We start from the raw sequence: 471804 nt of genomic DNA, 5'->3' as shown, positions 1-471804 counted from the left end.
AAAAATGTTTACAGAAGACAACAGAAACGTTTATTGGCTAACAATTCTTCTTTTTTTACATAATTTTTACGCAGTCTTATTTATTTACTGTAATCGTATCGGACAGAATATTTTACGTTTTTTTTCTTCTCTACACAAAAATTGCATTACGGAATGTAACTCTACAATAATAATTACAAAATTAAAATCGAAATCATTTTTTTTTTTCAATTTTAAAATTATATATTTCTATTACAATTTACAATAAAGTAAAATTATAAACATTATTATTTAATCCTACCTAACTTATCTATATATTAACAAATATTGTAGGTGTTTAACAGAAAAATACAGTTATTTAGTAAATAATTTTAGTGGTGAAGAAAAGTGTAATTATAATGAAAGGCTTCGCATCACGTGTTTAGAAATTGACACGAGGAATTTCATTGAAATAACACGTGCTGGAGTAATCCAATTTCGTTTAGCACATGCGTCATATGCTAATAGACAAGAACACCTATCATTATATTACACTCGAACAATTATAGACAAGGCATAAAGTAACAGTTAAAGTAAAAACTACAACAAACATTTAAAAATTAACAGACAGTGAAAATAAAAATGCATAAATGAAATGCTGGATTTAACAAAAATAATATAATCAATGACACGTATATTACTATTTAACGGACATCCACTGTGATTATTTTTCTGTTATTTATTACTAAAATAACAGAATAGTATAATATAGCATTCCACTCCTATCACAGTCCGATATAACTGCCTATTTACAATTAGCGCAAACATAAAACGATATATTATTAAAATTAAAACTAACTCTCTAGTGTAAAAAAGCTATTTATATCGTAATAAAATTTACAAAGCTCATGTTTTCATGTTTTGAATACGTTTTATCGATGGCTTGAATATAAAGTCAGAAATTATATTTCAAAATAATCTTGGATGACGTAACAGGTTATATACAACTTAAACCCTTGTAAATTAACATTTAAACTCTAGAATAATTACCATTTCATTTTCTGAATAATCATATGTGCTTTTCCCTGGAGCCTTCATCAGTTCGCGGACATAGGATCAACCTATCGTGCCAAATATCTGGATGGGCGATTTAAGCCGGCAATGTCGGATAAAATGGAACACATAGGATCAGGAGGGACAAAGAGGACATAGCAGGATAAATCCCCTCAGGTGGAGGAAGCTCGAACACAGAGGCATTCTCAAGAGGATTATGAAATACCGTCATGTAACAATGTTACTGAAATATTCCACATTCCCGATATTTTGGGAAGCAAAATCTTTGTAGACATACTTTTGGAAGCTACAGCGTAGGTACACAAAAAGTTGTATTTATATGTGTACCTACCTATGTATATGGACATAGATTTAATTGGTATATAAACTGGAATAATAAAAAAAAACATTAACTACGTCAATAAGTCCGCACCCATGATTTTTTTATTCGCGGAAACGCCCTCTGCTGTAATGTATTAGGTCTTTTCAATTGAGCCTAATATCAACGTTAGTAAATGGCTTTATATAGCTTTATTATAACGACTGAACATAGAATAAAGCAATTTTATTACAGTTTTTTAGGTAATGTAGGTATTTGTTCGTATCTATATAGGGGTTTTTGTGACATCTTGAAATTATTGTTATTAAAAGCGTTAAGCTCTGCCTATTAAGGTTATGTACCATATACAGAAGAAAAAATTGCCCACACGTTTTGTTAAAAAAAATGTAAACTGTTTTTCTTCTATAAGTTTTTCAGGCCGGAAAACGTCTTGTCATAGTAGTAAGTTTATAAATGATGGAAGACAATAATAAGTTGTTCGTACAAAACTTTTGAAAAAGGTTGAAATAGAGACCTTTTGTTGCCTTTAGGAAGTTTATATAGCGCTTTCAATACATGTTTCGAAAAGGTAAATAATTTAACTCGGGATAACATCTACACATTTTATTTCCGGGCAATAAAAGAAAAATACAATGCTACTGTAGTCTTTTCCATGAAAAACAAAAACAAAACAGCACTGTTTAGTTTGAAAGTTCAAATATTTACAAAAGAAACTGATTAAAAATAAATATAAGATAAAAAAATGTGTATTGGAGTGTGATTTAAAGTAGCACCTGAGGTTATCTAAAGAAAGGATCTAGGTTATTAGGTTAGCCGCTCTTTAATGAACTAAATGTTTAAACTTTCTCACCACCGATAAACACGTATTCTTTAATAAATTCCCTACTTTCACAACAACAAGTTGTACAAAATTTCGGATGTACAAATATATAAAAAAGTGCATAAAATGTTCCAAAAATGTGTCTCAACAATCGTTTGTCTCGCCACTATTTTTTCTACATAATATATATTTTATATATTATTATTAATATCACTAACAACCATTGCAAAATAAATACAAATCTAATAACCTACTTATATAAATACATATTTATATAAGTATGGAATTTTCTACTAAGCTCTCTATTCGATTTTGAAGCAACACTTATTTTAAAGAAATATTTCAGATCAATTCCAAATTATACCAAAAAAAAACCGATGCAGGTAGGCCTAACAGTAAATTAAAGTTCAATTTTCATAGAACAAGAATTAAATAGATTTCATAGTACTCAAAAACTTAAAAATGTTAAGAATACAATACTAAAATTATTATTCAAATCAAAAATAGATGAATACCATTGGGACCTACATAATTAGCCCAGACATTTCACACGTTGACAAGGCAATCATACAGCTACGAACTGAGGCCATATCTGTCCTGACAATCAAAATGGACTAGTAATTAAACTTCCATTAGCACGATGATTAAGCCTATTTTTCACACTTTTTTATCTTCAGTTCTTGAATTGATAATAACGTTAAATATACTTTAATTTTTTAATGTGTTTTTAAAGAAAATAAACTTAAAATCAAGCTTCGAAAACTTATATGTGGTATCAAAAAATATTTCTTTAAAATAAGTATAGAACACTTATTTTATAACATGTTGGCCGTGAAATGACATTGGTATTGAAAATTATTGATACAACTGTTATAATAAAAAGATCGCCAAACATATTTTTTATTGTTCCGTATGTGAATCGTAAAATTAATGTGTTTTTAACGCTCTGTCTTGACTCTGTATTTGATTATAGATATTTATAAAAATTATAATAAATACTCTGCATTGTTGACGTAAAAAAATAAAGAAAACATTAGAACGTTAATAGGTATTTAAAAAAAAAAAAACTTTCAGTTGGAAATGATAATTTTTCATCCACATTTTCACAAATTCGAGTTTAGCTTACTTTTGTGTTTTCACGAACTTAATGGTGTCATAAAAGCCATTACTGCCTATTCAGGGCAAGTTTTACACGAAAAATGATTTTGTTGTTATTTATGCGTCTGAAAAAAGTCAAGGTGATCCAATGGAGAGTGCCCTTGATCAGAAACACGCGATGCCATAGCTTGTCAACTATTTATTATTATTACTTTTTCTTCTTTTTTATGAAACTGCCGAATTTGGTTGTTTATGTAAATCTTTGCAGTTCGAAATAATCGTTTCTACATTTGCTTTTATCAGATTGACTTGCAATGTTGTTTCGAAATTTTAACATTGTTAAAAGGTTAAAGTCATCAGCTTAAGTACCACAGGCGATAATAATCTAAACTGTTTGATGTAAAATCGATATCAACATGAAACGTGCAATTAACACCATACATAGCATTTATATTTACACTCCGGCTAATTTGTATAACAGGTGAATAAAGAGCAACAGTTTGAAATGTGGACGATATATAAAATCAATATAATCGCGTCGACAATGAGGATAGATTCAAATAATAACCTGTATGTGTTTTATAATGAGACCAATGTCATTCCGTCGGTCAACCGCGCTCGATCACGCTATAACAACCATGTAACGTATACTACTGCTTCTCAAAGCGGGGTCAACAAAAACTCAGTCACAACTAATTAGGAACATTTTAATACAAACAAATTGTCCTTACACACTAATAACATATTTTCTCTCCTTACAAAGCACAATCAGTCTGTGGCACCATTTTTTACTAAAAATACACTTAGACGATCTACGGGTGCTATATCTCGTCGGAGTCCGACCTTATAGAATCATAGTTGGACGTTTTGCTCCTCAGCATCCTGAGGAAGGAGCCTACCGCGAAGATCGTCCTCCTGTGCCTGTGAAAGATACCCTGGTACAATGCTTCCCTCAGCGCCTTCCTGTCGTCCGACATCGACGGCTGAGTGCTTAACGTTATGTCGGAGTGCGCCTGCACCACAACCGCCTTCTGATGCCGCAGGCCTCCGTGCTTCTTCTCCAATGACTTCTGGTTGGGCAGGCTCATCGTCGATTCTATTGATGAGTTTTTAGTTTTTCTCAAATTTAACATCTTCTTCCCGGAAGATTGCGTCTCTGAGGAAGATCTAGTTGGAGCTAGTTTGGATCTATGGAGAGGATTGTTTGACCCTTCCGGATGAACCATTATTTCAACGGATTTTTGGCTAACAGCGCTCGACCGTGTTAGTGTTCTTTGTGGGTGTGATGTCGTAGGCTCCGGTTTTGGCATCCGCTCCTCGCTCGGGAGGGATTGTTCAGTTTCCAAAGCAATCATGTTGGCTGATAACTTCTTTGTGTGATTATTGAATGTACAAAACCTAATCACATCATCGGCGGGCGTGCCTCATCAATGCTGTCTATAGCGGGCACGGCCAGATGAATGTCGACGTCCTTATTGTTTGGAAGGTCGCTCCTCGCGTACCCGTCACAACAGTTGCTGAATGTTATCGTTGGTACTTTTGCATCACTGTCTATTTTCACAGAATCCAAGTTTTGTGCCAGGCAGTCCACGTTAGTGTCGTTCTGAGGGTCGCGGTCATCGGAGTTTGCGCTCATGCTCGGTGCGAGCCATTCCTCCTCGTTTTGTGCTTCTGTCTTTTCTACGTCGGGCGACGGCCCGTGGTCCTCACGACTGGGAGACAATCGTTCCCCGTTTATATTCAAACTAATCAAATCTGCCAAATTAACGTTGAAGTTCTTGTTTCTTTTGTTTTTCTGATGATGTTCTTCTACAACTCTAACTTCTTCAGCAACAATGCGGTCAGTGATATTTTCAACTTCTTCTTGTAATTCCTGGTCGTCCTCGTAGTATTCGGACAAGTCCTGAAGGTTCTCAAACCAGTTCCTCTCTAATATGCTGGTTGTAGGTTTTTTATCTTCTGTGACCGATTGTCGATACTGTTCGATAAGAGGTTCCAGGGACTCCTCGTGCTGACGGAACAGATAGTGGTAGGTCTGACTCACGGTGTAGAGGGAGTAGGCAGACTTTGGCCTCGGCAACACAGACGCTGATCGCTTCTGCGGTGCGACACATCCATGCCACACGTGGCCGCGCACTCGCTCACACAGTATTGCATTAGAATTAAGAATCCTTTCAAAGTCTGTCACTTGTTCGGCTTCACTGATCTGCACCAACAGCTTGTTCTCCGTCCCTTTCCCGCAGCCGGCAGTGTCACACAGCCTCTTGTTGTCGCCGACCTGTTTAGGAGGATTACAACGCTTAGTCTTGTTAACATCGATCCCTCGATTGTATACGTTCTGAGGAGGTTTGGAGGTTGAATGCCTAGCTTTCGGTTCGTCTGCGTATTTCATAGGTATAGATAAATTTTGTACAGAAACCGCGAAGGGAACTTTTTCAACAACTTTTCTATTTTGTTGTTTGACAACAACATTGTTTTGTCTACGTTTGACATTAGTAGTGGACGCTGGTCGCTGGACCAACTGTTTATCGGCGAGGCGTGCGCGGTTGAGGTCCGCGCTGCGTACGGCGCGAGCATATTTGGAGCGCGGCCTCTCCGCCAGACATACGCTCTTGGCCCGCAGAGGGATATCGCGAGCCTCCCTGGGGACACCTGCCAGTTTTACGAGCGCGATGTCGTATCAGTAATTCGATTGAGTAGGTATCGGAGGGGCGCGAGACGAGCGGCGGCCGCGTGCCCACACGAGTGACTGCTTGCAAACCATGCACCGCTTTCTTCGAAAACTCGAGCGAAAAGTAATTTATCGCGGTGGCGTGCCCGACCAATCGATCCAATTGTTCCGAATCCGGTTAAATAAAGATGCGCATAAAATTTGGCGAATGTACGATGCACGATTACCTCTGAGCGACGTTTTTATAATACTTTCGTGAGTCTTACGTGATTCGTATTTATTACGACTGTTTCATGTCCCGACCGAGTTGACGTGACTTTCCGACTGCGAATCCGCCCGGCTCCGCTCGCGTGAGCACGTACTTGCATGCGTGCTAGTTCGTATCGCGTGCTATGATGTGCATGCATGCAAAATTTATGTATTGAGAGATGTTGAATGCAAATTGTTGTAGGAATGCGATTTAACTGTTGAATTGAATTTTAAATATTAGTAAACAATTGTTCGTAATATAAAGGGTTGTCGACGATTTGTTTTGCGTATTAGAAGTTGTAGTGTTCTAGGGTGGCGTAAATCTAACCAATTTGTAGGTAATGCTATAATGTCATGTAATTTCAGTTTTACTAATTTTCTTTAAAGAGATTGACATGAATTAATTATCAACTTACAATAGGTAAATAGGTACATACTATATGATGTTGAAGGAAGTTTTTCGAAACATAAAACTTTTCCTTTCATGCCGCTTAAACCGTTACAAGATAACATCAAAAAGTTAAATCTCAGTCTCTTTAAATTGCTAAAATAAAGGACTCATGTTTTATTTTAATACTTATCGTATCGAATACGATTTGGGGTTTTTCCTAATACAAAAAATATGTTTTCATTTACATAGTATACCTATCTGTCTTAACATTAACACTGCAGACTAAACAGTCGGTCGATATTTGGTTAAGTTTTTTTTTAAGAAATGCAAGAAAACAATCAAGGTTTTTGGTATGTCTAATGCCGGCTAAATATCTGATCGTTGTAATTTCTCCTTTCATCTCAGCAACTATTTTCAATAATACCAAATATTATATTACCAGGGCCCCACACTGGGTGGGTATACCCAAAACGTAACCTAAACTAGTAGTAACCTAAAATACATAGAAATGGGCTATCTAACACAGAAAACTCAAAACGGTCCATTAATGTAGTAGGAACTCTTCAGTGTTATAATATCTTGTACAAATATAACAATCAAAAGATTTGTTTCACGTCAGTATAGGGGTGTGTTCGATTCAAAAGACTTGGCAAGCAACCTCTTCAAGTTTATTTGATGTAAGCTAGACACGTTTGCTGTTCCAGTTTCGCTATCGACTGCCTCTAACAAGTTCGCGGAGTCAAAGACACTATAGAAGTGAACAAGAAAGATGAATTGATGTACAGAAGTTAGCAGGTCAACCGATATCTGTCAATTTTTACCAATAGAATATTTACCTTCCACTATTGTGATAAGGTTGAAAATCTGTTGAAATTGACAGATTAACATTGACAGTAGGTTGATGTGCTGACGTGTGTAAAAGTCCGAAAAATCAGAGAAATTATTTGTTTAAAGTTGAAACGTTCTGAGCCTTTTTACGCTTAGAATTGTACTCTGAACAATCCCTGAAATGCTCTTTCATATCTCTGAGATAATAAAAATAAAAAAATAGGAAAGAATTTTTCCTAGTAAATAACATTTTTCTAAGACGTTATTATTGCATTTCCTGCTTCAAGACAAACTACGCAAGAATGTTTCAGCGCCGTAACTGTAGCTAACAAAGAAATGAAAACATATCAAAGTTTATCCAGGAATTATGAATCATTTTACTACGCAGGTCGGATATAAAAAGCTGATGTTTACTATCGGCACTGTATATGTTTTAACATCGTAATATCTTGAACGGCTGCAGACACTGAATCGGTTGACCTCTGCATATCGAGGTATTTTTATTTATTATTGTTTTCAAGGCCGGGCGCGCTGGAGCCGAGAGTTTTTGCGCATCAAAATATCCTCTGAATCTGCTGCTGAAAATAAGTCTTTATGCGAAAGACCTGGTTGTTTTAGCTCAAAATGTGAGCGCGTGTAATGAAAACCACGTTATTTAAAGAAAATAGTTTAAATATGCTTGATACAATACAGAACCGGTAAATGACTTTGTAGCTTCTTGCCCAAAATGTTCGCTTGTGTGAAGTGTTAAAAAGAATCGAACCTAATTAGATTATTTGTGTTCGTAACAATTGCCACAAATACCACGCTAATACTACACTTATCTTTAACATAAAAGTCCTAAGATATTGCCCGACAACCATGTTAGAAGTTACAAGAGCTATATTACTAACAATAGTGTTTGCGACTTTCCCGACGAAGTCCAAAAACATATTAGTTTTTAATAAAACATTAGTAGTGACAGATAGCTGGCTTATCGCCCAGCATCCATTACCCTACTTCGCTTAATTGGCTCTTTTTGTTCCGATTGATAAGTCGACATTGTTTCGGAAAACTTCCGAGATCACAAAGGATTGATGGAAAACCTGATTTGTTAGATGACGCGACAGTTTTCGAAGTAGGCACATTCGAGAATTAACATATACTGGAATTTTCCGTTCTAGAAGGTTTAGGAAGGGAACTACATACTTAGGTATACTTATAGCCTACGTACGGATCGACATTGATATTTTACCTGACATAATCAGTCGCTCTCATAAATAATTAACATGATAATTGAACCGTACGAGTTATTTCCAGAAAGGTTGATACTCCACCTTTCATAAATTTCCTTTACAAGGCCCCATTAATTATGATGTACAGCCGAATCGTAAATTAAATATCATGATATTCTTAATTGAAATCCGTGCGGATACAGACATCTTTTGTAAACATAATATATAGCGGGCTTCAATAAACAGACAAACATGGCGGATAAATTAAGATCGCTACAGGAAACCGCAAATATGTTGTTTATATTTTATATACGACTGAACACGGAATTAAAAGAAACACAGAATTTACGGGAAAATTTTGCCAAAGGAATGAAGGAAATGAAATGAACGAACGAATGAATGAAAGTAACCATACGCGGCTGAAATGAGGTGATCAGTCTCGGATGTCGCCATTTATTTTTCTTTGCGTGTGTGGAGGAAAAGTTCTCGTAAAGTCTGTAACGTTTACATTTATTACATTACGATAATATAGGGGATATATCATCGTAATGACAGCATTTTGGACTCATTTGCTTACCTACCTACGTTCAAATTAAGGTAAGTCTTGCCTAAGGGTATTGGGTTGCCCGGGTAACAGGGTTGAGAAGGTCAGACAGGCAGCTGCATCCAGTTAGATTGGAAATCGACCCCAACATAGTCGGGGAAAAGGCTAGGCAGATGTTTAAATTAAGCAATTTAACTTAAGTAATCCTACACCACAGCTGTACAAACATACAGAATAGACCTTTGCTGCCAATATCTATAACCTTTGTGTTGCCAAGCCAAGAAAATCGTCTTCAATTTTTACATCCAGCCAAGCATAGTTTTATAACCAATATACATTTACAATAAAACTTTTTTAGACTGCATATTTAGGTCAAATACTCTTGCATTGAAAACAAGGAACCGTTCGTTCGTTACATATTATTTCAATGTCATTGCTACGAGTGTCTTTGATTATACTTGATATCTTAACCGCGGTCAAATAGAGCAATTTAATATTTGCTCAGTTTATGTCTGTTTGTTCAAATGTCACTCAACTGTTACTGTGACAAATATTTGTCGGGTGAGTAAGTAATCATATGACCGGGTGAATAGAACTATGTAGTTGCGTTAAAACAATGTACTTACATTAATTCATCTAGTACTTAATATAAACTGGCTCTATTATCGTTATATCGCCAAAAGCTCTATTATAGGTACAGCATCGTCCTAAGCACAAATAAACGAATCTATCGAAATATTCCAATTAGTAGCAAGGTACCTCTCTACTTAAAAATTAACCCTAATTTTTGGTTTTGACCGCAAGATCCCTGGATCTCGTCAAATAACATAGGTATATATCTAACCTGGTAAAACAGTTTTTTTTCCGCTTATACATATTTATTGCACTCTGAGCCTCAAGATAAAAGCTACGCTCATTTTGTGACTAACATCAATATAAGCATAATGTGAAGGTTATATTCAGTTAATAAACATTTTTTTATTCAATATATTTTCAAAGGGAGATAAACAGTTTCCTATAGCTGCTATATAGCTGAGTACCCGGTTCTTACATAACTTTATACCTGATCTAGTTATACCTATACCTGTACAATATTTCCCAGGTGCAGCCTTCCGTTACAAGGCTTCAGTAAAGGTCAACAGTCATCGCTTAGTTGCTAGCAAGCGGGAACGTTGGCAATATCCTGGATCATATTAAAGTATTTACTTGACGTTATTCTGTTATGTTATTGAAATATTTTATAATAAATTCTGGTAGAAAAGTCGTCTCTTGTTGTGTATGTAAAGGCGTTATTCCACCGGTGTGTAACACGCTGTAACAAACGGTAATATTGTGCGCGAACATTTGTGATGTTACACCAGTCAAAAACGATACAGACGAATATTATCAAAGCTTTTTAGTACATTTTTTTACAGCCTCTACAAAAACACAGACATTTTACTATTCTTATTTTTAAACGCAACACCTCAATGAAATTCCTAATAGTTTGAACGTTTTTATGCGTTCACAAGGAATTACGTCAGCCAAACTATAGAGGTACACTGCAATACATAATTTATGAGGTTACTCCAAAAATAGTCAAGTACGTGAGGCCGACACCATCCAATTAACAATTTCGGAGAAACTTACTATTTTCGTCCTAATGTATGCTAAATTAGCCTTTCTCTAGTGAGCCATAGTAGCGATTTTTGCGTACGGTCTAACTAGTGTACCTATGCCTAGGTATGCAAGAATGTTGACGGCAACTATATAATGGCATTTTTTTCGTTAATTTGATTAAGCACTTACATGTATTGTTAGCGAAAGAAAGTACATACCTACACTTTTTAATTGAATAGTTACTTTTATGGAGCGATAACGTGCGTGTTATGGGAATAGAATTATTGTTATACATATAACATCTAAGACTCATAATATTGTAAGAGATTTGATTGAAAATCATGATTTCATATCTCTGCATGAGCAGAAGAATGGACTAGTCAGAAGCCAGAAAGTCTGACACCAGTCTAACCAAGGGGTATTAGGTTGTCCGGGTAACTGGGTTAAGGGGGTCAGATAGGGCAGTCGCTCCTTGTAAAGCACTGGTACTCAGCTACAGCCGGTTAGACTGGAAGCCGTCTCCAACATAGTTGGGAAAAAGGCTTGGAGGATGATGATCTCTGAATGGGCAAAGCCCTATAACATGGCAGTCATATAATATTACTAAAAATATAGGAATAAGTAAATCAGTCAATGCTGTAAGAAAATCAAGATCAAAAGTCAACGATAGGCGAACAAAGTCAAAAACTAATACCAGTAGTAAATATTTGTGTTCCTAGTCACAGTTGCAAAATTAGAAATTAACGCTTATGTACTAAGTATATACGGGCAGTTAAAAACCAATGAAAATCAAATAGGATTGTTTAAACACGGCGGTTCGGCAACTTTGGCACGGCCGCGGAATACAATGGAAACATTCTCAAAGTATGCAAAATAACTAAATTATGAAGTTCTGTTTTTGTTACGTATAAACACTGAAATCATTACAGAACTTGAATGAAAAGTTTTACGATATTGTGTTTTGAATATACAATAATGACATGCTGACCTTGATTTTAGATGTGAAATATAATATTGGCGTGCCTTGACAATATAAGAAATATACAAGTTAAATTAGATGATCAGTAACCTTTTTACTATCGCACTAGGCCTCTAAGCCTATAAGTTTGTAGGCCTCTTTTCGTACAGAAGCGAAATGAGCATTACACTCACTCGAGACGAATTCTTCACACTTTAAATTCAGATTTCCTCAAAATGTTTTCCTTCACCTATTAAGTCATTGGTGTCTGATATGGAATGAACCCACACACTGATACTTGATGCTACCCCTTAGCATGACTTCATTTAATATATTGTTTTTAATCCTCCTTAATCTAATGTAATGTTTGTACAACGTTGAGCAATAGAATGGAATCTCCAACAATAACCCAAACGATCAAATAAATAAAATCTATTAACCGTAGTTAAGATTATGATGATGTAATGTGTTCAGTAATTAGAGACAATTGCGGGACATGGGAGCTGACTTTGTAAGGACGATTAACTGGAAATGTATGTACTTTAAGATATACTAAGGAATTTTCCAGTAGACGCCTAAAGTCTGGATTTATATTAGTAGTAGTTGTGGCTAGTGCACTGGTTAAAGCACACGCATTTCAGTCCGAGCTTGAGTAAACTTGAAACAATTACATGCTCTGTAATGAGACAACAAAAAGGGCTGTAAAAGGCAACAGGGCAGAAGTAGTAGTAAACGTACGGACATAATTTAATATTATTTAGTATAGAAGGAAGAAATAGCTTCAATCCAATGGTAAGATTCCACCAAAATTTTTCGCGCACATTTGTTTGCAATCAATTTGTGTTCGGCTAAGCGGTGGTATCGCGCCTTTAGACTCGTAAAAGATATGTACAAAAACTAGTATTATTAAGATGCGAAAAACGTTATTATGATATAAGGTAAAACTTTATTATGATATATGAAGGTGAAAGTTCCGGAACTATCTTCTAACAAAATACAACTAAACAAACGAAGCTGCATAGGAATCATATAAACTTGAGAGAAGAATGAAATACGAACAAGAAAACTCATCTTATTAATATTTTACCTTTACTCTTTTACATGTCATCTACTTACTATGTATAATATTACAAAGATTTAGATCGTATGAGGTTTTAGGTGGTAATTTCAAGATTTATTGATGATTCCAAAATTATTTTACCAATAGAAAGCCAAGTTATTTTTGAGTGTCTTTGACAATATTTTATTCCTCAGAGGACGGGTGAAACCGCACAAAACAGCTAATAACAAAATACACGGCACAGAGAAAAAAAAAATATCAATCAAATGACATTATGTGTTACAGAGATTAATGAATTTCAAAGGCTTTTAAGATATTAAGTAGAGATACTATGTGAGCGAAAATAACCATGATAAACTAGTCTGCAAAATTATTGTTAGTCCAGTAATGAATAGTACTAATCAACTTTGTGAGTAATTATTGTAATTTGCTCGGGAGTGCCTTTCATTAATAGTAATTGAGTGATGAATCAGTTGTTGTTTAGTGTACCTATGTTATTATTATTTTAGAGGCAATTCTAATATTTTATATAACTATGTTTTTCTTCAACCCTGTCTTGTTGCTACGAGTGCTTTCAAAATGAGGTAACCCTAATTTTGGGACATAACAGAAACATGTTTTTGAATATGGTTGGTGTATTAAGATGAGGAGTAGGTTTTCATCAAACACAATTTTAATTTTTTCCATATCTTTCTCATAAATAACATGTTAAAATTGAATTTTACTAATACATTATCCAAGATCCAAAAATAAAAATACCCAGCAAGACCGAAATCTTTCAAAGCCAAGCTTCGACAGACCGACAACTATGACCTATTATGGTCAGACAGAAATAAATGGCTTCCCAGCCTCGAATCACTTACACTGGTTGGGACTAAAAATGGGAACAGCATGTCGAAAGTATATATTTGGGAACAAAAACCGGCCAAGCGCGAGTCGGACTCTTGCAAGAAGGGTTCCGTACCATTATTTATAACACCTGTTGCCATTATCGATATCGAACAAAATTGAGCAAAAAAATCACGTTTATTGTATGGGAACCCCCAATATTTGTTGTTATAGCTGCAACAGAAATACTTCATCTGTGAAAATTTCAACTCTCTAACAATCACGGTTCATGAGATACAGCCTGGTGACAGTCGGACTGACGGACGGATGGACAGAGGAGCGAAAACAATAGGGTCCCGTTTTACCCTTCGGGTACGGAACCCTAAAAATAACTGGAACATTTTGAAAGTATATATATGGGAACAAAAAATTAATAATTCATTCACAAGAACGATGGACCGATTTCCCTGGCGAATCACGTTTAGCTGGGACCCGGAAAATGTATGGAACAATGTTTATTTTGGTAAACATTATAGGTATATGTATTGTTATGTGCTTAAATAAAAATAGGTGCACATCAACACTTGGAGCCCCCGCACTTTCGGGCTCATAAATCAGTGTGAAGGTGAATAGAAAATATAACAAAGTTTTGATTTTCAAAAATATTAAACCAACTGTCGGGTACTCTTGCTCACGTCAAAAATATTTTTTATAATTTAGTCAAGACCGGTATTTCTCTGTAACTATGTGAGAAGAAACACCGAAACAAACTTGAGGGTCAAAAATAATCATTGTTCAAGTTACAAGAGTAGGTTAGTTAGGGCTTCGTGCTAATGTTAAAGATTTTTTCAGGTCAGTGGGTCAGTTCTGGTATACGAAATGGTTCCGATTTGATCCAGATTTGAGTAGAAATTGTAAACTAAGTAAAAGTTTTGGATAATAGCTCAAAATACCTATATTTGAGATTTTTTTTTTCTATACGTAATACTCGGACCGCGTAGGCTTCCGTAGCAAGCGTAGCCTTCGTAGCACTTCGTAGGCCTCGCTACACGCTTAGTATTGAAATTAGTATTTTACGTTGTTCTAAGTAAAATCACTTAAAACCTATTACTGGTGTTGTAGGTATATTATTAGTTACATTAAAATGAATATTTACACCGAAAGTAAATTTTAGTCCTATCTTAATATTACTTACAATAACTTAGTTTCCAAGAAAGTATCAACAAAGAAAAACAAACCTTGTACATATTACTCAATACAAATTATAACTCTAACTAGCCTGTCTCAAAGTTTTAATAAAAATAATTCGTTATTCATGAGAAAAATGCACAAGATGCAGTTTTTAATTAACTCCGCGGCGTGATAGTAATATTCTATGAAAGGGAAGCTGCGAGAGACTTAGAAACGTTAATTGGAACTTTTATAAGAGATGAAAAGGATGCTGTAGTTACATTTCCTTCAAGACGATTAAAATTAATTGAAGAGGTCAGTAAATATTTCTTACTTAGGTACTTGTTAGGTCTCTCAGCATTTTTTTTTTAATTTTTTCTACAAAACTGCTAAACATCGTGTGTTCGATAACTAACCAATTAAAAATAGACTTTTTTGAAAGTTTAGGATGTTAAGTAGAGGCATTTGTGTGGTAAAGAGATTAAAACCCTTTAAGTTGCTAATAACGCATGATTTTCAAAAACGTAATTAAAATGTCCTCAATTATTCCATTTACGTAATATTTAGGCAGATATAATATCTTACAAATCTAAACAAGGCGACATGAGACCTCGCGACTCTCATTTGTACAAATCGAAAATTTTTCGCCCCAGCTTAATTGAATTTTTCTATCACTTTATTAGCAGCTGTGACCCGGAATCTATAAGTTTGTAAGTTGACGACAAAAGTCTTACTCTCCATTAAAATTGAACAACTGAACAAAAATGAAATTCTCAAATCGGAACCTATAAGTACCTTAACTCACACAATTCATAAACCACGTTTAGACTGATCATTATATCATTAAATATGTATTATAATATACGTCAAACTGAGTCAAAATTCTATCGTCTATAATAGGTATTTTTATGATAAAACCTTGCCTGCTAGATAGATACTGACGGTAACAATACCGATATTGTTTTGTTTCCCTTAATTATACCTTCAAGGGTATAATTTTAATTGTCTGAAGTTTCTCTATATTTTTTCTAAAATACACATTGAATTCAGCAATTCGACTAATATTATAGACGCGAAAGTTTGCATGTATATGTATGTATGTTTATTCGTCTTTCACATAAAAACGACTCAATGGTTTTTGATGAAACTTGGTAGTAATATAGCTTGTATATCATAATAACATATAGGCTACATTTTTCTCCGGGTGTAGGAATCAGTTCCCTCGGAAATAAATGAATCCGGACGGAAGCTAGTACCAACATAAATACGTATGTCTATCTACGTACCAATCTAGGTTATGCAATATTGATTTCAGAATTGAAGCGTAACTCTATTTCCAGGAATCCTGTGTCCATAAAACAAAGGAATTGGGTCATCCCAGGCTAACAGGCTTCTAGTCTACCTGTCCGAGCTTGTACATAGATCCAATTCTAGCAATTACTTATTCCATAGAAATTGTTATGCTCCCAGGCTTTGAACTAAATTCTTGCGTACCTGGGAATACGGGGAAAACAGGAACTTTTGATATGTTATGTCTATATGTATCCTATTTCTCAATTCTTAGAACATAGGTACATATGTAGTATGTAGGTATCTAACTATGGCGCAAAATTACCTATCTAAAAAAACTAGGACTCGCGATAAAAATACAAAAAAGACGTAATATCAAGATTTGATAGTTATGCTTGCTACAAAAAAGTGCCTCGATGTAGGCAGTTACGGATGCTTAATTAAAATGTGCATTAAGAATATTTCCAGATGAGCGAACTCAATATTACTCATATAGTGTTAATGACTACAACAATCAAACAGGTTTGATAACGACAGTTTCTATTACGGGTTTTCTGCTCCGTCGATCTTATTACGTACCTAAAAAACAATATTATCCATGAAATTAATGATAAATCAAAAAGTACAAGACAAATTATAGAATTAAGAATTGAATAGAGAAACTTTTACACCAATTGTTACATTAGACATGAAGAAATACATAGTTTTCAGTTAGTATCTATCAGGCATTATCAGAACGAGCACATCGCAACGTCACAGAAGTTGCAATGCAAAACTATGATGAGCCAATAAAATCATCAAAGTCGGACCCCTGAACGATATTTCTTTCACAATGGCATACAAAATGGCATTTTGCTACCTAAAATAAGAGCTGTAGGTATAACATTCAGTGACTGTCTTTGTTGAACTGTGCTGAAATGTAGGTAATGTCTGTAATTTCGGCCTCAAACCGGAATACAATTTTCCTTGTGAGACAGAGACCTAAGCTCTCTACAACAAAGTCTTTGAATGTCATAAACGTTTTAGATAGCTCTTCTTTTTTATAAGTCTTTAGCTATATTTCTAGGTATAAATGTCTGTTGTGTAACCTACGTGTATTTATGTATTGTATTTTAAAAGCTTTTTTTACTTTCGTTGCTTGTTAAATTATTAAGTCAAATCTTGCAGCTGATTACTGAATTTCTATTACATATATTACGAAATATTTCGAACCCATGGATGTCAGGACCTACAGTTTCCTTCTAATTTTCAGACCTTCTTTAAGGTCTTTTCAATTAAAGACACAAGGTTATATAAAGTTCCTTCGCAAATGAAATATAATAATATGCGAAATACCTTTGTATGTAGCAATTATACAGAGCTGTCAATAGTTAATCAGTCTGCGCAAGTCAGAAAGTCGATGGAGGGTATTGCACCCTGCAGCACCGTGATAGATCGACAGTGTACACTCACGTGAATCTTTGTGTAAACTACCATTTATTTCTCAGTTTACAGAAGAAAGAATTTAATTTTATATTTTTATATTCTTTCTATAGTACCTACTGTTCCTAAACCTTCGAGTAAGACAGCGTGATTTTAAAGTAATAAATTATTTTAAATCATAATTAATTGTAGCGACTTAATTAAGTTAGGATACCAGAAAAAATATTCACTTAAATGTATTTTGCTCTAGTTCTTCAGTTTTTATGTTTACCTATATTACTGCTGGCTACATTCATTTAAATTTAGTACAAAACTATGACGTAAATGAAACCTTACTTATCAATGTAAAACAATATTTTGATAAATATGAAGCAGTCAGTATACAAGTAATTTGTTAAGAAAATGAGCCCTAAGATTTTTATCAGAAATGTATTTTTTTATCATAGAATCATGAAGTAAAAGGAAAGAGATATTTCCTAAAAATGCTTATCAGTTTAATTTAAATTACAAAACAGGAAAAATACTAAATATAATTACAGGATAGCAAAACAACTTATTAAGTTATCCTTTTTAAGTAGGTACATTTAAAATGACCTCGAGTTAATTCAAGGTTCAAATAGTATTTTCCCTGTTTAGAATAATCTTCGCTTAGCATTGCTCATAAATAATAAGTGATTAATTACTTAATTAATAAAAACGTGAACAGTAAGAACAAAAACCTAATAAAAAACCAATTAAGATTATTTTTGTTTCAACAAATGGCTATCAGTTACAAAACAATATACCTATTTGGTGCTTATTTTTGTTTTACGTAGATAAAGGCAATACAAATTATCTTTGTTTTTCTCAAAATATTTATATAGGTATTCAAGTTATCGTGCATCGTATTAACATAAATTAAAATTCAACGCATTTGCGAATTACGTCGTAGCAAACATTTTATTTGTTACCGAAACACGAATATTAAAAACGTTTAAAAATCTAATTAAGTATCTCTACTTTATCGTCGGTAAAGAAAGTTAATAAATCACAGCGATCGACTGCCTCAATGAACTCTGCTTTACAAACCGAAAATGATTGACGATGTTCACGTATGAGTCGCCAAAAAATCGCGAAAATCCGTAAACCTAGGTACCAGGCACCATACAATCAATACTGACACTCTTCCGTAAACAATAACAGACCTCCAAAACCTCTTCGGAACCAACAATTAACCCACCAAATTGAAAACAACAAAAAAAATACGACGAAAACACACAAAATGTACACAATATAAATTCGTCGAGTAATCAATATTATTGTGACCTACTTTACTCACCTAAGTTATGCGTTATACAACACTCCCAGAAGGCACTGTGTTTTCATAATAAAATACTTTAAATCACTGCCACATGTTTATTTTATTTAAATTGTACACTTAAGCGTGGATCGATAAGTCTAGCATTGTGGTACACCGGTCGTCTGTGATCAAAGCGCGTCCATTCAATACTGGGAGAGGCATGCGTACACCGACGCTCGCCGACACGCCGAGCGCGGGAAAAATGACGTTTAGATTTTTTTATGAGATGAGAGCAAAGACGTTCACGTTTCAGCCAAGATAAACGTGACACTAAATAAATAATTTGTGTTGTTATTTTAATGTAGGTAAATATTTAGTGATAGTCACAGTTTTTAATTCTGAAATTATCTCAAGGAACACTTTAGCTTACACAGGGACTTAAGATACAAGTCAGATATGTTTCAATTGCATTTTAAAATACCGTATTGTAATTTGCAGCATCCTATTTTCACATTTAATAGAAAGCTCTTTGGTTAAAATTTGATAATAACTTTTCATTGCACAAAGTAAGAAAATTATATTCTCATAATTTTACTATATAAAAACAAAACGAATTTAAAAAACATACCTATAATTTAAAAAAAAAGTAATAAAACCCACCAAAAATAACCACTCATCAAAATATTCTATTTTAAAACCTTCAAACGCAACATTGGCCATATTTTCCTTCCGTCATATCCGTAACCTAACAATAGACATCCTAGACCATTATCTTCTTATTATAAATAGCTGAATACAACCTTTTTAGCTATTCTTATACCTCCTTTAGAAACGCAAGTCTTTGACATCACTTTCAAAAATAGAACTGCTTCTATTCTTGACGTTTTTGAAATTTTTGTGAGGAAGCAGGAAAACTTGGGAAAACTCCTCGTTTCGTGACAGATTTGTGAAACTCAGTTTTGTTGGTTGACTATAAAATTAATATAAGAGTTATAGTAAGGAAAGGTAAGTACCTAATGTACTGACTATTGCGTTAAAATTGTAAAAAAAAACTATTACTATACGATTTTTATAACTACATTACTTATAACCTGCGCTAACTACATTATTTATAACTACTAAATGTGAGCGATTTTTCGTTTTTATGCGTAAAAGCCAAAGCCTGTTTCAAAAACCAGAACTATCTTTTTCATAACAGTGAAGTTAATTCGTAACCCATATTTAAGTAGGTATGTAATGGTGCAATAATTGCAAGGCAAATGAAATCTTTTTGCACATTGCAAGTTACAATAGAGGTATCTTAGTAGTAAACAACAAAGGAAAATTACAGGCGCAGATAATATAAGCATTCTGTATTAATGTGAAACATATTAAGGAAGTGGAAACTCTTGGCAGCCCAGGTCGGGACGTCTGGCGGCGTCGCCACAACTACTGAAAATAAACACTATTAGGCTGGCTGCAGTATTCACAGATAGCTACATAATTTATAGGAAGATTGGTCCCAGGAAAAGGTCGTGGCTAAGTCAAAGCCTCGTGGCACGATCGGGCGGAAAGTTAAGCGACGCTTAGAGCGGTTGGTCCGTGGATGGATGACCATCTTGTCATGACTAGTTCTAATGTATTTCGGAAGAGACGATAAATTGTTGGGTCCTGGCTGTCTTAGGAATATCTTTGGCAGTGTTTAGAGGGTGTCAGGCTAAGTCTGACAACCAGTCTTTCCAATGTGGTATCGAGTTGTCCGAGTAATTGGGTTGAGGAGGTCAGACAGGCAGTCGCTCCATGAGGAGCTGCTATGCAGCTGCTATGCAGTTGAATCTGAAAAGATCTAGCCAATACCAATATAGTTGGGAAAAGGCTAGGCAGATGACGTATGTACCTTCCGAAACAACTTCCCATGACAATATGGACACCCATCCACGGACCGACAAATTGCTTAATCTTAGGATCGATCCATCCTTAGCTACTTTTACTTACTCACAAAAGAGTAATTATTAAACTAACTACAATTCTTTAAATAAAGAAATTAAAATTTAATTTAAAATTCGCACTTTTATAACATGCCAGTCATTTCGCAATTCCCATACCAGTCATATATCATTAGCAAACAGCCTTATTCGCTATGGGATGTACAGGGTGTTATTATACGAGCGAGCTGACCCGGGGGTCGTCAACCCTGTGAACGAGGTCACTGGGGGTGATCTCTTCTTTAAATATTCAGACTATAATGCCCTTTTGTGATGCAGAATTGTACAAGTGATGTGTCTGTATGTTTCTAAATGATTATTTCATATGCAGGTGAGGGGTTGAAAGATTTTGCGTTGTGGCTGTCGCAATGGTTATGTAATGGTTAGGTCATGATTCTTTTTGGTGGTTTGTTGTTTTTTTGTGTTGAAAGTTGCTTTTGTGGGCTTATTTCAATTTTGCCGGGGTTAAAATGTGGTAGAGTAATTTAACGTCTGTTTCCTACAGTTGTACAACGCACACTTTTCCTGTTATAGAGTCAAGATAGAAACTGACCTACATTTTTCCCTAGATATTTAAAGATTAGTTTCACCCGGAACTTCTCGTAAAAAATAGTCCGTCCGTTTAGCTCCGTCTTCGGGGTAGGTGCCACCCTAACTTCATGCGATTTTTCATCACTCTTAGTTCAGCAGTTCTAACAATCTTTGTTATTGAAATGAATACTTAATTGACTTCCATTCCTTCCTTACTTTTTAAATATGCATTCCACATAGCCTTATCTTTCATAGGTATATGTTCAACTATAGAATCGAATCCCAACGAACCACTCGAATAGCTACAACCCCATAGGTGTCGGAAGTTTGTTGGCCCACTTGTTCCCCTAAACATGAGCAAGGGGTGAAGGGTAGCTTTGTACCCACTGACGTATGAATCTTCAGCCTAGTTTCATGAAACATATTGATTTGGTTCGCTAAGGACTGTCCTAATTTACTGTTGGCATATGCTGCTTCTAGTATAAATGGTAGACTAAATAATTTTATGATATTAACAAATAAATAAAAATAAAGTAAAGTATCCATTGATAAAATTAAGCAGAAAGTGCCTCGTTTCGGTATGTGCATATTTTAAAGAAAAAGTTTTAAAGAAAAAGTAAAAAGAAAAAGTTAAAGTTTAGAGATATTGCATCTTTATATAGTGACAATAAACAGATGTAAACTGGTACCTAAGTTATTACGGAAGATACCCTTTTGGGTTTCATTCTGTTAAACCTAAACTTAGAGCAAGCTATGTTGCTATAGTTTTCAGGCCAGGTAAATACATACTGCTCAACAATTTGCAACATTGTATATGTGCAATTTATTACATGGTATCTCCAAAGTTTACAGTTACATACTGAAAGTAAATTAACAACAATTAATATTCTAGTTACAGTTCACAAGCTTGGTTATTCAGTAAATACGAGATACTGTTAATTACTTCTCAAATATAGAACTAAAATCAACAATGCCTTTGTGCATCATATTATATTCAAGACTTGAAGAGATAAGGTTCAGTAAATATTAGAAATTCCTGGAAAATACTTCAGTTACTGCTGAAGAAACTAGGAATGTTGTTGGAGAAAATAATTATATAGCTTTCAGCTGAATAATTACTTCTCTAAAAAAGTTTCGTGATGAACACAAACAGCCTTACTGCAAAAACTTAAACATTTGTTGAACACTTGTCTAAAAAACGTGTGGCTTCAAAACGGACCATATTTCAACGTCATAATCTGTTTTTTTTTAGACAAGTGTCCAACAAATGTTCAAAAGTTTTTGTGGCACGATGGATCTAAAATCGATTAGAGTGAAAACTTCTTCTTTCTATTAAATTTCTAAATAGGTAATCTATACCAATACCTAGCATGAATGCCAAAAGTAGCTCTGTCTTTCTGTCTGTCCGACCATAGTCCGGATAGTCTAGCTAGACTAAACCAAAGCTTCAGAAAAGAGGCCGATATTGATGAAGTATCTATAACTTACAATAATTGGTCTCATAGACTATATCATAGACCTAATTTGCAAAGTAACTTTGACAGATCAATTAGTTTTATGCAGGTATTATGGGTTTGATACTGGAACGAGGCCTCCAAAATTTAGGGCAAGCTTAGAAACACGCGAAGCTAACTTGTAGACGTAACAGTTTGATTATGAAATCAAAACAAGTTAAAAAGTATTTCTTACCGTTTGATAACTCATAGTGATCCCTTACAATGTGTGTATGGGAGTCCTTAAGTAAGTCCTACCTACAATTAAATCCAGAAGTCATAAATTTCGAGGTCCAAATGTTTATAAATCTATTCTCAAAAGGTTCATAGTGTAACAACGCATACATAAAGTTATTTTGATTTCAATTATGTAACGTAAGTATCATGCTTGATTCTCATTAATGCAATCAACTTCCCAAAAAGGAAGTTGCTATCAATTCGAAACTTTTTTTTTTAATGTTTGTCCGACCACAACTCTACCATTCATGATACAATGGGCCCAATTATTCAGTTACGTAGCATTCCCCTAAAATAATGACACCCAAAATTATTTATTGACATCGCACGCGACTCCAGGGCAAAACCCTTTCTATTTTTATCACCCCCTCACCATGCATGTTAATGTTAAAGCCGGGTACATCTTATCATTAATAACACAATCGCTGAGGTTATGACCCGGTGGCCGCCCACGTAACATGTATATTGATTTCTTTGCCAACCATGGAATTGGGTGATGGCAGGATATCGATTTATTTGTGACTACAGTATAGTCTATAATGAGGTACAGTACTTGCATATTTAATACTAGCTGTTCCCGTCAGTTTGAACGTTCTGTCGGAACTACTTTCCACATATGGATAAAGAATAGCCTATATACTATTCGTATATATAGGTATAGAAGCTGGGTTGAGGAGGTTAGATAAGCAGTTGCTCCTTGTAAAACTCTGGTACTCAGATGCATCCGTTTAGACTGGCAGCCGACAGCAATATAGTTGGAAAAAAGCTAGGCAGATGATGACATAGAAGATATAAGTATTACGGCCACGTTACATCGAAATCCATCCAGTACGTTTTGCTCCAAAGAGGAACAAACCATCTAGATATGTAAACTTTTTGGACGTAGTTCTGACCTGTACCGGGGATGTATGATGGTCTGATCTGGCACAGTACAAACCTTTCTTTATCTCCGTTCCTATTTACGATATTCATATTATTATTATTTATTTATTAGATATGATCTTTATTCCCCAGTTACGCTCTCGCTTATCGTTTTGCGTAAGTAGTAGGGAAACAAACAACATTGTTTTTGTTGCTTCTTGTATCTGTCTGTTTGTCGAACATAAACATGAGAAACTAAGAATGTTATACTTAATGTGATGTTAAATAACTAGCGGCAGGTTAACTTAGTTCATTTGCGGTTTGTTTAGGAATATTAAAGTGGTTTGTAAAAGGTATTTTTTTTACTAAAAGCATCTAATAATTGACTCTCATTAGGTACCTATACTTACTATTTTTCATTTGCATCTATCATTTGAACTGAAATAACCACCTACAGATTCATCATCGCGGAGGGAAAGAGTTTTCACTTGTTTTTTTTTATTATATGTATAATACCGTATGTATGATTCAAATGTAATGATATTTAATTCGCAGATAGATATGCCTTTTAAACTCCAACTAAAGGAACACTTACCTAACGGTTATAGGTAGTAAGAATCTGATAACCTTCAACTTTGCTTCTCATTAGATAGTAATTTTATGATCCTTGAAAAAGGGCAAATCGGATACTATTACCTTTTAATGTATCTTAAATGACCCCACAGTGCTCAAACACATTAACCGACAAATATTCCTATCCTCAGCCTAACCCAAAAATAAAGTCGTCTACACACAAAAGCACACAAGATACGTACGTCACATACAGTCCCTAGTTCCGTAGCGTCGGAGTATAATGAATTATTTGCTCAGTTGATTGGACGCGGCCGTGTTCCCGCAAATACAGTCAACTACATAATTACTGTGTATTCTGAGCCGTCAACATGAACGTATTTATAGAATGGAGAAAGGTTTTCATCACTTAACTTAATAGGTAAGTTTTCTTTGAGTTTTCTAGTTGGTTTGTTGACTTCTCTTGTATGTATTTGCGATTCTCCTTTGATGCACTGAAAACACATGTGCTTTGACATCAATTAAGTACCTCTACCTGGGCAGACTGATACCTCTTGGTAAGACTGGTTGTCAGATTTTGTCGTTTTTGACTACGTAACGACTGGCAAAGATTTCCAATTGACAGCTAGTACCCAGATAAAGGTGCTATTTAACAACCATGATATCTACGTGTGACATTAGGCGTCGCCAGCGTAAATCCTGTCTTTTAGAAACGAAATACCTTTTTGAAAATGAGTCTTATTGATAAAAATAATAACAATTGTGTTCTTCATTCTTTGTCGATATTAGTAGCAAGCATAGCAAGCAACATAAGTAGCATTTCAGTCAGCATCGACTGGCAGGTCTTAGTGAGAAAGGATGCAATATTTGGTCCGTCGTAGCGTGTGCATTGCGCTTCAGTAGTCAGCGCTGCAATATTGCCTATCTGCTGCTCACGAGACGATGCAACGTGTTGATATGCTGGCTGGGATTTCAAATATTACTAACGTAGTTACTTATATGTATAGTCAGAGTGGCTAAATAACAACCCCATACTAGAAGAAGCTACGTTTTTATCAATGTCATTAAGAATTCCTCCGTGTTATATAAAAGACATGTTAAATTATGGAGGCCTAGTGGGTAAAGAACCAACATCAAGTACGAGTGCGTGGATTCGATGTTAAAGGTGTTAATTATATAGCGGACTTCAAATAGGCAGCAAGACAATCGCTCAATGCTTCTTCCTCTTTCAGTTTAAGCCGACCTCAGTATAATTGGGGTCAAAAAATAACTGGCTTAACAAAATAATAAACCGGCCAAGTGCGAGACGGACTCGCGCACTGAGGGTTCCGTACAAATCCTGTATAGATAAAAAGCGAGTCTCGCACCAACCGCAACTTTCCACATAGATAGGTTTTGACTGCCATTGTGGGATCGATACCAAAAATCAGATATAGTTATGGGAACTCCTTTACAATTTATAACGTAACCTTGTGTTGGAGCTTATTTTATTTTAGGTGATGAGAATTCAGTACTAATGGGATCTTTTATTTTTGAGGGATTAATCACCTAACGAGCCCCAGTTTCAGGTTTTTTTCGAAACTGCCTGACGACTTGTAACTGTCGAATTGTAACAACGACTGCTAGAGAGTAGGATTCGGGGCTGCTGGCTTTATGTTTCTAGAGCCTTGACAAAAGTGTAATTCTGTCCCTTTCTTTGTTTTATAAAGTCGGCTTTATTTTATTTTGTAGCATTTTACAAACAAATCCAACTTCAAACATATAAAAAAGCAACAAGAAAACAAAAGCAAGAAAGAAATTAAAAAGATGTTAGGTGCATCAGTCTAGAAGTCGGTGTCTAGAGGATGCATCTATATTTATTTTGCCACCGAGATCTAGACCGATGCATATAAACAGTTTTCTTGTTGTTTTTAGAAGTTGTTTTTTTTTTGTAAAAAGTTTTTATTTTTAACTTTTGTGAAAATTTCTCGGCAATACGAATAATATAAGCCCAAACACGACGTTACTAAATCATACCGTTGAGGAGTTCTCTCGACTTTCTCACGTCTCCATCATCAAGAAAGCTCTAAACCTTCACTGTTTGATAGTATCACCAGACATACATCTGAGAATCAAGTTTTAATCCTATGCATGCCTACAATTTCTGATAGTTGCCCTCGATTTCTCAGGATTTCCATCATCAGATTCTGACCTGATGACAATGGAAATAAACGGCGAGTATACTCTTTTACTACAAAGAAATGATTTCTCAAATCCGTCAAACTTGGTTGTTTAAATTCCCCATTGAAATGAGGAAAATATTTGATTTGATAATATTTTAATATTTTATGTAACTTCAAATTTATCATTTTCGCAATTTTTCCTTTATCTGTACTATATAACGTTGCTTCTTGCCGAATTTCAAGATTCTGAGTTCACGGGAAGTACCTTGTAGGTTTTGATTCCCTAGCGTGTGACGGAAATTCGTCTAAGGTGTCGGTATAACTGCTGTATCCTTTGATCGCGTTAACTTAGATGTTTGATTTTTTCACTGCCTAAAGTGACAATAGACCTAGGTATTTGGTATAAATTTCAATTTGATACCTTTATTCGTTCGTGAGAAATAAGGTAGTAAGTTTAATTTTATTAAAATGTTTTTTTTTACATTATATAACTAAAAAAATGAGATTTTCGTAATTTTTCCTATATTTGCATTATATGACAATGCTTCATGCCAAATTTCAAGACTCTGAGTTTACGGGAAGTATCCTGTAGGTTTTGATTCCTTTGCGAGTGTCGAAAATTTGTTGAAAATATCGACATAATCGGCTGTATCTTTTGATTGGCTTGGCTTAGAAGTTTGATATTTTCACAGCTTAAAGGGACAATAGACCTGAGTACTTCATGTGAATTTCAGCTTGATACGTTCACGCGTTCTTGAGATAAAGGGTCTTGACAGACAGACAGACAGACAGACAGACAGACAGACAGACAGACAGACGGACAACAAAGTGATCCTATAAGGGTTCCGTTTTTTCCTTTTGAGGTACGGAACCCTAAAAACAAGTCACTAGAAGTTATAAGCAACGACCAGAATTCTACATACCGAAATTAAATGACTATGACACAGGTCATTTTCATCAGCTCAAGTGTTTGCCAACCAATTGTGAACTGCCAATGGTTTCTATTGAAGGCATCGGTTTTTTATTAATGTGGCTTTAGGATTGGTCCGTTGCTATTCAAATTAGAATGTTACAATTGCATTCGATAAAGAATATTAGACAGTGATGTAATATTGAAAGAAAACAACATAGGTTTGTCATCTGCTCAAAACTTTTCTTGGGGTCGGCTTAACTAAACACAAGAAAGAATGGTAGTAAGATTTAGAGTTGCAGATTTACTAGATAGTTATGATAACCTATTAAAAATTGAAGCAACTTGTCAAACATCTGTTCATGTGAACACATTCAACGAACCCAATCTATTCGCTACCTAGGCCTCCTCATTGATGAAAATCTCTCCTTTAAAATACACATCCAATCTCTGTCAGGTCGAGTCAGAAAACTAATATACATTATGAAAAAACTCAGAGACCGAACACCAAAAGACATACCTACTCCTCATGGTATATTACGCCTTGTGCCAGTCAATCATTCAATACGGTATATCTGTATGGGGAGGAGCGGGCAAAACCACACTCATAGACCTTGAAAGAGCACAAAGGGCAGTGATCAAAGTGCTTCTTAAAAAGCCATGGCTCTTTCCAACAGACACCCTATATAAAGAATTTGGTCCTGCGTGTCCGCCAACTATTCATCCTTAACCCTAGAACCCTACCTGGGGTGCTGGAGAACCCCACGGAACTTAATTTTGGATTTTTCACTTATTAATTATATTCACACAATTTTGCGTTTCAGTGTATTTTATCCTAGTGGTACCCGCTCTAGATCTATAAGTCGCGCGGAGTTCGCTGATGCGTGTAGACGTGTGTATTTGTGCTGTGGGGTGCCTGGTCACCCCAGTGTAGGGAAATCGCTATTTTTATTTGAACATTTATTTAATTTAATAATAGTATTTTTGGAGTCATTTATGCAATCTATGTAACCAGCCCCCTAGCCAAATGCCATTTTAGGGTTTAGCGACAAGTTCACAAATTCCGACGAACTTTTCTCAAAGAATTGGGACTTGGGCTAATATAGGAGCACTTGGAAAAAATCGTTTACAAACCCCGAGTTTGAGGAGGGATGTAAAGGAGGTCATTGCAGGTATCCTTAAAAAAGATGTGCCAGCAGCAAGGGCCATGCCTGACCATCAAAAACAAGGACGATGTGGAATGTGCCCCAGGAAAAAAGACCGGAAATGCAAGACCAGGGTGCAATAAGTGCCAAATCCCTATTTGCTTGGAGCACCCAATAAAAGTCTGCCAAAAATGTTCTTGTTAATAAATGTTATAAATTTTATATGTTGATTTGTGATCTCAATTGCCTAAGAAATAAATATGATTATAAAACATTTCAACCGTATGTTATTTTCCAAAAATAATCACACTTTTACTTTGGGGTACTCAAGCACCCCCTGTAGGAAAATAGGATGGTAAAATAGGTGTAGGGCTTAAGGGTTAATGCATACCTACACACACACAAATCCTTGAAAAGAAGACCAGACTATAACACACTCACCTCAAAACGTATTTTCAAAATCCCAATACCACGCACGACTTCCCTCTTAACCAGACGTTGCCCTACCTATCTCCACGCAACTGTCTTTAACAACGTACACAGCAGGTTACCCCACGACACAAATGAGCTGAAACCTTCCACATGTAAAAAGATAGTAAAAAAATAGTTAATAGGACTACCATATGAAGAGACAGAAAACATTCTCACAACACAATCAACACTCGAAAGGACGCACTAGCACATTTCGCACACACACACACACACACACACACACACACACACACACAGCCTCACACACACACACACACTCTCACACACACACACACACTCACACACACACAACTACACACACACACGCACGCGCGCGCGCATCACTCACACAATTAATACTATAAAGAAACCATATTGAGACTGATAAGCTAAGTTCGATTAAAATTAAGCATTTTTATTATAATTTTTATTTTTTACTTAATACATATTCTACTTTTAACGTCTAGAAAGAGACAATTTTTTAGTTTTTTAAGAAGAAGCTCCAATTTGTTTAACTTTCTTAATTTTTTTTTACGTTTTGTTTAAATTTTTTATATTCTATCTTTGTCCACATATATACCGCACACGACAAAAATACTCATGTAACCGCAACTCAGGCTCCCAAGATACAGGCCTAGCCTAGTTTGGGGACCGCCGATCCAAGAAAGCAATGTCTGCTACTACAATATAGTTACACCTAACAAATGTACCTTACTTAATTTTAAGGCAAACAAACTGTATGTAACTGTGGATAAATAAAATTTTTATTATTTATTATTATCTTGAGCGCCCTATCAAAGTAAAAAGATTTAAAAATGACAGCCGTTCACCTACTTTCCCTATCATCTCTAGATTACCATCCACTTACCAACATTACGTATTAGGCACGTAGGTATGTACCTACATAGCTGTCCATTATCAGAATGTACAGTTCATAGGTATACATAAGACGCCTAATGCATTAAGCTGAGTAACTGACAGGCAACATGCTAATTATGCCGACGAGATCCAATCAATGACCTGATTGGCCTAGTACATTACTGCCTAGAAGATACAATATCACACTCAATACCTTTTCAAATCTAGTTCCGTTCGTCCGGATATGTAATACTTTTTAAATCTAAACAGTTTGTTGGTTTGCTTGAACGCGCTAATCTGTAGTGAAACCGCAGGCGAAAGATAGTTATTAGATAGAATTGTTCAAGCAGGCAGAAAACTTCAATACCTAGCAGTAGAGAGCAATGAAATTATAACATGTCCTCATACATAAGAGGCTAACGGAACGGAATCTCTATCTCATAAACCAAACGCATTTTACACGAGTTCTTATCAGTTTTCAGACCATGACCAAACTGACCATTCATGGCATTCATACCTACTAACGTACACGGAAATGCAATAGATCGAAAAGAAATGCCTTTCTATGGATACAAGTAATTGATTTACAATAGTTTTGGTTCGTCGTGGTGGCATAGTGTTCAAAACATCAGCCCTCTAAAAACGAGCGTGCGGGTTTGAGTCCAGGTCAGGCAAGTAGCAAGGTAAAGTTTCTAAGAAGGTAAGTAAGTATATCTTCGACACCAATGACTGAGTAAAAGTGATGTTGTTGAAACCTGGACTTGATGATTAACGCTCATTCCTTCTCTACAGTGGCACAATAAAAAGGTTGCTGCTGATATGACTGATAACTGAAACCACATTTCAGTATCTGGTGTCCTCAAAAAAGACGCCCACGACCAACCTCAAAATCAGGACGATATATGGACGGTGACATTATTCCTTTGCGTCATTTACCGTCTAATTAGGTAATGAAGTAAACAGATTTACGCAAGCTTCATTCATTAGGGCCTTATATAATAAAATAATTACCTGCATACCGCGAATGCGTCGAGAGCTCCGATGACGCAAATTAAGGGTGCAAAATACGTTCGAGGCCAAAATCTTGTCTTCCCGTCACCGTTAACCGAGTTTTGATAATTCTGACGTAAGGGGAGCCTAGGAGAATGTTTGTATATAGGTAATGAAGTATAGGAGTGGGCGGTTGTTTGTGTATCCAAATGGCTTGGCAAAGACACAGGTGCTACGGATAGATAGGCCTATACCTTTTCTAATAAATCTACCTGTTGGAGCAGAATTGGACGAGATGTCTAGGTCTCTCTAATAAAAAAATTGCCGGTGATTGCAAATATCAATATTTATCATTATAAGTGTGAATGAGATGAGGTGATCAGTGGGGATGACGGATGGATGGGGTCTTCCCTTAGCCTTCCTGCCTCACACATTTAATGTGGTCTAAACAAGCAACAGCGAGACCATGTGACTTAAGAAAAACTATAAAAAGTCCTACTGACAACATTTGATATTCTTAACGCAATAACACTCGGAAACCCGATAACCTACTTTATGGTCAGATGTCATTCTGGCGACATAAAAACAGTTTAGTTAGACCCCCATTATTCCATTACAGGTACGAATATAGACCCACGTGCAGGTTATTATTCAATAAAAGTGCACACTCATGCACGTTGCAATGCTGGCCACTCAATTGTCGCAGCAGACCCTCCTTGAGAGGAATTAACTTGATAAAATGTTTGTGACCTCGTTGCGATTGCTAGTGTAACTAAATAGGCAGGCTTTGTTCACTGGGGAGCCTGAGAGAATAGTTCCAGCTATCTGACTAATGACCTGCCTATTTCTGCCGCTAGGTGGCGTTGTTACAATGCGATAAAAAGGACTTTGTTGAATACTGTACCTACAGATGTTACAGGTACATTGATAAGATCTTTAAACTGATTAACTAAATTGCCATTTTTACGATAGATAGTTACCTGTCCGTAGACGTATACCATCACTACCTTTTGTGGAATACAACATTTAAAAACTTTAGTTAGGTAATTGGATGACGACAGGTGGTTAATTTTTTTCTAGGACGAAGGTAATCATATGGCAAGCAAAAAAAGATAGCATGTGCGTGATACTATGAGTATTTTTGTAACAGATGTTATGTTTACCAACCACAGGGAAGGATCTTTAATCGCAACTTCGTCTCGCACTTGGAGGTGCCACCTAACTCCAAGGCAACCAAACTCACTTTCTTATTTTAAAGGATGAACGAGGTAATAACTAGGTAAAAAAACAACAGATAATGAAAATAAAACCTTTTTTGTCAAAATCATAGTTTACTTTCAGACCATAAAAGGCAAGAATAAATTAAAACTTACATTAATATATAATAAATACACCTATAATAAATACACCTAAATAAGTTAAGAACATAGAGAGCCTCTAATTTTACATTTACGGGTTTCATTATTTTAGTAAAGGCAAGAATGATTAATTTAAAAAAAAAGAAAATAACACAAAATCATCAATCTTAAAACTATCACTTTGGAAAATATTATGCTTTGGACTCCATAGGAAAATACTTAAATTATAATAGTATAAATTACTACTAAAATGCTTATAAATATAATCGACGCATGTAAAAATCACAATTCAAATAAGTACATTGAAATTAAAATCTATAAAACATAATCTAACTTAGAATAAAATTATAATGACTGAAAATCTTATCAAATAAATACATAGGTACTTAGTAAAGAGGTACGAGGCGTAGGACGTCCACCAACGAGGTGGACAGACGACCTTATAAAGGTCGCCGGAAGACGCTGGATGCAGGTCGCTTCCAACAGGTACCTGTGGAGATCAAAGGGGGAGGCCTATGTTCAGCAGTGGACGTCCTATGGCTGAGATGATGATGATGATGATGAAAGAGGTACTGTTTGTACATTACAAATTTTCCCGTAATTTAAGTCCAACATTACATGCTTTGGTTAAAAATCATGTCAGTTCATGAAATCTATTGTACAAGGTACATATTGTAAGTCATGTATAATAATAATAAGTCTTACCCCGCACTCAGAGACATTTAATGATTACTTAAGCCACTCCTTAGTGACAGATTCTCATAGAAATTTTACTTAGTGACAGATTCTCATAGAGTGTGTCTATTAGTGATGAAATACATATTATGTTCTTACATATTCTGCTGTAAAAATTTCCTTTCATTTATACAGTTTTCTAGCTCATCATGGTACTTATCTATTTTAGCGTCGAACCCCGGACTTTGTATGTCATAGTCAAAACTATTTCCTGTTATCACTTTCTCTTGATTCAGAGTAGAATCAAACCGGACTTTCTTTCCGGGAGTGTTGGTTTTATTGTGAGAAATATCAGCATTATCACTCCTTTCCTTCAAAGGAGTTATATTCATATTAAGATGTGTATTCCTTATCGTTTTAACAGTCTCATATTCATGTTCATCAATTTCTTCAATCTCAATTTCATCAGAATTGTCTAAGTTCAGTGCTGGGTTTTCAATTCCAGATTCTTTGGTCTCAGTCTTCTGTTTTGGCAATTTTCTCGGTACTTCATATGGATTTATAGTCACATTATTTTCTGTCTTCTCCCCCTTGAATGTCTTTCTTAAAGTCTTGAACACTCTTTTGGATAATCTGTTGCCGACTTTTAAGAATGGGTTCTTCACCTTTTTGCTGTCATTGGAATCATTTGAGGAGTCTTGATGAGCGTTTTTATTCAAATTGATAATGTCTACAGCACTAAACTGTGACACATCATGCCCTAAAATCCTGCTTTGTTTATTAAATTCATTGACTTCATCAATATTTTCGTAAACTGGGCTTTCTGGTCTATAGTTATCTATGTTCTCATATTCAGGTTGACCGTCAAGAGATTCATTTACTGTGGATATTGTACTGTTTGTGTCTCCAAATAATCTGCGAGGTTCAAGTACTTTTTCACTCTGGTTTGGAAGTATGGCAGGCCTGGTGAGAACTTCCTCACTATATTCCAACTCAGGCTTTGTTGAATCCAGATTCAAAAATGGATTTTCACTTGGAATATCTCTTGGCAAAGCATTCACTATATTTGGATCTAGGAAAGGATTTGTATTCTTAGTATTAATTCTCTTCTTCTTGGTAATAATTGTGATAGTTTTGATTTCCATAATATTGCTTTCGTTCAAATCGTCATCATAGAATAATGATTGGTTTGATAAATTCGGTGAGTCCAAACCAAGTCTGTCTATGAAACTCAGATTCAAATTATTTGAATTGTTGATAAATACTTGGTTTGTCACATTTGTTTGTATATTAGTTATTGGTGAAAATACTTTTGTGTCATCATTTGTCATGGTGCTTAAAGATTTCTGTTCGAGCACTGATATTCCAGAATCAATATCATCATGAGTGACAGACATGTTCATGACTTCATTGTTTAGCTGCATACTTTGTGACTGACAGCTGTCTTGGGTGATATCTCGGAAAGTTATAGAGTTATCATTACGTGGCGGCAACTGTGGGGCTCCTGTTAAGTTTGCATAGATTGGTTCACTTGAATCCATACTCGTATCTTCAGTTGCATCAAGTCTGACGTTTTTGCGTACATTTTCTATCTCTCTAGCTAGTAATTTGTTAACTGCTGTATTTTTTACTCCTAGATCTAATGCAGAGTTATCAAATGTAGCGATGTCACCACAGCTGCGAGTTCGTTTCCTCTTCTTGATGGGTTGTGTGATCTCCATAGCGGTGTTGCACATACGGTCCTCGTTGGCAAGGATGTCTAATGCTGGGTTGAGGTAGGCGTTCGGGCAAGGAGTTGCTATCTTCCGTTTACTCTTTGCTGGGACTATTTCAAATTGATTGTTGTTTACTGGGTCCATTGCACTCTGAAAAGTATACAAAATTGTATTTTAATTTGATTTCTTTGGAAATACATAGTGTTAAACGCTCTAAGATGCGTAATTTATTAAGTGATAAAGTACTTATGTCTAAAAGTGTCCATAAAATCATTAGCACACGTATATTACTCTATCTATATATCTATTACAAACTTAGTTTCTTCTGTGATCAATTAATTAAATAATGAACAACAAAGCGTGAAAGTGAAAACGTAACATCCATACCTTGAAAATTACAATATACTGCAGCAAACATCAAGGAAATCAGTATCAGCACGCACAATACACAATAACTTTCAACTTATATCTGTAATTTTATCATAAATCGCTCACTTTCATTGATAACTTTCCGTTTAAATAGTGTAAACAAAAAAAATCGGCAGGTGTTCAGCAACCGTTATTATTTGACAGTCGAATGAATCCAGTTGCCATATGCCAGAAATTGTTTTCTACCACTTTATAATTATCAATTTTTGCCACTAGATGGCGCTAGTTGTTTCTATAGGAACGTAAATGACATCGAAATTTTTATTTTTAACCTTTTTCTTATTTTTTAAAAAATATTGTGTATCTATGTTTAGCTAGAGATAAATTTGAATTAAATAAAAAATACATTATACTGCATAAAAATATATTTCTAGTTCAAATCACAATTTCCGATTCTTGGAATCAACATAAAACATTTTTTCAATAACACAAGCATATCACAAACGTTGATAAGGAATTAAGTGGAATTTTCAACTAAAACTAGACTACTGTGCACATAAATACAAAACCTTAAGTACCTACGCTACCGCCACCTTACTTGCCTATTGTGACGCTAATTTTATAAGACATAGTTAAAATTTAGGTACAGAAGTCATCATGGAGAACACGTTTTAGTCAGGTCCCAATTATTTTGTCATGCTAAAGAGTATTTAGACAGCGTTTGATTTTTGAGCACACCAATTTGCCGTACATAATAATCAATTCTACAAGTTATGAGTTAAATTACAATTTATATAATCTTCAATCATGAAAAACAACAAAAATGCGAGTAATGTTAATGATTAACCTTTCAGTTAATGTGACCCTAGCGCATTTGAATATTTATACATAATTGAGCGTCATTTGTTTATGTATGGACGTTGACAATGACTGGTAGTCTAATATTCACAGAACTACATTTAAAAGATAGGTATCAGATAGAAGTAGGTAAATATCAGAGTTAATATAATTATACATAAAATTTTTCTAGATTACGATGGATTATGCTGAACATAAACAAATCAATCATTCATTATTAGATCTCCTTTTATATAATAACAGTAATCTGTTACTTGAATATCTTATCGATGGTTTTAAAACTTGTTTTCTTTTAATAGCACATTCAAATCTCACATACCAACGATTTATTTATAGTTTTTAATTAGCATAAATTCCTATTCATTTTCACATAATTCAAATTTTCTTTGATAAGGATTTATTTTCGCACGTATTTTCTGCAACAGCTTTTTCTTATAGACCTTGGATTCAATGGGATTGTTACAGTAAAATATTAAATAAACTTCCAAAGGGTGGTAATACCGCTAAGTCGCGCATTGTTGTTTTTTTTTTTTATTAAAATCCATTTTTACTTCAAACATTACACACAATCAAAAAATGTACACTAGGTAAGTCATTTAAAGCAGTTGGTTACAATGTAATAATAGCTTATAAGATTAATTAATTCATATCATGTGAGATAACTTGTCATTTTTATTTTATATCAAAGATTGTTGGAAAGCCTAATTAATCCATTATGTCTATCACTTATCGTTCTCAATATTTTACATATTAATCCAACACGATTGTCGCAAAATATTTCCGTACCCGCAGGTAATATTATTTAAGTGCTATGACCAGAAAACAAGTTATTTGACCTTTTTGGTAAATTATTCTGAAGAATTTACTTTATTTTTACAGATCATAATAATCATAAACAGCGTATAACGTAATGTGCCGATTTATATTTGGATTATATATAGAGTTCAACTTTAGGTACATACATAAAGCGGATTATACATAAATATGTAGACGTACATTTTACAACAATTATTTACGTTAAAATATCATGCCATGTTTTGGCTTATATTAAGCTTAAGCTTAAAAAACTTCTGTCACCTCCAAACCTTCACTTTCTAACAACAAAATCATTTTTCTAATAAAACAACATTGTATTTCTTTTAACAATTATCAAACTTTTTTTATGTACAACAACAATTATAACCACTTTTTTATATTCTCACATACTCTCTAAATGTTTCGTGTGCAATTTATTTGATAGGTCCAATCAGCACTATCTATACTTCTTATCTATTGTAATTATAGATTTATAATTGACAATATTTTGTAGTACACGTTGCTGAAATCGTATGGAACTTTTTTCTGATATAAATAAAGAGGATTACTCCAATCATTCGACACCGCTATCATATTTTATTAATTCCCAATTTAAGTAACACTTAAATGCATATTGTACTAAATTAACATACCATTTGAGAACTAAAACCGGCTATTATAATGAAAAAGGTAACTATTTTTGAACATTCCACATTTGTAGAAAAAATATTCTAGAAACGTGTAATTTATATGCAGGTTATAAGTACTCATGCGGCCTGTCCATCGCCAAAAAGTCTACATTATTAAAAGATACAGCATTTACCTTCACTTTTCATTATAATACCAGTACCACTTCTCTCTGACGCCTTAATCAATGTCCAAGTTTTTGAAGGCTTTTTCCATGGCTTTCTCTCGTTTCTTGTCAGGTAAAGCTGCGATTCTCTGCTCCTCCTCAGCTTTGAAGTAAGGTTCCAGGAGTTGGAGCTGCTGCATGCACTTCTTGTGTAGGGTCTGGGTGTCAGGGAGGGTACCGCCGTAGTCGGGAGGAAGTGCTGACCGCGGCACAACTGTTTCGTAAAACTTCTCAAGATCCTCGTTCTTGTTGTGGAATTTGAGCTGGAAATAAATAGATAGGAGTTTTTATTAATATGACTAAATAACAAGAAGTATTTTATAATATTCTAAAATTAAATTAACTTTATCTTAATGGCTTGATACGAGTTACAAAATTAGATTGAACGGCGTTAATTTTTAATAGTGTCATTAATCAAGTTAATATTCTTACAACATTTTCTAATTGACATCCGTTAAAACCATAGCGCTTTTTTTATTGAGCCTTTTAATAATCCTGATATAGCAACCATATATCCATAATATGCAAATGATGCAACTTGTATTTCCTTGACCCAGACCCAAGTTGTACAGAACTATCGATTAATTCTTAAAACTGGTTTGATTAAATCCAGTATTGTATAGTATATATCCAGTATATTATGGCGAGGCTGTGAAAATGTCAAAGGCAAGTCACCTTGTTGAAAAAAGTTTTTAAAACCAGACTGATATAATTTTATATCAGCGAACCGGTAGCCGGCACATTTTACTTTTATTTTTTCAAGCACAAGTTCAATGTCAACTTTGTTAATCAGTCAAACATGAATAATTAAAAGAGTATAGTTGTTTAGTTTAGGTATGCGTATTGAATACTTAAAATTATTTGAATGTGCAATAAAAGTTGAAACTGTGGAAATTCGAAAAGCACCTAACTTACAAAATGTAGGGCATTCTAAAATAGTCTTTATTTCTAATAGAGCAGGTTTATAACCAGCTTGTTATATATTGAGTAGGCAATAAGAGGAAAATTGAATTAAAATTGATTTTATGCACTTGTATGGTGAGATGTGAGACTATATTACATGCTGGGTAAACGTGAAAGATTTTTCCACAAGTTGGAATGGCTGCCTTGTTCGTTATGTTTTTTTAGTGATATAAAACTTTTTAAACGCTATAGCTGGGAAAAGACTAAACAGGTGATGATGTTAAAATAAAACTTAATAATATGTTAGGTGTCTTGCATTGAATTGTTTCTTATTAGAGATTTAATTACTGCCTGTGCGTTTTTCCTGAGAACGATTTTTTTTAACATCATTGTTAGTCTTTTTATAAATTAATGCGTACGTCAACTCGAAGTATAAAACTCAGAGTATTGTAGGCCAACTTATTTCAATCCAGAAAGTTAAACAGACATGTTCTAAAAATAAAAATCAAGTTGTAGGTATATGACATGTCAAGGCTATATGCCCGATGGCCAAGTTCAAAGCAAACACTGATGTAGTGTTAGATCAAACATTAGTAAGATTATGTACTAAGGCTGTACCTACTCATATACACAATTATGCGCAATTCCATATTGCGATTTATTACGAGGTAAAACCGTGACTTGTTTTCTATAGCCCACTTAGAAAATGTGAACTTGTCAGTCAACTTTGCACGTTGATCAGTTGACCAGTTTCTGTCACCCACGCAAAATATATAATCGTGGAGAAGATTTTTACCCAGATATAAGACGAATGCATGAAATAACATCATCTCCCGAGCTGAGAGCATGAAAAAGCCAGCACTTTATCTTTCTTTCCTTCTATCTTTGGAATCCCAAAGATTTCTATCTTTGGAATCCCAAAGATAGACCAATCGGTTGTCGTGTCCAATTACCGTGACTGAGTTTTACAGATGATCAAATTAACTTGGTGCATGCAGAAAATAACGATAAATTAATCTTCAACCTCGAATTAAGTTAATGCGAATATGGTTATTAAATCCATATTTTTATTGTTTTCTTTCTACATTATGTCCTCAAATATTAACTTGCCTTGAAAAATTTACCTGGTCCTATAACTTGGCCTCAAAATGTTATGTTCAAAAAAACAAAAAAAAGAACTTACCATATCAAAGAACTTCTTGTCCATAAAAGGCCTAATGAGCACCATTAATTTGTCTAACACTGGTTCAGTGTTCAGTACGTGTATCGCACGCATGCGAACTGGCATCGCTTCTTGTACATACTGGAAGAATTTCCGAAGAGTCCTGAAAATGTTCCAATTTTTTATGTGATTTTTTTGAATGTTTAGAATTTTTGGCTTGTGTACCTACTTCTGAATATAGTATATTGGTTGAAGTATGTTTCTGGCAATTAACATTACACAGAACTAGTAATGATGGATGGGCTTTAAAATCCTGCTTTATAATAGGCAAGACGATTTGAATTCCTTTTCGAGAGATTTGAATTCTTTTTATTTGTTTTTATTTTTTTAATATCTATCGAGATAGATATTCAAAGTTGTAGACACACCAATAGATTTCTACTTACGACAGTTAACTTACATACATATATGGTTTATGCTACTGGTAACCTAGCATGTATCTCAAAAAATTTTTTTGAAACATATGAAAAATAATGCCATTAATTTGTGTTATAGGTACATTCAAGCGAAAATGAGACATTTATTATGCACGTCTATTACCTTTGTCTATCCTTTTGAAAGCTATGAAAATATAAATATATATACTATCATAACATTTATATTATAGAGTTCATACTATCATTGTTTTTGCAGCTGTGAATCCATTACTTTAAGATGCCAGAGAGAACTATCAACATAATGTATTAAACAATAGTAACTGGGAACCAGAGTTTCAGAGCAAATATTAGATTCTCCTGAAGCTACAATTAATAACGAAAGAACAGGAAAAACTGCATATTAAAGTAAATGCCTAAATATTCATAATGGATCCACGTTACAAAATGAAATAAAATATTGATACTTACGATAAGCTAACTTTTGTGAGATGTCCAAACTTAACTCCGCGCATGTCGAAAAGGAACATATAACCTGGCTGAGGTCCTCTTTTGGTGAGACATAAGTCTGAAAAACAAATAAAAAGATATTATTAATTGGTGGTTTACAAAGTTCGTTATCAAAATAAAAATATACCAAAATGGTAGTTTTTTTATAACTGGGATCATTGATTTTCGCGGTTTCCTTTCGTCTCAAGGCCATCAGACAAGATTCTAATAACAGCCTATTCAGGATTTTTATAATGTTTACATATCTAATAAGAATACCAATGTTCATAGGAGTGTCTTGATTTAAATATAAGCTGAATCCGCTTTGCAAACTTGATCTTAGATTTGCGTCATTAGATAATAAATATTTGTTACCGTACGGTTGTTTAACTTGTTTGCACTTTGAATAGCCGTTTTTCTTTTAAACCACATGTGTGTATGTAAGTATGAAAATAATAAAGTTATTGTATGTTTTATTAATTGTTTAGGTGTCAATCAATATTGTAGGTAGGTATATTAACTGGTATCGATAAAAAAAGTCGGGGATTGTGAGCGAGCGAGTGCCCAATGGCTGAAATAGCAGCCATCCTGGTGGCAGTGTTACATACCTACTCAGTATTCCATGTCCTGTTGTGGCAGTGCTTGGGTATACTGACTTTATTAAGTAGACTTTATTATTAAAGTAAAACATTCCTGTCTCTACATTGCCTATGTTAAGGTCACATCAGCCCTGTGATTGCAAGCTTAACTAGCTTGAATGCGGTTCATCGCACACAAATATGACGTCATTCGTGGATTCCAATGCAACTGCTACCTACGTCATAATGGGCGGGAAAACTCCGCTATTTTTAGAGGGAAAACATCTGGCCGTAGCGGGTGAACCTTTGTTCTAATCTATAGGTACATTATTAATATTATAAAGCTGAAGAAAACTCTTCAGCTTTATTTACTTGACCGGGCTAATCTCAGGTCGAGTTTTAAAAATACTTTCTGTTTTAGATAGCCCTTTGGATCGAGGAATATTATCCTATCTACAAGTAGGTAATACGACAGTTCTGTCAGTCTGTCACAGCCTTTTTATCGTCCCACTGCTGGGCACAGGCCTCCTCTCACACGGAGAAGGATTGAGCGTTAATCACCACGCTTGCTCAATGCGGGTTGGTGATTTCAGACTACGGCTAAGAACTCACGGAGCGATTTTGAACCGTGCCCGCCGCGGTGGCGGAACTGCGTTTTTAATTTCAAACTCACGAGACCGGTTATTTGCGCGGTTACACAGCCGTCGCGGTTGAGATTATCGCCCGCAAATGTGGCGGCCAATGATCGCAAGACGCAAGACGGGCAGCCTCTGCGCTACTGCGATCGCCGGCCAATCGACCGCGGAGCGCGCGGGCGCAACCCGCCGAGGCTGCGGGTGACCGCGGCCCGCGCGATTCTACTAGTTGCCCGCCGGTGCAGCGGGACCCGCAAACAAACGCGCAGACTGCGGGCGTAAAACGCGTCGTGAAATGTGCTTTAATTTTTTACATGTATATCTGCATTCTACAGAAGCTACGGGCCCGCAGCCGCGGCGGTCGCGGCTGAAAATCGCTTCGTGAGTTCTTAGCCTATATAGTCAAGGTTTCCTCAAGATGTTTTCCTTCACCTTTTTATCAGCCATTGGTGTCCAAGATATACTTAGAAAATACATACAAACTTAGAAAAGTTGCATTGGTACATGCCTGACCTGGGATCGAACCCGCGCCCTCATACTTGAGAGGTTGGCCCTTTACCCACTAGTTTGGATTATTAGTCTTTCAGGTAAAGGAACTTTTATCTATTATTTATTAAATTTTCATGCCAGCCTCATTATTTTATAGAATTACTTTTTATTCCGGCACCTAATCCCAAATAAAGACCGCGACTAACTAGGTACAGTACAGTTACATACGCATAAAAACTGCGCAGCAAAATCTAATAAAAGCACATACATACATAATGAAAAAAAAAAACCGGCAGACAGAAAACGTAGGAAAACACTCAGGCATCCTAAAAAAATAATCGTAAAAGTTAGGTTCATCTCCGACAAGACTTTGTACCTACGTAGTTCTGACGTCATGTTTTTATTTCATACAATCAATACGAAGCGACCCGGGTAGTCTGCAGTCTGACTACCCGGTTATAGCTTGGTTTTATGTACTCTTTAAGTACCTACTAGGATGTTCTTTACGATGATACCTCTACGTAGGTATCTACTGAGCTCATTAGTAGGACTTGAAAGATGAGAATAATTTAAGGTTTGTAATTTAAATGTAGTAACATTTTCTGAAGGGATGACTTTCAGGCTCTATCCACCATATTATACTTACAAAAAAATAATTTTGGTTAACGTCATACACATGATAATTGGTAAGCTGATATTTTACAGACTGCAAGTATGAATGTTAATTTTAGACAAATTGGGGGCTGGAAAAGTCATAATAGGTAAACTTATAGTTTCAGATTCATTATCGCGTTTATATATTTCAAAATTTTGCCACATCTATACTAATATTATAAAGCTGAAGAGTTTGTTTGTTTGAACGCGCTAATCTCAGGAACTACTGGTCCGATTTGAACAATTATTTCGGTGTTAGATAGCCCATTTATCGAGGAAGGCTATAGGCTACTTTTTATCCGGGTACATGCAGAGGTTCCCACGGTATGCGGGTGAAACCGCTGACAGAAGCTAGTATTACATATCGACGAGAAAAGACATCAACGAATTTAAGGATGTAAAACACTTCCTCCATGATATCAGACTAGTTGCCGGTTTGTGAGAAATTCTTAATCATATTAGCAAATCTAAACGACCACTTATCAATTAGCTTTCCCTTACAAATGAAAAGATACACCACCAATAAGGATGCTCAGAAACCGGAGTAAAGACCGAATTCTCTCAAGTGTTTTCCTCCAGTAGGTACACTGGGGAATTAGCGAAAAACAAAACTGCATTTATGTTTACAATAAACATACAAACTACATAACAACTTAACCTCTATCTCACCTGTACTATTTCAAACAATAAAATTACTTGATCTAACTAATAATTATACCACGTTAACATTCACAGGTTATAAGATGGTCAACCTAGTCAATTACACTTGATTATGTAAACGTTTACGCTTAACCTAGGGGTATTTTTAACGTATACATACATAAGTGGCCATTTACGTTGTTATTTTCTTAAAGAATGTTGTTCGATCATTTATCGTAGGTCCGTAAATAGTACCTTTGTAAATATACTAGTAAATATACTTCTGAGCATAGAAACATATTTAAACGTACACAAGAGATAAAAAAAATCCAGATATACAGTATTTCTTCATTTACAACTCCTTAATTAGCATAATTCCCATAAAAAGAAACCTAAAGATTAAAGATTTTCTGTCGCCTTAGGCATGCCGTGAACCCTTGTTCGTGTTTTTCGTAGATGCATACAAAATTGATCGTCCGTGCCAACATAAGTACGGTGAATTTTCCGTAGATTTTCACGGCAAAAACGAGCTCGTACAAGAGCTCTAAGCTCTTATTTCCAATCATCCCTTTTCGTCAATATTGTCCCGCTAATATACCTCTATACTTCGGCCTCAATATACCCATATTTGAAACCCTCTAACTAGACCAGAGCTAATAGTTATTTAATCGATAAGTACAAAATAGTAGGCTATTGAGTATCGAGCATTAATCCGTCTGCAATGCGTGGCTATTACGCCAATTTCCCCCGGCGGCCATTCTCGGTAGTAGCACAGATTATACGCTAGATACCACAGACTAAATAATTGGAAGTTACATACTACGTTACAGACTAAACTGTCGATAGATACTACCACGGATTACTTAATTGTTGCTGGTACTACGCTTTATAATTAGACGTGCCTACAGGTACTATTTAATCAGTCAACATCAATGCTAGGTATTCCGAAGGCGGCTAGAGGCTGATTTCAATAACACCCTTGATCTGCTTACTATAGATAGGAATTTCTCTTACCCCTATGAAACTCAAATTCAAACTCAAAATTCTACCTCTATTTGTACTAAGCAGGCTTCAGATAGACCGATATTGTTAGCAGAATGATAGCATGATAGATGAATTTCGCTGGTTGGGAAAATATCCTAAATCAATGCCATTATCTCCTATATAAATTATGCCTTTCCCTTGAACTTGCAGGCCAGGAACATTGAACAACTGCGAATAGTCGTTAGACTGTGGCATACTGGCCTATGATAAGGCCAGCACTAAATACCTACCTACTGCATTGTAAACTTATGTTTGTGGAAAGCCTGTGTTTATAGACCTTTGTACTGGCTTTACTGTAATTACGAGCTGGTATTGCAATATGTAATAAGTACTACATTTCCATTCAAAGGAAATATTAATAAATATGTAGATACTAGCCGTTTTACCGCGGTTTCACCCACTTCCCGTAAGAACTACTGCCGGTACCGGGATAAAATATAGCCTATGTTACTTGCAGATAATGTAGCTTTCTAACCATGAAAGAATGTTTAAAATCGGTCCAGTAATTTTTGAGTTTATCCATTACAAACAACCAAAAAAAAAATTCCTCTTTATATAAGTAAGTATAGGTTTCCATTGAGTTATTAATATGTAAGTATTTATTTTTCCATGTACCATACATATTTACAAGTACACGATTATGTTAGCAGATTGCCACGAGCTGTTTGAGCGTTGTGGGCTTTCATAGCAATTGGATAAGTCACGTAATCCCATCACGCAGGGATGCAGAACCTTTATTGACTTACGTACCAAATTCTTTTAAAAATGCAATCAAATTATGGAGTGCCTTCAAACAAATCATCAAAAAGCGAATTGACCATTTTAAGTAAATATTTCGCCATTGAAACTCTTTATAGGCACTCTTTTATCGGATATAGACCCGATAAGGAAGAAAAAGTAGGAAGCTAGGAAGTAATTCTCTCTTGATCGCGAAACAACTAGCTGTACATAAGTTCAACTGCAATCACTTAGATATTTAAAAAATTGCGTGCCCAAATTATTGGCCTGCGTGCCACTGGTTCACCAACCAAAAATCATCAAATGACCCCTGGGTGGGTTTAGCAGCGGTGAGGGAGTGTCAGACTTTTACTGACTAAAAATCCATCGTGTTCTTTCGTAGGCCTTTTATGTACCAGAGCCGCGGTAACTCTTTCGAACAATCCCGCAGCCCCGGATTGGTTCACCAACCCTGCGATAAGGCTTGTAGATCTCTAAAACGTATAGATAGGGAACTCCCCACATATCTGTCTGTAGGTATCATCTCTTTCAGTTGCTTTCGAGCGTGAAATTTGGGGCTCAATTTACGCTTCAGTAAGCAAACGCTATGTGTTTCTCTGTTTCATATGGAACGTTTGTTTAGGCCCCAGACTGGTGCCTAGGTAGTGTTGTTTTTTTAATTCAAGATTGCCTCTGAAAAGGTTCGATGGAATTTTTTTATTAAAAACTTATTGGATAAACCAGCCAATTGGTTGATGTGGTTGCTTACTACTTCGGCAACCATTCTGGCATCAATTAATATAAAATGTTTTTTTTTTCGCTTCAACTTACTTGAAATTTTCTTGTGTATTTAACTTAAAAGCTTATATATGCTCGATAACCTTAGTTGTCACTGCTTGATTATGTACTAAATACATAAAAACAATAATACAGTAATCGAGTACTAGGTTAAAAGTATCAAAACTGGTCTACCTTGACGGTTCTCATACAATTTGCGAGAAGGGATCGTTTCGCAAGACGCGAAGGATTATGTAGGTCGTGTTACTCACAAAACTTTACTTTTTACCAAGTAGGTAAACAATGCCTGTTCTAGACTTTATCGATTTCTATGATAATGAGACTGAACTGAGAAGATTCTAGCTGATTCTGGCGGTATCGGATAAAATATCGTCATGTCACCCGAGGTTAGTAGCTTTCTACTTCCCGCAGGATACAATACAAAGCCCTCATGTTATCCTGATATATGTATGTATAAGCTATATTACTGGTAAGTATCATCAGAAATCTATCGGGGAATTTTGCGTGAAAGTGGAACAAACATCCATGCATACAAAACTGTCGCGACTATAATATTAATCGGAAGGATTTTATTTGCATTGAGTTATATGAATACTATCTTCGATAATGAAAATGCAAGAAGTAATTATCAAACACACGTGTCTACCTAATTAATTAATGAATTCTTTCATATGTCACGCCGAAATCAAGACAAAACATCGTGAGCTATATTTATCTATACATTGTTTTCATACCACAACCGATTAATGTTTTAATCCGTGTCATATCTTAAATAATTAGATACAAAGTTATCAGAGTTTAACAATTGAATACTTGCTGCAAAATTGGGTTTCAAAAAAAGCTGACAGTATTTCCTTCTTTCGGTATTTTTTCTGACCTATTGCGAATTGATAGAAGTCATTTAAATTGTAACACTCCCATTAGGTTAGGTAGATAGATATTATAAATGCGAAAGAAACTCTGTCTGTCTGTCTTCCGCGATTTGCAGCTAAAACTTGTGGGTTTTCGGAGCATAGGTGTTCTGTCAAAGGTTACTTTTTACCCAATTATGAGAAGTAGCACCTCCAGTAAGCAAGTGGAACCTTGGAGAACATCTAAGTAGTCAGATATAAAGGCGGTTTCTTTAAAAAGTTTGCTTTCAACGTTTTTCAGCTTAATATTGATGAAGCGTGAAATATGATATGACGTGAAAAGGATTTACTGTGAATTTCATTATCTCTGTGATTTATGATGAGGCTACAGGATTTAGAGAGTCTCAAAAAAAGTAATTCTTTTTCTGTGTTAAAAGAGATGAGTCTGTTCAAAATTGATTAAAATTCAGCCAAGTATTTATGCTAAGTATAGTTATCGGCACGAATCTTGAGCCTGACCTACATCTGCGCAGAAGTGATTTATTAGCAAAGAACCAATCCTGAGTGACGGCTATGACGCGATGCACTGCGGGCCAATCACCGCTTTAGCCCGCCCTCGCGCCTCACTTCATACCACAAAAGGGACCCAATAAATTACTTCTGCGTAGGTGAAGGTCAGAGCTCAAGATTCGTGCCGATAACTATACTTGTAGTACTACCTATAAGCTTAGTAGTAGGGTGAATTTCCAAAGAAAATAAATGCCATTATTTGTTTAGCATTTCTCCATACTTATTTAGAACCTATCAACACCAGTGTTGCCAGATGATGATCTAGCATTCTCCCCAAATCTCACCCAAAATCCCCCCAAAATGTTAGTGTTTTGAGAGAAAACCCCCCCAGTAATTAGAAAAATATTTATTTAAATACAATAATTTATAATAATTTTGCAATCGCTTCCATTACTGGATCAGCATCCTCACTTGCGTCGTCGGCTGCAGTTCCATACATTTTCTGCGAGTTAAATCTCTTGAGCATCTTTGAAGTTACTTTAAAATTAACACATCCTCAATCAATCGCAACTTGCGAGAAAGTTCTTTCCACAACAGCGTTAGAAAAAGGCAACGACAAAATTCCTAATGTCAATTTGCTTATATGTCCGTAAGTTTTATCACCAACTGCATTTTTGTGTGTGGTTCTATGGTGGAATCAAATGAAGTAGTAAGTAATTTGGTCGCGTTCAGTCATAAAAATTTTCCGAAAAATCCTCCAACTCCCTCCAAGCCAATTTTTAATCCCCCCGCTGATCCCCCCAAAGGATTGTTCCCCCCAAAAAATCCCCCGTGGGCAGAAAATACCCCCAAATTTGGGGGGAATCCCCCCAATCTGGCATCACTGAATCAACACTTATTCGCGTCACCGCAAGATTTCCCACCAACGATTTTAATAAAAAACGTGACAAGTTTTTTTTTTATTATTGTTGAAATTTAGCTACACAACTTAACCTTCAGAATTTTGAATAAAATAATAGGAAGTCTGAATTACTAAATTCGAGTTTTTGCTATATCTAGATCAAAACGGTTGGTATTTAAATTGAATTATTTCGCAATTTGCAAAACTAAGCTGATATGGCAGGACTCTAAAGTTTTTAATAATTAAATTAAAATATATATGTATACATATTATTATTATTGAAACACATTTTTTTTCTATTCTACTTCAATATAATATTTATTTTGCATATTTGCAGTAATGACCCTAATATTTACATAAATGCATACTTTTTTTTATTTAAGCTACTTAATTATAATGTTTCCAAAGAACGCTTTTGATCCTAATTACACAGTCAAACCAATTCAATATTTACTATGTGTTTATTCTTCGTAATTATAAAGAAACATATATATGTAATAAACATAATACACATAAAAAAATATATATATATATATACATACAAATATAAATGTCATTCATGATGATAAATAGTAATCCCTTACTCGTCTCTTGAATGCACCCAACGATGGGCTTTCGCGTATTGAGTGTGGAAGGGAATTCCACAGTCTCACAGCACGAACAGTGAACGATCCATCATAGCGGCTCGTAGTGTGGGAAGGGATACGAAGAAGGAGAGATGAGGAAGTGCGACAAGGTTTGCCTCTGGGAACAAGAAACTCAAAACGTTCCCGAAGATATCTTGGTGAGAGGGGATTATAGAGAACAGAGAAGAGAAAAGAAAGAATGTGAGCATCTCGACGCCGCCGAATAGGCAACCACTTCAACTGACTTCGAAATTCCGACACGTGGTCGTACTTCCTGAGCCCAAAAATGAAGCGGATGCACAGATTCTGCAGACGTTCGAGCTTGTCTAGAAGTTCCTCAGTCGCATCAAGGAAACAGACATCAGCGTAATCTAGTAGTGGGAGAAGAAGCGACTGAGCGAGAGTAATTTTGGTTGAAAAAGGCAGGAACTTTTGGAGCCGTTTAAGAGACTGAAACGTGCAAAATACCCTCCTGCTTACTTCCAAGTTCAAAGTATGTTTCTAAACCTACAGAATCGCAGTTACTTTTTTCATCCGGTTCACAGTAAAGATATAATACAAAATTGAATATATCAGAAAAGTAAACCCAAGGCTAATACTTAAAAAATACTATCATTACACAAAAATAAAAAAATCTCTTTCCAAACGTAATTTCTTTCCCCTGGGCTCCAAAGATCGATTGCAAATATTCGAAAACCAATCATGGACACTGCGATTTCGCTTTCCAAAACTGGTCACAGGGCCATTCGAGGTTGCAACGTACTACATCGTAGTAAGTAAGCTGTGGTAGACCATTTTCAAACTTCTCACGTATTCAAATCATAAGAAAGAAGTTCAAAAGATTACAAAATCTTCAGTATAAGTTTTCCTCTTCCACAACAATGTTTGAATCTTTAAATAAGACCTCCTATAGGCTCTATAGGCTTTTATAATCTACTATGGGTTGAAGATCAATGACACAAAAGAGATCACTATACAATTACGCAAAGGACATTGCAAAACAAATCGAAATTGTCTTATGTCGTAACTGCCACAAGGCTAATGTTATCTGTACAAGATGATTAAAATATGTGTCATATATTGATGAACAGTATATGTTTTTGTATTAACTGGCAATGACACCACGACCTTTTGACAATGCACTATTTTATTTGGTCAAAGAAAGATCTGTTTCTAAAATAGCTTCAATAAACTGATTGTATGATTTGATACTTGCTCTGGAAATAATCTATCAATAAACATTTAACATTTATAGATAGAATGTTAAAAACTTTTTTACTTTCTTATAAAATTAATATCCTATAAATGCCCTTACAAAAATTTGAACAAGCGGCGCTTATCTGCTAACGAAACGACTGCGAAAATCTTCAAGAGGTCAATAGCTGTTGAAAGATTAGGACCCGACCGAGGAGAGATTACGAGAGCACTCGCAATTAACTTTAAGAGGCTTTGAAAAATAAATCCCTTCAGTTTGTAGAAAGGGGATAGCAAAAAAAATGTAGTTTAAAAAACAAAAAATCACGCTTTTCAAATTCAAATATTTTATTTCGGCTTTCTCCATATGTATGATTTTAGCACGCACATTTTTTTTTATTAATTGGATTTGTAATGACGTTTCTTAGCTAGTCATGTCTTGTCATCAGAACTCAGAGCGTGTGCAAAATTTCATCCTAATCGAAGACCGGGAAGTGGGACAGATTAAGGTTCCAAGATTTTTTTACATACATACATACTTCTGTAGTTACAAGTGAAGCTAATATAAGCGTGTTAATTAGCCACTTACCAACAGTCATAAAGAGCAGTTTGCAGCCAGCTTCCAGGTTGTACCTTGAGGGTTCAGTCTCGTGGAGCCGGTGGTAGATGATGTCGTAACCCTGACATGACTTGCCCGGGAGAACGGAGAATTCCCTGGGGAAAGGAAAATGAAATTAAGAACATTATAAAATAGTTATTATGCCAACTTATGCAGTTGTAGTTTGGATCATCTATATTACAGAACTAGCCGTGTTCCGCGGTTTCAGCTGCGTCTCGTGGTGGGATGAAGTATAGCCTATTTTACTCGGGAAGAGTGCAGCTTTCCTACAGTAATAGATTTTTTTAAATCGGTCCAGTAGTTTTTGAGTTTATCCATTACAAATAAAAATACAAATTTTTCCGCTTCTTAATATTAGTATAGACTATCTAGCACTGTTTTCGTCATACAACACCAACTTAAAAAATTAACACACAAATATTAAGTTTGCTAACTCTGGCCTTGACTGGCGTACTTTAGGCACTATAAACGCTGGAAGTAAATTCCATTCCGAGGGTCTTCATAATAAATAAGCAAAGTGCCGCGACTGGCAGTGGAATGCCAGCCATGATGATATGAATACCATGAGAAAGCCTGTGTGACGCTAAATATACTTCTTACTGAAAGTTATGCCGTAAACCGAATAAATAAATGGAAATAGAAGTCTAAATACTTATAAATTTATGCTAAATGATACCGAAAGCATGTCGGAACTCATCATCATCTGCCTAGGCTTTTCCCAACTATGAATTTTGGGGTCAGCTACCAGTCAAACCGGATAGCTGAATACCAGTATTTTCCAAGGAGCGAATGCCTATCTGACCTCCTGAAACTAAGAACTTACATTTACTTTGTACAAGTGTCTTAGCAATTACATATTCTTTTTACTATTCGTCTACAAAAGACCCGAGAGGCATAGCTACCGCTCTCAAATAACCTTCAGAATAAGAGCGCTTTAAGTGGTCCGAAAAGGTACTTAAATCGAGGCCTACACTGGTGCCAAAAGCAGGTGCCTACGAAAAATATTGGACACAAGCCTTGGCAAATGAAAAATGGGGAAAATGCTTGCTTGTAGGTACAAATGAACAGGGATTTTAGGCTTATATTCGCGAGGCCAGCCAAATGTTTTTATGTAAAATTTAAATTCAATTTTCAGTTTTCTGTGCCGTTAACTTCGCGGCTATTGAACAGGTTTTCTTTTCAGTGTGCAAACTTTATTATATTTATAATAGAAAATTGGATGAAAAAATATTGCTGTTTCACAATTGCCATTTAGAATAACTCATGGATTTACTATTGAATACATTTTCAATTTGCATATTTCTTTAAGCGTGTAAGCCGTTTTACAGTGAAATCATAGCATTCAAACAAATGTTTATTTACAATATTAAGTAAGAGTTAAGCTTGTCATGGTGAATCTAGATATGTGTTCAATATAAATGTATGATTGTGATTAGCGATAGGTTTTTCCGTCCTTCTATCAATAACGTATAAATAATTATTTATAATTTCCATCATACGTTGAATTGACATTTCCATTTTATAGGGTGCTTTTATAGCAAGAATCGTAGGCACGTGTAGTAAACTAGTTTATGACAACAGTTCTGGGCGATTATATTATAAAAAGGTCCATAAAATGCAAGTAGTTCTTATTACTTTGTATAAAATAATCAGTTTCTTATGTGAAATGGGTATCATCAAATGACCTCTCCCGCCATCTAAATCCCTTAATGTACCAGGGCCGCGGTAACAGTCGAACAATCCCGAAGCCCCAGCAGGCGTAATCACTACGGTTATATTATTTTCTTATATTCTTTATAATACTATGCTTCTAATTTGTGGGGACTCTAATAATCCTACTGCATTCAAGCTCGTTCTTACTAACTTTGTATCAAAACAAAACGAGTGTGTTTGCCAACTAGACATGAAAACATGCGTCATACATCTAACCTCTAAGGAGAAAAATTAACGCTCATTACGCATTTCAATCAATTTCAATATCAAGGCTATGTGTACTCACAATATTATTGTAATAACGATAATTATTAACGCTGGTTTGAATCTGCAAATTAAACGGTTTCTTAACTTGTTTAGAATATGCATTTTAATTGCGACCGAAATGTGTGCATCCTGCATCAATATTTCCGCTTGGGTACTGCCCGTTTATTTCAAAATGACTTAATTATAACAAATAAGTGTGTTTTTTTTTATATTTTGTTTATTTTCATGCTTACTGTACCCGTACATTTTGGCAGTAATAAATAATTCATCGAAATCGAAGTAAATATATTTACCGCTATTCCCGATTTGCTTACTATAGATATAGTTTTGATATTAGCTCCATACAAGTAATGTTAAGTTAGCATAACAAAAGATAGATATAAAATATAATATGTATAGGAACGGCAGTAAGAGACTAAATCAGGTAGACGAGTGAAAACTAATTTTAGCCAGTCACTTTGTCTCAGTTACATAGCATAACCGACTAACCTATTTAGGTACAGACGGCGTCTTACAAAGTTAATATTTCACGCGCTACCCAACAGAAAGGGCAGACAACTTCCATTAAAACTTTAGGTATTACTTTGAGAAGAAAATAAACGGAACTATAAAGAATAATGTAACGATACGTATTTTCGCAAGTCTCGAGCAATAACCAGGAGAAATATTAAGGTGTACAATGTGTACATGGGCAGTATAGGTAAATCGCTATCTGTCTAGCCTTTTGCCAATTATGTGCAGCTAAGAACCAGAGATTTACATGGAGCGACTGCCTTTCTGACCCACAATCCATATCCCTTGGTTCCCAATGATATCCATTGTCAAGACTACCCTGATCAACTCGTGCCACTGTTACTAAGCTCTTCTTTCTCCACTGGCTCCACAACCTGAACTTAAATAGTACAATAGGAAAGTAGGTATATGTCACACATTTTCCCAGAAACTGCTGGGGCCTTATGTACATAATGGACTTAAATAGAACAGCAGGAAATTATATGCCACATTTTACCAGGAACTCCTACCTGCTTGAAGACTTTCCTAAGAACTCCATGATAAATCAATAAATGAAAGGAGTCATGTACCTAAAATAATTACCTCCGTTTTTCTATATGCTACTATATCATATGTACTTTCAGATCTGAACCAGCGATGAGCAACAAAGCATGTTTTTGTAAATTAATTTAAAGGTAAAGTTAATATATCAACTTCTGACATGAAAACATTCAGGAAATTAATGTGTCCAATGGGACACTCCAGTACGTGGACTATGACCGAATTTAATAAATCTTGTTCAAGTTTATTTGGGACGAGCTAAAATATTATACCTTTCTGCTTTATGATAGGTTCAAAAACTGTAATTTAATACTGAACTAGGGTTTTCTAGTAGTTTTGGAGTTATAAGACACATAATATCTTGACTGATTAGAACCACGCGATTAAAAACTTATTACCATCACCAATGGGACCTTTTTTGATAACTCGTCACCATTGCTCTGAGATGGTCAACGAAATCACATGAAACCAACCAAAATAATCGACTACCCGCCATCTGGCTTTCTGAATCTGACATTTACAAACGTAGACTACAAACGATTCTTAATAGGACCAGTAACGGTACATTAACCACCTACAAACCTCCAAGTATCCGAGATTACCGAACAGCCGTTTAGTCAAAGGGCCTTTGACTGTAATCCCTAGGGGATTCAGAAGGTTAGTTTCGACATGTACAACGACAATGCGCCAGTGACCTGATTAGGTGTCATTACATTGCTTCTAACTAGGTCCTACAACGCGCAGTTTTAATGGATCAATAGATTTCATGGGGGTATTGGCGACAACGAAGTCTGGCTCGTGGAGGTCAAAGGGCAAAGGACTGCGATTCTGCAAAAAATTTACAAGATTACAGTAAAAGCGAATTAACTATTATAGTAATCTGTTGTAGAAGAGCAAAATTCAGAAGAAAGCAAATTCAAGCTAGTAAAAGCAAATGAAAGCATATGCAATTATGAAGAACAAAACGAACCCTCGACGGAGGGCGTGCAGATAGGCCAATTAAAGGAATTGGATTCATATCTAATTGGAGTCACGTGGCGGTAGGCAGTGTAAAGCACTGTATAACAAGTTAACCTTTTGTTGCGAACGCAGAAATCTTTGAACCTAATGTAGTAAGGCCCAGTAAAGGATAAATGCATATTTTGAAAGAAAACAGTAAACGTAATTGCCTTTTTGGACCACATGGTGAGTTATCCACTCTCTAGTCTCTCTTACGCAAAAGTTACCCGACTTCGAGTAATATACCTCTAGATTAGGAATATTTTAACCTGAACGTTAAGGCCCATCACGGATAAGCCCATGAATAAACAAACAGCTTATCTCTGTTTAGTTTTTTCCGACTGTCACTCAAGACCCTTTTTATCAGGGCCTACAGTCGTAGCGGTACCTATAAAGTTAAAAATGTCAAATAATTCAGGTCTTCCGTTTCGTACACGCTGAAAAAGTTACCTCGAGGCGACGCAATAAAAAGTTCAGATTTACTCGCATTTGGAAAGTGTTTTAACACGTGATGTCAATGTTAAAGTCTGTATCAGCATATTTATATTATACAGTAGCTGACGGGTTAAATCGATTTACAATCTATTGTAAACTTTTGTACGAGTGTGCGAATTCATTGTGAACCAAGATGTCGTTTCAATCGCTTGCTTGTACTTTTTGTCACAAAGATTGTAATCCAGAAGAAATGCTAACGACGGTTTTTTGTAACCATTGTGATGAAAGGAGGTTAATGCTTTTCCGCGTGTGTACATTTGATTCGATTGATGTGGAAATACAAATTGATTTTGTATTGACATCGATATGTATGTATCCTCATTGCGACAGAAAGGAAACAACTATTGAAGCTTGGAAGTTCTCAGTCTGTCTCCTGTAAACAAGAAAACGAACCAACTATTTTGGGGGTTCAGAATTGTGCAAAGTTTTGCGAATTTAGACAAGAATTTACCTCGAACTACAGGACGGTCAGTCCTAAGCAAATATAGTTAAAATAATAAAAGGTATTGCGACCTTTGATCCGCTAAAACATGTCTTCTATATTTAGAATTAATTAGGTGGACCCTTCGTAAGCCGGCCGTGACATATCTGATATACAACGACTTACTAAACATACCCCTCATTAAATCCTGACAAATATAGGCAAGTATTAAGACCTCAGATTTTTGCGTTGTGCTAAAAGCTTTTGACATACTCATTCTGGTAATATCTTCTTGTTTGTCTACCTATTTACGTCCATGACATCTATTGTAAAAGAAATAATGTCTTACATGTCTGTTTAGAGTCTTTAAAACATCCAGGGGCCCGATTCTCCTAATTTTACTTAAGCGACCTTCGATTGACGTTCGACTCGATTCGACTGAGATCCAATCCCGACTCGATTACGATTGAAGCGTATGTGGCATTCCGCTATTTTTTCTCTGAAATAAACGTTTTTATCCTTTTCTGTCATTCAATAATGATTTAATTTTTTAATGATTTACGATTGCAAAATGATTGTACAGCAAACTACCGTATAGACCAAAATCATCAAAATAGCAGACCAATCGCACACCAATCAAATGTCAATCGAATACGATTGGTCTTTTATTAGTAGCAGAATGCCCGATATGGTTAAAACTGCTATTACGATCATATTGCGATTCGATTTCTATTCGATTTTGACATTATTAACTTAGGAGAATCAGGGCCCAGATACTATTTACACCTAACTAAACATCCATTCTTCAATCTTTGTATGGTCTCACAACAACTAAGTTTATGTTATTAATATCTCTTCGTATGGTTTCGAAACACACAGGTATCTCACAGATCAAACAATTTTGAATGCAGTGACAACAAATATCAGAAAATGGCCGCGAACTTTGCCCTTTAGGCGCCCGTGGACCGTTTGATATGAAAGTTAGATTTTACGGTCCGCTCTGAGTTTCTGCATAAATGTTTTATGGCTAAGGTATTTTTAACAGCACGTTTCCTTCAGAGAAGGATGGATGAATATGGGAGAGGGCTTTGCCAAGCAGTGTAATGTAAGTGCCCATGGCTGGCAGATCAGGTCCAAATATCGCCTGAATCTTAACCCTTAACTTAATTTTCTGCATTTATCAACTGTGTTCTTCTCACATGAGACAAAATGTCAATTGTTTTCCTCCAACAAGTTATAGGAAATGAAAGTTTTTAATTACTTCCTACTTTTTTAATGGCAACATCTACATGGCCTTTTACTGAGCAATTAAGTAATATTCTCGCTACAAATGTTACGAAATGTGTCACTTATGACTTGGAAATGATGTCGTTTATAATTGTGGAGTTTTTAACACGTTAATTAGGAGAAAGTGCAAAATACTTCAATGTTACTGCTTAAAAGTCTTGCAGCCCAAAATGGCTCTATCATTTGCTGACGCCAATAACAAAGTCTGCAATTTTTAGACAGTTAGACAGTTTTATAATTTTAACCATGAAGAAAACACTTAGCCAATTAAAACATCTGAATTGAAAACTTCCTCTTTTTCTTAGAAGTTGGTAGAAAAATCTCAGCTCTACTTAAATAAAACTATAGAAACTGAAAACATCTTTAACCAAAACTGCAAAGAAAGCCACACTAATTAGACATTACTTAACCTACATCCAGACTTTCGCATAATTAAGACATTAATGAAGAAACGTGAGCATTCGTCGTGTCGCCCGCCACAGGATCGATAAGTGTTACAAAATAGACACGGGCTGCCCGTTGCCTAGAGACCAATCTTATTTCCACTCTGCTCTTTAGTGGCCTTCAAAAGGGATTTTCTCCTCAATAAATGCTAATTAACTATTTGAATAATTCTCAGAAATTAACAGTTTGGTAAATTACAGGGTGTAGGTGTGTGGTATGTACTTGTGAGAGAGGTCGTCTCAACATTTTGGGGTTGCGAAAGAGTCTAATCTATGCTGTTTTAGATTCGATACTACGAATAGGGGTTTGTGAGTTATCTTGTAGTCAAGTTTTTTTTGGAATAACCGTTCTAAAAATCCTTCTCCGGTTTCAGATGCGGAGAATAATAAAACGGCTAAGGTACCTATACTACATGCAAAATGGGATTTAAACCATTTCGGTTTCCAACTACCTACGTTTTAAATAAGTAATTTGGATTTACATGACAATAGAATATGAAGGTATGGTAAATGGTAACATTTACTTATTTTGTAAAAAAAAGCAAAATAAGCATAAAATAAAATTCTCTTTCTGTACCTAAGTCCCTATTAGCCATTGAAAGGAAAAAAGGCGGCATGGAAACCCCGATTTCCCAGTAATCCTTCAAACGGCATTGAAAACCGCTAATATGCCATTTGCCTGACAATATTACCATCAACGTGGAATCCGATCAAAAGGTCTAAGAGCCAAACAAAATATACAAATAAATTCAAGAGCCTTTTACAGACCTATTTCGTTTCAGAGCAAATAATGTCAGCTTACGAATTTACCAGGAATTTGATTAAACGTTTGATGTTCTTCAAAGAATGTTATTGGGAGCGTGACTTTCAACCATCTTTGAGATCCAACGAATTGACGAAACGACGGAAAGGGAGCTTTCGTGTCCAGTTCTTGTAACCGCTAGTTTTATTTTACCCCTAAAAGCTTTTGAAGGACGGGTGTAAAAATCCTGCCCATTACCATCCAACGTTATTGTGCCAATAAAAGGTAAAAATCGTACCTTTGCCGTCCAGCTTTAAATCTATCCCATTACCTTTTTAATGGTCGATTTCTGAGCAGCCTTATCTATACATATAACCACCGATAAAGGTGGTCAGTTCGACTATAAAAACTTATTACGCTCGCTGATACTACTGAACTGTAATCCTTCCACCTAGTTCTTTAAAATTACGGCATTTTAAAGTCTGTGGTGGCGCATTAAACGATACATTTCTATTGTCAATTCTTACATGATGATGATGATGTCCTCCTAGCCGATTATCAGCCACGGCGGCTGTTCTCATATAAGGATATTGGCCAACTGCGCAGGAATGCATGTACACTATCATTCTTACATACATACGTCATAACATAGCGGAAAGTCGCATTTCTATAGTCGCTTTGTTTCTCCTATCGACTATTGATAACACCTGCAGTTAGGAGCAGGGTCCAATAAAAATAATTGGCTGTACAAAAAAGGATGGCTTTATGGCTCATTGTTTTCTTCATCACGCATTATGAAGAAAGTTTCTGCTAAGGACTTGGGTAATTGTAACACCATGATTATTTAAATGGGAGGAAGTAATCATGGTGGATTAACTATTGTTTTTGCTCAACCTTATATGGAGACAATTCATATGAAAGGCTTATAGTTCAAGATATGGAAGTGATACACGGCATCTTACATGACATCTTTGGCAAACGAAAAATGTTGGTTGTCATGTTTCTAGACACAATCTTCTTAACATTAAAAAAATACAGGCTTAACTTGAACTGTGAAGATCTTTTAAGCACGCTTAGTTAGTAGCATACCCATGGTTGGACAGGTAACTGGTTAATTACCACTAAAATTATTATAATATGTAGTGTAGTGCCAGAAAAAAACCAGGATCTATTTAACCAGTCATAATATGAATTTAAAATGTTCTTTAACATAATTTATGGTACCCAAATGTGGTTTTGAAGGCTAATCAAAATATGAATAATGTATTAAAATTACCAGTTGAGATGTTACCAAGATATTATTAATGCTTATCTTATAATGTTACAATTCATAATAAATTTGTATTTTTATTCCTGGTAAAACAGCTCTTTGAAACAAGATTTTATTAAATTATTGGAACATATGTACATATCTGTTAAATCTGTAGCTACCCAGGATATACTTTAGTTTCCTGAACTGACTATCCCATACCTTCACAATTCACTCAGTCTATGAATAGGACATATTGAGTAGCCATATTTGGTGATTCAGAGATACTCTTAACTAGAAGTGTCCTGCAATTTTACGCTTTGATACCAGGCAAAAAGGAACCATCTTTTATCTGTGTCTACTGGAGTATCTGCGAATCACATGACATTAAAAGCATCAGATAGGGCAATCGCTCCTTGTAAAGCACTGATACTCAGCTACATCCGGTTAGACTGGAAGCAGACCCCAACATAGTTGGGAAAAGGGCAAGGAGGTTGAGGATGACATGACATTAAAATTAGTCCAGCAGTTTTGTAACTAGAACCGATTATAATATTGGTAAGGATGATTTGCAACTGATATAGGCAATTTGGATAATAGGTAGACTGTCTTAAATATGATAAGGTTGTGTATATTGATATATTTTTTTTAATATTTGTGTCATGCTCACATATTGTAATGTTAGTACACATAATAGTACTGAATTGGAACCCTGCATGTATTTATTGAATCAACATTTTCATAATAAACAGATAAGTTCAAATTTTATAATGCTTTTCACATTTGAATGGTGTAATAAATCATGGCCAGAGGTCATACACAATTTTATTCTTTATCACTCTAAAAAAATTATAAATTGCTCTGACTATTTTCAGTCATGCTTGCAGCTAAGTACATATTTCACAAAGAATTCATTACTTTGTGAATGAAAACAAAGAAAATTAAATTTTCTTTACACAAACAGATAAATTCTAACATTTATTAGGCAAGTTTCATGTTTTAAAAAGTCGAATGAGACAAAATATAGACACTGCATTATTAAATTAATAGAAAATGGTACTCACAGCACTTCTGCGCTTTGCTTTAACTCGTCAGTCTTCAAGATTCGGTTGTCAAACAGTTCCGGCCCATTTTTCCTGCATGAGTAATATTTCTCTATGCACGCCTTCGTCTTATCCATGTCCCCATAACAAGCATTATAGAACAACACTAATTGTTTATCCGACAGATCCTTAGGCACATATTTTGATTTATCCAGTTTCTGTGTCCAGCTACGTAACTCATTGATATCATCCTGTGAGAATTTATCCATAGCTGCTGTGGCCTCATTGTAGTCGAACTCTAAATCCACAGACATCTTTACGTTTTTATTTATCTATTTTTATCGTAAATTGTATACGGATTTGTTTATATTCAACATACACCCAACCTCGAACGCGATAAATTGACAACTAATGAAAAAAAACAATTAATCCAACTGATAGATGTCGCTGGTATTGCCAGTTTTCAAAACATATTTCTACCAAGAACCAAGTGTATTGTGTTCAAAAGGCGTAGATATATTTTCCATAAAACTTGTTATGTATTTGAGCTAATAATTCTTTTATTACGTTCAATATAAATAAAATGAAATATACCTGTAACCTGCCACTAATTTACATTTATTTTTTGTGAGGCTGTGGGAACAAGAAATTGGAAACCATCGAGATTGAAACGTATTTATTCAGTCCTACGTTTTATAAACTTGAATCTAAACTAGCTTATATATAAATTGCGACTAAGTTGTTACGTAAATTACTAACCTAAGGCTAATTAGCGTAATATAAATTATACTTCCAGGAATTACTAATTATATACGTGCAACAATGAATTCCGATTCCTCGTCGTAAGTCATGACTTCTAATAATTTTAATATGATTATACCTAATTAACAAGTACCTAGGTACCTATTTATTATTAAATTGCCTAAATATAGACCTGCAATTTATAGAGAGACAAACCTCGTGATAATTACTACCAAGGATCGATTTAAATTATTCTGCAAAACCTATTGGAGGATGTTAGTGGTGCTGATTGCTCCAATTTTACTATCACCCGTGTTTTTCATTGGTGCAAACAACGTTAGTAACAAATATTACCTTAAAAATGTGCCAGAAAATAAAAATCATAAATTATTTATTGACTGCAGTGGACGACACATGATTCTCATTCTTTTTTTTATCTGATTATTTTATAGGCATACAAGGGTTTCTTCGTTTTTCTGCTGATGGTTGTGTACTGGACTTTGGACGTGCTACATCCCAGTGTGCTGGCAATACTGCCCATCGGACTCTCTTGCATCATGAACGGCATAGGGAATAGTTTTATTACCGAGGTAAAGGAACACAAATTAGATCATACGGCAAATCATGAAAAAGACCTCTTCTCTAAACACAAAATGGGTCACGAGGCACAGCCTGGTGACAAATGGACAGACGGATTGCGAAGTCTTACGGCCAGGGGCCCGATTCTCCTAATTTTACTTAAGCGCCATTCGATTGACGTTCGACTCGATTCGACTGAGATCCAATCACGACTCGATTACGATTGAAGCATATGTGGCATTCCGCTATTTTTTCTTTGAAATAATAGTTATTTGTTATACAAGAGTGCAAAGTTGCTTTTTAACCGCGTGCTCAATTTTGATGACCGAGCAAGCGAAGGATTCTAAAATTGAAACACGAGCGTAGCGAGTGTTTCAATAATTAGAATCCTGAGCGATAGCGAGGGAATCAAGGAGCACAAGGTGAAAAATCTTTGCACTCGAGTGCAACACGTAACTTTTCATCCCACCTCATCGAGGAAATTACTAAATGCAAAAAACAAAATGGCGCGCACATATGCGTATCAAATTAAAAAGAAGTGCCTATTAAAGTTCATTTATTTGATAACTCAGTTTAAAAATGAAACGAGGTTAAAAATCTATGTAAAAACAATAATAAAAATTACTTAATTAATTGAATAATTATTTTAAGCAGTATTTTATTTGTTTAATTATGTATTTGTTTGAAAAGTCTTATCAAGATTGTCACAAATGGAGTATTGCACACGATGTTCTTAATTCAAATCACTTTGCCGCTCTAGAGGATAAAAACGGATTTTGCGCTCAGATATCAAAGGGTAAAACTACTCTTTTCGAGATGGTGGGATGAAAACGTTTTTAACCTTTTCTGTCATTCAATAATGAATCATTTTGTCTGCAAATGATTTACGATTGCAAAATGATTGTACAGCAAACTACCGTATAGACCAAAATCATCAAAATAGCAGACCAATCGCACACCAATCAAATGTCAATTGAATACGATTGGTCTTTTATTAGTAACAGAATGCCCGATATGGTTAAAACTGCTATTACGATCATGTTGCGATTCGATTTCTATTAGATTTTGACATTATTAACTTAGGAGAATCGGGGCCCAGTTTCTTCATCAAAAGTTAAAGTAATGTCTAAAGTAAAAGTAACGGTCAAATTCGTTTTTTCAAGGCTAAAGTGACAGCAAAACTAATAGAAAAATTGAATTTGACCGTTACTTTAACTTTAGACATTACTTTGACTTTTACTTTGGCTTTAACTTTTGATGAAGAAACTGGCTGTTAGTAAGAGGGTCCTGTTTAACTCTTTGCGTTCGGAAACCTTCACTGTTACGGTACCTAAATACTCAGTACGAAGATGGATTGTCACCATTTTTCTGAGAGGCAGACATGTTTCGCACCAGACGTGTGGGCGAAGCGACCTTATCTACACATTTTACCTGTTCCCAGATGTACATTCGTAATGATCTGCTGGACTGTATCGGAATAATGATGATCACGATAGCCATAGAGAATAGTAACGTGCACCGAAGGGTCGCTCTCAAAGTGCTGCTGGTGTTCGGGTGCTCACATTATCGGTAATATTGTACCTAATCTGAATCCTAACTACACAGATACCTAGGTATATCTGGATACCCATTTTTTTATCAACACAAACATGTGTATCATGGGAATGAATCTTCTTCTTCTTCTTGAGTCGATATCATACAGACTTATAAAAATCTTAGTGACCCTGTGTTTCGTCACTAAGATGAATTTACGGGAGGCTCCACCCTTTATGGCAAAACTTTTTGTCATAATCTTATTGCAACAGTTGGCATATGCCAACTGTTGCAATAAGTGTACATAGTGTACCTTAACGTTATGTGTCGTGTAAGAGTGTACATAGTGGAGTTCATAGAGCGTACATATGTACGCTCTATGAACTCCACTACGTACACTCTATTAACTCCCCTATGTATTTCCTTATATACACTATGAACTCGTCTATATATTTCCTTATATACACTCTATGTAGATACTCCCCTATTTATTTCTTTATGTACTCTATGAACTCCCCTATATACACTTATTCGTTAAAGAAACTTAAATGTAAAGGTAAAGATCATTACTTCCACTCCACAATAAAGAGGCGAGGTGGCAATCTGCAAAAGACTAACGACAGAAGGTTAAATGCTTGGTGCATTACAGTAGGATTAGGAAGATAAAATAAAATCATAACCATAAAACGTTTTCAGATTAAGCTTCCTCATCATGTTCATGAGCATGTTCGTCTCCATGTGGATATCCAGCATATTAGCCTGTGGGCTGATGATGCCGCTGGTCAAAGCTATCCTTATGGAGCTTGAGAAGGTAACCTAGTTCTTATGATCCGTTTAGGAAAAACTTAGTAACCGCTTATGTACGAGATGCATGACTCAAGTACCTATTTGACTGTCGTCCTGTGTTTCCCTTGATGAACATGTTTCTATGTGATCGCAAGTAGCTCTATGAGGTTCAAACTGCCAATTGCTGCCGTTGGCAGAAACTTCTAGGAAGACGTCATCATCATCATCTTTACCCTCATGCGTGGCACCGGCGAAATAAAACTTTTCAACTTCTGTTTCAATTTTAGATGGGTATCATTGAAATCTACCAAACAATCGGAAAGGCTCAGCAGAAGTCTAATCGCCATGAAATCATGTAAGTATGAAATTCTTTGTAAAAGCAGTAAGTAATGGTGCCTTACAAAGTCAGACAATAACAACAATAGACCATGCAAATTGTTACAGTGCTCCTAGGCCTTCAGACTTTACGGTGTTTTATTTTCTTGGCATGGCATATTCGTCATCTATTGGTAAGTTAACTATTCAGACTTTGCTTTTCAAGGCGTTTTTCTTGGCAACTTAATAACTATCAAAACTCTTCAATTCGTAGATTCTCTCTGGGCTTTGGTTACAGGTGGCATGGCGACAATGTTGGGCAGTCAGACCAATCAGATATTCAAAGTTTACTGTGAGACGTAAGTGTTTACGACTGCTGTTACTGTTACAGCCTTTTTATCATCCCACTGCTGGGCACAGGCCTCCTCTCACACGGAGAAGGATTGAGCATTAATCACCACGCTTGCTCAATGCAGGTTGGTGATTTCAGACTAGTCTGAAACGATACGACTGCTAGTATTTTGTTATTATTTGGCATTGTTAGGCCATCATATTAATGGCAAACTACCTGCCAACATCTTAATAAAAATATGGGTTAGGAGGTACCTCATTTACCTACATTACTTTATTTTGTCAGTTTTGATATTGAATGTCGTTAAAGTTCAAATAATCAAAGATGTTCAATTTGCAAGGATATTCCCGATTGGTCCGAAGATTGAGTTCCCGCATTTCATGCTGCTGAACCTTCCAGCAGTGCTGGTCATGGAAACACTTCTGTATTTGTGGATGAACTTCAATTTCTTAGGAATGTTCAGGTAATTAATTTATAGGTACATGTAGATAAATAATCTCCTCATATAATAATTTAAAAAAAATCCTTTAAAAAAACATGCAAATAATTACCTATTAATGTAGAAAAAAAAACATTTTAAAGATAAGTTCTAAATCCAAAAAGGTTTCAAGTAAAACGTAATACTTTTTCGCAATGACTGGCTGATTTAGCAGAAAAAAATATTGGAAAGCCATAAAATAATAAAGAAAAATAAATTAAAAGTAAAACTTTAATGGCATTTCCATATTTTCTTAGGAAGAGTAGCCAGTGACACTTTTTATATCTACGTATGTATATGCATGAAAAAAGTTTGCTTTGGTTTCAACTCTTTTATCAAAGAAAAAACCAGAAACCATAATTGCGTAGATATAATTATGTGGAGTCTACAAATTAATTTATTAAATCAATTATAGAGCCCGCAGCGACGTAGAAATTGGTATGACAGAAGAAGAAGCGCAATACATCGACACGCTTTTAGCCACACAGTATCAACAGCTCGGGAAAATCAAGTTTCAAGAGTATGTTAGTAACTTGTATTATATACCTAACTCACATTTAAGCCTACCTCCTAACTGAAATTTAAGGTCTGCTTTGATGACCTTATGGGGCTGACAGGAATCTGAAGTGTTATGTGGAACTAAAGAATAGGTGCTTTTTATGCTTTACCACTGTGTACAACTGTTTGCTCATCGACACGAGTTAGTGTTTAGGCTACATGCATATGTAGGTACATGTATATAATATAATGCATGGATTAATCCTAATATGTGCGTTTCTTAAAAAAAGGACCCAAAAGGACAAAGGTTTAAACGTTAATGTTCCTTATTTTGTACTCTACGATATGTTTTATGTTTGCAGGTTGTTTCTGCTATAGTAGTGCTGACATGTTTTCTACATGCCACGACCAGCAGCGCACACATCGACCATTCCCTACTGGGTACCACCAACCAGTTTCACCAGTAACCTATTTAAATATTATCTTACACCACTTAAGTTGGTCAAATATCTAGAAAAGTGTTCCTACTTTTAAAAATCTTCAATATTTCAGTCACTTGAGAGTCTCAACACCATGCATGATGTGTGTGGTTCTGCTTTTTATGATGCCTATCAATTTGGATTTCCTCAAGTATTTCAAGAGGCGAACAGGTAATTTCTTCACAGCGGCGGTCGTATATAGAGCTGTCTTGTAAGACATGATTATAGGTAGGAGGAAAAGGGTAGGTCCCTTTTTTGAGGAGGGAAATGAGGTGATGTCGCGGTTGCAGGAGGGATTGTCAGACTTTACACTACCTCACCCATGTTCCTTATCGAGTTTGTGTACCTGCAGGACCACGGTAGCTCTTTCAGCAGGATGGGGTACCCTACATACAACGTTACACACTTTTGTTTCCCATGGCATGCTTTTGTTTGTATCTTGAAAAATATATATATGTTACCGGCCGAACCCGATTTTAGGACAAACCAGTTTTACCTAGGCTCAACTAGTTCTTCCTATACGCGTTAGGATTAACTAGTATAGCCTAGTCCAAACTAATTTGTCCTAAGCCCGATAGGACGGACCAGTTTAGGCTAGGCAAAACTAGTTGATCCTGATATAAGTACGCACACTCTAGGATAAACTGGTATAGCCTAGTCAAAACATATACATATCTAAAAGTCTAAATAGATAGATGAACTAAATAAACTACTCCGTGTTTAGAAAAATAATCATCTTTATTAAACTATAATGATTCGTCGTTATGGATAAATTGATAATACGAACAATCATACTACATACATGTAGCAAACTAACAAATAATAGGTAAGTATTTTTTTAATAGAAGCAATAATCAAATCTCAAATTAAAATTGTTGTCGTTAAAAGTTATGGATAATAATTGGTAATACAAACAATCACACTATAACAAATAATACTGTTTTTTTTTAAGAAGCAATAATCATACGAGTATTATGTTAATTATTAAAATTGTTATTTATTTTTACACGGTTTGCTTTGGTGGCACTTAGAATTGCAGAGTAGCATTGCCTTCTTGCACTGGCATCTGTTTGTGGAACAGTTCTTGTTGCAGCTGCATCTCACAAAACCTTGGCCTGATCCAACAGAATGTTTCGCAGCTGCAGTTCTCAACGATATTTCAATTTGTTTATTGTTTAGACTAGGCCATACCAGTTTATCCTAGAGTGTGCGTATTGATATTAGGATCAACTAGTTTTGCCTAGCCTAAACTGGTCCGTCCTATCGGGCTTAGGACAAATTAGTTTGGACTAGGCTATACTAGTTAATCCTAACGCATATAGGAAGAACTAGTTGAGCCTAGGCAAAACTGGTTTGTCCTAAAATCGGGTTCGGCCGGTAACATATATATATAATTCTTCCTCTCAAAATGTGATTGATATCAAACGAGCTCGTAGTATAAAAACATTCCTCTACATATTCTAGTTGGATAGCTCCCGGTGACAACAAATAATCAATATTTATATTTAGATGGGAACATGGAGCCTTTGCCGACAACCCAAACCAAATCGTGTCTCAATTGGTCCATGTTACGACGAGATATTCATTGGAGCGTACCTTTAATTATAGGTAATTTGACATAAATACCTAGATAGTTATTTGATTTATGGTAGGTAAATGTAAGGTATGTTAAAGAAATTCAAATTCAAATTCAAATCTTTATTTGCGTTCCATATGTAATACAGGTGGTATTTTTATAAAGTTTAAACAATATATTTGAAACAATATGGACCAGGTAGGGCACAGCATAAAGAGGTAGGAAAGGTTTGCAGTACTTATAATTATTACCTAGTTTAGTTTTATTAAATCTATACTTATTACTAAACTAGCTTCTGCCCGCTAACTGCCTTTTTGGGGGGACGCCAGCGAGACTGGCGGAATTCTTCTTGAGGAATCGTCATAGATCCTTTGTAAGATTTTTCGAAGGTTGGATTGATTTGTCGCCTGCCGGTATGTGGGAAAGGAGAGAGAATAGATCGGTAATAAAGTCAGGGGTATCCAAGGCGTTTTACACCAACCCATATGGTAGGTATCTTGCTAGGTGGATACTAACCACTAACTGAACAACAGATAATACCTACATGCGAGCTTTACACCCGCTTGAAGAAGCGTTCTTATTTTATATCTTTTTTTGTGTTAAGTTAGGGTAAACCCTGTAATGACAGCTTGATCTTGGTGTTTTTAATAACTAATCTTCTTTGCAGCCGGCAGCTGTACTCTATTCGAGTCTCTCAGAGACTCAGAAATGAACGCAGAATTCGAGAAGTTCCTGCTAATGTTCCAAGGCTGGTCGCGATCGGCGGTGGTGTTCGTTATAGTTGTGTTTTGCAAGGCGCTCACGGAATTCGCCACCAACTTCTGTGTGGTTTATGCTATTTTGCCCAGCATTGCTAAAGTGGTGAGCCGGAGGTTTTGTCTAGCTTTCTTTTAAAGATATTTCCAAACCATGGTTATGGTTCCAAGCTATGTTGCAGGTTGCGAGCTCAATTTGTGATCAAGATTCACAACGACTTTTTAAAAACCTAGAGAGGTGCTTTTTAAAGACCACCTTTTCCAATAATACGGATAAACCCATTAGTATTTTTTATTATTGTTAGTACCTGCTGCATGCTTATTTAATTTGCACGTTATCTAGGCCGTAGTCTCCGACGTGAACCCTCATTGCCTGATGATGGCGGCCACGCTCGCCAGCTCACTGCCATTCCACCTCATGACAGGATCCCCAGTGAATGCCATGGTCTGTGCTTATGTGCACATCCCGCCTTGGAAGATGGTAAGCCCAGTAGGACTTAGCATTTTTCGAAACATCAGCTTTAAGGTACGGCTACACACTCTTAGCTGCTTGCTCAAACAGCATGACTCCATTCGATCTTTGAAGAGCACCTACTGCTGGTAAGTAAATGTCGGTCCTGCGCCTGATCTTTCTCCGGTCGAGTCGGATTGCCGTCCCATAGAACTATGAGAGTGAAGAAATGTGAGTGCACCTGTGTCTGCGCAAATGCTTATGCACTATCATATGCCCAGCGCAGTTGGTTAACCGCCTTACATGAGAACAGCCGCCGTAGCCAATTATCGGCCAAGAGGACATCATCATCATCACAGCTCATAGCCAGCCGTATCAAGCTCCCATCTAGTCTAGATTCTACACTTTTTACACTCTTGTTATATCCTTCTATGTATCTATTTCCAAATAACATAATTATTATTACCTCCAGATGTACGCGGGCATCGGGCCGTCAATAATAGCGATAATAGTGGTCTGGTTTACTGTGGCGGTATGGTCTACAGCCATATGGACCGACATCACGCTCGACCCGGAGTGGGCCGATGTCAACGTCTTCAAGATATTTAAGACGAGAGTTTAAGGCCTGGTTTCCCTGGTTACCGATAAAGTGTCAATTAGTTATGTGGTAGTTAGTGTTATCTGCTAGATATTGCTATCAGAAACCTGTAAACCAAGTTATAGTTCATCTGTCAGATAAGTTCCTAACAGAGACCTTATCAGTAACCAGCGAAGTTGGCCACAGCAGTTATAGTTTACCTGTCAGATAAGTTTCTAGTAGGCTATCTGAAACTTTATCAGTAACCGTTGAAGCTGGCCATAAAGGTTCTTTAAGTAAACTTATAAGGGATGAAGTAAAATGTATTAATTATAATAAAAAAGGTCGACTTTTCATTGCAACATATTTAATCAACAACACACTCCTTCGATCCATATTTACAAAATGAGCACATTACGTACATTTCATATATACTATTTCAGTTTTGCAAAACAAATGTTTCTAAGTACCACGAGAAATTCAAGAACAAAACATGATTTGGCGTTCAAAGTGATAATAATAACCTAAAATAAGCATTTGTGACAAAAATTATTATCACAACCGACTTAAAATTTTGGAAAACTAACTGGTACTACAAAATCTTATACGATTAACTCTGTATACGATCACTATGGGATATCATCATTTTGCCATCCATGGAGTTTCCTTAGCTATTTTCATGTCATTTGATCACCGCTATACATATATACGTATGCATTATAAAATACGTACTATTTCTTCTATGTAAAATCACTGAGTGGGTTTATTTAATTCGGAATACTTTCAAAGATTAATATATAAAAATGATTATTTCCTTGCTAAGAACGCTTGGGTCAGTAAAATGCGGTTTATATTTTTTATAATATCAAAAGCTACATTTTGGATTATTCAAATATATTTTAAACTAGGTTCTTGTTCAAAAGAACAACCTATTTATACAAATTTGGTATAATATCAATATAATTTATACAGATCGCAATTACAAAACTTTAGATTTTTATCTTCAATGTATTCTGACTATTATTATAAATAGAACATGATCGGTATCAAAATTTTCAATTCAAATAATTGTCCAAACGACATTGAAATGGAAATATCAACTACATTACGTAGCATTATTCAAAAATTATCAAAATTCATTTCAAAACTCTTATATTTATGTACGCAATAAACATTCACACGCCTAAAATAATTATCAATATAATAATTACGACTAATTTGCACTTTTCCACTCACTTACATAAAGGCATCACAATATTTGTTTGACAACAAAAGCACATTTTGTTCTTATATGGACTTATGTTAAGGCACCTACAAGCTGTATTTACTAACGGCCGTTTCCAATATCCTATCCATAGTTTTTCTACCTAGCGATAGAATTTTGACATAAGACCCATCTCTAGTATCCAAAATCATAGACAGATAGAATATTAGGAACGGTCGTAAAGGAGCCTATCTGGAATATGTTACAAAGGAAAAGGTCCAAAAATAAATATTTTTATATAAACTCTTCACATTTATAAGATTCATTCAACACATACGAATTCACACACCACACGCATTCAATATATTACATGCTATTAAAACTAGGAACATCCCGTTAGACCGGGATTAAAATTAAAACATATTTGAATTACACCTTCACATAAACATTTTCTATACAAAATATATTTTTATGTTACTTCACATTTGCAAACGTAAAATGGTAGATATTTTATCAGAACTTGCAACACTATTGTAATTCGCGCGTTTTTTGTTTGAATTTGGAACATTGAGATTCTTTTTTCATGCACATATGGCGCCGCATTTTCATAACCTCTTTTCAAGTATCTACTGCATCATGCAAAAATAGTCTTAATGACATAAGACATTTTTTTTATTTCGTTCCGACAAAATTCGTTGCAAATGTAAAAGCACATTGTTTTACAAATCCTCACCCGCTTTACTCCGTTACAATACATATTACGTACTATAATATTACATTTAAGCATTATTATTGTCCCAGTAGGCTGGATCGTTAGGCACTACTTTTTGGCCATATTTCCACTATATACAGTTGGACATTGTTATAAAAATGCATATTTGGTTATAACTTTGAAGATGAATATAATGTCTACAAATTCAATATAGGTAGTTTTCGTTATTTCGTTGGTGTCCAACTGTATGAAAAATATATATTTATCAAGTAAATTATATATTTCGGCAATGTACTGAGTCGGTGGGGCGACTGTCATACTCCACATATGTATAAATAAATGCTGCTTTAATATTATTTATCATATAAAATGCTTTTATACTGAATAAAATACGCATACATGATTTCAGTTTATGAAAGACCTGTGACGAATTTGCTTAATAAAGTCCTATGCTTCTTATATAAGCATAATTTTACAATAAGCACTCATTGCCCAATTTTAATAACTTTGGATATACAATTTAAATGTTACATTACAGGCCAAAAATCCAAATAAATTAAGTACGCAAAAATAAGTCAATATTGGCTATTCTTGGTAAAATGTAGACGTTATTGAACAATTCCATCACATGTACTACTGTATTATCATTACGTTGGCAACATTGAATAAATACAGATAATATAGGCCAACCAACACAAAACTTTAAACTGGGTACTCCTGTCTCACACTAAGAAAATAATTCAAAAGAGAAATATTTTCACACTGAGATTGCTTTAAAAACTAAAGAGAGAAATATCTTTAGTTTGAAAACAGTACAAAATGGCACATACCTGTACATCTTCATAAATATTGTTCATTTACCTAAATCGATAAATACTTTAACAAAAATGCTTTAAAAATCCCTTCACTATAATGTTTTTTTTTTAACTAGTTAAAGGAAGATAATTGCAGGTGAAGAGGCTAGTTTTATTTGTGGGTATTGTGCAGTTAAAGTTGGGGAGGCTGGCAAAACTGGCGAGCGTGGTATTGCAAGCTAACGTGAGGTTGTTGACGGGGGTGGTGGCGTTGTGTGAGGGAGCCACGGTGGGGGCGATGGTGGGGAAGATCACTGAGCCCCACGTGGGGTACGCGCCCCATACGATGAGGGTGGTGATTATTTTGGGGCCTATGCCGCCGACAGCCTGGAAAAAATAATTATTCCAGTTAATACCAGTCATTTTGTCAAAATTATGCCGGTACTATAATTTTCCAGGAATTTTGGAGACTTCTCTAAAAGTAACATAAGTGCAAAGTAACGTAAAATGAAGAATTTTTTAAGACTTCTTTGATTTTTATACATGGTGTTTACAGCTGTACTTTTGGACCTAATACGCGTCATAAAAGTTTGCTTTGCAACACTCTGGTTCTCCACATAGTTGGAAAAAGGCTAGGCAAAGAAAGGCTTTTTTCGCAGACTCATTAAAATACAATAAAACACCTTTTCATTCAGCCCCATATTTTAAAGTACCCTCTACAAAATACATATCTCCATAAATCAGTACTCACCATCTTAGAAGTAGGTATATGCGCGACTCCCGCGACGATAGCATTGGGCGGAGTTCCCACGGGCATGTGGAACGCCATGGAGCAGGCCAGCGTCGCCGGGATCATCAGGTAACGAGGGTCGATGTGGAGGACACGGGCCTGAGGGAATTAAGAGATAAATATTACTTTCTAACCACGGTCAAAGATCTATACTGCATTTCAGTAAGTACTTATTCAAAGGGAAAAACATTCCATTTTACACAAATACATACTATAACATATAACAATGAGCTACTGCTAAAAGTTGAGATGAAATCGATTTGCAATATCGATGATGTGAATCGATGATGCAAATGAATATGAATATGATTAAATCATTCATGAGCCTTTTTTATCGTCCCACTGGGCACAGGTCTCGTCAATGTGGGTTCAATGGGTTGGTAATTTCACAGTATAGCCTTGGTTTGCTCGAGATGTTTTCCTTCAAAAATCAACCATTGGTTTTTTCTCAATTCAATTTTCTCTGTAAAATCTTCAAAAAACTCACCATATTAGCCAGAACAGGCAGTATAAGGTTCGCTATCGCCACATTGGAAGTGAACTCTGTGATGAATTGTGTCACCAGCACCACTACCAGTAAGACCACTGCATGGTTCAGGCCTTGCAGACCTTCTAGGGAGGACCCGATCATGGAGGATAGACCGGTGGCTTTGCTGCCTTCGGCGAGGGCGAAGCCTCCACCTGGGGGTAGAAATAAATATTTTATTATCACATATTATAAACGGTAAAAATGTCTTCGTTTTAAGAGTTAAAAATAAAATAAAAGAAGTTTGTGATGTTTCAATCTCGGTGCATTTAATAAATATGAGTTAAATAAATAAATATTAAAAAAAAAAAATAGAAATTTTTCAGTTGTCGAAATCTCATAGCCTGCAAACAGCCATTTAAAAAATTAAATGTATCCCCAATGGTGGTTAGATGGGTTGTAGAAGGATGGTTCTACAGTAATAGGTAACTAAAGTAAAATAATAACATTGATATGATACTCACCAAGCAAGAACAACAGACCCCATGGGATCTTTTCCTTCAGGATACCCCAGGTCACGATGCTGGGTGATGGCTTAGTCGCCGCCAATTCTTCATCTGTTGAAAAACATATACATTAATTATGTATAACGAAGCATTACATTTCTTAAACAATTCACTTGGTAGTGGGAATTAACAAAAATGACCTACATATTATACGAAATTTTTTGACATATATTTTTCGATAACCGGATTTTGGACATGCTTTTGAAATTTTTAAAAAATAATAAATTGTACTGACATGATGATGAGCTGGAGAAGAACTTGAGGAAGTCGCAGCACATCGGTAGGATGAACATCAGGGTCACGATGAACATCGACGTCACGCCGTCCTTCACTTTCCTGTAAAACACAAAAAAAATATTAGCACTATTCTTTATGGAACCAAAAAATCCTACTATTATCCTACAAAGAAACTCTTTTGAAAACTTGGTATTAAAGACTTTATGCATGTTTCAAGAAAAGGTTGGGGTTTGTAACCGCTGGCAGAAGCTAGTTAAAATATAAAGAAGAACATTGACAAAATTCAATCAATCAAACAATATTCATCCTTAAATACTGAGCTTTTAAGTTGGAAATTAGTCATCAATGCAATTTCATGTGATCTTGATACTTATACCATTAAATATCTATAGTATAACTTACATGGTAGTAAGCACATCAGCCCAGCCGGGCATGAAGCCGGGGCGGCGGAAGATGTACAGGAACACAGCCAGGATAAACAGGAGACCAGAGGCCTGCCAACAAATAACACATTAGCTACTATTCGTTCTATATCTTCGTATGTAAAACGTCAGCACGTCAAGCTACTACAAGCTGTTAAATATCTTTAAAAGGATTTCAACTTTATGTCTAAATTTTAAGATTCAATATTAATTGGGAAAATGTTTTCGTTAAAGATTGAAATAGCAGCTTAATGCACCTGTATTTTAAACAGCATTAAGCCACGCTAGAACACTTTGGTAATTTATCAAAGTCAAACTTATATTTTTTCCAAAATTTCAACTTATTTTGTACTCCAAACTCACCTTTTCATGGAAAGTGATAGGTCCAAGGTTTCTGTACTGCTCTTTAATGACTTTCATGGTGGTCAATGATCCTGATGACGCCATGTTCACCTTCTTAGCTGCTTCACTGTTTGGCCTGTAAATAATGAATATATAAGTAAACACCTTTACGAAACAAATAAATCATAAGGGATAATGAAAGGCCCAGCGCAAACGGAGATACGATTTTTAGTAATACAATAGAAAATAAACTTTAACAATATTTGAGGGCGAGCATGTTTTTGTTAGGATCTGCGCTCGGGCGGAATGCTGTGAGCGGCTTTATTTTAATTTTATCAAAATTGATTTTCGAGTAACCTATACGAATTCACGCCACTGCGCAGTTTTTATTTCATTACGCCTAAAGTCAGAACGTATATTATGCCTAACCGAAACCGATATAATTTGGCAATATACTTAATAAAACCTTTTTCCTACACCATTAGAATGTGAATAAAGACATATATACCTGAACATGCCCATGAAGGTGACCTGCAGGGCCACCCAGACGAGCAACTGCATGATCAGCATCGGCGGAGTGCTGTACGCCATGAACCAGAAGAAGTTCACCGAGCTCGAGTACTCGGGGAACTCGCTGTAAAGTTAACATGTTACTGTTACTGTTACAGCCTTTTTATCGTCCCACTGCTGGGCACAGGCCTCCTCTCACATGGAGAAGGATTGAGCATTAATCTAACTATAAAGTCTGAAATCACCAACCCGCATTGAGCAAGCGTGGTGATTAATGCTCAATCCTTCTCCATGTGTGGACTATAAAGTCTGAAATCACCAACCCGCATTGAGCAAGCGTGGTGATTAATGCTCAATCCTTCTCCATGTGTGGACTATAAAGTCTGAAATCACCAACCCGCATTGAGCAAGCGTGGTGATTAATGCTCAATCCTTCTCCATGTGAATGTCGTGGTGGCCTAGTGGGTAAAGAACCAACCTTTCGAGTATGAGGGTGTGGGTTCGATTCCAGGGTCCAGGCAAGTACCAATGCAACTTTTCTAAGTTTGTATGTACTTTCTAAGTATACTTAGACATCAATGGCTGATAAAAAGGTGATGGAAAACATCTTGAGGAAACCTGGACTATAAAAGTTAACATACACATTTAATAATGTGACGACGATTAATGAAATAAAAAAAACAATTCGCCAGTTACATTATAAGTCTTATATGTAATTTGAACTGTTTTGATGATGATTATGAATTTGAGAACTCAGTTTATCACAATTTCGTCAAGGTATAAAATCATTTTTGTATGTCTTGAAATATAGAACTCTCGAAAAACATTAACGGGGTTCTCGTGACAACGTCTTATTTCTTATTTAAACAAATTTTATGAAGCTGAAGACTTTTTGGTGGTATGTTTGATTGAACATTCTTATCTCGAGAAACTGATCCAATTTGAATAAAATCTGTGTTGAGATGTCCATTTATCGACGGAGGACATATAGGCTACTTTTATCCGGGTAAAGGTAAACCTCAGGCAGAAGCTAGTTATTTATAAAACCACTTACGAATCAAAGATTCCTTTGAAGGCGGAGTTGGTGGCAGTTCCGACGAGGGTTCCGCAGCCTCCGAGTGTAGAAGCATACGCTATGCTCAGGTAGTAGCAGATTGTTATGTCGCTCGGCATTGGCGCTCTGAAACAAGTTCATATACAACATTATATTCTTAATTTGTTTATATGTGTAAGGTTTTAAGTGATTTCGGTCGATTATCCGCGCGAGTTACCGCAGCCCTAGTACATAAAGGGCTTCAGAAGAAACATAGTTGGTTTTAGCCTCACTTTGCACCCACAGTTTACAGAGGTCATTTCATGATATTCCACCAAGAAAAGAAATTACGTATAAATAGAGCCTTAAAATAATTAATAATGCGATACTCACTCTTCTTCTCCAGTTTTCGCTACGGGTTTGGAATCTTTTCCATTTTCCGCCGGTGGGTTCTTCTTCCTGTTTAAGAAGACATCACCAAGTCCTTGCTGTAAAATAAATATACAAAATTACTTGAAGTACCAGAAGAAACAGCAGCTTCAGAGAATAACTGTCGTACCACAAAAACTTAAACATAAATTACCTGTTCTAATACTTCTAAAATGGCCTCAACGATGGGGACCATCATTGTGGTGGCGGCGGCGTTAGATACCCACATTGATATGAACATAGTCACGAAAGTTAATCCAAAGTTCAGTCTGAAACAAATAAGCATGGTTTTATATTAGAAATATATAACTCGCCTTTTGTTCTAGGCTATTTAATGAGGGTGTTTGTAAGTGCTTTTGCATTTTTCGATATCAAGTGGGAATTACTTTAGGCATTAAGCTGCAATTGAGTAACTCCACCTAAAACGTCTCTGACCAAATGGAACGCAGGATCAGAATTATAAATATTATGCATCCAATTAAGAGGAAAAATATGTGGGCGATTATTGAACACATGTATCACATGTATAACCAGAATATATTTTATTTATGTCTCTAATGATTCAGGTTGTAAACTCACCTTCTATGAGAACAGCCAACAACCTGCACAGTCCACAGGGCAACTCTTTTGGGTAACTTAGAATGCTGTACCCCAGCAGCGATCATCAGACCTCCCATGAACATCATGTTAGTCTCCTTCATGTATGCTGCACAGGTCTTGTCTGAGTCCAGTATACCCATGGTGGGGAATAAGACTATTGGCAGCATGGATGTGACTGGTAACGGTAGCAGTTCCAACACCCAGTAGATTGCCATTATTAGGACTACGTACATGCATCTGTATGCCTGAAAAGGGTAAAAGTTTTTAATTAATTTTTTTTGGCTTGGTTTTTAATTAAAATTTGAGGCGGTATTTTATCTGGGACAACAATAGTTAGGTATTCCATGTAGTAACAGATTAAGCTTGGACTAGTAATTCTTTTCTGTTCCCTCTATTACTTGAACAGGAAAAAGGTAAACTTCAAGTATCAAGAATTATTAACAAGTATCAATTATCATAATTTAAGTAGTGATGAGGCAACCAGTCTACCTGGTGAAGTGGTCTTGGGTATAGACATGGGCGCCGCCCCAGAATTTTGCGGCGGCGGCGCGCTGATGAATTTGACACAGCGGCGGCGTGACGCCGGCGGCGTGGATGAGATATATGTGTGATAAAAAAATCTTCAAAAATTAACAGATTTGCAATTCCTTTCGATTCTTGCTGTCATCCTTATAGTCATTGCCATTTCCCTCCAACACTCATTTACACTCCTTTCATTCATATCTCCCATTTCAATCATCTTATCTTCCACCGCATTTCTAAATTCCTCCGCCAAATCGGCCCTTTCCAACCTGTGCCATTTTATGTTTGGAGGTAACTTTTCCTTGCCCTTTATTGACTTTATTGTAAACGCCACTTCCATAACAAGGGGTCTGTGTTGCGAGACTACACCTTCACCTGGTATAACCTTACAACCTTTTATGTTCTTCAAATTACTGCGTCTAACCAAAAAGTAATCAATTTGTGTGGCACGTGGACCGCTTTTATAGGTGACCCTGTGCTCCGAGTTCTTCTGGAACCACGTGTTGACCACTGCCAGATCAAACGCAGTAGCCGATAGCAACAGGGCTTGACCCTGTTTTCATATGGCTTACATATGGTGTTCGTTGACCTTGAAAAGGCATATGACTGAGTATCTCGTGAGGTTTTGTGGTGGGCCCTTAAGGAGAAAGGTATGCCAGGGAAGTATGTGCAGTTGATTCGAGCGATGTATGGCAGATGCAGTACACAAGTCCGGTCTACAGCCGGCACTACCGCCAGTTTCAGTGTAGGCGTTGGCTTACATCAGGGGTCGGCGCTCAGTCCTTACCTCTTCCTGTTGTTAATGGACGCCCTTACAGCGAACATACAGGAGGAGGTTCCCTGGTGTATGCTTTTCGCCGATGACATTGTTCTGGTGGGGGAGAGTGGACCAGAGGTCCAGAGCAGATTGGAGGCATGGCGGCTAAGACTGGAGATGGTAGGTTTAAAGGTCAGCAAGAGCAAAACCGAGTACCTACATTGCGATTTTGGCGGTATATCAAGACCCATAACCATAACCCTAGCCGGCATGCCCCTATCAGTCTGCTCCCACTTCCGGTACCTTGGTTCACTCGTCCAAAGTGACGGTGAGGTAGACAGGGACGTGACGCATCGGATCAATTCTGGATGGATGCAGTGGCAACAGGTAACTAGCACTATTTGTGACCCACGGATGCCCCTCAAACTGAAGGGCAAAATTTACAAATCCGTAATAAGACCTGTCGTCCTGTATGGATCAGAGTGTTGGGCATTGAAAAAGAAGGATGAGAATAGAGTGCATGTAGCAAAGATGAGAATGTTGAGATGGATGTGTGGGGTTAACAGAATGGACAAAGTCAGGAATGAGTATATCAGAGAAAGCCAGAAAGTAGCGTCAGTGACAGAAAAAATGAGAGGTCAGCGTTTGTCGTGGTATGGGCATGTGATGAGACGGTGTGAAACGCATGCCACAAAGAGTGTGCTAAGTAGACCGAGGAAAAGATGGATTGATTGCCTGAAAGAGGACATGAAGCAGAAGGGAGTGGATGTAAGTATGTCTGACAGAGAGGAATGGAAGAAAAAGACATGTTGCGCCGACTCCAAATGACTTGGGAATAGGGCAGGAAGATGATGATGGCTCGGAGTACTTGTAGCGGGTATACACAGCAGAGCCCTTGCAAATGTAGACAGCCATGGAAATGTTGTTTTTATCTCATTCCAAAATGATGGAAGGTCCGCATTTTGGAAATGGGTCGATCCCCAATAGCAGAAGCAATGCCAACATTCTTGATCTAATGGATCATCTTCGATTCCAAGACCAACAGCACTATGTTTTTTGGATAATTTACTCAAAATTGATGAAGAACTACTGATATTTAAAGAAACTGAAGTGGGAAAAAGGCTCGGAGGAAGAAGAGTATTGCCTAAATAATTGCGAACAAAATGGCACGTCTTAACCTAACTCACGCCGCGCAGCTAATGTCGGCGGCGGCGGCGGCGCGCGGGGGTGTCGCGGCGTGGCGACGCCGGCGCGGCGCCCATGTCTACTTGGGTATACTTTAAGTGCCATTCAAGATTATCATGGAAAAGATTATTTGTGATTCATAATTTCCTTATAAGTGGCTTGCTCAGTTATTTACTATTTATAAAAACAGGCAGGTATACTGCTAAATAAATATACAAGATAGTTACAAATGCACACTCCCAGCCTTGAATATACTGACTATGGAAAAGTCCCTCCTGAGAGAATCTAGATGTTAATTCATTCATACCAATCCTGGATATATTATTTTTTAAGACTGAAAAATAATTGTTTCATCCATACTTACAGCTTCATGATTTAATAAAGGTATAGGCAGTAGGATCAGTGGTGTGAGTACTACAATAAGTGCCTTCCAATATATAGACACGAACAGCCTCATCCTCTGCCATAGCGTGGCACTTGAACCAGTCTTTGGAAAGTAGTATGTTGTGGCCCTGGAAAATTATATAGAGAATTTTAATACACTGTAGTATATTTGTTATTTATTAATCTATTTATTTTTTTAACTTTGTGCAATCTCCAGTCAACCTTAGGGTGATGCAGAGATAACATGGTAACTCTTCTTCTTCTTTAGCAAAAAGTACTTAAAGTATGTGGATGGAATTTGGCATAGATAGCTTTAAATCTATGCCAGAGAAAGTCACTAGCAAAATCTTGTTGAGAAAAGTATAAGCTAAAGATGTATCCAATGATTAGCACACATGGTGTTTTATAGTTACCATTATGTTTTGCATGAAATATTAATTCATGGTACCTATAATTCAATTTTTTTCCAGAGTAATCAATTTGGTTAAAAAAAAATGAGTTGCTGATTGAATTTCATGAAATGATTTCCATGTGTTATTTTTAAATAATAACCATGCTTTCAATCTATTTTTAAACCACCAGTAATGTGATGCAACTACTGAGAAAGACAAAAATATTCGCGGAAGACCATGCTCCCTGTAGATTAAGAGACTGATTTTCATGGGGTTTTCCGCAATTTTCAGCACCTATCAATTGTTGATCATAACATAAACAAGAACCTCTAATGCTCATGGACACCCAAAAAAATATATATTAGCTTACCGTTCGTCGGGCACACCGTTTTCTATAGCCGCGTTCGACATGGTGATTTTTTTATGAAGTAAATCTCGCCAAAAATATTAAGGTTTTATTAGTATCACAGTTTCCACATTCTTGGCACCATCTGAAAAAAAGGCCGGAGGTCAGAAAGAAAAACGGAATATAAAAATAATAAAATTATAACGACTTTATAAGGAAGATAACTAAAGGCGACATTAAAATTACCCGCTAAAAGTTAGCGCGATTTCAAACAAATCGTGAGGTCATCGCTTTTATCAACACAATATTCTTCAATCAAAATCAAATGACAACTAAAATTATTGTTGTTTGTCTGCTGCTGTCGGAAAATCATTTGGTACGCTTGCTGCTTGCAATTTTTTGTAAAAACAAAACGTTTTTAGCATTTATTCCGTAAAAGTATTGGCTTAAACTAATTTAATACTATAAAAATGAAGATGAATTTAATTTAATTGATAATATATGGTATTTCAAAATATATAATTCAATTATCATTGTTAAAGAAAGTATTTTCTTCGCATGCATTACACAAAACTAAACGAAAAATTATATGTTCGGGCTAGGCAACCTCAAGAAAATTAACGTCAAACTTAACTGTCACAAATGATAAAACCAAAACACGACTGATAGCAAAATAAAAATATAATTTAAAGGAATTTAAATATTAAAAGTATCAAAAAAACTGAGTGTAGGATCATCAAATGTGCCGATAGTGTAATAGGACCCAAAATGACTAAGCACGAGACTAAAGCTGAGGCGGCAGGTATGTATTTCCAATAAGTTACAATTCGCAGTTGCATTGATTTTATTTTCGTTTATATGCTTTAAATTACTCCTTAGCTCAATTAAAACTAAAGCATAACGGTCCTCAGACAGCTGTACAAGTAATAATATTTGATGGAGAGCTGTAGCTTCAAAAGTTTCTAAATGATCAATTTTAGGTTATGTTTAGCGATTGGTTCTGATATTTATCTGTAAAATCAGTTTGGACTTCCTTTACATATATAGGATTCCACAAAAATTGCTTTTGCAAAGTATAAAATCGTTGTAGATATTATTCTTACGTTTTGTGGATATATTGATGGATACATTTGTCTACATGCAATACAGCATAATAGACCTGAACAACACAATACAGTGACTAGCAATAACGTCACAAGGTAGAGAACTTGTGACAAAGTCATAACTGTGGAAACAATTAATTGTTTCTACCAACATGGAATAGTGATATTTATGTAAGTACATGTACTTGGTTGAATACTCTATTTCAGCAGGATAACCATTAAAAATAAATATGTATAAATCAAATAGTAGACTGCCAAGAAATATCTCCAATACCAATCTCTGGACACTAGTAACTTTTTTAAGTATCTTTAAACCCTCATCACACCTTAGTTTGTTTATCTTATCAACAGTAATTCTAATCTGATGACCTAATAACTTGTAACAAACTGTTTGATGATGATATGATAAAGAAATACCTCAATTCACTTAACCCTTTCTTAACAACTATTAATTGGTATACTAGTTTTCATAAAAACATACCTCTGTCTACTTCACAAATACCTGAGGTTGTGGTGGCACTTACAAGCTCTTTGAATTATCACACCGTCTTTACCATTAATTCAAAAAACCTTACCCGCTATTCATGCATGCCTTTGAACATTGAAACTGCATTTAAATGATAAACAGGTTTGACTTGAAATTAACAATAATATTTACATAATGGCTGTTGACTCAAATGTGAATTGTTATGGTGTGGGCACATGGCACTTGCAGTATTTAATAACAGATTTTCAAAATGGTTCATTGTTATATTAAGTATATAGGCACATCCGGACTTGATTTGAATAGACAAAGAAGAAAAATAGCTAATTGGCAAGGTGAATGACAGATTGTATTATAAATACCTTACGTATTATTGAACTGAAATGCAACTGATCCACGTTCAAAGTTTTTTTGTAGCTTTACAGTGATAACATCAAATATTTACTTTGAATACAGGCATTTGATAAACGTAGCTTTGCTTTCCATACAGATCTATCCTGATTCTGACAAAGCTCGAAAATTAGTCACTTTAAAGATGACATTTGTTTTAGTTTTACTGCCAAAAGCTTTATGTATTTTTAAATTGGCCAATCACTGAGGCAACCCTGTTCCAAATTATGATATTATTGCTCAACAGTAGGTACAAAGTTCAGAAGTATAATAATAAAAACTTGTAGTAAATATAGAATTTTCTTATGTAAGCGGAAATTATTCAAATAAAATAATCAAGCAGACACATTGTCTGGCTCCATATCTCTCTACATTGTTAAGAAAAAGTATTTAAAAATATTTTCTGTGTTATCAAATGTATGTAACTATTTATTTAGGTAGGTAGGTACCTATTCATGGTTTACTCCTTTGAAATGGCTGGAATATTGCTAAGAATTCCAATCAATACCAAAGATATGCACACTGCATTCATTCTTTGGCACTGTGGTTGCAATACTGGACTAGGAATATTTTCTTACCATTGCACTTGACTTCTTGACTTTTATTGCAACCAATCTTGCTTGCAATTTCATTGTTCTTGATTGTCTAACATTAAATACTTAATTTTAAATGTAGAATGAATTCATTCATAGTGACAACAACGTGTGATAAAATAGTAGTGTTTCTAGGTCGAAAAGTAAGTAAATAAACACTACTATTGGTTCCTAATTATCAGTTTACTTGCTAGCAAACAAATTCAAATATTAAAGTAGGTGAATGTAAGTAACAACACAGTTGCTAGAACAATTAACATACGTTTTAGCAACATATGAACATATAAGAATTACATACAAAGTGGACTGGCATATATTTTAGTGGTGGTCTGTCTTCCTGTCATGGAAACCACAACGTTTATCTGATTATGTAGGTCTTACACCTACTTATCTGTCATTGTAAAGACTTCCTCTTCGCCATGTAAAACATAGTTATTATTGCATTTAGAAAAGTTGCACAAATATCCACTTAAATGTATTGAATATTCTGCACATAGTCTTATAAATTACCCAGATTTTTGTTAAAATGAAGGTTTTTGGTATATTTACTTAAATAATATAATAATGCCATTACCTACTGAATTTACTACACAGTGGGACAAAATATACTTTTATTTTTTCAAAAAATACATTAAATTTATTTGTTTACGACTAGAAAAACTTCCGCCTTTTCGCAATTTGCATGAAATATTAATTTAAAATCGTACATACATGTTTACAAACGCGTAATCGCGTATGACGCTAATTCACATAACATGTTTTTATGACATCGATATAGAATAGCACAATGAATACGATTTAATGGTAACTCGTGTAACTTCATAATTTATGTAATCTGGGCAAGGCCTGAGAAATCTAAGATGAATGGATTTTTTTATGGTTTGGTAAACAGTAAGCGTGTACTGTAAAAGTTTATAAGGTATAAGTATAACAGTTGCTACGTGATGATAATTACAAGAGGAAATGCTATATAGAGCTAATATAATAAGATCCTTTCAGTAAATGATCTGCAATGCGCATGTGCAGAGGCCAACTGCTTTAAAGACCCCCTTATCCGATTTAATATTATAAATAAAATAATCATAAATAACATCATATAAATTAACATTAACATTTCGCTGCCAAGTGCCTATTGTCTTGCAGTAGCTTTCGTGTGGACCGAATATTAAAATACCAGCGTTCTTCTTAATCTTATGGAATAATCTGAACTACAGCTGATTCAAAGTCCAAGGTTGATCGTAAACGCCTACACGTTAAGAATCCACGATTCTCAGTGACGCAAATCCTTTGGGATTTTATTTATAAAACGGGAGGCGTGCCTTTTACGTCAAACTGGCTGTTTTCCATAGAACGGGTGTTGTAACAACCTGATAGGTTTTCAAACAAGATAATTTTGCAAGTGACACGCTGCTAAGACCGTGTTGCAGCAACTTGAGAATCAAAACATTATAATGTCAACACAATCATGTTTCAAGTTAGAGCTTATGAACTCTGCACTCTTACAGGTATTTTTCATGATGTACCTACCTACCAATAGTGACATTTAGTTCTCTATACTGAATACGGCTTGTTAATGGTCAGTATTTTAAAGTCAAATGAACACTACGTAACTTCTACTTATTTATTTTGGTAATTATACTTTCAAAGTTGTGATCAGCAATTACGATTGAATTTTTTTTGACATTTGAACCTACCTAGTCGTTTAAAGAAACGGTTATTTCTGAATTCTAGTCGAGTCATCTAATTATATTCGTCATAAAATTAACTTGGTTGTCTTCCTTGTTGGAAAGCTTGTCTACATTCTTGTCTATTCATATAAAAGAAACTGTAGTTATGTTTAGTACAATATGCCTTAACTGCTTTGTTTTCCATACTGTCATTACCGCTACTATCATAGTTAATGATCTAATTCATGTCGCGTCTCGCATCGTTTGAAACTCTTGCGCAATGCCTTCCCAACGGCAAACACTGTTTATCGATCAATTGCACTCTCTCAATTGTACATAATTACTTAAACGGTACAGATCTTGATACGTAAACAACTAGTAATTGTAGGAAGTATTGAAGGACGCGTTTTCATTCTGTTTTCTAGAAAATGAGGTCGAGAAAATTCATAAGACGTCAAGTTATTACTGAAAGATGACGTAAAACTTGCTCCTTCTTACGTCTTCCAATTAATCCATATAGCCTTAATAAACCAAGGTATCTTTATATTTGTATTCATGAACAAAGTCATTATAAACCAGTGGTAAAAACAATACATTGTGTCGTTAATTGAATTTCTGACAAACTACAGTCCTTTTACACATAATCCCTTTATGCAACAGTTATCTAAGCCTTATGACAGATTTGTTGAATAGCTACGTAGTGGCAAGGTCAAGACCGGAGACAAGGTTGAGGCCGGCTTGTGGCTGTCTATGGTCGATATCTGTTACCGGTTATCTATGTTGTATGTTTGTTTTATATAGTAATCTTCTATTTACATTTGCAGTTTCCCTTGATGCAGTTTTACGAAAACTGACAGAGATGTGACTAAAAGCTTTGCATTGTTATAATGCCTGGTGATTAATTGTGCTATCTAGAAATTCAGTCTTAATAGAGGGCCATTTGTTTTATAATATAATTTATGATGCAAATGAAAAGTGCATCAAACCAGTCCACTAAGAGGATATTAGGCTTGGCAGTCTTTCAAAATATTTCATAGGTAATTTTCCTTATTCAATGCCCATTTGCTACTTATACTGATAGGTTAAACACACATAAAGCAAAGTGTCGTTTGTATAAATAATCAAATATTCACAAGAATGACGTAAGTTCACGAGCAATCATTGAATATATTCGGTTTTGGGCGGCCATGTGAAGGCGTTAATTAAAATGGCCTTTTCCCTCGTAAAACTGAATACGTAACTATGGACAAGCTTTTCGTGATTTTGAAAAATTCTGACATAGTGTTTGAGACACAGTTTAATGTGCATTTACGTTGCAAGTGTAAATAAATTCAGAAAAAAAGTTCATGTAGGTACTTAATATTTGTCAAAGAAATACTTTACGTCAGTGTCAAATTCGTTGTTCTTATAATATTTAGTTTACAGATCATGTAACGTAAGCTATCAAGAAATTAGATGCGTTGCTAACTGCAAAAGCTGACAAATGAAAATCTACACCAGACACATAATTTTTTGACCATTTTGCAATTAAATACTTAAACTTGAGAACTTCGTAATTTGCAGTCAAGAATTAACAATTCAATAGTAAAATTGACGTAAAACGTGCGAGTCATGTTTGGTAAAAAAATGTAAACGACAGCTCGTAGATTGAAACATCACGCTTCCGTAAACGTCTAACGTTTAGTTATAGTAAACTTGTTTAACAGTAAAAAAAATGTTTTGTTTTGTAAGTGGCGCCACAATCATAGTTTTTGTTTAAGTTTTTATCCGCGTTCTCAGCGCGTGCGACCCACTGTGCGAAGTTATGCATCGTGTTATATGTTTCACTATAATTGTGTCAAGTTTTGGAATGTAAAAGATAACTCGTTATTGTATTATATGATTTTGTTAACAATGACTGATAAAATATCAAATGTATGAATCACCATAATATTTATTTATCTTTCGTATCGCGTTCAAATTGTTCATCAAATTAATTGGGTAATTGTTTTTGTTTATTCGACGGGCGATGATATCCACATGTCAATCAGTGTTGATTTAATCAATGATTAGAAGTGTTCAAATCATCATACGAAGGACAAAAAACTCAAACATTTGACTTTGGTTTTCTTTCCAATAACGACAGTCACAATAATGGTACCGCATATCAACATGTTCTCAGTATCTACAATACAATAAAGCATACAGAACTTATCTCACTAAATGGTCATTAACAACGATATATTTATTTAACTAAGCCAATCCTTGTACCTAAAACCTATGCACTTATTGACTGAGTTCCTTTACCTTTACGAACATAAATTATTTGAAGTAGATAGCTATGTTAGCACTAATTACTCGTGCATAGCTGTAGTTGGTTATTGAATGTGACCCACATATCTGTAGCGGAAGGAACTCGGTACTAAGGACGAGATAAGGCTTGAAACGTCCTTTAAAACAACCAATTGACGGTTAGGTTAAATGGGAACAGAAAATGTACTTGAGAGAGATTTGCAATGATATTCTGCGCCATGTGGAAGCACTCACGGCAGTGTATGATCATCTTGCTAACGATCGTCATACTAAAACTCAGGGAGTGGATGTTAGTATGACGGCTGGCGGAGAAACATATTGTGCCGCAAATGAGTTAGTAACAGGACAGGAAGGAGAAGATATGTGGAAACTCCCCAACATTTTTACTTAGGTTCTCACCACTAATAACATCATTATTCTCGTATAGAATGCGACAAGCGCCACCAATATTCTGTATAAATACCACTGGCAGAGTATACTAGTAAATCAGTAGCGTTTGGACGGGAGAGGCCCGAAATAGCCCGGCAATATCAAGGTGCTCACGTGAGATAGTCGTGGAAAGTTGGATGCATCGAGATATAATCTTCCAGGTGTCTAGTGTACTGTGTTATAATTTTTCTTTAGCGTGGCAATAAACACACATTGATTCATGTGATTGGTTTCTTACTATTTTATTATGCATAGTACGTTATTATTCAACTATATTGTAACCTACTGCAGGTTTGTTTTGTCAAACGTGCGACATTCCGAAGCAGCTGCCACATTTACATCGTTTCAGCAAATTAAACATGATTCTAGTTACCAGTTTTAACCGGTTCATTATTACTTTATCATAATTAACTATTTTTAACATTGGACTTTTTACAGTCAACAAATAAACTTCATATCAATAGACTTATAACCTATTAATTGGTATAATAATCAGCAATTTTGTTTTCAAGGGCGTCTCTTTGCGATAAACTCTAAAATGTCTGGTTTAATATCAGCAGTATTTGTTCAAATCCTGCTTTGGGGGTTAATAAAAGAAAAGGTTAATGTAAAACACAAGAATAATCGTATCTTACAATTAACACTGAAGCAAAAACGTTGGTTACAGTGTTAATTACAGCATTTTCATGCAATAATACGCGTGAACATGCTGTAATCGAAATTACGGATGTTTTTATAGCGTGCACAGATTCTTTCAAGATTCGAATTTATCACGCACTTGAACGTGAAAAAAATATCACAAGGAAATCTCGACCGTCTAAAATACACACAACAGATGGTAGGAAAGTAGGAATAGAGGTACATGACCTTGAAATGATTGACGTAACAGGCCACCAAGAAGTAACTCCAGGGAAAGCTTTTTATATTGATGATGGTAATAACCTTAATGATTCAACGGGTACGTCACTAGATCCCAAGGTGACAAAGGTATATTGCACTTCTGTTGGCGAAGTTCCAACTAGAGCTTCAACTGAGAAATTCGTAACAGACATATTTGATCACGCTGCATGACTTTTGGAAAGAGTATCTAAGCGAGAAGAAATTTCATAATTTATTTTGATTCTTGATGCAGGGAGTTGAATCATAATTGTGTTTGTTGGTTCAGGCCCAGTTTCAGATATAAATAATGAAACAGAGTTGAATCGAGGAGTTTCCATTACGCAATCTAATTAGTAATTAAACATACCTAATTCAGTTTGTACATTGTAGTGTAGCCGATATTTGTGCCAAGCAAATACTGGATTAAAGTGAAGAAACAGTTTAAGGAATATATTCCTCGTTTTTGTCGAGTTGTGGACTATTGTTAGTTATCCTATGCGTTTGCAGTTTCACTTGTTGTTATTTTTTATTGGTGTTAGTCATATTCCCAAAAAAACTTATCTATCCCAAGAATCGACAAAAATAACGAGTCATTCAACTGAATGGTACTATCTTATCGATCATCAGTTCTTACTTTATCATGAACGTGACGTGTTAAGAGAGTCTGCAACGCAATTCAGACATTATGTGTCAAGGGCGGTTCACTTCCTTGATTTCTATGGCAAAATGACTTGCATATTTGTTTGAAATCTTAGCTTAGATATGATATTTAATACAGCCTTCGTCTTTTGCTATCAACAGTCATCATTCATCTATTCTTCTATCTTTATCAGCCTTTCTATTGCTCTTCTCAATAAAGAGAATAAATTATTCTACTACTTGCACAAATGGAAAGATTATCGTTCCTGTGTTTCAATTGGGAATTCCACGCTTTCGATTTCCATGAGGATAGTGTATCTAAAACAGATGACGTCAGTGTAACATAATCACAGCATTGAGTCGGTGTACTGTTGCGCCTCTAACGTCACGTAGGCAGGTCTTGTACAGTTGCAAATGGCAGCCGCTGATTGGTCGAGTAACATGTGTGGCGATATGGTGAGCCATCGTCTGATTACGTTTGCAATAGCGGTTTACGAAGCGTGGATTCGTACAGTAACTATTGGGAGGTTATGCCGTTGCACCGTTCAGAGTTCACGGACTTTGATTGAATTGAACTGTATCTGTACGTTATTGGATACGGCAGACTATGGGTAATGATTCTGATACTATTGCTACGGTATTTTCTGTAGTAGTAGGTTACAATCATCATAAACATAGGTATGTGTCGGTGGTACCTACATACCTACAAAATACTTTGCTATGACTAAACACTAAATCCTAATTATGAAACAAGGAAACTCAAACTCACAAACAACACAACTTAATTTAGGCATTATGACTATTCATGAGGGAAGGAAAATTTTGTTTGGTATTGAATTATTCAAGCCATAGAGTCATAGTTATTTCAGCTGTACCTAAATGTGTAAAATGCATTCAATACAAAATAATAAAATCCTAATTGTGCGCTCCTTACTTTTACACTTAAAAACGATTGTTTCAGTTCAGGTGTAAAATATCAAGATCGTGTCGAATCGATGACTTTCAATGTAGATTAGGTATATGCTACACACGTGGAAATTTCAAACACTAATAACAATGTCATACATTGTTCGATTATAGTTCAATAGCGAATTAATGATAAACAAGACTTTATACTTAATGCGACTGCCAAATCTCAAAAATTATTCAACAAACTTAGCGTAGGAACTCACTGAATACAAAACTGGGGCCCAGTTGGCAGGGAAATAACTAACCTAAACTTTCTTTTGATTGCATTAAAATGACCAGAAAAGCCACGTATTAAAATTCCAATAAGATTAGAAGGTTTGAAGCCAAGCCTCCAACCACAATTAACACCGCTGAGATCAATCACCAAATTATGCAACTAATATAAGCTTTCGATACCAGTCACACGACTTTTTGTGGTTCTCATGCGTGGGTCAGTCAACTTATTTTCTAATAGTTAACTGGCATAGCATAATTGCATGTTGATTTAACTTCTGGGTCACCTCCAATAATGATAGCTCGTTTTTTCTCAAAACGGGTGTCATTTAGCAACAATTTGGTACTTGATGGATCATTATTATTATTTATTGTCTCTTTTGTCTTTAAGCTGTTAATTTTATTGTGCTATAGTCGCTTAACGATCTCAGTGTCTCTTCTTGTCTTGAGTTCATTGAACTTTAACATTAGTAAATGCAGTCATGCGTATTTGACGCATGCATCGTCCTTGAGACTGCTCTTCAAGAACAAATTGTCTGTGAAGTTGTACAGACTTGAAAAGTCCAACAGATAAGTGTGATCCAATTTTTTCCAGTCTTTTACGTTTATATGTCAAGATTAATTTCGAAACGTTCAAAGGTAGTGACGATATCCGAAACATTGTTACATCAGCTGTGTCTCGATCTGAATTTGTTCAGTTTATAAATACACGGGGTAATAAAACGTATTTTATCATTTCATTGCACCTTCATCCCGATTAAAATGAGACCTTGACTATTGAAAATGTCGTCGGCATATCAAATTGCTAGTAATCAAATAACAGAATAGCATAAACGATTTTTTCATTTTTTAAAGTATTTTTAAACGGTTTTATTTAGCTCACCCCGTTTGTTTTATTTATTCTTGGGTCAAATTTAGTAATTCAAATTTCACCCTCTTCCTGTCAACCGATTAATCTGAAATTTTGTATACACCTTTGATTCCGATGACAATACAATATAGTAATATCAATAACATTGTAAATCCAATATGGCCGCCGGCACAAAATGGCGGATAACGTAGATTTTATCAATCCCATCAATATGGGTATCAAATGAAAGGGCTCAACAAGCAGAATACAATATACTATAAAAAATTGAAATCCAAGATGGCGGCCGCTACAAAATGACGGACAACGTAGGTTTTATCAATCCCATCAATATGGGTATCAAATGAAAGTTCTCAACCAGTAGAATACAATGTACTATATAAAATTAAAATCCAAGATGGCGGCCTCTACAAAATGGCGGATAACTTAGGTATTATAAATCCCATCAACATGGGTATCAAATGAAAGGTCTCAACAAGTAGAATACAATTTACTATGCAAAATTGAAATCTAAGATGGCCGCCGCTACCAAATGCCTGATAACAATTTTTTATCAATCCCACCAATATGGGTATCAAATGAAAGGGCTTCACAAGTAGAAAACCGTCAGTAACTCCAGCGGGGCCCAACAGGGCCAAGGCCTGCCTGGGCTGCGAGATTGTTCGAAAGAGTTACCGCGGCCCTGGTACATAAAAGGCCTACGACGGAACAAAACGATTTTTAGTCAAGAGTCTGGCACTCCCTCACAGCTGCTGACCCACAGCAGGAGAGGTCATGTGATGATTTTTGGGGTCGTTACAAAAAAAAGTATCTGGAAGGGCTATGTATTGAGGAATTGGATTGTAATAAATTTTCAGGTAAGAGACCGTGTAATAATGATGCACTAAATGAATTAGATAGAATGAGGAATATTCGGTAGGCATTTTCATTAAATACTAAAAACTAGAAAATAAAAAATCGGTAAAAAAAACTTTTAAGTTAAACGGTTTTATCTTATGTGTACTGAAAACTAGAAAATAAAAAAATAGTTACTTACCTGTCAACCTACGTAGGTGGTCCCGGTCATATTAAACTAAAATAAAAACGTGGGGCCCCTGTGAAATCCTACCTATGGCAAAGCATATCGTTATACTTTGGTAGATCATGAGCTCGGCGTTCGCTGGTGAAGCCGCTACGGCTGATTATTGATTGTCAAAATCTCCAGTTACGATTATAGTAAGTCGATGCAATCCACACCTATTATACCTCTAGAAGAAAGTACTACAGCAATAGTTAATGGGCCCCACGTTTTTTTTTTAGTTTAATATGACCGGGACCACCTACGTAGGTTGACAGGTAAGTAACTATTTTTTTATTTTCTAGTTTTCAGTACACATAAGATAAAACCGTTTAACTTAAAAGTTTTTTTTTTCTTATTTGATACTGTTCTAAGAAGACGTAATTTAGCTAAGCCTTAGGACGTCCTGTAGAGCATAATGAACTTCCATTCCTCAAGCTTAGTCTCAAAACTTCCTCATGACTGCGAGAGTTGAGTTTAGCAACATTTAAACAGGTGGGTGTCCTTGTTTCTGTTTTGCTACCTCTCTTTTCCTGGTCTCAGGCATTACTATCACCTAGTCGAACAGGGTCATTTCAGACTTTAGTGCCTATTCCATCTTATTTCAATTTGATTTTGTTGTTGTCTTTAACTTCCTGTCTCGTTTTGATTTGACTTTCATGCTTCCGAACATTTCCTGTATCGATATTCTAACGTGGTTCACTGATAAAAATCTTATATCCTTTGTTCTTTTAAGGATCGTCAAGGTAAATAAAGTCTTATCGAAAGCAGCGTTACTTAAAAATTCTTATCTCTGTTTACCAAAGTGCAATGTAACCTGTTTGAAGGTAGTTTGGAAACCTGACCGGCAGGAAAGCATGTGTGTAAGTAAGCGTGATGTTATTTTCATTTGAACGACAAAAGTCTTCAGCTGTTTGGGACACAAAACCTAACGCGCCAACATCTATAAATAGATCAATGTATTCAGCCGTGACCAGTGGACACGTTACTAAACTAAGCATAATTTCTTATCAGTCCCATTTACCCTATTTAATTAAGTTAATTTTTATCTGACAAATTTTATTGGGGTCATCATTTCGCGTGCGACTCGACCTTTGATCCCCAATCATGAAAACATCACGTTTTTTTAACACGAGATCCATCTTTTTATCTGTTATGCATCCATATTAATTAGTTATCACCTGGTCGGAAAAGGTGATTTTCAAGAGACAGTTTTTACCCATTAAAGTAACCCTTTGCCAAGCTGTCAGCTGGTTATGGTCTTACATCATACATAGGTCATTGTATCATTATAATTGGTAGCATTTTTCCACTAAATCTTTTTATTCATCCTTCCGATTAAGCAAGTTACTACTCACTGAGCTAAGTACTAACGTTTAGTAATTACCAGCAAAGATATAGATCACAGTTACCGATATAATTACTAGGTTGTTTAGCAACGTTCCACTTTAATTATAGACTCGTTTTGGCTAGTTTGGCCTAGTGCATGCAGGATGAACAAGCTCTACAACATAAAAACCCTCAAAGTATCAAGATTCTGCTATTATGAATCGAAATACTAGTTTGGATGTCTTCAGAATTTCATATCACCCCTTTTCCTGAACCTAAAAGCTAAGTAAATAAAGAGTGACGTCACTTCTTTATAGTTCTGTGTCATCGCAAACCTATGGCGTCAACATTGGGCGTGCGTACAAATTGATTACTATATCAATGCCTATTGTCTTCAATCATAGCTTCTGCTCCACCAAGGTCGTCTCTGTGTCTACTATTTATTATGAAATTAAAACTAGATTATTCTACGTCTTTATATTGTTTATTTGCATTAGCTTCATATTAATCATACATGTTTCAACGTTCCATTCTTCTTCTATTGTCAGCAATTTTCCCATAAGAAAATTATCATTGTCATCTACACTTCCTGTTTTATTTTGTTAAGTTTAAAACTGTGTGTGTTATATTCCTGAGTGTTTGTTGCCAAAAGATAACAAGCGATCTTCCAAAAATAACTTTTTTATTGTCTCGATTACGCAACCGGTTTGTATCGATACTTTTAATAAATTCCATTCGGACTGGGGTCGTCTTCAAATATTGTGGGCTTTATTTCAATGAACTGGATCTCAGTGGACTTAAATAAACCAAAAACATTACAAATGGATATTATTAGAAATCTTCGCGTTTGTCTAAAGTCTAAACAAGTAAAGAAAAGGTTATAATTATCATAGACGTGGTTTTCCTAAAAAATAAGATAACCTATTAATAATGAACACGCTACAGATCATTGGTAACATGATATTCACACATCTAGAGGTCGTGGCCTGACTTATCGAGACTACAAATCATGAAAAAATTCACGATAATAGTCAAAATATCGAACGATTGTCACATGATATTCAGGTAAGACAAGTCAATGGGTCAAGAGTTGTCGGAAATTAACAATTTGATTAAAAAGTTTACATGTAGATAATGACTGCACGGAATAATGACGAAAATAATTATAAAGAAGGCTAAAGTGCTTAATTAAAGTTTCTTAAGTTTGAGACTACTAGCTGATAACACTGATGACATGCTACGCTCTCACCTATTATGACTTAAACCTTTGATACTTAAAGAACCGGAAAACAAACAATTTCTAACGGCCATGCTCAGAATTACAAAGTAGTACGGTAAACGAGTCACGTGTAAGACCCTAACAGCCCTTTCACACGGCAGTCCAGTTTTGCAGGACCGGCATTTTACTGTATCCCGTAAAACTGAACTACGTGTGAACACAGCGTCCGTTTTTGCAGGATTCCCGCTTTTTACTGGACGAACTATCCAGTTTCAAGTGACAAAACCGAATCGCACAAATCGACAGGAACAGCATTTTGCAGGATCCTGCATGCGGTTTGCTCGTGTGAACACTAGCATATAATATCTATTGCGATCAAACGGGATCCCGCAAAAAACGGTATCCTGCAAAAAACTTGACTGTCGTGTGAAAGGGCCGTAATGGAAAGCAATCATGAGTATGTTCGTGCATTGCAACTTCAGTTGCGTGAATGAGATCATTTTTTGTAAAATCCTAGAAATCGAAAGGATGCAGATGCTATTAATCTTTTACCGTTTACGAAATTCGCAATAATGTAGTGTCTAGTACTTTTGCAACATAATCTATATTTAATTGTATTCCAAGATTGTTTTACAAATTAGCGGCTGATACCAGTATTGGCATCTTCCATATCTTCATAAGGTCATTCATGTTTAAATCATGTGACTCGTCGATTATGTAAGTACGAATCTCGCGATTTACATTCTTATCTCAATTAATATTGTAAGTACGCATCCATGCATCGGGTCGTCTTTGGCAGTGACATTTTGCTTTCACTTTCTCGATTTATGTATCTGTAATCTCCGCAGCTTTACTGGGTCATTCGAGATTAGCGGCAAGGTGTTTATTGTTTGAATTCTATTAATGGTTATGAATTATGCAATTGTAGCTTATCTTCACGCGATAGTCTGTCCACGGTCTTTTCAATTAACCGTTATTATTCTGTCTTTGATGTGATTAATGAGAGCAAAACTCATAGTAGGTTAACTTATAAAAATCACACACAGCGTCTTGATTAAACGATGTCATTTTTGCTTCTGCCTCATGCTTCAAGGTTAAGCAAAATGACATTCACGCATTTAGTGCTCATTTGCACTTGATCTTAGGCAATGACACATTAATTATTAACACCACCTATTTAAAATAAGGTTATCTATCACGTTTTCGTGGGTTTTATTACTCTGATCCTACTAAAGTTATTCTTGATGCTGGGTCAGAGATAACGGGTAAGAGCAAGAACATATCCGCAGACTTGACCTGGGGCCAATACGTGGTGCACGTACTAAGATTATTTTATAGATCAAGTTCCAGATTCCCGGGAATCTCCGCATAGCTGTACCTACTATCCAAGGTTCACTGTGCCAATCCAAGCTGATTGACATGCATGCATACTTTCGCGTTAATATATATTAGAAATGTACTTTGTTAGGTTTATGCCGCAATTATTTCGCCTTCTCTTTATGCCCTCTGTGGCCTGGATTTAATTCTTTGTTGCATTCGTGAATCACAACTTTATATTTAACATTTCAATAAACTCCTGAGCCGCTTTATGCATTTTGTGCGTTGTTTTTACTTGTTCTGTATGCATATTTAATCTTGATCTATCCTTTGTGCACACTACACAGATTTGTGCCATCATCAAAATCAGGCCAAATAGATTGCTCAGTATTCCTTAGAAGTTAACTTCTTTCTTTCTTTAGAAAATTCTATGACAAAAAATATTTTTATTTTATCCGAAAATTAGTAGTCTGAAATTCGTCTACAAAATGTAATCAAAGATCACATAGTGTCCTATTTATTTGAAAATCTTGAATGTCTGCGATATACATACAAATGTTCACAACCACTGGTTGAAATGCGTCAAATCATAATTCAGATTTATGCGGTCAATGTTCAAACAGCAAAATTTCACCTTCACAAACATAAAAGTCAAAAAGATCCCTGCATTTAATATTTACTGGAGTTCAATACCTTCATAAATTGTTCAGTTCTTCATCAATCAATGCAAAAGGTAATTTATACCTGACTTCTTAAAATTTCCACAGTCTGTGAGTCAGCTTCGGAAGATTTTGCCAAAACGGATAATATGACCATAATGCAATTCACGTAAGACGTATAACGACTGCATTTGTAATCTGTCACATCTCTGGAACTACTAACATAAACCAAACGTGCAGTCTCACTACTGAGCTCATGATTACTTACCTATAACCTAAATAAACGTCTGTTATTCTTAATGAAAATTCCAGGCCAAATAAAGAAAATGCTGCAAACAGTCTATCATAGACTGAGCTGCATAACTTCGGGCCACAGTTTCATGCTCATGCATTAAATCAGTGCATACCCGCAGACGTCTTGTAAAATGGGAGCAATGTATCGCATTGACCTTTTCCGGAGTACCTTTGCTCACTGTATTTCATTCACCATAGCAAAGCTTGCTTTGTTTTGTAAATACCTACTGTGTTCCTCACTACTAAGGACTGGTTCCAATATTGACGTCAGGTAATCGTTTACCTGGTATTATGTGGAGTTAGATTGCAATAGATCTACCATCTACCTGTCCTTATCGAACTGGTTTTATCATGCTGTTTGGCCTACTTTTTAAGTTATCTCTCGGTTTAATTTTTCCCTGTTGGCTCTTTTGCTTTAGACATAGCGTCCTAATTTTCAATTTTAAAAATAACGTCAATAATTTACACAGCAGTACCTATTTATGGCAAATAATTTGATAATACTGCACCATCATCTACCGTTATAGCGTTCTCCTCTTAAGGCAGAGCAAATATTTATCTTAAGAGATAATTCTTTCTGCTTTACAATCCTCACGCTTTTCTGCTTAGATATAGATACAATCCTTGTGTATGAAGATAAACTTAGTATATATGGCGATAAGACTATGTTTCATGATAATCTTTGAATTAATATTCCAATGTCATTTTGACACACCTCCTTTCGTCACCTATCGAACTTCCGCTTGCGTCACAAATAGCAATTTTACAAATTACACTCGTAACACCGTCCGTAAAATATTATTTTTAAAAGCATTTTCTTGCAGAAATCTGATTCTAAATTCTATATTTCGCACTCAGTCGATGTTTTCAATAAATGCGTATTATTTGTTCAGATGATATCGAGTTGGAAGGTAAAATAGGGCATCCAGTCATTGTCTGCTTATTGGGTCAACGTATGTCATCAGTCTAAACACCTCTATTATTCTTCTTTGTTAAATCTTGGCAAATAAAACTAACAATTGTAACGCAGTTATCAGGCAACCTTGGTTCTGGTGGTGTAAAAAAGTCGTAAACTTACTACAATTTAGATTACAATTTAACTCTATTTGGTTACTAAATAACTTACTTTTTGCGAAATCTGGATCATTTACATAGAATTTGAGAGTATGTGCATTGTGCGTGTTTCGGTAGATAAGGAAGTACATAAGTAATTGTAAATTGAAGAAGCAGGTGTCATCTGCAACTTCGTCGTTACAAACGAGTTTCTCTAATAACGTGTTAATATCCACTGCACACATTCGATATGATCTCCGAACACGAAATGACGAAACATAAAGTAAAAACGTTCTGAATTGCAATTCTACGTCAACATTAAATTTATATTACGGCTCAAAAATAGAGCTCCTTCGGAAATTTCATACTTCTATTTCTAAAAATCTGTGATATACTAGGTGTAGTTGATTTTGAAAATATTACGTTCAGGTTTATTTATTTGCTGAAGATTTTGCAGCTTCCTGCCCATGTTTACTTGCTTTGCTTGAGAAATCCTGACCTAGTTCCGCTTTATTTGTGTATCCGAGTGTTGTGTACACAAGTGCCGAAAATCTTCGGGCTTCTTCCAAACTTAGATCGTTATTTTGGGATACTTGCATTCCCAAAAGGATTGGAAAGATTTGAGTTCCTTGTTATTATAGACAATAAAGGAAAAACTGAGATCGGTGATAGTAGAGAGATAATCATCAGTTTCATAGAAATAAATACTACTTGTAACTTGTGGATTTGATCAGATAAGATTTTTTAGGTTATCGATTTGAAAAAGTGCAATACCAGATAACGGAATGACATTGAATGAGTTGGTGAAAAAATTGAACTCGAAAATGATGAATAGGTTCGAAGCTACGAAAGATTTGTGATTAAAGCACTCTCTGACACCCACGCTGTGTCAAAGAGCAATAAAGTTCTCTATTAAAATATGCTGCAGATATAATAAACGAATGATAATATTGTCAGTTATAAAGTTTTCTAGCTAGATTAATTGCGATTACTTGATAAACAGACTATTGACGTGTAAATACACAGCTTCAGTCGCAATAAGGATAATATTATGAGGTACAATGTCAGGGCCTTCGTTATAATACACATGTAACATTAAATTACTACATTTACTGGAATAAATAATGCTAGAAATTTAATGAAATTTAAGTTTCTAGTATGCAAGTGTTATGATTGATGAAAATGTTTCAGGAATTCTTTTCTAGTCACATAGAGAAAATTTTGGAGATCTCGGGATTGGGTCCTCTAGCTCCCCTAAAAATTGCCTCCTCTTGTTTACAATTAGTAAAATATAATAATTTTATTCCAATGCCATAAAGTATTATGTATTAAAATATTCCACCCATTTAAATAAAGTTTAGAATTATTTATCTAGTTTTTACGTGTTTGCCTGTTGAATATTAAACAGTTGATGACGTGAATTTTAACAAAAAAAATGTCGAAGTCACGATTGATTGTATGTAAAGTGATTTTAACAATAAACACTGTTTTGTTTTCCTCTGAAAAGCAATTAGCTTTCGTTAGCCAGTAGCAGTTATTGGCAGATTTTTCTTGTCGTCATTTAATTCATTGTATCGTCTAGCCATAATGAAATCATCTTAATTGAAGAATATTGTGGTTTTATTGCTATTTTGCTGTTTATAGCTCGTTTTATTATTTCCATCAAAATCCTCCACTGTGTTGCAATTCCTGTTGTTTCTTCATATTATAATTATGTATGATATGTATAATATTAGGGTTATTATCAGTGGGTATTTGAATTGAGTGTAGTCTTTGCAGTAAAAATGTTGATGGAAATAAGTTTTCATTAACATATAATGCATATGTTTCCAAAACTCAAACAGCATTTTAAAAATATTAAAGAAATTCAGTCTCACCGATATGAAATGGAAATCCTCTGTATCCTCACGGATTGGGCACCAGACGATGCAGACGGAAATAACACCACACGTATATTTGATTATTATTAAAAGTTTTCACAGTACGATATATTGAGTCGCGTTATTACGACGCAGAGCCGTGCATCCCCTTCGGACGGCGGGCACACACTGGCCCGAGGCTTGGATCGACTGAACGTCGGACTCTACCGCGCTTTTTTGCTTCCACAGTGGTCCGCGTCTGGCAAAGCGAACGCGTCGCATTCAGCCTATATATTTTTAATTTCAATCAGGAGTTTGTGAACCTTCCACGTGACAATGGCAGGTCAGTATAAACAATTTTGCTAGTACGTTATCATTTCACTGTCTTCAGGTCAAAGTTTCGAGTAGTAGGTACATAAGCTTGGCGATACCTGTCTGGCTTTGCGTCAAGCTAATGACAGTTGCCTGATGATTTGTTACTATCGTAAATGCACCTGTCTTCGTTCGTGTAAGGTGTACTATGTAATTATGGAACAAGTCTTGTATGAAATGTCTGTATTTGAGTTGAGGACTCATCTTTTCTTGGCAACAAATTACTAACATTAATGGTTTTCGAAACGTGCGGCAAGTCATGATTAGACCTTATATTAAATCGTCAACATTAAACATGAATTCCTTTTTCTGATAACATTTCCTGTAGGTTATCCTGTTCAAACAAAATTAAATAACTGAACAAACCCAAACGCGTAATCAGAATTCAGGAAAATATTTCCAGTATACAGCTAAAAAGCTATTGTATTTACTCAAGGCTAAATAAATAGCAAAAGCTACCGTAATATTAGCTAAAGTAAACGATTGTTACTGGATTGATTGAAAGAGTTACAGCCTTCTTAGAATAGAAGGACCAAGTAGAAAATGCGGTTGGGATATAGAGTGTTAAGTCCTACCCACGGAACAAATTTTCATTTCCTTCCTACCACTCACTCCTAGTACATAGGTAGCACGAAAAAGTCATAAGATAAGAGTATTAATGTAGTCCACTAAATCCATGGGTTTTGGGGATAATAGTGTCCCTAAAAAACCATAAGACTGCACATAAATGATCTATCGTTTTAAATACAGAAGCCTGTGCAGACACTAAAAAAATAGCAATGGTGACATAATCAAGAACATAATTGCGTCCTAACATGTTTTCTTGTGTTTGTTTCACAACTGGTTTTCTATAAACAGGTCCTATATAAACACAATAATACGAAGAGCTTTATATAGAGTATATTAAATGTTGTTTTTTTATATATTGTTCAAAAACAGTAGCTATTAAATACCATCGCCAAACGCTCACAGATTACCAAACTACTTTATCAGTGCCTAGTATGAACTGGACAAAACTTGCTTGGCTTCCATGGGCTGTTGTGCGAAATTATCACATAATGTTACAGGGTCAAGGAGAGGTTTGTGGTGATATTCAAATTAGATAATACGGTTAGCTATCAATTAATGGAAATTTTGTGCTCTTTATTTGTCCTCAAATGGCGCAGTTTATCAATGGGACCTGTATTTATAAACGCTAAACTCTGTAACTGAAATTCGTGACCTCAAAAAGAAATTCTAGTAGATTCCATTTTAATTTCTTTATTTTTTTACTATAAAGCGTTTTTGCACATCTATTAAGAAGTGAAAAAGGTTGAGGGCGTTAAGCAGTTTAGATATAAAAGTGGCGTAGAAATTATACTGCTTAGCATCTAATCGAAGGAATTAGAGTGCGACGCCCCACAAAGAGAGTTAAAATGTACGGCTTTCGTAACCCCCACTTGAAATTATACATAGTCAGAATGCTTGGATGCAAATCTATTTCATGGGTTCTTCTTGACTGTTAATGTGATCAAGAAGGTAGTTGATGAGTTTAGACAAATATATATACTTACCTAGTGATATTCGGATGCTTTGGTACGGGAAGCAGATATGTCTGTCATATTTGCAACTGAACATACATATTTCGTCGATAAGGATTTGGGCAATTAGTGTTTCAAATGCGAAAAAAGTTGTTCAAAACAACAGCACAAAAAAAGAAAATCACGCGAATTTATCAATGCTATTGACACGAAAATAGTCTACTAGCCTAACCTTCGAGCTCTTCCCGGTTTTCTATGAAAAACATTGGTTAAATATATCTCTTGCGCACCGTTATACAATCGTTTGATACACATGACGCGAAAAAAATACGTCGCAACTTGCGTGAAACGGAATTTCCTTATGATTGTGAAGATGTGGCCTTGTCATTGTGTGTGGCCTTGCCTACAAATATGTTATGTCTGAATTTTTCAAGGATAGATGTTATTTTTCATTAGGCAGACAAGTACTTGTGTTGTGGTGAGACAAATGGCCCATGTGTTTTTTGGAATCGTATCCAGGTGGCTGAGTTGTGGCGCATTAGCAATAGTTGTTTTGTATGTCTAGATTCTAGATGTAGCTCTAGTGCAGTCTTAATGTTTTTTCCAAGTTCTAAGTCTTTATAAAAAACGTCATGAGTAACACGAGCTGCGGTGTGGTGCGCCACGTGGACAGAATTTCTATCCTAAGAACCCGCTGTGTTTCTGGGACGTGAAATTTCCTAATGCAAAAATAAACTTAACATAAGTTTTGGGAAGGTTCATCTCTTGATTAGGCTGGGTCTCTTCAAATTGAATAACATCATATTTCTCATTGCATGGTTTGCACCTGACCTGCACTGCACCTATTATCAGAGATTTATTTCAGTTTTTCAGGCTCAAGAGGTAGTCTGTTTTCATTCAATGCCAGATCGGAATAGAAAAGTATACAGAGATATTTTTATATCTTTGCTTATACAAATACGTCATGCTACAAACATCTGTTTGTGCAGGTGTTAAACGGCAACTAATCCTTGCCGTTTTGTTGCAATTCCATTTATATAAGACAGTGGTTAAGATAAATTACAAATATACATATATAAAAAATTACGGGTCTTTTTATGACTGGAGTTTAAAAAATTGCATTAAAAACCAACTAAAATGACCAGTTAGTTGCTTATCTGCATACGACTTTCCTTTGACAGAAATTGAAAGCGCACGCGCGGTTTGTGACTGCAAGAAAAACTTCCCTTATTCTATATGCAAGAAAAACATTTCCTACCACCAAAAAATCCTATTCCGAACTCAACCAAGGAGGTTTTCACCAGGAAATTCCATAATGTATGGCCATAAACCACAACCCTTTTACTCATTCCTAAAAATACTATCAGCAAACACATTACGCTGAATACAGGCAGAGGCAAAGGTCGCTTGCGCTTGTTTTGCTGACGTAATAGCAACCACACCCACTATAGCGAGGCGACCGCGAATCGAGTGGTTGGCCAACCGGGGGCTTGGCCGTACTATCACTTGCATTTGCTGATTTTGCACGTAGGTTGGTGACGGTGGGGGCGAGTGAACGTGGTTTTTGAGTTCGCCGTTTGCTGGTAGTTTAGTGACGCATTGGATTAATTGTTTCAAAGAATCTGTTTTTTAAAAGGTCTCAATACACAGGCTAGCTTCGTATGTTGCCTATATAATCCAAACCAAAGCTATAATACCTACTTTTCGTCTTCACTTTTGTCAGATAGATTCGTCTTGCACAAGATTCAGACGAGAGATCGTTCAAGTCTAGAGATATGGGTCTTACTACAGATTACTTAATGGTCTTACGGTCATAGATATAACGTCGATTACAAAATACATATTTTGTCCAGCAACGCATTTTTTTTTTAAATTATTATTATATTTAAAAATCATCAAATGACCCCTCTTGCTGTGGGTTAGCAGCGGTGAGGGAGTGTCAGACTCTTACTGACTAAAAACCGTCTTGTTCCGTCGTAGGCATGCACATACACATTGTGTGGCTAGTAGTAAAAATTCTAGAACTGAAAAGAATATTGCGTGTGTGTGCGTATGTAGATATTACGTCACGTTTTACAGCTCGTGTTTCGGAATTTGAAATTCAAATTAGGAATTGTTTTTCGGTTTCAGGGTTGTTGGTCCAATCTATCAGCTTTTACAGTTATTTATTACTTATGTTCTTCAGTTTCTATCTTGTATGGGGTGTAGGTCGAATACACTTCCAACTATTCAGGATTATCATACTGGCCCGTTTTTTTCTTTGCATTTGGAAATGTTCATGTTTCAATCTCGTCTTACTCTGGGTTCTCTGTGGGACAACTAGCCTTACGAATAAGCAACGTCGTATATGATGCTCTTGAAGTGCAATTTGTGGTGCAGACAGGCATAAAACATTACATCAATCAAACATTAAATCAAACTGTTATAGTGCAATACAAAGAATAGTATGTCAATAAATAGTAAGCTGAATAGATAATATTACTTACTTCATATACAAATAAACCGTCCAAATTAAAGTTCGTCCTATATAATACATGGCATTAATTTCGTAGCAATGTTTATTAATTATGCAATTAACACCAAACGGCTTATATACTTGAAGGCAACTATATACATATTATATTCGTTATTTGACGTCATCTCAATACGCATATCAAGGAAAATAAGTTTTTCAAAAACAACTACTAAGTGGCTTAGTAAATACATAGTTAGGAACAGAATAAACATCAACTAAGACTTAGTCAATAGATAGAAACAAAGTAAACATGATTGTCATAACAGATTAAGTAATAGAAATATTAGTTACAAAACAGGAGGAAATTAAGAGAAAATAGAAAGATTAAGACTGGACATATTTCATTCAAAATACCAACTCAATATAGGAACTGGAGTCTTAGAAGAGTAACTGAATGACTGACTTGAAGACAAAGAAATAAAATGTTGACCTAAAGACCTGATATGGCACGTAAGCGAAGTAGGAATTCTGGAAATTCCCACGAGAGTTTTCATTAAGGAAAATAAAATCTTAATCAGCAAATGAATGCAGAAATGCAAAGCTCTTAAGCGAGCTTTAACTTACAATATATTTGAACTATTCTCCCCTAACAAGGCTTCAGGTTAGAGATGAAGCATTTACACCAATCGTCATGTACCTACTTCAACTATTTTTAAACTGTCCAATAAAACATGTCAGACATATTAATATAACAATGATACTTCGTTAGTACAAACTGCAATAAATTGACCAGTAAAAGTGTAGACTTATAAAATCTTAATAATGTCAATTGGGAACGTTCACCGAGTCATTTGACATTGAAACGCGCGCCCTCTCGCGGAATACTCAATAGAATAGTCTCAGAGACTTCCTGAATTTTAATTCGTATGGTCTCATATCAATATATCAACGATTCAACCTTGACCGGTGCTAATAAAACTGCGATCGTCGCATGCGCACTTTAACGTGCAGATATTTTTTATCGAAGCTTCATTTTGGAGATCATGGTCACTTATGTCATATGTCGTAATGATGTTATCTGCGATGGGAATTAATTTCAAACAAGTGTATCAATTTGCTCGTTTGATGTGGTTGTGAGATAAACATGTGTTTAATTAAGCTTCCTATTCAATCAACAGCTCTTAAGATACACCCCTGTTTAGAGGTGAACATGACAATATATAGTACAGTTTACCTACTAGTAATCCTGCTTACCTCAAATGGTAAAACTTGCATTGATTACTTCGATCAATGATCTGAAAATGTTTATCCAGCGACAGCATTTTCCTTTTAGCATACATACTTAGGAACATTAACCTCCAGTTTTTACATTTTACAAGTAAAATTAGTTACAATACAGTCAGATCCATTAAGGATAGTCCACTCTCAAGTGTAACATAGGATACCTCGTCTACTATTTGCGAAATCACTGTCAACAACTATGTTGAAGGCAGGTGAGTTTATGCATTAGTTAATAGTATTCTTTATGTTCCCACATCATTACTCGTATCTTTATGGCTTAGCAAGCATTTATTTACTTAGATCACACATGCACATGATATGCACAGTCTGCATACATAACGTTATTTAATCCTTTTCTCATGCTGAGTGTCGAGTTGTGGTCGAGTGATCTTCATCTTTCTTCACGAACATGACGGAACATGATGGCTGATTCATGATCTTAAGATATTAAATCAGCATATTTTGTATAGTTTTAAAAGCGAGGAAACGAAGAGCATAATATTCTTAGTATGTTTTGTCAAACATTTCATAACTCGTGGCTGAGTAACAGTTGCACGAGTACCTACATATTATCGTGATCGGTCCCTGGATGGTAGATCGTGATGAGTTTGTCCGTGTGGCTCCTGATGGTCAGAAGCCAAAACGTCTGGCAGGCAATAAATTAAACCAAAGAGTATCGGATACCCTGAGCAATTTATGTGTAACACTGGTACTCAGCTGCATCCAGTTACTCTGGCTGGAAGCTAATCCCTACTTATTTGGTAAAAGGCTAGGATTTCGTAAATTCATACAGCAAATATCGGGCTGTGAATTCTGACTTCACAGGCTAATTCATAAAACAAAATATTTCTATGATCTGCATACAAATATTAAATGTTTATTATAGCCAAAATTTATATGCACATTTGATTTATGTTTGCAAATAGTGTGGCAGCTTTTATTTGTAGAAGAAAAAAAAATATGACGATGGAAGAAAATCAAGACGCCATTGACGCAAGTATTTTCCTGAGCTGCTTATGCAATAGGCACGAGATCTCTCGGACTTTGAACATCAACATTGTAAGGACGCACAAGGTTAGGCTAACTTTTGCCATAGTATTTTTAGTTGGAAAGGCAGTCACAAATTGGTTTTATTTTCGGAATCATTGAAAAGAGTCCTACTTTCAACTCCTAACTACGCAAATGTTTATATGGATGCGTGTTTGTTACGCTTTAACGCATGCATTTATGGGCTGGCCATGGGCTGGAAGTAGTTTCCTCCAGACCCGGGCGGAAGTCTTATAAAACCTCGTCAAAAGGTGTCTGTAGATTTATATCTTAATTGCAACTCCATGTATCTAGTGCAATTGAATATGAGTGATTTGACTTTGCAGGACCCGTCATAACATGGTTCAATGAACTAAACACCTTTCATAAATTTATATCTTATTGCAAACTACGTCCGGACATTATGGTACAGGACCATTGTTATTATTATTAGTCATTATTTCTGTATTAGGCGTTGCATTGTGCTCTATAAGGCCTTGGATCTTCGTCCTAATGAGAGGAGCTTCTATCAAATTATCTTCTGATCCCATTAAACGTTCAAACCTACAATCAACGATGCAATTTGAAGTAATATCATTAAAATACATATGCACATAAAGCCAGTAATTTCCTTCGTGCAGTAGGTCAAGCTTGCCAATAATTCTAGGCTATTACGCTAGGTCGGAGACATAGCAATCATTCATAGTGTTCTTGTGACAAGTTTAGAGATAATTGACGCATAGGTTCTAACCGCAAGACCTCGTTTGTCAGGATCTAGTATCTGAACAAAGAACGGTTAGTTAAAACCTACACATCAGGTGCGTAATGAATGATTATAATTTTCTTGCAAGAGTTTATCATTAGGATGTTTCTTGTCGATAGCAGAAGCTACATTAGTGGTCCTGACAATAACTGCAGTATACCAAATTATCCTTGGTTATGACACGTAAGTGTAATGAAAGGCCTGATATTCCTGAAATTTTTCATTCTTGAAACACAAGAATGAAATCCGAGGATATGTTTATAGAAACTGTTATTATAGCACAAACAGTGATACACATGTTTAACTTTAGTCTGTAACATAAGATTGATGGGCTTGAGTCATATTGTCATGCCTTTGTCGCAAAGTCATCCTGACCATATAAACAAGACTCACAAAGGTGAAAATATTCGCTCCCAATATTTACAAACTTGCGTAAAGTAAACTTAAGCTAGAGGACAATCCCCCAGAGGGACCCACCAGGGCCAAGGAGAGGGCGAAAGAGTTACCGCGGCCCTGGTAGGTACATCAAGGGCTTAAGAAGGCACATGATGGGTTTTAGTCAGTAAGAGTCTGACACTGCCTCACGCTGCTTACCCATAGTGGGAGGGGACATTTGATGATTTCCCATCAAAAAAAGCTAGAGACAAAGCTATGGAAAAACCTCTTTTCTTCTTAGAGTTAAAAGCAATAAAACCAACACAGACAGACAAAGCTTAAAACGAAATAGTCAGTCCAATAAAGTTTATCGTAATGACGTCAGCAAAATGCTTTATGTGCATCGCAGGCAGAAATAAAGCTGACGAGTTCCATGCTTAGAATATATCTTCAAATATTTTTATGAAGGTGAAAAGTGTTGTTTGCGTCAGTGGCTGTTGCGTTCCTTGTGGTTTCCATTACCTATCACTATTTAGGTTTAGTCATCTGACCACAGATTACTAAATAGTTTCTAATCTGACTGACATCTGTTGGTCTACATGCCTAAATTTCTGCAACGATTTTGGTTGAACATTTGGTTCATTTTAAGTCCCATAATCTCAGTCATATTGTCTCTTAATCATGATAGTAAAAGCTGAATTACACGCACGTCTTGTTCTGTTTAAGTATCTCCAGTCAAGACTATTATGACGCATCCAGGCTCCACGAAACCTCGGCTCAAGGGCATTCCACTCGGCTCTTCAATTGCTATATGGGATTCAGTACGAATCTCATCTACAATAAAGATGTCTGTCTCGTTTCTAAACAGTTATGGTGCAGTGGTTTTACGATATTGCCGTGCAGTTTCAGCTGCAATAAAATATATTGTGCTTGATTTGTATCAGCCACTTTAAGTATATTGTTTTATACCTACTACCTACCATTAAAGACACTCCGCTGATTGCCATTCATAGAATAAGGAATAGATTTTTTTACAAAACGTATACCGCAGTGCCAGTATCTGGCTGTATCCATAACCAGATATAACTAGTTTACTTTAACTTTTTTCATACTAACCAGCCATGCATTGCTTGTTACATAGCACTAAAAAGTAGTGTCAACATCTGACATCACCCCAGTCTGCGAAAATAGTTCAGGATTTTGTTACTACGAAAAACCTAATGAAACCATGTAATGTGGAATCACTTTACGTTTTGGAACTAAACAAACATTGCGTCCATTACATTGCGTACATTAGAGGTACATTATTATGAGCAGAAATACAGATAGACAATATATGTAGAATATTGGTATGAAATATCCTCATTTTCTTATTATCTTCTGAGGATACGTTTAACAATTAGATTACTTGGTTCAATGTTATATCTATTATAGATCATAGTAAAACAACTTATCATACTTACATAATTTAGACTGATTGGTCAATAACTGACCAAAAAACTGCATCTTTTGTCATGCAGAGGAAGTGGTGTTTACTTTCATTTAAACACAATGAAACAGCCAAGTCAACAAAGCTACATGAAACATAAATTACTAAAATAATTTGGGCTCTCCCAATACACGCGGTGACAAAGCCTAAACAAATGTTTTCTCTGCATTACAATTTAAGACAGTTTGACATGTGATATGATTAAAATTACCTACAACCGTGTATGTGGATGACACTGCACTGTTATCAGATAAAACTATATAATAAAATATTATATGCCATCCACGGACCAAGAGTGATGGCCCAATTCTTGTTTATTTGTTTTCTCATTATTTCGTATATCTATCCGAAAACGTGTTGGTTTAGCTCGGTAAACACAATGACATGTAGGTAAACTGAATGTCTTGATAGTCTTAATGCTTCATTAAATATTTTGTTATTTGCATTTGTAAGTATAAATTGGATTATAGTTTCTTAGTTTCACATGAAATGGCTTCAGGTATTCTGTGATTTTGGATATCCTTAATACCAACTTTTTCTGGTTCAAATCAGACGAATAAGTTAGCATTTGAATGCTAAATTATTTTATTTTTGCGCTGAACTCTCATGAGAACAATAATAAGGAAATATATTAGATATGGTCATGTTAATAAGTATCTGACGGATATTTGGTCATGAAATTAGCTCTTGTAAAATATATTCGCAGATCCTCATGAAAATCTTCCCCTTTGTCCTAACTTGATTAGTGCGGTTCGGTTACTATTGCTTAAGTTCTTATTTAATGTATCCCAAAACATACATGACATAATATCTATGGAATAGACAGGTGTAAATTAACAATCTTAATTAAGAGCCAAATATTGCGTAAAATTCAGAGGTCATCGTACTTTTAGCAACCACGTGATTTTCATGTGTGAACTTTTCACGTTCAGCTAATCTTGCGTCTGGGTCGGGATTTAAAAACACAGAGGCGTCATAAACACTTAATTCTTTTTTCCTTATCGATGTTAGCAAATATTTTACAATGGCTTAGCCGTTATGACAAAACCATTAGCAAAAACAGTACCTAAATCATTTTGCAAAATACTTTACATACTTTTATAGAGATCTCATTTCGTGCAAACTTTTTTGACAGGTAAGGGCCGTTACCAATGACAGACCTTTTTTCAACATAAATAATTTGGGATATTGTCTTGTACGTGACTAAAATAATGCGTCAACTACCAAAACATAAAACTTGATTGATCACACACAATGTGTATTTAGGATGTTGTGCATTTACCCGTTTCAGGTAAAAGATTCATATTAATGTCGTGCTACCAGACACGTAGACTTCCTTTCAATGCTTATTATGACCTTGCATCCTAAAATTACCCAAGTCACTGATATAGCGGATGACAAATCATACACAACACTAGCCGTTTTCCTGCGGTTTCACCCGCGTCCCATCGGGACTTCTGCCTGTATCTGAATAAAATATAGCCTATGTTACTGAGGGAGGAAGAGTGTAGTTTTCTAACAGTGAAATATTTTTTTTTACCGGTCTGTAGTGTCGGAACTTTTAGGGTACAAACAAAAATTTCCTCTTTATATATTAGTAGATTTCGTATAATATTGTCCTTATGTGTTGCCATATGTCTTAATGCTAATTAGTATTGCTATGTAATAGATAGAGCTAACCCTACTTATATTTAGGTCACACTAGTGATCTAGAATACTAGATCGCAATGACCTGTTTGTAGCGTGTCTACTTGTGCTGTTTTATTTATGTAGCATTAATGTCGTATGTTGCATTGTTTCGATTTATTATGCAATTTTAGTGCAACTTATCTGTCTTGGCGATTGACGACTCGTTGTAATGAATTGTTGCTTACTTATATCATTTTAGACATTTACTATCTATTTACTTTTATCTTAAGAGCAAAAAAAATGTAATAGCTCAGGAATTCGTGTGTCGTGAATTTTTCACTTTTTAGTCAGAAGTCGTTTATGCAATAATAAACGACTTGCTACCGCTAGAATAAATATGTACTTGTTAAAAACTTAGGAAAAGTACTACTTTTATATAGGTACCTAACTCAAAATGAGCAATGTCAGTTGACTTGTGTTATTCCTGTAAATGCAATTAAATGTTTATATTAATTAATGATCTAATTGTCGTGGAATTTTGAGTCAAACTCTGGTTCTCGTGTATAATTGCACGTAGTCTTTTTGCGTGTCCTGAAATGTTGGATTTCCAGCAAATTACATCATCTCTTTTGTTAAATGTACTAAGTGTAGTGTACCTCTCTTATAAAATTCTAATATTTATGAGCATGCATAGGAACTCATTTTTTTTCTTGTACATCAAACGTGTGTTTCGTTCCAAAAATCAATATCGCCATATCGTGACATTAAGATTTAGAGAGATCTACAATATGTATTGCTTATTCTATCAGTGAATATCGCACAATTTGCAAAAAAAAATCGCAGCGTGATGATGATGTAATTTATCTCGGAATATCAATAGTAACTCTTAACTAAAGCAAGAAAGCAACCCATGTAGCAAAAGTTTTTACAAACATCTAAATTCAGCGCTCAAAGATATTTTATTTCATTTCAATTTGTGGGCGTGGCACATCAATAGGTCCAATATAACCTGGTCTATCATCCCGTATGCTGTACATCATTCCAGGGTCAGTTCCCCTGGTCTTTGACGTCAGAACAATGGTGACGGTATCAATAACCGAGGTCAGGTGTTAAACAGGAGAATGAGTGCTAATTGAGGGCAATTTAACACCAACTTTTAATAGATGCGCACGCGTCACTATTTGCGTCGTAGTATTTTGATTTTTATTGTGAGTGCGTTTCACCTTGATGATGAAATATAGCTGTCATAGGAGAGTTCAAGATTACTCTCTGCTACTGGATAGTTCTATAGCCTATCTAAATGGAACAAATTCTTTCTTTAGAGAAAACACATGTTTTCCTTGCCACAGATAATTTGAGAAATCTAACAACTTCCTAAAACATTTATTTTTTAAATTATATGTATACAGGCTCGCGTTTGACGACTATTTCACTTGATATTAGTCATATAATCATCACCAAAATCAGGTAACCAATAAATTAGGTATTTTTTAATAACTAACTCGCTTGCATATCCATCGCTTGAAGTAATAAGAAATTTAAAATATTATTCTAAATCATGAGAACTAGTTAGCAAGCTATTCTCCGGTAGTAGGTAACCACAAGGCTTGAAGAAAAATACTGCCATTTTTCATACCCCTGTGACAAGCGAGACTAAAGACCTAGCTACTTACCAAGGCTGTTCGGACATTATCGTCTTATTAGGTGTAAAACATCAATTTCTAAATATAGTCTGAACTAAGAGATCGCTAAAATAATTTTATGGAATATTTTTATTGTTACACGTGTGTCTGTGTCTAGGATCTTGAGACCAAAGTACAATTCGTGCCAATTAACTTTGTATATCTAAAATCTTTTGAACTGTATCCTTGCCATGGAGACAAAATGACCAGATCCACATTTGTTTGATAATCAGATGACAGATCTTGTAAAAAGTCTAACCTCCCCACTCAGAGACATTTAATGATTACTTAAGTCACTCCTTAGTGGCGGAATGTCGTACAAATCCTTCACTAAGGAATGGCTTAAGTAACCATTAAATGTCTCTGAGTGGGGAGGTAATATCCTGATGTGGGTAAACTGTGCACAGCAGGTTTCGTTCTGTATATGCTAAATGGTTCTTGGTTGCATATTACCTTACTCATCTCGTCTTACATCACGTTCAAACATTAAATAAACAAACAAATGTACACAATTACATATAGAGCAAAATGTGAATTTATATATTTGTTCGTCGTGATGAATAAGAAGAGGGTGAGTGTCAGTATGACGAGTGACAGAGAGGAATGTAAGCGAAAGACAAACGCCGACCCGAAATGAAATTGTGAAAAGGACAGGAATAAGAGGTTCGTGGTGAAATTGCTAAGCAGATTGACATGAAGGTTCCGAGCCTGGGTCACATCCTTTTGTGTACATGCTAAATGGTGCCTTCAATCTTAGATCCTAAAGGCTCTTTGGTATTTTGCGAAGCATTTGCCAAAGATTAAAGCCGGAATATTCTAGTTCCCTAGTAGGCATGTGCGTTCGTGTTGTATTTCATAAGTCATTGTTAGGCGTATGCCATTGTCTTCACATCGCAACAATGCAAGCGCCTACCAAATGTTTAGGAACCCTTAAAATAACACGCTTCCTCATCTCCAAAGGTACAGTTCGAAGATTTGTCTTAAAATTTGTAAACATTAATTAAAATTTGTTATCAAATCAAATGAAAATACCTTTATTATCAGGCTACATTGGGCCATGCATAGCATATACCTTTAAGACTAACATACATAAACATAATTTGTTATATGTAGGTACATGCATATATGTATAAACTTAAATGTTAGTATCACTTCACTATTGCACTATGTCACTGTGCGTTCCAATGGGACTTGCCCGCGAAAGCGAGGGACCACCGCGTCCTGTGGCCAGAAGTTTTCATCCGACATGATATATTTTTGCTTTTCTAATTTAATGAAGAGTAAAATGGTACATGCGTAGTGCATAATATTTTCTACATGTCTGATAGTGGACTTATTCCCACGCTGTGCTAGCAAATAGAGCAAAATAAACAAAGTCTTATCTCCTATGACAGTAATTATGATGTTTGTTTACAGAGTCGAACAGGATGTGGGCGAGCGCCTCCTTCGTGGGTGTCCTCATCATCATCGGCCTGCCGCTCTGGTGGAAGACCACGGAAGTCTACAGGTGGGTCTTAAAACCTGAGAAAACGCTGGTATTATGACTCGATTGACCACTGAACGTGTAAGTATCTCTTAGTAAATTAAACAAAGTGAAGGCAAAACATACCTACGAACTAATAACAATTTAGAAACGAAATAATCTATCAAGATGTTCATATATTTTAGGAATTCCTCCTTATAACAAGTATATATTTGGATTACCTAGGAATCAATTTGACGTTAACGTTTGTCAGTAAGAGGTGTAGTACTACAGACGAAGGAATGCTATAAAGTCTTTTAATATTAAACGCAAAGCGTTCCTTCCTCGATCTCTGCGATCACAATGATTCTACAGTAGGTACCAAAGGTTTTCTAGGTTTAGTCCTTTGTTTGTTTTGTATAAAAGCTCTCATAGAATAAATAGACTTCAGATCATTTTATTACGACATTTATCTTAAGGTTCAATAGGTTGATGCATAAATGTATCCCGTGTAAACCAATAAATACGCTGACTTCTCAATCGCGCCTTCATATAACGCCCCACGTGTAAGCTATATTAATGCACATTCCTACAACTTGGTTATCTCAATTAGATAACTGAGGCTATATTAATAAACTAAGTCTAATGACCAGATTAAAAAGATTAGCAGAATATGACATTTAATTGCCCCTGCCAGGGCTTCACCTAGGACAGATACTGAGTTATTGATACAACCGAAATTTTACGACTTAGTGATTCCTTACGTTATCGCACCAATTGCTCTATGACCCCCGATAACCTCTCGATACCATTGAATATTTGTACATATTTATTTACATTTTGATAAGTTTTTATGCACTTATTTTATGGCATCGACCTTCGATGTCTTTCGTTTTACGGCTTTTTTTCTGTAAACTTTGTCAAAAGTACTGAAAAAAAGAGATAACATGGTTGATTTAAGTGATTTTCTTGAAAGCACGGATTCAATTTCAAACCTATGTCAAGACTCAATCAAATACAATTAGCTATGTTTATTTACTAAATAGATAGTGTGAAGGATAGAGTAAGGTGGCGTCATCTTGTCTGAGAATTAACTTCGATTGAAATAAAATGTATTTAATGCGAAAGTACATATCAATCTGTCATTTTCACGCCAAAACCACAACCTTTTGGAGCCTGACAGAGGCTACTTTTTACCCGGTTTCCAGAAGCGGTTCTACCAGGATGCGGGTGAGACTGCTGAAACTGCTTAATATATGTAACTCCATTTTCGTTCCAGGGTATCACTGCCATATGACAAGATCAGCTCTTTCGACACTCTCTCGCACTCCATAACGACTGAACTGACGGTGTTGGCCAACGATGAAGCCACGGCGGCCGAGATCGTCGGTCTTATTGAGAACGAGTTCAAAGATTCAGGTAAGATTTGCGGGAATTAAGATAAAAAAAGCTCATCATTTGTTCAAAGTAGGCTGAAAATCAGCACTTTTCAAAACGCTGGGAAGAAGAAGTGGTGGAACGAACTCCCCAACAACACAATTCTGTCTATATGGTTTGAAGAACCGTGAAGAAAATGGTTAGAAGTATGATGATATTTTTACCAGTTTCCGTCAGTTCTTTCACCCTCGCCCCTTTCCTTGCAATTTACTCCGCACATTCCGATAGTTAAATCTAGAATTTTTCAAATTGGTTCAGAAGTTCTTGGAATTTGCACTTACAAAGAAACATACTGTCCATATATCAGTCAATATTTATACTAGTGCATTTGTTGAATAAGATAACCTTTGCCCAAAAGTATTTTGGACTGATTGAATATCTGATCGTCGAAAAAATATAGGCTACTCAAGGAAGCCAAATTCATGACAATCACTCTTTGGTATGGTGAACCTATAGAACACATAAAAAAATTACCTTAATCAATAACCAATCATGGTCTTACATTTTCTTCTTTCTTCTCTTCAGATGTCATCAAACTGAAGATATCAAAGCAAGTGATATCACAGCAACTGCATTCAACCCTGAACTCCGTGGCTGATGAGCACGAAGCCGTGGAAGAGGTGGCAGCAGTCTTCGACCTGGACCAGCATAACAGCTTCTATGTGGTGCAGAGGAAGCCGCTGTACCAGGACACCTGGCTCGCTGGAGAGAGGATCATGTTCTTTAGAGATGCTAAAGGTATGTACATAGCTGAAGACGGGTATGATGAAATACGTCATTTACTTAAGCAGTTGTCGTAATCAGTTTGCGAAGTCTTCATAACTTCAAAGTATTAAGTTTTTGCAACTGACATGAAAAGGCAAATTCATATGTTTTTGTTTTCATATAGGCCTTTGCAAACTCCGAATTCAAAGCTTCTCTTAGGTCGCACTAGAACTAGATGCACAGTTCCAAAAAGTTTAGTCTCGTGGAGAATAAACGGAAACTCTATTAACGTTAGTCTGAATGTTTTTATGTTTTTTGATCCCTTTGCCACAAATATAAATGGCGCAATGGCAACGCCGCGCTGCATAATTATGTCTATGTGGCGCATATGCAGATGTTACGGCACAACGAAACACATTGGAGGCCGCTAGCGCTTTTTTGATTGACATATTGCGTTCTAGAACATTTGGTAGATTTTAATGACTCCGTTTCTCACCAAATTAATATTATTGTATGTGTCCAGACGTTTTTATTGCGTTCTAAATGTTTTTTGTCAAAACCAGATGCAGCTGTAGACTGAATATCTATGTTTTCAAAAATTATCATCATCTGCTGAGCCTTTTCCCAATTAGTTATATTAGGATCGGCTTTCAATTTCACCAACCTGTCTATTTTTCAGCAACTACATTGGCAACATTCTGCTTCTTACCAAATAACAGCAGCAAAAAATGATAACTTATGCTAAAGTTCACCATTACAGCCTCCCGAACCGTAGTACAAGCCCTGAAACGCGTAGTCTACCAGACTTCAGTGCTAGAGGGTGCTAAGTCAGAGACAGCTGACGTGGCCCGTCAGACGAGGTTCCCGCCCGGTGGGGGGTATCATATTGTGCTGTCCGTGGTGCATCCGCGACCTGATGCCTTGAAGGTCGAGCTTGATGCTGGAGAGGCGGTGGAAGGTAGGTTCTTTTGGTTCTTGAAATTTTTGGAACATGTAAAAATGTGGTTATATACACTAGTTGGTCAATAATAGTAATAATTAAATATCTATGTTCTGAGTACCTGCCCACATAAATACTTAAAACTTTACATAAATAATGAGCCGTGTTTAGTTATCGGCACGAATCTTGAGCTCTGACCTACATCTGCGCAGAAGTGATTTATGAGCAAAGAACCAATCCCGAGTGACGGCTATGACTCGATGCACTGCGGGCCAATCACCGCTTTAGCCCGCCCCCGCGCCTCAATTCATACCACAAAAGGGACCCAATAAATTACTTCTGCGCAGGTGAAGGTCAGAGCTCAAGATTCGTGCCGATAGCTATAGTTAGTATTCCTATGATGTCAGTAATTTTAACCCGATTTTTAATATCCCAGATTACATCGGATCATTTGTGGATGAATTGAGCGTGCTGCACAACTTTACTCTCAAGTCGCAGTGGCTGCATCTCCTAGACTTCGACTTCCAAGCCAAACAGGTATCATATCTTTCAATTCTCTTAGATATAATGGAAGTTGTTTTGTGAAAATGTTATCTCCTTGTCTCTCGACACAGTCTGAAAACTTTCACTGCTATACAAAGGCCTCCCGTAAGCAGGGGGGATCTGCCCATACCTACCGCATTGTGTCATATTTTATTTAGACTTCAGATGTGCTATTTTCCATCTCTAATAATCCAACAAATAATAAGGCCATAATTATCCCACTTGGTACTGTGTGGTGGTTATACCGCCACCAGTTTGCTGCCAGAGCCTCGCCCATTTCAAACCATAACTGGCACTGACTATTTCCAGGTAAAAGATACAAGCGAATGGGGCCGCCACTTCGCCGTTCGCCAGGATCGGCTGCACCTACTCCTCACCAAGCTGGAGGAACGAACTGCCACGCACGTGTCCGAGCTAGCGACCGTCAACCTGGCGCTATATGCCGTGCCCTGCCACACCGCGCCGCTCGTCATATACGATAGTGCCGGTCAGTTGTCACATGTTACTGTCTTACTCTCTTACAGCCTTTTTTTATCGTCTCAATGCTGGAGACAAGCCTCCTCTCACACGGAGAAGGATTGAGCATTAATCACCACGCTTGCTCAATGCGAGTTGCTGATTTCAGACTTAATAGTCTAGGTTTCCTCAAGATGTTTTCCTTTACAAAGATATACTTAGAATGTGTATGTTACTGTCTTATTGTACATAGAAGAAAAGAAGCTCGTATACTTCTTCATGGCAAGCCAACTTTAACAAACTGTACTTTAGCTGAATTCAAATAATGACAGACAGTCTATAAGACAGTCAGTCTTTAAGACAGTCCTAAATAAATATTGTCTCCCAGTCCTGGTTCTGTAAATATTTCATCACAGAACCTGAAAAGACATTCGTTCCTCACCCAATTTGCCTTTACCCCAAAAAGTGACCTTACCTACCAATTTACCATTTCCAATTATGTCCTCAACAGATCAGAAAGTCCAGTCTCACGTGCAAGCATTCATGTCTCCGAAGTGGGGCGGCGTGGTGCTGGGCGGGCCGGGCGCCGCCGACTGCCGCGACGCCAGTCCCGCGTGGAGGCCCAACGTGAGGGTCGTCATGGGCACCTTCATATCACAGCTCCGGAAACTGCTTGGGATTACTGATGCGGTGAGTTTTGTCGATCGAGTGTACCTCTAAAAGAAGTGAGGTGGCACGGTGCTCAGTCGTACCCTCGTACTTAACATATGGGTCCTTATGTTTTTTGAGGACACTGCTTGTACGATGCTTAATGCGGTACGTAGCTTTGGAGTAACATGAAAACTAATGAAAAGTCATTCATACTTATTAAAGTACCAGTGGTGGTACTGGTTCAAACTGCTTTTCAGGCATAACAATTGTGACACCCGAACCCTGTGCTTTCATGCGATCAGGCATTTTTGCAAAGTCTGAAGTGCATATTCTTTCGGTTTATACTTATTTATTCTGATTACTTCGTTACAGGAGCACATAGAGGGCGGTCACTTGGAGCCGCTGCGGTCGGTGACTCCTCGCCGCTGGGAGATCGACAACCTGCTCCGCATCAGAACCCTGGAGCAGCTCACCTCTGCCGAGAGGACTCTGCAGTCATTAGCGCAACTACTAGGTAAACTTTACCTACTGTATTTAATTTTTCAATAACTTTTGCATAGGTGTTTCAAAACTAAACTACTCTTATGGCGCTAGGTCCGTAGGTGGACCACCCATTGCATGTGATATATTATCCCTTAAAAACAAGTTATTATATCATCCTTTAATCGGTTCCAAGAGATTTCGCAAACTTGAGCGTTTTTTTCTTTTAAGTTAAGGAAAAGAACTTATATAGCTTTCAGGGAAGAAATACATAATAATGCTCAAAATGTGATCAAATTCTTTGGTTGACAATCCATACAAACTTACCACCTCCTTTGTCTATTCCCAGGTGAAATATCAAACATCGTCATCAACGACGAAGTAGGAGCTTCCATCAATTCTGCAGTGGAGAGCATTGAGTTTGCCAGCGAGCTGATGCAGAAGGGACTGCTGGTAGACGCCTACAAGGAGTCGCAGAGTGCCTTCCTAGCTGCAGAAACTGCGTTCATGGAGCCTAGTCTGTTAGCTTTACTGTACTTCCCGGATGATCAGAAGTGAGTACACAGACACTATATTAATGTCATCAAATCTTTAGGCCTTAGCAGGATGCAGCTGAATACCAGTGTTTTACACGGAGCGATTGTCCGTCAGACCTCCCCAACTCAGTTACCCCACCAATACGTCTCGATAATGCTACTGCTCCACCTGCGTCTTAACGCGTTAAATTTTGGCATTACGCAGATGTGGCCAACGTTTTAATGGCATTTTATACTAATGGCATTATTAATAGCATTAAACGTTAAGCGATAACTCGGGTGTCGGTTTTTTGGACACATCAAAGGGTTTTAGTGCGTAGCTTAGAGCGCTAAGTGATGTTGGCTACATTAATGCCATCTCATTGCACGCATGCAAGGACGAGTGTAGATACTTTGTTTAAGTTGTAACTGCATTTTACGAGCACGATAATGGAATGGTCAAATGAGAAAGCTTTAGTTTTTAGAATTATTTTGTGTGTCTGAGTTTAATCTCTTTAATGTATGTTAACGCGTTACTTCATGAGGGATTAACTCTTTGCGTAAGTGTAGCCAACACGCATTTTTAATGCAATAAGTAACGTGTAGTTGGCCATTGACATTAACGTTAACGCTAACGCAGGTGGAGCAGGAGCATAAGACTAAACTTGTTGTCACATTTTCTGATTTCTGACAACAGGTAACGACTGCCAAAGATATCCAAATGACAGTTAGGATCCACCAATGAGGAAACGAGGAGAGAATCGTTATGACAAGATGGTCACCTATCTAGGACCGACCGCTGTTGCTGGCCTGCGGTCCATAAATTTTGTGTGATAAGTCTGGCTCTTATCGTTATAATAATTAATTTCTTTTATTTTCTTTACAGGTACGCTATCTACATTCCATTGTTCCTGCCGATCATGTTCCCAGTGGTGCTGTCTCTGAAGAATTTGTTGCTTTGGTTCCGAGGCAAGCCTATCCACAAGACGAAGCAGGACTGAACAATCAGTATTAATTAGTTTATTATGATAATTATTTAATACTCTGAATAAATAATTTAACTGAAAATCTGTTTTTTTTTTCTGATATTTGCTAACTGTTAGTCGGAAGGAAGTTTGGATTAGTTGTTATTGATCAATATTTCTGAATTTCTGAGAAGAAACTCTTTATGGTGCCAATAAAAAAGTCTGAAGACTTGGATTGAAACGATTCACCTGGCTTGTCTCTCTTTATAAAGCAAAACATATATTTTGTGTCAATTCAGAAAGTCGACGAATATATATTTTTTTACAAAAATAAATAAAACAACAGTTTTGCTTCAATTATAATAATGTATTAGTATTAATACTTGAGGTACTTAATCAGAGTCTGAATCCGATCAAAACATTACTTACTAACTATATTACGATATCATCATTGTGCAGAAAATACATTGTGTGTTGCTCAATTATAATTTAAATCTAATTTTACGTCTATGTACTGAAAACCGACTTTTGCAACAGCATTTGTAGCGAAATAAGTAGGTACATCATGGAACACAAAGTGAATGGAAAACAGGACTAAAATAAATTATGTTGTTTGGCTGGTAGTAAACAGTAGCAAGATTAGTATGATAACTTTTCTATGAACCTCTGGGTGCTTTGCCGATAGCAATTAGTCCGTCTCAGTACATTTAAGTTAAACTTAATGACTATTGAAGTGAACTTGAAATGTAAACGATTGTTGATATGTGGTCACTTCCCTTTTTAACAGCCATTTTACAGATCCGTCTCATCGCATACAAATTAAACTCAATAATAGTAAAAAGTAGAAAATAAAACCATTTTAGAGCTGAATTCGCTCGTAGAAAGCTTCGTTTTTATACGCAATTCTTCGTTACTTGGTATGGCCAGAAAACCGTACCGAAAAACTCTGTTGCAATGAGTGACATTCCAAAATATAACACAAAATGTTATCTGAATTAAGTATTGTGATCCCTGTGAAAAAATTCAGCTTCAATATATCTATAACTTCTGTAAACTTTCTATTTTCTGGTTTTGTAGAGATAGTCATTATTATATGTAAATTATTGAACACCCTATATATTAAATACAATTACGCACTTTGATTATGTACCGACCTCATCGATTGAACATTGCAGATGAGTAAATAATTGTCTGCAATAATGAAGAAAGCGGTCGATTCTAATCGGTACACATCCCACATTCATTTATCTACTAACGAAGGACAATTCACACGATTATCTAAAGACATTAGGATTCATTCCAATCGGTTTCAGTGATCATGGCAACGTTTTCACCCTTGCCAGGTAAATATTCGAACTCCCACAGGGAATTGGCCAACACTAGAGTTTCGCCTTCTGAAAGCTCAAAATTCAAGGTGTAGCAGTCATCCTCGCAGGGAGCACGCGGTCTCAACTGTATAAATGTCTTGCCTTTTAGCTGAGACATAATGATCAACCCAACGTCTAGCTCCAGATACTTATATCTATGTGTATCGTAGTTCTTAGAAAGTAATAACCAGTTAAAATGGGAAGGAGGGATATGAGGAGACAGAAAATAGGGTCTAGGAGCGAGGATCCTAAAGGATTTGACCGCCCGAATGTCACAATTTTGGAAGTGGACAAACCAACTGGGTATGTCAGTATTTGTGATTCTAGAAACGATCTCTTCTAAGTCCATAGGCTGACGACCTATTCTAATGTTTGTAAGGATCCTACAAGGGACCGAGTCGCGGAGTCGGTCATCGTCGCTGATCAGGCCAGTTAGGTTGAGTTCATCGCGTGAGGACCAGTCGTAGTGAGCATCCTCGACGATAACCGGCGCCCCGCGAAGGAGGTGGTGGTTGAATACTTCGTTGTACGAGGTGTCAGACAAGCGCGCAATGTTTTCTGGAAAAATCACAACATCATTCTTAGGAGGGAATACCTAAATGAGATTTTGGGGAATAGGCTTACCTAAAACCTACACATAATGGGGAATACGCTTACCTAAAACCTACACATATTGGAACCTACATGTCATCCATTACATCACACGATTGAATGAAATCGAATAAATTGGATTTAAGGAAATTTTTTAAATATAATTTTGGACACACCTGCACCCCAAAAAATTCTAATTTATATGGAAATTGGTTACGTTCGACGTTGGTGACAAAAATGTAGTCGCATCTGTTACAATTTACAATCCTAAATTAATCAAGATATTTGGAGATTTCATACTAATATTAGTTATCGTTTTGAGAAGATATCAGCCGATTTTGGCAGAAGAAGTTATGGATAATATTCTTCGTATGATTGTATTTTATGGGTGTGGTATTACTTTAATAAATAACTTTGTCAACAAAAATATAATAAACCAAAACAAATGTAGTAAAAAACGGTGTTTTGGCTAAATTCTAATATTTATTTTAGAAGGATATCCATATTTTGACGAGCTACAACTACCCTACTATGAAATTAATTTGCTTTTGTGCACAATAGCCGTTTTAGATTCATAGACAAGTTATTAGTTAAAGCTGTAAGTACAGTATTTGTGCACAAGAACATTACAAAAAGTGTCCTTTTACGTGAAATCCTCAGCACCACGATTATATCCTTTTCAATACATTCCGAACTTAATATTAATTAAAGCATTAAAAATATCACTCACTACATGTGCGTTAGTAATTAAAAACTAAAATAAGAGTCGCTAGATACTGCTAGTGCCGCTACGAATGCACATCCAAGACTTTTTCAAGAATCTTTTTGCCATCATCCTAGCCATCTGAGGAAAAGAAAAATATCTTTAAACACAAGCGAACGCTCATTATTAATTTCTGAAGGCATTTACGCTTGTTACAGTATTTAGCTAGCTTTTGGACAACTTGCCTATTTACCAAACTGCATACGTGTACACTGTGTCCCTAAAATGGAAACGCAAGAATCACGTTGTTGATGCAAGCGTAATTACCATGGTTATTGAATAAATAATTGTTCTAAAACTACAAAATACTTACTGACTGCCTCACAGGCTATGCAATCCGTCGCTGATGCTCCTCCGTCTACATTAGGAGGTTCCGCGGGTCTCGCAATCATACACTTGTTGTGGTACAGTGGTGTCCAGTCCCAAACAGGCAGCAGTTTGATAAGGACAATCCTGGCCACTGCAGATGCATGCCATTTGAAAGTATCCGTCTGGCTGACAGTGTATCCAATCGCCATCCCCATAATCAAAACCAGGACCACCCTTGTCCATCTCTTGATTGTAGCTTTTCTGACGGCATTAGTCAAAGGACGACAAATTATATCCATTTCTTCATCGCTCATGCCAGCTTCTTTACAATATTCGTAAAAAGAACGCACTTCAGAGTTAATTAACTCAAATTTTTCGCGTTGAGACATTTTTACCCCGTTTTTGAGACTCATCTTGATGACCTAGTCCCGCGGCGATCAATAATAAACTCGACGGTTTTATTGATAGGAATGAAAATTCGCGCGCGCGCGGAATGCTCCATTAGTTTTTAAATGTTGCAGTACTGTTCCTCAAGAAGTCAATGACACAGCAACATTTAACTCGACTACATAGCAAATACTAAACATTGAAAAATTATTCGATTTATTTAATTATTTATGTAGCATCATACATTTATCTTTACAACAATATCAATTATGATTATTTGCTTGTTATTAAATGGTTTTGGAAACTCTCCATGCATAAGTTACTAAAATGAAAAACCCATTCAAAATTAGTCAATCGATACAATTTTTACTTAAAAAATATATAATTACCTTGTGGTTTTTTCTACGCCTCAGAATGAATGATTTTGATAACTGATAAAATATTGTTATTTAGTTTTATAAATGCCGACTGCATGTAAATAAAATTTTGTTTTCCAATTTATCATTCTTGGCAATACTAAAAGTCAAATACCTGTTCGCCATATTGAAAGTTCTAAAGTGGGAAGTCGGTCAAACGCTGACCCTATTAGTTATTTCTATTTATTGTGTGGTGGTATTTATTAAAAAAGTTATCCTAAAATTTTCTTACACATTTAGTGATCTATTTGTTGTGATTTCGATATATGCAAGTGTGTATAAACAATTTTGCAATTCGCCTAATGAATACGTCACAGCGCCATGTTGTATTCCTGCGCTGATTGCAGGCACGAGAAATCTGCCAACCCGTTTATTTTCCGGGATTAGTTCCCGAGAATAAATCGAACTGCGATTTTGTACTCAAATATATTTTAATTTATATTTGTTGGCAAATGTCAAACAACTTTAGTGGAATAGATGCATCCCTGTCGTCGCATTTTGAGTGCTAATTCCTAATATCTACTGCATTTTTGTGCATCCGCGAAAGTTGAAAGGACTGTGTTGTAAAAGAAAGAAGTGATAATTAGCCAAAATTCCGGTCCCTACGCGCAGACGAGAAGGTGCCTACCCGCCGGGGCAGTCGGGCGAAGGAGACATGAATAATAAGCGTAAAAACCGCCAAGGGCCGCCGAGGTAACTACCATTTACCATTATCTTTGAGCATCGAGCTGACATGTCTTTGTTGTTGGGGCTAGTGTTCGCTTAGTAGCGAACATTTTGTTGTCACGTTGACAGATTTTGGGAGGTTGTTAAGCGTGGATACGCTGACAGTGTAAACAAAATTGAGATTGTGTGGTGTGAGATCGGCGCGTGCGATGCGGCGCGTCGCGGCGCTCTAGTCTAGATGTTTGGCCTACTTTTGCTCCGTACTCGATACGATTAATATAGCCGTCTGATCAGCTGTTGGCGATCCCAGTACGCTAGTAGCAAACCGTACTAATTATGAACTGCATTTTACTATGTAAGCTCAACATTGCAAACTATCACTTTCATAGTAAATTTTGTTAAAACAACCAACAACTGAGACAGCAGTTTGTGTAAGAAGTGCCATTCTATAATATGCTGTAATAGGAAGTAAGGTAAATGCTTTTATTTTCAATCACTTTCACTAGTTTGTACGATGGTGGATATAATTACTGGCAAAAGTCCAAAGTTCTTAATTAGAATTCTCTTATTGCTGTTAATTTGTGTTTCATGATAGTAATAGTGTATGGATTGTGACGGATTGACTGTAAAACGTTCATGCGGCTGCTACATCTTTAGCGACCAGATTGGTGAAAACATTGCGGTAACATTTCACACATGTTCAAATTCTCATGTCGCATTTCAAGGGACTGTAGCCAATTTTTAGTGTTTGCCATTACAAGTTTGTTCGATTATGATTGTGAACTTTCTAATTTGTACTGAGCACTACTCTATCACTCGCTCTGAGCTTCAACAAGAGTTGATGTGTCAATGCAATTGTCATGAAAATATTGTTTTCAGATAGTAGTATTAACTAGATATTGCAAACATACATCACAATAACAGATCCCTTTCAATTGTCTTCTGTGGGAAGTTAAACTGATGATTCACAATATTTTTCTTTTGTCAATGAACTTAAATTGCATGGTCAGTATGACTTAATGAGATAATAGTTGTATTTTCTAGTGATTTTCAACTTCAAATAACATTGATAGTTGTAATGTCACTTTGTAAGTAGTAAAGGCTTGTTTTATAATATGAGTTTTATCATAATGAGTTAGCTAAACTGTTGTAATTTTTTTGCTATTTACATGTAACGTATTACATACATACTGCACAAACTCAACTTAAATAATTAGGTAAAAAAGCATTCTTAAATAAAATTATAAGTCTCATATGACTCGCAGTTATGAATGATGAGATCTTATCAGTCAATAGCAATGGCATTAATTTTTCTGTAAATAATTCCATAATCATAATGGCATATCATTAAATACCTGGTACTAATTATATGCTACTCATTACAATATCAAATAAATCTTAAATATCATAATATTATTTTACTTAACTAGGTATATTTATTGATCTTTATTGTTAAATAGCTATTGCCATGTATTGTAGCTATTTTTATATCTTGCATAGCAATGCTGACTTTCTAAGAAAACATGATAATTTGCAACACAAATGAGATGGGGTTTTCATGCATGGTGTTCTTTTTATCCTATGAATAGTAGTATATCCTACTTTTCACATTGACTTTTATTGATAACAAGTGTAGTTTCTGAATGTATAGTTGTGTTTGGCAAGAAAGAGGTCCTGATTTTGTGATCAAACCAAACCTTATTTTAAAGAATTTCCATTAAATATTAGTGACATCAACTTAGCCTTGGACTACATTTTCACTATGAAAATTCCATTGCAAATGTGCTGAGTCACTGTTTCCATACATATAATCTATCACAACTTCACAAGATGACAGCAAGTAAAAATATCAACTCAATATGTACATTAAAAATTCAGTATTAAACCATAGTCCAATACCGTTTTGAGGAATGCTTGTCCTGTGCAAACTAACTAAATATTTGTTAGTTTGCACAGAACAAACAGGTTGTCTAACACTAAAATATTTTTTCAAATTGGTACTGTAGTTCCTGAGATTAGCTAGACAAGTAAATAGTCTTCAGCTCTATAATATTAGTATAGATAAAAAAATCTAAGAAAGTTTCTAGAATACGGGACTAAAGTACTTGAGGTACAAGTAAGAGGCACACAAAATAAAAAGGTGCTTATCTCTGGAGACATGCCGGAGAACTAGGTTACATGATGCAGTGGTCATGTATGATTGATAAGATAACACACTCTGATTTTATGTACAAACATCTCTAAAAATTGTTTACTTTATTGGTTTTCAATAACTATGTAGAATTTCTTGAATTTACTTCATTCATATTTCCTATATTTTTACGCATTAAATTAAAAGTAAATCTCAATTGCTCACTGAAATGTCTCTCGCACACTAAGTATGTTTAAGTGACATGTTGTGTTCAGAAAAAATGAATTAAAAATTTATATAGAATCATCACTATTACAACTGAATAAGCAGTTATACTTTCATAATTCCAACATTGGTAACTAAATAAATTAACACAAACATTATCAGTTATTATTTTTTGATGCATCTAAAATTGGTAAATCCCATGTTTATTTATGTGTAACTGAAATTAAAACATTATCTTCGGGGAAAACTGAGTTATTGGTGGCATTTTAAACTTGTTAAACTATTTGTTAATAATTTTATTATTACCACTTGTTTCTCATTTAGTCAGCTATTCCAAAGAAAACAGTGTTACTGATAATATTAGATGTAGTTTTCATGTAGTACAAAATCTTTTATGCTGCGTCTAACAAAAATGTTTGGAAAGTAACAATAGTCAGCTTATCAGGTTAATAAAGTAGATAATAATTAATGACCTGTCATTCACAAGTGTTACTCAGCCATTGAAAGTGTATCAGCCTCTTGAGTTTCTGTCAACATTTCTTTATTTTTTTGTGGCTAATACTGTTAGCTGTAAGGCACATTTCAACATTATGTTGTGGTAGGCAAGTAATTCCATTGTACTTGACTTCATAATCAATACCATTATAACCAAACAGATTAACACAATCCCAATCACATGTAAATATTATTAATTGTTTATTGAACTTGTTAATTATGAATGAAGGTTTTAATTGCCATGTTCACCAAATTAGTTCCACTAGTGTTCACTCTATGATTATGGTGGTATTTCCTCTATCTTCGGAACACTTCATAATTATTACTGTTGTTCATAAACCTGTAGTCTAGGCAGAACTCAGGTTGATTATAGGTTGCTAGCCTAAGCATAAGTTTCTAAGGTCAGTGAAGCAACTGTAACTCATAGATGTAAATTTTATGGTGGTAGGATTACGTAAGATAATTGCATCTTTAAACATAGTGTGCCCTTCAATTATGTGGGTTTGATTTAACCATAATAAAGCTTTATCCTTGGTTAAAGTATTCCGTATTTATCAGTAAAGGGCCATGTTGCCTAAAATACATAAAAAACTAGTTTGAGGATATCTACCTAACTAGAAGATATTGACTGATTTTAATTCAAGTAAATAATGGGTGTTCTGTTTGGGTATGGTCAACCTTATTTTGATTTCTCTCTACTGCAGATTTGTCTGCTTGATAATGCTGATTATGGACATCTGGTTTTCTTGCTGTTTCCACCAACACTGCAGTATTGTGCATTTCCTGAAAACGTTTCCTACAATATTAGTCGTATCTTCAGCATGACTACAACCTATTTAGCTACTATGTTAAAACAATGGCAGATCACGAATAGACATCGTACTTGGAATAGGTCAAGGGTAAGCGGTGGCACACTGTTTGATGACAATGTCATAATTCATTATTATTCCTTACGTGGTTACATCATAGTAGACTACTTTAATTTATTACCGCATTTATGGATTTTTTTGTTGCTGAAAATTGGGCATTTTGTTTAGATTGTAGAACATTGCTTAGGTATGAAACCTCTATGGGTATAATATTCAAAAATGCGATTCGCTAAGCAGTCCGATATTTCTAGACATGCTAACTTTCGCTGCACTATGTTAATAAGGACCCAGTATCTCTAGATGTGGCTGAATATTTAAATGTTCATTCTTTGCTTGATATTCTTAATTCCAATATTATTAACTAACGAACTGCTTCCTTTATGGTAATGAAATCTGTCAAGGATTTTTCTTCGGAACAGTAAAAATCCACATTATAACAGTAACACTAATTCCTTGAACAAAAACCTTTTCAACATAAAAGAATGTAAAATGTCGCGAACTTGAGTTTAGAACAAACTACCATCCTTGACCTTCAGACAACAGAACCTTATTTATGTGACCAGGCGACGCTAAATCGGATTTTAGTTATTCTCATTCATCATATCAGATTTCTAGTCTCACTGGTCTTAAGTCTTACCAAACTGCGCTTAGGGTTTATATGTAAAAGTTGTAAATATGTCAAGTCAAAGTATTTTTTTAAAATTTCAAATAGGGCTATAACAACTCTTTCGAAACTTCAAGCTAGTAGCACGGTTCCAAAGAGTGGGTCTTTGGAGAACTGTAAGAGACTCCATAGACACTCTTTTCAGTTCTATGCAGTTCAAGTCTGATTCCGCTACATAAGTTTCAAGCACTTTGCCAGTCTTGTACCTGTCTCGGATCGGCACCCAATACTTGATATCATAATCAATATTGTGTTTATATCTATCAATCATGCTTGAGACATAAACATTGTGTATTGTCTGAACACACATCCCTCCCCTCCAGTCGCTAAAGTTTTACTAAATGGCTTTAATCGCACTTTGACAGTTCATTTTAGAGTATAAAGTTTCATGAAGACAACCACTTTACTAGAGAAAATTGTGTTGTACTAGCAGGGGTTCTGTAGGGGGATTAATCTTGAATCTATGTCTAAGAAAGTTCTGTAATTTGAAAGTGTCATGCACTATATTTTCGGGAAGTAGTTCCAAACGGACGCGGGTGAAACTGCGAGATACAGCTTGTATAATATAGTCGGTACATATGCCAAGGACCTCTCTTTTCCCATCCGTTAAATAATACATTAATTGTTACCGACAAAGCAACAAATTGTACATAGTATTCACATCATAGAATGTTTCTTGAGAAAGTTTATAAACACTATCAGACACAGCTGAGTAGTGAAAGTCATCGCAAAAGCGATAAATTGTTCCATGTTATTTGTTGCTTAGTTTACAAAACAGAAATACTGATATAACAGTACTCGTATTAAATTAATCTACAGGTATTTCTAGAAATATTTCAGACAATTCTCAATATTTATATGTTTGCAATAAAGCTTTTCCTTATTATGATTCAGCTTTCGTTACTCATAACCGCAAAACCACCGAATTATGCTAAGTTTTATTGATTGCTAATGCTTATGAGCGTAACAATTAATAAACTATTTTCCGAAACTTAGTCGTTATCCGGTTGGTGTCTCATCCTTGCAATAATTACAAAATCAAAACGAGACTATCCATATTTGAGAGATTACCACACGTACACAATTAATTCAGTCTGCAACCGTGGTGAAAGCACTCTGCATGGCTTGATAAAGAAAATCAGCAGGTTTTAGGCAAAATCTTAATAAAGTGAGACGGCGCCAGAGCAAGGTATTATTCTTCCAGTTAATATAAAACTCAAGTGGGATGATGTAACAGTTTTTTCGACATATAACACGTCTGAAACGAAAACTGCGTACTGAAAAAACTCAAGGGCGCCGCTTTCTGTGTAGGTCAATGACCGGTGAACGTAAATACTCAAATCACATGATTAGCGCGGCACGTTAGATAGCGGTTCAAAAGCATTTTGGGATATCAAATTCACAAATCCATTGTACGGATTCTCTAGTAAGGTTCAAATGGATATCTCTGTTCCGTAAGGCCGCATGATCGTCCATCATTTAACGACTTCCCTTTCAACGTTTGTATAATATTACGTCAGCGACGAATCGTACGGAAACGTATTGCTAGTCACCAAAGTCGGTCTACCTAGTTTAGCTTTTAGATTAGAAATTGACAGTTCTGCTATTATGGCGGAAATACGTCATTACAAAAAATATTACATGAATAGTCGAAATAGTGTCCATTTGGCTGGGTTTGTCTGCAAAACTTCAGCTTAATGTGTGGCAGGATTTGGAGATGTGTATAGGGGAAGCCCCTGTATACTTTGTATACCCACGGTAATTCGTTCTAACAATCTCGCAGGGCATTTATTGAGGTGTATTGCTTGTCCCAGATCACCACGCGGGCGAGTGGTGCCGGAAGGCGTGTACAATAACGCGCACTTCATGCACGCAGCGACGTCGCACGTCGGCGACATCGTGCAGGTGCTCACGCAGTCAGGCAGCCTCTGGGAAGGCGTCTTCAAGACTTTCAGCGCTCAATTTGAGGTGAGTTACTGTCTAACTTGTTGTATGATGTTCTCTAGACCAGTATTTGGACATAGTGGCTGGTGAAGGTCAACCATCTCTGCAAGATATATAGAGCACAAGCGTTTGTGCAGATGTCGGTGCACTGTTTTCCCTGACTCTCATAGGCTTATTCTACTGAAGTTATGAACATTAGGGCTAACCCTCTATAGGTGGAAGGTGCCCCTTTTCCGCCTCAGAAGAACAGGGTCAAACAATCGGGCTGTGCTTTTGTTAATGATGCACTTTTCAAACCAAAACCAGGATATAATTTATCTAGCTGTTTTTAATACCCATATATAGTATAGTCTACCTGCCCATCAATTTCTTTATTTTTGGTTGATATTAACCAAAATGTTTTACGGACACCCTCCTGTTTTACATCATGGCATTAATGATAACATAACCGGAAAACTTGACCCAATCCTTGTGGGAGTTGTTTACATCGTAAAAGTTGAGAAAGAAGCCTTAACAAGTTACAAACGAAATTCCGCCAGCTGTTATTAAGGACAATGTAGACATTAATAGAATTCTAAAATAGGAACATCGTAATATTTGCACGGAAATAACTTAGCATTGAAATAGAGGATCGTTTGTTATCAAATTGGCTAGTATTCCCGCCTTAGTTTAACAGGAGCGCCACGTGTTACCTAAAGTTGCTCCATCATCACACATTACACATATGGTTTGGGCATTCTCTTGTCTGATGTGCTCAAAATCGGTGAGGAAGAAGGATCTTTATATTGCCACTGATCACTAACCGTTGATTGTCATGTTTGTTTGGCGAACATGCATTATGGTGAATTTTTGGCTGACAATTATTAAAATTGCATTACAATCATGTCTGTTATTCATCAGATCAGGTTTGAGATGTTGTTTGAAAGGGGTGATCGTTCCCGAATATTGAGAGTCGCGACCCCTCGTCCTTCATAAAGTACGTTAAGCCGGTTGTTTGTGTAGCTATCTGAACAATTTGGGTTCCTACTGTATCCGTAATATCTTTCTAATAGTTTTTATATTGTTCTTAAAAGTTATCATGGTTAAATCGGCTATTTTGCACACAGTTACTCCCCAAAGAATTTGCTGTGGCAGATTTCTTTCATATTGGCTTTTTAATTAGTTTAACGTTATTTACGAACTCAATGATTTCAGCGTTAAATTCAATTATGTGAAGTAGATGTACAGTTGGTTTCGTATCCGTAACTTAAGATTCACCGTTTGTCATGATAAGGTTGATGATCTTGAAATGACTGATACCGATAAGACTCAGTTTTCGCTCGTTCGATAGAATTTTTCTCTGCAAATGACAAACTGCGTTGTCGGTTCACCAAATGGTTGAGAGAATTAATAGTCAAACATTGTGTTTAGCCTTTATAATCTGTAATAATACAGCGCAGGATGTTCTACACGTTTTCTAAGCGTTGAAAGATTGCCAAAGGAAGAAATCACACATGTCGTTACAAAGAAAGCACGAGTGAACCAAATGAGCTAGCAACATAATAAAAACAAAAGTGTATCCGTTTATATCCCCGTTATGGTATAGACAAGATTATCAGCTATGTTTTTGTAGTTTTTAGGCTTAACAACAACTTTTATTTCTCATAAAGAATACATAATGCTCTGACTGAGAACAATTTTCAAAACTACAATTTTAATTGTTAAGGCGAGGAAGTGGTCAACAATAATTCCATAACCGGCACGCGCATCTAAGGCGCCAAAAGGGGTCGGAGCGTCTGAGCGGGGCGAGGATAACAATACGCGCGCTAGCTTATAACTAAAAGTCGTAAGCGGCAAAATGGTTTTGTAATTTTATTATTTAGAAATGATAATTTGATAAAAATTCCTTCTACAATTTTAAAGAGTATGTATATACTCAACTACTAAAAAAGTTAAGAGGCTTAAATCGGTCCCGTATGCCCATAATATGTGAATCTCTTTTTAAAAAGAGGTATGTTTGATATATTTTTCTCTGTTATAAAAGTTACCTAATCATGTTTCTACAACTAACAAAATAAGGTTTATATCATGAACTTTCAGGTAACCAAGTTGTATTTTGATCCGTTTTGTATTTACTGAGAAAAATTGAAATCCTTGGCGCCAAAAATTCCAATTCGTCCTCTTAACAGTTCATCAACATCAGCCTATCGCAATCCACTGCTGGACATAGGCCTCTCCAAGTGCACGCCACTGAGATCGATTTTCGGATTGTTAACAGTTATTTAGTAGCTTTTTAAATCGGACATAATTACTTCTTTTTTAGTTTTTGTGACGCAGCAGGTGATGTGACTTCTCGGACTTTCCTACGTCTGTCTATCTTACTTACACGTGTATGTTTAATGGTTACAATAGTTGTCGGTATGATCGGAAAATATCGTTCAAAAATGGATGTTACTATAGTTAGGGATTTCCTAAAATAAAAATTGGGTGTTTACGAGATTGTTCTTATACCTCAATTAGGTGGAACAAGAACAAACTATTATGTTATTTCTCTTAAATTGAAATATGCAGTTTCTACTCTACGGAGCCTACAATTAAATTTCATTTTTATACAGTCTAGAAGTGCATGTATCTAAAATAATGTACCTACTCGCACAATAAACGTAAAATGCAACGTCTAAGTCAGTTGTTCAATTGATTAACGATTTAGCGTCTTGTATTGCGTGTCCCGCTCACTTTCGGGGAGAAAAACTATTAGCATGGTATGTGTGAACTATTGACGAAGCGTTCAAACCATTTTACCTCACTAATTGCCGTTTATTTTGGTACATAAAAAACCGTGTTTTGGACATGTTTCTAATTTCAGTAGCTGTTGTCGGGCAGTTAGTAATGTGTGACGTTTAAGGCGAGGAACCACTTCCTCCTCAACAATAATTCCATAACCGGCACGCGCATCTAAGGCGCCAAAAGGGGTCGGAGCGTCTGAGCGGGGCGAGGATAACAATACGCGCGCTAGCTTATAACTAAAAGTCGTAAGCGACAAAATGGTTTTGTAATTTTATTATTTAGAAATGATAATTTGATAAAAAATCCTACTACAATTTTAAAGAGTATGTATATACTCAACTACTAAAAAAGTTAAGAGGCTTTAATCGGTCCCGTTTGCCCATAATATGTGAATCTCTTTTTAAATAGAGGTATGTTTGATATTTTTTTCTCTGTTAAAAAGTTACCTAATCATGTTTCTACAACTAACAAAATAAGGTTTATATCATGAACTTTCAGGTAACCAAGTTGTATTTTGATCCGTTTTGTATTTACTGAGAAAAATTGACATCCTTGGCGCCAAAAATTCCAATTCGTCCTCTTAAACGAAATATACTGTTTTTACATGTTGGACCTCGGTCTTTAGGGGATTGCGCTGGTGCTTAGACGTTCATATTTATTACTTGGAAGTCATGTGCAAAGCTAATATACTTGTAATGCACTGGTCACTCCCCTGCCGCGCCCAAACCCGCCCTGTTCACCACGCCTTCCGTCTGGAAGTGGCCTTCCTCTAAGTTAAATATGGCTAGAATTAAAACATTAGTCTTGCATTAATTAGGAACAGTAAGTAACAAAGTTGCAGCGCCACGCGGCCTGTGTGCCCGGGCCGCTGCCATAATATTATATAACCATAAATATTACAGTAGGAACGACCCCGTACTGACGTAAATGTGCATAGATTCATCCTCAGTCTCACCGCGCCCTCTACGCGAACGCCTGCCAGCCGGCCGGCAAACCTCAAAACAGAGCTTACTTCCACATAAAAGCTAACATTCAATTACATAATCAATATTTATGACCGTAATCGATATATTTACAATCGTACAAATTGTCAGATTGTTAGCACGCATAGAAAATAGGCTAAGTTCCAATCGAAGGCTGATAAGGCCACGTAATTTACGTCCGACCACAGATCTTAAACATTCTAACCAATGCAGTGCTGATAACCTATTTTAAATACATCAAGCTCGCATACCATATGTTTTAGCGATTGTTTTGCATATTGCGATATACATTAACGCTTAACTAATTACGTAACCGTATAATTGCTTTATTTTATTGTCAATTTTGTGTTGGTCGTGTGCGAAATAAAATTGCATCCCAGTAACGGAGCAGTTTTGTGTTATCTGCGCTTGGCGTGACCCCCACGAAACTATGAAATGTAGGTCGAATCAATAAACGCATTGTAGCATGGTTTTGGACATTTTAAAAGGATTTTAACGTTGGTATCACCTGCGTGAAGTGAAGTGATGAGTTGATGCTGAGCTGCTCATGACGGATATAAAGATACTTACGTTTTTGTGTAGTGACAATTTTCCATTCCGTGTAGTGGTTCATTCGATTTGTTACACAAAGGACGTGCTTGGGCTCGGTACAGTCAGTGCTTTGAACCTTGATGGTGTGATGTGTGAAAAGTGCAAGATAGTGTCGAGTTAGTTAGATTACCAGCTTATTCGGATGAGCTCTCACCCCTCCGCGGCTGGACATGCGCGGTAAACCAGCTGATTTTATGCCTTCCTTTTTCAACTCCTTAAATTTATGAGGGTGCTTTTTATTGCGAATTGAGTTCGACAAATTGTCGTATGTTTTTGATGGAAAACAAGTTGATAAATCGATTATCTTACAAGATAAAAAATTCTTGATCTTTAAACGAGTTTGGAAGTATTATTTATATCAAGAAATATATGTGTTTTGTGTAAAATTAATTCGTTTCCTGTCGTATTTAAATGCAATTCATCTCGATGTGGCTGTCTCTCACGGGCGGGCACTCATAGGCTATAAGCAAATAGAGGGCGCTGCGTGCCTCGATTCCCAGGGCATTCACGTTAGTGCTCCCGTGTCATCTCCTAGTGATCAATACTGCAATATTAACTATTTCGGAATACGATTACATTTGTATCCTGTACGTCGTACGGCGAATACGTTGTGTTTCCTGCACGTCGCGTGACACCTTTGTCAGTTTGTGCGAAAACTAGGTAAGATTTTATGATTGGTGTTGTGTTCTGTACATATCGTGTAGTTAAAGGCATGATTAATACGTATATAGCGCCCATGATGTAGTAGATAGGACGAATCTTGCTTTTGTGATCAAAGTAGATTGTACCTAAGTGTTTCGTACAATAAAACTCGAGCTAATGATCTTAATTACTACAGTTCTATGATTCTATCATTGAAGTGTAATACTGATTCAAATTATTTCTATGTTAATATATCTTGTCAGCTTTGATCCAATAGCGATAAGTTTAATGCCTGAAATAACTTCATAATAAAACCCTGATCACCCTAGCCGGTAGCCCTTCGTTTGAAGTTACAAATTAAAAGGCTCTAATTGGAAACATTGAATGGAGGGGCTCGCTAAACCCTAGATTTCATCCAGCCCTCTAATTAGTTATACCCTATTGCGAAGGGCAGGCTGCACTCAGACTACATGGGGCTGCAAGTACGGATTAATATCGAGTGCGGACGGACATTGTTAATACCATGCAATTAATTTAATTGTATTTACTAATACCATGTTCGCGTGTCTCATAATGAAAATTCAATTAGTTCTGTTAGGGATTCGCTGCGTTACACAGCTTGATACAAATTTTCTTATAATCGTTTGTACTGTTGATAAAAGTTTGTTTACAAGCGGCATATCTAAGCAAAAAGTATTTTATTAATTACTTTAGTTTGACCTCTTTATCATTCACCTAATTTCGAACGCCGCTGCTCACATGACTAAAAAGTTTGCCTCGCCTTTTCTGCTACACAAGCAAAAAGGTGACACGTACAAAAATCTCTAACATGCACATAAAGATAGCGCAAAATTGTACAAAACGTGCAGCGGAAACAAACGTCGACCTCAAAGCATAATGTCCGTTAATGCAACGAAAACGCTCCAGTCAGACGGTGCTCGACCTTCACGTTGGACGCACGTCGAGACGGTGGAAATTCCTGGCCGATGACACATGTTAATTGACTCTTGTTTTACACTTTATCCAGCCTTATGAATGCAGCCAGCGACCGCGGAATGAACGCGTGAACCTGCGCACGCGACGTTTTCTTTTTTGCGTAAAGGACTTGTAGATTGCGTCTGCTCTCCAAATTGAATCTTTTGAGTAGTCTAGTTGATTACAATAAGAAAACTTCCTATTTTCCTTTCTTCACCTTAGTCTGACTCTTACCTAGCTTTATCTAGTAATGTAGGATTAGATGCACCTACATCACGATATTACCAAGATAGTAGATATGATATTCATAAAACATCAACTTCGTTCAACAAGACATAAAGACAAAGTGTATATGCACGATGATAGTGCGAAGCAAGGTCTTTGCCATTGTTCAGGTCAATGGTCGTACGAATTGTTAGCACATGTATATTTTGGGGAATGACATCTGCTCTATCCATAATAACCATTTGTTGATAAAGAATGGCATTACATCGATCTAAACGGTCCATTCGCATCTATGTTAATAGACAGAACGCCACTGTATTATTCATTGAGACATTTATACATTTTATCGTGTTTGAAGCACGTTTATGTTTATTCTTATCACGTAGTTTTGCCTCGTATTTCCGAATAAATTTGGGTTCGAATTAAGTCTTTACTCTTTAGCTTATCAACTGCCGAAGTGTCAAGAAACTTAAGTTAGTGGAAGTTTGGAGAAATGCTCCAATTTGTTATTTGGCTAGCTATTTTTTCGAATACTTCTACAGCTTTTTCGATTACAAAGACTGTTTCTGAGTTCGCTTATACAGTCATGGACACATAATTAAAGACACCCCCCGACTCGAAGTGAAATAAATAGTTATAGTACTGACATGCGCTTAAGCACGGTATAAACTGTAGTGTAATAATTATTAAAACAAACATTACATTGTGTTCTTTAAATTAAGGACAAAAAATATTTTCTTTCTTTAATACTTTAGATATAAAGCTCTATGGGAAATGAATACTAACTTTTGTAGCTGATACTTGGCTGGTCAGCTAATTAAAGACAGTTAAAGCGCAGTTAAGAAAAAAAAACGAAAGATACAAAAAGTTGCCATACTTTTTTTTAGAAGTGAGTAAAATACTTATGAAAATTCGAATTAGGTAATAATTTAGGTTTATTTCATTAAACATTTTCATTTTAGTCCTATCAATAAGACTAGAACAAAAATTCTGGTAAGTAAAATGTTTTAGGCTTTTTAATATTATATTATGACATACGGATTTATTCATACCACTTGATCTATAGTAAGGACACGGTAATAAATTTATTATTAAAGATTTCTTATCAATGGCACTAAAAAAGGCATGGTTTGAGAACAACTCAAAACCGACCCCAAGGAAAACTTGTCCGCAAACAGACTGTAAGGCGGTGCTATAGGCAAATAGTGAACCATTTACATGATTCGGTACTGGTTTTTTTTGGAGTCATCTGATGCTAAAAGGACGACAATTGTGTCTGCAGAACTTTTAGACTACAACCGGGTCGGGAAAAGCTGTAAGGCATGGGTATCGGAAGATGTTACTTTTGGAAAAGCACCGCGTGTCCATACTGTAGTTGGCTATTTCTATCAAATGTGAAAGGTGCAGTTAACAAGTGTTCAAAAATGTATTTTTTTTTCTCATTAAACAAACTAAAATAATGTATCGAAATTAGTCGCCTCCAAAACATGAGATGGAACCAAAATACACTAAGAAAGTTCTCAAACATAGGAGGTGAAAAAGTAATAGTGTGGGGCTTCTCTCCACTACTTGGTGTGGTGACCTTTTAGAAAGATATTATTAAAAATAGGCGAATTCAAGTACTTTAATATTTTAGAAATAGCATTTTGTTATATGCTAAGCATAATTTACCGGTCCTTAGCGCTTTCCAAATTAGAAAAGTTCTGAAAAACACTGTAAGAGTAGTAAAAAGGACTCTTTGATCGAGCAACTTATGACGGTTTTGGTTTGGCCCATCGCAAATTTAATAGAAAAAAAAACTGGTGATCGGCCAGAAAACACAATGGCGATAAGTCATACATGAAACATTGATCAATTTTACACAGATTTTTATGAAGCATGGAAGAAAATTCCCGTAGCGACTTAAAACAAAACTGACCGCTTGCACGCTTAGGGATGTCGTGCTGTCATTGAGGTAAAAGGAAATAAACCAAATATTAGTACTCATTAGTATGCTTAATTACAGTGTAGGGAATGTTGTTATAGAAAAGTACCATCAATAATATTAATAATTTACATTTCTTCCTCTGAGCAAATGGAGTGTCTTTAATTATATGGCCAGGCCTCGTTATGGTTCATACCGCTCGAGATTCGGATAAAGCGAAAAAAAACTTGTCGCGAAGGATCACTGAAGATAGTCTTTAGTTTTAATATTTCACAATGCCCTCTTAAATGTTTTAAAATAGAAAATAAAGTTCCAGTAGCAATCAGAAAAAAGAAATACAGATGAAATGCGGCAGTAATTTAAGATTCCAACAGTGTCTTTAATTATGTGTCCATGACTGTATGTGCACCCAATATTTTTGCAAATTTTAAATTCTCGTTGCATGTTTACAGCCAATAATGTAAATCTAAGCAATAGTGGCATTAAACAAACCTCCTTTTAAAATATGGATTTGTTTATGATATCCTTATCCTTACTAATATTATAAATCGGAAAGTGAGTTTGTTTGTTTGTTTGTTTGTTTGTTTGTTCCGCTTTCACGCCGTAACTACTGAACCGATTGCTTTGAAATTTTGCAGACGTAAAGTTAGAAGTCCGGATTAAATAATAGGGTACTTTTTATCCCGAACAAAATAGATATTCCCGAGGGAAAACAAAAATATTGTTTGCTTGATGGATGGATTGTAGATGGCGCTGTGTGTCGTTTAAAACAAGGTAATATATTGCAAACGAATATAAACATGTAAATTTAGAAGCTAAATGATACGATAATGAATCCCCGAAAATGAGGAATTATTATTGAGGACTTCTCATAAATTAAAACTAAAAGTAGGTGTTCCGGTGATGCTCATGCGTAATCTCGATGCCCCTAGACTGTGTAATGGTACCAGGCTGCGTGTCACTCAGCTTGGGCGGAACATTATTACAGCCACTATTTTAACTGGCGCAGCAAAGGGTGAAAGTGTACTCATTCCTCGGATTCCGATTATTCCAACAGACCTCCCATTTCAATTTAAAAGACTACAATTTCCTATAAGGGTTTCATTTGCAATGACCATTAATAAAGCACGAGGCCAAACTCTAAGGGTTGCTGGAGTACACTTAGAAAAACATTGTTTTTCGCATGGTCAGCTCTATGTAGCGTGTTCCCGGGTTTCCAGTGCCCAAAATCGGCATGTTTTTGCTCCACAAGGGAAAACGTATAATATAGTGTACCATTCAGTTTTGGTTTAACAACTAATCGTATCCAGCGTTACATCGCGCTTCTTAGATTTTTCCGTGGGAATGAGAAGTTTTCTTATAGTTGTGATTTATACCGCAATATAACCGAATTCCACGCGAGCGAAGCCGCGGGCGGAAAGCTAGTAATTATTTAATTCGTTAATTACCTAATAATTACAAAGATTTATGTATATTATCAACAACTTGGTAATACACAGTTTTTAATTAGTTCTTCGCTAATTGCCGCGAATCTAAGCTATTCCAAATTAAGTGCCTGAAATATTTAATTACTGAAAGTTAAGTAAGCACTTATCTATTTCAGGTCTCATGAAAATAAACATTTTTAATGTATATTTTTGCAATGTATTTAATGTTTCCGCGTCCACAGCAGGAACATGTACTAAGATAACGGAAATATACACAGATTCGCTGACCTCTGATAGTAGGACGCGCTGAAATATTAAAACTACTCCTGTACTGATAAGTTTCTTTATGTTGCACTGTTTTTGCTGAATTTCGGACGGTTTTTTAGTCTTAAGTAGGCAGCAGATGTGGTATTTGTTTAATATAAAAGTGCTCTAGTGTGTGCTATTACAAAATATGACCATAATTTAAAATGTTATACGGCGTGAATTACAGTTGAGTGTGAAAACCACATGGAGAACGCTACAGTTCTGGTTTATGTCAAGGAGAAGGTTGGTAAAAGAAATTTTCATCAAGTTATTTCATATCCAGTCTTTGCAAAGAAAGCATCGAATATGATGGACGGGGGTTAGCTGAACTGTCAATAGCCGTTTTTGTCTGAGGACTAAGTAATTAAAGATACGTGTGAGTACATAAAATTTTACAATTTAAAATGTACCTCAGACTAACCAAAATACATAAGGAAATAAAAATCTAAAACTTTATGGTCATTAATTTGGTTTTCCGGTATGCCGTCAAGTTTGTACCCTAGGACCTATCCGTTGAAGTCACTTCATTATTTTGGCAAACATAGATTTAAAAACTTTCTTTTCTATCTTTTTAATGGCGTCAGATTGAGTTATTCGTAACTTAATTAATCTCGCATATATTTGAACAGCTCATACGCAGATACAATAGAACCCTATTCCATGACAGCCCTAAAACTAATTAGTCCATCTCCACCCACAAAGCATGGCTCCCCATCCAATCACCATAAGACAAACATAAACGCTATAGGTTTCCTGAAATTCTATCAGCACCATTATCAATAACATCCTACCTTCGTAAATAGACTTTAACTACATAGTAATAAGGTTTAGATTACCAACACCATGTTTGTAGTTCCAGGAATAATTATGTGAGATAACCGTCATAGTTATAGTTTGCTCTAGCTTTGGATTTTGTTAAATAGGAGTTGATGTATTTGATTTATGATTTTTTGACGTTTCGTGTCTATGCTTTTTCGTATAATTTAAGTCGGCAGTTAGTGCAGATGCTTTGTGTTCAAAAAGAGACAATAGCTTTCCATCTAACCAGTTTTTAAAAGGCTTGGACATCCTTTTAGATCACACATTTACTATGGGCCAGTTTTGAGAACTTCATTTCTACTGTTCCCACAGTTGATTCTACTCTTATATTATCCGAATAGAACAGAGATGCTCTTCTGAGTTACACAATTATTAAATTCCTACCATTAATGATCTCGAGATCGTGTAAATGATATGGAATAAAGATATTTACGCTCTCAGCATGCCATATTTCATCGGGTAACAGTGAATGGTCCTAGCTACTATAAATTGTCTAGCATAGCTACGTAATAGTAAAAGTCAACGCAGCGCTTGTAACCTGTAGTCATAAACATTGCACATGGCTACCCTCCGTCGCGACGTACTGATATCGATTGGATCTCAAAGGCCGAACCCGACGTCCTCAAGCCATTTACACACACACTTACCATATTTATTATTAACGATTGGGTCCACGCTCTTTCGCTGCCACTAATAAAATAAAATACTAAACGCATGGATCCAAATGTCAATACACTTTCTAATACGTCTGCGGTTTTCTATTTACATATCGATTTTACGTCCAGACGTGATTTCAAGGGAGTTTTGCTGCAGTTTGATATCATAAACAAATTAGTAGAGGCAGGATTTAACGGAGAAGATTTTGTTGTACAGTGGGCTGGCAGTATGCCAGGATACGATAAAGCTAGAGGAAGTAATATTAGATTACGCTTACCATAGCTTAATGTGATATACGGACAACTAGCCACGTGTATGCTGGTAACTCTAACTTTTTGTAACAGGTCTACAGTCGGCGGCTTATCTCGTGCGTCATACTTTTTTATGCTAGATCGAAAATCAGAAGGGTATTCATATAATAATTGAAAACCAATTAGGAATACTGAAGACCTATTGTTCAATATTTGCAATTTGGATGAAACCAAAAAGTACTCGTAACTTGGTGGATTTAAATAACAGTAAGATAGAAGTAGTATCTCAAATGTAACAGTATAAGAACACGAATAAATTACATGAAAAGGCGCGCCGTCATGATGTTGTACCATTGTAGGAATTATGGGGTTTCCCCAACAAAACTTAGCTTGAAATGCTTTTGTACGTTTTCTTTAACTAAAAGCTGATTACGCGTTGATTGATAGGGAAACTCCCGGTTTATATATTTCAATGATAATCCGTATATCTTGTCTTTGAAAAGTGAATGAATAACATATTATTCGAATCAATGAATAAATGCCACTACTATTGGGTGACATGATTCTGAAATCTGTATGATACATGTATGAGAGGTCGGCCGTATTCATCTAGAATTCATGATCAGAAATTCCTTTAGTGTGGCCTTGCGCATTTCTCAGAAAGCCATCTGACAAATCAGGAACCAATCTATGTGTGTTATATGATAAAATGCAATTTTCAAGTCTTAATATGGGATGGCAGTGAAATGATATCAAAGTTATTAAAATATTTTATCAGTTGTCATCTTATCATAAATTCCAATTGCATATTATTCATATCACAGCCAAGACTGATGTTAAAGATTATCCAGACAATCAATGTTAATCAATGTTTTTTTCCGTCGAAATAAATCAAGATGAACTGGTTATCAGCGACCCCTCTGACGCAGAAAGGAAAATCCGCACGGGGGCGATGACCATACAACTAATACCACATTACGTCTGACTTTCACACCTAGCGCGTGACGTTTTCTTTAATTCTTAGAACATGTACGCATTAAGATTAGGATGATGGTTACAAAAACCGTCTGTACTGCGGTTACAGCGTTAACCTTTGACCTTTGTGTTAGCTGTGTTATTCTAATCAGACAATGCTGCACCTGTTTTATATTTTTCATTTGAGAAATTACAAGGCATTTACAATGTTGGTCACTCAACTTTAGAAGCTGTTCGAAACTCCCGATCAAATAGTTGCATCGTATCCTAATTCTGTCAGACTATGACGCTTGAATGGCCGAATGTAATAGCTATCGCAATTTTGTAATAGACGTCAGAATTCGTAATCAATGCTAATTCATTCATGATGACGTGAAAACAGTTTATCGCACATTATTATAACACTGGGTCTGTTTTTCATTAATTGTATCGATGCTGACCGTCACACTCGTTCAATGAGTAAAAGTATCGAAAGGTCTTATGACCATGTATTTTGGTGCTAATTGCAACGAAAAGCCCCCTTTAATTTTCACAATTAGAAGGAAAGCTGCCTTCTTCATAATAAACCATCATTTATTATGGTAATTAAATCAGTAAATGGCTACAAAACCGTCATAATTAACTTATATGTAGTAAGCAACTAGTAATTTGGGTAACTTTAATTTAATCCGTTTTCTCTTCATGACTTACCGTTTAATGAATGACTAAGCGCTGATAAACCGCTAGACAAGACATCCGTATTTTTTCATATCATCCTGTGGTCACCTTTAATTTTCACAAGGTTAAGGAAGGTGATTGCGCAGGATTCAAATGTCATGTTACTCACGCGGCGATAGATAGTGAGCTATCGTTGAAACAATTACTTGCACATTGTTTTTGTTATGTAGCCATGGGTTTTATATGATCTTTTTGTCTACAAACAACCTATATATAATATACATGTAAATTCGCAACCATGATTAATGGCAACCCTTATTTTCTATACCTTAACGTAAGCAAAAGCTGTATGCAGGCTTACTTATTCGTCTGAATACCTGAGCCAGATCACATCCTAGTTTCAATCTAAGATAACGCAGTGTTAAAGTAAAGTAAACGACTAGTACAAAAGTATATTTTGAGACAAGAAGCTCCAATATATTACGAACAATAGCCACAAACTCAGAACAATGCATTTATAAGATTCGTGTTTATAGTAACAGTATAGGCTATCGTAAACAATACTACCATACTTTATTCTGAGAAAAACCGCGTGTCCAAAATATGCTTATTACAAGTAATAGTTTTGAAAAACCGCCAGCGGTTTCACCCTCTTCCTGAGTTAACTAACTACTTCTCGCACCAGGATCAAAAGTAGCCTATATGGTATGCTGATGTATAAGGTTATATTACAGTTCTCATCAAAATCATGAAGAAGTAACATTCAAACACTGACAAACTTTCTTCTACACAATATTAGTGTTAAATAAACCTAACAATTAGGTTTATTTCACACTAATATTGTGTAGGATAAAATTATTATTTTTGTTATGTCGTTCACAATATTGGAGGAAAAATAAACATGTCTGCTATTACTCATATCCGCTGGGAAGTGCTTGTACAACAAGGTCGTATGCACTCTATCTGTCTGATATACCACGACACGTGTAATGTTGCTTTGTTTTCAAATTATCCTTTAGAAATTATCTTACTACGCCCTAGCATTTTAAACCTTTGCTACTGAACCAATATTAGTAATAATACTATCAACTTTATCTGGCGTTGTCAATCTATCTTGAGAAACCATGATCAACAATGCTTTAGGTCATAAATAAGATTTAGTAAAAACTACCGAATACCACGTGGTGTACTACCAATGACTCCTTCACGTTTATTTAGCTTTGACATCCAATATAATGTGTCCTTTCGTCATCAGCTCCAATCTTTACAAAAGAGGCGCCCTATCCACCGGAAGACGGTAAAGTAACACAAAGGATAGAGGGCAATGAAAAGAATGTATTCATCTCTTATCTCTGTTACTTTCTTGACTTTTATAATATGATTTAAAGTCAAAACTTACTTCCAAAGTGTTGTAGATTTAACTTGAAATTAAAAATACATACCTAGTTCGTCATTTCTTTTCTTATTTATAAAATTGTATCTTCTTTGATAAGAGTACCTAATAAATGAGCGGACGTGGTGGTCGGGCGACCAGTACCTTGGCATAATCTAGTCTGATGGACATCTTATTGTATCAGACAGTAAACTTCCATTGCACTTCATGAATCATGCGATACAACGGCTGACAGGAATTATTCCCTTTCATGATTTTGTATGTGAATTTATTTGTAACTTTTTGTAAACACTGATTATGATAATGTTAGCAAAACTATTGATATGGTTAGGAACTTGCCTAATTTTCGTTTACTTCTCTAGGTGTAAGTAATTTGTCGTTATAAAACTCTTATAACATCTTTAAATTGAATAATTCTGTTGCCTTTTCACCGTATAGTATGTGTTGTATTGTCCAACTCAAACAGATAATCATACAAATCTCGTACGCCGTTTGTTTAGCCATGCGGAATAAGACAAAAGGATCGTGTACTAACGTAAACAAAGCTCTAATCGTCTATCGCAGCGTCCATAGTATTAAACATTAGACACAGTTCTCCGAATTTGTTCCTTCGACTAAACATCGGATACAGAATTGCATGACGATAAAGCAATGTTGTGTCTAACTGATTTGAGTCATCCATAGGGAAATGTCGTCAGGAGCCTTGCCTTTCTTGGTATTAATATTAACTGATATTTATTTGATATATTTTGTAACAAATCATATAGTTTTCTTCTTAATCAAAAAAACAAGCAAGACCCAATACACTGTAAAAAAAAAACTAAATTGAGAAGCTCCTCCTTTTTAGGAAGTCAATTAACAAATAAACTCAAAAACTACTCCACGTATTCTACAAGATCTTTCACCACTAGCATTCATCATTACCTCTGACAGACATAGGCCATATTTTGTCCAATAGGTATAGGTTAGTATTTTATCAGAAACTTGATAATGACAGTATAATTTCCTTATTTCCAGGTTGTGTTAGAAGTGGCTCACCGCGTGGACCAAGAGGGCGTCGTGGCGGTGGACTCGGTGGTTGAGAAGCTGATCTTCAAGCCGCAGGATGTGGTCTCCATCAGGGCCAAGGACTCAGACCTCGAGTACGCCACACACGATGTGTTCCAGACTGATAGTGCTATATCTAGCAAATTTAATGGTGAGTAAACAGCTTTTTTATGAGCCCTCCCTCCCACTGTGAGTGTAGCGTTAGGGAGTGTCAAACTCTTGCTGACTAAAACCCAACGTGTTCCTTCTTAAGCCCTGTATTTTCCAGGGCCACTGTAACTCTCGATTAGTTTTCTAACCTTCAGACGATGTTCAAAAACGAGGAAATATTATATAAATGACTTATTATAGCTATTACTTATTATAGCGTTTGTGGATTGACATTAAATATTGTATTACTTAAAATTCAGTTCAACTCAAAACAAGCGCTTTTACCATCTGTTGCAATTTAAGCTAGAGCTTAAAATCATATTCACACTTAATTACAGTGGTCAGTTTAATTACAATGGCTTAAGAATTAATATATTGCAGAAACGAATACTAGCAATCTCCTGAGGCTTATTAACCTGTAGGTATTGCCATATTATAGTTTCTGCCTCCACAAATAAGTATCCATAAATTATGTTTTAATGGTCGTCTCGGTAGTTTGGCCTTTGTGCTTGTAAAATAGAACATGTTGCAAGTAACAGCGATAACTTGAAGTTTAACTGTAACTTGTTAAGTTTATTTCAAGTGGCGGCAAATCCACTTGAGATAAGCAACTCTGGTTAAGGTGACTGAGACATTGTGTAGAAAGTTAGTCATACTATGTAGTATATAGGTATATAGTATACATGCAATGCTTGTGCAGTCCCTAATATTTCCTATAATTGACTATGGTGACGTGTCTTACTACGATCTCAATGCGGACTTGCTCAACAAACTTGATCGACTTATCAACAATTGCATAAGATTTGTCTTTAACCTGCGGAAGTACGATCATGTTTCTGAGTATAGGACGCAATTGAAATGGATGCCCATTCGCCAGAGAAGATCGCTGCGCGCCTTGACAACCCTTTACTCGTTACTCAACTCTCCAACTCCTCCTACGTATCTAACTCCTCATTTTCAATACCGTTGCTCCGGTCATTCCAGAAATCTCCGTTCTTCTCACAACCTTCTTCTTCACTGTCCTTCTCATACTTCTGATACTATCCATTCTTCTTTTCATATTAAGTCTATCCTTTTGTGGAATGCGCTGCCCTTAGAAATCAGGAAGTCCACCAGTAAGCAATCATTTAAAAGTGCCGTGCGGAAGTTACTGCTTAATAAATTGCTAGAAGAATCACCATTATGATAATCATTGGAATATTATATGCTAGTATATGTATTATATAGATATATGTTTATATATAGGTATATATATTATTATATATATATATTTTTTTTAATCTTTTGTATGTTATATATTTGTAATAATATTTATGTACCTACTTACGTCTATTTTAGTATTCTATTAAAATGTTAATCTCTAGTTGTCTTATACATGTCTTTCTAAGTAAGTAATGCACCTACCATGTTATCTCTGCATCACCTTAAGGTTGACTGGAGAGAATGCCCATGGCATTAAGTCCGCCTTTGTAATTTTATGATTGCATAAAGTTAAATAAATAAATAAATAAAGGTATCAAAAGTTAAACAAAATTTGATATGTAAAGAAGTCATTTTTTGTTTAAAGTTCCCTATGAGTAATCAATTACTATAAACTTGTGTGTCATGTACATTTTCGGTAAAAACACTAAACGACTTTTCCTACATGCGTAATTGCTGACAGCTGTATTTAGGTAGTGAACAGGCTTATCCGGGAAAGTATTAAATCCATACCTATTTTACCATATAAGCAATGTTTTTTCCGTTCGAAAGTTCCGTTAAAATCGACAGAACTTGTAACGCATATGCGATCCGTTCAACATATCAAAGTGGCTGTCTGCTAAACGTCATTCAAGTAACTTCTATTTTGTTAAAAGCATTTGAAGAAAATCAAAGCCCACAGTTCCAAGCTTTTTCTTCCTAAGCTTAAAAATGCAAGTATTAATATGAAAACTGTATTACCAGGTGTCGCCGCAGGCAACGGTAGGACTGGCGAGGAACGCTACCTGGAGCCTTGGGACGGCTGCGACGCGGAAGTAGGCGAGGCTCCCCAAGTGAACGGAGACGCCTTGCTCGAGGAGCTGGAGCTGGACCACCGCGCCAACGGCTGGGACGCCAACGATATGTTCCGCAAGAACGAAGAGGTGTACGGCGTGCATAGCACCTACGACCACTCGTTAGCTGGTTATACCCTGCCGCTGCAGAGGAAGGATACTCAGGATTATAGGTGGGTTGTGAAGCTGGGTTGATAGTTGCTGGAAGTTACTCTATACAAGTAGACATTTAGATCTAACTCTGCCCAACCCAAAAATGAACTGAGTTAAGGTCTTTCGCATACACTAATATACACATTCCTATAACATAAGGTTTAGGATGTAGTTTCATACCTAGAATAGTCAGCTTGAACTTTCCCCAATGACCTTTTGTGTTGAGCGTTTCATTGAATCTAATTGAAGTGATTAGACACATACTAGCTTTACTATTCCTTGGGGACAATGTCACACACATATCATGTCCTTACTTCAACAGCTCATCATCATCAGCCTTTTTTATCACCCTGATTTAACACAGAGATTGATTGACCGTTAACCACATGAGCGTAATTCTACATTATTGTAACCTTTATTCACGTTCCAGGGACGCGGAAGCGAAAGCCGAGGAGATAGCGGCGGAGATCGAGAACGCGGCGTCGTCGAAGGCGCGCATCGAGCTGGAGAACGGCGACGAGGAGGAACGCTTCGCAGCCGTCGTGCGGCCGCAGGACGCCGCCGCCGCCGGCAAGTACGTCATACCCAACAAGAGGAAGAATATGCAGGTATGGATGTTACGAACTTTGTAAGCTATTATAGCAATATTTATCATAGAAAGTTCATTGAACCGTACGATAGCTACAAGAAGGCGCATGACCTACATGCCTTATAGCATCTTCAGTGATATTTCCCTCTTTCGTGATGCACAGCAGTGGTATCTTTGATATTGTTGCCGCTGTGACTTAGCATAGGATGTATCCCCTTTAGGAAACTGACCTATGATGTTATCGAAACTGGAATTATAGTGTATTGTTACCCATTCCCGTTTACTTGTGTTCTGATATTACTACATATGCGGTACCCAGAATCACCAAATTCTGTTTCTTGGCTTTTATAATTTACAACTATAGAATGAATAAACTAGTTGTCTAAAACTAAAGTAAAACCTACATTTTAGTTAAAGCTTTTTACTGAGAAACGGCAACATAATAGCACTCAAAATGCTCTTATTAGACCATAAAAAGCAAGGTTTCGAATCGATGCATACATAAATAAATGATGCAAAATCATTTATTTATTTAAATTAATTCAAACTACACCAATATTGTGCCGATACTTCCCTGTTATTTACATAAAGATAACTTTATACATTTACATAATAGAAAACTAATTTCGATTGATTAGACGGTTCTATGTTCTTTTTATTTATTCTTATGTATTCTAAAAAGCTGGTTAATATAACTGGATGTATCCTTGTATAGTAGACACAATGAAATTTTAATAGCTGGCGCCAGAATTCCACAGATTAAATTGACCTTTAAAGTGTGTCTTTAAAGTTTTTCGTTATTTTTGTATTCTACCTAAAGCATATAATTTTAGTCTAAAAGATGCTGCTCATCACTTTTAATTGTCCCAATGTGTCTCCAAATATTACTCACTAACACTCATTGTTACAATTCTATGTATGAGGTGTCTAAACCGCACCCAGAAACAAGAAAGATCCGGCTTTTTATGATAGAATTTAAATAATACGTTATCATCTCCCGATGCAGCTCAGTACCAGTGATTTACAAGGTGCGACTGCCTATCTGACCTCCTCAACCCGACTACCCGGGCAACCCATTACCCCTTGATTAGACTGGTGTCAGACTTACTGGCTTCTGACTATCCGTAACGACTGCTAGGGATGTTCAATGACAGCCGGTACCTACAGTTTAACGTGCCGTCCGAAACACAGTTATTGGTGTCCAAGATATACTTGGATCTATAGAAATAATTCGTAACATGCGTTGTTTCCAGACGGGCAAGCTAGTGAAGCCAGGGCCGGCCAACAACGGCGGGTCCCCGCCCGTGGGGCGCGCGGGCCCCGCGCCGCCCAAGGATAAGGAGCATCGCGCCGCCCGCCCGCACCTCACGCCGCCCGCTGACCGACGCCAGGACGATACTGTGAGTGTTGCATATTTTATATATACAAGATTTTATATGTTCCTACTTCAAAAGATATATGTACTTACAAGTATGAACATCTTAGCTGTTCAACGAAATTATAGTAAGTGTTTACTGTGTCAGATACACCATATTAGAAGTTTCAATCAAGAATCCTACTTTACATCAGCATTGAGAGCTAATTAACCAACGTGCTATAGAATTAGATTAGAATTGATGGCATTGCTCTTCTCTTCTCTCTTATGTATTTCACTTGTAAAGGTCAAAAATATATCGGGTATTTCGTACCTAATCACATTAAATCCAATCACATATACTTAAGGATATTCTATCTATGGCGAATTGTAGAAAAATTTATCTAATTCATTCGGTGGTTTGGCCACTCACATTTTGTTTTCTTCTTTGTGCTATTCTACATAATAATAACCAGTATATTAACGTGTTCAATGTGATTAGGTACGAAACACCTGATATATGGAATTAACTTATAATGAATTTAAGTTCTATTATTCCTGTGATTACAACATTACCCTGTTCTGATTGTCTATATATTTTCTCAATACTATGTATAACATGAGCATGTATGTGCCAGTTCCCGGTGGCGGCGCTGGGCGCGGGCGCGGGCGGCAAGAGCTACGCGGCGCAGGCGGCGCAGGGCGGCTACCACGTGCCGCCCTTCCCGCCGCACCAGCAGCACCAGTACGTTACACTCACTTTATTATTGCTAGTTTTATTGCAGATAAATGTATCTGACATTTGTCTGCTCCATAATGTTCATTCATGTAGAAAATTATTCCATATTTGATAATCCAGTCCTTTTAATTAATAAAATATTATAATATATTTATAAAATAATATTGTTTTCCTCCTGCCCTTATCCCTCTCTTATTTGAGGTCAGCATAACATGTCTTATTCAACAGTTGTTGGTCTGGCTTCAGCTCTCAAGTGAAATTCTATCCATCCTTTGTTACTTTAATCGTCCCTTTCCTCTACATCCACATTCATAGCCTTTTCCAAAACACGATCCTCATTCCTCAATGCATACCATGACATTCAGATTTCACGTAGATTCTGTGTCACCAATGTTCATTATAAATGTGTAATAAGTAATGTGTCTCTGCAGGCCTCCGAGCAGTGCGAACAAAGTTAACGGAGAGCCGCGAGCTCCGCCACACCCGCGGCAAGGTTTCCCACCACATCATCATCACGTAAGCCTCATTATTTTACTATCTGGGGCTCCCCGGTACAAACATTCCCGGTATACCCACTAAAAAAGGCCCAGCGGTACTCCGACCTCGCCTGAGTGGATTGGGTCTGGGAATCTATGGCTTCCAGTCCCCCACCGGCGATGCCTCCCCCAGTGGGGAGGGGTCATCTCATTATAGCCTAAGTTTATTTCAACTTCCCAACTATTTTTAAAATGTTAATGTAATTGTTTGTTTGCCGCAGAACCCACCGCCTCCAGGCGACGTGCACAGCCGGCCGCCTCGACATCACGCTCCACCTCCGGAACCAAGGAGGCAGGACGATGTACAGGTCAGTTTTTTATAAATAAACGGAAAATTATCAATACAGAAATTTTAATTTTTCACCAATGTAGAGATTACTATTATGTAAAACAATTTTTTTGACGGTCAAGGGGATTTGTTTGTACTCACCGCGCTGGGTATGCGCCTTGATGAGCGCAGTGTGAAATATTTTTAGCTTCGTAGATGCTGATGTCCATCTCCAAGCAAGACATTTAATATTCCACTTAGCGCTAGGTGGTGGTCCTTCAACCACCAGTCAGTCGTCAGTTATTTTAATAAATTGCTGTTCACAGCATATTTATGACAGAATTATGAGCTAACTAGTATGTATATGTGTTGCAGGAGCTGCGCAAGTTCAGCCAGGACTTCAAGCTGGTGGCGGGCGCCCCGCCCGCGCCGCCGCCCGCGCTGCCGCCGCAGCCGCAGCCGCAGCCGCCGCCGCCGCTCAACCCGCAGCCCACGGTAACCACGCATACTCTTTGCATTGTTCATTGATAATTAACTGGAATTAGTCACAGCAAAATCTCCTACAGTTTGAAAGCTCTGTACGCTTTTTACTTGTATGTTATTAAAGAAACAGTTTGTACCTACTGGTATGAAACTTACAAAAAAAAACCTCTCACTCATACATTAGATATTGCGATAAATAGTCATACCCTATCCACCCTTTTTATCTTCACGTTTAAATTATTACTAAGCATTTATGTGAAATTCACAAATACAAAGTATCTAGTCTGATACAAAGTGAGCAATATGCTACATAACTTCAAAGTTTCATCAAAATACTTTCATTAGTTGTTTCAATATTATAACAACACGCAAAACTTACACTCGCACTATTGAGTAGTAAATAAGGCTTGTTATCTTCAGATGTCAGTGGGCGGCAGCCAGCCGCCGCCGGCGCCGAGCCCGCCGGAGGTGTCGGCCAACGTGTGTGCCGCCGACCACGCCAAGCCCGCCCGCCCAACCAAGCACGACACGCCCAATGCGCATAAGGTACTGCATATAATACTCTCCATAATCGTCGCAAAATTCATGACATTAAATTCTTACACAAACTCATTAATGGAAAGACAGATTGTAGCGAATTAGTTCATCACATTAAACTTGCTGTTCCCACCAGAATACCGCGATACCCAATCACCAAAACATTCCACATTCCATTTTACAGAACCAATGTTGGTAAACGCTCGCCTATGGCACGAATTTGCAGTGAATATAACTCTTTGTGCGGGAGCTCGGACAATTTTGACATTTTCCATGATCCCTATAATAAATTTAAGCGCAATGTAAATGCCTCATATACATTAAATTTTGCACAAAATTTACCAATTTGAATAGTACCTTGTCATTTGCCTCGTATCGATTCTTCTTCTTTTTTTTATTATTATTTTTGTTATGCATAGTTTGGTTTAGTTTAATTTAAGTTATTTTTAATTTGAACGTTGTGCGCACCTATAATTGACATATTTACGCAGGACTTATTACAATTGTAAACGTATATATGTGAAAGTATTTGTAAATAAGTTGTTGGTGTGCCTAAATAAATAAATAAATATATTCTATATACCACTCATGGTGATCCGATGAATAATATTATATCATTTTGGATGTCATGAGACATGATAATATTTTATAAAGGACAAACATCCTCGGATTTTTTGTGCTACGTATTTATGTGAGCTTGAAATCAGCTGTTCTTCAAAGGTCTATCGTTTAGTCAAATAGGTCAGGTTCAGTTTCATCAAGCTACATCGGTCGTACTTTTACATCTAATTTTCTCAAACGATTGGTATTACCGACTTTGTAACCTGTGCATTTATATATGTGCGTTGTACAATAGCTAAACTACAGTAGAGTGTACAACATTAAATTCTAAGATCCACAAAACAAACATTTCTCGAAATTTCATATTTCGAAAAAAAAATCTAACTGAAATATATCTTTTTATATTATACAGCAGCCAACTCCAGCTCCAAAAGGCGAGTCCCCCAGCACAGAGGACCGGTCAGCACCCTCCGCATCGCCGCCGTCGTCGGCGTCGCCCAGCATGGAGCGCGTGGCGGCCATCAAGAAGTCCACGCTCAACCCCAACGCCAAGGAGTTCAACCCCGCCGCCAAGCCCTTCACGCCGCGCAGCCCCAGCACACCCAACCCCAGCCGGTCAGTACACCCATACTCTACACGCACATAAGGTCCCACTTACAGTCTACACTTACATAAGGTTCCATTTACAGTCTACACTTAGATAAGGTCCCACTTACAAAAGACATGAGAGTAACGACCTTGACGCCTACTGTTGAATAGAAAAATGAGCACGAACGAAGGATCGGGAAATGTGTAAGCAAAATGGGGAGGCCTTTGCTGAGCAGTGGTGGGTCCTATGTATATGTATAAAATTTCATAAAAAAACGCGTTTTTAGTAGTTACATATAGGGATATCTCTTTATATCCCTACGTGTTAGTGCAATTTTATGTTTTGAACTTCGATTACGTATCAAATATGCTACAAGAAATTTTATATTTCACCTTTGTGTCAAAAATGTCATTGATCAGTAAACAAAATTTTAGTTAAGAAAAATTAACACCCAAGTATTACATATATAGGTTTAAAGTCTTCTATAAAAGCCATCTTGATTGATTATATTTTATTAATTTTTACCTCTGATGTACGAAAATGTAACTTTCTGACTGGTGTACATGCTGTTTATGTGCATGTCTATACATTTTGGGGGTGCTGTCCTTTTATAAATTTGACGTGAAAAAGTGCTAAAAACTAGCCTAATTTCAATAAACGTTTTTGACTTTGACATTCTTAATTTTGAAAGCAAACTAAGACTACCTTTTTCAAAAATACTTTTACCCTAAATAACTTCATTTTTTTTATTGTTTCACAGACCACACACGCCAGGCACGCCATCAGGCGTGGGCGTGGGTGTGGGAGTGGGCGTGGGCGGCGTTGGCGTGAACCTGGGCGGCGTCAGCGTCATGGGCCCCGGCGTCAGCTACGTGCCCGCGCCGCACCCGCCGCCGCCCATGGTATGTAGCACCATCATCTTCCGAGCCTTTGCACAACTATGTTGGGGTGGAGTTCCAGTCTAACTGGATGCAGCTTAGTACCAAGGAGCAACTGCCTATCTGACCGACTCAACCCAGTTACGGGGGCAACCCAATACCCATTAGTAGAACTATTTCAAATACATACTTTCATTATTCTACTTTTTTTGATAAAGCTCTGGAAGCGATCAGTCACCAGTGGCTGACTATATCTAATTTTCAAGAAATAATTAAGGGTTGCACTATTTCATATAATGACAACCAACCATAAGCCGCCGTCAATCGATGGGTGACAATTCCACACCATACCTCAAAACAGCTATTTGATAACTAAAAATGTTTGGGTAACCCACCGTTAGAATACTTCTCACGAAATGAGTAACATAGACATAACTGACTTCCCAAAAAGGAGGAGGTCCTCAATTCGTCGGGATCTTTTACTTTTTAAGGTACTTAACGAGGACGTGAAACGTTGCACTTAAGTCTACTATATTCTAATCAAATTGACGTCTTAAAGAGCTATATAACGTAGTGCGCAGCAATGTTACCCACAGGTGGCGGCCGTGCCGTACGCGATGATGGCCGCCGCAGCCGCCGCCGCTCAGCAGCCGCCAGCGTATCTGCCGCACCCACATCCTGCTGTGAGTAGCTTTATATTTATAAGAAGTAGCTTTAGCATGATGGAAAAGTTGTTGGAAAAAATTTAAGTCTTGATAACTCGACCAAAATATGTTTGAATTTGAAGGTTTGAAGTCTTGAACTTGACCAAGATATAATTGAATTTGAAGGTTTCATGCGAGATATTTTGATATGTAAAATTGTTCGTGCTAAAGCTACAAATTCACTACCTATATAAACTCTAATATTATTTCCTACGACTTACAAAAGGTATGCGAGACCACCATTTTGAATTCCAACCATTTTTTTAAAGTCTGCATTCAAAGTCGTCAATATCAGCAATTCCTAGTTCGAGGGACATTTCCCCTAAAATATAATGAACCTTATAATAAATGTAATATATGCGGACGTCAGATGGAGATGGGCTGCGACTGCCGGCAGTACGCGCCGCCTATATTCATGCTGCCCGACAAGCGAGACCGCCCCGACGCGGTGAGGGTACAGGATACGTGGACTGGGGAACTTTTTGTCACAATTACACTGAATAAATTATTCTAAAGATGATTGCTTCTATGGACTTAGCATGTAGGCTTCGGCCTTTCACTCGGGAGTCTATAGCCCAGGGCATTTTGAACCATTATTGGCACTGCCTCCATTGAAGTAATATCTAAAATCAATGAAATGTAACAGGATCAGCATCTAAGCTTCTACGTCCGAAGTTGTAGTAATTGATTTTAGATTTTATTGCAATGAGCACAATGTCCAAGTTGTTACTGCAAAAGCCCTGCGCCATATTCATTCTATATAGAATTTTTATCTTAATTCAAAATGTGCCTGTAGTGAAATGATAATGTACTTGTCACAAATAAGGTCCACATCCAATATTCCGACCGCGTGCAGTGTTGTGTTCCGCAGTGTGTCGTAACATCGTCATACAAACAGGCTTCACTCGTGGACTGTCTGGCTAACCCAACACCACAGATGCTGTTGTAAATGGATACTTAACTTCCATAAAATAAGGTGACTATCACCTTAGAGCATACGGTCCACATCATCTATGTAAATTGACACATGACTAAAACCGGCAATACACGGACCGCTTGAAGTAGTCAGGGGTGACAGCTTCAAGCTGTCGACCGCCCGAATCAGTTGCAACTGCTCGATCGGTTCATGTATGCCCGTCCATAGAATTCTGCAGTTCATTCTGCAGTCGACGGCTTAAAGCTGTCGCCCCTGACTGCTTCAAGCAAGTCCGTGTATTACAGGCCTGGTATCTGAATGTAGTTAAGTATCCATTACCTACATAATCTGTGACCAAGTTATACAGTCGCAGGGGCAAAATAACTGTTACCAAAAACCCTAACGCTTTCGAGTGGTTTTCGTTTCATTAATTAACAAAAAAACTACGTCAAGTGATAGTCTGATTTTATTAGAGACACTTTTGGAAAGCACTATTAGGTACCAAATTTCACGTTTTGAAGTGGTAGAAATGTAGGAAAAGTGACTGTTGCCTGTAGAACACAGTAGATAGCGCATGGGTTCAAACACTTTATGCACCCATGGAGTGAAAATTGAAATATAAGACTAAATTAAAAATTAAACAAAAGAATTTGTGAATTATATATGTAGTAGGATGAATCAATCTTGATATTAATCAAAAATATGAATATCTTACCTCCCCACTCAGAGACATTTAATGATTACTTAAGTCACTCTTTAGTGACAGAATGTCATACAAATCCCACTAAGGAATGGCTTAAGTAACCATTAAATGTCTCTGAGTGGGGAGGTTAGAAAAGGCTCGGCGAAAAAAAATTCGATGTTCGCGCTTGACAATTAAAATAGCAGTTCTCATTATACGATTGTCAAGGTCGTGAACGCCTTTTTAAATTAACAATTCTAAAGACCCATAACCAGTTTAGCATACTGTGTCAATGGTAACAAATAAAAATAAAGTTTTTATTCTCTTAAATATTTTTTTATATATTGAAATGATACCGGTTATAAGACGATCAGTTGATTTCTTTGTTGAAGTGTGTGAAGAAAAAATATTATGTAGACGTAATTAAAAAAACTATTCTTTGTTAAAATAATAAGCAATTTTATAACAATGTTACCGATTAATTGCTAAGTTGACCATTTTGATCCCCTGAACATCGAGAATACAGAATGTAAATATGAAATAATCACAACATACACATAAAAAAATAATTTATTCATAAAATACTAACATAAATGTTGTTTGCAGTGGTTTTTTTTTATGTTGGTTTGTTTTCAGTGCACTAAACATTAATAAATTACACTATAACCGAAATTGATTTCAGAACACAACACACATTTTGAGCCTAACAAAATAAGCGTTAAAGTTTCAATTACGTTATTTATGATCTAAATTTGCTCCTCTGGTTTTAAACCGACCATTTGTTCTGACATTTCCCATAACTTGGCAGCTAAGTCCTCATTTCTCGCCTTCATCCCCATATACCCTTCCTTGCAGTCCACAAAGTACCCCCCAGTGATATGATCACAGTCATCCGAAATCGCCAAAAACAAACTGGTCTGAGCACCCTCTATAGGATTCTTGAAGAACGTATACAGTATCATAGTACGTAACTTCTCTAATATTGTCGCTTTGTAGAAGCTCGTGTTGACATGACCTGGGTGTAGACTGTTGACAGAAACGTCACTGTCTTCTAACCTTCGCGCCAACTCGTTACTGAATAGAATATTGCACAGCTTACTGTCGCAGTAGGTCCTCATAAACGAATGTGGACTGTTCAAATCACTAATGGTACCAAATCTATGCAGAGTAGACGTCACGATAATAATCCTGCTAGGCGCTGACTTCTTCAGCAAAGGCGTTAAAAGAACAGTCAGCAGAAACGGCCCAAAATGATTGACCTGCATGTCCCTGATCAAGCCATCTTCAGTCTTATCTCTGTGCACGCCACTGGCGCCGGCGTTGTTGATCAAAATATCCAATTTAGCTTCTGAACTTTTGAAATCTTCGACAAACTTCCTCACTGAGGCGAACGAGCTTAAATCCAGATGCATATATCTTACGCTTCTGTTTTTCGTCTTCTTGATAATGGATTGTACAGCATTCTGTCCTCGTTCCTCGTCACGGCAGCCTAAGATGACTTTAGCTCCTCTCCTGGCCAGTTCCAAAGCAGTCTGGTACCCAATACCACTGTTCCCACCAGTCACGATCACCACCTTCCCGCTCATCACTTTGTCCGAATAACATTTCCCATTTGTTATTTTGTTGTATGTTTTTATTAGGATCATACCCAAAACTAGCCACACCAACCACATTTTGGCACAATTATGTAAATTTTATTACAAGTCAAACTTCTTTTTTATAAAGATCTGAGACATTAGCACAGATCCAATCACAATATCATAGTGTGTTTGTGTGAACGGAGTGGTGTTCGCAATGTCACTGAAAGATTTATCAGTTTAAATGTCAAATCATGTGAACGGTCTAATTATCAGCCGCGGCCGCGTGGCCGTTATCAAATTATCGCTATCCATTCTATAATGTAAACAGAATCTGTCGGTCCGACTGTTTGGGAACGGTCAATTACATTTTGAGTTCAAAGATGCAATTCAACTGATTCAACAATATTTTAATTACCAATTAATTTTTATACCAATTATTCCTCCTCCAAATGTTGGATGTTAAGATCTGAAAATAATTGCTGCGGGTTGTTCGAAAGAGATACCGCGGCCCTGGTACATAAAAGGCCTATGACGGAACACGACGATTTTAGTCAGTAAGAGTCTGACACTCCCTCACCGCTGCTAACCCACAGCGGGATCATTTGATGATTTTACGTCGATAAAAAAAAAAAATATCTGAAAATAATTTGCTACATGTTGATATGAACGATTATTACTCGCTATCAGAAGTTTATGTACGATATCAGGCAGATATGCAACTGTCCACAATGTGGACCCGATTATCTGATAACCATTTTAGGTAATGGTCAATGTTCAGAGAAAGTTTGTCAATGTAATCTTTTTTTGAATGGAAAAGTTATTCGTTGGATTTTTTTAAAATAAAATAATAAATGAACTCTAATACATTCCAAGTAAATAAACTAGATATATAAACTACAAATAAATTCACACGAGTCAATTACGTACTTATGGTCATCGGTACACTTAAAGGTGGAATATTATAATATTATGTCCACTAACCGCTCCGTAGTGATTGAATGCGTGGTAGATCAAAGTTCGCGACTCCACCATTACTGATAAACAGAGCCATACCGGAATCATCTCACAATATAATTACATACATATTATGTTATTAAATTAATTAGTCTATGTTTCCTGGGTTTGTGTGTTTAATTGTTGCTCATTATTCTATCAAAAAATTGATCTTCCTTTTGGTAGAAATTAGCTCTCACTCTGGTGTTCTTCTGCAAAATTGCACACTAAGAAGTAAATGTTCCAAATACCTACATAGTTGGTAATTTGGAATTTAAATAGATAAAGAAATAAGACAATTTACTGTCCTCATATTATAAAACAAGCATGTATCGCCAATTACAGCAGCATATCTACGAGTTTACACAAAGATACAGTAATAAATATTGATTAACACACGGATATGTTTATCTAGGTATTTACTTGCAATCTCGGGTTATCTAAATAATGTGGGGATATTGCAAAAGAAATTAACGACCCAATGAAATCTGTTGCTGATTGACGATAGTAAGAGATCATCGTACATAATCATTTAAATGCATATTTTGTTACCGATATTTATTAAAAATAACTAATCTATCTGAACATTATTTTGCAAATAATTGTCACCTAATCGTGAAAATTAAGGAATGACAGGTCTCATAGTTTCTGCCTTTTCTTCTCTCATACGAAACCTTTAGGGCTGTTCTAATAATAATTTTCCAAAGAGCCCGTATAAGAAATAATTTGATACACATGTAAATAAATGTCCTTTGAAGTGTTCATAACCGTGTTACTGCAAGCATGTTACAATAAAAAGTCTACCCCCGCACTCAGAGACATTTAATGATTACTTAAGCCATTCCTTAGTAAAGGATTTCTTTGACAATGCGTCACTAAGGAGTGACTTAAGAAATCATTAAATGTCTCTGAGTGCGGGGGTGAAAACTCATGCCATGAATAGAATTTCATTATGATGGTCTGTCTCCAGCTTGCATATGGAGCCATGGGCGGCGGCGGAGGCGTGGCCGGCGTCACAGGGGGAGGCGGACAGCCCCCCATGCAGTCACAGCAGCAGAGAAACTTTAGGAAAGGTATGGAAACTCGTTTTAGATACATTATTACTGTAATGGGAGAAAAAGAATTACGTTCTCGATGGAGAAACTCTGTATTTTCTTAAATCGGGCAAGCTGTTACATAGCTTGCAAAAATGATGCATTGTGGGATAAAGTAAAGAGCGCTTTCAAGCTAACGGATTTTTCATCAGTTTTTACTCGAGTATCGTAGGTTTTCATTTTGGATTTTGGACTTCTCATCATCATGAGTTCTTGAACATTGGTTCAAACGATGGATAATAATGTGACAATTGGACAACAATTGAATCTCAGTAGCAGTTTTAACCTTAGCGGACATTCTGCTACTAATATAAGACCAATTGTATTCCATGGACTTGCCATTGGTCTGCCATTTGGTCTATAGGCTAGTCTGCTCTACAATTATATTACAATCGTAAATCATTTGCAGACAATATGATTCATTATTGAATCACAGAAAAGAATAAAAACGTTTATTTAAAAGAAAAAATAGCGGAATGCCACATACGCTTCAATCGTAATTGATCGTATGTCGCTTAAGTCAAAATTTGCAGAATAAAGCCCCCGGAACCGTGCGACATATTTTGCTCGGCAGTAAACCTGTCGTGATCAAGATAAGTTAGTGTGAAAGCGCCCAACTTTGTCCACTATTTCTAATTAGTATATTTCGAAATATAAATATTGAAAATTAAGACCACACACTTGAGGCATAGCCTCCGCTGGTCTAAAGTGTTGAGTGTGTAGTGGGCGTAGGTTCGGGCATGCAGGTGGCCGCCGCCACGGGACAGCCGCTCCTGGCGCCGGCGCCCATGCAGCAGTTCATGCCGTACCCGCATCCACATCCAGCGCCTCATCCCGCGCAGCCGGCGTTGCAGTATCAGCATATGGTGAGTGTGACGTGTCTTCGTATTTTCAGTGTTCTGGAAATATCCTTAGAGCACTCTTTTGGGGAAAAAATTACAAAAAAGTCTATCTTATGAGTTTGACAATGTACAGCTGGTTACAATTTAGTAGAGCAAGTCAAGACTAGTTAGTCGCTTTTTAAATTACAATTACGAGTTATAACGTTCGGTACCAGAGTCTGTGCATTTTTGAACTGAAATATCTTGAGCTGTTTATTGCAAAGAACTTATCTATTGCATTTGATTATTTGCCTTCTGCATTCATCATTGAGGCATTTGACTCTTTATCTTCTAAATTCTAAAGTCATCAATTCTACGATTGCAAGTTCGATAAAATTTCTATGTGGATTGTAAAATGTTGGTGTGCTACATTTCTACCGAAAATCTCTATTTTTAAGAGTAATTCCCGCATTGCAAAAGTACAATTTATGAAGTCATATTCTGTCTATCTCACTTTATATTTCACCATTTCAGAATTACATAATCAACTTATTTAACAACTTCTACAATTGCGAACCCTATATTTGAAACTATACCTCTGCTTCCAGGTACGCATGTACCACGGCGGCGTCGGCGGCTCAGTGGGCGCAGTATCAGGCGTGGGCGGCGGCGGGGGCGAAGTCCCGGTGCAGACGCAGGTGGGGTACGCGCCGCCGCCCGCGCCGTCGCCCGCGGCCGCGTCGCCCGCGCTCTACCCGCCGCCCTCGCCGGCGCACACGCCGCATCCCCACCCGCATCAGCATCCACACCCTCATCATCACTTCCAGCAGCCGCCGTTCCAGGTATGGAGTCTTTAAGCTACAGTCTGATATGGAATTCATTGGCAATATTTTTACCACGTGTTCTACTCCTTTCTCCGAGCCTTTTTCCCAAACTATGTTGGGGTCGGCTTCCAGTCTAACCGGATTTAGCTGAGTACCAGTGCTTTACAAGTGTTCTACTCATGATTGATTATTATTTAGGCTCATAAAATCTCAAATCGTCATAAAACTTCAACGTCAAAAATAAATATTTTATTCATCGCAATTGTTAATGCTATTGCGCCACAGTAGCCGAAAACTCCCGCGCTGGGTCACTCACATGGTGCACGCTTTTGTGAATGAACTCATAAAAAGTCGGCTAGTGAAAAAAATTTTGGTTTACTATTTTATTTTACATCGAATTGAATTGAATAGAACGCGTGGTAAAAATATTGCCACTGAATTCCATTTCAGACTTTATACTTAGGAGTGTCTTTGGGGTAGGAAACAGTTTTCGTAGCTTCTTGTTGTGTACTGTTTTTTTGTAATACATCTGGTTTTTTCCATGGCAGGCATTATTTTACAATCAATCTTAAATTCTATCTGTTTGGTGATAACATCAATCATTTGAAACTATGGTTTTCATTAAAATGTGATAGCGTTGTTAAATGTTGGTGTTGTGGTGTGCAGGCGTACCACCAGGTGCTGTGTCCGCTGATGGGCCCGGGCGGGTCGGGCGCCCACCACCACCATCACCACCACCTCGCCTACCTCAACCACGCGCCACCCACCGCGTCGCCGCCGCAGCCACATCCCCACTCGCTACAGGTGAGTTCAGTCCCCACGACCTAAGTCCTGCCCTGTCATGTTTGTGACGTCATAACTTCGTTGGGCAATGTTGATTGAAGTTGAAGAGAGATGTTGTGTGATGTTGAGCTTTCGTATATTGTGTAAATCATTATCTGTTGAATATGTCTTTAGAAAATAAATAAAATACCTAAATAATAATTGGATTCCCACCCGAGTGGTTGACGAGTCAACATTTCTTGAAGGTGCCTCGTGAATTGGTGAAACATGTGTCGAGAGTATAGTTGATTCAATATCTCACTAAATATTCTGAACGACGGACATATTTTTCCTAAAGGCTTACTACACACATGCCGAGTTCTATGGAACGGCTATGCCGCCGCCGGCACAAGCCGCACAAAACCGCTAAGCATCATTCCGGTTGTGACAATCATGTAGAACGCTAGTGAACAAACTAATGCCGATAAGTAGCGCAATCCACACCCCGCGGCCGCCGGCTCCTTGGTGTGGCGAAGCCGGTGGCTCCTTTGAGCGGCATAGCCGACGGCTGTGTATGCCGCCGGCCCATTATATCCATTATATTATTCTGAGTTGTTTGTGTGTTGTAACGCAGTGATATCCCCGCGCAGGGCGTGCTGGTGCCGGGCGGCGGCGCGGCCACGCCGGGCGCTGGGCACCCGTAACGCGGCGGCGGGGCGGCGCTGCTGCGCTGCAGCCTGCGCCTGTACGCGCGCCGAGCCCGCGCCGCGCTGCCCGTCTTCAAGTGTCACTACTCCGCACACTACTCCTTCTCCAACTGATGTGTCTGTCTACCAAATAAGTTATTCTCCTCTAGTGTAATAAGGATGAAGTGTCGCGGCACGACGTCTCCGAAAGTGTTTTATTGATGGACGGTACTTCACTACTGCTGCTGGCAGCGTCACATATGTTTTGCGGTCTCATACGATAACGTTTCGCTAGCACGAAACGTATATTTCTAATTATTTATATATGTATATCCACGAAATTTTTATCATCAAAGTTCTGACCTAAATTATCTCTAAAACAATTCGGTGAAACAAAATTTGTATAAGAAGTGCACTTGCAAAGCTTTTTTATGTAATATTTGTAACGTATGTCCGTAGAGACTTTGTGGAGGTAGTAAGACGCGGGAAATCTACGAAGGTTTAATTAAAAATGCGCTTCTATCCCCACTGTATGTTGTTACATTAGGAAGCGGTGATTTTGGAACTATAATTTTTTTATCAAAATTAGCACGTAGACTAGGAGGCCTTCATTTTGTAATAAAAACAAGCGTCGTCAACTGTCACGTAAGATATCGGTACTTTTAGCGCCATCCAAATATTTGGCGATATTCAAGTATTTATGTGAGCTCTCACGGCCAGCAGTGACACCGGTCACATAGGTTTTCTAACTTTAAATACAACGTAAAGTAATAACTTGTATGCCTTCTTCGTATCGATACGTTCATTGCAATAATTGATGTTTTATAATGTTTTTCGAAAATTTTACTCGATACTTTCACGTGGCAAATTATTTTCGACTTTTAATTGTTATTGTTTGCTTATAACTGTAGTGGATATCATCAGACCTAGAACAGTTAATGTAAATGAGATGAAATTATACTTCTTGGATATTTTATGTACCGCTTTCCCCACTCATCGTAATTTAAATGAAGCTGAATATTGTGATATATACCAAAGATATGAAAATCATCTTTAACAAAACATTGTTGCCAATTAACAAATGGGATACCATCAATTATTGAACAATTTAAGAAATGAGTTCAATTTTGTAAAAATTTAAGTTGTCACGTGAATATTGGGGAATGTATTTACTTCGAAATAATATGAATATCTGACAACATTTTCAAATGCTTTGAAAGTGTTGTCAGTGCTGCCATTCACATGAAACACTGTAAAATACTTTAGTTTAGAGGCGGGGAGTATAAAACTTGTTTAAGTATGTATGATTGTTTGTTTGTATGTTTGTAAGTATACAAGTCTTGTACGGACGGAGTGCGGTCCGCCCTCGCACAGGCCCGGGGGCGGACATATGTATTATAATTAGATAATTCACTCTCTATGCTTATCGATGAACAACTGCGGGGAATTTGATAAATGAACTCTTCTGTTTGTTATATCTATTCGAAGGTTGACAACACCTCGCTAAGTAAGGTGCTCGTCACATTTATATAAAAATATTACGAAATAAATCGAACTAAATATCATAATAAAGTTTGATACAAAATACTCTACTATTATTCATAGAATTTTATATTAAAAATGCATGATATTTAACAGCAAAAAAAAAACTTTTGTACTAAATGTATGTGTTTATCAAATTCCCGCGGTGAGCGGTCGGTAATGTTTGTTTCCTCGTTTGTAACGACGGTCGCCATTCTGAGACAGCGGCCAGTTCGTTAGCGTATTTATTTAGGTTTAGGGTTTATTATTGTGAAGGTACCCTCCGCGATTATTCCAAGTGCTACGATAGCACTTAAAAAAATGTTAATTTATAAATTGGCAAATAGTTACTTTGTAAATTCTTAACTATAAAATAATGGGCTATGTTTTGGATGTCAGTTCGATTAGAAAGATGAATTGTTTTTCATCGGACACTTCAAATAAGTATCGGGACCATCCTAGATGCTCAATGTTAACTAAGATATGACGTCACTGTCTCACGAGTCATTAGTTCTATTTTATTTTATACATTTGCAGCTTTTGAATAGGCAACGACTTTCATACGGAATGATACAACACTCCAAAAATAAGTATCACTTTCGTAGGTTATATCTTATTGAAAATGCTATTAATTTGCTATTTTGCTGCAAATATTGGTGGCCAAGCGCTGTTAATTCTTCTTAAAAGAAAATAACAATTAGCTAAACAATTTATAAACGTTCCTTCGATGTGGAAATGTAAGTGCGCCTCTCCAGGCAAGCGTCAGTAAACTCAGCCCTTAATTGTAGAATATCGTAAAGAACTGCATAATATAATACGTTTCACGAGTCGCCGAGACTCCTATCGTCCTTGTAGAGGTCACGGGGTGGATAGATCACAAATAAAGTTCGCTAATTATTTCCCGTAGATTTGTTTTTGCGTCGCAGAACACAAAAGCCTCATATTATTTAACTTGCCACATGAAAACGAGGCCAGTCTTCTGAAATTCACCACCAATTATAATTTAAGTTATGAAACTTTATTATATTATTTTGTGTTCCCTTTATTCAAGCGTAACGAATATATTGTGCGAGTCGAAGGTTCTTATTTTCGTAGTCGATTTCAAAGTAAAATTGGTTTAAATGCGAGGTCATACAATAGTGTTATTTAAGCACGTAACATAATGTAAACTGTTTAGTTTTACTGCCAGTACCTTATAGATATGTGTGAAACTTGAACATATGGAGATATATTATTTTATTTTATAAAACGGCATCTACATATTTCTCTATGTAAAAATTGTATATTTATTATATGACAAGTTAGTTACAAGTATGAGTTTGAAATGATCATGTGATTCCTCGTGTTTATGATATTTTTGGAAGCCCTCTTACATACTAGCTAAAACCGAGATAAAGTGAATGTCATATACTATTTCTAGAGCAGTTTAAATGAGTGCGGCTTTCTAAAACATTGTAGACTCGTTCGTGTTTCAAGGAATTGCAACAGGATGCGTTTCAGACGCAAGTAGGTTTGACAATAAAAATATAAACTTTGATAGGTGTAAGGAAGATAAGATGCTAAATATTTACGACGAAACTGACACTGTTCACATAAATTAACGTCAGAATTGTCACAAATGCGTCATCGGATATATTTCGTTAAATAACAGTAAGGCTCAGAAGATTTGCACAATTGAAAACGTCCCCCCAATAGTGTCGGTAGTGATGTGTAAGTTGAGCTTGAATGGAGGGTCGTATATTGGTCAGTATACAAGTGTGGCATCAAGGGGAGCTAAGTCCATGACCTCCGCGCGGTGCTCCCTGGGTAGCGCCAAATGTGGACGATGACATTCACATTCTTTTGTAACTCATTCGCTAAATTGTGTATCCGTGGAGTGCATCCGACCTCTTCCCATTTGTGTATAAGCGCATTCCTTCCTTCTCTAAGTATGTATCATCCGCATGAACCGATGATATCAAATGTAAAAGATTTACACCGCAGAAAAGGTATAATTTTTGTAGATTTAAAGTAATTAAAATAGACATATTTATATAAATAACTCTGCAGATTACGATATAAAAATGTGTATATATGTAAATATACTATGATGTAAAAGGGAATAACTAGTGACCTTTCCCACAAATGGCTTATATTCGTATTTAATTTGTGATGTATAAAGTTTTTTCGACCATGTTAACATAATAAAAATATCACGAAAAAAAGTTTGCGGAAAGGGCCTACTGGACCCATACCACGTTCATGACTCTAGTATGGTTAAATGTAGTTATTTCTCTCGAGAACATGGTATGGAGTCTCGTCTACTGTTTTATTTTATTCTTTTTTTTTTCACTTTTTTTTTCTTTGTTTTAATTTAAATTTTTATCGCGTGAGTGGATCCACCGCGTAAGTTTGTTGCTAAATGAGAGTATGATAAATAATAAAAAAGTATGTGCGTGTGTTGATTGTTGTGCGCCATATAAATATTATCGATATATTTTTTGTGTGAAGCGTCACGACTGGTGGCGCCGATATGTTTATGTTTTAGCTAGGGATATTACTTCATTTCTCGTAAATTTCTACGTGCTTACGAAAGACGTTCGAGTTCCTTTGGCCACATTATATTGTAATGGTTGTGGTATAAATTTTTATAAGATTCCCATAGTATTGGAATAATGGAGAAAATGCAACGATATTTCAACAGCCGTAATGTACTTTGTCGTATATTATACATCCCTAACGCACATGATGTAGCATTTAGATTTCAAAGGAATGGACGAATCTGAGATCTGATTGTAATTCGCCTTCCAAGATTAAAAACGATCAACTTGATACAAGACGGGCGTGAGCTCGTCGCTGACTAGGATAAAGGAAATAACTCCATTGTGCCTTCAGCAATGGTGACAGGACTATCCGATCACGACTTGACTACACTACTGTGACGTATCGTAATCAATGACACCGGTTATACTTGCAGTGAACAGCAGTTGTGCAGACAATACTCTAGCTCACATTCCTTATTGTTATTGAACCTAAAAGTCAATTTTGTCTACTTTAGATAATGTGGAAGATTAAAATTACAATTCTTCTAGATCACAATCCGGTTTTGTTAAGGAAAATAAGTATTTTTATGGAATAATGTATTTATATGGCATTGACATTGTACTTCGAAAAAAATAGACTGTCAGTGTTCTAATGATAATAATATAGTTTAGTCTATTATTAAGGATCAGAACAATATACCTAGATCCAGTTTTAGTGTAAGAAATGTCTGAACAACTACTGTTTGCTGATGCCGCTTTATTTGCAAGTGGCAATTGTGTTCAATGTACTGATTTAATTTGTTAGTTTACTTTGCATATTTCATGCTCAGAACATGTCTGCAGCTAACCGGGTTTGATGACTCAACTTCCAACATTGTCACTTGCCGTAAAGCGTTGTTGAACCTTCAATTTTATCAGTTTTACGATGAACTCACTAAAAATGATAGTTGAAGTTTCAGTCCAATATGAGCAGCTCATACAATTTTTACCTCGTATAAGGCACTTTCCTATTATGTAAATATTTGTTACCGACTCGTGTCGGCGCGGACGATTCGTAAACCCATTGTATGTATAGATAAATACTATGAAATTGCCTTATAGATGTGCGTGTCGCCCTGCGGGGATTATGTAAGAATGTTACCAACGTGCGAACCTAGTACTTGACATGTTAACAAAATGCTGAATTAATCACATGGAAATGATAATTCACACCACAGCAATCTATCGACAATTAAAGTAGCATTTTGGTAATATTTCAATAAAGGTGTAAATTTTGTAAAGACTGAAGGGAAATAATGATTGTGGAAGTAAGCAGAGATAATTGTGAACTGAAATTGGTTTTTATAGGGGTGAACTATGGAGCCTAAAACTCTATTGTATATTGCAATTTGTTGGACGCGAATCGGTAGAATCTAGAATGTTCAACAACATTACTTGTAGTAAGTATTTACGTATGTAACTTGATGAGCTAGCATTCTACTGATCCGTGTTCAACATGATATTGTATGATAATTGCTGCTTAATTCCGCTTGTTGATGAACGATTTGATTTGTGAAAAATGTGCTTTTTTTGTGAGCCCCACGGAGGGCGTGTAAACAGGATTGTGCCAAAAGTGGTATGGCATCGTTTATCGTTTGTTGGACACACAACACCTGTGTCGACGAATATTTTTCAATAAAAAAGTAAAAAAATGTGTTTTGAACACAACAGTCCTGTGTTTTAATTTACGTATAATCCCCTTCCATAGTAACAATAGATACATATCTCGCTAGGATAAACTTGGTCCTAAGTTCGATGATTCAATTGATGCGCAAAGTGCAAAGGATAAAAAAAATCATAACTTTGAATAATAATTTATTACCAGTGAATATATTATTTAACTAAAACTAATATAACTTAAAATACCTTAATATAATATATATATATAATTCCTGATACCCTTTCTCAGATATTGCTTGCATACCTTACAATAATTTCATCACATTACAACAATTGCCATATAAAAGTCAAGTTATACATTTTTTATTCAAAGACCATTTATGTGAACTAAATGCAACAAGAACATTTCAGGTACCTTATACATGCATTAAATTATATCATCTTGTATCTTGTCAATCATACAAATAGTAGCGGCAATTCTAATCTCGTAAGCTTGCCTCAAAAATGAAACTCAATCTCAATTCATTCAATACTTTCCATTGTCATTTACAAGACGAGATCGGATATATTTTATTCAAAAAAGGGACTCAATTCAAACATTTCTAATATGCCTAGTATGCGTTCTATGCACCCCTTGCATAGCCGACTTCACTTCTTCGAAGAAAGACGTAGAGTTGTGGATAGTCGTGCCTCCAAGTACTATCCTGACTCCTGGATACATCTGGTTGATCTGATGTACGCACTGGGCCTCCTCGTATGTGGCGCCCCCTACTATGAACACGAAGATGTCTTGTGGGCGACGTCCGTAAGCGCCGTCGTCACCTCCCAAAGTCGGGTAGAGGTTCTCTCGAAGTTTGCCTTTGATTAAGTCTTCGAGAGTATCTTTTAGTAGGGGTGTGTGTTGGGTGTATATGTTTTCAACTCCATTGAGACCCTGTAAATGCAAAAATAGGTGAATATTTAAATAATAGTGCTGTCCTCTATTGCTAGACTGGACTTAAGGTTAGTAGGTACCCAATTTGAAGTCAACATCTCGATACTAATGTTGTTTTCTGATACCAAAAATGTTCGAGCTCCAAGGTACATAAGGGCAGGTATTGGCAAAAATCATCATATGAACCCTCCCGCTGTGGGTTAGCAGCGGTGAGGGATTGTCAGACTTTTACTGACTGAAAATCCATCTGTTCCTTTGTAGGCCTTTTATGTACAAGGTACTACCAAGGCCACGGTAACGCTTTCGAACAATCCCGCAGCTCCGGTTATTTTACCAATATCTGTCAAAAAATACTAATTACCTTGAACAGCCTCTTAGTAATCTTGACAGCATCCTGCAAGCCGAACAGATCGCTCTGTCTAGCATGAGCTCCTCCATACTCCAGCAGGTTGACGACACCCTTGACCAGGTGTTCCGGAGCGCCTCTTGTCTTCAGGGCTTCAATGAGGGAGGGTAAGGCGTTGCTGGCGTGCTTCTCGTAGCGTAGGGCGTATAGGGCTACTAGTTTGGCTGCGTCGTGGTGACGGACTGCCTCGTTTGATAGCAGATTCTTGAGGCGCTGTTGAGTAATTGATAATGTTATAGACCTACAGGCATACAATAACAGGTTTCTTGCAAAAAGTGTTTTATAACTTTGTGAAATAGGCGTTTGACCTCATTTCAATCATGTCACGATTACATTAGATTTGGGGCTTGCCGATATTTGTGCAAAATATAGCTGGAGTCATGCACATAAATAATACATCAACATCACTGTTTCACATTACACTAACAATTGACATAATATCGATTGTACTGGGTATCGCTGGTTACTGGATTGATGGAGTTGTACCACATAAGCCCTGTAAAGCGAAAAGCTCCAGTGCGAATTCATTATAAGTGTTAATCTGTAATCCATATAATAAAAGGTTCTATGTAAGCTAGTGACCTACCTGCAGATGTTTAACATGATCGCTCTGGCAGGAGATCTCCTGCTCGAGCTCAGACACCTCCAGTAGGTGATGGCGAGTCACGCACGAGGACAGCTCGCCCACCACCGTAACGTGCTTCGTTACTGTGCCTGACATTTTCTGGAATTACACAAATATTTATCAGTTAACTAGTTCGATATAACAACAAAGATATTAGAAGAAATGTTTAGTTACATATCTATCTCTATAATCATATACTAATATCATAAAGCAATTATAAAACAAACTGTGAATAAAGCGGAATTGGTCATGGTCCAATTTGAAAAATTGTTGCAGTGTCACATAGCCGGTTTATCGGGCAAGCGTTTAGGGCTATATAGCTCTTTATCCGGGAGCGGGAAGAGTGCTGTTTACTTTATATGACGGATACTTTGTTGTTGTTAAAATGATTTATCTTGACAATCTTAAAATCTTGCAATTTTAAAACAGTAAAATACCATTTAGATAATCTATATACTTGTAAGATAAATATAGTAATCATATCATGATCTATCAATTTCTAACATACCTTGAACAGCGGGTAGGTTTCGACAAAGTTCTTCATGTCTGCGATACTCTCGACCTTCTGATGGCTCTTAGCTTTCTTCTGGAACTCGTCCATCAACGATTTCATCGTCTGACCGATCTCGCCGAAGTTCGAGTACAGATTCTGAAAACACATACATGAGAATACATTGGTACAACAAGCAGAAGTAATACATATATTGTTAGCACATCAATATTGACAGTTGAATCCACTTTGTTTTGCATAGAAAGCTGAAGTTTGTTTACATTAAGCTGCTAATCTCAAGACCTACAGGTCCAATTTGGAAAATTCTTGCAGTGTTACATAGCCCATTTATTAAAGAAGGCTATAGGCTGCTTTTTATGCAGGTACAAGAAGTAATTTTCACAGGATGCAGGAGAAATATAATTGTACTTTTTCCAGGACAACTAGAACTTGACATGAATATAATAGGCTACTTATTATCGAAATGCTGCAAGTAGTTCCCTCGAGACCTGACCGACATACAATTATTAAGTTAATATTTCCCTTGAATAAGTCACCTTGGCATAGAACTCGTCCTGCTCCGAGGCCAGCACCACCTCCTTGAAGTCCTTGTGCACGTCGGGCACGTGCGCCAGACTCACGCGGTTGTTGTTGATGCTCAGCAGCTCGTGCACATCGCCTGGTATGTCCACTGTGCAGCACTCACCTTGGCATAGAACTCGTCCTGCTCCGAGGCCAGCACCACCTCCTTGAAGTCCTTGTGCACGTCGGGCACGTGCGCCAGACTCACGCGGTTGTTGTTGATGCTCAGCAGCTCGTGCACATCGCCTGGTATGTCCACTGTGCAGCACTCACCTTGGCATAGAACTCGTCCTGCTCCGAGGCCAGCACCACCTCCTTGAAGTCCTTGTGCACGTCGGGCACGTGCGCCAGACTCACGCGGTTGTTGTTGATGCTCAGCAGCTCGTGCACATCGCCTGGTATGTCCACTGTGCAGCACTCACCTTGGCATAGAACTCGTCCTGCTCCGAGGCCAGCACCACCTCCTTGAAGTCCTTGTGCACGTCGGGCACGTGCGCCAGACTCACGCGGTTGTTGTTGATGCTCAGCAGCTCGTGCACATCGCCTGGTATGTCCACTGTGCAGCACTCACCTTGGCATAGAACTCGTCCTGCTCCGAGGCCAGCACCACCTCCTTGAAGTCCTTGTGCACGTCGGGCACGTGCGCCAGACTCACGCGGTTGTTGTTGATGCTCAGCAGCTCGTGCACATCGCCTGGTATGTCCACTGTGCAGCACTCACCTTGGCATAGAACTCGTCCTGCTCCGAGGCCAGCACCACCTCCTTGAAGTCCTTGTGCACGTCGGGCACGTGCGCCAGACTCACGCGGTTGTTGTTGATGCTCAGCAGCTCGTGCACATCGCCTGGTATGTCCACTGTGCAGCACTCACCTTGGCATAGAACTCGTCCTGCTCCGAGGCCAGCACCACCTCCTTGAAGTCCTTGTGCACGTCGGGCACGTGCGCCAGACTCACGCGGTTGTTGTTGATGCTCAGCAGCTCGTGCACATCGCCTGGTATGTCCACTGTGCAGCACTCACCTTGGCATAGAACTCGTCCTGCTCCGAGGCCAGCACCACCTCCTTGAAGTCCTTGTGCACGTCGGGCACGTGCGCCAGACTCACGCGGTTGTTGTTGATGCTCAGCAGCTCGTGCACATCGCCTGGTATGTCCACTGTGCAGCACTCACCTTGGCATAGAACTCGTCCTGCTCCGAGGCCAGCACCACCTCCTTGAAGTCCTTGTGCACGTCGGGCACGTGCGCCAGACTCACGCGGTTGTTGTTGATGCTCAGCAGCTCGTGCACATCGCCTGGTATGTCCACTGTGCAGCACTCACCTTGGCATAGAACTCGTCCTGCTCCGAGGCCAGCACCACCTCCTTGAAGTCCTTGTGCACGTCGGGCACGTGCGCCAGACTCACGCGGTTGTTGTTGATGCTCAGCAGCTCGTGCACATCGCCTGGTATGTCCACTGTGCAGCACTCACCTTGGCATAGAACTCGTCCTGCTCCGAGGCCAGCACCACCTCCTTGAAGTCCTTGTGCACGTCGGGCACGTGCGCCAGACTCACGCGGTTGTTGTTGATGCTCAGCAGCTCGTGCACATCGCCTGGTATGTCCACTGTGCAGCACTCACCTTGGCATAGAACTCGTCCTGCTCCGAGGCCAGCACCACCTCCTTGAAGTCCTTGTGCACGTCGGGCACGTGCGCCAGACTCACGCGGTTGTTGTTGATGCTCAGCAGCTCGTGCACCATCGCCTGGTATGTCCACTGCGAATAAAGATTGTTTATTTACTATCATTCATCCAAAGATCAGGACGTAAAATAAAAATTCCTAAAATCGGTAAAAAAAGTGTTCAAATTGCAGCAAGTAGTAATGCTGGCCTTAGTAGCCTTGATTCTACTATGTAAGCAAGAGAGTGTTAGGATAAAATATCAGCTTTAACATATCAGGCAAGTAAAATTTGGCGGTAATGATGAAATCCTGTTATTATCATTAGGGACATAATGATTTTCAAATGATTTTCGACTCCCTATGATCTTGAGCTGAGTCAAATATTCTTCTTCTCAAGATGAGTTGAGGCACTTTCTTTCTTTATTGATTCCAAAAAGGGTAACCTGGCTACCAAATAAAGTTAAGATGATCAATTACTAACTTGATTCAACAACGGCGTAACAGGATCATCTCTCCTGTCCACAATTAGCAGCTGTGGTGTAGGAATCTCTCCATTAAAGGGTATATTGTTGTCTATGAGCACTGCCTCCCTGCGCAATAAGTCTCGCACTCTCTCGGCGAGGCGCGCGCAGGGCTCCGAGGCAGCCTCGTAGCGGACCACGGCCCGGCGCTTCACGGAAAGGAGTAGGGCAAGCAGGCCTTGAGCACAACGCTGCAGATGATGCTGATTCCAGGACCGACCTGGGTAGGATTAAAAAAGTAATATCTTCAATGGGTTTGTATTAAATACTCTTTTATGAAAAACCTAATAGTACTGGGTAAGGTTAATAGGTTCTATAATAATTCTTCTCAAAAAAAAATCTTCAGGTTCTGTCCCAACCAAGTTATGTTACCATTCCAGTAGAAAGTTTCATACATTCTTCAGGACCAATGTTGAAATTCAATTTTTTTTCTTGTAACTATATTATATGTACTATAAACGTTGAAATGAGAGGAACTATAGGAAAATATGAATGCCAAAATAAGTACCATGCAAACATCCAACAATATTGAATGAGAACAGGTGTCTGTCCACAGCAAGGTAGTCAGCAAACACCTCCTGTACTTCTCTCACTGTCTCCTGCTCATCACACTCGGCCAGTGTCTTGATATCAGCCTTGGATATTACATTACTGAAATCTAGAACCAAAAAAAAATATTTTTCCAAAAAAAATCTAATATTTTATTAAATTTTTCATAAATTAAGTATGTTCCTTCAACTTACAGATAAAATACACTCCATATTTCGGATATCTAAGTTCCCGAGATAATAGTGAAATGTTTTCAGAGGTAGGTCGTACAAACACTATACATTTCATGTGCTTCATGTTGTCCCACTTTGAATGGCTATCAATCCTCTCAAAAAGGTAAACCTCTTTTTGTAATATCTCTGACTGGCTGAACACCATACTGACAATGCTGGTCTGAAATAAAGAAAAAAACAATTGAAAGAATAGAACACAGAGTATTTGTCATTGATGACACTTGTCATAGAATTACAAGTGTCAATAAAATATTTTTTTGTGTAAATACCAAATAATCTTCTTTCAATTTAATTTCCACCCAAATTTACTTATGTGATTTCAGTAAGGATAATAAAACTAAAAAAAACTGCAAAATGTGTGCATGTGTAAGTTATTTACATTTTACAATAAAATTGGACAACTGTAACGCCTGCTACACTGTACTAAAAGGTTTCTATAGAAGAAGTTATAGTCTTCTTGGATTAGTGCTACGGCTGCAATATAGCTGAAACTTACATCATTGTTAGTGAGTTACGGACCAGGTTTTTGATGTTTATTCTAAGAGTTTTATGTAAAATCTTTCTGTCCGTAAGCAAATTCGATTCGTTAAATGTTTATAGGCACAGGTCATTGGAGCATACATGAACAGCTACTAAGATGACTAAAACTAATTTCACAACACAAAAAACAGCACGTAAAGTATGTGGTCCTTTTAAGCTGTAAGGTATAGAATTGTCCAGTAAATAAACAGCCTGCTCCTATATAATAATGCCCTCTTATGTAAATACTTGTGTTTATTGACAAAATCAATGGGGCGTACAACTTACTGTCTCCTTGTCCATGAGGATTACTTTCATTCCCGGCCCGCTCTCTTCCGTCATCTTGGTTATATACAATTTCACTGCTTGTATAACGTTCATTTTGGTATTTTAGTTAATATTAAACAATAATAAATACAATTGCAGTTATTTATTACAACAATTCACTAGAAAATACGAAATTGTTTTCATATCATAGTACTGTCACTGTCAACTTTATGACACATCTGTAAACTGTCAAAAAATTCACTAGGGATGGCGGTAAAGACGAACGAAGGAGCTCGAGCATAATAATAAAACAAGACCAATATCATAATATTAAATCCCAATATTTTACAGACTTCTCCAATATCTTGTAACAACATTGATCATGTGATGAAATTGCTGATATAAGTAATAGAGAAAATATTTAATTCAGCTTTAATGAATGATACAACATACCACGGTTTGGTTAAAAAGTGCTTTATTTATTTATATTAACTATAACTATACTTATTAAATAAGTGCTAAGTGTTAGAATTTATTAATAGATCAATATTTGGTGACGTGTTTACTCTATTTGAGTGACGTACCATCAACTGACATTGACAGTCAAAGATAGTTTTGTTACATCACTAGTTATCTTCGAAAGGTCGGCAGGGTCAGTTGGACTACGTGCTATTGTCTTCATAAATTAGTAGCTTTTCCTAAAAAACAGGCGACCCAAAATGTTCTCCCGTGTGCTGAAACCCGTTGCCACCGTGGCTGTCCAGAATGGCGCCAAAAACTTTTCCACCAGCTCAGAGGTAAAATATTCGGTGTTCGAAATAAGGTAGACTGTAGAGCGTCCGCGAAACAGGCAGCCGAAATTACACGTTACGATGTTTTTTCCAGCTGAAAATGAAAGTGATGGTTGCTGGCGCATCCGGCGGCATCGGCCAGCCCCTGTCTCTGCTGCTGAAGCAGAACCCCTTGATCTCCCAACTGGCCCTGTACGACATCGCGCCGGTGACCCCGGGAGTCGCCGTGGACCTGTCCCACATGGACACGCCCGCCAAGGTGCTGGGCTACAAGGGACCCGAGGAGCTGGCGTGTGCCGTCGCAGGTCTGTGTCCTACTTACAAGTGAATCTCGCAAATATTTGCCTATTACATAACGTAACCTAAAAGTTTTCAAGTTCATTGATGTTTGGCGCTAAATATAGACAACTCAAGGTCACCCATGTATTCTACGATGAAATCCGTTTCGTAATATTTTTGTACCATTTGGGTGTCGACCTTGACATTCTACAGAATATTTTCCAGTTTCAGTACACATGGAGTAATTTATAAGATAATGGAACTTGATCTTGTAGTTAAAATTATCATTTGTTTGTTCAAAAAGATAAGTCAACTACCTACCTACTGATTATAGTTTTTGTGCACGAATTTCATAATAGTATTAGTTAATTATTCAACATAAAATATAATATTTTTTGTATCAGGCTTATCTAATAAATATTTTATTGGCAACAGTATAAATTATTAACTCCAGACTAAATACTATTCTTTACTGAGCATAACAGCTGCACATTAGCATCATTACATATATCCATTTTTTATTCAAAATGATTTAATATAACATTATTTTTTGTGATAAATCTGCTTTTTCCAATTAAGAAGTTTGCAGCTAAGAATAAGCTCATCATGCTTTACTAGTCACTACATTGTATTTCTAATTTAAATGCATATTATTAGCATACATACTTTGCATGGTACAAAAGAATTGTTTATCTACATTGTCTACAATAGTTCTAAGTCCATGATGCGAATGCTGTACTATTGCAGTAAATTCTATAATTGCATGGAAACAACGAAAATAGAACATCCTTTACTCACCCAACAAAATGTCATCTATTGTAGATAATGATTATCAACTCCCATAGACCAACACCACAGACAACCAGCCATTCTGACGTACACAATTGTTTCTCCCACAGACTCACATGTGATTGTGGTACCCGCGGGTGTCCCCCGCAAGCCTGGCATGACCAGAGATGACCTGTTCAACGTGAACGCCTCCATCGTGAGGGACCTTGCTGAGTGCGTTGCCAAGAACGCCCCCAAAGCTATTATGTGCATCATCACCAACCCTGTCAACTCTATGGTGCCTATTGCCTCTGAAGTCCTGAAGAAGGTATGTGCCAAATATTATAAACTGAAAAGTTTGTTTGTTTCCTTGGGTTTTTGGTTTTGAGTTAAGGGTTAAGTTCTACTAAGGCACCATTGTTTTTTTACTTGGTTCATTTGTAGTCTCTTAAAACGGTCAACTCAAACTCAACCCTGTTTTTATAGTGTTTATTCACATAGTATGACTTATAGAGTTGACTGCAATCTTAGAACAGGCCAGTTTATCACCTAATAAGATCTTCAATTCCAAGCCTTCTGGAACAATCTATATATACTCATTCCTAAAGACTGTACTATAAAAAAATCCAGCATTCGTTATATTATACTCTAGCAAACATAGCACTTTTACAAACTAGATAAACATAATTTGGAGTTCAAGGATATCTATAATTTATGTAAATACTTTTTTTACATCCTTTTTTTTATAAGTCTATATATTTTGCGTGTATAAAAGTTTTAGTGGTCTTACGCTTTATTGAATTGACAACTGTGGTGAGCTATGATATCGCGAAACAATAGTGATAACTCGAGTAGGCATTATCGTGATTGATAACCGCCACTATATCGTAAGCTAAACAATTGACTGACGTTATATAAAACGATTATTCTGTCCTGATATATTTTTAACTGCCTGTGAGATGGGATTTCTGGGGATAACTAGCTTTTCTTATAGCTCGAACGTTCTGACTGCATGATTAATATTTTTTTATATATAATACTAGTTTTTGCCCGCGACTTCGTTCGCGTGGAATAGTGGCACACGGCAGATTTTTGGATTGAACAATAGATGGCGCTGTATGTCCGGAATAAATTGTATTTTTTATTTCTATTTTTTGTAATAAAAACTATCCTATGTCCTTTTCCTGGCTCTAAACTACCTCCCTGCCAGTTTTCAGCTAAATCGGTTCAGCCGTTCTTGAGTTATAAGTGGAGTAACTAACACGACTTTCTTTTATATATATAGATTATAAAGTACTGGAAGAAATTTATAAAAGGATGAAAGAATTAAGTACCTAATTATGTACATTTTACGAAATATCAGTTTATTATTTACTCAGATGCGTAGTACAATTAATAATTTACTATTCCTTGTATTACTATGGATCACGCAATTTCTTCGTGAACGAGGTTAACAAAATGTTGACTGAACCAATAAAAGCGATAAATAGTTACGTCATACAATACAATAATATATGTATGTAATACTTATTTTCATTGCACACGAGTTTGGTTATCTATTGCTTGATAAATACTTGAATGAAACGTTAAGACAAATAATTCACTATTAATATTCTAATTAGTGTATAAACTGCGTTCTAGACTTGTCCTCGACCCTTGCTGAATTATCTATGGAAACGTGAACAACTCATGCCAGTAATCTCAGCTTCTCTTTAAGCACGAATTAAAGATAGATTACCACGTGAATGTGCTGATATTTCTGACTTCACGTGATATGCAAAGACATAATTAACCGATTTCAAAGAAATTTTTGATTACTTTCTCGATATCAAAGATTTCCATTGGAGCCTATTCTGCAGGTTACCATAATTTTCAGTCATTTTGTAATGAGCGAGTCATCAAACTATTTTGTTTATTCTTTGAATGTCCATTGTTCAGCTTTCCGTCCAGTTCAATAATGTGCATGCCATGTTGACAGGAAGCGCTCGTTACTTATATAACTACTACGTGTCTGCATGTTGTACTTTGCAAAAATGTTTTTTCCCTTTTATCTGTCCTCTGTCATCAGTCTTCAGATTTTAGTTAGATGTATTGAGGAAAATGGCATTTTAAAGATCAGTAGGTCATTGCCTCACTGTCTACTCAAAGAACGTGGTTTCTTTTTAGCCTTTTTACCACATTGGCTTTGCCTAACATTCCTGAAGCGACAGGATTGGAATGATTGGTAACACGTATAACGTGTTGTTTTCTGTACCGCTCTATTTGTGAATCCACTATTGCAATCTTTCTGAACAAAATAACAAACGAAGATGCCATAACGGAAAATCTTCTAAAAAAGTAGCGTCGCCAAAATACAGGTGTGCCAGGGACGAGGAACGTGACTGACGAATTTGACCTAGAAAAAGGCGCTTGACCTACCTGCCGATCTTTCCTTACACCGTGGTTGCATTATTCAGGCAGGTACTCATGTATCTCGTCATTCCTTGTAAACTTGCGACATGAATGGATATTTATAACCAGTACGTGCATATAAACAGATGATGTACATGCAAATAGATGGCTAGTGTATTATCTGTTATTACGTAAGGTAATCAATGAAAGCGTTAGTCAATGCTTAGGCGTTGTTTTATTGTCGTATGCGTTTATTACTTGCTGATAAGATGGTATGATACCGTGATGAAATCGCTTTATTGTTCCTTTTTTACTTGAAGATTTCGACCTTGTTTTCGTTACACATTACTTGTAAAAGAGAGGATCGCATACTAGTATTGTAGTGAAATTTCATTCAAATATAACGTAGTTAGTGAATGCAGTATGAATGTAAACGGTGCAACTTGCAGTTTTGCTGTAGTCTGTCGTTATTTTTGTTTTGCTCGTGACGTCGTCGGCTGACCTTACTGACAATTGGTCAATTACTACAGTCAGCTAGAGTTATGTTTTATGATGCATCGGATGCACCGTTTATGAAATAAACTAAATGTAAACTTTATTGCTTATTCCAAAATGATGCGGAACTGAAACGTACAATTATCCAAAGGACAATTTATAATACTTACATACAATATTGTCATTACATATTTACCCTTCAACATTTTCCTCAATCGCAATATGCAACTTGGTAATATAATTTTGCTTTGATCCAACGTCAGTACATGAATGCAGTAAACTCCAGCGAATTTATCTTCACTATAATTTTACTGTCGCAAAAATTAGTAATAAAACCTAAACCATAGTCACTTTAATAATTATATTATACACGTTAAATATTTACTTATTCACCCCCAGAACGGAGTATACGACCCCAACCGCGTGCTCGGAGTCACAACCCTGGACGTTGTCCGTGCCTGCTCCTTCATCGGCACCATCAACGGAGTGGACCCTCGCTGCGTCACCATCCCGGTCATCGGAGGCCACTCGGGCGTCACCATCATCCCTGTGCTGTCTCAGGCCAACCCCGCGCCCAAGCTCACCGACCAGTCCAAGATCGAAGCGCTTACTAAGAGGATCCAGGAAGCCGGTACTGAGGTATGTATGGCTGGTTATAAGTAAATGTTATTTAGTGAACTTTTGAGGCATTTAGTTGCAACATTTAACTATACAATAACTTGAGCATAACCAGTCATGAAATTGCCAATTGGTGAAATCGATGATTTTCACTGGCTGCTAATTTATAGTTTTCTTATAAAAAGAGTTTTATGTAATTATAAGAGAAATATAAATATTTGCCCACAATGCACCTATCTAACTAAATTCCAACTCCATCTCCCAGCCTTTTCCCAACAATTTTGGAGTGGGCTTCCAGTCTAACCGGATGCGGCTGAGTACCAGTGTTTTACATGGAGCGACTGCCTATCTGACCACCTCAACCTAGGTACCCGAGCAACCCAATAAATACCCCTTGGTCAGATTAGTGTCAGACTTACTGTCTTTTAACTACCAGTAACGACTGCCAAAGATGTTATTTAATATCTAGACAGCCTATCTAACAAAATGTCCTATCTAATTTATTATTCTAATATTTATGTATTTGTTGTGTAGGTAGTGAAGGCTAAGGCCGGTGGTGGTTCCGCCACGCTGTCCATGGCGTGGGCCGGCGCCAGGATCGCCAACGCTGTCCTCCGGGGATTGAAGGTATGTTACACCCTTGAAACAATAACATACACTACGTTAAACTTTGGCCATTCATTTGAAACAATGATTTTAAACAAAAAATGTTGGTAATAAAGCTCAACATGTATAAACTTTCCCTATAAAACTTGATCAAAGCTTGAAACAAGGCTTAAATTAAATTGATTCGATAAAATTATCTTCAGTAGCGCTTGGTAACTTTAACCTTCTTATTTTCCTTTCGGAATTCTTGTTAATTCGGAAGTGGCCGGTGGCTACCTTTTCTATTCATCATTCCGTCATAAGTCAATCAAGTAAAGAACCATACTAACTCAAGTAATTCATTACAGGGCGAGGAGAACGTAGTAGAATGCGCGTACGTAAAATCCGACTTGACCGAAGCGAAATACTTCGCCAACCCTCTGTGCTTCGGCAAGAACGGAGTCGCCAAGAACCTGGGCTACGGCAAGCTCAACGCGTACGAACAGCAGCTGCTGAAGGCCGCCATCCCTGAGCTCAAGAAGAACATTGAGACAGGAGAGAAATTCGTTTCGAAGTAAACGATGACAAACCTTAACGCGGTCGGGCCTACAGTATAAGTAGTGATGTGTGAACTGAGAGTGGTTGTAGAGAAAAGTTGAATAATGTTACAGTAATCATTTTAAATTGTCGTTAAATACCTATAGTTCTTTTTTTACTATTTATAACGTCGCCAAAATTTATGATGATTTAAAATTTCTACTAAAGTATGTTGCAATCGCTCCTGTTCACAGTCACTGTCTAGTGTAATTGTAATATCATTTGTAACCTCATTAGGTGTCTTCACATAAGTATTACTGGTAGTGTTCGATAATGTGTACATTCGATCTTTCGGCACCTAAAGACTTGTAGAAGTTACGCTATTCGTAGAAATAGTAAGCTACACCAAACAGTATCTATAATGTAAGTAAGATGCCGGCCCGACCACAACCGTTTGTAGATAACATTTGAAGTATATTTATTACAACTTAGACCTATACATTATTGTAATGTCTTAAATCAATTGATTAGAGCATTTTGTATTGTAATCATGAGATAACCCGGAGCTGCGTTGTTGCAGGCAAAAGAAAAAATGCTGAAGAATGGGAGTGCTGTGTAAATATTGTGAAGTGTGTGTTGTTGGTAATTAAATTACTGCGGTATGATACTCTGGTGGTTTTATTTATAAAACATTCATGAACAGACAATACAGTTTTTTATCCGTCTCGTCCGAGTTGCTGACAAAACACATCCTCACCGCAGCATTGTTTACACAACAGGTTATTAGCATTGGTCCCAACATTCGTGTACCCACATTATTTTATCATCTGTTCACACATCCACAGGCAGGTACCAATGATGGCACTAACATGTCGGAGCCAATCTTATACAAATGGACTCCATTCCCTCTGTCTTAGAAAAGTCTACTCACGACATGAAGACTCTGGGAGCAATATAGAAGTAAAAGATACGATTCACAACACTTCAAATCACTGTCTATTTCAAATAACTAATCATGTTATTATAAATACGCAAATGAGTGCCGTTCTCGAATATCTCTATGTATATTTCCACCATCAGTAGCACCAGATACGCAGAGAACACGGTGACTCCTGTCCAAGTCCTACTCTTTGGATTACTGTAGCAAAACCTGGGACTTCTCTCCATGGTCAAAATATACGTGGTTTGAAACGAACTGCTGTATTGGCACTGAATCAAGTTGAATGTCTAATTTTATAACAACATTAAAATGTAGGTAATTAAATTACATAAGTAGGTAAAGCAGTGTTATCATCTAAACTAATATTATAAAGCTGAAGAGTTTGTTTGTTTGTTTGAAGGCGCTAATCTCAGGAACAACTGGTCCGATTTGAAAATTTATTATATAGGGGAGTTCATGGTGTACAAGGAAATACATAAGAGAGTTCATAGAGTACATAAGGAAATATATAGGGAAGTTCCTAGATTACATAAGGGAGTTCATAGAGCGTACATAAGGAAATAATAGAGGGAGTACACAAAGTGTACATAAGGAAGTACATATAGGGCTGCCATCTCGAATGTCGCCAAACCCGGACAAACATTAATAAAACCCGGACATTTGGCGTAAATCGCATTTTTTCCCCGAACCAGTACGATTATCCATTAACTATTAACGTATACTTAAATTCAATGAGGTGCTTCCTTACATGAAAAGTGTCCGGGTTTTCCCCGGACACTTCTTGAAACCCCGCCCGGACGTTCCCCGGACGGCCTGCAAACGAGGACAAATCCGGGGAAACCCGGACGGATGGCAGCCCTAAGTACATAGTGTACGTAAGGAAATACACAGGCACTGCATCTTGTTTGTACGAGCAGCTTCAAGGGCGAGATTCGAGCTAGAGGCCTGATACCCCATGCTGGAAAGGGAAAACATCCGTTATTAGCTAATAATTCATAAAATATAATTATGTAGGACGTTAATACTTAATTCAACATTATATTATTTATTCCTACAACAGATTTAAATAATAGCTGTTTATGCATTTTTAATGATTTCCACAAACAGACTGTTTATGTAATTAGAGCAGATTCTTTTTAATTACGCCAGCAAGGGTTTAATGATACAGAGAAATAAAAACGTAATTAAATATTTGTGTGACACAATAATAACACAAACATTGAAAAAATATGTTTTGTTTAGGATGGACGCACACACGCGACATCGTGGATAAGCTACGTAGTTATTTAATTGAAAATACAACCGATCGAGGTTCGATCACGCTTGGACCTGTTGGTTTGTGAATGGGTGACCACTGAAGGTCTCTGCACACAGCGGGCGCGGCGCGGCGGGACGGGACGGGACGCGACACTGAGCAGTTGTAATGTACTAGATATTACGCGTCGCGTCGAGCGGGACGGCTCTGTGTGACGTCATCCGCCGAATGTTATAACGGGTTCAAATTGGTGAGTCTGGCTGTCATTGGAACATTTTTGGCAGCCCCTAAGAGCACAGGCGGATCTTGAACTTATGGAGCCCTGGGCTAATAATTTTTGGAGATTTTCTAAATAATATGTAAATAATGTGGGGTCTAGCTTTGACTCATTTAAAAATCTAAAGTCCAGTAATGGCGCATCCACACATGCCCGGCGGCGTTTGCCGCATCTCAGCCGTGGCACGCGCGGCTTTTGGTTGCCGGCGGCAGTTTGCTTGCGGCTTCGATACGGAGTGGTATTGTTGTTGCTTTACCGCCGGCAACCGCCGGTAAAGCCAGCGGCCTGCATTCAGCGGCAAGGCGGTCTGAAACCCGGCGGCATGTGTGGATGCGCCATAAGAATCGTGCATTGTTTGCGCGGTAAATCTAGTGTGCGCTGAGACTTATGGAAGGTAACAAGTATGTAATTTCCATAAGGGTTGTGTTATTTTTCACACACGCTGTGTAATTAAGATAATTAATAGTACTGCAACGGTGTCTAGATATGAAACACTAAGATTTAAGGAGCGTAGACAAAATGACGTCAATTTTAAGGAAATATGGCTTTAAAAGAAAATCAAAGCAGAGATTTAATGAGAAAGTAAGCAGTTAATTTTTAATCGACGTTTTTGTTTTTAAAGATTTTTCGCACACCACTGAAATTTACCGATTCTTCTCATTATTTTTGAGAAACCCCAACGTCAGACCGTCAGTCCAACTCCCGTTTTCATGTTATGAGGAGTAACGCGAACTGCAATGGGACCCAAAAGCTTTGTACCTAAACCTTTTCCAAAGCAATCCGCCATCTTGAACGAAGCCGTGCAATGCGGGTACTGTGATTCCCGATCTACCCCCCCGCCGGCTATCGTCATGGCAGCATCAGTACACATTTAAAAAACGTTCCCAATTTTAGTTTTTGTGTGCTAATATTACTGATAGATAAATAAGGCTTTAATATTTGAAAATGGTCTACGCATACTTCTATCACGTTCCTACGATTGTGTTAATAAATAGGTGTACACTAAGAAGGATTACGACGAGTCGTACGCGCCGACCAAGAAGGTGCTGGGATGGGTGGCCATCCGCATGACGCATAGCATCTCCGAGAATGCCACGTATGTATTATCATAAATCATTCATCGCTTGAAATATGGCGTTACATTAGGTATTAACATTATGCAAAAGTAGTGTAGAAAACATATATTTCACCCTTATTACGGGTATGCAAAATACGGTTATTTAAAACTAATGGAATTACAATCTGCATTTGAACGGAAAAGTTTTATAAGAGAGTACGAGGGTAATCGTCATTACTAGACAATATTTGTTCAAAAAACTGGAGTGAGAGGTTAATCGTTATTTCTAGAAAATGTCTGTAAATCAAAGAATTATTGCGCCACTGCAACAAATTACAAAAAAAAATCTCCCCTTTTAAATCGAAGTTCTGATATTACAAGTTTTCTTTTCCTCTAATGTCCAACTGTTTACTCGACTGCAATGGGCCTCGCAAAGGATAATGTGTTTCATTTTTAAACCCATTGGCACATTTTAAATATATCTTTACCGTGCTATTGGCGCCACCAGCAAATGGTGGGACAGATTCTACTGGTTCGAGATGTTCAACCTGTTCCTGACGGGCCCGTCGGAGATGGTCAGCATGGTGAGCACGGCGTATGAAGCCAAGACCTTCCTCGACTCCATCAAGGTGTTCCGCATGATGCCATGCTTCGGATGTGTTGTGCTGTGTGAGTTTTTAATCAAGATAATAGAGATCCAAATATTGGTAGTTCCTCTAGCTTGTAAGATTTTTTTGTAGCGGTTACCAGGTGAATGATCAGGCATACTTATATGTCTCTACTTTAATCATTTTTTATACTATACGGCTTTAGACTTTTGTTATAACAAAAGCAGAACCCACTTCTTCTTCGCTCGCACATCGATTTCCTCCGGTAGATCTCAATAAAGCTGACTAACTGAGACATTTTTTAAATCGACTTCCAAACACGACACTATATCTATAGGTAGGATGCACTTTAATATTTAACTGTCTCTAGCAATGTTCAAGTCCATCAACATGGTGATCCACCGACCGGTGTTTGAGAACCTGACGAACGAGCTGCGCGCCATGTGGCCTCAGGGCGAAGTCTCTGAGGAGGAGCATGAAATCATCAGCGGCGCGTTAAAGCAGCTCAACATTATTGTCAAAGGTATATTTCAAACATCAATTATTTATGTGCTACATTAGGTACATACATTCTTAATTTAATTTTAATATACATAGGTGCGCTACGTACTTTATCCTGAGCTAAGTAATCTGAACTAAAGGGATGTATAGTTTTGAAGCACAAATCAAACATTTCCTAAGTTTTTACAAACCTGTAATCAGCAGCACTTTTCAGAGGGTTAAATAACAAACTTCGAACCAATAACGTTTTATTTCCCAGGCTACTACTGGTGCAACAACGCTCTGCTGATCAGCTTCCTATCGCCGCCGTACTTCCTGACGCTCGCGCGTTACTTCGGCCACGACTCGCCAATGGGCCTGCACTTCCTGTACTGGCTGCCCTTCGACCCCTACCAGCCTGTCTACTACGAGATCACGCTTGTTTTACAGACCTGGCATGGTAAGTCACTTGCATTAAGAAACAGGATAGTGTGGTTTTCATCAAACACCTACTCAAATATAGACTGCGCTACGTACCACTACACGTAAATAAGACTTGCCTAAAAAAACAAGCTTAAGGGATGGTTATGCGGTTGTGAACGATTTTAAATTTAAATAACACACATAAAACACTACACCAATGATCAAGTGTTCACAGAGTCAATCAAACATAGGTACCCTCCGTCGTGCCAAAATAAATTCATGCAAACTACATCAAAGCATGAACAGATTCAGATTTGTAATCAGCATGATGTTTTGAAGCTTCATGCTCAGAATATGCAAAACCATGGCAGGAATTATTATTCCTGCCATGGTTTTGTCTCCGCCCCTAAGTCGACCCACTGACCAAAGCTTCTATATCCAGTAGCATTTTCTTTATGTATTCTAACTTGTTGGGTCTCCGAAACGGGTTTGTTTGTCACCAGCCTGCGTGGTGATCTACTTCAACGTGGCGTGGGACATGTTGTTCTGCCTGTTCCTGTGCCACATCACCACGCAGTTCGACCTGCTGGCGCGGCGGGTGAGGAGACTGTTCTACGTCACCGTCGACCAGCAGCTCGTGCGGTCGTACCCTATGGGTAACTATGCGTCACTCAGCTTCATTACCTACTTATTACATACCTATGTAAGAGATGTTATGGTACGAGCACGAGCACCCTCCCTTCTGTACCTACAAAGTGTGTGGGCATGTTTTATGTTAATTGGTACGTTCTAGTAATCTGTGGTTCTAGCTAGACTAATATTTTTTTTTTGTACCTTTTTTTGTAACTACCCTAATGGCTGTGAAACTACTGAACCGATTTGAAAAATTCTTTCGATATTGAGAAGACACACTACTCCCGGGTGACATGGGCTATGTTTTATCCGGGGTTGAGATGTAGTTCCCAAGGGTCACGGGTGAAACCGCGAGAAACGACTAAGTAGTCTTACATAAAGTAGTTATGTAACCTACTTAATTAAGATTTTTACGTTAATAGTGATTGTAACCTACATGTTCAGCCTTGGTGAGCGAGGAGATGCTGCGAGTGGAGGGTGAGCGTGTGCGCTCGCAGGGCGACAACTACTGGCAGACGCGACACCACGCAGAGATCACGCAGATCGTGCTCAGACATCATGCGCTCATCAGGTAAGGACCATTATAGATCATCATCAGGTACTAACCATTTATAGAATTCTATTCTCAATGTTGAAACTGTATTGCGAGGACAAAAACTAAAGACTAAAATTGTATCAACGAAGCGGGCCCAAGACTGGGATAGTTGATGCTCTCTAGGCCTACGTTAGCAGTGGATGACGATATGGTGATGGTAACGATAGATTATGTACGTTCTTCTCTTGTGATGTGCAAACAATCTTTTACAGGTTGACAGGCGACGTTGAGCGGATGTTCAGTCTCGCACTCCTCATCAACTTTATGAACAGTTCCATCATCATCTGCTTCTGTGGGTTTTGCTGTGTTGTAAGTATTATACTTTGCTGACGGTGCATTTCTATATCCTACCTATATGTCGGTTTGAATCTGCAGTAAATGAGCAATAATATAAATTATATATTTCAGTTAATTGAAGAGTGGAACGAGGTGGCCTACAAGTCATTCCTAGTGACTGCGCTTACGCAGACCTGGCTGCTGTGCTGGTACGGACAGAAACTCATCGATTCTGTAAGTTTGACAACCTATTATTATTTTACACCTAAAAATCATGCGCCCTAATGCTTAAAGCGGATTGGCTAATTCAGGACTTAACAAATTCAGGTTTTTCTTTCATTATGTACTTATTGTTTCGTTTGTAAATAGAGCAAGCGGCTGGCAGATGCCCTGTACGACTGCGGGTGGTACAACGCCTCCAAGAAAGCGAGGAGTGCTGTGCTCATCATGCTGCACAGGTAATTATGGTTCACTCATCCATAATTAAATAGGGCTAATTATATTCCTGGTGACTAATAACTTAAAAGTCGACAAATGTTGGCAACAAATAAAATAACTTGCCAGCGATTAAATATTTTCGCGACTATTATAATATGTAAGGTTCAAAATTAAGGGTGTTATAAAAACTAAAAACTAGCAGCTGCGTTTGGGTAGCAAATAAACTATACCAGTCAATTGAAATATTAGGTGAGGAGCTATTTATAATGACTTGGCGACTAATAATGTTAGTTGGGTGGCAAAGATAATATGTTACCAACTATTTCGTGCCGACTAAAAACCCAGTTTCAGGCTTCGCTTTGTGGATAGCTCTAAATATTAAAAGGAGTACAATAAAAAGGAATAAGAGTTAATTATTAATATTTTGTATCATAATTTCATGAAAACGGCGGAAGGTGCGGTGGTATTATCTCACTTGGCGCACTATGAAGATGGTAGAATTTAATTTGAATTCATTTTATTTAGCATATTGCCATTTATAACCTTCAATTAAAAAAACATTGTATTAAAAATTGAAGTTAGTGACAAAAACGAATCGCTGCAAAACCGACTCCACGTAGTCTTGTCTGCCCTACCCCTAGAGTGCAATTCAAAACCACGTAGGCGCGGAGGGGCGAGGCGGCCTGCGAGCTGAGGCGCAGGTAGTTTTAACGCTCGCCGCCGCTGCTGAGGCTGGCCGGCTCTGCCGGCCAGCAAGCCGAAGCTGCGCTGGTGAGCGTGAAAACCATCTGCGACGATAAGCTCGCATGGGACCGCCGGAGCCCCGCAGCGCCGGAGCCGTGACAGAAGTCATGCTTGCTGCATGTTGCATGCTTACTTCCATGCTATTCACCTATAATTTTGAAAATAACAGCCGCAAAATATTTTTTCTTCATGCCATTTTAGACTTTATTTAAAGCTATTAAAAAGTCGCACAATATATTTATAATATGAGCTAGTTTATATTTATTCTTCATCCAAACAATTTTAAATAGAACCTGATTTGTATTATTTATGAATGCCCATTTTCTATTTTATTGTCATCATTAAGTTTTCGCTTAGATATTAATTCAGTCGCCAAAAGAAAAACTTGATGCTAGTTTAAATTAAAACGGACCTCATAACTGATATATTAATATGCTACCTTTGACTTATTATGATACTCCTTTTTAGCTGCCAACCCATTATAAATGGTACCCACTCTATTATTTTTTAAAACCTATATTCGTTTAACTTAGTCGCCGCGTTAAATACATGCCATTAAATAGATGTTTCAAACTATGAACTGTTCTAGCAAGTGAGAATTTAAAGGCAATAGTTTTTCGATTTGTATTTTTTATAGTTGATGTTTTATACAATGAATTCTTGTGTCTTTATTTTTAGAGCTCAAAAGGGAATCTATGTAACAACTCACGGGTTTTCTGTGATTTCATTGGCCAGTTATAGCACGGTAACTCGACATTTATTTTTAATTGATAGAGTTTGGCATTGGTATAGTTTTATAAAATTGTTTTTAACTATTTTCATTTCTTTGCAGATTATAAAGACAGCGTGGTCTTACTTCACATTGCTTCTGAATTTCTTCAAAGATAAAAGTGCTAATTTGTAGATGTTTCTCAAACCTAAATCGGGTTTCAATATGTAGATGTTACGCTTCATATTAGGCATTGAGTAGTAAATAACATGTGTAGAAAATAAGCCTTGATTATATTTTTAAGTTATATGTTACCCAATTTTGTGTTAAAAGGCTGGGTGTCTTTTTGAGTAGAGTTCACAGTGGCAAGCGTAGTGAGAACTTATAGTTTCTTGTCCATAATATTTACTCTTAATTTAGATAAGTAGAGACGCCTGAGCATCGTTTGTTCGTAAATAAAACACAGAAATTAGATTTGCATCTTATTTTTATTGATTTGTCCTCCCAGAAGTTGTTTTTTCGCTTATGTTCGGACTTACAAGGATTATTTTTTTCTTGGACTACTTACAGTACATTACAACGTTTTATAAAGAAATCACAATGTGTTTGCTACCGCCGCCGCCGCCGCGCCACCCATACACTCGCTCAAAGTAAATTTAATCAGTCGTTTTTTACACATAACTCGAAAACATTTACAAAAACACCGCGCGGCTCTAGCGTCGCCTGCACACTTTCAACTCATTTGGAACTTGTTTACAATAGGTAGTTGATCAGGAAGGTAGGGTATGTGGGAGTGTAGTCATAGAACTGACAGTAGTCGGGAATGCCGCGACAGACGGCAGTAGAGCGGCGGGTGCGGTGCACATAACATAAGGCTGCTGTGACGCGGCGGCGGCGGCAGCTCTCTATATTTATATCGGTCGACGAGACCCACCTAACTAAAAAACCAAATCAAATCTCTAATTCAACTCTTAGCTAACCTGTATAATTACAAATGCATATACATAATAACCATACACTTTTACATATGTATATAATTTATATAACTTAGTCTAGTCCGTTAAGGTTACGCTATATGTATAATAAGGGTGTAGACAGTTCCCGAGTCGAGTATAGTTTCGATTTCGATGAGCTCGGAGACCGTTCCGGACTTCGCTGTGGCGGGCCGATATACACAAACTTTACATTAAACGAACGACAAAATGATATTTACAATACGAAATTATAGTAACAAATGATAATTGAACTACGCGTACTCTAACCCTAGTGGATGAGGCGACAGCGAAATCCGAAGCGAAGCGATAAAAAAATGTTCTTAACTAGAGCGGCGGCTGCTGGCCGCTATTCACATAATATACAAGTTCCTAGAGTGTAGCTACTACTGGACGAAGTCGCGGGCCTAGCCTAGTGTGGTGTCCCCTGGCGGAGTGGCGATGGAAGACTGGATTAAAAATACACTTCTTATTACTTTATATCGTTTGAATCACCGAAACGTTCGTAATTCTGCCACTTAACATATAGTGAGGTACTTCACTCAGCGGCAGTGCTACTGATCGCGTGTCGACACGCGACAAATAATACAAACATGTTCAATAACTAAATAAATAACAATTCATAATCGTATTCTCACTAATCGACAGCATTATGTTCATAAGCGTATCGAGCGTCGCGGCGTCGGCGGCTCGGCAGCGCCGCGACATAGTCGTTACTACCGGACACTTAAAGCTCTGCCACAACACATGAACGGTATTTAATCCCTGCATTACAAAACAACATATAAATATACAATTTAGTACCATCGTCTATAGTAAACACGAGTACATGGGTGTGGGTTCACCAGTTTATTGTTTGCAGTGTCGGATACACGTCACTATCGCAACGGAACGGTACATATTTACATGTTGAGAACGGTGTGTATATAACGAAACACGACAAACTAACTGAACGCACTATGGACCGTGTATCCTTGGGGTGAGTCCACACCAAACTTTTTGTCACTCCGCTATCTTGCAGCTGGACTTCCAACACCCTTGTTTAGGCAGTATTTTTCAATGCACGATAAATAAACGAAGCATCTTTGCTGGTTTCGCTCGAAATTTTCGGCAGCCATTTTCTCCTATTCTGAAGCTTATTTCCCAAAAATGATCAGCTTTTGTGTTGAAGAACGAAGCTTGTCTTGCGCAAAATTTTCACCATTTTTGAGCTGCATTTTTTCCTTCCTTTTCTTTTCTGCATTTTCTCATTCTTCTATTGTAGTAATGTGTCCTTTCTACTACTTTGAGGTTATAACAAGCTGCATTTTTGTCAGTTGTTCCTTTCACGATGGAATGCTGCATTTTCCATTATGTTGTAGTATTGTATTTTTTACTACTTTGAGGCTTAAGAGAAGTGGCTTATAAGCTGGATTTTTCCCATTTTTCTTGCCTTTTCTTTGCTGCAAATTCCCTTCTATTTTCCCTTTATTTTCAGGTATTCCTTTGCTTGTAATTCCCCTATGTTCTGTTTCTGTGTCGGCAGATAACGGAGTAGTGGCGACGCTAGCCGGTGGGGTGCGGGCGGGCGGAGGGCGGGCGTCAGTCCTCGTCGGAGAGCGGCTCGTACTGCGCCGACATCAGCGGCGCCGGCTCGGGGGGCGGCGGCGGGGCCGGTGCAGCCGCTGGCGCTGGGCTTGCTGATACTGTGCTGTTGGACGCTGGAAAGAAAAGAACAATGAATAAAGGCTATATTCGGAGCCTACATTTTTTTTTGTGTATAGATTTCTGTGAAACATTTCATTATTTTGTGTGGCGTCATACAACCCCACAAAAACCCAGACCATAAAAATAATACATTAGCGCAAAAGTTTGCGCAGACAGTGACATTAGCGCAAAAGTTTGCGCAGACAGTGACATTAGCGCAAAAGTTTGCGCAGACAGTGACATTTGCGCAAAACTTACGGCAGAGTTGCGCAAACGCAAACTCAGATGTTTACCAATGAATTTAAGCATTTAATTAAAAATAAAAGCATTTTCAAACCCTTAACATCTGACTAAAAAATAACTTTTAGTAACAATACAACTGTACTGTGTTAATTAATAAATAAAAGCTTATAAAATAACTTACCATCCCCCGCGGCCGCAGCAGCAACATTAAGCGCGGAATACGGGTACGCGTACGCCGCAGTAGGGAACGTCAACGGTTTACTTCGCTCGTCGGCGTCACTTCGCATCACCTCCACGATGCGGTTGGTCACGTAGTCGAAGGCGGTCAGGACTCCGCCCCCCGCCCCGCCCACGCTGGACGCCCCGCCCGACCCACTGCTGGGGGAGGAGCCTACGCAACTGTAGCGGCGGTTGCTGTTGTTTCTGGAATTAGAATTTTAGGGGAATTAGTTTAGGGCTCGAAATGTAACCCACCCCTACCCTACCTATATCTATTCTATATAGCCGATGTGACTATGGTGCTGCCACTATTCATTTATAATTATGTTTTATTACAAGCTCGAGTGTTTCTAATAAGATGAAAGAAATACTAGCAGTTCCAGAAGAATCACTTCCCGCAACTGGATAAATAATAGTCTATATACTTTCTCAGGTCAGTTGTCGCGAGAGACAGCGAACTACTTTCGCTTTGATAAATAATTAGGGTTTTTTTTATTTCTTAGGAATTTTGAGATGCTGTTAAAAGCAAGATAGCTGGTATATACCTGTTGGCGGGATGGTTGTCTGGCGGCGACACGGGCTCGAGGTAGGGCGCGTGCTTGGGAGCGTCGCGACGCTTCCACTCTTCCGACGCGTACGCCTCAGAGTTACCCACGCTGAACCGGTTGCTGCACACAAAAGAATTAATTATTAATAATCTCATCATCAAATATACTACTATGGAATCTGGTACCTCTGATAAATATCGATAAATAAAAATCTATATCGATAAATAAAAAGCAAAATGACATGTTCGTATGAGCAGAATTAATTCGAATCCAAAATGTCGGATTAAACAATTAGTAAGATTTAACTTTTGAAACAATGGCAAAATTTTATAATTCACACGAGAAGCTTGGTAAATAAATTGTTTGTTTCCCAAGTTCTGAGACGCGGAAATAACAATATACATACATAGATTAAACGTAGAATTGTGTTGCTGAGGAAGCAAAACATGGAAACAGGGGTGAGCCTACTTTGAATAAATGACGTTTTTATCGTATATCTTTCCTGCTCCCACATGGTGGTGGGGTTAGCTTTCCCAATTTATCTTTTCCATTTCGTTCTATCTATTTATGATTTGTATCGTATGCTTTAGTTTAAATATGCCTAGGTATACATACTTGTGGTGCATGACAGAGGTGGTGGGGCTGCAGAAGTCCCGCGTGATGATGTTGGACGCGAGGTCTCCCAGCTTAATGCTCGTTGTATGGGCAGCAGCCGCGGCCGCCGCTTCCTCTGCCGGCGTTACACCGCGGTCCGGACGCTCCTGCGGGAATAAAATATAATTCTTCATCATCATCATCATCAGCCTATCGCAGACCACTGGACATAGGCCTCTCCAAGTGCACGTGCATTCTTTTGTTTAATTTGGATAAATTGAGTATGTACATTTGAAATAAACTTGCGTATTTGGTACACACTAAGGGTCAATTCCCACTGAAAGAGCAGCGGCCGGCAGCGGCCGTAAATGCAAGGGATTGAGCGCGAGCGCGGCGGGCCGCGCCGCGCCGCGCTCTTACATTTGTCCGTGCTCTTACGGCCGCTGCCGGCCGTTGCTCTTCCAGTGGGAATTGACCCTAAAAGAATCTCTTTTGGATTTCCGGTACTCAAACTTATTTGCAACATATACACATAAAGTGATAAGTATTAGAAAAAGGGTTGACAGGATTTCAAGATAAATTAGCTGGTAATAATACAATTTAACGACGAGTAATATGATGTTATACTTTTAAGACCTTGCAACAAATTATGTAAGGTTGTTGTATCAAGTTTTTTTTTTATCAGTGCAAAGTCAAAGTCAGAAATGTTTATTGAAACTAGGCTAGTTTTTAGCACTTTTTCACGGCAAATTTACAAAAAGACAGCACCCCCAAAACGCCCCCCTTTCACTACACATCTTAAAACACACTTTAAAAGGGCAAAGAACTAACATCACTTACCGGGAACCTCTGGTCGGAGCTCTGGCTGATCTGGTGCGTGATGATGGCGTCGATGAGCGACGCCGCCGTCAGCGTGCCCTCCGCCGGCCGAGCCCGGGGCTCCGCCCCAGCAGCGCCCGAGGGGGGCTGCCCCACCGCTACTGATGATACTACTGTGCGACTGGAAAAAAAATAGATTCATATAAAAACCATAATCTTTCTTCTGGTATATATTCACTCGGAATATAAATGGAACCAACCTCTATGAAGTGTGTTTAATTTAGAAACTGTAGGACGAAACAAGGTGTAAAATACGAGAGCAAATTAAATTTAACGACTTCTTTTTTGTGTTTTCACTCTAAAAACAGCCGAAAATTAAAATTACATCGACATGTGGATATAAACTTAACCTTTTGGGTTAAGGAAAAAATGTATCCATAAAATGTATAAAAATGTGAAAAAGTGTATGTATATTAAGGGAAGTTCTCTTAAAATTAAACAATTTTTATGTAAGTTTTAAGGATCCCACAAGGTCCATTAATCTCAACAAAAACAACACAATATTAGTAAAATACTAACTTGTCTTTCCTCTCTAGATGGTGCGGCGTCTGCGCGCGCGGCTTGGCGGCCGTGCTGTATGTCACCGACTGTACCATGCGACGCTCGCCATCTTGAGATGATACGCTCTGTTGAAGGAAAATATATGAATATCATAAATGGTTGTTATTGCCAACCTAATATGGGTTAAAATAATGAAGGCTAAAGGGTAAAACAGAAAAACAATAAAGCCAATTATATTTGACATATTTTCTGCTCAAAATTAATAACGTCGTGTCAGAAATTATAATGAATCTGATTTAAAATCTCCATAATCTTCCTGCCAATGTCCCATCAATCCCAATTTTATTTACAGCATGATTTTGTTATTTATATTTTGGAAAAAAAATGCTCTAAGAAAAGTCCATTTACATAATAAAGTTACAGTTAGTTAATAAAATTACAAGGTATAGTACATATATGTATGTTGTAATTGATAAAAGAAAATTTAAATATACGAGCCTTCTTTCTCACGCAACTCAAAACCACGTACACCTTTTTAAGTGTAAGTGGTCAACTATTTATCCTTATCAATATTATTAAAGAAAAATAGCTCCGTGTGGAATAGCTAGTATTACTATAAATGAAAAATAAATAAATACATAATGAAGTTAAAGTTAAACTAACCATAAGATGTTGATGATGTCTCTCTTGTATAATCTGCTGTTGTTGCTGTTGGTGCTGCTGATGTTGTTGCTGTTGTTGTTGCTGCTGTTGCTGTTGTTGCTGTTGCTGCTGTTGGTGTTGTTGCTGCTGTTGCTGCTGTTGCTGGTGCTGTTGGTGTTGTTGTTCGGCGTGACGCTCTTGCATCGCGTGCTGTATACGAGTTTATGTATTAGTCTCGGCAACAAGACGGCTTTATCAAAATAGCTAATCTCCTAAAATTATTGTACCTAATACCGAATACATTGTAATACTTTACTTTCCATGAACAGAAAGTCTAAATGTATTGAACTGACTTCAAGCGGTTTTCACCAAATGATAGTGCCATTCATAAGGATGCTTTAGGCATATAATAATAATAACTAAAGCCCGCTTATTATTTGCTAAAGCCCTTTAAACATGGAGCGAATGGCAACAAGTTTTTTTCAAGCAACTTTACCATATAGAAACCTTTCAAACAGTAGACAGTAGTCTTAACTATGTTTGTTTGGTGTACCTACAAGGCGCCGAAAATTACACTTTCATTTTTGGCCATTTTTTTTGTTTCTTTACTATGGGTAAAATTAATCACGAATGTGGTCAATTTCTTAACGGTGCTGAGTAATTATTAATAAACTTACGATGGAGTGCTGCATATGCCTGTCGTGTATGATCTGCGCTTGATGCTGTTGCTGGTTCTGATGCTGCTGCTGCTGCTCCATCGCGTGACGCTCGTGGATAGCGTGGATCGCGTTTACACTGAAACAATATTATATGTTAGATTGGAAATGGAGAAAAAACATACTACAACAGATGTAAGAATGAATTCTGAATATAAAGATGTATTTATTTGTCTCTAAAAAATATTTCTTTTAATGCAAATTATGTACATTCTAACAATACTGTAATAATAATTTTTTTGTTGCTATTTACAAAATGAAACTCAGTTTATCCAAACTTAACCCTGACTGGTGGGAGCAGTCTAAGGATCGAGAGGTGTGGAGACAAAATGGGGAGGCCTTTGCCCAGCAGTGGGACAATAAGGGTGAAGAAAAAATAAAACTGCAAAAAAGCTTTTTTTGAGGTGACGCTAGTCAAGTTTTATGTTGTTTTATGTGTTTATGTTGTTTAAGAAAGTGGTTTATTTAGGTTACTGTAATGTTGGTAGTCTGAAATAAACTTGAATAGGTGAATACTTACGCTCCCCTCCTCTGTATTTGTATCTGTCTTTCTCTTTCCATGTATTGTTGTTCAGACTGTACTCTTCTGTCCATCATTTGCTACAAAAAACATTAACAAATTAATTTAAACTCTTTAGAATTACATTATACATAACTAAAGCTGTATAAGTAAAATATTTTAGAAAGGAATTGCTTGGCAATGACTCATTATGATTAAATATTTTTTATATTACAAAAGGGTATTACATCTCTCATTTTATATAGAAACTATATGGTCAAAAAAGTAAAAAATATAGAATTTATAAAAGAATAAAAACTTACCGGGAATTGAGATCCGAGCGGGAATTTCTGCGCCATGAATCTGTGAAATGAAAGAAACAAGTGTTGTTAATTCTGGCGTTTTCCTCTTACTATCGCGGTTTGTCATGAACTTACAACATGACCTACCACGACATTATGATGTACGTATGAATGTTGTAAAATAAAATACCTAATATAACGACAATTGAAAATTAAATTAATGTACACATCTATGTTTGGAGGGCACGTTAAACTATAGGTCCCGACTGTCATTGAACATCCATGGCAGTCGTTACGGGTAGTCAGAAGCCAGTGAGACTGACACCAGTGTCAACTAGGGGTATTGGGTTGCCCGGGCAACTGGGTTGAGGGTGTCAGATAGGACAGTCGCTCCTTGTAGAACACTGGTACTCAGCTTCATCCGGTTAGACTGGTAGCCGACCCTACAGAAAAAAGCTCGGAGGATGATAATCTGTCAGTGATCTATCTGATGGAGTGTCTTGCCCATACTTCTCCATAGGAAGCTACTTTTAGAATGGACAACTGGAATCAAACGTATCTATATATTTGACGTCCACAAGTGCGCCTAAATGAAATAAAATAAATTGATTTTGACTTTGTCTATGTATCCCCAGTCCCACTGACTTGTCACTGTGAGTAGGGTATAAGTAGTGTTTCGTATGGATATTAAATGAAAATCTGACTCCAATTAAATAATAACGTAGTATTCAGAGTTGCAGTTACAATTTTGAATGTTTGGCTTCAATTTTCGTTACAATAAAAAAGGCACGTTTGTCTACCGAGCGGTTGTAGTTTTGACAAGAGGTAAGTTGCACCGGATGTTGGCAGCGCGTATCCAGTGTTGCCTGCTTTGCCGCAACAATTACTTTTTAATTTTTGTCAACTTAGTAGTGTAGTGGTACCTGAGATCATGCTGCTGCTGCTGCTGCTGCTGCTGCGGCTGCTGCTTGGGCTCGGGCTTGCCGTCGGGCTGCGAGCCGCGCGGCACCGGCAGCGCCGTCGCTGCTGACGCCACGTCTACTAAAGATGTGAACGCTTCGTGTCCTGAGGAAAATGGAATTTTTGATTAATATTATTCAATATAATAATGCCACAAATATGTCAAAAATCTTGCTGGTGGTAGAAAAAAATTGCTGTCTTACGAGGAAGTTTAAAAGTTACTTTGACTGTACATAATTTGAATTATAATCGTCTTTGAACATGAAATCAAGAACACACGATATTGTCATCTTTAATATGGCAACTCCTAGTCTGTGTTTCAAGTTACTCAAAAAAAACTGCTATCATGGTAATTTTTATTTACAATTGAAGACCTATTTAAAACAAACTTATCGAACAAATATCGAGAGATTACTAATTTAGCCGTCTAATTATCAACACTCTGATGGTCTTATTAACTTTAATTTTCGTCTTTCATATTCAAATTAACGAAGAAATATCTAAGTACATAAGTATATCTTATTACACATAAATATATTATACCTGGAGGCGGCTGCGGATGCTGATGTTGGTACACATGCTGCGGCGAATGCCTCTGTATGACGGAGAGCGCGTCCCGCCGGTACTGAGGCGACGCCGCCCGCTCATCTTACAGTACCAAATAAGACAAGTTATACCACCACAATATAAACAACACATATTCACGAATATATAGAGGTAATATCTAAAGTTAATATGTAATATTGCCTGCTTAAACACGAAGAAAAGAGCAAAAAAGTGTTGATAAGCAAGACAATGTTTCTCTGTAAATGATCATCCTGTATATAGGGAACAAGAAAAGTCGCAATAGCCATATCTACCAGTATATTTTCTTGTATAAATACACTAGTATTTATTATACAAGTATAGATACTTATTTTACTTTTACAACAGTAATTTTTTAGCTAGGGAAAATAAAAAAATGCGACTATTTCTACAAAGGGCTGGGTTGCATCATTTTTTGTTCGTCAGTAATAGACTTTAAGCCGCTTATGATAATTATTACTAAAGTCAAATATATCTATTACTGACGATGTGAAGCAACTCCCCTTGTACTAGAAAAGCGGCAAATAAAAATTGATGCTTATTTAAAATGTCGCGTAGCAACTGAAGGCGCGGAATAGCTTGTCTTATTCATACGCAATCAAGAAGCTTGTAGGTATCACAGGATACAAATATATCACAAATGGTCGGTGAGGCTGTCTGTTGTTTTGTTATTTAAACAGCCCAGTTTTATCAGTATTTTGAAATAATAATTTTGTCAGTGTCGACCATATTTTTCCTACAATTTAATTGATGAAACATATCACAGTGCATACATTGTTATTTAATTTTAAAATTGAGTCAAATTTTCATTACTTTTCAACCACCTCCTTCAAGTATCAAGTCACCTACAAGCTTCTTGTATTTCTAGTCTAACTTCAGAGCTCTAAACTACTTAAATTATTGCGGATTACAATGATCGATCCATCTATCGTTTTTGTGTTAGATAATTGAAGTTTGACATAATCTAGGTGTATGAAGCTAATGTTTAATTTCAATCTCAAATCTGAAAACAACGGATGGATTGGCTATTGTAATCTGCAGATAAAACTTTGGATTGATCAATTATTGCAATCTATAGATAGTTCTATAACACTAACCGGGAGGCGGATGCGGATAAGCATGCGGCGTATGCCTCTGTATAACAGACACGGCGTCCCGCCTGAAGCCCGGCGACGCGGCCCGCTCGCGCTCGCGCCGCGCGCCGCCGTGCATCTGCTGCGACGTGATGAAGTCCGCCATGATGATCTGACGCTGCTCCAGCCCGTACGGGTTCCGAGTGTAGCTGGAGCTGCCCGTCTGGGAATTAATAAAATAGTTAGAATATTGTTGTAACTATTTTCATATTTTGTGGGGAAAACTGATGATAATATCTAGTAGTAACTAGTAACTAAATCGTCACTCAATATTTTAGCTACTTTTATCACTAAACTATAAGACTGATTCTATGGCGTCGTCCTAATTGGCAGCGATCGCACGATGGCGCGATGCGTTTTTCATCTAAGGCGTCGTCCTAATTGGCAGCGATCGCGCGATGGTACGATGCATTTTTCATCTAAGACGTCGTCCTAATTGACAGCGATTGTACTATGACACGATGCGTTCTCGTCGTTCGATGAGTTCAAACATACAGATTTCATCAGAGTGTCCTATTTGAACCTCGCAAGTGAGATAGCGAGATCGTGAGATGAAAAACGCATCGCGCCATCGTGCGATCGCTGCCAATTAAGACGACGCCTATCACTGCCATAATTGCTCAGACAATAAGGCGTTCACTTTTAAGTAAGACTTAATATTAAGCAACATTCAATTTAGCACCAACAATTCTGCGAAGGTCATCATGGTTGTTGACGATTATTTACCAGCCTAATTAAATCAATTTTGATATTATGTTTGTTCAGAATTACCTTTTACTCATGAATAGTACTAAACAACAAAAATGTATTATATAAAAACTATTGAGTGTGCAAAGTAAATAACTCCAAAATTCGACTTACAGGTGAAAAAGACGGCGACTGCGGCCTAGGTTGACTACTAGTCGCCGCGTAATACGCCCCAGGGCCCCCGGGACTCCTTCTCTTATAGAAGTCCAGGGTCCGTTTGTCAGGAAGGTGATGGGTCCCATGCACCGGAGTCCCGGCTGTTATCGACCCTGTCTTCGCCTCCGGAGGGTTCCTATGAGGCTCGAACCTCGATTCTACTGGAGTACCCAGGGTTATGGACCCCTTGGGGTTGGGAGCTGGTTTGAGGGTCGGTCTTGGAGGTGCCCCAACAGCTTTAGGTTTCGAGTTGTACTGGTTGGGGGATTCCCGTTCTTGCTGTGGTCTGTATTCCGTTGAGTTTCGGTATACCTGGTGGGAAAAACGAGTGTTATTATGCAACTATTACATAGCTAACCTGGATATCTTATTGGAATAAGAATATCATTAATTCGCATAAAACATGATATATAAGATGATAACTCAAAATATAATTACGAACATATGTTTTGCTTAATACATAAACGTGCAAAATTTACATGCATAACAAATATGCTAGTGTAATCGAATCTTATGCTCTAGGAATTTCTTGATACTGTAAAAACTATTACTAGACAAACATTAAGATAATTTGATTTTGAATAATCTCATATTTAATATTTTTAATTCATTTAGAATTTTAAAAATAATCTAGAGAGCAGATTTTGGAAAGTGTACTTACAGACTTATTAGGATGCGGGAACGGCTGATCATGCCTCGGGCGCTTGACGCTGAGATCCAACAAGGGTTCATGTCGTTCCTGTCGCAGCAACAAGTCGTGTCGCTCGTGGCGGTCGTGTCGCTCGGGCCGCTCGGGGCGCTCGGGGCGCTCGGGGCGGGGCTCGATGTGCAGCAGCATGACGTCCTTGTCGGCCGCGGGGTGGCTGAGGGGGGTGATGGTGGCGGAGCGCTGGGGGCTGACGGCGCCGCTGTTGCCCACGTGGGAGCTGTTTACGACGCTTAACGTTGCTAGGGCTTCGCGACCGCTCGCGCATGATGACGTCACCTGGGAGATAAGGTTAAGTTTTAAAATTCGAACAATTAAAAAAAAAATATTCCTTCCTAGTCAATGATATAGCTAGTATTTGAAAACGAATAAAGTCAGTTTTTTGTACCGCTTTTGTTTAAGAAAGGTTAAATCTTTTTTTACAATGAAATTGATCAATTGGTGTAAATCTGAAGTAGACATTTTAAATAAGACAACATATTTTCTTTTACGGTCAATTTTATTTCCTACCTTATCATTTACCATTATAAATAACTTCTCTTGCTCATAATTGGGTTGCCCGGGTAACTGGGTTTGGGAGGTCAGATAGGGCAGTCACTCCTTGTAAAGACTGAACAAAACTGGTATTCAGCTACATCCGGTTAGACTGGAAGCCGACCCCAATATAGGAAAAAGGCTCGGAGGATGACATAACTTCTGTCTGCACTAACCTTGATCTGATGCGGCTTGATGCTCGGATGTGTGGGCTGCGAGTCCCTGGTGAGGCTGATCTCGATGAGGTTGAGCACCACGTCGCGGACTGTCTGCGTCTCTGCACTAACCTTGATCTGATGCGGCTTGATGCTCGGATGTGTGGGCTGCGAGTCCCTGGTGAGGCTGATCTCGATGAGGTTGAGCACCACGTCGCGGACTGTCTGCGTCTCTGCACTAACCTTGATCTGATGCGGCTTGATGCTCGGATGTGTGGGCTGCGAGTCCCTGGTGAGGCTGATCTCGATGAGGTTGAGCACCACGTCGCGGACAGTCTGCGGCGCCGCGGTGCTGCGCGTCGTCGTCACGGGTGACGATACCGCGCTGGCGGCGCAGGATGATACCACCGTCGGGACCGAGGTAGGGGGGATTATCTGTGCAGAGATTGGAGTATAAGTAGGTGATAAAGCTTGGAAGTGTTTAGAGTGAAAGCTGAATTAAACGTTAAAATTTTGGGAAATAGTCATAAGAGTCATGACTATGAAGTTATTGTTGATTAACCTCTTGAGTGCCGCTAATTAGAGAACAATAGAAAATCCATTGTGTCTCGCGTAGATCTGCGCACCGGCATACAAAGGGCATGAATTTTAAGTTGACTATAGAAAATTGTTCTTTGCGGCTTCTTATAGCTGCATTGTATAATGTCTTAGGAGTTTATTTGCCTGAGTTTGAGGTGGAAAAATTACTCATTCATCTCCTAACCTTATGAAGTAAACGAACACATTTGTGTCCCTTTCGATTGCCTATTTACTTTATTCACCTTCCCAAAACACCCAAAAAATACAACAATTTGTACCACTCACCTTAGCACTAGGAGCATCATTCTCCTCATCAGCAGTCTCCGTAGCCGACGAGTCATATTCATCTCTGCGCGGTCTCCTCGGCGCCACGGCATCGGTTCGAGGCGCCGGCGCCGGTTGAGCGGGCGGAGCCCTTGCAGGACTGCCGCCGCTGGCCGTGTCGGTATCCGCTGAGGATAGGGTACTGTCCTCCGTGGAGCTGCGAGGACCGGAAGGTCGGTCGGCGACGGACGTGTCTAGTTGCAGCTTTTTTCTGTGGAGGAAATAAGTGGTTATAAATGATATGGATGATATGGGTGGATTTCAAACAGCCAGTCAGCCATCTTGGGGATGCCGCCATATTGGATTTGTAATGACCTTTCTTAGCTAGTCATTTATTGTCATCAGAACTCAAAGCGTGTGCAAAATTTCCTCCTAATCGAAGACAGGGAATAGATCAAATTACATACATAGTATCTAGTAAAAGCCCTACTCTTCTTACATCCAAACTTACCTATAGGTGAAGTAGAACGCCTTCAAACTAGCGGGTGTTCTCCCACTGACGGCCGCGATCCGGTCCCACGCCGTGCCGTGTTCGCGCAGCAGCGACCGGAACCGCGCCGCCTCCTCCTCCGTGGGCTCAGGAGCTAGGCCTCCCTCCACCACGGTCTCTAACCGACGAGTTATCCGCTTGAAGCAAGCTAGGCAGCACTTGCTTAACTCGCTAGGGATTTCTGGGGGAGAAGAGGAATAAAATGTAAAAAAGTTTGACGTAAAAGGAACTTAATGATTTCTGGTGATCGATAAGAACATCGTAATAGGACGACAGCTGATCAGTCTACAAAATCCCTATCTAATGAAATAATTATGTTCAAAAGTATGTATCTATTCAGCATGTATTGCAAAACTCATTGTTCAATTTAGAAAACTAAAAAAAATTACAATCGGAGATACAAAGAACAAAAACATGTTTGTATGCCAGTTAATTCGGCAGAGTATAGTGAATACTGATACACTCTGTATATAAAAGTTTAAAAAATTAAATACGATAGATAAAAAAAGTTGATCACTCACCAAACTCCTCCATAAGAGGCCTCTTCAACTCCAACGAGAGATCATGCCATCTCGGCGGTAAATGCCTCAACCGTTTCGCTCTAACCCTGGGCCCCGGACACGTTGGCACAGGGCACCTGGTGTACCGGGACCGCACACACCTGCAGTGGCAGGGTTCACAGACCCTCGCCCCTACAGCTTCCTCCTTCAGCCCGTAGTGGATGGCTCGAGACCTTGAGACCGTTCGGGTGGCTCCAGACATGTTGCAGACGGCACAGTTTGAGGATGTTGTCGTTATCGTTGTCGTGGTAACCGTGGCTGTTGATGAGGGGGTCCCGATGCGCTCTGTTACCGCTGTTGGAGATGAGAAAATGTTAACAAATGACAAATGAAATGAAAAGGCCTTAAAAGTATCAATCACTAAATCTAATTGTTGATCCGTTTGCCAAACACGTCGAATATAAACTTCATGTAAAATAAAGTTATAGTATTTTACATCTGAAGAGTGTAAACGATATACCTATCTCCTGTGATAAACCCACCAACATAACGAATAACAAACTCGCAAACCAAACCCAATGAATTTCAAATTCCAAAATCAAAACAGCTAAAACATTTAGAGAACAACAAACGAAAATCTAGTTTCCATATAGTTTATTATTCAAGCGTTAGTTGCATATTAACGAGTTTATTCAGAACAGCGCGAGATGATCCGTGAATCACGTCGGGCAGGCTACTCGTGCAATATTCAGCGGGCCCACGTTGGGCGCCAATTTGTAGCGAAAGCAGATTAGCGCCAATTTAGTTCCGATACCGATGCGATGTTTGTTTAGTTATTTATCGCTGTTTGTTATACCAATTGAATTACAGCGCGTCATACATACGCGTTGTTTGTTTCAATTAATATCTATGTGCATTTATTATTTAGTTTCGCGTTTTGTGCACGTGTTTGTTTAATTTATAAAACGTCGATATTTATCTACAAAACTTATGTCATCATGTATAGAAATATAGTCGTTTGTACAAAATGCAACAGTTTGAAACTGTTTGAAACAGTTTTGAGAGTTATCCTGAGGCGGAGTTGGGCGCTTAACTGCAGCGGCGCAAGTTAAATAAATTAACTATTATCCGAACAGATTTATGCTCATAGTAAATAACTGTCTAACTGCTGTGTAATTACATTTATGCGGTTGCGACCACAGTGTAGGATATTCAGAGGGATGAACTTTTATCATTTATAATTTGGGTATTTTATATAAGACAGAAAATGCATTCAACACTTGACATAATTTAATGGCAGTACGAAGTTACAAAACCTACTGCGATGCGCAAAAATAACGTTAAAAACCTAGGCATAACTATATAAATACACTATATATTTCTTATAGACATAACTATAAGAAAAGAAGAAAAATGTCGTTGAGAAACCACCATGATAATGTAACTTTTCACCTTTCATCGCTATCATATGGGCAAAGAAGTTTTTTAATACTATTCTAACGGTAGGAAATTACACCTAATATCATAAAATCTCGGTATACACGTCTGAGCATTTAATCTATCTGTGGTTCTATAACTCTGAGTGCTAATTAGCAGTTAGTCTGCACTCCCTGAGCAAACCACAGACGTTTGTCTTACAGATATCAGACTATTACCCAAGGAACAGAGATGTTAGAGTATGCTGGATAAGACTTGTACAATTTGGAAATAATATTCACCTGGTAAAAAGTTGAACATCTATGTAGTAGCAATGGTTCATAACTACGTATGTGTATATTTCATTTATAGTTTAATTTGAAATTTGGACATATTTCAAACACTTTCTTTAATCTTATTTACATACCTAATTCACGTTATTTTGAATCTTCGCCTCTGCAAAAAATTCTCATAAAATAACAAATTCTTTAAAAACTAATTAATACGTTTGCACCTTGTCGTTTCTACATTAGTATGATCTATGCCGAACACTGTCAATTAATCTCACCAATTACTGATATTTGAACAAGCGCTAATTGGATCACGATTCAACGTTTTATTCAATTCACTGCTAACACAGCGTTTTGTTGAATTGGCGCCCAACGTGGTACTAGGATTTTACTATGCAATCTTGCTTTTGTTTTCTATCGAAGTATGGTTTTGCTCAGAACAATTTATATGCGTCTATCGGAAACGTAAACACGTAACGTAATAGACTAGTTTATTTATATTCTTTGTAATGAACCAAATCAAACATTTATCAACATAAACCAGTGTATTCTCAATTCTCCGAATTCATTACACCGCAATTGGCGCCCAACAGGGACTAACAAAATATACAGCTAAAATCTTGTGTAAAATGTTAGATATTCACACACAATGAAGCAGGGACGTACACACTCCCCTAGAGTTGAATCCCACGGGTGGGCAAGCCGTGGAGCGGGATGTCACCTCTGTTTGCCCACCGATGTTCCGCCAAGCGCGAGAATTTAACGAGACCGGCTATCTGTGTTTATTTACCGCGCAAACAGCCGCAGACATTTTGTAGATTACACGCCTCCCGTATGAGCTGACACTGTGTTGATTTTATTATACAATTTGTCAATTTGTCGTGTTCTCTTTAAAATCACTCGAGCTATTTGCATTCACTCAGAATTATTGGTTAATTTCGCTGCTTACATTAAATTTTTAATCGCGATTGAAACGACTGCAGAAAATTAATTCGATGAGTTTTTCTTTGAGTTTTTACGTGGGGTATAAAGTTGATTACTTGTTGTATAATCCTTGTAATTACGAAAATGATTGGTGTGAAGATAAAGCCGGCGTGCATGGACCGTTTAATCTGTTAATGTTACAAAAGGCGTCGGTCCGGCTGGCCGATGCGCGATTTACAATTCCGTGTGTGGTGAGTTGACTGGGTTTACGCTGTCAACCAAGCTGGGGATTACGCCTGTCATGCTGTAATGTAGCCAGGATTAACTTACGTTTCGATCACGCATTATAATGAGATCAAGAGTAATGTAATGAGATATTGCAATGTTTAGCGAATTCATATTTCAATGCTCGTTAAATCAGTTTACTTTTGAGGTAAAGTTTCTTGGAAGTCTCTCTTAAAAGTACCGGTGACGGTATACATGGAAATAATCCAATATCTTTCCCGCAAATAGACTTAGTATATTTTATTTTTAGTAATATTAAATATCAAAGGGTCTACATAAAACAGTTTTTGTGATATTTCACAAAGCGATAAAGCATCATTGAAATTAAAGCCAACGGCGGTCACTGGGGAGCCGCGCATTCTTAAACAGTCTGTCCCCTTCAGGTGAGGGATAGAAATGTATGGAACTCATTTAACAGAATATATTCATGGCTGTTGATCTAGATTGAATTTTGGATAGTTTTAAAATTTTAAAATGTAAGCAGATTTGAATCTGCATTATTCTTTAAAGTGTGATTTGCCTTCTGTTGAGTTTTCAGGACATACTTTTAGTTATTAAATTATATAAAAATAATTTATATAGAATTGACTTCAGGTGTAGCGGAGATTAGAGTTTTCATTTTTTGGCCCACAAATAAGTATAATTATCGTGCTATAGCTACTACAAGTTCATCTTCAGATGTCACTCATTAAAAATGCAAACGATTAACAAAGACAGACATTAAGTTATGAAAAATTGTTAGTGAATATTGTTCAAAGATGACGTTTTACCAAAGTCAATGGCGGTATCAGGGGACGTGTAAGAGGATTAACTGTTTGTAAAGTCACAGACACTCGAGTGAATAGTCGTTATTGTCCAGGGAACGTCGCCGGTACGCTTCATATTTCACTTTGTATAAATATTGCTCTCCCGAAAGACAGGAATGGGATTGAAATGTGACTTATTTCATAAATTAGGCTAATTAGCCAAAAATCTAAACTTTTTCTGTTTTTAATTATCCTTCGTTATTTTATAAACTTTAGACGCTAAAGGGACTTGCTCTGTGCAATTTATTTTCTAAAATGTAATTAACTATTCAATATGAAATCACAACTTCCCATTACCCTACGAAGTTTCAAAAACGCTTATAAAATCTGTATTTGTTGTTGGAAGTAGAACCGTATCGCGGTGTATATAAAGCGGCCCTCGTGTCGGCGGCTCGCAGTCGTCGAGCGGCCGCGAGCGAGCATGTTGTCTCTGTACCGCGCGTGGCTCGGGCCTAGTCCCTGCGTCGCCAGGCCCGCGCCGCCGCCGGGCGCCCACAGGCCCGTGCCGCGCCGGGCCCGCGCCCCATCCCCACCGGCCTCACCACCACCACCGTCGCCTTCTTCGACTACTTCCAGCGAGTTGGACGTGGAGCGCATTGAGGCTCCTGAGCCGCCTAAGCGTCAAAGCAACACTGTTCTGGACATTGCGTCGTGTGATGGTCCGGTGCAGTTCAGCCGCGTGCTGAACGTGGCATGGCGGGAGAACTCTCCGGAGCGCAGCTGGCCGTGCCGGCACCGCAAGTCGCAGACACGCACCACGCTGCACTACTACCCTTGCAAGACGTGCGGCTCTAAGTTCCCTTCCTACTACTTCGTGCACAAGCACCGCAAGCGCTGCCATGCTGAGGAGACCAGCATGGAGGGTCGTGAGGGCCGCGAGGGTCGGGAAGGCCGCGAGCCCGAGCCTGAGCCGTCGACTTCCACCGCCAAGTGAACAGCAAGACGTAGTGAATCCGTACATATCAGTATTATGGAGTGATCTCAAACGAGCTTACCGTGTTGGTTATAACGTGTTTCGGTTTAAATGTACTATTGTTATAATAAATATTTAAAGGTACGTCTTGTTTCATTTAAATTCCCCGAACGGACTGAAGTTTTCTAAAGAAAAGTTTGGAACTACGTATGTCAAACTTAATTTCATCAAAATTAATTTCTGCGATATAACTTTTATGTCTTTCATCATCATGTATGATATAAATAACATACCTATTGATATACTCTAATTAAATAAATTAGTATGATCATATAGCACCTATTTATAGATTTGAGTTAAAATATTTACTTAATCAGATAATCTGTTTAAAAATACTCTATTGTCAGTTCAGCGAAATCGTATGTGGTTTTTTGTATGAAAAATCTATTAAATTTCAATAGACTTCGCATCTACAGTAGTTTGAAACTTACACCAAACTCCGAAACACATTGTTTTCCTCTGACTTAAACCAGTGCTTGGCAAACGGATACGCAATTTTGCTACGTAGTCTAGAACCAGCAAGGACAACTCTGTGATTCGAACTTATCCAAGATTCAATGATGACAACATAGGTAACTTCTTGACTTGCCAGCTATTGTAATAGTTACATTCTACAAAAAAGCCTTTCCAAAACAATCAACTAAAGTTTCCCTCTATGAGACAACCCCGACAAGAGCACATGAACCTAAAAACTCCTGCAAATTCAAAGAGCTTAGGACTCACCGGTCTCAGGAGTAGGCGGAGGCTGCGTCGGCGTAGGTGGCTGTGCCGGCTGCGGCGTCGGCGGAGCACTTCCACTGGCACTTCCATTACTGTTGCTGCCACTACCGATGCTGTTGCTGCCGTTGCTGTTGCTGTTGCTGCCGGTAGACATGGCCGGCGCAGTGAGCGTCGCTGCGGCTACCGCTGCCGTGGATGTGATGCACGTTACTGGTGATGATGTCGGTGCTACGCTTGTTGCTGTCGTCGTTGTTATTGGCGTCTGTGTAGAGGATGGGATTGTTAGGTCTTGATATTTCTTATAGTACCAGTTATACTTAAATTATATTCTATCAAGGAATATACAGTCTCAAAGAACCAGTTCAGCTGACTTTGACACAAATAGGCATACTCATCTTTTCGTCCGTCATCACACTACCTTTGGTTTACACAGTACACATCATACACAATCTAATCTGACTGAAAAACTGGAATGATAAATCGAAACCCAATACGAACGTTACGTTATAATGCTTATGTCAAGCAAATTGCTGCCGGTCCATCAATCCATCTCCAAATCTAAAAAGGTGGTCAAATAAGGTGTCTTAAAAACACAAAATAAGACATCAATACCCAAAGAAACTTACCGAAACAGGCGTAATAGTAAGCGTAACATCAGCCGACGTGACGGGCGGTAACGGCACGTCGACAGCCGGTGGCGTGGGCGCCGCCGCCGGGCTGCCCGCCACCGACATCGGCGTGGCTGTTGACGTGACCGGCGCGGGCGGGGCTGATGAAGCTGGTGGAGGCGACGGGGGGAGAGGAGGCGTTCGTGTTGATTCCGACCTGGTGACAATGGGAATTATGTTCCAATAAGTTGAAAGTTCAAGAGTGGTCAAGGATAAATTAGGTAACTGGATGTACGGGTACTCAGAAGTCAGTCCACCTTATTATAAAACATGGTTTTAAGAAGTACCCGCTTTAGTAATAGCTTTAGTTCACTGATTTTGTTCGGGATGGTGGTTTAAAGCTGGTACAAGAGCTAGTACTTTATTTAAACCTCGTTTTATAATAAGGTGGAGTAAGTCCGACACCAGTCTAACCAAGGGGTATTGGGTTGCCCGGGTAACTGAGTTGAGGAGGTCAGATAGGCAATCGCTGTTTGTAAAACACTGGAACTCAGCCGCATCCGGTTAGACTGGAAGCCGACCCCAACATATTGGGGTTCGAAAATATTTTGAACAAAAATGTTAAATTATCATTTTCACCCTGCAACGAGTAAGATTATCACGTTACGTATTGCGATTTTAATGAGATCATCTCATTATGCCACGCGTGCTATCATGCATAATAATTACCAGACCCGCGAGACCACAATTAAAGGAAATATTTACCTTTACCCTATCAATCATGAAACTATAAATCCGAATTCCGCGGTATTAATTATAATTATAAGCTGGGAGCTAATTATAAAACCAAAACACAACGGTCGACGGGCGCATCGGGGAGTTATAGCAAACATAATTAGCTGGATTCAGCCTCTCTTTTAATTACCAGCGGTTACCCCGCGGCGCTGGGGAGGGCTGGTGACCGCCCCATGTTCGGGATGAAGAATTCAATTAATCGGTTAGTTTCCATTCGGATTGGAATCGAATTATTGTTTCGATTATCTGTCGCTTATTTGGGTATAGTTTGTTTAATTTTTTGTTTAATTCGCTGTTTAATTTGGTCTTAGAGACACTTCTCCGTGTCAGCAAGCAGAAAAATAATAACAAACTTTTTAAGCAATATTCAGGTGTTCAAGGGAATTCTCTAAAAATATTCTTCATTTTTTGTCATTCGCATATAAGGAAATTAGGGCGACATAACGTCAGCGAATTGTGATCATCAAATAGATAACTTTTACTACGAAATTTAATATTTGCAGTACATATATGCCTGTATAAAATAAACCTCGCCGTTCAAAAACTGTCCAGTAGAACTTTAACACGAATTTTCAGCAAAAAATTTGAAACATAAACAAAAAAAATCTGTAGCCGCGTAAAACAGGAGAGTTTCAACACTAACTAACACGGTTCGTCGGTATTTGAACATCATTAAAATTTGGCCAATTAATACCGGCTAGGGTGGTAATTATCCGCGGGCGTGCACCCCTCTGCACAAACAGTTCGCCGGGTAAACCTGACAATCAAATTAATCTCATCCCTTTCTGCGAATTCGCGACCAATTTTCATATGTACATCCTTTTTTTATTTCATGTTTGTTTAAGGTTTTATGATGCATGTTTTGCGCTACACTGCATGCAAAGCGTCGCGTCGCATCCCAATAAATCCAATAGTCAACATTTGAATGATTTATTTCGGTTAGCATTTGTGTCCAGCACCAAATCGACAGTTTTATCGACTGGAAACATTTGTACAGTTTATTAAAACCGCTGGCGAATTTTTTGCAAAGTCAGCATTTGGGAATAATGAATAAACAATTCGTGAATATACCGCAAAGGAATGGACCCCGATTTCTGAAAATAAACGGCAGCACCCATCATATCAATAAGCAAACATGAAATCAAACGATTGCCGAAACAGACAGTTTTTTGCCGCTCCCCTCTTCCCTCGTATTTAGCTTTCTCGATTGGTAGATGCTTTTAATTAAGGCAATTAGAAAGATGGGTCGGCCCTGTGTTTGCGTAAAAATCTAAACAAACCGTGTCGGGAGAAACCGTGGCGGTAGTGATGTACTCATGCTCTTCGATAGCGGGAATTAGATCACTAGTTACGGTATTATCGATAGAATTTTAAATGAGGCAAGTTTTTATATCCGTTATAACAAAATATTTAAATAAGTGAAGATTAAGTTATCACTAAGTGTATGGAAATTAGGACAGATTACCGGATTTTTTTATTTTTCTATGCTAACTTCATTTCAAAAACGACTTCAAATTAGCAATATAATTATCGCACTTCAAAAAAATAAAACGAAAATACAATCATAATCGAACAACCAATCACATGTTTAAACAGTTTTATCGATAATCGAGTTGCGTCCCGTATGCTGATTGAGTCCCGGCGTGAATCCCGCGGGACTCTTGTGCAAATAATCACCGGAGTGATTGTCAACACACGCACAACACACCACCATTATTATTTCATACATATTTCTCTTTTATTACTTCTACGAAAACCATCTCTGAGTACATGGAAATACCGTATCAGAAGAAATGTAAATAAATTGAAACTGTCCTATAATGTCTGTAGAGCTGGTTCCATTTTTTTCTACTTATTTATATTTTTTATTACTTAATTATTCCCTTTCGTATCGATAAGAAATGAGAACTTATGCTGACTATTTACCAGCTTTTGAAAAATATGCAAATCACATACGCAAATATGTAATTCTGATGTCTCATGTCAGGTGAAGAAGAAGAAGAAGAAGAATTTATTTCGGTGTGAATGAGATTATGTATAGCATTTTACTAATTAAGCAATTGAGACTGTTTAGATGTAATTTCCAAAGTACCCACTGCTTTAGTGCTAAGAGGAATACAAAAAGTTAAACAAAGCACCCAACCAGCAAACTACAGGGTAAAGAAGTCACTTTAAAACTACCAAGTCCCAGCACCAAGTTTCCTGATCCAATAAAATAAATCTCTCCACAATTCCTCAGGAACCATTGAAATAAAAATACATGAATTTTAAACGATTAATCTGGTCGATGAAAAATTGACTTATTCTCATTGTCTGAAGCTCATAAAAGTGAGTGGTTAGTGCAAACATACGTCCGCAGGGACGGACTCAACTGCTGCTGTTTTCTGAGGAACTATGACTTATTGATGAAGGAATTGAAGTAACGATTCGAAGTTGTTCGACTCTTGTTAATCGGATTAAGAGCTTCAAGCAGCTTTTGGAGTAGCTTAAGAAAACGCCTTTGTATCTGAACTATAAATAGTTAATATTAAAAGGCATGAAAATATCAAGGATATAAAAATATGAATAAAAGGTAATATTTTGGTATTATAATTAAATAAAAATGTTTTTATTCCGGCCCTGTCCTCAGAGCGGAGCGGAGGGCAGTAAGCAAACCTTCGCTTAAACAATACGTCTTTTTGGAACGAATTTTTGAATCGTTTTATGAAAATTAGATTTGGGAATTAAGTAACACAATGAAATGGAATTTTTGATGTTACCGTAGAAAATTATATGAATAAGTTATTCATTATTCATGATAGCCCTATACGTGGCTACTCAGAATTTTCATAGATTTCCTAGAAAATATTTTGACAAGATTACAATTTGCAAGTTAATCAAAATCGAAGTCTAGAGTGAGCATTCATTTTTTAAGTGCCTAAAAAATAGTTTTTAAGAAGTTCAACATCCAATCTTTTTAACAAATTAATAAACGACATCTTGTATCAATTTATTCAGATAACTAAAGTTCTAACTAAATGGTTAATTACAACGAGAACATTTATTGCAAGCACTCTTTACTTCAAGATCAAGACTCATTCAAAGTTTGCTCAAGTCCTACAGAGATTAACTCAAAACGCAGCTCAGCCATATAACAGTGTCTTTATAAAGCACTCCTCAAGACAATGGACCGCGACGCTCCTCATCCACTCAAGAGCACATTATATCCGCGAACTACAAACACGGAAAAAACCAGTCAAGGAGCGGGGAAAAAACTCGGCCGTCTCTCCCGAGCTATCGGTGAATAATTCATTGAGCGGGAGCCTCGCAATGTTGACACGCTGTAATTAAAAAGCCCGACCCGACTCCACGGAATCCTACGGAATCTCTATAGATATTGAGAGAAAAATTATCATGCCTCGCTGTGGGTGCAGTTTTTTGCCAGCGAGTGTACTTTTGTATGCGGAATAGACTGTTAGTTCGTTATGAAATATCGGTAGTTCAAATGATAAATGAAAGCTAATTAATTCAATTTAATTTAGCAAAGTAAATAATGCTAATTTAGTATGAATAATATAATCGGATGAATTCGTGGAAATGTTGAATTTCAAAGGGAATTAGATCAAATAGCACTTGTTGGCCTATCGTCCGTGATATTTGCTGTAGATTTAGTGCTAATGCGTTCTAGGAAGCGGCGGATAAATAAAGTTATAATGATGTTACGGTACAGCCGTGTTTACTTATATTATGACTATGTATGTACTTATGTGTAACATGTATTGTGCTAATAACATGTATTACAAAACATTGTCCGAATTTACTGATAATATTTGTGGACTTTTTGATGACTCAACACTCCTCCCCAAAAATTGTTACACTATGTTTTTACTTACATGTAACGAAATACCAAAACTGTATTCTAAAATACCAAAACATCCGTCTATTACAAAAAAGGCAGACTATAATTTCTATCAAATTAACGTTCATCCATTTTCAGAAGAAAATATGCCTGACTCAAGTCAAAAACTTGAGTTCTATGCTGTACTATCTTTAAGGTGTATTTAAACCAAAGAGCGAATGTTCTCTGCTACCTACCAAATTATAACAATAAAATGATGCTCTGACTGCCTACATTAATGCCAAAGAAAACTATTGTTCCAGGTAAAAAGTTCAAAATTATATTTGTCTGACGTCTAAACGCACCCTTATATTTCAGTTTCCCTGTATCTGACAGATACGCGTAACGCCATCTACCCCTAACGTGGGGTATTAACAACTAACGAGTCTGTTGCACGGACAACGTTTTCACTGTCTGCCACTGTCTGCCCTCCAATTTATCTAGCATGCTCTCACTCAGTTGTAGTTTCCAATTCGGGTTTTTGATAATGAGGTTGTTGATAATGAGAGCTTTTAGATAATATAAGCTCATGACAAAACTAAACTATATAAGCAACTGTGTCACCCCCTTCACGTTCGTTTAGTCACTGAGCCAATAGTAATTAGATTGCTAAGCATTTGCTATTTCTATCAACCTACGATGCTATATGCATAATTTTATGACAACTACTGTTTGGTTCTTCTAACCGTTAAGTAGTTCATTTATTTTTTACTATAGTACGAGCGTCAAAATGTCTAATAAACGTAAAAAATATGAGCAATTTTATAATTTATACTTTATGCTACGTACAATGACGGACTGGCAGTCTACCTTAATTGTCGTTTCTTTGAAGGAAAATAAGTATATTAATTACCAAGTATTGTGTATGTACTCACCTAGGCGGCTGCGCGGGCGCTGCGGTAGGTATAGGTATGCAGGTGACGGGGTCAGTGACCTGTGGCATGCTCTCATCCATGTTCGGCTCCTTGTTCTCTGTCCCTCGCGCTGTCGTACCTGAGGAAAACAGTTTTATTAATATCGTGGCACAATCTGGCCTAAATCGAATCCTGGACTGTTGTAGGTTTAAGTTAGTTTAGTTTTCAGAGAAGGATTCGTTTTCATATTATCATGTAGACTATCTACATGTTTAGTAAGTTAACACCACGCCGAAGGCCGTATCCTTTCGGGCCGAAATCGCTTTGTGGGTTTTAGAAACTTTCACAAAGCAGCCCGAGGCCTAGAAGTTGGTGTTTGATACACCCGTGCATCGGATAGCACGTAAATGTCGGTCTTGCGCGTGACCGTAATAACTTTTTAGTAATCTGTGGCGTGATCTCTTTCCGGTCGTGACGGATTGCCGTCCCATCGGGCTATGAGAGTGAAGTAATAGTGAGTGCACCTGTGTCTGCGCAAATGCTTGTACACTGTAATATATCCTGCGCAGTTGGCTAATCTCCTTACATGAGAACAGCCGCCGTAGACGATAATCGGAGGAGGACATCATTTGTGTTTATTTTATTAATCTATTTGTATCAGGCATACCCTGGCTCCGCTGCAGCCTGGTGGTGACTCCAGCCGGCAGCTCGGGCTCGGGCTGCGCTCGCGGCGGGTTCCGAGCCGACCGCCTCTGTCGCGGCTTCCTTAGCAGCTGCTTGTAGTTCTCCGCTTTTTTTGATAGGTAGTAGAATCTGTGCAGAGAGAACGTAGGTTGTTAGTGGTGAGGGTGATTGTAAGTAAACTTGGCATCTGCGAAGGCTAGCATAATCTCAGAAAATCAAATGAAACTTCATCGATCTTGGCAGATTGACATATATTTTGGTTCAAAAAACTACAATCTGTAACGAAACTTATCTTTTATAGGAACTTCCAGACATAAGACTATAGAGATGATGCTCTTTCTATGACCAATATATTATTTTAGTAACATAAATAACAACTAAAATTTTACACTGCAGATAAAATACTTTGAATATGGTACATTCTGAGTGCTGAATGGCAGGTCTTGCCATGTTAGGCCAAACTTAGTTCCTTCTGAAGCCTAGGGTTAGGTCCCTTCACAGACGACATTCCTCATCCATCAACAGACTTAAAACCCACCTAACACAGTCCCGCACACTCTTCCTCGGCAGGAAGGATGCGATCTGCCCGAAGTTCTTGGGGTGCTGGAGGTACTTCTCGCGGAAGAGTTCCCGTTCAGCCTGAGACCACACGTTGCGGAGTTGCAGCTCTTTGTGTTCCGACTCCATGTCCATGCACCGTCCTGTGGGGAGATGGTAAAGTTTAGTTCAATAATTCGAAGTTCTGGTAAAAAGGGCAATTATGTGTTATCATGTGAGCTAAAGTGTAATAAGATTTCTCAAATCTATTCGATAAACTCTGCTGAAGGCCTCAGCCAACTTAAATATGCTCCATGGAGCTCCCTAAAACGCGCCGATTGTATAATGAAATAACTTGTATACTCCCTTTTGATACGTTATAGAAGTTTATGTACATAAGGGCAGATTAGAATTCCCTTCGTATGATAAGTAATGATGATACAAATGGCATGCAGATGATGATAATAAATATTATCCTTTTCAAAGATTATAGCATGGAGGAAGGTTATACCATGAGTATTGTTATTGTAGCTTTACTAGTTTGTGTAAGTGATAATCAGCAAAAAAATATTGCCAATACTAACGATTAGTATCAATATAAACGGGCGTGGTATCACTAGGGTCCCTCAGTAGCGGCGGCACCACAGTCAAGGACCTCATCTTCTTGTCTTCGTGCTCTTGTTCGTGCAACCCGTCCGCGATCTCTTCAAGCTCGGCCTCTGACTTTACTCTGGCGCCTAGTCTGTTGAACCGCTCTCGTTCTTCGCGCTGCTTTCTTAGTTCAGGGAACACCTGGGGATGAAAAGTTGGATTAAGTAAAGTGGATGAGGGGCATGAAATGACGATGATAAAGTGAAAGGTCTGTGGCCAATGTTTTTTTTGTGTTTTTGGAGACGAGTGCAAGAAAATGCAGTCGCGCGTTTATAAATCGTGATTCTTTGGCTTGTGAGAGCTTTGTAGGTCGCAAATACAACTGCTGAATGATTTCACAATTGCTTCGTCTCTATATTTAAGACAAAATAATGTGTTCTGTTTTGTGGAATCCCACTCTAACAGTAGCTAATTATTTCTTCGAAAATCAACGTTTCTGAGACGTAACAAATCTCAAATCATTCTTAAGTTGTCTAGAGCGATCCACTTGTATCTATTTATCTGTCAAGATAATGCATTTACTTTAACATGTTATCATAGTTCTCTTACCTTCTCAAAGAATTCTCTATTTCTGGCATCCTTTGCTTTCCTCTTCTGTCCCTGTTCTATCCTCTCTACTCTTCTTAACCATTCTGCTGCTCTTCTGCTATATGCTTCTGCTAATGCGTCTTCCCGCTGTGAACAAGCATCAAACTTTATAGGAATCTTGCTGTGAATGAATAAAATGCTATGAAATCTGGATTTTTTGCTTATCCACATTAACAAGCCTGGTGATAAACGCTCAATCTTTCTCTGTATGAGAAAAGGCTATTTCGAGGATTATAAAACGTATAAAATCTGCCTCATCAAAAATCCAAAACTTTTCTAATATCTCCCCAATATTTACATCAGCGTGGGATATTGCTTAAAATTCCATGTTAAATACGTCCAACAACCATGTTCTTATGATCAAAATCTGGGCACGTAAATAACAACCCTTCATTTATAAACATCCTATTCCATTTAAGGTCCAATACTGGATGAATACTGCACACATTGTGAGATCCAAAGACCATCCTCACTAAATCCATATTAAATAAATCCAACATACCTTCTCAGCCTCAAGTTTGAGCTTCCTAATATGTTCCGCCAGTCTCTTCCTAAAGGTCCTATGTTTCCTAATGTTCTCGTGGTAGACCTCTGTGTCTTGAGGCTGGTTGTACAACGGGTAGAGGACGGGCGGACCCAGGTGTGAGAGCACGGCGTGGGCTGATGATGCCTGCTGGTACACCGAAGATATTACCAAACTGTCATGGTTAAATGGGGTAAGGAATGATAGGGTTGAGTATGCAGGCTTTAGATATTTTCCATGATACAATAATACTCAGGGAGAGGGATTGCATAATGTGTATGGGCTAGTTGTGGATTGCAATAAACTATTTATGTGTTGATTTGCCTACTAGAGTTAATTTTGACAATAGCCCCATGCAAGATATGTCAAATGTCTAGGTATTTCTCTAGTAAGCAAATTAACTGGTAGTATAGGTTATTGCAATCCGTTCGTCGTCGTGTTATCGTGTAGTCGTTGCGTATTCAACATAAGTAATATTACTGCCACTTAACAATTAGGTGAAATTACTAAACAGAAATCTTGTAAAGTTCTGTTTATCTCTGCTATGCAAGAACATTGTAAAATTTAACATGGCAAAGTAAACAAAATATAACCTGCAAGAACTCAACCCTTTCATTCCTGGTGTGAACTAGATTGTAAAACACATACCTACAACAAAATACATAAAGAAACAATAACATAACAATGGGGAAATATTTGTGAACCTTTTTCATTAAACCACTGTATCCGTGATGCTTTCAGAATCCTTCTACAGCTAAAAATTATATGATGAACATTAGGGATGCGTTGCACCATTTAACTATAACGATAACCTAACTATATTCAGCCGTCAAATAGTCGATTTGATCAATGGTCGGCAATTTCACGACTGGTTATATATAGTTTGGTTATCGTTATAGTTAAATGGTGCAACCAATTCTAACTTATATGCAATAACTATAGCTACATATATTAGTGTATTAAGTTGACACAGAGTTGAAGTAAATAGAGCGATTAGTAAAAGTTTTCTAAAACTAATAAACACCAAATAATCATGCAGGCTATAATTTCTTAGAAGATCACGTTCACAGTATATATAAACAGTCAGAAATGAGAGGTTCACAGATATTTCTTTTAAAAAATACATATATAATATGCTAAATATTCGTTCCTAATATGTAACGATATACATCTAGACATAGATACACATATACCTACATAGATCTATATACCAGCATGCTATTTCATAATAACAGTACACAAATCTAACACAGATACATCTTACGATACAAAATACTATTTTTTGTAACTTTATCTACGAAAATGAAATGTCTACTAGAAATAAAATGTCTCAGTACTTATAATAGTTTATAAAAACAAATTATAAATACCATTTGCCGCTTATTATCCATGCTGATCTGGGAAGGAAAAAAAACAACAATGTATCAGACGATTGGTACCGCGGGATTCAACGTCACATACACATTACACATACTGTTGAATCTATTAAACAGATACCTACATATTACCTACACAATATGTATCATTCTTTCATGCTACAAATAGTAGAGAAGTGACAGTTTTGCAACAGGATCTACATGATTACGAAAGTATTTGGAAATTTGGATATTCTAATGGTTTGACCCCTCCTATTTATTTTTAAGGTCTAACTAGACCTAAGAGCCTAATATTCGCAAGGATAGCTACGCTACCTACTTCATGACCGCATGTATTCAAGGCAAAATTTTTTTTTGGGAGTAACATACAAGCACATGAGTGAAATCAACCTGCCCGGGTTATACCAGGGGTTGGTGTCACATATGGTCATACAGGATATAATCCTTCTAAATCTATGGATAGTCTAGGAAGACACACCATCATTACAGCCTAAAACAGGCTACATAATTAATAAAGCCTCATCTACATGATCTACAGACATTGATTTTGATAAAACAGTTACTGACCGAAATCCTACTAAATCTTCTGAGCCCACTATTACCTAATTCTAAAGGTATTGTAGCCTAAAAGTCTAGTTATTTTCCTTTCAACTGATACACTATTTGTAGTTTTTACATCCCGGAAGGAGCATGGCATGAAGGTAACTATTTACAACAGCTTTATTAGAGGTTTTACGGAATATTTAGCAGTTTCTATTAACTTTTTAATATCTTACTAGCTAAAGGTAATGAAGGCCTAACTACTAGATTTTACGTCTATCAAATTATTAAAATTGTCGAAGGCATAGTGTAGTTCCTGTTTTCATAATTATTATGCATTAGCCATATGTTTTACGGATAGATATTTAGGAATTGTGAGAGAGCGGTTCCTTATTCCTTATCCCCCACAAAAGTAGGTTGATGTGCATTTTTCAAACATTATAATAACCGAATCCAATTTCTATACTATAAAAATTACCTATACTATAATTTTTTCCTCTGTGCAATTTATTAAGAAAGCACAATACTTTATCGTAACCTATATTAGATTGCAGAGCAAAATCTATCCTGTCAAAAAAGTCAAAACAACAGCAAAATCATCCGCAAAACTTCCTACAAATGACTTGTTAGTTGTTAACGATGTATTAATTCAAAATATTAGCTTTGTCGATGAAATGGGTATGCTATATACAACAGCTATGGTAAGAACCTTTTTCCTATTTTCTGCGTAGACGCATTGCGCGAGGCTCCGGTGCCGAGGCACGGTTTCCTCAGGTTCCTCAGCCCTGGCGGGCTTTGAGGCAGTCTGTTCTAACTCTTCCTGCTTCTTCTTCAGTTTGGATAGCGTTGACTCTGATAACGCCATCTCCCGGTCCACCTGGGGAGTTAGAAAGGGTGTAGTTAGCATGTGTATACCAATATACTTGACAAATATCTAGGGGTTAATGGTTATTTACAAACTTTGAATGTCTTCTTTTTATTTTTAGTTAGCTATACTGGTAAATGTAATACCAGATTTAAATGGCTCCCCTAAGTTGTTATTTCAAATGGGTCCATCTTGGTAGAATTGTGATTATGTCCATCATTCCTAACTTTAATTTTAAATATATAATGGCGAAAGGGAGTACTTCTCAGGATGGAATTCCTTTCAAATCGAAGCCACTACTGAAGGCTTTGTAAGTGTCATTTTGGACATCTCATTGTATAGAACCAAAATAACTTTCGGTCACAACATACCTTGGATATTTGTTGTAATAAGTCATCCTTGGTGGTCCTAAAGCTCTGATCCTCCATCGTGGGTTCCGAAGGGGGATTTGGAGATAGTACTTCTACTGTGCTATACTGGTTCACCGGCTCCTGGAACGTAAAGAAAAGACTTGTTAAGATAATTGCTGGTAAATCCTGAGGGCAATCAGAATACCATGATGGCTTATTTGCAATTTATTCACGTTGAGCTCTTATTGCTCCCAAAATTGGGCATTGGGAATTGGGTTTCTGGCTTTACAGTTTCTTATCATTGAGTTATGTCTTCTGAACCTGCAGATACTGACCCTAGTATCAACCCTAAGCGGCTGATGATGTGACAGCGGCGTCCGATCAGCTGAGAGTCTGATCTTCTTGAAAGGCGGAGGGTCTGCGGGGGGCGGGTGGTGAGCAGTGGGCGCGGGCGGGGGGAGGTACGCCGCGCCGAGCAGCGACACGCGCCCGCCGCGGTACTCGCCGGCCCCCGCCGCGCCAGCGCCCACGGCGCCCACGCCGCCCACCGACCCCACCGCGCCGCCGCCGCGGACGTAGCTGCTGTCCCTGGAACATAGACAACACTGGTTAGAATCAACGTCACTAGCAGAGGACTAGGAAGGGCAAGGCTACATCGTGAAAACAAAGGGTCATGTCATGGGTTGACAACCCAGTCCCTACACAGCATGCAGGGACTCCGTACACAGCCTAAAACCAACAATGAGATTAACCGTCAAATCCGTAGCGGACCCCAATCGGGGTCTGAACATCAATGTCACCGTAAGCTCGGTTGAGACCCCAATTGGGGTCTGCGAATCAGTCATACACTTTCCTAATTATTTACGCTCATATTTATTTTCTTTCCAATCAAACCACATTTGTGAGTACTAAATAAAATAACTAAATAAATTTAAATTACTTTTACGCATTCAAACCTTTCATATTTAGCATCCCGTTAGAAATATACCTTTTTAAAATCCAATCGTAATTACCGGGAATTCTGATCGAACTCGCCATGTTTGTTTACATTAGTTGTTTTTTTAAATTTGAAGACGCATAGACAAGATGGCGACGGTGATAGAAGTTTTGCATCCAATGATCCGATTCGTTAAAATAAAGAATCGATTTAATAATTTTATATTATAATATTACTAAATTGCACTTTTGTATAGGTACTTACCATAATCTGAAAATAAATTAGGAAAAGTAAAATGACTTAATTTATTTTGAAAAAAATGCTAGAAAATCAGTGGTAGAAAATACGTTGTAGCCGGAATAAAAAAAATCTTCGGTTTTTAGGGTTTCTGAAGACGGCAAATGAAGACTTATTTATTTCTTCGGGTGTTTTATGTGCAGGATTCCTGTAGACCTGCCAAACTTAATGGCGATTCGTTACTTCCAACTTTTTAACTGAGCGGCAAAGCTATTTGACGAGAGCCGTAGTTAGGTGTAGTTATCGCAAAATTTTATGACGATTTCATTGTTTGAAAGGGCAAATAGTTCGCTGTTCATCGAAAGCTGGTCCAAGATGGAAAGATGGCCGCCGCCGACTTATTTTTAACCGACTTCCCAAAAAGCGGAGGTTCTCAATTCGACCGTTTTTTTTGTATGTTTGTTACGCGATTACTCAGCCATTTATTTATCGATTTTAATGATTCTTTTTTTGTTTGATAGCGTATACTTCCGAGGTAGTCCCGTTATCATCAGGTCAGGATCTGATGATGGAGACCAGTGAAGTTCGAGGGAACTCGACAACTGAATATTTAAACTTTCTCGTGTTTGTGCTTATATTATTCGTATTTACGAGGCCTCTGCAACAGTGAAGGAGATGGAGACGAGAGAAGTTCGGTTGTCGAGATCCCTCGACCTTCTCTGGTCTCCATCATCAGGTCAGCTCCAAACTTTTACTGTTTCATAGTGTTATCAGACATACATCTGAGTGTCAAGTTATAACCTTATCTATGCTTACAATTTTCGAGAGTTGCCCTCGATTTCTCAAGGTTTCCATCATCAGATCCTGGACCTAATAACAAATATCGGGAATATACCCTTTCGACCAAAAACAAACATCCAAATTGAGAACCACCTCCTTTTTGGGATTCGGTTAAAAATATTTGGTGACTTTAAAATCAATCAATTATTATTATTGTTTCTCATCATCAAATAAGTACATTACTTTGGTAGTTACAAATTGCATTATATTTCAGAACACCAGGCTTACCCTCATCATCATCATCATCATCATCAGCCTATCGCAGTCCACTGCTGGACATAGGCCTCTCCAAGTGCACGCCACTGAGATCGATTGAAGTAGACTAAATACCTCTATGAGCAGGCTTACCCTCCGCCGAAACAAAAATCTTAGAATTGTTCAGAAATAATATAAGAATAAATTAAAATTCCGTAATAGGTAATAGATATTCAATTAAAGTTAAAAATTATTACGAATGACGCAACACCAAAATAAATAATACTATAAAAATTTAATGCTAAAAACTTTCATAAAACTTAAATATCTTTTTTCTTAACAACAAAAACAAATTGAACCTATAATTTAAAATTAATAAATAAAATTGAAATAAGTTGCTATTAAAAAAAAATATATAAAATTGGTATTCGATTATTTATAATAAATATCCGATTTAGGTATCGAATGCACACCGATGATTGAAAAAAAAAATAAAACTCTATTCCAAACTCTACTTGTCTGTGACTTTGATCTTGTAAATATTGTTCATTTTTATTGTGTATTTTATGTGCTGATTTTTTAGTTATTGAACATAAATAAGTGCACGAAATGTATTGCAATGGATTGAAAATGTTATAAATATGACGTTTGTGTTGTGTTTGAGAAAGTGATGCGATTATTTATTGGTAAGTTTTCACCAAATTTGAAATGCCTAACTTTTCGATAGACTTAAAAACACCGTAATTATTATATTTTTCTGAATTAACTGACCCCATTTGACCTTTGCACGTTGTTGTCAAATAAGTGACCTCTAAAGTTATAGGTAAAATACTTCTAATCAGGCATTACGGACTTAGAATTCATGTGTTGAAAGTTAGTACAAATTTTTGACTTCCATGTCGCGATTCAAAATATCCCGCCGAATCAACGGTATAGTCATATGTCAAAATCTTGTCGAGCAGAGGGGTTAACCGGTTGGTGTGGGCGTTTTGAGGAGACTACCAATCAATCTTTCCTATGAGAATTAATCCTGATGAGGACGCATCGACCAGTGAAAATTATGACACGCGTGAAAAAAAACCTTCTCTATCCCAAATCTATGAAAATGGGACTTAAGGGAAGTTAAGACTTCAGTCAAGTATCCTGGTTACCTAAAAGGAAATTGTGAAGAAAGTTCAAGCAGCCCTCCTACATTATAGGTAAGAAATTGTTTCGGAAGTACGTCACACATTTATTGTGTGATAAATCAAACTCGTGATTAGTTGCGAACTAGTTTTTTAAGGCTTCACTATTGAAGACCATTCGTTCTGTAGTAAGTTCGGTTTAGTTTCCAACTTGTGGTTGAATTCGATGCCCTGATTTGGCCTTCGAGTAAATGTAGCAAGCAGACCAGTTAGGAACGGTCAAAGCATCCCATTTATGATTTGCAGAAATTGATATTGATGGACTTGTTTTCTAAATTTGAAGAACAATTTGGATCGGAACCAAGGGCAATACGGACGGACGTATTGGGACGATGCGCTACCTTAAATAGGACTGCAGTAAGCACGTAAACTCAGCCATATAGAAACTACTGGTCACTCCAACCAAGAGTTCAGAACCACAACTTTAACAATTTTAGATTTCCCGTCGAAACTACGTATCCCACCGAAAATTGGACTTGTATAATTCAGGGTGTTAGACCAAATAACCTATGTAAGAAAACTTTCTTATGGGCAGAATAATAATAACGACGCAAATAGGCGGTTAAAGTAACAGATGGTGGTTTCCCATTGTTCGTGGGGTGGGCAAGCGGATGGGAGGGTTCTAAAGCATTTAAATAGTCGAAGTAAGGGGTGCATTGTGTAAAACGTGCTGGACTACTAATCGATGGATGAAAGTGTCTGTTGGGCCGATTATAGACTAGGAAATTGCTTAACTAATGAATGATACACACGGCTTATTACATGGATGGAAACTTGGAACTTAATAGCCTTTGTTTATGGGACTCCTTGGTCCTTGGTGATGGTACAACAACGCGACATTGTTTACCAGTGTATGTCATCGATGAGTATACCTTAGTTTTTGATTTAATATTTAATTTAGCTAGGATGCTTCCTGCATAAAAATCTTATTGTCCCGTTTTTCGCGTGTCTTCTTTGGCGTGGTAATAATACCTCCATGTTGGGATGCCTTTAAATGTCAACCGTCAATGACCTCAATCCAAAGTTGTTTCGCGTGCAGCAGAACAGATGGCAGGCGTAACGCCATTTCAGACTGTATCACCTTTCAAAGCTAGTCATGAATTTGGAGATCATTATTGTGCAAGTTTTTATACTCTTACGTATAGCTATACTCACATACAAAATATGGTAGGCTGAATTATTTCGTAGTTAGCCGCCAGCCATTACACGGGACAAAAAATCAGACGCAGTTTCACCATTTCAGTAATCAGTACCTACCAATACTCGCTTCCATTAAAATTGGAATCATTACATAACAGTTCACTATCGTTAATACCTGAATACATATTCGTTTAAACATTACTTTATTCTTTGGAAAAATCTCCATTCCGAATTTGACATTACCAATTTGGCAGTCGTTTTATTTTTAAACGCAACCGAGCACGGATCTTTGGTGGTATACAGCCTGGTGAACAAAATAAAAGTAAATCCTGCTTATTGTGTGTCTACTTGAGATAGAAAAATATAAAAAGTATTTTTATAATCTAAAAATAAACAACCTAGACTAACAGCAACCGCAACATAGCTGTTATTGAAAAGTTACCTAAATAAACTTTTGAACAGACTGCATCGATGAATGCCAGTAAACTTTCACTGAACTTAATAAACGATCTCGTAATAAATGTGGCGGGTTGTGAAAATAAATGCGTAGGTATTGTTAGTAATCTGTGGCCGATCGCATGCCGCGCCGCGACAAGGCCAAGGTTGAGCGCGGGGGGAGGGGGGCTAACTGTAGCCGTGGCAGGGTCGCGACGTTACACAAATAAGTTCACTTCAGATTCATACTTCTTACATACCTATTTTGTTTATTTATTGTTTCAATTTTGGTATTATCTTTTTATAAGGGGGGTAAAATAATGTAAGGCGGAGTTTTGACACTTAGCTTATACAAGGTGTTCAAGTCTCCCTTCTGAATAAATTGTCGCAATAGATAAATCAGTTATACTTAAATACAATAAAGAACCTACATCTTTCATGTTTATCAAGTTTTGCAACAAGTTGTAACAACGTATCAAATGTGATTGAAACTGAACTTGAACTATTTTTATCTTCGTGAGCAAATGATAAGGATTTTCCTTGTGCTGCTCGCAATACCACGCGGCATGATACTGACCTATCAAATTCTCACATGGTTTTATGAAACCACATTTTTAGATTGCAACAAGCGAGAGAGTTTCCTGCACGACGTGGCCATGCCATCGCCCATACATTCACGTTTTAAGAAAACTGTACATAACCGGTTTTATTTCTTGGAACGTGGGTTTATAAATTGTGGTGTGTTACTTTTATGCCAGACTACTAAATTGTGGCTGGATGTAAGTAACCTCATCCTGTTTGACGAAAGTAAGCTAATGTTATAGACAGGGTATGACGTAACCGTGATGGCGATACGCGACAATACGCGTCTACGCGTCTTTATTTAGCACGCCACGTTGGCCACCACGTGGTGGCCGGGCCGCGACGCGCGCTGAATAATAATAAAAAATAAACATTGAACCGAACGCGCCCGCCAACAGGACTGCCAACATCACCACAAGAATGTCACGTATTTGCGAGTTCTAAAACGATGAAAGGTCTTTCGAAGCCGTTGTTCGGGTGTTCCCTTTAAACCCGACTAAACTCTATCAACGTATCATTTCTGAGGCCACAGTAAATGAATAACGGAACTGAAGTAGGTACCCATACTCATTAACAGTTAATAACTTATCTCTTGTCTTACATTCCAATGAAGAGTTCATTAGTATTAAAATAATCTATACGTAGATAAGTTAATCATCAGTTGATATGAATAGTACTATTGTACTGTACTAGTTATTGTACTTATTGTTTATCACATGACTAATAGCTCGAACATGACATAGCGACAATCAACAGTAAATTGTATGTTTTCCGCAAAAAATAATAACAGGTAATAAAATAAATATTCAGACAGCGATTTGTGTGAGATAACATGGCAACACAATACCTACACGTACGTACACGGTCGTGTGGCAGCGTACCCTACCGTAAAATGGCAATAAAATTAGGCAAAAACAATATTTTAATAAAAACACGTGCTTCACGACGACCAACAACAGAGGTGATTGAGCTCAACAATCGCGTGATGTTATTTTTACAGTTTTATGTACGAAAAATTAAAAATTCGCAGGAGGTGGAACTAATACTGAATTTCCCACGTTTTTATTGTTTATATTGGTAGGTAGCATTGATGAAATTCTTAATTATTTTATTGCTCGAACGGATTTTAAGTTTACGATCAATTTATTATTATTTATGTGATTAACACCGTTACACATACCTGTGCATGACTCATAGATACGCCATTCTATTAATTAATGACTAATTCCAAACAAATTAAATTAGCATTTGGCAATTCTGAGCAATCTTGTGTCAGCCAACACCTCGATTTTTCAGTCTCCCATAACTTTAACGAAGTAAAATACACTAATTAAGGACCCAATAGTTCGTCACACGTGAAAAATGTAATGGTGTCTACACACCAAAGCCGCTGATGCCGGCGGCACAGCCCGGCGGCCCAACCCGCCGGCCGTATTTTGTACAATCATGCCGCCGGCTTTCATAGAGTATTTGACAATTACTAGAACACCACATGCCGCGGCAGTCGTGCCGCCGGGCTGTGCCGCCGGGTCAGCGGCTTTGGTGTGTAGACCCCTTAACACTATCCCAGATTGTAGAGGTCCAACAAGACGAACAAACTTCAGAGACTACAAAACCATCGCTATCTTAATTTTATTTTGAGAACTGAGTAATGCAGGTGGCATGACTAAAAATACAACCGAGTAAAATGTATGTGAATGATATTTGTCGGCTGTCGGGGCTATTTGTGCTACCTTTCATAACAGGCCGGTTGGACCAACTCCAGCTGTTTGCCTGTTTGTTACAAGAATGCACGTCGCGGAACCTCTTAACAATCATCTTCTGTTGATAACTTTTGTGTAAATCATCATAGTAGACATATTAGGGGAAGAATTGAATAGCTCGACTAGGTATTGTATAGTATTGGGATCTTTTATGATTTTTATGAGGTATTTCTATTCTGTAACAAAGATCACTCATGTACAAAGACAGGTTTATTTTATGTACACAAACTAATGACTTAACATAGTTTCGTAAAAACACAGATTCACCAAAATGAGACTAAGAAATAATTCTAAATGTAAATTCTAAGCAAAATCATAACAGAATCAGCCAATGTGGGTTTTTACTTTTTGCAAATAAAAGTATGCAAATGAGTTGGATAAAGCAGACCTTGCAGTATATTTTAGTTGTAGGTACTTAATCAGATTATTACAAAACCAAGTTTTAAAACAATTATTCTTGTTCGCACGGTGAAATCTGAATCCGTTTTCTGATGTAGAAGTATAATGGACCTCATTAGGTGGTGTTTCAGGTTACTTTGGCTTGTATGATCGTGAAGAAATCTCAATTATTAAGAGTAGGTATTGTGCAAAAACATTGTAATCGTTTCCCATGGCGGGTATTGTCGTAGCTAGACCGGCATTACTTCTCCCGAGCCAGCCCCAGGGCTGTTGCACTCGCTGAATTAATCATCCCGATGATTAATTGTAGTACCACGAATTCGCCTCACATTTGTAACCAAGAAGAATGCGACCATACCCGTGGATTATTATTAAATACAACTATTTTAGAAAATAGAGATGGATACAAATGTTATGTTATGTAAGATAAAGAAGGCCTTGTCCTCTAATGAGATGCCTATTACGTTATATTCCATCATCTTTAGTTCAAGGTCCACTAAGATCACACACGAACGAATGTTACATAATTAAACATAAACATTTCTCATAAAAAGTTCGTTCAGTTTTAGCGATTCGTATAAATAATTACATGAAAATTAAATTAGGCGAAACGCTAAACATAAATTAGCTCTGACGTCACGTTTATTTTTAATAGAACGGCGAAAAAATATGGTACGAGAAAAACATGGCTGATGTTTTTGTAAATTAGCGCGTAGTACGCCCGCAGCGAGGGATGTTCGTAATTTTATCAAAATATTTTCCAAGGCCTTTGTTATTGGCAACCCTAGGCGGTACAATGGTGTTGTTTCCTTATCACGTCGTAATGCCGGTTCACATTGTTTTGTCTGCAAGTATAATCTGCGTAAAAGTAGCATGACAGCTCCTCAAGAAAAACCCATTGAGATAATGACACTATTAACGTAATACTAGGGTTCGTATCAGATGCTTAGATATAATAACAATGCTGACTCACTGATATGCCAGATAAATCTGAGCTTGATTCAGACTCCAAAGTACATTTCCCTGAAGTATATCCAGAACCCCTCCTTTCGGAGTTAGAAAATATACAGCCTGTCCCGGTTTCTTTACCACTAAATAAATAATACCATGAACATCATAAGATGGCAGTTTGATACATGAAGTTAGAAAATATCAGTATTATTTATGTGAACAAAACAACCACATCAGTTTATGTTACAAGACATACTGTGTGATTATATACCTACACCATAATTTTGCAGGACATTTATTAGTTATTATAATTCCCATAAAACCGCAATTAACTCATAAAGAAACAGGCATAGCTTCCTTATGCATTGACTCTAGAACGGTAGCGTTTCTTTCAAATTGCATTTACTATGCAATTACGCGATGGCTTTCCAGTGCTTCAGATTTTATTGCCTTCCATAATATACAAGCGCACAATTAGAAACGTCTATCTACTTAAGTTTAGTACTTCTCGTAATAAAATAATCTATTAGATACGCCATCTTTTCAAAGAAATAATGCTCTTCTTGAAAAAAACAAGTGTTATTATTGAGAATGTTTCTACTATTCCATTATTCTTCACTTCTTCCATTAAAACACTTCATACAGAGATAGGTAATCAATTAATGCATCTTTCCGTGCAGAATGAAATAATGATTAAAAGTACATATGTACATGAAACACGCGGTAGCCAGTTATCAATGAAGCCTACTTTTGTAATTCTTCTTTCAAAAAAAATAACAGCAGATAATCTAATCGGAAATGAAGTCATTGTTTGATTTGCAATACATCATATATCAATGTAAACCTATCCAAAACAATAAGATAACTTCAATCAATATATACCGCAACAGTTTTCTCCAATATTATCCCTTTCGGTTCAAAATATGTCGTAGACCATGAACCTCTGAACTCAGATCCCATAAGTTAAAAGCGAAGTTTCCCATGCTCGCTTGCAGATAATGGTTATGAATGACAACAGGGACGCTTGGCATTCGCAGTGGGACCGCGCGTGACGCCCCCCTCCCTCCAGTCAGACGTGACCAGACCATTAATATCTCACGCAGCAGATAGGAAAATTTCGCAAGGATTCTTGTGACTATTCTGCGATGAAGAGATAGTTTCGTCATATTATTGGTATAAGAAGGCATAGTGATTAGCTTGCAGAAATATCTTGGAGACTTTAATGACCAAAAAGATTCCAGAAAAACTGTAGAATTTGGGAGATGAATTTGCACAGACATCATTATCTCTCTTTTATCATGTTATACTAGGGCCAGGTATACATATAATACATATGACGTCTTGGGGACTGACAAAATGAAGCAAGGAAATGGCATGCAACTATTCAACAACTATAAAAGTCTCAGCACGTGCCATGAGGACCGCATGGCCAATGGCCACTGTGGCCAGTCACTGAATAATAGAACTCTTTCTCCGATACCTACATGCCGGCTGTCACGTCCACCAACTAACCAAGGTTACTAATCTTACAGCAGATGACTAATCAAAATACTTTTTCGCAATTTCAAATCGAAAATAATATGAGGAAGACCTTTCCCTCCCTTTGAAAACAAGACAGCAAGATAAATATAGATTGTGATTTTGAATATGAATAAGTGACAATTCAGCCCATTTCGGGGCACTAGGGAGAGCGCAAACATGTCCTTTGAAAGGACCCTTTAACGAATTAGGTATGTTAATGAATCGCACCTTTTGTGGGTTGTCTCTGAATATATTACGTAAAACTTGGTACGTACTGTGAGAGACCCCATTATTTTACATCACCTTTCAAAACATACCGCTCTGAAGCAGCAAAGAATCCTGCAATGTAGCAGAATGAGAATAACGAACTCTTTCATTCAACTTTTCAAAAGATGCGAATTGAATAAGTTTTTATTCAACTTTTTTAACTGTGGGTCTCGTCAGAAAGACTTCCACAAAAACCATACTTCGCCGAGTGTTTTTGCGAATATTTCACAAAATGGTGAAATGTTTATCATGAATAAAAAATGCGTGAGCAGGTAAGTAGGTAAGTGATTTTTGTGAAGTGAAATACATGACGAAGGCACGACTAAATGTATTAAATAGGTTTGAAGGTAGAACAGTAGACGGTTCAATCAATTCAATAGACGCTAATAAGTTGAACGCGCTACCAATTTAGTACCCTAGATGTTAATAGCGAGTAAATGATGGAGTCAAACAACTCGTTTACTTGTCTCACACGTTTCAAGAACTGATTGTGTCAAGAACCTCATTAGAACTGCGGTTTATGGACTGTGAAGATGTTTTGAACGGCATCAAAAGTATTTAACGGATACTTTATACAGTAATCGTTATAAAAATAAAGTTTCTAGAACCTGAATAATAAAATTAAGCTTGCACTTTAAACTCAAGATCAAAGATAAGTAAGGAAAATTACACGAGTAATGTTTGGGCGTCTTCGCTCGCAATTTGCTCATCAATCAGGCTGTCGAGCGAGGATTAAGGGAATGTCCTAGGATCGTTAGTTTGATGTCAGAGCGAGTTCAATGTCCAGCAAGATCTGCGGACTGATTACTGAACTCAGTTGTATTTCAGGATAGATCGATCGAGGCTGGAGGGGTGGTTCTAAAATTAAACCGTGTGACCTAGGGCTGAACGCTTTATTCTTAAGCTGTCGTTAGTATCCATTACCTAAGTTAGAATCTAGCTTTAAAATCACTTCTACGACTGGCGATAGTTAAACGCCTTCAGGGCGCCCAGCGTGTGGCCCTGGGCATTCAACCCTGTTACTAAAACGGCCCTATCACTCTTAAGCAGGGTCTGACTTGTTTGTGTGTACGATGTTTATGACATCTTTCCAGAATTAGCTTTTAAGTTAGTTAGGTATGCTTACTTCAAAGTCCCTTTGGTTTTACTTTATGGACAACATTCTGTTTTGCGAACGAATGATGCTGATCGTACCGCCGTTGGGTTGTGATTTTGTAAACTGTATATTCTAACCACAAAGTAAATTACCTATATGATAATGCCGCAGATCCATATCCTGGCTGGTGCAGGCGCAGCTGTGCGGGAGGGTAAGGCTGCGGAGCGTAGGGCGCCGCGGGCGGAGGCCGGGGCTGCGGCGGCGCCACCACACCCCCCGCCGCCGGCTTGCCGCCGTACGCCAGCGCGCCGCCGCCGTGCCCGTGATCCGTTTGCCCGGGCCTGGAACAAGGAAAACCCAAATTAAGTATCTGGTTCAAAAGTAAAGGAAAAAGGATAAAATCTTGAAGGAAAACCACTGTTCACACTGAAGAACACAAGTGGTGGTAGGGCAATACTACCTAAGCATAGGTTGATCGGGAACATTACTGAATTAATAGTGACGACACGATATAAGAAATCAGTCCTGCTAAAATGCAGGACATACAGTGTTCCTGTAATGGGAACCACACAACTTTTTGTGTAACAGTAAATAAAGTAGATATAAATGAAGAAGCACGTTGCCAACCACAAACCTAAACTAATAATAGAATTCATAAAACCGATTCGCACTTCGAAAACACAAATAAACCGTCAGTCATCAAATGCTGTAATTCTGTTCAGAGTTTTTTGTCCACACATTGAGAGAGTATAATGGAAACCATCGTTCGTTGTCTAGCCGCCAAGACTTTCCCTTTCAACACCATAACACACCATACACTCTTGAACCTGCATAATGAGAACAAAAATACAGACACAGTACAAGAAATGACTAATATGTGTAATAGAGGATAATAGCTTAAAATTGGAATAAGTAAATACCCATGTAGAACACCGTTATGTACGTAATAATAATAAATAAATAATGTGACCGATATCCGGCCGCGAATAGCTGTGACGCACGGGTCAGTCACCCTACGCTCACGGGATGACGGTGAGCACCGGATGCTCGTAAAAAACGCTTGATTAATACATAATATTTCTATGTTTCAATCGGATTTAGATTACGTTATCTTGTATAACTAGTAGGTCCCGTAGTCCGGTCGCAATTACTAAATGTTTAGACAGAAAACTTCTTTCGTATAAACTGAAGTAATTGATAGTGACTGCAAACGTAAAATCCGCCGTGTTGATGTATGCTAAGAAGACAGATTCATTTAGAGGAGTGAAGCAGAAATTCGCTGATGATACCTTATTCGAAAAAAGAAGTTCTATAATGCCCAAAGAACGCGCATTAACGATTCTCATGCCTCCAAAAGACGAAGTAGTACATGACGAACAACTAGTATCGCCTACAACGAGGTTTGTTTGAAGTTCATGGTAATTCTACAGCCTCTATGCTCCATTGCTGTAATAGACATTATGGCGAAAGCAGCTATATATTTTTAATTCTCAAAAACTCATCAATAATTGGTGATCAGCATACATCAATACTTAAGTCATGATGTCATGATACGTGTATCGCATATGTCGGACAACGATTCTTTCTTCGCGAAAGAAAGAAATGTTTATTCAATGACTGGCTGCAACTGTTCACGGTTTATTGATGTTATTAACAGGAATTCACATTTATCGACCAAACACTGCAAAAATTCTCTTGCAGAGAAATTATGACCTTCTCAGGCTGTGAAGGTGATTCTAGGCGGCAATTCTAGGCAAGAACAGTCTCCTAGCTATGCCTAGGTGTTAATTTTACAAAGAAACTAACACATAGTCATCTAGTGTTTATAAAGTGTTCACAATAGTGCAACGTACATTGTGTTGCCTCATGCACAAAGGTGCACTGTTTCGGACACAATGGCGTATGTGTCACTGCCACTCAAAAGTTACGTGCTTAGATAAGCCAGTTGCGAATGTTTGATGTTGGTAAATATGCTGCTATTACCATATCTACCGTTAATAAATACTAGTAGTAGCTACTGTTACGTAAAGTGTTTGTAAGTGCTTCGTCAGGCACGAGTGTCCAACGGAAGAGCTAAATGATAATAGTAGTAAAATCCCTACTCTTCGTATGGAGTATAATGCTTTTGCTTTTTACTGCTGAACCTATATCTTCAAAATTATGTTCTTTGCTAAATCATCCTTGTCCGCAAAATTGGTCACAAATCGTTCAGTCGTTCTGTCAGTTGTTAGTAATAACGATTCTGTTGCGTGCTTGGCAAACCAAATTCTAAGCTAGGGATGTAGGACAGCGGTTAAATAGCCCATAATGTCGTTATTTATGGTCTACTTTGTGGGTTACTAACGGGCCATAGAAAAATAGACGGAAATTCAGATAGCTTTTATTTGCAAACTTGTGTATTTGTAGCCATTATGTACATGTGCGTGGGAGTTACTGGTCCTAATACATTATGATGTTATCAAAATCTTGTATAAGTAAACCTGCAAGTCATAAATATGGCCCCAAAAAGAAAAAAAACGAACAAAGCATTCATCATATTTTGGGATCCTATACAATCTTGGCAAGGGCTCTTGTATGGGTTTGCAAAAATGTTGCAGGTAATAAACCTGGTACAATTTGAGGTGGCTTCTGTGTATCTACATTACGACAGCCATATTCAGTCATAATCATAATAAAGAACCAACTAACTTAATTAAATTAATCCGCGTATGTTTTTCTTCCTATCTATTTACTTGAGAAGAAGAAGAGCGATTTGCTGTTTATCCTACCTAAGCTAAAATAAATGATTGTTGACGAAGAAAAGTAAACGCTACGAATTCCAGCATAGCGAGATCAACAATTCTTGATAAAACAATTGTACAGTTGAATCGCAAAGCCCTTGGTGTTTACACGAATATTGCAGGCGTGAATAAATAATATCTCAGTCACAGAGTAACAGAATGCAGAGCAATAACAGGGCAGATGTGACGGTGAGTCACAGTCTCACGCTATTGTGCGCGCGAACAACGGACTGACTCACACACCTTACTCGGCAGTCGGCACGGATGCGAAACCAATTGCCATTTGATGCACATTTTAATTGCGAAAAATAGCTCTATCTGTTACCGTTGGTACCTAGTTCTACGGATTAGGGCTCTACTTAAATTCATGAAAGAAGATTTTTTTCAAATGTAGTTTTTATTATTGATCTCACAACTACGACAATGTTTGGCGTACCATATGAAGATCCAATATCTAAATCCTTGATGGTGCGTTCTGCTCGTACGTAGACACCAAAAACCCTTTAATTTTCAACATGTCAAACCTCTCAATTGAAACGTGTCGATAAATATCTTCAGGGAAAAAATGTATAAGGCTCATTGTTGTCCCACAGCTCGAAAAATGAACCTTTTCACGAAACATTGACCTCGTCTTTGAAAAGACATAAAAGGTTCCACTTCAGAAAAAATACTAAGAATTTTCTCGTTTCATTCTTCTCTTTGATATTTAAAAATATGATCCAATAAAAAGAAGTAGGTAGGTGGGGTAAGTAGATACATATTTTCGTACTTACATGTAATTTTTTTCATAATACGTGCGTCGTAAAAAAACTGTGCCCATTCAGGTATTGATGGATGCGGTGTCTACTCTAACTTTCATCTAAATAACTGACAGGTTTTCAAAAGCGCTAACTGCACTTTAGCATTATTATTTCTAAAGGAATATAAGATAATTGCCACTTTTTTCAATGTGATAATGTTTTAACATGACTTTTCAGTAATGTCTTAATAACAACCAGCTCAGAATGGCATTCAATGAGTTCATGTATTTATGGCCTTATAAATTCTAGCAAGTTATTTTTCTACAGCCAAAAAACTGCTTTCTAAAAAACAAGAATGCGTAGTTTTGAGCAACAAACACGCCAATAAACGTTATTTATCGTTGTCTATTCTTAGAGAAGGTGAAATCTATGGCCAATTATTAGGGTACTGTCCCTTTTACGCGCGAATTCAGAGGTCATAAAAAATAGACAGTTATTTATGTTCGTGAGTCGTAAAGGATGGGGTCAGATCAGTAGGAGACTGATAAACTATGACCCAGTTGTGGCTTGTTTGTTGTGCACTTAATTCAGACTAATTAGTTGTTCATACAGTAACAGACTAGTGTACAAAGTTCTACGAAAACAGTCCAGAAAGCATTCGGTGATCTAGAATTTCGTATATAAATTAGGATCATAGAAAAACCGGTGCAAATACAGGTTTTGTTAAGTACCTGTGTGAAATAATTTCCTGATAGAAGATTTTGCGCCCGAAACGTTATGCTTAAATTCGATGGTCATGTTAACCCGAGCGAAGGCCACAAAGGGTTATCACAGGGGTTATCTGCTTATGAGATTGTGCTCATATTTCATGGCTTTTTTGAAATAAATTGCAAAAAAGGTCAAAGTATGCACGGTTTGATATTAGGAGAGCTAGTAATTGGATGATTTTTCGGGCTTTCCAGTATCTACTAAGTACAAGATGTCATGGGCCTACATTTGGCTAGTAACTGCCAAAATTGTGAAAGACATACCATTGTTGAGTGGCGTGACGTTTTGTAGTAAATCGGTCGTTCCACCGTCGAAACAAATGTGGAGGAACTTGCCAATTATTACGAAATACCCGCAACTTCGACTGGAAATTATTCGATGACTAGAAAATTGTGTGTGTCCACTTATTTCGCTGTTCTTACGAAAATTTGATTACGTAGTGTGAAATTATTGCTTGGGTGTACATGTGTGGGACCTCGTGTTGGATTGACGTAAAATACAGTCTGTAATTCGAAACTTTCAACTTTGTATTTTGATATTTCTGATTCGATGAATCCACATTACTAAACTGAAGCCGTATAACCTAACGTTAGGTAACAATTACCTTTAAAACGTAAGCCTGATAATTGTAATAAAGTCACAAAGTCAAGGCCGACTAATTGCACACGCTGTTATCCTATACTTAACAACCATTTTGGGTTCAAGTACAGAAACTTAATTACGTTGGTAAGCCAGCTATATCCACGGCAATGTTATAAGTTATAAGTACCGACATCCTGGTGCGCACACATGCACGGCATTTGACATATCACGCGAACACACCGAATTAACTTCTTAAGAACTACTGACACACATTTCAGAAGCTAAAAAAACAGAAAAAACAAACTTGAAATGTGAGTTTTAAATTATTTCAACAGAAGTTCTGACTCTTTCTGTCGTTAAATTGTAAAAACTCGGCTTAAAATAAACAGTGATAAAGGAAATCCAGTCCAAACACAAATATTTCGATAAGGAAAATTCGGTCGCCAATTGCCTGGATAAAGAGTTAATTAAGTATATAGAAACTTGATTACCTCATGCCGCAAACATGGAACCACGTGGTATTATGTTATTTAAATTGATGATAACATTAGTTACCTATGTGCAAGGTTTTTGGTGAAAAACATCCGGGAAGCCAGTAAATTAGGCCCATAAATAGACTCATTCTCGCTTGTGATCTTACTCGCATTGTGGTGGTCTTTTTGTATCAGGAAAAGGACTTATTCTTCCATACGAATGTTCTAGATTCTCAGTTCCAGAATAATATCCTATATGAATAATCATCCTCAGGCAAAAGCAAACTTTGACAGTAAAATTATCAATATTTCATCACAAAGAAAGATAGGTAGTCTTAGTGATGTAAAATGAAAAAAAAACAATTTGTTTTTTTTCACTTTATTGAAAAAAAACATGAAAAAAAACTTTGCATCGTTGTTTTTTTTCTAAATTTGTTTTTTTTTCTAGCCTACTTTTTAGATCAATTTTCAAAATTTCCCTTTCGTTGAGTTAATATCAATGAGTGTTGCCAATATTTTCATGAAATTTGGTTCCGTTTTATCAGAAAAGTACCGTAGATTCAAGGATAAACCTAAGACTCTATTATGTAACCTTAAGTATTAATCTTTAACGGTAAATGCCCTAACAATTTTAGAGTTATTATACTCTGGAAAAAAACAAGGCCCAGAAAAAAAAACAGTTTTTTATCTGGTTTTTTTTCCACACTAGAAAAAAAACGGTTTTTTTGCAACACTAGGTAGTCTTCCTGAAACACAACTTTCTCGTAGCAGTTAGGCTTTCTATAGCCTTTTGTTCATGAAACGGAATACAGAGGAAGTCTCTTCAATGTTCCTTCATACAAAACTATATATTTGCACAAAACGTGTGACGTGTCTGCGTGTGTAGTTATATTCAACTTGATAGTTCGTGTGTAGAAAGGCAACAGTCTGGCGTTCAAAGATAACTACTCATGACTGTAAGGACCCTGGTGTCAAGTGTCAAACATCACGCCTTGCTCCGTACCCTATTTACATAATGACTACATCATTATTGAAGTGTACAAGAGTGCCTGTGTAGGCACCACAGTCTGTTTATTTCCTTATATTCGTAGATACAAGTAGGCTTCATACGTGGAATTAGTCAGAAAATAACTGAAGTTGACTCACTGTTATTACCTGTTCGTCCCGCTCGATGACTGATGCAATTTCATGTTCAAACAAGCAATTTTATTTACTTAACAATTCAATGTTGCTATGCTTAAATGCAAATACATGGTGGCATGTTGCAGTTTCACAATAATTACTGTATACAGGGTGAATAGTTGTGAAATGCACAAATTATATTCCCCTTTGTACACCATACAGTTTAGACACCTGCCCAGTGAAACTTTTCCTTTAGTTGCTACTGTATTCAATGTGGAAACACGAAACTATAAGCAGGTTTCGTTAAAAAACGAACATCCATTCTTGCACGTAAAAGAAATAACATCAAAAAGGGACAAAAAACGTCCCTCCGTACCGAGATGTCTATGTATATGTCAAGACAGCGAAATCACCTCTCGAGTCGAGTGACCTTCGTTCGCTAACAAACAGCCGGCTGGCAACGCAGCGTAACGTAAAACCGCCGTCCGTACACATACATATACATTTCTGTGTATAGAGATCGGATCAAACAACGCTATACTCACTGTATTTATACACATGTATAAGCGCGATGACCTGCGCGCCACCCGCCCGCGCGGCCGCCATTACGTGTGACGCATGCACTCGCTCCCGACGAAAGGTCACAATCGCTCGCACGCAATAAAAAATATCCAATCGTAACACTCAGACATAAGATTCAAATTCTAACACGCAGCGTTTGTAGGTTAAGTTGCAATTGAAGTGCAAACCGGCGGGAAAGCGTTCAGGTTTTTTTTTTCATTTGTGTAGCAGCGCAACACAAGTGCAGTGTACCGAGTAAACGAAAACAGATACTGTCCGGTTGGCGTTTAGAAGTGATGATGCGAAATGCAGCTGGCCGTCTGTCGTCCGTAATTACCGTGTATTATATTGTCACGCCAAGTTATGTTTGAGCTGCACTGTGGTTACTGAGAATAGACGGATTAAAATGCTATTCTAACAAACCGACAACTGCTTTGCAGGTTACTTCTAGTCTAGCATGCATGCAATTTTATTATGGGTTGGTATGTTACCATAACAGAGCTACGATTAAGCCGCAAAGGAGGCAGACTTTAAAATTCTTAAACGTCGATTAATGTACCGATGATTAGCCAGTCGCATTGTGTACTTAATATAATGAATACCTACATATTTTGTGGTTCTTGTTTTAATGTCCCCGTTTATTTTTATTTTTCGATCTGAATGGCAAACTAAGCAGATTACCTTGATTCATTTTATACAAGTTATTTACCACATTATTTAATAGGTAAAGTTCTCATTACTTTTGAAAGAATTTGCGAAAATGCATTCATTTTCTGCTATGGAAATTTTTTTTTAAAAATACCTCGGTCGATATTTTTGTACACAAGCAATGTAATTAATTAAATGTGTTTCACACTACTTTTTCCCACAAAGAAAAAGCGATTACTAACCCGCATTGATTAATTGTCATGTAATTTAGAACAAGCACCTTCCGACACGATATTTAAATAACATGCCCATTAGATACACTATTACGAAACACAATTAGCATATAATGGAATATATTAAATCCTTGGCACAAAATACATAGGTCTTTCTTGTTTACAATTAATGAAACAGATTCTCAGAAATTATTTTGTCCTTGAAGACGTGAGATCATTTTAACACGTTATCCGGAAAGGTGGGCGTTAATATAATAATAAAATCTGTTGCTATACAAGAAGAAAATTCCTATTTAACTGCAGAAGTAATTTAACGTCAGAAATAAACACATTACGGGAGAATCTCACCATCTTAATGAGCACTTACTATTTCATTGAACCTAGTCTGGTTCAACATATGGAGAGCTAACACGACGAGATCATCAACATAGATAACTTCATATATGGAACAAAATAAAAGCTACCCATAAATTCTCTCTGATAACCTGTACACCGAGTATTATGTATGAAACGAAACAAAGCAGATTTTTTAAATATAAAATAGACCATATTTTGCAGTCGAAATAGGTACACTAGCCACAAATAATCCAGAATGAAGCCACGTGCAAGAATTTATAATGATTCATCAGCTACCAAAGATCTGCCATCCACGAATTTTTCAGTGGACAGTCATTCTAGTGACGCAAAAACAAATCTAACTGTAAACCTTCTCGCAGATAGACATTTAAACGGTGAACACAACGTAATGAAGTTGAAAAAATATGTCAGAATGAATAAATGAATTTGCAATGGTGTCGGACGACGGTGTCCCACGCAATAAAATATAACCTACATAACGTTGGCATGAGTTCCATGGAACAAAGTAGCAATATATTTTTTTAAATACAGTAGCCAAATCAAGCTAAGCACCATCTAGTAATGTTTATAAATCAGAAGAATTTTTAACAAGGCCTTTGATTTTACTATAAGGGTTTCGTTTAAAAATATCTTCCAAGGGAATCCTCAGTAAGGTTGTACTGAAAGGAATAACCTCAATGTCGACCCAACAACCCTCGAAAATAACATTCACTCAATTGTTTCCAATTTTCCCTTGATATTGTAAACGAGTTTAAATATGCTCATGTCCTGACCTTGTTGGTGGCAAAAACTTTGCCTTATTATTAAACCAGTTTCCTTAACTTTTATTATAAACTTCGATATACATAATTGGTATTTCTTGCCGAAAATGGGAAACGGTACGGTCATTGTGGACAGTTAGCCGTGGTTTTACATTTTGGTTTGTTTGTTACCTAAAAACAGGAAATCGTTTAGGGTTGACAAAAAATGTGATTTGAACATTCGAGATGAGGAATGTTCAATGATGTCACGGCTAAATCTTAAACATATCGTCGTACGTGCATTAATCTTGTTATGTTGATTAATTAGACAATAGCCACGGACTCATTGACGGTCAAATTCAAGTTTCTGTAAACATAGGCGTTAAACATTTTTACGACCTCACAATTAATTCAAGTGCCAACAATAAAAACACTGCATAAGATTGCGTAGTTTCTATTTCCAGATTTTGGGAATTCCATGCGTATCATGCCAATGATGAATGTTTTAAAGAGATATTTAAAACAAATAGAACTGTGGATATTGTCAGCCCTAGCTGTACGATTTAAAAGTCAATAGCTCAGCTTTCTGCCGTTTTCATGTAGTTAACGGTCTCATGCAAATGCATGCGAAAATGCTTACAGTCGTATTGAGGTCGTGTAAACGTGGCTCGCGTGGCGTGTTTCAGTTCTCTCAATAACATCCGTGACTCCCACAGTGACTGCCAAGTTTTATATAACAAATGTGCTGATACCCAGAGATAGAGAAGTTATAAGGAAACTAAAGAAGAAATGAGGTTTTGAAACGAGGAATAGCAAGAAACTGCTGTGGCAACAGTAATTGCCTGGCGTGTAGCGTTGGTTTTCCAATAAAGCTAGAAAGCTGTACAGCTAATGGCAGCTGAACCAATAAAACTGGACAGTCTACAAGCACAGCCAATCTGCAATCGATAACTTTGCTAACTAATCAACTTTCGCAGGAAACAACACGTAACACAGCAACGCAATGAAAACATAATTTCGTGGTTCTGGCGTGGAAAAACACAGTATTTCTCTCCTTCCTATCAGATTGACATTAATGTGCGGCTCGTATAAAAACAGAATCTACGTCGAAACACTAGTCGGTGTTTATTTCATAACAGTGTACCAGCATTCACGTCATAACGATTATTCTTTTCATAACAATAACTTCGTTTATAAATATTTTGATTCCCGGACGCGACGATGCAGCCCAGTCAATCAAACCACGTAGATAGACGTACACGTGCAGTACGGCCATTTTGATTCTAGTGCTAGACACACAGTAGTGGTCGCATAGCAACGCATACCTCATGTTTACAGGAAGCGAGCCGGCCGGTCAATAATCGAGCTTCTGAGAAACACCGCGCAACGCGCATCCTGCTAGTTTTACTTTCATTGATGACGTTTTAATCAACTGTGTATGTACTATATTTATAGCTTTTACAAATAGTATGGATGTGTGCCACTTTAATACAGAGCTGTCTACTGTTAAAGCCAGTGCTACCTCTAAATAGACCACTCAAAATGCCACAGATTCTGTCGAACAGTTCGCAGCACTGGTTATTTTCAAGAACCTCCCGTTCCTTCACATACCTCAAGAAATGTGTACCTACCTAACCATGCCTTTTCTTTGAATCAAAATACGCTGTTGATCAAAATTTTGATGACCCTTACGAATTAAAATTCTCAAAACGTAGCAAACGTGAGTTACCGATAAAAACGATCTTCTGGGTTTCGTTTTACAGTTTTGTCGGTTAGAAATGCGAGCTGTAGAATCAGACCCACGGCCTATTCAAGTACAAGAGCACCGATTAAACTCAATAATGGATTTTCTCAAGAAATTCTATAGGGACTAACACGGACGTAATAATCACAGACACTTCGACTACGTTGCAAAGAAAATATGAGAAAACTACGCCTAGATTGCAACACAATGGCAAATGCAGATATTAAAACAGCTTCATTCTTTATCTCCGCAAAAACTAAACAAATATTTGTCATCACGTATTGTAAACCAAATAAGCTAAATGCCGGTTCTGTGTATCAAAATATTATGGGCTTAACAGCATGCTATAATGTAGTCTACTTCCAAGATTTGTTGATGATTCAAACAGTCGAATAAGGATTAGGTGAGGTCTGTGAGAGGCCCATGTAACAGTCAACTTGATTCTGAGATGATGTTGATGACTCACCCGAAATAGCAATTATTTCCTTGTACGTGTGTAAGTTTTTGTAATTAACTTTATGGAATCTTTCTGGTTTTAAAGGAACCTTTACGTCTAACGTCTTAAACTTAGAAGATAAGTGTATCTAAAACATTACCCTTGGCAACAGAGGAAAAAGTATTACGATCTCCATCTGTACCATTATACCGCCGAAAGAACTCATATTTATCGAATAGAAAGTTGTTATGTCTGTCTGCAGACTGTTTAGTTAGAACAATTTGCTTTGAAGTAATTTCTTCGCAAGGTCTTCTGGACTCGTAATTCGTTCGTCCACATAAAGTAAATAACCACTAGAGAGCGCACTCGCCAATTTCTTCTAAGAACACGACTCACCGCTGCGGGCAGGGGGGGGCGACATAATCCGCGGCTACTATTGGTCAGTTCACGGTCGCTACTAAAGGATCGTACTGATCGTAGCCTTATAGTACGCGCAAAATCACTAACTTTTGGCGAGCGTCGGGGCACTGTATGCGCAGTCAAGTGGTTTTATAGTCTTTGGTTCGTCCAGGATACAGTTGTGTGTTAGTTACCCAGTGTGAAATAATTATGAGGTCAGAGCCGATTAGAGCTCGTCGCAAGACGATCGATGTGTCATCGACACTGCGGCACCGGGGAGCGTGTGTGGACTTTGTATGACATTATTATATTAATAGTCTTCTATAACTGTGTTTTAATACTTGAATTTATTGAGGACATATTCAAACTTGGTTTCCTTAAAGGATAAGGCAGCTGGGCACCCTGACACACCTAATTTCATCAGAGGTGTTTACTGGATGTCTGCTTTATAGGAACAAATGCTTCTTTTGCTTCAAGGTATGCATTCAGAGATGAGATTCCCCGTGAAAGTAACCAACAACACTTAGTCAGGACTTAAGAACTAGTAAAGACGAAGAACTAAAGAAACTCGGAAAAATATTGCCGTCATAGATTTATGTAGGTCTGGGTTTGTCTCATACACAAGAGCAGTGTTAGATAATGTATACCATCTATAGAATTAGCGAAGTGTACCACTAAGTCTTTAAGTGCTAGTGTTTAGAGTAGAAGCTTATCAACAAACTGCAGACATTACATAAACTATATGTTATTGCTATGTTTGGTAGACAGGGGTTATCATGTAGCCTCACAACTTAGAGCTTGTAAACCAATCTACATGATACGAGTATTTATACAAGAATAATTTATCTTTAGTGGTTATTTTGTCTTGACTTACAAAATATGTATCGCGAACTTGCATATTTCGCGGTTATTTTGCGACTTCATAAGAGGAAAGGATTTTTGAACTGCACAGAAATGTCTACTTATCTTTCTATATTTCATATTTTTATTTCGACTATAAAATGCAGGCTGGAAAAAAAGTTGTGCAGTCAATTCGATTGTCGCATGTCCCAGAATTTCTCCGGGGACCGTTGGCTCACTGGGCTGCAAAAGTCGATCGCCATTTTATAGCACTAGTGCAAGCAATACTAGTCTAGATATGTATAGGCAACGCAGATATTTCCAAAGTAATTTTATTTACCTTTCGTAGATTCCAATTTAAAAAGCTGCGTAGTAATTAAGCAAACTCACACAAATTCTAAATCTAGGAGTATTTATAAACCTGTGCATTAATAACCGGCTAGTTCAGTTAGTCCAGTTTTCAAATCCAATCGGGAAACTATTAGGCACGAATATTAAACGCAGTTTAGAATTTATTTAGTCTTTCAACACAAATAATGATCCGTGCGAATTTCCATAAACTAGCAAATAAACAACTGCTTTATAATATGATCTATAACTACGTTAACCTGTTCGTATTTTTCCTGTTTCCATGAAGGAACAATTACGTTTTCCTAGCAGACAGATCGACATTTAAAGTAGCCGTCATGTTTGTTCTTTATTTAAAGCTAAATCTGGGCGTGCGCAGACGTGCATGCGCATAACATATTACTGGGTTTATCGCGATCTACCAAGGGCATAATGTCAAAGTGACTGTTAGTTTGACTAAGCCCGAAATAACCTCTAAACTATATAAACAGGTAGAATTAGATAGGGTCACCTTCCTTTGTCGTATTGATACAACGTTAATTACAACCGAAATGTTATGCGTTTTGAAGTAAAAACGTTTTATAATCAGTAGTTGTTTTGTTACTTTTGATTACAACATATTTTGTGTTACATCAATAGGTTCTCGTATGTTTGAGTAAGACATGATTTGACCAATTGATATTGAGTACAATGCCGGTGTAGTTAACGACTTGCTGATGTCTGGGATAGACTATAGTGTCTCTAAATAAGGGATCATGTCCATTGTTTATACTTAACAGGTCACGTGAAGCTCAGAAGGTCTTAAGGTCTTTAGTTAAGAATAGCTTTATCATCTCTATAAATCTGCGTAGAGTTGCTATCATCAACTTCAATCCTATGCATGATCTCTCTTCAGAGATCTTAAAGTTTGATTTACTGTTGAACTAAACCTTGTTACCATCCACGTAGCAAAGCCATCCTGATCCTCTTCCAAGTCATAGGTCTTATAGGTACATAGTAGAGGCATATTACATAATAGAAGACTACTGAACCATACAGTTGGAGTCATTTGATTGTCTAAATATTAAATTTGATTTGGCTTAATTTGATTGCTTGAATCTGTCAGCCTTTCCACTTAAAGACATCTTACTCTTTCTGACTGAAATAATAGTTAAGTCATTGTTGTAGTTTCGCATACACGTTCCTATTGACCAAAATAATAAACCAGCCAAAGATCTTTAGTTATTCCTAATTCCTACTATGTCTGATCATCGATCCATAACTTCAAGTATATCTATGTCTCAATATTAGATTCGTAGATTTTAAGACAGCAATTAAATGGACCACAAACCCGTAGGTAGCTACGTATTTGTAGCTTAGCAAATGTGCCACCGACACATGGCCACAGCTTAAATATAATGCAACGTTACTCTAATAAGTAGGTTATATATGAGTGGAGCTCTGTGCAATGTCCATACTGTGTTCCTTACTCTATGATGCATGGGAAGTGTAAGTGGTAAGTAGGTTTTGGATCCTAACTTGGAAAATTCTCAAAACAAATCGATCTCAGTGGCGTGCACTTGGAGAGGCCTATGTCCAGCAGTGGACTGCGATAGGCTGATGATGATGATGGAAGATTCTAGTACACATACTGTAGAGGTTTTACATCAATATGTTTTTAAAGTAACACTGGTGATAGATGATCGAACAGACATTAAAATATTGGACTTAGAAAAGGAAAGTAGTTAGCCTTTAATAATTTGATTGCATTTCTGCTTTCGACTAAGGAAATAGACAAAAGTTGTATTTTCCTCAAGATTTTACTTTATAAGATTCCAGTGCTGTAGCGAATTCCTTGCAGTACAGTAAGATGTAGAAGGTTGCTGCATTGATTTGGGTAGGTCAGGTCCAAATTACTAATGAATCGGTCACAATTTGAAGGGCTCATATACCATCTCGAGATGAAGATGATGAACTGGCAAGCTCGCTTTTGATTTACAGTCTTTGCTTGTGAACCTTTATTGAGGCCAAATCTAGCTATCCTGTGTGTTTTGATCTTTGGTAACTACACCACTGGCTTGATCTCAAACCTAAGACAACGATACATAATAGTGGGGTTATCAAATTTGACTCACGTATACCTTATTCCAATACCTAGGTACATCAAATTATTGCCTAGTCATCATCATTATTGTCAGTGATAATTGGACTGTAATTAGGTAGAAGAAGTATTACAACCATGTTCAAGTTAGATCCTATTAGTATGCCATTTGGGAGACAACTTCCTAATCATAAAGAACCAACAGGTACATTGAGGTAGGCACCTATATGTATAGATACCAGAATATTTAGAAAGTAAATAGTGCTGTGTGCTAATTGATCTTGTGGCTTATCCAATTAGATCAAGCTGGCCTGGTCTGTTGCCAATAAGTTCGACCAAACTTTTGATCTGTTTCCTAGAATACAAGAAGTAAGGTAGGCACCTGGGTATATGACACAAGAACTACGAAGGAAGTTCTACCTTTGATGCATCTACCTATCTCTCATTGCAAGTTGACTAGTATCGACAGCTTCGTTGGAAACAAAACTGGAATCTGTTCCAAATTATTCCCAATGAGGACACAGGCACTAACATATCATCATTAGATGTCATGGGAAGTGACTAATCAGATATCTTCCATTTAGGCAGATTGTTGATGCAAAGATAACATTCCACCAGGTATGGTTGCACCCGACCTGTGACCCTACAAGGGCTGCTGTTCGCCGCACAGTTCATGTTACACCCATGTAAGATGCACCGATAGTGTCAACGACCCCTACCATCTACGTTGCAAGAATGCAACATGAGGATACAACTTCTATGTAGCACATAAGAGATTGTGAAACAAACGTCAATAACCTTTGATACCTACGTAGTCACCACCAAATAAACGATATCACAAACTTTATTTATTCAAAACATCGAATTAAGCGATAAACAGTCACTAGCCGTGATAATGCTCACGCAGTTTAGTGAATGAGGTAATTGTAATGTCACATGACTCAGCCGTGTTTTATGTACACAATAAAAATATAACGAATTATGTACGGTACCTCGTTACGATGTCAATCAACACTTCGCCAGTCTGCGTGGACCACACCATAATAAACTATAACACAACACAACACATCCACCTGCGCAGAACCATCTCACAAACGGATAAGGACCTCAATACACGTTCCCGAATGATAACGCGGCCAAACAAAAAAAAACCGGGGGTCCTAAGAAGGTCGAATCTGGTATTTTTTTTTCTGGTAAAAGCTGGCAACGTCGCACGCTCGCCGGACGGACGCGCGTTCGGCTCGCGCGCCGCTCATTGGTTGAATGCGACGGCGGCCATCACTGCGAGTCGCGAGCTCGCCCAATGACGCCGCGTCCCGCACGCCCCGCCCACATCCTGTCGGCCTGTTGAATGGATTTCGCGGCAGTCGCGCTGCGGATGTCGAACGTGCTGAAAGTGTTCGATACAATAGAAACAAAGGATGATTGAAGCTCTCGAGTATGTGATCGGAGTGTCCAGTGACCTCTCGAAGCTAGCATTTGCGTAAATCGATGAAATTACTGCGAATAAATGTTGTGATTATATTTTAGAAAAAACATGACAAAAAATACACCAGTTTTTAAGTCGAATAAAAAAATCCTTAAATTATGTGAATATGAAAGGTAACATAGTTAGTGAGCTTAATGTGTTGGTAACGTGTTAGCACTTCTTAATTTCTAATTACATCGTCAATGTTCTGAATGTGCAGGTCTGTTAGCACTCTCTCCTGTGTTGAAAAATTACCATTCTGTAGCATAATCAGTGACAGCTGCATTTTTAACTTGTAGGTACCTGAAACAATTAGAATAATTTCATTAGAATTGGCATATTATGACATAGTGAAAAAATTAGTGATTCCATATTCGACAACGCTATCATTATTTTGTGACTAACACGTGTGGCATACTAATTTTCACCTAATGTAATTTCATTGCTTGTTCCATAACTGATAATATTTGGATACATTAATTAAGTAAACAATTTCAAATGACAACCAGGAAAAACATCAGTTTCGTTAAATCAATAAACATAACCTTACTTTCTGGTACACACGACAACTTATGGTATTGTGCCGATGAAATAGGAACGTGGTCTAGTTTTCTGTGTTTAATAAATAATAAAGATTATTACAAAGAAAGTATTTTCTCGGATTTCGCAACATTTTTTTTGCCTAGCAACATTCACACTACGAGTCAGATCTTTTTTTTTTATCTGACAGATAAGGGTACACTGATAACGCATCTGCATACACAAGTATTAGGACTACTTACGTACGAGAACTATCAATAAATGTTTTTATGAAGGTTCGTCTATTTTTGGTCCTTTTACAGCAGCTGGCATGAAGATGAAGGACTAAATAGTGAAAGTAAGTATTAGCAACTTTTACTTAGAAATCAGGAAACGATATACCTACTACGTACAATGTGCTAGGTTACCTACTTTAATTAAAACAACAAATAATAAGAAATCAAGATAGGTAAAACCATATCAACAAAAATATAAAAAAGCATGATCTAAAAACCTCTTGAAGTAAACACAAGTTAAAAAAAAGGAAAAAAATATATAGACAGAAGTGGAATGTCGGTCATCTAAATCGAATGCAACGGACACTTGGCTATCTTGGCAACAAAAAAAAGACCTTTCTCTAGATACACATAAAGCGATTTTATGAGCGAGTATAAGTTCCGCAATGATTTTGTTGTAATAAATAAGACATAGAAACAAAACAAAATTTTACAAAATCAGTGGAAATCCTAGACCTGTTTACCAAATACACAAATAGATGAGATCCGTGGACTCATTTAGGCTCGTGACTTTTGGGTTTTCCATTAGTTGCTGAAACAACTCGCACCTCAAATTTCATAATCATAGCTAGACACAGACACTAGCCTGATGTTGTAAACACGTTCATAAATAAGTAAAAACCGAGACGAGTCGTACTAGCGACCATATCAATCTAGCATGTTCCACAATTTGACGACGAAATCCTGTGTTACAGGTTAGTTTAGATAAACATGCACGATGCGACATTTAAGTCGTGATGTTTGGCTGAGAAATCTTTGAAATTACTACGGATCCAATCATTTTAAACATAGGTACGTAGGAGGCTAGGAATTTCGATTCCAAACCAGTTACATAGTTACGAGCAGAGTATTTACGTCAAGCAATAATCTCTAACAATCCCTCAGTCTCTTGGCCACAAAAACAAACTAGCCAACTATGAGCTGGCTTATAAGCGCAGTTCCTCTTAGCAAAACAGACTTTGGCAATGTGCCAGAAAATGTTAAGATTGGGGCGATAAAACATGCATCGCATGACCATTTTAATCTACGTTCACCAAGCCTCCGAGATTCTTTGAGACATACCCTTGAAGAACAACTCTGCGGCGAATACGAATAAATGCTAAAATGGGCTCGCTATATCTATTTGGGTTACAATTATGTATGTGTGTGTAGGTGGCTACAATGTAGGTGTATAGTATCTGTGGAATGCAAGATAACGTGAGCGTCTGGCGAGCGCGGGCGCATGAGGGCGTTGCGCACTAACCCACACGAGCGCAAAACGAAAGTGCGCATTACACACACTCGTGCACAAGTCCGTATACGATGCAAAACAAACTTTTCCTGTTTAAGGCATCGCTCTCGGTAAATGACGTTTCCTAGCTATCTTCAATTATGCTGGACATTTGCATTATTCAATATGTGGGATATTGACTGCTGCAAATATTCCAGTTGTATGGATTGACGGCGCAGTTTATTTATCCAAATAATTGATTTAGATTTGAGTTTCTATAGCTTCTTTATGTGATTCAGATTTATGTAAGTGTTCGGAATACTCAGAAGCTAGAGCTATTTCCCTCAATGTTTCAAATAAACCTCACTTCTCCGCCATTTATGCGCTTTCGACTTTATAAATGACCGGTGAAATTAGTCTTGCACATAATAAGTTGGAACTAGCTTGTATGCTATCCACCTAAGTGCCTAAAGGAGCCCAAGCATTTCATTCTGATACGACGTCTTTCAGAGACTCAATATCTGAGTTGGAGGTTTCTTAGCACGCAATATTGACGCTAGGAGTACCTGCCACGCCTAATGAAGTCATAGAAAAAATTACGTGGGTACTTCATCTCAAGCCGTTTTCGCAAATAACGGCCGAAATGAAATCAGCAGGGCAACCAAGGTCGACCCTATTCCTGGAGGGTTCGGAATTAATTGCGCTGGGAGGGCGCGTCCTCTGAGGGCGGCCGTTGCTTAGCAACCAGTTGCCAGCCTTTAGGGTTTATAAATGCCGACCCGGCGTGGGCGAGACTTTTTATTCATTCGCTGTTTTATGAAAAAGCGGTATGTATTTCGAAAGTATGCTGATGTTTTAGGTGCGTAGATATAAAGAAAGAATGTATGTTTAATGAAACCATAATTTTGAGACTGTTATTTTTATACAATTTTAAGGTAATTTTCAGACCCTCATCCTAAGCATCTCGTTTTATAAACCCTTCAAAAGACTGACTCGTTTGATTGAACTTCTTGCTCTATTTCTTCCTAATCCTTCTTAAGTTTTGTTCTATTTAGTTGCGACACAATCAATTATTTAGTCTTCTTTCCCTGTAGTTATTATAAGACAGTGGAATTAAGAGTTTGTTCCATAGCACTTGAGGAAACATGGATCGTGTACGTGTACGAACAAAAAATACAGAGTGAGCGCTTCTTTTGCGACAACTGCACTGAATTTGGTCCGCAAACGTAACGAAAAATAATAAGACCCTCAGGATAGATACCAAAAGTATATAAGGAGACTTTAAGTTGTTGCAGAACAAAATGGCAGCTAATATGTAGGTAGCTATACCATTTACACACTTGGTTGGATAGGTATTCTGTGATATTCGTACTTACATACCCAGGTATGTAGAGCTAAGAATATTACATTCTAAGTCTAGTGACCAGGCCACGTCACCCAATTTATAAATGCAAACCGAGTGTAATTCTTATTTGCAATCCAAGATCGTAGTGACACGTGTCAATTTGATATTGAGCTATGTATCAATAAGGTAAAGCCCAGTGGGGTGGAAGAACAGCTGATTCTGTGGCACGGAGGCGCCTCAAGGTCCCGGGAAGGCGCACCCCCCGGGAGAAATCTAATTTAGAGCGCCCCTGTAGCTACCCGCGCCCCGCGCCCCGGGCCCCGAGCCCTCCCGTCTCGCCCTAAACCGTCCGCGTTCGCCGACAAACTTATTTTCACAGAAATCAATGTTTATGATGAGTTATATTTGCTGATGGAAAGTTACTCGGAATTATTGCACGACAAACTTTACAGAATTGCTACTTATAAAAATTGCATGGTGCAAAATCATCTGGAAATTGTCGGTGGACTGTGGTTTACTTTGTAACGTTGAGAAGAAATAATCCTCCGTTTGTCTTGTAGAAGTTAGTTATTGACTTGTTTTGTTGGTAGGTACCTAATTCATATTAGAATTTAAACGACGACAGTCTAATTTATGATCTCTACAATCACATTCAAAGGTGCTTTCTAAACATAGTAGTAAAACTCGCATAAATCTATTGACATCCGTTTTATGTAACGGAGCTACGGATTCAGCGCAGTCTCCACTTTGTTTTTTCCACTAAAAATACTTATGCTTGAAGCGTGCCAAAAGTAATTGGGGTACGCATCGTATAAAATGATTTAGAGTGCACAGTAGAAGCCAGCAGGCACCAGTCAGCCAAGCGGGACGACCACTACAATACCTCTTGATAACAGATAACTCAGCGATTGTTGCTTTGATAAAAATACGCACGATACAACGTTGCCGCTCTTCAACAACCCGCGCGACGTTGCCGGGTCTACACACCCGGCGCGGCGGCCATTTGCAATTCAGATGAGAGCTAGTCAGTTGTTAACTTGTTACGCCACACACTCTCAAAATAAAAACAATGTTTTAGTAATAAATTATGGCGCATCTAATGTGTGTTGCTAATATAATCAGTCTCGCGTCATTGCACTTGTGTTTGACTTATCAAATAATTAATTAAGGCGTAATCTTTTCGCACGACACGTTTACTGCTCGTATTATTTACTTACTTGATACAGTGTGCCTACATGAGGACATGTTCTTTTTTTAGCTACATTTTCCCAAAAAAATCCCAGATACTTAGTTTCCCAGTCATTAAAACTCGAAACTTCATACAATTACGTAAAAAAAGAGTTCCCTTCCCAATCGCTACCCAATTCTCAAACGAAATGTTAACCCTCAATCACCCTCAATGCTGGTTACGAATTAATGAAGTCCTGCCAAGGTCCTATTCCTAGATCAGTAATAAAAGTAGGTACGTAGATATTAGAAGGAAGGTTACATGTGACCACTCAGCAGCAGTTCGAAGGATGGATTACCTGGTTTATTGCAATCGACTCGCCTTTTATTACTCGAAACTTGTCACAGTCCAAATGTAGGTGTTGTATAAGGAAAAACAGGAGTGTTAAGTTTGTAAGCGACTTTTTACATTCAATAGCTACTTGTTATTCATCTAGTTCTGTCTTTATTATTCGTATTGAAATGTCAGTCAATGTGCGAAATTCTGAAGTAGGTGCTCAACGAACTCGACCATTGAGGGCGTGGCTGTGTACAAGGCCGGGTTCTTGATCTGCAAAATTACTACGCAGTTGCAGAAATTCTGTAAGAATAACTTCAAGTACGTAATTGTGTAGACACACAACTTATAGGAAAGTAATATTTGACAGATTTCTCATCATCTGGGATCGATAATATTTCCTTAGTTTTCCTCCCAAAATCACATTTTATAGGTACCTCTCCACGTTCAGTATTTTCTAGACAAGTTGCATGTCTTCTTAGTTGCCGCGTGTCATTCTAGTCGAGACCGTCAGATCAGGTTTCTGCCAACGGACGTATAGACTTTCACGAAGCCATGCAAAATTCGCACATAAGTCTGACATGCAATATTTTTTTCATATAGATAGACGAAGAATGAATATGCCACTAATATCTTGGGAAGTTATACTTGTGATTTCATTGCTTAACAGATTTAGATTCGTTTTTGTCGTAATAATTTCCTGACTACTTGTGTAATTATTTCATCTTCGTGCTGTTCATTCCAAGCATTGGTTTGGTGTTTAATTATTATCTTATAGTTATCTATAACAGATAAGCTATTTAGGTTTTACTGAATCTATCTTCCGCTCACTTCTGTATTGCCTAGTCTATTTCAGACAGCATAAACCACAAACAAAATGAAAGCAGCCACAGAAAAAGCCATTAAAAATAAGAAGAGCAAAAAAAGTATGTTGCAAACGCTTTATGTTCCGAACGAATACTTTCATTTCTTTCCTTTGGCAAAGAATTCTAGTTAAAAAAGGCAGTCTTGGTAAAAATGAATGGAACGGAAATATTGTAACAGACCATGGCATAGTAAGCCGCATGGTGGATGTGTGCCAGGAATAAGTGCTTCAGTTATTTGTTATAAACATCGAGTCTCTGCCAACACTGAGTTGAACTGATCTTTATATATTCTGGCATAGCCGCAGTAACTGAAATAAACAATATTATTATTATTACTGACAGACAAGCACGTGTTGTTCTGAAGCACGAATTCCTTATTTGTGTCCTTCTTTACATTGGGCAACAATACGATTTGAGATCGAGCAATTTTATGGAACAGGGCTTCTAATTCAACGATTCTTGAGAGCTTTGACTTCAGGCATTAGCTATAAACTCTGCGTGTTACGTAATTAGACTTAGCATGACTGAGTTTCAAGTCTGCAGCGCCGTCAGTTTGGCTAATAGCCTGGAATCAACGCAAAAATACCGCAATATGTGAATAAATTTCACTGGGAGAGCCAGCGCGGCAAGGGATATTTAGATTTGCGTCATAAATCGCTACCAATGGGTACTTCAGCGTTATTAAGATTTTGTGCTCGCTCTCGCATAGTTGCATCGTGTATCAGCGCATGTAATGAAATATGTATGTCATGATGTCGTAAAACGCTGAAGGTATGATGGCTTCTAGGAATCTCAATAACAATAAGATTCCACACGTCGAAAAGAAAGAACCCATTTAGGGGAGATAAAATCCTTTGAACCAAGAGTTTTTTACGAAGACCTAGTGGGAACCCATACCGGGCAAAATGATTTTGCAACGATATCAAACGTGCCGTGGGTTGGGCAAATGGATTTTGGACCGGGTATGAACCCTTCCGCTGACACAAATAGGAATAATCCAGCTAAAACGGGTTATGAGCGGCTAGCGTCCTATGTAAGGACGAAAGGATTTAGAGCGGAGATAAAACGGGACGAAGGGGTACGGAAATCGTGCAATCAACGAAATTCCGGGCCATTAACGCTGCGATCGGTCCCGATTCTCGAATCACCAGCAGCTACCAGGCTACACAAGAGAAATGTTTCTTCTCGAGAAATAAAATGTTTTCAATAGATACGTAATTTCTGAATTTCTGTTGGTTTATCAGACTGGAATATACCTACTTTAGCAGATACCTATTCAGATCTTGAAATGCACAAAAATGATTACTCTAGAATTGAGTGGGGAAATTCTTCCTGTGTACCATAGTACTTATAAGGAAAGGGGAAGTAGGCCATCTTTTTCCCAATCCGTGATATAATTGCCTACTGTCTTAGGGTTGTCACTTTTCGTTAAATATTAGGCGCGGCTGTTCGCGCTTCGCTGACAACCGCATGAACAGTGCGGCTGCGAAATATCAAAACCCAGTATCTGCACAAAACCAAATTTTATAGGAGAGCCGAAAAACGATTTCATATCTTTGACAGCTTGCCGTTTCAATAATATTAGTCGTACCGTCCTGGGAGTGATTGCAAAATTTGAGGGAGATAACAGGGTTTTAAAAAAAAGTGTTTTAATGCGTCTATCACCAAGTATGTACGTAGAGGAGCAGTAACTAATAAAAAAATTGTTTTCTTAGTTCTAACTTTTTGAGTGTGACAATTTCAAAACCTAGTAAGATCACTTGCTTTGTTTTCATTTAGGTCTGAATTTACTGAGTAGAAACTAAATGCACTTATAGAAACCTAGTAAGAAACAATAGAATAAAACAACGAAATAGTGATAAGCAGTTTTAATGAAAAAGATTAAAAAAAAAACTCTTTTTCTCAGTAAAAAAAAATAATCACTCAAAATATTTGAAAACAATATTCAAATAAAATAAATTATTCGCTTATTAAAACTTGTCCACCAGAAACTAAATCAACTGAATTATTATTGATCGGTAAACTTTGCCAAAACTCCCTTCTGTTCATTGGCATAAGCTGTAATAATGATTTTACTATGCCTTTCTTTTTACTTTCTTTAATGCCTCTTGGAATATATTTTAAGGTTGGCATGGTCAAGGGATTGTGTTTTTTCATAACGTTCGGTATGGCCGCGGGCCGTACACTACATGAACGTGCCCCAAAGGGTGATAGCCATTAGGCTAATCCGGGGGTACCGCACGATCTCCCGCGAAGCAGCTGGCCTACTAGCCGGACTGCCACCGTGGGATCTGGAGGCGAGAGTCTTCTTGCGCCTGTACGACTGGCGCGAGGAGGCTCAGCGCCGGAGGGGAAACCCCGTTGCCGCGGCAAGTTGTCGAGCAGCGGGCGGAGCTCCGGCGCGATCTCATGGTGGCCTGGAGGAAACGACTGTCGCAACCCAGTACAGGGCACGCCACCATAGTGGCGGTAAGTCCCCTCTTTGAGGAGTGGCTCGGCAGGAGTCACGGCGCCCTCACGTACCGCATGACGCAGGTCCTCACCGGACACGGTTGTTTCGGGAGGTACTTGCATCGAATCTTTCGTGAGGAGGCGCCCGGGTATCACCACTGTGCGGGCAGCCCCGAGGACACGGTGGACCACACAGTCCAGGAGTGCCCTGCGTGGGAAGGGCAAGGCCGGGTACTCGTCGAGGCTTTAGGCGGCGGCGACTTCTCGCGTCCGGCCCTGGTTCAGGCCATGGTCCGGAGCGAGAGGGAATGGGATGCCTTCGCCTCCTTCTGCGAAGCAGTCATGCTCGAGAAGGAGGCGGCGGAACGTCAGAGAGTTCGCACCTCTCATCCCGGCCGCCACGCTGGACCAGGTAGACACCACGGGCGCCGGGTGTCGCGAGATGACTCCCGGCCACCATAGGCATGGGTCTGTGAGTTCGGGTGGCTCAGCATCCCTCAGTCTGCTTAGACGACAGACCCGTGTCGACGGCGCGCGTTGTTCCACGCGCTCTTCAAAGAGATGTCAGCAACCCCAGCGGGGCCCAGTAGGGCCAAGGCCTGCCGGGGCTGCGGGTTGTTCGAAAGAGATACCGTGGCTCTGGCAAATAAAAGGCCCACGACGGAACACGACGGTTTTAGGTCAGTAAGAGTCTGACACTCCCTCATCGCTGCTAACCCACAGCGGGGGTCATTTGATGATTTTTGACGTCGTTTAAAAAAAATGCCTTTTATTCATAAAAAACCTTCGAAAACAAACAATCTTGACAATATTATACACTGAAGCGTACTTAAATTTCACCATGTTGTTCTTTTAAAGCACTCAAGATCAATTTCGACCTATAAAACTGATTTTTGCTCATTTTTAGAGACAAAAACACGCACTTGCAACGACTTGTTCTCACATACTAAAGTTGCGCGGGAGTTTTGACGTTTATTACAACCATTTCATTGGCTTAGTATCTACATGAACCATTTTATATCCAAGTAACTACAAGCACTAACTAGGTTTTTAAAATGGTTGATGTTAGATACTATGTTTCAATCTTGTAATTTTTGCATTTTGAAAACGTTTACTGTAGATACTAGGTTTCCGACTTTGTGTAACTTCGTTTTTGTAAAATTTTTGGGAGTTTTTGCTATCCTAGTATGTGGAGAATGGTCTATAAGGTCGAAAAATGTAAAAACACGCTTTTTTAAAAATTTGTCAGATACTAGGTTTTGAAATTGCACAGCCGAGTGGCAACGTCAAGTCGCCACTAGATGGCCCAGGCGGTAACATAGTCTAAGTTTTGTGTTTAAATTATTTATTTTATGCTTTGATTATATAAAAGATTTTTGTATATTTTGAATATGCGTAATGTAGTATTTTTACACGTGGACCATATTTTCTTTAAATTAAGTAATACAATAATAACATGAATAACAAATTTATTAAAAAACTACAAATTAGGTACAGAAAAATACTTTCTTCGGTTTCGACTGTTACGAAACGCCTTGTTATTAAACTTTAATGTGTAATATATCCGCATCCTAATAAATAACTTTTGCAAATACAATGTATATGGACGATATTAAGTTATATGCATGCAGCTAACACAAACGACTTATTCAAATTAGCCGACATCACCCAACAATTTTCTAACGACATTTGCATGCAATTTGGTGTAGATAAGTGCAAAATCTTATCAATTGTTATATAATTTCGCAAAGCATGGGCAGGGTGGTGAAAACTATAAAACTTTTATTCGTTCATAAATAGACATGCCAATTTTGCAGTTTATGTGATCATTTTTAAATGCTTTTTGGAATATCTGCTCCATCCTCTTAATATTTATTTTCTACAAAATCATCGGGTGGAATCACCCAGGTTTCACCCGCGTCCCGTGAAAACCTCTGCACGAACCCGGATAAAAAGTCCTATAGCCTTCCTCGATAAATGGGCTATCTAACACTGACAGAATGTTTCAAATCGACTTGTAGTTCCTGAGATTATAAACAAACAAACTCTTCAGCTTTATAATTTTAGTATAATCATAAGTATTTTCTTTTATAGCTTTTTCATTGTTAGGTATTGATATTTTATTACATGGTTGTGCACTTGAACCGTAGAAAATATCGTCAAATTAAACGCATTTTTTTTAATATCATGCAAAATTAAAACGCACTTGATCATATTAGCATAACGCGTTCTGACCATTCGCATGTAAGTTTTGTGAATTCATTAAAAGTTTGATGTTGCTACACACTAATTGAATGAATGGTATTTTACGGTTTATACCACGCTGAGCGGCAACGGCGCGTGGCGCCCGCCCGCACTGTGCGAGCTGGCAACATGGCGCCTCGTATCCGTCAGAGCGGCAACGCGCGCTGCGGAACGGCAACGTCTCGCACTGATTCAGCAGTTAACATTCAGCGTAGAGATAGCATCGATTTATATAGAGAACTTGTTTTAATTTCAAGGGAATTGAAGGTTATATCTATTGATAGTTGAGTAATCGCTCAACTCATTTATTGATAGTGCAATGTAAATATACCGGCATGCGAGTGTTCATTTCTGTTGTTAGGGGTTATAAAACTCGATGCATCCCGACTATTTAGCAGGCTGTAAGTATAGACAAGTCTAAAACCTATGTATAAACTATAAATATGAAAACAGCACAATCTCAGCACCTAATTTCAGTGTTTTCTTAATTAAGCATATTATTTTTTACGTATGCACAGGTAGGTACCAGGTATGCAGGCACTTAACTGTAGCCAGATTTTAACAATTTGACAAAGTTTTGTCCAAAATCAATCTTCCTACATTCCAAAATTGCTACATTTCTTGAGCATTGTAGGAAATTGATTGAAAAAATAATGGTAGAGGTACAAATAGGTCTGATTATCAACGTATAGGATAGATAAACCGCATAAATAGTAGGTATTTATAAAATCAACGCCTACACTTCCACAAAACAAGTTTTAAAAAGTTCCGTGATTACTTTTTTTCGCCCACAAGGCACTTAGTCTGCTAATGGGTAAGATGTGAAATGGAAAAGCGAACCAAAATAGGCTAAACAGCCAAGCCCGTTTATGCATTGCTGTTTTTCTTGACTCAGACTTGGCGTACACACTAAAATGCGCCATATTGAAAAGGATTTTCTATTGCCACTGAAATTGCCTTTGTAGGAGAAAACACAATTTTGTTCTTACTTTTCAATGTCTTTCCCTCACAAATGTAATATCACCTCTGAGCAAAAAATTTGGGTAGGTTCTAGAAAGTCAGTAGATATTTTCGTCCATGCATTAATCCAAATATAGCTAAAAGCTATCTCTATTCTATCTGTTACGATAAAGAGCGAGTTCGTCTTGTAGTCGTAGGCACAAGTCTTATAATCAAGGTCAATGTCATTTGCCGAGTAAACAAGTCCGCCGCAAGATAAGCTAACATTTTTGGGCGCAGCAAAACTCATAAAATTGATTAATGACGTCTTCTACTTAGATAGTAGGTATTTCGCAAAAAAATATATAATTTAAGCTGTTTAAAAACGTTAAAAATATGCGTAATTAACTCAGAACTTAACAAAAATAGAATAGAAATATGTACCTAGTTAGAGAACAGAAACCGTTAGTTTAATTAATTTTAATTCTCAGAAAAGCTTTTACTTAGAGATTATTGAAGCTTCACAAGTCCTCGAATGCTTTTTAAAAGCCTGCGGACTTGCGTTATCCAATTACTGCACGTTCACGAATCCAATTAAGAGCTGGCTGGCAGCTAAAGCGTGGCAGTGATGAGCAGACTGGTGGCCGACCGCGTTGACCTGTGCCAATGCCGATATAGACATACACACACATACATGTATGAGCAATATTGGAAAGTCCTAGATCTATAGATATTCTCGGTGACTCCGTGCAAGTAATTTCTCAAATTTAGATCGGTAAGTTCGAGCTTTCAATTGAGGTAAGCCTTTCCATCCAGAGGAAAACAGACTGACTGCAGCCCGAAAGTCAATCAAGGAAGCTCGCAAAAAGTTAGGATAGTTTTATCTTTTAAACATAATTCTATTGGTAAAATAATAATAATGAAGAACCTTTCTGGGTAAATGGGAGTTTAATATCTAAGTCCAATTAACTTATAACTCCGTCATGAACAAAATTGCAATGAATCAAGAATTCTAAATATAGTTTTATGAACGTTTCATGGCGAGTGGCTGTCCTACGCTTGCATATGCGAGGGAGCATAAAGATGCAGATCTGGGAGGCCCGACAATGCACCGGATGTGCATTGTGGCCGCAACTGATGCTAACACAAAAACACTGCACATGCACATGTACATTCTAACTAATATTGTGTATGTCTGCGAATTGAAGGCGAACCTCATTGATTGTAGCCGAAACATAAGACTCAAAAGCTTTGCAAAGAATTAACACTGGAAAGTCATCCTCAGTGTAGATTCTAAAACTGAATTTAAATGTAGATTATTTATTTACAGGTCTACCACCTAACAGCCAGCCATCAAAACAAATTGGTAAACGTGTACCAAATCAAGCTAAACATCAAACAGAAGAATTTCAGACATCCCCAAGTTGTTAAACTCTACGGTTCTAAGAACTGATTTATCCTGTTGTTCAGTTGTATGGTGTACAGTACACAACTACACATTTGCTTTGTAAATGTATTTCCCGGGATTACAATACGAGTTATGCATGGAGAAGAGAAACGACTGGGCGGCTTACTTGTTACAGACCATTTATACATAGATTTAGCTATACCCACTGCTTTTTTAAATATCAAAAGTTAAAGCTTAGTACCTCTTCTTTTTCTTAATATTTTAAAGAAGTTAAAATAAGTAATGAACTGTTTGGCGAGTAGTTTTTCTCAGCACAAGTTTACCTAATGACTCTGCCACGGCTTTTTTGCCTGAAGCAATTTATTTAGTTCCACGATGTAATTTACTATGTGATTTTGCGCAGACATTAATTTAAGATTATATCTCCCCGTTTTATGCTTTAGCCGACGATGCTAAAATACATCAGAGTTCGAGAACTAGGCAATAAAAGTAAGTACTAATAGATAAGCTCTCACATATGTTCGTAAACTCTCCAAGCAAAGACACAGATTCAAAAACTCCACGAAAATTATTGTGTTTGCTAGGTATCCAGAACGTTAACAATAAAATTAAAATTGCCTTTTATGTTGAGAAAAAGAGTCCGCAGAATTAAAACGTCCAGATTAAACTGATGCGACAGAAAGGATTAATAATGCAACCAGTCGCAAGACTGCGCGCTTTCTATGGCAACGGACAAAACTGTGCGGTTTGCAAAAATACAAAACTAAAACCGGCCAAGTGCGAGTCGGACTCGTGCACGAAGGGTTCCGTAAATTACAGTTAAATCAACCTATCTCAAAAACTATAAGAGATACTTTGATCAAACCAAAAATCGTTGAAAGAGTTAATTAGCATGCATCACCTCTATTTTTTTTAGAATTTTATACCCCGTAGTTATAAAATATACTTTTACGACTTTGAGAGCTGATATCTCAAAACCGTTCACTTTAAGAAAAATGTTTTTTAGAAAACTTTATATCATTTTAAAAGACCTTTCCATTGATACCCCACACGGGTATGTACATCGAAAAAAAAAATTTCATCCCTCAGTTACATGTATGGGGGGCCCCACCCCCAATTCTTTTTTTAGGGTTCCGTAGCCAAAATGGCAAAAACGGAACCCTTATAGTTTCGTCATGTCCGTCTGTCCGTCTGTCCGTCTGTCCGTCTGTCACAGCCGATTTACTCGGAAACTATAAGTACTACAGTGATGAAATTTGATGGGAATATGTGTTGTATGAACCGCTACAAAAATATGACACTAAATAGTAAAAGAATTGGGGTGGGGCCCCATACATGTAACTGAGGGATGAAATTTTTTTCGATGTACATACCCGTGTGGGTATCAATGGAAAGGTCTTTAAAATGATATAAAGTTTTCTAAAAACATTTTTCTTAAAGTGAACGGTTTTGAGATATCAGCTCTCAAAGTCGTAAAAGTATGTCCCCCCTATTTTATAACTACGGGTATAAAATTCTAAAAAATAGAGGTGATGCATGCTAATTAACTCTTTCAACGATTTTTGGTTTGATCAAAGTATCTCTTATAGTTTTTGAGATAGGTTGATTTAACTGTAATTTACGGAACCCTTCGTGCACGAGTCCGACTCGCACTTGGCCGGTTTTTTTTTACTATTTAGTGTCATATTTTTGTAGCGGTTCATACAACACATATTCCCATCAAATTTCATCACTGTAGTACTTATAGTTTCCGAGTAAATCGGCTGTGACAGACGGACAGACGGACATGACGAAACTATAAGGGTTCCGTTTTTGCCATTTTGGCTACGGAACCCTAAAAAATAGCACACATTGATAATTTGAGAAGTCTTGAAGATTAATTTGAAATACATTCCCTGCATTTCTAATTCTGGTTTTCCTTTCCTGATTGATCAGTCTTAAAATGGCAACTTCAAATCAAAGCACATCAAGGCAGATACCTTTTCAGTGGTTCTATGTACCTATCTAGAGGTAGATATACACACTCAAGTCTCTGTCACAGAACATAGACTGCAAAGATCATGAAATTCATATCTCAGTGCGAATTAAATGAACTGTAAAAAAGTTTGTACGCCTTGCGACTAAGGGCGTGTTCACACAATCGATTTTATGATCTCTTTTTTATCATTTAATGCAGGCATAATAGTTGTTTCTCAAAAAAGGTTTAATGTCGTCCTTTTTTATATATAAGACACAAAACCAAGTAGAATAAGTAAATAGGTAGCTAATTAATTCCTGATTTAGTCAGGTACCTAAAGTTTGTCGAAAAAAATTGGACGATAAAAAATCCTTGAACTTGCATCCATAAAGGTACCACATACCATAAAGGTCTACTTGATAATTTGCTCAAAAACTGCACTGTGAACGTTTTACTTTGGCAGTTCTGTCGAACTTAAAATAGCATGATAGGTATTTTAGTCTTCTAAATTCTCTGCGCCAACAACGTAAACAACAGGAAAGTAAAGGTTACTTAAAGATATTTACATGCGTTGGTATTATTGGTAGTCGACATTGGTACTAAAAACTTGATATCAAAAATAGCAAGCAAAGCTATAGGTAAGTAATAAACTCCGACATTTTGGCGAGCGAAAAAAGTGCGCCTGTTGCCGCCTTGGAAGTGGGTCGAGGCGGCAACGTCGCATAGCGGTACCGGCGGCGGAGCGGCAACGTCGCGTGCTGCAGCCGCCACTTGTATCGTCGATAAATTCGGGCCGAGAATCAAGAGCTCGACACACTCTACCAAAAGGATTCATTCATTAACACATTTTCTGCACATTCTGACAGACAGAACAGTCACAGCTGATTAACTAATTGCTAATTTGATGTGAGAAGCTATTTAAAAATTTCGATTTAATTGGGTTACTGTTTTTTCTTTGCCAAAACCTAAACTAATTTCAATGTTAATCCAAAATAAAGCGCAACTGTAGTAAACATCAGCAACATATCAAATGGTCAGTTAAATGGTTGTAGGTCACATATACCGAATCTATGCATGAGCAATGTAGTTGAGTAGAATAGGTTACGACTATAAATTACTTCAGCTATTTACGTCGTCACAAATCATTGCAATGAACGCCTATTACTGCATGTGCAAGCAACAAAAACGATCAAATAAACATTCATACGGACCAAACATTACAATAATTGTCTAGTAACGTAGGATCTTTTGATATAACATGGTAACGTGCACTTAAAATGCAATTTGGAATTCAGCTGGCAGTCGATACAGGGTACTAGATGATGGTAATTCTTGGGCCTCGCAAGCATTGCACGGCTTGAGTCTATATCAGACGTTTTTTTTTCGTCCTATAAAAGCATTACGGCTTTGTCAGCCTTTGTATCCCATTTGCCCACAGAGAACTGGTTAAGGCTCCTATAAGAATAGTTGAGACGTAATTTTAATGAATAAATTAATAATAGAAGCTGATCAAGTTCTGAGCTGCTCTATTCAAATAATTAATGCCCTAGGATTAGAGAAACAAGAGCTTTAATAAGTTTCTTGAATGTGAGCAATTACAGTTGATGGTGCAGCCTCTAAGTGCTGTGAAACTAAGCTTTATACTAGGGTTAAAAGCCCTAATAAGTAATGAGAAAGACAAGTCGTGTTCTGAATCTCCAAATTCTAATTATAAGAAGGGCATTTGAGGGTGTTAAATGATGTTGAAACCAAAATAACCAACAGAAGAATTGTTAGTACAGAACGAATGAAAGAGATGTGCCAATTAGTGTTTATTTCTTGAATAATGGACACTTGACAATCACGTAAGCATTCTATTTCTGCCTCATGTTTTAAAAACACTTAGGAAAATGTAGAATGGATACAAAACAAGGAATGTCTGCAGCCCGTCCGTTTGCAACACGAAACTTGCAAGAGTCGAGCGAATCGATACCTACTTGTTTGTAGGTGAGATGAAAAGTTCCGGTTCAACGGATCGACAAACTGAACAGACAACACTACTGAATTTTTAAAACCCTACTTAACTTCGGATATAAAATGTTTTACCAACTAAAATTGTTAAAATTAATCCAACGCAATTGTCCTCGGGCTTGGTGACTAAGAATTATAAGAATTGGCATAAGAACCAGTGGGTAGCGATGATAAAGTGCCATATAATGCGTACCTGTACTAAAATAAATAAATTTTAAGCTTAGCTCTGGCGATAAAACTTGAAAACAATCAATCATCATCAACGACATCCACTCCAAATTCAGACGCTAATTATGCCAAAATAAACATTTACCAAGTTCCGGAATATACATATACCTACCTAAATCTTTTGTGTTAATTTTTAGCACGGAGCAGGTTTCGTGTGAAAACATGAAAAGTGCATCAGCTAAAAAAAAAGCTGAAAAGCGGTCCGTTCGTGTCCGCGCGTGCACGATTTGGCAACGTCGCACGATCCAGCCAAACGGGCTGGCTGCAAACACAAGACGCGTTGCCTTGCGGTCGCTCCGTGAGTCGTGCCGGCCCACAAGGGGTACCTACTACAAATGTTTTTATAAATACCTGCAACATGGGCTTATGAATACCTCACATACCAGATCTGAGGCAGGTGGGCTTGGTACAATATGAATGTGCAGCAAATTAAACTTCATTTTATTTGACGTTAATATAATTATGTATTTACCAGAGTAATGTGAAATGTACCTCATTTTAAAGTAAATAAATAGGTAGCGTCACTCTTCACTGTGTCTAAATTATTTTCAGCACTACAAAATGTATGGCTATCATACTCAAGGACATCCAAACTAGGGTTGCCAACATTTCATCAGCGAAATATAGTATTTTCCAAATTAAGGTATAAAAAATATAGTAAATCAAAAAAATATATAGTAAATTAGTGAAGAAAAAACAAAAAAAAAACTCTCAACAGTTAAAAATTACTGTAAAGGCGCGTAAATATTTTTTTAAATTAAGTATTTGTTTGTTAGATTTCGGTGTGAAAAATATAATATTTTTGCGTACTATATATTTTTTCAACAGTATATAGTACGCAGGCCTGAAATATAGTACAATACTATATATTATAGTACGGTTGGCAACCCTAATCCAAACCGCAACATTTGTGTTAAGTTTGTCGCATTCAGCTTCTAGGAACTAATTTTGAATGTAATGACCTTACTGTTTACTAGAACAACACATGCGAGAATTACAGGCATAATAGGTATGTAGAAAGAATCATAATAGGTAATTTATAAATAACTATACCTAAACGAAAATAACAAAGTTGTTATCGTGTTAAAATGAATCGATTCGACAAAGTTTACGACACAGCGACACGCCAGTCGCAGTGGGCGGGATTCTGTCAGCGGAGTCGCAACGCGACCAATCACGAGAGTCGAGCGTGCGCACAAACGCGCGATAATGCGTCAGTCGCATCGCACCCCGCTGTGGAGGTGGCGCGTTTTTTTCGTCGCAATCGTAACTACGCCTTTATATCGACGATTGAAGTGATTTGTCAAAATGTCAGTCTTTAATCCAGTTCAATTGATAGATGAAATAAAAAAGCGACCGGGTTTGTACAAAGCTGATCATCCTACAGACCGCGAGGAAAAATTGGCGTTATGGAAAGAAATAGGATCGGTCATTTACCAAGGTTGGGAAGATTTCAACAAGGCGACAGCTTATGACAGAGGTTAGTATAGGAAAATAAACGAACCTAGCCTCTGTTCTGTCAATTTCACTGAGCTGTCGTGCGTATTCTTGAACACGAAATAAATCGCAATTTATTTTTGTAGTAGGTCGGTATTCTTATTGGATTTTGTATACCTCTTGATATCATACACAACAAAGCATCTGATTAGTAAAGAAAAAACAAATGTAAGTAAAAATCCTTAGTTACGTGGAAAATCGGGCACGATTTTTCAAAATCGACATTATGCACTGTCGACTTTGACGTTTGGTACAGTCGAGTCGCTCAGTGTCTGGCATGCAGCGAGGAGGCGCGATTAATGATGAACGCGTTCCGTTATCCGTTTCCCGCCCTTTTGCCCTCGTTACATAGTTTTTACGATTTAATAACAAACCATAATAAGGAAATGTTATAACATAACACAGAATAATAGCTATTCGTATTTTGTATTACTGAATTGCGCTACGGAATAAAATTGCGCCATTTAATTAACGTTTTATCGCTATAATAACAATTTAATAGCATTCTGACCATGATGACATTGAACTTTGCTCAAATTAGGATTTCATTTAGGCATACATTTAATTATCATCAATCAATATGAGTTTTAACTGGCAGTATAAAGAAATAGTTTAACAGTTTGGTAGGTAGCATATTTTCCAGGTATTTGACCGCATTAAAATAGTCTGGCGTACATTATGATAATGGCTGGTACAACAAACATGTGATTTGCATACCGTGACGCGTGTGCGAAACGGCCAAAGTTCGTTAAATATGAACGCAGTATGTTACGCGGTTTATTTATGAATCACAATGTTCATTACTGCCAGATGATGGCGGAAATATCTAGTTATAGCCGGTCTGAGAGTTAATGATGCATTGAGATTTTTTTTCGTTTTCTTTAATCCAAAAAAAAGCATTCCTAGTTTATGAAAAACGAAGATAAATAACGTCTTGGATGGAGTAACCAATTTTTTGTCTCAGCGCTGTTATAAATCTATAAAAGTGCATATTGCTCAGCTGACAACAATTTTAGAAAGTGTAGCACTTGTACTAAAAAAATATTACTATGGAGCGGAGCATTTTTGTGAAGGCAGAACTTTCTTGACGCATTTATTCAGTCGTGAAGTCGTGAGTCGACAAAAAGATCTACGACGTTCTAATCGCAATACACTAACTACTTATACACCTACAACCTATAACCTACAATAACTACTTTTAATGAAAGGTCCATCTTATACAAACCCTCTACAATTTGTATAGTTTATTATGCAATTCACAATACGTTAACCTCTATTGGTAAACATAGGTGCACGTAGTAAAATAAGTAAACGTATGACTGACAGCTAATACCTATGATTTTCTTAAATAAAGTTCTACAGTTGCAAAGGAAATGGCGGTCGTTGCGGGACGCTTACAACCGAGAGCTGCGCGCGCGCCGCTCGGGCATCAGGATCAACAGACGAGTGTATCGCTACTTCAAGAGGATGAGCTTCCTCGGAGGCTTCGAGGGCAGTTTGAGTGCAGACGAGTATGTTTTACTCTTGTAAATAAAAAATACTTCTATTACATAAAGAGGTGCACTTTGCACCCCAAACTTATTTCATCAGGGGCACAAGTCTTGATTATCCACATTGAAATTTCAGATATAATTTTCCTTGAACCACTTCTTTTATGTAGCACAACTCTACCGTTTCTGGGCGTTTAGCATTTCACAGCAGGTCCTTATTATGAGAAACCACGGTTCCATTTTAATAATCTCTCTTCCACCAGGGAACTGGATGAAGATATAATGCTAGAGGCACAGATACCAGAAGAGGCATTGAATATTGAAACGGTTAAAGTTAAGAAGGTGAAACGTGAGAAAAAGAAGAGAAAACGGGAGTCCAGCGAGGGCAGTCACCAGCCAACTGAGGAGTTGGAGATGCCCATGTTTCCGATGGAAATAGCTGAGACGGAGACGGACAGTGATCGACTGTTCCTGTTGTCGTTTCTCCCTGAAATGAGGCAGCTGCCTATCAATATCAAGATGTGGGTGAGAGCTCAGATCGCTAACGTGATGCAAGAAGCTGTCTCTTGTCACTATAACAACACCACGCCAGGAACATCGAGTGACAAAAACTTTATAGATATCAAACGACCACGGCATGATAGTACAGAGTAGGATAAGGTTATAGAAGTTGCTAATTAATTCATTGGTGCTGTTAAAGATAGTTTTAGAGGGGATAAGTACCATATTGTTTTTGTTGTTGTTTAAGTTTCAATGATTGTAAGTATATTTTTGTTGGCATTGTTGGTTGCATAAAAACGTGTAATTATTCTTTGAAGCTAAAAAAAATAAGGAACTTTTTAATATTCACTTTGTAATCAGATTACTTTTCAAGCTGTGTAATAAGTAGTCTCTATAATATTAGTTTTTCTTGTTTCATAAAAGATCAGGCTGTCGACATATCTCTAGTAATAAAAATTATAGCGTATTGATACTTGAACATTTTATTAGGATCAAGGAATCGGGCAAATAAATAGAAGTGTATCAGCCAGCTTTAATTGGTGATTATATCATTGGCTGTTTTGATGTGACAACAATTACTATTTTGTCTAGAGACACCATTTGTTTTGGTTCCAAATAAAAGTATGGTATGACCATAACTTAGACAGTTTTAGTTATGTTTGCTTCTTACATTGGTTATTCCATAACAGCCTTGTGCAAAATAAAAGAAATGTATCTGAAATATGGACGGTTTCCAAGTCTATTGGCAAAAACAGACAGTTTACGAGTGTTATGTTTTGGTATTAGTTACTCTAATATAATTCTACCCTTTTTGGCAAAGTGTCAATTTTTTTATCTGTTGTTTATTTATTGTTAAGGTGAACCTTAACAACAAAACTATTTTTATTCTTAGTATATAGTTGCACAGTTCAGTTTTTGTTCATAAAAAATGACCATCTTAGGGTTATTTATAAGTTTATTTTTGTGAAAAGTTACCAACTTCAAAGTTAAGTGGTTTTTGTTTTCAAAACGGTAGCGAGTATCATTTGGTTAAGTTTTATAGAATTAGGTATCTACTATTAAAACTATAAATAAGTATAACATTATTTTTCTAGTCTAGTTAAAATTAAATATACAGTGAGAAAATAATAAATACTTAATATATTGTGTAAAAAAATATCAGTTTTTGTTTGTTAACTCTAATTAATACCCTACAGTTTTAGAATCTAACACTAAAAGAATTAGTTTTCTTTGGCTAGGCACAAACATTGGACCTATGATGACAAAAACTTGTTTATCGGTTTTCCTTAGTTCAATTAGTTATACTTATAAATAACACTATATGTGATTTCCTTATTTCCTGTTTACTGAATATATGTATGTTCCTACATATAATATAATAAATGTTATTTTATTTTTACACATGGTTGTATTATTTTACCTTAAAGTTATAGAAGAGGGCCGACCAGTTTATATACCTGGAACAAAAATAACACTCATTAGGATTGGTTTAGATGAGAAATATAAAAAATACATTACTAAACAGAAACAGCTACTATTGATTTTGCGCACTAGTGTTACCCAAAGTGCCTCTTCTGTATTTGTACTATTTATTCTGTGGTACCGAGAAAAAAACATATAAAAACTCGCTGAGTTTTTCTAGCATCCGGCCATATCTTTGGACAAAATGCAAAACTTGGCGCTATGGAGCACTTCGTGGGAAGTTGGCGCCCTAAATTGTGAAGTTGCGCGATTATTCCGAAGTTTCGTAATAATTCTCGCTTGTTCGCTTCACGTTATACGTTCGCGGGATATTCTCATTTCCCTTGCACTAGATCTGTGGTAGCGACTGTCACATCTTGTTTTTGCAATTTCTTGAAACTTAAATCTGGATGGGACCACTGTAGGTACATGCTACACATTTCATGCATGGTGGACTTAGCATATTACCTATGTAAAGTGTAGCTCTACATTAGAGAAATTGAAAACATACGGCATAATCTTTCGTTTTGTTATTTTTTTTTCTGAAATGAGCACCAAAGTCTATTTATTGATAAATTATTACCGACCTTACCACCTCAACTACCAGTCTAATGAGGCAACAGGAACTATGTGGTCCCACCAACCTAGTGCGTTCCTAGATACGGGGTTTTCCATTTATGTATGTATGATGATATGATGATATGATATGTTTGATCCGAGAAAAATCTTTGACCACCAAGATAGCTAGATAATAAATCTAAAGTTATGGAATGAACTGACCTATCACGGATGTAGGTTATTAATAGGAATCAACTGTACGTGACCCAGTACAACAGTGCTCACATAGATATTGTGGACTTCCGACCGTGTTTGCTTGTTTGTTTCAATACGTAATCATAAAGTACCTAAGATCATATCCACAATGTCGGTATTGACAAAGGAATAACTGTACATAATATTAGCAGCAATAATATGGTCACTCTCAATCATTAGCCGGACATACCAGGAATTTTAATTAAAGGGATAAAAATAAACCTTAGCAAACTAATTAATTCAATTCATTATGATAAAATTAACACGTAAGAAACTACGTCATTCATATTACTACTAGCTAGACAATACGGTAAACAAATAAATTACAATAAATTAAAACAAAAAAATACTAAAGGACGTTAGGCGAGCGGTCGATGCGACGTTGCCAGACCGCGCGCAAAACGCACACGCGAGACGTATAAGCGGGGCTGCGGCGGGCCGCTGCGACCCCGCTGCGTCACTCCGCGTCGAACGTCCGTACCGGCTGCCGTGTTTGTTTGTCGCAGTGAAATCGCGGCGTTTCCACTAGTGTAACATGAATTCCTACTGTCTGGACGTTGAGACGTTCATAGGTGAAGTGAAGAAATACCCGGAAATATGGGACATTAACAGTGACGACCACAGGTTCAAGAGCAAGAAGCAGCAAGCCTGGGCGCAGATCGCTAGGGTCTTCATAACTGACTTTGACGAAATTCCCGATATTGAAAAATATGATGTTTGTGAGTATGACCGACACATTCCACAATACATACCTACGCATGTATGGCATACAAATCTGATAGAATTCGTACTTATTTATCATCTCTTCAAGAAGTGTTACAAACAACAAGTATTTGATAAGATAGTGACGCATAATTCAGGTTTAGGTCTTAGTATCGGTCTAGATTTTAACTAGTAAACAAATAATGATGTAACACGTGGCCATTTTGAAAATGTAACGGACGAAACACTCCTACAATAAGTATGAACAAATTATATCAAACATCGGCAGTCCACAGCTACCTATACTTTCAACAATAAGCAGACACTAGAAAAGGTGTTAGGAATAGGCGGTCCCTCGTCTCAATGCTTTATTTACATAAACCAACGTGCGCGATTCAGCGTATACCTGCGAAATGCGTCACCTTGAAAGCCAGAGGTCGCGACTCGCGGTTGAGCAACCAGTCGACGGATCGATCGCGTTCCTTCGTGTTCGTTTCAAAGCGGTTCGCCTTTCGCGAGTCAACATCAACACATCCATTCATTTCGGGTTACTTCTCGTGTAACGACAAGGAAAATACTTAGAATATCTTCTTTTATGGACTTATTTGGCTGTTTGGTTACGGCACTATCGACTGTTTTTGCTATAACTAATGTGTGTGTTTTCATACGCGTTAGAATGAAAGCAGTTCAGGCAAGACTCAGGCTTTTGAATTTCGCAATTTATTCTTACACATTCTTTTCACATTTCATTCTTCGAACATCTACATAAATAAGGACCTAGTCATCGGACCTAGAATCGTGTCATCCACATTTTTTGAGTTATCCCAAGTTAGGTTAGGGGCTGACTGAACAAACTCAGTTTACTTGTCAATTGTCTCTGAACTGATGAGTTGAAGACAAATCAGTTACTGCATAGTCGGGTTGGACACTAAGTAATTCTTTTGAAGATTGTGTTTGTGGTCCAAAGCCAGCCAGAGATTTCAATACAGAAAGAGGAAAGTAACTCCATGATTATCATGGAGTAATAACAAACTTATAACAAATCCTACAATAACATTATATGGATAGATGTAAATATAATATATTATGGTACGATTCATAAAGCTTAGCCCGGTCTTTCTTGTACGCTTGAAAGGGGTAAACTCGGGCCGGCGATAACTGGGGGTTGAATAAAATGTGTGGAGCAATTTAGTTCAAGCGTTTCATCTCAATTCGTCCGCATAGCCAAATGGAAACCCCCTATTATGCAAATAATTCAAAATAAGCTGTATCATCAATTATTATCGTATATCCCGCGGGTTCGATAGACTTTTGTAATGCTTTGCCTCATAAAAGTTTCATGTTCGTTAAGTATACTAAGTGAAGTAGTCTTATTTAGACTAGCCGAGCCTTCTCGGTGAGTAAAAACTATGATGGTATAGAAATTACTTATCGTTTTTTGTTAATGCCATTTTATTTCATTTTATGGTTTAAGGCTTTCGTTGTCACTCTGTGTAGCATCTTCTACTTTACCTATCTTTATGCGAAGGTTCTTTTTTATTTTCCAATTATAGCTGGCGTGTCATCGTGAAACAAAAACAATTATTATATAAAAGCAAATATTCCATATTTCCAGATCGTAAACTGCACGGAAAATGGCGAAACATAAGAGACTCATTCGTGCGTCATCGTAAAAGAAAATATGGTAAAAAGGGCTATGTATACGCAAAACATTTGACTTTCCTAAGTAACTTGTACAATAATAAGACCAGTCAATCGGGAAGCGACGTGGAATGTGATAACCAGAGCGACGACGAAGACGCTAAGTTAAAAAGTGGAGGTGCTAAAACCAAAAGGTTCGATCTGTTATCTGACTCGACAATGTGGGCCAGCGACCCAGAAGATTCGCCCTCCACTATAGAGAATTTAAAAAGAAAAAGGACCAGCAAAGAGGAGACTGACATCGAATATGTAGATACCCCATTCCCAGACGCAAGCGTTAGTTTTAGTTCTCCGGTTGAAGACGAAGATAGATCGTTCTTCGAATCGTTGCTACCTGCAGTTAGGGAGTTTAATATGGACCAGAAACTAGAATTCCGAAGTGAAGTGTTGTGTTTAATTAAGGGTTTAAGGTCGTCTACAGGTAAAAGGAACTTTATCAAATTAGACCCTACTACAGGTGACTTCTCATAGTGATATTTGCTGATATTATCATTCCATTTTTTTACAGTTAATAAATGTTTAACATTTTCAATGTTTTGTATTATTTATTCCTATAGTCAGATCTTCAGCAGTCACTGCAGCAAAAGTTAAGCCTTAAAACCGTATTTAAATAAAGAACATAAAACTTGAAACTAACATAACCAACACCGTGATTGATTCAGCTCATCTACACACAAGGCTTGAACTAGAAATGCCAAAATAGACAGATATGTATGTTTATCTGGTTAAGTAGGTAGGTACAGTTCAATACGAGAGTATAAAGATGAATGAAACGAGAATATAAACATAAGAATTTATAAATAGAGCAGTGACGATACATAAACATTTGATGCGAGAGAAATAACGTTGCCTGTTAGTCGATCTTACGATAGAAGCGAAAGAGCTTAGAACATTAAAAAAACAAATACGAAAATACCCGAGACTAAGATAGATGTATTTTAAACACAAACTGTTCAGACGAGCAAAAAAGGCCGAGATGGAGGCTAGCTTACAAAGTATAGCTAATTTGACGTGGTAAACATCGGAAGGCACCAGGCTCTGCTCCGTAGGATCACAGCGACGAGCGCCGGTAACAGGCAACAAGTAATGATACACCAGTCAGTCTTGTTACAATAATCTGTCTAAATAGTAACAGCGAGCTGGCAACGTCGCGGGGAAAGTAGCGGGGCGGCAACGTGGCGCGATCGATAGAACGCGGGGGGCGGCGTGGTGCGGGGCGGCTGACCCTTCCGACAACCACATTATACCTACTGCGTATATCATTGCGCGTACCAAAGCACGTGTTGGTTGACATCGAACGTGTTACGTGCAAGCAACGGGTTATCACGGAGCCGGAATGCGACATCTCAAACTAATGGCTCCTATTTTTACTTGACACATAAATAAGACAAGTACGCATTTTCTGTTCATTAAGGTGGAATTTGTTAAGGCAAAGTAGGTTTCTGAATAAGCTTCGCTGTAAGCTCACCTGTATCTGTATCGTCAGTTGGTAACTAAGTACATGGTCCTAATTCGGCTTTGGTAGATCTCATTTGGGCACGCATTTAGAGCCATATTGGTTGAATCTGAATTTGGATTCAAATTGTACGAACAGATCTAAACAATCTCTCTTCTAGGTACACTACATTTCAAGCAGTTTGAAGTTGGAAGCCAATTCATTCGAATTTCTTAAAATTTGCATATTATCTTCTCCATAGCAAAAGACAAAATTAGTCATAAACAATGGAAATTACCTAAATTGTTCACAAAAACTTTGTACGATGTAGAGAGAAGAGTTATTGACAAAGTTGCAGAAACCACTTTCAAAGTTAAAGAACAAATAGACTTTCTTGTCAATAACGTGGAAGATTTAAACACAAATACAAAGGAATGTTTACTTTGGAACTTCAGCAATGACATCGCTAGAGAGGAATTTTAACTTCAAATACCTACTTCAATATCCCAGTCAATTTAGGTATTTTAGTATCAGAAGTTTCGACTTTCACTTGATTTTCTTTAAGTTTATGATCGGGGTTAGACTTCTGTTAGATGCGAAATAAGTCCATTTTATTTTCGATCTATTGTATTTCTAGGTAAGAAAGGATCCTAATGTGGAATTCTTCTTCCTTACCGTACAATACAATTTGTTGCTAAGTCGTGATTTGTACTGTTCATATCAAGACTTATTTTGAAAGGTGACGTAAGTCTATCCATTGTAAACCTGGTAAGCAATACTCCTTATAATAAAGTATAATTATTTCACTTCCTATTTAGAATCAATGACACGGTAAAAACCCAATTTATATTTGGAGAATCAACGGAACGGAAAATAATTATGAGATGCGACAAACTGAGGCCCCATTATGCCTTAATGAGCAAGAAATGAAAATATTAATTAATGGACCAAATGACAAAATACGTTAGAAGATAATTAGTAAAGCATTCGTGGATTATAATGTTGTTTACGCATTGGGGTAAGAGCAGTTCTTTGGGACAAACAGCTTGCAATGAACTCTCGCTAATTACCAATCAGGTTAAGAGCTGCTAATGAATTGCTTCACTAAGTGCTAATTTAATTAATCACAGCAATCGCCAATCAGTTTAGCTTTGAGAACAATGCTGTTGATAAGCAATGCTAGGAACCCGGTGTCGTAAGCGTTCGTGAGACATATTCGCGTAACAGTTTTGTTTTTTTAGAAAAAGGTTGTGAGTACTCGTGAGACACAAACATACATTACTCAGAGCCAAATGACGCGAAGGCCTTTACGAGACAGGCGGGACATTACGGCCTCGCCTCTATTGCAGTGGCAAAGAACCCTATGTAGTCCATGAGTCACATAAAACTTGATGTCAGTATCGCGTGAGAGTGCTCAATCAATAAGGTTGCTTATAATAAAGCCTTTCCCCGTGAAACAGTGCACCGCACAGCTGATTACACCGTGCGTGCTTAACGACATCACAAATTATACCACTGCACAGGTGTTTAAAACTTTTAAAATAATTCTAGAGTTTGTCAATGCAACTGGCTTGTTTGTAGTTTGCAGACATAATGTCGTTTAAAATAGCAGCTGGTATTTTACTGACGAAATTATGAGTGCTATTCAAAGTTAGAATGGAGCTACGCTAGCGGGCTGGTTCACGCAGCCGCAAGCGGTGCGAGCGAAGGCATAATAAAAGTGGGTGTGCCTGGTCTGGATCTCAGGCGAGGCAGAAAATCTATAATGTTTACAATGCGCTAGGCTAGGCGTCCGTCACCCTCCGCGAGGACACGACAGTACCTGCCACTTAGCGCTGTTTGCCCCACTACGCCAGGCGGTTCCCTGCAGCTGCGAAATAAGTCGGATGTTTATTACAAAAATATCTCTAGAATAAAGTGCAGGATGTAACCTTAATCGACTGTCATGTATGGTAGGTGCGTTAATAAAAAATTTTAATCATTCGAACCGGTCAATTTGAGTCAGCACAGATTCTGTTATTTCCTCTTATTTTGTTGGGTCAAGCAACGGTCAAGCCAGCTAAGGTCAATATTATGTCAATCCCGATTAGATACCAACCAAACACAAGCGAGTAAGCTGTAGTATTAATCAAAATTAAAAACAATACAAGCAATTGTGTCCACAGCGCCAGTGATGTAACCAAAAGTAATTATGTACTATCATAAGATCACCAATCAAGCGTTCAAATCATTCGTAATACACGTGATAATTTAGACTAGTCTCCAAACACCAGAAATCTGTATATTTTACGGTGTAGCGCTTAAAGCTGTTTTTTTGCCTTCTAAATCTTGTCTAGGCTTAAACATGAACAAGATAATAACCAGTTTTAAATCTATCTGCGTAAGCTACCGAATAGAATAGATTTGTGTATGTCTAAGCATGAGGTATGCAAGGTCACACAAAACGGCCGTATTTTTCTTTTAACAAAGACAGACTTTGACAAATTCTAAGAAAAAATTGGTAGGTATATGATGATGTAAGTGTGATGGGTTTGTAACAAAAGACTAGCGTAGTGGCGGTGGATGTGGATAATTATGGTTTTTAGCAGATAAATATCATAAAATTGCAAAGCGTAATTTCTGTAGATTTTTGTAAGGGATACAGGCAGTTGTAGATAGACGAATGCATTCTGATTTATCACACAATGGGTACGTATTCTTTACATTTATTGATAATATATTTTTAAATGTGGCCCTAGACGACCGAGCCTGGGTTCAGGCTACTCTTCCCATTCGCATGGGAGGGCTTGGCGTCCGCAAAATTTCTAGTATAAGTTTACCAGCCTTTATATCCTCCGTCCGTGGTACTGAGAAATTGACCAGGAAAATTCTCCCTTCCACACTGGTCAATTGCGAGGTACCATGCCTGGCTGAGGCTGTAGAGGCTTGGAAAATCACCTGCCCGAATATTGATCTACCCGTCAACCCATCCTCTCAGAGACAGTGGGATGAGCCGCTCTGCAGAGCTACACGGAATAATCTGATTAATACGTCAATTTCTTCTGCAGAGCGAGCGCGCCTTCTGGCTGTGGGCGAATGGGAGTCGGGTTTATGGCTTCTGGCACTTCCGTCGTCAAACATAGGCACCTTGTTTGACGACACCACTTTCCGGCTAGCTATTTGCTTGCGTTTGGGTGCTCCGTGCTGCTCTCCTCACCGCTGCCCATGTGGTGAAGCTGTCAGCAGCCTTGGACACCACGGCTTGTCATGTAGCCGCAGCGCCGGCCGTTTTGCACGGCATGCGAATATCAATGACATAATCCGTCGCGCTCTTGTTGCCGTCGGCGTTCCAGCCATATTAGAACCCAATGGTCTGGCACGCGACGATGGCAAGAGACCAGACGGTATGTCGTTGTTCCCGTGGAAGATGGGTAGGTCTTTAGTATGGGACGCGACCTGCGTCGATACTCTTGCACCATCTCACCTTCCTAGCTCGGCGCGATGTGCTGGTTCCGCTGCTGCGGCTGCAGAGGACCTCAAACGGCGCAAATATAGTACCCTGGTGGGTAACTATACCTTTGAGCCGTTTGGGGTTGAAACCCTCGGGCCGTGGGGTCCAAGTGCTCATCTCCTATATAAGGATATCGCTAAGCGACTTGCTGACAGTTCAGGTGACCCAAGGCCTGGTTTTTATTTTGGCCAAAAAGTAAGCATTGCCATCCAACGTGGCAATGCTGCCAGCCTCTTGGGTACACTCCCGGTGGGCAGCGATGAGGAGTTTTTTGATGCAATTTTTTAAATATTTTTATTTATAGTAAGTGTATATATTAGATAATAAGTTAGTTGTATGTTGTATATATATTTATTATTAAGTTATTGTAAAAAGTTATTTGTAAATAAAAAAATTCCATTTTTAAACATACCTAAAGTCCGGACTTTTTAAGACCCCCTTTTTATAAAAAGTTTACCTCGATGACATTACGATTTGTAACACGATGAGATAGAGAAAATAGATCACTATTTCCTGTCGAAGTCGAAGATTTAAAGAATTAAATAGATGTATTTTTACCCTAAGTATTTGACTCGTTGAATGGAAGAAGACGAATTTAGCACTAACGTAAAGAGTTCAAACTTGGATTTTAACAAAGAGACATAATGTAGAGCCTAATAAGAAATGGTTTCCAGTTATAGAGGGTTCGCCTTGAGCTAAATCTCAGTCGCTGAAACGAGCTTAGAGAGGTCCTCGAACACTAGAGCACCTACCTATTCTAAATTAAACTTCAAGTAGCTGCATAAGAACATTCGTAGACTTTTGAAAAAGTGAAAGTTGATAGAGAAGCCAGTCATTATGTAGCTAATTGAAACTTTAGCTTGTAAGTTTGTAAAGAAGAATTTATGTTTTTCTTGTTGTTTTTATAATGAATGCAGCAAACTACCTACCTATTTATAGAATTTGGTGTCAAACAGTGATTTCTGTAAGTAGTGAAGCCTGTAGTGATCTTAGATCGAGACAGCCCGTCAGAGTTACAACTACTCGTACACAAGATACATTACCTATATGGAGTATTATTCACTGTAGTACGAGTGCAAGTTCTCCATCACCCTCCATTCCTCATCTGGCTGTCAGAAGACATTCTAGCATAAAACAGTGCGGGCAATGCACGAGTGACGCAAGCCGTGCAGCGGCCGCGCGTAATATAATAAATAATAATAGGCGCGCAGAGCGGCAACGCGTAGTCGGAGCGGCAACGTCGCCGATCGATGGCCCGCCACGTTTATCGGCGGGCTCCAACTTTGTTTTGTCGGCCGGCCGGCTTACCCGACTGAGAATACTATCACACGGTCCAGCTTCCACGCAGTGTTTAGAACAAATATCTTTTTTATATCAATTAAAAACATAAAATATAAACCTTATCAGAAAGTACCTACAAACGATTTTGCTCGTAATGCTCAAGTGTGGCTCAAGTCTATTAAAATAAACAGTAATTGCGAACGACTTCTTTTATTTTAGACGACTTTTATGTTTTGGACTTTAGACTAGATTCAGTACTGGCACTTTAATTCAATTACTGCTTTTGAAAATGTTGATTTTGATACTAAATGCATAACTCCAGATGACAAACATTTTAATATAAGGTACATAGCTAGTTTAGACACAGGTACATAGTGTTTTTGATTCTATCATTTCTCATCTACTAGGTAAGTTTCAATTCGGCAGTGCACCATTAGAACTTTACCTACAAACATTTGAAATCAATACGAGCTCACACACACACTCACACACAATATAGATGCCTGGATGGATAACGCTGGGCAGAATCTCCATACTGGCCATATCATATCATATTTACAAATGCTGCACCCACTGGCCGGCATTGCCCCACCAGATGTTCGCAGAAGCGTAGCCTCTGGCATCGAGAGAGCCAAACTCGAAACAGACCAACGACACCCCATGCACAATTACACCCCTGTGCCACAACGGCTTAAAAGCCGCAGGGGTTTCTACAAAACCGTTGCTCCTGTCGATGGTGAGGCCTCTCGTGCCAGACGGGATCTTTGGCAATCGAGGAGTTTACTGCCCTCCCCGTTTGTCCCGCTCTTAGAAAGTCTCCCTCCTGGACACGATCTCCCGAGAAGAGCCTGGCAGTCTCTAAACAGACTCCGAACACAGGTAGGCCGGAGCAAAGATAACCGATCCAGGTGGGGTTTCGCGGGCGGGGCGGACCTTGGGTGCGAGTGCGGGGCTGCCGTGCAGACGATGTCCCACCTAATCGCATGTCCACTGTGCCCTGAAACCTGCTCGCGGGAGGACTTAATGAGCGCATCCGGCCGTGCTCTCGCTGTGGCGGAATATTGGGCTGACATAGTGTAGTCTCATATGACATGTCATCGACTCGAAAGAAGAAGAATATTCACGGATGAACCGGCTACTCGTGTGATAGGACCATGCATGACTAGTTTCCATAAGCGTGCTAGTGGAAGAATTCATCAGTCATTCTTGCGATTTGCCGGCATTGGACTGAGAACACGCAATGAGGATGATGCCAAGCATTTGTTAAATGTGCCTGCGTAGCTAAACAACATTTACTTATGTAAGGAACCTAGGTATTATTTAGGAAAAAAAGTTCCAGATAAGAGTATGGTATATCACTGATATCTGTCGTCTCGTTGAATGCATAGACGCGGATGGTCCATCATAGATACTATGGTCAGTTGGCGGGAAACTGTGAGATAGTGTGGCACGGAGTAAGACGTAATGAATGCAAGGGAGCAGAAATCTTATTTATCGAATGATAATTATAGAGATACAGGTAGGAACACTACAAAGACGAAGGTACGTAAATAAATAGGTAAGTTAAACTAATAAGCACAAAGTCACGATTAGCGACAGCTGCGGAAAACCACGTGACCAAATTATTGTTCATAATAAATTGTCAGCAACCTTGGATCAGTTCTGCGGCACTTTCTAAACTGAGTCACCACGGCTAAGGTCGACTAGAGGACCTATGCTATGATTTTCAAAACATAACAATTTTAAGTAATAGGAACGTAGCACACAAATTTTAATTTGATTTGACACGATTCATGGTCATAGTTCAACTACTTCATTTTATTTAGAATTTTGGAAGTTAGAGGGAACAGAAGGTACCTACTACCCAAGACCTTGGAACTAGGTACCTACCTAACCTAAGAATCCGAAAGATTTCTTTGAACAGACGTTAAAATAAAATGGGTAGATAATTATAAAATCGAAGATGTAGGAAGCGGGAAATGAAGAATAGGGAGTAAATAATGATATAATCACATCAATAAAGTTTACTATCCGTAAGTAATTTTATCACATAACTGTTCAGAACGTTCAGTTATTGTAATCTAGGCATCAGAGACCTCAATACGAACTCTTCGATTGTGAACTGGCTTGCCATACAACTTTTGATATCAATTTAATTAGCTCGCATTTCATGACTTGAAAGTACCGAATTTTTACCAAACTTTACAAGAGTAATGCAGGCAAAAATAAAAAACCTCATTAAAACGCATTCACGTCCGATGTTTTTTCTCTTTACCGTCCAATTAACAAACGCCCGAAATTGTAACCGGTTTCGGCCCATTTAATTGGCAAGGAACCGTTATTGGATACTACTTGATATACATACCTACCGTACTTACACCACCATGTTATCCAATTCGCAATGCCATCCAAGTTCGAATTTCGAATATTTACTTGTGTTGTCGTTGTGTGGGGTGCGGAGCGACAACGTCGCGCACGGTGTGGCAACGCCGCACAGCGCTATTTCGCTACCCGTCTCGAAGTGATCGGCGAGATCAGCTGTGCTCGTCTGTGTGAGTGTTTACTATAGCGACCGTACGAGTTATGGATGTTTGTGTGCGTTAGGTAGCTTGGATTCTGTTTGTAGGATCTGCTCGGGGGAGGGTTTGTGAGTGGGAGATTAATGTTTTCATTACTAAAAGCTTTGTTCGCTAAAAACTGTCGAGTAACAGTCATAACAATATTTCTGATAGTTCAGTAAAACCATTGTTTTTCAAAAATTAATTATTTAATCACATTTTGCTATAATTAGTAACATCACATAAATGAGGTATTTTGCTTTAATCTACTTCCTGAACATACTCGCTGACATAAAAACTGTTTTCATCCGTTTCAATTTTGATACCATTCACTGCATTTTCCGTTTCGTCTACATTGTTCTGCGGATAATCGGCCATTGTGACACAACTCGGCGTGGGTTCCGCAGTTCCTTCCATTTCATACCAGGACGGCTCTGTTGGAGGTATAACTATATCTTCAGTATTAACACTATGGTCATCTTCGACTTTAATATGTGCTCCTGTTGTCAATTGCTGTAACTTTCCATGGTATATGACGTCAGATATCAGTTTCTCAGCAATGCACCGCTGCATTTTAGACAAGTCCTGTAGTTGGGCCTCTATTGAGTGTCCGAATGCTGATGCTGATGCGTCCTTTATGGCTGGAAGATAGTCTCCTGTGGACTCTTGCTCCGTTGAAGCCTTCCTCTTTCGACTTGTTGAAGGTACTAAGGGTTCCTGAAAAAGAAATTTAATGTCATGTTTCTAGCAGATACAATTTTTTGTATAAGTACAAGGACTTTTTTACATACATTTTTACAGTGTAGCTACATAGACAAATTATTTTCTACGGTATTAAAAATATCATCAAACGAAAGGCTAACTTTTCTAAAACATCCTAAAAAAAACTAAAGCACTGTGTGAAATAGGTACCTAGTTGGAATTTGCGAAAAAAAAAAATGTCGAATGACCATGTTCCATATGATCCAACACATCCAGAAACATCCACTATTCATATGGATTCAATAAAGTGAGTCTTGTAGTGTCGTAGTCGTTATTACTATGAATGGATTATTTAAAGTTCTATTTGCTTTTGCCAGCAAGGGCGGAAAAAGGAATAAATACTCACGTCTTCATCAGACTCCGACTCTTCATATTCAATTTCGTCACCGGATAGGAAACACAAATGTGGGTAATACCATAACGTTATTGTTCCAGCGTTATTTTCAACCTAAAACAAACATCCGTGTCAGTACAAGTAAAAATTTAATACAAGCAAGTAATGTGATGTGACTTTCAAAGATAATGTTGTTGTATTAAGAATGATTTTATGTTTCTAAATAGTATTAGAAAAGATGAATGTACACTTACTTTTTTCCTCTGCCGCATGTAATTCGTTCGCATATGAAATATTTTAGTTTTGATATCGGATTGACTTGCGTTTGGATAGGTTTTTTGCCATAATTGTACTATTTTGTCCCATGCTGCCATTTTTCTGTCTCTCTTATGGTACTCTGGGTGCGTTGTGTCCCATAGGATAGGGCACTTTCTATATTTCCTTAGGATTTTGATCAGAAACGCTGGTTCATACTCGATTTTCTCTGACATGGCGGGAGCGTGCGGTACGGACGAGTTCACAGCGCGAGCGTGCGCCAACGACTGACTCGTTCATAAACATTTTCATATAACGCGACGATCGACGGCCGACGGGCAAGCGACGGTACGGTACGGTAACTTTACGTGATACTATTGCTTATTTTTTGAAAGTTTTAATTTGCAAATTAAAAAATATATAATAATATGGCGTTTATTTTACTGAGAAAGTGGTCTTAGAATCTAAATAAATAGGCATGACAACCAAAAAAAAAATTGTCCATTTAGTAGATTACGCGTAGGTAATTTTTATTCTATCTAATTTTTCTTTTTCCCACAGAGAAGAGGCAACGAGTGACATTTAGGAACCTACAAATTCCTACTTTGGTTTAGTATTTAGTTGATTTATGTTCGAATGCTCTATTTTACGAGCGAATGGTGCGACGAATTGGCCAGCTTATTTTAATTTAAAATCGATAACTATTCAGTTGGTGGCTCTAGCTCCATAAATACTGGTGACCCGACACGCTGGGTTGCACTAGACTGGTTTATTTATATGCAGAATTGCTCAGTTATTTATTTATAGTCTCGTATAAACAAAAGTAGGTATCCGGCTGTCTAAACAGCTATAAAATGAAGCATTTTCAATTGCATTTATGATATTAATTAGCTAGTCGAATAAGGAGCATATTGGTAACATTTAAACAAATCTAAAATGACGTCGCCTGCCGTTGACGCTTGATATAATGACTGTACATGCAGATTTAGACGAACAAGCGATAGTGGTACTAACTGCTAGTTCATTTGAAAGTTACTTGAAACTCCGCGCTATTGACCAACTGGTGAAATAACTGATCCAAAGTGACGAATCGGGTCTGATTCGTTATGAATACCCCTCATCACTTCTAGAACATCAGTCACATAAAGACACAATACTGCATCACCACGGATCAGAATATAAAACCAGGTCAACGAACTTACAGAAATAGTTGAATAAACTTAATCGATGTGACGGATATGTTTCTAGGTTTCCGTTGACCGCATTTCGCTAAATGAAAAATCAATAGTTCGGTATTACGGCCGAGGACGAACCACTCACTAGATTGTTGTTGTTTACAACGTACAGTCTTGGTTAAAGGTATTAACTGTTTAAGTATTGGAATATAGCAACTGTAAGACTTAGGCATTTGTACTCCGGAGTCACAAGTCCATTTTTTTGCCTTGGTGACTTCACACATACCATGCCTAAAGCTGCCTACTATATTACATATACTCATACTGGAATTTCATGATGTGATGATTTCGAGGTTTTCGAAGGAGTCAAACATACGCTTCATACAAAAGGAAGTAACACAGACATTCATATTATTTGCGTGCGCGGTCAAAAAATCTTCAAAGAATACTGTCTGACCACATAATATAATATAAATATAAGCAGTCGGAATCCGTCATTCAAATAGTGTTGTTGTTGTCATTCGATATGAGCGAAGCGCCTGGCGTTGGCACGACAATCGGGCTTCATGCCATACCCACGACTCACGAATGCGAAAAAAAAACAGGTTCGATGATTACAGCCCACAAACAAATCGTCACGAATCCAACAGACAGATTATCTATTTTTATAATTACGTATTCAGTTAATTGGTTATCTATAACCTTCTTAAGACAAACCTTTATAATTGTACCTATAATAATGACTAAGTGCGGAGCTGAACTTTCATGCACGAGTCCGACTCGCACTTGGCTTGTTTTAGGATAATTATAGTTTTTACACGTAACCTTTGCATACTGATCAGTACAACATCTTAGCGAGGTGTGACGCTCTCTGTCCTGCTTGTATGACCTCCATAGTTATATCCTTTGCCAGTTTTATATTAGTGCAAGACATGAGCAATCGTCAAGCATTACCGATAGCGTACTCGTAACAATTAAGTCGTGTAACTACTGCTTCTAAGCTAAACAAGAAATGAACTACCAGAAACCTTGAAAGTAGCTCCATTACCAACTTGCAAAGCGTTCCACAAGATTTTTCTCGGAACAGTATTGAGCATAACATTTGAACAAATCACATGTATTAAACTGGAATCTTAGCAAAAGTTTCAATGAGCGAAACCTTGGCAGTTGACCGGAGTCACGGCCGATCAGCTCAATAGAAATCGCTGTTGTGTAACTGATAAATAAACGTTGTATTACTTTGTTCGAGAAATTAGTTTACACTAAATTCGTTTGGCATTTAGAAACTTCCTACTTTGATTAACATTTTTGAGGTTTTACATGCGTCTCAGTTTTTGATGGCTGAAGAGGTTAGCTCGCTAACATAGTTCGCTATCATGTTTTTGTGCTAGAAAATCGGAGGATGGAATAGACTTCAAGTTAACATTCGTAGATAGTTATGTTATATGAAAAGGTATTGAAATATCCAAAACCTCTGTTATTTTTTTTAATTCAGAATATATCACATTAACAGTTAGTTAGTAACCTATAGTGAATGCTTAGAAAATAAATTGGAATAACTATTAAGTACTCTAAAATGTAACCTAGAACGTCACTATTCGTCATCAAATTCAGTTTTAACAACGAGCGTTGAATAATCATCATTATTTATCTGCGAACTATGTTGTCCAGACTGCAGCTGTTCCAGTTCAGCGTTTGCGAACAATTTGGCCAGTTCTATCTTCATCAGGGCTTGTTGCCTCGCTGAGAACTTCTTGAATGTCCCCGAATAACTGAGAAAAAGGAGATCGGTAGAATCTATTTGCTTGAATTGCTCCCACTGACTTGAGTTTCTCTCAATCACGCTTTGTAATTCTTCGTCTGTTTGCATCGGTGAGTTAGTTTCTGTTGATGGTACTGATCTTAGCGGCACTAGAGGCGGTGGTGATGGCGACTGTACCGGTGATACATCCTGTGCCGCTGTCTGCGACCCTTCCGACTGCTCTGACGAACATTTCGACATTCCTTTGATGCGATAACTGTAGTTATCCAGAAACTTCAATTGGGTGCTCCAGACGTAGTTACTAACTTTACTATTCTTCATTTGGGATAGTTTCTTATACTTTATGTAACCGTCTCGTACGGTTTTCCACTTTAGTCTACAGGCTTCACCTGTAAAGTTACAGCAACGTAAGAATTGTTGACTTCTGGTTGAGATTTAAAATAAAGAAAGACTCCATTGTATGCCTAAATATTTTGAATAGACACGCTTAACAGTTATATAACTATAATATGATGTTGGTTTGGTCCATACTCCTAACATGCCGTTACATTGACGGAAAATTCTGTAACCGTTTTTAGAATGTATGTTAAGAGTCGGGCGACGGTTGCAAGTGCCCGTCAGGCCCAGACAAGTGCTTAATGGGGGAGCCAGCGCCGCGCCGTGAGAGTGAGCACAACTCTGCTGGCAGGCAAATCTATACCTACATAAGATAGAGATGTTGAATGTGTGTTGCTAACTTGCCAATGTAACAAAGCGGTAATAAATACTTTTAGCTTTAAAAAACAGTTTTTATTCTACGTGTAGGTACCTAAAAATATTCTCTAGCTAGATACTTGTCCAGGGATCATAATTAGCTGCTTCAATCATAAATAAAAGGAGTTAGAAACTACTTACGACATTCATTCATTTCTCGTCCAATAAGCTCCCATGTCGAATTCTTAAGGTCTGTGTTCCTATAACTGGGATGATTTTGGTTGTATAAAAATTCATGTTTCTTGACTAATTTAATTAACTGAACTACATCCATGTTTGGTGACGTCCCGCTACACAAAGTGTGTGGTGCACTGTGTGACTTCTGTGAGTTTACTGAGCAGTGAGGCAACGCCGGCGGCCCGCCCCGCCCCGCCGCGCGTCACGTCGCGTCTGCCCCATCGCGTTCGAGGCTTCGGGGAACTTCGTCTCCGTTCGGCGACGCGACGTTGCCAGATCGTGCTTATAGAAAACTATTTTGCTTTTGCAGCGGATATTTGTTGCAGAATGTACGGTCACCGCATTAGCTATTTTAAGTTGTTTACTTTCACTCAACTTAGTTATTTGTGATTTATTATGAAGTTCATTATAAATCGGTTCATGATTCTACTTGCTTACCTAAGTAAGATGTGCTTTTGACTTTGATCATGTGATGCACTTTTCCATCAGTTACTAAGATCTACAATGAAATTGTTTGCCTCTAGTTGTCTGACCGAACTAAAGTCGTTGGCAATCACAAAACCTACCAATTCAAGAAGCTAGGCAACCTTAGTTGCTTTTGCTGTCTCGTTTGCCTTCTTCGATCTTTCATAGAGCAGAGAAGGTAGGTAATATTAAAGCAACTCGTCAAATTTCAGTCAAGAACCATCATCTCTGTGGTCAATGCTGCCAATTCTAAAATTCTAAAACGCCCCCCAGGACCCGAAGTAAGTTCCCCGGTATTTAGAGACAAAAATATGTTTGACTTCGTACTTCACAGAAGATGCATAATAATGAAAAAAAAAAAAAACAAATAGGCACGACCTGTACGTCTTACAGATACCTTTTTCGCCGAAATTACGATGAATCAATATTTGGCATTCATCCAAAACATAAAACGTGTAGGTAAACCTTAGAATATTTTAAAAACAAATGTTTTTTTTTTTAAACTAGTCCAAGTGGCGCGTGCGACAATCTCAGTTGTCATGACAAGGGGGTCAATGACCTAAGGCTTGCCCTAGCACAAATATTTACAAAGCAGAGATACTATGTTGCTTCATATTTTATTTTCCTTGCATGCAGAGGGTACGAGAATTGAAAATTTTCTCACAAAAATTAGAGCAGATATTTTCTAGAAATATAAATATTTTGCGACTTGAAGTAAATAAACTGCAACAGTGTATTGTACTTTGCCATCGTTAGTTTGCCGATCTATATTGCACCAAAATGGATGCATTTTTGCATCGTGGTCCATCAAAATGATAATGTAAAAGTTGTTCAACAATAATGTCAGTATGAAATGGCGACCTCAGACATTAGTTTTTATTTTTATGAGTTAGGAAGGTTTCTGGTAGTTATTTCTTAACACCATTGCATTTTACTAGAGACCATTTCCAGCAATCAATAAATGAGTAGTTATAATATCATTTACCTACCTAATTGAGACCGAAAATATAATGCTATTACAAAATTAAATTATGTTTTAATTAAACGTATATCTGAATGTAACTAATCGAACTCAAAAGTTCCGCAGAAAATTATGTCATGTTACTACATTCATAGATAAATAACATTGCTCATAGGGAAATGTGGCATGATGTGTGATAAAAATATTATAGGAAATAATTAAATAAGATAAGAAACACGAACAAATAATGAACATATCGTTTACGTCCCATCTGGCTGCGTAAATAACAATAATTAGGTACGTAATACTTACGTTCTAACCAAACACTATGAAATACTTTATTTTCAGGACGCATATCCATAAACGAAACTTCACTCATATATCCATCCCAGTAAAAAATATATGTATAGCTCGGTAATAATTCACAATATCACGTAGGCGACCAATCAATAATTTACAGAAGCAATAGAAATATAATTTCCTGTGTTACCTACCCACATAATTCGTATCGATAAGGGAAGGTTCTGCGTCGCAATTACAAATACCCCATACCACTGGAAGTGACGTCATACGACACCTGCACACGACGTCATTACAAGTACCAACAATAATGAAGACATTAAAATATTGCGTGCCACTTTATAACTTCATAGCTTTTGCCCGCGACTTCGTTCGCATGGAATAGTGACTTCCGGCATATTTTTGGTTTGTACCAATAGATGGCGCTAATTATGTCCGGAATAATTTTTATTCTTTTTTATTTTTTTAATAAAAACTATCCTATGTCCTTTCTCATGTTCCAAACTATGTCTGTACCAAATTTCACACAAATCGGTTCAGTAGTTTAGGCGTGAAGAAAAGACAGACAGACAGACAGACAGACAGACAGACAGACAGACAGACAGACAGACAGAGTTACTTTCTTTTTAGGATCACATTGACAGCTGGTACTCAAGAACAATGGAAGGCGAGGACCTAGCCCGGTACTTTACCACTCAAATTAGCTGTCCAAGCAAATTTCATTGTAATGAACGTAAATAAATATTGTATAACGAACACACATGTCGTACGTAACGTGCAAAGAAAAACATTCATGTTTTTGTTTGAAAAAATATATAATTTTAAACACAGGCTGTCTGGCCCAATGTCCAGACGCAAAAAATAAAGAAAACAAAATATTGTTATGCTGTATCTCATTTATGTGGCAAGCAGTTTTTTGTTTTTTCATGAACTTAAAGTTATATAGTAAATGTGAAGGGTCTTCTATGTGCCTTCGTAAAATTCATCAAGGATCTTGGGATAGGATCGTCGGGATTTCACAATCTGGAATGAAAGGATGCGGGTAAGGAGAAGTAACGCACACATATGTATCCAGTAACTCGAGGGGTTGATAGTAGAAAAGGTTCCCGTTATATGTATGTACAAAAGGTTATAATGAAGTAAAGAAGCAAGGCGCAGCTTGGGTGCGGTACCTGTATCGCAGGTCCCAACAATGCGAAACGCCTCGACGCACCGGTTTACTGTTTCTTTCCAATACCTGTCTAGCAGTAAAACTAAGATCTACAGACGAACCGACCGGAGAGAACATACACAACATAATGTTTTAATTGAAATTCAATATGGCATGCCAGTTAACTCTGCACGTAGACCGTTATTAATCTATCTTTACGGCAATGCTTTATACATAGAATATTCTAGACGGCGAAGAAAAAGCCACGTTTGTCTAATAATTCAGCTATTCTGCTCTTTCAGCTAAGACAGACGGCAAGTATTGAAAAGAATATCATTACCGTAGTCACACGTGGAGATAATATGAAAATGGTACAATTTTCAACGGAGCTAAATTAAACGGAACCAATTTTCGTTCAATTCGACATTCGATTGGAAACGACCGTGACTGTGCTAAACACCATACACATTGAATAAGTTAAATAATATTATGTTTAATAGAGCATGTTGCGCAACATACCAGCTGCTGCTGGAAAGCTTTCTGATTATCGTTATGTAATGTGGGAAAACAAAACGTGACATTGAAAATGATTGTATCCTGTCCTGTGTGGTGGGGTGGCACCTTAAGGTTCGCTCGGCTATAGCATATAGTGTTAGGTACCTGTGCATTGGCTGTGTCCGTTGCGAGTACTGCGCCATGGCTCGTGATGCGCAGCAGGCATGGCTAGGCGGCGCGCATGCCGCGGCGGGCGCGGCTCGCTAGCTGCGCGCCATACCGGCGCTACGTCGCACAACACACACAAACACGGATGCACACGCACACCACTGCACACGACCGACACGACCGACGACACTGCACCGATAACCTGCCGACAAAAAGTTCACTCAGAACAACACATTGTAAATAGCAAAACCAACCCAGCATCCAGTGGGAATTACCCTGGTTGGAGACCTTAAATTCTAGACCATAGAATTTAACCGGTTAAACAGTCAACAGCCTCCTAGGCTGAACTACGAGATGCCATACACAAAAACAACATCCAGTAGGATAACTCCAATACCTAAGTAAGTTCAACATCATTTAACAGTAACAATAAGTTGAACTATGGAGCCAAATAACCCGATACATCTCGTCTAAATCAATTACACCTGGGGGTTGAACTCAGGAGTTCAGTTTGACAGTTAGGCATCGATCACTAGACTGATGAGGCGGGTCCATGTCAAAACTTTTCACTGCCATGTCCACACTGACTTATGGGGTTAGTACATGGTCCAAATAAAAGGTTTTTGGTCCTTAAAGAGCCTCAGATCTGTGTTTAGTAAGGATACGCTGTGCAATTTTCGTATATGCCGAAATTGTCTATAGTCATGATTGTTTAAATAATGAAAATCTAAAAAAGGAGTTAATTTTCGACAAGAGGTGGTAGTCTAATGATAATTTCACGGAATTAAGCAAAACATTAATGGCATCCAAAGTCTGTCATAAAAAATAATAATTAAGCAAAATTCTTAAGCATCGGATGACTCATGCGACTTAGCTTGATATTTTTAAATGTCATCTTAATGTCGAAGCCAACACGCTCCTAAGATTTGGAATCAGGTTTTAAGTCCTAAATAAATCTCAATAAAGCTATTCGGGAAACATGCCGAAGTGAATAGCAATGTTTGTTCTTTTAATTGGTGGACTTGGAACCTTTCCCCTATCCATGGTATAATATAATAATACCAACAGTGTCGATGAACGCACATCTATGTATGTGGGCAGGTGAAGAATAAAAGCAAACGCAGTTAGCGCGAGTATTTTTAACATTAGATCCACGTTATAATGTAACGGCAAAATAACAGTAAAATGTATCACCTTGGCAACGATAGCAAAGCTTCATCACTTTTTCTTGGAAAAACAGTGTTTTTATACTCTGCTCGATACAAAGGACTATTGAAAAAGTATAGAATCTGCAGTCTTCACATTTCCGAGACGTCCAAAGTTGCGATTATATTGTGGAGCCATAAAAAGCACTCAGAAAAATGATTGTGCAATACGAACGTTTTAAGAGAATAAAAAGAATAGCTCCACAACAAATCCTGGGCTTTACTAGGAACCTGGATCTCACAGACGTGAATCATGGCACGAATATATGGGTCTGTGCGCTGTGCATCGGTGTGACACTGACATTCCGCAAGGCGACACTTTGGCAATCCAATTACACAAACCAGAGGTGTCGTCTGTCCACGTGGCTGGACGCTTTGCTGCTGTCAACCATGTCGCCCATTAGACGGAAAGGTGAGCGCGTTTTATACTAATGACCGTCTGCCGAAGAACCCTCGGGTATAAAATTAAAACAAAGCCATTACGATATGCTATGCGGATTGCGGCTGTCCCATTTAAATTAATTATGGATCTAGAAGATTTATTATAATATAATATTCTCCATTCTATTCGTTTTTAATAGGTCGCATGTAGAATGCATGTTCTCTCAAAGTGTAAACCGCACATTCACCCAGGTATTAGAGGACATATTCGTAATGGCAATAATTTATTAAAATTTCTTTGTCTGGTATTCAAGTCATGTTGGGATCCGCACGTTTCTGGTAACTATTCTTAAGGCACGTCACGACCCAAAGCCGTAAGCTCCAAAAAATATAAAATTTATTATTAGTTACGAAGGAAAGGCCGAATAGCTACAGTCTACAGTGCAGGGTAAAGTCGGCTAGTACGTTTATAGAGTTCGGCCCAACATGAATTTCAGTGCTAAAATAACGAAGCGGTAGAACAGTTATAGCAAACCAATAATGGATATAGTTGGATGGATATAAAATATAGGTCTCCCAGACGAAAACTAGGTCACGCGGTACCTACAAACTTTATTTTTATTTGCGGCCAGGTGATTGAGAAAATGGACCACGTATATACTTGCTCGATTCACTTTACAGGGTAGACTGTTCAAAGCTAACCACAAGTAACTAAGTTATTCACTTAGTTACGTTTTAGGTCCTACCTTTTGTTTATTTCTCTTAAGTGGAAAAGGCAGAAATAGGGGACGCATTCGTAAAAATGTGCTCTGAGTACTTAGTTTTTTTGGAGAAGCCATATTATAAAACTAGTTTAACCAACATAAATGGACTGGAGCTTAAAAAATATGTCCATTCTTGTTACCTATAATTTTCATCAGGACTAAATAGTGCTTATGTAGCAGTAGAATTTACGTGATTATGTTGTACTTGCGCTACTTTCTGGTGTAAAGCCTATTGGTTTAAATTTTCTGGTGTAAAGTGACTGCATGTCACTTCAATGCGTCCTAAGAGGAAACATCCTGAATATAATCTGATAGCCCCGAAATTAAACGACTATACCTATTCTGATATGCTGGAAATTCTGATCTGGGAAGTCATTTTGACTGACTGTATCTGAGTTTGCAAAGTATAAACTAATGCAACTGAGTTGCAGTGAGCATGAGTACGGAGCGACTGCCTATCTGATCACCACAACTAACCTGGGCAACGTTATACCCCTTGGCAAAAGGTTAGGTTCCAAAATTAACAGTGTCTTCTGTAAAACGTGTCTAGAAATCTTCAAGAAGTCAATTAATTTGAAAGCGTCATAGCGTCTAGTTCAGCCGTTCCCAAATGGGGTTCCGCGGAACCCTAAGGTTCCGTGACAGGCCCTCAGGGGTTCCGTGGAAAATTCAAGATTTCCATTTGGTAAATCGTCTTATTTTTGACAATAAATTATTATTCACTTTCAATTAAATTGTTTTAAATATTGCATTCCAAAATTCCATTTAGGTACCACGTAGGTGGGTACCACTCGGGAGTACACTCCCGTATTTCCGCGACAAGTGGCGGGGGAAGGCCACGGCAGCTGATAATTTAATTTCGTTTTTTACAAATTGTAGCTTAACTTTATACCTCCAGGTCTTCGGTAATCGGCAAAAGTCGGTAGCGAATCGGCTAAAAATCACCGCATTTTTTTGGGCTTATACGTTTTCATACATTTGACAGGACGTGAAATGACACGGCATACGTATTTTCCAGTGGCTATTTTTACCATGAATCAAAGTGTGACATTATTTACAATTTTTGCACCTCCGGGAATCCGAAAATTTCGCGCTCGCTTCTCTCGCGACTCCATGTTACGTGTGATGCTTTTATGTTCGTTTAATCGCTCAAGTATCCAACACACAGTTCAAGAAAAGCAATAGCGCTTTCTTCGCTAGCTGCGTATTCATTTGCATTTGCTTTTTTTTGTGGATATTGTACTTTTTGAGACTTATTAATTTACAGTGGTTTTGTTTATTTTGTGTAGGCGGTAAACTTACAACGAAAAAAAATTCGCGCTCGCTTCGCTCGCGATACCGGCTACTACTGAATGTCTTTCAATGCTAGCGGGTACTCGGAACTTCTACTTTTAATTTAAAAAAATCGCGCTCGCTCGCCTCGCACCTGTACAAACCCAATCTATTTCTTTTTGCGTTTACTTTGTCAATCTTCAAACTGAAAACTATTCACATAATACACAAAGTCAAGGGCGGCTAAATTCTGGCTCGTGTGGCAGATAGCCATGCTACGCCTGAGTATACTGAATGTGTTTCTAACCATATAACCATTTGGTGCGCTTCCACGGGCCACGAGCCGTACCTAACTGTATTTACGTCTTTAGTTTACTTCTTACTTAAGCTAAGGTTCCGCCGAAAAATGCTGAAACGAAAAGGGTTCCGAAGCCAAAAGAATTCGGGAACCGCTGGTCTAGTTAATGCAATTTGAGTTAAACTAAGCTAAGTAGCTTCGAAGAGAACAATGGCAATGCAAGTGAAGGAAATAAGGTCTTAGCCCCTGATCAGGTACAGTTTTCAAAAGCCAATAGGTAAGTATTTGGACATCTTCCTACACGAGATCTAGCTGGAGCTCATGGCGATCATATTGACAGTTTAGGACGACGATACCAATACATAATTACAACAAGCTTGATGTCTGCTAAGCTTCCTAAATATAGAACAAAACACACCACACTAGTTAAACGTGAAACTCTGTGTGGATATGTGTTACACATTCACTCAAAAACTACTCAACGGGTTTTGATAGTACATAGCAGAATAACTCTGCAACTTTCGGGAAAGCTAGTCCAAAATATATCATCTATCTAGGTTCGTAGTAATCATGAAATAATTTCGCAACTATGTACCGTGCTTGCCAATAACATAGCAAAGAGTTACGTCTTTATTTTCATAACATTTTTCGTGGTCATGCATGCATAGCATAGGTGAACATACACAAAGATACATACTGTAAACTACGCTGTGTAGCTAGTATGATTCATCAACCTGTATCATACATATTAGTCGATTTATTTTTGCATCAGACCAGGGAATATACTTTTGTAATGCAATTGGGGTGACTAGGGGTAGGGGTAAATAATTCGGTATGGTACAACACTGATGATGAATCGAAGTTGCAGCCATTAATCATTTTATTAACAACAAAATGGATGACCAAATGGTGACAGAGGGTGCTAGCTACAAAACGATTGATTAAATTATTATTTTTTCACAATTTGCAATCACATAGAAATTTGACTGTATCGGATATCTCTTACTTGGTACAGATTGCTGGATAGAGTACTTGCTTTAGCCACAAGCAAAATTTTAGTGTAACATAGCTCTAAATACCATGATATGAGAACTTATTCGATAACAGGGAAACTTACTAAGCAAATAAACAAGATTCTAGCTAGCTTACACAGATTTAAGTAACTGCGCAATTCGTACATCCATATACATTTAAAATATCGACGTAATTTGTTATGTAGGTTACTCTATCGGTCGTCATATTACGTGTAATTTTTAAAAACAATAGCCATCGACAATCTTTATACCTACGTAAACGAATAAAGTTGCACAACTGTTCTAAAACTGAATTTTGAATGTCGAAGCCAGTCGAAGTATGCCAGGTAGGTATTTTAGGTTTGCACATCGAATCTGTTATGCTGTAAACGTTATATTTGAGGCAGTTTCGATTTTGGAACGTCCAGACATAAAATTACGGATATATTGTGTGGATGTCAATGACCTTCATCATGACTTTATGGCACGTACGTAATGCACTTATTTTTAATCTACGATAATAACTACAGAACCCATCGATATTTTTAAACTTTTATACAGATCGTTCTATAATTTTGTAGTCGGTACATTTAGTTGTGTACTTTACAAGACAAGATAAATTACAAGACAAACGATTTCTGATGGTTCATCTATAGCTCAGTCTGTGGTTAATCCGTAGCTCTCTCCACTACCCTCAAGATCAGATTGTTGAGCCTTGGTGCAACAGAGTATCAGCTAATTTTAGGAAATGAGCTATTTCTTGTATCAATGGGATAGGTTATATGTTACACCATGTGGGTACCTACTGCTAGGTACGAGGATGACCGACAATGAGGCGAGGTCGAGATATGAATATAATTATCTGTATCTGACGATGATAAGCAGTCTGTGAAGGTTCGGAATTCGATATTCAAAAGATAGCAATTCGGACACGTCACTCTTTAGCAGAACTTGCACTAGAATAAAGGAGTTTTCTAGTTGGTTAGGGAACCCTTCTCACACTTAGTAATTTACGCATGAACCAAAATAGCCTGGCATGATCTTGACAAACTCGGACTGTTCTATGAGTGGGCGTGTTGTGTTTAGAAGCTATACTTTTCTCTACATAATTTGATGTTGGGTAACTCACATTATTTGTTTTCTCTGAGTGGCTTTTAATATCCTGTTAGATTTTGTAAGTATTTTGTCTGTAAAGAGTAACTTAGTGGCGATTTATATTAGTAACGGGCAAGTGGCAGGACGGGTGCCGCCTGGCGTTGGCGCCGCGTCTCCGCGAGCCCTGAACCGATATAGGCCTACGGCAGCGGTCGAGGCTGGCCGTTTACACCACAACCTAATTACACGCGCACTACTGATCGACACATGGTGCTGGTGTCGGATGCACAGCTATTTTAATGTTTGGCCAAAGGGCATTCCAAGATAAAAATAACGATGTGCGACCACCGGCGGCTGCCGCGACAACTTATCGAGAGCTTATCATGGCTTACATAAGCTGGCACCAGCACGTGCACCACCATAGCACCACGACGTGCCACACGCTTTTATATAATAACACCTTACAAGAGAAAACTGACGCCGTACTTATTTGCGCAGTTACCTAGAAACTTGATTTCGATGACGGAATAGGAAAAGTAGGGGAAGTAATGAGATAGTTTTCACCGAACACTAACACGTCTAACAGTCACTGTACATGAAACCTGGGTTATGTATCATCAAAATAGCGTTCTAGTACTCACCTTAGAGCCGAAAACAGACGTGATAGCTCCCAACGGGACTTTGTTCACGGATTACAAGCACGGACACGCAACTCACACTGAAATATCACAATTTTTAACAGAACAGACGGTCACACACCACTCCCTACAATAATCTATGTAACACAGGACTTTTTACGTAAAATGACACGTTTAGAGTTTTCGAAAAGTCCATTGAACTGTTTCGGTTGAAATTTACGTCCAGCGAAATTATAGGTACGGAATGGCAACGCTGTATAGGCGACGTGTACATTTCGCGGCGCGACCGCTACGCGGCGCTGCGGTCGGAGGGGGGCGGAGCCGAGCGGGACGCGGCGGCCGCGCGAGCGAGACGCCGCTACGCACCACGACGCCACGTCGCAACAATATTTTTTTCACGGTGTACTTATGGGATTCTATGTCGAAACTGCAACTGTTTAGATGGCGAAGACATTAGCGGATGGTGGCGACTAGAGCGGCGACTGGTGACCTTTTCAGCGTATCGCGTCACCGCGGGCGATAACGCGAGGTCGTCGGTCGAGCGTGCGACGTTGCCAACTCGCTGCGGCATTCGAGCCCACGTTTCCACAGATTACGAAAGTCGGCGAAATCCCCGTGGCCCTTTGATACCTGCCTGCCTAACGAACCTAGCCCTAGACACGCGAAGCCATGCGCTAACCTACATAATAATATAGACAAGCAAACGCTCGGCGTTACACAACACGCAGTCACTTCGCCTTTATATTGTAACTTTCATGCGAATGGTGCAAAATGAGAGTTATTACGATGGCTGGCCCCTATGGCGCCGTTCCAGGTTTCACAATTTTTGCGAAATAGGACACCCCAGGGAAGAATTAGGTAGCTTCAATGCAGCAGTCTGTGCTTAGTAAGCCGGGTTAGGTAGGTATAAAGTCCCTGTGTGCTATTGCGCCGTAGGTACCTACCTAGCACTAACATTTTACCACGCTATACCTACTTAGTGGGTAGGTATTTATAGACGTTTTAACACTAGTGCTCACGAATAACTTTGTGTATGGAACGTGTTCGCTTTGCTTTAAATCAGTCGGTAATATTTTATGAGCTTAATGGTTGGGTCTAGAAAATTGTTGGTTATGGGTGTTCATTCTGAGCTGCAGGGAGACTTAGGTTGGAAATACTTGGAAGACAGGCATAGTGTTTGCTTACTAAGACAAAGTCTACAGATACTTTCGTAGGTACTTACTTAGGTATCTTATTGAATGTAAAATTATCGTGAGACAAAAGCCAGATTACTAAGTCACTACAAACATAACATATCGCTCTATGCGTACCTATCTACTTACTGCTAGGTACCTATTGTGATCGCTGAGATAACGTGAAAATATGCAATAACATGTGACGTAATACTGTTAACAGATAAAAGTATTTTTATAAACGCGGTACCTACTATACCTACCTACTTTTGCATGATTAATAAATACTTGAATAAAACAATACCTACATGACTTTCTTTCGTTTCTCCAAATGAATTGTTTTTCATCAAACATTGAGTTAAATTGGAAAATATGATATGGAATTGGTTCTTTGTTATGAATAGGGAGGAAAATTTGGTACAGACCTAAGTACCTACTTATTTACTGTAGTACAGAAGTCGGTAGGCATAAGATGCCATATTGTAGAGGGATTAATTAGCTCAATCACTGATATTAGGTAGGTATTATACAGAAGCAAAAATGCAGTGTGCATTGATGAAATGATGAAATTGATGAAAATGCATTGATCCGTACAACTAACAGTCAACTTGGGTATTTGCTATTTACCTAGAATTTTCTAGAAGGTTTGTTTAACTCATTTAATACTGCTAATATTAACTACTTAAATCCCAAGTTGAAATATTACAGCGTTATGGCGAATGGTGACGCATACTTCAAAAAGTTCCGTTTTAGAATAGTTTATGGTAAGGACCACACGCGATCAAGGAAATAATAGTTGGCAGTATCTGGTCGTAAAGATCAAGCATCTTCAGTTCATTGTCTAGTCTAAAACATTAAATATTCTCAGAGGTAAGTAAGTACTTCCTTCAGGCTTGGTGATGCTACATACGCGAATATTGTCGTAACTTTAATGCTACTGTTCCACCTGCGTCTTAACGCGTTAAATTTTGGCATTACGCAGATGTGGCCAACGTTTTAATGTCAATTTATACTAATGGCAATATAAATAGCATTAAACGTTAAGCGATAACTCGGGTGTCGGTTTTTTGGACGCATCAAAGGGTTTTAGTGCGTAGCTTAGAGCGCTAAGAGCCCCCGCAGACCACAGACTTTTTATCGGCCGATAGTTTGGTCGGGCTCTTAATCAGTACGCAGATGTAAGCAAGTGCGCACACTATGACGATTTGGTATCGGCCGATAAACAAGTTTGATGGGCTTCCCGATTCAATTCAAACTAAACTGTCGGCAAACTATCGGCCGACCGTATAATCAGTATTGGCTCCCTACCACACGCGCACACATGACGACTTTTAAGTCGGCCGACTAAGCCGATAGTTCAGTTCGCTCCGAACTTTGACAGCGAATGGTCGGTCGCGCGTGTTTTGTAAAATGGCGTCGCCCAATTCTCAGGCACTTGTCTCACCGGCAACGATTACGAGTAACGAGTAGAGCTAGAACTAGAAACGAGTTAGCGAGACGCGGGGAGCGAGTGCGTAGTTCCGATATTTGTGTAGCTCGGCTATAAGCGAGTGTGCGAGTGAGGCGGGCGATTACTCGCATCACTCGCTCGCCAGATACGCACTGTAGAGAAATGCCCAATGGTTGCTCTCTCGGCGTGAGTTCTAAACGCTTGGCGAGTGTCGCCGAGCAAGTGCTATCTTTCATAGCTTTTGTCGCTCAGCGACAAACTAGTGAAGCGAGTGATCGCCGGCAGTGTGCACAGTCAGCGATCAACTATTTGTATATGCATCTCTTTTGTTCACTTGGAAAGTATATCTATTGTACGTTTCTTGAGCGAGGAAATAGCCGATAGTTAGTCGTTTTCTCGTCGTTGGTGGGACCACTGCCTAAGTCATTTATTTCGGAATCTTCGACCGTAACTTTTTATGTTATGCGCTAGTTATGCTCATTCGATAAAAGGCGAAATTTTTAGTGTAAAATTTTCCATTTAATAATCTATCACTAAAGATAGGATGCACCCAATACTCTCGGGATCTCTTTTTATTTTTCCTTGTCCGGTGTATGAGAGCAATAATAACATTTCTATGCAATGTTTTATTAATTTTCATTGTGCGGTGCGACCACTCTTTTCACCAGTTGGTTAGAAACTAGCAAATAGTCGGCAGACTGTTGGATAGTTTGCGCACTCATCACCGACTAAACTGTTTAGTTGGCTCGGTGTGCGTACTAGCAGGCCAACCCGACTAAACTATCGGCCGATAAAAAGTCTGTGGTCTGCGGGGGCTCTAAGTGATGTTGGCTACATTAATGCCATCTCATTGCACGCATGCAAGGACGAGTGTAGATACTTTGTTTAAGTTGTAACTGCATTTTACGAGCACGATAATGGAATGGTCAAATGAGAAAGCTTTAGTTTTTAGAATTATTTTGTTTGTCTGAGTTTAACCTCTTTAATGTGTGTTAACGCGTTACTTCATGAGGGATTAACTCTTTGCGTAAGTGTAGCCAACACGCATTTTTAATGCAATAAGTAACGTGTAGTTGGCCATTGACATTAACGTTAACGCTAACGCAGATGGAGCAGGAGCATAATAATTACGTTTATGTGTACACTAGAAGTAGGCATAAAAAAACCTACTAAGCTCAATTTTCCAATAGACTTTGCTAGGTAAGTATATCTTTTTATGAAATGAAAGAAAGAAATGTGCACATTTTACGGAATTCCTCCGTCAGTTTTGATTTTTGAGTAGGGTAACCACGGGACAGGCTAGCACGGGATTTGACGGACAACATGGCTTCCTGTCAGACAGCCTGACAATCAAACCGTCCGACATTCGAAGCGTTTCGATTTCCTATTTTCAAAAAACATTTTCAGAACGAAAAATGAAAACTATACCTATCATTTGTTTCGTTTTTCTTTAGTTAGAATACCTGGTACATTTGTAACCTAATTACATCTGCATTAAAAAATGACCATGTAGGTAGGTTTATTTCGTCCTTAAACTTGAATTATTTTTTCTTACAACCAATGGAAATTTTCTCACATAGGTGGACTTATGATAATGAGGGATTAAGATTAGTTTGCGAGTCAAGAAACCTGTTCGTCTTACAGAAATTCTTTCATATTAATAAGGTGAAAGGGAAGACGGCTTTAACACTTATAATTAGTTGAGAGGTATAAATATGCAGATAAACCTGTTACTACAATTCCACAGATATTTGCATTCAGTGTTAAAAAAATATCTTAGACTTTTTTCTTTATTTGTGTTATCAAACCTCCTGAAATATCGCAGCCAGCGTCTTCTGGCAAAACGGCTCGCTATTCCTCGTTGCTTCATACGACTGATATTAATTATAATGTTGCAATAAAACCATATCTAATACAATTCAAACAAGTTGGCGGGTTTCCAAGGCGTTGTGTCCCTATCTCTGTCCTCAAATAAATAAGATTGTGCTATCTGTTAGTGATCGCTGAAGCTTGCGTCTTATGTAAAAGAGCAAAAACTACATAGTGCTGTCTGTAATTATTTTATGGCTGTTCAAAATGAGCGAGTGTCTAGCCAAATGCTTGCATAAAAAATTGTTTGCTTATGTCCGCTCCATGATGAAGTCATTTCTCTATTTAAAATAATGGAAACAGGGAAAAATCTGTGACCACGAACGACCGACCGTAGAAGTGGGACTCAGACTTTTACTTTAAAGAAAGGTTCAAATAAAAGAATTTCAGGTATTCGGATTTTTTCCTGCAGTTGTGCTAGACAAATACTGCCTTGTGATAGATTGTATGACTCTAGGTTATCTCTCAGGTTTTATTTCCTAATTTCCTTTTGTCAATTTGTGGAAAATACAGGCTTGATTTTTATCACTGCTCCAGGGGACCACAAATTTTAGTACACAGTAAAAAAGTTTTATCTAGTATTTACAATATGTAATTTAGGTTTCGCAGCAGTTCACAGCGGGTCGCGAGTCTAATATAAAAACAACTATAAATAACTTCGTTGTTTGCGGAGCTGCTTTGAATATTTATTTCTTGTTATCTAAACTTCTCGTCTGGAGAACACAATGCGGGCAAAGTCACAGGAACGACGAACATGCCGTAATTATATTACTCCTTTGTTTACTTTCGGCCAAGCGAACGTTCTTAGTCATAGACATACATGCTGTTTATAGACATATCTACACACAACCAATCGTGTTTTATTGTTATATCAAAACAGAAGCTGGATACAAATAGAAAAGGCTTCGGTAGCTTGTTTCATATTTATTTGCAGATGGATACTAATAATAAAATATCTCGTATAAGTTGGTTGTTAACCGGGCGCCTCACATAACATGATCCTTTTTTACAAGCAGTCGTAAACATAAAACAATGTTATGGTGTCACGGAAGCCATAGTCTGATGTCAAGGATTTGGATAAATAAGTGCAATCTCTGAAATTAAAGTTATAAAAAAAAACTGCTGCTATTTGACTCGTTGCGCATTTGTTAGTACGTTCTATGGGCTTCACAACAGTCAAAAAAGTTATAACCAAATTCCTTTTGGGGCATGCATGGGCGTGAAATGGCTACGGTCAGAAATGCAAAGTTATATGCCTCTTCTTCCAGGTCTCACTCGTTCAACTTAAAGTCGGTTCGCTGGTTTTTGGCGTTCTCAACGATTGCATTTTTGGCTCCAATATCTGATTTCATGGCATTCCGTCTGCTCGTGCCAAATTCCGAGGCTTTATATTAATCTTCCAGTCGTGATGACATTTTTCAATATGTGCAAGTTCAAGTGATTATTGTCGCTTCTATAAACATATTTTTCATATAGCTTCCACTGGAAATAAAACCCTAAAACTAAGTTATTAGTATTTTTTTATTTAATGTTTGTCATGTTGTCGATTTCTTCAACCATATGCAGTCAGGGCACAACCGGGATCTACACCTTGTATAGATTTAAAAGCAACCCGTTGAGTGTAGAAACTGAGCATAATAAAGCATGTATAGCTAATTGTATGTAACTGCAACAACAATTAGGTGTACGGAAACGTTATCACATCTTCACGCTGAGTTGGAAGCGGTATCGTGTTCAATTACCTATATTTACACCACACAAGCACACATTCATGTGTGCGAGTTGCCTGTTTAAAAACCTGAGATTCTATCGCACACTCACAACCAAGCAGTTTTATTTATTCTCCAAGTAGCCTGTTTATTTAGCTTTACTATTTGCTCGTGGAAGATTCTGAGTTCGTACAAACACTGCGTTTGATCCAACTTAGTTGAAATACTAGTTTTCGCTTGGCCTCGAGTACTGTGCTCTTTGGTACGATTCCAACCATTTACTATTGTACAGAAGCCATAGGCATTCTCTTGCCAAGCTAAAACAACTTAACTTATTTCTTTTAATTGGTAATGGCAGCGAACACTGGGATATAATTCTTTTATGCCTAACTTTTATTATATCTTCAATTAGAATCCGAGAAAAATATTCACGTTCCGTTCCATCAGCTGATTTTCATATTTTCCCATACAAATATCAACAGGGGCAGAAACGTGACAGTAGTAAATGTCGCGCTCGCGTACAGCCGGGTGAAAATCAATGTAGCCCAAAGAAAATTGAGTTGGAGGGCTGCTGAGGCCGTTTCAGTAATTACAGCTGCGAGTAGGACTTCCGCGAAGGTCGTCACCCCGGGCCGCCCCACCCCCGCGCCTCTCCGCCCCGCATCACCCCCTCGCGCGCCCCCATACCACACTAGAATCACCAACATTCGTGTATACGTAAGACTAACATGACACGTGGATTTGCGCCGGGTAATTTTGAAGCCCGAAACATTAAACCGGAGTTTGTGAAGTATTATACCTACTGTGGGATTTGTTCCTTCATAACATAAGAAACATAATGCTATACTTGATAATGTATTTAATACACTTTTATTCTATATCTAGTTGCAATATTTTTTATATGTCAATAACTCTTCTAATTCTTTTTGCAGTCATAAAAAATCCGCATAAAAACGGCAGCATGGTCACAGCAAAGCCCGGGGTGTGGAAGGTGCTTTTATTTCTAAAATAAACAAACGAATAGCTGTCCTTTAGAATTTACGCAACCCACTCACGATGGAGAACTTTTTAAAATCCACAACTTTTTAAATATTTTTTAACTTGAATCTCGGCCACGATTTTCAGAAAACAGGTCCTGTGTGTCGGTTGGTTCGTAACGGTGAATATACGTATGGAACCAGTCCTAGAGTTATGCACTCATCGGATTTGTGTTAAAAAAGATCCATTCCTGTTTATTGGTTCGAAACGCGGTACTGCTCGCTGAAATGACGCTGACAAATCATCATGGTAAAATCGACTGCGCTTTTTCGTGCTTTGAAATGGGAATATCCCGAATATCTATTGTCCGCAACACTATAGGCGACTTTGTTTCAAAATGGTGCGAGCTAGCGCAAAGAGTCGGGTGTATACAGGTTGATTAAATAGCGAAGGGAATCACTGGGATGAAAAGGGGTAGAATGTTCTCGACTCGCCGAGGGGCGTAGTACTATTACGATATGAAACGAAAACACAATCTACTTTTTTTTACATTTTCAAGAAAAAATCTCTTGGAACGTTGGAACGCTTTTTCAGGCAATTTTTGGTACACGTTTTGAATTAGGCATAATATTCTAAATTCTAAAGAACAGTCTTTTCATATCGAATGTATGCTTACATGAAAAGGGCTTCCAGTTCCATTTTTAAAACGTGTCAATAGGGGTAATTTTGCTGTCGTTTAAATGACATAATTAAATGTAATTATTTGTACCCTTTATTTCATGTGAACGACACGTGTTTCGTGTCCCATTGTACAAAAATGTTAAGTGTACAAGGCACCGAAGTCAGGGAGGGGCAATGTTCAACAAAGCACTGACAGGTGCGCCATTTTGGAAATAAATTCTTGTGACACCAGTAGAAGTCAGAAAACGCAGCGAACCGAACAATTGCTGAACAAACTCTTCGGTACTTTCGTGTATAATCCGTGTTGCTTAGCAAACTTCTTAAATATACTTACTTACCTATAGTTTTTTATCTACAGTGTCCAATTGTTAGCTAAATCTACATTAGGTAGTTCTTTAATCGCCTCATGGTCATGTACGAATAGCTAAGTAGGTATGCAAAAAAGGTATATATAAAAAAAAATATTCATCGAATAAAAACCATTCCCATCACTTTCAGCGGGGATCGTGTCCATGTCATTCTGCATTGCCACGTCACCACGTGCAATGTCAAATGGATGTGGATATTCTTTCGCCAAAGTATTGGTATTGTTCAGCTTTTTGGTCATACATAATATGTATTTATTTATATCAGTAATTAAGTTAACAACAACAAATGTATAGAATAGGCCTAGGATTTTAATTAATAATTAAAATGCGTTGATTGCTAAAATTCTAAAGCTCCTTTTTCTAAGAATACCTGGGTAAGTACTACTGGATGGGCTATTCCAAGATCGTCTTTAATAAAAGGATACATTTTTATTTGAGTTCTTATTTTTAACAGCGTTTACTTTTAGACATCACCTAAACGTTTTCGAGGTAAGTATTAAGTAACCCACAGCTTCTTGAGAAAATGTGGACAACCAACAAGTCATCGTACGTTTCCATTGATTTTCTTTTTCCGATATTTATTATTGGTATGTCACTGTATTCAATATGAACACAGAACACATCGTAGGTTTTCCCTGTCTACCATTTCCCACACTCTCCTCTCCAAAGGTAAAAAGATACGACCTAGCTAGAACATTATAAGCGCGCCTGAATTGCCACCTTGAATATACGCTAGGAACGCAGCGAATCGATGCGAGTCTCACTCATGCTCCTGCTCCACCTGCGTTAGCGTTGCCAACTACACGTTACTTATTGCATTAAAAATGCGTGTTGGCTACACTTACGCAAAGAGTTAATCCCTCATGAAGTAACGCGTTAACACACATTAAAGAGTTTAAACTCAGATACACAAAATAATTCTAAAAACTAAAGCTTTCTCATTTGACCATTCCATTATCGTGCTCGTAAAATGCAGTTACCGCTTAAACAAAGTAACTACACTCGTCCTTGCATGCGTGCAATGAGATGGCATTAATGTAGCCAACATCACTTAGCGCTCTAAGCTACGCACTAAAACCCTTTGATGCGTCCAAAAAACCGACACCCGAGTTATCGCTTAACGTTTAATGCTATTTATATTGCCATTAGTATAAATTGACATTAAAACGTTGGCCACATCTGCGTAATGCCAAAATTTAACGCGTTAAGACGCAGGTGGAGCAGTAGCATCATACATACTTTGTATACCTACATACCTACCTAGATAGGTAGGTAGCACTTCATACATACCTACCTACTACGTAGATATAGGTAGGTGTGAAGTGCCCGTCCACATGCAGTAGGCAGTAACGCATCTACTTTATTGATTGCAGACAACACTGGACCATAGATAAAATATAATAGTGTAGTGACCTATTTTATGTTAGTATACGTCGAAACTTACAGGCAGTTAAATTCCGTTTTTATTTCAGCACACAACTTAAAATCATTTACAGCGGTAGGTAACTACATACACCTAAGTGAAGTTTCTAAAATATGTTCGTAGTTTTGTACCTGCCTACTTCACAGGAAGTCGAATTTTTAGGTAGGTACCTAAACTAATGTGTTTTGTGCCTAACTCGACCTCTTAGACAGACCACGCACGCAGATATGTTTGAAACAACTGATATACCCAAGACATGAGTATACCTAGCGAGTATTTATCCATCACTAGTTTCTGCCAGCAGTTTCACCCGCATCCTGTGGGAACCTCGGCACGAACCCAGATAAAAAGTAGCCTATAGCCTTTCTCGATAAATGGGCTATCTAACACTGAAAGAATTTTTCAAATCGGACCAGTAGTTCCTGAGATTAGCGCATTCAAGCAAACAAACAAACAAACTCTTCAGCTTTATAATATTAGTATAGACACAGATTATATAATAGTTACTACGTAATAGATTAGAATGAATAAATGAGGTAACTAAACCGCTTGACTGTTTCTCTTCGCTCTCGGCTAAGTTCAAAAACGGAAGGTTCTTTAGAATAGTCCGAAGTTCAAGAAATACCACTGTAAACTGTAAAATAAAAAAATCTGTACTACCTAATCATCGTGATATCATATCATCAATTTCCTACCAACACAAAACCAAGGTCAGGCCTCCGTCACTCCATGTACTTGCGCGATAAGTGCCTACCGCCCAGCCGAGCGGTCTCGCTCGATCCGCCGGCCGCCGGCGGACCAAATTCAGTGCGGTTTTCGCAAGCGAAGCGCGCGCACGCCGTTCAATTTTTAACCGACTTCTGATAGTGCTGTTCATTCGTACGCGTATTACGATGCCGTGTGGTGCCTTATGTGCTGTAGATGGGTGTAAATCGAGCAAAAGAAGGGATAAACACCTAACATTTTTCCATTTACCTGTCAACGAAGAAAGGTATGTGATAAATTATTACTAGTTTTTGTCGTTTTTTTTTCCATTCACATACCGTCATTAGAGACCCAATTAAAAGACAGTAGGTGTGCGGACACTGGTATCCACTTAGAATTTGACAGTTTAGTAGGTATATACTAAGCGTTAGCTTGCTTTTCAGACACAGATTTACATAATTTTGTTACATAGAAACGTTATTATACCACAGAATGAAGGAGCCTTTTGAGATCATTAGGAAGAGTAAAAATTTTAAAGTCGACATTTCTGTTGTTAGCTAAGCGCCCATCCATATTATAGACTAGCTTTTGCCCGCAACTTCGTTCGCGTGGAATAGTGACTACCAGCAGATTTTTGATTTGACCAATAGATGGCGCTATATGTCCGGAATAATTTTATTTTTATTTTTTTTGTAATAAAAACTATCCTATGTCCTTTCTCAAGTTTCAAACTATGTCTGTACCAAATTTCACACAAATCGGTTCAGTAGTTTAGGCGTGAAGAAAAGACAGACAGACAGACAGACAGACCGAGTTACTTTCGCATTTATAATATTAGTTTGGATAATACATTTTTGAGGTTGATCTAGGTACCGATCTCCTATTTTAGACCTATTCTATTTTATTATTCTAATTTTTTTCAGGCGTAAAACATGGGCTGAATTGATTGGCAGACCCGATTTAGCAAGGCCAGAAATCAAGCCAAAAAGTCATTACGTGTGTATACTTCATTTTGAAAAGTCGGTGATTATTCATATACCACAGTTACGACCTGACGCTTTGCCTACACAACTGCTGCCACCTCTTCCAACTACTTCAAGTGCTAGTACTGAACCAAAATGTAAGGATATATCGACACAAACACAGTAATCTGTGGCCGAGTAGCGAGTGCCGGCCGCGGCCGAACTCGAAGCAAGAATGTCGGGGCTGCCAGCTCAAACATACATTTCCCCGATAGTTCACAAAAATAATTTTAGTGGAATATTTTGGATTTAAATATGATTGATATTATCTTGCCTCTACATTAATTGGTGATAGGGGCTGGTCGAAATGCTACATGGCTTAAAATTTTAAGAATTAAGTTGCTTCATATATTTGTTGATATTCAAATATGGTTTGTTTGATAGAAATCATCTACGATTCAACCTTTAAAATAAATACATATCAAAAGCGAATTGCCTATTCGTTAGTATGACTCAAAATAAGGAATGTGTGTTGTAAGCTTAGCAGTGATTTAACCAAAAATGTCTCAAATCTACGCTGGTGATCAGATCTATTCTATGCCTGAGTATCATTCAGTGTTATGAACTTCCGCTTAGGTCCAAATGGCTCCTTTCTAATTTTATTGTACAACAATAACTGGCATATTTCCACAACTCTACTTCTTTTGTACAAAACGGGCAACTTTTGTACGCTAGCAATAATACCGGTCCAGGTTCGAAATTCAAAGTGCTTGCCAGCGGGCGCGAGCTGGCAACGTCGCGTCGACCGACACAACGTGGTATAAATAGGTGGGTGGTTCATAACTGCCAAGATAATCTTCGGCCTGACAAGACGCTTTTCATTTTTTACATTTACGTACTGCTGGACTGTCTGTGAGTTCCAGACTATTTAAATCCAAGTATATTTTGATTCCTAAAGCAATGCTTCCATTTTGGTCAACATCAACAGTCATCGCCAAACGGCTACTGAGTCTTGGAAAATCTTAAACGCCTTAAACTAAACCTGAGCTCGCTCAATTCACATGGTCCAAAAATCTGTAGAGCAGACTTTTATCAACGGAATTGACTTACTCGCACGATTCATATTCGAGGCGTGGCACTGCACTGATATTTTGCCATATTTTGTACCAGGAGTTCTGGAGCAGAAGACAAATATTGTTATCAGCATCAGATGAACTGTAGCGTGATAATTCCTTCTGTTCGTCATCATTTCCTGACATTATCGTCAGAAGTGTAAAACATGTCAATCAGCGCTGTGATTTCCTCAAAAAATCCTCATTTGTTTTTCTTCGCTTTAAAAACATTCTGTGATCAGCAGACGACTATCGATGAGTCATCTTCTAATGGTATTTTTAAACCACTGCAGAGAATAGAAACACTTATTTGTGAAGGCTACCTATATCATTATGTAAATTATTTTGGGCGGAGGAATCAAGTATTTACTCTCATTAACTACCATTGACGTCAAACATGCGTCTGAATGGAAACAATGAATTTAATAATGATATTATTCTTTGTAATGTCTGTTTTATTCGCTCGTTCTACTAACTGTAAAGATTTGTAACTTTCACCTAACCACTTCCCACTGAAGTTGGAACCAGTTGTCTGTGCAAAACGCGATGTGGGCGTGTTACAAGGTAGGAAAGCTATCGGCGATCGACAACACGGCTACCGTTGTACTTACCAACGCTGTGGAGCTAGAGCACTCAGCTCCTCGCAGGTAGATAAGGCAAGGAACACAATGCCCCGCTCTGTCCTCGCAGCTTGCATACCTCCCTTTGTAGTGCGCATTCATTGATTGCCCAAGGCGTGGGCTTCAATGACCATGCAGTTTAATTATGTTGAAATATTTCGAATAATGCATAATAAATGAATTGTTTATCGTTGATTATAAGCATTACCCATTTTTGCTATATGGGTTCTCTTGATACGTACGCGAAATTCCAAGAGGAAAGAATCATTTTGTCAGAGTCTTAGATGGAGATACGTATGTATAAGGCAGGCGTAGATCAAGCCAATTTGAAATGTATGATCACCAAATATTGACGGACCAAGGATATGTACTTGCGGTCTACTTCGAGACCATACCATTTGTGTGAATTTTCACTTTAAGTTACGAGTACACCGCATTCGATGCTTTACAACAATTTGAGAAACCGAAGTCAGGGTAAAATTGCGTAACTTGAATATCAGAAATGTTCACGATAACGAGTATATTTTTCACTTTACCACACCTAGTAATTGAATGAACCATCCATCGTGGGGGCGTTATTTATCTACGACAAAATAATGAATGACGGATTTCTTGGACGCGCCGCCCGCCATGTTATAAAGTTGTCATGTCAGCTATTTTGAATCAAGGGTTTTTATGTACGCATCGTGCAAATTCAGAATACTTTTTCTGGTATGGTTTTTCTTGTTGGCTCTTATGTTTTTAAAGGGCACTTGTTACTTGTTAGAAGACTATAAATGAGATGTTCTCAGTCAAGTAGACAAAGCAGGATCTAGGATTTTATATTAACGCTTTTATCTCTCCATTAAGAAGACGATATTTCTATGAGGTTTGGTCACAAAAAAGTGATCACCACTAAGGAACAGTAGCCGACCTACCTAATTTACCATGTTTATTAACCTATGTCCTTCTACTATTTGATTGCTTATTGCAAAAATACTGAATCAATCTGATCTGATACCACGTGCTACGTTTTAAGTACGAAATTCTTTCCTATTTCTTCTTGAGTCTTTTCAATTAAATGTTTTTCAACTCACTTTGAACTTGTCCAGAATTTCTAAGAAATGTTTTCTCAGCAAATAAGTAGGTATGTACGTAACACTCAACGAAAGAAGTCTGATTGTAAAGAAACTCTGAGTGTATTTCTCGTACGGGGAAACTCCTGTTGGCCTTAAACGCGGCGTCGATCGATCGTGCGACGTTGCCGCTCTGTGGCCGGGCTCGCCGCCGCCAGCTCTGCAACACTTACTGTTTATTTTTATTGTTGCCAATCAATTATTATGAACGAATAATGACACCTGTCCACTCACATAGTAACCTACCCTTAGCGTTCAATGAGATCAAATAAATACACTTAAAAATCATTTTTCTCAAGTGGTTCAGTCTGTTTTGGATTTTGGAGTTGTTTGATCTTCTTTTATCCTACACCAAATGCTAATAATAATACGATTTGAAATTAAAATTTAGGTATACAACTATTCAATAGGTATAAAATTCGAAATAAACGAGTAGGTATAATATAATTTAAAGGAATCATATACCTATGCATAAATACTTAGTTTTAGTTACGTACTTATATTTTTATGAGAAATTATTTAAGACATACTGTCTTAATTAAATAATTTTAATCACATTAATAATCATCTTAAATAATTTTCGTTTTTAATTTACCCAAATTTTAGGGAAATGTTTTTTTTAATTTCAATACTGGATGGTAGGTACACTAGGTACGCTTTCGTAAACTACGTACAAAGGTTCGAAACAGCTCACTCACACAAGCGCGTGTATCGACGGGACGAATGAGCGGTTCTTGCGTTACTGCCAGTAGTGTGCGTCGCTGCGCCGAAACGACTGCTCACGTATAAGTTTATTTCGCTGTTTTACGCATGGGGATGCAACTGAAGTACAATAATTTTCTGAGGTTTTTTTTTAGAAATGCGCCATCTAGTGACGGATGCCCCGTAACTTGGGTATTTGTACTTCGTTTTAGTCACTAGATGTCACTGCACCTTAGACCGATATTTCATCGATTTAATAACAAATCTAAAAAAAGTTTTGTGATTAGAAATATTAACAAATATTGTAATTAAATAATTTTATGATTTATTTTTAATTCTTTTTTATCTATGAGGACGTCTTAGTTAATCACAATAATCACACTACTTGAAACCACTTGAAACACTGACGATTGACATTGACAGTCGACCATACTTTTAAATTAAACCGTTTTCCGTTTTCTAACGTGTTGGTTTATTCTGAGTGTTATTTTCTGGTTTTTTTATTACGATTGTTGCGTGTTCCTGGACTCTGATACTGACTGCTTCTGTGATTGACCTGGCTTCGTATTTTGGACCTGTGATCTACTGCATTTTCATTGACCCGGCTTTGTATTTTGGAACCTCGATCGACTGCTTTTACATTGACCCGGCACCGTATTTAGGACTAGAAAATGCGTCCAGTGGATCGTCTTAGGGGCGGAATGCCATCAACGTCAAGATATAAGTGCTACTTTGATTGTGACAATGACGGTAAGTTCAAAACTTTTAACTTTATAATGCACGTAATTTATCTTTTGCTGATAGGCTGCACAATATCCATTATTGTCATCCGTGCAATCTGTGGTCATCATAGTCCTTGAGTCATCAAAATCTAAGATGCACTACCACACACACTCCTGTCCTGACCCTACACAAACAATTGAAACTGCACATTAACTTTTATATCCAATCAAAAGACTCGGAATCTACGTATAAGACAAAGCCCGCTCTAGACGACCCTCTGACCAAATAACTTCATCAGGTTTTAAAACTATGATTTTACAGTGGCGTAGCATGGGATTCCGCCGCCGGGCAGGTATATTTAGCTGCCGGTCAGTGGGTAGTCTTAGGGGCGAGCCCCCTTATTTAGGTACTTATTTAAATTCAAATGACTACAATTTAATAAAATTCTAAAGATGGTTTTGGCAAGAAAGAATTATTATTGATATCGACTCATGACCAGGTGCGGTCTCAGCCCATGATTTTGGGATTCACTAGGGTGCTGGAAGGAATACTTTCAGAAATTGTTACTGGCTCTCTTTGATATGTAGTGCAGCAGTGTGAAAATTTTAGCATCCTACCTAGGATTTTGTTGATTCATACACTAATGATCTATGTATAACTTTGTCGATTCATACAGCATGCAACAATATTTTTTGCAAACTAGGATATGTTAGATTTTCCTTTAAAGCTCAAAAAACATAAAGCCTTGTGTGGACTAAGCATTTATTGTCAAATTAAACGAAAAACAAGCAGATGTAAAAATTCAAGAGCGAGTCGAAAAATTTAGTACCCTGCCTGCCTGATAGGTTAGATCTTCTTTTAGTAGACAAGAAGTTATTGGGAGGTAGGCTAGAAGTATAGATAGATATCTATCTATCTTGTTGTATTTGTTATGGTGGTGGTGGTGGTATCTATACACACTATGTACACCATAACAAATTACAATTTAAAACTTAATAACTAAAGGGTGTAACAATGGGTGGTCTTATCGCTAAAAGCGATCTTTTACAGACAACCTTTAATGTATAGTGACTCTTCTCAAGAAAATTGTATTATGGGGTGGCATAAATAGGAACTGACAATGTAAAGGCGGCAAAAAATGCCTTTGCCTCTACTGTCAACGCTATCAGCTTCTACTTGGCTTGATGCTGCAGCTAGGCGGCGGTGCCGGCCCCTAGAGTAGCGCCACCCAGGGCCATGGCCCCTCGGCACCCCATGCTATGCTACTGTGATTTTATTTACTTCAACTGTGGTGTTCCTGTTCTAGTACTGCTAGACCTCAGCTATTATTTCTAGTGTTAGATTAATATTCAAGGATGGTATCACAGTACATTACTAAAATTTTATACATATGATGATGATATCTATTACGGTATTTTAATGAGAGTGAGTTGTTCATGTATAAAACTTCTTGATTTCAGGCCCATTGCACCGATTTCCTAAACCTGAATACCCACATTTGGAAAAGTTTAACTCGTGGAAAAAGTACTAGATAAAGCTTTACAAGAGAAAGGCGACATCTACATTTATAACCAAATTCGATTTTGCGACAGACATTTTGAAGAGTGTTACCGTTCAGCCAGTCACCGACTTACTCCAAATGCAATACCAACTCTAGGTACCTACTATTTAGATGTCTTATGTTATTTAAATCTTAATAGAAACAAAACCACATTTCTTTGCCTTCGCTGTAATAACAAAATTGTTCCTCAAATATTAAATAAAATTTTCTACTGAATAATCTAATCCTAATTAGAAGAAAATAAAATGAATATTATATACCAAAATAATTGATGCAACATGCTATCTTCTAAGAATTAAATGAATATTGTTCTATATTCTACATAATTATACAGTAACTATAAATAATTTCATCCTTTTGCAGATTTATCTACATTACCAGTTGGTCAAACTCTTGAAGGTCCATCGGGACATGTCGAGGCAGACATGTCGAATTTATTAAACATTTCGCAAGATAAACTTGCTGTCATTGAGCCATCCAGCTCTACCCACTATCATAGTGATGTACAGAATGCATTACAGACAGCTGAACGCCCTAAAGGTAAATATTTTTATTGACAATTGACCTTTGACTTGTAACATTAGGTTTTTCTTTCCATCATCAGGATTCCAATTTGTTTCCACTGTAGGGTCATAAAACTTCTTGCAGAGAGAGAGTGGGCATTTAAGCGTACATAGGGAAATAAGGACAGAGAAAGCGACTTTGTTTTATACTATGTAGTGAAGCCTATGTGTTATTACATTTTTTATAAGCTATATTACTGTAAAGTTTCATCTAAATCCGTTTAGTAGTTTTCGCGGGAAAGAGGAACAAACATCCTCACAACATTTATAATATTAGTACTAGTATAGGATTATTTCATACTAACTGCGTCCCGCGGTTTCACCCGCGTATACCGGAATAAAAAATAGCCTATGTCTAATTCCAGGGTATAAGCTATCTACATACCAAATTTCATCCAAAGCCGTTCAGTAGTTTTTCGTGAAAGAGTAACAAACATCATCCAAACTTACAAACTTTCGCGTTTATAATTTTAGGTAGGATTATTTCCGCACTTGCAGGAATCAATAAATGTAAGACAATAACAAATCTCCGAACTTGTAAACCTGAATTAAATGGATTAATAATAATAACTTGATATAATCCTACAACTTATGTGTCATAATAATTATTCATCCAAATAGCTAGTTCTAACCATCCATACCATTTTTTTCGTTGGTAGAAAAGGCCCAAAATGTATGGAGTCTGAATGATCTTCTTTATATCCATTTTGTTTACCCATAAAATCCCCATAAAAATATTTATCAAGCTTGTATCTGCTGTTGTAGGGAAGTCTCCACTTTTGTATCTGTTCCTCGAAGCCTACCTATTCCAATCTCTGGTCATAATATAATAACAGAACAATATTATGTAACATATTTTTATCACAATTCTATTAAAACTTTGTGTAACACTATTTCTTTGATCTGAGGTGTAACATAATTTAAATTACAGGTTCTAGGAAAAGAGGGACTTGTCAATATTTAAAACGAGTCGTCACCTCCAAAGAGAAGGAGATAATAAAGTTAAAACAGAAAGTATTGAAGCTGAAAAAGAAATATAAGGAACAAAATAACAAGAAACTCTCTGCAAGGAAAATTTCCACATCAAAATCATTTTTGAAAGAGTTAAATAAAATGCCTGCAACAATAAAATATTTACTTCCCTCCAAATGAAATGGAAAAAGAAACCACGAGGCAGGCGATTTACATTTAACGAAAAAATCATGGCATTGACCATTTACAAACAGAGTCAGAAAGCTTACAACCTCATGCGAAAAATGTTTGTCTTGCCATCAAAGCGCAGCCTACAAAAAATGTTGAGTAAATTTGAACTGAAACCAGGCTTCAATCCTGATATATTTAAAATTTAAAAGCTACAGTAGCAAAATTGCCGGCAGAAAAAAGTTGGTCAATTTACTGTTTGATGAGGTATCATTGGCTCCGGGTGTTTTACAACCCTGCCCTAAAACAGATAACTGGTTTTGAAGATTTTGGGCACAGACAAACAAAAAAACTCGCAGATCATGCCTTGGTCTTTATGATCAAGGGTATAAAAACAAAGTGAAACAACCTTTATGCTTTTCATTTTGCCAAGGTGCCACGAAAAGGACGATTTAAAGAAGCTGATCAAAACAATAATAAAAGAAATCTCCAATACTGGATTGATAGTTATTGCCACTATATGTGACCAATCAGCCACAAATATTTCTGTGATAAAAGTCTTCAAGAAGACACAAAACGCAAATATTTACAAGAGGGTAATGAATATAGGACCCAAGCCTTCGAGTTTGAAGACCAAAAGGTCTTCCCATTATTTGATCCTCCACATCTTTTAAAGGGAATGAGAAATAATTTACTCGCCAAACATTTGAAATTTGTACAAGATGGGAAAACAAAGTATGCAAAGTGGGAACATTTGGAGATGCTGTTGAAGTTAGATGTTGGGGATGATGAAATTAGGCTTGTTAATAAATTAACAGAAAACCATGTTAATAAAGAAAATTCCAAAAATGAAAGTGAAATATGCTGCACAAGTTTTCAGCCAAAGGGTATCATCAGCATTGAGATTCTTAGCAAGTAAGTATGCTTTTTATTGTTCTCATTATTTTCTCTATATTTAAAAAAAATTGCTATTAATTTACTAAATTAGATTTTTATTTTTAATTTACATGTTTTTAACCATCTTCATTCTCCACAGACAAATTAGAAAGTTCATTATTTTTCTTTAAAATAATATTAGATGTCCTGGCTACATTTATAAGTTCAAAAATATTTAAAAACAAACAATTGAGATGCTATTTCTCTCGATAAAATTCAAAATAAAAATACAATTCATATCTAATAATTTATCTAAAATTGGCTATGTCAATATTTAAGATGCATAAGATATATTGTTGGAATAACATTATAAATTGAAATGAAATAATAAATTAAAATTATCATATTGAAATAAAAATTTGAGACATTATGAAACTACAAAATATAGTTTAATGTTGGTTTCTTACTAATTATATTTACACCCACAACTATTTACTGAACCAACTGATAAAGACGCACAGTAAATCGTTACTGCCACTTTAAAGTTTGTAAGTTTGTGCCTTTTCGACACAGCCGTGAGGCACACCGTTTAATTTTTAATTAAATTTTTGTATTTTTGTTTTTATTGTGTCCCCTAATCTGGGTCGAATAAATGTATTTTCTTTCTTTTTTCTTTAATTTCGGTCCACAATAGCAAAAAAGATTGATATGAACTGTATTCTAGTACTTATTTAATATATTGTTTCAGAACACAACCTTCTTCCGGCGGAGTGCGAAGAAACTGCTGATTTTCTACTCATTATGGACAAACTATTTGATTCTTTCAATGGACATTCATATACAGGTGATCCAAAATTTTCAAGGGGTGTGTAATGAATAATTCTCCTCATTTTAGATTATGGACAGAGGTAGTTCCTATATTGGATTCAATGACTTTTAAAACTATAAAAAAAACGGGATGGTACAGAAGAAGTAAGATATGAAAAGTGCCATCCCTTCAAAATTGGATCCACAATATTAAAACGTTTAAAGAAATGTGGGAGTTTTAAAAATCAAATATAAAGTTACTAGCCTTTTAACCAGAAATTTCAATCAGGACCCTCTTGAAAATTTTTTGTAACATTAGAAGTAATGGGATACGAAATGTTAATCCCTCGTGCCTACAATTTATTAATGCGTTCAAAACTTTGTTACTTAATAATTTAAATTCGCCCCATTCTGTAAGTGCCAACTGTGAAAAGATGAAAATAAATCACTGCAATCTTTCAAAGATCTTCTTGCTGAAAAACAAAACAATGAAATTGAATTGGTTAGTGGTGATTTTCCTATTGATTCTTTAATTAATACAATGAACCAAATTAAATGGAATGACTCGATTTTGCATGCCGAATCAAAAAATATGTAGCAGGATACATTGTAAAAAATCGAAATGTAAAGTGTTCAAAAATGTGGAACATGTACTAATGATATATTAAGAAAGGAAATTGATTTTGAATCATTTAATTATGAAATAGATTATACGAAAAATCCTTATTTAATGCATGTGATGATTTTATAAAATTATTAAATGAAATATATTATATGATTGTTGCATGTTTACGAGATTCACCTGAAATAAAATATCTGAAAGAAAAATGAAATTTTACATCAATTGCCATTGTGATTTTAGTATAATTACTTGTATAGTTCATAAAAATAAATTAATTGATTTTATAATTAATATGTCAATTAATTTAATCATTCACAGTTGGTGCACCGGGGTTAATAGAATAATTAACGGAAAAATAACAAATTTCGATGTAAATGATGAAATTAAGTTACAAGCATTTAAATATTGTAATACACATAAAAAAAGGAAATAAAATATACTTAGCCGATAAATGTACTCTTTATCTTTTGTTTTTTTATTATCTCCCATAATATTATTGACTAGACTAGAAGTTGGAAACTGAAAACTGGAAACTGGAACTGGAAATTGAAATCACTGTTTTAAATTCAATTTACAGTAAATTGAATTTAAAACAGTGATTTCAATTTTCAAATTTAAAAACATATTTAAGAGAACTCTTGAAAAGCGCCATCTACCCTAACCATACATGAAGTAACCACGCCATCTTGTGACGGGGGCCCGTTAACTTTCACGCTAGTAAGTTGTTTTGAACGATGAGTTGCGTATCTATCTCTATATAGTGTATTATCTATGGTTTTACGTAGTATTATAAATATACATATTAACTATAAGTTATCTGTGCTTTATAGCAAAAATGCCAGGAGCGTATTGTGCAGTATTTGGCTGTTTCAATGCGGCTGCATCAAATCCGGAGCTTTCGTTTTTTGGACTTCCTACAGATAACAAAAGGTGAGAATAACTAATTGTTTTCAAAATGTAATCGTCTCTGTGTTCGGTCGAAATGAAAATCAAGTAAAATACTGATCTAGGCGGCTGCGATAGATTGTACTCTTTGTTATAAGTAATGAAAACGGGTGTTAATTGAACAGGCTTCTTTTTAATATCATTCATTATTCGCCCCCAACAATGTATGTTGCCTTCTAAATTACTAAGTCAGCCACAATTAACGAGCATCTAAATAATACTACATATCTTAGTCACTAGCTATCTTATAAGTAAACCACTCTAAATACAACTCAGCATTACGGTTATTTTTTAGCATATAAATTGGTAGCATGCATTCTAACAGTAAACTTTTAAAATACCTACTATTAAATGACATCATAAAATATATTTATTTAGCTTCTATTTTTTAAAGTGCGTTTAAAATATAACACATGCAGCAAGCATGGCTTCTGTCACGGCTCCGGCGCTGCGGGGCTTCGGGGGTCCCATGCGAGCTTATCGTCGCAGGTATAATCGTCGCTGCCATCCGTCCGGGTTTTCCCGGATTTGTCCTCGTTTCGACCCCGTCCGGGGGACGTCCGGGCGGGTTTTCAAGAAGCGTCTGGGGAAAACCCGGACACTTTTCATGTAAGAAAGCACCGTACTGTATTTACGTATTTATCGGCATCATGATACAAAACACTAACTTCATTCGGTGCGGGGAAAAAATGCGATTTACGTCAAATGTCCGGGTTTTTTTTAATCTTTGTCCGGGTTTGGCGAAATTCGAGATGGCAGCCCTAGGCGCAGATGGTTTTCACGCAAAAACTACCTGCGCCTCAGCTCGCAGACCGCCTCGCCCCTCCGCGCCTACGCGGAGGGGCGCTTGAATTGCACTCTAGAGGTAGGGCAGACAAGATTACGTGGAGTCGGTTTTGCAGCGATTCGTTTTCGTCACTAACTTCAATTTTTAATACTTAATTTTTTTTTTAATTGAAGGTTATAAATGGCAATATGCTAAATAAAAGTAATCCAAATTAAATTCTACCTTCTAAAAACGAGCCAAGAAAAACGAAGCTGAGTTAGTAAATTAGATGACAATGTATAAGTAAGAAGGACAAGTCACAATAATTGATGATCTTTACTTGAAGCTTTCTATAGAATATTTAGTTGGCGTTGTAAAAAAGACGAATTAGTTTATTAAAGGCTATGTCATTTCCCCGTTGCTAAGTTATAAAATAAGAAGTTTGATCATGTGTCCAATAAATAATTTTGTGGCTAGACTTATAATTTCCCAATGAAAACTACCTGCAATAAGTACCTAGTTCGTCGAATTTAAATTTAAATTATTTCCAGACGTGCCACATGGCTGCAGTTAATTTGCAGAGAAGAGTTGCAAGATAGAAACCCGAACAGCTACACAGTTTGTGAAACGCACTTCGACCCTCGCGCCGTTATACACGGGAAGTTACTGAAGAGGCTGAGAGCATTCTCTATACCAACACGTAATTTGCCAAATAAGGATGTCCTTCAAAAAGAAACTCAAACCGAAGTACGTACGACCGAAAACAAATTCGCACAAACAGATTTTTATGTACTGAAACTGGAATCAGCGGCACAGACTCCTAACTACCTTCAGAACTCACTCCCATGTGTAAAAAAACTGAAAGAAGAGCTTTCAGCGTGTAAGAAGCAGACGAAATCGGCAAATGCAAGTAACCTGTCAAAAGACACGTTCCATAAGCTTTGCGACAAGTTTTTGACTAAACCCTTAGCGGAGATCGTGAAGGCACAAACTAAATTGAAATTCCATGGCAAAGGCAATAGATATTCGCCGAAATATAAACAGTTTTGTATCAATTTGTACTACACAAGTCCACAGGCCTACAAATTATTGGAGCAAGCTCTGTGCCTGCCGAATGTAGCAACGTTAGGGAAACATTCTTTGCCAGTCAGCACGGAACTTAATGAGCATCTAATGGCAACCCTACAGGCTAAAGTTAATAATATGTCAAATTCAGAGAGAATTTGCTCAGTCGTTGTGGACGCCGTGAGCCTGAAATCAAGTCTCTTCTACAATATACGTTTGGACAAAATCATCGGACTGCAAGAGGTCAACGGAGTTCAGTCACCGGTACTAGCAGGACAGGCTGTTGTGGTCATAATACGAGGCATTTTCGGAAACTGGCAACAACCCATTGGTTTTGCACTCCTTGGGGATTGTAATAACAGCGAGGACATTTCAAGGTGGATTGAAAAGTTATTGGAAAGACTTCTCGAGGTTGGCTTAGATATTAGGACATTTATTTCTGACCTTGAATCCGATCTCTTGTCCGAAGAAAAAAAGAAATTCATTTCTATTGAGAAACCATATTTCTTTATAAATAACAGAAAAATATTCTATATAATTGACTCCCTGCACTTGATTAAATCATTGAGAAACAATCTGATGGTAAATGACTTCTATTTCCAAGGGTCGGTTGCTAAATATGAACATATTTTGCAGTTTTATGAAAGTGAGAAAAACAAATCCTTTAGACTAGCTCCAAAGTTATCGGAGAATCATATTAAACCCTCAAATTTTGAGAAAAAGCAGGTTCATTTCGCAACCGAGTTATTAAGTCATACAGTAGCAACCGCTATCTCATGCTACATCGATTTTCAAGCAATAAGCGGAGCCGCACAAGATACTGTCAAGTTAATTAAAATTATAAATGACTTGTTCGACATCTTGAATTCGTCAACCGTGCACTCGACGTGCGAATACAAGCAAGCGTTCTGTGGCAGCCCGACACAAAGAACATTTATGAATGAAATGCTGGAGTTCTTTAAATCGTTGAAACTAATTAATTCGACAACAGGACGCGATGTGACTTCAACTGCTAAGTTCATTAGGGGATATCAAATAACGATCACGTCAATTCTACTTTTGTTTGACGAGCTCACGGCAGAAGGCTATAACAACCTATTGACCAGGCGCCTCAATCAAGACGTTACAGATATTTTCTTCGGCCAAGTCCGACGCAAGCGCAAAAGGCCCAGCACCAGACAATTTATGACAGCATTTAGAAAAATATTCTTTTCTAACATAATAAAAGCTGGCAAACAAGGGAAGAGCTCAGGTGATTTGTCACAATTACTTGTGAACACAGAAAAACTAGGAGTTATGTTGAGTGCTGAGACCGAAGAAAATGCGTTTGGAATGGAAGAAGACTGTAATGAAACGAACACAGAAGCCAGCACTCATCCCATTTCCACTTCAGATTACAATAATATAGAATTGCCTGAAATTAACAAGTTGAAATATATTAGTAGTTACTTGTTTAAGAAATGTGTGATCATACATGGTGGTTGCGAACAGTTGAAGCAGAATTTAAAGCTGGATAATACAAACGAAACAATTCAAATGGATGTAGATGGTCTAACAAACAGAGATGATATTGACGTACAAGTCGCTCCACCAGATAGCTTCGATAACTTCGTACAAGAGATGGAAAGGTGCTATCAGAACTTTTTCAATAATTGCTACATCAATTCTAAGATAGCCAAATCCATTTTCGAAACTATGAATCAACTAATTTACTGCGCTCCTTGTTCATGTTTTCCAATAAATTATGCCAAAAAACTATTTATTAGGATAAGAATTTATATCACTGTAAGAAATAATAACGAAGAGTTGAGCAAACATCGATATACTAAGAAAATGTTTTCTATTGCGAACTTGTAAACATTATAGTTAAATTGCACCTTTTTTAAGACCTGAGAAGTATCTTTTCAAAGTTGGTTTGCTTTCCTTGTAAATAAGCCCGAGGTGGCTCTAGGTACTCTTCCCACAGTGGCAGCGAATATATGGTATTTAAAACTGATCTGAAAGTCTTATTACAAACATTAGTTACACATTGGCACATACATAGGTACCTACGTGAAGTCGGTTGTGGGACACAAAAGTGTCTTATAAGTAGTTGTAAGAATTATCTTAAAACTTGTTACTGAATTACAGACTTTATTAAAATTAAGTTGATTGACTGAAACACTAACTTCTTTTATTAAAGTACCTATGATACATGCAAGACTACAGGTAAACATAGAATTTTAACGAAAATTAAATAGAGAACATTGTCATCTGAAAGAGTGGGTTTAAAAATATTAGTCTTACAATTTTAATCTCCGTTTCTAGTGTTGAAAAAGAAAAGTGCTTGTAATTTATGTCATTGCAAGAGTGCGTGCTGCAAAGGACGTAGAAGTTATCATGATCCCCTCTAATCGACCTTCGCTGTTGGAAATAGCCTGAGCCGCCAAAACTAATATCAGGTGCAATATTGGCGCAATTGTGATTTTTGCTTTCTAAACCAATTAAACGTTGAGTACATACATAGTTGTATGATTTGCATTATCTTTCCATTATACATAAATCATTAGATACCTACGCCTCAGATCAAAGAAATAACCTACGCATTAAAAAGTCCAATTTAAATTACAACCATAATTTATTCAGATATTATTATTTTAGATACCTATTTCTAATTATATACAGTAACTAGGTCTTATTTATCTTAAACTAATTAAAAACTACATTATTGATATAAGGTAAATATGTATTTAAATACAATATTATATTACCTACTTTCAAATTAGTGGTTACGATCACCGATCACGATTACATATTGGTAAAATTAACACTAAGTATCTATTTATCGGTTAGAATTTTTGAAAATTGAGAGTTACAAATAATTTTACCAAACGGGCCGAGAGTGGTTTAGACAAAAAAATATCCAGAAAGAAGCTTTTTTGCAATTGTTTGTTTTTTAATAAGATTTAATTTTCTAAAATGCTGACTCTGAGAAGTGTAACTAGAAATTATCTACTAGTAATTTAAGAAGGAACAACATAGGTATAGCTTTTTGAATTTTTTTTACAGAGTTCGTGAATCATTTTGTTCTAAAAGAACAAATTGCGAAATAGAATAATGTCCAATGCACTTAAATCGCGTCAGTAGAAACAAAGTCCTTACTTTATAGAAGACAACCTAGAAAACTAGAAACAGTGCATGCAGTGAACAAAAAAAATAATTTATTAACATTGCGTTAAAACGGTAGATTCTCTATCAAAACGTTAACGACGGTCGACGAACCAGAAACAATTTATTTTCCTTTCAATAAAATTATTTAGGAACGCAATGAAAGTTTACTTTTAATTCAAGTGAGATAAGAGCCTTTTAGCCATGAAAATTCTTAATGAAAATAGAAAAAAAGTTCGTGAATGTCCCGTCTAGCCTGAAAATACAATTTTGTTGTCATTGAGTATATTTTCCTACGTGCGAGCGATTTCACTGGTGTTGACATTGTTGCGAGGTATATTCGTGGGCCTGTTTATATAGACGGTGGGGTTGTCGTGCGGGGGTCGCTGGAGGCGCCCGGGAGCCGGGGGCGGTGGGGGCTGCCTCCCCTGCTCTATTCTGATCGGCTGTGGCTGGGCTACGATGTCCTGCCGAGGCGCCATCGCTGGAAATCGATTGATGAACTAGTTAGTAAAGAAAAAATACACCTACATTGTAAATGAAGACAAATTGAAGAACCTAACAGGTTTATAGAACAATAGCAGTGGTTTTCTAATAATGTAAAGGTAAAAATGTTACAGCTTAGAAATAATATTCTATATTATTGAATAACGTAACTGAAACTGTATTTACTTGTGTTATCGATTTGCATAAGATACAATAAATAATAATTTTATCTGATAAGACAAGTCCTTGTGCGGAGAATGCTAGATTATTCTGGTGAAGAGCAAACAAAAGTTAAATACATTATCTATTTGAATAAATTATTGTGTTATCAAAACAAAAAACCGGCAATTTTTGTACATACATATTGAAAACCCAGACCTAATTTTAATGAAAGGTATCGCAGTCTTTCTTGATTAGCCTTAGGGCCAGGCCGATAGGCTAGCTAGGCAGGGTTAATTTTAAAAGATAATGATATTTTTATATCTTAATGTTACGGTACATTATGACTTTGATCTGTTGGTGCAACAAAATATTCGAGACAAGCAAATGTATAACATCGTAAAGTTATAGGTTCCTCATAATTCTATCATACGAAAACCACGCAGTTATTTAAAAAGCTTTCGCTTTTGATTGACTAGTATAAAATTAATGTGAATGAAGTTACCTTAATTGACAAATCCCTAATTAATACATAGGACGAAAATATGTTTATGTGACTGAAAAACATCATGTGATTAGGTACTCACCTGCGTATTAAAATTATTTGATTCAACTTTAATTTATAATGTAGGTAATTCAAAACTGTAATCTTGATTAACGTAATTAAATACGTACACAGCACAGGTTATAAATTTTCACAAAAATAATAAGTAATTTAAATTGTTAATTTCTGAACTAATAATATGGTGGTTCGTTGGATCTCCCGCTGCGTGGGATGTTATTGTGAAAACATGTTACTTCGCTAAGCATTATCTTTGTGATAAGTTATCTGAAGTGATATTTATCAACCTAGGCAGCATATAATCCCGGCGTTTTATTGAAGTTGTTGTGACTTTCAGAGTGTATTGACATTCGACAATAACTTGTGCAGAGAGTGGGGCAGTAAAATCTGTTATGCTGCTAACAAATACCTACATATTTGTAGTGACATCGAAAAGGCTAAAAATCTATCAACCCTTGAAGGAAGTTCCTCTCGAATATCCTTATGTCATGTTAATTATGAATGTCATGTTAATTATAAAATTACATATGACTGTCAATGATTATCCTGAAGGTTTATTATATTATAATACGTGATCGCAATGAAACAACTGGGGCGTCAACTCATGCCTGCTTTTACCACAGTCACCCATTCATTCCCTTTGGGAATCAATTTAACTAGGATGGAGGGTCTCCCAGGATACCATAAAAAGTAAGTAAGTTCTAGTCAGTAGCTTGTCACCAGAAATAGGCTTTTTAAAACGTGGACTGGTTTGATCTTTTAAAGCCGTTATCCAACGCAGCGTTGACGCGACGTCAACAACGATATTTATGCATTAATGACCGTTGAACACCACGTCAACAAAGTGAAGTTGAAAACGACAAAAAAAAATGAAAATAAGGAAGTCGACAGTTTGAAAAAACTTGGGACAGTCGATTAAAGCGTCATCTACACCAAGTCTTAACTTTCGCTCCACAACGTAAAATAAAAATAAAAGGTTTTAGCTAAAAGACCTTGCTCTATTCGCGAAATTACATTTGACAACTGATCGTCAATGTCACAAATCATAACTGTCATGTCAGGTTGACATTTCAGCTGTCAATGAGGTTTCGGATTTGTGGTTATCTTCGCTCAAGTTCTCGATTTTACTTATTTTTTCTAGAAGTTTGCTCGGTGATTCATTGCGCGGAATAAAAGCATAGTGATTTGTGTTTACATCGTTAGTAGCGTAACACACATTGAGCGGATTATTGTCTGTTTATGTGAAGTTTTATTCGTACTGAAAGAAAAACTACTCTGATAAGAAATGGAATCAAGTAATTCACCGTCCCGAACGAGTCATAATTCTGGTAGGGCTGGCCAGTTGCTTCCTGTACCAAGTGCTCCACTGCAGTCTAATTCAGCTGTCGTCAGCCATGAGGCTTCACATGTATCTATGCAACCTAGAGCACCCAGAAGTTTACAGGTAATATATTAATGACTAAATTACAAGTAACACATGTTTGATTTTTACTCACGTACCTAATGCACTCTACGACTGTTAATGTCTTTTTCAGGGTCTTTTGAAGTATGCTATGGAAGCAACACAGGCTCAAGATGCCCCAGGAAATGCAGATCTACGAATGGATGAAGAGGTTGGTAGTCAATTATATGAATTATAATATTGTACATAAAGTACATTAATATAAGATTTAAGTGTTCAATATCTGAAAATATTATATCATGCATTACAGAGGCGTCAATTCCTAGAGGAAGCATTGAGAAGTTTGACAGTGAACGTGACAGAGGTACTTGATAATGCCATCAAAGTCCTCACAAACTCCGTCAAGATGAATGACATTAAGATGGAGGATCAGCTGCCTGATGAAGTGAAGAATTCTTTCACTGTCTTACTGGATCATGTTGATAATATTGATGTGGCTAATGGTAAGAATTCATTCTATATCTTTTTATCATCTCCCGAGCCTTTCCCAACTATGTAGGGGTCGGATTCAGCTGAGAACCAGTGCTTTACAAGAAGTGACCTGGGCAACCTGATACCCTTGGTTAGACTGGCGTCAGACTTACTGGCTTCTGACTACCCGCAACAACTGCCAAGGATGTTCAATGACAGCCTTTAATGTGTTTAATGCTTTTAATGACAGCCTTGAGCCTTGAGAGATGTTAATGATCTTTTGACTTATTTTTTTTAAGAATTACAAACGACTACCTTCTATGTGAACAGGGGTGTTAATAAACATCTAAGTACATATTATCAGGAAGGCATTATGTAATTTTTATGACACTAGTTGATGTTCACACTGCCTAGGTTCCAAAACATAATGGTCTTAGTGTAATTTAAAATTTTACTGCTTCTTTTAGAAGACCGTAAAGCTGTGAGAATTAAATAGGTACCATGTTCCATGTTAGTAACACTTTTCAACAGAGAGTATGAAGTTCAAAATACTCTCTGTTGAAAAGTGGTGGTCACATCTGGTTTCTAGTTAATATTATATCTGATATAACCTTGGCAGTCGTTACGGGTAGTCAGAAGACAGTAAGTCTGACACGAGTCTGACCAAGGGGTCTTGGGTTGCCCGGGTAACTGGGTTGAGGAGGTCGGATAGGCAGTCTATTCTTGTAAAGCACTGGTACTCAGCTGAATCTGGTTAGACTGGAAGCCGACCCCAACATAGTTGGCAAAAAAGGCTCGGAGAATGATGGTTATCTGATATAACATCACACTATGCTATCACTCTCTGCCGCACCATGAATGAATAATAATTTATTAAATAAAATTTCAGATTTCCACAAGATGGGAGGCTTCGCCATGTTCCCAATATGCTACAGCAGTAAGAATGCAGAGATCAGAGAACGGGCTAGCGCTGTGTTGGGCACACTCTGTCAGAACAACCCGTATTGTCAGACCCGGGCGTTGGAGTGCGGTCTGCTACATGTGTTGCTGAATCTGGTGCAGACGGAACAGGGGCATACGCTCACTAAGTGTCTTTATGCTATATCATGTGAGTACTGCCTTAGTAAATAGTGCTGTAGTATAGTTTTTGCTTATAGGTAGTTAAGTTATCAGTTATCAATAATGAGCTATTGCCTGTTTTAAATCTATTATGACCTCTTTTATTATTCAATCCAAATACTTTATCTTTTTAAGTAATTGTTAAAAAATCTCCCAAAATTGGTTGAATACATACAGTCAGAAGTATATAAACCTCAACAAAACTTTACCTCTCTATAATAATAACATAGATGCCCATATTTCAAATTCATTAACTGAATATTTAATTTCTCAGGTTCAACTCGCGAGTTCGAGCCCGCCTGTCGCGAGCTGATAGCTCAGGGCGGCTGCAGCACCCTGGTGGCAGTACTCAGTGCTCCCGAACCCGCTGCTAAGACTAAGGCTGCCTTCCTCATCAGATATTTTTGCCAGCATTACCCTGAAGCGAAAAGTAAGAGCATTTTTTTATATCTTCTCTTCTATAAGTATATTTAATAATTAATGCCACTTTTCGTTGTAAGTTTATACTCAAGCAAGAAAGGTCTCACCTATCCAAACCAAATGTTTAGGCTTTGTTTGGAGCATTTAGCAGATGGTTTATGTGAAGTTTGCACAAAATCTTCAAGTGAAAGCACGCATCACCTCACAGCTCAAAACGTACTTGTCTTTCCTATTCAGTTTTTTGGAAAACCAATCTTGATTAACTTTGCTCTGGTGATGTTACGCTTCATGAAGTTATCATCCTTAGCAAGCATATTCAATCCCCCGAAATAATATTCGATAAACGTTTTGGAAATTTTACTTAATTTAGTTCTATTTCATTTTCAGAACAATTCATCAAACAAAATATAGTGATGATAATAATTGCCAAGATCCAAGAAAATCGGGATGAAAGTACGGAGCACTTACTGAGCATACTACAAGTCCTAGTAACAAGCAATGATGCCACCGTTCTAAAGCAATGTAGGGAGCCTCGGAGTAACCTTAAGAACATTTTGGAAAACCATCTAAGCAGACCGGAGTTGAGTGATGATCGGTTCACTGAAGAAAAAGAGTATTGTCAAGATGTATTACTGCATGTATTTGGTAGTACTGTGAATAACCAGGCTATAAGATAGTTTTGACTACTGTGTAGTTTAATTGTGTTGTTTTTGTACTAAATTATTATTTTCATAAGAAGCACCAAAATGTGCCTGATTGATATGGAAACTTGGTTTACCATATGATGCAATTTATGCATTTGTTTTCCAATTGAGAATTATTTAAAAGTTTGCATAGGCATTATTTTCTTTCCCAGCAACTATTTGTGAAATAATTAATTTAGTATGCAGACAAAACTTGGTTTACTTGTAAATATTGTTTTGCAGGTGTAAATGAATAACTTAGTTGTAAATGTTAACGCTTCAAATTTGTTTGTGAAGCAGCAGGGTTTTATATTGAAATAGCTTATTTTAGTGGAATTTGAATAATTGGTATCTGTGTTCTCAATCTCGAATGTGATTGTCAGTTTATTATTTTTTCTCTGAAAGTTTCAATGTACAGTGTGTTGGACAAATAAGCCTCTGTATTGAAATAATTTGAACATGAACTGCCTACTAGCATTTATAAGTATGTACCTGATCATTTATTTCGAATTCGTTCGAAATATAAGCACATATTCCAATCTACATTCAATGACCACTTTTTAAAGAAATATGAAGATTGCATAGTATATGCAACATCATGAGTACCTACCTATTTAATGTATTTTTAGCTATCGCACACAAAAGCTACAGCTTTATATTAACCAGAATAATAACAGCAACTTAACTATGTAAATAATAAAGTTTTTAAGTTGTAAAAGTTGGTTTTATTTATGAAAAATTACAAAGATGGTAGCACATAGATATTTTGATACTTTTTCCCGCTAGAATTGTTATGTAGCATTGGTATTTTTTTTTCATATTTCAAACATGGAACGTCATAAATAATTTTGCTTTTTTTATTTCCACAACTTCAACTTATTTAGTACTCGACAACGCGGACTTTTTCGGGAGCCTCTTCCTCTTCAGAGGGAGGGCTGCCAGCGTCCTCCTCGGAAGATGGGTTAGAACCGTCCTCCTCAGAAGATGATGGGTTAGCACCGTCTTCCTCGGAAGAGGAGCTGCTCTCGGAGGAAGGCTCGCTGCTCTCAGAGGAAGAGCTCTCGGAGCTGCCAGGGATGATGGCATCGCTGTCCCAGTCGAAGTTGATGCCGGTCACCTCCGTGAACCAGTCGTGGTAGTGGCCGGGGCGCACGTAACCTGAGAAACAAGATTAGAACATTGTAACTTCAAAACTTAGGGAGTGGTAGGCAAGGTACCTACACCAAAACAGATAGACATGTAGGTATGATAAATTGGTACAAGAGTAACAAGACTAACCAAGCAAGCGAATTATTATAGCCGGAGAACCTAGCGTAGATACTACAGTAAAATGTTATTTACTTATGTGACTGATGTAACTGGTAAAATAACAGTCATCAGTCACTGGGTAACAGTCATGTTACAAAGCTAGCACAGGGAAGTTATGAAGGCTAGGGGGAGCTTACCTGAGGGGAATGGGCTGTTGCATCCAGCAGTGGATCCGAAGCTCACGATACCGACTTGAGTGCGTTCGCCGTCAGCGTCAATGATGGTCAGAGGGCCACCGCTGTCACCCTGGCAAGAAGACTGAGAGGGGTTGTCCCAGTAGCCAGCGCAGATGGTCTCTTCCTTGATGACCTGGCTTGTAGGGTACCATCTCAAGCACTCTTCGTTGGAGACACCGCGCTGGTACACCCACAGGAGGATCTCAGAGGCAGCACCACCTGGAGAGATAACGGTTTTAAGACTGATAAGTGATTCGCTTTTGATGTTATTTATTAACTTGTTGACGTCCATGAATTCACCCGCATCTCGAGATAACTACTTTCCGCACCCGGATTCTACCTAGACACCCTATACTTTTACGAGAAATAGTAAAAACATCCGTACTTTTGTAGGTTCATACAAACTTTCGCCTTTAATTATATTTGTGTGATGTCATAACAATACCTAGCTCAATGTTTTATTTAACAGATTTCATAGTAGGAGTATTACCTAGTCACCAGATTCCTGACCCCATCTATCAGGGAGATTTTGTGTAAGAATTATACTGACCATTCCACAGATCGTCGGTACGTCCGAAGCCGCTGACAATCATCTGGATTCCCTCGTAGTTGATGTTCTTCTGGGCGCTGCTCATCAAACGGGATGGCTGCACGTTGGCTGAGAAAGGAAAACATATTCATTATTTCATTAGTAGCGACTAAGACCCGAGTTCACCAACAACATAATGAGGTCTTCTACATTTTTACACGCTTTTTATTAGCTTCACCTGTATGTTTGTATGTTTGTTTGTAACCGACTTCTTTGGGCGCGATTTTGACCCACTTTAAACGGCCAGATTTCGTTCAAACTTTGTAGATTTATTGAGGTCCGATGACAATACACTAATTTGATAAAATTATTCCATTTTAACCGACTTCCCAAAAAGGAGGAGGTTACACATACACATCGATTACTCCGAGGTTTATAGACCGATTTACGTGATTCTTTTTTTGTTCGACTCGGAATAGCTGCCAGTTGGTCCCATAGTCATCAGGTCAGGATCTGATGATGGAAACCCTGAGAAATCGAGGGCAACCTTCAAAACTGGTAGGCATACATAGGGTAAAAACTTGACACTCAGGTGTACGCCTAAAAGCACTATTCAACTGTGAAGATTTGGAGCTGACCTGATGATAGAGACCAGAGGGGGTCGAGGGAACTCGACAACTGAATATGTAAACTACCTCGTGTTTGGGCTTAAATTATTTGTATTGACAAGACCTTTGCAACAGTGAAGGTTTGGAGCCGATCTGATGATGGAAACCAGAGAAAATCGAGGGAACTCGACAACTGAATATGTAAACTACCTCGTGTTTGGGCTTAAATTATTCGTATTGACAAGACCTATGCAACAGTGAAGGTTTGGAGCTGACCTGATGATGGAGACCAGAGAAAGTCAAGAGAACTCGACAACTGAATATGTAAAATACCTCGTTTGGACTTATATTCTTTGTATTGATGAGAACTTCCCACTTGTATGGATAGTGACAACTATTCGTATCACTGAAAAGCTTTAAATAAATAACCTTTTTACAAAAAAATTAAACCGAGTTCCAACACTAAAATGCAAAAAAAAAACTAATTTTAGGTGCATCGGCCTAGAAGTCGGTGGCAAAATTAACTTAGTAACATCCATTAGACACCGACTTCTAGGCTTTTCAATTTGCAAAATATGATCTTTGTTAATTTATATAATTTTCATCTATAGTCGATAAGGTAAGAAAATTAATTAAAATTTTCTAGAATTTTTCTCTACAGTCGATAAGGCAGGACTCGATGTTATTTTTTATTTCCAATAATTATCTTTAGCCGTTTTCTCTAATATTGACAAATTTTTGTATACTAAAGAGAATTTTAATTCTACAAAACAAATAATAGTTTGAAAACAAACTAAAAAGTAGAAAATAAATAATAGTTTAAAAAAACTAAAAAACACGCTTTTTATAGAAAAACGAACTAAAAAATAGGAAATAAATTTTAATGAATTTAAATTAAGAAAACAGTGTTAAAAATTTCAATGAATATAAATTAATGATAGTGTGAATACAAAAAAAAAAATATTTAAAAAAAGCGTGGGGTGCTTTTTAGATATTATCGAAATGAAAATCACTGTACTCATATCTGTCAATAAAATATTTATAACTATTGACACCATGCACCCCACGCTTTTTTTAAATATTTTTTGTATTCACACTATTATTAATTTATATTCATTGAAATTTTTAACACTGTTTTCTTAATTTAAATTCATTAAAATTTATTTCCTATTTTTTAGTTCGTTTTTCTATAAAAAGCGTGTTTTTTAGTTTTGTTAAACTATTATTTTTTCCTTTTCTTTAATGTGAAAAATTTTCATTTAATGACATGTTGACAATAGTTGTGCATCGTATTTCCAGTTTTAGAGAAGGCCAAATATTTCATGGTAGATATTAGGCTCCTTCATTTAAAACAGCTGCATATTTTATTTAAATAAGAAGCGAAATCAGTCATCAGTTGACATCGTAGTCAACCGTCTCTTAACTTTTTTCGCCATATTGCCCCTTTTTTTTCAGTAGAATGCAGTTCTTTCCACTTACCGGAGTATTCGATGTGGTGGTCAAGCCCGACGAGAGCAAGGTCAGCAGTCTGCACTCCAGCCCTGATCTCATCGTAGTCAGGGTGGATGTACTTGTTGGCAGACTCCACGAGGATCTCGGGGCGGGTCAGGTTGGTCAGACCGAAGCGGACTACGAAGGTGATACGGCTGTAGAAGAAAAATAGGTTTTTGTAAGGGTTATGTATTATCTAGAAGAGTGTAGTAGTTTGAAGGTGGTGCTAATGGGTTTATGTCTATAGTAATCGTAGTAGTTCGATAGCAATCCTTGCATGAAGGTACTGGCGGGCAAAAACCTACAAGAAACTTTATTTTTGAGTTTCAATAATCAACGGATGTTGCTAATTATACCTAAATAGGTATATCTTAGGATTTAAGATTCCAAAATAATTCTTATCGCGTTAACTGCGTTAAGCTTGATTATGACTTCACTAATTATTTTTAATGCTGTAGGAAAGTGGGTAATTCCCAAAGATAAGCCTATTTTCCTTTAGTTATCGTGATAATGGGAAAATTTTCCCTATGTATAAGGATTATTTTTTTCATTACGTTTTTTCACAACATTAATTAATTTTGTAGTTTTACATAATATTAAGTCCGGATTGTTTGTAAATAACATAAACGCGGTTTAACAGATTTTAGATCACAAACAAATGCTGGATTATCATACAGATGGTATAGAACTTATGTTTACACATAGAAACGGTTTGAATTTTGTTGACTCATGCCAAGTTCTATGACGACATTAACTACTATTCTATTTTCCTACTTTGCATTACTCTGCAAAATTCCAATCTTATTATTCTCCTATCTTTCTTCTGTAAATCCCAAAAATTAGGCCAAGAGCATTGATACAGCAGAAAGTATGTAATATTTACTTAGCAAGGCAGTGAGCAGCAGTCAGCACCCATTTGTTGTGGATGAGGGAGCACCCGCAAGAGCTGACTCCTCCGATGGCGCTCACCATGCGGAGACTGCCCTGGTACGGGATCTGGCCCTCCACTGCTGGCCAGCCGGCCACGATCCTGGAGCCTGATGAGATCTCAGCTGGGGAAAGGAAATACATATGTATAGTTCCCACTCCTCGAACTTTTTGTCGTCACGGAATGGTGCGCGAGTAATAGCTGCGTAGAAATTAATTCCAGATCATCCAGATATTTTTTTCGAAATAACACTTGGAGATATTATCTGTGAAAACTGTAGGTATACCTAAAGGGAATTAGGGACGCAAAATTTTCCGCCTTTTGGCTTATTTTGGGGCGGGATTTTGTGACCGTGTGCTACGCCTGACTAAGGCGCAGTCGTTTTCATGCTACAAAGTCGTAGTTTTCATTTCTCTGTTTTTTTGTTCACATCTCCAAATCTATTTTTTTCAAGTACCTAGTCAGTTCTTTCAGTGAAATACAATACTACTTAGGTAATGTACGTCGGTGCTATTTACTCTTTATTTTTATGAAATACTTACCATCTCTCAAGTCCTCAATGATGGCAGGGTCGGCATTCAGTAGCCCTCCCTGAAATTACACAATGTTATATAAGTTTGTTTTGCAACAACTGTAGGCAGGTAGAGAATGAGTAGGCATTTTGTCTTTACGTTAATTAATTTGTAATCAATAGATAGCCTTATCTTGTTAAATCAGTGTAATTACAACGCTTGACTAGGTATTTAGGTAATTAGATTAGCACCTTTTATTTTTCTATCACATGATTTTGATTTTCTTACACATTAGGTAAGAACGAATTAGTAAGCCATTGTTAAATTTTCAGGCAATACCTATCGGGGCCTTCATAGCCGAAACTTCAGCAAAGAGGAGCAGAGAGGGGAATTAAAAAAAAAAAAAACAATAAATCTGACATATACATATTTAGCAAGTTAATTTTGATTATGTAATGAAGTTATTTTGTAAGGGTCTAATTATACTATTTCAACCGTTGCACAACAGCTTCTACGATAAAGTGAAGCTATAAATAAGTTCGAAAAACCTGCATTTAGATAAGATGGACTAATTGATATGATTTCAACTACAATGCCTAGGTAGGTACATGATGAACGGAAATGCGGATTATTGAACTAAACAAGATTATCTTTTATCGTTGGTAAATCCTCGATAGATGCACTGCAGTTTTAAAAATGATCTAATTTCACGTGACTAAAGTGAAGAATCATTTGCTGCTGTAGATTTAATCACCTCGCAAGATTTAGGGTCAGAGATGATTCCGACGATTGCAAGCAACAATTTAAAACGAACGGTCAAAGCTGTCGTTAAATAAACGTAAATATTATTACAATAATACAGACAGAGCTTCTCAGCTACAGGGATGTAACACTACTAACTTCCAGACTCTTGCCTGTTTATTGTTTTTTTTTTTACTACATAAGCAATTACATCGCGACCCGGGAATCGAACAGAGACCCTGCTCACATCAATGGCGCTTACGATCACTATAGGTACCAACAAGGGCGTGATTATTTCAGATTTTGAGATTCTGAAGAACTACAATCTGGGATCAGGAATTCCTAATAAAATTCCCTTCAATAATTGAGTTAAATGAGGTCTCACCTGCACATATCCCAAAACGAATAAAAGTCCCAAAAAATACGCGGCCGCCATCTTGGACGTTCCTTTGGCGAGTGACGACTTGTAATGTACCAATTATTAAATTAACTTATCCCTATCTTACATTAGAATTAAGTGATTATCATATTGTAATCATTAAGACTTACGATATAAATAATTAATACGTGTTAAACTGATTAATTTCTGTAGATGTTACTGAAAACGGATTTCGTCTGAGTAGGGTCACCAAACTTTGTGTGGGAATTGGGAATCTCCGAAGATTGTGATTTATGATGACTTATCTAGGATTCCCAGAGATTGTGACATATCTAGGATGGTACTTTTGATTGAAAAATAGTAGGTATAATAAATTAAATTAATAAAATATACTTATACAAGAAAACTGATGAACTACATGAAATCATTGATATAATCTTGACATTGTGGTAGTGTGCGCGTCTTTGCATTTGTCGTGTGCAGCTAGAATAAATTGTCTGGGTAGATACATCACATCTTGGCGAAATATGAATAGACTGAATACGAAATGAAAGCAATCTAAGTTTTTGTCACAAAATGACTTTTATTTGTTCCTTTCACTTAATCAATCAATCAATACTCTACAACGCGAACTTGTTCGGGAGCCTCTTCCTCTTCAGAGGGGGGGCTGTCGACGACCTCCTCGGAAGATGGGTTGGAATCCTCCTCGGAGGCGGGGGGATTGGCAGAGTCCTCCTCGGATGAAGATTCCTCAGAGGAAGGCTCGCTGCTCTCCTCAGAGGAGCTCTCGCTGCTGCCAGGGATGATGGCATCGCTGTCCCAGTCGAAGTTGATGCCGGTCACCTCGGTGAACCAGTCGTGGTAGTGGCCGGGGCGCACGTAACCTGAGAAAGATGTAAGATTATGAGTTGAATTTCTCACCACTTTTTGCGAGGGAATATAACGCGTGCAACTGTCTTCGCCAATGCTTGTTCACTATACGTTCTGCGCAGCTAGCTGAACTCCTTAGAGTCTACAGCTGCCGTGGCCGACAATCGGCATGAATACCTTTATTGTTATAACTCCCATTAGTCTTAAGGAATATAACGAAAGACTATAAATATAATATAAAGAATATAAGAATAAGTATGACGAGTGACAGGAGAAAATGGGAGAGGACGATATATTGCGCCGACCCCAAATAAAATTGGGAACAGGGCAGGAGGAAGAAGAAGTCTTAAGGAATATACATAAACTTAATGTACTCACCAGAGGGGATGGGTGTGTTGCATCCAGCATTAGATCCAAAGCTGACGATGCCGACTTGAGTGCGCTTGCCGTCCGCGTCAATGATAGTCAGAGGGCCACCGCTGTCTCCCTGATTACCAAGACAAGTTTGTTAAATTAGTTAAGCAGTTTTTCCTCGGGAAATTGTAAGCTCGAATGTTTAAAAGTAAAATAAAAAAGTCTCTCAAGGGCTGAACGGTTTTGAGGGATGTATTTATAAAAATATTGTTATGGAACTTGTTTATAATAAGGAACTAACATAGGTAGGTACATATTGTTTTACATTACATTAAAGTATGTACAAAGTAGAGCTACACTGGTTTTCTATACAAAACACAATTATATAACAAATGAGTCTTTATCTTAGAGCTTTTTGATTCTTAAAGGCAAACATACATGGGGTGAACTGATAACTGAATAATTCTTTACCTGGCAAGAAGACTGTGAGGGGTTGTCGAAGTAACCAGAGCAGATAGTTTGCTCCTGGATGACCGTGCTGAAAGGATACCACAAACGACACTGCTCGTTGGATACGCCCCTCTGAGGAGCCCACAGGAGGATTTCCGAGGCAGCACCACCTGGAAAAATGTTGAAAAACATTAGTTCGCCCGCAGGAGTAGAGCGTTAAAGGCATTATATATGGAATTCTGACTGTAATTTTTAGATCTTTGATAGTCACTACGGGTTATTTTCTCCATTAAAAGAAACCCATACCTGTCTGCAAAGCAATTAGAAAACCCCGATAGTTGATCGCCGTCTTTAAATTAGGAAGTACTACACAATATGATACAAATAAGACGTTCTAAAGAAACTGACCGTTCCAGAGATCGTCGGTGCGTCCAAAACCGCTGACCACCATGGGGACTCCGTGGAAGTTGACGTTCTTCTGTTTACGGCTCATCAGACGGGATGGCTGCACATTGGCTAAGGAAAAACAGAAAATTATAATCGGATTCTACTTTTGTTGCATATGTGAAGACAGGCCACACTTTCTTAAACATAAAAAACTGTAGAGATGGTCTTTTACTTATTAAGTAAGCTTTCCTTTCTTAACAGCAGTTTTTTTTCTATTTACAGCAGTAAATTGAGTAGAAACTTAATTGAAAATTAGTGTCTTTGTCTTTTTCTTTTTGCAACTAACCAGAGTAAGGTATGTAGTGGTCAAGTCCCAGCAGCGCCAGGTCAGCAGTCTGCACTCCAGCCCTGACCTCGTCGTACTCCGGGTGGATGTACTTGTGAGAGGACTCCACCATGATCTCCGGACGGGTCACGTTGATCACGCCGAAACGGACCACGAACGAGAAGCGGCTGTGAAGAATAACATAAGTTTGTGAACACCAGGAATTCCATTGAGATAAGGTGTTTTGAAGGCAGGCTATGTAAAACTTTTAATAAATGATTTTCAGATATTAAAGGAAAAATGATAAAAAAATGTAAGGAAAAATTATTCTGGTAACGGCTAAATACCATTAATTGTCATATTGATTTATGAGCCCAGACATATTAACGGCCGACTAAAAGTTTGCAGTGTGATGCTTTAATTAAGTTAAATAAAAACTTATTGTAGTAGCTTGTGATTTTTCAGGAACATTTAACTAGTCGCAAATGTGTTCGACAGCTTTCACAAAAGATTGCTATATCTTCATGAAATATATAAAACACTTGAGCCAACGCTTTTTTACAGGTCATAAGTTCTTAAAGAAACACTTACTTGGCCAAACAATGTGCTGCAGTGAGGACCCATTTATTGTCGATGAGGGAGCAGCCACAAGAGAACACGCTGCCGGTACCGTTCACCATGCGGACGCTGCACTGGTACGGGATCTGGCCTTCCACAGCCGGCAGACCTGCCACGATCCTTGCTGCTAATGACTGAGCTGTGAGGGGGAGAAAAAATAGGTACATCGAGCAACAAGTGGGTGTGGGTTCGATTCCAGGTCAGGCAAGTACCAATGCAACTTTTCTAAGTTTGTATGTACTTTCTAAGTATATCTTGGACACCAATGGCTGATAAAAAGGTGAAGGAAAACATCTTGAGGAAACCTGGACTATAGAGGTATAGTCTGAAATCACCAACCCGCATTGAGCAAGCGTGGTGATTAATGCTCAATCCTTCTCCTTGTGAGAGGAGTCCTGTGCCCAGCAGTGGGACGATAAAAAGGGCTGTAACAGTAACAATACATCGAGCAACAAACATCCGATTTTTGGGAATTCGGTTGCAGAAAGCGTTATAATTGATAGTCATTTGTCACAGTTTGGTCTTTAAATAAGGTGTGTATATGGAAAGTAAAATTAGCTTATGCCATTTTGTACCAGATTTCTGAGGAAACTACTTATTCTGATTTGTAGGATTAATCAAGACTGGTTCAACTATTGCCGAATTAAGAAGTAAGGAAACACACTAATATTAGTGAGAATGTAGTAATAATGTACCTACGTCATATCAATCACCTCTTACTATTTAATGCAAGAATTATTGATATCTGGGGAAATGCCGAAAGTGTAGGATGTTCCTTAATTAGTTATCAGGAGATTTTTCTATTGTTGAAGGTTAAAAATCAATGATAGCAATAGGCATACATTGCCTGTAACTTTTGAGAAAATCGATTAACTGTTTAAGGTACACATTTGTAGAAAATAACAAAAGAACGAGTGTTAATGTGAATGATTTAGAGCTCCTTACCATCTCTTATGTCCTCGATAATTGCCGGCTCTCCAGTAACTATCTGGCCCTGAAACATAAGATAAATTCAAGTTAAGAAGATTTATTGCATAATATAATTACTATTTACATAGTTAATTCCATTGCGTCACTGAAAATGGCATTCTGTTTTTGTTAAGTACGCATTTTCAACATAATGAATTTGTAAAGGTGCTTATTGGCGCCCACCGTGGGACTACTTCATGATTACGACGCATTTACATATTCGGCAGTAGTTTTATTTAAGTTTAGGTCTAAGCGCTGCAAATATGCAGCTTAGCCGAGAATAGGTACATAATATAGTAAACTATTAGAAAATTGCACCTCTATATGGTCAGAATGTACTAACTTGCTTGCCTATGTTCCGTAAGAAGCAAACCCGATAGGATTTACAAAAACGATGTGTATTACTTATTAGGGTCTTAATTCTAACAAAAATCTACTATGGGACTTAACCTCCCGACTCTCTTGACCTCACGACTTTTTTTTAAGACCCTCACAATTCACACTCTAAGATAACTTTCTTTCAAATTCACTTTTGAACACATTTTTCCACTGTCCTTACCTGGGCATATCCGACCACGAAGAAAAGAGTCAACACATAAGCAGTCACCATTTTGCGAGACACCCAAAGAGTGGTCACAACCACCCTGATTAATTACATTATATCTGTAACGAAAACTCGTATTATTTGATAACAAGTATTCTATCTTTATCTCGGATTACGATAAACGAATTTAATTAAAAATATAGGTAAGTCCGTACAGTTGGGTATTTCAGCATTGGTGGGGTTACCAAACTTCATGAAAAATTTACTGTTTCGTTTAAGAAACACCCATGATTATCACATACTAGAAATAGCTAAAGGGTTTTTCTATATGGTAGGAAGAAATCTAAACCTTTATCTGGACTAATTAAAGCCAATATACGATGTTAACATATTACTGAACTTAAAAAACTCTCAGGAATTTTTGCAGTAAACCATTCTACTAATAGTAAAGACAATTTTTCCAAAGATTTATCACTCAGAATAATTAAAAATACAATAAAGAAATAATTGAATTCTCCTTGGTTAATAATTCAGGACTTATCCCAAAATATTCGAGCAACATGGTGGCCACATGTCATCAATGCTAGTTAGGTTAGTCTCATCAATTGAATTATTATTGACGAACAGATAATATCGGGGGTAATACCACCTCGGTTTACCCGACACAACAGCCTAAGATAAAGCTGTGTTTTCCCAAGGTACTAAGTATGTACTTACCTAAGTAACCTGTTGACTCATCTTTGTTTTATTTTTCCCTTTAAAAAAGTATTATTCCATTATAATATATACTGGCTGTTTTTGGAGAAAATTCTGCCCGTACCTGGGTAAAATAGCGTGTAGCTTCCCAACAGTGAAAGGATTTTTCAAATCGATTCAGTGGCTTCAGAGATTTTAGGGTACACTATACCACAAACAAACAAAAATATTCTCGTTAGTATGGGTATGCTAAGTAAACTATGGAAGTTTCATGAAAAGAATCAATGAGTGAAGAAAATAATTAAAATTTTCTAAAGGACATGTAAAAAAACAACGTTATTAGATAGATAGACTGAATTCAGGACAGGATTAGTCATAATTTGATTGATTAATATGTCATCACTGATTCATACACACGAGGATTTAATCAAAGTTAAAGTAAATAATCTAGTAAGATTCCACCGGCCCTCATTTCATTTCAGCAATTTTAGTGTGAATAAGAATCGCACAATTTGTTATAAAAGGACACTCCGTAAGTAATATGTAGTATCTACGTACGTCCTGCTGCACGCTGGACCGAAGCCAATATGATGAAGGTGGCGGGCAGTAGATGGATGTAGGCAGCCCAACATCGAGATAGGAGGCCTACGTTCATCAATACACTGCAATAGGCTTAAATGATGGTGATTTACAAGGATTCAAATAAAACTGCTGAATACTGGTTTACTTTTACTAAACTGTCATATAAAACTTTTTTGTCGTATTTACAATGTTAATATGTATTTAAGCTATTCTAATGCTAACACATTGTTTTTCGCACTCTCCAACTCTTCAACATCCCAGTCGAAGCTGATGCCAGTCTGCTTCTCTATCCAATCCTGGTAGTAGTCCGGGCGGACGAAACCTGGAAACAATAGAATTGTTTTATGAGATACCGTCGTTAGCATACCATAAGTACCTACCAACATGCAAAATTGGGTTTTTTTTTATTCTGTCCTAAATGTTACATTGCTTGATGAGGCCCGGGAAAGACCGTGAATAGGTTTTCCCATCAATTTTACAAACTTGAGATGTAGGGAAATACTTATTGTATAATTATGTGCTAAAAAAATTTATAAAAGAGCTTAAGATGCGTATAACTAAATATTCCATTATTTAATTCAACGACGTGCAACAACATTTTTGCCATAAGTAAATCTTGTATAGCTATATTACGTTACATTTGAGAATCTAGACATGATTTTCTTATAGTGGTCATGCTATTTATAGTGTTATTTATTTTTATGTTTTGTGGGTACCAAGTAGTAGGTACTTTCTTACCTTGTGGGTTGGGCGTGTTACAACCTCGCTGTGAGCCGAAGCTCATGATGCCGACCTGTGTCACCTTGCCATCCATATCCACCATGGTGAGAGGACCACCGCTGTCACCCTGGAATGTGAGGACAATGGGGTTAAATTTCAGTTTCAGCTTAAAAATCAGTGTGTGATGATTTTTTTATCATGATTAATTTGCTTAAATCCGAAATGGTGAAGAGTACTTATATTTTTCCTCAATTATAATAAGCGTAGTTTGGATCGAGAAATGTCTCGGTAAGTCTTGTCATTGCTTTTTGTTGTGAAATTTTCTTTTTAAATTCATCAGGGGCCTGATGACAATTGGATAACAATCTCAATAGCAGTTTTAACCTTATCGGGCATTCTGCTGCTAATATAAGACCGATCGTATTTTAATAACATTTCACTGGTTTGATATTGGACTGCTATTTGATCTATAGGGCAGTCTGCTCTATAATCATATTGCAATTGTAAATAATTAGCAGACAACGGGATTCATTAATTATTAAAACCCCCGACAAGGATAGAAACGATTATTAAAAAAAAAATATAGCGGAATGCCACATACGCTTCTATCGTAAATGAGTCGTGATTGGATTTCAGTTGGATATCAATCGTAGTTCGTCGTTCAAGTTAAATTAGCTGAATGGAGCTCCAGATGACTGCTTCTCATCGGGACCTTACCGTGCAAGGGTTCTGGCTGGGGTCATCATAGTACTGCGAGCAGATGGTCTGCACGTTGATGACCTGGCTGTTGGGGTACCAGGTCCGGCACTCCTGCTGCGTCATGCCTCGCTGGTACGTCCAGTACAGGATGTCTGGCACTATACCACCTGGAACAGTGAGGATAAAAGGTTAGTAAATGTTCAGTTTTGTTTGAGGTGGTGAACACTTTCGAAACCTGCCATTGTGAAAGAATGAATGTTTTAAGCGTTATTTCAATCTTTTTGTTCCATGGTTAATTCGTAAATCATTGGAAGACTTCGTAAACTTATTAGCATTTTTATTGTGACAGTTTTGTTACATTTCCGAGTGAATTTTTAAGGTATTTAACTAACTTCTTAAAATCTTCCTTGATTCGTCCTACATCTTGCTCAAATCGTACAACGCTTAGGTATTCTTATCTTTTCGTTAGTATTGCATATACCTAATTGATAAAATAAAATAATTGAAGTATATTAACGTACCGGCCCACCAATCATCAGTACGTCCGTAGCCACTGAGCGTCAGCTGAACATCTCCGTACTCCACGTTCTTACGCTGGCTGCTCTGTATCCTGATGGGCTGGATAGAATCTGTAAATAAAAATAGTTTATAAGGAACCTATTCAAATATAATTCTTGATACCATAATGGTTTCTAGATAACCTAAACTCAATTCAACTTTAAGTTCCCAAAAGCTTTTTTCTTAGTTCTGGCGACTAGGGAGCAAAGAATACGGAGGAATATGAGCGTAATAGAGAATACAGCTTCGTCACCTTCACCATGTACCTTATTACTTAATAGGTAATACCAACCTCCATAAGGAATATAATGGTCCAGCTTCAGCAGGCCGATGTCCTCAGTCTGCACTCCAGTGCTCTCCTGGTTGTAACCCTCGTGGATGTAGCGCTCTGTGGCCTCCACCATATAACCGGGTTTAGTGATATTGGTCTGACCCAGACGGACTACGTAGGTGAAACGTCTGGAAATGATAGCAATGCTGATTATCTTCAAAACCACGAGGGTAGCAAGCAACAGGTGGCAGCTAATGGTAGCTGGAAGCGATGAGGTAGCAACTTTCTATGTGTATTTCGAGGAGATCGGTGAGGAGTGACATCGATTCTGATCGTAACGATATAGAGTGAAATCGATATCAAAGTCAATTTGTTAGTGGTTAAAAGTATAAAAATAGAGGTTAGATTAGATAGAAAGACGTCACGTTGTTTACTTCTACATAATCGATTTATCGATGCGTATTGTTCACACAGCATTCATGTTCATAATAACCAAATATAAATGTAAATAACCAAAATAATGCGCCTTAGAGTTGTTATACATTAGCTGTTTACCAGATTTTAGTTGCTCTGGTGGAGTAAACTTAATCTTTAATTGTTTTTCTGTTCTGGCAGATGGAGCTGAACATACCTGGCAAGGCAATGAGCAGCAGTAAGGATCCACTGGTTGGTGAGGATGGATCCAGTGCAGGCGCCAACACCTCCAGTAGGTCCTACCATACGGATGCTCACGGTGTACGGGAACTGGCCATCTTTTGCCTCCCAGCCGCCCACGATCCTTGGGGAAGCTGAACAGAATTATGTATGGTCGTAAGTATGTACTAATGTTATAATGCTGAGTTGATTTGAAGGAACTTATCTCAGGAACTGGTTCCATTTGAAACATTCTTATATTTCGTGTTAGATAGCCCCTTTATCAAGAAAGATTACAGGCTATTTTTTATTCCTTTTTAGCCGAGGAAAGTTTGTGAAATTGCTGGTCTTCTACCAGCTTGTTGCAGTTGTAAAGTTTTAATAAGAGAGTTTTGATTAAACGACAACCAAAAAGGATGGTAATGAAATAAGTTTGTGATTGAAAGGAGATCTTACCACTGCGAATATCTTCGATATAAGCAAGCTCGGAGTCGACAGGACTAGCCTGAAAAAATAAAAATTTTCACGCATTATTATGTAATTAGTCATTGTTTTAGGGATTTTATAAAGTTGGCCTAAATCTTGAATTACATAACTGTAGTGTCGTTACCTTGCCGATAATCGTTTTGATTATGATGAATGCATCGCATGTTCTTGATTAGATAGCAACTCAGATATGCATCTGCAGTTGTCGTTACAGGCGTAGGTAACAGGTGTGTAACAATCCTATTGCGGGCAATGCAGTCATTTGGTAATATTCAGGGTGCAGTTAGGTTGATAGCAGTCTTTGGTATTAAATCGAAGCTAAGTTGTTCCGTTAAAACTTCTTTTGCACAATATCGAGCTTCCATATACATATTATCCCTCGAACTACGTACGTATAGAGAGCTATGCTATTGCTACATAGTTGCTACCAGCTGCCATTGCGGTTTTGAAAATAATCAATGTTTAAGGGGACCAGGTGTGATATTAGGATGACCGGTCACTTTATCCATATGTAGAGAAACTACGCAAATGTATAATTTTTTTTTGTAAACCGATAGTTGCTACCTAATAAATTATTTCATTTTGGACCACATTGATTTCAGGGATAAAAAATTTTGAAATTTTTTGTTATCAAAAAGAAACGCAATGATCTACGACGAAGCATATTGAGAGAGATGAAATTCTTGACCTACGTCAATGTAAAATGACATACAGGTTCTTATAGATATTATCCAAGATAGAAACGATCTTATAGATATCACATTGATAATTCTTTCTGTCTCTATAGGTACCTGATACATATATTTACCTGAACGAATCCGACTGCGAGAAGTAATCCAAAGAAGTACAGCCGAAGCATCTTGAGAACACAACCAGCAGTACTGGTCTTCCTTGCTATTTATGTACGCCTTGCCCCCTCGACACCGGCTTAGAAGATAAATATTATCGGGAACTGATTAATTAAAATATTTTTAGCTTCACGCTTAATTTCATATTGTTTTTGACGATAATTTGAGTGGCTTATCTGCTGTTAGAATCTCAAAATTTCGTCTATAACCTATTTTTCGGTGTAAGGCGAAACAGAAAATTTCTGGTCCTCAGACATTAAAGCTAGGTCCGGCTCTGCTGAATTGTAATATTGTTGTTAGAAGAGCCCTAGTTTTATCTTGACATAGGGCTCAATCAGACATCGGCAATGCGACACTCAATCTCGGTCAAAGGCGTAGAGGCAGGCCAAAACTGCGGTGGTTGAGTATCGTAAAGAAAGACATGGAAATCTGCGAACTCGAAGAGGAAGATGTCCAGGATAGAGCGAAGTGGAATAAAAAGATACGGAAAGCGGACCCCGTCAGAAGACGGGATAAACGCTAAGAAGAAGAAGAAGAATAGGGCTCAATCAGTAGGTGGTTCCACTGGTAAGGATATACATATTTTCTCAAGTTCGTCAAATAGAGGTACATAGGATTTAATAAAACTGGAATTGGATTTTAGGTACATACGAGCGTCAACAGGAAGAATGGAACAGATAGGTTTGTTTTGTCAAGGATTATCAACGAAGTGTGACAAGATATCTGCAGACTAGTCAGCCGTGAATGTTATGGATAATTAACTTTATACTTTAGTCATTAATCTTTAAGTGGTGCGTAACTGGTGAGAATCAGGTGTTGCCTCAAAGAAGGTCGTGGATATTCACAGATAGCATTCCTTGCGCCTACGCTTCATAGCAAGCACGCTACGCCGCGTAGCGCGTAGTTCGTAGTCAACGCCACGACTAGTTTTGAAATTGCCGTTTAATCAAATCGCGTTCAATTCATAGTCTGGATGTTATCAAATGGCATTGTTTAGTTAAAGAGCTACCTGATAGATTCAACGTCTTCTTCAAGCAGTTAGTTTCGATAATATATAGTTCATTTGAAAACCAGATCGTACGAATTGATGAAAGCTACGCTTTCTTTATCTGCGTCTAATTACTACCCCACTATTGCCTATGCAGTTATGATCCTCGTGTCGCGATCACGGCCAATTTCTTAAAATATTCGATTGTGTGCTTATCTAATTTCCATGTTATTCAATTCAGTTTTTTTTTAATTCAGGTCAGTGACTGGATGTATCTGAGAGCGATGTCAAAGATAGAGCGAAGTGGTTAAGAGAAACCAGGAAAGCTGACTCCACCACCTTGTGGGATACATAGCAGGAAAGAGAGAGGTATGCAATCTATATCATAATACCTACTGTCGTACTGCTGCACTGGCTAGTTAGTGTGTCAATAAAACAAAATATTAAAATATATTCAACATTTTATTTATACTAAGTACATTCTGTACAATCACATTAGGTACTAAATATCACAACAGATTTAGAAATAAATACATTTACCTTCTAGCTGAAAACTGCACACATTTATCAACAATATCAGAAATACAGGTATTTGGTTAATATTTTTATATTTTATTTACACTGGTTTTCTATATAGCCTTATAATTGCAAAAAAAGATTTTTTTCTACTTTCGTTAACAATTGTGTACAGTTTTCCACAAGTATTTCGAAGATTACAATTAAATTATGACACTAGAAATTGTACATTAAAAATTATAAGGCTTGATAAACAATAGCAACAAAATATTGATCCACATAAGCTTTTCTTAAATTAATAACTTAAAATCTTTAAAGCGATTAAGTACCTTTAAGTACTTCATATTTCACTAAATTATTCACTCATTTAAGGGTGGGTTGCACCATTTAACTATAACGATAACCAAACTATAACCAGCCGTATACTTGCCGCTCATTGGTCAAATCATTTTGACAACGCAAAATGTTCGGTTATCGTTATAGTTAAATGGTGGAACGCATCATAAGTATTTTAATAAGGCTCAATTGCTTATTTATTACATAAATAAAACGATCGCTAAATATAATATAAACATTCTATTTCTATCAATCGTTTAACGTTGGTAGAGATAAAATGTTTTAATTATATTTAGCGATAATTATTTTAAGGCACACTTGCATCACTTTTCACTAAATAGTACCTATTTTTATTACGTATTTTAAACATCATTTTATATCTGTACACTTAAAACAATTAACTGAGAAATTTAGCACATTTTAAGGGGTATTTAGTGAAAAGTAATGTAAGCTGGGTATTGAATATAATTATTATTTGGCCGACATTATTGAACTTTCTGACACTCAAATCAACATTTACACGAAGATATGATTAATCAAATTAATTGTTCAAAGTACTGAAACTTTAAATAGGTATAATACATCTGAGCCAAGTTCAGTGTAGTAAGTTACAAAATGAATTTTATTTTAACCCTGCATGTAGCTTGTAAAAATAAATTAATACTGTTTAAAACAGTTTACGTTTTTATAGGAACGAAATTCTTACAACTGTAAGGGCTATGACTGGATATTAAAACTTTAATCAGTACAGTATGCCAAGTATATCTCAGTATAAAAGTATGTGAAGAATGACTAAAAATTACGGTTTGTTTTTGAACTTATTTAGGAAAAACATATTCGCGGTCTAATTGAAAACCACCTCCTTTTTTAAAGTCGGTTTAAAAGAAAATAGTGACACTTGTGGCTTTTACGATATTGAAATTAGTACGGGTATACTGGGCATACTGTTCCAAAATATTGTTTTGGACAAAAAGACCAGTTATCAAAATTCAGGGCAGTACAAAAATAGAAGTGTAAAAAATTACGTTAGGTATATTGATTGAGCTATGCGACCTTACATAAGGCCATGTTATTTGGCTTACCCCCCATAGGGGATGGTTTGGTCTCACGTGGTCACCGTGACCACGTGTTTCTTAGATTCTAAGTATTTGTAGAAAACTACAGCGTCGTGGACTGTGGGAAATGTTTCCATTTGAAGTATGTCTGTCTCTAAGGAGTTGTACCTGTCTATCATTTCTAGGACTGGACCTGTGGAAGAAGGGTTAGATACCAGGATTAGTATTTTTGTTCTCTGGATTTTCAAGTTACTGACGGTCTATGTCTTTTCTTAAGCTCTGGATCAATTGTGTGCCAAATTCTACTTTGTCTCGTATTTATACAGTTGTAACTTTTTCCATGTAGCCTGGTAAACTATAAGAACCCATTTCAAGAGTTACCGCGGCCCTGGTAAATAAAAGGCTTCGGAAGGAACATGGTGGTATTTAGTCAGTATGAATCTGACACTTCTTCACGCTGCGCCTACAGTGGGCCATTTGATAATTTCCCACAAAAAAGGCGTAGGTAATTTACCACTGGGGGAGAGGTTCATTTGATAATTTCTCAAAAGAAATATATATAAATATTTACCATTAGCTCCAGCCAGTAGCACAGTGATATGGCTGGCGACGAGCTCCTTCTGTACCGCGACCAAACACTTGATTCCCGGCCCGTCCACGTACGATAATGCCGTCATGTCTATTATCACACATTGTACCTGCGGAACAAATGTTTGTTAGAAAAAAGATAAATTCCGCACACAAGATAATATAGATTGAATAATAGAAGAAAGAAATGTCTTTATAATTACTAGTCAGCTCTGTTTTTCACGTATAGTTATGTGATGGACGAAAAATATAATTGGGTATATTTAAATCAGTAATTTTACGGAGTCATAAAGGACATTATTTTTGTGTTGATATCTGTACTGCATTTTTCTTGGCGGCAGCCTTTACGACGACTGTCTGGCAACATTGCGTTCCGACTCTTGCATTTTATTACTCAACAGCTGTTCTTCTGTTTGTACCAAATACATTATAATCTATATTACTTAGCAAAAAAAAAGACTCAAAGTTAAAATGAGATCTGTCGTTATAAACTAGTGTATTATTGGTACATTTCTAACCTGGGTATTATTAAAAAACTGGCTCTAAGCTTTTATAATATTTTTGCCGGATAGAAGTCAATGTGGCTGTAGTTGTAAGACCTATACAAATAAGAGACAAACAGTAATTTACCCTATGACTAATATTAGGATCCCACTCATAAGACTCGCTCTTAGTAAGGTTGTTGTCTTCATCATGAGCCACCTCGGTCGGCTTGAGGTAGCCGACTTTGCGGAATAGCTTGTCTCTAAACAGGTTCTTAGTGGCGAAGTTCAGGCCGCCGCAGTAGTGGAAGATTTTGATGCCTGGCAACTCTTCAGCCTGTAAAAGGGATATGTATTTTTAAGTTATGTTTTACTGTAGTCCTAAAAATAATCAGGACTTAAACATCCACCCGTAGCAATGGTCGGTGCAATTCGTGTACCTTAATACGTTCGTTAATAAATAGATATGTTTTCCTTTCCCCATTTTTATATAAGTACCCCTATTTTATATAAGTAGGCTTTAATTTATTTTAGAGCCCCATAAGAATAATAACTTTTTGGTCACGAAACTGTACCTCATACAAAAAATTATATAAGACCTCATTACTTGTCACCAGTCAATCAAGCAGCCATAAAAGACAAAAAACAAAACCCGTCACTCAAACTGTCACATTCAAGCCAATATCGAAAAAAGCAGCAAGTTTAAAATCAAGATACAAAAGAAAATAACATGCGAAAGGGATACGAACAGCCCTCTCTTAAGGAGGGCTCCTAAGATGAGACTGTTGTCAGACAAATCGTATCCTTACGCCTCCAACTATGAGATCGGAATCGGTGACTTCGCAAAATGGATCATTTTCTCTCTCATGTATATAATATTGATGTGTTTCGCGCAGTTCGCGATCCTAGCAATAGACAATCGTAACGAAATGGACATGGCAAGCCGAGGCCTATTTACAAACGTGAACTATTGAAAATTACTGCCGCAAAATGGGACTATTTACAGAGAAATCGTGCTCTTGCGCCTGTAGTTACGAGATCGGTCTTTTCAACTCCTCAAAATGGATTAAATTTTCTTTATTCTATATAGTATTGATGTGTTTCGCGCAGTACGCAATCCTCGCTATAGACAATAACAATGAAATGAATCTGCCGTTCGGAAGTCTATTTAACAACCTGCACCATTGAAAATTAATAGTATTTTTTGAGGGCTTTTAGGATGAAACTGTTGGCATACAAATCGTATCCGGACACTACGACATATGAGATTGGTCTGTGCGATTACGAAAAGTGGGTCATATTTTCTGTATTCTACGTAGTATTGATGTATTTCGCGCATAACGCGGTCCTCACGATAGTCAATCATAGTTAAATGGATATTGTAAGCCGAGTTTGTTCACGAACGTGATTGAAGATGAAGTATTTCTACTACTGGGTGTGCGTAGAACTCGGGCTTACTGAGGATTTCGTATACCTTTGAAGATATAACTGTTTGAATAAACAGTGTATATATTCTGCAACTTATTTGTTCTAATTTAATTGATTTGTTATTGTGGAAACTTCTTGCTATAGACGGACTCTGAAACTACGCCTCTAACTACGAACCCGGTCTCTGCGACTTTGGAAATTGGATCAAATTTTCCATATATTATATAATATTGATATTGATTTGATACGCGCAGCACGCGATCCTAGCGATGGCATTCACAATGAAGTGGATAAAGCAACCAAGCAAAATGAAACTGCTTTCCAAGAAATCGTATCCGAACGTTTCCGCTTATGGAATCAGTCTCCGCAACTACGAAAAATGGATTATATTTTTTATATTCTATATAGTAATGATGTATTTTGCGCATAACTTTGTAAAAGCTATAGACAACCATGATGAAATAGACATGGTAAACGGAAGTGAAATAAGTAACGTGACAGAGGAAGAAGCCGGTATACAAACTTCTGGGAGTGTGTTAAACTCGCTTTTATTGAAGATTTCTGGTACAGTTAAAATAATAAAATGGCATGTAAATTTAAATAAATAAGTATTTGAATGAACATATGTTCTAGAGATTATTTGTTGTTTTATTTATTGCATGTACTTAGTTAGAAGGCTAGTAAGAGAATTTATTGTTATAGACTACGAAATTACGAATAAATTGCTGGACATAGTGACAAAGGTAAATAATTCAGGGGCGACAGCTGTTCCCACAAATCTTGGTTAATTATTATCAGTGCAAGCAAAGTTTTGTTTGCAGACAGAAGAAAACAAAATTAATTATTATCTGCGGTTAAGCCGTACATCTGAAACCGGGTGCATGGTGACACTCACACATAATGTAATTTGATATCAAGGTAACATATTTAGACTTTCAAAGAGACTATGATCTTTGAGTTTGTTTCGGCTTTCTTCTCAGGGATCAGTCAGTGGACCGACCCCAGCGTTCTTAAAATGACGTGTAAAATAGTCGCAGAAAGTGCATTTTTTCGCAAGGATTTTAAAAAATAAACAAAGATATAAACTAATTGTCATACTCACAGCTCTGTATCTCCTCGTGTCTAGATAAAGGTCTGTGTCCAACACCTTCCCCAGCAGGCAGGTGTAAGGATTCTGAGAGCGAATGAATAACGCTCCTATACTGGCTAGCAGACCCGCGCCCAAACTGAAATATAATAACAAGATATAAAGAACTGCTAATGGCTGTTCAAAATCTTCTATCTCCTCTATAGAATCTCCTTATATGTATATTTAATTTGTTTGAAAAAAACTTTTTTTTTGCGTATTTTATTTATTTCTTTGTGCTAATCAACATGTATTAACCAGTAGGTATATTAACGTATGTAATTTAATGTGATTAGATACGATACTCCCGATATGGAGTCACGGATGAACAAAAGATGAGTCATTTTTTTTCTCTATGTATATTTCTCAATTACAAATATTTCTAGTGAGCAATTCCAAAGATGATTGAAATACTCAAGCATTTTATGTTTTTAGAGGCTGGCATGAAATCCTATTGAAAACTTACCCGATATCAATGTTAATGCAGATAGTGACAAGGAAGGTCACGAGCCATACCATGGCGTCCAGTTTACTTAGCCTCCAGAACCTGGAAATATTCATAGATTTTATAAAGGCTTTCAAGATAAAAACTTAAAATAGATTTATTACACTGATCCAGACACAGTAAGAGCTCTGATCCAGACAAAGTAACTATAGATAGTTTTCTGCAGAAATGTGTACTAAATCAAAACACTCATATTTTTTTTCTATGTGCGTTCAAAAAAGGGGACATTAGTGTTTAGACATTATTCCTTTCCCTGATCCTACATGCATACCTACTATAAAAAAATCTTAGCCAGTCGAGTGCAATCGAATCTCAATTTTTCCATGTCCACGGCATTTCCATTGGGTCTTTCGCTGTGCAGGTGTTTAAGGTACATTGGACAGCACAGACGGTGCCTCATTTTTATTTTTTAGCCTGAATTGCCACTCTACTGGGCAAAGGCCTCCCCATTTTGTCTTCACACCTCTCGACCTTTACAGTGTTCCCGCCAATTAGGGTTAGAGGCGTTCAAGTCGTCCCATCATCTCTTCCGGGGCTTATCCCGTCTGCGATGGCCATCCTGTGGTAGCAACCACTTTTTAGTTTACCAAAATAAAATAAGTAGGTATATAACAATCATGACTTACTTATCCAACTCCTTGACCTGCATAAACATGCCTTTAAGCGACACGACGATGATGGACGCAAGCACACATCGGGGGAGTTGCTCGAAGAATGGTCCGATCCACAGGAGGACGAATAGGATCAATACTGCGCTTACTACTGAGGTAATGCCTGTTTTGCTGCCTGCCTAGAAAGAGGGATTTAGATTTTTTATTGTGTAAAGGAGATAATTAAACAAAAGGAAAAATATAAACATTCACATAACATAATTAGAGGCTATCAAAGAATTGATAGCCTCCTCCTTTTTGGGAAGACGATTAAAAAAATAGTAGTAGCTAATGACATTCAATTTTTTAGTCTAAGGTTCAAAAGGTTAAGAGATAAAGATATTCTCCCTGCTATTAAATCATCAGAACTTTCATAATATAATGGTTTAATTTGATAAATACGTGGTAAACTCACCTGATATTGTATGTATGATCTGGACAAACTGGCGCAGAATGGAGCACAGCAGAAGAATGAAGCGAACACGTTACTTGAGCCCTGCAAACATTTTGGTATATATGTAGAGAGTGTGTGAGAGATTATGTTATAAGGATACTGGGTTCTGCAAGGTATTCTTAAACTGTATTACTATTGGAGTCAGTCTTAAGCTTGTGGCACATTATAGCAGCACCGCAACAGCACGGCTGCAGCACGGCGTCGCCTCGAATTAAAGCTTGTGGCACATTATAGCAGCACCGCAACAGCACGGCTGCAGCACGGCGTCGCGTCGAATTAAAGCTTGTGGCACATTATAGCAGCACCGCAACAGCACGGCTGCAGCACGGCGTCGCGTCGAATTAAAGCTTGTGGCACATTATAGCAGCACCGCAACAGCACGGCTGCAGCACGGCGTCGCGTCGAATTAAAGCTTGTGGCACATTATAGCAGCACCGCAACAGCACGGCTCCACACCGGCATTTAAGGTGTCATTCAATTTAGAGCATTAAATCGTGTATTTTATATTATATTTCGTAATGTCAATATGAAAATATATTTGCCGAGAAATCTATGGATGAGCCATATGTCTGCAATACATAGGTATGCATAGGTACAGGATGAAGATGATCTGTCGAAAAATATCGGTCATAATATACCATACTATTTACCATACATTACTGCTATGTTGCAAAGTTTGTGATATTGATTGCAATTTTGTCGGCCACTGTGTTACAGCCACATATTGCACAAGAAATGTAGGTATGTAATGTAATGTATGATATGGTGTATGTCACCATGGTGATGGTGGACGCGTTTACCGCGACCTCGGGGAGTGAGGGGGACTTGGGGGACTCTTTGACATCCATCACAAACTCACCAGCGCCAATAGTTCCTGGTTAGCATCGATCTCGTACTTGTCCTTGGCTGCGAAGATGAGCGCCATGGACATGGATATGGTGTACGTCACCATCGTGATCGTGAACGCGTCTACTGCCACCTCGGGGAGTAACGCCATCAGGGGGACTTGGGGGACTGTACCTCGGGGAGTAACGCTACGGGGGACTTGGGAGACTCTTCTACATTACAAACTTACCAGCGCCAATAGTTCCTGGTTAGCATCGATCTCGTACTTGTCTTTGGCTGCGAAGATGAGCGCCATGGACATGGATATGGTGTACGTCACCATCGTGATGGTGAACGCGTCTACCGCCACCTCGGGGAGTAACGCCATTGGGGGGACTTGGGGGACCGGCAGACTGAGGAAAATAGAAAATTTTGGGTTTTAAATAAGCCTGGGAATGTGAAAAACTATAGGGCGTTGCCAATATTCTTTATAGGTCCCCATAGTTTTGCGATTAGAGATTGAAAGACAAAATTAACTTGGAGAAAAAAAACTAATGCCACTTTTCTACCTCTAATTGCAAAGAAACAGAGGCAGTTAGGTTATAGAAATCCAAATTAAGTAGTTATTGCTGATCTGGCTAAGGTCATCGAGTGGATGCCCGTCACGGAAGACCGAACAAAGTAGTGAACTTTGGGGACGGTATGCATCCAGCAGTGCTCATATTATATGCTCTTTTTTCTTAAAATAAAAAATCTCTGGTAAGTGACTTTTTTCTATGATTGGAATGCCAAGACCAGGTTATACATTATTTACACATTTTCAATGTAGTACAACTCACCCAGTAGGTATTTCTCCAACGAGGCTGATGCCATACTGTTCCCGCAGATGTCCATACCTTGACGCGAGAGTGCCGATGACTATGGCCAGTAACTCTATGGGCACGGGCACGCGGGACCGCTTGCTTACCCATGGCTGGAAGAATGTTATTATTTTATTAGATATCTTGATATTTTTCAAAAGAAGAGAGAAAGAAAAAAAACATTTCTTGATAGAGCATATGACAAAAACCAATAGGGGGAAAAATAGATATGTGTGTGCCAAATAGGTACAGTTCAGGATTATGCCAGAAAGGACCTTTTTGTTTCGCACGTCCTTCTAATGAACGCAGAGATTTTATACGACGAGCTTTCAAATAAATCAAATTAACATGTCTTCTTCCTCTTCCTCCGAGCCTTTTTCCCAAACTATGTTGGGGTCTACATTGTGTTAGAATAAAATTGATATAATCGCATTTCCACTCAGGTATACCAGAAATAACAGAATGCACGAAAAGTTCCTAAGTTTTAATGTTAAGAAGTCTGAAGAAGATCTTGAATAAGAGACGTAAATAAATCAAATCAATAATGTTTACCTTAAGCCTTTCGTTGTTTAGGGCAATGATGAGGCAAGTTATGAAGGATATCACAAACGCGCCCCAGTTCAGATTCGGCAAGTTCTTGCACACTTCTATAAATGTCTGCGAAAGAAAAAAAAAAACAATCAGATTTACTAATTTACACATCTTTTGTAATATTCAAATAGTTCAATTAATATAGTTGTCGATAAACCACAATTTAACACCAGCGGATTTTTCGACATGCCGAGCGGCAAAAATGGTCAAAGGTCCAAAAAGTTTTCTTTGGCACCGGTAGTTGTCAATTGTTTTCACATCGCCCGTACGAAACGAGCGATGCCGCTCGGAAAAATCGAACGGAAAATCCGCTTCTATGAAAGCGGTATAGGTAAATAAAGACGGCGTAAGAAATGACTTCCTCATACAGCCCCCCATCAAATGGTTTAGAAACAGAATTTCATCATCAGATACATTTTGGTACCTATATATAGAGATGCTAAGTAAGACATATCGTCAATATATACTTACAAAAAGAACTTTATAGTTCCCAGACAACTTGATGAGCTTGACTCCGAAGAGATCCTTCAGCTGAGACGCGAGCACGTGGAACGAGGCGGCCGTTGTGAACCCTGACACTAGGGGCTCCGATAGTAGCGTGGATACCGCCCCTAGTCGCAGTATCCACATTATTATCTGGAAATGGTGTGATCGGAGTTAGTAAATAATGGTGATCAAAGAGGTCATTCAATGCTACTAAGGATCCAAATGCTTTGGCAATAAACTTATAGCCAAATGAAGATATTTCATAAGTCTTCTATTTGCAATACTTAGTATATTTTGAATTAAATAATTTACCAGTTTAGTCAATAGTTTGATCAGTTCTTGCAAAATGCCGCTAAATATTTCGAAACAGCGTCTAGCTCTGCAATATTGGTGTCCCAAGTATATAGCGGATTATTTAATAAAATTGATCCAATGCAAAAAACATAATACATTCAGAAACAGTTTTTTTGGCTGAGAAGATATTACATAGGCTAGTTAATACCAGAAGTTATGAAATAAACTACTTACTTGAAATATTCCGACGCAAAAGCAAACTACACTTAACACTTGTAACGGCGTATATTGTACTGGTCCTGCTAATCCCTCTACTGGAACAAAAAATAACTAGATTAGTACAATACTTGACCAAAATATGAGAACAGACACAAATCTTCTAATTATAGTTCATAAGTGTATCGCGTTCATTCGTTGACATCGGACGCGTTTGCACTGTTCGCAGAAATTATTTTAATTTCGTGCCGAGCGCGGCGTCAGCCGCCGCTAAGTCTGATACCATGCGTTCAGAAGAACTCGTGGCGAACGAGGTCCTGGCGTTCCTGCAGTACCAGCTGGACGTCATGGATGAGGTCAGTGTAACCCAAATATGCACCTCGAACTTCACCGAGGAGGAGATACGCAGCGCAAAGAAGCTGTTGTACGAGTCGCTGCAAATGGCAGACCGAATGCCGACCCGCAGGCGAGATGAAAAGGGAGAGAGGAGTCTTCAAGACACCATAAGGCTGTTGAAGGAGACCGACCCGGACGACGTGCCAACGTTTGTGGCAAAGGAGTTGCGGAAGCTGCCCCCGGTCACTTTCGATCACGTCGACGTCACCAGGCTATTAAAGGACATCACAAGCATGAGGTCTAGCCTGGTCGAGCTGCAGTTGAAGCTGGAAGCATCACAGTCCACCATCTGTGATCTACGTAACGAGGTAGCTGAATTGCGAAACTCTGTATGTAGGTCACACGCGCATGCCAACAGCGACAACACACGCCACGGACAGGTCAACGCATCGCCGCAGCGCGCCGAGTCAGCAAAATTGCACTCGTCGCCTGCCGTCGCCACTACTAGTGATGCGTCACCGTGTCCCGCCCTCCCCGCGTCCCCTGCCTTCGGGACGCCGATGAATGTAAGCGCGTCTAGGCTTGGACGTGTTTACTCGGATGCCGTAAAGCGAGATCCCGTCCAACGGCCACCTAAAGCTACTGTGGCAATACAAAAACAGCCCGAAATAACCCGAGGCACGGTACAATCTGTACCATGTAAAGGGACAGCTGATGCAGATGGTTTCGTCAAGGTGGAGAGAAGAAAGAAGAAGCCATCCAGCCGAAATCAATGCGGAACTGCGTTGACGGGACCGAACATGCTGCTGCGCCCCGCAATACCGAGGACGCAGCTGTATGTGTCGCGCCTTCATCACTCCACGAAGGTCGAGGAGATCGTGGAGTATATAAGAGTCAAGACCAACTGGACCTTAAGAGTCGAGAGGTTGGAGCCGAGACACAACACAAATTTCAAATCGTTTGTGGTACGTGTGCCGACTCAGCACCTCGACATGTTCCAAGAACAGTTTTGGCCGAAAGGTGTCGTTTTCCGGCGATTCCGCGGGAGGCTACGCGACACCGCGCAGTGCAACACGACACCGCCTATTCGTGTCAACAAATAGACTTAATTGTGTTCTTTTTTTTTTATGTATTAGTTTATAGTTATTATTTTGTTTCATTTTTTATGTATTGTTTTTTATTTTTCATATGCATTAGTTTACCTATAAGTATTGTAATGTTACTATTTATGTATCGTATTTGCTATGGGCCTTAGTTGCCTGATGTAAAGGAATAAATAAAAAAATAAAAAATAAAAAGTCAACAAAAGTTTGCCTTCATAACGTCCACACTTCACCACTGCCCAAGTGTTTTTGCTAGGAAGAAGAAGTGGCGTAACAATCTCTCCAGCAACATAAGTCAGTTTGTAGAACTTTATATAGAAAATAGGTAGATGGAAGCCGACCCCAACGTAGTTGAAAAGGGAAAAAGGCTCGGAGGACGAGGGTGATGAGGTAGACGTACAACAGATGAAAAGTTTTGAATACCACTTACCTAATAATGGATTTGTAGCGTTTGGATGTATGAACTCTGAAGCTGGAGTTGCGTGTTGTGTCACAACCTGGAAACAACACAAACTGTTAGAAAAGTAACTGAAAAATCATGGGAAATGCGAAATATTACAAAAATTGATCCATTAGATACAGCTTGTATATTACTTCGTTATTTACCACAACACCACAAAAAATGTGAATTAGCCAGGTAATAATAATCTTGAAGGCCAATTGGCTGATTATCAAGCGTTTGCAGAAACTGACAAAATTCAGTCTGACTAATCAGATTTTACTTTTTTTTTTTGGGTTGAAATGTTCTAATAAAATACTATCAGATCGTTGAACTCACCTTTCCCGCCATAAGACAAGCTACGGCGAATGTGCCCATGGACACATGAGGGGATGTTCCTAGTATTACGTAGATCAGCACCGGGAAGAATGCCATGTACAGCCCCACTATTGGAGGCACCTCCGCCAGGAGTGCGTACGCCATACCTGGGAAATATTGAAACGGCAAGTCTAAGAACGGGTATTTATTCCGTTATATGACATTCTATCATTTAAAGCACAAAGGGAAATTTTTCACAGGTAATTTTCATGTATCAAAATCTGTTTTAACCATCCATATAAAAATCCAATCAAATGATAACTTTGTCTACAATTTATTGCTTTTTATATAATCCTTAGATTTTAAGAATATAGACACAAAGTCGGCCATCCAAAAAGTAAAATTTTGCCCCATCATTATGAGCTCTTACTCAACCAGCCGACGCAAAAGACGGTAACGTATAAAGTTCTCATTTTTCTTACCTTGTGGTATATGCATGACGGCCGTAGTGGCCCCAGCCACCAGGTCGCCTATCGCGTATTTGTGGAAACTGTACTTGGGCAGCCATCGCACCAGTGGGACGGAATTGACGATGCAATCACCGAAACCACAGTTGCGCACGAATTTTTTACACCGCTCGCCGACTGTCGAAGAAAATAAGAAAAAATATAAGCAACATTTTCTCGGAAGTCTAGAAGAACGTAGCTTTCTAACATTTTTCAAGGAAATGTGAAAAATTACTTTCATTGCTTCTGAAAGATCTTGCAGATTACGGTTTCGCATTTCGAATCTACAAGGATGGTCAGCCATCCGCGACGAGAGCCGAGTTTCTTTTATCCTTTCTTGCTAGGTTATTAGGGGCGTATGCATCGGGAGACGTAAATACATCGTACCCTTTGTTTTTATGTGTTTGTTTTAGCATCTTATAGATGGAAATAACTACAGCCTTTATCGTTTTTAAGGACAGTGTTCTTAAGGAAGGATTTAGGGTTAGGGAACTTACGCGGTCTGTCAGGTATCCTGTAGTCAGCATCTTTGTTGAGTGTCTCCTGCTGGTACACCCGTCGGACCACGTTCAGCTGCTGCTGACTGGACACAGTCGGGGCCCTGGGGACAACGATAATATCCATGGTTATGTATTTATTTATTTAACAATTTATGTACACAGTGAAAATATAAAAGAATTAGACATAGCATAAAATAGTACAAAGGTACTGCTTATTTCTAAATCGAAATCTCTTCTAGCAGACCCGTTGTAGGAGAGTTAGAATAAAGAGAAGTATATAGACTGTTCTGATAGTGTGTATCTGAAGTTTCGAGTTGATTTACATCAAACAGGTCCAATATAGCATCCTTAAGTGTAAAGGAGATGGTTCTATGCTTGACCAGAATTTCTGACCTTTTTTCATTGAATATCAGGTGTAACTAGCGTAAGCTATTTTTGGTCTAAAATATTTTTCTTATCTGCCTCTCGCCATAAGATAATTATGTTGGCAATGAATGTTAAGAATCTCTCATTATAAAAACATTATGTTTTAGTGACTTCCACTTTGTCTGTTTACTATATAATTCTTTCTGTGGGCGAGTGTGTGAAACATACTCGATTATAGTATCTTGATTGTTTACATTGAGCGGAAATATTTTAAATGAGCGGATTGCATTATTGCTAGCTTCCAATTTGTAAGTTTAACACATTGTTGATTCACACATGCGATTCGTAACAGCGTTATTTTGTAGCAGCATGACTATTTTATCACCAAAAATAAACCTATTAACAAAAAAGGAAAAAAAAGCATTCTTCAATATTTACCAATTGGAAAGCTTCTCACTAATAAAAGAAATCATACATTTGGACTTGAAACTACCATCAAATACCATACCACTTGTGTACAATATTTTACACTCTCAAGGTCTGAACTTTGGGTTTCCCAAAAAAATCCTGTCTTGAGACTTTTTTGCTATTAGAGAAAAAACATTAAGAGCTATGTAGCCATTTGATAAATACGTGTTTCAATACTGGTCGTAGACTATATAGTTGGTGTATTAATTCATAAAATATTACAGACATGCAGTTTGTTTACTGTTCACAGAGGAACTTCACCGCCCAGGCCTTGTTTGACGTCCACCGTCCACTTGACAACTCCTGACCACAGACAGTAACTTTACAATAAATTAACACCCAGTTCCTTTATGGTTCCTTTATACAAATTGTTATAGAACCTCATTGAGTTCTTAATACTCTAAAGACTACGACAGACAATACAGAGAAGATCTTTGATATCATAGTTAAGTAGGTTTATGTGCAAATTATAGTGCATGCAGTGCTCTTCTTTAAGTGATGAGGCACTTAGATATAAGTTGTATAGTTATAGATGTAACCGTGTACTCATTGTTGAAGAGCCAAACTAAATAAATAAAAAATAAAAAATATCAGTCAGGTTTGGTTCTTGCTGCAAATCAATTTCCCTGCCACAAAGTTCATTCTAATATAAAACGGGACTTTGCACCCAACTATTCCCACCCAATTATTTAATTAAATAGGTACAAGACATTGTTATCTCTTCTAATAAACCAACAAATGTTGTTAATTAGCTCACATAATTTAGCAACTAATATTTTATGCCTACATACAAGTAGTATGATAGTAACTGAGCCGTGATTTTCATCCGTTTAAGATAGTTTTTGTCGCTCGTTAAAGCAATCTATGAAGTCACGCTTGTTAGGGCTGTTGCGTATATCTGATTAAGCAAAAAAACAGTTTAATTTCGATGATATAAAAAGATGACTAAAAAGTTTTGTGCCTGATTTCAATACTTGACGATGGATTAAATTGAAATTAGCAGGCTCTCGATACGTTTCGTGGAAATAACTTCGAGCAACTGGATAAAAAGTAACATAAAATTCCAAATCGATCTTATATTTCAGTAGAAATAAAGATAAAATAAAGAATTAAAGCAGTTTAGATTTACAAAAAAAAAAATATATAATTGAAAACTTGCCATTCTTCAGTACAGTCGTCATCATTAAGCAAAGGTTCTTCTTCGTCATTCAATCCAAAATCTTTGTCAAATATCAAAAACGTTTTTTTCATACGCATTTTGTCAAAATCGCTTATAACACATTTATTTATGAAAAATATTTTGTGCACTCACTAGTTGTCACAGATACATGAATTTTAAATAACACAATGTATGTATGTTTAATAATATCTCATAGCAGGATATTAATGACCAAAACAGGAAAGAAATATGTAAAACAAATAAGTTATTTACACATATTAATTTACTGTTCAATCGTTTGATAGAAAAACGAACTTGTCACAAAAAAGTGTACCACACAATAAAATTCTAGTTTCGTTTACACTCACAAAATCCCTTTTAATTGCTTGTTACCGTTTCGAACAATAGTTATTTTAACGTTTATCGATAACTGGGTTGACGTTTACTAAGCCAATCGGTTAGTTTTAAACTGAGTTCTAGCTGGTCCTGAGATAACGCAAGCCGACATGGCTGGACGGCCAACGATTGGGCGATTATTAGCGAAATTTAATTCTAAATGACCTTGTATTATGAAATTTTTATTTAGTAAACTTTCAATAGTGGTCTAAGAACATGTTTGGAGTATTGTATTATTAATTTGTTTGTAGCGTTTGTTACACGTAGATAATTTAATAATGAGAAATTGGAGGTAGCAGACGTTTTTGAATCAAAACAGTGCAAGATTACCGTCACATTTTTAAGTTGACGTCTTTACAGGTTGCGAATAAAATTACGTAAAAATCATTTGAATTGAGATTTTCTTCATTTTGTCAAACTGCATATCCCTACTTGCTAAAAAAAGGCCACGCTTGCAAGGAAGCAAGCTGGTTTTTTTAGCACATTATCTTCATGTCTTGCTCTAGTTCTGATTGTTTATGATGGTTACAACATTTCCTATGAATTTATAACGCGTATCCAATTATTGCAGGCGATATTATTTGCACCACCGATCTAACCTTTTATCCTTACTAATATTATAAATGCGAAAGTAACTCTGTCTGTCTGTCTGTCTGTCTGTCTGTCTGTCTGTCTGTCTGTCTGTCTTTTCTTCACGCCTAAACTACTGAACCGATTTGTGTGAAATTTGGTACAGACATAGTTTGAAACTTGAGAAAGGACATAGGATAGTTTTTATTACAAAAAAAAAATTAAATTAAAATTATTCCGGACATATAGCGCCATCTATTGGTCAAATCAAAAATCTGCTGGTAGTCACTATTCCACGCGAACGAAGTTGCGGGCAAAAGCTAGTACCTATATAAAAGAAAGTCTTCATAGAAAAACTTAAAACATTAATGGCCTTAAATTACTACAAAAACATAAACATCTGTTAGACACTTGTTTAAAAAAAGTGTGGCTGCAAAATGGACCTTATATCAGACAGATGTTTAACAATTTTTGAGGTACGACGGTAAGGGCTTAAGAAGGAACATGATGGATTTTAGTCAGTAAGAGTCTGACACTCACTCTGCACCCACAGCGGGAGGGGTCATTTGATGATTTTCCATACAAAAATTATACATGTACAATGAATCAAGTAAAAATATATAATAATGTACACCGATCACGAGGTGTACTGTCCCTGACCTGTTATCAGTTACTTCTGGATAGTCATGTGATGTCGATATCACATTATTTATTTAAAGTATATCGACCCCGTAGCCTTCACCGATTTACCGACGTGATACGGAAGGATTTATTTCTTTTTAATATGTTGTTATGACTATAATACTTCCTAGTGATTCTTAGGTTTTTTATGGCAAAAGTGACATATGACAGCAACCGTGTATCTTAGGGTGCGTCTACACGATGCATGTGGTAAGTGACAAGAGCACGCGGGTGGGTATCTTGCTTTGGTACATCCGCGAGTAGCTGGAACCGCACGTTTTTAAAATGCATGTACCTCAACATGCGCAAGCTAATTGTACCGTGTAGCTGTAGATGCACCCTTTCTTTAAGATTGATACTCTGAAAGCTTTACATAATGTACTCGCTTTTACATCACATATTTTTTACAGCAGCACTAACAACCTACTGCTACCTGGATGAAAAGTATCCTAAGAGCCTTCTAAGATAAACGGGCTACCACGCAGAGTCAAAAGGTGTTAAGATTTGCGTGCTTAACCACTTAGGTTTATATTATCTATGAGTTTCATGAGAGTATATCTCATTACAAGTTTATTTTTAAGAAGACGCATATTCCGAAACCTATTAGCTCCAATAAAGGTTTATTATATTCCCGATCATAACATCGAAGCCGATAATAAGCAATACACGTGCTTGACTATGTATTAACAATGTAGTTAATAACTTGCTTATTTATTTTGCAATTACATAGACTTGATAATCAGAAATACCTTGTAATCATCGATATTAATGTGACAATGTAACTCATGCGTATTTCATCAAGTTTTTGTAAGCAATCTGTTAGTCAACCAAACGATTCATTGCCAATCATACACATGGTTTTCGATTTGTTTTTATACATTTTGTACATCTGTGTGGATTTTGGGGAGCGACTTTTGAATATAAGTAGTGTATTTTCTTTCGATTTTATTTGATTTCCTCAGTAGCAATTCGGTCCTTGTAAAAATCTGAGTTTGTAGCAAGTTCTTAATTTTCATTGTAACCTAAAAGTTGAAAGTTTTTGCGAGATATTTCTTTCCATCCGATTTTGTACAAACTTCGATATATTTTAGTGCATCACACATCACACTTCCTGGTTAAAGTGCACTAACCTACTAATAAATAGTTTAAAGATATGGGTGCAAAATATATACGCCTTATCACAATAAATGCTTGGTGCAGTATAGTGCAGTTTGTTTGTGTGGTCAATATAATTATTTGTGACGTCATTATCCACTGTTTATAAGCTTATAAAAACGATGTCATGTGATGTGGTTTGAACTTAAAGTTAACTTAGACTATCTAATGGACTAAAATCTTACAGTAAAGCCATGAAAATTCTTGATTTCTCAAAACGTCCAAAGATATGCAGTTCGATGCCGTAATTTTTCGGTGGAAATTAATGTATTTTTTTGAGAATTTTGCAGTTTTCTTTAGATACTTCTCAAAACCTTTTCCTGAATCCTAAGGTTCATAAAACCTTTTACTGAAATATTCTCTTAGAAGTTCTCAATAGCCTTTACATTCGCAGTAAAAACTTATGATTAGGTTATATTATACTTATTACACATATAAGAGACTGACATGATAGAAGAAAGAAAAATAAACTTCAAAAGTTGAATCTCTTTAACTAATCAAGTACAAAAATATTATGAAACAGTGGACGTATGACAATGTTCAGTTTTATCAACAGTTATCCGATTACAGAAGGATTGTCATAATACATGGAAACTTACTCTTACTTACCTCGGTTTCGTATTTAATGTTCCAGTATGTTTACGTTTTCAAAATAAGCAAGAAATCCTATACTGTAGGTACGTGGCACTGTCTGTAGTCTGTAAACTGCATGGAAATCTCCAATACTTTTAACATGCCTGTCATTTGTAATATGACATTATAAGCATTTATTTAAATTGCACTACATTTTCATATGGTTAAATTAATTGGATTGAATCCTTTGGAACTAGACTTGTGTAATAAATTGATGAACATTACCGCGCCTTCGTTACTTAGAAGAGCAAAGCTCTGACACGTGCTACGTAAATTGTATCAGGCGCTTAAAGCAAAGTAACAACAAAGGTCTTCCTTTGTTGTTACTTTGCAAGCTATGACTGCGGTTTGAAAAACGTTATTAGAGACTAAATTCAATATGGCTTATTAATTAACTACTAGAAAGATGGACAGAAAAAACGAAACTGAGACTCCATTTGTTGTATGAATTAATCGGCGAATCTACCAATTGTGAGCTCTCCTCAGGTAAAAATCAAAAAATATTACTTTTTTAACCTACATTAGTACTTCCGATCCCTTTTAATTAGGTACCGTTGTTGTATAAATCTGATCAGATTAATACTGACAAGTTGTCAGTCGACAGCCGTCACTTGAGATAAACATGTATTTTTCCACGGTATCGGTTATCAAAGACGTCCATTGGAGATAAGAACCTCATATATTGATTAAATATTGATTTTTTATCTCCTGTGACATTGCGGTAAAAGTACTGTTACTAACCTTCTTTTAAATACTGCATTGGGTTTTGTTTAGGTATGATAATTTGCAATTTTTTTGCGTGTTTTTCTTAAGGCTCTAAAATTACGTTCTTTTTATGTTAAAAGGTAGTTTCTGACCAGTGCTTTTGTTTGATCCGATTTTGAAAATTCTTTCACTATTATAGAATTCTTAAGCGATTATTTTCCCGGTTGCGAGAAATATTGCCCCCCAGCCGCGGGTGAAAAAGCAGGATTAGATACCAACTTTTTTGAGTTGGTGCACATAATTCATACCACAAAATCCGCTAATAAGTTTACGTTATTATAGATTTTATGATCAAATGCTACGCACTAAAAGATGGATGCCATTTAGATATCAAAACAATCAAGGGTCTGTTCTGAGGCTTCGCATCATTATCTAAGCAATAAGTGCTTCAACGCACAACTGTTTAAGAATATTTACTAGGTACTAGTATAATAAGGGATCGATTCAGAAATATATAGGTAACTCTGCAGTATATTAATACGGTGGCGCATATTATGACGTTTTGTCTCTTGAGCACTTACACCTTGGACCCTGTTTCCCGATACCGGAGGCCAGTTATTTTTAATTATAAATAGGTATCGCTTCTTTGTATCAGAAGAGACCTGTGCTTTGCAGTAGGATAATAAAAATGGTTGGTGATGATGAACAAATAAAGATTATAATGATACCACATAGCTTGATAGCACAGAATGCTTAGTTAGTACCTCGAATATTAAGTAACTATCATATCATAAGATTGACACTTAAAACGATATAATATCTATCCATATCTGTGTGAAATTGCATAAAATAGTGCTGATTTTCCCATAGTCATTACTCGTACGTGTCAAGAAATGCTACGCATGAGAAAAAAAAGTCGCGGTGTAATCAATCCATTGTTGCTTGGTTCCTAATTGATGAGTAAGATTAATACTATAATGTAAATATGAACTAAACGTTTTACGTTATAATATAAATCCTAATTTCAATTAACATAATTTGACTTTTGATTTTAAGTGCGCTCTGGCGAATTCTCGGAGCGAAAAACCGAGCGATACCGCCCATTTGGTAGCAATTTTTAACGGTTGGTAAAAAAATACGTTAAAAAACTGACACTGCTCGTCGGAAAATCCGCCATTGTGAAAGGCCTGGCATACTTGACTGTCGACCACATCACCAATTTTAACATTAGGTAAAGTAGATGAGGCAGCGCAGTGATACGCAAGTCTACCATAAATAAATATAAATCCATCTTACCATCCATTAGGGTCCAATTTCTCCTTCTCCCATTCAGCACCTTTGTCACTGTTCCTCATATTTATTTCACTGTATTTGTATATTTTCACCACTAAAGTTCCACCACATTATCACAGGTTTTTTTGCTTTTAAGTCAACACTTTTCTCCTTAAATCTACCATCAATTTTCTATATAACTCTGTTGTCTTTGGTAATTGTAGATTATTATTATTTTGTTTTGCTATTATAGATTAAAAGATATTTGTAGAGCTATATCAAAATTTAATTTATTTATTTTTTATTATTTATCTATTTAACAGTTTATGTACTGTAACGTAGTTAGAAACTCTTTCATTTGTAAGGTTTTATTCGTTAGCTATTTTTGATACTGACCGGGCAATCATTTCAAATGTATTCGATTTGTTCCATAGAATAAGTTTTTTATATTGAAGTGTGTCACTTCACCTCTCGAGCCCAAGCAATAAACGTCGTGATATCGAATCAGTTTTTCATTTTGAGCAAGATAATCGGTCCTGGCGTAACAATTTGGTGGAGGCGCCGTCGCCGAAGCCCCTAAAAATACAAAGTACTAAGTTTTAGATCACGCGAAAAAATTGGCTTGGTGACAGATATTGAAGAAAAAGCGGAGGTGTCGAGTCGAGAAGGGTAACGTATACTACGCGACGGAGCCAGCGAACTACAGACAAGTTAAGTAAAATCATATTTATCACTATAACGATGGCGCAAACCATTAATTTTTTCACGGGCATAGATGACGTGAATTTCGATGAATTTCTGGTCCAATTTAAACTAATTGCCGCAATTAATAAATGGGCGGAGAATGACCTCGCACTAATATTAGGTGCATATTTGCAAGGGCCTGCATTGTCCTTCTTTAAAAATCTATACACAGAAGGCATTGCTTTCAAGACTATTTGTGACAAAATAAAGGAAGAATTTCCATCCATAACTAATTACGTGGAGAAATTCTATAGTTCTCGGCAAAATAAAGACGAGGACCTTATAATGTTTTATTATCGGTTAAACGATTTGAGTATGAAGGCCCAAATAAATGACGAAAGTATTTTCATCAAGACATATCTAAAGGGGCTGACAAACGAGAATTTACAAAAGCTGGGAAGCGCGTGTATATAATTCGAAAGCAGAGTTGAGAATGACATTAATACAAATAAAAGAATTATTTAGTCAAGAGCAGAAATCGTCAATAAATTTGCCCATCCAACCCCCGCGAGGGATTTTGTCAAAAGTTAGATTTGACCACCCCTTCGAAATTACGAGATCACCATCCACAACGACACCGAGGGCACAGAGTCCAACACCATCACCATCAACCTCGACACCCCGACCAACGGAACCACGAAATACGGAAACATTTCATACGCCTAGATACAACTTGAGACCTAGATTTAGGTTCACAAATACGAACAGCAATAACGCTCGGTTCTTTTCTAGCCCAAGAAGTCGTGATGATAACCCAAACTACCAAGGACGCAGACATTAGGAAAAGAGAAAATGACAGGGGAGTTGCGAGCTGCGTCCGAAGAAAATAAACTCCCAGATGAAAACAATAAAACCGGTCAGTCTGTTCCTTTAATAAACATTTCCATCAGCCATCAAAACATTCTTGCGCTGATAGACACTGGAGCTTCGATCTCCTGCATGTCTGAACAGCTGGCATTAAAATTAAACATTAATTTCACTCATGACGAAACGAAGTATTGCATCAAGTCCATCTCCGGCTCTTGTTTGAAGATTGTTGGATCCGCTATGGTCAATATAATATTGGATTCATATCTCTTCAAGAACGAACTCATCATCATTAAAGACATAAGTCAAGATGTGATACTCGGTCAAGACTTTCTATATAAGAATAAAGCATTGATAGACTTTAGTAACGAACGCTTAGTTGTAATGAATCGCATAAATGTCCCGTTTCACAAAGTCTCCCGAGATATTGCTTCAGAATCAAATACATTAGATTATTGTCATCATAATGCCATAATGACATCAGGTAGTTTGAAAACATTGTCAAAATCAGACTATATTTATTTTTCAGAAAAGATTAGGGATAATGACGATTATGTGTTAGGTTCCGAATATGTTTCACATTCATTAAGAACGCAAGATGATAAGTCTTTAATAGATACTATTAACATAAACCCAGACCTGAGTGTTGAAGAAAAAACAGAATTGAAGAATTTGTTCCTTTCATATAGAAAATGTTTTGCTTTTTCCGCGTCAGAGTTAGGAAATTGTGATTTAGTAAATATTGAAATAAAAACTACTGACGAAATACCGGTTCACCGACCTCCATATAGGGTTTCACCGAAACAATTAGAGATTATAAACACACAAGTAGATGAAATGTTAAAAAATGGGGTTATTAGAGAGTCAAAAAGTGCCTATGCATCACCCGTGGTATTAGTACAAAAACCCGATCACACATGGAGATTTTGCATTGATTACCGAAAATTGAATAAAAAAGTTATAACAGATAGTTATCCACTACCGATAATTGAAGATATTGTTATTTATTTGTCGGGAGCAAAATTTTTTGCAGATTTAGATTTAAATTCAGGATATTGGCAACAAAAGCTATCTGAAAAAGATAAACACAAGACTGCTTTTGTAACGCCTTCCGGATTATATGAATTCAATGTATTACCATTTGGACTTAAAACAAGTCAGGCTATATTCCAGAGGACGATGGACAAAGTCTTAGCGGGAATCAAATATAAAAATGCTATATGTTACGTTGATAATATCCTGATCTGGGGTAAAAATTTTGTCGAGTTCAAAACTGCACTCACAGAAGTATTAGAACGACTTAAAAGAGCGAATCTTACGTTAAAACCTAATAAATGTAGCTTTGGTTATAATGTTGTAAGCGTATTAGGGCATGAGATATCAGGAGTAGGGATTAGACCTGATAAGAAAAAGTTGCAGGCATTGATGTCGGTAAAACCACCGGTTAATACGAAACAAGTCAAATCCATCTTAGGATTATTTTCATATTATCGTAAATTTATTAACCATTTTGCTGACATAGTTCTTCCATTAACTAAATTATTAAAGAAAGGTGTCAAATTTAGTTGGGCGCAGGAGCAGCAAGAAGCTTTCGACACCATCATAAAATATATGTCCAACCCACCGATTCTGAAGTTTTATTCAGTTAATAAAGATATCTTGACTCGCCTTTATGTAGATGCAAGTGGAGAGGCGTTGGGCTGCTGTTTGATGCAAGGTAAGGAAATTATGCATCCAGTGGCATATGCTTCTAGGAAACTGAGTGAGAGTGAAAGAAAATATTCTACAACTGAGAAGGAATGCTTGGCGTTAGTATGGGCTCTGAACTATTTCAAACATTTCCTATGGGGAATGAAATTTCAGGTGATGACTGAGAGATATAAGGCGTTGTGTTGGCTGAGAGATAGAAAGGATATGAACGGAAGATTGGCGAGATGGTCTTTGTGCATTCAATCGTATGAGTTTGATATTGTTCATTGTGCAGGGAGAGAGAATGTAATTGCGGATTTTTTGAGTAGGAATCCATTAAGTCAGGAGGATAGCGGTAAGGAAACGATAGGTGATATGCAAGAAGATGGTATGCACTTATATAAGATAGAGGTAGTCAAATTGAAAGACGAACAAAGGCAGGATAGCTTCTGTAGGCAAATTTCAGATAAAATCAGTGAGAATGATGGACGAGAGTATAAGAGCTTCAGACTTGTCAATGATGTGCTATGCAAGAAAGCGAGGAGATTTAATGAAATAAAGAATTTGATTGTGGTACCAAAACAAATATTACCAAGTATACTACAAGAATTACATGACGACCCATGGTCAGGGGGACATTTAGGACTAGCAAAGACTTTGACGAAATTTTGCACTAAATATTTTATAAAAGATGCGGAAAAGGAGGTTGAAAGATATGTTAAGAGTTGCATGGTTTGTCAGGAACGAAAGAAGGTGAAAGGTGTTGCACAATTACAGCCAGTAGTGGTAAACCATTTGATGGAAAAGATAGGTATAGACATACTAGGTCCTTTTAGGAAGTCGAGAAATGGTAATAGATTTGTGATTGTAGCCGTGGAATATGTTTCTAAGTATGCGATTTGTAAGGCGGTTCCTAGAGCGACAGCGCAGAGTGTGAGTGAGTTTCTGATTGAAGAAATATTTTGTCGACTAGGAGGCGTGAAAGAAGTTATTTCGGATAGGGGTTCGGTTTTTACGTCACATTTAGTTAGGGACACTATTAACTATTTTGGAGCGAAGTCATGTTTCACGACAGCTTTTCACCCAGCCTCTAATGGTTTAGTTGAGAGATTTAATAGATCATTAACACAAATGTTATCAATGTATGTTTCTGGGGATCAGCGTAATTGGTGTTATTATATACCGTTAGTTTGTTATGCGTATAACACTAGTAAGCATGCTAGTACTAAAATATCGCCCTATATGATTATGTACGCTAAAGAACCATTATTTCAGACAGATATAAGAGTAAATGATGATAGGAGTAGTGAGGTTGATTTTAGTAGAAGACATAATATACATAATATGTTATGCCGGAAAGCCTTGAATAATATTAGGAAGGCTCAATTAAAACAGAAAATAGTATATGATAGAAAGGCAAAGACTAGGCGTTTTAGTCCAAATCAACTGGTAATGGTTTTTACACCTAGGCGCATTGGTAATAGAAGTATGAAATTGTGTCGATTATATAAAGGTCCATATGAGATTGTTCGACAGATTTCTGATGTTAATTATGTAATTAGAAAGTTAAATAATAGGAGATTTAGAGATATAGTTCATGTAAATAGATTAAAACCATTTAATGCTAGGTTGTAAATAATTATCTTGATTATTATAGTATGGTTTTCTTAAATTTATTTTATTATTACATGTTACCTGGAACGAGTTGTACAAGCATTGCCGGTGAAGGGATAAGAAGGTGAGCTACTTCATCTTCGTGAGAAGATGATGTCCACGGCAGAGCTACTTCATCTTCAGTACGAAGGAAGATGAAGATAACCAATGTGGTCAAGCTTGTGTTATTTTTATAAGTTTTTTTAATATTGCTCTGTAAATCTGATCCCAAAATTATTATCTGATTTGGTTTTGAAAAAAATATTTGGATGGTGAATTGAGGTTGAGATCAACTTCGCAATAAGGGGCATAGCCTCGCGAAGAGTGTTTGCTTGACACAATGGTTTCTGCCGAAGATTTATGATCCCTATATTTGATTTATTTATTATTTAATATTCCAAAATTGAAAAAAAAATAATTATTGGGTAAGATGGTTAGTTGTATCACGTTAGGTGAGAAACTTTGATAACGGTGACTTATCCCTTCATCTGACACGTTAGCGTCCGGCGAAGTTGTAAGTTGTCAATACAGAGTTTTTCTTCGCTTGAAAAGTAATCCCTTCAGGACGGGTGTTCACTTTGAATATCCTTTGCTATTAGAAGCACGTTTCGAGGCTTTTTGCGTGGTTTTGCCGCGAAAAAGTTCACGATAACATGTTTTCTTACAGTGCAGTTTGGCACACTTAAGTAAATAACTGACATGTTATTGTAAACTATCCCATTGTGAGGGACGTGTTTTAATTTCCACGCATAGGTCAGTTTTCGGTTAGATGTAGGTAGGTAACATTTGTATGATTGTCCGCCTATAGTTGCGCTTTTGTGATAAAGTTTCCACTTTATCCTAAGGGCGTAGCTCGTGTAACGTAGTTAGAAACTCTTTCATTTGTAAGGTTTTATTCGTTAGCTATTTTTGATACTGACCGGGCAATCATTTCAAATGTATTCGATTTGTTCCATAGAATAAGTTTTTTATATTGAAGTGTGTCACTTCACCTCTCGAGCCCAAGCAATAAACGTCGTGATATCGAATCAGTTTTTCATTTTGAGCAAGATAATCGGTCCTGGCGTAACAGTACACACACAGAATACAGAGAAGAAGATTCTTCTTTGTATTGTATTGTATCAATCTTTAATCGCGAAATATGGGATTGATTGGTAATTGGAATCCGCAGTTTGAGAAGATACAAGAATGAGACTAAATAAGTTGATTTTTTATATGAAAATCATACTGTATTTTTTTTAAAGTTTCTTTTTAAAGATAGAGTAACTTGTTTTTTTGTCAATAAGTCTCTTTCTGAACTGCTGTCATCTCTAAATAGAAGCAAGGAGTTAAAAAGTGATTGTTTAATATTTTTAAGTGTTGTTTTAATTAGCTAGTCATTGTCAGCAATTTACTTGTCTCGGCCTTACTTTTAACAACCTTCTAATTGACGTCATTAGATTTATTTAGCTGTTCTTAAAAAATAATACCTTTGTGGTTAACTTTATCTTAGCAATTTATAATTAATCCGTAAGACTAGACCACACTTTAATCCTTTGTTTTAACTAATTTAGCGGATCGCCTATTATTTGCATCAAGTTTGACATTATAACTACAGTTTGACAGACTTTACGAATAAAGAGAGGCACTGAGATATTATCGAAACACGAAATTAGCGTTTTTATGAAGTTTATACTTAATTGCCATGCGACTATTGATTATGAAGTATTTGTATTTTATTACAATGTAAATATTCCAGTAACACTCACTTAATTTACCTTAAAAGTAAAATATACTTTAAACATTTTATTATTTGCAATAAACCTACCACTACGAACAATATGAATAGAAAATGAATTTATTCTGGTGTTGGTTCTTAATTCAAATGATTTGTTTTTTTTTTTAACGCGTCACTAATGACTCCATGTTCTTAATAATTCAGCCAGTGTGCAAAATTCCAATTCACCGTAAAATGTTTTGGTATAAATAAGACAAAGACAATCCGAAACTGAATGTTTTCACAACAGCAAACCTTAATTATACTTTGAGCACTGCACAGACGGCGTTACTAATTTCTTTGTTCAATACAAAAGACTGGGATAAAAGATAATATGACTAGATTATGTACAAGTTTTATCTTTTGCGCAAATACGATGATATCTTTGTAAATAGATATAAGATGTTCAAGAGGCTTTGTAAGAGCGTATTTCAAAACAATTAAGAGTATTGTAAATAGATATCACGGGTTTTATAAGCACATGTGTAGCACGTGATTCTTTACGCGAAACGGGTTGTATTTGCAAGGTAAGGTCTTATAATAATAAGAGCTCACTGTTATGTTAAGATAAATATATCTCTTCTAAAATTATTATTATTGATATCGGATATTTTTTTTTTATTAAAACCTGTTTTGAAATGATGCAAAATCTTAAAATCCTAGTATAGCGTAACTATTATATAATCTGTGGTACCACAGATGCTATCCTGTCATACAAGCTTGAATCTATCAGGCAGTTTTTGCATATATATAAATCTAGGAGTAAAAACAAAAAAATATAGTTAGTAGGGTAAACTGGGTACGGTTGTGCCAGGGTACGGTAGTGACAGTCGCAGTTGTAACGAAACTATACGTAAAACGGGGGAGGTTGTGAGGGAGAAAGACGTGGCTCACAAGCCTAAACACGTTCCCCAGTATTGCGTTAGCCGGCGCACGACGTTGACGTAAGCAGGAGCCCACATTGCTTTTCAACAATCAAAAGTAAGTATTTTTGTTCGATTTCGTTTCCTAATTACTGTTATTTTTATACAGATAGATTATCTTGTTATTTTTTTCTTTAAAAGTTGAATATTAATATTTAATTACAAGTGATTTCTTTTTACGTAAAGTATTTGGCAAAATCATGGCGATTTTTTGTTTTCAAAATGATGCGTTGGGTACGGTTGTGTCAATTTTTTTGGGTACGGTTGTGACGAATATCTTTACATATAATAAATCTCATATTATTGTTTTTTGCTTTTAGATGTCCAGGATACGTTTGCGGAAGACCGAAAGAGCGCAGTGTGATATCAAAAAATAAAAAGATGCCGATGAAGAAGTGAAACAAGGGATTTCGTACGTGTAGCTCAAGCTACAAGCCTTTCTACAGCTACAAGTTTGAACAGAGCAAATGTTGTTTTGTTGATTGTTAAAACTATGTTTGTAAGCTTATTATGTTAAACATTTCTACAATAAAAGATATTATAGACCATTTTGATATATGTTTATGCATGTCACAACCGCCCTTGGTATGTGGCCGGTTGTGACACTTTCCCATTTTTTTTTTAATTGATCTTATGAGTAATACATTGTATTAAGGAACAATATATGAGTGTTTTTACGTACACAAATGTACAAATTGCGATACAAGTTCCTTTTCTGCGAGCTAATTAGTCAAATATCAAAATTATTGGTGATCAAACGAAAATTGGCACAACTGTACCCAGTCTACCCTAACATCCATATAAAGTACACATTTATTATAATTAAAACCTATTTTATTATGTTCGGAAAATCGGGGTTGCTTGGGAAATTGAGTAAGAAGTGTGGAATGCGGAAAATTTAAGTGAAACTAAGCACACTACGACAATATTAGGTAGGTACCTAAGTATAAGTTTAAGGTCATTTGATTAATTATAACTTATTTAAAACAGTAATTGTTTACAAAAAACGATGTTTGGAATATTAACAAAGGACAATGCTCAAAAAAAACCCAAGCCCGGCGCAAACGAAAAGTAACTCAAATTATAGGTAATAATAAGTAATGAAATACTGCATAGGAGGCATCATCGAAATCAATGGCTAAATGTATGAAATTGCTATTTGATTTTTTAAAGGGGTAACATGAGCAGCTGGGGCTTATAGTTTAATTAAAGTGCTATCTGAAACAACAAACAAGTAATATGGCAACATTTTTGGATCTCGTCGTGTTAGAAATAAAGAATCGATGACTTTTAAGCGTTATTATTAAAATGAAAAGTACATTCATATCCTGTTTTAGTTCTATCATCCTATTATCTTGTAAAAGTAGGTAGAATAGTGGAGAAGTTGCTATAAACATGTCATTATGTACACTCTTAAGCCACAATTGTATCTGTTTGCTGTTCCTTTTACTAATACATTATGTTACCTCTAAAATCTTGAGTAGCAATGTACCGCAGATGTTAAAATTCGAATAGCAATTTCACTCATATAGCCACTGATTTCGATAATGCCCCCTATGTAATATTTAATTACTTATTATTACCTATATTTTGAGTTACATTTCTTTTACGCCGGGCCTGGGTTTTTTTCTCATACTTCATGAGCATTGTCCTTTTACAAAGTGAGCCCTCCAAAGGCTTTCAATAGATACTAACAACTATACAGTCATGGACACATAATTAAAGACACCCCCCGACTCGAAGTGAAATAAATAGTTATGGTACTGACATGAGCTTAAGCACGGTATAAACTATAGTGTAATAATTATTAAAACAAACATTACATTGTGTTCTTTAAATTAAGGACAAAAAATATTTTCTTCCTTTAATACTTTAGATATAAAGCTCTATGGGAAATGAACACTAACTTTTGTAGCTGATTCTTGGCTGGTCAGCTAATTAAAGACAGTTAAAGCCCAGTTAAGAAAAAAAAACGAAAGATACAAATAGTTGCCATACTTTTTTTTAGAAGTGAGTAAAATACTTATGAAAACTCGAATTAGGTAATAATTTAGGTTTATTTCATTAAAAATTTTCATTTTAGTCCTATCAATAAGACTAGAACAAAAATTCTGGTAAGTAAAATGTTTTAGGCTTTTTAATATTATATTTTGACATACGGATTTATTCATACCACTTGATCTATAGTAAGGACATGGTAATAAATTTATTATTAAAGATTTCTTATCAATGGCACTAAAAAAGGCATGGTTTGAGAACAACTCAAAACCGACCCCAAGGAAAACTTGTCCGCAAACAGACTTTAAGGCGGTGCTATAGGCAAATAGTGAACCATTTACATGATTCGGTCCTGGTTTTTTTGGGAGTCATCTGATGCTAAAAGGACGACAATTGTGTCTGCAGAACTTTTAGACTACAACCGGGTCGGGAAAAGCTGTAAGGCATGGGTATCGGAAGATGTTACTTTTGGAAAAGCACCGCGTGTCCATACTGTAGTTGGCTATTTCTATCAAATGTGAAAGGTGCAGTTAACAAGTGTTCAAAAATGTATTTTTTTCTCATTAAACAAAGGGATACGAATAATTCTAAAATAATGTATCGAAATTAGTCGCCTCCAAAACATGAGATGGAACCAAAATACACTAAGAAAGTTCTCAAACATAGGAGGCGAAAAAGTAATAGTGTGGGGCTTCTCTCCACTACTTGGTGTGGTGATCTTTTAGAAAGATATTATTAAAAATAGGTGAATTCAAGTACTATAATATTTTAGAAATAGCATTTTGTTATATGCTAAGCATAATTTACCTGTCCTTAGCGCTTTCCAAATTAGAAAAGTTCTGAAAAACACTGTAAGAGTAGTAAAAAGGACTCTTTGATCGAGCAACTTATAACGGTTTTGGTTTGGCCCATCGCAAATTTAATAGAAAAAAAACTGGTGATCGGCCAGAAAACACAATGGCGATAAGTCATACATGAAACATTGATCAATTTTACGCAGATTTTTATGAAGCATGGAAGAAAATTCCCGTAGCGACTTAAAACAAAACTGACCGCTTGCACGCTTAGGGATGTCGTGCTGTCATTGAGGTTAAATGAAATAAACCAAATATTAGTACTCATTAGTATGCTTAGTTACAGTGTAGGGAATGTTGTTATAGAAAAGTACCATCAAAAATATAAATAATTTGCATTTCTTCCTCTGAGCAAATGGAGTGTCTTTAATTATATGGCCAGGCCACGTTATGGTTCATACCGCTCGAGATTCGGATAAAGCGAAAAAAAACTTGTCGCGAAGGATCACTGAAGATAGTCTTTAGTTTTAATATTTCACAATGCCCTCTTAAATATTTTAAAATAGAAAATAAAGTTCCAGTAGCAGAAAAAAAATCAGAAAAAAGAAATACAGATGAAATGCGTCAGCAATTTAAGATTCCAACAGTGTCTTTAATTATGTGTCCATGACTGTATTTCCGATAAGTCTCTTTCTTGTCCAGAATTGTGGTTAAAAGTTTTCAAAAATCACGTTGCCAGTTCGCCTAAAATAAAATTAAAACTTTTCGAATCCATAGTAAAAGTTACCTTAAAACTTTTCATTAAACAATCACTTTTCACTGCCCAAAAATCCGTTGAAAGTGAATTAATTATTTTAATATTTTATTACATTTAAAATAAGCGAACACTTTTTCTAATCACCGGAATTTCACAGACTAAAAATGAAGACTCGATAAAAAATGCGCGCGTAAATGAGCCGATTCGAGACGCGTCGACGTAAATCGATGGTTAAGCGATTACTGGCATTGTAATACCATGAAGGTCGTGAATACGTTGATATAAAAACTTTTTGATGCCGATAAAAAAATAATGTTATGCAATGATTGCTAATTTCATTGAGTTTTAGGACGATAAAGTGTTATAATGTTAGATAGCACAGATATATTGCTTGCAATAGTGTAGATTTGCAGTTAGATTAAATAATGTAGGGCCTGTAGGTAATCATTACATTCTGGTAATTTAATACTAAAAAGAGATCAAATAATAATTTCTTGCATTGCTAAAAATATACATATACTACTTATATAGGGAAACCTACTCATAATTCATAAGAAAAGCTATTTCATGCGATATAGGTGCATGCAGTCCTGGTATTTCCATCCTGATAGATGCAAGCACTCGGTTATTAAAAACGGCAACATCTGGTAATTTTATAACGTTATCTACTTATTAATAAAATACAAAATGCAATAACGTACAGTTTCCTATTTCAGATATCTGCAGCCCTATTTATTCGCAGCTGGCCAGTTAACTCATAATATTTTCCATATTATCAAGTGTTATGTTATGACGCCATTTTGCATCGGCTGATGAGATGTGATAGAATATAACATGAGATTCACGTGTAACGTGACTTTGTCGTGTTAGCTGGAGATTATCCGATAATCATTCTAAGTACATCTTATTAGAGTGTTGGTCCATCTGCTGCATCTCTGAATGAAAATTTTGGAGTTTTCTTTGGCAGTAGGTGCCTACTCCTCTTGTTGTTTAATTCTAGAACGAATGGTGCTTTAACACAAGCTATCCATTTATTTAGAGAGAATAATGTGCTCTACCTCTATTTATATTAATTTATGCGGGAAAGAATGGTAAATTGCTGCGAAAGGATGCGTTGGAGGTCCTGCCGCGAGCAAGTTTCAGGGTACAGTGGGCATGCGACATTTTTACATAGTTCACCTAGAATTTTGGCAAAGAATTTAGGCTCAAGTTCACCGGAAACATAAACGTCAGTTTTCTTATATGAATTGGGTGGATGACTAGGTCAAAAATAAATTACGTTGTCATATTCATTTAGTGAAGCATCTAAAAATAATGTCACTTCCATTTATCGTTTTGATGGAATAATTGATTAAATTTTTTTATTGATAATAATATAAGCTAAATAAGAATCCAGTTTGATGTGAAAAATCTGTGACGTCATATGTTGCGCTTACATACATATTGCAAAGAAAGTGACAGTTTTTGACAGTTAAATAAAAGTAATGAATTTGACTCGTTGGAAACTACCGTATTGTTATGCTACTGGGCATTGAAAACTTTGCTAAGTTATCAATGGCAGATCGTAACAGTGGATAACCATTCTAACAGGTAAACTGTTCTGATAATATAATTTGACAATCTTCGATAACCGATATCAAGTGTGACGTAAATGTAAAGTAAGACTTCCTTATTTTATTTCGAAATTAACACGGTTTCGAAATGTTCGCGAATATGTACATTTGGTACATATTGTGTATATATTTTGGAATGTGTGAACAGTAAATACGTACATCTTGCGTAGGTATGTACACTGTACATAAAATCTATATTCGTTTGTGTTTTGTTTGAATATCTTATATTTTGCCAAGGTCTGAAATATGTAGCTGGAGGTAGCTGGCTACTTTTCTATTTTGAAAGGTCGAATTTAACTTACGAACTTATCTATGTGTGAATTACCTATTCAAGTTAGGTAAGTTATATTAACACTACTTACCTTAAGAACTCACATTTCCTTAAGAGTTCCTCACAAGAAACTTGTTATTTCTTCTGAAGGCCAACTGTTATTACAATATTTTCAATTATTATTAAAAATACATTTGTAACAATAGCGCTGCCTCATAACCGGATAGCTCGCTGTATGACTGAGAAGAATTCAAGGAGGATGAAATGTTTTAAATAACAAGACTGGATTTGCATATTAGTGTATTACTAACTATACTCTATCCACGGAAGCAAGAGCTAAAAGGTAAACAAAGAATGACACTTTTTCAAGATGGCGGTATAACCCGACCGATGACAAAATCACAAATACTGCGAACATTTTACACAAAAATATGACGTTTTGTCATCGGTCGGGTTATACCGCCATCTTGAAAAAGTGTCATTCTTTGTTTACCTTTTAGCTCTTGCTTCCGTGGATAGAGTATAGTTGACTATATAGTACTACTACAGATTGGTGATTGATACACCCGTGCATCGGAGAGCACGTAAATGTCGGTCCTGCGCCTGATCTCTCTCCGGTCGTGTCGGATTACCGTCCCATCGGGCTATGAGAGTTAAGGAATAGTGAGTGCACCTGTGTCTGCGCATATGCTCGTGCACAATATGTCCTGCGTAGTTGGCTAATCTCCTTACATGAGAACAGCCGCCGTAGTCGATAATCGGCTAGGAGGACTACTACAGAATAGTTGACGTAGTTCTAATCAGATAACTTTGCCGCTCCGAAGTTGCAGTGACTTCAAGATAGTCAAAATGTAAGTACCTATAAAACACAACTAGTGCGCATGCGCGAGGCGATAAATAGCTGACTTCAGATACTCTGCGAATTGAAGTGAATTTTCCGTAATGGCGCCTAAATGTATACAAGTCATGTGTTCAGATTATGTCCTTTACTTAGATATCTACATGTTAAGAAATACGGCGCTTATGAAACCTACTCGACATAAGTGTGAAACATTACTTATTCCATGTAAACATAGTAGCTTTCTAAATCTAGCCTGTAATATATTTTCTGCAGTTGCAATCAGGAATTAATAATCACAATATGTAGTTAAAAGTAACAACCGTTTGCAGTTACATGACGAGGTCGGAACTATGTATAGTTCCTTATCATTTGTATTGAATAATGATCATAACTTCTAGACACGTGTTTTGGACAGATGTCATCATGTTATCATTATCACTTGATTGGAGATTTTATCTGTGCAAAAAAGAGCTGTACATATAGCTTATCGGAAAATGTAGTATAGGTATTATTTAGTTTTTGTGTATTTAAGAAATAGCAGGTTAAAAGTTTGATCTTGGATCTCGAACAGGGAAAACCCGGGGAAAAAACCTCAAATCGATCCAGTAGTATTAAAGTTAAGTATGCAATACAAACGAATAGCATCTCATTCTAGCTTACAATAATGATTATTACACCTCTAGCAACAAGACATAGGTAGCTACAAGAAATAGGTATTATTTAAGCCACTTCAGAGCAATTTGGCATGTTTTTCATTCGTAGTCAACATGTTTTGTTTTATTCGTGTATCAGTACTTTAATATCCTTTTACATTAATACATATTCAAAAGCACTTAGAACACGCTAACTACACCTGGGTAAATCGCTTTAATTTATAGATCATTTCTGGGTGCTAAAACACTAATTAAACCATTTTACTAAAACTAATTAAACATTACTACCATTACAAAAATTCTATAGTCTACAATTTGACGTCTATAATACGATAATATCGTACAAAGTCGTGACGAACACGTGGTTCCTCGCGCACGTTGCGTCAGCCGGGAGGCGCGCACGCAACTATCCCAACACGCTAGTGGCTACGTTTAGCTCTGATCTTGACCTTAGTGGAAAGATACGATACTATTCTAGTGACGGTTTTCTTTTAATAGTAGCGTGGATCGTTTGTCATTCTAATTTAGTGATGAAGATCTATGATGATTTTGTTGCTATGCTGTAGGAAATTTGTATTTGGCTTCTCAAAATTGGGATCTTTGGGGGAGAAATGGACCTCCAGGCAATGATCTTTTCTTTTGCCTGCCGGGACTGCGGGTTGTTCGAAAGAGGTACCGCGGCCCTAGCACATAAGAAGGCCTACGGTGGAACACGACGGCTTTTAGTCAGTAAGAGTCTGACACTCCCTCACCGCTGCTAACCCACAGCGGGAGGGGTCATTTGATGATTTTTACGTCGTTAAAAAAAAATGCAATGATCTTTTAGCGTCTTTTTTGTATTTGGATTGAAATATTTAAATTATGAATTAGGAGTGAAAAACTTTGATTATCGAATATCTAAAATCAAACCGCTCAATATTTTGCCTACATGCAGATACCTACATACATACTATAAGTAGCTGGACGTTGTTCGTTCGTTCGTATACTACAGAAGTTAACTACAACAATTACTTGAAGGAACCATTAAAATTAATTGCAAGACTATATGATTGCATTGTTGATAAGCAAAACAGTTAAAATCCTATAAAGCAATACGAGTTGGAGTTAGTTTTTAGACCATAATCCTATATAAACCTAATCTCCTCCCTTTTGGGAAGTCGGTAAAAAAGCAAATTCCCTTTGGTACCTATATATTTTACAGTTCAATGGCCGGTTTTGGCTTCTTCAGAGTTCCTAATAATTGCTAAGTTAAAAAGAAGTTTTTCCTTGTTCATACGAGAAACATCTTTGCTTGGGGAAATACGTTGAACTGACCAAGTATATAGGTATATTATGTATTTGTTTAGTTGGTTAAAATGAAGTCTTTACACACTTAGTTACCATATAAGTATTATTTGTAAAATGGAGGAGGAGGTTGTAATGTGAATGGCAGACGTTATGCATTATTATGATTGCTTCTATATCGTTAACATGCATGCAAGAAATCAATTTGAGGATGGGGCTGACACTTACTTTTAATCAAGCCTATCTTGTTGGTTAACTCATCAAAAGGTTTTAGCTACACGTTAAATATAACCTCACCAAAACCTTTCGACTAGATAGAATATAGATAGATAGAGTCTAGGTAGATAGAGGCTCCTACCAAGGTTTTATTACAGTCTTTACTTTTAAAGACCTAGAAAGGCGACTATTTAAGGAAAAGCTTTCATGGCCGATCATTGCGTGTTAAATGGCCATTCTTCCTGCATTTTCAAGGAAAGTTGATTTGAATGGATTTGTGATCAATATCATAATTAACCATTCCTTTGATGATAATATTAAAGGAACCTCGTTGCAGTAAGTATTCAAAACTGCACGTGAGAAACCGGTAAAATTTTGAAGGTTTTTTGATATTTTCCTCGTATTTGAGATTACGCCTCATCGGTAACAGGGTCAATGTTTTCGTATATGTAAAAAAGTAAATAGGTATGGTAAATTATGGTGTAAGCGATCTCAGGAATTGTATAAAAAAAATCTGTGATTTTATCGAAATGCTCTCAGTTGGTGTAGCATAGTAGGTAATTTATTAGATAATATCCAAATTATAAATTAGAATAATCTACTTCTTACATTACAGTTTTTTTATGCCAAACCGTGAGTTGCAGGCTAGTAGGTCAGAGGTCAAGAGGTCATTAGCACAGAGTACATTTGTACCTATTATACTGGTCATTAGCCTCTGCCCATTGCAGAATGGATGGTGTTACGATAGTTAATACTACATACAATTTTGGCACCATTATAGTGATGTGGCCGAGTTTAACCGGTTAGTTATGTCGATATCGATATACCATAACCAGTGGAGAAATGTACAAAAAATATCGACAAATAACTTCAATTTGCAATCAGCCATATGATGCACCATAGTATTTTGTTCAAACATTTTGTCACTAGGCAAAGTTATCTATGGTTGATTGGTTGTTAGTAATTTTTTTTCCAATTTCAAACCATTAATCATTTTATTTACCAGTTCAAAACCTATGGTGCAATGTTTAATCTGTAATTATTACGTCAATGATTTCTTGCAAGTACAAAAAACCCGACCGTCTTTTATTACTAGAATAGATACCTAAATAGGTAAGTAAATGTTTGCATACTGTGTTATAACCGTGAATCTGCAGTTATGTGAAATGTGCTAAATTGTTTTCAGCGATTTAGCGGTGGGATTCGTGTTACATTTACGACAAGAAATAAGTAAATGCAAGTTTAGCCTGATGTTTTATAAAGATAATAATATTTTCTACTGGTACGCGGCATAATTTTATTTTTTCTCATGAGTCTATTTACATTGCTTGAATGCTCTGGTAAGTTTGGTTTTATTAAAAAATAACGAGTTATTTAGCGAACTGTGAACTGCTAATGAATCATTTATTGAGACCACATTGAAACAGTCATTTGTAAATTATGTGCTAATTAAACAATATGTGTGAATCTCTTTTGTTTGTGTTTTATTTGGTTAATGAATAAGATTCTTTCAAATTCACTGGTTACACAGCGACAACTTGCGAATTCTTGGGAAATCTTGTGGTTGTCTACATAAAGCAATTCCATACGTATATGGTATTAGGAAAGTCCCGTGATGCCTAGTAGTCATTACAAGAAGGAACTAACTTAAAATAATTTCCTTTTGGCTTGTCACTATGCAACGCGGAAATATGAGAACGATTTTATAATCTTAATAAATACCTACATAAGGAAAATAATAAATTAGTTAGGTAGAGGCAGAGGCACTAGGTTATTAGGAATATAATGTTTAACGCTTGTGTGCATTATTTTAACCTAGTTGCAACTAATTGCGAATGGTCGCGTTGAGTTGATGAGTCAACGAAGCTGATCACGGCAGTAGCACAATATTACACAAATATTATGTGCTATATACCTACAACTAAGCTAGGTACCTATTAGGTGATAGACCTACCTCTACCTAATTAATCGTCAGGTACTGAAGTTTCTAGGAACTTTATATTATTTTCACAATCATAGCTTTCTGTGTGAAATACCTATGAGGGATTAAACTGCTCAGTATCTAATAGTGGGTAGGTACGTTCACACGTTGATATTTTTATATCGATATACCTAAGGGATAGGTCTTCCTTGTAACGTACTGTTCTTTTTTTATACCTTTATCCGTCAGTCCATCCAATCTTTGTATAAACAATCTTACATTATAAACCAATGTTTCTTATGCGCAAATAATACAAGCTCTGCAAACGTGCATTGTACTTTCCTTTCTCAGAATATGTATACATTGTCTATTGTCTGTCCTTATGAGACAAAACAACAAACGGACATACGGCTGGACGAACAGATCCCAGAAAATTACATGTTTTGTTATGCAGAAGCGATTTAATTTACTTAACAAATGTATTAATAGGTGCTTAAAGACTGCATGCAATATTGATAAAAAGGGACCATCATTATTTATATCTTTTGATTCCGTTTTTTTTACATTAATCTGCCTGATTTACTTTCTCACGCTTTCACGGTAAAATAATTGTAGAGCCTGGGGATAAGACATAGGATACCGGGTAATTCTTATAGAGGAACTTGAAGAGGGTACCTACGTCCCGTAAGTTCCTTGACGTGCCTAGCTTAGATGATTGAGGATACAGTAGGTATAGTACACATTGCTGTACACATTGCATTTGCAAGGTATGCTATCCACTCAAGAAACGGCACGTATGCTCGTTTAAATAACTCATAACGAGTGTCAAGCATTCATCATATCTCAACCTTCTCTGAGGCTCGGTGTAAGCCAGTAGTACCTACAGTAACTGGCAATCACAAAGGCTTTTTAAACTCGCCTTTTTACTTTTTGTATCTACGAAATTTTTAAGTTAGGGGAAGCGCGAAAACCACCTCGCTGATAGCTCGCTTGTGCGAAACCTTAACGCAGGCACGTGCTGCATATTTACAAGTAGGTATATAGGCATTTAGTTTCGGTCCAAATTAACATTTATTTAGGTACTTATGTGCTTATGTCTTTGTACATGACTTTACAGTGCATTTGTAAATAAATGTTAGTTATATGTCTCTGATGATCACGCAGTTCGAGAGCGCGGATTTTAATTTCGGCCAGAATATCTGAAGCTCTATAAATACTATTTTTTACGACATGGTATTCAAGGCTACCTGAAAAATCTTTATTCGCTCAATTATCATCATTCTGCACAATATTTTTGAAGTGTTAAATAAAGAGTGTTAAATAAGTGTTTAATAAAGAGTTACCTTACGAATTTAGATAACGAGTTACTTACTTCATCTTTAAAAATGTGTTTGTTATTTAAATCAATTTAAATAAGTTAAGTACCTAATTAAAACAACGTCTTATAGATTGAAATCCTCATTCAAATATCGACATAACTAGTCGTCAATGTCACATCACTAATCATTAAAAGGAGGTCGATTATGGCAATTTATTATTATAATGTTATTAATAGAATTACCAGAAGAAAACAACAGAGTTATGTTTCCTACCTTTAGCAGTCAAAAACAGAGAATATAGTATACGTTAAATAAAAGTCAATTAGATACGTGAATACGCACGAATAGGCACAAGATAATAATGTCCTTGTCCACTTTTAACTTTCTTTAATTTTAGTACACTTCACCACAAAATAATGAGTCGGGATCTGTTTTGTTTGTTGCTATTGACTTGGCTAAATATAACCTTATTACGCGTAGTACGTGCTGCTCCAACAACCGTGAGTGAACAGCTGATTGTGAAGTTAGCAATAACAGCGCGAGTCAGTTCGCGGTGCCATTTCTGCACGACACTGTACTTCGCCAAAGCGATCTTGACATTGATTGAAGGTTGAAAGTAAAATATTGGCGTGACGAATGTAAATAATTCGGTATGTAAGTAGTTAAGTAGGTACCTAATATTCAGCATACCATTAAGTTATCGGTGAAGAGATAACTAAACTCAGAAAAGTTGATGGCTATAAATTGATAATATTAAATAAAATGGTTCTGTATCTGTTTGAGGCTAACACTATCAGATATCGTATGTTGCTTGTATTTAGAATTAAACTCTTTTATCGCAACAGCTGATTATGAAAAATAACTTGTTTAATCTGTGGATTTTTTCTTTTTTTGGTTGGCAAATCTACATTTTTCAGTGTTACTACGTTATGTTTTTTACCAGATTATGGGGTATTTGCAACTTTGTAAAAAACGGTTTACTATGATCGTATCCGCAACATAAAATAAAATAATGTTGTAGTAATAAATAGATTCTGAGAACATAATAAATTGCATAATCTAATATTTTTACATACAGTTTCCAAGTCGTTTAAATTAACCTTGTAAAACTTGAGAACATATGTACTTATATAGAATTCTAGATGACTTACATCTCTGTCCACAAAACTATTTTAGCAAATAAAAGTATTTTCAAGTTAAAAAAAAAAAAAAAAAATTTTGCAGATGGTGACATTTTCTACAAAACTGGGAATCCAATGCAACATTTCTTGCAACACTAACAGCTAAACGTCAACTGCCTGACAACTGACACTACTGACAGTGACAGCTAGTATCAAAAAAATCAGTAGGGCGATCGATCGAAGTCTCGAAGCGCAGCTATGAAATTCAATAATAACATGGAAAGAAGACGTGGAATATTTAATATAAACTGTTGAAAGTATTGACCACATACTCGTCTTAGTTGAACATTATAAAACATTCCATTAATGGTTCTCGAATGCGTTGGAAAGATCTGGCATAACCTCACATTGTTACCTAATAGTTTTATTTATATTACTTCCGTGTTTCGTATTAGCGGAAAGTGGATTTAGTATTAAACTAGCGTAGTTCTACATTATTTCTTACTAGATACGTAATTTATCTACCGGTCTGAGTCCCTTAGTTCTATATTATGAAATAAATAACTTTAACCAAACTCGTTTGTTTTGGTCTTAAAAGTCGGGATATTGAGTTAACTATGACGGAGCCTGTCGAAACGGACATCTGGAGGGACACATGGATACGATACCTTGGTAATTATACTGAAATTCATTCATATACATTAAAAAAAATACAAAAAACGTTGCCCTAATCATTAACCTATGTGTATCGATATAATAACCCATTTTCCTGACAAGTTTTTTAAATGGTAAGTTATACATAACACTGTAACGTTACATAAGTCTGGTTGAAACCAGTTACAGCATACAAGCAGACTCCTAATCAAAGCGTATGCAGGGAACTTTATTCAAGGGCAAATAAATTGATACAAAGTATGTTTGTTCTACTCATATGAGTATTATCTTACATATACTACCTATTGACATTGTCATGTTAAACATCAAAGACAAAATCATATTAGCAAAATAATCTCTTAATTTAAATGTTTTATTGTGTTCATACCAGGCATTAAAATAACACCTTATTATAGTTATATATCAAGTTTTTCTTCTTCACTAACGAACACTAAAAGTCATTCAGACTTTGAATTTCTAGTACTGTGAAATAGCACATAGACACAAAGAGAAAAACTAAATTATATTGTTTTCAAGCCAATAGTTGTCTACTTATCAAGTACTAGCCACCATCGTTCCCCTGGCCACCCAATTCTATGCCAGCTGTACAGTTGTCCTGAAAGCTTCTTGAGGTGTATCTGTCCATCTAGTAGACGAGCATCCTCTGCTCCTTTTCCCCTCAACTGCACCCATTATTAAAAGTCTTTCCAGTCTACTTGGGCCTTTAATTAAAATTTCATAATGTGCACTTACCCTTCATCTCTTGTGATGTACCGGTCACTAAACAGGTTCATGTTGCAGGGTACGCCAACGAGGTGGGGGAGTCCTTCCGACAGCTCGTCTCCACCAAGGTGGTCCGGTCAAGCTATGCAATTGCTTTTGCATACACGTTCGGAGATACTGCGGACAAGAGTTACCAGATGTTACAAGTATGTTAACAATATTTATGATTATTATAAACCTGATTTTCTCTCTCTTGGTAAATACAGTACAATTATTGAGGTACTTAAATAAGAGATCATATTTTGCACTAAGGCCGTTTTTATTTTTAAGCAAAGACTATACTACTCTCCTTACGATACCCTCTATCGGACTACCTGTTTGTATTAACTTAACTTGATTAAAACTGCTGAATGGATTTTCATGCTCATTTCACCAGTAAGTGAATCATGAGAAAGATAGTGCAAAGTTGGATCAGGTCTGTAGTAATAGATTAAATTTTAAAAATATCTTAAATGTATTTCGAATATATCTACACATGAAACTATATTTGATTACAGAAAGACGGGCGACCAAAACGTGTGTTGGTGGAGGCGGGAGACGCGCTCCTGTGGCAGACACTGGCGTCTGTCGTTATACCCGGATTCGTTATTAACAGGTAACTATACTACAATTACGATTTACGCCTCATAATTTGAGATTGAATTTATGTGCAGTTGATGACAATGACTATTTCATGTATTATGGGATCTGAAATATTTTCTTAGCGATTTTTACTATATTAAAAATACTCAAAATCAGCCCATTTGGAAATCCAAATTATCAATATCAGTTCCCAAACAAAATATCCGATCCGCTCTTTCACTATTACAACACCAGTTGCGGAAAAATAGTGATTTGCAGTTCGCACCAATTAAGAACAGTTAAGATTGTGATTGCATTTCAAAAGTGAGTCAGTACATATTTAAATAAATCTTCACTAAAAATAATTTAAGCTTGCTTCTATCTATTTCAGGCTATGCACATACTCCATAGTGTATCTAAAGAGGTATCCCACTATCCCTCGCACCGCTAGGAGTTGGATAGCCGTGGGGGTTGGTCTATCCTCTATCCCGTTCATAGTGAAACCTATAGACTCCAGCACTACATGGCTTATGGATAGCACCTACCGAAGATGGGTCAAGGTACATTAACAGTTGAGTCCTATTATTTTAAGGGTACAGTTTTAGTTACTATAATGCCATACCTTGAATAGTGCCATACATTTTGATAAGTTTAAGTTTCATGTTAAAGTCAGTATTTGAGCATTAATTACTCAGATATACAGAATATGACCGGAACTATTAATCATTATTAGGCTTTTTATCGTCCATGGAAGCATTGGGCAAGCATTCTAATCGTTTATAGTTTAAACATTGCAGGTTGAATATTATTGAATCCAAAGTATTATTTGAGTTAGGAATGGGCTGTGTATGTTTTGGATAGCATGACTATCCTTAAAAACTTTGAATGCCTTTAACGTTAAGGATTCAATCTCGATAGCACTTGATCTGTACATAAAAGAAAGTAAATGGGTGATACTCTTTAAGATACTCCCCTCTTCCAAAATTTTTCAGATATAATCTACTCTTCCTTAGTTAAGCTTCCATTACCATATAATAAAGCAAAACTAAGAATATTCATGCCTTAAATATTACTTCTGTTTCACAGAATGAGCTCTAAGAGCGAAAAAACACATAGACATTATGTGATTTCATAGACGTTTTATTTTTCTAACGATTCAAGTGCAATGCTTGGTAAGAAAACTTTACTTATACCTCGATATGATATAATGCTACTGCAATTTCGTGTTCCTAGAATATAAATGAGATAATATAATTATGTACCTACTCGTATATGTGTATCTTATGCCAAGATCTGGGATACAGCGAAAAGGTTTGTGTACACAAAATGTATTTTAGTAGGTATTTAAATGATTGCTTGATTGATGGAAAAGATTTGAGCTTCTTAGAGTGGTTCCAAACATATGCTGTTTGGGTTTCAAAAAGAAATAGTAAAGTGTATGTCCAACAGCTTAAAATTAGAGTTGGTAGTAATTTTTTGACGCTTGCTTCTTCTATGCGCTACATATTCCGTACCGCATACACATAGCGATCGCAGACTTTTGTGAAAAAAAAATCGAGGTAACTGCAAATGTTTGGGACTACAAAGAAAGCTTAATATTTGTAGAAGGTTTCAATTAGAAAAGTGTACGTATCAATTATTTGACTTTACTGTAGATAAAAATATTAGATTAGCAAGTGAGACTTATAACTGTTCGAAGCACCAAAAATTACACCAAATTAGATTAGATGTTTAGAAGTAAAATTAATTGATGTATTTGTGATTAATATTCTATGTGGTTTGAGAATCTGTGAAATGAAATGTGATGGTGGATTTTGGTTTTCAGAAATGTATTCAATCTCAAGAACTAGGAATACATTGACACGCGGTCAAATTTTGTGGATCATATTATGCCTCTATATTTTTAGTGCTACATATTTCTAAGACTTTAGTTATTTGACAGTATTATTAGAGTTAGACAATCAGTCCGAAATGGCAAGTAATATAAGTCTAATAGTACAACAATTTTGAATAGTACAGTCAAAAAGTCGATGGACACATAATTTTCAAAACTTCAATGTAGCGTCCGTAAATAGCTTGTCAACACAAACACTAGTTTACCTTATATTCTAAAAATATCTGTGTATTTAATTGACTTACGGCCAGTTTCTTCATCAAAAGGTAAAGTTAAAGTAATGTCTAAAGTAAAAGTAACGGTCAAATTCGTTTTTTCAAGGCTAAAGTGACAGCAAAATTCATAGAAAAATTGAATTTAACCGTTACTTTTACTTTAGACATTACATTACTTTGACTTTTACTTTGGCTTTAACTTTTGATGAAGAAACTGGCTGTTAGACCTTTGCTTTTTTACCGATTTCCCAACAAGAAAGGTTTTCAATTCGTCGGATTCATTTTTTTTGTTTGATTCTTGTTAGACATATTACGAGTTGTTTCGGACTGTGAATATTATATTGGAATGAATATAGCTACTAGTTAAAAAGCTTCGCAAAAATGTTCGATTAAAGGGCAGAAGGATCTGTAAAGTGTCCTTAAAATAAGTGAAATATATTACAATAAGTATGTTTGGAGAGCATTTGGAAATTTTATGAATTGTAAACTTGCCATTGATATTTACGAATATTACTGTAGATTTAACGTTATGTGGAAAATATTTCTTGGTGCAGTTAGGTTTAGTCGGTATTTTTTTATTTTGTTAAATATCTTCAAATAGATATTGCTGTGAATCGTGTACTTGGAAATGATAAAAGATATTTCTTTTGCAAATAGGTTGAAAACAACACTTTTACATGTCGAATTTTTATTGAAAGCAAGATGAAATCGGTATTTCCTATCTGACTATCTTGAGAAGAAACACCAAAACAAACTCAAGGGTATCTGATTTATTTAAGAAAATTTTATTCTAGCATATTTCAGTTCATGTCCATTGAAAACTGCTGACTAAATCTAATTTTACGTCTTGAATGTTTAAGTAGAAACAATTTTTATAGTCTGTGATACACAATTCCAAAAAATCGAATCTGCCTACCTAGTGATTTATTTTGACACAGTCAAAAATATTTTGTAATATATTTTTGTTTGTTTTATTATAATTATTTTTTTGTTAGATATAGTTCGTTAGTTTTGTTATTATTATTTATTTATAGCCTTGTTAACTGTTAAATAAAATTTATTTTATGCCTAATGCTGTTGTTTTTTGTAATATCTAGAACCTAGTAATCCAATAGTAGGATCTCGTTGAAGGGTTGAAGTTAAGTACGTAACATAGTGCCTTAACTTTATGGTTACCTGTTGTCGACTACACAGAAATAATTTTCTAGCAATTGATAGCTATGAAAATCATGTTAGGTGCTTCAATCTTTGTCTCATTTACTCATTTGTCAAATAATTTATTTAAAAATATTTAACTCTACTGTGATCAGATTTTACATGACACAGTAAAAAAATCTATGGTTTTCTGTATCATATCATGACTCTTCAATGTTCAATTCCAGTAGTCACGTTAAAAAGTTTTTCCTAAATCTCATTCATTAATTTTCAGTCATTTTTTTTGGAAATTAATTAATAAACACAATGTCAAAGTAGCTATTACAGTGATGACAGTAACATTTACAAAATGTAAGGAAGTGGAAATAATACGTTCGCATACACTAGTATTATGTAGTAACCTATTCATTAGTCGCATTGTTTTTTAGGAAAAGCAAAACATGTATTGAATTGAGTTGTTCTCACGTCGTGTTCGTAAACACCTGTAGTTCGTTACTATCCAAGGTGAAGGTATGTTATCGACTCTTTAATGGATGTCTTTAGATATAGGTTTCGTCAAACTTTATGACGTCTTGGAATATTGCGTGGAGTGGAGTGGAGCTGCGTAGAAAGCAGGCGGATTAAGAGAATAAGAGGCACAATATGCTTATGCACTCAGATCAAAGAAATAGGCTTATGCATATGTTTACCATCGTAGATATATGTAGATAGGTAGGTAGGTATATCTAAAAGAGGTAGAGCGATTAAATACGGATATCCGGGCATCATGGATGGAGGAGTGATCTCAAGATTGCTAATGAGAGCATGTAAAACGGAAGCTGACAAGATAATCTTCACATCTCATCATCATAGGTCTATAGGTCCTCTATACATAATACTAACCAGCCTTTTCCCGTGGTTTCGCCCGTGAAAACTGATTCCCTTACACCGATAAAAATTGCATGTGGAGAGTGTCCATTTCGACCGCGCGGCCAACTCATAATATTTGATGAAACTATCAATTTTATTAGCCACAATTTGATACTTTCAAATAATGCATTGCAAGTGCCCATCGATCATTGAGACGACAGTAGGACAAAGGTATTTTTGGCTGGAATTACGAGTTAGTGGAATATAAGATATTGCAATAATTTGGGTTAACTTGGCTCCTAGAAGTTCCTGATTTTAAAGTTTAAGATATAAATTACGAAGAAGACCGAAGACTTTCAACAATCGTCATGTGATGCTTGAGTGACCAGTTATTCTGCGCCATCTTGCTAAGTCATGTGATTTTGGCGCCAATCGCCATTTTCAATAAAATATTTAAATCGTAGCTAATTATAAAACTAGTCTAAGTAAAGGATATTCAAGAATCTGTCGTAAAACAGGCTTCTTCTGTTATTTTGAGCAATTTGTATATTAATGAATGCCATTAGAATTATTATTGCTATTTCTTAAAAGAGAATATATCACCTAGCTAGCGGTTCGGTCAATGATATATTTTTATTTTTATATCTACTTTAAAAAGTGAGCACGCGAGGTTGAGGACAAGAGTTTAATGGCTGAAGGTGGTCTAAAAATACACAATTTAAGCCCCAACTCTTCCCTTTACACCAGTGGTTCTTAACCTTTTTGACATGAGGGACCACTTTACTAAAGTTTGTCTTGCCGGGGACCACCTCATCGGTTTACCTAAATTAGCACTCATTTCTTTATTATGTATCAAAAAAAATATCTGAATTTTTGGGTCAGTTCTACTCAAAGCTAAACGCATGTCGGCAGTTGTGTGCAAATGCAATTAAAGAAAAACTTGCCTATGTAGTTTCCAATGCGCGAGCGAAGCGAGCGCGAAATTTTTATTGGACTTAAACCAAATATTACGTAAAATGTAGCCCAAACGTACTTAACTTTTTATTTGTTGACAAATGCAAAAATAAGGGCATATAGTTTCTGAATACGCGAGCGAAGCGAGCGCGAAAATTTATCGGACTTAAACCAAATATTACGTAAAATGTAGCCCAAACGTACTTAACTTTTTGTTTGTTGACAAATGCAAAAATAAGGGCATACCTATAGTTTCTGAATACGCGAGCGAAGCGAGCGCGAAAATTTATCGGACTTAAACCAAATATTACGTAAAATTTAGCCCAAACGTACTTAACTTTTTGTTTGTTGACAAATGCCAAAATATGTATATAGTTTCTGAATACGCGAGCGAAGCGAGCGCGAAGTTTTTATCGGCCTTCAACCAAATATTACGTAAAATTTAGCCCAAACGTACTTAACTTTTTGTTTGTTGACAAATGCAAAGGTAAGGGCATACGGTTTCTGAATACGCGAGCGAAGCGAGCGTGAAATTTTAATTATTTTTTAAGACTCAAAACCAAAATTACGTAAAATGTAGCCCAAACATACATTTTCATGAATGGGGGGACTAGGTACGACACACCCGATATATGTACGTCCATGCGAAAACCCCCGCTCGCAATTACAAGTCGATAAAAATTAAGTTAGATAACGTATAGCAACGTCGTCAAAGCTAAGCTTCGCGGACCACTTGGAATGCCTCCAGGGACCACCAGTGGTCCGCGGACCACCGGTTAAGAACCACTGCTTTACACTAACCTTTTACAATAATAGGTAACGGACCTTTTTATTCGTTATTTTCATGGCAAGACATTTTAGGCATCCCCTCTGGGGGTTTGGCCTGAGGGGCTTGCCATGAGGTGGGCAATTGCCGGTGGGGGACTGGACGCCATAGATTCCCAGATCCCCTCCACTCAGGCGAGGTCGGAGTGCCGCTGGGCCTTTTTAGTGGGTATACCGGGAACGTTTGTTGGGGAGCCCCACATACCCCTCTCCCGTCCCCCGACGGTAATAGCATTTTCTACCCAGCGACAAAAAAAGTACATTTTAAAGAGGGATGGAATGTAATGGATGGAATGGAAGCTGCTAAGAATATCTATCTAAGTTTGTTGAGACTTGTGTTGTTGAGTTTGTTGCGCCACTTCTTACCAGCAATCACAAAGGAGCTGGTGGGCGGCGAGCCCTTTGAGGCCTGTCTATATTTTTAACGTTTGAAAAGTTCTGATTGATCAGTAGTATTTATTACGCTAATAATAATTTGAACTGTACGATTTGGGGCTTCCAAGTTTGAACTCGGTAAATAGATTTACGTAACTGTGGGGATAGCACAAATAAGTGGGAATTTAGAGTTAAATATATAAGACTGCTAGTGATCGTACAACAATGCCATTTATAAATATTATAACTAACGTTCACCTTTTCAAACGGTAGGTAATTAATTATATTCAATAATATTTATTTATAGGATTACGTATTTTATTGTATAACTCCAAATCAAACAATATAACGTTGGCTTGGTCAACTCAAAACTTGTTTTGCTCCATACATAAGGGCTCGTTTAGACAGAGCGTTTAGCATTTTTTCGTAGCAAAAGGCCCATTTTAACCGATAACTTTAACGTCCGCTTTTCGTAAAATAACGTAATTTATAGTAGGTGTGTGTTTCAAAGACCACATACTGTGGTCTTTGAAAAACTGACTTTTATATTGTCAGCGAAAGTTTGCCTTAGGTACTCTAGGGAACCACTTACTTACTTATGGTGGTGCATTATACCTACTACTTTGGCTACTTTTCGTCTGAGCTATGGTTTCCGAAGGAATATGGCCATAGATAGAGCAATGACCACCCAATGAGATAGCTATAAAATAAAGTTAAAGTTCGTTGACCTTTGCGTTCATATTTGTCAAAATACCCATGTTATTTTTCTATAACAATGAATTATCAATAGCAAACTATTTGCTTTTCAATCACGTGAAAATATAACTGAAATTCCAATATAAATATCGATAATCGCACCTGTGTTTATTAAGTTTCTTCCTTGTAAAGTACCTACTTAGTTCAGTTTACCTAAGGCGGCCAACTTTCCGAAAACTGAATGCGGGACTTAACCTTTCGTGAAAAAAAAAGGGGGGGGGGATTGAAAAATGATCGGACGGAACTGATAAAATAAAAACCGTAAGCAAAAAGCTATAATTTAACCTATCAATATCGTGTCACAGCGTGCACTAATGTCTTATTTTCAAAATCATTAGGCCTCACGAGTTCAGTATAAATAAAGAGAACGAGATTATATTATAGGTAATCTGTGTTCCTGCACTGTTGAGCGTGCGGGCAGGTGGGTGTTGTGTAGAAGCGTGGTAGAAAAATAGGGATGCGGGACACGCGGGACGCATACAACGTTTTGCGGGACTATTTTACTAATAATTTCAAAACGGGATTTCGTCAAGCATTGCGGGACGGTCCCGCAGAATGCGGGACGGTTGGCCGCCTTAAGTTTACCTACACATCACATGATCTGCTCAAATAACTACCTTATTATTTTCCTTATTTTAAATTTTCCATGGATACCTAAGTAATTATGCAACGTTAATTGGTTCAGGTGTCTGTAGGTAGGTGCCTAAAGCTGTCTGAAGACGGAAGGATCTCTTATGTCTAGTCATAGTTTGTCTAGTTAATAGACAACGGACCCGTGTCGGCTGCGCTCGTTGTTCCACGCGCTCCTCAAAGAGATGTCGAGCAGCGGGGCCCAGTAGGGCCAAGGCTTGCCGGGGCTGCGGGATTGTTCGAAAGAGTTACCGCGGCCCTGGTACATAAAAGGCCTACGACGAAACACGACCGTTTTTAGTCAGTAAGAGTCTGACACTCCCTCACCGCTGCTAACCCACAAAGGGAGTGGGTGATTTTTGACGTCGTTAAAAAAAAAGATCTAAGAAATTCATATAAAAGTTACTTACATAAATGCTCTGTGATGTGACCTATCCTAAGCGACTATTATCTGTCCAGTGTCCCATTCTTGAAATCGGCACGATAGGTTTGGTTATTCATTTATTTAAGCTTTGTCGTATATTGATCGTCCAATGTTTTTAAATCAACTACCTACTTAAGTATTTGAAACAATAGGTTAGTAAGATTTAAATAAAATCTCTATTTAGTCTTGAATGAGCTATTTGGATAAAATCAGTGTAAAGAATGACAAGAGTCATGCGAAGTTGCATGATACACCACTAATTGTCTTTGGCAGGGATCAAAGAACTGATAGAATTCAGATTAGTGTAATTATCTATCATCTAAGTACTCACTTAATTATTGGCACCAATACATTGACATAAGTTGTCACTGTGGAACACAGTTTTGTAACTGAATTGGAGAAAAGGAATTTAGGGACACCAACAACGTCCTGCCCCAATGTCATCATAACCTGCCAGTGGTGCACTCTGCTGAACATAGGAAAAGGCTCCACCGACGAACTGATGGCGGTAAAACCACCACACAAGACCCACCACCACAAAGGGGATATTGTCTTTTTTATACTTATCACCAGGTACTTTTGGTCTATGTATAATAAGTTTCAAGTTTTCTTAGTGAAAATAGTACTTTCTGATAATGCTTCGATGTTTATGCAGGTACCTCCATTACCTCCACAAACATCGAAAATAGTACTTTCTGATAATGTTAAACTATGCTTGTACGAAAATGAAATTATTTTGTCTGTACATAAGACATTTTAAAAATATGATAAGTTGCTTCGAATACAATTGGAATAGCATTTGTCATAATATACGAGTACGTAGATTTATCTGTGCATTTGAATGATCTATGGTCAGTGAGGTATTGCAGTTAATGAATGTTCGAGATGTCAAGGAACCTTTACGTACTCGAATGTAAAGGCTAAAGCTAGACAGACCGTAATTCCGTCAATGTAGGTACTAATCAACCATTATGAGCACGAACTATGGTAAAATCAAATTATGTATCATCTACCTAGTGTTTCACCAATGAAGAACAGGCCTAAATAGGAGGGAGACAAAAGTCTGGATACGATTTTTTAGGGTTCCGTACCCAAAGGGTAAAACGGGACCCTATTGTTTTCGCTCCTCTGTCCGTCCGTCCGTCCGTTTAGGCTGTATCTCATGAACCGTGATAGTTAGAGAGTTGAAATTTTCACAGATGATGTATTTCTGTTGCCGCTATAACAACAAATACTGAAAACTAGAAAAAAAATATTTTGGGGGGCTCCCATACAAAAAACGTTTTGAATTTTTTTGCTCATTTTCTAACTAATGGTACGGAACCCTATGTGCGCGATACCGTCTCGCACTTGGCTGGTTTTTTTAATGCTATAACCCTACATTAAAATACCACTTTATCGAACTGTACCAGCAAGTTCATAAACATAATAATAAAACCAACCCCTCCAATATGGAAACCAGATCTAAAAAGAAACGTATAGGGCCGCTGCCCGGGGGCGATCGCCGGGGCACACCTGGAGCTGACGCTGGGTGTCTCAGCATGCGATCCGTCAGTGGTGAGGAGTTGAGCAGGCGGACTCCCACCATTCAATATGCTACAGCCGATGAAGAAGTAGATAGGATAAATAGCCCAATAGAACCATTCAGTCCAAGCACCGCTTCTTATGTCCCTTCACTTTCGTCTTCCCCTTCCACAATTAGTTTAAACGAAAATACAGTCCTTCAACAACATGTATCATTTGATACGCCTACGCCTGAGGATGTTGTGCAGGAGGCACTCGCCACTGAACCTGCACCCGCCCCAGGCACAAACCGTGCGCGAAAACGGTGGTCAGAAGAAATGAATAAATTCATCTGGCGCACGTACTTAATAGCTACCAAACTAAAAACTAATAACATTTATCTTCAACAGCTTCACGCTGAATTCTCTCTGAGATTCCCTTATATGCAAGCGTCTAGACAAAGACTAGGCGACCAATGCAGGGCTATTATAAGAAATAAATTACTGTCACAAGAAATACTAGATCAAATAAAAGACGAAGTCACTATCTATTTACATCAAAACCACACAGAACCAAATACACAAACACACACTAACACTCAACAACCCAGTGGGCAGAGACGAAGATGGACCATACAACAAAATGAATCAATAATTAGAAACTACTACAAAATAACTGAAATAGAACAAAATAGATCAGCTTATCGTCAGCCCCTTCATCAAGCAGTTATAACAGAACACCCGGAATTAAACGGAGTATCAGAACAGAGAATTTCTGACCAACTCCGCGTGATAATTAATAATAAAATGATACCTGATCACAGGCTAGACGAAATACGAAATGAAGTAGCGGAAGCTATTAATGTATACAACACCGAAAATCTTCCAGTACAATCACAACACATAGCACAGTCGGAAGATATAGAAGACATACAGTCACAGTCACTACACAACACATCTTTACATTCACTAAATCAAACAAGTCTAACCCTTACTCAGAATCTCGAACCAGAGTCTCATCAAAATCAGTTACCCAATACCCACGAAATTGAAAACATTAGAGATCAGTTTAAAAACGCACTTGACAGGTTTCGTGATATAAATCCTACCGACCGACCTTACATACCAAAACAAAAAACTTCTAAAAAACTAGCCCAAATCGTAGACTTTATCAATAGAAGCATACTACCCGAATATATCACAGCAGACCAAAATTTCGAAATGACACATACCATTACCTACTGCGCAGCCTATACAGCTGCTGTCTGCAACGGGGCTAAAATTAGAGATTCTTATGTTCTACTTAATCCAACACAAAAAAGAATACCTGCATGGCAGAAGAGACTCGAAAAGAAGATAGATGCTTTGAGGAGAGATATAAGTAGAATGACAGAATATGCAAAAGGTACTAGGAGCAATAGGCTAATCTTATTAATAGACACTATAAAGAACAAATATCGAATACACTCACAACATGAAGAGCCGAATCTGAGTAATGAAGACTTTCTCGACACACTTAAACAGAAACTAAACGCAGCTTCGAGTAGGTTAAAAAGATACGTTACATGTACATTAAGAAAAAAGCAGAATTCTTTGTTTGTAAACAACGAAAAAATATTTTATAGGACCCTATCAACTAACACACAAAACAATACAAGCAGAAACACACAAGAGGTGCTAACGCCATCGGCGGATGAACTACATAGGTTCTGGTCAGGGATCTGGTCCGAACCTGTACGACACAATGCTGATGCGGAATGGCTGGACGCAGACGCTGAAATAGTTGACACAATAATACCGATGCAATTCGAGCACATACCAATAGATGTTTTCGTGGGAGTGCTTAATAAAGCTCATAATTGGAAGGCACCCGGTAGTGATCGAATACACAACTATTGGTATAAAAAATTCACCAGGTTACACCCACAACTTCACAACCACATTAACAATTTTCTACAGACACCAAATTCTATGCCACATTTCGTCACACAAGGTTTAACTTACATGATACCGAAGGATCTTAACGACTCCCAAAACCCAGCAAAGTACCGTCCAATCACTTGCCTACAGACAATATACAAGATACTCACAGGATGCATTGCAGAAGTCATACATAAACACATCACAACAGACAATAATATTCTTGCAGAGGAGCAAAAAGGATGTCGCAAGCGCAGTCAGGGTTGTAAAGAACAGTTAATAGTAGATTCAATAGCAATGAAAATAGCCATTTCTAAGAAGAAGAATATAAATACAATGTATATAGATTATAGGAAAGCATTCGATTCAGTTCCACACAGCTGGCTTCTTAATGTTCTACATCGATATAAAATACACCCGCAAATAATCCATTTCCTTGAAAGCTCAATGCAAAATTGGTCCACAACATTAAAAACAATCGGACCCACGACTACTACTACAAGTGAAATTCCGATACGCAGAGGCATCTTCCAAGGGGACGCACTTAGCCCCCTATGGTTTTGCCTTGCATTAAATCCTCTCTCCCATATGCTGAACAAGTCAAAACTCGGTTACACTATTGAAGCACCACACAAACACACAATTCTCACTCACCTCATGTATATGGACGACATAAAACTTTACAGTGACACTACACACTCGCTACATCGTCTTGCAGACATCACACAGTCTTTTTCGAATGACATACATATGGAATTCGGAATAGATAAATGCAAAACCTTCTCTGTCAGTAACGGTAGAGTCATCCAAAATAATTACACCCTAGATTCAGGCAACGTAATTGAACCCTTAGAACCACATGCATCATACAAATATTTAGGATTCCAGCAAGCTAGACAAATCAATCAGAAAGAGACCAAAGTAAACCTGAAAAAGAATTTTAAACACCGTCTTAATATTATATGCCGATCACAATTAAATTCACGCAATGCTTCGAAAGCAATCAATAGTTACGCTATTCCTGTCCTTACGTACTCTTTTGGGATAATAAATTGGTCCCAAAGTGACCTAATTAGTTTGCAACGCACCATAAACACAAGCCTGACAAGCCACCGAAAGCATCACCCAAGATCCTGTGTGCAAAGAATGACTTTACCGAGACGTGAAGGCGGACGGGGTATTATAGACATAGTCAATCTGCATAACAAACAAATAACAAATCTCAGACAATATTTCTACCACCATTCACAACAATCAACGCTACACGACGTTGTAACATTAACAGACAATCACCTAACTCCACTCAATTTAGCAGACCGAAACCCACAAAAAAAAGAGAAGATTACGGACGTTAAAGAAAAGATTGCCGCTTGGAAGCAGAAGTCTCTACACGGACGGCACTACCACGATCTGCAGCAACCACATGTCGACAAACAAGCGTCGAACGCCTGGCTGCAGCGTGGCGAGCTATTCCCTGAGACTGAGGCTTTCATGATGGCAATCCAGGACCAAGTCATCGATACCCGCAACTACCAGAAGCATATAATGCGGGTCCCTAACCTTCTCACAGACACGTGTCGACGCTGCCACTCAACCCCCGAAACCATACAACATATCACGTCTGCCTGCAGATCACTGGCACAGACTGACTACAAACACCGACATGACCAGGTAGCATCCATAGTACACCAACACCTTGCACATAAACTTAAATTCATAGAAAGGAAAACTGCATATTACAAATACAAACCGAGCACAACATTCGAAAACAATAGCCACAGACTATATTGGGACAGGACCATCATTACCGACAAGACTATACACTTCAACAGACCCGACATTACATTATTTGATAAAAATAACAAAAACGCTTACCTTATAGATATAGCCATCCCAAATACCCATAACGTCCAATCCACAATAGCCGATAAACTAACAAAGTACCAAGATTTAGCAATAGAACTCAAACGTCAATGGCAGGCACAAACTATACATATAGTCCCGATAGTCATATCATCAACGGGGGTTGTGCCAAAGAGCCTTAAACGCAGCCTAGACCTACTACAGATCCCACAATACATAACCCAAACAATCCAGAAAGCCGTTATACTTAACACATGCCGAATCACGAGAAAATTTCTCACTACGTCTTCTGTTTCATCTACCTACTGTATCACCTAAACCCCTGATCACGCTTGGCTAAGGCCCGTGTGATCAGATTCTTCTACCCCCACCAGGGAGAATAAAAAATATAACAAAAAATAATAATAATAATAATCTTTATTTATAGAAAAAATATACAGAGTTTGACTTACATTTCGAAAAATACATACATTTACAGTTGTGAGTTCTGTACAAGAGTAATACTCTACCTCTTAAGCTAGGGTATACCTGTATTTTAAGAGGTAGTTTGCGGTCTAGGGTTACAGTAATGAAACAAAAACTTATCACAAGTGGACTGTGTCATTCTACTGTATGATACACAAAGAGTAAAAAAAAACAAAAAATAAATAAATAATTATTATTATGTTATGTGCTAGTGTGTTGAGTTAGTATGGTGTGTGCGTGTGAGTGTGTGTGGGTGTGAGTGTGTGTGTGGGTGTGAGTGTGTGTGTGAGAGTGAGTAGTGTGGTATGTATTACACAAGATAGGTGAGTAAAGACTCCGTATAAGAGTAGTCCTTGAGCAACAGCCATTCTGTTAGTTTCGATTTCAGTTCAAATGAATTAAGATTTAAAATATTGAGGTGTTTGTTAATTGTTTTATAAATATGCGTACTTAGTATATAATATTGATGTTTAGCGAATGAAGTCTTGTGTTGGATACTTGGCGGAAGGTACGTGCGTTTATTGGGAGTCGGAGGTGGAAGATCCGCGTGCTTTCTAAGGGTGGATTTAAGCACATACAGCTGACGAACCAGCGAGAAACAAGCACCTATACAAACAACAATTATTATTTGTTACCCATTTTCAAGTTCACGTTCTTCTAAACACACCATAGAGATATAAAACAATGACAATAGTTAGAATATAATATTATTGTTTAATGGGCACGACTGTCGCCATTCAGTAGACCACATCAAGAAATATGGAATTTAAAAGAATATGAAAGCAAACGCGAATGCACGTGCGTAATACTAAACATATTATTTGAAAATTATTTCAATTGTTTTATAATTATGTCATTATGAGGTCAGTTCCATGTAGGTTAGTTGCGAAGTTATGAAATAATATAGGTTAGTAATAAATTCCGTCCGTAGGCAAATCGTTAAGGACCTATTAAAGACCCCTGGGGCATGCTTTGTTGATTTAACTAAAGCTTTTGACACGATTCAACGTCTGCAATAGGCCAGCTAGTTGAATGTATGATTCAGAATAATTAAGCCAACTCAAAAACGAATGACAATTAGGTATATGTGTATGAAGGCTATACATATGCTTCTTATTGTGGTTTATGAACTTAAACAGTATCTCTCAAAGAAATCTAATCGTTCCTTTTTTCACAGCATCAAAGATGGAGCATGGATATAACATCGCTTTTGTTTCTACTGTCATATACGTACTGTTATTGTTATTCATATTTACAGCTAGCAAGAACAAGAGCAAAATCGAATAATGGGTGTAGAAGAATTCCTGCAATATTAATAAACATGAATAGAAATATGCCTGTAGACTAGACGCGGTATTCCTAACACATTAAAAAATAAAGCAAAAGCAAAGTCGTCCTGAAAACTGGATGTAGAAAGCAGACCGGTTGCCATTAACATTATCAACATAATCACACTTACAACAAAGCCTATAAAATATAACACTGTAATAGTACATTGTGAAAACACTATAATTTTCACTAACTCCTTTTCGGAATCAATAAAATATTTTGCGTAGCGATGATACGCGCGCGAAACGGGAATTAATTTGAAATGGTAATCAACCAACCTGTTTCACCAATTAATTCTTAAGCACTTCACTAGAACAAAACGGTCATTTTAACGGAGTATATTTCGCGTGTGTATTTTTGTTTGGTAACGTTCGCGCGTGCGCACAACCCTGGTGCGATTCTTTACTGCGCGGGCGCCGATGTGTGCCGACCGGGCTGCTGTGATAGGTGATAGCAAGTGGCGCGAGGTACAGGCGTAGCGATTTACCTATGATTCTCGTTATTTTACTGTGCTTGTCTAAAAGCTAATGAATGCAAAACAAACATCTTGTTGTTTTGTTCTAGTGTCAAACCTATAATAGTTTGTATCGCAAATAAGTGATAATGGCTTAGATGTTAATAGTAGTATATTAACATCACTGTCAAAATGTGAAACTGACTGTAGAAAATGGAAAATGATGTATAAGGTAGAAAGGGATTCCTTGCCTGTTTACATAAGTAGGCTTTTGAAACATGTTAGTTAGATTCTCGCTCGTTTTCAATAGGCTAAACTGGCTAAACGGTCTGACATAATAAGCAGTTACTAACTATTAACTGTTTCGTTGATTTGCTAATTAAATTGCATTGTATAATCGCACTGCTAGTACTATGGACTCGTCATCAATGCTTAATAAATTAAGTTCTTTCTATTGAGCATACACGTTTAAGTAGTAAACTTGATATTTTTACGTAATAGGTTGATGACACGTTTGTTTGTGATCCCTTTTGGAAAGCAGTAACAATCAGTCTTAAAGATCTTTTCTTTAGTCTTTTCCCTTCTTATCTACAAGTACTTACGAGGTGACTCCATCATTAATTAATAAATTGAGTCCGAGACCTACCGTCTGCCACAAAGGCTCTCTCTAAGGAGTGATCTGAGCCCGATCCGAAAATTACTGGTACTACTAGTCATCTCGCTATGCGACTACTAGACGAACGAGGCTGCAGGTGACTTCGGTAGAGTGATCGGAGAGACAGTCAGTGGTGGTCTATGTAAAACATTGGCATTACGTAACTGTGACTGTTACAGCCTTTTTATGGTCCCACTGCTAGGCACAGGCCTCCTCTCACATGGAAAAGGATTGAGCGTTAATCACCACGCTTGCTCAATGCGGGTTGGTGATTTCAGACTTTATAGTCCAGGTTCCCTCAAGACGTTTTTCTTCACCTTTTTATTAGCCAGTGGTCTCCAAGATACCTATACTTAGAAAGTACTAGAATAGTTGCATTGGTACTTGCATGACCTGGAATCGAACCCACACCCTCATACTCGAGAGGTTGGTTCTTTACCCACTAGGCCACCACGACTTACTTGGCATTAAGTATACATGTTATAAAAACTATTACGATTAATATCGCTGGAATAAATAACCTTGCGCCGTACGCTATATTCCGTTACATAAAGTGGCCCAGTGTAAGGGTTTAGCAAGTTCATGGCAAGAACCTTTGGTGCAGTTTGCGTACATTTCTCTATTTACCTTGATTTTAATTACGATTTTGGTTAGCTACAATATTGCAGTTTTGACGGTCATTGAATGTCTTGGGGACCTTTACATATGTACCTATGGACAAAGGAAGGAAGAGAGTAGTAGTTTGGGTTTCTAGGTTTTAGATGCTTTTCAGCAGTCCAGCTATTTTTTGGTTTACTAGCGAATTCAAGGGTTGTTGTCAACTGTAATCTATAGAAGAAGGTGGAAATTTCATCGTTACATAGCCCGTTTATCACGGTAGCACAACGGAAGGCTTTATTTAGGCTATTTTTAGTACAGTGTGTGGGCGGGGTGCAGGTGAAACCGCTGACGGAAGCTAGTATATTATCCTATAAAACAGAAGGCCACGGAATATACGTCTTATAAAACTATCTTTCAACTGTTATGACAGCAGTTCGTTTGTTCGCAAGTCTGTAATGTGTGTATTGTGATAAGCATCATCAGCTCTTGTAAAAATTATTATGACGTAAACCAGTGAGTGAGTTACCACGAATTTCCTTAATGGACATTTTGGTATCGTGTTATACAATTTCTGATAAGCACGGATTGATTTATGCTCTGTTTGCTTTAGTTTTCATGAGTCTGACAAGTTGACAAGGCTTGGAGATATAGTATATCGAAAAACCTGTGTAATTTGGATAAAATGAGGTGTAACACTATTGAAACACATAATATGCACCAGGCGAACAATTCAGACCGGCCGACTTGCTGCGGGATTGTTCGAAAGAGTTCCTGCGGCTGGTACTGGTACATAAAAGGCCTACGACGGAACACGACAGTTTTTAGTCAGTAAGAGTCTGACACTCCCTCACTGCTGCTAACCCACAGCGGGAGGGGTCATTTGATGATTTTTGACGTCGTTAAAAAAAAAGACCGGCCGATGTATACCTAGCCATTCTGGGACTCCAAGAGCTATGACTATGGGACATTGCAAGAATGCAGTTAATCTCATTTTAGAATGGAGAATGAAAGAATAGGTTAAGCGTGCCCTTTGCACTTGCGTGGTTGGCTGATGATGAATGATAAGGATGAACTCATAGTCAAGGTATGTCCTGATAATCCCATAAATTTCGGCTCTCGCTGAAAATCAGCTCTGAGGCTTTAGTCCCGTATAGGGTCTCAGTATTATGCTGAGCGAGGGCTGTTATACGCGGGTGTGGCACATATTACCCGTTATGTAACTAGGTACTTCTCGTGTCGTGTCTTTTATTGTAATTCGTCTTTTTTATGTCTAATTTTTTGTATTTTGTTTTTATCCATGTGTCACTCGCGTGAATAAAATGTTTCTTTCTTTCTTTCTTCTTTCCTGAGGTATTATCTAATTGATGACGTCAATGTTTATTAGTTTATTTCTCCGTGGTTAAAATACTAGGTAATAATAATAAACTTAAAGAAAATATTGGCTCTTATAAAATAAATGATCCATCATAATCTTATTTTCTTCAATGAGCGGGGGAAACAATGAAAAAACAAATAAAATATACCAGAGATAGTATCTACATATAATATTCGTAATATGCATTCACTTTGAGTATAATACCTAATTACAAAGGAAAAGGTTTTCGTTCTGTTAAACTGAATTATAGATACATATGGTTAGTGTGAGTGTTAGTTGGTAAATCTCTCATGCAAGAACGGTTGAATGAAATAGAAAAAAAATTACTTGTAAAGTTCTGAAAAAGTATTTGCTTTTAGTTTAGTTTGTACATTTTTTTCAATAAGTACAAGGAGAATCGCGGCCAAAATGTATTTTGCTATACAACCGTTGCTTGATCTTCCTAAGTTTCCACAGTAAACATAGTAGCATTTCATTCATTTATGGTTCACCGACATGTTTGATCAGAGATTACTTACCGCAGAACTCTGAGTGACGTGCTATTTAAACACAGATATATAAACGACACTGTAACAGCTGATATTTTAAATTTATTTTACGTAGATAATGAAAGGAACGTGTAATTATTCGTTGCCAAGTGAAATATGTATTTCTTCATAGTTTTCTTTGTTTGCTAATCCGATGGATATTTCAAGTTCCTGAATGAAAAATATCGATATTTGTAGTGTTATGTGAAGCGTAAAAGCGTTACATAAATACTTACAAGGAATTCCCCGTTTATCAATGTACTTTAACCATTCATATAGAGAAAGCAAAAACATTACGTAGTTAAAGGTTATTGTTTACTAAAGTAGTTATTTTGGTATTTATAGTTTAAAAACCGGCCAAGTGCGAGTCGGAATCGCGCACGAAGGGTTCCGTGCCATTATTTATAAAACGGACAAAAAATCACGTTTGTTGAATGGGAGCCCCCCGAAATATTTATTGTATTCTAGTTTTCAGCGTTATTTGTTGTTATAGCGGCAACAAAAATACATCATCTGTGAAAATTTCAGCTCTCTAACTATCACGGTTCATGAGATACAGCCTGGTGACGGACTGACGGACGGACAGAGGAGCGAAAACAATAGGGCCCCGTTTTACTCTTTGGGTACGGAAACCTAAAATTGAGATACTTTCAACATAGAATTTTACCATACCTTAGCAACTGCTATTTCTGAATACGGAATATATTTTGAGCAGAATGAGGACAAGGTTATCGGATTCTTCTATATATTGGCTTTCTAATGAGCCATATACCATTAAGATAAAGAAAATTAAAGGAAAATTTGTGTTGAAATACTACCGACGCTTTATTTTTGGAACGCGTGTCACTTGTCAGTCAAGAAATTAAATATGTACTTATACATTCACTGTAGATAGCGATATCTTTTAAGAGTGACAGTCTTGCTTCTGATAAAATGACCATATAAAAGTCCTTATGGATAAGTTTTAAATACTATAAGTATAATCGTATCACACCTGCAAAAGAGTTGGCATTGAAAAAGAGGGATGAGAAGAGAGTGCATGTAGCAGAAATGTGAATGCTGAGATAGATGTGTGGTGTTACAAGAATGGATAAAGTGAGGAATGATTACATTATAGGAAGTCTGAAAGTAGCTCCAGTTACAAAAAAGATGAGAAGTAGAAGATTGTCATAGGTATGGGCATTTAATGAGGAGAGATGATACGCATGCAACAAAGTGTGTGCTAAGTATGAATGTAGATGGATGGATAGGAAGACCTAAGAAAAGATGGATGGATTGCCTGAAAGATGACATGAATAGGAAGGGAGTGAGTGTCAGTATGACGAGAAAATACCCCAAGTAAAATTGGGAACAGGGCAGGAGGAAGAAGAAGACCTGCAAATGAGTTACGTAAAATACGTAGTTATACGTAGGTATTATGAATCATTCAAGTAGTACTTTCATGATATGAATGTAAAACATTGTAGGAATTTACCTACCTATACTTATAAGAAGAGGTGTTGAGTCTGTAGGTAAAATATATGGATCTTAGAGAGCGAGCGTTCTAAATGGTAATTATAAAAATATATTAAATAAAGTGTACTTAGCTAGTGTTAGGTTCTGCTTGAAGAAAATATTTTTGAAAAATCCTGTAACACTGAATAGGTACTTTCCAAAACTATCCTATCTTCAAATTGTGGTGGTGAAAATAGAGATACCTACCCATGAAACTTACCCTTGTGTTACCTATCTGTACCTACTTAGATGTGATTTTATAATAGGTATCTACGTTTCTACAATCGGCAATTTGCCCCGATTTGCATATTTTCGACGAAAGAACATAACATAATAGGTATGTTAATGAAAAATCTATACCTACTTTTCATTGATGCCACGGCCACTACGATGCGTGTTAATGAGTTGAACGGAACAAGTTATACTTACGAGTATTTTTCTGCCTTTGTTATTAATACTTACCTCTTAGTTCCTCTACTTCTACTTCACAGATTGGTAAAAAAATAGTTTTTTTTTCTTAGCCGGTATTGTCCCACTGCTGGACAATTTTCCCCATTTTGTCTCCACACCTCACGATCTTTTGAGTCTTTCCACCAATCAGGGCTGTAGGCCATCCTGGTCGTCCCGTCATCTCTCCCGGGGCCCACCCCACCTTCGATGGCCATCCTGTGGTAGCCACTGGGTGACGATTTTGGCCCATCTGTCTGGATCCATTCGGCTGACGTGCCCAGCCCAGTTCCATTTTAGTTGAGCAGGTTTTGGCCAAAAAGGTAATATTGTTTTTGCAATAAAACAAATTAAATCGTGTCGGATGTTTTATTCTGTACTAAATTAATTGACTAAAATTCACTAACAAACGAAAATAAATATTAACAGCAGATACTTACAGATGGCCTGGATTGCCTTCTTATTACATTAACATTCAAATACGCAAGAATTTTTATTTTCGCATCAAATTACGAATTATTTTCGCTAGAGTCAACCAACACTGAATACAATTTTCTTTAAATTACTGTAATTTTAAGTCATTTTATTCATTCGCATAAAAGTTTAATCGACCAACGTACTAATGATAAATAATTTGACAGAATTTATTTTTCATTTCAGTTTCATATCAGTGTAAATAAAACAAAATTTTAAAATGATTATACATAGCTAAAACATATTAAATATTCACATAACTTTATTAGTAATTTAGCTTTATCACTTTTAATATTACTCATACAAGAAACATTATTTTCCTATACTTACTTATGAACTTAATTTTGTTAGACTCTAGCTTGATTTCCCAAAATGCCCGATCCTTGATATTCAGAAAGCTTTTTTGACTCCAAAAGTTTATTCCAAACTATAAGAGGTCACATAGGCATCGCCTTACCTAGATAGATGCAAAATGTCATTGCCAACTTTTCTATAAATTGGCCAATCTCAGGGCAATCTCTTAAATTTTTATGCGAAAATAAAAATACCGTTGCATAATTTAATGTTCACTTCAACTATTAACATTGAGAAGGTTCCACGTTTGAGATTTAACGCGAAATATACGTTTTTAGTATTTATGATACAAATTGTTTGTAAGAGAGCGCTCCAAGGTTTTCTCTGAACAATCAGTGCAAATCTCTTAGATTGTAAAGCAGTCTTGAATTATGATTGTTTGAATAACTTGCACGTTTAGTCTGAATCATTTTAATGTCTTGTTTTTCTTAGTTAATGGGCCATTTCCAGGAAAATTTCTCTGAAGTTGTAGATTTTTCTAGCTCTACCTACATATAGTTCAGATTTTCGGTTCATTATTTGCCCTTTTCGAAGTATATTCCTAGCTCAATGTTAATAGTGAATTCACAAGAAACTTATCAATAAAATAAGCGTAAACAACGTCTAGCTCGTTCCAGCTCTTGAAGCTAAAACCACACATAAATTGTAGTCTTTTAATTACCATTTTCTCTTAACAGCAAATATTAACATTCTGATATTAGGTTTGTACCTTCACGTTATGAGAAATTAACTTTAAATGATATGAAATGCTTAAAGCCAAGAGGAAATGTCTTCGTGAGGCGTATGAAATTGTTACAATTAGGTACTATAAGTGGTATTTAGAACTAACTTTATGAACTACGTTATAACATAGGGTCGAGGAACTTAAGTCTAGGAAAGGACCGCTAAGTTATGCGATGGACAGAACTTTATGATTATTTCGTTTGGACAATATTAAGTTACGTAGTTACGAAAGCAGAGGAACCATTTCAGGCAAATATATTTTACTGACATTTTGTAAATATTTAAATAGTTTAAACGTGTTTCCGTTAGCATATTACGGTTAGTTATCTTACGCATATATGTTTTCTGTCACTAGGTATAAAACACATAATATAGTTATTAACTGTATACAAAGATAAAAGATGATATTTTGACTAGGACTTCCTTACTTAGGTAAACTAGTAGACATGCGTGTTGTTCGAAAGATTACAATAGGCTCGCTTCAAGATCCATGTATAAACACGATTCTTGAATGTGAAAATAATAACACCATGATATGAACAATATTCATTCCTCTGGCTTTATAAGCACAAAAAATATTTTGTTTACTATCAATAACGTTATAACAAAGAGGTTTACTAACTAGCAGTAGCTGTTGTTTATTGTCTGTGGAATATTTGATTTGACATTTCAAGGCGGGAAAATGGAACACCTCAATTGTTATCTTAGCTGTAGCGTCCACGATAAAACTATAAGTACAGCAATAAAAGCAGCGAAAAATAAAAATTTTATTAAAATGTAGATATTGAATTGAAAATAACTGATACAAAAGCGATCTTAACCTAATACTGATATTAACCCTAAAATGTTTAACCTATTAACAGTATATTAAACTCATACGTTGGAGTAACGTTTGTTCGAACATTTAGTAGTCCCTTCATTATATTTAAGTAACAGAATATTAAAATAGCTATGAGTACCGTTGCTCGGGACACCGGTATGGCTAGGGTATCATAAATATTTCGTAGTTAGCCTGCAGTAAAAGTTTATGCCAATACTTCAGAGAACTTTGGTTTGGTATTTGTTTCAAGGTAATTTAATTTATTTTATGTCACGGTATAACTTATTTAAGTCTCATTTAGTGGTGCAATCGCTGGGTTTAATGCCTTGATCCTATCGTAAATGTATACTTTTTATTTACTGTGTTATTTTAATACGTAGCTAAACTTTCTAAAGCAACCTATTTTTAAGTTGTTTTTCTCCTTACCCTGTCATACCAGTGTCCTGTCAACATGACAATAATCTTACACCCGACACGGCGACTGTCATCGAAACTGGATTTCATTATACTTTATAGTCCGTATTACTTTAAGACTAGGTTTTTAGACAATTTGTCAACAATTGCAGTATAATATACGTAGTTTCGACATTATGAAACGTAGCAACATAATGTATGAAAATGTAAAATTCTATAAATTAAACTAACTCCTATGTTTGCGCCATTTTGTATTTGGTTCGGTTTGACTTTTATATCACTTTTGAAGGTTTATTATTGTACCACAAGTAGTAAGTTTTTTTTTTTTCTAAAGACAGGGAAGATATATGACGATAGAGAAAGTCTAGCTAGCCAGAACAATTGGACATTTAAAGAAATACCTACCTTCAATTTAAAGTCAAACTATTTTTATTGTTACCAAAGACAAAATGGAGCATACAGTGTTGCCGACTAGAAAATCAATCACAAAAGTTTGTTCTTAAACTAAAAATCACATTGTTGTTAAGATTTAACGTTCACATATGGTTCGACAGCTAATTGTTCTTAGGCACTGTTAGACCGTATGCAGAGTATGAATTTATACTATTTTACGTACGTAAGCATTGTTTTTGTTGATCAACACCGTTACGAAAGCTTATTTTTTTATTTGAAGAAAGTTTTTGTTATTAAACTTTGCTAAGTATGAGAAAAAAATATTTTAGACCCGTTGTGTAAACCACTTTACTGAATATTCTGATAAACATGATATTTGTTGCTTAAAACGGGGAACTTAACTTTCTCAAATTATTATTGCAACCATAGATAAAAACGATAGTTAAGTACTTAATCGTACATGTTTGTATGGATACAGTTGTGACCAAATTACACTTTGATTTTCACACTAATTGGCAACAAATATCATGTTCATCTTATCCAACATTCTACAGAGTACAGAGGCAAGTATTGCCAGCACAAAAAAAGTGTGAAGTAAAAATATTTTTCAATGAACACAATGCTTACCGTACCACATACCTAATACAATATAAAACTGGCTAATAAACGTATCAAATGATTATAAAACGTCGCACAGTCAACATGTCCTATGTCTACACACCTAGGTAATATTCTCTCTTCGACCGGAAATATTACAAAGCTTGTAGCCTTACCGTGATTGGTAACTTTTGACGCGAAATCATAATTTATTGCACAGAATATCACTACAGAGTATAAAACTAAGTCGCTTTTTCAGTCCTGTCCCTTTGTACGCTTAAATCTTCAAAACTACGCAACGAATTTTCATGATCATTTATCAGATATAGTGTTTCAAGAGGAAGGTTTGTATGTACTGTACAATAACATACATTAAATAGTGGGGAAATACTGTTATCCCGTGCGAAGCCGGGGCGGGTCGCTAGTATAAAATATTCTCTTCCCTGTCTATGATGTAAAGGTCCTCCTCCTTGCGTCGTAATTCCTCAATGCTGAGGGTCGTGACCTCCCTGTGTCATCACCTTCGAACGTATGATGTTCTTCCATTTGTTTCTGTCTCTGGCGGTGTGAAGGGCACTGTGCACCGTGGAGTCAAGAGCAGTGCGGATCTGGTCGGACCAACGTATGGGGCTGCGACCGCGAGGCCTTTTCCCATCCACTTTACCGGTCACGATTAGCCTCTCGAGGTTTCCCCCGTCTTTCCGTGCGATGTGACCAAAGTATTGTAGAACCTTGCGTAGGCACTCTGTTGATAATCGCGAGGTGATTTTTAGTTCTCGCAGTATGGATACGTTAGTCCGAAATGCTGTCCAAGGGATCCGGAGCATTCTTCTCCAGCACCACATCTCAAAAGCGTCAATGCGTTTGCGGTCTGCAGATTTTATCGTCCACGTCTCAGCGCCATACGAAAAGATCGAGAAGACCAGGGTCCGTACCAATTTAGTTTTGGTCTTTACCGAAATGCTACGATCTTTCCAGATTTTGTCTAGCTGAGACATAGCGCTCTTAGCCATGCCGATTCTCCTGCGGATTTCCTTTTCGCACGAGCCATCATTACTGATATTGGAGCCCAGGTAAACAAAGTTATTCACTATCTCTAAGTTCAAAGCGCCTGTGAGCTCCAATTTCCCAGCCCTGTCTACCACCATGACCTTGGTTTTAGACCTGTTCATGGAAAGCCCCATATCCTCGCTGAAACGTTCCAATCGGTCCAGGAGTGCAACCATTTCCGACTCATTTGCAGCAAGAAGAGTAGTGTCGTCGGCGTAGCGCAGGTTGTTGATTTTTAGGCCACCAACTGTGATGCCTCCCTCCCAATCCTCGCAGGTACGTCGCATAATGTATTCTCCATAGATGTTAAAGAGGATAGGCGATAAGATACATCCCTGGCGCACGCCTCGGCAAAATTTAAACGGCCTTGAGGCTGTATTATCGACTCTCACTATTCCTCGGCTTGAGTCATACAGGGTGCGAAGTAGGGCGATGAGATGATTCGGTACACCAAGTTCGTTTAGGACTTTCCACAAGTAATTCCAGTTGACACAGTCGAAAGCTTTGCTGTAATCAACGAAGCACATTATTACAGGCGTATCAAACTCGTATGCCTTCTCAACGAGCTGCCTTACATTGAGAATTTGCTCTCGAGTACCCTTGCCCTTCACGAAACCCGCTTGCTCCTGCGGGATTTGCCAATCCAGGTAGTAGCGGATGCGATTGTTTAAAATATGGAGCAAAATTTTACTGGCATGTGAGATGAGGGATAAGGTTCGATGTAAAGGTAACGTCAGGGAATTTATAATTATCACTACCCTGGTTGATATTTTTACTGTCATTACAGGTAATGAGAATTGTAATTAAAATGAAGTTGATTTTAAAAAGTTAAAGTTTTGTTAAATATTTTCATTTTCTAGTTGTGTAGATCTAGAAAGTTACTTAGTACTACGGCAGAAACCACTGACGCAGTATTTTTTACAATTAGGTATACTTTATTCACATCAAAAGTTACCAATCAGTTCCCAGGCTATAAACAGAACACAACTAAATAAACTACACAATATTGTAATATCAGAAGCGATCCTTATTTTATATTACATTTTCTTTTCAAAAAAGCACAATATATGTCACTGTTTTGACTCTGCCGACCTAAAGTACCAAAAATGCTTTAGCATTTACATTTTTTTTATTGTATTCATTAGCTGCCATATTTACGAGAATCTTAACACGTAACAGATAACAAGTAATAAATATATCTTTGATATAAATATTCGTTAAAGAACTACACTAGCCAGGGGACTGAGAAATCTAATTTATTTAAGTAAATTCTTTTTTAACTTTGCTTACCAAAGAGTTAAGCTGATTATCTATGCCTCGATGACATAAAGACTGGCTGTTTTTTATTCGCGATTCTTTTTTCAAATTTGAATTTTTAGCTAAGTCAGAACAGTGACGTAATACTTACAATACTATCAACGGTTTAATGTTCTTGGTCTGACGAATCGACGTTCTCAGATTGTGCGAATTTCAGGAACACTTGCTCCAAAGTCGTTTGACTGAAGCTGTACTCGACTATATTTAGTTTTTCTTTCGCTGGAATAATAAACATTGTTCTATAGAATGAACGAAATGCGGATGAATATGTGGACGAACTATTTTTATTGTGATTTGACAGCTATGCAATATATTGACGGAATAACAATCTTGGAGAACAATGGCCATTCATAAATTATTTTCTTGTTTGTTTATCAAATGAGCATACCTAAATTATTATCATTCAGAAATTTCCAGCTACCAATATTATTTTGTGTGTAGTCAGGTCAACTAATATTTCATTGGCGCCCAGACTGGGACTCATATAAACAATTCTAATCGTCATATTTATCACATTATAAAAGAAAACCTGACCAATTGCACAGGTTTGATTGCTAATTGATCAATTTCCTTCACAAGTATTGAGAAATTAACGAAATGGATATTGGCGCCCAGAGTGGGACCAGATTGCATTGTATAATTTTTACATCTACTATAGAGCTTTCATTTATTATTTGGTGTTCAGCATGTTGTCTGATTTTACACCATGGTTCATGATGACTAATCGCGTAGTCCATAATGAGCTTTATCTAAATAGCAAAAATTTTGGCGCCCAACACAATTTCAAACTCATGATTTCCAATAGAATAGGCTTTTAAAAGCTCTTTCAAATCGTCAATATAGTTACACTTACATGCCCTTCTAATAAGTTTAGGGTACGTCTACACGGTGCATGTAGCTTGAGGGTGAGGGTGGACATTTAGCTTTGGTACACGCGCGAGTCACTGGACCCGCATATTTTCAAAATGCATGTAACCTGCGCATGTGCTACAACATGCGCAAGCTACTTGCACCGTGTATACTTACCGTCCTCAATCTGCTGGAAACACCTGGCGAGACTGGAGACAGCAGACTGCGGCACGGAGAAGACCAGCCGCTCCGCGAAGCTCTCCTCGAGCACTGCGGCCGGGAATATCTGGCCCACCAGAGCTATCGCCGCCTCGGCGTTCGCGCCACCACCACCGGACTCCGTCCTGTGGGGATTATGTATTTAGAGTGGTGAAAATGTAAAGGGATGGTGATTGGTTTGATCAAAATAATGGTATCGGTTTTTGCCGGACGGGTCATTGAAAAATTACGGGTATATAATTGTAATTGAGAAAACGGTTTATATTTTTTTCGATATGAAACTTTTTGATGCAAAAGATTAAGAAATACTAGTTATAGATTTTTCTAAAATTACTCATGTTCTCAGACGCTTTGCGGTGTCAGAGATTAATTTGTGCGTTTCAACGCTTCATCAGCTACAGGGAATCAATTGAACTCCATTGGTATTCAAAACTGCGCATAGTCGTACAAACAGTAGATCAGTTTTCTATATAAGTGCATAGCTTTATTCTTTAGGCTTTGTTGTGGAATACTTACCGATGATGCTGCAGCCTGGGCGGCGGTGGGGTGCCGGCCACGAGCGGCGTGTGAATGCTGGCGTCCACCGCCTCCGCCTCGCCCTCCGCCTCCGCGCACACGGAGCCCCCACCCGACCCGCCTAAATCACATACCATTATTTTTTCATTATTTAAGTTATATGGTATGATGGGACTGAGATACATGATCTATGTAAAAGTCCCTAATGATGAATAAAGAGAAAATAAAAATATATATTTTTTATGCTACATTAACAACTTTAACAGTTTTAATGAAAATATAGATAGTAACAAACGAAAATTATTGCGAGTCAATATAAAACATAGACAGCATATGAGTAAGATTATGGCATCCACAGTCTGATGACACATTCATAAAAAACATGGACATTAAAATAGTTATTGAAATAAGACAAATATAAAAACCATAAAGGTCACAGTATCCGTCGCTTTACACAACTTACCCTCATCAGCTTCTCCTAATGACGGCGAGTTTTCATTCGATCTGAGCGGTGACGGCGACAGTGACTCCGTCTCCATCATCTGCTCATTTAGACAAAAATAATTTAAATATTTATGTTCTGGCGCCCACGCTGGGACCTTAGCAATGTTCCAAAGATTGGATTTGGGTTGTATAACAAAATTATGGATTATTTTCTACTTACAGTACTCTTTTGATTGCTGTTACCAATCTTCATTTCTAATGTGTATCCAGCACCGTACAAATTCTTCAAATGTTGTGTTGAGCCGATACATCTACATATATTCCACCAAAAATATGATTATTACATAAATATTATTTTAAGTTTGTATGTATTAGGATATTATAAAGTTAATGTTTTTGAACTGACCTGAGGCCACCTTTGACCATGATGCCGACTCTGGAACATAAAGCATCAGCCTCTTCCATGGAATGTGTCGTTAGTATAGCACCTTTTTTACCCTGCAACAAAATATTAAGATAACGACTTTCTAGCGTCGTAACTGTCGAAAGTTTTTATAAACAACAATATGTTGTGTTTTTTAAGTAACCCTTTCTGGTGCCCTTCGTATTATTTAGTCGTTAGTCTTCGGTAAGTCTTTCACACAATTTGGAAACCTCAACAGGTTTTGGTCCCCTTGATTATGTTAATTCATTCGAAGTGAACGTGAAAACTTCGCTGCATGGTAAAAGGATGCTTAGCTCCGAATATAACTAATAGCTGCCATTGTTTGAGGCAGACGGATTGAAAAAATCCTTGGACCTACTCATCATCGTCTTAACGATGGTAGTTTCTAGATGGTTAAGCCAAATGTGTGTCCCCTCCTTGCCGATTATCGGCCTCCACGAGCACTCCTCCGCGTTCTTGCCGCGGGCTGCAGTAGTTACATACCTGGAAGCTCGCCAGTATCGTGTCCCAGAGGAAGCGCTTGCTGCGCGGGTCCATGCCGGTGGAGGGCTCGTCGAGCAGCACGACGCGCGGGCTGCCCACCATGGCCAGCGCGAACGACAGCTTGCGCCGCGTGCCGCCCGAGCACTCCTCCGCGTTCTTGCCGCGGGCTGCAGTAGTTACATACCTGGAAGCTCGCCAGTATCGTGTCCCAGAGGAAGCGCTTGCTGCGCGGGTCCATGCCGGTGGAGGGCTCGTCGAGCAGCACGACGCGCGGGCTGCCCACCATGGCCAGCGCGAACGACAGCTTGCGCCGCGTGCCGCCCGAGCACTCCTCCGCGTTCTTGCCGCGGGCTGCAGTAGTTACATACCTGGAAGCTCGCCAGTATCGTGTCCCAGAGGAAGCGCTTGCTGCGCGGGTCCATGCCGGTGGAGGGCTCGTCGAGCAGCACGACGCGCGGGCTGCCCACCATGGCCAGCGCGAACGACAGCTTGCGCCGCGTGCCGCCCGAGCACTCCTCCGCGTTCTTGCCGCGGGCTGCAGTAGTTACATACCTGGAAGCTCGCCAGTATCGTGTCCCAGAGGAAGCGCTTGCTGCGCGGGTCCATGCCGGTGGAGGGCTCGTCGAGCAGCACGACGCGCGGGCTGCCCACCATGGCCAGCGCGAACGACAGCTTGCGCCGCGTGCCGCCCGAGCACTCCTCCGCGTTCTTGCCCGCGTGCTCCATTATTTGGAGACCGTTTAGGTATGCGTCTACTATCCTGGAAGATGTAAAATGTATGCGTGACTTATAGTAATTGGAAATTGTATTCATTAAACTGATCATGTCAGTCTTAATTAATAAAGGCCTACAGACCAAAACTACAGCCAGATCAACTAATTTTGAAGTCTCTACACTGGAGACGAAGAAGTATATAAATAAGCAGGTTCATGTTCACACTTCAGTCTCATAAAAGATAACAATCACAGACAAAAGAAAAGACATCGAGCTCCCGTGACATGTTATTTCCATGGTACAAGAATCTACAAGGACTGGTTAGTTATTCCTATCTAGATGAAAAAGAAAAACAGCAAACAGCAGGTAAATAATAATGATGAAGATAACTTGGTATACCAACCTAGGAGTATCCGCCTTGCTAACGCCCCGTATGGCGGCGTAGCACTCGATGTGCTCCCGGATGGTGACGTTCTTCCAGAGCGCGTCGTGCTGCGGGCAGTAGCCCAGCATCATGAACGCTGACGCCTGAGAGTCGTCGATGTTCTGACTGCCTAGCATTACCTGGGGGAAGTGAGCAGTTTAAATAATGAGCGAAAAGAAAGAGAAGTGTGTCAGGGTAGCTAGCTCTCTTTAGATATTCTTACAGGAAGAAGCTAAACAGCACTGGTAATTTAAACAGTGTTTTATAGTGTGTTGGCATTAAAGGGCATGCCTCTAAAAATGCCTTTTAAAGATCTGCAAATGGCTGGCATAAGGCTTTTGAAGGTTTACAGGGCGACTTCAAAAACTATTTTACCCCTTCAGAAAGATTAGCACATATTTCGAAAAATTAGGACATATGAAAATTATGTTTACATTTCGTCAGTCACAGTTACCCCCCAAAGCCAGTGCAAAAAGATGATGCCAAAACTTACAGTGCCATTAGTAGGCCTCTCCTCGGCAGTTATGATCTTCATTGTAGTAGTCTTCCCGGCGCCATTATGCCCCAGCAGACCAAACACCTCCCCCCCCTCAACTGCCAGGCTGAGACGCTGGAGCCCCACGAACCGTGACCGCGCACGAGAAGAAGTTTCTTCTTGGTGCGACCAGCAGGAACCCCCGCTGCCGGTGCCGCGGACTTTGTATTCTTTGCGTAAGTTCTGGAAGGTATTGTAATGTTTATTTGAGGATAGAAAGCTTGAGATATCGAAAGGAAGATGATAGAGGTCCTGTTGTGAGAGCTAATGTGGTTGTGAAAATAATTTTCTTAGTTAGATATCTTTGTAAACGGAGGCGTATTGATCGCCTCATCTAGTAGCTTGAAGATAGATTTTTAACTCGATGATTTTATTCTCTCAACGCGCGTGTTATGAAGACTCTCAGATTCAAATCATGTCACAAGAAAATAGTGAACTTTTCTTAACTTGAGTTCTCCAAAAGGGATTTTCCAGATCTCAGCTCTCCTCCCATTAGGTATAAGACTAGAATGCACTTGAACTGAGACTGTTTTAGACAAACATGGAATGAATGAGTAGGTAGTGATCGCCTCCGCCTCCGCCTGGCCGCCGCTCTCCTATGTGCTGCGCTGCGCTATATACACTAGTACTGACATGCACGACGAGCGGCGGCGCGCTGTGCGAGGGCTGGCGCAGCAGCGCGTGCACGCGGCGCCGCTCGCGCCGCACGTCCGCGTCCTCGCACGCCTCGCCGCCCGCCTCCGCCTCCGCCTGGCCGCCGCTCTCCTATGTGCTGCGCTGCGCTATATACACTAGTACTGACATGCACGACGAGCGGCGGCGCGCTGTGCGAGGGCTGGCGCAGCAGCGCGTGCACGCGGCGCCGCTCGCGCCGCACGTCCGCGTCCTCGCACGCCTCGCCGCCCGCCTCCGCCTCCGCCTGGCCGCCGCTCTCTATGTGCTGCGCTGCGCTATATACACTAGTACTGACATGCACGACGAGCGGCGGCGCGCTGTGCGAGGGCTGGCGCAGCAGCGCCGCTCGCGCCGCACGTCCGCGTCCGCACGCCTCGCCGCCCGCCTCCGCCTCCGCCTGGCCGCCGCTCTCCGACGTGCTGCGCTGCGCTATATACACTAGTACTGACATGCACGACGAGCGGCGGCGCGCTGTGCGAGGGCTGGCGCAGCAGCGCGTGCACGCGGCGCCGCTCGCGCCGCACGTCCGCGTCCTCGCACGCCTCGCCGCCCGCCTCCGCCTCCGCCTGGCCGCCGCTCTCCGACGTGCTGCGCTTGCGCTGAGGACAAAATGTAATGGTTAGTAAGATCATGACTTAAGTCTTTTCATACTCTTCACTAGACTTTTAACACCTCCGCCGTGAAGTAGCTGCTGTACTACTGTAGCACTTACAGGACATATCCTGCCGCCGGACTTGAGCCTGTCGGCGGCGAGGAGCGCGGCGCCACAGAGCGGCACGTGCAGCAACATGGCCGCCACCAGCACCCACACCTCGGCTGTGAAGTAGCTGCTCAGCGCCGGAGTAGTGCAGAGACCACGGAGGTTGCATGTTACGTATACCCTGGGACGGAAAAGGAGGTATATAGGCTGTACTTCGGATAATGGTTTGGCATTTTCTTCATTTTGTTGGCATCGGCTTTCAGTGTTACGGCCGTTCTCAATATTCTATCCATCTTTTGTTTTGCTTACTAGAGATATACATTTTACACTACTTTTGCAGGGCTAATGACTTGGTAAATAGAATGTTCGGAATGTCTGTTAGTGGTAATGTGTATATTGATTTGCACTCACCTATCAACGTAGTATATGATGGCGTAAGGTATGTACATAACATCCAGAAAACTGAACACTAAGTGCAAGTAGAAGGCTATGTCGCTACCTGAAAAGAAGAACACGATAAGTATACAATTCTCACAGCAGACACATTTCAAAACAAAAGACTAGGATTGATATTGACTAGGATGAACCTAATATTGATCTCCCATTTCATATACCATCTTTTGAAGCTGTACAAAGTATTTATTTTTGGAAACAGTGAACAGATCTGAACATCCCAAAAATGTACATGAACCCCAAATTGTCTCCGAGGGTTTCTCCAAACACTAAGGCCAAAGCAAGCTCAAAAAAGACTCACCCCATTTAAAAGTATCAAGAACCGCAACCAATATGAAGGGTATGACGCCAACCCACGTGGTTATGTTCGGCATGATACTCTGCGCGGAGTCCATCTTGTCGAAGATGTACGACAGACACGTGTTGAACAAGATGGCGGACGGACTGTAGAGTAGGAGGAGGCCGGAGAGCATCGTGATCGCTGAGCCGTTGGTTAAGCTCGGGATATCGTTGAGGATTACCTGCGAAGGAAAACCATGATTTGATAACATCTGATATAAGTATTTCCTGGATAATATGATATAGAAGTATGTCTTGGATTGGTGCAGTTGACAGATATTTTTATATGAGCACTACATCCTAGATGTATGATGTATGCGGCTAAACACAGGGGTTCAAGATATGAGAAAGTACAGCAGACAGAGAACCATATGGCGAGAGAACTTTAGCAACTTTTTTCTGAAACTATGGAATGGCTCCCATGAAAATCTCATCTGATCATTAGGACCCTAAGATGAGATGCGATGTAAGTATGCTGCAGTAGAAATGCTTTTTAACCACGTGCTTTCTATAAACTTCTAGGAATGAAAAAAGAGAAAGTGCTTACCAACACGAGTACTCCGACGCTGGTGAGGATCATAATAAAGATCAGTATGGTGAAGTACGTGAGGAAGTACATGCTCATCGACAGCCCGTTCACTCGCAACTGGTTCTTGGCTTTGATCTGCAGAAAGAAGATCCATTAATACAATTTCACATTATGTAGCTATAAGGAATGCGAATTTATATAAAGTAGGCAAGACTATATCTTAGAATTCATATTTTTTATTGAAATTTGAAAGAGTTGCAACAATGGATTAATGATGAGATGCTGAAGTTTGAATGATGCGTTCGAGGTGAAGATGAATTCTGTGTATAGTTACGTTATCCATATACAGGGTGGCCCATCCATAGGCGTCCAAAAGAAAAATTTTGAAGCTCTATGCTATGCGGTATCAGAATCACCCCCATGTATGTTCAGCGTTTTTTTTTAGTTTAGGAGTTAGAATTGTTTTTAATTTTTTTCCGTAATTTTCATTTCAACATTGTTTTTTCTATTTTACCTTTTTTTCCTAACGTTTACAGATGTTTTTTTTTTGTAATTAATCATCATGATAATAGCTATCACCTGAAAAAAGCAGTTTGGCTAAACATTCTAGAACTTACATATAATTTTATCTGAAGTTCAAAATTACGGTTGGAGTTCAGTAGCCAAAAATGTTAAGGGCTTAAAAAAAATAATAAGGGGTTTCTAAGCAGGTTTCTAATTTTGAACTTCAGATAAAATCAGATAAAAATTCTTCAGATAAAAATTTTATCTGAAGTTTTAGAATGTTTAGCCAAACTGCTTTTTTTCAGGTGTTAGCTACTATCATGATGATTAATTACACAAAAAAACATCTGTAAACGTTAGGAAAAAAAAGATAAAATAGAAAAAACAATGTTGAAATGAAAATTACGAAAATAAAATAAAAACAATTCTAGCTCCTAAACTAAAAAAAAACGCTGAACATACATGGGGGTGATTCGGATACCCCATAGCATAGAGCTTCTAAATTTTTCTTTTGGACGCCTATGGATGGGCCACCCTGTATAAACTTTAACACACTATTATTTTACTTTTTACTATTTACTTTTTACTTTCCACTCACCTCACGATCATAAACGATATCAACAGCCAAAGTAACAGGAACCAACGCGAAGATCATGCCCATGAATATGGCACACACCACGTTGCCCAAGTTGAACTCCTCCTGTTGTTCCGTCTGCTGGAAGGGATGCGCTAGCACTTCTATCGGCTTGAAGCTCTCCATCATACCTGATGCTGACATTAGGACCCTGGGGAGATGGGAGAGAAGATTTGACGTTTGTTTATGTAATTGTAATTAATATTCGGCTGGTTGTGTTTCTGCCAAGTTATTAGGTGTTTCTGTGACTGTTGTCACATGTATTAAATTGGTCATTTCCTTAGGTATTGCTATGTACCCTATGTTATTTACTTCCTTGTGTGTTGCGATGTTTGTTCTCACTTAGATTTAATTTTGTAACTTAAGAGAAAAAACCGTAGTTTGAAACTTTGGCACAAGTTGAGTTTTTAATTTGTATTTTTTTCGCTTCTTTGAACTACTTAACTTAACTCCTTGCTTTGGGTACCTATAATGTCAGTTTGAATTTGGTAAATTTTAGGTTAAAGATATGGATCTAAAACTTACCTATAAACACTATTGTCCAACAAATTAACAATGATAGGCAAACTGTGCGTATAAGTACTATTGTAATAGGCCATGATTTTCCCATAGGGTATCAAGCTATCTCTCAAGCTGAATGCCCCAAAATTCTCCATGTCTAGAAGACTCGAGAAGTTCCCATCAAAGTCTATGATAGGGAATGCTCCCAAAGACTCTAAGGAGTCCCTAAGGTCTGTGATTTCTTTGAAATTGTCCTGTTCACTGTACACAGCTATGGGGGTCTTGTTGAAATATGCGTTGGGGTCTAGCTTGAGCGGCTGCATTCGGAAGAAGACGATTTGTCTGGATTTCATGTAGAGACCCAGTGCGCAGGATACTGGAAGCAAATAGAATTAAGCTTTAAAACAAAGACTGGGAAACTACTCAAAATCGAAGAGATATGATAGCTATTTTACACATTAGCAAATACTGAGTCAGTAAGAAACAAGTTTTAAAAGCAAGATATTTAAAAACGCTTCATTTAACATGTGATATTGAATATTTTTGGACGATATCAACTTGTTCAACAGGGCTGACTAAAAATGTTGTATTTAAGTAGCAACAAGAACATAAACTTATAACAATAAAGATATTTATGTATATAGAAGTAATCATAACAAAAGGTTATCACTTACTAATAGGCATAAAGATCATAACATAAAGCTTGTATGGATCCCGGATCATGCGCATCATCCTAATGTAGACGAGTGCGCAGAATGTTCTCCAACAAGTTGGGTTCGTCTTCACTGTTTCCCCCAGAGCATCCACTGAGATCGGGACTTCTGGAGCCACCTGGAATTTACATGATAGATTGGAGAGAGTTAGTTATTAAGGTTATAGTAAGAACCGCGTGCAAAAGTTTTCCGTCGCAACGAATTACATAGGTCTAGTCTATACGTAGAAAAGGCAAAGTGTATGTTGTTGTCTCTAGTTATCTCTATTTATCCTTAGTTGTCTCTGGCTGTTTCTAATTAGCTCTAGCTGTCTCCGGACATCTCTTATTGTATGTAGTTATGTCTAGTTATAGTTATCTTAGTCTTTTTACCGTCCCAGAGAAAGGCACAGGTACATACAGAAAAGGATTAAATAAAACTTTAGTATCAAGAAGACATTACCTTGACATGTTCGACGCCATGAGTGGTGGAATGTAGCGCGTGCGACGCAGGTGGAGTCGGTAACGATGTTGCTTTCTGACCTTCTTTGTCATTCAACTCCTGAAATAAACCAAGATTTCTTAATGGCTTGGTTAAAGTATAAGATGTTTTTGGAGTTATCGCTACTCGTAAATGTTTATAATGTCTAGGTCTATGTATGCCAAATGGTGAATAATACTCCAACTGTCAAGACTTGTGCGCGTTATAGTGAGACTTCAATGAAAAAACGTCTTTAATTCTGGTTCCACAATACTGTCCGAGGCAGGTCGGTGTACTGTAAGTATAATGATGTGATGTGATGAGGAAACTCTTACCTGATAACTAAGCGTCTTGCTTTGTAACGACAAACTCCTGGAGAGTGCACGAGCCCTCACTAATTTAACCGATGACACACCTTCAACTGCCTCCGTCTCCTCCGCGTTCTCTCCTTCTAAACTAAGGAAAACTTCTTCCAGGGTTGTCATTGATACACCGTAGCTTGTGATTCCTGAAAACAAAACATATTATTATAGACTGTTTCTTGAATAATAAATTATTGCAAAGTACCTATATTCATGCTGTATATGTATAGGTCTGTTCATGGATAAGACTATATTTTTCTTGAATTTTGACAACTTCTGCGATTTCTCGGTTAGGTAACTAATAAAAGTGTAGACTGCTCTACGATTTTGCGTTTCTAGAAAGTTCTATAAAATACAACTGATGACGACTAACAGTTTAATAAATAAGCTATGGCTATCTTCATCATTTTGGTTTCCTACTTTCAGCTCAATGCATTACCACTAATTCTGAATGTCCTCTTACAACTTAGTCCACCCCATCCTACAATCTTCTCTGCTTCCTATATCTACTCACCCAGTCTATTAGTCTTCTCCTTAATCTCCTGCTCAATAGCATTAAACAGCGGTGGGAACAGATGCACGGCGTAGTGAGGCAAGATATAGGAGAGTTCTCTGCCGTGACGACGAGCCTTCTCAGCACGAGGCACGTGGCCTCGGACTAGGCGGGTGATTTGGTGTTCTCGACATGCTCCTGAAAGAGAAGTCAGCTTTTGAACGAGGCAACAGATTCAAAACACGTAACTAGCTATCTGGCAAACATTCTTATAGTGCAACTGAAGGTAGTTAATTAGTGCAACTACAAAAAACAGATATTAATCAATCTTACCGTCCAACACCAAAGTTAAGTGATATCCAATTCCGAATTTATTTTTCAAGAACAATGATGTGCCTGCACATCGGACCTGCAAAACACAGTATCCATTAAAATATCTCTATACTGTGAGTCATTCATTCTGAGACCTCACCAAGTATACTCTCTATAGTCTATACGGAATATTATCTAGCTAGTTCCTATAATATATACTCACCCTGCCTTTACTGATGACAGCCTTCCTGTCACCAAGTATATCAGCCTCATCCATGAAATGGGTCGTCAGTAACAGCACCTTGCCATGCCTGGCTCTCTGAAGGATGCGCCACGTCTGACGACGGGAGACAGGGTCTACTCCCGCTGTTGGCTCGTCCAGGATAATTATCTGGGGGAGGAATGATATTTATGATAAAGTTAAGGCTAAAAACAACTAAGAATACATTGTACTAAATTCACAAAACAAGATTGGTAAGAATACGAATATTTGACACAATTCTTATGAATGTAAAAAGGGGTCTGCACGGTAAGAGACGAATAACTTAGATACACCCATTTTCGTTTCGATATTCTTCAAACTGAAAATTATGGAATTTTCAATATTGTGTTAAGGATTGCTTACCTTAGGATCACCTATAAACGCGATGGCTATACTAAGTTTCCTCTTCTGTCCTCCCGATAGATGTTTAGAAAACACGTTAGCTTGATCTAGTAGACCGACATCTGAAAGAGCTTTGTGAATTTCTTCTGACAGCCTTTTACGAGGAATACCCTGAAAATAAAACTTAAAACTGTATAACGCCGTCGAGTAAGACATCCAACAAAGTTTTCTTCATAATGTAGGTACTAGGATTCTGGGAGTATATATATTTTTTTAACTTGCAGTAGATGATAGCAAAACGATACACAAATAGAATATATTAAAAAATATATGTCGCAATTAAATAGAGAATCTCCTTCTTTTTGGGAAGTTGGTAGAAAATGTTTCTTTTTTAATAATGTTGCTTACCTTAACAGCAGCAAAGAACTGCAGATGCTCCTTGACTGATAGTAGATCGAACAGTACATCTTGTTGAGGACATACGCCGATCATTTGACGAATCTCGTGCATGTCGTTGGGATCTCTGTAGTAAGGAAACATTGCTCAAGAATATAAAATTTAGAAGGACCTCGTATATGAAATCATTAACGGTTCACGGTATTTTAAGCAATGGACAAAAAAGAAAGAAGAAAGAAAAAAAAAATGACAAGACTAGAACTACATTAGAAAAGAGTTTTGGTGTGATCACTGATCATATTATTTGTTCTGTAGCATAATAGATACTGTACGGTTAAATATAAATCCATTAATGTTACAGCCAACTTACCTAACATCAAGTCCATATACATAAGCAGTTCCATTAGTAGGTGCTGTCAATCCAGTGAGGATATTGAAAAGCGTAGACTTGCCAGCACCATTGTGGCCCAGCACAGCTGTAATCTGACCTTCATAGATGCTCAGGTCTATGTTGTCTATGGCTTTGATTTCTGGTTTGCGACAGTGACGGAAGCTTTTTTGAAGGCCTACGATTCTGATGGCTTCCTTGTCTTGAAGTTCCCTGGAGATAAAACATATTTTTTGTTCTTAGTAATAATTTGGGACCAACTGCGTGTTTTTACAAGTACATATATATGTAGGTCATTTTTTTGCATATAGCCCTTTGGTTAGACTCTTGAGATGGCCTTTTTAACATGTTCAGTATATTATGATTCAAAGATGCAGTCTACTGTGCCCTGAAACTTACTCGCGGCGGGACCTAATGAGCGCATTCGGCCGTGCTCTCGCTGTGGCGGCATATTGGGCTGACAAAGTGTAGTCTCACTATAAGACATGTCATCGACACGAAAGCAGAAGAATAAAAGATGCAGTACCAGCAAATTCAAATTGCAGCATACTCAGAGCTATACGTAATGGATGATGAACTAATAAAACTGTCAGTTCCAAATAGAACTTTGAATAATGTTTCAATTTACTCATTATCGGGAACTACTAGCACTAAATTGATAGTATCTAATCATAGAACTTATAGCACGGATAATTTAATGGCGCTTTGGCACTAAGTCGTAATGCTAAGGCGCTCTTGCAATTTGGCAGAACGCCCAAACATCACCATTTAGATCTGCAATTTAATTCATAGTAAATGCGTGTTTATGTTTTGATTTGGACTTAGAACGTTTGTCATAGGTAACTTTTAGAATTATTTTGAAAACGGCCGTACACAGCTTTCATCGTTTCATTTGCAGCATGATCCAACCCAGCTTTCCAGCCAATATCAAGCCTGCTGTTACCACCAGTCAATAGTTACTGTTCTATTCCCTAATTGCCTCATCGACTTTCTGCAACGGTGTGGTGCCATATTTCGTAAATTCGCTGCAGCCTCGCTACTACTGCGCTTTAGGTGCTTTTACCACAGAAACGATGTCAACACACTAACATTTCGAATGACATCAGAGGAACAATGAGGGGAGGGTGGCGCGTGAGTGCGTAGTATCGTGTTTGCACTGCGACTAAATCACATGGCGGTTATATGGTCGAGTGCGCACAGATATCGACCGCATTAATACTGCGTCGATGCAAAGGTGCAACTGTTTCGCAGTACTAAAATTCTACCGTTGCCTAAAGTTGATTGATTTGGGGAACAATAAAGTCATAAATACCTAGGAACTGGTTCAATATCCTTGTTATGAGAAGCTGCCTCGCCGTTGGAATGGAAATGTACCGCGGACACCCGGCCGCGTCTGCTACCGATCCAGAAAGATGGGAGCAAGCAGAACCAGGGCTTCTGTTTGATTCCATATTCACCTGGAAAGAGGATGTTGTAATGTTGAAAATGTTGTGAGAGGATGTTGTTATGTTGAAAATTTCGAGAAGTTAGTCCGATTACAGTTGGGATGCAGTCGGCGAGCAGTCGTGTTCTGAAGATGACTTGCAGTTCTATTGCAGTCGTGTCAACTGCATTCAAACTGCCCTTGAACTGCAAATTGCAGTAAGATTGCAGTCGAAATGCAGTCCGTCTGTCTAGAGCCTAACTATTGCTTTCTGATTAGTTCACTTTATAAAAATTAAGTACCTAAAGTAAGATCGAGTATTTAAACTCTGAAAGATATGTGTATTGTCATCAGCCTTTCTTGCTCCTATCTACTTCACTTACTAGGTATAACGGCATCCAGCCAGTAGGCAGCCAGTCCGTACAGCACGGTATCCACTGCCATCATGATGAGACTGCCTCCGAAGGGCACTCCTGGACCGCTCCATAAGTTCTCCCATGTGACTCCTACTCCGGCCATGTCTAAGACTAATGCCTAGGGAAATAGATAAATAAATAGGTGAAGGTTAAGAATTTTATGAATTTAGTGCTGTTGCAAGAGATGTTCTAAATAACTCTAAGAGGTCTCTTAAACCTAAAAATCTTCCACTTACAATATAGCAAAACATTAAACCGCAACTTGTAGTTGCGATTACAATATTATGACGAGAATTGTACATAGAGATATTTCAGAAGAATTTTAAAATTACGATAAAGGTGCATTTCGAATGCTAGCTGCCGACCGCAGTTGCATCAACTGCATAAAATCGGTCGATATCTGATGTGGCAGTTGCCGTGGGCAGCTAGCTTTTAAAACGTTCCTTTAAGCCATTAAACAAGTCATCGACATAAAAACATAAGAAACAAACCTTATCCATAGCAAGAGCGTAACAGCTGGAGCTGATGAGCGAGACGAACCAGAAGGCGAGTGAGTCCGCGTTGGAGACGAACACTTGGATGAAGTATAGCCCGCTCATCAGATTCACTGCGAAACTGCCCAGGATGCCTGCCGTCTATAAACAATATCGAGATAGTTAAATATTTAAAACAACGCTGATTGCATGGTTTATTTGGAAGTGATTTGCATGATTTTATTACTGGATATCGAAAAAAAAAATTACTTAGTGAAAAACTTACCCTAGCTCTATCAAAGAACGGAGTCAGCATAAAGGCGAAGGTAATGATTGTAAAACCGAACAACAGCATCAACAAAAATATTAAGATGTAAGATGAATGCTGGAAAACCTGAAAATAATGTAACATTAATTTATTTTAATATCCAAAACTAACGAAAAAGTGAAAAAAGGTTTCGACATTTTCCCGCCTTACAGACCGACCCTTAGTTGTCAGGCAATTTTTTTCTTTGTGGCCAGCATTTTTGATTGGAAAAAAGCCAATCCAAAGAGTACCTATGCTTTTTTATTTTATATTTTTTTATGGAATTTGTAATATTTGTATCAAGCTACGTAAATGTAAATAGAAATAAATCGTTAACATAAACTAAGTAACATAATAAAGAATTTAATCTTACCTTTAGTGTAAAAAGAAGCACAGTACTGACGATTGATAGTATTGTAACGAAGACTGCGTATATTAAAAACCATGAACCCCTGAAAAAAAAGGTCACAGTTCATTTACAGTAAAACGAGTTGGAGTTATTGATATTATTTACACATTCTCAACAAGAACAAGACAATGTTAATACTTAGAACAAATGGAGAACTAGTCTTACCAGTACACCGAATCCTTCAGCCCCATAATCCTCATTCCTTCCCTGATCTTCTTCTCCTTCTCCCCAACTACGAACATTAGCAGGTAGGTGATGAACTGCGAGAGCGTCATCACCATATACATGGGCATGATCACCCGGAAGATGACCAGCCAGTCACCAGTGTGCTGGCGCTTTGGAAACTGCCGAAGGTCTATTCTAGGAGGCGGGATTGGGGCATCTGTGTCATACTGTCAAAAGAAAATTATTTGGTGAGTATTTCTTGAGATTCTTCATTTTATCCTGACAATGATGGAGATATGTGAGGTTTGAAATACCAAGACTTTTCAATAGATTCGACATGATAGTAATGTTGGATTTGCTTAACTTGTATACCTAATATGTTGCACTACTGCAAAATTTTCTGTTATTGAAAATGTTATTGCTCATCATTGAGAGAATATTAATTACTCTAATTGTGTACATATTTCAATGTAAGCGCATTTACCTTAATCTTAATATAATCAATGAGCGTCTGCAAAGCCAAAAATCCAGAGTAATAATACTGCAGCACAGGACACGTGTCTTCCCTGTGCATCTCCGATAGCGGTATGAGCTGCCCCCCTCTAGACCAGTCCGAAGACCAGTCCTTCGTGGTACTCCTCTCACGACATTTTGCTGGGGAGGTCGTCAGGGTCCGGGTGGACGGTGTACTTATGTGGGATGGGTTGGTTCTGATGGTATACCTGGGAAGACGAAAAAGGCTGCTTCAATTTCCTTTGATGAATCATGGCGTGCATACCTACATATGGCATTCAAGACGTTGATTCATTTCAGTACATTTCTAAACATCAAAGAGCTTGCACTGAATATTTCTAATGACACAAGTGTCGTCAAAACCGCTTGATGATGCTTGCCATAAGCAATTTGTTCGCACTAGCGCTAATGGTCACTGCATTAAACATACGCTCTCAATTAGACGTAGTAATTGAAACTGATAGGAATAGATAGAGACAGACCCTTGCTTGGAAAACCTTAGAATATTTACTTTTAACTGCGCAGATGTTTTCAAAATTGATTGACGAACTTAATTACGCGTTATCTGCCTAAACGAAATAAATCTCCAATATTGCGTATTTACTTAGTGAATGGTTAACGCCCCTTATTGTTGAAAGTAATTCAATGCATCATCATGCATCTTTTATCCATTGTTGATGCATGTTGTGGACGATTACTACGCCATATTTAATGGCTCAGTAATTTCGAGCAATCAGGTGTTTTAAGACCTCACTGCAAACTTTTTGTCAGCCGATAGTTTCATCGGGATCATAAATCAGTTTGGAGATCAATGGTAGTGCGCACATTACAAGAATCGACCCATTATGAGATCGTTTAAAAGTTTGATTAGATTCATAATTAGCTTCAAAATAAACTTTTAGTCAACTATTGGCCGACAGTTTAGTGTGCCGCATTGTGCAGGTACATTAAATGCGATATTAGGTGCCTAGTTCGGGATTTTGAGAACTGTTAATTTTTTTTGCCATTCACCAAAACCCGTTGTTAGGTCAATTGGCGGGCTTACTGGGAGAACTGACAAAGTGTTATGCAGTATATCTTACCTAAGTGCTTCAGTATTGGATGTAGGGTCAGTATGGAAGATGACGGCGATGGGGAAGTTCCTGGCGTCGTTGTGGTACGCGTCATTCAGCTCCGAGTTGTTGTTGTACTTGATCCAGCGGATCGGATGCTGGTGGGACTCCGCGAGCAAATTGTTGATCTCTTCCAGAAAACCCTGCGATGAAACAATAATTTTGAAATGTAATACAAAGCCTTCTAAATTAAAGTACAATACAGTCAGGGCCATGATAATAACTACATGTACATTTTGAAATCCAAATGTGTTTAGATTTTTACAGCAAAAAATGTGCGATTCATATCATCCCCCTGCCACTATCCCAATTTTATTTGGGGTCGGAGCAGCACGTTTTCTGCTTCCATACTCTTTTACGAATAATCACGAGATAAGTAAAGACGATACAAGCAATTAAATAATGTCGTATTATCTAATAAATACTAATAATCTAAAGACATACCGATATAAAATTATTTCGTACCATTGTTCCGTTGGCATTAAGCCAGTCAGCAACAACAGCAACCGAGTGGTTTTCCGGGAAGGCGTCGTGGTGTATCCTGAGCAGCCGGCCTGGCTTCCGAACCTCGGGGAAGTTGGGGTTCGGCACCAGCATCTTCAGGAATATCAGTACACCCAGAGAATAGAGTGGGACCAGCACCTCCTGGGAAGTTTAAAAATTATCGTTATATCTAGGGATCACAGCCCACCCAAACTCGATCATAACGTACCCAAAAACGGAACGGAAACGAAATCTTAACTATCAAGTCTTGTAGTATAGATCTACATGAGTAAAAAGTTAATTTCGTATTATTAGTAGCTGCGGTTATTAGTTAAGTAATAAGTTTTAAAATATTCAACCAACCTAAATGTGTATGGACCTCAGGCGTCGTTAGTTTGTATTGAGTTGAAAAAGACCACTGATTTCCCGTTCAATAGTTTATTGTGCAAGTTACACTAGTTCCGTGGGATGCTAATCGTGGGTATAGTTCTAATCAACTGAACACTAAATAATACACAAATAATTAAATCGACTCGCGAAAGTAGGTCGCGCGACGTTAGCAAAAAAAATACCTGTACGTAAACCGTACATGCTCCCGAGGGAAAAAAGTACGATGAGCATCCCTTACAAAGCAAAGTATAAAAATGTAAAAACAAATATAGCAGTAATATGCAAACAAATCATAGTAAAATAAAGTGTAAATAAAAGTATAATTATTAAATAAATTCCTCGAAGTTGAACATCTTCTTCTGCGGGCCTTGTCCGCTGTGAACTGGTGCCGCTGATCTCGGGTGGCGTACTTCCTGCAGCTCGATTTCTTCTCCAACGGCAACGTTGTGGTCTCCTTTTGGTTTCACAGTCTTCTCCGTGGCCGTAGTTATCTTACGGCATCGTTTCCACAAAAAATATATGGCAAGTACTGCCAGTCCTCCCAACAGAAGCGAAGTTATTGAATAGTGATATATGTCGTGACTCGAGATGTCGGATGTTTTCGGTAATACTTCCTGGTGCTTTATGTCTTCCAGCTGTTGGTTAAGTCTTGTCACCTCACTTGCTGTCTCAGTGTCATGTTCCATTATGTTTAGTTGTGCATTTTTCCATCCGAGACCGAATATATGGTTTATTGTTGAGTTTATCGTTGGTACTTCAATATCCGGTTTCATATAAACATTACTACCTAAGTGATTGTAGGTAACTATCGTGGCGTCCTTTTTCTGTAGTATGCACTTAGGTTGTAATGAAATTATTCCAGTTCCGTCAATGACCGTCGGCGTAACTTGATCGCTACATATGGCGCGCATCAGCTGTTTGTCGCACAACGTAAACAGCCACAAGTTGGGCTTATGTAATTTTGTCCAGGTTTCTTTGCAGGTTACGTCATGGATAATGCACGATAATGACGTCTGTTGGCTGAACACCTTAGCTTCACAAGGCGCAGCCTCATCGTGTAAGCTGTAGACTGGTTGGTGCGATATGCAGATAAATTCATCTTCTCCGTACGCAGTACATTGACGTAGGTCTTGCTCTTCCATAGTTATGTAGGAGTTCTTCACGAAGTTAATAGCAATAAAATTGGAGCCAGGTTGTAGAAGTTTTAAGTGCCCTTGTTGTAAAAATGGTATCGGTATGACTCGATATATTTTATAATCTTCGTCACTTAGTAACGGGATGTGAAGTTCAAATAAAAAGAAGTTGTTTGTTATTCGAGCCTTGACGTGAGTTAGATCGTAGATGTTTAGGAAATCCTTTTGAATATCTTTCACAGGCAACGACAGTCCTTGGGGTAATCTTCCCGATATGATATTAAGTTGTTCGATCAGTTGGGAGGCTGGAAACAGGTGAGTGTCTAAATGACCTTTGTTGATGTTACTTAAGGCATTCATTAGCATTTCTAGAATCCTGTTCAGCTCCTCGAAAATTAAAGTTGATGTCACCGCAGCAGAATGGATATCATTTATTGTAAACAACATTTGCGCGCGGTTCTCGATTTTTGTGATGACGTTGCATGATCTATTCATGTATGTTTTAATTGCTTGGAGTTGTTTTTCCATGAACTCAGCGTTTCTTTTGACAACATTGTTTTCTGCTTCTATGATCAAAGTTTGATTCTTCATTAGTTGTAATAAATAATTATCGTTTAATTGCATGTTTTGTATATCCTTTTCGTATTTGTTTGCAAATTCCACATCAAGGGTCCCAAATAACGTTCTCGATAACTTGCCAATTCCATTAAAGTAGCCACGTCTTTGTCTGGAATGTTGCGACAACAGAATTGAATTGTATTCTGCAAGGTGTTCCAGTTCATGACGTAAATGGCTGACAACTATTTCGCAAGGCGGATACTCGTGTGAGATCCTGTGGCACAAGGTGTCAATTTGATCGATGTATGCGCTGATCTTGTCGGTGGCTTGCCAGTATGATGTTAGGTTATAGTAGATGAGCAGTGTCCATTCGTCATGAATCAGTTGTAATTTGCCAGCTTCATCAAAGTAAACGGGATGATTGTTTACAATCGGTGTCACTTGCAAATTATTTTTTATGGGCGTGGATTGCGTTAACGTCGTCATAGTTAATATAGACATAAGAATGAGAGATAGTGCATTCTTATTTGCTCCTGTTGGACCTCGTTTTTTCGGTTCCGGGCTAGAAGGCTGTGTCTTGGCTTGATTCTCGTCGGTAGTTCGCAATGGTAACGGCGCCAGCTTGGTAATGGGTCGTTTTACAGAGCCTTTCTTCGTTTTTAAAGTAACCACTCGGACTCTTCCGTCTGTTCCCGGGTGAACCTCATTTACCCTTCCGAGAGCCCATCGTCCTGGAGGAAGGTATTCATCTTTTACGAGTACTAGGCTTCCTTCTTTTAGATTGTCTTGAGATTGCTGCCATTTGCTTCTTACTTGCAGTTGATGCAGATAATCATTCGACCAACGCTTCCAGATTTGTATGTTGAGTTGTTCGACTAGTCTCCATCTATTTCTTAAATCGTGCTCGGCGAAGTCGTGTTCCTCTTGTGCTGGGCCCATTAGGGGCCCACCAGTAAGGAAGTGCCCAGGAGTTAAGTATTCGAGATCCTCTATATCTTCAGTTAATGGGCACAACGGACGTGAGTTTAGACATGCTTCGATTTGAGTTAGCAGCGTGGTAAATTGCTCAAAAGTGAGCTTCTGTTCCCCCAGCACTCGATTTAAGTGGTATTTCATTGCTTTCACGGCAGCTTCCCACAGACCCCCAGCTGTTGGCCATAGGGGAGCGTTGAAATGCCATTCCACTTGTAGGTGGCTCATCTCATTGAAGAATTCGGATGTCTTAAATGTGTCATGTTTTTCAAAGTCTTCTTTTAACAGTTTTGCTGCGCCCACAAAATTTGTTCCGTTATCCGAGTACATGTGCCGGGGTGTGCCTCTGCGGGCACACAGTCGTTTGAAGGCGGCGAGGAATGTTTGCGTGGTCATATCCGACACTAGTTCCAAATGTACCGCCTTAGTTGCCAGGCATATGAAAATAGCTATGTAAGCCTTGCATGTTTTCACTCCTCTCCCTTTGTTTATTTTTACGTCAACGTGTCCGGTGTAATCAACGCCAGTGTTCGTAAAGGGTCTGGATTGAGTTACCCGCTCCTTGGGCAAGTCTGCCATCAGTTGAACGTTCCGATGAGGTTTGAACCGGTGACACTTCACACACTGTCGTAGCTCCCTTTTTACAGTCCTGTTGCCCCCAATGATCCAGAACTTAAGTCGCACATAGGCCAAGGTGAGCCTGGCGCCTCCATGGAGAGTGTCGTGGTGCGCCTCTTGAATAATGAGTTCCGTTAATCTTCCTGTAGCGGGTATAATTAGAGGTTGTTTTGATTCCGGAGGCAGTGTTGAATTCATTAATCGCCCTTTTGCACGCAATAACCCGTTTTCATCAAGAAATGGAGACAACTTCAGCAGTGGGCTCTTTGATGATATTGGCAGTTTCTTTTCCAAACGCTCCATTTCGTCGCTGAAATACTCCCTTTGGACATTTTTGACCACCAACTCTGTAGCCGCTTTAATTTCTTGCGTTGATAAACACATAACTGCCTTTTTTCCTTCGCAGTCAGTTAAGTTATTATTAGAGCGAATTACCTTCTTATTTTTCATGTTGAAAGTTCTTAATATCCAGCCAAGTACTCGAATTACACGTTTAAAACTGCTATATTTATTTAGCAAGTTTTTAATGATGTCGCATGTTTTGTAAGTCGAAACGCAGCATTTTGCTGGTTTGTTATGTTTTTGTTCATTGTTTGTTATGTAGGTCAAACAATAATTGTCTTGGCTATTTTTAGAATCATATGTCTTTAACCAACTTGGGCCCTCCCACCAAAGCTTAAATTCTAGCAGTTTGGAAGGCAGAAGTCCTCGGCTTGCGCAGTCAGCTGGGTTTTCTTCTGATCTGACATAGTTCCAATGAGTCGCAGGGATAACGTTGTTTATTTGAGCCACTCTGTTCGCTACATATTTTTCCCATCTGTTTATATCTCCTTGCAACCATGCTAGCACGACTTTAGAGTCGCTCCAGCACCTTATCTGAAGCTTTTTCTCGACGAGTGTTTGTTTGACCTTTTCTATCAGTTTAGCGAGTAGTAATGCTCCACATAGCTCCATCCTAGGTAGAGTTATCCTTTTGTTGAGCGGCGCAACTTTAGTTTTTGCTGTTACTAGCGTGGTGACATACTCGCCGTTCAGATTTCGGACGCGGCTGTAAAGGACACACGCATATGCCTTTTCACTGGCATCGCAGAATCCGTGTATCTCAATATCTGTGCCATGGCACTGTAGCCATCTTGGCATTGCTATTTGGCATAACAAAGGGATTTCTTTCCTCAATGTTTCCCACTCGTTAGTTAGTTCATCACATAGGCGTTCGTCCCAGCTGATTTTGCTGATCCAGATCTTTTGAAATAATAGTTTTGTTTTTATAATAAAAGGTGATAGGAAGCCCAGCGGATCGTACAACTTGCTTATTTCACTAAGTAATGTTCGCTTAGTTAGGGTTTTCTTTTCAGATAAGTTCCAGCTGTACGTGAAACAGTCACTCGATTGGTTCCACCTCATACCCAACATCTTTGTTGTTTGGTTTGTCGTTTGTTCCGGGCTGAAGTTAATGTGAGCGTCGCTGCTTCTTTGATCATCTCGTAGGTCGGCTAAGATCGTCGTTTCGTTACTTTTCCACTTGCGTAAGTTAAAGCCTCCTTTTTTCAGTAATTCGACAAGCTGGGCTACTAGTTCTTTCGATGCTTCAATTGTGTCTTTTCCGTGGACCAAATCATCCATGTAGAACGAGCTTCTGAGTACCTTTGAGGCCTCGGGATAATTATCCTGTTCGTCTTGCGCGAGTTTATGTAGAGTGCGCATTGCAAGATAGGGGGCACATTTCATTCCATACGTTACAGTGCTCAGTTCCCACTCTTGTAGCGGTTCTTTTGGGTGAGATCTCCAAATTATAGTTTGCAGATGTTGCTGTTCTGCATGAAGCCAGATGAAACGGTAGAGTTTCTCTACATCTGCTGTGAAGACATATCTGTAGGTTCTCCAACTGGTGAGAAGGGTAAACATGTCTTTCTGTAGGTTAGGACCGCAGTACATGTTATCATTGAGGCTGCTGCTATTTTTCGTTTTGTACGACGCGTTGAAGACAACTCTTAACTTGGTCGTGGTTGACTCTGCCCTCAGTACGCCATGATGAGGCAGATAGACTCTAGGTTTATTTTCCGTGATTACAGGTTTCATGTGACCCATAGTAATATATTCTTCCATAAAGCGTTTGTACTCGTGTTGTAGGTTTTTGTTTGTCAGCATTTTTCGTTCGAGTTGCAGAAACTGCGCTATTGCTTGGGACTTTGTGTCGATTAGGTTAGCTTCATAGTTAGGCTTCATGGGCATTTGCACGATATATTGCCCATTTTCCATTCTCGAAGTGGTCGAGTTGTAGTATTCTTCGCAGTGCTCCTCTTCGCTAGTTATAGTTGAAGTGTCGCCACATTCTTCCGTTTCCCAAAACCTTGCCATGTCTTCCAAGTTGTTGAGAGTTACAAAGCAGTTAAATGTTTTTACGTTTCCGCACAGAATCCAGCCTACTCTGGTTTGTTGCGCAACGGGGTAGCTGCTATCACTTCTCATTATTCCGTTTAGTATAAGTTCCGAGTAAGTGTCAGCTCCTAAGAGTAGATCGATCGGACCTGAGATATTGAAGTGAGGGTCCGCTAACTTTAAGTTTTCCAGATAACTCCAATTTTTTGTTGAAAAGGATGTTGTTGGTAAGTTGTTTGTAAGTTTTTTCATGATAAGTGTTTCCAAGTTGAAGCGATAATCAGAGTGAATTGATTTGCATTCTAGGGTCATTGATCCCTTGCAGTTACCGCTTAGCGATCCGATACCCGATACCACAGCGCTCAGTTTTCTTCGCGGTAGCCTAAGTCGCTGCGCTGCGTTTTCTGTTATGAGACTGACTTGTGAGCCTTGATCAAGTAAGCCTCGTAATTGAATGTAGTTTCCATCTACAGTTTTGACTTCCAATCGTATAGTCGTCAGTAGTACTTCTCTCTCTTCGTTGGTTACATTGTTGACAGCGTGAGATGAAGAAGGTGTTGCTAGCGTGCTCGTAGTTATGTTGTTAGCTTGATTATTACTGGTTTGCAGAGTTTCATCATAATGTAAAAGTGTATGATGTGGTTTACGACAAACTCTGCACCTTTTGCGGGAGAAACATTGTTTTTCGCCATGACTGTACAGACAATTTTTGCAGACTTGCAACTTGCGAACGGTGTCGTCACGTTCCTTTGCGTTCATAGCAACAAATTTGTCACATTTCATTAAAACGTGATCCGTTTTGCATATCGGGCAAATTTTTGCTGTTGCGACGAAGACTTTAGGCGTAGTTATTGGCTTGTTATGGTGCATTGACCTCCGAGTATTGTATTTGTAATTGTTTTGATATACTTCTTTGTGGAATGACTGCTTGTTTGTTCTCCATGATTTGTTGGAAAGGGACATCTTGGAGCTGCTTCCTTGTAATGCTTCTAAGGCCATGAATTTTGCTTCAAGAAACTCGGTAAACTCCTCGAGGTCCGGAAAACCTCGCGGATCCTTTAGATCTCTCATGTAATCGCTGTGAGTTGCACTATCAAGTTTTTGGGATAGTAAATGTGCAACTAGCGGACCCCAGTTAGTGATATCCTGCCCTATGTTCTTGAGTCCATTCAAGCATTCCAACATGACGTCATGTAGTTTTCTTATGTTGGTGGCGCTTGCTTCTTGAATGGGGGGCTGGTTTATCAACGTATTCGTGTAAGTTATAAATAGAAGCCGGTTGTTGTCGTAGCGATGCGTAAGCAGTTCCCAGCAAGATGTATAATTTTCCGCACTGATGCCGAGATGTTGAACTAACTTTTCTGCCTCTCCCTTGAGCTTAGTTTTTAGGTGCTGCATTTTTTGGGCCTTGGAAAGGGCCGGGTTGTTATGCACACTCTCGAGGAAGAGGTCCTTGAAGGTAAGCCATTGAGTGTAGTCTCCGGAAAATTCCGGAATCGCAATTTTCGGCGTGGACTTCTCATAGTGAGCGTTGTTCCATATTTTTTGTTGCAAGCTTTTCCGAACATTATCATAAAGGTGTTCCGCGGCGTCATATTTTTGTTTATAGATGGAATCTTCGTCTTGCCAGAGGTAGTCCAGTTCCCAGTTCGCCTTTTCGATCTGTTCCCACTTAGTCTTCAACATGCTCAAGTTATCTTCTAGCTCCCATTTATCAGCGGATGCGGCTAAGTCAATCTTTTCCACAGTTCGTTCAAACGCTCTAAAGTTGCAGTATTGCTTGCGTAATAGATCTTGTTGCTTTTCGGACGTCTCAGTAGTTTCGCGTGGAGGTACATGAAATTTAATGTCATCGAAACTGAATACGGCAGAGCTTTTACCTTTTGTTGTTGAAGCGGACGGTGACGTTTCCGTCTTGCTCGGAGTTGAAGTGGGTAATTCCGCCTTCCGTTTCAATATGTCTTGCAAAACATCTTCATACATCCTTTTAGTGCAGCCGTAAACATCGTCAGTAAAGTATTGAAGGTCTGTTGCTTCAAACTCTTCTAGAAGTTGATGATTGTACACGAACTTCTCCCATGTCGTGTTCAGACGAGAAAGACGCTCCTCGAGGTATTCCGCATTCTTTCTGGTGGGGCTGTCCTTCTTGTAGTTAATGCAAATCTGCTTTAAGTTGTTAAAAGTAGCCTCTTGACGGCTGATAAGTTCTTGGACGCTCTGAGTCATCTTGTTTGTTCGTTCTGGCCTTGGATATGGCAGTATCGCACTTCCGTAGGCGGTTCAATAGTATCACGACGGTTTTGTGATTGTTATTTCGGACCCACAGTGTATTCGCACTCTACAGCGATATATGCGCCTTCTCAATCCAACCGGGGCGACCCGCTTCTGGGAGACCGGCTAGACCGATTCGCTATCGACAAATAGAGACACGTTCACCCTCTGGATCCGGCTCGAAGGACCATTTCTTGATGTATGGACCTCAGGCGTCGTTAGTTTGTATTGAGTTGAAAAAGACCACTGATTTCCCGTTCAATAGTTTATTGTGCAAGTTACACTAGTTCCGTGGGATGCTAATCGTGGGTATAGTTCTAATCAACTGAACACTAAATAATACACAAATAATTAAATCGACTCGCGAAAGTAGGTCGCGCGACGTTAGCAAAAAAAATACCTGTACGTAAACCGTACAAAATGTATAGTAAAACCGAATGGGAATAAGTAGCAACGCTATAGCAATAAGCTACAGCAATAGGCGAAGCCTATAACGACCGATGCAAGTCTTGGCAATAACAAAATAACCAGCAATGGGTCATTTAATGGGCTGTTATTTCTTCATCGTACATTAACCAAAACCATTCATAAAAATATGCCCTAAAAGGAGAACTACTTACAGCAAGGGTCTTCCTGGTATCCCGTTTCTTGAGCAGCAGGTTCCTGACGACGGTGGCCCACAGCTGTGGCCAGAATCTGGCCGGTGGTCTGGTCCCCATGGCGCCACGCAGTCGACTACCTACCGCCACGCAGTCCAGTTCGCTCCTGTCCTTCTCTCCACATTTCCTGATGAAGAAAAGACCTTGGTTTAGTTTGAAGTAGGATTCAGGGAGGTAGAGAAAAATTTGCAGAACTTTTGCAGGTTTGTCAACTTCTTTTCTGGTAATCTATATGTATGTACCTACTTAAGTATGTGAAGAGGAAAACCTTTTGTGTTTGTTTGAAGTTGTTAACTCCGAAATTATTGTCAATCAAAAAATGTTAGCCAAGTTGCGTAACGTAATCACACTGTCTTAATTAAACGTAAATATTGGTTGAGGAAGATAATAAATGACTGACGGCAGTGACAGTGCTTATCATCTAATAGTTACTACTTGGCTGTTACGAATAAAACAGCTTGTTGAAAGCAAACAGATGAATTCGGGTTCTTTATTAATTAAACACGCTTGTTTATTTAACTGGAAACTATTATTTCTTCTACTTGAGTTGCAGGTTTCATTACCTAACAAGCCCCAGTGTCAGAATTTTCTCAAATCCGCCTGACAGCCTCAAACGCCAATAACCTTTGCTAAGGACACGCGACCTGAAACTGCTTGCAGGTGCAGTATGCTTTCATCTTTATTCTGACTACGAAGATTGACGTTTAAAATCTACACAATTTTAAGAATTGAATCTTCGCATTTTGCGAAATAAACTATCTTAGGTATATGTAGTCGAAATAGAGTTCAAAATACAAAACCATCTGCAAGACAAAAGTCTACTCACAAAATAGACTAAACAATAACTGTCAAAACCGATTCTCTTTGTAGTATCCAAACATATGACAGAGCCGAGTTTTCGGAGCAAATTGGCAACATTTTTGAATAGCTTTGAAGCCAACTTCTTCAGTTTTGTGAAGAAAGGAGACATATTCGCGTTATATATTGAGTTTGACGTCATTCCCAACAGCTGTTCGTCATGTGTTCGTCTATTTAAGTGTTTCAGTTCACCGACACGCTGGATGACGTATAGAAACCGGCTGACAGAGAGTAATGACTTGTAATGTCTAAAACTAATGTCTCGTGGTTACGTAGGCTGGTCAACGTTGTGTGTCATCTCGCTAGCGTTTTCGCCCATTTGAGTGTTAAATATGAGAGTTAAATTGTCAAAGGTTACCTATATGTATAAGGGTGGGATGGTGTGAACGACGGAGTGTAGTGAACGATAGCCAGCCAAATTGCCGATTTGACAAATTGACGACCGTTTATCGGTTGGTTATGGTTTGACTATACATGGTGCAAGCTACCGTTGAACTATTAAGTTGGTTTTTCTTCTCCAATTTTTTTTTTAATCTTTTTGCTTTACAACGCATAAGTACCAGTGATATTTGTAGCTAGAAACAAAATTGGGAACGTTACCAGTACAAATAAAGCAGGATTGGCATAAAAGTGTTTCAGTAGAATTAAATTATTTAGCACTTTGCCGTCGCTTTTTTAATGCTGTTTTCTTAATGGTCTAAGTTTTCCTTCCTAGGTCCGAGGTTAAACATAAAACGGTTAACTTAATTGTTCTATCGTGATAAGATACCGTTTCGTTAAATTACACTGTTGCATAAATTATTCGCGTTTAGAAAATTGAAAATAATTTTTTTATTTTTGTTGAAGCAGTGTTTTGTCCTGTATTAAACAAAACGATTACTCAAATAGAAACATGCATCATTCTTTTTCCAAGTCAATCTTGTAAATTCTTTATGGATAGGTCAATCCTCAATAGGCAATGTTTAACCTTCTTATTGCTTTCTTGATTAAAATCAATCAAGAAAGCAATAAGAAGGTTAAACATTGCCATAAATTGATTACCTGAATGTGCTTAATATTACCGTTTTTCCATTTCCTAACTTTTGTGCTCTTCACTTCTCTGGGGGTTTATTCAGCATTTTAACTCCACATCGTTAAGTTAAATTCAATCCCACCCAAAACAAAAATGTGAAAGACTGCCAAGTTCGATAATATGGGAATGCTTCGCCTATAAAAGAAGTGAGATCTGAATAAGTACCAAGTTCCATACACATACCTCAGTTAAAAATAGTTACTTTTTAATGATGTTACTTGGCAAGTTTTCATACACCTTGTTATAAACCTACTAAACGCAATGAATCAAGTATTTAATTTTCTATTAAAACTTGCCAAGTAATCATCATTAAAAAGTAACTATTTTTAACTGAGGTATGTGTATGGAACTTGGTACTTATTCAGATCTCACTTCTTTTATAGGCGAAGCATTCCCATATTATCGAACTTGGCAGTCTTTCACATTTTTGTTTTGGGTGGGATTTCATTTATTTTTGTAAGGCTGTTTATTTTTTTTTTCTTATGATGAAGTTAGTTAAAGAAATGTCTCATTTATACTATTTTTTAGATTTTTTAATATGCACTATGTTTCTTACAAAGAAATGATCTAGATTTACTAAATGGACTAGATTTACCAACTGACTGACATGACATGTTATCATATATTATGTTCGTGGATCAAAGTTACACATTCGTTATTTTCGAAAGTGATTCATACTTGGCCGTTTTCAGATTTTTACTTTACTTTGACTAAATACAAACCTTTGTACCATTCGAAGATATATTATATAAATATAAATAAATTTAGTTCGTTTTAGTTCCTTAGGGGTATAAATTTACACCGGGTATAAAACACCTTCGTTATTTTGAAACCGACTCACACTTGGCCATTTTCAGATTTTTCCCTTTACCTTGACATAAAGACCTACCTCCATGCCAAATTTCAAGTCAATACGACCATTAGTTCCTTAGGGGTATAAATTTACACCGGGTATAAAACACCTTCATTATTTTGAAACCGACTCACACTTGGCCATTTTCAGATTTTTCCCTTTACCTTGACATAAAGACCTACCTCCATGCCAAATTTCAAGTCAATACGACCATTGGAAGTGGTCTAGGTTTTTGATGAGTGAGTCAGTCAGTCAGTCAGTCAGTCAGTGAGTGTATAGTAAAAATAGCGATTTTCTGACGTCAATATCTCAAGACCTACAATAGGTATATTAATGAAATTTTGTATTTTAGATAAGTGAGGGGGTCTCAACAGATACTAGAAATTTGATATGCGTAAATAGAATAGATTTTGAGTTACAGGGGGGTCGAATTTGGCCCGAAATGGTTCGTGTAATATAACCCACGGCCGGTGTGTCGCTTTTTTTGCTCGAACTTGGCGGACACACTGCCGTGTGTCTAGATTTTCATACGAATGACCCCACACGTTCATTGTCCCATATTAGCAGTTGCCTTATGCTAATGGTTCACTAAAAAGTTAATGTTTATTATTTCTGTGTTGAATTTCAAGGGAAACGGCCAATCGTTGTCAGGGTAGGGCCGTACAGAGGGGTGGTCAGGCGCCCGGAAGTCGCTGCATATTGTATTGCAAGGGGTTCTTTAGGGTGTGTTTTAAAACTGTTGCCATGACGTATTTTGACATAATCAATGGCGGGAGTGCCATTTCCTGCCGGAGCTGCAGGATTGTATTCCCAAGGAGGGTTAGCGTCAGGCAGCCGGCTGTAACACTTGTGCCAAATTGCAGTATGTTAAGGTCCGAATATGTTATGAATAAAAAATTATGGAAGGAGAAAACATGCTGCGCCGACTGAAGGGCAGGAGGATGAGCTGCAGGATTGTACGAAAAAGTTACCGCGTCCCTGGCACATACCTAAAGAAGTTAAGAAGGAACATGGTGGGTTTTGGGCAGTAAGAGTCTGACACTCTCACGCTGCACCCACTGCTTGAAGAGTAATTTAATAATTTCCCATGAAAAAAAAGGACTGCCAGTGACAAGCGACGCGAAATTAGACCTTAGTTAGCAGAAGACACGATTCTTGATTTGAATTTGAATCTATAGTGATCTTTTTTAATCTCTTGGTTTATTCTTTTGTTTTGAAAAGGCCAAAGGTTTATTGATATTGTTGTAGTGACCCTGTACATCTTTAATGACTACTATAAAGCTACTATGTATTTATTTGTTGTTAACTAGTAACACTATGTATTATGTAATCATTCATAATCGAAACTGTTGATCAGGGGCGTAGCTACCGCCGTATCTGCCGTATCAATTATACGGGGCCCCCGGGCCGCGACAAATGTCAAAATTCTGAAAAGCAATTCTTTTTTTTCCCGCCTTAAGCGTGCGTTCAAAAGTTAACAACACTCTACATCGTTATGGCGGGCTGCGGGACTTCCCCGTTTTACTTACTTCATCTTCAACTCAGCGGGGAATCCTTCATCGATATCGCGATTTACGTGTACGTTGTTGTACTTTACATTGGATATTAAACCACGGAGTTAGTAGCAGCATAAGGGGGGGGGGGAGAGGGCGGTACACCACTGGTACCACGACCCGGGGTGTGCCATCTCGGTCGACACATATCTGCACGACCAGGATGGCACGGGCAGAAGGGACAAGTCACTGAGGGTACCATTCTAATCTGCAAAGCCTAGGTTCACTACCAGTCAGTGCATGCTATTCAAATTTTAAACAAAACTACAACAGTGCATGTGCAAGACGTCGAGGTGGCACTGAGAGGGATGCCAGTCCGGCTGTCACACCTCTCAATTGACAGTGACTTTTTTGTAATTTCTTTAGGTATCATTGCGTCCTGAAAATCAAAAATTTCGCGCTCGCTACGCTCGCGGCTTCTTCTCTTTGCTGTGGTTTTTTTCACACCTGTTTATCTCAAAACTTAAAAATTTCACACTGATTTTTAGGGTATAGTTAGAGAGCTGATATTTTCACAGATGATATATTTCTGCTGCTGTTGCTATAACTTAGAAAACTAGAATTAAATGAATATTTTGGGGGGCTACCATACAACAAGCATGATTTTTTTGTCCGTTTTCTAAATAATGGTACCTACGGAACCCTTCGTGCGCGAGTCCGACTCGCACTTGGCCGGTTTTTATAAAACATGTTTGGGTTTTTTATATCCCAAATTTCAAAAATAGCGCTTTATAAGTTTGGAATGAGCCGTCTCCGGTTTCTTTACGTTAAACCTAGCAAAAACCACCACGAATGATTTCTACACGATTTTTAAGTAGGTACTTTTATTTACAATTTTAATCCATGATTATTGGGTGCTCAATAGTTAGTCCGCCGCGGGTGCCACCCGATGCTACGCCGCCACCGCACGGAGTGCAGTGCACTGTTTATTTACGCGCTTTATATAAATGTGCATTAAATGAGTGAAAGGAAAATAGATTATCCCAGCGGCGCTGAGAAAAGAAAAAGTTAACAGAAAAGGGAAGAGGTTATAAAAAAGTGCCATATAAGGGCCTCCAAACAATTTTTTATACGGGGCCCCGACAAGGCAAGCTACGCCACTGCTGTTGATGATGATAGAGTTGTTAATTCAATCGTGGCCTTTATTAGGCTATGTCATCTTTATTACCAACTAGCTTTTGCCCGCGGCTTCGCTCCCGTCAACTGACTTCTCTACTTTACCCTATTTTTTTTTCATAAGAACCTTCTCCTGACAATAACAAACACAACAAAAAAAGAATTAGCCAAATTGGTCCAGGCGTTGTTGAGTTATGCGCTTACCAACACATTTTGCGATTCATTTTTATATAATAGATTAAGCTTCTAGCAAACAGATAGGTAGTTAATTAATATAGCTAAACGTTTAAAATCCAGTAATCTACAGCGACCTTACTGAAGAAATTTTCACGGATATTCCAATGGCTCGCCTTTTTAGTATCATCACACATACTTTTTGGAACACAACTTACTTACTTAACTAAGCGCCTCACCTTAATTATTAACCAAAGCGTATTCACCTTCCATTTAGTGACGATACAATTTAGCTTGACCGACTTAACGAAATAGGTTCTATTGCCGTGACTATATGACGCACCTTGCTTGTCTTGTGTTAATGACGGGCTATTATATTGACACGCTTTGACCTGGTAAAACCCGTGTCTTTTTGGTAAACTCTATGGGGAATCTGACATGTGTTTTGGTATGGGGTTGGATCCTAAAGAAAGTATGAAATAAATTAAAAACTGTGGCCATTATTACATTGTATTTCATTCATTTTACTTCATTTTACACTTTTCTTGTGATTTGGGGATCCTATTTAAATAGAATCGATATGATCTCAATAAGACCTAGGTATGTGTGGAAAAATTAGGCAGGTTGAAATGTCATTTAGATTCGTCATCTGCGTAGCCTTTTCTCAATATGTTGGGCCAACCCCAATCCTTTCCAGTGTAATCGAAGTACCAATTCTTTACCAGGAGGGACTGCTAAAAGTTATTCAGATTATGTAACTAAATACCGCAGACAGCATCAACATACCACAGACAAAATCCTTTGTGAGTAGCCTTGAAACATTAGAGGTAGGTAATTTAGGTAACCCTTTCATTCAAAAGCCACATTCTAACCCACAAAGGAACAACAAACAAATAACTATCCTCAAACAAGATTCCCTTACCTAGGTCTATCTCCAGGTAAATACAATCCGTCTAGCTCAAAGGTTAACGAGCATAAGTCTGGAATGTGTCTGGATTTCAAACGCGCCAGACAGCACGGGACATAGCTAATAAAACGCCCACTACACATCTGTAGACTGAATTGTTTGTGTACATTCTAGAAATCTAGACTAGATGGTTACATTATGAGCTAGACTTCTGAAGTAAATCAGGTATTGATTTGCGTAGATAGAAATGTCTGCGTGTTTTCGACTGTTATCCAAATTATAGACCAGAAAACCCAGTAGGCGTAGATATGCATAACCCCTAAGTATATCGACGGGTAAAAGGCAAAAGGGGTCAAGCACCACAGATCAAATTGTTCAGGAGAGTAAAAAGAAAGTTTAAAAAAATAATATCTCTTTATTGCTTTATTGAATCACATCGCAATATTCAGAAAAGTTTACTTAAATACAAAGTTCTTTAATAATTTTACATCAAAATAAGCTTGAGATCAATAGTTTCAAAGATAGATGTCGCTTGACCCCAGGTTTTTACCAGGTTTATCGCATTTGCGAGGGGGTCAAGCACCAATATTGAATGTTGGAATATTTAGATTTTGGCCTAAGCTTAGGGCTGCCATCCGTCCGGGTTTCCCCGGATTTGTCCTCGTTTTTAGGCCGTCCGGGGGACGTCCGGGCGGGGTTTCAAGAAGTGTCCGGGGAAAACCCGGACATTTTTCTTACGAGTTGAATTACAATCGACACACAGACTGCAGAAGTCGAAGTGTCTCAAAACCCAAAAATTTCGCGCTCGCTTCGCTCGCGGCTTCTTCGCTTTGCGGATTTTTTTTATTATACAAGTTTAGGTGCTTTAGTGCCTAATCACCATCAAGTAACCTATCAAAAAGGTAGCGCCTTTTTAAGTCCTATTACTAACAAGAAGCTAACTCCTAGTTTCCATATGAGCTTTCTTATTTATGACCTTCGAAATATTAAGTCATAATCTTTTAATACTAGGTACCTACTACTTGAGCTAGATATGGCCCTGACGTTACATGTAAGGAAGCACCTCATTGAATTTAAGTATATAATAGTAGTAATAGGTAGTAATATTAAAAACTAGGTCTTGTTTTGTTAAAAAAAAAATTCGAACTCGTCCGGGGTAAAAATGCGATTTACGTCAAATGTCCGGGTTTTTTTAATATTTGTCCGGGTTTCGCGAAATTCGAAATGGCAGCCCTACCTAAGCTCCATGTATATAAAGTAGTAAAGTATTTTATTTTATTTGGCACAACAGATCATAGAACTAAGTCAGATTTTGGCTTAAGTTAAAATATCTTAATTAACAGTATTATTTTATATTTGGCACAGCAGGTAGGTAATAGAACTATGGATTATGTATTAAACTAAAACAATACAAGGAACAAAACTGAGATCCAAAAAACAGCAGTTACCTAACTGATAGTACATACAACAGCATGTTATCACATTATTTGAGTAAATAAACCACAATAACTTGGTAAAAATTATGATTGTTTACATTTTTAATGATTTCTTAAACGCGTGAACCGATTTACATGATTCAAAAACGGATAAAATGGTTTTATACAAAAATTAATAATACCAATAATTACACCAATATCGTTAAGATATCTCAATAAACACATTTTCAAGTTGCTCTCGTAATAAAATTATCCAACATGTACCTACTACCTGAAACGCGTACCTACTACCTATTACCAGTTCTTAAAAAAATAACGTTTTTTTGTGTGGGAGCCCCCCAAAATATTTATTTGATTCTAGTTTTCAGTTTTTGTTGTTATAGCGGCATATACAGAAATACACCATCTGTGAAAATTTCAACTCTCTAACTATCACGGCTCATGAGATACAGCCTGGTGACAGACGGACGGACGGACGGACAGAGGAGCAAAAACATTAGGGTCCCGTTTTACCCTTTGGATACGGAACCCTAAAAACTATCCTAAGAAACGTTAAATTTATTTTTATAAAATAAATAAAATGAGGTTGAATTTACCGATGATAGTAGGGGAATCACGGCATCTTAAATTTCTTCGACCCCTCTATTGCTGCAAGTCTTTTTCGGCCAAACACTTCTCAATTTCACGTTTTCGGGAGTTGCAGACATGTTTTATATAAAATTTTAATCTGTGTTAACAATTGCGATCGCGTTTCAAACACGCGTGAACTTGCTTTCACGTACCTACACGAGACATATCCCCATTTGCAAGGGCGCTGTCGCGCGTGCGGAGTGGATCAAATGCAACTTAATGAAAATAAAATTATTTAAGAAAGGTGCCAAGCGCCAATTTATGTTTAGTTGACAATTTTTACTATTGGTGTAAGCGACGTTATAGTTATTAAACAAATAAAAGAAAAATGGATACAAACGACATATTTACTTTTAATATTGTTGTTAAAATTATGCCAAATGACAAGGCGATACAAAAACGTAAAGTTGGTGTCGCTTGAGCACTTTTGGTAAGTATCGATTTGGCACTTCAGTACAAATAATTCTTTGGTACAAGCGACTTTTTTTCATGCTAGGAAAACGATACTACGACCATTCGAAAGAGAAAAAATAGTGGAGTTGGGGTCAATAAAAAAGTTAAAATCGCAAAATGTGGCGCTTGACCCCTTTTGCCTTTTTACCGTCGATATATTCTGTAGTAATGTAAAAAATCTCATACTTGATGGTTGAGAGGTCTGATTGTGAGATATTCTCTTCAACAACCAATAACTCCAGCTTTTAATTCCGTATCAAAAGTCATAACAGAACCATTATAGACGCAAAAAGATTTTAACTTCGTACCTATTTAGACTGGAAATCGACCCTTATACAGGAATGAATTTTAAGCAGTGCGTTCTTTTGTCCGCCCTAAAATTAGCAAAATATGGATACCAACTATTCTTACGCGCGCCGAGCGGAGCTCCGTCAGTAAACCGGTTTCGCGTTGCCGCCGTGCTTACTATGACGACTGTGACCGTACTATCGGTTACAAAATAAACATCTTTCGATATCAATAACTTTTCTTTTTTGTACTAAAACACTAAAAAATAAAAATATACGTATCTATAAAACTTATTTAACTATAAGTTGACAAAGTTTGCGCACTGGATAAAATTCATTCCTTTATAACTGGGGAAAGCCTGTAAATGACGATGCATATGGGTAGGTACATAAAGTTCAAACAACAACAGAATGTCAGCTATAAAACTTTACAGCAAGGAAACACGTGCCGTTCATAAAACATGTTATTAATCACGTAAGTAGTTTTCCACGCGGTAAACACAAGGTTTTCTATGTTAAGGTTCTAACCATGGAGTACTTACAATACGACCAGCAGAGATGTCAACGCAAACGCAAAATCTCCTAAAAAAGTGGCGGGCCAAAATGTTTGGGGGACGAGGAATGTTACTAGCTCCGCCCTCATACACATGCCTTCTTTGGAAACATAAAAGAAGAAAAAAAAAACACGAATCAATCAAGAGCAATGTTAAGATTGCTCTAGTTTTCTAGTAACTGATTGTCTTAATCACGCCTATCGTAGGTTGCTTGACCTAGAAGGCGCCTGACCTCTCTGCATTATAGCATCTCTTTTTATAATTCCTTCCTCCGTGGTTCTACCCTACTGCTAGTAAGAGTGTCCGATATTACCTAACATCTACATTGGTCAGTTGGAAGGTTTCGTTTCAATGCATCGGTGCAAATTGAATTGAAATTGTGAGTGCTTGTGTACCTGAGAGTGTCTGTTTTGATACCCTGGACTTGGTACAAAATGTAGACAATGTTTTATATAAAGACACTAGTGGTTTTCCAGCAGTTTCAGCGGGGGCACTGTTAACTATACCCAGATGAAATATATCCTATGTTATTCGGGGGTAGTGTAGCTGTCAAGCAGTGAAAGAAATTTTCAAATCGGTTGTGTACTTTCGGAGCCTTTAGGCCTTAGGCAAAAAAAGTATCCCCTTTATTGTATTAGTTAAAAAAAAGAATAATAATTAATCCTGTTATAATGGAGCAACGGTTTACTTAGTCTGGGTTTTTCTAGATAGTGTTTTAATTAATAAAAATAGGACAAACCTTAATAGCTTAGCCGAAAAGAAAAGATAGTATCTTGTAATTTGTAAATGTCGGCCGAATAATTGCTTTTTGTCGCTTTATTGAAATTTGGGCCAGACATCAAGTCTAGGATAACATCTAGTAATACATTCTTACATTCGTATGAACCACATGTACATAGGTATATTGTTTTTTTCTTATTATAGAATTTTTCAATCCCATTGATTGCCAATGCATTAATAAAATCCTGCTGGGGCTGCGTACACGAAGGGCTCTAGAAGAAACATTGTGGGGTTAAGACAGTAAGAATCTGACACTTTTTTCCCCCACTTTGGTTGCAGCGCGAGGGAGTGTCTGACTCTTATCTCCCCACTCAGATACATTTAATGGTTACTTAAGCCATTCCTTAGTGAAGGATTTGTATGACATTCCGTCACTAAGGAGTGACTTAAGTAATATTTAAATGTCTCTGAGTGGTGGTTACTAACTAAAACCTATTAGATCATATGTTTCTTCTTAAGCCTTTAATGTACCAGGGCCACGGTAACTCTTTCGAACAATCCCGCAGGAAGACTCAGATGGCCTGCCCCCGGCAGGTTTTCTTAGAATTTGGCACTCAGGAAATTTCGTTTCTCCCCTACCAAATAAAAGACACCATAGACAATATTCTGGACTAAAGAATTCTGACGCATATCCAATCGGCGTTAAATAAATCAATCCTTTTTCCGTCCATGACCTTCTCGGTGGTAATTTGGCACAGCATACAGTATGACGCAAAGGGTTATACGGCACTTGTATGGTGTCCGAGGCGCACCCACTGCACCTAACGGTCAAGGCTATACCATGGTGGCCATGCTTAGGTTTTACAGAGGGTATTGTAGTTAGCGTCGTAAATTTTATGGGGGACATGCGTTAGATACCCTTTTGTTGGTGAGTTGAGAAGGTTCTTTGTAAAGGTGTGTTTGAAACGATTGAACAAAGCAAATAGCGGGAGCTAGAATAAGACATAATTTCGTAGCATATACAGCAGCTCTTAACATATTATTTGAATATAAACAGAAGTTTTTCGTTGTTCTTTCTTTATAGGTGTAGTTAGAATGAACATTCGCTTGATAAGTTTAAGCACATCAGGGTACATCAGGACTGTCAACGTAGGGTTTACTTGTTTCCGATGATGCCCAACAAGAACCATTATTTTTTTATTACCAGTATTTCTTGCATTTAAAATGTTACTTTATCGTTTATTTTCTTTATACCTTCCATATTGAAATTATGATTGAAATCTGTGCTTCTCTGTAAACAAATGCAGACCACCTACACATAATGAAACCTGTATGTTTCTGAGTAAAATACGTTATCGATTTCAGCTTTGTTTATAATAGTCGTCATTAGTCCCGGCTACAGGGCTGAGCGATAATGTAATTAGAATAAACGTCAGCATAAGCCATTCAACGATGAGTTTCTGATGGCAGCTTTAATACTGAAATGTAAGCTTTATATCAACTATAATTACTTTTAAATTCAAATATAGTATACACTATACACTTTTATATAGTTGGTCAAATGTTATTTCTATACGTTAATCAAGGTTTTCTACTGAATTATAAAATGTAGCCAGTCCCACGTTGGGCGCCATAAATATTTAAAAAACTTAATTGAAAGTGCCATTGTTTCCAAACTTGACTTTCTAATAATACATCAATCGTTAAAACTTTAAAAGTTATTATTTATTCTTAGGTATAAAATGTCTGAAATTAAAACTTTCACAAGGTGGCGCAAAGGTTGAAACCCGTTGTTCTTTGACTGAAACTTGCTAAATGAAAACTAAAACCAACCCTTTCTAATATTAAATATTAAGGATTACAATACCTCTGAAATCAAAATGGCCTTTTACCTACGTCATAAAGGCTTTCTATTAACGTTACACCAGCCTCTGACGTATGCACTGGGCTTCACCCACAAATATTACCAAACGGCAGAAGCGTAGGAGGCCCAAAACCGCATTTATCTAAATGTCACAACGAATTAATAATAAAATTGGAAATAGCTGTCCATTTCTGGATGACGGTTCCGCGAAACTGTGATTGCTACTGTACACAGTTTTACGTAACTAACAAACTAAAATTCTATGAATTAATATTACATGTGTCAGTTATTCCACTTACATATATATCTTTAAATTATACGTATGAAATATCGAAGTAATTTTTAAGAACATGACATAATATAATATGTACGTGACAATACCTACTTAGAGGTTTACAAAATTATCTTATTATAACTATTAAATCTGCAAAACTCCTGCCCAAAAAGACAATTTGGATAGACAACTAGAGTAAGAAAAAGAAAGACTAGTCAAAAAAAAGAAACGAAATAAAAAGATAGAAGACAGAACAGCAGTTAAAGACTGGCCTAAATAAATATGTACCTTTAGCCACCGACGACGTCGCTTTAAAAAACAAAAATATCTTCGTTCCAAGTTTATTAGTCCGCGATGATCAAGATAATGTCAAGGCAGGTCTATAAAGACGGCGATCAGTTAAAACCTTAGACAATTCAACCGACTGGACACGTCATTGCCGTACCTTCACATTTATCGAAGGTAGGAAAGTGGCACTCATACTTTTATATAATGTGTCCGCAACGATGTGATAGTAAATGCATGAGTGAGCTAACATTTTTTGTTATTGACATTGTGCTTCCTGGAACATTTTGTACTTTTTCGACTGGAAAGTAGTGTTCACGACAATTTTGTCATGAATTTCCGAGATTGATAATGCATGAGTGACCTATCATTATTCGTAGTGTTGCCTCGAACTTTTTCAACTTTTTTGCCTGAAAAGTAGTGCTTATCGCGTCTTCGGTTGTTTGAATGCTCCAAGCTTAAAACAAACCGCGACGTTCACTTGGTATACAAAATCGATAGCTGAAAGGTCGTCGTGAACCACTGTATATGATGATACAGAGAATCAACTGCTAAAGATGACGGCGACGAATTTTTAAAATAACATAATATTTACAGAAAGTGAATTAATCAGGAAGAGTTAAATTATTATCTTATTTACAGTCATCGTTCATAGTTCCCTAGCATATACCAATGTACCGACATACAGTGAGTTATTAATGAAATGAGGTTTTCTTTAAAATTAACGTCAATGTCAATCATTCTATTTTCAGAACTAAAATTAATCATCTATAGTGCCTTCTAGATCAATGATCGACAAATGACTATCCGATATTTTTATCCAATTGTTTGAGGTACAATACAAAATATAGGTAAAACTAATATATCACAACACAAGGAATGATTAACTTGTATCGCGGGCCAACGTCGCGATTAGCTTATCAACGCCATCTATTTTTAGACCTCAGGTCAAAGCCCCATTAGAATTCTTTTGCGTCAAAAACGTAGGAATGGCCGTATTTCACTTGTAAGTATGCAAAAGCGTTATATAAATGTAGCAATTTAATGAAAGAGCCGTAATAACTCTTATTTAATTACTTGTGCGTAACATTCTTTTGTACAATAATTTCTATGTGAAAAATATTCATAGACTTTACTTTTTACCATAACCTTTTTAAAAAAAATTACTAGACATTTTTGGGTAACAAATGGAGCTTAAATAAACGTAGAAATTAAAAATACTTTAACATTTTTGTCTATTTTATACCAAAAAATATCGTACGAACTTCGTAAGTCACACGAAGTTAATTTACTGTTCTCCTTATACAGTGGGACTGTTTATCATGCGGCTTGCGTTACAGCTGATAACTATAAATCCAGCGGAGCGTTACTCAGCTGAGAGTCGAAACGCCATTCCCTTCCACCGGCTTATTATTTTAAACGAGCCTTTCTTATATTCACGACTAAATTATAGCCTTTGCGTTCCCATTTTTTATTTGGTCAGGATGTCTTTTAACGAATAATAGACTAGCTATTGATAAATCATAAAATATATTGTCATTGATATTTGCTACATTTAGTTTTTTTAGCGTATTTTTAGCGTTTTATTTGGACAAAAAGTTTCTTAATCAATTGATGTAGTTTTAGTTGGCACAGCAACCAGCCGTATCTAAACGTCGAAACAAAGTTTGTAGCCCTTCTAGTTTTCAGGCCAAAATATTCATATTTTTTAGCATGATTACGAGAACCAGCCTAGAGTTTTCTTACGTCTTTATTTCAAAGAAGTTCTAGCAAAATAAATACAATTCAACCCTATCTCAGAAATCATTAAAACTGTGAATTGTTCGGAAGCCGGTAGGTATTATTCCATTATGTTTAGCAATAAGCTTTGTAAAAATTAATGCCAAGGTTTTCTTTTATATGGCCGTGTTGGCGAGGGGCAGCTCTTGGCGACAAGGGACAAGGGACCTCAATTTTGAAGGGTACGTACTTGATATTGAACGCAGATATCGAACCTGAAGTGAGTCATCAGTCTTTTGAAATGGTTATCAACGTATTAGCCGGTCCTTTTTAGAATTATATAGTGAAAATGGATGGAACTTAAAGAAAGGCGTGATACCATGTATGTGCCTATATATGTATGTACTTAGGGAATCAATATTATAATGTTGCTTATTTAAAAACTCACCACTATTATTATGTGGAATGTTGTGTGCAACATAATTGCTGTCACTCTTCCTATTTTCTTTATTCTCAAAATGCATACAGAAAGTTGCTACCTAATTGACACCAGCTGACATGGGTTGCTACTAATTACTACCCTCGTGATTTCGAAGATAATACACTGCAAAAGGTATCAGCAATTCTGCTTTTTCCAGTTTGAAGAAACTGCGCAAAAGCACTTGTAAAAAGTTGTTGAGCGGAATAACTTTTTACAGTTTCTTTAGCTACAGCAGTGACTCTGTACAGCAATGTTACTTACATTCTGCCCGCGTCCCGACACTGCAACAAACATACCTAACTTCTTACTTTGTAACATTAGAACACTGAAACTTAACCAGGTGGAGTATCACCCTCCTTCCAAGTAAAACTTCTAAACAGAACACTGTAATCTCATACCTACCTTAACTAAAAAGAATATAACTAACCATATAAGTATCAAGGTAGGAGAGTGCTGGTGTGGTGTATTGATTTACAAGCCTTGACTTTTCTTAAATGGTATGGGAAGAGACAATTAGAAAGATGGCTATTCCAAGTACTTTTGTCAGTTGCGCGAAAAAATTTCAATAGGCCACGAGTGCAAGCCTCGGAAAAACTACAAGTAACAAATACGTACAGTAATTTCCTATTAAAACAAGTAATTTATCTGGCTTTATCCGTACTTAAAGATAAGTTGTCACTTGTCCTAATATGAACAGAGCCAAAATTATTATGCCTACATTACAACCTACAAGCTGATTATCGTATATGTATAAGTAGATGAAGATACATCTAAAGCTGTAAACAGGATGGGTCCCGAGCAAACATCCGCGTGGAATTGTGTGTCAAGCCGAAATTAGTCCCGAGGGGCGGGAGTTAAGGAGACTAATGAGGCCCGTTAACGTTGTAAGTTCTACAGATTGCTGCATAATACCTGTCTTCTACTAGAGCATTTTTCAAAAGCGAAGTCACAACAAGTTTGTAATCAAATATCATCTAGCATGAAAGTGGCAAATTAATCAGAATTTAATTAGTAAGTAAATTTAGCTGTTTCAAATTGAATCATGCTTCAGAAAAGTTAATTAGCAGCTTTCCTAGATAAAAGCAATTTATGGAATGAAGCACATTGGGTGCCAGATATCATTACTGCTCATCGGCAGACTACGATAACTTTATCTTTTATAAGATCCTTCTTCTTGCAATTTGCAATACGTCGTTATACTTTAGATGCAAATACCATTATTCTAAAATTCAACATTAAAAATGCAAGCGTGTTGGGCGCCAAAAGTCTGCACGGGTCCCACGGTGGGCGCCAACAGGAAAATTCCCATATTCCTTTACGAGCTCAACAGTCAATTATCCTTGATACCATCGTAAAAGACGATGCCACCAGCTCTGTAGCTTCATTATTTATGTACGTACAAGGCAAAAGTTTCTTTTAAGCGCTCTCAGACATGATGGCGTCGAACAAAAGTCGAGCATGAAGTACTTATGTAGGTTCGTTTGCTTTGGCATGTGTCCCGACTCACTAACCCAGTGGCGTTTTTATTTATCTGTGCAAGACGTGGATGAAATCTTTATTATTGTGTACTGCGCTTGTTTATAATTTGGATTACTAGAGAAAGTTTTTCTATTAACAGCGATATAATTACTAGGAGTTAGATGTAAAGTCAACATACTTAATCTACTGCAAAGGTAATAATCGATTTACTTCAACGCATTGAATCAATATCAACGCTTAAATATAGAACTGATTTCAAATTCGTAACGTATCGAACTAAATGTAATGCATTTCTCATAAACCGTGTCTGTATTGATTTAATACAACTCGTGTAAAATACACAAGACTTATATTTTAAAAATATGTATTTACATAGAAATTTTTACATATTTACAATACATATAAAAAACTAAAATGCGTCAAAAAATTCGTCCCCATCGCTGTCGACTGGGAGCGTGCCCAAGAGGCTGGCAGCATTACCTCGTTGGATCGCCATGCTGATTCTTTGTCCGAGGTACCTCATAGACAGCCTTTTGGTCACGAGAAGCGTCAACCAGCCGCATAGAGAGATGAAAAATATTGTTTCATTTGGCACATTGACTAAATCTTATCCCAACATACCTAATATTATAAAAGCAAAAGTTTGTAAGGATATATTTATTTTTACTCTTTCACGCTGCACTATTCTACTATGAATTTTGATGTAACTTGGCAGCAATACATTATTATCAACATTATACGTTGATTTTTTACCTCTGTGCGGGAAGTGATTCCCTAGGGAGGTAAGTGAAACCGGCAAGTGACGCATGCTACATAGACTCTGAGAGAACTTATTTCTGTACTTATTCGTTAAACGTAAGTTCGCGATCAAAAGGGATACAGTATTTATAGCTGTGAACTAAATATATCAGTGTATTGTTACTAAAATAAACTAAAGTATATTTAGTTCTACTCATAAATCTGTTGAACACATACATTTACAAAGTCGAGAATGGTCTATGATGTAAACGGTGTAGCTAGGAAATGACAAGACGGATGAATCCTACAAAATGTTATACTTTTCATTAGAACATATATAATAGGTAATCTAATTTTATCTTCTCTAGTTAATATTAAGTATAGAAGCCTTACATCGTATTTTGTTAGATAATATAACGTTCGTAGTGCCCTTGCAATGAACTAATAATAAAACAACTATATAATTTTACCAGATGGTGTTAAAATTAGAAGGGAGTTCTAACAAATAATGTCGACATCGACTGACCCAGAGAGCTAATCCCTCTGAAGGGTTTACTGTCTAGCAAACGATAGAAAGTGTCTAAGAAAACACTGCAAAGCTTTCAAGACGAATATAATTGGGTTTAGGTCGTACCGACTATCCTAGACTGAAATGTTAATAGGCTTCCAGTAATCTCCCTGGTTAATTCATTATCACAGACATAAGTCTGTCTGTATTCATTATCATAATTTTTCTAGTTAACGAAACTATAGGGGGCAATCTATAGTGCAGTTGACTGTTGTCAATTTTCAAGATAAAATAGCATTTTTTGTACACCAGGGCTGCACCAAAAAAGGGTCAGATCATAGTTTCAAGTACGCTATTTCTGAAGCAGACCAGAATAACCAATAAAACCTTGTAAACAGCTAAATGAGAAATAGAAAAACAAATGACCGGTTGTTTCCGTAATTTGTATTTGTTTTTGATATTTAATCATGTAACAAAGGCTAGCTTTGAGATGTTCCGGCGACATTATTATACGCGGCAGACCCACGCTGCCAAATTGGCGCGAACTCAAAAAATTGCTCTTCCGTATAAACTCTTGAATTCAAACATAGTTAACGCTAATGAATATCACACTTTTCCATTATCTTACAAATGTGCTCTTTAGAGCAATATTTCAATCTAACTGTGCCTACAGACCTAATTTACAACACGGGAAAACTTTTACCGTACGTGGACTGACTTGAGTGCATTCGTGGGTGTGCTCTCGTTTTCGATTGAGAAAATTGTTATTTTGATTTTAAATCAAATTTAGAGCCAGTACGCAGACAATAGCTCTATAACTCTGCCTGAAAATGTACACATACGTGCAAATTTTCACGTCGGTCAATCATACACTTCGGAAAGACTTAACTTTCCTCATTTACTATTAGTCATCAATCATATATGTGCAGTAAAACTTATCTCCCATGTCCATATCGTATATATCCCATCCTACACATCACATTTTCATGCCTACGTCGTATTTCCTATACAGTATAAGATTTTCTATCTACTCATCCTCAAGCCAGTGACGCGGGAGCCGCAAGCACACGCGTTACACAATACGTATGGATTTTTACGCAAATATGACGTCGACGCCGTCTGAGTCGTAACGTCGTCTACTGGCAGCCCGCCAGCTTGACTGACACACTGGCTTCATTCGCCCAACAACAATATCTTATGCTACACCAATGGGGAACTCTTGATGTCACGAAAGGAGAATTTGGAAAAATCCTGAAACCTTCATGGAATAAGTCAAAACGATGCTCCGATCCTTCTTTTGCTTTAAGATAACTTTAAGAATGACCTAATAACGTTACGATCGTGCTAGGCCTCTTAAACAAGAAAAGGGGATTCCACTAGGTATGCTTCCTCTACTTGTGGTCCTTCAATAACACTATTAGCTTCAAATACAAAAGACTGGCTGAGAATCCAAATGATTGGGGTTACCTATTTCGTGCTTCTGAAAAGAATTTGTCTTTTTGAAATACTGACGTTCAAAAGTTCAACAGTATTGATCTGCTTAATTAGATTAGATGATTTTTGAATGAACATAACTACAAACAGAAGGATTACGTCGTCAGGTTGTTTGAGATTCGTATTTGTACTCGTGCAATTGCAAATTTGTTTACTTCGCTAGATTTTGAGTCAGCATCTAGCATTCTATGCACATTCATGGATCACTTGATTTACATCACTATCTTTGACTGTGAAGTACCACTTTTTGGACAACACATTACCGATTCGTTCAAGACTACCATCGCAGATATTAAACATAAAAGACAGCATATTTCTAGTTTTGAAAACTTGTAGACAATAATGTCGTCGTGACAAATTGTTATAGTATGTACCTAATGTTAGACTAGTGCTGTTGACAGCTCGTCAGCATGAATGGCTTTCATCGCATCATTAAAAACATTTCATGGCGATGTCAACTCCTGTTCGTAATGATAATACATCTGTGTATACATATGTTTCTAGATTTAAAAGCGTCAAATAATGTTTGTGGCGCATTTGCAGATCAATAAACTAAATCTACGACACTTGTTATTAAGATTTGCTTTAAAAATGTTAGCCTTGTCAAACGTGTTTTTTTTAGTTTGGTTGCATTGAAATAGAGATTGAGTCACCTGTACCTGTGACACTTTTCAGAAAATCGAAACAAATCTTTTATTTTATTTTTTCTGCAAAAATTCTCTTTGGAAATACCTACATTTCCATTTACTGTGTTTCAGGAAAATTATGAGTCAAGAAAGCGTTCACTTAGTCATCATCATCTGTCTTTCTTTTTAAGTATCTTCAACTAAACTCAAAATATTTCCCTTGAATCATATCCGTAGCCTAATGATCAGAATTTGACCAAATCACAACGTATTTATAAATGTGACGAAGTTCAAATGAATCCTTATTATTCCATTGATTAGTGCTGGTGTGTCAACATTGTTCGCTACACAGAGTTACATTACAGACACCATTTGTTCCGACCAAGGGCTGCCATTAGGGGTGCGGTAAAACCTTCATTATGCATACTCAAACGTTCCTCAGAAAATATATTGTCTACGGCGAATTTAGGGAGACGTTCCTACATGAGTGATAGTGTATGTAGTTTTATTAATATTTAATTTTGATTTTGAATTCTTACGTTAGCTGTTCGGTGCTGGCAGGTGAATCGCGTCCATCGTCCCGTGCGTCAGGCACTCCATGAGAACCACTCATGCAATAAACAATAACTCACTTTGTACACAAAAGAATTCACTAAACACACCCGTAGACCGGACACTATAACATTTTATCCGTGGACGATTCGTTGAAATTATAATTACGTGTAGTGACGTGAGAATGAGATTTTCCGGTTGTTTTATGAGACGAGGCGCGCTCCCCGAGCGTTCGCCATGTTGATTTGGAAGGGCGATTCGCGCGCGCGCCAATTGCAATCGTGTGTTGCCATCTATTGTTAGTCTCCCTTTTTATAGGTACTTTTAATGAATTTGATGAAATGCAGATTTTTCTACTGTCATCATGGACATAGAATGTACACAATATTCGAAAAACATCTATTAAAACTACTTTTCTTATTACATATGCAAAAGTAGAACATGAATTTTAATGTAATGTATTATAATGAGTGTAATGTAATAAAACAACATCTGTTTGTTTTAATATTTTTCCTCTTGAAGTGTAATAAAACTGATACCTACAGACAATCACATTACAATCTCTCTTACTTACTCTCATACTTTTCACAGAAATCCGAAAATCTTCAGCGCTGTACTACTGTACATACAAACACAAAAGAACTCAATAAACCCAGGGGTAAATAAATTTCTACGCCAGCAACACTTCAACGCATGCGCCGTAGACCGCCACTGCAATACGACGCTGTAGCACCATGCGCCTATTTTTATTTCCGTGCGATTTCCCATCACACACGACCGGCGACTCACCTGTCCGTCAAAATTCAAGAAAACCACGAAAATATTGGTTAAAAACCCCTCAATTTTCAAAAAGGTAATAAAACACGTAAGTTTTGGATACAAAGAGCTGTTTATACAGCGTATGTGTTACTAAATTTACTAGATTCGGTTTAAAGGGACCCTTAGACGTTAACATCGATTGGTAGCCGGCGCCGGCTATTTGTCGCGAGGGGTAAGGTTAGGCCTAGCGAGACTCGGACTGTGTTACTCAATACTGGACAATGAAACAAAGAACTTGGCCCTCTGTGGGTTTTTTTACGTCTGCTAGTTTAATTTTAAGTTAAGAATAGCAATTTCGGCGAAACTACCCAGTCTAGAAAAAGCATAAGTATAGCAGTTATAAAAAAATTACGTATAGGTACC

General features: G+C 37.4%; 25 protein-coding genes and 4 long non-coding RNA genes across 51 annotated transcripts; 13 read left to right on the top strand and 16 right to left on the bottom strand.

Annotated features, from left to right (window-relative positions):
• Window positions 1–3962: 3962 nt before the first annotated feature.
• Window positions 3963–4625, bottom strand: LOC110377027 (uncharacterized). The gene has a single exon (XM_064040350.1). The coding sequence runs from the start codon at window positions 4622–4624 to the stop codon at window positions 4091–4093; it is 534 nt and encodes a 177-aa protein (XP_063896420.1). The 5' UTR covers window position 4625; the 3' UTR covers window positions 3963–4090.
• Window positions 4626–32390: 27765 nt separating this feature from the next.
• On the bottom strand, window positions 32391–35327 carry LOC110377025 (protein PF3D7_1417600). Its single transcript, XM_021335706.3, has 2 exons — window positions 35100–35327; window positions 32391–34862 (listed from the first exon to the last, which is right to left on the bottom strand). The coding sequence occupies exon 2, from the start codon at window positions 34854–34856 to the stop codon at window positions 33153–33155; it is 1704 nt and encodes a 567-aa protein (XP_021191381.3). The 5' UTR covers window positions 34857–34862; window positions 35100–35327; the 3' UTR covers window positions 32391–33152.
• A 161-nt stretch (window positions 35328–35488) lies between these two features.
• On the bottom strand, window positions 35489–60982 carry LOC110377026 (alpha-tocopherol transfer protein-like). Of its 2 annotated transcripts, XM_049843118.2 has the most exons (6): window positions 60564–60982; window positions 50801–50925; window positions 40558–40654; window positions 40253–40273; window positions 39674–39815; window positions 35489–37850 (listed from the first exon to the last, which is right to left on the bottom strand). In XM_049843118.2, the coding sequence occupies exons 1-6, from the start codon at window positions 60854–60856 to the stop codon at window positions 37602–37604; spliced, it is 927 nt and encodes a 308-aa protein (XP_049699075.2). In that variant the 5' UTR covers window positions 60857–60982; the 3' UTR covers window positions 35489–37601. The 2 variants fall into 2 exon arrangements, with proteins under 2 accessions (XP_049699075.2, XP_021191382.2); XM_021335707.3 differs by lacking the exon at window positions 40253–40273 and having other exon boundaries at window positions 60564–60981.
• A 240-nt stretch (window positions 60983–61222) lies between these two features.
• On the top strand, window positions 61223–69928 carry LOC110377028 (protein I'm not dead yet). Of its 2 annotated transcripts, XM_064040450.1 has the most exons (16): window positions 61223–61384; window positions 61490–61619; window positions 61736–61873; window positions 63304–63431; window positions 64092–64206; window positions 64469–64536; window positions 64626–64690; window positions 64795–64855; window positions 65189–65311; window positions 65742–65850; window positions 66187–66287; window positions 66377–66474; window positions 67813–67911; window positions 68547–68740; window positions 68978–69115; window positions 69558–69928. In XM_064040450.1, exons 1-16 carry the CDS (start codon window positions 61365–61367, stop codon window positions 69705–69707), a joined length of 1737 nt encoding a protein of 578 aa, XP_063896520.1. In that variant the 5' UTR covers window positions 61223–61364; the 3' UTR covers window positions 69708–69928. The 2 variants fall into 2 exon arrangements, with proteins under 2 accessions (XP_063896520.1, XP_063896522.1); XM_064040452.1 differs by lacking the exon at window positions 61490–61619 and having other exon boundaries at window positions 61227–61384.
• An 84-nt stretch (window positions 69929–70012) lies between these two features.
• On the bottom strand, window positions 70013–100827 carry LOC110377036 (protein I'm not dead yet). 2 transcript variants are annotated; one of them, XM_064040448.1, is made up of 15 exons: window positions 100685–100827; window positions 81378–81498; window positions 80596–80743; window positions 77747–78012; window positions 77322–77436; window positions 77132–77226; window positions 76760–76885; window positions 75704–75829; window positions 75217–75331; window positions 74834–74925; window positions 74430–74530; window positions 74153–74245; window positions 73650–73843; window positions 73124–73261; window positions 70013–72759 (listed from the first exon to the last, which is right to left on the bottom strand). In XM_064040448.1, exons 2-15 carry the CDS (start codon window positions 81416–81418, stop codon window positions 72502–72504), a joined length of 1908 nt encoding a protein of 635 aa, XP_063896518.1. In that variant the 5' UTR covers window positions 81419–81498; window positions 100685–100827; the 3' UTR covers window positions 70013–72501. The 2 variants fall into 2 exon arrangements, with proteins under 2 accessions (XP_063896518.1, XP_063896519.1); XM_064040449.1 differs by lacking the exon at window positions 100685–100827 and adding an exon at window positions 81600–81702.
• Window positions 81994–121515, top strand: Pig-s (Phosphatidylinositol glycan anchor biosynthesis class S). 2 transcript variants are annotated; one of them, XM_064040453.1, is made up of 11 exons: window positions 81994–82155; window positions 114675–114765; window positions 116000–116139; window positions 116683–116895; window positions 117623–117820; window positions 118239–118339; window positions 118655–118832; window positions 119313–119491; window positions 119825–119966; window positions 120282–120486; window positions 121334–121515. In XM_064040453.1, the coding sequence occupies exons 1-11, from the start codon at window positions 82122–82124 to the stop codon at window positions 121446–121448; spliced, it is 1596 nt and encodes a 531-aa protein (XP_063896523.1). In that variant the 5' UTR covers window positions 81994–82121; the 3' UTR covers window positions 121449–121515. The 2 variants fall into 2 exon arrangements, with proteins under 2 accessions (XP_063896523.1, XP_063896524.1); XM_064040454.1 differs by lacking the exon at window positions 81994–82155 and adding an exon at window positions 100867–101009.
• A 243-nt stretch (window positions 121516–121758) lies between these two features.
• On the bottom strand, window positions 121759–124917 carry LOC110377050 (uncharacterized). The gene is made up of 2 exons (XM_021335737.3): window positions 124447–124917; window positions 121759–123337 (listed from the first exon to the last, which is right to left on the bottom strand). The coding sequence occupies exons 1-2, from the start codon at window positions 124853–124855 to the stop codon at window positions 122700–122702; spliced, it is 1047 nt and encodes a 348-aa protein (XP_021191412.3). The 5' UTR covers window positions 124856–124917; the 3' UTR covers window positions 121759–122699.
• Window positions 124918–125351: 434 nt separating this feature from the next.
• LOC110377038 (ataxin-2-like protein) lies at window positions 125352–171561 on the top strand. Of its 8 annotated transcripts, none has more exons than XM_064040442.1 (20): window positions 125352–125938; window positions 132110–132263; window positions 147848–148028; window positions 149972–150233; window positions 150644–150821; window positions 152056–152202; window positions 152795–152901; window positions 153327–153411; window positions 153653–153739; window positions 154075–154194; window positions 154603–154728; window positions 155693–155895; window positions 156630–156771; window positions 157344–157430; window positions 157822–157899; window positions 162593–162695; window positions 163440–163582; window positions 164146–164379; window positions 165028–165165; window positions 165774–171561. In XM_064040442.1, exons 1-20 carry the CDS (start codon window positions 125901–125903, stop codon window positions 165825–165827), a joined length of 2667 nt encoding a protein of 888 aa, XP_063896512.1. In that variant the 5' UTR covers window positions 125352–125900; the 3' UTR covers window positions 165828–171561. The 8 variants fall into 8 exon arrangements, with proteins under 8 accessions (XP_063896512.1, XP_063896510.1, XP_063896509.1 ...); XM_064040440.1 differs by having other exon boundaries at window positions 157329–157430; window positions 163449–163582; XM_064040439.1 differs by having other exon boundaries at window positions 157329–157430.
• LOC110377043 (retinol dehydrogenase 14-like) lies at window positions 159602–160960 on the bottom strand. The gene has a single exon (XM_049843119.2). It carries the CDS (start codon window positions 160720–160722, stop codon window positions 159796–159798), a length of 927 nt encoding a protein of 308 aa, XP_049699076.2. The 5' UTR covers window positions 160723–160960; the 3' UTR covers window positions 159602–159795.
• A 218-nt stretch (window positions 171562–171779) lies between the features above and the next one.
• On the bottom strand, window positions 171780–178529 carry Vps45 (Vacuolar protein sorting 45). The gene is made up of 9 exons (XM_064040490.1): window positions 178313–178529; window positions 177467–177665; window positions 177232–177381; window positions 176684–176943; window positions 176163–176297; window positions 173985–174125; window positions 173438–173575; window positions 172807–173064; window positions 171780–172445 (listed from the first exon to the last, which is right to left on the bottom strand). The coding sequence occupies exons 1-9, from the start codon at window positions 178403–178405 to the stop codon at window positions 172104–172106; spliced, it is 1716 nt and encodes a 571-aa protein (XP_063896560.1). The 5' UTR covers window positions 178406–178529; the 3' UTR covers window positions 171780–172103.
• A 380-nt stretch (window positions 178530–178909) lies between these two features.
• On the top strand, window positions 178910–185422 carry Mdh2 (Malate dehydrogenase 2). Its single transcript, XM_021335689.3, has 6 exons — window positions 178910–179088; window positions 179177–179387; window positions 180261–180457; window positions 183415–183654; window positions 184168–184260; window positions 184587–185422. The coding sequence occupies exons 1-6, from the start codon at window positions 179011–179013 to the stop codon at window positions 184794–184796; spliced, it is 1029 nt and encodes a 342-aa protein (XP_021191364.1). The 5' UTR covers window positions 178910–179010; the 3' UTR covers window positions 184797–185422.
• A 2149-nt stretch (window positions 185423–187571) lies between these two features.
• Window positions 187572–193461, top strand: LOC110377040 (odorant receptor 4). Its single transcript, XM_049843094.2, has 12 exons — window positions 187572–187809; window positions 188223–188323; window positions 188793–188953; window positions 189263–189415; window positions 189653–189832; window positions 190299–190451; window positions 190873–190999; window positions 191236–191332; window positions 191432–191533; window positions 191669–191757; window positions 193160–193226; window positions 193314–193461. The coding sequence occupies exons 1-12, from the start codon at window positions 187747–187749 to the stop codon at window positions 193383–193385; spliced, it is 1365 nt and encodes a 454-aa protein (XP_049699051.2). The 5' UTR covers window positions 187572–187746; the 3' UTR covers window positions 193386–193461.
• A 198-nt stretch (window positions 193462–193659) lies between these two features.
• On the bottom strand, window positions 193660–253653 carry LOC110377041 (basic helix-loop-helix domain-containing protein USF3). Of its 6 annotated transcripts, none has more exons than XM_064040559.1 (33): window positions 252933–253653; window positions 237242–237430; window positions 225878–226130; window positions 225564–225683; window positions 225037–225204; window positions 223782–223808; window positions 222391–222561; window positions 221850–221975; window positions 221234–221441; window positions 220651–220813; window positions 220096–220241; window positions 219450–219567; window positions 213921–214119; window positions 213298–213556; window positions 207902–208234; window positions 207342–207561; window positions 206852–207101; window positions 206009–206422; window positions 205254–205577; window positions 204551–204904; window positions 203654–203852; window positions 202515–202619; window positions 201935–202076; window positions 201033–201072; window positions 200731–200810; window positions 200172–200289; window positions 199516–199704; window positions 198871–198977; window positions 198304–198472; window positions 197494–197639; window positions 196876–196998; window positions 196293–196534; window positions 193660–195882 (listed from the first exon to the last, which is right to left on the bottom strand). In XM_064040559.1, exons 1-33 carry the CDS (start codon window positions 252980–252982, stop codon window positions 195764–195766), a joined length of 5871 nt encoding a protein of 1956 aa, XP_063896629.1. In that variant the 5' UTR covers window positions 252983–253653; the 3' UTR covers window positions 193660–195763. The 6 variants fall into 6 exon arrangements, with proteins under 6 accessions (XP_063896629.1, XP_063896631.1, XP_063896632.1 ...); XM_064040561.1 differs by having other exon boundaries at window positions 222391–222558; XM_064040562.1 differs by having other exon boundaries at window positions 198313–198472; window positions 252933–253651.
• Window positions 253654–271458: 17805 nt separating this feature from the next.
• LOC110377020 (uncharacterized) lies at window positions 271459–274196 on the top strand. The gene is made up of 3 exons (XM_021335693.3): window positions 271459–271865; window positions 273237–273393; window positions 273636–274196. The coding sequence occupies exons 1-3, from the start codon at window positions 271694–271696 to the stop codon at window positions 274024–274026; spliced, it is 720 nt and encodes a 239-aa protein (XP_021191368.1). The 5' UTR covers window positions 271459–271693; the 3' UTR covers window positions 274027–274196.
• Window positions 274197–276564: 2368 nt separating this feature from the next.
• LOC110377019 (uncharacterized) lies at window positions 276565–279082 on the top strand. Its single transcript, XM_021335692.3, has 2 exons — window positions 276565–276866; window positions 278465–279082. Exons 1-2 carry the CDS (start codon window positions 276683–276685, stop codon window positions 279019–279021), a joined length of 741 nt encoding a protein of 246 aa, XP_021191367.1. The 5' UTR covers window positions 276565–276682; the 3' UTR covers window positions 279022–279082.
• Window positions 279083–287501: 8419 nt separating this feature from the next.
• On the bottom strand, window positions 287502–289047 carry LOC110377018 (uncharacterized). Its single transcript, XM_021335690.3, has 3 exons — window positions 288665–289047; window positions 288423–288524; window positions 287502–288031 (listed from the first exon to the last, which is right to left on the bottom strand). Exons 1-3 carry the CDS (start codon window positions 288899–288901, stop codon window positions 287576–287578), a joined length of 795 nt encoding a protein of 264 aa, XP_021191365.3. The 5' UTR covers window positions 288902–289047; the 3' UTR covers window positions 287502–287575.
• Window positions 289048–291310: 2263 nt separating this feature from the next.
• On the bottom strand, window positions 291311–303462 carry LOC126055158 (uncharacterized). Of its 3 annotated transcripts, none has more exons than XM_064040567.1 (3): window positions 302741–303462; window positions 296069–296273; window positions 291311–291991 (listed from the first exon to the last, which is right to left on the bottom strand). In XM_064040567.1, exons 2-3 carry the CDS (start codon window positions 296127–296129, stop codon window positions 291435–291437), a joined length of 618 nt encoding a protein of 205 aa, XP_063896637.1. In that variant the 5' UTR covers window positions 296130–296273; window positions 302741–303462; the 3' UTR covers window positions 291311–291434. The 3 variants fall into 3 exon arrangements, 2 of the variants coding, with proteins under 2 accessions (XP_063896637.1, XP_063896636.1); XR_007511273.2 differs by lacking the exon at window positions 291311–291991 and adding an exon at window positions 294916–295281 and having other exon boundaries at window positions 302741–303444; XM_064040566.1 differs by lacking the exons at window positions 296069–296273; window positions 302741–303462 and adding an exon at window positions 292497–293004.
• A 9649-nt stretch (window positions 303463–313111) lies between these two features.
• Window positions 313112–329172, top strand: LOC126055152 (transposable element P transposase). Of its 2 annotated transcripts, XM_049843038.2 has the most exons (4): window positions 313112–313378; window positions 314016–314212; window positions 324726–324825; window positions 326158–329172. In XM_049843038.2, exons 1-4 carry the CDS (start codon window positions 313281–313283, stop codon window positions 328526–328528), a joined length of 2766 nt encoding a protein of 921 aa, XP_049698995.2. In that variant the 5' UTR covers window positions 313112–313280; the 3' UTR covers window positions 328529–329172. The 2 variants fall into 2 exon arrangements, with proteins under 2 accessions (XP_049698995.2, XP_049698996.2); XM_049843039.2 differs by lacking the exon at window positions 313112–313378 and having other exon boundaries at window positions 314069–314966.
• Window positions 317550–321803, top strand: LOC135118471 (uncharacterized). Its single transcript, XR_010277600.1, has 4 exons — window positions 317550–318353; window positions 319787–319983; window positions 320251–320427; window positions 321382–321803. It is a non-coding gene; the product is annotated as an uncharacterized LOC135118471 (long non-coding RNA).
• On the top strand, window positions 322018–323268 carry LOC135118427 (uncharacterized). Its single transcript, XR_010277584.1, has 2 exons — window positions 322018–322505; window positions 323215–323268. It is a non-coding gene; the product is annotated as an uncharacterized LOC135118427 (long non-coding RNA).
• A 97-nt stretch (window positions 329173–329269) lies between the features above and the next one.
• LOC110377049 (uncharacterized) lies at window positions 329270–332002 on the bottom strand. Its single transcript, XR_002429578.3, has 2 exons — window positions 331051–332002; window positions 329270–330302 (listed from the first exon to the last, which is right to left on the bottom strand). It is a non-coding gene; the product is annotated as an uncharacterized LOC110377049 (long non-coding RNA).
• An 88-nt stretch (window positions 332003–332090) lies between these two features.
• On the top strand, window positions 332091–336184 carry LOC110377033 (hsp70-binding protein 1). Its single transcript, XM_021335716.3, has 6 exons — window positions 332091–332469; window positions 332561–332638; window positions 332738–332930; window positions 333788–334006; window positions 334292–334447; window positions 334825–336184. Exons 1-6 carry the CDS (start codon window positions 332311–332313, stop codon window positions 335112–335114), a joined length of 1095 nt encoding a protein of 364 aa, XP_021191391.3. The 5' UTR covers window positions 332091–332310; the 3' UTR covers window positions 335115–336184.
• Window positions 335823–341910, bottom strand: LOC110377034 (collagenase). 2 transcript variants are annotated; one of them, XM_064040612.1, is made up of 7 exons: window positions 341799–341910; window positions 340703–340751; window positions 340116–340284; window positions 339221–339387; window positions 337155–337262; window positions 336566–336823; window positions 335823–336278 (listed from the first exon to the last, which is right to left on the bottom strand). In XM_064040612.1, exons 1-7 carry the CDS (start codon window positions 341847–341849, stop codon window positions 336001–336003), a joined length of 1080 nt encoding a protein of 359 aa, XP_063896682.1. In that variant the 5' UTR covers window positions 341850–341910; the 3' UTR covers window positions 335823–336000. The 2 variants fall into 2 exon arrangements, with proteins under 2 accessions (XP_063896682.1, XP_063896683.1); XM_064040613.1 differs by having other exon boundaries at window positions 340116–340269.
• Window positions 341911–342357: 447 nt separating this feature from the next.
• LOC110377051 (collagenase) lies at window positions 342358–346452 on the bottom strand. Its single transcript, XM_064040275.1, has 8 exons — window positions 346325–346452; window positions 345742–345790; window positions 344770–344935; window positions 344200–344366; window positions 343875–343982; window positions 343488–343636; window positions 343041–343149; window positions 342358–342676 (listed from the first exon to the last, which is right to left on the bottom strand). Exons 1-8 carry the CDS (start codon window positions 346373–346375, stop codon window positions 342405–342407), a joined length of 1071 nt encoding a protein of 356 aa, XP_063896345.1. The 5' UTR covers window positions 346376–346452; the 3' UTR covers window positions 342358–342404.
• A 1269-nt stretch (window positions 346453–347721) lies between these two features.
• LOC110377042 (collagenase) lies at window positions 347722–351876 on the bottom strand. Its single transcript, XM_064040276.1, has 8 exons — window positions 351763–351876; window positions 350925–350973; window positions 350467–350623; window positions 349857–350023; window positions 349528–349635; window positions 349025–349173; window positions 348326–348434; window positions 347722–347909 (listed from the first exon to the last, which is right to left on the bottom strand). Exons 1-8 carry the CDS (start codon window positions 351811–351813, stop codon window positions 347794–347796), a joined length of 906 nt encoding a protein of 301 aa, XP_063896346.1. The 5' UTR covers window positions 351814–351876; the 3' UTR covers window positions 347722–347793.
• Window positions 351877–353233: 1357 nt separating this feature from the next.
• LOC110377022 (prestin) lies at window positions 353234–395717 on the bottom strand. 3 transcript variants are annotated; one of them, XM_064040273.1, is made up of 17 exons: window positions 395577–395717; window positions 366402–366505; window positions 365881–366042; window positions 365420–365565; window positions 365072–365138; window positions 363221–363300; window positions 362678–362842; window positions 362168–362272; window positions 361595–361728; window positions 361006–361168; window positions 359892–359972; window positions 359453–359616; window positions 358788–358868; window positions 358298–358421; window positions 355916–356104; window positions 355269–355395; window positions 353234–354890 (listed from the first exon to the last, which is right to left on the bottom strand). In XM_064040273.1, exons 1-17 carry the CDS (start codon window positions 395615–395617, stop codon window positions 354748–354750), a joined length of 2076 nt encoding a protein of 691 aa, XP_063896343.1. In that variant the 5' UTR covers window positions 395618–395717; the 3' UTR covers window positions 353234–354747. The 3 variants fall into 3 exon arrangements, with proteins under 3 accessions (XP_063896343.1, XP_063896341.1, XP_063896342.1); XM_064040271.1 differs by lacking the exon at window positions 395577–395717 and adding an exon at window positions 373834–373993; XM_064040272.1 differs by lacking the exon at window positions 395577–395717 and adding an exon at window positions 373834–373987 and having other exon boundaries at window positions 363221–363297.
• On the top strand, window positions 381242–381929 carry LOC135118435 (uncharacterized). The gene is made up of 2 exons (XR_010277588.1): window positions 381242–381439; window positions 381702–381929. It is a non-coding gene; the product is annotated as an uncharacterized LOC135118435 (long non-coding RNA).
• Window positions 394370–397287, top strand: LOC110377024 (mitochondrial fission process protein 1). Its single transcript, XM_049843133.2, has 5 exons — window positions 394370–394841; window positions 395625–395752; window positions 396104–396201; window positions 396559–396727; window positions 397254–397287. The coding sequence occupies exons 1-5, from the start codon at window positions 394787–394789 to the stop codon at window positions 397263–397265; spliced, it is 462 nt and encodes a 153-aa protein (XP_049699090.1). The 5' UTR covers window positions 394370–394786; the 3' UTR covers window positions 397266–397287.
• Window positions 397288–422624: 25337 nt separating this feature from the next.
• Window positions 422625–470911, bottom strand: LOC110377032 (cholesterol transporter ABCA5). Its single transcript, XM_064040438.1, has 36 exons — window positions 470610–470911; window positions 449951–450116; window positions 440992–441171; window positions 440497–440669; window positions 439386–439623; window positions 438902–439128; window positions 438701–438779; window positions 438307–438414; window positions 438039–438182; window positions 437515–437665; window positions 437021–437165; window positions 435691–435921; window positions 435333–435447; window positions 434946–435095; window positions 434544–434711; window positions 434342–434417; window positions 434030–434206; window positions 433489–433661; window positions 433136–433234; window positions 432656–432812; window positions 432006–432357; window positions 431445–431631; window positions 430361–430477; window positions 429776–429995; window positions 429433–429520; window positions 429034–429202; window positions 428771–428920; window positions 427605–427829; window positions 427091–427251; window positions 426526–426733; window positions 425452–425543; window positions 425266–425356; window positions 425065–425143; window positions 424602–424722; window positions 424044–424210; window positions 422625–423236 (listed from the first exon to the last, which is right to left on the bottom strand). The coding sequence occupies exons 1-36, from the start codon at window positions 470681–470683 to the stop codon at window positions 423124–423126; spliced, it is 5571 nt and encodes a 1856-aa protein (XP_063896508.1). The 5' UTR covers window positions 470684–470911; the 3' UTR covers window positions 422625–423123.
• Window positions 470912–471804: the final 893 nt, after the last annotated feature.

The sequence above is a fragment of the Helicoverpa armigera genome, chromosome 22 (genome assembly GCF_030705265.1).
Source record: "Helicoverpa armigera isolate CAAS_96S chromosome 22, ASM3070526v1, whole genome shotgun sequence".
NCBI lineage: Eukaryota > Metazoa > Arthropoda > Insecta > Lepidoptera > Noctuidae > Helicoverpa > Helicoverpa armigera.
Note: the sequence above shows the minus strand (reverse complement) of the source record. Positions and strands in the feature narration are given on the sequence as shown.

Bases quoted from the DNA above. Each gene is read 5' to 3' on its own strand.
- LOC110377027 (XM_064040350.1), bottom strand. From the start codon at position 4,624: ATGATTGCTTTGGAAACTGAACAATCCCTCCCGAGCGAGGAGCGGATG.
- LOC110377025 (XM_021335706.3), bottom strand. From the start codon at position 34,856: ATGGACCCAGTAAACAACAATCAATTTGAAATAGTCCCAGCAAAGAGT.
- LOC110377026 (XM_049843118.2), bottom strand. From the start codon at position 60,856: ATGTCTGTGGATTTAGAGTTCGACTACAATGAGGCCACAGCAGCTATG. The intron at 40,274-40,557 runs GTAAGTATCAAT...ATATTTTCATAG, and splicing joins CTCACAAAAGTTAGCTTATC to CTTTCAAAAGGATAGACAAA. The intron at 39,816-40,252 runs GTAATAGACGTG...GAACATTTTCAG, and splicing joins TTTCAAAAGGATAGACAAAG to GACTCTTCGGAAATTCTTCC.
- LOC110377028 (XM_064040450.1), top strand. From the start codon at position 61,365: ATGAATTCCGATTCCTCGTC. The intron at 64,856-65,188 runs GTAAGTGTTTAC...TCAATTTGCAAG, and splicing joins TTCAAAGTTTACTGTGAGAC to GATATTCCCGATTGGTCCGA. The intron at 68,741-68,977 runs GTGAGCCGGAGG...CACGTTATCTAG, and splicing joins TGCCCAGCATTGCTAAAGTG to GCCGTAGTCTCCGACGTGAA.
- LOC110377036 (XM_064040448.1), bottom strand. From the start codon at position 81,418: ATGTCGAACGCGGCTATAGAAAACGGTGTGCCCGACGAACG. The intron at 73,844-74,152 runs GTGAGTATCATA...TTCTACCCCCAG, and splicing joins GGGTCTGTTGTTCTTGCTTG to GTGGAGGCTTCGCCCTCGCC. The intron at 72,760-73,123 runs GTGAGTACTGAT...TATTTTTTCCAG, and splicing joins ATATACCTACTTCTAAGATG to GCTGTCGGCGGCATAGGCCC.
- Pig-s (XM_064040453.1), top strand. From the start codon at position 82,122: ATGACTAAGCACGAGACTAAAGCTGAGGCGGCAG. The intron at 82,156-114,674 runs GTATGTATTTCC...GTTTGTTTACAG, and splicing joins GACTAAAGCTGAGGCGGCAG to AGTCGAACAGGATGTGGGCG. The intron at 118,833-119,312 runs GTCAGTTGTCAC...TGTCCTCAACAG, and splicing joins CGTCATATACGATAGTGCCG to ATCAGAAAGTCCAGTCTCAC.
- LOC110377050 (XM_021335737.3), bottom strand. From the start codon at position 124,855: ATGAGTCTCAAAAACGGGGTAAAAATGTCTCAACGCGAAAAATTTGAG. The intron at 123,338-124,446 runs GTAAGTATTTTG...TGATTTTTCCAG, and splicing joins CATAGCCTGTGAGGCAGTCA to AAAACATTGCGCGCTTGTCT.
- LOC110377038 (XM_064040439.1), top strand. From the start codon at position 125,901: ATGAATAATAAGCGTAAAAACCGCCAAGGGCCGCCGAG. The intron at 148,029-149,971 runs GTGAGTAAACAG...CTGTATTACCAG, and splicing joins TATATCTAGCAAATTTAATG to GTGTCGCCGCAGGCAACGGT. The intron at 156,772-157,328 runs GTATGTAGCACC...CGTAGTGCGCAG, and splicing joins CGCACCCGCCGCCGCCCATG to CAATGTTACCCACAGGTGGC.
- LOC110377043 (XM_049843119.2), bottom strand. From the start codon at position 160,722: ATGTGGTTGGTGTGGCTAGTTTTGGGTATGATCCTAATAAAAACATAC.
- Vps45 (XM_064040490.1), bottom strand. From the start codon at position 178,405: ATGAACGTTATACAAGCAGTGAAATTGTATATAACCAAGATGACGGAA. The intron at 173,576-173,984 runs GTATGTTAGAAA...GTGTAATTCCAG, and splicing joins AAACCTACCCGCTGTTCAAG to AAAATGTCAGGCACAGTAAC. The intron at 173,065-173,437 runs GTAGGTCACTAG...ATTACTCAACAG, and splicing joins ATCATGTTAAACATCTGCAG to CGCCTCAAGAATCTGCTATC.
- Mdh2 (XM_021335689.3), top strand. From the start codon at position 179,011: ATGTTCTCCCGTGTGCTGAAACCCGTTGCCACCGTGGCTGTCCAGAAT. The intron at 179,089-179,176 runs GTAAAATATTCG...TGTTTTTTCCAG, and splicing joins ACTTTTCCACCAGCTCAGAG to CTGAAAATGAAAGTGATGGT. The intron at 183,655-184,167 runs GTATGTATGGCT...TTTGTTGTGTAG, and splicing joins TCCAGGAAGCCGGTACTGAG to GTAGTGAAGGCTAAGGCCGG.
- LOC110377040 (XM_049843094.2), top strand. From the start codon at position 187,747: ATGACGTCAATTTTAAGGAAATATGGCTTTAAAAGAAAATCAAAGCAG. The intron at 191,000-191,235 runs GTAAGGACCATT...AATCTTTTACAG, and splicing joins AGACATCATGCGCTCATCAG to GTTGACAGGCGACGTTGAGC. The intron at 191,534-191,668 runs GTAAGTTTGACA...GTTTGTAAATAG, and splicing joins GACAGAAACTCATCGATTCT to AGCAAGCGGCTGGCAGATGC.
- LOC110377041 (XM_064040559.1), bottom strand. From the start codon at position 252,982: ATGGTGTGGTCCACGCAGACTGGCGAAGTGTTGATTGACATCGTAACG. The intron at 219,568-220,095 runs GTATGCCTGATA...TGTTTTCCTCAG, and splicing joins CAGGCTGCAGCGGAGCCAGG to GTACGACAGCGCGAGGGACA. The intron at 200,290-200,730 runs GTAAGTATTCAC...ATATTGTTTCAG, and splicing joins CAAATACAGAGGAGGGGAGC to TGTAAACGCGATCCACGCTA.
- LOC110377020 (XM_021335693.3), top strand. From the start codon at position 271,694: ATGTCAGTCTTTAATCCAGTTCAATTGATAGATGAAATAAAAAAGCGA. The intron at 271,866-273,236 runs GTTAGTATAGGA...TCTTAAATAAAG, and splicing joins GGCGACAGCTTATGACAGAG to TTCTACAGTTGCAAAGGAAA. The intron at 273,394-273,635 runs GTATGTTTTACT...CTCTTCCACCAG, and splicing joins GGCAGTTTGAGTGCAGACGA to GGAACTGGATGAAGATATAA.
- LOC110377019 (XM_021335692.3), top strand. From the start codon at position 276,683: ATGAATTCCTACTGTCTGGACGTTGAGACGTTCATAGGTGAAGTGAAG. The intron at 276,867-278,464 runs GTGAGTATGACC...CCATATTTCCAG, and splicing joins TATTGAAAAATATGATGTTT to ATCGTAAACTGCACGGAAAA.
- LOC110377018 (XM_021335690.3), bottom strand. From the start codon at position 288,901: ATGTCAGAGAAAATCGAGTATGAACCAGCGTTTCTGATCAAAATCCTA. The intron at 288,525-288,664 runs GTAAGTGTACAT...TGTTTGTTTTAG, and splicing joins ACATGCGGCAGAGGAAAAAA to GTTGAAAATAACGCTGGAAC. The intron at 288,032-288,422 runs GTGAGTATTTAT...TTTCTTTTTCAG, and splicing joins AGTCGGAGTCTGATGAAGAC to GAACCCTTAGTACCTTCAAC.
- LOC126055158 (XM_064040566.1), bottom strand. From the start codon at position 292,629: ATGGATGTAGTTCAGTTAATTAAATTAGTCAAGAAACATGAATTTTTA. The intron at 291,992-292,496 runs GTAAGTAGTTTC...GTAACTTTACAG, and splicing joins ACGAGAAATGAATGAATGTC to GTGAAGCCTGTAGACTAAAG.
- LOC126055152 (XM_049843038.2), top strand. From the start codon at position 313,281: ATGCCGTGTGGTGCCTTATGTGCTGTAGATGGGTGTAAATCGAGCAAA. The intron at 313,379-314,015 runs GTATGTGATAAA...AATTTTTTTCAG, and splicing joins TTACCTGTCAACGAAGAAAG to GCGTAAAACATGGGCTGAAT. The intron at 314,213-324,725 runs GTAAGGATATAT...TGTGCTTTATAG, and splicing joins TGCTAGTACTGAACCAAAAT to CAAAAATGCCAGGAGCGTAT.
- LOC110377033 (XM_021335716.3), top strand. From the start codon at position 332,311: ATGGAATCAAGTAATTCACCGTCCCGAACGAGTCATAATTCTGGTAGG. The intron at 332,470-332,560 runs GTAATATATTAA...TGTCTTTTTCAG, and splicing joins GAGCACCCAGAAGTTTACAG to GGTCTTTTGAAGTATGCTAT. The intron at 332,639-332,737 runs GTTGGTAGTCAA...CATGCATTACAG, and splicing joins ATCTACGAATGGATGAAGAG to AGGCGTCAATTCCTAGAGGA.
- LOC110377034 (XM_064040612.1), bottom strand. From the start codon at position 341,849: ATGGCGGCCGCGTATTTTTTGGGACTTTTATTCGTTTTGGGATATGTG. The intron at 340,752-341,798 runs GTGAGACCTCAT...GTGTAATTTCAG, and splicing joins TCGTTTTGGGATATGTGCAG to GGAGGGCTACTGAATGCCGA. The intron at 340,285-340,702 runs GTAAGTATTTCA...TCCTTTCCCCAG, and splicing joins CATTGAGGACTTGAGAGATG to CTGAGATCTCATCAGGCTCC.
- LOC110377051 (XM_064040275.1), bottom strand. From the start codon at position 346,375: ATGGTGACTGCTTATGTGTTGACTCTTTTCTTCGTGGTCGGATATGCC. The intron at 343,983-344,199 runs GTTAGTTGCAAA...GTTTTTCCTTAG, and splicing joins CCACTACATACCTTACTCTG to CCAATGTGCAGCCATCCCGT. The intron at 342,677-343,040 runs GTGAGTACATTA...CATCTTTCTCAG, and splicing joins CAACACACCCATCCCCTCTG to GTTACGTGCGCCCCGGCCAC.
- LOC110377042 (XM_064040276.1), bottom strand. From the start codon at position 351,813: ATGCTTCGGCTGTACTTCTTTGGATTACTTCTCGCAGTCGGATTCGTT. The intron at 349,174-349,527 runs GTACGTTAATAT...TCACTGTTCCAG, and splicing joins TACTGATGATTGGTGGGCCG to GTGGTATAGTGCCAGACATC. The intron at 347,910-348,325 runs GTAAGAAAGTAC...TATTGTTTCCAG, and splicing joins TAACACGCCCAACCCACAAG to GTTTCGTCCGCCCGGACTAC.
- LOC110377022 (XM_064040271.1), bottom strand. From the start codon at position 373,892: ATGAGGAACAGTGACAAAGGTGCTGAATGGGAGAAGGAGAAATTGGAC. The intron at 362,273-362,677 runs GTAAGTATATAT...TTTCTTTCGCAG, and splicing joins GGAACTATAAAGTTCTTTTT to ACATTTATAGAAGTGTGCAA. The intron at 354,891-355,268 runs GTAAATATTTAT...CTTCTTCCACAG, and splicing joins GCTACTGGCTGGAGCTAATG to GTCCAGTCCTAGAAATGATA.
- LOC110377024 (XM_049843133.2), top strand. From the start codon at position 394,787: ATGACGGAGCCTGTCGAAACGGACATCTGGAGGGACACATGGATACGA. The intron at 395,753-396,103 runs GTATGTTAACAA...ATTTGATTACAG, and splicing joins AGAGTTACCAGATGTTACAA to AAAGACGGGCGACCAAAACG. The intron at 396,202-396,558 runs GTAACTATACTA...TATCTATTTCAG, and splicing joins CCCGGATTCGTTATTAACAG to GCTATGCACATACTCCATAG.
- LOC110377032 (XM_064040438.1), bottom strand. From the start codon at position 470,683: ATGAGTGGTTCTCATGGAGTGCCTGACGCACGGGACGATGGACGCGAT. The intron at 432,813-433,135 runs GTAATGTCTTCT...TGTAAATTCCAG, and splicing joins ATGGCGTCGAACATGTCAAG to GTGGCTCCAGAAGTCCCGAT. The intron at 423,237-424,043 runs GTAAGTATACAC...TTATTATTCCAG, and splicing joins TTTCCAGCAGATTGAGGACG to CGAAAGAAAAACTAAATATA.